Source organism: Phodopus roborovskii, unplaced genomic scaffold, assembly GCF_943737965.1.
Source record: "Phodopus roborovskii unplaced genomic scaffold, PHOROB, whole genome shotgun sequence".
Taxonomy (NCBI): domain Eukaryota; kingdom Metazoa; phylum Chordata; class Mammalia; order Rodentia; family Cricetidae; genus Phodopus; species Phodopus roborovskii.
Window position 1 is genome coordinate 1,460,153 of NW_026126625.1, and position 576,716 is coordinate 2,036,868.

At 42.0% G+C, this 576,716-nt stretch overlaps 2 protein-coding genes across 4 annotated transcripts; both read left to right on the top strand.

Moving 5' to 3' along the window:
* Positions 1 to 15,569: 15,569 nt before the first annotated feature.
* Positions 15,570 to 285,152, top strand: Akap13 (A-kinase anchoring protein 13). Its single transcript, XM_051206584.1, is given in 41 exon segments — positions 15,570 to 15,711; positions 84,353 to 84,396; positions 112,787 to 112,934; positions 124,033 to 124,329; positions 132,312 to 132,495; positions 149,558 to 149,750; positions 154,161 to 157,233; positions 160,563 to 160,690; positions 200,692 to 200,767; positions 203,733 to 203,869; positions 212,749 to 213,119; positions 215,688 to 215,741; positions 218,858 to 218,923; positions 220,553 to 220,748; positions 222,775 to 222,883; positions 226,768 to 226,896; positions 232,409 to 232,451; positions 234,032 to 234,164; positions 241,581 to 241,755; positions 253,943 to 254,010; positions 256,103 to 256,169; positions 258,984 to 259,119; positions 259,292 to 259,404; positions 259,991 to 260,143; positions 260,792 to 261,042; positions 262,704 to 262,829; positions 262,941 to 263,058; positions 264,290 to 264,538; positions 269,481 to 269,557; positions 270,192 to 270,278; positions 270,280 to 270,374; positions 270,498 to 270,580; positions 271,655 to 271,849; positions 275,288 to 275,449; positions 276,125 to 276,195; positions 276,773 to 276,817; positions 279,155 to 279,205; positions 280,059 to 280,508; positions 281,811 to 282,044; positions 282,046 to 282,142; positions 283,241 to 285,152. Coding segments are annotated over 40 exon segments (8,523 nt in total). The 5' UTR covers positions 15,570 to 15,711; positions 84,353 to 84,363; the 3' UTR covers positions 283,291 to 285,152.
* Positions 285,153 to 402,012: 116,860 nt separating this feature from the next.
* Klhl25 (kelch like family member 25) lies at positions 402,013 to 427,299 on the top strand. 3 transcript variants are annotated; one of them, XM_051206542.1, is made up of 3 exons: positions 402,013 to 402,084; positions 421,545 to 423,349; positions 425,777 to 427,299. In XM_051206542.1, exon 2 carries the CDS (start codon positions 421,556 to 421,558, stop codon positions 423,323 to 423,325), a length of 1,770 nt encoding a protein of 589 aa, XP_051062499.1. In that variant the 5' UTR covers positions 402,013 to 402,084; positions 421,545 to 421,555; the 3' UTR covers positions 423,326 to 423,349; positions 425,777 to 427,299. The 3 variants fall into 3 exon arrangements, with proteins under 3 accessions (XP_051062499.1, XP_051062500.1, XP_051062501.1); XM_051206543.1 differs by lacking the exon at positions 425,777 to 427,299 and adding an exon at positions 424,944 to 425,192; XM_051206544.1 differs by lacking the exon at positions 402,013 to 402,084 and adding an exon at positions 408,251 to 408,395.
* Positions 427,300 to 576,716: the final 149,417 nt, after the last annotated feature.

Consider the following 576,716-nt stretch of genomic DNA (forward strand, 5'->3'; position numbering starts at 1 on the left):
TGAATTCTCAGCTAAGACATTTAGTTTTATGCTATGAGCAACAGTGAGCCATTGAAGATTTGGAACCGCCAAATGAACAGTCAGGGATGTACCTAAGGAAGGTGGCAGAGAGAAGGATGTCTCAGTGGGTAAGTCCCTGCTGTGCAAACATGAGAACTTGAGTTCAGACCCTCAGCACCCATGTAAATGGACTGGTGTCCTGGAAACTAGGACCAGGTTGGGCAAAGACGCATTGCTTGGAGATGCCCTAGCCAACTGATGCCCTAAAAAAGTAAGATGGCCAGGATAGCTGAGAGGGTAACTGTGCTTGCCATCAAGCCTGAATTCACGCCCCGGAGCTTACAGGTGGAAGGAGAAAATGACCTCCTCCAAGTCATCTTCGATCTGCAAGAACACTCACTCCATTTCTCCATGAAGTATAAAAGGTGCAGAATGATTATGGGATATCAACTTCTGACCTCCACATACATGTGTGGGCAGTCAGCTCATGTGCACACAAAACCATATGTGTAACACACACACAGAGGAAGAGAGAGAGAGACAGAAAGACACACAGAGAGATAGACACACAGAGATACAAAGAAAGAGAGAGATAAACTTGTAATTTTATTCTAGACTGTGAGTTCCCCAAAGCCATCTATCTAGGGAGACTTAGCCATACCTTCAAGCTCTGGGTCAATCCAGAGACCCTGCCTCACTGAATAAGGTGGCAGATTGACTGAGAATGGATCCTAACATCATTCCAAGCTTCCATATGCATGTGTACCTGTGTACTTGCCCATCCACACATGGTCCATATACATGAAGAACATGCATGCATTACACATACACAGGCCCATGAAAAATGGAAAAAGAAAACAACAACAAAAAAAGAAAAACTGGCTTAAGCTGTGCAGAAACTAATCATTTTTAACAGTTGGGTGCTTATAAATTTTATTTTTTTAAATTTACTACATTACGTGTGTGTGTGTGTGTGTGTGTGTGTGTGTGTGTGTGCGCGTGCACATGTTGGTGTCACAGCATGTGTGGAAGTCAGAAGTTAACTTTTGGCAGTCCAGTTTTTCCTTCCACCATAACGAATCTGAAGATAATGCTTAGGTCACTGGGTTTGACAGTAAATACCTTAACCTGTTGAGTCATCAGGCCAAACCCAACATCTCCTTAATGTAACTATGTGTCTACTTATTTTCATATTTAAGGTTTTGTTTTTGTTTTGTTTTGTTTTTTTAGGTGTAAAGTGTAGCCCAGGCTTGTCCTAAACATCTGATGATCCTTTTACTATGCCTCCAACTGCCAAGAGCTAGGATTGCAGGCATGCATCATTACACCAGTATCAATTTCTCTTCCTTACTAGTACAACCTCTATCAAGTGTTAGAAAAATAAAACAGTGGAGATGAAAGTAAATCTAAGGAAAAATATTCCCAAGAAAACCTGGGCTTAGCTTCATGTGAGTCGTTGGAGTGCATTTCTACTAAGTGATGTTTAAGGCTCAAAAAGCATGGTGTTTCTCTAACTCCAGCTTCAGAAACCTACCATTATAAATAATTGGGGATAATTATGAGAGCAGCTGAATAAACTGTAAAAGGCTGGGCATAAAGAGAAAAGCAATAGGAGGAAATGTGTAACATGGAGCCTGCCCATAAATCTCCCTGGAGTCAGAGTGACAGCCCTCATCTCCACACTGGAACATAAATCCCAAACCAAACCTAACCAAATAAAAACAATGGTCTTCCCCCAAAGTGACTTTTTGTCTTTGTAGTTACTAGGAACCAGAAGAGTGTCTTTGGAAACTTTTCTACACTGAAAATGAAACCCCTCTGTTCCAGACTGAGAAACATTAGTAACATTGAGGTCAGGGTGGTCCCTTAATCCTGAAGCCATTGTGATTCTCCCCCTTCACCAGCCTGGTAGCCCCCAACCCTGTACCACTTCCAACATAATGATGGTAGAAGGTTAATAGGGTCCCACCGACGGCCATTAAGCACCCATGTTGTTGGAAAGGTTACAGAGAAAAGAAAGGTTTTCAGAAATTAACTAATTGTCCATCAATAAGTGGTACATCTGGTGCGTATTAATCAAAGGCTTAGATGCTTCTGAGAGAGGAGACTGGGAATGGGTGGCTGCTATGTCTATTGGGGGAGGTTAATACAAGACAAGGAACACTTGGTTGGAGATTCTCTTTAATAATTGTAACAGGGTCCATGTTTCCTGACCACCCTGCTCTCTGTGTGTACATGTGCAAATATGTGTATGGAGATCAGAGGACAACCTCGAGCTTCATACTTCTAGTACCTTTCCACTTATTGTTTGAGATCAGGTTCCTCACTGGCCTGGAACTTTACCAGGTAGACTAGGCAGGGAGCTTTATAGATCTTCCTGTCCCTGCTTCCTTGACTCACGGTTACTAGGATCACAGATTCACAGAACCAACCTGTTATTTTACATGGGCTCAGGGGATCTGAACTCAGGTCCACAACCTTGTGAGGCAAGTCATTTATCGACTAAGCCACCCTCCCAGCCCTGCATTTTCCTAATGTTACTTCTTCTGCAAACCGAATTGACTCCAATATGTTTTCTCTAAATAGGAAAAGTGAAGGAATTAAAGTCGGCAAAATATTTGCTGTGTGCCAGACATCAAGCTAAGAGTTATTCACAGGCTGTTGTATGCATACCATATATGCTATTGACCCGTGACCTGTGAGCATCATGCAACTGTGAAGTTGTTGAATTGGAGTGATCCCTCTATAGATAAAGAATTTATCTTAAACCAAGTTCCAATTGCTTCTTTCTGTTTCCTATGAGAAGAACTTAAATCAGAGAGATCAGACTCCTGATTACCTGACAGTAGGGATGTAAGTCACTGATCAGTACAGCTACTCTAGAGAATTATGTACAATAAATGTACACCAAGGTTCCTAAAAATATTAACATTGCCATCCACCTGAAAATAATAATGGTAATGCTATGGACATTTACTTGTAAAACAACATATAATTCTAACCATGTATTTAGTTCGTACATGCAAAATTACTGAAATGTATTATAGGGATGTGTACTGAGCCTGGCTCAGTTACCAGCCTTCATAGATCATCCATCCTGTAGACAAGATCAGCATTCAGAGTCTTAAGTGGAGGGAAAGGGTAAGAGAGAGGCTGACCTGAAGGAAGACCTGTGTCTAGGCTACTCTAGATCGGGAAGTCTGGTATGGTCATGTACCTTTAGTACCAACACTAAGGCATCAGCCGAAAATCACTGTGAGTTCAAGGCCAGCCTGGTTTAGGTTTACATAGTGAGTTCCAGGATAGCCAGAACTACATAATAGAGAGACTCTGTCTCAAAAAAAAAAAAAAAAAAAAAAAAAAAAAAAAAAAAAAAAAAAACAAAATTGAAAACTTTCCCCAGTCTTCAGTTCTTGGAAGAAAAAATGCTATAAAATGTTCCAGCTAACTGCAGTGGGACTTGGAACAAGCTGCTTAATCTCCCTAAACCTTCTCACTTATAAGATGCCCCCTGCCCCCCCCCTTTGTCATGGATCCAGCATAAGTAAGGGTTATTGTGAAGAATGAGTGAGATAAAAATGCAAGAGAAAGAGAGGCAGTGTAGACTTTATGGTCTTAAGCACAGTTTAGGTTTAGAAGGAAATCCCCATTAGAGGACCTATCAGTAAGGGACTGGGGGAATAGTTGAGTGGTTGGATTTGTCCTTAGCATGTGTGAGGCCCTGGGTTTGGTCCCCAGTACCAAAACAGACAAACAAGCAACAACAAAATTACAGATCTGTTTCTTCAGGCCATTAAGAGTTAATTTTATTATAAGGGTGCTAACTTCACTAATAGACTAATCTACTGATCAGCTAGTAGATGAATGAAATATTAGGAGTTGGAGCATGACTGGAAGAAACAGGCCCCTAGTAACACTCCCCTGAAGTGGTATCTTGTTCCCAGCCCCTTTCCTGTTCATTTTCCTACTTCCTGGCTACCATGGACTACTTCACTCTCCCGCTATGGTGTTCTGTCCCACCATGGAACAATATGCATAGCCAAGCCCACACCGAAATACTGAGTCAGAATAAGCTCCTTCTCCTTCAAGTTCTCACTAAGTAGCCCAGGGGTCGCCTTGAACTCACACTCCTCCTGCCCTAGCCTCTCAAATACTCACCACATTCATGTCTTTGTTTTTAGTCTAGTGTTTTGTCACATCAATGAGAAGCTGAACAAAATAGAATCAACCACTCTGATCTTTGTTGAACAATACAAGTAGCTTCCAGCCTTTTGAACATTTGAAATATAGCTGCTCTGAATTGAGATGTATTTATTATATATGTGAAACACACATAGGATTATTTTGGAGACTTGATACAACAGAAAGAATATAAAATACCTAATTAATGAATTTTATATGGATTCCATGCTGTAAAAGTATTTAGACTACATTTAGCTAAGTAAAAATAGTTTTAAGAGTAATTTTATCCTGTTTCCTCTTTAATGTAAATACAAGAAACATTAAGTAATGTACATGACTCACATACATTGGAAATTGTTGGACTTGACAAGGAAGGAAGTTCCTTCTCCCCACAAGAACTGAAAATTCATCTTTGCAAAGCAAAATATCCTACCTGGTGCCAAGTTCCTCTCAGAGAGTCTCTTGTCCCCACACCCATCCTCATTAGCTCTCAACCCTGCCTAAGTACATAGGTGATTCTTCTAATAGGAGAATCTTTTCTGATCAGTTTTGCGTTGGTTGCAGTCACCTGAAGTTTCCTCCTGGCTTTCTAGATTAAAGGCCAGAATCTTTACCACAGCAGCATAGAAAGCAGTTCACAGCATGACATCTGCTATGCTCCTTCAATTTCATCTGCCCTTTGCTTCTACAGTTTCTTAGGTTTGTTTCAGCCATGTTTCTGATACTTCTGTGCTTTTGAATTTCTGGAGGAAGTCTTTCATTATGTACACACGTACATCCTACCCTAAGATAGACTTTGCCTAGTTAATTGCTCTTCTACGATCCAACTTCTGTGTCTCCCACTCGGACACTGCTATAGTTTGGATCTGGATGTTCTCTGAAGGCCCATATGTTGAGGCTCTAGAGCTTGGTAGGTGTTGGAACCTTTCACAAGGGCCTCAACAAAAGATAACCCACCAGTGGTATGCTCTTGAAGAGAAAATGGGACCCACCCTGTTTCTCTTGCTTCCTGGACTGAAACCTCAAAAATCTGTAAGTCAAAGCAAACAAACTTGTGCATTTGCTTGTTTGGTTGCTTTTTCTGATGCAGAGTATTACTGTGTAGCGCAGGCTGGCCTTGAGTGTGCAGCAGTTCTCCTGCCTCTGCCCGTTGAGAGCTGGGATTATATGTGTGAGTCACCAGGCCTAGCATCATCTTCCTTGGATTAAGCTGGTCACCTCAGTTATTCTGTCACAGTAAGGGGATGCTGATGAATAAAAATACCATCTCTAAACTTTCATCCCCCAACTATAAGTACTATTCTTTGTGTCCCTTACTCTCAGAATTTACTTAAAAATCTTTTCTAGATTTATTTTGTTTTACATGCACGGGTTTTTGTTTGAGTACTGTGTTGTGTTTGTGGGTTTTTTTTTTGTTTTTTGGGTTTTTTTGCCTATATATGTATATATGCCCCGTGTGTATGTGCACATCTGGCACCTACAGAGGTCAGAAGGTGGCATTGGATTCTGGAACTGGAGTTATGGGTGGTTGTAAGCCACTATGTGTGTGTTTGGGATGGAACTTAGAATGGTTCTTTGGAAGAGCAACAAATGATCTTAACCACTGAAGCATTTTTCCAGTCCTGTATTTGCTTTTTTGTTTGTTTTGAGACAGGGTTTCTCTGTGTAACAGCTCTGGCTGTTCTGAAACATGCTTTGGTGACCAGCTGGCTTCAAACTCACAGAGATCTGCCTGCTTCTGCCTCTCAAGTACTGGGATTGAAGGCTTACACCACTACCGCCTGGCTGTATTTGTTTTTTTAAAGGCACTTAGACATTTTGTCTCTGTTTTGCTCTCTTGTTTCCCTTGCTTGACTGTATATTTCTTGACGATAAGTCCCTTATCCTTTACTTATAATCCCTGGGCCAAACTTAATGCCTGACAGACAGTAAACTTTCAACAGTTAATTGCAGCAGTAATGGTACTGACTAGGTATCACCAGTTCATCATACTGGTGTATCGATTAAAAACCCGTGTGGATGTTGAACAGTGGAAATCTCCATTCTGTCTTTATATGCTTATGTAACTGAAAGCCTGCATGTTGTTCCTACCTTAGGTACTGCTGAGTTCACTTATTTTACCTTTCTACAGTGGTGGGCTCCTAGAGATTCTAAGTGTTCTTTCCTCATGGCAACAAGATTCTGACAAGCATATTTTCAGACTAATTTCAAAGCAAAGATTCTAGCCAAGAAGGGTCCTGATAGTCAAAATGTGTGGGTGCGTGAATATGTGTGTGTGTAAAAGTATATGTGCATGCATGTGCATGTACATGTGTGTGTTTGTATTGTGTAAAACTATGTGTGTGTGTGTGTGTGTGTGTGTGTGTGTGTGTGTGTAAAGTTTAGTCCTCTTACCCCTGATTGGCATGCCTGGGGTTCTGTGTCTAGTACTGACCCAATCACTGTAGTCTATGAATAAGGTATATCTTTTCCTGGGGTAGGTTGAGGGCTAAGACCAGGGAATTTGAGATGCAGCAGAAGTGGCTTTACACTAAACAAAGGGCCAAAAGGGTAAGTAGAAAAAGCAACATCAAGATTCTGTTTCTACCATAAAAGCAAGAAAATGTCCAGTGCTGCACAGCAAGAGCTCTGGGAGGAGTTTGTTCCTGTATTATCTTTTATGAGTAGACATTTCAGGAACTGTGGGGCTCAGAGAAACTTTGTTCTTCTGTGTTGACTTTTTTCTTTTTTTATCCTTTGCTTTGGTATTGCCAGGGGCTATTAAAAAAGATTTATTTTTGTGAGGTTTTGAGATATAACAGCCTTGTAAATAAAATTGAAAGATACAAGTTAGCTGGAGAGATACAGTGTCCACCCACTGTTTCATAAGGCCCTGACATCTTTCCTGGCTTACAATTTATTCAGGGAAAGTGGGGATGATTAATCCCCAAACTACTTTCTGTGAAAGTGAACCCCCTCTGGAGAGCTATGTGGTGCACTCTGAAGACCAAACCTTTAGCTTGAAGGCTTTGTGTACTGTCACTCATGCACAGCTTTTATTGAGTTATTATTGTGTTTCAGGTACTGTAATAATAGGTACAGGACTGGAGGGGGTAAAGGAAGCTGTTGCCAGGCAGCTTACATCACAGTGAAGGAGATGGCCAGGAGATACACAAAAAGATTTATCTATGTGTGAGAACCTGAAAATATGTATGTACATGGAGTGTATGTGCCTAGTGCCTAAGGAGGTCAAAAGAGGGCATTGGATCTCCCTGGAGCTGGAATTAAAGGTTGTTGTGAGCTGGGAACTGAACCCAGGTCTTCTGCAAGAAGAGTAGCAGATACTCTTAAACAATGAGCCATCACTCCAGTCCTTCATTTTTCTTTTAAATTAACGGACATGTGAAACACAATTAGCAGACAATTATTGTATATATTCCTGAGTAAAGAATGGTAATTTCTTTAAAAGTGTCTGTGCAATGCATGTGTGCCTGTGATCCTTGGAGCTAGAATTGCAGGTGTTTGTGAGATACACCTTATGTATGCTGGGTTCTAAATTCTAGTTCTCCTGATAGAAAAGCAAGCATTCTTAACCACTAAGCCATCTCTCTAGTCCTAGGGTTTCATTTTTTTTATGGTTGAATAATATTCACATAGATATGCTGTATTTTTCTTATCCATTCATCTGTTGATGAACATCTGTGTTTATTCCACTTCTTGGCTACTATGAATAGTACTATAGTAAACATGGGTTTCTGGTAACTATTGTATATGTTAATCTCATTTCATCTTGATATATACTCAAACGAGATAGCCAGGTCATATGGTAGATCAATTTTTAGCTTTCTTTTTTTTTAATTTTATTTAATTTTATATAACAGTCCAATTAAATGAAAACAAGCATTTATACACAATATTTGGGAATTTGGGCGTCGTTCTTTCCAAACTACTCAATTTTTAGCTTTCTAAGAACGTTTAATCATGCTTTCTTTCCATAATGTCACTAATAGCGTCTTTTGAGAAGGGGTTACTTTGGAGGGGTCCAGCTAACTTTTTGATATTATAACATGAAATTGCCACATACAAATGTACTGGTTCTGCAAAACTGTAGCTATTCTGCAAAACTGGACATACCTACTGCAATAACAAGCCCTAGCTACAACAAAGATGACATGTTTTAGACAAGAGTCTTATACTTGAGCATGCATATGGGTAAAACCTACATATTGTGTCTAAATGTGTAACAGGTGATTTTAATCTCTTCCTTGTAAAAAATGCATGTAAAGCATTCCAACAAAATTTTTGTTTTAAATCACATGCATTTACTTAGATGTATGTATTCAAGTATGTTCGTGTGCACACATGCGTGCATGCACATGCCATGGGACTTGTATGGAGGTCAGAGAACAACTTTCTGGAGTCACTTCTCTCCTTCCACGACATAGTTCCAAGGATAAAAATCAGATCATCTGACTTGGTGGCAAGAGCCCTTCCTTACATCAGTGGGTCTCAACTTTCCCAATGCTGTGACCCTTTAATACAGTTCCTCATGTGGGGGCCCCTAACCATAAATTTATTCTGTTGCTACTTAATAACTGTGATTTTGCTATGGTTACAAATTATAATGTAATATCTGATATGCAGAATATCCTATATGTTACCCACGTGGAACAATCATTTGACTTTCAAAGGGGGTCATGGCATACTGAGAAGCATGCTTTATCTCCTAAACTATTTTGCTGGCCTCAAACAAGAGGGCTTGTTTTTATTTATTTTCACATTTATTTAGTATGTGTGTATATAAGTATATGTGTCAACAAAAGGTTTTAAAGAAAAATTTTCTCTACCCATGCTGTTTCTTGCTCAATGTACCAATTTTATTATGAATAAATGTCATTTAAAAAAATGAGCTGTTGTGGAATTGTGGTGGCATATACCTGTAATCCCAGCACTAGGGAGGTAGGAGATGGAGGATGGGGAGATCAAGGCTGTCTTCAATCAAGTTTGAGGGCAGCCTGGGCTCTATGAATTCTGTCTTCAAAAAATAAAAATAAAACAAAACAAATAAAAGAAAAAAAATGAACTGTATTCAAGTTAGTGTGCTCTGAGATCACCCTGGCAAATTTTCTGAACAGTGAATTCCTTCAGGGTGGTGCCAGACTGAAAGTTGTTTACAGTCTGCTTTGGAGGAGAGGCCATTTGTCTTTAGAAATCTTGTGTACTTGAAGTGACCCAAGTGAAGTCAGAGAATTTAGTTATGAATCACATATAGAGTCAGGCCCATTAGAACAACACCAAATTTTTCAATGGGAACTCTGAAAGCCAGAAAGGCCTGGGCAGATGTTCTGCAATATTTAAGAAAGCAGAGATGCCCACCCAGATTACTTTAGGCAGCAAAGCCATAAATCAAATTGAAGAGGAAAGAAAAACATTCCATGGTAAAGACCAATTAAGCAGTTTCTATCTATCAATTCAGCTCTACAGAAGGCACTAGAAGTTTTAGTGTGAAGAAATTAACCACACCCAAGAAAAGACAAGAAATAAATAATCCAAAACGCTAAGTCAAAAGAGGTTCTGAAACCCTTACCATAAGGACAAAATAACAAGAACCAATAACAGTAGTTCAGAGATAACCTTGAACATTAATGGTCTCAATTCCCCAATAAAAAGACATAGACTAACAGATTAAAAAGGGATCTGGAGTGGAGAAGTGGCTTAAAGGTTAAGAGCACTGTCTGCTCTTGCAGAGGCCCCAGGTTCAAGTCCTAGTACCCACATGGCATTTCACAACTGTCTATAATTTCAGCTCCAGGGTATCCATTCCCCTTCCTTAGCATCCATGGGACACATAAACATAAATAGAAATAATTAAAAAAATAACAGGATCCACCTTTCTCTTGCATCCAAGAAACATACCTCACCAATAAGGGTAGACAACTCCTCAGGGTAAAAGGATGTATGTAAATGGGTATTCAAACCAAATAGATCTAAGAAGCAAGTAGTTGTAGCCATTTTTATATCTTATAAAATAGTCTCCAAACAAAACTAACAGAATAGATAAAGACACTATAGACTCATTAAAGGTCCACCAAGAGGATATTGCAATTGTAATCATCTATGCACAAAATACAAGGGTACCCAAATTCATAAAAGAAACATTACTACAACTAAAATCACAGATTGATTCTCACACAATAATAGTGGATGACTTCAACACCCTACTCTTGCCAATAAACAGGTCATCCAGCCAAAAACTAAACAGAGGAATTCTGGAGTTAAATAATATCATAAACCACATGAACCTAGCAAATATCTACAGAATATTTCACCCAAACACTAAACATATTTTCTTTTCAGAGGCTCATGGAGCTTTCTCCAAAATTGATAGCATACATAAGTCTCAACAAATGTTAAAAAAAATTGAAATAACACCCTATATTCTATTTGACCACCATGGATTAAATTGGATATCAGCAACAACAGAGACAGCAGAAATTATACAAAGTCAGGAAAACCGAATAGCTCATTAGGTCAAGACAGAAATCAACTGGAAACTAAAACATTTTTTGAATTGAGTGAAAATGAAAACATAACATACCCAAACCTATGGGACACAATGAAGGCGTTCTAAGAAGCAAGTTCACAGCACTAAGTGCCTACTTGAAAAAGAAAAATTGAGAGTTCTCATATTTGTAAGTTAGCAGGACATCTGAAATCTCTAGAACAAGAATTAATACCTTAAAAAATAGATGAAAAGAAATAAACTCAGGGCTGAATCACTGAATCAGAAATAAAACAAACAAAAAAATTTCAAAGAATCAACAAAGAAAGAGTTGGTTCTTGGAGCTTGAAGAAAATCAATACAATTGACAAAGCCTAAAAGACTCACTAAAAGACAAAAAGAGAAGATCTTGGGGGTAATTCTAACCAAGAAAGTGAAAGACTTGTACAATAAAACCTTTGAGGCATTGAATGAAGAAATTGGAGAGGACATCAGAAGATGGAACATTCTCTCATGCTCATGGATCAGTAAGATTAATATTGTGAAAATAGATATCCTACTGATAGCAATTCTTAATAATAAAAAGAATACATCCAAGAAAGTTTTAGATATTCTGACTTTTTTGTGTTTCCATACAAAGTTGAAGATTGTATTTTCAATTTCTCTGAAGAATTGTGTTGGAGATTATGTTGAATATATAGTATATACTAGAGAGAAGGCAGCATCTTCAACAAATAGTGCTACTCAAACTGAATGACTGCATGTAGAAGAATGAAAATAGATCCCTATCTATCACTCTGCAGAAAACTCCAAATAGATCAAGGACCTCAACGTAAGATCCACTATCCTGAATCTGATAGAAGAGAACATGGAGAAACAGTCTTGAACTCATTGGCACAGAGGAAAACTTTCTGAACAGGACACTGATAAATAAATGTGACCTCATGAAGTTGAGAAACTTCTGTGTGATAGAGTACACCATCATATGGGCAAAGCAGCAGTCTATAGAATGGAAAAAGATCTTTACCAATTAGACATCTGATAAAGGTTTAGTATCTAAAATATGTAAAGAAAAAAAAATCAAGAAACAGATAATTCAATTCAAAAGTGGGGTACAGAACTAAGCAGAAAGCTCCCACAAAATGAAACACAAATGGCTGAGAAACCTTTAAAGACATGTGCATCATAAGGGAAATGCAAATTAAAAGTGCTTTAAGATTTCATCTTATACCAGTCAGAATGGCCAAGATCAATAAAATAAAGCACATGCTGTCAATGACTCAGGGAAAGGGTAACATTTATTGCTGGTGGGAGTGCAAACTTGTCTAGCCACTATGGAAATCAGTGTGGTGGTTTCTCAGGAAGGTGGAAATCAATCTACCTCAAGATCCAGCTACACTATTCTTGGATACATACCCAAAGGACTCTACATCCTACTACAGAAATACTTGCTCATTCATGTTCATTGCTGCTCCAGTCATAATATCTAGAAACTAGAAATAGCATAGATGTCCACCAACTGATGAATGGATAATGAAAATGTGATACAGTTACACAAAGGAATATTATTCAGCTATTAAAAGCTATTAAAAATCCATAAAATTCCCAGGTAAATGGATAGAGCTAGAAAAAGAAATCTCAAGTGAGGTAACTATTCCAAAAGATAAATATTGTATGTTTTCTCTCATATGTAGATGTTAGCTTTTCAGCTCTCAACATGTGTGCTATAACCCAAATAACCACAGAGTTTAGATACCAAGCAAGGGACTGGGGGAAGAAGAGGCTGTCTCAAGAACAGGGGGATTTCTATGGAGAAACAAATCGAGAAACTAGGAGGATTTAATTGGGAGGGGACAAGAGACAAGGGTAAAGGAGGGACTATGGGGAGGGACAACTACTACTAAAGGACTTTTGACAAACCAGTGTGAAAACCTACTACTGTAGAAGCTTCCTAAAATATATTCATGTTTGAAAGGAATCTAAGTGGATTTATTAAATAGGGGAGACAACTAGACATCTTATGCCACTAAGAAAAACTTCCAGTGCTAGGAATAGGTGATATCTTGTTGAGCCGTTGGCCAAAGGGGCCCCATGGAAATCCCAAAACATCACAGGCTATTTTCAATGCTTCAGATTCCTCTCCATAACCTGATAATAAGGCTATATTGCTGAAGATAATATTTACTTCTATCATCAAACATGGAAGGGCTGAGCTATTGCCTAACTAGAAGCTTCACCTTCATTGATTAGCTGTCATGGTACTAGAATGTACTCTGCATGATACTGTAAGAGAAAGGTAATTATTAACATTACCCAGCTACAAAACCTGTGACTTACGACAGTGAACTGCATACATGACATACTAGTTTAATAGTGGCACAAATGTTATGGGAGCAACCAAGCATGAGATGGAACTCCATATCTACACTGCTAAAGTGGCTAAGAACCTCAAATTGATGCGCCATGGGTCTAGGGAAAACCTACTATTATCATTCTGATAAAGGGATATATTAACAAAATGACTCCTAATGACATCAGTGCCTGCCACAATTTACATCAGAGAAGCTTCTCTTTGTAGTAGGTGGGAATTAACACGGACATCCACAAGTGCATGATGTGTAGAAAGTAGCATTCAGTCCTAACTGGATGTTTTGATCAGATCCCTCCCACAAGACTCAGGAAGGTTTGATTAAGACTCAGAGGTGATGGATGGCTCCAAGGAAACTGACTTCCAGAATCAGTAGGACTGATTTACATATGAATTCATGCAGACTGTGGCAGTACACACAAGATTTGCACAGGTTCAAGCCAGAAGTTGTCCCAGCACTGAGAGGGGGAAGTGGTCCTGGGCTATCATTTGCTTTGTTTTGACTTTTTTTTTTTTTTTGGAGGGGTGCTTTTATTTGTGTTTTGGTTGATTTCCATTTTTGTATCTTACTTTTTATTTTTGTTTTTAAAAGAAAGAAAAAAGAACATAAAGTTGGGTGGGTAGTGAGGTGGGGAGGGTATGGGAGGAATTGTGAGAGTGGAAAACATGATCAGAATATATTGTATGAAGATTTTTTTTTCAATTAGCAAAGAGTTTTTGTTTTTGTTGTTGTTGTTTGTTTGTTTTTTTTTTTTTTTATAGGAAAGAGCCATTTAACAAGAGAAATGCCTGGAACAATCATCCAGTATTCATAATATCCTCCATTAGGTATGGGGATGTGGGTGGTGGTTCTGAGTTTGCCTGAATCAAAACTTTCCAACGGCAGTGATTTTCATGTCTGTGTCTTGTACTAGTATTTTTAAAATACTGACTTTAGTAATGAGATTAATCTTTTCACACAAACATTCATAAATTTTGATCATATTCACCCAGGATATCCCTCTCAAAAAAAAAAAAAAAAAAAGATGTGCAACACCATCACCCGGCACATCATATTTATTTTAATGATTTGTTTTATCTGCATTGATGTGAAGGTATTAAATCTGGAACTGGAATTACAGACAGCTGTGGGCTGCCATGTGTGTGCTGGGAATTGAACCCCGGGTCCTCTGGAAGAGCAGTCAGTGCTCTTCACTGCTGAGCCATGTCTCCAGCTCCCCTCTCAACCTCTTACTTTTTTTTCTTTAAAAAATTATAACTCACTGTGTTCAATTCGTGCTGCTCATACATGCACGGGCCTGGGGCCACCTACTGAGGCATGGCTGACCAAAGGGGGTCCAATCCTTAAAGGAAACTCACTTCCCCTTCCCCAGCAGCAATCAACTGTCAATGGCTCCTCATAAGCCCCGCCCTCCGAAGGGGTATTCATCTGGGGGTACAGCTGCATGACATTTTCATAAGTTTTTATCACGGAGATCAAACTACAGAGCCCGTACTTCAGGGGCTCTGTCCTGTTCCTTCCCAGTCAATACCCTTCTCTCCCTTCTCTCCTCAGGAAATCACCGTCCTCACTTTAATCAATGTAAATTAATTTTGAGATGCACAGAAAACCTCACATTTCTTGCTTCATATTTATACAACCCAGGCCTCCCCCCACCCCGAGATAAGGTTTCTTTGGGTAATACTCCTGGAACTCATTCTGTGTACCAGGCTAGCCTCGAACTCACAGAGGTCCATCTGCCTCTGCCTCCCGAGTGTGGGCTTAAAGGTGTGCGCCACCACCGCCTGGCCTATTGACCGAAGAAATAACAACTGTCAAAATGGTTTGCCATGATAGGCGTGTTTTGCCATAATAACACATTACGATATGTAACTATTAGAATAAGTTTCTTTTTGTATCAATTAATATAAACTCGGGTCACCATTGGGCACATGGCTGTATTTTGTTTCTCCGAAGTCACTAGACAATTTCTGAAGTCCATAGCAACTCAAAGGCAAGGTTTTGTGGTGACGGAGTAGCGCAAAGTCACAAGATACACTGTGACAACATCCATTTCATCAATGAGCCATCCACCCATCCAACCCACTTGTTGAGTACCTGTCGCTGCTGCACCTTGGACACTAAGACCCTTTTTCTTGATTGGAAGTGAAACACCACAGTAACTTTTGACATTGTGTGGTAAGTGTTCCGACTTAGGTAAGCACCAGGAGCACGGAGGAAGGGCGGCTTCCGGAGATGGGGCGGATAGGAGAAGGTGGGTGGGCATTTCCCCAGCAGCTGTTGCCAGCCACCCGACTTTGATCACTTTGCCTCCTGGCAACAGTGTCGGTCAACCTCACCGTTCCTTAGCAACCGGAGCCAACAGCCAGAAAGCCTTCCTATTGGGTACACACAACCTGATGGGCAGGCAAACGGTCAAATCCTAATTCTTAAGTTTGGCCAGTTGCCCCGCCTACTCCCGGTCCGCAGGCAGCGCATGCGCGGGTGGGCCGGGCTGTGTGTGCAGGGCGGTCGCGGAGTCGGAGGAGCCGCTGCTAAGTGCTTGGGTTCGGTGGACGCCGCGGTGCTTGCTCCTCGCCCCAGCCGCCGCCGAAGGAGCGGCCGCCTATTGTCCTTCTTCGCCGCCAAGGAGCGGAGCTGCTCCGGCTCGGCCCGCGGGGGAGCCCGGGGAGCCGCACGGTGAGAGCGTAACTTAGTTGAGAGAGTTGAGGGAAGTTTGGGCGTCTGAGGAGGGGGCGCGCGCGCAGCCGCCCCTCCCCCTCGGCTGCCCTCGGCCGCGCGCGCGAGCTGCGGGGCTCGGGGGCGCGCGGGCGCGACGCGGGTGGCGGACCCTCCTCCGTAGCATCCGCGGCCCTGGGGTGGGTGGCGCGGCCGCCGATCCCAGCCTCCTCGGGTCCTCGTTCTCCGGCTGCCCGCTTCAGTGGCTTTCCTCCGAGGGCGCGCCGCCCCGACTGTCTGTGACCACGGGAACGAGCTCCCCGGGGCAGCCGAGCGGGGTAAACACCGCGCGTCCCGGCCGCCTTCGGGGGCTTTTCCGCGCTTTCTCCCAGGGTGGGGTTACGGGGGCGCGGCCGATGCTCCGGGGACTGTGCATTCGGCTCCTCACCCACCGAGCCCTAGTGCAGGCGCTTGCACTTGAAAACGAGTCGATGCTTTTGGTAACCAGGACTCGCGAGACGCATAAAATTATTGATTGGGAAAACCCTCGGCTTTCTTTACGTTGAGAAAGTGTGTACTCACTTTCCCACCCCATCGTACAGCCGAGAGACTGGTTCACATTAAGTTGCTAGACTCTACTGTTTTTTTTTTTCAGGAATTCACAATGAAAATTGGATTGAGCAACCTTTTAGTGTTCCATCTTCGCTATTCCACTCCATAATAATTTTGAGAGTTTATTGCCAAAGTAATGTGCCATTTTTGGTTACTACCCTGACCACCTTAACCCCTTTTATTTCCAGAAGTCGCTTATTCATTTTTTTTTTTTTTAACCTTTGGATTGCCAGGGTCAGGAGAAGCACTCCAGTTCTTGAAAGGTCACCCATTGTCTGTAAAGGAGTTCCCATGAGTTGAGATGACTACGAGATAAATCGGTGTCACTTTCGAACACCTTCATTTCTTGGGGATTTACAAACTGCTTTAAGCACTTGACTTCTTAAGTTTTGGGTGGATTCCTTCCATTACATTTCGTTGACTGGATGAATTTAAGCTGTGATGGTAATTCTGTTTTAGTTTCAAAGTGGAACTAGCTTAAGGATCCTATCATTCATTTTGAAACACAATGACCATGTCATTTCATGTTAATTTCAGTTGTATCTCATTGGCATTTGTTAAAGTTTTCCTTGAAAAATGCTCCAAAGGACATTTTGCTTTGTTTTATATGTGACTAACGTGGAGAAGTGTTGCTTGGGTTTTTTGGTTTGTTTGGCTTTTCTTGAAATCCAGCTTTGTTTACCTGATGAAACCAGGGGAAAATAGTCTTAAGTCACAGGAATCCAGGACTCACAGTCTTTGTGCTTAGTTTTCCTATTGTGGGTGGGTGTGGTGAGGGAAAGGAGGTTGGCAGAAGTTGGAAGTTATTAGGGAGTTACATAGTATATACATAATTGCCTACAAAATCGGTGACCAGGACACCAGTTGCTTCCCTTCCCTGAACTGTGATAAGGTGTGGTGATACATGCCACCAGTTGCTTCCCTTCCCTGGACTATGATAACATGCGACAATACATGCTTTTGTTTTAGGGCTTCTTAGAATTTAATTTGCTCCACTAAATGGAGACTGTATATAGTATAAATTGTCTTTTCTAGTCTTTTTTTTCCCTTAAGGACTATGGTGGGTAGTATTTTCTATGTACTGTCTTTGCTAGAAAGGTTTCTAGCATTTGGCATTAAGGTTTCATTTGATTTGGATGAAGTGATCTTTACTGGCTACTGATATGTACACAGGACTCATTAATTCTTAGGCATTGTACAAAATGATTAATTAGCTTGCACATCTGTGGTGAAATTTAGTTTAGGAGAATTTGCTGAGTCTTCTCGAGTTTTTGAGATAGGGTCTCACTATGGAGCCTAGGCTGGTGTTGAACTCCTTGAACTCACAGAGATCCACCTGCCTCCAGAGTGCTTGAATTAAAGGCCTAGCCTTTTTTTTTTTTTTTTTTTTTTTTTTTTTTTTTAAGTTATGGTTTGCTTGCCTTGCAGTGTAGGCTGGCTTTGAACTCAAGGCTTCCCTGCCTCAGTTTCTTTAAGGCTAGATAACAGGTTTTTATCACTTTTCCCAGCTTTAAAAACTCTTTAATTTGTTGATTTGTTCTTGAAGATAAGTGGGGTTTAGATGGTACACTGTGGACTTACAAAAAAAGATTGCAGTTTAGAAATCTGTCCCTCACACTCCCCCTTGTTGAGACTATTAAATTGCTGAGCAAATTTATTCATAACTCTTCCCATTCCTTTATTGTTACATTGGGAGGGAGCACAATTTAGAAGAAATTCACTTCTGTAATTATGTAAATTTGAGTTTAGATCCTTACCTTTTCTTTGTCTGGTTTTGAAGGCTTGTGCATCTTACTTAACCTCTGAGCTTGTTTTTTCCCCTTGAAAGGGGTAATAACATTACATGTTCTTAGGAATGCATGAATCAGTATAAGGGACTTAAGTGCATTGTCCAATATTGTGTAGGTGGCTGCTTCCTGGTAGCTAACATAATTTTGATGCACTTTACATGGCAGTAAAGTGTTTTTAAAATGTTTCTGGACAGGTGATGGCTCAGTTGGTACACTTGCCACCAAGCCTGATGACCCCAAGTTCAGACTCCAGAACCCCACATAGTAGAAGGAGAAAATCAGCTTCTGAAAGTTGTCCTCTGAACTCCACATTCACACCGTGACACTTAACCGCCATGCTAAACTCACAAATGAATATAACATTTTAAAAGATGTCATTTGAACAGAAGGATGACAGAAACTAGGGTTTCATCACCTGTTAGCCTTCTGAATGGGACTCCTGGTGGCTTGGAGGGAAAGAATTCTGTACAGCTGTGTAGTTTGGGAAATGACAAGAGATGGATTGTTTTCAGTGCTAGCAATAGTATGTCTGTCTTAATTAGTGTTCTATTGCTATGAAGAGACACCATGGCCATGGCACCTCTCATAAAGGAAAGCATTTGAATGGGGCTTGCCTACAGTTTCAAAGAGTTAAATCATTGTCATCATGGTGGGAAGGATAGCAACATACAGATAGACATAGTGCTGGAGAAGTAGCTGGAAGTTCTACATCTGGATCGGCAGGTAACAGGAAAAAAAAGAGAGACTTGGTCTAACTTTGGCTTCCAAAACCTCAAAGCACCCCCCTGCCAGTGCCATGCTTCTTCCAGCAAGGCCACGCCTACCCCAACAAGGCCACACCTCCTACCTTTCAACTAGTGGCCACTCCCTAGTGACCAAATATTGAAATCTACTAGCCTATGGTAGCCATTCTTATTCATACTACCATAGTGTCTAAGTTACAGTCAGTTTAACTTTTCCTTTTTACCTTGGCCTTGAAAACAGTATATGGCTTTATGACATTTCTCAGGTTTGCTCAAGATAGAACTGGACTGGGTGTTAGCAAAATACATAGTTCAGAGACTTAAGCACACCACTCTCTTGCCTTTCCAAATGCCATTATGAACAGAAGGAAACAATTATTAAAGTCAGTTGTACCAACTTAGTTTAGAATACCGAATGGAGTAGATAAGTTTTAGAACTGTTTACCTGATCAAATTCAAAGACTGTGGGTGTAAATATCCCTCACCAGGCTACCCGGGCAAGCTCGGACTTCAGTGCTTGCTTTTCTTAAAGTTAACTTTAAGTACACTTGAACAGTCTTGAACTATAGTTATTACTGACAAGGACGGACATCCATATGGAAGTGATTGTCTTTGTGTTGTGTGTTCTGCCTAGCTTACTGAGTTGGGGGAGACAGAAGGAAGCTGTTAATAGGAAGAACTTTATGTTTCATGCATATGTCCTCAAGTATATAGTTTCTACTCCATCTTTGTGTTGATTGGTCATTGTAAGTAGATCAAACTCATTTTTAGAGGTCTTTGCTGGGAGGTTAAACTGACAGATCCAGTACTGAAATACTGTGATTGAATTCTGTGTTGGGCAATGGGTGGGGTTCTTTTGCTTTGCATCTTCAGAGCTGTATCTTGGGATGCTTGGATGATATGGATGGTAAGTGAAAGAAAGGGAAAAGTTGTGAGGTGTTTACTCTTTGTGCTGTGATATAGGTTTCTTGTAGAATTTTTAGTTTTTGATCATGAGCCTACTCTTGATCATAGAATTAGTTCCTGCCTCCCCAAATAATGAATTATTGTTGAAATGTTAGGGATTAATTAGGCTGGCACAGAACAATCAATTGGTCTTTTTAACGTGAGATGTCAACATAGGAAAGCCTTTCCTAGAAGTTAAAGGTTGAGTTTTGCAGAACCCCAAGATGGTTCTCTTTTGTGATCTCTACTAAAAGTACATGGTGTGGAGCCACATCTACACATTGCCATTTTTTTTTTTTTTTTGGCTGTCTGATTATGAGCTGGCCACTTCATCTTTTTAGACTAGTATCTTTGCTTATTACTCCTGTTCCATCCCCTACCCCCCCCCAACTATTATCCTGTCAGCTAACTGTTGTAAGAAAGCACCCACAGTGTCATTGATGAGCCCCTGGTGTGGATAAAATGTAAATCCTAGCCCTCAAGGGGAAACTTACCACTAGCTTTGCTGTTATTTTTCTCTGGAAAGCAACTAAACTATTGTAAGAAACCTACTCTTGCTTGGGAAAGCTGGCCTGTTTTCATTTTCTGTGTGGTTCTCACATTTTCTTTCACTGAATATTTACCAAGGAATATTTTTTAAAACCAACTTTTGGTGCAGAATGCTTGTTGGATGCAAATAAGTGTGGTTGCAGCAGCTAACCAATGCTGGGGCTTAATTGTCAGGTGAAACAACAGTAAACAGTGAACAGTATTGGGATATTTAAAATGAACTACAGAGGAGGTCAGTGTAGCTACTGTTCTTTACTATCATTTCATACTTAAATTTTAATCAACATACTCAGTTTTCTTCTGTGCTAGGTGCACTTTATTTTACCTGTGTACGGGGAGGGGGTTGGAGACCAACAAACAATCCTGAGACTGAAATTATTAACCAAACCTTAGGATAAGGAAAAGTTCCTAAAGTAACTTGGCACTGGCCATGTAGCTAGCCAGTAGGCCTTTATGTGAAGTTGAGTTGATTATTATGACTCAGGGGTTAGGCTTTTCTTTATCATTGATACTGTCACATGGAAATTTTAAGTACATTTTAAACACAAATCAAGTTTGTTGCTGTATTACTGAATGTAATAAAGCACACCCATCTTAAGAATATTAAGTTTAGTGAGTTTTGATAAAGTGTACTTATCTGTAAGTCAGCAGGGTCAAAACAACATTTCTTCTGTTTTCGGGATTGATTTGTCTGCTACCTTCTTGATCAGTCTCTTTAATGTTCATTTGAAAAAGTATCGAGGAGCTGGATAATGGCTCAGTGGGTGAAATGCTTAATGTGGCACTAGGCATGACACCTAGTCTGTAATCTCAGGGCTGGGAGGTGGAGACAGGAGGATGCCTGAGGCTTCCTAGCCAGCTAGTCTAGCCAGTCTGTGAGTTCCACGTTCTCTGAGTGGCTGTCTCAAAGACTAAGCTGGAGAGTGATATGAGGAAGACAACTGACACCTACCTGTCCTCCATAGGTCTTGTACTAGCATGAGTACCTGCATATAGATGTATGTACCACACACAAATGTGAGCTAGGGAAAAATCAAGCTTCACTCAGTACATTGTTACTGTGTCTCTGTAATCTCACATTTTTTTTTTCATTCTTTAAAATCTATATCCTCTACATTTATTCAAATTCACTGACTTTAGTGTATAATGTCTTACCAATTTTGACAAATGTTTATATTTGTCTAACCACTGCTTGAATTAGATTAATTTCTTTGACCTTCCAGATTGGTCAGAATCCTTTTGTAGTCATCCAGTTTTTTACTTCTAAATCTCAGAAACTGTTTTCTGTCTTCATGTGGTTTTTGTTTATTTGTTTGTTGTTTGTTTTTTTAATTGTTGTTGATCCTTTTTAGGAACATTTAGGGCTAGTGATGTAGGTCACAATTGTGCCACTACATTGGGTTTATGTGATGCTGGGGATTGAACCCAGGGTCTCTTGTATTCTACCAACTGAGCTGTGTTGCTTCAGTGTTTTTATTATTACTAAAAGTGTGCTAAAGATCAGGCCTTAGACCAGAATACATAGGTAAGCACATACTTACCACTGAGTTATAAGCTTCTAGATGAGCAGTTTTGGCTTTTGAAGCACTGGAATCCATCCTAGGGCCTTTTACATGGTAGACAAGGGCTCTACTATTGAGCTAACTGTATAGATCTAGTCATCAGCTATTTTAATTTTTTGATTAACATTGGATTGAATATGTAAATACTTAGGGGATAACTGTCATCATTATGACATTGAGCTGTGAATGTAGCACGTTGGCTTATCTAGCTTTTTGGTTTATTATTGGTGTTGTATTTTTGAGCAGTTGAATCCTGCATATTTTGTAGAGTTTTATTAATACAGCCCATGGTTTCCATATATGTGGTTTCAGGATACATGCTTTCAGTTGCTAATGTCAGTAAGCAAATGGATATGGTACTAAAATATTTTGAGGGAGAAGAGACCAGATGTGCAGGTTAGGTTTTTTTTTTTTGTCATCTTGACATGAGCTAGAAGAGGTGAAGTCATCTTTGAAGCATTTCCTCAGGGTCAGCATGCAGAAGATGTGGTCCCCAGTGCCCGTTCTTGCTCTCAGACTTGTTAATGTGCAAGAATCTCTCAAGTAGGACTGGTTTTAGTAGCATGTAAGCTCCAGTTTTGAGAGGTCCTTGGTGAGATGCTGAGGCTTGGCACCATGCAGCAGAACCCAAGCTCCTGAAGAGACGAAGCCTCAGTTGGGTGGATACCCCTGAGGACAGTGGCAGACGTGGAGCTGGACTGAGCTTCTGAGACCAAGTGTGTTTGAGATGGCAGAGTCAGAGACATAAGTGCCTGTGGAGTCTACGTCAGGGTCCCAGGGGTCAGACTGGGCCACTTTACACTGTTGGAATCTGGTTTTGCTCAAGCATGCTTGTAAATGTGCCGGTTCTTCCCTCTTGGGATAAGACAGTTTATAACTTATTTTTAATTTTATAAGATCCTGCAGTTGTGAGAATTTTTAATATTAAGGAGAAAAGACTATGGGACTTAAAAACATGTAATGTTTTATACTGTGAAGTCGAAGTCAACGGAAACTTGAGATGAGCTGCTGGGTTGTTCGAATCTGAACTCTATCAGCTTCAGTGTTGGTGTTTAGACCTCTTCTTTTTTTCCAGCTGATGGCTGTGATGGACATTGGAGAGACTTTGTAAGTGTGACTGACATTTTCTATGTCCTTGGGTCACTTAGGAAACTCGGAATGATTTGAGTGCTGTCTCTGTAGAAGCACATCTCCTTGTCTGGCCATTGAGTTTTGTCTTGTCTAAAGCGATGCATTGCTGAAAGTGGACTGTGGCATTGAATGGAAGTAATTTACTTTTGACAAGCTGAAGAGATTTTTAAAATTTCCTCTTAGATTCCCCCAACAGAATGGCTAGATTCTGAACACAACTCTCCTGTGCAAGAGACTTTGACATTGTCCAGTTACTTAGGAAAACACTGTGGCAACAAGGATTGAGAAGTAGATTGTAAATGTTTATTTGATCACAGGAGTGTAAATGTTTATTTGGTCACATGAGTGTAAATGTTTATCTGGTCACACGAAGCTTTAGAGAGGCCTGGTTCAGGTACTTTCTCTTTTTGAGGATTAAAGGTCAGTGGGTAGGAGTGACCAAAGCTTTGGTCTGGGCCTTCCTTTCAAAATGGGTCTGCGTATGTGCTCGGAGCATAGGTCAATCTGGAAAGCTCTTTCAAGACATTTCCCAACATTTTCTAAACAGGTCAGTAAGGGGGGGAGGGAAAGGGTAAATATTTTGTGTGGGTTTATTAAAAAAAAATTATATTTTAAATATTTTTTTTTCTCCCCTGTAAAGATGAACTGTGACTTTCATCTAGGACTTATGACATGCTCTAGTTTTGTTGTTTATGCTGTAAGCCACATATTTTTATCCTGGAAAACCAAAGCTAAACTTTCAAGCGGCCTTAATGTTTTCCTGGAATTCTTAAAAACATGCTAGGCTTTCATGTTTGTGCCTGGAAAGTAGCAAGAGCCCGCCCCCAGTTTTTATTTTCCTACACAGGCAGTGACCGTTGTGGATGGGGAGCCAAATAACACCACCCGGTCCCACCTTCAAAGTGCTTACAAACGTTAATTAGTTCACATGCTTAACTATGTGCTACAGGGTTTGGAAAACCAGTTTGTAAGGTTCATCTTTACCACCATTTAAAGTGTGGGGGGGAAGAAAAAAAAAAGGGGGGGGAAAAACCCCCCGCCCCCCCCCTAGCTTTTGGTCCAGCATGCTTTTTGAGGTGTATTGCTTCTGGTTGATGCAAGAATGGAATTATATAGACTGGAGAAAAAGAAGTGGGGGGCATTGGGTAAAATGGTTGGGAAAGACACAAGTAATTCATTTTCAACTCAACTTTTCTGTAGGCCTGTAAGTGAGACTTGTCTTACATTTTGAGACAAGTTTTCACTGTAACTTGTGTGGAGCTCCCTTATATATTCTAGCCTGCCCTGGGACTCCATGTAGTCCTCTTCGGCTTTGAGAGTACTGTCCTGGTATTTAGGTGTGAGCTGCCACACCCAGTTGTGAAATTGTATTTGTCTATGACTCAAGTTTTAATAGTGAAAAAGCTTACTGTTTTTCTATTTACACCCAAGATGTTCCCGGGGGGGAGAGACACAGACCCCTGGTGATTCTCTGGAGAGACTGTCATTCATCTGTCCTTTGAAGGACTTAGCTTCTTAGGGATTCTATGTAGAGGAGGATACCAGTGATCTTAGGTGTAAAGAACATTTTGTCAAGTTTTTAGTAAGCCCTTGCTCAAGGTGTTTGCTGTTTCTCCTCTAATTTTGTTTGCAGTGCTTGATTGCATGTTTGTTAAGGAGAGGATCTGTTTGAGGGATAGGTGTGTGTGTGTTCCTGTGGAGTACTACCATTGGATGTCAAAGCTCTGCTTTGTAGTCATGATCATCTGGAAGACAGAAAACATGGTAGTTTCGCTTTCACCTGTTTCAGTGTTCTTATTCTGGAAAGTAGCAAGATTGCTTTTGCCACCGTTTAGTTAGTAAACTTTTCCTGGCACATGGCAGTGTCACCGCTTGTGGATGGGAGCCATATAGTAACTTTGTAACATTCACACGCTTTGCTTCACATCTTGCAAAGTGCCTTTGCAGTACAAACGTCCTAAGGCAACCCTTTGGTCATTGTTTAAAGCCTCAGCATTCAGAAAAACCTGAATCTTAGTCTGAATAATCTCGACAGGGAAACTTTAGTACCTGATGGCAGAAAGGAGAAAAATTCTGAGAGCTTGCCATGCATATTTGATTAAAATTTTATCATGAATATGGATCTGTTTTTCATGGTGCTAGATAAGCTTCCCCATAGCCGTGCTAGCCAGGGCTAGGAAAAGCAGGTTTCCCGTTTTTAATCTTAGTGACTGACTCTTTAGCCAGATGGGAGAGCCTCCTGCTCACTGCCTGCTGCCTGCATGCCAGTTGATCTGGAATAGGTGATACAGTTTGAGATTCTGCCTAAAACAAGTTGTCTATCAGTTATTATTTTTTAAGTTTGTTTTTATTTTCTTTGTGTGTGTGTGTGTGCACATGTGAGTGCGCATGCATACATGTGTGCAACAGTGTGTCTGTGGAGGTCAGAGGACAATTTGTGAGACTCTGTTTTCTCTACCATATGGATTCTAGGGTTTAAGATTTGATGGCAAACACCTCAACCTGCTGAGCTATATGGCTAGCCCTGTTTTTTAATACTTTTATTTTTTATTTAATCTTCTTTACTTATGGTATCAGTGCATGCTTGCCATGGTGCACATGTATCAATCAGGGAACAACTCGAGGGAGGGTCTTAGTTCTTTCTTACCAAGATACTGTGGAGCATACTTAGGTTGTCAGGTTTGGTGGCAATCACTTTTACCTGCTGGGCCTTCTTGTCAGCCCAAAATTTTATTACTTTTATTTTGTTTTTAAAAAGTTAAAAGATTTATTTCATTTTGTTTGCTTGAGTATTTTGCCTATATTTATTCATGCATGCCTTGTGAGTGCCCGGTGTCCACAGAAGACAAAAGATATCATCAGATTTCCTGGAATTGGAGTTATGGGTGAATGTAACCCACCATATGAGCACAGGGGACTGAATCCTGGTTCTTTACAAAAGCAGTGAGCACTCTTAACCGTTGAGCCAGTCTCTCCAATTACTACATAACAAAGTAGCTCATAGAATCAGTGTCTTACAGAGTAGTCTTAGCTGACCTGGAACTCACTGTGTAGACCTGGTTGGCCTTAAACTCAAGAGATTTGAGCACATCAGTTTCCCAGGTGCTGGGATTAAAAGCATAGTTTTTTAAAAATTTTGTTTCTTTATTTACTAATTTATTTTGAGACAGGATCTTATTGTATAGCCTTTCCTGGCCTGAGCTCACTATGTAACCAGGCTGACTTCAAACTTGTAGAGATCTTTCTGCTTCTGCCTCTTGAGCACTAGGATTAAACGTGTGTGCCACCACACTTGGTTTCAAATTTTATTTTAATTTTTATTTTATTGTTTGTGTGTTTGGATGTTTTGCCTATATATATGTCTGTGTACCACTTGCCCAGAGTTCCGAAGAGGCTATCAGATGTCCTGGGACTGGAGTTTCAGACAGTTGTGAGCCACTGGGCTCTGGGGCCTGAACCCAGGTTCTCTAGAAGAGCAGCCAGTGCTCTTAACCACTGAGCCATTGCTCCAGCCCCAATTTTATTAATTTTCAATAGTGAGTTTTAAATAGTATCTCACACTAATACATAGTACTATACAACCTGAAGCATCTTAAAAAAAAATGACATGATTTGTTTTCAGGACACTAATCAGACAGCTACTTTATTAAAGCAGATGAGAGAGGAGTAGCCCATTTTCCTTTCAACAGAGCAGTTACATAAATAAGACCATACCTTTTATTAAGCAACTTGTATGAAATCAGAGGTGTCCTTCATGTCAGACATGAAGAGTTAAACAATTTACTGATCTAAGTGGTTTTTAGGTTCTCCCTATGTTAGACTTTTTTTTTCTCCTTCAGTTGACTGTTTCTTTTAAATACCATACCAGCTCAGCACAAGAATGTTTTTATTTCTATAAAATTATCTTTGGTTTTACTGTAGTCTTTTTTTGTTTTTTTCTTCAACCTTTCCACATAAGATGCAGTTGTTTCTTTTTGCCCTTTGAGGATTATTTTTCTTCGTACAGTGCATTTGTTTTTTTGTGAAGAAAATACCTTTATTTTATTTTTAAAAATAGGTAACAGAATATCTTCAGTTTTGTACTTCATAATTTGGATAGTGTATGTAAAAATGTTGATTTTTTTTTTCATGTCATCATGTTAAAAGCTTTCATTTGACGCCATAAGATGACCAGTGGATAAGATGACCAGTGGACTGTTTCTCACATCCTTGTTGGTACACATTGCATCCGAACCCTTGTGAAATATCACAGTTCTCTGCCCTGACCATGATAATAAAGTAGTATTTAGCTGCTTTGCCCAAAGTGCTGTGACAGTGTAAAGATGACCGCTTGAATAGTTAGCTCCATAGGATATGTATCCTTAAAAGAGACTTTTCCTTCTTGAATCCAAATAAAAGTAATGATTGCTCCGGTGAGATGCCTCAGGACCCAAATCTGAGTCCAGGAGAAAAATGTTGTGTTCTTCCCCTCGGCTTGATGCTTGTTGAAATGATCAGGGGCAAGTTCACTAAAATAACAGCTGTATATTTTGATTCTTCACTTCATTGTGATAAAATGAAAACAGTGGAATGCTAGGCCCAGTACCAGTGTTGTGCAAGACAGTTTGAATGCTCTCAACTCTAAGAGGTCTGGCTCTAGAAACCAAATTCTTCTGTATGCTTCAGTCTAAGAGGAATTGAAATAGTTACATAGTTACCTGAAAAAGCTATGATTTTGGCAGAGCCTTATGTAACTTTGACTTTGTCAGTTTACTTTTTTTTTTTGTTGTTGTTGTTGCTGTTGTTTTGTTTTTCAAGAAAGGGTTTCTCTGTATTGCTTTGAAGCCTGTCCTGGAATTTGCTCTGTAGACCAGGCTGGCTTTGAACTCACAGAGACCTGCATGACTCTACCTCCTGATTGCGTGTGCCACCAACACCTGACTCCAGCTGACATATTTTTATGGGTCATTTTCTACTTTACAAACCCTTAAGCTAGGGTCATCAGATAGTTCTTCTTTCTCATGGAAGATGTTGGGTTTTTATTACTCCAATAATGTGCAGTCCATCAAGAAATTCAGGAGTGGATATAACACAAACAAGTAACACTTAGGAATAAATGACACTAGAGAAAATTTTTTTTAGTATAATTTGTGGCTTCTCAATTCATTGAGGTTGGTTGTATGTATACCTGTGTACCTGTATGTAAACCATATGTGACGTATGCACTTGGAGACAACAGATTATAAAATGTTTCATGCACATGGGATTATATGCTATTAACTACATGGCATAATTAAGTTTATGGCTACATGCTATTTTATTACTTAGATTTATTCTTAGGTCATTAATTATCTTTTTTGAATATATATGTTGTATTTCTCTGTTCTCCCTTGCTACCTGTTGCTCTCTTCTTCCTTTCTGAACATTGCTCTGAACAAGTTCTGTACATATCTGTGCGTCTTTGTTTATGTCCTCTCCTAGAAACAGAATTGTTAGCACAGAGGGGTTCACATGTCGGCAGCTGTTGATAGATAGTGCCGAATTGTAGAAAGCATTTGTCATTCACACTCTCACTGTTAGTCATGAGCACCTACTTCCCTTTCCTTCATAACCCTTAGAAAGCAAGTTTGCATTTTTACTTCATGCTTTTTTGAGAGTCTTGCTGTTTATCCTAGGCTGACCTTTATTTAACTCAGTGATGTTTTTGCTTTATTCTCCCCAGTGCTTGGTTTATAGGTGTGTGCCATCATGCCCATCTCTAAATAGAAAACTTTTAATGTTTTTAAATACCATAAACTTAGCAGATTATTGGATATCACTAATAAATGAAAAGATCCTGTGCTTTTGGTTGTCTTGTTTTTAAATATTGTTCATTTTTGTTTCTACAGAATAAATTGATTTTTAGATTTAATCTATACATTTCTACTTGTATTTTTAAAATTGAAAAAACAAAACATGTAAAATACATGTGGTCCGAGAATGGGACTAGAAAGTTCCATGACTAAGAATGCTTATGGGTCTTGTTGAGATCCTGGGTTTGATTCCTCAGAACCCATGTGATGGTTCACAACCATCTGTTCTAGGGGATCAATGGTCTCTGCAGGTACTAGACATGGCATGTACATAGTACACATAGATGTGTGGGCAAAATATTCACACACAAATCTTAAATCTTTTTAAAAATTACATTTTTACTCATTTTGAATGTATTTGTGAGCACATTGTACCTGCCTGAGTGATGGGATTAAAGGTGTGTGCTGCTGTGCCTGGCTCGCTTTGCCTCTGTGGGTATATATTATATCCGTAGTAAAGGGACCATGGCTGACATTAACATGGTATCATGTATTTTTATGATCGTGTCTATTTCTTTCTCTCCTTCTCTTTGTGCCCTTGGATTGGGTATTCACTTTTGAGTTCCAGCTTGTTGGTGTGTAAAGTGGGAAAAGTAACATAATGCTGTATGCTGGGCATATGTGCTTATTAGTAAATGTTTTGTCTACAGTTTTTGGAAAGGTTTAGTGTAGATGATGTCTAAAGGAGTGGAAGGTAGAAAAGATGGTACTGTGTAGCAGGCATGGACCACTGCCGGTTCCCATTGGTATTAGACAATTTTGTACCCATATTTTTGTGTGTGTGTGTGTGTGTGTGTGTGTGTGTGTTTTTTTTTTTTTTTTTTTTTTAATGTAGGGAGACACAAAGAATCTAATAGCTTGCTTGCAACCTTGCTTCTGAATTTTAATTTTTTAAATGTCATCAGTTTGCATATTATTTTCTGTAAGTAGACCATAGATACTTTGAAGGAAAAATGGGGTAGAATTGAACTAATTTAATGATTTCTAGGAGCAAATGTATTTTATGAATGATGCAGGAACATTTGAAGTTGCTCATTTTGGGTTAGGTTTTGAAAGAACCAAAGGAGAACAGTGCATAGCTCCAGGTCACAGGGAACCTGTTGGAGAAGAAAATTGTTTGTTTGGTCTTGTCCACAAAACAAAAAGTAAGTTTTTCTTTTTATTTGTTTTTGTTTTTTTGAGACAGGGTTTCTCTGTACCTTTGGAACAAGACCTGGAACTTGCATTGTAGATCAGACTGGTCTCGAACTCAAAGAGATTTGCTTGCCTTTGCCTCTGAGTGCTGGGAATAAAGGTGTGTGCCACCATCGCCCTGCTAAAAAAAGTTTTGTGTAAATCCTAAGTACAAGTTATATAATCTGTAGAAGAACATGTCTGCACAGAGAATGTGCCAGGCCACTAAAATGGAAGAGTTTTGGACATACCAGTAGAGAAAAAGTTATGGTCCAATTATGACCTGGGCCTGGCTTTGTGGTGTCTGAATTCTGATAATTGATGAGGGATTGCACCGGATCTGCAACATGACTAGGGTTTTGTTAGGCATGAGTAGACAAGAGAAGGGATGATCTTGAAGCTATGCAGTGTGAGCAAAGAACAAACATCAGAAAACTTGGTGTGAGCAGTGAGGTTTGCTTGAGATATTTGGTGTGGTTAGGATGTGGAGACAGAATTAAAGCCAGCAAGTCAAGCTGGGGCGAGTGTAATGTTTTACACTTGTGTTAGAGAATTTGAGCTCGTCCCTCTGAACAAAAGGGAAGGCAGCTCCTTTAGGAGGATTATGGGTAGTGACAGCTGGGGCAAATGAAGCCACAGCCTCTGAGGTCCATTGCATTAGTTTAGGACAGGGATTACTAGAGCCAGAATGCAGGGAAGATGAAAAAGAATCACACCTACTGGGAATGTAGAGTGTCAGATGGATGAAACTTGGTTAGTAGATGAAGGAAAGTGATTGGTAGCTTCTAGGAGCAGTGTTCTGTTGAACAGTAGCAGGCTGGGGCATAATTCATTTTGGCATGGGTTTGGCTCTCCTTGGAAGAGGAAACATTGGAGTTTCATTTAGATTGTCTCTTCCTAAGTAGTTCTTGTTCTTGACTATCTAGAAAAGCTCTTGCTGTTTTTTATAACTAAGCTACTTACTTAGTATCTTAGTTGGTATTTAAAAAAAAAACCCTGGAATTTAGTTGTGGTAAATAGAGCATAAAAATCTATTATTTTAACCATTTTTTTCTTTTAAAAAGTCTTTAAAATTATTTATGTGTTTGTGTCTATATGAGTATAAGCCATGTGTAGGTACCTGTGGAGAACAGAAGAGGACATAAGGGCCATTGGAACCAGAGTTACAGGTGACTGCTGTGAGCCATCTGATGTGGGTGTTGGGGAACTGAACTTTAGTGAGGAGTTTAGTAGCAGTGGTTAGACTTACGTTGTTGTACAACTGTAACCATTGTCTACAGGTTTTCATCCTGTAAAACTAAAACTACCCTTTAAATAATAAATTCCTGTTTTTATCCCCCTAGCCACTGGCATATAGCAATTCTTTTTTGTCTCTGTTAATTTTGCTACTGTAGATGCTTCTTATCAATAGTATCTAGAATTTGTCTCCTTGTAGTGGGATTAATTATCTTGCATGAGGTCTTCAGAGTTCATTTATGTTGTATTTTTTTATATGACAGAATTGTATTCCATAATACATATACTACAACAGGTAGGTTTGTTTCTACCTTTTGGCTCTTGTGAGTAAGCTGTATGAGCATGGATGCGTAAAAGCTCTTTAAGCCTTTCCTTTCAATTCTTCGGAGAGTATGCCTATAATACTTCAATTGACATGGTTTTCGTAATAGTCATGCATTCTGTGGGAAAATAATGCCATTTAACATTTCTGTCCTTTAAAAAAATGTTATTTTAGACTATGTGTGTATGTGTGTGTTTTTTTGCATGTATGAGTACATGTACCTGTGGCATTCACAGCAGGGCATTGGTCCCTGTGGGGCTGGAATATAGGCAGTTGTGAGCCACCTCATGTGGATGCCGGGAACTGAACTCCATCTTCAACAAGAGCAGTTTGTTCATGTAACAGTTAAGTCATCTCTTTAGTCTCACTAATCACCCTTATAAAGGAATAAACATTAATTTGTTAAAACTCAGCTTTGAGGCACATATTTACAAAAACCCGACCAAAAGGGAGTTATGCTTAAAAGACTCTGTATGTGAACATATTTTGATTGTGTAGGGGAATTTTTTTTCCAGATGATCTCACTATTTAATGGAACTCTATTTTGACTTGAAAGGCAAACTGATAAACTGTTGTTTGCTATTCAGAAGGTGGATATTTGGTAATGTTCCTTTCTCCTCTCCCTCTGACTTTTTTCTTTCTTGGTGGGGTTGGGGATCAAATGCAAGGCCTCATGCATAATAGGCAATGGAAATGCAAAAGTAGCTCTCATATCCCCCCAAAGCAGGGAAAGAGGCACAGTTCCTTTTTAAACTTTTATTATTATTATTGTTTCAGCGTTTCAGTGTGGCTTAATTTAATCTTTGTTCCAAGATTTTTTTTTTGGTATTATTCATACAGTGACCTGAAACCACAGTCTGTACTGCTGTGGCTGTTGCACAATTGGTACTTGTCCTTCTTATTTGTATTATGTAAATAGGCTTTGACTGGAACAAATTTAAACTGTTGTAAGTGTTGCTTATTCATTCCTATGACTGTTTTTGTGGTAGAATTCAATTACTAATTGTGCGAAGGAGTTTTTTAAATGGGGGACAAAAATGGGAAAACTTAGGAGCAGTTGCCAGTAAAGTCATCGAAAAGAGTATGATCCCGGTGTTTAATTTTTCTTCTTTAAATCAGGCAGTAGCTTTTTTCCTCCAGTAATGTCCTTTGTCTCAGTTAGGATTTCTATTACTGTGAAGAGATACCACGACCATTTAATTGGAGCTGGCTTACAGTTTCAGAGGTTCAAGTCCTTTTTTAAAAAAAATTATTTGATTATTATTTTTCTTTTTTATTTTACATGTCGATCCCAGTTTCATCTCCCTCCCTCCCTCTCTCCCTTTTATCCTCTCTCCCCCCTCACATGCACTCTGACCACCCTCCCCTCCCATCCCCCAATCCCCATTCCACAGGTAGGGGCTCTGCTATCCAGGTGGGGTCATGTAGATTCTGTCAAGTCATTTGAAGTAGGGACTAGGACTTCTCTCCTGTCTCTAGGTTAAGGGAGTACCCCTCCATGGGGGATGTGTCTGCAAGGTCCTTTTGTGCACCAGGAATACATCCTGGTACCCCTGTCTGAGGTCCCTTAGATTGCTCAGTCCTTTTGGCTGAGACCCATATTCAGGGGGTCTGAGTCAGTCCCATGCTGGATTCCTAGCTATCAGTCTGGGGCCCATTAGCTCCTCCTTGTTCAGGTCAGCTGTAGATGTGTTTCTGCAACCTGGTCTTGTCTTCTCTCTCTGCATCTGGATTCTAGTTCTACTCAGTGTTTAGTTATGGGTGTTTGCTTCTGTGTCCAACAGGTATTAGATGAGGGCTCCATGATGGTGGGTAAGTTAGTTGTTGATCTCACTATCAGGGAAGGGCATTTATGGTAGCCTTTCCATGGTTGCTCAAATTGTTAGTTGGAGTCAGTCTTGTAGGTCTCTGGACCTTTCTTTAGGTTCAGTTTTCTCTTCAAACCAATAATGGCTCCCTCTTTTATGTTCTCTCACTTGCTCTCTTTTCTGTCTTCTAGTCTTCTATTCTTCCTCTGACTCAATCTTCCTAGTCGCATGTGCTTTCCTCTCCTCCCCTTCTCTTTCTCCTAGTTCTCTCTCCATTCACTGCCCCCCCCCACTTCCCCTGTGCTCTGGGGGACTTGTCCCTTTCACCTTTTGTGAGGGACCTTATATGAATCTCTTAGAATACACCTTGTATCCTAGTTCCTCTGAATTACAGGTGGTGATCCTTTGCTCTAGGTCTAAAATCCATATATAAGTGAGTACATACCATGTTCCTCTTTTTGTGACTGGGTTACCTCATTCAGAATGGTTTCTTCAAGTTCCATTCACTTGCCTGCAAATTTTAAGATACCATTATTTTTTTTCTGCAGAGTAGTATTCCATTGTGTAGATGTGCCACATCATCTTTATCCATTCTTCAGTTGAGAGGCATCTAGGTTGCTTCCAGGTTCTTGCTATTACAAATAGTGCTGCTAAGAACACAGTTGAGCAGATGTCTTTGTTGCATGGATGTGGATCATTTGGGTATATGCCTAAGAGGGGGATTGCTGGGTCCTGTGGTAAACTAATTCCCATTTTCCTGAGGAACCGCCATACTGATCTCCAAAATGGCTGTATGAGTTTGCACTCCCAACAGCAGTGGAGGAGTGTTCCCTTTCTCCACATCCTCTCCAACATGAGTCATCATTGGTGTTTCTAATTTTAGCCATTCTGGTAGGAGTAAGATGGTATCTCAAAGTTGTTTTGATTTGCATTTCCCTGACAGCTAAGGATGTTGAACACTTTCTTAAGTGTCTTTCAGCCTTTTTGATTTCCTCTATTGAGAATTCTTTCTTGAGTTCTGTACCCCATTTTTTAATAGGGTTATTTGGTATTTTGTTGACTAGTTTCTTAAGTTCTTTGTATATTTTGAAGATCAGCCATTTGTCAGATGTAGGATTGATTAAAAAAAAAAAAAATTTCTTCCCAGTCTGTGGGCTGTCATTTGGTTTTGTCCACTGTGTTCAAGTCCTTTTTTTTTTTTTTTTTTGTCATGGTGGGAAGCATGGTGACATACAGGCAGACATGGTGCTGGGGACGAAGATGAGATATCTATATTTTGATCGGACGGCAAGAGACTGGGTGTCATTGAGCCTGGGCTTGAGCATCTGAAAACTCAAAGACTGAGGCCACAGTGACACACTTCTTCCAACAAAGCCACGCCTACTCTGAGTCCATGGGGGGGGGTGGCATTCCTATTCAACCCCCCACACCCTTAAAACTGTTTCTGTGTACATAGAAATGAGTTTAGTAAGGTGATGATGATGCATTTATTAAATGACAATGGGGGAAAGTCCCGTTACTACAAATGGACACTATACTATTATTATTATTTATATAACTTAGAGTTAATGAGTGAGTTGAAGACTACATTTATTATTAACTGTGTTGTTGAAATTGTATTTCTAAGATGAATAGTGAATTTGTTCTTGTTGCTTTTACAAAGTCTCTTTGAGCAAATGACAAATTCATACGGTGCCCTAACTCTGAGGAAGAAACTGTTGGCATGTGCCCAAGGCTTTTTGTTCTCTTAGCCTTGCCATTGTATGTGGCCAAAATGGTCTACTAGGAGTTGAATTAATATTCTGTTTTCAAAAGTTGATTCTAGGCCTTTTGTGGGTTGGTAGGATGGGATGATAGTGTTAGAGACCAAACCCAGTTATTTAGGCATGTACACTTACCACTGAACCCCTAGCCTACTTCTATTCTTTTAATTAAAGTAGGGTCTTTTGTATTCCCTGCTGGCCTTCATCTCCCTATGGAACAGGATAACCTTTGAACTTTTCATCAATTAATCTCTGCCTCCTGAGTGATGGGACTAAAGGCAAGCTCCTCCATACCTGGTTTATGCGGTTGGTCCTTGGATTTGGAATTAAACCCAGGTCTTGTGCATGTTAGGCAAACTACTTTCAACTGAGTTACCTCGCTTTGGTCTTGAACTCTTTATCCTCTTATCTCTGTGTCTTCAGTGATGGTAACAATGTACTCCAGAGTTAAACATTTTGTGAGTTATTTTGGTTGGGTTCTGTGGAGTTGGATTTTTTTTTTTTTCTTTTAAATTTAACTCAGATTTGGGTTGGTAGACAATTCTAGAAATGGTTAATTTTTCTTTAGTCTGAGGAATTTTGGAGGCAAATGGTCTTTTCTACGGTATGTTGTTTATTAGCTTTTGGATAGAAGGTTTATGACATATCTAATGAACTCATAACCATTTAGTTAAGCATATGTAGATTTTTTTTTTCTTGAACTTCATGGATCCAGCTGATTTAGAATTAAATTCAGTTTGTGTGGTAGAAGTCACAGGAAAGAATTGAGTAGGGGTATGTGGATGCAGGACAGCTGCAACTTTGACGAGTTGGAAAGAACAGAGAAGGACCATTCTGTTTGCTTTTGTTACAAAAGACTCCTGATGTGGCAAGCCTGAAATTCACTCATTAGACCAGGATGACACAAAAATCACAGAGATCTGTGTGCCTCTGCCTCCCAATTGCAGGGATTAAAGGTGTACACCACTGTACCTGGCCTGAGAAGGGCCATTCTGAAACCTTGAGCATTAAGACTAATGGGGGGTTGTTTTAAAAGCTCAGATTTTACTGACTGTATTTGCATAAGTGGATCCTTAAGAATTAGTTTTTGGGACTAGAAAAATGACTGAGTGGTTAAGACTGTTAGCTGCTTTATCAGAGGGCCAGGTTTCAGTTTCTAGCACCCACATGGTGGCTTCAACCATCTCTAATTTTGGTTCCAGGATATCACACAGTTCCTGTAGACACCAGGCATCCACAGGGCACACACACAGACACATATGCAAAACACCCCCACACATAAAGTAAGTAAATAAAAAAATCTTAAGTGTCACATAAAAAAGAATTAATCTAAGCAACCATTTGATTGTGTAGTTTATATTTAACACTGTGTGTTAGGATTTTGGGGAAGGAGTTAAAAAATAAATGTATATCCGGATGCACTGATTGATTTTCTTTTTTTCTTCATTCTGTTAATTTACTGTTTCTTTACCGGAACTAAGCTACTTTGGAAGCCCCTCGAGCATTAATGTAAAGTCACACCTTATACCTCTCTCCATTAATAGCCTTGGACCTGATTGTTAACCGTAGTAGTTTTGAGGTCTCTTGTGGTTAATGAGTGTGTCATAGGTATTTTTTTTTTTCCATAATTGACTAGGTTTTAGTGGGAAAAGGAAGTTAAGTAATTTGCTTTTAACTTTGTGAATGTGTAAGGTATTGAATCATGTCTGTGGTGATTATAGGAAATTTGGTATATGTGTGAGAGCCAGAGTTTCAAGGTCATTCTTCTAGAAACTAACTCTTTGATACAAGTGTGCTCATTCTACTAGACCCTAAGCAAGGCTGTGGCTTGTCATTGTGTTTTATTCCTCTTCTTTCCTACCCATGGAACATGCCTTTTTTCATAAGTTTCAAAAGTAAAATTTCAGACTTTACACATATGTGCTCCTTTAAAATTATACTGTATCTTACAAGGTGCTTGCAGAAGCTGTCCGATACCCTGGAACTCAAATTTCAGATGTTGTAAGCTACCGTGTGAGTGCTGGGGACAAAGATCCTCTTCAAGAGCAGCTATGATTCTAAACTGCTGAGGCATCTTTCTAGCCTCTACTCTTCTTAAGTGTCCACGTAGGCCAATACATAGCCAAAGCATTGTCTATATCCAATGGGTTATATATTTAAAGACTTTTGTGTCTTTAGTTCTTTCCCATGTATGGTATAGCTTAATTCAAAGAAGCTGCATTTGAAGTGCCCAGCATCCTCATGAGTCCAGAGGCCATTCCATGGGATCTTGTGGTCCTAGTGTTTATGTGGTGGCCACAGCTCCATTTTGCTTCTTTTAAATATGTAAGTTAGGAGCCCGCACTTCAGCATCTGTTTGAGTGTTCTTTTTTTTTTTTTTTAACTTTTAAGTTTGTAGCATGCTGTTATCACTGCCATTGACTAGTTTAGTAAAAACATTCATTAGCAAGTAACATAGTTCTTTGTGGAAATGTTAGCTATTTGTTTATTTTACAGTATTTACAGTATTCAGCTCTTAAGCAGGTTAAAATGAAATAGACCAGTAGAATATAAAAAATAAAATAATTGTACTTAGGCTGCATATTTGAAGAAGTTCATGATTTTCCTTGGTAACAAAAATGGCATGCTTAAGACCAATTTTAGGCTGAGAGGAAAACAATGAGAATTGATCAGACTGTAAGAAAGCTATTTACATCTAACAACCCACTTTTAGTTCTGATTATGTGCCAGGCATTGTTCAAATGTTTAAACTGAGAAATGGACCTGGTTCTAGTCAACTTACTCTCAAGAGTTGAGTTAGAGGGGCCTCTTTTATGTGGCGCCTGCTAGGCAGTGGGCTGTGTCAAGATGAAGCTGAATGTCTTCTCTGCCACCATCTGTTAGAAACTCATTGAAGCAGATGATGAATGCAAGCATTGTTATTCTATGAGAAGTGCATGGCCATAGAAGTAGCTGCTGATGCTCTGGTGAAGAGTGGAAGGGTTACATGGTCTGAATCAGTGGTAAGAATGACAAGCAAGATTTTCCTATGAAGCAAGGTATTTTGACCCATGGCAGAGTGTGCCTGCTGTCGAGTAAAGGGCATTTATGTTATAGACCAAAGAGAACTGGAGAGGGGGAAAGTACAAGTCTGTCTGTGGATGTATTATGGATGCCAATCTGGGTGTTCTCAACTTGGTTATTGTAAAAGAAAAAAAAAAAAGTGAAGAACATTCCTGAACTGACAAATACTACTACTGTTACTTGTTGGTTGGGACCTAAAAGAGCTAGCATAATCTCAAAGCTTTTTAATCTTTCTAAAGAAGATGATATCCGCCATTCTTTGTCCAAAAAAAAAAAAAAAACTTAAAGATTCAGCGTCTTGTTACTCCACATGTCCTGCAACACAAATGCCAATGGATGTACTGCTCTAAAGAACAACATACTAGGAAAAGCAAGGAGGATGCTGCAGAACATGCTAAACACTTGGCCAAGAGAGTGAAGGAAGCCAAAGAAAAGCCCCAGGAGCAGATTGCTGAGAGATATAGTCTCTCCTTGGAGAGAACTTGTATTTCTGAGTCCAGTATGGCTAACAAATAATCATACCTTGAATCTCAAAAAAAAAAAAAAAAAAAAAAAAAAAAAAAAAAAAAAAAAGTGTAATTAGAAGAAATTACAGGGTTTTTTTTTTTGTTTGTTTGTTTTAAGTCTGAATGGAATTGAGAAGGACATTTTGGAAGTAATGAGAAGACTTAAAATGTACTTTTTGTTGTTATTATGAAGACTGTTAGCTTTAGGTGTTAGTCCTGGAGTGTCATAGGATTTGTGAGATCCAGACTTATTTGTGTCTGTTTTAAAATGTATTACATGGCTGGGAGGAGAAATCTTCTAACAATTAGGAGCACTAAGTGCTCTACTCTTCCTGAGCACCCAAGTTTGGTTCCCAGCACCCCACTCACATCTTGGGGTTCACAACTCCAGTGCCAGGGGACTCAATATCTTCTCTAGACTACATGGGCACCACACTCATGAGCACCCTCCCATGTGAATACACAATTAAAAATAGAAAATCTTATATGGTACTGAGAGGATAGAATTATGACAGCCCTGGTACTAAATTATAGTGTTGTCCTTTTGATATTCTGTGCCTTGTCCTTTTGCTGCCATGTTACTATTGATGACAAAGACTTGCTGGACACATTGATGAACTATATTTACACTTTTTTTTTTTGTTTTGTTTTTTTTCCAAGACGGTTTCTCTGTGTAGTTCTTGCTGTTTTGGAACTTGCTCTGTAGACCAGGTTGGCCTTAAACTCACAGAGATGTGTAATTGGTTGTTTTATTCTTTTGGCTCTTTGAGGCCACCCAGCTCCTAAATAAATACACAGAGGCTTATTCTTCCTTATGAATGCTTGGCCTAAGATTGGCTTGTTGTTAGCCAGCTTTTCATAGCTAAATTATCCCGTCTACCTTTTGCCTCTGGGCTTTTATCTTTCTCTAGTCTATATACCTTTCTTTACTTCTTACTTTGTGGTTTGCTGTATAGCTAGGTGGCTGGTACCTGGAGTCCTCCTCCCTTTCTCCTTTTCTCACTCCTTAATCTCTCTTTCCAGAGTTCTCCTATTTATTCTTTCTGCCTGCCAGCCCCGCCTATTGTCTCTCCTGCCTAACTATTGGCACTTCAAATCTTTATTAGATCAGTCAGGTGTTTAAGACAGGCAATGTAACACAGGGTTAAACAAATGCAACATAAAAAAAAGTGCAACACATCTTTGCATGATTAAAACAAATGTTCCACAGCATAAACGAACGTTAACACATCTTGAAGTAATATTCTACAACAGAGATCCTCCTGCCTCTACCTCCTGAGTGCTGGGATTAAAGGGATTCTCACTTATTACAGAGAAATAAGACTCATATGGGTATGCTTCAGTATGTCATAAATATGCTTCGGTATGCCAGTCTGGGATCCATCCTATTGTGCGTCAGCACTATCACAAACTATTGTCACTTCATTTTCATGGTGATCTGCAGCAACTTCTTGGCAAGTCCATCCTGTGGGTTTGGATATAAATGCTCCCTCAGCACAGTCTGTTCTCTGGGGTCAGTCTTCCTGTTTGAAGAATGAATGCTGACAATGATATTTTTCTTCTGATTACGTCTTCATCCTGTGTGAAGACCATTGCTAAGTTGTTTGGAACAGATTGTCTTGAGATAGAAAAGAAAAATACAAGTTGACACTTAGAACTCTTTCCTAGTTGGGCCTGATGGGGCACATTTGTGATCCCAGCCCTTGAAAGAGGAAGGGCGATAGTTCCGAGGTCCAGACCAGCTTGGGCTACACTGACTCTTTCAAAAAACAAAAGCAAATGAAACAAAACAACAACCAAAAAAAAAAAAACAAAAAACAAAACAAAAAACAAAAAAACACCTTGACATCTTCCTAGATCTGTATGAGAGTCTCTTTTTACACTAGAAAATAATGCCAGAGGATTTTGTAAAGGGTAAAAATGTAAATACTTGTAAGCACTAGAAGTGCATTTTGAAGGGAGTGCAGAACTAGCTAGCTTCTTTATGTGACTGAAATTACCTTAAAAAAAAAAAAAAAACTTTAGAAAAGGATGCTGAAATAGGAAAAGGAAGGTTCTTTTTGTCGCTTTTAACTTTCTTACTAGAAAAAACATCAAAGGACCATATTTAAAACTAGAATACTGCGTTTGAATCCTGAGAGCTGTTTCCAGTTTATAGGATTGTATTAAGGACACAGTAGGAATGACAACTTAATTAATTCTGACAGTGGTTTTATGTTTGATGTGTCAAGTTTGAAAAAATGGTGTCTGGGCTAGGTGTGGTGCTACACACCTTTAATCCTAGCAGTTAGAAGACAGAGGTAGGTGTGGTCTACATAGTGAGTTCTAAGAAAGCCGGGGCTACACTGTGAGACCCTTAAAAAAAAAATGTCTCCTTTAGGGAAAGGGAAAATACTATTTTGTGAGCTATGCAGATGATAAACAGTCCAAAAGCACATTGAATTTGAATAAAGTAAGGGAAAATACCACTTTACTTTGCATTTTAGGTCTTGTAGTATACTAGTGATTCTGTTTTTGTTTGTTTGAGATAGGGTCTCCAATATATAGCTCTACTTGTCCTAGAACTCACTGCATAGACTAGGAGGCTGGCCTTGAACTCACAGAGATCCACTTGCCTTTGCCTCCAGAGTGTTGGTGCTAAAGACATGTGCCACCACACCCTGCTAGACTAGTGAATCTTGAAGTTAAACCTAAAAATAGTCAGCAGTTTGTCTGTACAAGTGAGTCTGTGGAACGGCTGGAATGTGTCTCGGTTCTCTTACCCATCCCAGCTGAACACGTTTCCTTTCCATTGTCCACATAACTGGGATGTGTTCACTAGCTCCAGTTATGAAAGTAGCTTAGATTATCCTAGAAACTGAAATGAATGGCAGGATATTTGCTATGAAAGTAGTTATGAGGAGTTAGGAAAGTAGCTTAGATTCTAGCAGAAACCAGAATGAATGGCAGGTTATTTGATAATTTCTGATGTCAAAACAGACTTTTCTTTTAATTAGTGCAAATACCACAAATCCTTGAATTAATAACCCACATGCTTAATAAGGCAGTGAAGAGAAGAAGCAGCGCTTGCTTTGTGGGGGTGGGCAGTGACTTAGTCATCTCCTAAAATTGTATAATTGAGCCTTTCTATCAAAGGTCATTTAAGAGAAAAATAGGTATAAATCTAACTGTGTGGACATACAGATTCTCTTTTAGATTTTGAAGTAGCATAGCTTATGTATATATTTTTTTGTGGATTTCTTGGGTATAGAGGAATATATGTTAACTTCCTCTTACAATAGGAAAAATACCTGGGATTTATAAAGAGGAGAGATTTAATTTTGGCTCACCATTTTGGAAATCACTGTTCATGATAGGTTGGCACCATGGCGTCGGCATATTTTAAACCAAATTTGCTTCCATTGTAGGAAGCAGAAGGGAAGAGAAAACAGTTGAGTCTCATGGTCTTTTGCAAGGAGCCAGTGATCTAAGGACCTTGCTGCAGGTTCACCTCCTCTCAATAGCCCTTCCAAGCTTGTGTACACACAGACCTTTACAGTGCATACTGTGACTGTAGCATTGTTACCGACAGGATCGTACCTGGTCTACCTGCATTTTCACATTTGATGTTAGGCAGAGGAAAACAAGGACAATGAAAAGGCAGAGGAGAAAAGCTTAGTGGTTCTCCTGCCACTCAGAAACTTGGTGGAAGATGGTGTGTGGTTGTTGTTGAAAGGCACAGCTTCTCCTCTCTTACTGTATTTTGTTCTTTAAAATCGTACGTGTAGAGAGGCTCTAGCCACTACCGGTTCTCTCCCCCTCCAAGTGGCCTTTACATCTTGCCACATTGTGACTGACTTTTCAGATAAGATCATCTCCTTCATAAAGTTCTCTGAATTTTCTTCCATATGAAAGTGTGTCTGTGAGAATATTTATAGAGAGCTTTAAGTAGGCAAGGTAGAGTAGGGAAGACCCACTACAGATGCTTGGGTCTTGAACTGAAAAAAAAGGAGGGACCAATGGAGAACTACTGTTCATCTCCCAGTTCCTAGCAGTGGGTACCTGCCACCAGCTGCCTCCTGCTCCTGCTCCTTTCCTAAATGATGACCTGCATGGCTCAAACTATAAACCCTGTGTAGCCCAACTGCCTTCCTCTGCCTCCAGAGTGCTGTTAGAGATGTGTGCTACCATTGGCCAAAATCAGTTCTTTTCTCCTTAACCTGCTTTTTATCAGGGTGATTGATCAAGCAGTGAGAAAACTAAACAAATACACCCGAGCATTGATTTTTGGTTTTCAGGAATTAAAACCATGTTCTTTATTTTATTTTGTCTTCTGTACTCTGCTTTCATTTGCCTATGAACAGTAGTTAACTGGAAATGTGGAGGTTTTGAGAAGCTTATGGTATCCTCAGTTGGAAGTTTGTTGTGGTGCACACCTTTAATCCCTGTGTTCCTAGAGACCAAGACAGCAGAAACAGATTTCTGAGTTGGAGGCCAGCCTGGTTTCTGTAGTGAATTTCAGGTAAGTCAGGGATGCAAAGTGAGACCCTGTCTCAAAAGACCCCCTCCCCCCCCCCCACACAAAGGCTTGATAGAATGATTTTTATGACAGGGCTGTGAGTAGCATGCAAAAGTATTTCTTCCTAATATAGAGTTTGTGGCAGAGGCAGGAAGGACCTTGAGTGTGAGGCAGTCTGAGCAATGTATTGAAAATCTGCCAAAAATGAAGCAATGGCAAAAACAAACCAAACCTGGGAGGAACCAAGTTATCTGGTCAAATCTGATAATTTTATTGATGAGGAACCTGAGGGTCAAAAAGTACAAATGTATGAATGATTGATTTCAAAGGTCTGTATTTGGGCCCAGACAACCAGTTATGCAAGTATAAAGAAAAGTCTAGGTTTTAAGTAGAGTGCTATTTGACCATAATCTTGTCTGACAGTTGCTGAATTAATCTTGAATTATAGTAATAAAAGTATCATGTCTAAAGAACCAGACACTGGTGGTTAACAAGCAACCCATACTAGAAGCTTTGGTGTATTTATGTGTTTAACCTGTATCTATTTTCAGAGGAATATTGACGACTGTACCTTAATCTCCCACTTCCACACTCACAAGGACTGTTGAAAGCTAGACACCCTATCCACTCTACAGTAGTCTTTGGAGCCAATGATCATTTTCCTTAATGTGAGTCTTTGCCTTCTTACCAAATAAAGATGGTGATAACACCTTTTACTTTCATAGAGGCCTGATTATTAGGTCATGGTAACTCTTACTTAAAGCTCGGAAGGCTAGAAGTTGCTTGTCACACTGTTCAAAAGTCAGGCTTCTAAAATTTCATAAAAATGTTAAGGTGTGTGCTGCATTCTCTCCAGAGATGCTAGAGTGTTTAAGTGAACATAAAAATCACAACTGTGTATCACTCTTAGGTTTGCTGTGATCTAGGATGTCAGGAGTGGTAGTTGTGGAAATGACTAAGGGATGATACACTTTCTAGAAAAACAAAAACAAACAAAGAAAGCAGGGTTACTTCAGTAGTCAAAAATGGGTTGGAAGAACCTGCCTTGTCTTCTCCACAGTAGTCATTTGTCTTCGGTTCCATTTGATGAGAGCAACTGCTCTTTACTGAATGCACATTGGCCTTAACTTATAACCCTGTCCTTGCCTCACTCCAAACTGAAAAGACTGACCCATGAATATACAGTCCCATATTACTGAGAGGTTGCAGATTGAATTTAAGAGCTTAAACCAGATGATTTTGTAGAGCACTTAATTTATGACTGTAGAAGACACATGTTTCTCATGTTTATAATGTCCCCACATCCCAACAAAAGCAAACCCCCATCATTTTCTGCCTAATTGTTTACTTCCCTTCTACTCCAGCAGGATCTGTTTAGAGACCCACCTCACTCTGCCTTCTTGAGTGCTGGGATTAAAGATAGTTGCTACCATGCTCTGTTTAGGTTTCTTTTGTTTTGAGACTTACTTTACATATACGGACATTTTCCCTTCATGTATGTCTGTGTACTATGTGCATAGTGCATACAGTACCCTTGGAGACCAGAAGAAGGTGTCAAATTTTTCTTGGAACTGGAATTAGAGATGATCCATCCATTGCTAGCCACTATGTAGGTGCTGGAATTGAAACCAGATTCCTCTAGAAGAGCAGCTCTTAACTGCTGTGTCATCTCTTTCCAGCCCCAGGATTGATTGACTGACTCACTCCTTCCTTCCTTCCTTCCTTCCTTCCTTCCTTCCTTCCTTCCTTCCTTCCTTCCTCCCTCTCTCCTTCCCTCCCTCTCCCCTCCCTCCCCCCTCCCCCCTCCCTGGTTTTTATGAGACAGGGTTTTTCTGTGTTGCTTTGGAGCCTGTCCTGGACTTAGCTCTGTAGACCATGCTGGCCTCAAACTCACAGAGATCCATGTGCCTCTGCCTCCCGAGTGCTGGGATTAAAGGCGTGCACCACCAGTGCCTGCCTCTAGGATTTCTTTTTCTTCATTTCCTTGAGTTCTTTCTCCTAGTGGTTTCCCCAGATTGACAGTCTATCCAGGAACTGTTTTCTGGGATAGAGGAGCCTGACTTATTTCCATGAAGCATAGTAGATAATTCCCAAAGTGATTTTTTTTCTCAGTATGCAGTTTTGCTTTTGTCTGATAAATGATAAAAGTATGTGTGTGCTAAACAATTGCTGGAAAATAAAAATGTGTTTATTATTAATGTTTGATTTGTGTATCTTTTAAATGTACCTATATGCAGGGACCGTGTAAAAATTTCTCAGGCATAAAAAAAATCTTCCAAAGGGAGTGAGGAAGGTTTAAGAAACTGTGTTCTAGACCAGTGGTTCTCAACATGTGGGTTGTGACCCCACAAGGGTCACTTTGGATATCCTGCATATCAGATATTTACATTATGATTCTAGCAGTAGCAAAATTACAGTCGTGAAGTAGCAGTGAAAACAATTTATGGCTGGGGTCACCACAATATGAGGAATTGTATTAAAGGATCACAGCATTAGGAAGGGTGCTAACCACTGTTCTAGACCAACATTAAATAGTTAACATTTTTCTTGGAAGAATTCACTTTAGCTGTTGAATGTTTGCTGTAAGGATGGTCTTTGCCAACATGATTTGGTGCTGGCTTCCTAGGAATACTAACATTCCTTTGGCACTCAGAAACTTAGGGTATAGTTGGGGAGCTAAAGTATGCACAAAATTGAGATCGAGTGAGAAGTGCCACAAGATACAATGAACCAACCATCTAGCTCTCAAACAAGCCACTATTTGTTCAGAGGGGAAGGAAACACACATCTAAATAGATATTATCAAGAGGCTCTGGTTCCCATCCTGGCATTGGCTCTTAATATCCTGGGGAGATTTTTAACTCAGTCCTTTTGGGGTGGGGCAAGAAACTGGTTTTTTATTTATGTTGAGGTTTATAACATCAAAGGGAATCTTGCATTTTCTTACTTCTCAGAAATATTTTTGCTCTTTATTTCTGCATATTCTGTTTCATTCTCTAGCCTTTATTTAAACAACTGTTGATATAAAAATGGTATATATTCATAGTGTCATATAGGGTTGCACTGAATGTGTACAGTATATACAACATTCAAATCAGGGTAAACAAATTTTCTCAGTACCTTTGGTGGTGAAACCATTTAAAATCCTTTCATCTAACTTTTTTGAAACATAGTGTACATAGTCATGATCTGTATCCACCATGCTATGCAAGAGAAAGAACCCAGAGCCTCTCTTAGCTAACTGTATCTTAGTGCCCATGGATCAACCTTCTCCATCTTTCCCTCCTTTGAATCTTCTCCAGCTTCTGGTAACTATTTCTCTACTCTTGGCTTCTGGGAGAGCAGCAGATTCCACATGTAGCTCTCAGCTTTTGTGGTATTTTGTTACCCTGCTTTCTCATACTTGCTTTAAAATGGAAATAGTGAATCTGGGGGAGGGGTCCTTTTCTCATTTCCCCTTTCTTAGATCTGCTAAATGTAATCTGTGACTAAATTGGCAGACTTCCCAGTGTAGAAGTCAATTCAGTCTTAACTGCAGTTAATTGTAGAACCTAGTGAAATAGGCTTCATTTATAATTGCATGATTTGAACTAAATTTTTGCATTTAATAGCAAGGCCTCACATTCTGTTAAGCCTCGTTAATTTGAAACCTGCAATGTAAATTTGTAGTTTATATTTGGAGGCATGCTGACTTAAAGTTTAATACATAATAAAGGTGCCATTGTTTGTTACAGTGTGCTAATTACATGTTTTAACAGTTGTAGCAGAACAGACAGACTTACCTTTGGGCTTGTTTTACTGGTTCCTAGTTTTAAGCTAATACCTTCAATAAACTACTAAGTATTTATGGTTATAAACTTGTTACTAAATGATCTTTTTCCAGCAGTCAAAGATTAGTTGAAGTTGTAAACTATAATTGTAGTGAAATGTGCTGATATTTTCTCTTGGATTAGAGTATCTCTTTCACGTGAGAGGATTGTGAGTGACTGTGGGCGGGTGGGTCTATTTCTTAAAAGCTGTATGTTGACTTCTTGGAGTGAGCCAGCAGTATATTTAGGCAGTCATACAGTACAGTCATTCCGCTCCTGTGCTTGAAGCGATCCTGTGCGTGTGTCTTCACAGTTCATCTGCTTTTCCTCCAGTGGTAACAGATCAGCTACTACCTAACCTTCATTTTTATTTAACTGTTAATGTAGAACAGCCTGAGTTTGGTCACGTAGTGTATTTTCAGGCACTATGTTTTGATGGCTTCATATCCACTAGGTTAATATGTATAATACTTGCACTAGAAATACTGTGTTAGAAGAAAAGAAGTGGACACTTTGAGGGTTCAGATATGTAGCTTTAGATCGAACAGCTATCAAAGGGATAAGACTCAAATGGTGTCTGCATTCAGAACCCATGTGCCAGGACCACAGAGATCTCACCTGTTTCCTCTGAAGATAAGTTCCTTTCCTCTAAGTGGGATTTTCTGATGCTGAGGATAGCTCTCCTTCTTCTCTACCCCATCTCCCTTCCTCACCAATCTCTTTCTCACCCTCCACTATTTCTCGGTTATGTTTTTTTTTTTTTTGTTTGTTTGTTTTGTTTTTGGAGACAGGGTCTCACTATGTAGTCCTGACTGGCCTGGAACTTACTATGCAGACCAGGTTGGCCTCGTACCCAGAGAGATCTACGTGCCTCTGCTTCCCAAGTGCTGGAATTTAAGGTGTGCTCCACCACACTCAGTATTTATGCTTTTAAAAGATTTTTTTAAAAGTGTGTGTGTGTGTGTGTGTGTGTGTGTGTGTGTGAGTGAGTATGGGTGTGCATTCATGCATGAGTGCAGTGCCTGCAGAGGCCAAAGGTGTCAGATCCCTCTGGAACTAGAGTTAAAGGTGGTTGTGAGTCACTTGACATGGGTGCTGGGAACTGAATTCAGTTTCTGTGGAAGAGCAGGAAATGCTTTTACCCACAGCGTCATCTTTGCAGCCCCCCTTTAAATAAAAAAAAAAAAGATTTATTTTTGTAAGTATTTTGTGTGCATGTTGCATGTGTACCATGTATATGCCTGGTGCTTGCAGAGGTCATAACAGAGCACCACAGCCTCTGAAACTGGAATTGCAGAGATTTGTGAGCCACCATGTGGGAACTGAACCCTGGTCCACTTCAAGAACTGAGATAGGACTCTTAACTGCTGAGCTATCTGTTCAAAGACATCCCTTTGAAATATATTTTGAGTCAGTAGTGGCTTACGCCTTTGATCCCAGTATTCAGGTGATAGAGGCAGGCCAGCCTGGTTAATAGAGTCAAGGATGACAGCCAGGTCTATGTCTGGAAACATCCCTTCAAAAAGAGCTTTTTTTTTTTTTTTTTTTTTTTTTTTTTGAGACAAGTATCTTACAGAGTAACAAAGACTGACCTTGAGCACAGAGTAACTAAGACTGACCTTGAACTATTGGTAATTCTCCTGCCTCAGACTTTCAGGTTCAAGCTACTATGCCTGGCTTGGATTGTGATTATTGAGAGCATAATTACCATAATCCTTTAATTGTCAGGCATTCACCCTGAGGGTATAGAGAGACTCATGCTTAATCCAGGACAGTTAACCTAACATTGTTTAGGTTCCTGATTTGTTATAAATGAAGGAATATGGTTTATTTAGAAAAATAGGAAACAAAACAAAAAACCCCATTTGGTGTGTGAGTACAGTGATTAGCAATTTAGGCTGAGAGTTGTTCTTTTCATATTTTTTTTGTCTGCCAGCTCTGTAAGTCCAAGGCATAATATCTAACCTCCTTAAATGTTTCCTCATCTTTAAATATAGATAGCACTGGAACTGTCTTCAAAGATGATGAAATTAGATTACATGAGATACTTAACAGAGTGTTCTTCACATAGTAAGCTTCAGATGTTGTCTTAGAACCCTTGGGAAGATAGATCAAGAGTTGGAGGCTAGCCTGGGCAACATGGAGAGACACGTTCCCCCTACCTCATTTAAAAAAACAAACTAAACTACACCCATACCTCCCATCCCCCCAAAACAAAACAAAACAAAACAAAAATGGCTTCATTAACATGAACTAGTAGAACAGCTCTGGTACAGTTGAGTGTAGAACTTAGATGAGAGCTTTGAGGTGGGATGTTTCCAGTCTTTAGGTAATTACTTCAGGGTGCAAGTAAAGCACCTAAATTCTGGGTTACCACACACTATTTAAGAGGATTAGCTTTTAAAACACTCTGCTTGGAGGTAGTGAGAAAGCCAAGTAAACTGATTAAAAATTCTGTTAGCTGGCCAAGCTATAACATGAAAAGTAGAACTGTGTGTGCTTTGTTAAGTTTGCAAGGACTGGGGAAGAGATGCCACTTATTTATGATACAGATGGAAAACTGTGTGTTGTATGAAAAACAAATGGCTGGATTTCTTGGAAGTCTAGGTGTAGGAAAGAGGTTTTCTGCCCCCCCCCAACACACACACATTGGGATTTTATTTTTAATTTTTTTGTGAGTCACAGTTGCACCCAAGCCATGTATGAATTAGGTTGTAATCACTCTTCATTCATTTGTATTCTTGAGATGATTTTTTTAATTATTTGGGGGGGGGGAGTATTGAATATTACAATCAGATTAGGTCTGATTTCTTCCTTTCATGACAGTATGCACTTTAGTCCAAGTACAATAGGAAACAGCCTTCTCTTCCAGTTACCTCAGTTCATGCTGATCTCATTCCTAACAGCCGAAGTTGATGGTTAATTTTAGCTATAAAATCCTGCCCACTTTTTATCTCCTGTGAGAAATGTATTTCCTTTCAGCAAGGGGAAAAATGTAAGTCATTACCTGTTTGTTCTAGATTATATCTTTCCTCTAATTTTCAGGACTCTTGGGGTCTTCCTACCTTCACCAGTCTTAAACATGTACTGAGTTTGAGGCTCAATAAAGCGTTTCTGTATGTGCTCATGCATTTGTGGACTGATTTGTAAATTATGAGAATGTACTGGCTTCCCTTTGAGGACATCATTCAGCAACTTACTGATGATGAGAGAGATTACTGTGGATGCCTTAGTAATCTGGAAAAGTTTTAGATAAAGAAGACTCAGCATTCAGTTCAGAATCCAGGGAAAACTTTACTACCCTCCATTAAAGGAAGACTTCTGTTTTATTATTAACATGGTGGTGGTGGTGGGGAGCAGAGCAGGGCTGGCTTTGTGCATGCCATGCCACAGTGCACACAGTATGGCAGCCAAAGATTGGTAGTTGACTGGTTCTTGGATTGAACTCAGGTTGTCAGGCTTGGGTAACAAGTGTTCTTAACACGATAAGCCATTTTGCTGGACTCAAAATTTACTTTCTCATCTGGAAACAAAACAAAACAAAACAACCAACAAAACTTAGAGCTCGCCGTAGCACTATGTGTTCACTCATTCTCATTCTGGACTGAGCTTAAATGTTTGCAGTCATATTACTGCAGACATACAGGAAATCATCGAGAGGCACTATTAACATGTTTTATAATAGCTTTTCTTTACTATGGTTAATAATGGTTAGCATAGTGTTTTGAAAAATGGTGGATGATGTAGTTGCCTACTGTCTCCATCCCTTGTCACTTCTAATTGTATAGTTACATAATAAAACTTTGGAAAATACAAAAGACAAGTGTGATGGTGTAAACTTTTAATCCTAGCACTCCAGGAGGCAGAGGCAGGAGGATCTCTGAGTTTAAGGCCAGCCTGGTCTACAGATTGAGTTCCAGGACAGGCAGGGCTACATAGAAGGGCTCTTGTCTCAGCCCCCTCCCCAAACCACCAACAAAGTAAACAGAAAACCAAGAAACCAACCAACCCACCCATCCCCATACCCCCACAAAAGTATAACCTATAGTTAAATCTTGTATAGATAACATGATTATTTTTTCCAGAATAGTTGAGAAAATTAGGTGGCATATGCATAGTTTCTTTTATTTAATACTGATTCCATGTTACAAAGTTGTTGAATATTTTAAGAGTGTTCGTTCTTTTGGAATGATTGGTTTAGATAGTCGTTTTTATTAGACAATAAAGCTTTTCCCTTTCCACAAACAAACCACCAATTCAAATAATATTTCCTCATAGTAAAATAAAATTACTGTTTATATGTTTGAATATTTGCTTCTTTTGTTTGTTTGGTTTGGTGTGATTTTTGAGACAGAGTTTCTCTGTGTAACAGCCATGGTTGTTGTGGAACTCAGACTGTAGACCAGGCTGGCCCCCTCAAACTCTGAGATCCCCTACCTCTGCCTCCTGAGTGCTGTGATTAAAGGCATGCACCATCATTGCCTGGTGACTATTTGCCTTTTGGGGGGGCACATAGGGCATTATGCATTCCAGGCTGGCCTCAAATTGGCTGGCTACATATCTGAGGATTCCCTCAAAGTTCTGATCCTCCTGCTTGGACCTCCTAAGTGCTGGTATTTCAGGTGTGTGCCACCATACCCAGTTTTAGACATAGTGTGGTGGAATCCAGGATTTCTTGTTTACTAGACAGGTATTCTGCCAACTGAGTTACTTCCCTAGTTCACAAGTGTAAGTGCTTCCAGATGTCTTAATATATTATTTCATTAAACTTTACCCATAGTTTGTGATCACTTTATGTTTCATGCCTATTTTCTGAATAGGTAAGTTCTTGCTTTACCACATCTTTATCAACAAGGGAAGCTTTGCTTTCCTATCCTGTCTTAATTTGTAGATGGAAAAATATGTCATCTCAGATACAATGATATTATGCATCATTTAAAAATGTTACTAATATCTTGGCAGCCCAGGAGCTCTTTAACCTTTGTTTTTGGACTGAATTCAGTCCTTAGTACCTCCTGATTATCCCTTCGTATCACCCAGTAAGCTTCCTAAACATGGGGAGTTTGTATTACACTAATGTCGTTTCATTGAGAAGAAGTTGTCCTTAAACTGAGGAAGGACTTTCATGTGAAGGAAAAAGAATGTGCACTCTCTCTCATGTGTGTTCTTTTCTGTCATTAGTAATTACGTCAGCTGAACCAGTTTGCATCCAGAAGAACCAGTCAGGATGTCTGTGCCCTTCCTTCCCTCAAAGCAAACACCTTGGCCATCTCCTTACTTCGACTTTTCTTTTGACCACATCTAGTAGGTTCCCAGCTGTGGTGGTTAGTGTTTAATGGCCAGCCAGACAGAATCTAGAATCATCTGGGAGAAGGGCCTTTGAGCATGCCTGAGGGGGATTATTTTGATTACACTAGTTGATGAAGAAAGTCCATCTTAAGCTTAATTGTAGGCCCCATCATTCCCTAGACAGGGTCCTGGGTCCAATAAAGGGAAAAGTGTATTGCATGCGTTCATTCCTCCCTGTTTCTTGACTGTAAGTATTATGTGACCATGTTTGAGTTCCTGTTGCCTTGACTTTCCCACTCATAATGGATTCTAGCCACAGGGGACTTGATGTTGATAGCGGAGAGCTGATGTAAACATTATGTCAGTCCTGTCCTGTCCTGTGCTTCCCCATGGCTCCCAGCTTCCTTCCACTTTTGAATATGGATCTTATCATGTTGCCTGGTTTTGATCTCTTGAACTCAGAGACACAAGCTGTCCTGTCCTGTGCCCATCCAGGTGGATAAGTCTGTATATTTGTATTGCTGCAACTGGCTCTGATGAAGAACCCCATGGTTAAAAGAACTTTCTTTTCATCAGTAGAATGTGTTCTATCTGGCTTCAACAGGTGACTCAATCTGTGTCACACCCTCTTAAGATCAGGGTCTTGATGTGTAGCTCCAGCTGGCCTGGAACTTGTAATTCTGTTTTAGCCTCAGAATGTTATGACTATATGCATGAGGTAATATGTCCTGACTGAATATTTAGCACAGAGGGAGAGAGAAGAGTCTAAACTGTTCCAAAAGATGTCCTCCCCTCCCCCGGGGAAGTGCATTGTTCTGTTTGCACTCTTCTCCCAAGAGAACTGCCTTTTCAGACCATCCAGTTTCTTTTGCCATATGTGCCATTTGAAGTTTAGTTGGTTCTTTTCCTAACCTATACCAAGGAAGTCATGGCCATTTAGGAACTAGAGATTGTTTGAAGAAAGCCTAATGTGGTTTCTTTTTGTAATTAGGAAGTGACTGGAGAGATTGGTCCAGCATTTAAAAAAGCACTGCTTTTTCTCCCAGAGGACTTGGGTTTGATCTTCATCATCAGTGTGGCTGGTCACAACCTCCTGTAACTTCAGTTTCAGGGGATCTGATGCTCTTTTCTAGTCTCCACAGGCACCAGTCACACATGTCGTACACAGATATATATGCAGGCAATCCTCCCCTACACATAAAAATAAGTAAATAAAAAAATAACAATTATGAGGTGATTTAAACCATGCAAGTGGGTTTCACTAAAGGTGTTGGCTCTATCAGTTATAAGTACCAACTGTTTGATAAGAGAAACTTTACAGTACATACTTAACCCCAAGGGTAACATTCTGGTGCCATTGGAAGGTTTGCACATTTCTCTTCAGAATTTTTGTGTTAATTAAAAAAAAAAATTAAAAAAATACAGCCATTTTGGTGTATTTTGATAGTGGTGTGAAAATTGATAGTGACTATGATTTTCAGCAATTTTTCCTGTGCTCATTTGCCATTTTTCTCTAGTAAAGTGTATTCGAATTTTTGCTTATTAAATTCCGTGTTGGTTAATTGAGTTACAAAAATTTTTACGTATTCTAAGGGAGGCTATGGCCTCCTTGGCTAAAGATGCTTGCTGCCAAGCCTGACAACCATAGTTAAAGACCCACATGGTGGAAGTTGAGAACCAATTCCAACAGGGGCCATGCCTTGCTCATGCCTACATACACACAGAAATGATTTAAGAAAATGTAATGTAGTCTTTTATGGGATTTGAAATGTTTCCTCCTAGACTGTGGCTTGTTTTAATTTTCTTAAAAAACAAACTAATTTTATGTATATAAGTGTTTTGACTGTGCGTATGTGTACCACATGTGTGCCTGGTACCTCAGGAGGCCAGAGGAGGGTCTCAGATCTTCTAGGACTAGAGCAATAGATGGTCATGAGGTGACATCTGGGATCTGGAGACCAAGCCAGGTCCTCTGGAAAAGGGATATGATGTATTTGGTGTCTTAGATCATAGTCTTAGTAAGGATTTCAAAGATTTTTCTCCCAAAGTATTAGTTTTAATGCTTATGCTTGTTTACATTTGGTTTAATTTTCATCTGTTGAAGCTAAGTTTAGCTGGTGTTGGCATTGACTTCCACCCAAAGCCTGTGCTTGCTTGGCAGGCTCAGTACTAGGAAGGTATACCCCATACCTTCAGTTCTCCTCCCCCTCCTCCTTCCTCCTCCTCCTTTTTCTTTTCTTCCCCTACCACTCCCCTCCCCCTCTCCTTTCCCTCCTCTTCCTCCTCCTCTTCCCTTTTCTTAAAATGGTATATCTGCTTGTTCTGTTGCTATTTGTTGAAAATCTCTTAAAAGTTGCTTTCCTTTTGATCTGTGTTATTCTCAGTTTTATATATTCTGATCAGAAGGCTCCAGTTTTTCTCTGAGTTGGGGAAGGAAGATGAGAGAGCGTTTTGTCTTGAGTCTTGGCCTCATCACAGGGAGTGCTTGTGTCATAGTTCTCTTAGCTTTGATGCTTTGCCTTTTCAGAAGGGACCCACAGAGTCCTTTGTAAGCAAGGAGTCCAAACTTGGCTTTGTAAGAAGTTGCTCTGTTCCCCTCTCCCCAGAAGGTGATTATGAAATCTTATTTTTATAAACAGGGGTGGGTAAGCCTAGGGCACTGGAAGCTGTCTTGCTGAACATTAATGGTTCCAGTACGGGAATAGTGAAATCTTTAAAACATTTTTGTTCTAGCAGCAAATTTTAACTGTATAAAATAAAACATCCTTATTGTGGAAAGCCTTGGAAATTACCCAAATATGAAGAAAAAGTCTTTCTTCTTCCACTATTACCATCCTTTTTTGGGTTCAGCAGTAGTTGTAAATTTTGTGTGCTTGATATAGATACATATTTTGGGACAGTATATTTTTGTGAAACAGTATTTGGGCTTTTGATAGATTTGGGTCCGTTTTCTTTAATTTCTTAGAAAGGGTTGGTTAGGAGCTAGTGCCTGACAGAAACCTGTTGTGATATCAGAACGTGTGTTCCACAGAACTCTGGGGAGTATTACAATTACATTACAAAATACTAAAATTCTTTCCCCTTCTGTGCTTACTATCTTCCTCCTTTTACAGGTCCGATTTAAATAACTTGCATAGTGTCTTTAAGCCAGTGTGAGACAGATCTGAAAACCAGGAGTAAAACTTGAACATTTTTATTTTTATGTTTTTGTTATTGTTCTTTGTTTGCTTGCTTGCTTGTTTGTTTGAAAGGCTGTGAAAGCAGACAGGGTGAAGCAGTTCTCCTTTTTTACTTTCTTGACTTCTGTGTATCTTTGTGTTCTCTGCAAGAGCCAGAGGCCTCCTGCTTGCCCGGTCCTGACCAGAATAGGACCTGTTTCTCTTTCTGTTTTTGTGCAGCACAGAGACCCCTCCTTGTCTCCAGCTTTGCTGAGTAAAACCAAATGAAAAAAAAAAATTGAAAATAAACTTATTTTCATACAATATATTCACAGTTTCCCCTCCCTCATCTCCCAGGTCCTCTCCATCTTTCCACCTTTTCAACTCCATGCATTCTTTTAAGAAAACAGACAAGCAAATAAAAAACAAAAACAGATGAACAATAAAACAGAATGAAAATGAACAAACAACAAAAAGAGCATAAGAAATACACACACACACACACACACACACACACACACACACACACACACACACACACACACCCCAAAACCAGAAACCATAATATACAAGTAAAAGACCAGTAAGGGAAACAAAACAAAAAACAAACTACCAAACAACCCCCCCAAAACAAAAACAAAAAAAGCAAAGCCTAGACAATATGTGATAAAAAACAAACAAAAAATTTCAATAAAAACCATTGAGTTCCTTTTGTGTTACCTGAGCATGGGGTGGGTCCTACTCTTAAGTGTGGTTTGTATACCCAGTGAGACTCCATGGAGAAACTAATTTTTCATTTGAGAGTTGTTGTGAATTGGTGACAGCTTCTTGGTTGGGGATGGGCACTGTTGTCAACTTTCCCATTTTAGTGCTGGGGCCCTTGTCTTTTTGGACCTGTGCAGATATGATGCATGCTGTCACAGTTTCTGTGCATCAGTCCTGTTCTCTGGATGATACCGTTTCTTTGATTTCTTTTGTTCCTTCTGACTCTTCTAGAAGTCTTTCTGCTGCCTCTTCCTCATCATTCCCTGAGCTCTCAAGAAAACCAAACACAGTGTTAGGGATGGTAGACTGTGTCTGCTTTCCCTCTCACTGCTGGGACCCATCTGGCTTAGACTTGTGCATGATGCCACAATCTCTGTGAATTAATTTGTGTGTCAGTCCTGTTGTATCTAGAAGACCTTGTTTCCTCTGCTGGCTCTTACAATGTTTCTACTTCCTCTTCCACAGAATTCCCTGAGCCCCAAGAGGAAGGAGGGGTTTGAGATGAAGACATCTCATTTAGGACTCTCTCTCTATACATTGTCTAGTTGTGGGTCTCTGTATTTGTTAACATCTACTACATCATCAGCCTCTCAGATGATAACTGAGTGGCTATATCAGAATGTTGTTAGGAGTCATTTTATTGATACGTTTTCTTAGCACAACAGTAGCATTTGGCTTTTCACTAGACCCGTGGCATATGTAGTCTTAGATACTTGCCCCCTTGAACAGTGTCATGCTTTGGTTCCCTTTCATGGCAAGGGCCTAAAATCCAGTTGGGCAGAACTGTTGTGCCATATTGCACCAGTGTATTATGTAGGACAGCATTGTAGATCAGAGGTTTTGTAGCAGGGTTGGTATTCATCTTTCTCCTCTGGTAGTTTGCAGAGTACTTTCCAGTACCATGAACACCAGTTAGTAAGGACAAAGGCTCTAGTTAGGCACTAGCTTGTCTTCTATGTTCAATGGGTAATATAGGTGTTGTCTTCAGCAGTAGGGTCTTAATCATCAGATTTTAAAGTAAACCAATAGCCTTGGCAGTAGCCTGAGCAATTGGGGGGGTTTCTATGGGACGGATGAACACCTTTGCTCTATAGCTCAATGAGATATAACCCATTCCTGTCACTGGAGGTTTTGCATGATGGTGAGAAATACCTAGTTGGGGCTTTGTCTTCCTCTTTATTTGATGATTTCACTCATATATGTTTGTTAAGCTTCTACTTTAGTAGTTTTCTGTAAGACCTCTCAATGGCCCTTAGTATTGGCAGCTCCTCCCCATACCCTCCCCCTTATCCTCCTTTTCTTCCCCTCCCCATTTAATCCTCCCTTTCTAGTCTCTCATTTTTTTTTTTTTTTCTATCTGTATATTCTATTTTTCCTTCCTTGGGAGATCCTTCCCTCCCCACTAGTTTAGTAAGGAACATTTGTTGAGTTGGGTTGATTTCATCATCATTCCTGACTTATTAAGCATTATCTGTGGGTTTTGGCTGTTAGGAATCCTACAACGACCCTTTCATAGTGTACTAGCATTCCTTATTGTTCATGGTGGAATCAGAAATAAAGTTCTGATACTGTGTTCAGTGTGTCTGCTATTTACATATTTAAAGAGCCTCTGTCATGTCTTACTACCTGAGAGCCTCTGATCCTCCAACTGTGCTAGGAAGGAGAGGGAGGATACAATGGGGATACTTAGGTAGAGATTTATGATTCTGTAACTTCATTTTCCCTCTACTGAACCAGTATTTATAACTTTCAGAGCCTTCTCCACAGCCAGAACTTGCCACTGACCCCTCAGCTTATCAAATAGCACAGCTTATCATATGTTTGTTTATTTTGTTGTCATAGTATCCATCTTGAAAACAGAAAGGTGGTTGTTTGTGTAGGAATTCAGGGTTTTCCCTTTAGTTGACATTTGCTGGTAGAAATCTTTCTCAGTGATTCAGCCTAAGACTTGAGGCTGTGAGCACAAAGGGAATGGGTATGTTTGGACTCTGGACAGTTACAGAGTTCTTAATATTAACTCATTCTGTTAATTGCTAATCTGTTTTGTGTGGTGATTAAGTCTTTCCACTTAAGCTAGTTACTTGTTGTAGGAATTGTATTCCTGGCAGATATTCGTGGTCTGAACATTAGGATTTGTCTTTAGTGGAACATCTCTTTAGTGGAACGTCTCACAGGGACAACAGGCCTATACAAACAGAATTTAAAAATACCTACTGTGCTGGCATTGGCTTTGCTACATTTAATAAAAAATTTATGAAATGCAAAAATGAAATCATGAAGATCGATTTTTTTTTTTTTTTGTCTTTTATTCTATTGCCAGCCTTTGACTTAGTTGCAGAAAGAACCTGACAAGTGAAATCACTACTTTGTGTTGTTTTTCTTTTTCATATGTAGAGAAAGGTTAGGAAGGAAACATTTGCTGATTTGGTGAATTGTCAGCATACAAAATACAATGTCCTTAGAATGTGTAAGGAGAGCTACAAATCAGTATTAAGAATGGGATTGTATACAGTTTAGTTAGAATTTAGTGAGGTTAGTGACAGTTCTCCAGCTCTGTTTCCGGGGTATGATCCTGTTCTCTTTGACCTTATTTTCTTTTTGGATCTTTTACTTCCTGGACTATTTCTTCTCAGCCTCTTTACCCTCAGATATCCACTTACTGTAGAAGGTCTCTTCATTTGGTGCATTGTCATGCTGATTTAACTCTTCTTTACTGTTGTGAAATATTATTTTAATGTGTGTTACATTTATTTATGCTGTGGAACATTTGTTTGTGATTCAAAGACATGTTGCATTCTTTTGTTACCTTTGTTTAACTCTGTGAAGCTGTGTTACTTGGCTTGTCTAAAGCACTTGATGGTCTAATAAAGAGCTGAATGGTCATTAGCGAGGAGAAAGGGTAGGTGGGGCTGGCAGACAGAGAGAATAAATAGAAGGAGAAATCTGGGAGGAGGAGAAGGAGCAAGATAGAAAAAGGAGGACAGATGGACATCAGGGGCCAGCCACTCAGCTACACAGCAAGGCACGGAGAAAGAAGTAAAGAAAGGTATACAAAGATAGAGAAAGATAAAAGCCCAGAAGCAAAAGATAGATGGGATTATTTAAGATAAGAAAAGCTGACTAGAAACAAGCCAAGCTAAGGCCAAGCTTCATCTTTTCCTTCATTCGTTCGTTCATTCATTTATTCATTCATTCATTCTCTGTGTAAAGCCTTACCTGTCCTGGAATTTGCTCTGTAGATCAAGCTGGCTTTGAACTCATAGAGATCCACCTGATTCTGCCTCCCAAGTGCTGGGATTAAAGGTGTGCACCACCACCACCAAGGCAGGGCATTTATAAGAAAGAATAAGACTCCATGTGTATTTATTTGGGAGCTGGAAGGCTGTCCCCTAAAGGGCCAAAGAGTAAAAAAAACCAACAGTAACATTTTGGAGTTCTAACTGGGGGCTAGAGTAAAAGAAAATCTAATAACACTTTACAGCCGAGGAAATTAAGATAGAAGTGTCATAGGTCATTTGTTGGCTTTCCGTTTAATGCCTTGTTTTCTCTCAGAATGTGTTCCTTTCTTCCCTCCCATCCTATGTGTGCTTACTCAGTCAGAAAGCTCCTACTTCTGCCCTGTGATAAGCAAGAGGAGGTTATCTGAGCAAAACCAGTTCTCTGGAATGAACCTCATTTAGGGTTATCTCAAGTTCCTAAAGATGCTGGCTTACTCTAATGAACACCAACTTGCCACAGTTTGTGTACATTGTGTTGAAGCCTTCTCAGGATGCAGGGAAACAGCTTGTTCCTGACCACTGGCAGTCTTCATCTCTGACCCTGTCTAGAGTACACAGTGAGCTCATAGCTGAGATGTATGCTTGAGAGCCAGCACTGAGAAAACTGGCTGATACATTCTAATTTAGAAACTTTGAAAAAGCAAACTGATTCAGTTTAGGATTTTTAGTAATCATTGATTGAGAGGTAATTTAATCAGGAAACTTAGTTATTTAAAAATAGTCTGTTTCCTAAAATGGTACTTAATTTAATTTTGTTTTTTTCTTGCCTGTCATATTATGGAGGTGGTTTATGGTACATTGTGCTCTTGGTGAAATTCATGTAATTACATTTTCCTTTGGACTTTCTTAGTGTTGTCACTTAGCCTATGTTATACCATTTACTTAGAGATTGACTTAGAGGTGGAGGAGATACCAACAGTGATGGAGAGAGCCAGTGGCTATTCATGTTTGTCTTATGGTATAGTGCTTGAAAGCTCCTCCTTATCTTGCCTTAGTTGGTGAATGGCTTGATACCAGAAGTTGTAGTAGCAGCAGGAACTTAAGATCCAAACAGTAATATGAGTAGACTTAGCAGAAAACATTGGGTTTTTTGGAAGAATTTGAGAAGGAATTGCTGCTCATACTAAACTGGTGGATTTCAAACTTGTGATTAGGTAGAGGGGTAGATGTCCTTGGAGACAGTGAGAACAGTAGGGAAGAAGTAGAGAAGTGGTATGGGGGATAGCATGAAGACCTGGACAGTGTAGTTAGATAAATAGCCAGGGTTAAGCTCTCTGATAATCCCAGCTGCTTCTTCAGCCCAAGCATGATAGGTACACATAGATTCTTTGCCAAAATATCATATGAATTAATAGTTTTACCCCAGTGTTTGATGATGTGCTCATTCCTAATGAACCAGGCTTCTACTGTCTGTCTGCATTTCTCTATGCATTTTATGTATATGGGTACTTTGTCTGCATGTGTACACCACTTGCATGCTTGGTGCACATGAAGGCTAGAAGAGAGCATTGGATTCCCTTGACCTGGAATTCAGGTTATGAGTCGTCATGTGGGTGATAGGAATTGGACCTGTGTCCTCTGATAGAGCAGCCAGTGCTCTTAAATGCTGGGCCATCTTCCCAGTCCTTTGTTTCATACAAAGGACTGGGAAGATGGCCATACAATTGAATCAGATTACTTCACTTCCTTGATTTGCTAACTTATGTGCAGAAGACACTGTTCATCAGCAAAATGATGGCTAATGTTGATCGCATTCTCTCTCTCTCTCTCTCTCTCTCTCTCTCTCTCTCTCTCAAGATAGATTTTTGTCATTTGCTTGTTTTGAAAACACAAGATCATATTTCTGCATATTAAATTTCAGCTTCAGCTTGGTATAGTTTGCCCTCTCATGTATATCTTGTACACATCCATTTAGACTTTGGTGTGTCTCTGGAGCTTCAGTGTCTTGTCTTACTTTGGGTATGATAGGCAAGCATTCCCACTGAATCATTTTTTTATGATGGTAGTGTTATCAGATAACCGCATATAGTTATATTCTTCATCTTACTTTACTTACTTTTTCTTCTTTTGTGGCTGTGATAAAACAGCATAACAGAAGGAAGTGTTTATTTGACTCACAGTTCCAAGTCACAATTTGTCATGGCAGGCAAGAAACAGAGAGATGACTGCCTGCTGCTGCTCAGTTCCCTTTTTCCACCTTCGCAGTCTGGGGTCCTAGCTAGGGAGTGGTGCCATGCACAGGGAATCTGTCTGTCTTAATGAAGAGTACCCTCCCCAAGACATTCCCCACTATGTCAAATTGACAACACTAATTTATTTCCTTATGGTGGTGCGGATCCTGCCCAGGGCTCCATACATGGTAAGCAGGTGCTGCCCGTAGAGATAGCTCCATCACAGTTCCTGGTCATTCTGTCATTATATTTTCAAGACATTGTTCAGTATATTCCTTCCTAAGAATGGATAGAGGCTGGGCGGAGTGGTACAGACCTTTAATCCCAGCACTGACAGAGGCAGGTGAATCTCTGGGCATTTCATTAAACGGACCTGTTTTGGGTTGGAGATGACTATTAATAAAGTCTTGGTGATTAAAAACTGATCCTGACCACTCCTTTATTAGAATACATGTGAGTACTTAGAGTGTGTAGATACTCACTGCTCTTAGTTTCTGGATATAGTTCATGTTGGCAGCTTTATCCTCAACAAGGAACCTCCTCAGTGCATGCTTGAATTATTGACTTTGAGTTCCTATTGTGCTTATGAACTTCTCAAAGGCTATATGGTTATGAGTCTGGGGATTCCATTGAGAACAATAAAAACTCACACTTCATTATCCATTATGTGTCAGAAACTGTGCATTCTAATGGTTTCTTGTTTACTTCTCCATTAATGGCAAGGATATGATCCCTTTTTAGTCGGCTGGGTACCTGTTGCTTAAAGAGAGGTTAAATAAATGTACTTATACCTTACAAAGATAATTTATTCTGTACCTGTATTTTTATCAGCTTTTAAAAGTAATTTGTGTAAGAAGTATGCATATGGTTCTAATGTAGTTGTTTTTTGTTTTTTAATTTCCAAAATGAGCTGGGTGTTTGTTTGTTTGCATGGTTTCCCCCTCTTTATGGGGGTAGTTTTTTCTTCTTTCAAGTAGGAGTTTGAATATACAGTTATCCACTTGCTTCGGGATCCTGAGTGTGGTTGGGTTATGTTCTGTTTCAAATGCTATTGTGCCAAGTGCTTTGGAGGATATAAGTGAGAGAAAATTGGATGTTGTTCCATGCCTTTGTTCCTGACACTTGTGAGGCAGACAACAGAAGCAAGAGGATCTCTGTGACTTGGAGGCCAGCCAGATCTATACCATGACACTCTGCCTGAAAACAAACAAATAATTAAATGTAAAGTAAATAAAATTGTTCTGGAAGACCCCTTTAAAAAATAAGGGTGGAGGAAACTAATGAGGATTATTTTAGAGAACTCTGCCTTTCTTTAGGGAGGCTGTAAGATTGCTCTGTACAACAGTGTGTGGTGAGATAAAATTGTAGTAGAAGTATTGGTCTTACCTCCACCCTGTCTTGTATCTGGTTGTGACATTTGACTCTTTGGAGAGGGCTGTATGCCACTGCACTTGGACACAGCTGTTGCTTCAGGACCATTGTATGCATCTGTTGTGTGGTAATAAACCACACAATTTACTTTTATTTTAGGCTATTTGTGTACTATGGCTTTTTTTTTTCTTTTATAGAACTGTATCCCTTGATGGAGGATGTTTGAGTTTTGACTACATTATTTAATTGCAACAAATGCTTTGTTTAATATGTCTAAGCCAAAGAGATAGGAATGTTTGTCTTGTTTAGAAGAAGTAGGACCCTAAAAGAGGTGAGACATGTAATTGCCTTGCACAGTTTTAAGGTAACTGAGATTTCTTTAACAAATATTTCACATCTTGTTTTTTTTTTTTTTTTTTTTTTTTTAAAGCTGTGTGTTGCGGGGGGGGGGGGGAGAAGAGAAAAAGGGAGGGAGGGAGGGGTGGGGTGGGGTGGAGTGGGGAATGTATGGAGGGACTGTGGTTGTGGAGAGTTGTGTTATGAGTGAGTACAGGTGCCTGCAGAAGGCTCAAAGAGAGCTTCAGATTCCATCAAGCTGGAGTTGTGATGAGCTGCCTTACATAGAACTGAGCTTGTGTTCTCTACAAGAGCAGAGTGTTCTTAGTCCTCATTTTTCTTGATTTTTAGTAATAAATGCTTATTGTGGAAATAACTGGAATATGAAGAATTTAGCTCATTATGGAAACTTTGTAATGTGAAATAGGAAAATAAAATTACCCATAATTGTACCTTCTAGGAATGATCACTGTAATCGAGTCATGGAGTTATTCTTTCTCTTTTATTTTATTCTTACTTTGTATCATGAAGAGATGCTTGCTTATATTTAAATTCTGATCACATTAAGTATAATTGTTAAGCTGATCTTGTGAAGCAACCTTAGACATTCTCCAAATGTAACACAGATTAGTCTGTTTTAATAATATGAACATAATTCTTACAATTATTCTTTAAAACTTTGATTTTAGAATATCTTATATGCTCTAACTAGAATTGTGTTGCCTTGAATAATTTTGAATAGTTGTTAGCTTTCAGAACTGACTTTTCTTTGAATTGTTATATTTAAGCATTTTGGATAATTTCTTCCCCCACCCCCCTTCTCTCCTATATCTTTTGGATTTTGAGTTCCTCAGGAACAGGGACTACATATTTTCATCTGTCTTTAATAGTGCCAAAGTATATGAATAATGGATTATGCAGTGTTTCTGCCATGTAAATGTTTTTGATAGTCTTTGATACATATAAAATTCTTCAGATTTCTTTGAGTTACTATTTCACTTTTAAAATTGTATGTGTGCTCTTCCTGTTAATTACTTTCTTTTTATCTGTTCCTAGTTTTTAAAACTCTAATCATTATTTTTCAGCTGATGCTTTGTTGTTTGAAATATGTCCTTTGCACCTTGACAAATTTAGAGTGCATTTTGAGTCCCTATGGAGATTAGCTTGTGTGGTAAACCTAAGGTGCTAAGAGCTTATTAATGTCTTTAGTGCTTCTTTAGAGATATGCACTTCTCCTTTAGTATAAAGAAACTGAATAAAACTTTTAGTTTGGTTATTTCCAATAAATGAAGTAGTTATTTTTATTGTTGTTAAATTGCTGCATTCCAGTAAATCTACTATAAATATCAGATTTACTTATCAGGTCTTAGTTTACTAACCGTGAACACTCTCACCCCAATAATTATTTACTTTTTACCCTTTTACCACTGTTCCTGTGTTACCCCTTCCTTGAAAGTCCTTGTCTCGTGGCCTCTTAGTTTCTTTCTTTTCCTTTCTTTTACCTCCTTCCTTCCTTCCTTCCTTCCTTCCTTCCCTCCCTCCCTCCCTCCCTCCCTCCCTCCCTTCCTTCCTTTCTTTCGTATGTCCTCTATGACTATTCCAAATTAAAAAAATGTATCTGAAGATTCAAAGCTAATACCCACAAATTATAGAAAGCATGGAACATTTTTCTTTCTGGGTTGCCTTAGAATGAATGTTTTAATTCCATCCATTTATTTACAAATTTAATAATTTAATTCTTTGTAGCTGAATAATACTACAGTGTATTAATGTACCACATTTATCATCTGTTCATCAGTTGATGACGACAGCTAGGTTGATTTGATTTCTGGGCTATTGTGAATAGAACATCAGTGAACATGGATGAGCAAGTGTCTCTGCAGTAGGGATGTAGTGTTCTTTGGGTATATGCTCACTGGATCTTGTGGTAGATCTCTTTCCAGGTTCCTGAGGAACCTCCACACTGAATTCCATAGTGGTCGCACCAATTTTCACCCCCACTAGTGGTGAGAAAGTGTCTCTCTTCCCCACATCCATGTCAGCATATGCTGCTCTTTAAGAAAAACAAAACAGCAACAAGTGCGAATGTGCCCTAAAGTGCAGGTAGAGATCAGAGAAAAGTCTTGGGTGCTGATCCTCACTTTCTACCTTGTTTTTAAAGAAGGTCATTGTATATGTCAGGTTAGATGGCCCAAGAATTTCAGATATTCAAATGGTCTGCCTCCCATCTCGAGGCAGGCACACTGTGGTTACTGTGTGTGTTTCTTGAGATTCAAACACTAGCGCTCCTTGTGAGTGTGGCAACTGTTTCACCCACTAAGGCAACTTCCCAGCCCCAGCTATACAGTCTCAAGCACCCTGTACAGACAAGTAAGAACCAACCAGCTTTAACTCCTTTAATCTTTAAAGCAAACATGAGACCACGTGAAACTAAAACTTTCTGTGCAAAATAAATAAATAAACCCAAACACAGACAAGATTATCATTGCAATGAAGAAAAAGACCAGAAAAACTTGGGAAAAAATAAACAGGTATATATTTGGCAGACAGAATCTAGAATATACAAACACAAAAAAATTTAAACATCCAGAAAACAAATAATTCAAGTAAAATGGAGCACGGATTTTAAACAGAGTTCTCAAAGATGAAATACAAACAGGTAAGAAACTTTTTTAAAACAGCTTTAACCATTGGGAAAAGGCAAACTGAAACTACCTTTGAAATTTTACCTCATCCCAATCTGAATGGTCAAGATTTTTCGTTTTTTGTTTTTGTTTGTTGTTGTACTTTAGGGCACATTCGCATTTGTATACCTAGGGAGGCTAAACCTCAGGTGATATAGTACCAAATTTCCTTTAACAACTTCATACTGGGGTTCCTCGTCAAGCTCAGCAAGAGCAGTGAGCCTCCTCAGTGCTCGGGACCTCTGAGTCCACCTTCCAGCCCCACTCAGATTTGGTGCTGCTGTAAATACTTGACACCCCATCTCTGATCTATTGTAGTAGAAATACAGCTTCCTGACCCTTGTCCCTGTTACTCTCCACGTGGCTGATATCTCTTATTTGTAGTAGTTTTGTTGTAGGTTTCTGTTATGTGCAAATAAAAGGCAGTGTGTTACTTCTCTCCCAGCCCCTGTACCATCTGTGTGCCTTTACTTCCTTTTTTTTCCTCCTGAGTCACTCCTTAGCAAACACTGCCATTGTGGGAACCCATATTCTTCTCAAGTTGCCTGTCTCAGACTAAACATTGAAACTTTCACCTTTACATTTGGAGAGTTCCTGCTTTGGTGAGCTAAGGGTCATTCTAGGTGAGGTGTTGTCCTCCTGAATGCCCTTTTGTCATTTAATGAGATATGTGCATACTTGTTTCTCTTTTAAAAGTATTTTATTTGTAGCCAGTAATGATGGAGCATGTCTTTAATACTTGGGAGGCAGAAGCAGGCAGAGCTCTGTGAGTTCCAGGCCAGCCGGTCTGCATAGCAATTTCAGGCTATTGGACTACAAAGTAAAACCCTGCCTCAAAAGACAAGTGTCACTGTGTTGTGTGTGATGTGTTGTTGTAGGTGCATGTGTGCTGTGGCGCACATGTGGAGTAGTCAGTGGGCAGCGTCATCCTCTGTTCTCTCTAGTTTGTGTGGCTTCTGGAATGGAAGCCCATTTACTAGGCTTGTGCTGAGCCCTTTCTTTTGAAAACTTATTGACATAGTGAATTCCACTAATTTTTTCAATAGTTAACATTACATTCCTGGATAAACTCCATCTGATCATTGTGTATTATTCTTAAAAACAAAATTTCTTGGGAATTGAAGACATGGTTCAGCAGTCAAGAACACTTCATACACACAGAGGAGAAGGGGGGGGGTTTAAATTATTTAAATAGAGAACATTCCTGGATATTATTGGAGACATTTTAAAAGGTTTTCTTTTCATCTTTGTGAGGATTTGCCTTGTTCTTTTTCATATTGTTCTCTATTTTTGGTGGCAGGGTAAACTTGGCTTCATCAATTGAATAGAATCCCTCTCTCATCCACCCTCAATGTTTTTAGAGTGTGAAAGTTTTATCATGTTCATGTTTTTTCCATTGTTTTTTATTTTTGGTTTTTTAGAGACAGGGTTTTTCTGTGTAGCCCTGGCTGGCCTCAAACTCACAGAGAGATCTGTCTACCTTTGCCTCCTGGGTGCTGGGATTAAAGACATGTGCCACCACCACCTAGCCATGTTTTTTCTTTTAATGCTTGGTACTTGTCACCTGGGCCTGAAGGTTCTTTGCTTGCCTGCCTGCCTGCCTATCTAATTCTTTGACAATTTCCTACATGTTCACAATGTATTTTTATTATAGCCATTCCCAACCCCCCTCCTACTCTCACTAGGCCTTTCACATCCCCCTTTCAGCTTCATGACCTTCCTCATTTGTTTTTAAATAACTTACTGATTCCATTTAGTGCTGCACTCATATAAATAGGTCTTCATATAAATAGATGTGGAGCCATCCACTGAACATGGGATAGTTAGTGGTCACATGCCCGAAGAAGTGCGATTCTCCCTCTCCAGCAGCCATTTGCTAATGAAGTGAAGCCTTCTCAGCCTCTCCTCTGTCCCCGCTAGAAAATTGACAGGCTGGACCTTGTGCAGGTAGCCACAGGTGCTATGAGTGTGTGGGTCCGTCCGATCACCATGTCATACAGAAGACAGTATTTTACAGAGCTCCTTTGACCCTACATTCTCGCTTCCTCTCGTGTGATGTTCCCTGAACCTTTGACGGAGGTGGAGGGAGCGGTAGGATGGTGGTGTGATGTTCCATTTAGGGCCAAGCACTCAGTCATGTATTCTCAGCACTTTGACCAGTTACGAATTGCCTCATTAACTTCTGCCGAAGGTAAAGAGCAAAACATATCTATGAATATAATTGTAAGTATTTAGAAGGCAATTAGGTAGCATGTCTATTTAGCAAGAATAATAGTAGTAGGTTACCCCCTAGGGCTGTGACTTCCTGAGCCAGGTGCTTTTGATCAGGTTCACAGAGCTGGGCATGTATTTTCTCCTGAGGAGCAGACCTCAGCCAATCACAGAATGGTTGATTGCCTTTGTAACCTTCACAACAGCCAATGTCATATGAACCAGGGGGCACACCTTGCTCCAAGTGTTGGTATTGTAGCTTGCAGGGATCAGTTATTATGTCTTTTCTCCCACGGTGGCCTGACAGCATCTTCTGACACTATGACAACTAGCCTGTAGGGAGCTCATTTTCAGATCATTTCCAGCCTGACTTCTCTCTGTCCTGCAACCAAAGCATATTATATTTTTGACAATATGGTTTTACCACCTAGTTTTGGTGAGTAACCAAGAATAGTGGCAATAGCCTTTGTTGATTTTGGGGGCCTCAGAGCCCTTTTGACCAATAACTGGTTGGGCGATATCCCATGCCTAGTACTGAGATTTTTGTTTTATAACCTAGGAGTTTTAGGAGTAGCATTATTTACCAACTCAAACTATTTCTTTTCAAACTCATTTTTAAAACATGGCTGTGTTAACTTTTGTTATTTTTTAGACAGAGCCCTACAAAGTAGCCCTTACTGGCCTGGAACTCACACAGAGCCTCCTATCTCTCTGCCTGTCATGTGATAGGGTACAAACTGCACTGCCACACTGGGCTCTCTGTGAGTATATTTTAATTAGTTAACAAAGCAGCAGGTTTCCATAAGGCTTACACATCCTTAGTTTTGACTAACCCACATCTATCCCTGGTTAAACCTTAAAGTTCCAGTATTCTCCCACCCCACATCTTTCATATCACCCCCCCCCAGGCATCTTTTCTTCCCTATACCACTCATGCATGGGCTCTTCTGGCTTCCTGACCTCCACCAACACTTCAAACTTCAAGTTAACGTTATGTTTTCTTTACTGAAATGATTTACCCAAATAATTCTTAAGTTGGAAAAGTTCCTATTACATTCCAGATATAAGTTCTTTTTGATACGTGTAATATACAGATATTATCTGTAGTTGGGCATGGGTAAAGTTACAACTCTTATGCAAATATAAGTGAACATATATTTTGGATTTTATTAAAGAATATACTCCAAATCTTTGAACCTATTTGTTACATAACCTTACTGTAGAGTATTTCTTAGGAACCGTAGCAGTTTTTAAATGTTGGGAGGCAACAGGTTGATTTGTTTGGCAAGACTTAAAAAGCATTTTTTTTTTCTTGCTTATTTAGTTCTAAGTGCCTTAGAAAGACAGAACTTGCCTTAGGGTTAGTTATATCCAGTTAATTCTTACCCAGAATGAAAGTTTTTATTGTGTTGAGACTGTTAGAAAATTATCAACTGAGAAATAGTGTCTTGGAGAGTCCATAGCTGAGATTTTTTGTTTTTTGTTTTAAAGTTTCCCCAAGTCTGTGGCATTTCTTTTTTCTTTCTTTTAGACTGATTGGGGAGGCATTCCTTGCATGGGTGGCTGCCTTCTGTTTTTGTTTCTTGCTCTGGCCTGGCTTAGTGGGTCAGGTTCTACAATGGCATGTCATGGTGTATGTGGCTTAGCTTTGCCCATTGTACTGTGCCATTTGTCTGCTCAGCTTAATAGCAGATTTCAGGACTTGGGATTAGTGTTTGAAAATCTACTGTGCTTTCCAGTATGTGCCATGCAATGATAGGATGGCACACTCTTTATTAGTACTTAAAGTTGGTTTAATTTATTATTGAATGGACAGAAACATACGTGTTGTTTCTGTGGAGTTTTGAGTGGTAAGTAGACTGATTCCCTGTTTGCTCTTACAGCTTGAGTATTGGTTTTGAAAACTGACATTTTTTTTTTTTTTTTCACTCTGGAGTTTTGTAGAATTTGGAGTAAGACTTCTAAAAATTCTTAGAAAATTTTGTTCATTTAACAGCAACTGAGTTTGTGTAGTAGTAAATGTCAGCTGGTGGCTGCAAGCCTGTGCTTGTGTGGGAGTTTAGGAGTCCTTCCCAGCCGTTTCTCCAGTTGTCAGCCTTTCTCTTTGCTCATGGATTGGCCTGTTGACTGCTTGTGTGCTGTTTTGGAGAAACAGAAGGTGCCCTGTGTAAATTGGTTTACAAATGCTACCTTTGTCTTCTTTTCATTTCAGTGATTTAATTAGTAAAATTTTATATAGTCTGTCAAGCATCTTCTATTTAGTGAAATTCTTGTAAGAATTTCTCTTTTCATTTTTTTCTGTGTTAATGTACAGCATAAAAAAAAAAAATCCCCTTGCCTCATTTTTGGTCATCTCACTAAGGTACTTGTGTTTCTGTAGATGGAAAAGTATGAGCATGACTTAAGAGTCGGGTCTGGGTTCAAATTATAGCTGCCTCTGTGTGTACTGGCAGTGTGATGTTACATGAGCTTTTTCCTCTTTTTTTTTTTTTTTTTTTATATTTTATTTTGTTTGTATGGGTGTTTTGCCTGCGTGTATGTCAGTGTACCATGTGCATACAGTGGCCATAGGAGCCCAAGAAACTAGAACTAAAGGCAGCTATTATCCTCCATGTGGGTGCTGGCTGTTGAATCCAGATTCAACCACATAGCAGCTCATAACCAAAACCAACTGTAACTCTTGGGGATGTAGCACCCCCTTAAAGCATGGTGGCCTTTAATCGTGGCAGAGGCAGCTGAATCGCTCTTGAACTCCAGGACAGCCAAGGCTGATAGTGAGACCCTGTCTTAAAATTGAACAAAGCAAAAGCCTGTGATTGGATTTTAGGAATGGATTTCAGGTGCCAGGAAAGAAGCCTGTAACGAAAAGAGGAGATGAATGGGAGTATTACATGTAGTTGCTTTCTCTGACTACTACAGGGTTCCTATTCCTGTACAGAAATGAATTTGCAGTTATCTAGGGCCTTGCAGAGAAACTCAGTGTGTAAAGGCAGGAGGAGTGGTGAGAAACAGTGAGATTGGGCTATCTGCCTCCAGCCTTCAGGCTGAGTTCCTGGTGGACTGGGTCTTGAGATAGTTTTGTTTTATACTGTTATTTGTAGTTGGGTTACATTAGTGTTTGGGGAGTTTAGAGGAAACAGTATGTATAGAGTCTTCTACATATGTTAAATATTTTAAGTTTTATATGCACAGCGATATGGTCTGTGTCTATTTATGACAAAGTACAGTTTATTTTACATTTTCAAAAGAAACAGCTCCCCATTTTTAAACTGTGTGTATATGTGTGTTTCTATATCTGAATATACACACACGTGTATGGGTGGCTGAGGAAGCATTGACCCTGGAGCTGGAGTTATAAGCACTTATGAGTTGCCCAACATGGGTGCTGTGAATGAAACTCAGGTCCTCTTGCAAGATTTGTATATACCTTCAAGCACTGAGCCATCTCTCCAGCCCCCAAATCTGGGTTTTGTTTGAAATAGGGTCTCATTGTATCTCCCTGGCTGTCCTGGAACTTGCTGTGTAGACCAGGCTGACCTCCAGCTCACAGAGATCTGCTTGCCTCTGCCTCCTGAGTGCTGGGATTAAAGGCCTGTTTCCCACACTCAGCATGTCTACATTTTTAAATGTCAACTTTTAAATGCTATTTAAAAAAGGAGTTTTCATAGAGAAAGGATTTTAACATTTCTTATATAGTGGTAACATAGGCAGAATTTCTTACTGAGAGGAGTTTGAAATTTTGAAAATTGGAAATATCGATGAAGTTTCTCTTGATTCTATTCTTACTAACCCAGAAAACTTTTATAGTGAAATTTAGCCAAGTAATTTGATGGAGAACCATCTGCTAAGTTGTTCTTTATTTAAATTTTGTATGTGTATGTCTGTTTGAGCGAGTCACAGGTGTGCAGGTACCCATGAAGGTCAAAAGAGGGTGATATTACCCAGAGCTGGAGTTACAGGCATTTGGGTGCTGGGAATCTAACACAGGTTCCCTGGAAGAGCAATAAGTGCTTTTAACTGCTTATCTGGCCCTCTTAAGTTATTCTTAAATAGTAGTCAGTGAATTGAATTTATGAGAATTTGTAAACCATACTTTTTTTCTTTAAATTGTTTGAGACTAGCTGGCCTGGAGCTCAGTAATCTGCCACCTTAGACGCCTGAATGTAGGTGTCCAACACCACTCCTTGCTTAGCTTTGTATTTTAGACTTTGCACATTACTTTGAACACAGACATATATATCATCTTAGTTCTTTATTTCTGTGGTATTCAAAATCCATGTTTTGTGAAACTGCAAATTATCTTTATTAATATCTAGACAGAATTAAGGACAACTTAAAAAAATAAACTTTAAAAAAGTTTAAAAATTCATAGGTAGAGCTGGGTGTGGTGACATATACTCTGAATCCCAGTACCAGGGAGGCAGAGTCAGGTTGTTTTCTGTGAGATTAGATCAGCCAGAATTACATATTGAGACCTTGTCTCAAAAACCAAAGAAAACAAACAAACAAACAAAAAAATCAGACAAAATAAAGCAAAACACAATACTTTACTTTAACTTTTGCCATGTCACTCAACATTTCAGATTCAGTTCTGGTTAGAACTGCCTGACATGTTAAGAGATGATTGAGGGATATATTATTACTCCATGTAATACAAGAGTCTGAGCAACAGTTCTGTTATTCCAGAATAATCATGATTTTGTTTGTTTTTTGTCTTTAAATAGTGAAATTTTCTACCAACAGAATCGATGGTACTCCACACTGGTTCTGTGTTGACATGGCTCTCAGTAGCTGCGAGAGCTTTTGTAGAGGCCCAGGTTCATTTCCTAGCACCCAAATAGTGGCTCACACCTGCTTCTGTAACTTTAGCTCCATGGGATGCCATGCCCTCTTCTGGACTCCTGACTCTTACATGCAATCATCCATGCAGGGAGGCAGTCAGACAAATGTGTACACAAGTACACCCTTACAAAAACATCTGAACAAAACGCTCACTGTTCAGCCGGGCATTGGTGGAGCATGCCTTTATTTAGTCCCAACACTCAGGAGGCAGAGGCAGGTGGATCTCTGTGAATCTGAGGCCAGCCTGGTCTACAGATCTAGTTCCAGGACAGGCTCCAAAGCAATACAGAGAAACCCTGTCTCGAAAACCCAAAATGAAAGCAAAGCAAACCAAACAAACATAAAAAACCCACTCACTGTTCTATGTATCTCATATGGCAAAACAATTCTCCAGGGATTATTCAGGTTAAAGATGATTTGTGTTCAAAAGTCCCATTAAAAATACTTTTCATTTAAGCAGTTAGTAATATATTTTAAAAGATTTTAAAAAGCTTTAATAGGAATTGCTGAAAGTATTGGGGTTTTTTTTGGGGGGTCTTTATAGCATTTTTACTTCATTATAACACTTCAGATTTAAAAATTTGTTAGTCTTATTAAATACAAGCACTTCTGATATTTTGAAATTATTTTTTTAATTGGCAGCTCCTATTTTTCACTGTTACTTTTCTCCAAATACTACCATAGAATCATAACATTAAAGGTAATAATTTTCCTTAAGACAAGGGAATTTTTTCATTTTTAAGTTTAAAAGCTAATGTTAACTGCTCTTAGCTGGTCTGTGTCTTCTTTAGCCTTCTGCATGTATAATTCAGTTGATGGTGCTTTCGTTGCATGTGTCCAAGCTAGTAGACCCTGTGCATCTGTGATGTCAGGCGCAGCAGGATAACTGCAGTAGAACCTGGAATTTGCCCTGGTAAGGTCTGTTTAGGCTTTCCAGGTGGCTGATAGTTTACTTAGCCCATTAGGCTGCTTAGTTTGTAGATGATAGAAGCTAGGGAGGGTGGAGGAAGTAAAGGCATAAATTTGGATGTCTCTGTACCGGATGTCTATTTTAACCTCTGTAGAAGTCAATTTACATATTTCACAGCTGTGCATTAATTTTCTAAATTTAAAGTTTGTTCTTAGTACCATAGGGATAGATGTCAGCACTTAACTGAATTTGTGGGTTTTCTCTCCTTCTGTCTGGATGTCTAGGCCACTTACACTTCCATTTCCTTTGGATAACAGGATACAGCTGGCACCTAAAGTCTCACCCGTGGAATGACTGTTGGGAGTTTCCTTTTCCATATACATGTTTGCAAAACTGCAGAAGCCATACTTTCAGGAAACCCTGGCTTTGTTAACGTCAAAAGATAATTGAAATAACGTGCTTGTGTGTTCCTCTCCCCACAGGTTGAATCCACCTGTGGTGGATTCATGGCAAGATTGCACCCAGTCTTCCCTTTAGCTCCAATAGTGTGCAGTTATAAGATGCCCAGTCTTTCAATCTCCTCCTGTCACGGCTTTGGTAGATTAAAGTGTCACGCAGAAGTTCAGATTCATTTGTCTTTGATGTTCATGCCAGATTTTTCTTTCTTTTAAAAAAGAATATCTTTTATTCTTTGACAATTCTATCCATGTATATATCTTGATCATACTCAATCCCCACTACCCCCTAGAAGTCACCACACACATCCCCCTTATACCTTTGTGTCTTTTTCTCCTTCCTTTTCTTTTTGTAACCACACAATCTAAGTAGTGCTGCTGGCTGGAATTTTGACTGGTCTTGTTGTCCTGATTGACCTTGTGCATGTAAGCATAGCTGCAGTACAGAGCTCATGGGTGCAATGGCCAGGTCATGTTTATGGTGGCTTTGCAGCACAGCACTCCTCCCCATCATCTGGTTGTTGCATAATGTAATAAAAACCAATTTCTGTCTCCTCTCCAAAGAATCTTCCTGAGCCTTGATGGTAGGAGAGGATTATATGAGACCACTCAGTGATCACATATTCTAAACATTTTGACCAGTTATGAGCATACAAAGTTCAGTGCTGCATAAGATAGTCGATGTCTTTCCTCTGGCGGCTGCTTGCACATCATCTTTAGTACTGTGAAAACTAGCCAGCCAGGAACAGGGATGAAGTTTTAAAGTCAATTTTAGATTGATTTTTCTCTGTTCTGTAACCAGAATGCATTGTGTTTTTGGCAATAGGATTTTACCATCTAGTTATAGTGGACAGCCAGAAGCAATGACAGTAACCAATCTTGCCTTCTCCCTGACTAGTAACTTGTAGGAATATATCCCACCTGGCACTGAGATTTTTGTTTAATAACCTATTTCTCCAGGAAGCAGAAATGTCTACTCATGCAGTGTATTTTGTATTCAAACTCTTAAGGTTTCTGGAAGTTAACTTACAGAGTGTAAGTCTCTATAAGGGTTTATCATAAACCTTGGCTTTGGTTTACTTACTTCCTACTCCCCTCTCCCTGTCCCTCCACCTCCACTTACAAGCCCCAATCTTCCCCATCCCTACATTTTGTATCATTTGTAGTGTTAAGGCTTCTTCCTGCTCAATTGCATGGGCCCTTTCTTTGTCAAGTTTTTGTTTGTTTATTGTTGTTGTTTTTTATGGCTCTTAGGGCTCAGCACTGTGCCAGATGGTGCATATGGTACATGTGTGATCGTGGTGAAAAGGTATATTGCAGTATACCCTGGTAATGCAGTAGATTAAGTCATTAAGACAGGGGCAGAGAAAATACTGTACAGTGTGTAACTTATTCTGCTGATTGTATGGTTGGATTACAAGGAAGACTCCCATAATCATAGCAAGGGTTGAAGATATTAGCATGAGCAAGGGCCTGTACTGGGCTGAAGAGGTAACAGGTATAGGAAAATAGGAGTACTTAAGGTTGCAGAGATAAAGAGGAGACCTCCAACACTACTCAGAGACATCAGATAGCAAGGACCATGTGAATGGTATCTGATAACTCCTTAATGAAAAATAGCATAAATAAATAGCATAATTAATAGAGTACATATCTATTAGAATTCACTCAATACTTCCTCAGCATTACCTTCTATTTATAATTATGGATATTAAAATGCTGGAATTGATTATAATATATGATTAGCCATGAAATAGTTGTCATGTTATGCATACCTGGTATTAGAAACAAGAACTTTGTTTACTTTCTTATTGCCTACCACTATGTTAAACATTTCATACATCTTTATTATTTATCTCTGTTTTATGAATAGGAAGCTAAAATATGGTAGAGTCTTTCCCATAACATGAGGTCCTCAAGCCTAAACACTGCATCCATATATGCACACACTTGACCATGACAGCTATTAAATTAAATGTATTTGTTTTACACCAGCTGTACATAAGCTACTTCATAGGGATAAATTCTTAGAAAAAATTAAGTGGTTCACATGCATCCTCTAAACGGGATGCAGTTTGTGTTTTGGCCTCCATTTCTTGAGTCTTGGCATATTAGTCTTAGTGTTATGCCCTAGAACTACTTAAAGAAAAGGGATTGCTACCTCAAAAGATCCCCTTTCAAAGACTGCTTATTCTAGTGTATGAAAGTGTTACAGAGTGAAAACAGAGTTTTAGGAAAGTTGAGTCAGAGTTTGTGGAGCCTGGACAGATTTTCTCAGGGTGATAAGGCTCTGGCATTCAGTCTACAAGCAGAGGCAGGCAAGTTGGCAGTGGTTCCACCCTGGGGGTGGAGTTTGTTCTGTTCTGTTGCTGCCCCCCCCACTCCCCTTAAATTACAAAGGCCTGTGACCATTGGGATCTGAATAAGGATCTTAGTGAGGAACACAGAGCCTGTGCAGCTGTGCTTGCTATAGAGAAGTCACGGTGGGAACCTGGCCTGGATTTTTGGTTGCATCTACAACAACCTGGCTTTGTTCCTGGCTTTGTCGGTGTGGGTTTGAATTCAGACAATGTGATTACAAACACCTTCCACTCTACTGTTTGAGTCTTAGGGCATTCAGTTGTGGATAACAAAAATGCAAGTCAACCTTTGAAAAAATAAGAAACCCTGTGCCATCATGTTTTGCATGGCCATTATTTCTTCGGTATACAACTGTGTCATATCAGTTGGTGTGTTTCCTTCTTTCCTTTCCTTGCTTTCTAAGGCCAGGTGGTTTGGAGGCATGCAGATTGACATGAGGTTTTCCTTTAGACTCCTTTCCTGTTGTCCTCTGCTCGTACTTTATATTGATCTGTGTCATGGTCAGCAGCCACTTTGTCCTCATGGCTCCAGAGTGCTGCTCTTTATGCCCTGTGCTCTCTCCATGTCTATGTGGTGAAACTTGCCTCCAGTAATGGCTGCCTGAGGTCCCCTTTCTAGAGAGTTTATTGCTCCATCCTGACCCTTGTAACATTGTTACTGTCCTCATTGTACTGTAATTTAAGTTCCTATTATATTCCTTAATAAATTGGTAAAATGAGCCACATATGATTTATTTCTAAAGCTCAGTTTTGGTCATGAAATAACTTGAGGGACTCAGAAAAGTGAAAGGTTTTTCTTTGCTCTTTTTATGCCATTGAGTTGTATGAACATAATTTTAAAAAAGGGGCTCTGATAGCTCATATGAATTTCAAAATAATCTAAAATGAATGTAAAAAAAGTCACGAAGTTTTTATTTTCTCACAATACTGGAAATTGAACCCAAGGCCTCATGACTGATCTACATGTTCAACCCAAAGCAGTGATTTTAAAAAAAAGGTGTCTTTATTTGAAGTTTTTATTTTTCTTTATTCTGAGGTAGGAATGCTCATTATTACTTTGATTTATACATAAGTGTATTTTCCCTAAATTTGTGATTATTCTGCTGGTTTCTGCCAGTTTTATAACACAGCATTGACAAAAAATAGATAAGTAAATGTGACTATTTGTGGGATCTTTGTGTTTTATGTGGGTTCATTTGTTTCTCTGTTGAGTATTACTCTACTTTGGAGTCTTCTTTGTTTTCATATCCTACTACTGTGGCTTATGGGACACTAGCTCATTTGGATCAGTGCCTTTCCCCCCTTCTTCTTGATGGTTAATAAATAAGTACTGTGCCATGTGATAGTGACAGGCAGACAAGGCTAACCGCTAAGTTAGCAGAAAATCAGATCCATGCCATGCAGTTTCATCATTTCCCAGAGTGTGTGGGCCATGATTGCAGAGCAGAGAGAGGCATTGCCAGATGTGGTTCTTAGAGTGCAAGAATCTGGTGTTTAACAAAGCATTCAACTTCTGCTCTTGTGATATAGCTGTCCACTCAGTACTTAATGCAAGCACAACATTCGTGGGTCCTGTTACACTCCCACTCCTGAGACAGACACGCGAGCATGTGAGCATTTGTGCGCGCCCCTGCCCCCCCCCCCAGTGTCTTTAGTAGGAAAATCCTATTCAGTCCACATACTCTTAATCTTTTTCTTCTGATTTAGAATTCCCAGTTTTAGCCTTCCCAATTTTCCTCCAGCACATCAGCCTGTGCTCCTAGGAATGTAAGAAAGAGTCGTTGGATTCTTTTGTTTTCTTTGAGCAAGAGCTGAACGTTTATTATTTTACAGGAATTTGGAGCATGTATGCATTGCCATTTCTATGCTAACTTCTACCATAAATTTTTAATGGGTTCTAAGAATTGACTATAGCTTAGTCGTTGGCCAGGAAAATTTCTTTGAAGCATATTCTGTAAGAAGAATTCTGACAGTAGAAATCCTCTGTATATACTTGTATGAGTTCTTAATTGCTCTCCTTCCCTGCTAGGATTTAGATGTGGAGGGTATTTTGTTTTAAAACAACATCAATTGAAGTTACAAGTTTTGTTAAACCTAGACATATAGTCTCTAGTCAGTGGGCTGAGATCACTAAGTTTATAGGTGCTAGAAAATTTACAGTGAAATCATGATGTCAAGCCTGTGAAATGCCTCTCCCAGACTTCAGGAATGCTCTATTATAGGGTTAGAGTAGTTACTTATGTTAATATCTGTATAGGCATACACATTCTCATTTTTAATTGTCTGTAAAGACCATTAGTAAATATTGTAGTTGTTTTTGTTTTATTTTTCTTCCAGTTTTATACATTGAGCAAATTGTCTTTTTACAGATTTGCAGATCGCTTAATGATATATTGAAAAACTACAAAATTAATATCCAGATTTTGTTTGAATAGTTACAGGTAAGAAGGTTTAGGAAGGAAACTCCCTGCAATCTCCAGGCATGCATATGCTTACTGTGATTTACTGTGATGTCTATTCTTCTTTGTCAATGTGAATCATCTGGGGAGACACGCCTCTAGGTGTGTCTTGGAATAAGTTTCCAGAGATGTTGAACTGAGGACGGAAAAACCCACTGTAAGTGTGGGCAGTATATCTCCTGGGTTCAGGTCCTTGATTGACTTTAAAAAGGGTTATGAGGGGAGCAGGAAGCTACATGAGTACCAGCATTCATCTCTCTTCTGCCTCCTGACTGCAAATGCAATATGAGCAGCTATCTGAAGCACCTACTATTCCTTACCTGCTATGATAGACTATATCCTCACAAACTAACCCAGAACAAACCTTTTCTCATTACAGTTTCTTATCAGGCATTTTGTGACAGTAAGAAATAGTAGACTTACCAACTCTGTATTTTTTTTTTTTTTACAGATTTCCCCCTATGGTTTCTGTATTATTTTAGAGCTTAATTTACATACCAATCCTTTTTAGGATGTTGTCAGAAAGTTATCTCTGAGTACTTGAAATATTTCATTTGGTATTTCATGGTTTTCTATGAGACCAAGAAACTGCAAGAAGATGAAGCAGTGGCATTTGCTTTGTGTCTGTAATGTCCCTTAGATTCTGTACCACATTCTGTGTTTTAATTCTTCCACAAATCCTATAGTATAGTCAAGAATTAACTTGCCTTCTAAAATTAAAGAAACTGAGATTCAGATAAGCAGTTTGCTTCAGAAGAATTAATCTCTGGAGGATTTGGGATTTTGTTTGACTTCTCTTATTGAGAATATTGTATACCACCTCCCTTTGCCTTTCCTATAGTAACATGCCTTTTAGCTGATAGCATCTTTGAGACATACAGAGCCTCTCAATTGGGTACACACTGCTACTTCTACCTATTGACAGGTGTCTTACTGGCTTTTAACTAAGGGTTGCTACACTCTGGCTTGTTGGATGATTGTGTTGTTTCTTTTTGTAAAGCTTCTTTAAATGCAGTTGTATCTGTCCATTAATTTCTATATTATAATAGATGTATGACCCACAAACTTGAAATATTTGTAATCTAGTCTTTAAACAGTGTTTGTGGACACTAGTTATAATTTAGTTGTAATCTTTTTTTTTTTTTATAGCTTTTAAGTTTTCTCACTCATTTATACAGGCACATTGTTTCCTGTCCCCCTTGCCCTTAGATCAGCTATCACCATAGAATTTCAAGCCTTAATTTCTATGATGTTTTGTATAGCGATTAAATTTCTACACACAGTCTATGACCACACCACCCTGAACATGCCTAGTCTCAACTGAATTTCTATGTACACTTTTGTAGGCAATGATTAAAAAAGAAAAAGAAAAAAAAAAAAACCCAAAATGTTTATTTGTGTGAACACTGCACACCTAACTGTAGCAGTCTAATTTGGTGTCTGCACTGTACCCTATGAAGAAAAGATTGTTAGCTTACATCAAAGTACAGTTTATGATTGAGACAGTCAGGTTTGGAGAGATGGCTCAGTGGTTAAGAGTACTGGCTGCTCTTCCAGAGTTTCTGAGTTCAATTCCTATCAACCACATGGTGGATCACAATCTGATGCCCTCTTCTGGCATGCAGGCATATATGCACATAGAACATTTCATAGAAAAAAAATTGACAAGTCTTATCTTGACATAAAGTGAGCATGGCACTTTTATACAACAGTAAAACATTTTTTGGTCCTTCCACATTATAAAATAAAGTGATAATAGCAAAAGCCTTGATTACTGTCATTCTGCTTAATTTCACAACCATCAGATTTATGACTCATTTCAGTTCTAGGTAGTTTTATATTGAATTGTAGATTTGGTGAACAGACCTCATAACTGAATTTTGGTGCCTCCTCTTAGTCTTTCAAATGTTAGGCAGCTTTTACTGTTTGTACTTCTGTGTATTGGCTGTTATCGCAAGGCTGCTCATTTGAATCTGTGGTTTGTTGTAGAGTATTGGCTAAGGAAGGCATTGTAAAGGTTTCTTTCTTAACATTGCTCAATGAAATTATGAGGTGCTAATAACACATTTCATTAAATTTCCTTTGTGGAAGTGTTTAGCAAATCTTGTTAACAAAGTCTTTCAGTTGGTGATGTGGGAAGAAAAATCTGTGTGTTGGTATCGGACAGAGTTGGGCTGTTTCCTTTTGCCCTTGGTGTTAAAGAATTTATTCTTTAGATCATTGAAATGGGGAAAATAGTATCCTCTGTGGAGAAGAAATGAAACGTCAAAAATAAAGTGCTGTGAAAGTTAGTTTTGCTCTTCTTGTGTGTCAGTATTTAAGAAACCTGTCTACAAGCTCCTTCCTGGAGCTTTCTGGTCATTACTTTGATTCTTCTTGACACATGGATTCTTTCTGCTGCTCTGTGTCACCAATAGAGCAGCAGACTTGTTGGAAGGTGTGGGAGGGCAGGCACCTTGTCATCCCTCTTTAATCCTATGTTGGAACAGTATGTCCAGGACTGGTTTTGTGGTGTGTCTAGATGAGTGTATAATTCTACACTATTCTACAAATCAGCCTGCTCTTACATTATGTTATTTTCATCCAGTATAAGGGAGCCACATAGAGAAGTTGATGTCGAAGCCAGCATTTTAACCTATTTCTTAGCAAATCATGAAGCATAAGATGACTGGTGAGTCACACAGCCTTTTTTTTTTTTTTCCTTTTAAATTACAGATGCTGCCAATCCTTATGGATTGCAGAAGTATTAATTTCTTTGTGAGTGTAACTGACATTTTTTACTGTGTGTAATGGCAGAACTACTTCATAAGTTAGTCAAGGCACATTGACTTATACGTTCTTCCAATTCTGTGTCCCAGGCAAGTCTAAACAGGATCTGGAACACCAATTAAAAGGCTAGCAATTTAAAATTAAGTGGATATTTAATACATTGGAAAAGCCCTTCAGTATTTTTCTTTTAAAAGATTATTTTTATTATTTATTTACTTTTTAGCATTGTCTGTGTGGATTTATGTGTACTTGGGTGCAGTTGCTCAGAGATGTCACAAGAGGGCATTGGGTCCTCTGGAGCTGGAGTTAACAGATACTTGTAAGCAGTGGATATGGGTATTGAGAAATGAACTCTGGCCCTCTGGCAAGTATTCTTAATCACTGAGCCATTTCTCCAGCCCCTAACCTTTCTTTTTAATCCATGTTTACTATTTGAATATGATGGCTTGAAATGTACTTAACTTGTATAGTAAAAAGAGCCGATACACTTCTGACCTAGTTTTCAGTGATTTCAGTACCTCTAAGTACAAAGTCATTAAATGAATACAGGCATGGAGGAAAGAGTACTCCAAGTCCTGGTAACAGTAACACTGTGGCGAGGTGACTAGAGAATGGGTGAGGAAGGCCATCCAGGTGCTTCATTAAACATGGGGAGCCTATCTGTGGCATGGAGCTGATTGGGGAGGAGTTAGTTCTGGGAATCTAATAATAGAACTCAACACCACCACTCTATGTTGGTTGCTTTTGGAGTAAGTTCTGGTCTTTCTCACACAGGAGCATGTGTGCGCGCGCACGCGCTCGCACACACACACACACACACACACACACACACACACACACACACACACACAGAGAGAGAGAGAGAGAGAGAGAGAGAGAGAGTCCTGATCTCTCTGTCTCTCATGCACGTATGCATGCAGCTTGATCTGTGGTAGGTCTCTAAGAATTTCTTTTGAGAGGTATGTTTAGATTATTCATGATCACAAAAATGTCTTTTGTTCTGAACATTTTACTAGTAACCTCTAATTTTATGCTGTTTGGACTCCAGTTTTATTGTTGGGCTCTGAAATCTGTTAGAATTCATGGTGGCAGTTTACCTACTGCTTTTCACTGTGTGAAGGTTTCTGAACTAGTGATATTGCTGGTTAGTAGGTGTCTTAATTTATCTGTTATGAATTAAAAAAATAGATTCTGATGAAATTTTAATGAAGTCACTTTGGTCTTCTCTTACTGTAGTGAGGTCAGATTGGTTTCTATTCAAGTTTAGAGTATTTGGTGGATGACCTGCTGCTCTGATGTCCTGGTCAATTTACCAAGCCAAACTTACTTCTGTTTTCAAACTTTTAATTTTAAGAGTATGCTATTCTTTTTACATATTTTTGAAGTTATAATAAAATTATGTCACTTCTCCCCTCCCCTTCCCCTTTCTTCGTCCAGCACTTCCTGTGTACCCCTCTTGCTCTCTTTCAAATTCATGCCCTCTTTTTCTTTAATCATTATTGTTTGTGTATTCCTAAATCTATAACTAAAACTTGCCCAGTTCATGTGATAATCACTTGTTTGGGTATGTTTATATGTTTTCAGGACTGACCATTTCGTGTGCTCTTCCCTGGGGAACACTATTTCTTGTGTTATAGGCATTCGTTAGTTACTCGTCATTCTCTGTCTAGGGTGTGCCCTTCTAACTTAGTGTGTCTGTTGGTGTTGTCTGAGTATGCTATTTAATTTCAAAAAATACAATCCTAGAAAGCCTGTAAAGTTCTTTAATTTCTTTTTAATATGGTGAACATTCAGGTACAGAAATGACCTGGAAATTTGGTCATTAGTTTTAGCTATTAAAGGCAAACTGTAACCTCCCTTTTCTGAGGAAAAGGCAGCAAGAAAGGGAGCCTTAGTGGTCTTCAGTTAACCTCTTTTCATTCCAAATGTCCTAGTGGGATTTGGGGGGACAGCCACTGTCAAGCAGTATTTCATGGGCTTAGGCTGCCATGTGAAAGTTCAACTGTGATGTTACTGTGAAGCTGTTGATCTTTATTTTTCATTCTGAAAATTCACCCCCTTCTGAAAAGACTAGAATATAAGTATCTTTGGACTTCCCTCTTCTTAAATCTCTAATGAAAGCTGAGTGTATATCACTGAGTCTTGGGGTTGTACTCACAGTGCCATGGGTGACATGTGTAACTTTTAATTGTTATTTTTTAAATATGTAATTTTGTTGACAACTTTGAATTTATTCTCATCTATTTCTCCTTTTTTGTTTCAGTGTCCTGGGTCATGAAACTTAGTCCACAGCAAGCTCCGTTATATGTGAGTAAATAATGTGGTTTTATTTGGATTTTGTGCTTATCAGTGGTTGTTTACTTACTTTAATCAACTTGAAATCTCATGTGGTAGAAATTAGAAAAGAAAGTTTTGTACATCTACATACAGCTTGATTTAGTAAGTTCTAAATGACTAATATGTGCATGGAACTGAACCCAGAACAAATAATATTTTACTATTTGAAGTCTTCTAGTTGGTATGATAGGATGCACATATGAAACATTGGCCTGCAGTGGTGCTATGCTTTCTTTTACTTTGACCCAGAGAGCATCTCTGTAAAAATAGGATGGAGGTCTTCAGCTGCCTTTTGAGGTACCCTGTGTTAAACTGTGTGACACTGTGGGACTGTGGCCAAAATATTACTTGTCTTAGGGCTCTGGCTAAAGCAGACAGATCATTTCCCTAAAATAAGGGCATTGTAAGGTGAAATGACTAAATAGGCAAATCCAGGCTGAATAAGGTGGATTCTGGGTAGATTTTTTTTTTCCTTGTGGGTGAGGAGGCAGCCAGAATTGTGAGAAGCTCCAGGGCCTTGTGCTATAGTGTTTCGGAGACTAGGAGAGCCCTCTGTAACAGGATTTGAGTCACCTTGAGAAACAAGGGCCCTTTAGTTGTTTCAGAAGTCTCCACAATTTGTTTAGGAAAAAGGACAGATGTTGGAACAGTGGGAGGCAGTGAGTATGTGTTAGCTGAGGGATTGCATGTGTATGGGAAATAATCTGCTGATACCCTTTGCCATCTGAAAATTGGGTAATTTGTGTCAGTGAGTTGCAAATAGATTATTTGTATGTTTTTAAAACAAATTCTTTGTCAGGTTTGTGATATACAAAATTTACTGTTCTGTTCATTGCCATTTTGCTTTTTAAAAAGATTTTATTCGTGTGTGTATGAGTGGTTTTCTTACCTGTATGTGTGTATGTGTGCCACCTGTGTTCATTGCCTTAAGCCTTTGTAAACTAGAAGAGGGTGTTGGGTTTGGATCCTCAGGTACTGCGATTATGGGCAGTTGTGAGTTGCCATGTTAGTGCTGGGAATGGAAACCGCATCCTTGGCAAGAACAAGTACTTTTTACTACTAAACCATTTCCCTAGCCATGGTACTCTACTTTCTTGATGGCACACTAGAGGTACAAAAACATTTTTAGTTTTGATAATATTTATTTTATTACTTATTATTTATGTGTTTGCTAGCTTATTCAAGAATGATTCTTTGCTTATATCAAGTTTACAAGGATTTATTCCCAGATTTTCATCTAGGAAATAGCAGTTTTTATTATTTTTTTAACTTAATTTTTTTTATGGATTCTTTGGGAATTTCACATTATACACCCCTATCACCCTCATTTCCCAGTCCTTATGTGTCCACTCCACCCTTGTAACCTTCCTCCTAAAAGGAAAAACAAATCGTCTCACTGACCCCACTGGGCACCGTCCTGCTTTTCTATCAGCCACAGCCTTCTCTCATTCCCATCAGAGCTTCCGAGTCTCCAGTTCCTCATTGTATGTACCACTCCACTCCTTCGTCTTTCCCACCTCTCCATCACACATTCACTGATTGTAGTGGCACTGGAAGCTTCAGTGTGTCATGGCATACACCTTTTTGCCCAAACAGTTTTACTTGGAAATGTTCATTGCAATGAGTCATTGGCCTGGTTCAAGGCCTCTGGCTTCTGCTACACCTTCAATACTGGGCCCTTGACAAGACTCACTTTGGATATCCTCCTGTTGCCCAGAGTCATGTAGATCCTATATCTGTGGTTTCACAGAACTGGTCCCCTTTCTTCGTGCAAGCAGCTTATAGGTGCAGTCCATGTTGGGGTGGGCCAACTCAAAAGCCTTGGATCTGGACTTGGGTGGTAGCTGAGTTGGTCAGTCTGGGCCTCCTACATTGTTGTGCCAGGGGCTGGGCCAGCTCAGCATGGTGCATGGATATCAACATGGGTTCAGGCAGCAGCCTAAACCATAGACATCTGCATGGCCTTTGGTGGTAACACGGACCATGGACATCAATGAGGCCTCTGGCCGTATCAGTCCTATTAACCCACTCATATCCCTTAGCAACTGCACAGACCTTCAGCCTCATCATGACCTCAGGTCATGCCATTCCTATGAACACCTCCCCACCCTGGGAGATAGCAGAGGTTATCTTCAACTCATCAGTCAGTGCTTACTTCCTACAACCACATGGATCTCAGGCGTGTTCATTGTACCTTGAGGCAGCGATGGACCATAGACTGTAGCATGGCCTCCAGACTGTTGTAAACCATCTCATCAACCCTGCTGGGCAATGACAGCATGTTGACCTCACCCCTCCCTCTCACCTGTCACTGCCTTCATCTCTACAGTTCTGGCACACACAACTCCATTTTTCTATCTTTTCTACCTCTTCATCATATATTTGTTCGTCGTAGTGGCGTCTGTTACCCTGTGCCATAAGACTGGGACAGCGGCAGCAGAAGTCACTTTTACTACAGTTGTAAGTTACTGATTGCATATATCAGTACTTAAAAGGCACCCACAACAGCAATCTTTATCTTAATCCACAAACTGTGATTCTATTTATTCAGTAAGAGCGATTTCTCATAACTGATGGAATTGTGGATCTTGAGATGGGAGATTATTTGGATGACCCATTACCCATTGTAGTCTTTTTTTTTTTTTTTTTAAAGAATGGATTTCTTTGTTTCTTTGTGTAGCCTTGGCTAGCATGGAATTAGCTTTGTAGACCTAGCTGGCCTGAACTCACAGAGGAAACTCAGTGCTGGGATTAAAGGTGTGTGCCACCACACCCAGTTTCACAACGGCTCCTTTATAAAACATTTATTTAATTTTTATGTGTATGAGTTTTTGCTTGCATGTGTGTGCAGTAAGTACATGCCTACATGCCTGGTGCTTGCTGAGGTAAGAAGAGATCAATGAATCCTCTGGAAGTGATATTGTAGATGGTTATGAGCTCCCATGTGGGGCTGGGAAATTGAACCTGGGTCCTCAGGAAAAATAGCAAGTGCTCTTAACTGCTGAATCCAGCCCCATGATAGGGTTCTTAAAAATGAGACAGAGTGAGGAGAGTCAGAGAAATTTGAAGATGCCTTATAGCTGGCTTTTAATGTGGAGAAGGGGCATCAAGCAAGGACTATAGCCCATAGTAATAGGAGGAAGTAAGTGAACACTTTTCTCTAACAGCATCTAGGAAGGAACACAGTCCCTCTGAGTTCAAGGCCATCTTGAGTTCGATATGGAGCTCTAGGCCAGTCAAGAAGACATAGAAAGACTTTATCTTCTCTGCCTTGTATATATAAAATTGATTTTGTGGTTTTGTGAATGATACTTGTGAAAGAGAAAAAAATAGTAGCAAATAGATAAGGCAAAAAACCTTCTGATCTTACCATCATGGACTGTCCCAGATGTAGAATATTTATATAATAAATAAACACTTGGTAATTATCTGCTTTGCTTATTTAGGATTTCTTATTTAGGATTTCTTATTGTCTTATTTAGGATTTCTATTGCTTTGATGAAACACCATGACCAAAGACAATTTGGGGAGGTAGGGGTTTACTTGGCTTACACTTCAGCATTGCTGTTCATCACTGAAGGAAGTCAGAGCAGGAACTTAAACAGGATAGGATCTTAGAGGCTGGAGCTGATACAGAGGCCATAGAGGGGTGGGGGTGTGCTGCTTACTGGCTTGCTCATCAGGGCTTGGCTTGCCCAGGCCATCTTCTTATAGAACCCTGGACCAGCAGCCATCCACAGTGGGCTGCACTATCCCCCACTGATCACTAAATGAGAAAATGCCTTATAGCTGGATCTCAAGAGACATTTCCTCAATTGCTTTTCCTTCCTCTCTGATGACTCTAGCTTGTGCCAAGTTGACCCACAAAACTACCCAATACAATTATATTGAAGTTTTCTTTTAGATTATACATTTGAGGTCTCCTGGGGTATCATGAGCAGAGGAGAGAAAACTGTGTGAAGGAAAACAATTCTGAGAACTTTCATCTCTAAGATAAATAGAATGGATTCCAATTAATTATTTTACTAATTGAGTAGAGCTTCATACAAAATTACTTGCAATAGTTTGTTATAAGCCAGGCACGGTAGTACACATCTATATTCCCAGCAGTCATGAGGCTGAGGCAGAAGGATCACTATGTGTTTCAGGCAGCCTGGGTTACAGAGTGAGGCCCTGCCTTAAAATAAAGAGTTGTATACTATACGAGGTGCTTGTATTGTGAAATAATTTAGATGAGGCTGTCTTAATGCATAATTATTTCTTGGAGGAAATGTTCTCTGTGGATGTAGAGTCTATGAGTTAGAACTTAGAAGGCCAGTAGCTCAGTGTGTTCGTGCTTTCCTCATGTGTTAATTATTGATGAGTACAGCTTCACTAAGTGATGTGTTTCTTGCACCTCCACAAGAGTATTAGTTGTTGCCAGAATGATTACAAGATGTGTATAGGGTCTATCAAGTAGACATAATTAAAAACTGGAAAGTTTATGAATATCCTTTTCTGTGTGATGAGCTTTGTAGTATAGCAAGAGTAAAAATGAGAGACAGTGGTTGATGCAAGAAATATTTTTAAAGAACAGAACTAAATGCCTTATTTAAAATGAGAAGTGAAACAGCAGTGAATGATTGACAGGGGGTTGAGAATTTGAGTGGGACAGCTGAAGCCATTTTCAGCAATAGAGGGAGCAGGAGGCAATAGACTTGTTCTTTAAATATATATGACACACAGCCTTTTTAAGAGATGGTGGACTTGGACAAAAATTGAAGTGGAGATAGTCTGTATCACTACTAAAATATTGGTATTTTTGACTGTGAGAATAGATATAGGAATGAATGGCTTGTGGGGGGGGGGAGCATTGAGGAAGAAGGCCAAGTTGAATAGGGAAAAGATTCCAGAAAGCTTTCAGGCATATTCAGCAAGAGATTCGGGTATCTTATGCATCCACAAGATAGCTGTTGAGCCCCAAGATATCAATGATTGCAGCCCAACACAAAATAATGAATTTGAGGAATTTGATTGCATGGGTTTCAAGCTTGAAGTTTGTAGTTGACATCATGTATATGCCTATGATTAATATTTGAGCCTTTTAGTATTTTATTCCTAGAATAGTTAATTTTAGTCACACATCAGAATTAGAAGTGAAAATTGGGCTGGATCTGGGGAAATTCATTCTTTAATCCAGGTGTCTTATTTGCCCCAGCATTTGTTCCTGATGCTGGAGATTTAGCCATGAACCAAACAGAAGGCCTCTTGGCACTTGGATTACAATGAGGAAAGACTGACAACTAATGAAGATACTTTAGAGAGGAAAAAATGCTTTATGAAAATAACTCCAGAGGACAAAATGGTGCATGCCTAGGGGCTCTTTTGGGTTAGACAGCAGAAAAGGCCTCTGAGGGCCTTGACACTGAAGCAGAGATTTGGGTGTCCTGGGGGAACAGGTGATATGCAGATCTTCAAAGGAAGCTATGCAGAAACTCCATGGGAACTGACTTGATGACATGGAGGAAGAGCAGATTGTGCTTGTACTTAGTGAGCACTCAGGCTGGAAAGGTCCAGTCTTTTGTGGATGAGGTTAGAAATATAGTGAATAAGGGGAGAGCTACATTGTGTAGGCTATCACAGACCCTGGGTAATAGCCCGGGACCTGTCATTCCCTCACATGGAAGGACAGGACCTGTCTTTACATGTCCTAAAAGCTAACCCTGGGACAACTCAGAGCATACTGAGCTCTAGCCTAATGAGTACATGCTGGGCTTGGAAAACCTGGTTGTTAAGCATACATATTTTGGACTACACATTTGAGAAGAAAATAGTTTGTCTCTCTAGTCACTGAGTTTAGTGTTGCAGTTCTAAGTAGATACATTTGAACTGAGGTTCCATAGTGTAGCAGATGAAGCTCTGGGGACAGTGTAATCAAGATTCAGTGTAATAACATTGGGAGGGTATAGTGGTTAGTCTGTCTTTCTCTTTCTCTTTTTGAAGATTAATATAACCACACCATCTCTCCCTTCTTTTCCTTCTCTCCAAGCCCTCCAATATACCCTGCCCTGCTCTCTTTCAAATTAATGGTCTCTTTTCCCACTAATTATTATTGCATGAATATATGTGTATATATGTACATATATATTTCTAAATATAATGTTTTCAGTTCATATGTTATTTGTATGAGTGTTTTCAGGGCTGACTGGCACTGGTTAAGCAGTTAGTGTGCTCTTCCCTGAGAAGGGCCACTTCTCCCACACCCAGCTTTCTTCAATTGCCTGTAGTCCTTTGGTTCTTGTGGTGGTTAATCTTGTTTGTTGATGTGACAGGATTTAGGAGATGTATCTGTGAGGTATTGAACTGAGGAAGAAGGGCCCACCCTGAATGTGGGCAGTATGATCCCTGTGGGTTGGTCGTAGGCTGAATAAAAACGAGAAAGCGTGGTAGTGGTGGAGGATGATTAATGTGAATATATCTTTCTACTTTACACCAAGTTTAATTCTTTGTAATTAGCTCTGCTTTGTGAGCAGTCTAGGCCTGGGGAGTAATTTGATGAGCCATAGGAATTCCATAGGAATTCCTGTCCTGTATTTTAGAGGCTGCTGGGTTGCATCCTCCAGAAGAATGAGCAAACTGAGCAATAAAGAGAATGAAGGAAAGTCCTATAGTCTTACCTAGGACAGATGTGATCAGGTGGCAGAATCTTCAGATAATTAGTTCGGTCAGCATGAAGGGGAACGGGACTTGGGCTGATTTGAGTTTAAGACAACAAGCAAAGAGAAGTTATAGGATAAGAATTATAATAAATGGACTAGAAGAAATGTAGCCAATGGAAGAGTGAAGGAGAGGATTATTTCAATAGAGGATTGATGAAACAAATGGGTATGGGTTAGGACATCTTCATGAACAGTAGAAACGTGGAATAGGTTGCCATCTTTATTTGAAATAAGTAGGAGTAATAGTCTAAAGAAATCATATTTTGTAACTTTTGATATAGTTGAATAGCCATCTCAGAGAACTAATCAACCAAACATTTCATTATGCTTACAACATCCTTAAAAGGGTGATGAGTTTTTTTGCCCTGAAGCAGTGAGATCAAGGCACTAGAACATGAAGGTATTTCTCAGAACTCAGCTTCTGCATTTCTAGATACCTTTTCTGTATTAGAACATTGTTCTTCACTGGTTTCTGAAGTGTTCACTTTGAGTCTACTGTGGTTAATGCTATTTTTAGATGTAACTCTAGAGGAGACTGCTATGCCAAACACTCTCCCAGATGGTTTATATTGGATGTTGGCAATTTGATAAATAACCAGAAGAACACATTTATGGAGGAAAAAAAAGTAGGTGTGTATTTCTCATATTCTTCTATTGCAAATTGCCTTTTTATGGTTCTAAGACTGGTTACTTTTTGGTTATGGGGCCAGGGGGAGAGTTTCCATCAAATCTATATCTACTCTTTGAGGAAACACAAAGGGACCCTTCCAACAAAGTAAATACCTTTAAAAGTTCTTTAAAATATTTAATTTGATGATGTATCACACATCAGAGATAAATTCTTTTCCAAGACAGATTCCAAGACAATACATGGGTTAATAGTCATTGTCTACTCCATGGTTGGGATACAACTGCTGTTTATTAGATGTTCAAGGGGAAGAGCCATTTCAATTGCAAAACACATTTCCAGAACCTCAACAGATATGGTTTATTGCATTGTCCTTTTTCCTTTCCTCCTGGTACCAATATTTTTGCGTGTAATAGCTTCTGAGATGAGACAAAAACATCCTGATAATTGGCAAATACCATATTAAATAAAGAATAGCCAGCCTTTCCTTATTTAAGTTGTGCAGAATAAAACAATATCTGGTGATTTTTTTAGCTGCTTGTATTAGACTAATCCACAGCTGTTATTGTCTGTTTTTCAAAGAAAAGGAAAACTATTTAAAATGAACATCTTCATTTGGGAAAGGTACTATGGCTTGCAGTTAATATGGATTGCTTAATATGCTCTTCACAAAAATAGGGTTTTGGTTAATATTTTCACTTTGTATCTTGAAAAGTGTGTGAGTTCACAAAGGTCCTTCAAGTGTCCCAGTGGATGTGTTCGGATCTAGATAGCCTCAGAAGCCATATGCAGAAGGGAACTCAGAAAAGTGGATCCATTCTGCATCAGGATGTTGACCAAAAGTGACTTAGAGCTGTCACATTGGATTTCCCCCCCTACTTTGGACTTGTTTGCAGTCTCCTAGCAATTTGCACTTTGGTTATGAGATTGATATACTTGTTCATGATCATTAGAACAGATCTCAGTCCAAATGCCATTAGAATTGTCATCTGATAGCACTAATTCTGGTACTGTGTTGAGAGAGAGGAACCTGTTTTTAAAAAAAAAAAAAAAAAAAATCTATGACCACTTTAAAAAATATTCCTAAATGTAGTTTACATAAGACAAAATTGGAAGGAACCAAAGAACTTAGGGCACCTGTACATAAATGTTCAGAGTTGTGACAGTAGGAAAGAGGACCAATTTGTTAAAATTTGTTAGTGGACATCTCTCCTACTCCCAAGCCCCCTCCCCCACACATGTGCTCCCATTCTTGGGAAATGTGTTTCTACAGCAGGAAACAGTCTGTGACTCACTTTACAGTTAAGTTATATTTTGTTCCTACCATGGGCCTTATCAGCCTTCTGACCTCTCAAGTGGATTATCTATCTTAACAATTCATTTCTCATAGGTCTGCTTCAGCATTTCATTGGCTGGTGACTCTAACCAGCTGGATCTGAGAATTATGTTTAAATAGCAGTACGTTGTGACTAATGTCAGAAGATATAAGGAAATCAACTGTTGTTCCTACAGTATGGTGTTACAGAGGAAAAAAAAATCTTGTTTCCATCTGTTGGACTTTTTAATTAGTTTCCAGTCATTTGAGCTTTACATTTTAAGTGGCATTGTTAGAAGTAACAAGGGTGGTTTTCAGTGACTATTTAAAGGGTACATTTTATAATAGCCTTATGTTTCCTAAGCTTTCAGATAACACTGAGGGGAGTTAAAATTTCCATTTAGTATTTGAAGAGGAATCTTACTGGCCACTGAAGATTGAAATATGTTCTGTATGTTTAATTCATTCAAAATAGGTATTATGAAGCCCTTGTTACATGACTGGGAGATCTGGTCTTAGAAGACTAGATGTGTTGCACTCAGTAAAGCTCAGATTGGCAGGAGGAAGAGATACTGGCAGAACTGGTGGGACTCTCAGAAAGGATAGTTTCTAGAACAACCCATCCCAACATGTAGAATTCTGAGCTTGGAGCCTGCAAATCAGAATTCAGTAATCCTGGTGCTCACTAAAGTTGTGCCAAACAGACAAAACAGTTTTAAAAGCCCTTGGTGAATTAAGTTAGAACAATTTGGGTAGATTTATGTCTTCCAACATGGCTGATAGAGCAACCCATCGAAGAGAAACATGAAATTGTCATGTAGGTTGCTATTTCAAAAGGACAAACACCTAGCTTCTCTTTAAGGCCAGCTTTCTTGATAAATTGTTAATAGATTTTGAAGTCCCTATTAAGGTTCGTATTATTGAATATAGCACCAGTTATGTCATCAGTGATGGTGACTTTCAGAGGGCCACACTATTATTGGAGCTAGCACTTAATAGTATGTTTCACAGTACTTTCCATGTCATTTTGAATTTTTCACAGGTTCTTTGTGTGGACATGGATAATTAAGGCCACATCTGCTTTGTAGTGGAAGCAGTATAGGTCATGATGCAAATAGAACTGATAAGATCCCACAGGTAGCTGGGCGTTAGTGGCACACACTTTTAATCCCAGCACTCGGGAGGCAGAGACAGGTGGATCTCTGTGAATTCAAGGCCAGCCTTGTCTACAAAGCTACTTCCAGGACAGGTTCCAAAACAAAACAGGGAAACCCTGTCTGGGAAAAAAAACAAAAAAACAAAAAAACAAAAACAAAAAAAAAAAAAACAAAAACAAAAAATAAAACAAAAGATCCCACAGGTTCCCCCCCCCAAGGACTGCCTATAGAAACTGTAGCAAACAGTCTTTTGACCTCAACAATTGGGAGTTTAAAGATCCCTAGCTATGGGTGATGCTATGCTGAGTTGGTGGAATGCTATATAATAAACGAGTTCCAAATATATTGTTACTTGCTTTGAAATATCACCCTTCCCCCCATCACACACACACACACACACACACACACACACACACACACACACACACACACACCCCACCCCACCCCACCACCACCACACCCCACCCCACCCCACCCCACCACCACCACTGAACCATTTAGCTTTCAGGACTCATTTCTGGCGTTTGTCTGTATGTGGAACCCATCATGCCTCTCTTTTGTCCTTGCTGTGCTTTACAGACTGTTTAACAAGCTCAGATGCTTTTTTTGTGGATGTGTTTTCCCCATTTACTCAGTTGCACATTTCTTGAGGGTTGAGGGCAGTACTTGAAATTTGTTTTTTTGTTGTTGTTGTTGTTTTTGTTTTTACTGCTTTCTGCTTTACTTGTGTTCCTGTGGCCTGGTAGTTTTGGTTAAATGTTCTCAAGTAGAATTCCAAGTCATCCCCAAGAAAGAGCTTTGCCCCATGTGTGAATAAATGTTTGATCATCCGAAGAAGAGGTTGAGATTTATGTGCTCAAAGGGAAGATCAGTTAAGAATGAAACTGCACAGGAGGACTTTGTGATCTGGAGCAAGTGACAGAGTGTTATTTTGTTTTGATCTCTGTGGTGGGGTCCTTAGTTAGAAATCGGGACTGACAGTGCTTAACATGAGCTTTAGCCAAACTTCTGTCCCCTATCTCTGTTATTTACTTAGAACTCTCTGTGTGTGCTTTCTTAGTAATCTTGTTCTACTTGTCTGACAAAGCAATGAATTAGGAATTGTTTTCTTATTTTATGGATGGAGAAATTGGACTAAGATTTATATTTTAAAGTTACCAGTCTTTGATTGATGATGGAAGTTTTTCATCGCTTCTTTGAGACCTGCTTTGTCACTTGAGATGAAATTATTAATATTCTTTTTATAATTAAAAATGTTTATGTGTTTGTTTGACTGTATGTCAAGTGAATACAGGTGTCTGAAAAAGCCAGTAGGGGGCATCAGCTTCCTTAGACCTTGAGTTACAGGCAGATGTGAGCCACACAAGTGTCCTGCATAAATGCTGGGAATTGAACTCAAGTCCTCTGCAAGAGCCATGAGTGGTCTTAACCTATATTAAGCCATCTCTTCAGTTTCCTTGTTCTTATTCTTCTCATTCATTCATTCATCCATTCATTCATCCATTCATTCATTCATCTGCTTAATTTGTGTTTATAGGAACACAAGTTCGACAAGCATGCCCATGTCAGAGGCCAACTTGCAGGGGTCAGTTCTCTCCCTTAACATGTGGGCTGGTGGGATCTAGCTCAGGTCTTCAGGCTTGGGAGAAAACACCCTTACTTGCTGACCCATCTCCTTGGCTCTGTTTACTCCTTTTTAAACCAAGAAAAAGCTGTTGGCTCTTGTATATCCTTGGAGCCCTCCACAAACTCTGTTTGGATTAACTGCTGACCCCATGTGATATACAGAGCATCTGGCAGCTGGGGTGGAATTCTCAGCTGTCTCTCTTTGTTTTGTCCACAGAAGGAAATGTAAGTTTTATCTTACTGCTCAGGCAATGGTACATTCCTTTTTTGGTTCATGGGACCCACCAATCTGGTTGTGGGCTCATTTCCTACCTTTTATTGTTGTTGTCTTGCATTTGTTTGGAGATCGGGAATGAATTTAACCTACTCATAATGAAAATAGAATTATGAGGTACCTCTGGCATTCCAAAATTCTACTTTGAGGTTTTGCTGACATTGTCTAGTTCATTCTTGTTGTATGAAGTGAATCCAGGCAGCAAATCCTAAGAAGTTAGGTCTGCAGTTACTTATCTTTCCTGCATGAAGCCTGTTTTGCAGTTCTCAATGACATTTATTATTCTTCCCACATCTAAGGGTATGCATATTCATTGTCTGCATCTTACTCAGAATTAAGTGTTTTTACTTCTTGGCTAGAAGAGAAAGGATTTTCGAAGACATGAAACACTGAGGCCCAGCCATAGTTTTTCTGCTTAGTTACTGAGTTGGGAATACTGATTTTTTTTTCCAGTTGTGATGTATTTGTGTACATGCATGTGCACATTCAGGAGGGAGTGCAGAAAAGAATATTGTACTGTAGTTGTAATCATATGCACCTCTGATTACTTAACACCTGCTAGTACTTACATAGTGGGTTGTACTCCTTCATTTTCTTGTATAATCCTAATAATGTCATGAGATGACTGCTGTGTTTAAAGGAGAAACAATGTCAGAACGCCTGTGTCACTTGGTGGACCATGAAGCTAGGTCTGCCACCACCCCCATGAACTTAGCAATACTTTGCTGTTCTTACATTGTTAGGCACCTGACCAGATTGTTTGAAACTTCTGAGCTTTTTGGTACGTGGGAGGGGGTAGCTTAGAAGCTTGCTGAACTAGCTTCATTGATGACTGTGGAGGAGAAGGAAGACAATCAAAGACAATTAAAAACCAAGGATGATAGTAGGTAACCAAAGAACTGAGTGAGTAGTAAGAATGAATAAATTTCCTGTTTCCTTGGCAGAGAAGACAGAGGGATTGAGAGTCAAGAAAAGCTGGTAGCTTCCAGCTCTTTCCTTGAAATTCCAAATGAAAATAATTAAAAAAACAAAAAAACAAGCAAACAACCCAGTGGTGCTTCCTGCATTTTAAGCAAATATTTGATTCTGTTTCAGAAGGAAGAATGTTTGAATGTTGATCTTATTATTTGAGCAGTTACACATAGTTGTGAAACAGACCTGAGAGAGGGAGGAGTTGTTTGGGAAAAAAAAGCCCACCCGAAAATCTAAGTCAGCACCCTCCAAACAGTTTAGTAGTACTCATTTAACAGTAACAGACTGAGAAGTGAGTGATGTACAGCAACAAAAAGAACTTGGGAGAACTTTAAGAACTCCATTCTCTTAAGAAACACTTCTTACTATATGATTTCCATACATAAAATGTTTTCCAAGCATCTTGTATTTTGTTTCCCTTTAACCTTAAGTCTCCAATTAAGTTTGGGGAGAAATCTCTCCCACAGAGAAAGAAACAGATTTATTGGGCGCCATCTGCTGGTTTTGTCTCAGTAGATCAAAGAAGCGAAGCCTACAAATCTATGCATTTGCTTTTGTCTTGGTGTCGCAGAATTATGGAGTTGGAAGATAGTAGCAACTTCATTATTAGTATTGTTTAAACTGACTTCTGTTAACATTGAAGAGAAGGATACATTTGACAGAAATATACATGAACATGTTAAAAGAAGATTGATAAGTGGATTTAATTGGGTGTTGTCATTATCTGTCAAAAGAGAAACATCAAAGAAAATTGTATGATTTCTACCAGTGAAATCAACCCTAGTCTGTATCTGCAGTGACTTACTTGGTACTAAAATCGGTTGATTCCTGTTTATGTTGTTAAGGGCTTTGTTTGCTAGTTTAGTTGGGAGTGGGCTTTACCCAAGGCTCTTGGAATGTGCCTGAGTATTTTTCTTTTAAGAGACTGGGTACTATAGATGGGTGATCCTGTTATTGATTCTTATCAAGGGTGTTTTTGAGCCTTGCTGCTGCTGTTGCTGCTGCTGCTGCTCCTCCTCCTCCTTCTTCTCCTTTGTTTGTTTGTTTTCAAGACAGGGTTTCTCTGTATTGCTTTGGAGCCTGTCCTGAAACTAGTCTCTGCCTCCCAAGTGCTAGGATTAAAGGCATGCACCATCAATGCTTGGTGAGTGAGCTTCCTTTTTAACTGTCAGTTTATGGACTTGAGCTGAAATCTTTCATCCTCAGAGCATTATATCTTAGTTTTTTTTTTTTTTCCTCTTACAGTTATCTCACATAAGAAGTATTGGGGAGATAGATTGTTTGCAGAATAAAGTTAAGAATTCATTTTTCCAGCCAACATTTTTGAGCACTTACAACAACTTGACACACTTGTAGGCACTGATACAGCACTGAATAAAACAAGTATGCCTTTTACTCATATGAATATGTGGTCTCAGAATTCTGTACAGCAATATACTGTATATTTGCTAAATGTAATAGTCATATAATAGGTGTCACAGGAGAAGGCAAGACAGCTAAGAGGTAGAGTGGGAAAGCTCCCACTCACCCACTAACACATTTGAAGGATAACAATCGTTAGTGTTCATGATGTGTATATGTGACCTTTACCAGCCATGTGTAGAAGTGCATGGGGCAGGTGGTATAGCCTTTCTGTGGCTTTCCTTTGTCAAGTGTACATTGGACCAGGAACTCTGGTCCTGACTTACTGTGTCCTGATGCTCAAGCCATGGCATATTGCTCCATGACTGTGCCATAACTTTTGAGACTTTGCATACATCCATTCACATCCTTTGATTGGATTTATCTTTGTCTACGAAGTTCCTACTTGTGCCCCCCCTTCATTTAAAGACTCATGCTGCTTTACTTTCTTTAATAAGCCTTTCTATTCTGTAGCTGCTTTATTTATTTCCTTTTCTTTATCTTTTTTTAGACCATAGCTTCTGTTTGGGGCACTTTTTTGTTTGTTTGAGTCTCCTACTCCATCAGGAATTAATTCTTTATGTGTTTCTGGTATATACACTTTTATGTCTGTTCCTCCTGAGGAATGCATAGCATGGTTTCATCTAAGTAAAAACAACACAAGCATTTGGCTGGGACAACAGAGTTCTTATTAGCATGTATGTGTTGCAGAATTGACCACCACACACCTCCCCCTAAAAGGTTTTTGCATCCTGTAAATCTCTGCCTGCTACTTGCTTTTGGAAACAAAATTTCATTGAAACAGGTTTTGTTTTTTGTTTTTTGTTTTTTTTTGCTATTTATTTGTAGAGGGAATATGAATGTGGGAGTTAGAGGATGGGGTGTGCAGTGGATTTTCTTCTTCCAGCATGTGAACTCTGTGGATCAAACACAGGTCAGTGAGGAGATTGAGGCTTGAGTGGTGGTGTTCCAACAAGAGCCTTTAGGATGAGCTATTTAGCCAGCCCTCTCCTTGCTTCTTTATGTGATATTGTTCATGTCTGCTTCTGAGCTAAAGAAGAGAGAATTGAGTAACGGTGACAGTGACCGTGTGTGTTCCACAAAGCTGAAAGTTTTTACTGAGTCCACAGGAGAAATTTTCCAACCCCTACATTAGACATGAGGTCAGCACATGCATGATAGAGACTGTTCTGATCTCTGTAGCCTGAGTGTTCCCAGAGAAAGCCTGCTCACCTTAGTTCCTGGGCATTGGGATTAAAACAGAAACTTGTGGTGATGTATGATGCAAAAAACAGTTTACACCTTTCTTGAGACCAGCTTCCCTTTGCTTAGCTCAGGTGACCCCAGTCTTTCTGAGTTGATATGATTTCACCCAGAGGTTAATGAGAAGGGGGAGGTGGTGTGGTTTAGGGTGCAAAAATCTTTAATAGGGCCAGAGCCGCCTTCCTGGGGAACTGACATGTCCAGCCATACAGCAGCAACCCTCCCCTCCACACCTGCTCTCTATCACACCTCACAGCACCTGAGGGCAGGCAGGCATTGGCTGTAGGGGAGCTTTCACTCTGGCTCTTGTAAGATTTGTCCAACAAGTAGTAGCAGGACTGTGAGCCATGGTCTCTGGTAAGAGAGATGGACCTACCTCTCTGACTGGAAGACTCCCTCTTTTGAAGCATTTTACTTTGTTTGCTTGGTGTCTTCATAGGTGGATTCCAGCAGGTTCTACTTAAAGCATGCCAAATAGGAAGTGAGTGGGGAGGAATAGAGAACTGCTTTGCTTCAGGACACTCAGTCAGGTTTTGTTTTTCTTTTTTAAAGATAGGAAGGTAGCATCTGTGCAGGCAGGAAGGGGAGTCCACAGGCTGTAAGGGCAGGTGGTATTGCTGTTGTGTGCCCTTGGGACCTTTCTTGATGGCCTCCCAAGTGATCTTCCTCTTTCTGGAATTTCTGTCCAGTAGTTTTTTCCTCACACAGGAACTGTAATTCTTTTCAAGATGTGAGTTATGTCACTTTGTTGCTTGCCTCTCCTCCTAGGGGTTTAACAGTACATTCAAAACAAACAAATCCCCTGTGCCCCATATAATTCACTCCAAAGTCCTGTTGCCTCCCATCAGTGTGTGTCTCCTGACTGCGCTGTTCCTTCTGAATGCTGAATTGTACTTGCCTTTCATTTGCCATGTTCTCTTCCCTAACCCCATGCCATCAGGTTTCAGCTTAAATGTGACTTTTCGAGGAGCTTTCTGTCTCCACTCTGGCCACACTTTGCATGAAAATTTTTTTTTCACCCCTGCTTCGTGCACTTTTCAGCCTCCCCCTTTTATTAATTTTTCTTCCCCCCCCAAGGAATTTTCCCTCTAAGGTCACGTTTTATGATCTGATTGCGCCTGACCTCCTAAAGCAATGCTTCTCAATCTTCCTAATGTTGCTAGCCTTTAATACAGTTCCCCATGTTGTGGTGACCCCAACCATAAAATTGTTATGTTGCTACTTCATAACTAAGTTTGCTACTGCTGTGAATCGTAATGTAAATATTTGATATGCAGGATATCTGACATGTGACCCCCAAAAGGGTTGCAACCCATAGGTTGAGAACTGCTGTCCTAAAGTATAAGCTCCTTCTACCCTGGTTCTGAACAGCTCCTAATGTAATATGATTGATTGGCAGTCATTAAATCTATGAGTCGCCACTCGTATTACTCTAGAGTCAGCATTTTATACACAGCATTCTGTGTGGTGGCAAATACTCTGCTCCTGAGGAGCTTCCTGCATTTAAGGGACAGTGCTATCAAATGGGACTTTGTGATTGGGCACACATGAATTCCCTTCCTCCCTTCTTCTCTCCCTCCCTTCCTCCCTCCCTCCCTGGCCCATAATTAGTTTCTGTGGTATTATGTTTTTTGGTAGATTTCAATGTAAAGACTGTTGCACGAAGATGGAAATGTAAGGGCAACTAATATTTATGTGGGGTTTGCTGTTGTTACATGGCATTGTCAAAGTTCCATCGTAGCTAGTGTTTACAACTTCTCAGATTTCACAGCTGTTTCCTGTGCAAGTGAATCTTGTGTGCAATTCTTTCACCTCCTCCCTTGTCACTTTTGTCAGTTTGTCATTTCAGGAGAATTTGAAATCAAACAACAGAATTTGTGTTCTTTTGGCTCCTTAGAGATGACTCTGTGGGAAGCCTTTCTACTCTCCTTTGCTCAGTAATGTCAAGGTCTCCTTTATTTCCTGTTGTCTGTAACCTTGCTTTCCCTGCAGCTTCTTATTCAGCTGCAGCCAAGCACAGTGTTTCTTTCTGCTTTTCTCCCCAAGAAATGGAGCCCGGGAGGAGCAAGAATTGTTTTGTTTCTACAGCCTGTTTGTGTCACAGTGCCTTACCCGTGTGCTCACCAATGTCTATTAGTTGAAGAAAGGACAGACTTTGTGCATTTATTATATGTGCTGTTTTGAGTTTCTTTTTTAAAATATAAAATATTTTGGGGTCAGCTCAACAAACATTGGGGATATATTTGCTATAGGCTAGCCACATTAAAGAATGCAAACATAAACTAGTACTTTCTGTCACTCAGCTGTGCTGTGATGATGTCTTTGGGGCTTGTGTGTTGGCCTGAAATGGTCTGCCTTGAATTTGGGGCAGAATGAAGCATAAGCATTTCTACAGACACTCTCCTAGTAACAGTCATCAATGTAGCATGTGAGCACCCATCTCTACATGTAGAAAAGCTGGTGACTGAAATGTATGTCTGTCACTGTGCCTTGAATACAGAAGCCAGATGCTGTTTAACTTCATGATTTTTGTATTGTTTAGTAGCAGAGGTGTGTGTGTGCACACACATACAAAACACACACACACACACACACACACACACACACACACACACACCAGTATTAAGTGCTATTTAGAAAGAGTGGATTAATAAATGAAGATTGTGGTAATGTAGGTATTGTAGGGTTGGCAAAATGGCCAAGTAGGTAAAAGTCTCTACCACCAAGCCTGATGACCTGAGTTTGATCCCTCAATCCCACACAGTGGACAGAAGGAGAGAGCCTCTCCACATCCACCATAGTGAGTGGTATATTCCTTCTGCCTCTATTTAACACAGTAAATAAATAAATGTGGTAGAAAATCATTAAGACTGTAGTAATAAGAGCAGAATGGGGGTGGGGGTGGAGTTAATGAACATGTTTGTGTCAGACCATTAAATACACTTCTACCAGTTAACTTACTGGGTGGACCCAGAATAAGGATTTATACTAGCAGCAAATGTTTGACATAAAGTAAGATACATTGAAGGAAATGGTTAGGTTCCATTTTTTTTTAATCTTTTTAATTATGTGTTTTTGTGTGTCTGGGAAGCCAGAAATGGCAGACACCCCTGCATCCGGAGTTACAAGTGGGTTGCAAGCTGCAGAAGTGGGATGCTGGGAATTGAACTTGAGTCCTTTGTGCGAGCAGTATGTGCGTATATAGCCACCAATGTCACTGAATACTGTAGGGGTGTGCTTCAACAACTGGCAAGAGACTTTTCACTGTATATAGACTAGCTTTACCTAATTAGTACAGACTAACAATTATACCTTGCCTAGATTATATTATCTTTAAGCGGCTTTTGTTGTTACCATCTACTCGTTTATTAATAACAGGTTGTTAAAGAGAAATAGGAAGTATTTGAAGTGACCCTCCCTGTTCACTTTGAACATTTCTTTTGGTATCTACTGAAGGTTTGCTACTTCCTGTGGATTTCCTCTATTGATAATTAACTGTTACACATACCACTTTCTTTCCATCTGTGTTCTAGGTTTTACTTCAGCATCAGAATAGTGGAAAGAATGTAAGTTTTGGAACTGTACTTGAATTTTGACCCTTTCTAGTTTTGTTCTCAGGCAAGTCATTAAAGTAAACATTCTCTGGGTTTTAGGTCTGGAGAAATGAATGATTTAGCAGTTAAGAATGCTTCCTGCTCTTGCACAGGACCTGTCTTTGGTTTTCAGCACTCACTTGGTGGCTCACAGCCACCTGTAACTCCAATTTCAGGGAACCCAAAGCTCTTTTTTGACTTCTGCAGGCTCCTACACACACATGTGCTCATGATACACTTAGGCACACACAAACAAACAAACAAACAAATAAATAAATAAATAACAACTTGTTACTAAATTGGGACTAAGAATACCTTGTAGTACTGCATTGCACATAGTTCGGCCTTGAACTGCAGGGGGCATTTAGAAAAAAGAGCAGTAGGTGTTAGCTCATCTTGCCTTCTATACACTCAAATAGTCACTGTTTGAGAAACAAGTTTGGTGCTGAAAGTGCTGTATCGTATCATTCAGTTTTACCTATGTAACCAAGGAAGGGGCAGTTGTGTGAAAGTAAGGACAAGCCACATGCTCCAAGTTCAGGGCCCGGTGTAAGTGGCCTTTGCAGAGTTAGCTGTGTAATGATGGAGGTGGATATATATCTGCATTGGGAGAGCATTCTACAGCCTCAGTCCTTTATTTCTTTAGAGCGGTTTGAGTGTTGTGGGTTTTGTTTTTTTAAATACTTTTTTTTTTTAAATAGAAATAATTGTATAAGTGTTCAAATTGTACAAAAACTCCAGATCAGTGCAGTGGGCACTCATTTGTCCTTTATTTAGGATGGTACTTCTTAATTTTTAAAAATGATTTATAATTAATTATTTTTTATGATTTATTTACTTGTATTTCATAAGCATTGGTGTTTTGCCTGCACGTATCTGTAGGAGTGTGTCAGATTCCTCAGAACTGGAGTTATAGACAGTTGTAAACTGCTGTGTGGGTGCAGGGAATTGAACTAATGTCATCTAGGAGAGCAGTCAGTTCTCTTAACTATTGAACCATCTCTCCAGCCCTGTTACTTGTTTTTTTTTTTCAATAGTCCCAGATTTGTCTAGAAGGAGCCACTTTACTCTTGTCTTTGTATGTATGCTAGGGCAGGCCTTTCTAACTTTCTGACTTCCTCCCCTTCCCACTCCTCGTTTTCTATCAAAAGAGAGTCTTCTAGACTCATCTAACAGACCCTGACCCAGGCCTCTACCAACCACTTTGAGGCACCTTTCTTTCTTTTACTGGGGACTGGTATTTCTAATGACTACAATCTGCTGTGGTTTTGCTTACTGTTACAGGGTGTCCCTCTGTTGTGAAATCATTCAGTGACATTGAACACCTGTTGCCTTGAGTTTATAAGGAGAAAGACTGCATTGTTGCCTATGGGGAAGTTGGATCACGCCATCAATCTTTGCTTGCTTTAGGAAATGTTTTGCAAAATGATAACAATTGTGTTTAAAGCAGAAGAGCAAACCTAGTTGTGGATGCACCTATATAAACAAGAACTCCCCCCTCCCTCTCTCCCTCCCTCCTCCCTATAGAAAGACAAGACTTTGGAGCAGTACTCAGACTTACTTCTTATTACCAGCTTCCTTGGTTTCATTTTAATCCCACTGGTGAGTTTAAATCTCATTTTGGGGAATTGCTGTTCAGAATAACATGCTGCCATGTTAAAACAGATAAAACTACTGTATCTTAATTGGGCCTGATGTAAAAATTCTTCACCTTCTGGCCTTTTTTTGACCAGTTGGAAGCAATTTATTGCTTCTAAAGGGGGGAAAAGCTCTTGTGATGGTTATTGTTATTTGTCAACTTGATAGAAATTAAGGTGGAAAGACCAGCCCACTGTGGACGGCACCATTCTCTGACTTAAGAGGAGAAAGTAGACTGAGCTGTCCATTTGATGGAGTATAATCTGCTATTTCAAGCTCTGCTTCTGTGACTTCTCTCCCTTGATGAACTATATCCTAAAACTGTGAGCTAAATAAATCCATCCTCCCTTACATTGCTTTTATCAAAATATTTTATCACAACAATAGGAAATGAAACCCTGATTTGTACCATTTGCCAATTTTTGTAACATAATTTCTCCCCTAGTGATTTATTTCAATGTATCCATCCCTCTTTAATGGGGGCAGAATCGTCAAGCAGTCTATCCTGGAAAAAAATATGTCAGTAGCACACTACTATGTAAATTTTCTTCCATATGCATACCATTATATAAATCTCACAACAATATAGTAAGATAATGATTTTTTAAAAATTTTAATTAATGTTTTAATTTAAATTAAAAAACAGTCTTATTTTATATACCAATCCCAGTTCCCCCACTGATGACCCCCCCCAGAAGTTTGTCACATTATTTGGGGCAGGACCTAGGCCCTCTCCCCTATATCTAGGCTGAGAGAGCATCCTTCCATAGGGAATGGGCTCCCAAAACCCATTTGTGCACTAGGTACAAATACTGGTTCCACTACCAGTGGCCCCATAGACTGCCCAAGCCCCCCCCAGGGGACACCCCATGTTCAGGGGCCCTGGTTTTGTCCTGTGCTGGTTCTCCAGCTGTCTGGCTGGGGTCCATGAGCTCTACTTGCTCAGGTCAGCTGTTTCTGTAGGTTTCCCCAGCATGGTCTTGACCCCTTTGCTCATCACTCCTCCCTCTCTACAACTGGATTCGAGGAGTTTCACTCAGTGCTTAGCTGTTAATTTCTGCTTCTGCTTCCATCTGCTACTGGATGAAGGCTCTAGGATGGCATATAAGGTAGTTATCAATCTCATAATCAAGGAAGGGCATTTAAGGTAGCCTCTCCAGTATTGCTTAGATTCTTAGGTGGGGTCATCCTTGTGGACTCCTGAAGATTTCCCTAGTGCCAGGTTTCTCCTTAAGCCCATAATGACTTTATCTATTAGGGTACCTCTTTTCTTGTTCTCCTTCTTTGTCCTTCTCCAAACTCGACCTTCCTGATCCCTCTTGTTCTCCTTCTCTTCTCCCCTTGTCTTTCTTCTGCCTTCCTCCCACCCCCACCCCCATGCTCCCAATTTACTGAGGAGATCTTGTCCCTTTCCTGCTGAGTAGTACCACATTTCCTTTATCCATTCTTTGGTTAAGGGGCATCTAGGTTGCTTCTAGGTTCTAGTTATTGCAAATAATGCTGCTGTGAACATAGGTGAACAGATGTCCTTGTACATCCTTTGTGTATATGCCTGAGTGAAATTTCTGAGTCTTGAGGTAGATGGATTCCCATTTACCTGAGAAACCACCATACTGATTTCCAAAGTGGCTGTACAAGTTTACATTCCTACCAGCAATGGAGGAGTGTTCTCCTTTCCCTACATCCTCTCCATAAGCTGTCATTTGTTTTTGATTTTAGCCATTCTGACAGCTATAAGATGGTATCTCAGAATTGTTTTGATTTGCATTTTCCTGATAGCTAAGGATGTTGAGCAGTTTCTTAAGTGCCTTTCAGCCATTTGAGATTCCTCTGTTAAGAATTCTCTATTTAGGTCTCTACCCCATTTTTTTTTTTTGTTTTTTGTTTTTTGTTTTTTGTTTTTGTTTTTTTTTTTTTGTTTTTGTTTTGGTGACTAGTTTCTTGAGTTCATTATGTATTTTGGAGGTCAGCTCCAGGGGTTGGTAAAGATCTTTCCCCATTGCATAGGCTGCTGTTTTGTCTTGTTGACTGTGTCCTTTACCTTACAGAAGGTCCCATTTATTAATTGTCAGTCTCAGTGCCTATGCTATTGGTGTTAATGTTCAAGAAGTGGTCTCCTGTACATTCATTCAAGAGTACCTCCCACTTTCTCTTCTAAGAGGTTCAGTGTGGCTGGATTTATGTTGAGGTCTTTGGTCCATTTGGACTTAAGTTTTGTGCGAGGTGATAGATATGAATCTATCTGCAGTCTTCTACATGTCAGTATTCAGTTATACCAGTACCATTTGTTGAAGATACTTTCTTTTTTCCATTGTATAATTTTAACTTCTTTGTCAAAAATCAGGTGTTCATAGGTGTGTGAATTAATATTTGATTCCATTGGTTCACCTGTCTGGTTTTGTGCCAATACCAAGCTGTTTTTATTACTATAGCTCTATAGTAGAGCATGAAGGTAGGGATGGTGATGCCCCTGGAAGTTCCTTTATTGTACAGGGTTGTTTTGGCTATCCTGTTTGTCTGTCTGCCTGTTTGTTTTCCCCATATAAAGTTGAGTGTTGTTCTTACAAGATCTGGGAAGAACTGTGCTGGGATTTCGATGGGGATTGCATTGAGTTTGTAAACTGCTTTTCATAAGATTGCCATTTTTACTATGTTGATCCTTACTATCCAAGTGCATGGGTGATCTTTCCATTTTCTGATATGTTCTTTAATTTCTTTCTTTAAAGACTTAAAGTTCTCATCATACAGGTCTTTCACTTGTTTGGTTAGAGTTACCCTAAGATATTTTATATTATTTGTGATGTTTCTCTGGTTTCTTACTTAGCCCGTTTATAATCTATATATAGGAGGGCTACTGTTCTTTATTTTTTAGTTAATCTTGTATCCTGCCTCTTTACTGAAACTGTTTATCAGCTGTAGCAGTTCCCTGGTAGAATTTTTCAGGTCATTTATGTAAACTCTCATGTAATCTGCAAATAGTGAAATTTTGATTTTTTTTTTCCTTTCTAATTTGTATCCCCTTGATATCCTTTTGTTGTCTTATTGCTCTAGTTAGAACTTCAAGTACAATAATGAATAAATACTGAGAGAGTGGAGAGTGGGCAGCCTTGTCTTGTTCCTGATTTTAGTTTCTCTCCATTTAGTTTGATAATGGCGTTGGTTTGCTATATGTTGTCTTTATTAAGTTTAGGTATGTTCCTGTTATCCCTGATCTCTCCAAGACCTTTATCATGAAGGGGTGTTGGATTTTGTGGAAGGTCTTTTTAGCATCTAGTGAGATAGATGATCATGTGATTTCTCTATTTCAGTTTGTTTATATGGTTGATTACATTGACAGATTTTCATATGTTGAACCATCCCTGCATCTCTGGGATGAAGCCTGCTTGATCATGGAGGATGATTTTTCTGATGTGTTCTTGGATTCAGTTTGTCATTATTTTATCGAGTATTGAGTATTTTTGCATTAATGAGGGAGATTGGTCTGTAATTCTTTTTTCTTAGTTATGTATGTCTTTTTGTGGTTTGGGTACCAAGGTAATTTTAGCTTCGTAAAGAGTTTGGCATTTCTGCTTCTATTATGTGGAGCAGACAATTTGAGGAGTGTTGGTATTAGCTGTTCTTTGAATTTGTGGTAGAATTCTGCACTGAAAGTATTTGACCCTGGGCTTTTTGTTTTGATGACTGCTTCTATTTCATTAGGGGTTATAGGTCTATTCAAATTGCTTATATGTTCTTTAATTTTGGTATGTGATACCTATCTAGAAAATTGTTCATTTCTTTAAAATTCCAATTTTGTGGAATACAGGTTTTCAAAGTATGACCTGATGATTCTCTGGATTTCCTTAGTGTCAGTTGTTATGTCCTCCTTTTCATTTCTTATTTTGTTAATTTAGAGATTTTCTCTCTGCTTTTTGGTTAGTTTGGCCAAAGGTTTGTCTATCTTGTTGATTTTCTTGAAGAACTAACTCTTTGTTACATTGATTCTTTATATTATTCTCTTTGTTTCTACTGTTTTGATTTCAGCCCTCAATTTGATTGTTTGCTGGTGTGTACTCCTCCTGGGTGCATCTGCTTTTTTTTTTTTTTTTTGTTCTAGAGCTTTCAGTTGTACTGTTAAGTCACTAGTGTGAAAATTCTCCAGTTTCTTTGCAGGCACTTAGTGCAATGAACTTTCCTCTTAGCATTGCTTTCTAAGTGTCCCATAAGTTTGGGTATGGTGTTCATTTTCATTGAATTCTAGGAAATCTTTAATTTCTATTTCTTCCTTGATTGAGAGGTGATGCAATTGAACAATGTTCAATTTCCACGAGTTTGTAGGGTTTCTGCAGTTCGTGTTTTTGTTGAATTCTAATATTAAAACATGGTGATCTTTCTTGATCTTGATCTGTTGAAATTTGCTCTGTTGCCCAGTATGTGTTTGATTGTAGAGAAAGTACCATGGGGTGGTGAGAAGAAGGTATGTTCTTCTGTTAGTTCCTCCACCCCTCCCCCACCCCCCCCTTAGGTTTCTGTCTGGTAGTCTTCTTCAGTGATGAGAATAGGGTGTTGAAGCCTCCCACTATAAGTGTGTGGAATTTTATCTGTGGTTTTAGTAATGTTTTATAAATGTGGGTGCCTTTGTATTTGGGGCATAGATGTTCAGAATTTAGCCTTCATCTTGATGGACTTTTCCTGTGATGAATATGAAATGACAATTTTCATCTCTTTTGATTAATTTTAGTTTGAAGTCTAATTTGTTACATATTAGCTTAGCTATACCAGCTTGTTTCTTGAGTCCATGTGATTGGAAAATCTTTTCTCAACACTGAACTTTGAGGTAATGTCTGTCTTTGAAGTTGAGGTGTGTTTCTTGTATGCAGCAGAAGGATGGATTCTGTGTTTGTATCCATTTTGTTTAGCCTGTGTCTTTTTATAGGTGAATTGAGATGTTGATATTAAGAGATATTAATAGCCATTGAATGTTGATTCCTGTTATTTTTGGATTTGTTGTTGGTATTGTGTGTGTGTTTCCCTTTTTTAGTGTTTTGGTATTGTGGCGTTGTTGCCCTTGCGTTTGTGTGTAAATAAGTCACTTGGGTTGGAGTTTTCCTTCCTGTACTTTCTGTAGGGCTGCATTTATGGATATGTGTTTAAATCTGGTTTTGTCATAGATTATCTTATTTTTTCCATGTATAGTAATTAAAAGCTTTGCTGGTTGTAGTGATCTGGGCTGGCATCCATGGCCTCCTAGTGTCTTTAGAATCCTCCTTTATTTTTGTAATTTTTTAAAAATTAAAACCCATTTTTAAATGAGCAGTTTAACAGTTACTCTGGTTAACATTTTTTTAATCTTTATACATTTTTGTTGGGGGATCATCTATACTTTTAAGATGATGTTTAATATAGACTGCCTTCTTCATTAGTTATTGTGTCTTCTATTAGCAAATCAAATTACGACCGTAAAGATGATCAAGCTCCAGGATATACTCTTATTAATAAAGACTGGAAGATTTTTTTCTCTTTAAGGACAGCACTGTGTTTCTTAGGCTTGTGTTACTGTAGACTGATGACATAGATACACCCTTTGCTGTCACCTGTGAGACTGGAGTCATAGTTGAAAATATGTTGAACGTCGTTGCTGTTACTAAGCTCCTCTTTGGAGTTAGCAGTGTGACAGAAGTGTTAACTGTGCAGCCAGACTGTTGTTAATGTGTGTTCTGCGGGCTGGACCTAGTTTTGAGCAACAGCATAATTGTCAGGACCTCTCTCGTGCTAAGTAGGGATAAAGTCATCAGTCTCCTGGATATAATTCTTACTGAGATTTACAACACTTCTCTTCCAACCCCTCTTGCTTGATTTTTCAGTCATCTCCAGTTAATACCAGGTGCCCAGTGAACCACTGTAGAATAAGAGTCAATTGTATCTGTGAAATGTGGAGTTTGCTCTCTCTGACTGTTACAGGGAGCCAGCTACCTTTATTTCCAAATGTCTTTGGAACTTAACTTTGCCTTGAAGTGAATAAAGCTTTGTTCCCTCCTCTTGGATATAAGGTTATGTGACATAGCTTAAAAAAAAAAAAAAAAAAAAAAAAAGTATGAAAGCAATTGAGAACTTGGTTATTTTTATTGAAAGCTTTGTTTTTTGGTTATTTTTATTGAAAGCTTTGTTTTTTGTTTTTAAAGGATTTCAGTTGCTTATGTCAACCATCTCATATCCTCATTGAAAGCAAGCCCCAAATGTAACTAGTATGGTCTCAGTAAGAGCCTGGGTCCTTGGGTGGAGAGGAATCATTGGTTCTGGAAAGGGAGGTTCATTCTTAGAATTCCGTTTTAGAAATCTAAGTGAAGAAATCTAAGTAGATTTCCTCTCTTGTAAAGATGTAGGTGGTCAGCAAAAGTGACCACAGTGTGTGTATGAATGCATGGGCACAGCTGGACTCTTGCAGCTTTGCTTGTGACACGGAAATTAATGAAACAAGCAAGAGGCAGAACATGGCCCATGGGCCTTAGCTTCTAGAGCACGCATAACAGGATTGAACTTCTGTGTTTTTATGTGTTGGGTATGAGGGGCCGTCAGTACTTAGAGTAAATATTCTCAGTGTGCCTCAGACATGTGACCTGGTGGCATCGTGCTAAAGCATGAGGAACACATTGCTGGCTTAAGCCTTTCAAAATTGTTTCCCCAAGAAAGATGCATGCATAAGACCAAAATGTAGTTTGGGATAGGGACCAAAGTTAGTGATAATTCTTTTCCTGACAGTGATACCCATTGTGTTAGGGTGCTTTGGCACGCTCCAGTCATGGCCAGATAAATTATGGCTATTTGGAGTTATGGTTCATTCTGACTTACATTGCATTTGGTGGACTTGAGCACTGAGAGTAAAACAAAAGTGACATTTACGCTCCCAGAAATACTTTGAACTTAGTCTCTCCAAAATCAACATTCTATTAACATTTATTACACTTAATCTTAGGTTTGACTTCATGAGTTTGGGTTTTCAGGCAAAATACTGTCTTCTGTTTCAATTATTCTTGGTTTAATGTGACCACAGGGTGGCATGGTTCCCTTACATATCTTGTTGATAAAGTGAAAGCGAAAAACAATATAAATTAAACAATAATTCTTCCTCTAGTTTTTATGTTAAAATGGCCAGGTTTTCACTGAATTGTTGTTTACATAATTCATTATTAAGATTTGTAGAATATTAAATCCTAGTCAGTACCTCAAACTTTGTGTTAAAAGGTTTTTTTTTTTTTGTTAGTTTGTGGTTATAACACAAATTATGTTTATAATTGAGAAGAATGGTAATTTGAGCTGCATTTCACAGTATGTACTTAATTATAAGCCCTATTTTATTAAAAAAATCAGTTTATGAAAACTGATAGAGTAATTGAAACTGGTAAAGGTGTTTTTCATCATAAATAATTTCCAAAGGTATGTGTAGAGTTACTGGCATGATAGTTACCTCATTATAAAGGCTTAATGGGAGAATGACTAAAGGAACACAGGGATCTTAGGTGGTCAGTAGACACAGGTTGTTAAAAAATGATCTTTCTGCTCCATGAATTTTCATATATCAACTCTAAAGACAGAATAGTTGCTTCCATTTATACAGTCAAGGAAAGTTAAGTTTAATGGACATATGCAAATCATTTTAGGTGGAATTTGAATGCACATTACTGTTTCAAGGCATATCTAGATGCCCTCACCTTTGTTGGGGAATAGCTAGACTCGGTAGTAATTTATAAGACGTAGACTTTAGCAGGTTCCCAGGAACTTTATTAATGCAGATTTGTGCATTGTTTTCTGTTCCTAGGGCGATTGTGTTGTTACAATACTGCTTGCTGAAGAGGACAAAGTTGAAGATGATGCTAACTTTTACTTGATATTTTCTGGTTCTACCCTCTATCACTGTACAAGTACCCGGAAGGTCAGTTCTGATACGTTGGAGACAATTGCTCCTGGTAAGTATCTGAATGGAATAATTTCTAGCCTTTATTAGTTACTTGTTAGGTTGCTTTTTATTTTGCGGCAAGGTTAGCTGTGAATTGCCAAGGCTGACTGAGAAACTCTGTCTTCTGCCTCAGTCTCCTGAGTGCTGGGATTGCAGGCCTATATCCTATTGCTGGGCTTTTTTACTAGTAGTGTAGTGATCTGAGCCCCACCTCTCCACCTACTCCTCCAGAGTAATAGAAGAAGTAAAACCAGGTACTAACAGCTGTTGTTAGATCTTTAAGAACATTGATAATGCTTTTGTTTGTCCTATATGTGTCTGAACCTAACTAGAAGTAAAGGAAATAAAGTGATGTTATAAATTGAGCAAAATCAGGATCAACAAAAACCAGTTTATTGGCTGTTGAGAGTTGGAAAAAATTGGGAGATACATGGAAGGTATGCATTCTCATAATGTTAGTTACTATTTCATTCTGAATATCATGACAACAAAACAAATAAGGTAAAACCTAATTAGTAATAAATACATCCCTTATGTTTGGGATATAGAAACTTACAGTGTCTTTCTCACAAGATGAATTCCTCAGATTTACAAACCATAGGTCACCATGGGATACAGGGTTACTTACCACTGCATTTGTAAATTTAAACAAAAATTTAAAAATCAACTAACAAGACATCAGGGCAGTGCTGTCGTATAATAACGTAGCAGTTATCTCTTTGACTATCCAACATCTGAAGATGCATTGATTTGCGTTTGGGGCTGAGTTTTTTCCTTGGCCTTCCTTTACAGTTAGCAGTTGGGCCAGTTTTCACCAGAGTTTAGGAGAGCGCACTTGGAAGAATACTCCAAATAATGTCGATAGCTCCATTATTTCTCATTAGAGAGTACAGTGAATGTGGCTCAAGTGCCAGCATGCTCTCGCGATTCCCCTTTGCTGGTAGAAGTAGTGTTACAATTACTACCTTAAGGAGCCCTTGGATCTTACTGTGCCAGATAAGCCTGCCTGTTTCTTATTCTTGTGCCATTTCCTGTAAAGTGACTTGATGTCCAGTACATATCAAATTGTGGAAATTATGCCTCAGAGAACTGCTATTGTAGAAGTTGCAAGTTTTACTTTTATCTGCTTTTGGGATTTATAGATTCCAGACACTTTTTAGGTCTGTATTTCCCAAATGTAAAGAGGTGGCTAGGAGAGATAGTGAGCTTTTTTTCTAAAGAACATTAGGCATCCTCATTTGTAACTCGAACCTCCGGCTGTCTTGATTTCTATGATACGTATCTCAAGTCAGAAAAGCTGATCTGAAACTTTGGTCTTTTCTTCAGCAGGTGCCACTCAGTGTGGCCATTGCTTACTTGGCTCATTGTATGTTGGTGAAGAGAAGGAGTTCTATGACTAGGAGTCAGTCTCTAGGCAGACTATCTAAGAAGTAACATGAGTTTTATAGATTGATTTCTTCTAAATTAGAAAGAATTTGTAATTACAATTCTCTCTCTCTGTGTGTGTGTGTGTGTGTGTGTGTGTGTGTGTGTTTTCAGGAACACCCCAACCACACCCTGTGTGGGTGTCCACTTGTATTTATTGATTCTGAATACTGTTGCCCTAGTGATCTAATCTAACTAAAATCAGCATTGTGTTCTGCTACTAGTTTTGTCACTCCTGACCCATTCTTTCTTTCAATTGTTACCCAGAACACTTGATCTCCCTTTCCTGTTTATCAGCCTTTCCCTTACCTAAATCTTTTCATATCTATCACGCTTACGGATTCACGCCACTTGTCCTCAATAGCCCCATTATTCCTCCACCCACCCAAATTCATTAAGATTTCTGATAGGAAGTGCCTAATTACAGCAGAGTTCTGAAAGCCCCTGGTGTACCCGTGGGAGGCTAGTGAAGATTTTGGCATCACTTTAGCATGTGAGGCTTTACTATATACTAGAGAGAATACTCCAGATGGTGTATGAGAAACTGGTGGAGACTCCCAACTGGATCCTTCTGTTTTGGTCGTCATGTCTGAGACTTTTTATTTACTTGTCTCTTTCAGCTATTGTCATTTAAATTAGTCAGCATTATTCTAGTGGTGGGGTAGATGTATATATTCAGGGTCACGGGGTGGATGCAGTGGACGCAGGACCCAAACAACTTTAAATATCTTTCATGTCATGGGATTAACCTAGGATCAGACTGGCTTCAGTCTGCTCTTGTGGTCATCTTAGACTTGTGCTTTCCCTTCCCTTAGGTTCTTCAGTATGTTTTTTATAAAAACAAAACGAAAGAAAGAAAGAAGGAAGGAAGGAAGGAAGGAAGGAAGGAAGGAAAGAAGGATGGATGGATAGATAGATAGATAGATAGATAGATAGATAGAGTGCCCTTTCCTGTGCCCTCCCTTACTGTATGTTCATCTATTCATTCACTCAGCTTCTCGTGCACTCAGACACTCTGTTTTACCCATTTGCATTTTATTTCAGCTTTAGCTTCATGAGGCAAGGATTTTGTTTTTACTGGCATATTCTGGGTCAGCTTTTCTAGCAATCCCTGCTGCCTCATAGGCATTGTTGCATCTGGTTCTCAGAAGCAGGCATTCTAGAAAGACACACATGTTATCCTCCCTTCCCCTTTCCCTCTTACTTTGGAGAAATGCAAAAGGAGTTTCTGGCTTCTTGAGTTGAATTCTTCATCTCTCCCTGTAGTCTCTAGTCTCTGTTCTCTTTCCAGAGGTGGCTTTGATGGTTTCATTGCGTCAGTCAGTGGTAACGATAGCCTCCAATTTCCTGTCTGCTGAGGGCCAGTGTCAGGTTAATCAAGATTCTTGATGGAAACTGTACAGTGCTTTTCGAGTTGCTGTTACTGGATAAATACTCTGAGTTTTTTTGGCAGCAGGTGTTCCTGATAGGAATTTCTCCGTGCCCTTTCTGTTTATTCGAAGACTAGCCCTGCCATTTCCAGTCATCTGAGCTCTAAGAAGAAAAAGCTTTGTGCCTTGTTCTTTCTCTTAATGTCATGATTTATTCAGATAGCTGGCTTTGGGTTTTCTCTGTATGATTCATTGTCTGTGTTTTGTTATATATTAGTTCTTACTAAAACCAGATGATTGACTGACCTTCAGAAAGCAGCTACATTTTGATGTTAGTCTGTAACCTTTTTAATCAAATATTTTCTGCAACTAGGTTGGGAAAATGAGACATTTCTAAATCATAGAAATTTTTTCATATCTTATAATACAGTTATAGCTATCCTAGGTTTCTAATGTCTGTCTTGCTATGAAAGTCTGAAAATCAGAGTTTGAGCTCTGGAATCTAAGTCTGGAATCTGAGTCCCAAACGTTGTCCTCTGACCTCCATGTGCATCCTGTCATGCTTGCCCCCCTCTCCTCCAACAATAATCAACACAACAGAAATTTAACGCAACCTTTAAGATGGATGGTTGAAGAATGTAATTTCAATTTTACTGAACCATATATCTCAAAGGTATTCTTAGAATATACAATACTATTTGTGGGGTTCGCTTTTAGTAGTTAGTTTAGACAAAACAAATATGAGTTTATCATTTAAAAATGGAATGGAGATTTTAGTGTTCTGAACACTGTTGTGAAAGGCTTTGGTGTATGCTATTAATTTACTTTTAGAATTCATGACAAGGCTTTTGTTTGACAGAATTATAAACCTTCGTTGATGTCAAATTAGATTCAACACTTAAGTATTTCTCTTTTGTTTCATACTTTTCAAGGATAGTTGACCATGTAAGGTAGTTTCCTTGTGGAAAGGAAAACAAACAAACACATACAAAAAGACCTATTGTGTTTACAAGTCCCTTTTGGCTAATGAAAAAATTGGAACTTAGATTTTACACATTATTCCTGTGTGTATAGCATGGTGTATTTTTTTTATTCCCTGTGAACCAAGATACTCTTTAACAGCAAGGTTGATTATCAAATCAAGAAGTATTTTGAAAAAGAAAAAAAAAAGATTAAGTGTTTAATTTGCTTAGTCAAAAGAATTCTTATAACCACCCTACTAACAATTATGTTATTATTTTTAACTGAATACTTTATGATAGTCTGTGTAAACTCAACTGTAAGTTTATTTCTTGACAGCTTTGAGTTCACTGTTTTTAAAAAATTAGTTAATGCAGTACATATAATTGTCATACTGGAAAAACAAAGCAAGAGGTAGTTGAAAAAGTAACCACATCTGTTATTCACTGTCATAGTGATAATGTTATTAAAATTATATGTAGTTATCACCTTGGACCTGTGAACACAGCACTCGAATCCTAGGGTATGTTTACAACAGGAATGGTATAATTTGGGAGTATAAATTAGATTTTGGGGTATGTCTAAGTGTCACAAATTCTTATTCTTTATATACACAGTACATATACACATAGCAATGAAATTCAGAGTTTATGAGAGAGGTTAAATAGGAAAAGCTGAAAAGGCTTCTTTCTGTGAGCAATGACATAGGAAGAAGGATTGAGAAACACTACCTTAAAGGTTTTGGCTGGAATGCAGAAAGTCACAGTTTTAGAATTCAATAACCTGCCTTTTTTCCCTCCCACAATATACATGATGGGGTTCTGGATTTGCTGTTGTGCTTTTTGTTTGTTTGTTTGCCCCTCCCATCCTGCTTAATTAGCCTTGTACATATAGAGACATTAAATGTGTGCATCTGCCATTAGTTGGCCAAGACCTAGTAGTGTGAGAGCACATGTTTCTCCATGTGATTATCTCTTCAAAGGGAGGGCCAGTGTGCAGACTGAGCATTTCACTCTGCTGTTCACAACTACTTTATGAGGAAAAAAAATCACACTGGGTTATTAAACTGAGTAGTTTATCTCCCACTGCTGACTAGTCTACCCTTTCTGTGTGGGATTGGCCTGGGCTAGTCCAGCAAGTGCTTTTGGGGTTCCTTTTTAGATCACTGATAAAACAAAGGCCCGATTGTTTTAGTCTGAGAAAAGATGGCCCGGATGGGATGTGTTCCATTTTTAGTTTAGCAGGAAATGAAGTAATTTTTTGGGTCATACTTTAGCACTTTTGTTTATCTGTAGCAGTTTTTTTGTCTCCATGGATACAGATGCTTTAGTCAGTGATAAAAAGCTTGCAGGGAAAGATGCCTGCAGGGAGGCTCTCCTAACCTCCAGCACACACACTTCTGACCCACAGGGCCTAGAATTTAATGTTTAAGAGGACCATTAACCTTAGGTAAAACTTGCTTTTTACCTAGGTGCGTCTTGTGTCTTTGTTTAGTCTTTATTCCTTTATTTTCTCAGTTCTGCAGTTCTGCAAAGGCATCACTTGTCTTATAGGCTTATTGGCCCGTGCTGTCTAGTGAAACTCTTTGTGAAGTTTTAGGGATCTATTTTTTAGTGTGTTACTTAAACAGTAGCAGCATTTTGAGACTATCTACCAGTTTCTGCTGCTTGTTTGTCATGTGCTTAGTGTATAAGCTGATATTTTCAACAGTTTGTAAGGTGGGTGGTATCATTTTATGATCAGAGACACAGTCTTCAAGGCTGAGTGTTAGGATAACCATATCTATCTGCAGTAGAACTTAGCACTCAAATCTAGTGTGTCTGTCAGTATCTCCTGTATTTACTTGGTAGGTAACAGATCCTTCATACTTCATGGTTTGTCTTCTGTTTCTGTTAACGCAATAGACCTTAGAGGAGGCTAAGGCTTCTGGGTTTTTTGTTTGTTTGTTTTTCATTCTGAATCCTGTAGGATAGCTTCCTTTAGAAACTAAGTAAATTTCAGTACTTTTTCTTTAAAATACTCTTGATTATCTTCCTCTCTTATTAACAGGAAATTCAATGGAAACAGAAACACCATGGAAACTAGTTGCTAATGTACTTCCCCACCAGAACTTCTGTTTTTATTGTATCAAATTAGATAAAATTACCCATTCTGCTTTTGTGGTGTAGCAGTACATCTTCTGTATGTCTCTGTCTCTTCACTTACTATGTACAAAGGCACACATGAAACTAACACTTCTTCCCAATTATTTGTCCAGAGCACGTGTGCAGGAGTAAGCTTTATGGATGCATCTGCACTGATGTCAGTTTTACTTCTAGATCTATATCACACAGCCTTTAGTGAGAGAGAGAGAGAGAGAGAGAGAGAGAGAGAGAGAGAGAGAGGAGAGAGATGACTCCTTAACTCTTCATGTTTTATTTGAAAAGGTATAGCTGTTAAAAATCAGTCTTTAGCCTGATAGTGTAACTGCCAATCTTAAGTGTTTTGACCACACACTCGGTGAGACAGGTACTTAGTTTTTTTTGTTTGTTTGTTTGTTTGTTTTTTTTAGGATTTGTTTTATGTATATGATTGTTTGCCTGCGTTATGTGTGTACCACTTGTGTGCCAATGGAGATGTCTTAGTTACTATTCAATTACTGTGGCAGAGCATTACGGCCAAGGCCAACTTAGAGAAGAAAGAGTTTATTCAGTGCTTGCGGTTTCAGAGTTGAGTCCATGATTATCATGGAGGGGAGCATGGTAGCAGACAGGTAGACAGGGTGCTCAAGCACTAGCAGAGAGCTCACATTTTGATCCACAAGGAGGAGGCAGAGAGAGAGAGAGAGAGAGAGAGAGAGAGAGAGAGAGAGAGAGAGAGAGAGAGCTAACTAGGAATGGCATAGGGTTTTGAAACCTCAAAAGCTGACCCCAGTGATACATCTCTTCCAATATGGCTACTCTGCCAAATCCTTCCCAAACAGTCCCACCTACTGAGAACCACACATTCAATCATATGAGCTTACAGGGACCATTCTCATTCAGACCACTATATTCCACCCCCTGACCACTATAGGCTTGTGATCATACCATAATGCAAAATGTATTTAGTCTTCCTTGGAAAATCCAGATAATCTTTCACAGTCTCAATGTTATTTCAAAGTCTAAAGTCTCTTCTGATACTCAACACAGTCTCTTCACTGTAAACCCCTATAAAACCGAAATTAAAAAAAGATCAAATTACATGCTAATGATATATAGTGGCACATCACCATTTCAAAAGGGAGGATTGGAGGTATAGTGAGAAAAAAACTGGACCAAAGTAAGACTGAAACCCAGTGGGACAAACTCTCAAATCCTGTAGGTCACTGTGTGATGTCAAAGCTTAGATGGCACCATCCTTCAGACTTTGCTGACTGCAACACACTTCTCTCTTGGACTGGTTCTACTTCCTGTATGCAGCTCTTTCTGGTTGACATCCCATGGTGTGTCCTGAGGTCTCCAGTGTAATCCAGGCTTCTTTTTCACAGCTTCATGGAATGGTTTTTCAGGGCTTCTACCCCCCTCCACCCCCCAGCCAGATAATGGAAGAGGATTCTACAGCCCTTTTACCATGTATCCTTCTTACTCTAAAGCCATAATGCTACCAAATTAGATTGCTTGCTTGGGATGGGCCATAGCTGCCTCTTTCAATACCATTTCATAAGCTTTGCTGTACCGTTTTCCCCCGCCCCCCTCTTCTTCTTTTTTTGTTTTTTTCCAGACAGGATTTATCAGTGTAGCTTTGGAGCCTGTCCTGGCACTCACACTGTAGCCCAGGCTGGCTTCGAACTCACAAAGATCTGCCTCCGAGTGCTAGGATTAAAGGCTTGTGCCACCACCACCTGGCTTACTTTGCTATACTTTTTAAGAATAGATAATTCTTCGTGCCTTTACTTGTTGGAAGTTTAGCTAGAGTCCAGTGTTGCCCTAAGGGCACCACTCCCTTTATTCCATTTCACATTAGGCCTTTCCTTACCTCTTTCATCACAAGTCTTGGTTCCAATGTTACATCTCTTAATGTTCTTTTTCTCCTCAGACTGTATATTTTGTATTTCTTTTTGCCTCCTTGGTCATTTTCATTGTAGGTCTGCTTAATAACATGCAACGGACTCAATATTAGGCTGCCTTCAAATCTCCTCTGCCAATGAAATTAGCCCCCAAACTCTTTACTTTAGCCTCAGCCAGATTCTAGGACAAGAGCAAGAAAGCACCTACATTCTTTGCCAAAATATCACAAAACTGGTCTCTAGCCCAGTTGCTGATATTCTCCTGGAACCTCTCTAGCTGGGCCTCCATAGCCTACATTGCTCTCAGCACGATTGCCTTCCAAGCTCTTACCAGAATGCCCTGTTAAACACTGCTTACAGTGTTACTTCTTTCTGGTCCAAAATCCCAATGTCTTCCACATTCCTTCAAAAACCAGCATGGTCAGGCCTGTCACAGTAATAGCCCCACTCCTTGATACCAACTTTTGTCTTAGTTACTTTTCGATTGCTATGATATGAAACCATGACCAAGGTAACTTATAGAAGAAAGAGTTTATTGGGGGCTTACAGTTTCTTATGAGTCCATTTCACATCATGGCAAGGAACATGGCATCGAGCAGGCAGTCAATGGTCCTGAAGCAGTTGCTTAGAGCTCACATTTGATTCACAAGCGGGGGGGGGGGGAGAGGGGTGAGAGCGCATTGGGAATGGTGTGGACTTTTGAAACCACAAAGCACACCACCAGTGACATACCTTCTCCAATAAGGCCACACCTCCTACTACTATTTAAACAGTTCCACCAACTGGGAGCTAAGCATTCCAATGTACAAGTCATCAGAGGCTATTCTCATTCATGCTACAGGAAGTCAGAAGAGGGTGTCTAGTCCCCTGAATTAAGGTTATGGATGGTTGTGAGTCACTGTATGGGTGCTGGGAACCAAATCTGGGCCCTCTGCAAGAGCAGCCAGTGCTCTTCTTAACCTCTTAACCAATTCTGCAACACAGCCTTTTGTTTTTGATTTGTAGTAACTCTTCCAATAGACTCTAACGAGAACTTAACCCAAGAAACATTCCCTTTCCACCTTTAATCTTTAGTTTGTTTTTCAAATAATTTCAATTTTCAGATTTATGGCATATTTTACTTACTCTGATTAATAATTTATTCTTCAGATTGTGGATTTATGTGCGAAAGCAAAGTAGATAACTTTTCCAGACAACATACCTTGACCTAAGATGACCTAACATTTGAGAACTATAGGAAAGGACCTATAGAAAGAGAGGATTCCTCTCTTCAGAACTCCAATCATGCTCTTGTCTAGGCATCTATCTGTCTATAGCATTAATAACTCTTGCTGTAAACTTACCACAACAGTCCATCTCAGTTTTCCCTTGAGCCCATATCTGAAATTTCATAAACTCATTTTAGCTTTTCACAAGTAGAGCTTGCAATGGCTTATTTGTACACTCTTTTACCTACTCATGGGTTCTTCTGTCAGTCCAGTAGAGATGAACATAATAGTGCTGCTTAATCAATTCCTCCCTCCATTTCTCCCCACAACTTACCTTCCTCCTTCCCCCATCTTACCTTCCTCCCCTCTTTCCTCCATCCCTTCCCCCTTGTCTCCTCCCTCCTTGGTTACCCTATCTCTCTCTGCCTTTGCTTCTTTCTGCACAAGTGAGCAGTTATTTTGTCAGCCATACATAGAGTTATATGCATACAGAAATCTTTGACTATAGTACTGTTATTTTATCATAATTGTTTGGTTTGTGTATATGTGTGTACATACAAAAGGAGAGTATATAGACCAATATATTATGTTTACTTCTAGTACCATCAGCTTTTGGATTCAAATTTTCAGGTTTTTATCTGTGCAAAAGTTTGGGGAAAGAGATTAGCAAGAAAGAATAAGGTCTGTTTGCATGGGTTAAGAGCATTGGGTTTTCTGTTTTAAGTTCATACAGTATCTTCTCTATGGCACAAGTTTAAAGTTTGAAGGTAGAATTCAGTTTGTATCCATCATTGTTGATAACATCACTGTTAGGTATACTGACTGTCATCTGAGTGTTCAGCTCCTCCAGGCAGTGGCTCACCTGGTGGTATTCTCTCTCCTCTGTTTACAGCATTTGGCACAAATGAAATAGGCCCATGTCCTTTTGCATCAGCTTTGACTGTAAAATAATGAATTCTACTTTGTAGTATCTATGAACCTTAAGCATACTATTTCATTCCTTGAACACTTCGTAATCATAAAATTGTTACATAGAGAAAATGATATAACAAATACCCAGTATATAGTAGTTATTTGATTACTAAGCACATTTTACTAACATAGACTTGCTGTGTTGTGTCACAAAGGTAAAGGTGTAAGGAAGATTCTGGAAAAAATAAATGAAAAAACAACGTATTCTTTTTAGGTATATAAAAATTTATTTTCTCTTTTCCTCTCTCCTTCAAAGTGTCGATGGTAGGAGCAGAATATAATAGCTATTTGAGATCAGTGTTAGAAAATTGACAAAAAGCAATGAGTGCTTTGTTAAATATAATCTCCATGTTGGAAATACTTAATTCTGAAAAAGTAAGAAAGTGTGTTCTGCAAGAATACATATTCCACAGAAACTTTGTGCTGCTTTGTCCTAGAAGTCTGGCTCTGGTGGAGCTTGCAGTAGTGTGTAGCTGTTTAGCCTTGGGCTATGTGTTGCCTGCTGATCTGTATAGTGGGAAGCACAGTCCGCTTCATGTTTGCCTTTTCTGAGTTGGGCTTGTTGCCACAGCAGTGCATCATATTTATTTGAAGCAAGTGATTTGATTGGCATGCTTATTGCTTTAGTGTTTGGGACAGATAGGAAGTGTCTGGGAGCAACCATTCTTATGTAACTTTTGGACCTTGACTTGCATGAAAGCTTATCCTTTTAACCATTTTACAGTCTTGATTTACTGTATGGTAATCCAGGGCTGTCTGTGCTCCTCCCACATCCTTGTTCTTCCTGTTGTTATTTCAGATGTCTCAGTTCAGTAAGCATTAGACTGCTTGTTGCATGCTGGACCTGATAAGATCCTAAACTGTAGTAGTTTGTTCAAATGTAACAGCACCCGTTGATATAGCCTGTTGTGTATTACCAGGATGATGAAAGTAGGAATTTATGATCAAGCACCATTTGCTAAATATATCATTGATATTTGCAAATAACAGTAAGAAAATAAAAAATGGAATTTTATGAAATTGGAAGAGAATGGTTTTCTTTTAGGAGGAGAAATCTTGTGTGCCATGAAGAAAGCTGAAGGGACCCAGTAGAGTTCTTCTTTCATCAGTCAACTCAGTTTTCTTTACTGCCTGTGCTTTCTTTAGGTCATGACTGCTGTGAGACGGTGAAGGTGCTGCTCTGTGCTTCCAGAGGGGGCCTGCCCGTGTTTGTAGTAGCCGAAGACAACTTCCATTTCGTTCAGGATGAGGCGTATGATGCAGCTCAGTTCCTGGCAACCAGTGCTGGCAATCAGCAGGCTCTGAACTTCACTCGTTTCCTTGCTCGGTCAGGACCCCCTTCTGGAGATGTCAACTCTCTTGATGAGAGGGTTGCACTGGCATTCAGACACCTGAAACTACCAGAGGAATGGAATGTGTTAGGGGCGGAGCACACCTTGCATGGTGAGAATTCACACTCACAAACTGCTTTGGGATGCTGAGTAAATTAGAATTACTTTACAGAGTACTCTCTTCTCCCGGTGACATAACCTAAGAAGACTGGCACATCTCTGTGGGCCTCAATTGGCTTTTTTATCCCCCCCCCCCAAGTAAGAGAGGTGGTTTACACTCCATGAGGAGAATAGCTGTTTACTCACAAAAATAATTTTGAGTACAAGGTTTTTGTTACTGTACCCCGGGTTTTTGTAAAAATAACTGTGGAGTTGTAGGGAAGCAGCTAAGGGAGTGTGTCAGGGAAGCATGGGATCAAGATGGTGTTGAGAAATTCCACAGTTCTTTGCTAAGGTATTGATTTTATTGCTTTCCATATAAAGGTTCTTAAAGGGCTGCATTAAAAAAAGAAAAACACAGTCCTGTTGTAATTAATACTTTAGAAACCCTCCAAATAAGACAAGAGATTTTCTATATAATTATTTATATAGCAAACAATATCTAGAAGTCATGATTACAAATACATATTTTTTTAGTAAAATATTCCTGGGTTCATAAATAGCATCCTGTTCTATCCTTACTACAAATCCAATTGAAAAAAACAAATGTAGAAATCTCCCCCACAGCACTCAAAATGTTTGCTTCAACACTGATGAGAACTCCATTGGAAGACTGGCAGTCTGGCTTCTGACAGAAGGGTCTGCTTACACTTTGTTCTTATCTCTAAAAGAGCATATAATCTTACGTGGTGTCTGGAGTCCACCCAGCTTCAATTATAGTGTTGCATTGGGTGAGCGTAGCAAAAGTCTGCCTCTCCACAGGTAAGAGAAGTTAGTTCCTAAGGACAGAAGTCATGCTTAGTTCCTGTTCTTCACACCAGTCAGATAAGTTCACTTTTCCTTGATCAAATGGAAAGGAAATATTTGCTAGCATTGATTCTGGTAAATCAGGTTTAAAGGTACGTTTGACTAGACAGCAGAATGGTATGCCCACATGCTTCAGAGACATAGTGATGGTGGCAACAAATGCTGCCAAAACTGGATTGTTCAGGTAAAACAGGAAAAATGTATGGACAATCAAATCTAGAAGAAAAGTCCCCCCCCCCCTTATTAGTACAGTACTCAAGAAACGTCTGTACTGCTAAGACATTAAGGTCCAAATATGTGACTTTTAGAGCCTGAATACCTATTGATGGATCCCAATTCTTCCTAATAGTTCCTGCCACTTCTGTATCAATGTGGGACATTATTTTTACAGTTTTATCCTGTCTTATTTAAAGAGGGTCCAGGACTTATTTGATCATGCTCTGGTAATTAAAACGAATAGCCAGAGAAGCAAAGGTCATAAGTTCTGGGCCTCAGGTTTCTGTCTTTGTTTATAAACACCCTCTACCCATTTGTGGCGTGTGTGTGTGTGTGTGTGTGTGTGTGTGTGTGTGTGTGTGTGTGTGTCTGTGTCTGTGTGTGTGTGTGTGTGTGTGTCCGCATGTGTGTGTGTGTGTGTGCACAGGTGTGCATGCGTACATGCATTACAGTAGATTTTTGTGACCTGCCCAACATAGATGCTGGGAATTTACCTCTGGCCTTCTGTCAGATCCAACAACTATTCTTAATTGCTGAGTCATTTCTCTAGTCCCTTCCTTGTTTTTGGTCAGAGGAAACTGGCAAGCTTTATTCATTATATACTTTTACTACTTCTAGACTTTCTGAAGTATAAAGTGATACTAGCATAGACCAATTTGTATACTTTTAGGAACCCCAAAATATCATTTCATACTTGTTATAATAAGTATTATGATTGGGATATAAAGCGTTGCCTTTTTTCGGGCTTGGGACCCAATTAGTGTTTTTTGTTGAGAAGTAGATAATTGGATCGTGGGATAAGTAGATTAATTTCATTGATGAGTTACTACCTGAATGAACTATTAGGAGATAGGCCTGGATGAAGGAAGTCCTTCACTGAGGGTGTACTTTGAAGAGTATATAATGTCAGTGGCTTTTCCCCTTTCTCCTTCCTGGTCACCATGAGGTAAACTGCTTTGTTCCACTATGCTGTTCTGCCGAGATTTACTGCCTCATAGTAGGCCCGGAACGGAACCAGTTCACAAACTGAAACTGTGACCCAAAGGAGATATGTGGCTCAGTTGGTAGAGTGCTTGCCAAACATGGATAAGAGCTAGGGTCAATCCCCAGCACCTCTATATTGGATGTGGTGAAGCTCACATGTAATTCCAGGCCATAGAAGGTGGTAGATACAGGAGGAACAGGAGTTCAGGGTCATCCCTGCTACATAGAAAGTTCATAGGCAGTTTGGGATAGATGAGACCTAGTCTCAAAAAAAAAAAAAAAAAAAAAAAAAGACAAACCAAAAGGAATTGTTTGTTTTCAGTTGTGTGAATACCCCACATTTTCTCATGGTACCCAGAGTGATTGACACAAGCAGCTAAAATTAAAAGGATGACATGAGTGCTGAACAATATTTCCCATACTGCTTGTAGAAATGCAAACTATCAAGAAGTTTGGTAGTTCTTCTATTAGCTAGAATTCCACTTTTGGGTATTTACCCTAGAAAAATGAAAGTATATCTTTACTAAAATGTGTATATGCAAATGGGCCTATAGTAGCATTTAAAATATTTCATTGTTTATTTACTCACTCATTCATTCATTCATTCATTCATTCATTCATTCATTCATTCATTCATTCATTCATTCCAGATAGGGCCTTACTATGTAGGCCTGGCTATCTTGGAATTTGCTATGTAGATCAGACTAGCTTAGACTTCATAGAGAACCCCCTGCTCTGCCTCCTAAGATGCACACAACTATATCCAGTGATGTTTTAGTTATTTTTATTTTATGCATATTAGTGTTTTGCTTGGGTGTGTATATTTGTACCATGTGTGTGCCTGATGCTCACCAAGGCCAGAAGAGGGCATTAGATTTCCTGGAACTAGAGTTACAGATATTGCTGGCAACTGAACCTGGGTTCTCTGAAAGAGCAACAAGTGCTCTTAACCACTGAGCAATCTCTACAGCACTTGTCAATTTTGTTTCTTCCAAATGTTCTCTACAGTTTATATAAGGAAGTCTGCACACTGTCCTTTTTTGCTACTGCCTAAACTGCAAGTAAAGGTTCATCAGGGTAGAAGGTGAGTTGTGCAGCAAGGGCATTCTATTTTTTTTTTCCCCCTGAATTTTTCAAGTCTTATTTAGTTCAGTGTCTTGTGGTTAGGGAAAATGTAAATTAAGTAGTTTCTCTTGAAGAAGGTTGTACCATACCAATCAATCTAACTCAGGTACCATAGAATGAACCCATTTAATATTTTCTGTACAGAAAGCAAGGAGAAGCACATCCTAGTGGATGTTTCCATCCTGTGTCCTCTTGGTATTGTATAAAAAAGTGAAAGTTAGCTGTAAGTATCTCTGAGGGTGGCAGTCATCCACACATTTTGGTAGAGAATGATGATAGGTTTTAGGAGATTGCCCTAAGAACATGCACTGCATCCTCACTGGTTGACTTTGGTTAGTAGATCCTCAACCTTAATCATATGGTAATATAGTTCCTATAGCCCTTTCAGAGTGTTTGATGTCTTTGTTATACTAGTATTTGTGTTTTTCCAGTTATCTTCTCCGTTAAAGAAGAAAAGAATAAAACAGAAAGATTGCTTTGGATTTTCTCCTTCCTTGGCAAAGGATTAATGGATTCCTAAAACAGGCAGTACCTATCAGCAGGAAGGCTCAAGTTCTGAAATGTTTTGCTACCTCCAAGACCTTGTTGTTGTCACAGCAAATTCTCATTTTTCTTAAAAGGTCATTTTCTGCCCCAAGCCTGTTAAGGATGCTTCCACTCCTTGTGAATGTAAAGATTATTGCTTCTTGTGGATGTATAGGTTTATTTTTAGGCCAGTACTCGGAAGTGGACAGGACAATGACTTTGGAATCTCATAGCTATAGATTAAAATAGGACTGTAAGGAGGGCTTGTTGGGTAGATTGATAGACTAGGATAGTGCATATAGTCCTTGATTATTATACCATCCAGAGAATCTACTAGCTGTTTATTCAGAAAATGTAACTTGAAAAAGATTAAAGTCTTCCAGAAGACCTATTGTGGTTGAATGCCTTCTGGGTACATCAGCTTTCATGTGGCTTGGGGGAGCTGTGTGAAACTATGTCCAGCATGAGAGCATACAGCAGTTGGAGCTTACAGACCTTTCTGCTCTCCTTTTCTGTGGTTTAGCCACACCATGATAGACCTTTGCATTTAAGTATGGTTGTTAGAGTTTGAACATAGAATGACCCCACAGTTTTGAATGCTATTTTTAAGGTTATGAGCCTTTCAATTTGGACTAGGTGGTAGAAGAGGTCACTAGGGGCAGGTCTTTGGAGGTGACACCTGCTTCTGGTTCTAGCCCTGGCCTAATTGCTGCCCTATGTGCTGCCATATGAACAAGCTTTGGCTACAATCTCTCACTGCCACATTTTCCCTGCTATGACTGGGTAAAGTTTCAGATACCAAGAGCCAAAATTTAGCCTGCCTCTCTTAGTTGTTTTGTCAGGTATTTTGATCACGACTTTGGGAGAAAATATTAACACAGTGATCAAAAAGGAACATAACCAACATGGGTCCTGTGAGATAACTCAGGCCCTAACTGTACATGGAATAGAAACATTCAGAAGGGCAAAGATGAAGAGCAATTTTTAGAAATACTGCAAGAACATTCTGATTCCCTTGGTATAATTGAATTCTATTGTGATGAAGGACCCAAATAACATGGTAGGAAGTCTAGCTAGCAACCTAAAAACAAGAAGTTGAGAGCTGAGGAAGTGGCTTGGGGTAAAGACCTTGCTGCACAAACATGACAATCTGAGTTTGGATCCCAGCACTTAGTTGAAAGCCAAGTGTGGTGGCTCACATTTCCAACACCAGTGCTCGGGGTGGGGGGTGGAGGCAGGCAGATCCTGGGAGCTCCTTGGCCACCGTGTGCCCACAGCACCTCCAGCCTATCCCCCACAAAAGTTTCAGTAGCCCCTGAAATAAAGAGGAGGGAGACCAAGAATCATGGGTGGAGGAACCATAGCAAATGAAAGTTGATTGTGAATTATCAGTACTCTGCAGTTAAACTCGAGATGAAAGGAAGAGAAGCATTCTGAGAGGTAGAGGTTAAGGTTAGAGCTCTTGTGCTATTACAGCAGAACAGCCTGGATAAAACTGATATTTTAATCTTTTTCTCCCTTTTATTTTTGCCTTTTCTTTTTGAACCTAATCCTCAAGAGCCAATGAAATATGGAAAAGAATAAGTATTTTTTTTTTTTTTTTAGTCAACCTGAGATACATACATGAGGTGACACTACTAAACAAGAAAATAGAACGCCACATGGCAGCTGTATGGGAAAATCTCAGGAAAGATGGAAGCAGTCTCAAATGATACATTTGCTTTATCATTTCATTTATGTGGACTTTTTGAATAGGCAAGCCCCACAAAGAATTCAAAGCAGTGGTTGGCTCTAGTATTGAAAACAGCATAAAGGAACTTTTGTTCATAATGTCCTATATTTTAATGGGAGTTTGACTTGACACAGGTATCAAATGTGTACCGGATGTGTGCCTATGTCTTTAATCCCAGCACTTGGGAAGCAGAGGCAGGCAGAGCTCTTTGAGTTTGAGGCCAACCTGGTCTACAAAGTGAGTTCTAGAACATCCAGAGGTACATAATGAGACTGTACTGTTATACTGTATTTTCCTATATATACCTATATAGTCATTTAACCTTATGACCATGTATTGAATTCTAGTTGGTGGAACCCATCAAGTCAGTCTGATGTCTTCAATTTCCTTTGAAGTGTGTGAACAAACATTAAGTTTGATTGATGGAATCTGGAAGGAAAGATAGTTGATAAAGCACATAGGTTGGTGGGAGAACATTGACGGTAGGACTTAAGTAGTTGAATATTTGGTAATTGTATAATCCTTTTAGTTTATATGTATTTGAAATGATAATAGAAAATGAGGGGTGGGATTGAAAAGTGGGGGTGACATAAGACTCGTGGTGACTCAGAGCAAAGGTACTAGAAAGAGTGGAAGAGGAGCTATTGCCTGATAAGGCTGGAATTAACTGGCTTTGAAAAAAATACCTGCATATTTCCTGGCCGTAAGTGCTTAGTGCTTTGGTATTTTTGATAAGGTTGTCAGAGTGTTGTGAACGGCATAAAGCACAAGTTAGATGTGTTTAATCCTCAAAGAAAATTCTTTCTGCCTTTCTCACTGGCCTTGCCACTTTTGGAGAGTGTGCTTACTAAAATTTATGCTTGGAAACATAATTATTTCTCCAAGAACATTATTTTCTGTGAGCTTTTTAGGGATTGGGGTTCAGTTTTTAGAGTACTGAGTGTTGAACCAGACCCCATGGATGTTCATTCTGCTCTAGAGCTATTTTTTTTCCCCAGTCCCCAAGACATCGATTTTTTTTTTTTTTCAGCCTCCATCCCTGCTTGAGCTCATTGCAAGTCCCAAATTGATCCCATGTATTAAAAAGACCAGTTTGTCTTTAATGAAACTATTGGTCATAAGGTAACACAAGTGGTATTGGAAACAGTGCAGTTGGAGAGATATCTGGAGAGATCTCTCCATGATTAAGTGCTCATACTATATTTTCAGAAGACCTGAGTTCAGTTCCCAACACTCAAATCAAGTGGTTCCTAGTTGCCTGTGACTCCTGTTCCAGAGGATTCAATTTCTGTGTGGCACTTCACTCACTTGCAAAACCCTCTGCAGTTCATTGTAAAGCCACATCTGCCGATTTCAGAGTCAAGGAAAACACTGAGATCCATCCAAGAAGTATGAGAATGCTAAGTAACGAAGTTAAGACCCAGAAACCATTAATAATAAGAGGTGGAAGCGAAGCTGAGAGGAGGAAGGAAAACACAACCCCTAGAGATAAGTAGTGTCACATGTGGGGTCATGGCAGCATCTCTGCCTTGGTCCTAGCGCCTGTCTTCACAGCCCAGCACAAGACCATGAGCTAGAAGTGTTGTTAATGAAGCTAACATGTAATTTGAAGCCCAAAAACAGGGCCAGAAACAGAGAAAGGGAGGAGAGCTGGTATGAGTGAGAACCCTACTTGCCTGCCATCAGCCCAGCATGTCACCTACCCTTTTCTGTTACAACAGTTCTGAGAAGTGATGATGCCTTGCTCCAAGGACATGAAAGTGAAGGTCAGACAGGCAAGTGAGTCATGCACAGTCACACTGAACCCACTTTTGCCTGGTCTGAAGCCCTTTCTCATCCTACCCACTTTCTAGTGACCCAGTATGCAAAAAAGGATCCTTCATTTCCAGTGTGAAATAAACTCAAGCACATGGTGAGATTTATTAGTGTAGTCTTACAGTTGGTCTCATTGTACCTGAAGATTCATTTCATTTTCTCATTAAACAAACACAAAGCTGGTAGTGCCAGCAATTTGATATGCCCGTAGTGTGAAGGACTAAAGACCTGTGTGTACTTAACAAGTCAGACCTGTTTTTACTGTTTAACTAGCCAACTCCTGTCTGAGCGTTCTTTAAAAAATAATTACACCCTTCAGAGCATACCCATCTAATTCCTGACAACTGTTCATCTTAGAGCCCCATCACAAGAAAGGAACTGCATTTACTTTGGTTATTGCCATTGGTTTTTTTTTTTTTTTTTTTTTTTTTTTTATGGATGGAACATAATGTAGTCACAATTTATCAACCTCTCTGAAAAGGTACAGAAATATTTTGGTTCTCTCTGTAGGCATTTGTCTCCTAATGAAGATTTTGTGATTTTGTGTCATAGTTTCTTTCTAGTTTTGTTGCTTTTACTTGAAAGGGGGTTTTACCTGGAAAAAGTTGTTTGCTGTATGCTATAGTTTCCCTTCAAGATGCTAGATACTTGGAGGCAACAGTGTGGTGGTTTCATTGGTCTTTGTTGGTGGTTATTGTTTATTTATTCTTATGTTTATTCCCCATTTACAGATGGTGGACCCCGGGAAACATTAATGCATTTTGCCGTGCGGCTGGGACTATTGCGGTTGACATGGTTCCTGTTACAGAAGCCAGGTGGCCGTGGAGCGCTCAGCATCCACAACAAGGAAGGGGCAACGCCTGTAAGCCTGGCATTGGAACGAGGTTACCACAAGCTCCACCAGCTACTGACTGAGTAAGTGTTCATTCCTGTCACCCTCTTGTCATTAGCCCCACCCTGTACTTCAAAGTAGTACAGCCCACTGACTGTCCCTGGCCTGCTTGCCTGTGCGCCTGCCTCCGAGGAGGTCTGTAAGCTTGCTCCTGCTAACTGCTTCATCGTTGAGAGGCCATTGTGAGTCATGTTACCATTTTTCTTTCTCTTGTCTGTTTTCACTGCTTCTTATTGCTCGTATTTTATTTTGAACTCAGAATGAAATCCTGTCAGTGTAACATTGCTAGTGTATAGTTCATATGGTTGAGGGAGAACTGTTTTGCTGTGTCACACTTGTATTCCTGGTATGTATTCAAGACATGAATGAATAATTAGAAATTAATAGCTAGATGTTATAATTGTATAGAAAATGTGGTAAAAAGTTGAATTTTGGGTTGAATACAATTTCTGTGAATAAAGTTAAGAAGCAATGGTTTCTTATGAGTAACAGTTAAAAACAATTGCATTATCGTGGAAATATGCAATAGGAAATCCTGTTTGTCTTTGAGTTCAGTTCTTGTATCTTTGAAGATTTCTTTGGAGGAAGACTAGTAGTCAAAACATTGAAGGATTTGTTTCCCCTTTATAAATAAAGGAATAAATAGAGTCGCCAGTGCTTTTTCATTGGAATATTTTCTTGCTTAATATATTTTTACTAGTTTTATGATCACCATTTTTCTGTTGTATATACGAACCAAACTATATCTGTTCCCTGTTCTTTAGTATGAGATATCTGTGTAAACTGAGGCAGTATTTCCAGGTACTTTGCCTTGCTTGAGTTAGATTTAATTTAGTTGCATTTGGTCTCTCTCTCTCTGTCTTTGTCTCTCTCTCTGTCTCTGTGTCTCTTGTCACTCTCTCTTTCCCTTCATTTGCCAAACTTATAACTTTCCCAGTTAAGCCAGGCAGAAAGGTCCTTGCAGATAGCTTTGCAGTGGGTACAGTGGGATACAGTAGTGGAAGGAGGGACACCTTCATCTCGGATGAGCTTTGGATACCTGAGCTTTCTTATGACTATAGTCTATTCTGTTCCTTCGTACTTACCATCTGGCCAGTGATCAGTTTCATTCTGTTTGCCTCATGGTTTCAGGGAGGAAGACATTGCTTTAAAAATGAAAACAGTTAACTCAGAATAACTGTTAGGATTTTTAAATGCAGTTCCTCCAGATTTGATATTACAGCTGAGTTTTTGGACTGCCATCCAAATGGGGAAATAAAATGATTGCACAGCTTTATTATATGTTTGGACCAGGGTGTCACAAGACAGTTATTGCAACATGACTTTAAGAGAGTTGGAATATATTTATTCTTGGAGATTTTTGACTTACTTCAGAATACAACCTCTGTTACTTACAGATAAGTAAACGTCACTAATGCTTCCTTTCAAAGGGAGAGTGGTGAGGGAAAAATCAATCTGAGAAATGGAAGTAGAGGACTTTGGTAAGACTGTGACCACTTTATTGCAGGTCCCTCTCCCTTAGCATGAATTCCACTGGGTAGTTACTGTTGTGAAGCCAAGAAAAAGTGCTGAGTCACAGCTGGTAATTAAAACAGTAGATGTGATTCTCATAGTTCTCTTAGTTGAATACCAGTAGGCTTTGCTAAAACTCAGCCATGATGGTGGGTCAGAAGAGATCATTGTTTCTCTCTATTGTGGACACACACACTCTAAAATGCACTCTTTGGGTTAGTTTTAATTATATAAGGCAGTTATGTAACCATCACCACTATCCATTTGTAGAGTCTACCGTGAACTCACAGAAACCCTGTACACATGTAGCACCCACTCTGCATTCACTCTTTCCCTATCCCCTGGTAACCTCTGTTCTACTCCCTTTCTCTAAGAATCTCCACTCTAGGTACCTTACATGAGTAGAACATAGAGCCTGCTTCTTAAGATTCAGCTATGAGCCAGGAGTGCTGTAATCCCAGCACTCGGAAGACAGAGGCAGGTGGTTCACTTTGAGTTCAAGGTCAGCCTGGCCTACATAGTATGACTCTGGCTCTAAAACAAAAATGATTCAGCTGTGTTATGTAATATGTATTAGTATATAATGTTATTTTAAGATTTCTAAAAGAGATTTAATACTCATAAAAAAAGGTAGTAGATAAGGTGGTGGATATGTTAAGTGGGATGGTTTAAATAGATTTATATTGTATACATCTATCAAATAGTTATGCACCATAAATATGCAGGTTGTTTTTTGGAGGGGGCAGTTTTTAAAAAGCCAAAATGAAGTTAAAAGATAGAAGTAGTAACCTAAATGTTCATCAACAGATGAATAAACAAAACATAAACAAAATGTGTATGCACAGAATGGGATATTATTTATTAGAGAAGAAGCAGGCAAGTCACCTCAAAGAGGCAAATTAACTGATTTATGGTAAGAAGGCAGTGAGCCTGAAATAGGTGACAAATCTCCTAACAGTTTGTTCATTGCTTGTGGGACCCTTACGAAGAGTCTGAGGAATAGACTTGGTAGAATCTTTACAGAATACTGCAGAGTTTATGGACATTCCTGAGAAAGGGGTTTGTTTTACAGGACTCATAAAAGTTTATTTTGAAATTGAAGAATTGCTGACTGCATGTTGCTGTCTCTCCAGCATATACTAAAATGTTTAGACATTGTATATGACTGTCTTCCCCTCACATTTTAGTTTTCTTTTACACAGACCTGCCTGATTCATCTTGTCTTCTCCCTCTCCATCATTCCTTTTCCTTCCCCTTCCTTTTGTGGTACTGGAGATTGGGCTCAGGGCCTCAGGAAACGATAAGCATTCACATGCACACACTCACATCATGCTTACCAGAGGAGGGCATGTGGTGACTTCCTCTATTGCTCCACCTGAAAGTTTTTTGGTTTTTGCCCTGAAACTAGAGCTCGGTTTGCTCTCTCTCTCTCTCTCTCTCTCTCTCTCTCTCTCTCTCTCTCTCTCTCTCTCTCTCTCTCTCTCTCTCTCCCTCCCTTCCTACCTTCCTCTCTTCCTCCTTCCCCCCCTCCCCCAGCTAGACTGACTGGGCAGCAACCTGATCCTCCTGTCTCCACTGCCATCACTAGGATGTCAGACCTGAGCCCATCATGCCTGGCTTTTTATGTGGGTTCTGGGAATAGGAGCTCAGATCTAGTCCTTGCACAACAAGCACTTTACTGAAACATCTCTCAGCCAAGGCCTTCCTCTTTTGTCACCTCTTTCTTTCTTTCTTTCTTTCTTTCTTTCTTTCTTTCTTTCTTTCTTTCTAAATTAGGACCAGATTGAGGAAGGATTATGCACTTAAAAGAAAAATCCAAACAACTAAATAGCTATTTACATTCTAGTTTGTGATGGTTAGTGTCAGGAATAAAGCAGCTCCTGTTGGGACCTCATGTCTTAGGTCCCCAATCCTGAGGTGCAGCAGGAGATAGACAGCGGGCAGATGGGAAGCAGAGACCTGTAGATGTGACTCATATTGAGGGGAAGCTAAGAAAATAAAGGAAGGGAAGAGAAAAGAGATAAAAAGACACACAGACAGGATAGAAGAGAAGGGGTAAGACAGGAAAGGTCCTGTCTGCTCTTCAGAGGAGGGGGGTGTGCAGGGGAGCAGAAGTGGATGGATCTTTCTTTTAAAGAGCCAGGGTACATACACCTGCCATGCATAGGTGGGTGAGAGGCGGGTCCAGATTTGCCTGGATTACAACAGTTAGTGTAATTGTTGACTTGACAGAATGTACAGTCACCTGGGAGATGGGCCTCTGGGCCTATCTAAGGGAGATTATCTTGACTGCGTTTACTGAGATAGGAAGAACTGCCTACTGTTGGTGATACCATTCTCTGCTTGGGGCCCTGGACTGTGTAAGTAGAATGAATACAGTATGACCAGCTGTGTCAGCTTCTGCTTCCTTTAGTTCTTCCCTGCCAAGATGGACTGAACCCTATAAGCTTTTTATAAACCCTTAAGTTGCCTTTTTTTAGCCTATTTTTTCATAGCAACAGGAAAATACATGGTAAAGGATTCTTCACAAATACATGTGGACAAAAGTAAAAATGTAAGTAGAAATGACCTCCAATACAGTACCATTTCAAACATAATTCCCTAATAATGAACCAGTTGTTGAAATGGGTGACATTTTTAAAATTTTATCAGTCATATAGGCTTAAGGGTATGCTGTGATCATATATCTTTCTGTACTTTCAAATCATTACACGTTTTAGTTCAATTCTCACAACCCAAATCATTCTTAAAAAAGATTCAGTTTTACACCTTTAAATTTTTAAAATTGCTTTTTAAAGATTTATTTTGTGTGTTAATGTTTTGCTTATATGTATCGATGTGTACTAACTACATGCATTCTTGGCTCCCATGGAGTCAAGAAGAGGGCATCAGATCCTCTGGAACTGGAGTTATGACTGGTTCTGAGTCACCATGTGAGTCCTTGGAACTGAACCTGGGCCCTCTGGAAGAGCAACAAATGCTCTCAACCTCTGAACCATCTCTCTAGCCTTTAGCTTGACACCTTTCTGGCATAATTCATTTGCAGATAAGAAAAAGTATAGCCAAGTTCTTCATATCATGCATTCACATATGATACCCCCCAATCTTCATATCCTGTCTAGTTTCTTTATGATACTGGAGTGACTCTCATCAGAACCACATATTATACTGAGGAGATTACATCCTTGGGCATCTTCTCTTTCATCTCCTCTGGGTTTGGCTATAGAGTGAGGCCCTAGATCCAAAACATTGTGGCTCTGCTTCACTAGCTTGTAACCACTGTGTTCTGATGTCACCAGAGTCACTATCAAGGATAGTTTTGTCAGTCTTCCTCCCCCCCCCTTTTTTTTTTTTTGTTTTTTTGTTTTGCTTTGTTTGTAACCTGTGATTGTTACCTTTAACTTAGTCTAGTGACAAGAAAGGGGACAGATACTGACTTGTTATTCCCATTTTGATCTTACACTATTACTGTGAGTATATTTGTGATCTGAAAATTTCTTCACTAAAATGTTCCCAGTCTTGTGAGAAATCTTAGCCCCGAAGGAGTTCATATAGTCCGGATCCAGCATCAGCTAGAGCATATTCATTTCTTCCAGTTTATAGTTTATACCCAAGATCGAGTGTAGGTAATGGATAAAGCAGGAGAGGACTCCAGTTGGCAGGTCCTTGGTATAGTCAGTGCTAAGAAGTGGTAACCTTAGGTAAAGGTGGCCTTGGAGTAGTATGAGAAGACAAATTTGAGTCAGATTTTATTAGATTTTGCTAGCATCTCACATATCATAAAGAAGGAATTTTAGAACTTGGGGTCACTTATGGAAAAGACAGCACCGAGAGGAAGGGGCAAGCTCTAGGTAGCACCTAAGAATGTAAACCTGGTAGCATGTTTGCTCTACCACTTTGGAATATATTGTTGCAGGTATATTGTTTCTCAAGTTTTGCTTTCTTCAATTTGACAAATGATGATACTGTCTTATTATCCTCAAATGGTAGCTAGGAAACTGGACTATGTAGTGCAAAAATTATGGCTGAGCGTCCAGATTCTAGATAACTCTGTGGGATAAATAAAGGGACCCTCACCATTTGAGTCTAGAGAGATACTGTGTCGTGTATTACTGTTGAGAGGTAAAACTCTTCAGGAAAATCGTAGCTTCCTCACTTGGATGAGTGGTTTGGAGTCACTTGCTGCCCTGCCTCAGTCACAATTTGGTTTGACCCAGATGAAATTTGTACAGGTGCTTTGCTAAACTGCATGGCTATCTACTTGAAAGTTTCATAAAATTGTGGGTAACGGCGTCAATAACAGTAAGGCTACTAAACTGTACAACTCTAATTTGTTTGATTGGTCTTCTGGGAAATACACACACACACACACACACACACACACACACATCGTGGTTTTCTGGAAGTTAAAATTAATAGAGAAATGGAGGAAGTTTCAGAGCAGCCACTTTTGAATGTGAAGTCTCCCGCCGTAAGGCAGTATCACAGGTTGATTTTAAAGTGATGCACGTTGCTTCTATGTTTAGAAGAAAAGAATTTTCTTTTAAGATTGTCAGCTCCAGAGTGTTGACATAAAGTGCTGAGGTATTCCAATTGCTAATAAGAGCGAGTTCACAAGTATTTACCTTCATAAGCTTTATCTGACTTATAGTATTGTTTTAACACATATTTGTTGAATGCCTTTGTGGTTCTGAAATCCATAGTTAGCACATTACAGATATTATTTTATTTTAGCCTTATAATGACCTTTCTGAAGAAAATGCTATTTGTGATTTATGAATGAAAATGGATGCACACAGAACTAAAATAACTACTGAAGGATACACAGAAGTGGTCTTACACACATATCAGTGGAAGTACAAGGCCAACATCCATCCCTTATAGAAATTTGACACAGAGAGAAGAAATTCATGAAGTCACTGCTAGGATGCAGGATTAAATAGTGCTTAACTATAGAAGGGTCGTCTACTTTCCATTTAGCCACAGCTTCTGCATGGAGAACAAGATCCTCAATGTAATAACATGCAGTTAAAGGACTCATTAGGACTTTTCAGGTATGATTGGTTACTCTTATGCTGTTGTCTTTATTTTGAGTCTTATAAAAGTCTTATGAATGGGTAGAATAAATACTATTGTCCCCATTCTAAAGTTGTGGAAACTGAGGTGAAGGAAATGAAGTGCTTGCCCATAGTCATAGGCCCATAAAGTAACAACTAAGCTTAGCCTGAAGTCTCCTGATGATATTTGTAAATGTGAAGGAACCAGACTCAGACCCTCATAAGTACCAAGTGCTCAGTCACAGGCTGTTGTAGTAGGCAGTATTAGCCCTTCTTGGAGGGTTTATGCTTATAAGTTTTTGAGTTTTGCTTTTGAGACACTTAAACAAGAAACCTGAGTCCTGTCAGGCATATTGAATAAGTATGTGCACACATCTCACAATAGAACCAAGGACAATTGTGCAAGATGTTCTGTCAACACTGTGATTGCCTTTTGGGGGCCCTCCTAAGGACTTGATAAGTGGATCCCAATAGCTTATCTGTTACAAAACAAGTTTGGAACTTTTGCTTTTGCTTAAGAGGTGGTGGAAAGATGAAATAGCTATGGAAACTTAGTTCTAAAATAATGGCCAGAGAGAAGGATCAGGAACGGCCGGACTCCCACCTAGCTTACTTGTTAATCCTTTCCATGGCTTCTCATTTAAACTAGATCAGCAAATATGAGGTATCTCATATCCTGGAGTATCTAAGTAGCTTGCCCAAGGGTATATTCAAAATCCTGACTTTTGAAAAAAAAAAAAAGTCATCTTTGGTAGCAATATCAGGTTTTTGTTTGGCAGTATGCTAGGAAATTGCAATGTGCATGTCTTTTAAAAATGATGAACTTTATTCAACAGTAATTCAAATGACCATATTCTATATTTGTACTAGGCATTTTTCAGAAATGCTTATTTTCTCTGTAGCCCATGGGGGATGAGGACGTTCTCTCCTTTTCACAAAGAAACAGAAAGCAGCAAAAATGGGTAGTAGAACAGGATCTGTACAGCTCCAAAAGTTGAGTTTTAACATTGCTTTAAGCATCCTATAAAAGATAGTAGTAGGTATTAGAAGTTAGGTCGGATCATAAGGCCTTCCCTAGCATCTTTTATTTCAGTCTTTCCTCTCTCCTGTATGATGTCAAGTGGATCTGAGCAAGTGTTCCTTCTCTGTTGCCATGTAATGTTTAGGCCTAGAGTTTCTCCTATTTGTGGAATTACAGAGCTTCATCTATACCAGCATTCTGTGTGGCACAGCTCAACAGCTTATGGGTTTTTTTGTTGTTGTTTTGTTCTTGTTTTTTTTTTCCCTGGACTATAGAGTTTAGTAGGTACAGATCAGAAAATGAAGGATTGCTTAGAACACCTACTTTATACATTAATATACCTAATATATGCCAATAAAATATTTATAGAAATTGTGTTAAATAACCATTTTGCAAAAAAATACTTGCCTCAAATTGAGTACCATTAGCATGGAATGAAGTTGTGTGATTAAAAAAAAAAAACATAATCCTGTACATTTGTTACAGTTTAGTAATTGTACTTTTGGCAACTTGTTCTTACAGTGGAAGGACTTCTCCAAATTATCATGCTTTAGATTATCCTTCAGTTATTTAACTTGTGTGTACTTTTTAATGTCACACCAATAATATCTGTAATTAATTGGATTATAATAATCAAGTCAGTAAAGTTTTTAGTCACATGTTTTCTTGAAAGTATTTGTATTAACATTCTTACTTAGCCAGTTGCAAAGCTCATTTCTCTGTCCAAATTGGCTGGCATTATATAACAATCATTTTGACAAGGTTTTGTTTAAATGTTTAGTGTACACAGGCACAGAAAAAGATTTGTATTCTTTTAATACTTTTATTAAAGTTTTGTTTTGGTATTAGTTAATAAAATTAATGAATTAGGTGCCTAACTTTTTTTCAGATATATTTTCCTCATGTTTGTGGATTGAGGATAAGTTATCCTAGTTAATATTTTCTTTTCTATAGAATTTGGAGATGGCTATGTTGTTATTCTGCTTTTAATTTTTCTATAAATCATGAATAATTTATAAATAGAACTTTTGATTAAAAGGTCAATTGCTTACATAGGATGAGATAGGTATAATTTAGAATTCTTATAGTTTTTCATTTTTAGCTTAATTTTATTTATGTAATCTACTTATTGTGTTTGTATATGCATTGGTGTGTGTTGGTATACATGCCCACATATATACACTTAGAGCCTAAAACTTGGTTCCTGTATTTTTTTTTTTTTTTTTTATTGTTCTCCACCTTATTTTTTGAGACAGCCTCTCAGTGAACCAGGAAATGCCCAGTTGGCTAGATTGGCTCATCAGTGAGGTTCTAGGATCCACTTGATCCAGACCTCTCAGCTCTGCAATTACTGGCAATTACTCTACCTCTGGCTTTTTATGTTGGTGCTGGAGATCTGAATACATTTCTTCATGCTTGCATAACAATCACTTGACCCTTGGAGCCTTTTCCCCCCAGCATATTTAATCTTCTTAAATGTTAATAAATGCCATTTTAAAAAGTGTATAAAGATCTAATATTTGTAGTTCTTGTATATACCTTTAAATTTTTATAAACATTTGGCTCAAGAAAGATAACATTTTCTTCCTAAGTTTTCTGTCACAAGTACATTTTCTCTTTACTAACATTGTAAAAGTAGTTGTCCATATGAAAATTAGTTCTGCAATTAATAACAGTTTTTATAACTTTGTAGCATTTTACTGTAGATGAGAAAGTTGAAGTGCAGAGAGAATCAAGATCACACAGGTGGTTCTGTCAGAGTAAGGAAGCCAAACTAAGGCTTTTCTAATTATGTTTTAATTATTCCTGAATTTTTTTCTTTTCCTAATTATTTAAGAAGAAAATGTTTACAACACAGTACAGATGATAGATGACACTTACTAAAGTATGTGCCTCTTGACTTTTGTTTTCCTTTGTACTTCTCCTGTACTAGTTATTTAGGGGAGAGTGGCAGTTCTCTCTCCTTCAGTAGTCTGGATTTAGTTTGGGCTCATATGTTGGTCCTCAGGGCAGTGGTCATAGAAGGTGAGAAACACTGGGCAACCATAAAGTCTGAGAGAACCACACTGGGAGAGATGAAGGGGGTTCTTATAACCAGAACTAGTTATAAAAGCCTAAAGCTGAACCCAAGTGATTCTTTGGCTTTTGTCTAGTAATGTGACCCCTGCTTCCATATATGCTTTAGAATTCTGTGCCATCCACCCTGAGATGACATAACCAAGGAGAGTAATGAAAATGGACAAATACACCCTGCACCTCCCCCACCCCTCAAAAAAGGAAGAAGAGGAAAGCAACAAAATTCCTAGTGAATCTGCATATATGTGAATATTTATCTGACAATACCTAGATAAAATGATAGTTCCATTTTGAGCAGAATAACTTTTTGCCCTTTGGTCTACTTGCCCCGCTTCTGGAATTTAGACTTTCCAGCTCCATTTCAGTGGAGTTGTGGTTGATATTGTACACCACATTGAGGTTTGGCAATGTTACAGTGATGTGGTTTCATGAAAGATATTGCAGTAGCTCTCAAATAAGGAACCAGATGTTGCAGTTCCTTGTCCAAAGTAGGCTCAGGGGCAGAATGCCCCATTTTCGAGGGCTGGCCTGTGTGCTTTTGTCTTTCCTTAAAGTGATAGTATGAGTCCAAAACCCAAATAGGATGGGCTTGAGATATTCGTGGTGCTTGAGCAGACAAGTGTAAGTATCAGCTTTCACACTGATGTATTACTAGTCTTCACTAATGTTTTCCACTAGGTTTTTGTTGTAACTGAGCAAGAAGTAGCTTTGGACTTCCCCTAAATGACTATTGTTACTAAGTCTGGAAAACTGTTTTCTTTGTACTTAACTTGTTGGGGATTTTCATGTATGTTAGCAGTAAGCCTAATTTTTTTTTCTTTTCTCTCTCTCTCTCTCTCTCTCTCTCTCTCTCTCTCTCTCTCTCTCTCTCTCTCTTTCTTTCTTTCTTTTTTGAAGTTGCAAGGTGGGAAGGTAGAGAGAGATATGATTGACTGTTGCATAGCATTTAGGTTACTCAGAAGTAGTTGAAGTCTACTGTAGACATATTGAATTTGTTGAACTGCATATGTAAATTCTTGGGTTTGGTGCTAGTTATATACTTGCAGTTTGGATGCTATAACCTTATCTCTAAAGAATGACTTCTAATTTATATTATTCTACAATTTTAAAATGTGTTGTGGATCTTGTAAAATTTAGGAAAACAAATTCCTAATATGCCTGATTGGCTTCTGCTACATATCATGTCAAATTTTTGTGCAATTTAGATATTGCTATAATTTGAAGCTACTGCAATGGTAGGTAATGCTGGAAGTAAAAGTGAGGCACATGGTTTTAGAATTGAGTCTGTATATAATTTCTGACCTTTTGATATATTAGCTAGGTGTTCTGGAGGCCAATAACCTCTCAGTTCTAAATTTCCTTATATGCAAAATGTAAATACAGTGATACCTACCCCCAGGGTTATAAGGATTAAAGGTGGCTAATTAATGTAATGTCTGGTTTCTTACTGAGCATCTAACATTGTTTGTTAACATCATCCTTTGGTTATTCTTTTGTCTACCTTCTCAGTGTTTTGTCACTACCAGTTAGGTAAAGTCCTAGTTCCCATCAGGACTCACACTGCTCTCACATACAATTCTCAGATCTCATTTCATAGTCATTTTCCCTATTCCCAATGCTTTCTCTGCACAGCTACACTGGCCCTGGCATTCTGTGCTGGTTCCCTGAAATTATCTGTTGTATGAACTGTACTTGCTGACTCTTATCATTAAAGTCAGTTTTCATCGTTGCCTCCTGATGACTTATGTGAGGAATCCAAATTGTATCCCTCAGTAAAAGAACCTGTTTCAGGAGGACCCTTGTATGTCTTACTTCTTCATCAGCATATAGCCGGCATCTAGACTCATATTAAATACTGACTAAATATTTGTTTTATGTTGGAATAAATATGTAATTTGACCGTTAAATGTCTTAAAATGTAGTATTTTGAGGTATCTTAAGACTTGAATTTGAAAGCATTACAAAGAAGAGATAGATAGGCTTCAGGCATTTATACTGAATAAAATGGCATACTCTGTGGTGTTTTCAACAAGATTTTCAGAATTTATCCATAATAGAAAGATATCAGTATGAATATTTGAAACAAATATTCACATTAAAATCTAATACATTTCAAATACTGAGGAATACCATTAGCTTCCTTTGTTGACTCAGCCCCCTCCTATTTCATAAGATTTATATAATTATTTGTATTTTATGGCTCACCTAGCAAGTCAATATTTATATGAATATCTTAGGACACATATGCTTTTGAAAATGTTAAAAGTTGCGAATTCCCAACATTGTACCATTTTACCCTTTATGTTTAGCTTTACATATAATCTCACTAATCCACAAAAGCTACTAAACTGAGCAAATACTTTGCTGGAAATGAAGTAGATTTTGCTCTTGCACAGTAGCTCTGTGAAACCTTATTTTGTTTACTTACATTTCTTTTTTATATACAGAACATTGGTATTGTCACTTGGGAGACTAAATGTGTGTTTGTTTTTTTTTTTTTTTTGAGACAGGGTTTCTCTCTGTAGACCAGGCTTTGTAGACCAGGCTGTCCTCGAACTCACAGAGATCCACCTGCTTCTGCCTCCCACGTGCCAGGATTAAAGGCATGAGCCACCACGGCCCAGCTTGAGAACTAGATAATCCTTTACACTTGCATAGTGCTTATTTTGAGCTATAATTTTCTCCCAGCATTTCATATTTGGTTCAAGGGAATCATCTCAATAAATTATAGAAGCTCTCAGTAACATGGCTATTAAAGTTGTCTTTGGATGCTTTTGCTAAAGTCATCATCATCATCAATAACCAACTGTGAACTGGGCTTTTAAAATCTCCTGAATCATAGTCAATTAATTGCCCAGGCCTATGTGAAGTCTCCTTCTGATGGAGTAATGGAACCTTTTCCCTTCAGCCTAGCTGATAATACATGTGATGTGCCCCCTAATACTGCTTTTCCTTTGTCTTGGTAGTAAACACTACTACCTAGAAAGAAAAAAGACTGATTGTTTTTCAGAAATAGAGAAATTTTCTTTCTTTTCACTTAATCTATTTACGGTGCTGTTATTAGGCAGAATAATGTTACATGTTGCTGCCAGAGTAGCAGATTAAAAGAGATAACAGTCAGACTAGTTGCTGGAAATTGGACTTAGGACCTCTGAAGAGCATCCCTGGAGGCATAACGCCATATACATAATAAATATGTAAATCTTTTAAGGAGTCACTAGTTTATTAAAAAATGAATTGTTTCTTTATTGTCTTTATTGTGTCCCAGTTTATTGATCTAATTAATGAATGAAATGGATATATTTCAGTAATAAATTCTGAAACATTTAAGTCAAAGCAGTGGGCTTTCTAAAGCTGTATTTGCTTACTGGTTTGTTTGTGGGATTTTGTCTTGAACGTCAGTAACCTAGCATATTGCCAGCTGAAAACTTTCTGACTGAAAGTGGAGGATCCTATTAGACTGATAAGCAGAATTTTCTTTTTCAATTGGGAAAAAGTAGTTTACAGAATGGTAATAACGTCATTGTAATTTAAAGTTACTGATTAACAAATTGCTTATAGAATTGTAGAATCTTTACATGGAAATTTATTCATCAGATGATTTTTAATGTTCAGTACAGTGAGCTTAACAAATTCATGTTTAGATCTGTCATTAAAAGTGAATTTCACTAAGACTAGAAGACATTGTACATTTCTTTCTCCATAAATAGGCCGCATAAATTGGCCAACAGGTGCTTGCTGTTTGATTTTGTTTGGGGTTTTACTACTCAAGAAAACTAAAAATTTAAAGAGTAGTCTGCCTGCCGTGTTCCCTGTCTTGTACATTGGACTTTCTTGGTCTGTTTCACATCACCATTTTCAGATTGTTTTATCCAATTTTAATTTTCTTCTCAAGCTTCGAGTTATTTTTGTATTTCTCCAATTTAAGTTTGACTTGACTCAGTGGTGCTGATGTTTATTAAAATAGTTTTCAGGTGCCCTTCACTATGATGGATGACATTGCAGTGTAATGATATCTACCGAAGATTGAGCCCAAGTGTGGGCTCTGATACTCACTAGTTGTAGGTTAAGTTAATCAGTTGCTTATAACTTAAAACTTCAGCATTCTCTTCTGCAAATGGGGATAATAATGATCTTCTTGAATAGCTAAGAGAATAAATTGGATGGCATATGTGCATAGTTTAATATCTGATATTTGTTAAGCAACTAATTTAGCAATAAAAGGAAACAGTAGTATGTATCCTGTGTGTCCCTGCCCCTGTTCCTCCCCTCCCTCCTTTTTTAGGAGAAAATAGAAACTAGTATTTTATTAGAGGGTGGGAGGGGAGAGACAGGAAAGACAGAGGGAGGGAGGTTGGTTTATATTTTATATGCACTCATATCTTTCTTTGTATGTCTTTAATTTTTAAGTTAACTCCATGAGGATTCTGCTGTCCCCAGTCCTTTTGATTTTAAAAATATTTCTCAAAATACATTTCACATAATCTAGAGATGATTATACTTAAATAGCATATTTTAGTCATTTCCCCACCTACTTCCCATTTCCCCTACTTTATGGCAGGCTCTCTCCCTCTTTGCCAGCTTACTTGTTTTCATATCACTTGCAAAACCTTGTATCTAGAATCCAAATCATTTATCTTAGACCATATACAGTATAAATGAAATTTTACCCAAACATCAGTATTATGCATGTTCCTCTAACTGCCCTGTGGCTTAACCTCTAAACATATCAACACACATAAGTTTAAGGTGAGCTGATGCAGCAAATAGGTGTTTTCCCCCCTTTACAGACGACAGGCAGGCGATGGTGGGTCTGCTTGTGAACAACATGGCTGTGGCCATGGCTTCCAGCATAACAGCCTTGCTTGTTAGCTGCACTTCATTTGAGGGGAGTATGCTCAGTTTGGAACATCTCAGCAAGGAGAATTTGGGTTGCTCATTTCTGCTACATTTCATGAGAATGTCATCAGTGCTTGTTGTGCTGTTAATTTGGTAGCCGAACTTGAGAATTTTCTTTTCTTTTTTTTTTTTAAATCGTGGAGTGTTTCTGTGTTGGAAAGCATTCTACCTGGAGTGGACGTTGTTTTGACTCAACAAGAGAATCCCCCAAAGACATTTTTGCCTCATTCTGCCTTAGAATGGCCCTTTTTAATGTTCTTCTGTGGCACTCCTATAAAAACTCAGTCCTTTCTACCAAAAGCACCATTATATACAATGGGAGAGTACAGGCTTTGGAGCCAGCCCAGCTTGTATCCAGATCTAGGATTCCCTTACTTAATGGTGATGTGCTGAGTAGGAAGGGTGTTAATTCTTACTGACTTCAGCTGAATGCCAGGGATTCTTAAATAATTGATTAAACTCTGTAATTGCCTCAACTTTATAAAGGAATCATTCCCATTTTTTGTCAAATTGTATGCTCAAAGAGGCAAACTTCTGACCTTAGTTGTTCCTGTAAATGGTAAAATTTGATCTTATGCACAGATTAATCAGTGCTGGTATTTTTGTTATACCCCGAGTAAATGATTTAATATGTGAGCCTCAATTTCTCCACCCTAAGTAGGAATGATACTGTTTGCAAATACTGATATGAAGATTAAATAATACACTTGAAGTACTTATCAAGATTATTGCATCTTAGAAGTACCTAGTTTTCCCCCCTAGAAATAGTATTTCCCGCCTACCTTAAATAAATGAAAATCAGAGAAAAATAAAAGAATTAATACCACCTTTGCATGTTTTAAATTGCTTAGTAATTTAACTTTTTGTGTTGATATTTTTTTAACTCATAGGAAAGATGAAACAGTAATATAATGAACTTCTGTATGTTACTCATCTCAATTCACCATTTGCTAACTTTTTTTAATAGTTTTTCTTTGCATATCTACATATATAGAAATATTTTTATCAAACTCATTGAGAATAAATTACAGATATCACTCTACTTTTGTCTCACTTTTAAGAATAAGAACATTCTCTCATGAAATAGTGCACTGATCAAAATATGTCATTTTTTGATGTCACATGGCTATAATCTTACCAGTACATAATCAACAGCAGAAGGATTATGAGTTGTAGGATAGCCTGAGTGCTATATTGTAATTCAAGAATAATGGGGGAGGGTGTAAATTTTATTAACAGAACACTGTGATCTATTGTAGTTTATAATCATTTTTTTTTTTTTTTATCAGCAACCCAATATGGGTTATTATGGCCTTTGGGCTTCTTATTCAACTTGTGGTTTTTAAACCATGACTACTTAATGCATTGGGTTATGTTTTTTCTTTAGGTTATCTGTCCATCCCCAGAATCATAGGCTGAAACCATTTTAAGCATCTTCAAGAAAACAGAAGATAGTCTTCCTTTTTTTCTCTGAAGTAGATTCCCAACAAATACCTGCACACCTACATGTGCCTCAGGATTGTATAGAACAGTGGAAACAGGATATTTAGAAGATGCATGTACTTGTGCTCAGATGAAGTTACAGATGAATTACTAGACTACATAGTCCTACTGAGCCCAGATGAGTGTTTTCTGGAGCCATGCTAGAAACTACACACAACTTGAGACTCATGAGAATGTTTGAAAATAATATAAATCACCTTTGGCAGGACAATTGAAAGTTTGAAGTCTGCTTCAAGATCTGTTTGGTATGACAATTTAAGATACTTACTGTCTGATGTCCTAGTGAAATGATGTCTATACTGCATAAATGCAAGTTAGCAATAAAACACCCTCTGCTTTCATCGTAGTATATATATATAATCAATCCCAGGTGTTCTACCACTGAGCCACAAAGCCAGGTTTTGGTTTCTAAATTAGAAAAAAAAGGGAAAAAAAAAAAAAACCTTGAATTTTGTAGAACCAGAGCTTCATATAAAACAGGATTTTTAAAATAAGTGTGTTGATGAGATTACTATATATGTATATAGCATTGTAGTTTTTCCTTGTGTAGTTGATTTCAAGAAATTTGAAGGTGTTTCTTCCACCTAATGTTTCAAAGGAGTATCTTTATAGGGGTTGGAATGAGTAATTCTTCTCTTCTAATAGGACTGAAGTTTGTTAGCGTATAGTATAATAATCCAGACTTAATAGATCGTGCTACTACTGAAGATCAGGTTGAAGCCATCATCCTTATCGTTCATTATTTGATTATTAGCATGTTGTTGACTAAAGATTCCAGACTTCCCTGTCTCAATCAAAAGAACATCCTAGGAAATTTCCTTAAGCCATTTCTATTCTCTTGCAAAGAGGAAAAGAAGATAGAGATGCTTGTCATGTGCTTGAATCATTGGAGCTGCATAAACCCGTTTCCTGCTTTGAAAGCTCCAAGAGCAATCAGAAATATTACATCATACCTAGAATATCAAATCTGTGCCTGGTGGTAGAGTTTGTATATTAACAGAGATTGTTTGCTTGCAGGGAAAATGCTGGTGAACCGGATTCCTGGAGCAGTTTATCCTATGAAATCCCCTATGGAGACTGTTCAGTGAGGCACCACCGAGAATTGGACATCTACACGTTGACTTCTGAATCTGAATCACATCATGAACCCCATGGAGACAGTTGTACTGGACATATTTTTAAACTTATGAATATCCAACAGCAGCTAATGGTAAGGGGAAGTTTTAATTTTTAGGTAGTTGTCTGCCTATCTCCCCAATGAGTCTTGCTATAATTAAAATGTAAATTTATAAAGTATTGTTAGTGTCCAGTGTTGCTGTGCTGGTTAGTATTTTGTCAGCTTGACACAACCTAGAGTCATTTTGGAAAAATTGAGAAACACCTGCATCAAACTGCAAGGGATTAACCCTGAGCAGGTAGTCTAGGGTTGTATACGAAAGCTGAGCAAACTGTGGGAAGCAAGTCAGTAAGTAGTGTCCTACATAGTCAGTCAGCTCATGCCCCCAGGTTCCTTTTGAGTTTCTGTCCTTATATCCTGCAGTGATAGACTATACCTGAGATTCGTAAGATGTAATAAAACCTTTCCCAAGTTCGATTTGGTCATGGTGTTTATAACAATAAAAAACAAAGACAGTTGCCACTTAAGATGCAGAACCAGTGTTAATATTATATGGCAGTAGAGATCTCTTTCTGTCTTTTTTTATAGGAGAGTTTGTTTCCTTAGTGTCCTCCATCCCCACTGTCTCATAAATCTTTCCACCTCCTCTTCCACAGGATTTCCTGGGCTCTGAGGGGATGGATTTGGTGGAGATGTGCCATGTAGAACAGAGTTGTTCCGAGGTCTCAAACTCTGCACTTTGTTCCATTTTGGGTTTCTGTATTTGTTACCATCTTCTGCAGGAGGAAACTTCTCTGATGATGGCTGAGCAAGATACTGACCTACGAGTATAGAAGAATGTTAGAATCATTTTATCGCTACATTCCTTTAACAGAACAGTAGTGTTTGGTTTCCCCCCAGGCCCCAAACCTGTCTAGCCTCAGGTTCTTGGCTAACTGAGTACTGTCTAGCATTGGTTCCATCTCACGAATGGGCCTAATTCCACTCAGATAGTAATGAATTGCTCCCACAACTTTTGTGGCACTGTTGTACCAGTATATTTTGTAGGCAGATCACCATTGTAGGTCAGAGAGCTTGTAGCGTATATGAACTCAAGAACACAGTGGTGGCCTGCATAGGTCTAAGCCAAGTGGGGTCCCAGCACCAAAAGGGAAGATAGACACAAGCTCCCATCCCTGACCCAGAAGATATCTCTAGTCAAAAACTGCTCGTAAAGGAAAAAATAGTTTTTTCAATAGAGCCCCATTGGGTATACAACCACACTGAAGAACAGGCCCCATGCCCAGCAGTAGTAGGTGGCCAACACAAAACAAACTGAATTTTTTGTATACAAATGTTTTGTGGCCCTGCATCTATATGTTTCCAGTTCTCGTTCTCTCTCTCTCTCTCTCTCTCTCTCTCTCTCTCTCTCTCTCCCTCTCTCTCTCCTCCCTTCCTCTCCCCCCTTTCTCTTCTGTTTGTTTTGTCCTATTCTGGTTTATTTGCTTTTATTCTATGTTATTTTATATACTTTGGTTTAGGTGCCTGTTTGTTTTCTAATGAAAGAGAGAAGGAAAGTGTGTGGATTTGGAGAGCTGGGGGAGGGGAAACCATGATTAGAATACAGTGTATTAAAAAATCAGTTTTCAATTAGTGAGAGAGAGAGTGTGTGTGTGCAGAAGGTCATGTATGGAAGTCAGAAGACAACTTTTATGAGTCGGTTCTCTTTCAGTTATCAAACTCAGGTTCTCAGGGTTACATGGCAAGTGCTATAACTCATTGAGCCATCCTGCTGGTCTATAGGACTGGGACCTTTAAATTTGAAATTCTTCCCAAATTTCTGAAGTAATGAAAGGTACTCATGGTCACTATAGATGTGCTAATGTGTAGCAAGTAGGACAAAATTTTCATGTCATGAAAAGAAATTTTTGTTAATGCTTTAGAACTGTAGGAGGTCAGAGTTTCTAGATTGTTGCTGAAGACCAAGAAGGGAATTGACTCCTTAGGAATAACCCTTTCACTGCTGTTCAGGGAATGATGATGGAAGTACCTACCATGTTTAAATGAATAGTTGACAGTTAAAAAGGTCATCTGAAAAATAAGGATTTTATAATCCACTCAAGCATTGAAGATAAAATGTTTGCCAGACATAAAATCATTACAGACTCCTTGGTAGCATTTATTGTGGGTAATATAGACGTCATATGGCTGGATTTCTCTGGACTGTAGCATCTGAAAAGCTAAGTTTAGATAATTTTTCCACCCAGTTTATTTCAAATCTGATTTGATTTGGAAACAGCCTGATAATAATTTTATGTAAGGTCATCTAGGGCCAGCTTGAAGCCTGGGGCTTCTTTGGGAACAAGCATTATTTCTGAGACAAGCAAGCAAAAAAGAAAATTCTACACTGTATTGTATGAAATGGTTTATTCTGTCTTTCCTTTTCCTTTTTTTTTTTTTTTTTTTTTTTTTTGTGTGTCTGTGCATCCTGTGCATGCAGTGTGTATGCAATATTCTCAGAGGTCAGAAGTAGGTGTTGTTTCCTCTGGAACTGGACTTACAGACAGTTGTAAACCACCATGTGAATCCTGAGAATAGAACCTAGGTCCTTTGGAAGAGCAGCCAGTGCTCTTAACCACTAAGCCACCTCTCTGGCCTTCTTCTGCCTTTCTGAATATTTGTTTCCAGCCTGCCATTTTCCTTTGAGTAGACTGTTTCAAAATTACTTTTTTTTCTTTTCTGAGCTCTTATTTAATGAATGGTTGTTTAAGAAAACTGAGCTTACACATGTCATTGTTACTTTGACCATTCTTTAGGCAGCATTGCCCACTTGTTTCTCTGGTCTGTAGTGTTCCCCTTTCATCAAGGGTAACAATTTGCTGTCCTAACTTTTAAGGGGTGTGTTACAATGCTAGTTTTGAATACTCTTAAGGGATACAGCATATGTGTTTAATGAAAAGTCTGGTTTTTGGTATACTCTAATAAAAGGACTATAGCAAGGATGGCACAAATACTCTTACCTGCAAACTTTACAATAGCTTTAATGAGCAGGAACAATACTACTCGGTATACTTACAGATTAAGCAGGTAAGTGAGACATAAGAATGGGCGTATATAAAATTATTTCAATAGATAAATAATAAATGGAAAACAGATTTTTAAATAATTATGTGCCAAATAGTACTATCCTGAATTTTGTTATTATGAACTTATTAAAGGTTCAACTCTGTTTGGTTATATTTATTTTCCTGAGTCTTGTCTGCATATTCATGATATTTTTATATTTTAAGATTATTTTTAATTGTGTGTGGGGGCCACATGTCAGGGAATATGGGCAAATAAGTGCAGGTATACATGGAGGCCAGAGGAGGCTTTTGAATTCCATGGAGCTGTAGTTAGAAATGGTTGCAAACTGCTTGATGTAGGTAGGGTGCTGGAAATAGAAATTTCAGGCCCTTTGCAAGAGCAATAGGCACTCTTCAACACTGAGCCAACTCTCCAGTGTCATTTTTGCTTAACTTATAACTTTGATTAACTATAAATTTTATATAGCTTTTTTCAACATTGTATCACACACACACGAAGACAACAGCAGAAAATAGATTAGTCTTCATAGTTTATATAAGTGTGTTCTTTCTATCAAGTTCATTTTAATAATTTCTTTCATATTTGCTGTATTTGTTTATATAATAAACAAAATTCTTAAGCTGTATATGGTAATATGAGGCTAATAATCACAGCAGTCAAGAGGCAGAAACAGGATTAAACAATTTTATAGCCAGCCCATCTACATAACAAGTTTCTCCTACATAGTAATAAGCCCTTGTCTCAGAAAACAAACAAGCAAACAAAACTAAATTACCCCAAAATTTTAAAGTGTCTAAACTTATTTTTTAACAAGATTTTTAATACTTTCTAGCTCACAGGACCCTTGACACTAGTTGGTAGTATATACTCTTTTTATTTACCATTTAATATGGATACCACAAAAAGTACTTTTTAATCAAACTGATACATACTATCCCTAATTTTGAACCTACTTAGTTTATCTATGTTGGGTTGAACATATATTGAGGATATGGTTATGTGGCTGACTATTTTGATTGAAAGGAGTGTTAAAATTGGTTGGACTTTTTTTCCCATGACTATTTGAGGCAGATGGAAGTAGGCTCTGTTCCTATAAAGAACTAAAGATCTTTGTTGTTTGTTATTTGTTGATGTCCATTGTGCTGGTTTGAAACAAGGCTTTTGAGGCCCAAGTTAAAATTTATTTTCAATTATGGAAATCAGTCACTGAGTTTAATGTAATTAAAACTTACCATCCCAATGGATACACAGGTGTGGGCAGAAGGTGGTGCATCGTTTGTTAACTGAGAAGGCTTGGAAAGACAGTTCTGTCTAACAAGACTTTGCTTGCAGGTATCTTTTTGTGGTGGTCAGTTTTGTCTCCTCCCCTCCCCCTGCCGCCACTCCTTTAGTTTTCATGACCAATTTTTAAAAAAAGTATCTTTGATTTCCTCCTAGAAAACAGACTTGAAGCAGATGGACAATCTTATGCCCATAATGGTGACAGCACAGGATTCTTCTAGTGTGCCCAGTGCACCAGAGACAGATGGCCAGGTCCTTTCCTGTGCACCAGAGCCTTCTGACCAGCAGCCGCTTTCTTCTGAAGAAACTGAGAGCACTCTGTGCTGCCGAGGGAGTCCTGTGAGGAAGGCTGAAAGTTCCTGTGATCTGTCAAATGTGGCTGAGGAAGAAAATGTAGTCTGTTCTCATAAGAAAAATAAAGATGTGGGGAGGAAGGGGGAAGAGGAGGAGCCAGCATCCGCTGTGGACTCCGGGTCTGCAGCTCATCAAGACAGCTGCCCTCAGAGCATATCTGACTGTGGAGTCAAGGGCACAGAAGGCCTTCCATCCTGTGGAAACAGGAATGAAGTAACTGGAACAAAATATTCTGGAGTGGCCACATGTCAGCAGCCCCCGAGCAGCAGGGGCAGTGTGCTGCAGGAAGTCACTGTCGCAGAGCCAGGTGTGTGCCAGCATTCTTCTGGAAGGGTGCTACTAGACAGTTCTTTACCAGATGCTGATCCCCCAGAGAATGTAGGGGAACTGGAACATAGCTTACTGAACCCAAGTGCTACTACCCAGGAGAATGAGCATCAAGTAGGGGAAGGCACAAAGGAAAGACTGGAAAATTCTGATGTCAGCATGACTGAGGGGTCTGGTGTTCAAGTTCTACAAGAACCCATGGAGAAAGCCAATATTACAAACCACGTCTTCGCCGCTAGTGCCCTGGGTGCCAACCTGCCTGCTGGGCCTTCGCCTCCCTTAAGCCCTGGAGAAGCCACCGCTGAGAAAGCAGGAAAGGGGGCTCAGGAGAGAATCTGTAAAGAGAGGACTGATGCTTTAAGTGACCAGGGCTCCCTGGTGTCTCCAGCTGGTGTGGAAGACAGGGTGTCAGGTGGGCCAGAGCCTGGTGCTCCTCTAGCAGGCCCATGTGAGGCGCCATCGCCCCTGGCTTCAACCTTTTCTGGACCAACACCAGATGGGATGTCAAACCAGAACTCAGAATCTGATTCATGGCACGCTCCAAGCCCAAACAGCGAGGCACCCCCTTGTTCTACAACTGGGCCTGGTGCATCTTGTGCTGAGTCTTCCTTTCAACAGAACACAGTGACTCCTAGTGGTGAGTTGGTTGTAAAACATGACAGTGGTAAAGTCAGCCTGCCTGACAGTGCAATAACACAGCCAAATGTGCAAGATCCGGGCACTGCCCTCTGCCCAGAAGACCCACAAGCTGACACGGCCGCTTCTGACACTGTGAAAAGTACCCGGGAATCTGTGGGGGTTTGTTCACTGTGTGTTTTAGATGCAAAGAACCAGGGAAAAGATTTAAAAAGTGATACAACTTTAACAGATACGCTTGAGGATGCTTCACATTTGCCTTCAGTTGCCACCCAAACTGAGAAAGAACCAGTGCCAGGCCAGGTAACACCACCAGGCAGCAGTTTCTCTCTGGCAGGCAGTCCAGAGGGTGAATCAGTAACCAAAGATGATGCACTTTCTCTTGTCCCCTCCCAGAAAGAAAAAGAAACAGCAACTGCTCACCTCCATACAACTATAGCTTATAGAGATGGCCCAGATGGAGGAGAATCAAATGATCCCAGTAAGCTAGGATTTGGGGCTGCTGGCCTGTCTGTATCCCCTGCTGTAGAGCTTCAGCCTAGCATGGGAAATACCAGCCCTGTAGGCCTTGGTGGAGAACAGGAGGGCCCTGGGCCAACAGCAACACCTGAAGTTCTGAGCAATGCTGCTTCACAAGGTGTGGATAAAGCTGCTTTGGTCTCCAACTCTCTCCTGCCTGAGGAAGGCGGCAGTCTGGTGGTTCCTGAAAGCTCAGCAGTTCTGGGGCAAGGTGACCAGGATAAAGCAATGGGGTGTTCTTCCGTTAAAGAAGATACACAGTCTTCAGATATGTCAAGGGGAAACCAGAGGACACCGCCACCTCTTGGGCTGGAGATACCGAGATTATGTGAAAAACCTATGTCAGCCAACTGTGCTGGGGAGAGAGCCCTGCAGCCCAGTAACTCACCAGGCATACCTTCTGCTGAGCTGAAAACAGAAACTAAGCAAAACAAGGAAGTGGCCACACAGATCTCCCAGCTGACTGAAGGTGGGGCTGCAAAGAGCCCGGTGCCACCAAAAGCAAGACTGGCTGCAGATTCAAAGCAGAAAGCCTCGGGTGCAGAGCAGAGTGTCTCATCTCTGCTGCCTGATGCATCTGAGGCACTTCATTGCAATCAGACTTCTGCTCTGGATGTTGGTGTGAATACTCAGTTCCAAGGGGAAACCAAGGCTAGTGAGGTCAGCAGAAATGTGATGGAGGATGTTACAGTGTCTAATGCCTTACCAGCTACTGCTGATCCCAGAAGAAATGATCCATCCTACCATGTCAAAGACAGTCCAGTTTCAGAGTTGTTAAACCAAGAGAAGAAAATGACTCCAAGTGTGCCAGAAGCTTTACTGGACAAAGGTGTCACTGGCTTACAAGAAGTCATAACCTCAGAGATAGTACCACTTGATTGCAAGAGAGAGAAACTGGAGGGAACAGACCTCAGCCATGTCATGAGTAACTCCAGGGAAGCCCCAAACAGTGAAGACACAGTGCAACCTCTTGACAGGGTCTGCCCCACAGAGATAGGACTCTCAGCTCTCAATGACAATGTCCTTCCAGCTGGCACGAAGCAAGTCCCACAGACCTCAATCCAGACCTCTCTACCTGGAGTCGAAGCTACACATATGCCCGTGGGAGCAGACCCCATAGAGGAGACTGCCACTCGTATAGTGGAGGCCGTCATCAAGCGAGTCAAGGCCACCAACCCACTGTTGACTAAGGGAGAAATCATCGATCCATCACTGTCCATCCCAGAGTCAGGGCAGCTGCAGAATGTTTGTACAGAGAGCCCATGCACTTTCCTGCCTGGGGAGACCCTGCAAATGGATAATATTCACGAAGAAACCACTGGGAACTGTGTTGTTGAAACAGAGGAACCGGAGAAAATTATCCCACCTGCCAACAGGCCTGAGCCAGCACCAGGTAAGCTAAGTAGTCTGTAAATTAACCGCTTCAGAAACTGGTTTCAGTTATGTACTGGTAAAAATGTAGATGCCATGACTGTGTTTAGGTCTTGCTTGCTCATAGTATAAGCTGCCAAGTTAATAGTCACTACTGTCAGGAAACACGTGTCATCTTAGGTTGGACAGATTTTTACTTCCTGTATTATAGACACAAGGGTGTTTTTTTTTTTTTAAAAAAAAGCATGCATTGTCAGTCACCCTGGAGCCATTACAGTTTCTAAATCGGGAACGAAGTACCTGGACCTCAGATGGTATTAATCAAACAATTTAGTTCTTTTCTTTAGGCCCACAGACATAGTGCTGAAATGAATGTTCTCTGTTTACAAGTTGGAAACTCTCCCAAGTCATTGTCTTTATTGTAAGAGAATTTAAAGTCAGACTGGTTTCACCAACAGCTGTTTTTGAGAAGTACTCGTAAATGAACTTCTAAAATGGTGGTATTAGGTCATTGGTTAAGTCGGGGGTGTGTACTCCCTCCTCTTCCTGTATGAGGAACAGACCCCCAGGTTTGCCGCTTCACTTTTGGGCAGAGTCTGGGAATTCAGGCTCCTGCATAGCACAGGGGCTAGGATACAGGATTTCCGCCCAAGCCCAGTCTGCCGTGCTGCTGTCACCAGGCAGACCTTGTGTCTGCTTATCTTGGTGAAGCAGCTGCACTGAGCAGATTGCTCAACACAAGCAGCCTGTTCCATCAGTGGGTAACCATGTCCAGAGAGAGCAGAGAGAAACCACCATTGCTTAGTGGAATGAACTCGCTGAATAGAGCTACTTACGATGTTTGACACTGAAGCTGAAGCTGGATTTGGAATGGCTGTTAATCTTCTCTTCTGAAGTCTCTGAAGGTCAGTTGGATACAGACATTTATACACCTGCTACCAGCTGTACCGTGCGCCTCTCTGATGCTTTTTTGATAGTTTTTTTTTTTGTTCTTAACTGTTGGCAATGCTTTTAAGTGTAATACATGGTAGTGTGGGGTTTGAAGAGAAATGAACCAACAAAAGTAAATTCTTTGAGAGGACAGTATTTAAACACAATGCCTATCTATGCCTGGACGAGAAGGGCTTTTGGCCATTTTAAAACCTAACTTCCAGCAGCGGTTAAGTGATTTGAGGAAGCTGAGGTGGGCCTTTTTGGGACTTCAGGCTTTTAAATTCAGTGCTGTTTTAGGTTGACGTCTATCTCAATATTGAAATGAGGTCTATGAGTCTTAAGACAAGGCACCACGACTAGTCTATTTTGGGGGCCTTGGCAGGTTGACATTTCAGAGGCTTGGGAGTGGCTGTAAGTTGATGCCTGGCTATTTTCCTTTCTTTTGGTGCTCTGTCCTTGGCCACCCTGTATGGAATTATTTCTCCTTCTTGTTCTATGATCACAATTTGACCCTAGCAACTGCCAACTATGAAGCTTGTGTTTGTGTCACTGGATCAGAAAAGGTAAAAAAAAAGAAAGAAAAAGAAAAACTGGCAGAATCTTAGACATGCTTTTAAATATGTGCAACTGTAGTAAAGATACTAAGAAATGGTATGAAATTTTGAAGGAGGAAGTTTTGAAAATTGGGGGTTGGTTGTGTTTTTTGTAGGTGGGTTATTTGTTTTGTTACTAACTCCAACTACAAAAAAAAAGGTTGCTAGTGAAGAAACTGGTGCTTTCTTTGAAATAGTCAGGGTTGAGGAAAGTCCCTGGTTACATGGCTTTAGAAAAAAAGCACCTGAGTGTGAGCTCATAGTCAGGGATATTTTTTGTGAAGGGTGCATTCCATTTGAGGATTCTTTAATGGGTCAGGTTTACTGTTGATTTGGCAGGAGCCTGTTAAAAGAGGGAATGTGACCCTTGCCTCACCAAAAGCATTGATTGATCACTGTGCTCAGAAGGTTCTAGTGCTTGCCCAAACCAAGCTAATCTTGCAGAGTCTCTGCAATCAATGTTTACTGTTGTAACTGGTCCATATTTTCCATTGATTGCATATAGAAAAGTTGAGGTTATGCTAAAAATCACATTCCTGAATAAAATAAAAGCCACATCTTTCTTCACATATGCACTCAGTTAATCTCTGTCACTTAGAAAAGTTTTCCTCAGGATTTTTCTAAAGGTGTTACTTCAAAAAAAAATGTTTTTTAGTAAAACTTGATTTACGAAAGCTAACAGATTTTAGTTCTCTGGACAAGCGAACTTGGCTACCTACTTTAAATTGCTAGTAAGATTGTATAATTGTAAAAGATTGACAGTCCAAGGAATTATGAATGTTTTTTGGTTTTGTTGTTGTTGTTTGCTTGTTTTTTGGTTAGGAATGTGACTTTCCCAATCAAAGATCTCTTAGAGAATCACAAATGCTGTTAGTATGAATGAATCTTAATGTGATTTATTCTTCGATGAGAGAAACCTCAGTCTTTTATTGTTTTTATTGCCTGAGTAGTGGCACTGTTAGATTATTAACAACCAAATGGAAATGAGGCAGAATTTCCATTTATATTTGGAAAATTAAGGTGATTTCGACTATTGAATCAGTATTTCCCCTTTAAAGAAGTGTCAGAAGTCTAAATTTGTCTTGAACATCATTATTATCACTTCCTGCTTTTGCTTGACCATGTGGTGACCAGGTAAGAGAAACTATTACTGTTGAGTCTGTTAAAAAGCAGGATCAGTATAGGGACAGACTATTTAATACTAAAACAATAACAGAAAACTTCAAAAAAAGCTTTGTTTTGTTTTCAGACAGAAAAGAGTGTTTGATTCTTTACTATATTTTGTTTTTGGAAAAAATATAGTTCAAAAAGAACTTACTGAAATTGTCCAGTTTTATTGATTAAAATAATGGTATAGATCAGGGCCTGTAATATATGTTTTATGTGATTCTTCTCCCAGAGGCTTTATCTAATTTTCAGGGGCTTTCCATTTTCTCTGCACAAATATGTTTTATCATAATGGAGTCCAAAATGTACCGCCTTATAAAACATATTAGTCTGCACCTTTGTAGTTTATGAATTTAGTGTCACATGAATTTCCGTAGCTTTTCAATGTCATTAATGAAATAGACAGTAGACAATGAGTTGGACCTCCTTTAGCTCTAAACTCATTTAGAGCCCAGGAACCAGTCACAGAACCATGTGCTAAGTAGGAGCTCAGCGTGGGGTCATAAATGGCACCAGCTTCTGCCATTTCATGGAAAAACAAACAAAACAGATGAAACCTGGAGTTTGTTGTGTAAATACTAAAGCACGTAGGAACCTCTCTCTCTTTTTTTTTTTTTTAATCAAATGTGCTCTCTCTGAATAACCATATTCTCTTCAGAAATGCCAGACACTAAAGCTGAAGATGAAGAGGATTTTCAGAGTAAGACCACAGCTCCTTCTGAGGAGGAGGCTCTAGGAAATGGAACTACCACACCCAAAATGAAGCAAGGCCCCGGGACCCAGGCGGTAAGTAGCATCTGCAGACCTGTATGGACAGAGTATTTCCACTTGCCCTGCTTGTGTGATCTATAGCCTTAGTTTTTGTGATAGGATGGGATAGATCAGTGGTTATTCCTCTTCTTCCTTGTCCTGCTTTTAAACAGAGGGCATTTTTTGTTTTTATTTTGTGTGTGTGTGTGTGTGTTTGTGTCATCAAAGCTTTGGAATCATCTCTCCTACACAAATCCTTTGGAGATTACAATAAAAACATTTTTCTTGTGAGCACAACATTTTGAAACTGATCTACAAATTTGCAGTGATACAACAAGGGGCATCCATGCACCTTATTGAACATAACCTGTTCTTTATGTCTTCATTGTGAAGGTCAGCATAAAGTGTCTAAAATATGAAGAATATAATTATAGCAAAGAAAAAAGCTAAGTAAATATTTCCTTGGTAGCTTCATGAGGATTCATACATTAGCAAAACCACAATTCAAAACGAAATATGCTTGGTAGCTCTTTATAAAATTGTATAACCCCCACTGCCTGTATTGTAACTTTTGAGATTTATTCATGTGTATTTGTTGTGCTCGAATGTGTGTCTGTGTACCGCTTGTGTTCAGTGCCCAGAGAGCCCAGAAGAGAGGGCATCAGAAGAGCATTCAGTGTTTTTAACCACTGATCCTTCAATCCAGCCTGACTGTTTCTGTTCTTGTGACAACATCATCTCAAAAACCCAATGACCTCCAGCAATCTGCCCTGCTTTTCTTCATTCCACTCACTTGCTGGTAGTCTGTAATCTAATTTCTCTTTCTAGACATTGGACTTTTCTTTAACTCCATGTCAATGGAGTTATAGATCATGTGCTCATGCTGGCTGGCTTCACTTGACTTAGCATAACATTATGTTGTACCGTTGATTATTGCCGGGTAGTATTTCATTGTAAAGAAATACCATTGTAAATAAGGTCTGTATTTTGGAATGCTTTATGTTTGGAGCTATTAGAAATCATGGGGCTTCTGTGGGTACACATAGACACAATATGTAGACACAATCTTTTTGTGTACCTAGCAGTGGAATGTTTGGGCTATATGGTCATTCCAAATTTAATATTCAGAGTTTAATTCAGAATTTGTTATTTTAAGTATGGGGGTAGGGGTGTGTGAGCCCAAGTGCCGATACCCCCGGAGGCCAGAAGAGTGTGTGGGATCCCTTGAAGCTAGATTGATCTGGGTGGTGTGAATGGGAGGGACTTGGTTCCTCTGGAAGAGCAGCATGTGCTCCTAACCACTGAGCAATCTCTTCAGCTCCTTCAGTGGGTTTTAAAAACATCATCTTCTGGTTTAAAGTTAGTAATTTTCAGGTCAAGGAAACTGGCTGAGAAGATCTTCTGTTCTATGCTTTGAATTTTGTGCTGGTCCAAGATGGACTTTTAGAAAGCTGATCAACAAGTTAATGCACTCACATACTCTGCCTTTAGAAAGTCAGTGTTCCTTGGCCAGGCATGACTTTGTATTATTTTTGCCTTTCAAAGACCAGAATGGCATTATTAAAATCACCACAGTAGGTAAAAAACAGAACTGTATGATCCCAAACTACTTGATGCTGTGAGACAATAATGAAGCCTCATTTTATTGGAGCACAGTAGTAAGAAGGTGCTGGCTGTTTCAACCCACCCCTTGTTGCAGATAATATTCATGACTAGTGCTTGGGTGTTTACTTGTATAGCAAGCTTTTTTCAGATAAGTGTTGCTTTTGCTCCCAGAGAAATAAATGAGAATATAAAATTTGTGGGTGCATGTGTGTCTTTGTTGCAGAAGCTCCTCAAAAAGGGAAGGAACAAAGTCAAATCCTTGAATTCAGATGTCTCTAGTTTTGTTTGTTTTATTCTTTCCCAGTTCTTTTCTTCTTGTTTCTTCCTGTAGTTTTAGGAGTTGAAAGGAAGAATACACTTCTGGTTGTTCAGCATACCTCATTTTCATGTAAAGGAGTAGAACCTAGAAGAATCATGTGACTGGTATCAGAAGCAGGTGGAATCTGGGGCTATTCTTCTAATTTAGGATGTAGGAAATTTCTTATACTTTGTGTCCACTTCTATCTGGTACAGAAAACACATCAATGCATTTTCAGTTCTTGAAAAATTTTCAGGTGTAAAAGAAGTTTTTGTGTTAGTAGCATTATCAAAATGAAGTCCTACCACCACTCACCTCTCCCTTTGGTGTTGTGCCCATACTTGTTCTCTCTGCTATGAACTGAAAGGAAAACTCATGCACACAGACGTCGACATTTCCCATGTCTTACTTTCTTTTCCAATTTAATTCTTCTCTTTTTATCCATTAATTATATTTTCACTGTGTCAGAGGAAAACAGAGATCTGTGGAAAAGTTTTAATCCCTGTGGGACACACACACACACACACACACACACACACACACACACACACACAGAGAGAGAGAAAGAAAGAGTATGTGTGTCTTTGCTCTAGCTTGTCACCTTTGCTGTCACAGTGGGAAAGCAACAATAGGTGGAATGTTTCTGAACGTCAGTGAACCCTTGTTTTAGGCACTGAAGTTTGAAGTCCACAGCGTTAAATATTTTTGCTTTAAATTTTTTCAGTCATAAAAAATATAAAATCTACTCTTAGACATTTTTTTGTTGTTGTTTTCAGGACCATACACCACTAGTAGTAGACAATTGGCAAGTAGTGTGTAAATGTCTGGCAAAAAGAATACTGTGTACCAGTGAAAGTTGAGCAAGCAAGCAAGCAGATTTCTTTGTTTTTCCATTCCGTTCTCTTCTCAATTTTCTTTTTAAAAAATGTTAAGTTGGGCATGGTGCCACACCCATGTAATCCCAGTACTTGGGAAGCTGAGGCAGGAAAATTGCCGTGAATTCAAGGCCAGTCTGGCCTATGTATATCAAGAGTTGGTCTTAACAAAACAACAACAACAAAAAAGTGTTCCCTTGTATAACCTCTAATTACTACACTGTAAATTGGGTAAAAGAGCTCAGATCTATCTGAGCTAGATTTTTGGCTTAGCTGCTGTGTAATTCAATTTTCTCATCTTTGTTCATCTTCTTAGCCTTAACATTCTAGTGTCTGTATTTAGGAAAGGGTTGACTGAGTTTGTGATTGTAGTTGGGGGTGGAGTGGCATTTGTTTAATGTTATTTAATCCAAACTTTCTGACACATACCCAGGCTTTGTTTTAACCTTGGGAATAGGCCAGTCATTGCTTCATTGAATTATTGCTTCATTTACTCATTCTCTTCCAAATAGAAAGCAGAACAAATGCATTTGTCTGATGACCTGTCAGACTAGAATGATAGGGAATTTGTGGCAGTTTACTAATACGTATAAATACCGAATCCATTTGAAAATAAACCTATGGTTGATTTCCTGGTTTCTTAGTTCAGTGATCTGATGCTTGATGTGCCAACCAAGCTGTCTGTATTTCTTATTCCTTAAGACTACTTATATGTGCTAGAAGTCTGACTTTAGCGAATACATGCTTTAAGATTATGGTACATACAGGAATTAGGCAATATTAAATTTGATGTTTTCTTGTAGTCTCAGGAAAAAATTTGTTAAATGCCACAAAGTTCTCAAAATATCTAGGTTTGAAAATTGTTCACAATCCAGGAGGCAAAGCTGTTAATGCACTCATAAGGTTCACTCACATAGAACACTTTATGATTGTGATTTGTTAAGTATTGCCAAAGTTTTATTAGTAATTAGAATCAGTATTAAACATTACTTCCTTTTATGTACTTGTCTAATTTCAGGGGTCTCTCGATTGTCTTGATTGTCTTTTGTGGCCTTTTGGTCCTTGGGAATGGGGGGATGGTTTCTCAGAAATCTCTGGCATGCAAGTACAGCCCTAGTTGAATATTACTATTATTACTTAATAACTTCAGATTCTGGTGTCTTATCATTTAAATAAGGAGTAGACAAGGGTTGAAGCTCTGTTTCTTCCTACTCAATTTACATAATACAAGCTTCAGGAACAGCATCATATACAATAATTTAAGTTGGGAGATGTGAAAATTGGTTTATTTCTGAGACCTTGAAAATTTGAAAGGACTTTAAAGACCATGGAGCATCTTCACATTATAGAAGTGATCTGGGGTAAATAAATGCCTTGTGTCACCATTAATTAAACTGGGTTGTCATCTGGGTTGTAACCCAAGTTTATACTGTTAAATGTTGCTGTTATACTGCTGGTCTTTCCTGAAGTGTCACCCTGAGGATTTTCACTTAGTTTAGGGTGAGTTTTCTGATTTAAGACAAGTGACCTTAAATGCAGCTTTATTATACACTCTAGTTCTAAGCCACTGCATTAACTCTTCATGCTGTTTATCATTGTAGAAGTCTCTCCTTCTGTTTTAAGATCAAAGTTGATTTGGTTTTTTAAAATCTTGTGTTGTTATTATTAAATTTATTTAGTTATGTCTAAATAACATCAAGATGGTATTTACCCTAATACTTTTCTAGACTTACATATTTTCCCTTCATAAAGAGTGGTATGAAAAGGTATAGTTCTGAATGTTAAATGGGAAGCAAGAGAGATGGTATTATGTTTGTATTTGGAGAAACAGGAGCCTGGGGACCATTTACCTTGAGAGTATGATCTACTGGCTTCAGGGAAACATTTCAGTTCAGGTTTCCCTCTCCCTCTGCTGTAATCTAAAATCCCCTTGTATAACAGTGGTCTTTTATCTGTAAGGTATGGCCCAGTTCATTCAGAAAGAGCTTGCTTCTCTGCACTATCTGTTCATTGAGGGCTCTCTGAAATAATTCCTTTCCCGAATACTCATTGCATAAGCTTATTAACCATGTGGAACAGTTAATCCTGAAAGCCAGTGTATCTTGTCAGGATGCCCATGGGCCTAGCAGCCAGACACTGTAGAGCAAATACATCCAAGGACAGCTATAAAATCTCATATGTTGAAGATTAGATTACTGGGAAAGTGTACTTTTGTTTAACATATTTCCCAAATCAAAAAGCATTTTCAGTGAGACCTTCTTCTTTGTAGTTACTCACCTAGACAGAAGATTAACTGAATTTCTGTTCTCAGTTATTTTTACAATAATAACTTTAGTGTTCAAGGCTGTGATCACTGCGGTCTTGGTCTTGGATTGCCTCCTATTAACATCATGTTAAGTTTTCTGTTCTTTTATCATTTTTAATGGGAACACGGTGTTTTGTCTCTCATGTTAAAGAGTAAGCTTTTGTTTCCACATGTCTAGGAGTTGAATTAAAAACATTTCTGCTTCTTGTTGGCTCTCCCAACCTTGATGCTCAGTTACAAAAGGAACTTAACCATAGTTGCTGGACTGCTTGGTGACTTAGCTAGAAGGCTAGTAACACTTTCAGGATGGGTTTCCACCATGCCACTCTACTAAGAGTTTTCAGTTTTTCAAAAGGACCTTTAACAAACATGTCTGCCTTCATATATATGTATGTATACTTGTATGTTTGTGGTCTTTTTCTCCCTCAGAAAAAGGCAAATTGGCCTCTTTCTGGGTTGCCAGTAGATTTTCTCTACACACATTTGACATTTAAGAAAACCAACTCCCTCCTCCTTAATTATCCCTTTTGGGTACAATACTATAGCTATCATCAGCCACAGGGAAGCTTATCCCTGAGTTTTGGGGCAACTTTTTCTAAGTCCTAAACTGGAAAATTTCCAGGAAAACTTTTCAGTCACTGTTTCTGCAGATTTTCAGTGTAGTTGTGGAAAAGACAGGCCACCAGAAGATCTCAGACTGTACAACCACAATGGCAAAACTTTTGTTTTTGTGTAGAATTATGCAGAGATAACATGTATAAGGACAAGACTTAGTTATACATTTTCAAATGACCTTGACTGGTTTAAGTCCCGGGTCTTCATTTTCTCACGTATACTGGTCTCTGATAATCTCTAGTATTTGTCCTAGCTCTTAATTTTTGATCAGCATATGTTTCTGACAAAATCGGGATAAGTTCACAAGTGTTGGGCTATGTCTTCTCTGTGGACCCAAAGGACAATCATGATGGGTTTGTAGACTTTGGTTAACAACCAAATGTTTAACTCATCACTTTTTTTGTTTTGTTTTGTTTTTTAATATTTTTCAAGTTTTTTTATTGTTTTTTGTTTTTGTTTTTTTTTGTTTGTTGTTGTTGTTTGTTTTGCTTTGGGGTCTTCAGTTATATGACAGTGTTTTCTTAGGTGTTGAAATAAGGTTTCACTGTGTACTGGTGATTCTGACCTGGGACTCAGAGATCCAGGTCTTTTTAAGGTGTGTTTAATCCTCATATTACCTTCCTCTTGAGACAAAAGAACAAGATGTAAATATTACCGCACTCCATCCATGACACACAATCTCAGTTTCCCTTTGTTCATCTTTTCTTCATTAAATTGACAGCAAAGACTAATGTAGTAGTTAATTATAAAGAAAAATAAATGGGGCCCAGTAAACTCAGGGTTTAATCACAGTTCTGTTTATCTGAGTGACTTTGCTTATGTATGGAAAGACTCGGTTTCCTTTCAACACTAAATTTTCCCCTCTAAGGACTTTTACTTTTAAAGACTGATGATGTGTTTTTATGTGATATGTGCTAGAAATACAGTCTTTGGCATAAACATTATTTTTGTTAGTAAACTTGGAAGAGCCGTCATAAGGCAATCTTGGGAAAACTGCTTCCAGTCTTAAGTTCTTGTTAAATGTATTGATGTAACATAACTTCAAACTTCTTTGTTTTGCCCCTTAGATGAGAAAGCTTCTCTGCTAGAAAAGTTAAAAAATAATATTGTTTATTATGCTGAGAAATATATAGCATTCCTCAGAGTACATGTAACAACCTACAATTTGGACAATTACAGACTTCTTATATTTGGTATTATATATTTGAAGATGCCTAATTATTGTTAGAAATGTTTTTGCTCTTTTACTCTTTTGGTGTTTTGAGGGGCCAACCACCCAGCTTCCAAATAAATCACACAGAGAGGCCTGCCATTATTTATAAACACCGGCCTTATCTTGGTTTGTTTTTAGCCAGCTTTTCTTAATCTAAGTTAACCCATCTACCTTTCCCCTCTGCACATTTTATCTTTCTTCCTTTTATATATCTTTCTTTCCTTCTTACTTCGTGACAGGCTGAGTGTCTGGCCTGCTGGCCTCTGATGTGCTCCTGTCGTTGTTCTCGTGTTCCTCCTTCTATTTATCCTCTCAACCCTTCCAGTCCCACCTATCCTTGCTCCTGCCAAGCTATTGGCCATTCAGCTCTTTATTAGGACCACAAGGTGTTTTAGACAGGCACAGTAACACAGCTTCACAGAGTTAAACAAATAAAGCATGAACAAAAGTAACACACCTTAAAATAATATTCTACCACATCTTGAAAGGTTAAATGTTTCTGTGTAGATGGGATTGTTTTAGGGGTATTGATTTCAAATGTTTAGTCTCAGTATTTTAGAAAGTTATTGCTTCTGCCTTTAGTGTTCACATAATCAGTCAAAGCAAGCAAGCATATGCTGATAGTCACAATGTGTGTAACATGTCATATCAGATACCATTAGTGCAATGGTGAATCCCAAACAGATGTGTTCGTCTGAAGTGTAATTTTTTTTTTTTTTTGGAGTAATATACACATAGTGCAAGTCATACTGGAATTCTATTGGAAAGAACATAGATCCAGGAGTCTCTTGATATCCTTTGCCTGCCTACCTAACGTGCAAAGACCCTAGAATCATCTAAACTGCAGAAATAAGCAAGTTTGCAAATAACTGATCTAGTAGGAAACTGCAGGTTTAAGAAATTTGAGTAGGAAAGTAAGAACAGTAACATTTACCATAGAAGTATGGGGAGAAATTGTGGGAAGGATATAGCCAGATATGTACTCTTAATCCCTTTTATGGCTGCTAAGCCTTGCAACTGCTGCACTGTGGCTTTAGAATACTTCTTTTTATCAAATTGCCATCTGATTACAGGTTCTTGGAGACTTGTGGCTGGACCATGTGCAAATCACACTGTGGAGTGCTCTAGATACATTTGAAATTCTATCCACATTTTCTTCTCAGAGTTCAGTATCTTTCTTTTTACATATCCTTATTATAGTTGGCCATCCTTGAAATCTAACAAAAATAGCTATCTACCTTGAAGGCACCATTGGTTCCAAAGGCACCACTGCTTCCATGAGTCACATCTGATATGCTTACTGATGTTTTCTGACAGTGTGCGGAAAAAAAAAAATAGCCTCGTGCTTTCTATTTTCATCACTTGGGATATCTCCTGGTAAACCTGGACAAAGCAAAAGCGTAGGATCTTCTTTTTTCCAATACCTGTTTCCTTGTTCCTCGCTGAAAATAGTAAATTCTGAAAAATATGCTTTGGCCAGTTTTATTTCTTTCTCTGTGTTTGTAAGTATATGCACATACAAATGTTAAGGGTAGAAGTTAATCTCAGATGTCATTCCTCAGACTTCATATACTTTTTTTTTTGATACAGGACCCTCAGTGTCTTGAAACTTACCAAGTAGGCAAGGCTGGTGGACTAGCAAACTGTCAAAGTGTGTGGGCACAGCTGGGTTTTTTTGTTTTGTTTTTTTTAATGTTGTTTTTGTTTTTAAATAAAACAGGAGCTCCCCATTCTCTCTCTCTCTCTCTCTCTCTCTCTCTCTCTCTCTCTCTCTCTTTCTCTCTCTCTCTCTCTCCAGACTGACATCTTGACGCAAAACACTTTACCTAGTGATTTATCTCTCTCAACCCTGTCTGATCTGTTTTGACATCACTAATTTGTTTAATTAATTAATTTGTCTCTTCTATTGTATTTCATTTTTCTCCTGAACCATCTAAAGGCCAAAGTCTTTTTAAGCAAAAGGGCTTATAGTTGAGAGAGTTGGGCTTTGGTCTCTCCTGGTTAACAACTCCTGACCTTTGGAGATTGGACCAGGACCTGGACCATTCTTGAGACCACATGTGTGTGATGAAAAACCCCAGAACCCATGCAGTATGCAGTCTTTACTTGAAGGCAGAAATATGTTTGTTTTAAAGACCTTATGGGTGTTTTCTTGTTACTCTACCCTTGCAAGGCCAGAGGTTATGGAAACCCCTAGAGCATCACATTGGCAGTTGGAAGAGAGAAACCATATATATGTCTGTTCTGAGTCCTTCACGTTAGACACTTAGAATTACAACAGTAAATTATAATGTTGGAGTATGTTCCTTCATTTAAGGGATGGTGTTGTTGTGTAGTTACCAAATACATTTGCCTGCTACAAATCACTCCTGTTTTGTGTGCTGAACATTGTAATAGAGACCAGATTCTGCCCAAAAAAGGTGGGGGGCAAAGTAAGATACAGTAATATTTGGACTGTTTGCTGGGAGAAATGAATGAGGCCAGGCAGACCTAAATTGTTTAGGTCTTGCTCTACTGTACCCCTCCTACTTCGTGAATTACACTGTCAGACATTAAGTGGAATTCTGTAGAAATATTTCAGTCAGGATTTTCCCTGTTGACAACACTGCTTTTCTTGAAATAGGGAGGTGGTGTTTTCATTATAGTTTTAGAACATGATGTGTGTTGTGTATTTTTGTTGTTGTTTTATTTTTGCCATGGTGCAGTTCCTGTCCATAATGCCTCTGTGCACAATACAATAGGCTGTGTTCCTTCTTAGGAGTCATTAGATTTCCATAATAGAATGATAGAAATGGGTATTGGAGCTCTGGCCATCCTCTCATTAGTGCTGAAACCTGGTGCTGTGTCTGCTTCACATCAAACCCAATGAATTGATTTTCTTCTCTGAGACTGCTTTCTTCTTGGAGTCAAACAATGAAATATTTACTTGGCCCTTCTACAATTGGTGCTGCAGCTGAACCCATTAAAAGTACTACCCTGCAATGGGAGGATGCATGTATATTCTAAGTAAGGCTGTGATCTATAGATTGTTGTCTCTGATCCACCCTTACCCCTCTCCCACTACCCTTTAGACTCCTATAAAGTCTCCAGCGATGATTGCCATTTGTCATGGTGTGGTGAGACACATCTTTAATCCCAGTAGCCAAGGCGCAGAGGCAGGTGCAGTCATATCTGTGACTTTGATGCCAACCTGGTCTACTTAGTGAAACCTAGGCCAGCTAGACTACAAAGAACATATCAAAAAAAAAAAAAAAAAAAAGAGGAGAACGAACCAACAAAACTGTTAAGAATACAGATTGGTGGCTGTCAAGTGTGTGTGTGTGTGTGTGTGTGTGTGTGAGAGAGAGAGAGAGAGAGAGAGAGAGAGAGAGAGAGAGAGAGAGAGAGAGTGTGAGAGTGTGTGTGTGTGTGTGTACATGGTAAGATAGGGTCTCACATAGTCTAGCTGGGACTGACCTGAAACTTGGTCTGGTCATGAACCTGTACTGGCCTGTCCTTGGGGTTCTGACATGATATCCCCTTAGCTGCAGCCACCTGTGCACATTCATTACCCCCACACAAACACACTTCTTCCAATCCTTCCTCTCTCCTGCTGTTCCTCTTTCCAGAGGCTGATCTCCTCCCTCCTCCCTTTCCCCTCTTTATGATTCTTTTCCCTAATTTAAAAAAAAAAAAAAAAAGAAAATCCCTTTGCTTGAACCCTGTCTCATAGTGTCTTTCTCTTGCAAGATGTTTTTCTTAAATTACAACAGGCTGTAGCTGAGAATGATAATTGAGCTTTGGAGTCTCCTGCCTGTACTGGAATTAGAGAATTGTATTACCAAGCTCAGCTGAGCTAGTCTTGCTTTTCTTTTAGCCTTGAACTCTTCCCTACTGGTTATTTGATACCACTCTCTGCAGAAAATGACTGATGTGAAAAGCTACCTTGGTTCTTCTTTTAAGTTCTTCTAGATTAGTTAGTAGGAGTTTAGGGAACTAGAAAGGAAAGGAGCAAAAAACAGAAAGGGGAAAGGGAGAAATTAGTGTGAGGACGAGAAAGAGGCCGGTAACTGAATTTACATTGTTGTGCAGTATCTGAGGCTGAACACATCCCAGGTGTAAGATAGGAACTGCCAAGGAATTGTCTGGATTGTTTTAACCTGGGGGCTCAGCAAGCTCTCTGTCAGTCTTTCTTACAGTTTCATACAGTTTGTCACCTCAGAGAACAGACATGATGAGAATGGGTGCATTCATAAAAAGAAGAAAGGGCTAGCAGATTGTTCCTCTGAACAGCATTTACCACATAGTGTAGTGTAATAGAGTTAACTACAAAACTCTGAAATTTAAAGTGGCCTCCAGCAAATACCTTCAAAGCTACTCTATTGTAAAATACACTGAGTTAATATACATTGAGTAATTTTAAGCAGCTGTTGCTAATGGAAGAACTGTTGGGCCATCTTTTCTATAGTAAATCTATAAATATTGACATTTTCACAAAATATATGTTCATTTTGGCTATTTACAATATTCTTTAAAATAAGCGTTTTTGTTGATTCTTTGAGAATTTCATGCAGTGTATTTTGATCATATTCACCCTTCTCCCCTTAATTTCTTCCATTCTTTTTAATAGATTATAACTTTTGACAGACACATGCTATTTTTAATTTAGCAACATAAGCATTTTCTAGGGATATGTATATACATTTACTTACATATTTCCCTATACTTTCTTTCCTACCCCCTGTACATGCTGTTCTGGTAACCATAGCAGAGAGCAAGAACTGAGTTTTGTCTGAGAAAACTGTGAAATGTATGCTATAATTTTACCTTCCATTCTTTACCATTGTGGCTTGTAGCTTTTCATGTTACCTTTGTCAGTATTAAATATTAATAAGACCATATTAAGTGAAACAGTTTCTGCTCTAGAAAATGTGATGAGTACACCTTACATGTTTCATGTTTTGGCTAGTAGATGGAGGCTCATACTTACAAGGTTGTTATGCTTCTAAATTAGTTGGTTTTTTAAATGCTGAACAAAATCCTTTGTGTGTGTGTGCGCGCACACATCTGTGTTTGAATGTCTGTATATCCTTAGTGCATACATGTAGAGGCCAGCCATATGTCTGTCGTGGTCACTTTCCACTTTGTTTTTTCCTTTTTTCATTTATTTACTTTGTATATGTGTTTTTAATAAAAATAATAATTAGTGTCTGTTAGTGTCTGTGTACACATGTGCCATTGCATGTGGAGGTCAGAGGACAATTTATGGAAATCAGTTGTTGCTGAGATATAGGTCCTAGGAATTGAACACAGTTTTTGGCAAGCACTCTTACCAGCTAATCAGATCCATCTAGTTTGTTTGTTTTGAGGCAAGGTCTCTCATTGAACCTTCAGCTCACTGATTCTGCCACAGACTGGTCAGTCACTTCCAGGCATTCTCCTGTCCTTGTTCCGACCATCATACCTGCACCACCATGCACACACACACACACACACTGCCCCAGTGCTGAAGTTAGAGATGTCACTCCTGTACCCGTCTTTTACATGGGTGTTGGGGATCCAAACTCAGATTCTCATGCTTACATAGCAGCACTTATCAGCTGAGCCATCTCCCTCATCTTCTTGATGTTAGTATTATCAAGGCCATCCTCTGTTAGTATGTTAATACTACTAGCAGTACGGGAACTTGTATGAAGGTAGTTTATGCTAGTTTACCTTTTATTATTTGCTGATCTCAAGAGTAAACTAACTGAGAAGTTGTTGCAGATGGTGATGAGCTGCCGTGTGGGTGCTGGGAAATTAAGCTGGATTCTCTGGAAGAGCAACCAGTGCTCTTAACTGCTGAATCATCTCTCCAACCCCTTTAACTCTTTATATATGTGTATATTTTTAGGAAGCTTCTACAGTAATAAGTTTCCATATGACATTTAAAAATGTCTTTAGTGTTAGTTGTTCCTTCCCATATTCCTCATATACCTTACCCTCCTTCCTCTTAAACCCTTCAAATACCATTATTCCCTTTTAATCCATTATATCCCTAGCTTCTATCTCCCTTCCCTTACAGCACACATTTACAATAATTGGTGTATTGTTAAGTGTCTTAAAAGAAAAGAGAGTACAGAAAATCCTAGCAAGGAAAGATCTAGTTAGTTAATGGTTTTCTGTATTGCTTCTTTTAAGTCTATGTATAAAAATATATTTACTTCATCCCTTTCTTTTAAAAATCTTAATTTCCCAGAAAAATAAAACTAAGTTATGTTAGTTAGGGTGCAAAATTAATACCTTGGCAGGGGTAGATACTAAAATAGATTGGGAGCTGGTGAGATGGCTCTTTGGTTTAGAGCACGTGTTGTTCTTGCAGGGTTCCTAGCACCCACACGATTACTCACAACTCCAGTTCCAGGGAATTTGACACTCTTCTGACCTCCTTGGGCAACCAGGCGTGTACATACTGCACATTTACACCTGCAGACAAAACATTCATTCATTCATATATATATATGTTTGTGTGTGTGTGTGTGTGTGTGTATCACATCTAAAAATTTAGAAAGCAGGAAAAGAATGGAGTGTGCCTGTTGGTACCCTATTACATTGAATATTTATGTTGAACCAAGAAAGCTGGCTACTTTTCTGTCTTTGTAGTTTCTGAATAATTGCCTTTGTAATAAAACACAATAGTTCAAAGATGTTTAAGATTTATCATAAAAGCTGGAGGTACAAAGCCAATTAAACATTAAAACCTGAAAGGAAAATATGAAAATGTCACTCATATGAAGCTTAAAAACAATAAGCCAATTAAATAATCCTGTGTTCTTTTGAATACAAGTAGTGTTTTATTATAATATCCTCCTAGGAGAGGCAGAAGAAAGATGTTAATTATGGTCTTATAGATGGCAAGTTGGAAGGACAGAACAGAAACCTTACATGTGACCTGATTTGTACTGTATTAGGAGTTCAGGGGTACAGAGAACTCACTTGGTAGCACAACTAGCCTGAAACCAAGTGGCATAGGTTATCTGTATAAATGGCCCCATTTTCACTATAGGCAGAGAGTTTATTCTGCTTGCTGATTAATTTCTTTTAGGATAATTTATCAGTAAGGTGTAAGTACTAATGCCATTTATTTATAGTAGATACTCCTTTTCTTAGTGTCTCTGTCTGAAATCCATGAAATATATGGGTTTTTGGTTTTTTTTTTTGTTTTGTTTTGTTTTTTTGTTTTTTTATAAATGGCTTCTGGGGTTGAGATGGCTCAGTGAGCAAAGGTACTTATTGTTCAAGCCTGATAGTCTGATTTTGATTCGTAGAACTCACATGAAGGGGGAAAAAAGAATCAACTCCACAAAGTTGACCATGCACATACATGCACACATATACATATGTAAACAGAAAAACATTTTGTAAAAAAAACTTTGAACCTAGACTACCTACCTATACAGTTTGATCTATTCCTAAGAGTAGATCCTCTCCAGGCCAACAGAGGCAACACACATGCACGCTCGCATGCATGCGTGCACGTGCGTGCTTACACACACACACACACACAGAGAGAGAGAGAGAGAGAGAGAGAGAGAGAGAGAGAGAGAGAGAGAGGAGAGAAAGAGAGTTTCATTACCTGTTGTTGAATCATCCTTCAGTCAGCGTGGTGGTCTGAAAATTTTAAATGGCAAATTCAAGAAATCAACACCTTGTAAGTTGTAAATTTGTGTACCATCCAGAGGAGTTTGATAAATTTTCATGCTATCTTGCTTCTTCCCACCCAAAATGTGAATTGTCCTTAGTCTTATATGTCCATGCTGTAGGCTACCCACCCATGATTCACATAGTAGCTACCTGTGTTATCTGATAAACTACATGGTATTCCAGTGCCTGTGTTTGAGCAACCAATAATTTACTTGTAATGACCCTGGAGTAAACAGACTAACTAGTAACATGTGGTGACCCTACAAGACAGATAGGAAAATACATAGTTTATACAAAACATAGCACTTGGGACTAAATGCCTGTGATTTCAGCCATTTGGTGGAGATACTGAAGCATACCCATCATAGATAAAAGGGGGCCACCACTATATTAATCTATGCATGAACCATTTGTTGAATGCTAAGAAATTCAAGTAAATGGAGTAAGTAGTGTATCATTTCATGAGATTTGCAAAACGAATTCATGCAGCCTTGATGATAGATGGATAGGTGCTTTGAGTAAGTTTTAATTGTTAATTTGACAAAACATACTGTCTCTTGGGAAGAGAGCGTGTCTCATGAGGAATGATCCATCGTGGGCTGGCCTGTGGACACATCTGTGGTGGGTGGTCTTAATAATTAAGTTAATTGATGTAGGGAAGAGCCAGTTCACTGTGGACAGCAGCATTCCCTATGCATGGGGCTCTGAACTGTGAGTGGAGAAATGAAAGTGAGTGAGCACAAGAATGTAAGCAAACAGGCATGTATGTATTTATTTTTCTGTTCTTGACTCTGGGTGCAATATGGATAACCAATGTTTCTCCCTTGACTTCTCCATAATAATAGTCTGCAACCTGGAGTTGTAAGCTTCAATAAACTCCCTTTTTTCCTGATTGCCTTTTGTCAAGAGATTTTATCACAGTAACAGAAACAAAACTAGGACATGTGCTGTACAAGTTTAACAGGTAGAGGGAGGACAAGCCATTTGTTTTCAACTGAGGTGTTAGATGGATGCATTATGGATGAGATATACTTTAAAGTAGAGTTAAATGTGTCACTTTTACATACATGGGGAAAATATGGCTGCATTGCAGGCATGTGGGTGGCATCCAAATATAAAATCTAGTATAAGAGCAGGTTGTCCTATATGACTGAAGTTTAGAAGACTTGGAAGTAGAGATGAGGGGAAAGGCCAGAAAGATAATTACAGTGATAGGCTTCTCTCCCAGACTCAGCCTCTTTATAGCCAAATGCCCTTTATCCCAGTGGGTCACACTGATATTTAGTCTTCTGGGTCAGGGTTGTTGCAGGGACATTTTAAGTTCAGTCCAAATTAGGCACTTGGAGATTGGCCAGAAAAAAAAAAAAACTATAAATATCTATCATTTCTTCTTTCCCTTTGCCTTGGATGAAAAAACTTTTCTTAAAGCTTAACTTTTCATCAATGCTTTCAATTTTGTCCTAATGTCATGAAAAGCAACATATCTTAGTAAACATTTGCCCTGGAACTTGTCTTTTCCAGTTACTAGGGGTTTGTTTGTGTGGTTTTTTGTTTTTTATTTAATTTTGAGACAGGGTCTAACTATATAGCCCTAGCTGTTCTGGAATTCACCGTGAAGACCAGGATGGCCTGGCACTCAGAGATCCATCCACCTGCAGCTGCTGTTCAAGTGCTTGGATTAAAGTTCTGCACTAACACACCCTGAAGAAACAACCCCTGCTGTTCTCTTGTACCATGGTTTAAAACCTATCCAATGAGAGGAGAATGGTCTGATTTCATCAAAGATGTTTATTAGTCAGGGTTTTCTAAAGGAACAGAGCAGGTAGAATGGGCACACACACACACACATATGGAATTTATTAGAATGATTTACAAGCTGTGGTCTGAATAGTCCAACTATGCCTGACTTGATACAAATTAAAAAAATGTAGCAACTAATATAATATGCCACAATATGCGTGCATGTGTGTGTCATATATTAGTTCATGTTTTTATCATAACAACCTTTTTATCTGCCTTTATTATTTGTATCCCCATTTCATAGATGAGAAACCATAATTTACTCAAGGTAGTCTGACTTCAACATTCACCTTGTCCCATTCTAGTCTAACAGGCTCACTAAGCTTCTTGGTCACCCCTGTGCTTCCTCTGGTGTGTGATGAGTGTTTGAATGCATTTCAGTTAATGGTCACCACCCACTCCCTTCCTTCCTTCCTTCCTTCCTTCCTTCCTTCCTTCCTTCCTTCCTTCCTTCCTATCGATTGATCAATTTATTTATCTATTTAATTGCTTGATTGATCCACCACTACCATCACCACACCGCTGGATCTCATACAGCCCAAGTTGGCTTTAGATTTTCTATGCAGCTTAGCTGGCATTAAACTTGTGGTCTTTGTATCTGTACCCACAAGTGATGGGAGTTAGGTATGTACTGCCATACCTGCTTTCCCTTCTTTTGATGTGTTTGAATAGCAACTTCGTAAGTACATTCTTAGGATTTATTCTGAGGTAAAGAGTTTTATTATACCTCTTGAAAATTCCCCAGAACATTGTGTTTTGGTTGAATAAAATTATGAAAACAGTTACATCCTTTCCCCCATCCCTTTCTTCTCTCCACCCTCTCCTATGTCCCCTTCCCTCAAAGTCATGGCCTGTTTCTTCTTCTTATTGTTATATATGTATATAAATGTGTAACTCTGTTAGTACAACCTACTAAGTCAGATTAATGATCTATGTATGTATGTGCTTTCAGGGCTAACCACCTGGTATTTGATAACTATTTAGGCTCTCTTTAAGTAGTTGTTAATTGACTATAGCTCTTCATCTAAGGTTGGAGTCCTATGAAATTTCTTCCCTCAACTTTAGCATGTCAGTCAGTGCTTTTATTGTTGCAGTATTGTTTAGATGGCATGTTGTTGACATTTTATGGGTTCTGTCTTTCTGTCATTAGACGCTCTCTCAATAGACTTTCTGGTCCTCAGGCTCTTTCAGTGTCCCCCATGTCTTGAGCATGCAGCTGTTTTGTAGATGTTTTGAGTGGAGTTGGGTACCTCACGGCCAGTTGTTCTCTGTATTTTGACCAATGGTAGATTTCTGTAATGGTCTCCATCTGCTGCAAAAAGACGTTTCTTTATCAGATACCCTGTGAAAGCTACACTTTTCTGAGGGTATAAGTATTTAGATTGCAGTTGGGACACTAAGAAAGTGACAAGAGGAGGTTCTCTTCTAAGATCTATGACATCTGTAGCTGAGTCAGTTGGCTAGGTTTATAGTACCAGGAATGCTTTCTTTCCTTTTGGTTGAGCTGGCCTGAAGTCCAGTTAGACAGCTGTTGGCCAAGATATAAGTGTCTTGCTGGTCATTGTTGTAGATCATGAGCGTCAAAGCTGGGCAAGACTATTGATGGCTTTCCTCCTTGGCGTCTTTGATAGTATCTCTCAGCATTATGAATGCTAGTCCATGGGGAGTAGGCTTTTAGGTCATTTCCAGAGGAGAATCAGGTTTTTGTTTGTTTGTTTGTTTGTTTGGGGGGGTTGTATGAATGCCAATGTGAACCTGACAATAAAGTCCTACAGTGGGTTTTTGTGTCATTTTTCCCATGGAGGACTTTTCTTTTTTGCTTTGTGTTTTGGACCTTGATAAAAAGAGCAAGCTGTACTTCTGCATTTTGGAAAAGATGACTGTACTGTGCTGTGTTTGTCTGGAGTGAGGAGAGTCTTCCATGGGAAACTGAATCATTTCTTGGCTTCTCCTATGGAATGACTGTACCAGAGTTATTCCTTCTTCCTGTGAGGAGAAAAACCAGAAGAACAAGTCATTTCCTAAAGAAATACATATTAATTTTATAGGGGATTCAGTTTTTTCTAAACATAGGGTCACTGGGGTAGGTGGGAATGGGGTATCTGTCCAGCCAGGACTTACCCTCTTAAATAAACTTTTCATTTCTTTATGCTACCACTTATGTCCTCCCTTCTCCTCTCTCCCCCCTCCTTCCCTTCCTCTCTCTCTCTTCCCCTCCTTCCCTCTCTCTCCTGTCCGTGTGTGTGTGTGTGTGTGTGTGTGTGTGTGTGTGTGTGTGTGTGTGTGTGTGTGTAGACCCACAAGCTTCTGCCCATTCTCTTTTCTCCACCAGGATTCCATGGGAATTACAGATGCTTGCACTTCTATGATTAGCTTTTACATGGATTCTAGGGATCCAAACTCAGTCTGTCCAGCTTGCACAGCAAGTGCTTTTACTCACTGAGCCATCATCCTTCAAGCCCCAGCCTGACATTTTTTTTTCCCTCTCTCATTGTTAACTGAATGTGGTCATCTATTAAGGGAACTTTAAGATTATGATATAGTAGTAAAAGAAGACATCTGGCACTATCTGGCCTTTGTATCTCACAGTACTATAGAGAAAAATTAAAGAAATGACTGTTACTTTTAAAGCCCTCCTCTTTTACTTAGAGGCAGACCAGGCAAGCAGTACCCATAATTATAGGGGAAGCCACTGTAGAGCTCATGCATCATTCTAAGGGCCATAGTATTTCAAAGAGGAGCTATAGAAATGGTTAACTATAGATAAAGAGCTGACTTAGTAAAATGGGGTTTGAGAGGTAGATTTTGATTTTGGTAAAGGTATACAGAAAAGGGAGGGAATCCTAAAAGTTAAAATGAGCTAGGGAATTAAAGTAGGGTGAACCAATTCTAATTTGGAACTTGGAGCCTTTCATACGCTTACTTTCCAGAATAGTGGGAAGTGGGGTGTAGTGAAGAATGTGGAGTGGTATGAGATTTGGACAAGGATGGTTAGACTGACTCAAGCTGAAAACTTTTTTCTTCTTCCTGAATTAAAGCACAAATCAAATCACTTCTGCTGAAAAGTCTTCACTGGCTCTGTATGCTTCCCCAGTGTAGGTTCTTAGTGTTCCCTTATGAGTCAAATGCATGTAGCTACATGTCTTAATCAGTGTTCTGTGCTGTGAAGAGACACCATGACCATGGCAACTCTTGTAAAGGAAAACATTAAATTGGGGCTGGCTTACAGTTCAGAGGTTTAGTCCATTATTGTCATGGCGGAAAGCATGGTGGCATGTAGGAGACATGGTACTAGAGAGTAGCTGAGAGGCCTATATCCAGACCCACAAGCAGCAGGTAGAGAGGGACACTGGGCCTGACTTCAGCATTTGAAATCCCAAAGCCCACCCGTAGTGACACATTTCCTCCAATAAGGCCACACTTCCTTATAGTGCCATTCTCACCATGATGTAGTCTACTGAGTTGTGAATCAAAACAAGCTTTTCCTCCCTTACATTGTTTCTGTTAGGTATTTTGGTCACTGTGATGCAGAATCCCTGCATGACAATCATCAGTATCCAAACTGCTGGTGGTCTGCATATTAGGTGTATTCATTCTGTTTGAAAGATGTTTTCATAATGAGAAATGTAAAATTAAAATGTGTTAAATGCTGATAAATCAAATCTGTTTAAACAATGAGGTAAAACAAATCAAAACATTGCTGTTTTTAGAATAAAAATAAAATTTGTTCTTGTCATTTGGTATTTAATCTTAGAATCAGCTATACAAATATTTTGGGAATTTCTCAAGTAACAAAATTACATTTGTATTGGAAACCAGGAATACATGCAGACTGGGTTTAATGCAGACTGATTAACTATGTGATGCCATACAACTGATTTAAACTTTGGATGCTGTAACTTTCATCTGTAAAGTAGGAACTAATATTTCTTTCTATAGTATCCTCTTGTCTCCCCTTGTCTTTCTTGTCTTTCTGATTTTCCTTTTGAAGATTTTTGAAACTCACCTTGACATCCTGGCCTTAAAGGTCCCTTCTGCCTCTGCCTCCAGAATAGTTGAGGTCATAGATATCTGTTACCACACCCGACCACCTTATAGGTCTTTCGTAGGAATAAACAAAATATAATATGCAGAAACATCTCTTGGTGAGCAAGAGACATTCCGCAAGCATTGTATTGGTGTAACCTTGCTTTGAAAAGCACATGCTACAAACTAAACTCAGTGTTTTCAGTAGAAATTCCATCATCCCCTTTCTCCTTTCTTCATTTGTCTCCCTTTTTCTCTCGTTCCCTCCTCCTCTTTTCATTCTTTCTCCTCTTCTTCCTTCCCCTTCATTTTCTCTTTCTTTTTAAAAATTTTTAAAGGCAGAATCTCATATGTGCAATACTGACTTTGAACTCACTCACACATTCTCACATCTCATTGGAAGGAATCTTTATTCTAATCAAACAGGTGTTCCTCAACAAATGTGCAATGCGTAGGTGAGTGTAAACTGTTAGCCATAGTAAAACCTCTCCTTCCTATCTCATTCAAAAACTAGAGGTGGCAAATACAATAATCTGCAATGATAGCTTTTAGAAAATTGTCTCAATTATCTTTGTTATTCATTCGTCTACTGTTCTGGACTTCTTCTATATTACAAGTGGAAACCTTCCCTCTAAAAAATAGCTAGTGTCCAAATAACAGTGTGTAGTATGAGAAAAGAATGAACTTTGTGTGGGTCCAGCATTGAACCACTTTCTTTTGTATATTCCGGAATTCCCGATCCAGACCATCAGATTAACTAACAGCTTGCTCTGGGAAATGGTGGCTCACCTAAAGAAGAAGGATCCTGATTTTTACTTCAGTGTCCTTCATTCCCAGCCAAGCTGAGTTGATCTTTGTGTGTCAAGGATTACTACTTCATGTTCACTTAAGTACTTTTCAGAAAAAGTACTCAGCGGGCTTAGAGACTCAAGCTTTTTTTTGGCCCTATTAGTATTAGGATTTCCGCTAGGTGGCATCCTAACTCAGAAACTTTGCTCTAGACTTCCTGCAAGCTTCTACCCTAACTGGAACCAAAGAACTACATGGTGTTGGTCCCTAATCTCTAGACAATTGGGATAAAAGTATTTAATCTTGGTATCAAGAAAATTTCAACTCACAAGTAGAAATGTGGCAGTTAAAGTGTGTGAAAATTCTTAGTAGATTCTTGTGCTGGGTTTATACATGTTAAGCCCATGGTGTGCAGTAATCTAAGAGCACTTCTGCTTCTCTTGAAAGGCTTGGTGCTCTTCGTAGATAGAGGGTAGGCTGACAGTCACAGAGAGGAGTCGGGGATTGATACTGTAAACAACTCCCATTGTACATGCTTACAAACAATCTGTCTTCCTGCAAGTTTCCAAACTCGAAGGAACAGAAAAATAGTCTTGCAATCTTTAAATTTGTAGCTTCCAGCTCTGGTTTAAATGTGAAACGATTGGTTGCTGAGTTTCAAAATCCTAACAGAATAACTGTTCAGTGGTTCCAGATGTTTTTGATAAAAAGCTTGGAATTGTAGCATCAGCAGCAAAAGCACAGGCTACAGATTTTGTGTTCCGTGGGGGAGTGCTGAGCAGATCCAAAAGGGAAAGCAAACAGACTTTCTGCCCCACCCACAGCATTTGTTCTCTGAGAAGAAACAGATTAGTAATGACAACTGTAAATTGTCTTTTTAGTATGTTTATATGTGCAGAGAGGGGAGAGAAACAGATTTCTAGCCAGTGACAGACAAAGCCAGTGACAAAAAAAGGTTAATCTACATATTTCAAGCAAACACACTAGTAATGTTGTAATGGTTTTAAAACATTTCTCTCTGATTATGTAAAGTTTCCAAAAACAAAGACCTTGGTTTTTTTATTTGTTTGCTTCTTAAGCAAGGCACAGAATGTCTATTAAACTGATATAGATCATCTTTACTTAGTTTGATAGAGTTGGTATAGAAGAGCTTGCCAGTGATTAAAGCATCATGGATTCCCTAGAGAGATGCCTGGGAACTCACAAGCAGGAAACATTTGATTCTAATTAGAGCAGAAGGGAGAGGCAGTGAGGAACAGACCATGTTGAGAACAGGGGGAGGTAGCTGTGTGTTCATTGGGGAGAGGGGATTCAAAATTATGGCTTGGTGAAAGTTGATCCATAAAAGATAATAGGCAGTCAGTTTTCTGTACACTAAAGCCTGCCCCTCCAGGACCTTCTGATCTATGCCCTTAAACCACATAGGATGAAAGTATTTGTAAATCTTGGGCAGATTCCCATGCCCTTGGTTAGCTTAAGGAAAAAATTTATTTATAACTTCTTAATCTCTTTAATTGTCTTGTTTCTACTGTTCTTAGCATTGTCTATACTGAAAAGCAGCACATGTTTCCTGAGCATGGTGCTGATGGGAGAGCTGAGGCTTGTTCTGTAGGGTGTAAGAAAGAGGATGTAGCCCACCTTCATGCTTTTAACTTACCTGGGAGGGTCAGGGAAGATGAGGTTGTGTTAGATGGAGTTTAGACTGATGTCTGGGTAGACAGATGGATAAGAGAACACTTGCAGCCTCAACTGGGTTTGCTGTATTTCTCTTAAACTGGGTTAGCAGCTTTAAACACCTGCCCTGAGGAAATGGTGACTCATCAGACCTTCTTTGCCCCTTTTACAGCTTCCAAAAGAAAGTACCTTTCATCAACTTTGTTTGCAACATTGACAGAAACTGGGATTTTTAATCTCTTTTTTCCTTTCTGTTGTATTAAAAAAAAAAAAGGAAGAACTATACATTCATATTCCCTACATCTGTGTAAGGGACTGCTCTTCTCCCTCAGAAAGCGTTAATATGCCTTCTTTCCTTTCTTTGGTTTGTTTTTGAGACAGGATCTCTAATAGCCCTGGGAACTCACTGTATAGACCAGGCTGGCCTCATACTCACAGAGATCTCTCTGCTTCTGTCTCCAAAGTATTGGGGTTACAGGCGTATGTCATCACACCCAGCCCACTATTTTGTATGTCTGTGCCTCTGTCTCTCTCTCTCTCCTTTTTGCTTCTCCCATTTCTCTTCCTCCTTACCCTCTGAAGTAAATTACAGTAAGAGAATGTCTGAAAGTGAGTGAATGCTTTCTAGACTAGGGCTGCTCCTGAGGAGCAGTAAGTTGGCAACAGAAAGGTCTGGAATAGCAGAAAAGCACACAAATGAAATCACAGAGTCCTGCACAGGGTCCAGTTAATGTGAATGAGAGATGTGAAGGGGAAGGAAGTCTCAGCCAAATGACTCTTCTTAGTCACAAGAGTACTTAGAGCCATGCATACATTTATCCTATACCATCTCTTTAACTTTCTTTAATGCTTTCCCAAACCCCAGATAAAACAAAACCTTAACTCTTGTTGATTTCTAAACCTTGCCAGGCATTTTTTATAGCCAATTCTACATCTAGAGACATATCTTTGAAATATTTGACTAACATTTTCCTGATATTAAGTCATTGCTTTGCATTCTGCAGAGAGATGCAGTATATGCTTTGGCTGGATTCAGTGTTCTGCATTTTCCTTGAATAGCTAAGGCTGTTGTATAGACTTGTAGTATTTAGGATAACACCCCCTTTCTTTACTAACATACTACAGACTTCAAAGGGACTGAGGTTGCTTCTTGCCATGTCTGACAGAGCCTTTTTCACTGGGGACTTGTGAGAAGGAGGAGCAGGAGGAGGAAGCCTGTTGGAAAAGGAAGCCTTGTTTTTTCTTTTCGCCTGTAGATGAATCATGTTCCCACCACTGCAATTAGGTTTTCAAACCTCCAAGGCTGTTGGTGCAGATCTGAAAGGGCAAGTAATGACGATCTTGAGAGAGCAGGGTAAAGGGTGTGGAGACTGCGGAGGGAGGGAGGGAGGGACGAGCTAGCTAGAAGCAGCCAGCTAGGGAGGGAAGGAGGGAGGACATCTGGAGGAGTGGTCTGTTTTCCTTGTACTCTGCTGTCCTTAGATATTTTCAGCTTAAGTCAAAAGCCAGCCCTGCCACTGCTGAAGGAGCTGGAGACTGGCTAAGAAACTGGATCGTCCAGAAAGTACCCCTGGTTTGGTTTCGTCTTTCTTTCTTTCTTCTTCTATTTTTTTTTTTAAAAAAAAAAATTTCCTGTATAGGTTTCCTTGCCTTCGTTGTCTTAAAGATTTCTCTCACGCCATCCCTTTGAAATAGCCATCTTCCTTTTTTTTTAATCCTCCTCTCTTTGTGGCAGAGTGCATACTGAGTTTTTATTACTGCCTCTGGGTTTTCTGGATGCATGTGCCAACCATTATGCTCAGCCAGTTCGTTCTTAATTTTTCTACCGGAGTTCTCGGCAGCGATGGAAAGGATCTGTGCTTCTCTTTCAGTCAAGATCTGCACAGCAACGGTCTTGAGGCAGTTAATGCTTATAGTATGAATTATAAACTCATCGCCTCAGTGTTCTGAAGTTGCCAGAAAGTTCTCACTCCGTTCATGGAATTTGGATTCCTCTTCTTCTTTTTTTTCTTTTCATTTCTTAACCCAAGAGTTTTCTGTATAGAGGAATCTGGAAGCAGAAGTCTCCTCCCACCCACTGTGAGAAATTTGGAATTCTGGCCCTGTGTGAGCAGATTGGTCCCTGGGTTCAATAGGTATACGTCTACATTTTGTCTGTTCTTTGCTACATCTGGACAAAATGTATGAACGGCACAAGAGGCGCTATAGTCTGTGTGACATCTCCAAAGTGGACAGGACTGTCGATGTGGTACTGCTGAAGGTAAGAAGGGGCCACACCTTACTCAGCCTGAAGGTCTCCAGGCTGTTCTCCTTGATCCTTTCTAAACTGGGATGGAGCGTGGGGAAGCCTGGGCTAATAATGATGGAAGAAGAGCAAAAGGGGGTGACTTTCAAATTCTTTAAAGGAATGTCTGAAGAGAAACTGTGTTTGTGCGGGGGTGGGGGGCGAGGAAGAGGAGGAGAGCAGAGAGGTGGGGGAGAGGAAAGGAGAGAGAATCTGCATCTAAGCACTATTACTGAAGTACAGTTTTACTTGCTGAAGTAGAGTCTGTGTTCAAGAGAGCCTCATATTGAAGAATCACAAAGAGGGATTCACCTTCAGAGTACCACTTTGCTGGATGCCTCCTTCTTTGGTTGCTTGCCCCATCCCCACACCCCAGTTCTACCTCCCTTCTGCCTGAATCTCTTTCTCTGTGAGCTTCCCTTTCTGTCTCTTGAAACTTTTGCTGTGTTTGTCTTCCTATCTGTTCTGCTACTGTCTTATTCTTCATTCCCCAGGGGAAAGAGAGACTGTATTCTTTCTTTTGGAAGTTCCCAGTCAGCCTACACACTATAATGTGGCTGAGCTGTTGTTCTTGTTTGATTTGACTAGTTTTGACTGTAGCTTCTGACTGTTGATGAGCTGTAGTTGTTTGATTTCACATCATTAATAATGTTGAGTGTCTAGGCAGGAAAGGGGTGGAGACTCTGGACAGGCTAATTGTTCACAGAAGGCATCCTTGAATCTAAAATTAGTAAGAACGTCTACGTTCGGTAAGACCAGAGTCTGGGAATGTTGGACAACTCATGAAGTACTTTTTGGAAGTTTAGCGGTTTTCTGGCAACAGCAGGGAAATTGGAAGTCAACCAAATACTTCACTAATGCCAAAGAACCTGAATATCTAAATTTGGGAGAGTGGAGATGGTTAAGTAGAAAAGGAGTAATTTTGGATAAAGTACTAATATAACGTCTGGGTTAAGGAAATAGTGGAAGTCTATTATTGGTATCAACTCAGTTTAGTACTTAAGAAAACCGGTTTTCTTTTATTGCATTTAATATTTTTGTTGATGTATGTGTGTTATGGCTCACCTGTTGTGGTCAGAGGACATCTTGAGGGAATTTGTTCTGTCCTTCCACCTTGTGAGTCCTAGGGATCAAACTCAGGTCTTCAGGTTCAGCAGCAAGCACCTTAATCCACTGAGCCCCTCCCTGTCCACTGTTGCCCCTCTCCTCTGTACCAAAATAAGCAGTCACTACATAGGCTAAAGCAGCCTGGGCTGGGCTAACACTCTAACCCTCTTCTTACAGCCTTTCAGGTATGGGTTACCTCGGCCTCTCTCTAAGGGAAGTTGGCAGATGAGCTCAGAAGCCAATGAAATCCCACATTGGGTGTGATACTAAGAGGAGATGTGATTTGTGGTGTAGTGGTGTCCTTGTCCCTCAGTAATCACTCTCAGGTGATATAACTTGCCAGGCCTACTTTGTAATTTGGTGTTTTGAACTTGTTCCAAAGATGATGTTGGTTTTAATTTCTCTGAAAAGTCATTTCCTCTGAGAGATAACAATTATCTTTTGATATTTTGCCCTCATATAATAAATGTAGAGAGGCTACTTTCTAGAATCTTTGTTTTATGATGCCTTTGTTATCACAGGCCAGGGAATGACTGAACACTCTCATTCTGTGTGTCACAAAGAATCTCTTTTTCTCTCTCTCCTCTTTTCCTCTTGCCTCCTTCCTCCTTCCCTGTCTCAGGTGTGGGGAGGGGTGCCAAAAGAGGGTACTGTTTTGGTGGCAGAAGTGGGGAGGGGGAAAGACAGGGTATGGTTATGGGGACAAATAGCAAAGTACAGTGATGTGCATATTTAAATGTCATGATGAAACCATTATTTTATCCTTAAAATAATAAATAGGGGCAGGAAAGAGTCTCAGCAGTTAAAAGCATTTGTTGTTCTTACAGAGGACCTGGGTTTGATTCCTAGCACCCACGTGGTAACTTACAGCCATCCTAATTCCAGTTCCAGGATATCCTCTGAATTTCACATGCATCAGTCATACATATACTTGGTGCCCATATGTATATACAGGCAGAACACCCATACACATAAAATAAATAAATTTTAAAAATTAATAAAATCAAATAAAAAGAAATCCAAAAATATGTAGTGTCCTACAGCCTAGTTGGGCATATGATTAAAGCTAACTAAGTTCAAGCTTCTTAATTTGGAGATAACTGTTACTATTTCCATTTTCTATGAGTTATTTGACTTGAGCCTTATTTGTCAGACAGTGACTATTTTACCCCCATTTTCTATGAAGAAATACTAGAAATATGACTGAGAACTGAATATTATAAAATCATTAAATAACTGTCACAGGGCAGACAGGTGCTGAATCTATGAGGGACACTTCATAAAATCAACAGTAACCAGAGAAACACGTGCAAACTGTGCAATAGGACAGACACAAACAAGTAAAGGTGCTTCATTAGGGCAGTGCTCCAGAGGAGGAGAGGATGTCGGTATGAAGGATGAAGGGAATTTTCTAGAAGGAATGGGCAGAGTCTGAGGAAGAGACAAACTGATAAGTACGTCCTGACAGATAGGAACACTGTGCATAGCCACTTAAGTGTTAAGAAGGCTGGATCCAGAATTGATGCACAAAAAAAGCAGGCAGCCGTGGTGGGGACCCTTTCTCACTTTGCTGTTAAAAAGATCATCTGGCAGTGTGGGAATCCCATTAGGGCAAACCCCAGCATAGTCAAATAACTTTGCCATGGAGTGAAATAAAAAGAGAGAAGATATGAGACATATAAGCATTGAAGGTTTACATTCTTAATCATTATCTCTTCTCACATATAAGAACACAGATTAGAATAGCCAGTAATTTCCCCTATATGTCATGCTTCATATGTAATCAATGATAGGATGTAACCCCAGGTCAAACTCTTCACAGCCCATGCATTTTTCTTGCTGTCCTAGGCCTCCTTTGAATTGACCCATGCCTTCTCTCTCTCTTTTTCTCCCTCCCCCCCCACATGTACATTATTTTCTGTTGTAAACTTGTATTGCAAGAAGTCTTGGGCATTGTTAATTCTTTCCCAGTATGGGAATCCTTTTTATGGCATTTTGGATAGATGCGTAATAGCATATGCGTTCATATTGCCTCAGTTTGTAGCAGGTTTTCTGTGTAATTGGTTTGCTTCTTCTTTTCCCTTCCTCTCATTAGTGGTCTCCAGTTACTTTCACATTATTTTGAATTTCAGTATTTTCTATCAGTATTTTAAAATTATGTTGGGAGACTGGGCAAATGGCTTAGTCAATAAAAGTGGTCCCTAGCACCTATGCAAAAGTCAGGCATAGCAGTGAACACCTGTGATTCCAGTGCTGCGGAGACAGAGACAGGAGAATTCCTGAGGCTTGTTGACTAGCCAGGGTAACTGACAAAGATCTATAAGTTCAGTGAGTCTAAGTAGTAAAATAGAGTATGATGGAGAAATATACCAACATTGACCTCCGGCTTCCTTACCTACGTATAAGCATATACACACAAGCATTACATTGGGTGCCTACACCGCTTAAATTCTCAAGTGTTCATCTACACATTCTCAACCTACTTTTACATAGTTTACTTTTTTTATACAAAGGAGTTGGCATTTTTCATATGTTGATCAGTATACCTATACATACATATACAGAATGAGATATCAACCCTATTTTAAAACTTCCATAGATTTAAAAAAAAAATAGTTTTATTACCCTAACCCTGATTGGCATTGAACTTGTCATATAATTCACACTGGCCTGGAACCCAGACATACCCACCTGTTTCTACTATCTTGAGTGCTGGGATTAAAGGTATCGGCTACCATGTCTGCCTTTAATAGGTATTTCTTGATCGAAATGAATTGCTATTTTAAGATTTGTAAATACAGATTCATAAACCTTGTGCTAGCATAATTTTTAATTATACTAGTAACTTTAATGTAAGAATATAAAAATTAAATATACAGTAATTTCGAGGTTTAGATTGTGAACCTTTTACTTTGTTATTCTATACTTAGAACTCCAGTCCCCAACCAATGGCATTCAAATAATTCAATGTGAATTAGCTTCAATATTCCCCATTTAGTTATGTACCCGTACTTTATGTGGCTTACTTTAAATTCTGATCTACATTGTTTGTCACTTCTGTATAATCTTGTTTGTCAGTGTCAAGGTCACAATAGCCAAAGCTAGCCTTGAATTCAGTACATAGCCAAGGCTGACTGTTAAAAATTTCGGGTACATTGCAGCAAAATTGAAGGACTTGAGGAGGTCAGGACTAAGGTCAGCCAGGCATAGCTTCTCAGGTACAGGGTTACTTGGTAAAATTTTGACTCAAATTTTGGCTTACATGTTCAGATGGTGGACTTTTGGCTTCCTTTTCTTCAGCCTCGTATCTTTGACTGGATTGCCTAAGGTTGCAGAGAAAATTAGTGCTGGTAGTGGCCAGGAAGACTGGGTGTTACCATAGCATGTATTGTATCATTAGGATGTTCAATTATAAACAGTTGCACTGACACTAACAGGAACAAGATATTTTGAAATAATGTGCCTCTATTTTCAAACTATAGAATCTCAGGATGAATAGCTTGGGTTATTATATAGGCCCTCAGGCTGCACTGAAGGGATAGGAAAAACAAAACAAAACACAGGCTGGGTCTGACATTTCTTATATTGTACCTTTCATTATCCTGTACTCTGTATACACTGTAACTCACTAGAACTTAGGGACACAGAGTCCCTATGGTATCTGAGCTGCTTTTCATGGCAGCACTTATCAGCAGAGCAGAACCAGTGACATTTTTTAGCTAAAGAATCACTATTGTGTTCTGAGTGACTTCTCTCTCCAAAGGAGACAGATACTAAAATCTGTTTCTAATTTTTAGCTACCTAAGTGAAATTTCTGAATCATCTTGAACTAGTCCTTATTTTTTCTAGCTATTGAGTCACTTATCCAACCTGTATTATAGTCATAGCTGTGTAGTTGCATGAGAGCAAAATCTGTGTGGGAAATTTCATAATCTCAAAATACTAGTGGTATCCACATTGATCTGAAACTTTTGCTAAGCCTACTCAGAATAGACTTTAAAAAAATAATAAAGAGTAGTGTGCAAACACACTGGCTAATTTTTTGGGAAAGGGACCAATAGGTGATTAAACATTGCTATAATTAGAAATACCTGTTAACTTTTGATCTTCTACAACACACGTGTGCTAGTGCCTGGCATTATATCTGGTCTACAGCAGCTGTATGAAAAATATTTGTAAAGGAGCCATATATTGTGGCTTTTAGTTGCCTTGGTGTTGCATGGGAATAAACTGTGCACAAGAAGAATAGTACTGAGTGAGATTGGTGCAAACCTGTTTGCCACATCAGTGATTCTGAAATGGGGCGGGAGGAGGAGTGCTCTGTAAACCAACTTCTGTGTCTTGAGCATCTTACTTACATGGTAAAGCATAATATTCTTCAGACATGAGCATGATACACTCTGCATTGCTGTTACACAGGATGTGGTTGAAAATGCTGATGCATGTGTTAACATTCCTTACTCACAGCAACATGGAGATTGCCCCTAGCTAATGGCATTGACCATGACTAGTAGCATCTAGCTCAGATTACTGGCTATGATGTGGCTTTGTGGGATGCCTGGCAACTTTTATTTAAGTAAGTTTGTATCTCTTAAACTGCTGTACACTCACTTTTTAATCTGTTATATAGTATATATAATAAATTTACCATTTTAACCATTTGGGGGTACAGTATAAGTTCAGTGATGTTAACAGTTATACTTTTTTTTTTTTTTAACTATCACTATTAGATAGCTAAAAAACATTTCCATTTTCCCAAAGTGGAATTTTACACCTATTAAATAATGAATCTCCATTCCTCTATTCTCTGGAAACCATTATCCTACTTTTTGTCTGATTTTGGCTGTTCTAGATGCCTTGCATAAGTGGAACCATGCCATATTTGTCCATTTGTGGCTATCTTGTGTCACTTAGCATAATATATTTGAAGTTTATACAGGTTGTAATATGTGTCAGAGTTTCCTTCCTTTTTAAGGCTAAATAACATTCTTTGTAATATCATATACTTTATTTGTTCACATACATATACCCCTGACCACTCAGCTGTATTAACTGTTTTGCTGTTGTGTATGGTGCTGTTCTGACTGTTGTATGCATGTGTTTGAATCCCTGCTTTTACTCTTTGGGGTATATTATCAGAAGTGAAACTACTGAGCCAAGGTAATTATAGTTTTTAGGAATAGCCACATTGTTTGCCACAGTGGCTCTAACATTTTATACCAATAACATCCTACCACCAGTTCAAAAGACTTCTAGTTTCTCTGCATTCCCAAAACTCATATTTGAGAATAAGTATGAAGTGATGGCTCATTCTGGTTTTGATTTGTGTTTTCCTCATATGCTATCTGTATGTTTAAAAAGCCAGAGTATGAGCTATCTTCAGCTAACTTCACCTTTAAGTGTGTTATCTAACAGAGTCTTGCTTCCTTAATTTCAGAAAAACTAATATCCTGTAGTTCTGTAGCTTCTAGGTTAGTGTGTATAATGTTTGAGTCATCTCACCTGCTATAGTGTGTGTGTGTGTGTGTGTGTGTGTGTGTGTGTGTGTGTGTGTGTCTGTCTGTCTGTCTGTCTGTCTGTCTGTCTTAAATATAACATTTGTATCTTGACGAGAAAAGCTGTATGTAGGACTAGAAATTTTGTATAGAATAACACACATTGTCTTGGCCAACACACAGTTACTGAACAAGATGCTGAAGCAAGCTTATTGACCACACAGACAAGCTTCTCATACAAACTCTCAGCTCTCTGTGGACAAGACTTTAAGTACAGTTTTAAGATTTGATGTAGTGCTAGATCATAGAAAGTGTTTAACATGTGTGGTTTTTAAAAATTATTATTTTAAACAAGGAAAGGAAGAAAAAATAAAACTACCCATTATGAGCATCCACTAGTACCTCCTTTTTCAAGAAAGTAACAAAATAAAAAAAATCTATTTAAAAAACAAAACATACTTTAGGAGGGAAGCGAGGCCACATTTGTTATGATGACAAAACAAACAAACAAACAAAAAACACAGATAAGAACAAAAATGTTGGCAAAGATGTGGCAAAGCTGCCAAATGGTATTGCCACTCTGGAAAACAACCCATATTCCCTAAAAAGTGAAATGTAAGTTACCAGGTGCATAATTCAGCAGTCTACTTCTAGGTATTTCCTCAAGAGAAGAAAAATGTGTGTCCCTAAAAAAAGCTTGTGTAAATCATTTCTGTAAAATGTTCATAGCATTATTCATAGCAGGTGGAAAGTCAAGACAACCCAAATGTCTTGTATTTGGTGAATAGATAAGTAAAATTGAACATTTTTAAGCATTAATAAAACAATGATACTACAACATGGATAAATCTTGAAAATATTTTGCTAAGTGAAAGGTCACAGAAGGTCAAGAGTACATGGCTACATGTATAAGAACTGTTCACAGTAGGCAGAAGATGACTTGGTGCTTGTCTAGGACCAACTGGGTCTGGATGTTGACTATCTTTTTATCAGTGTAACAGTGCTCTGAAATTAGATGATGGTGGTGATTATATAGCTCCGTGAATAGTCTAAAACATGGAATTATAGAGTTTAAATGACTAGGTTTTGTGGGATGGGAATTTGAATAAAGATGTTAAAATGCAAATTTTTACAGTCACACATGCTCAGTTGCATACATGTTCTCATGCACACATAATTACACACACATAGAAAATAAGCAAATGTGCATCCTGGATTGTCCTTGGAAGAGAAAAAGAACAGGAGTGGACAAGTAAGTGAATCCAGATAACTTTTTTTCCTTTCCTTGAAAATATATTTTTCATTCAGTAATATTTTGATCATGTTTCCCCCCCCCAACTCCTCCCAGATATTTGCCACTTCCCTATCCACCCAGCTTTACTCCCCTCCCTTTTAAAAAGTTTTTTAAAAAAAAGAAAAGCCAAAACATAAGCCCCCCACCCCCCACCCAAAAAAAAAAAAAAAAAAAAAAAAAAAAACAGCACCAGCAGCACTAATCCTCCGTGTGGGGTCTGTCCTGGTTTGCATTCCCTGCAGTGACACTTCCTTGAAGAAAATTAATTTTCCCTTTGCCAGCAGTTATCAGTGCTGGGACCTGACTGGCTTGAGTCTGTGCAGATCTTGTGCATGCTGCCACAGCCTCCTTGAGTTCCTATGTGTCTAGAAAACATTGTTTCCCTGGAGTTGTACACCACCTCTGGCTCTTACAGTCTTCCTACCTCTTCTTCCTTGTGCATCCCTGAACCCTGGGGGAGGCGTTGAATGAAAACATCCTATTTCGGGCTAACTGCTCCAACATCTCTCAGTCTTCTGTTAATTCCCATCTACTGTGAGAAGCTTCTCTCACAAGGACTGAATGAAGCACTGAAGTATGGGTACAGCAGTCTGCCACTAGTTATTTAATGTTGCTATGTCCCTTTAGCAGAGTAATAGTAGTAGGCTTTCCCCTAAGCCCATGGCTTACCTAGTCCTGTGTTCTTGGTCCTTTAGCACTGTCAGGTATAGTCCATCTCATAGAGTAGACCTTAAATCCAATCAAATTTCGATCACTGTTGTACCATTACATCTTACAGGCAGTTCACTGTCATAAGCCTGAGGTCTGTGATGGGTGATACTGATGATTACCTTTCTCCTCTGGTAACCAGACTTGCAGAGTACCTTCCAGTACCCTAAATGCTAGTCAGTAGGCACAGGACTTTTATCTGGAGTTTCACTGACAACATTACCAAAGTTGGTTTCTTAATACTGACAAATGTACCATAGTAATATCAGATGCTGAAAGACAGGAAACGGGGAGCTTCCTGTACTGTCTTTGCAAACTGAACTCATTGTAGTAATTTATGCCTCTTTCTGTCAAATACCATGATTATAAAATGATTATTAAGTACAGTTAGAATGTAACCATAAAATAACATTTGAGAAGCCATAGAAAGGTTGAAAAGAATATTAGTTCATGATCATTCAAGCGTAATTGCTCATTTAAAAGTTATTCAAGCTAGGATTTTCCCCCCACAAAGGTCTCATCATAGTGAGGTATTTCTGGTACCTATATATTTTTAAAAATTAATAATATATACTGATTGTTTGGGAAAAAATGTGGTGGTTCTGAGATTTTAGCTTCCTCAAGCTAATAAGTTAACTAACTTGTGTCTGTTTGACACACACTCAGCCTTAGAAAGAGTCTAGAACAAAAGGTCAGTCACCAGACCCGCAGACATGCCTGAGGCTTCTGGAAGAATGTTTCTTAAAACTAGTGTGTCATCACATAATGTGTTCTCTTTTAAAAAGAATTAATTTCTATTTCGCTTTCATTTTTGTGTATTTTTGCAAAATATAGTGCTCATTAAATGTAACATATCAGGGCCTAAAGAGAGAGAAATATAAGGTGTAGTAAATGCATATCCAAGGTGATGAGTGTTTCTCTTACACATTGGCTATGGAGCAGCAAGGATGTCGTTGAAAGGGTTAAATTCCAAGTGTTAGCTTTTCTAAACTGTTGACTGAAGGGGTCATGATGGGTGCTAGAGGCTGAAAGAGCAGCTTCACAGTTCAGGAAGGTTCATTTCCATGCAGTTCATTCACATTTGAAAACCTCTTAAACTTTATTTCTGTTTAGGTTGTTTCAGTGTTTACGCAACCTCTTCCTGTTATAGTAATAATAAAAGGGGCAAAAGGAGATTTTACTTTTTCCATTTTAGAACACTTTTATGTTGAAGTATGTTAGTTTTGATTGGTAGCAGAGAAACATCTCACAGTAAAATGATGTACAGATTACAAATCTGAAAATTCTCTGAGCCACTACTTGGGTTTTGTTTGTTTTAGTTTGCCTTTATCTGATTTTGTCTTTTTGTTTTGTTTGTTTGTTTAAATAAAATTTGCTGGGGCTGCAGAAATGGCTCAGCAGCTAAGAAAGAGCACATAGTACTTTTGCAGAGTTTGGTTCCAAGCATCCAGGTCAGGTTCCCCTGCAGGTGTAGGGGTGTGTGTGTGTGTGTGTGTGTGTGTGTGTGTGTGTGTGTGTGTGTGTGTGTGTGTGTGTGTGTGTGTGTGTGTGTGTGTGTGTGTACATGTATGCATGCACATACTTTGTAATAATAAATCTTTTTTAAAATGCCTCTTGGGGTCTTTGAAAGGTATGGGTAATGTTTTGTAAAGTCACTGACTTTGTTACCGCTAGTTGCACAACCAGATTAGCTCTCTGGAGAGAATATTCCGTATATTGCTAGGGAAGCTCGTGATTCTGTTCCACTTTCGTGACATGTCCTGACCTTTTTTTTTTTTTTTTTTCTTTTTTTCCTGTACTAATGAGCAGAAATGAGCAAATGGTTTTCATTTCATATCTCACAAGTAATTTATTTCTCCTGTTGTCCTCATCCAACGTTGTGTGCATTAAATAAAATTCTTTTTATAAGCATGGTGGTTTAGTATTTGCCACTAATGATCACAAATGTAATGAGTATATTGTATTCTAGAGGTCACTAAATAAAATTATGGCCTCTGTTTTCTTACATTCTAATTATTCATCTGTATGGTGTGTTCATATTATTTAGAAATGTAGTTGAATTTTAATGAGATTAGAAAATTAAAGTACTTAAAAACCATTTTATACTTTTGTTAGGGGTCTGATTTATATATAAAATATTCAGTGGTCTAGGGATATAGCTAAATGGTAGATCACTTGCCTGTGGGCCACAAAACCCTGGGTTTAATCCTTAGTTCCAAGATACATACATACATACATACATACATACATACATACATATTTATCTACCCAGTTTGCCTTTGCATTTTGGTGCATTTTAGTAAATATTAAATTGTATAGTCACTGCTATATCACATAGGAGTACATTGATTCAGCTCAAAATTTCTCTGTCTTGTTTCCCCTTCTCCCTGTCAATCACTAACATGACTTCTGCCCCTGATGTTTTGCCTTTTCTGAATTGGCATACAGATGAAAACTAGTAGGCTCCTGCGTTTGGACTTTTCCTTCTTACTCTTGGCATAATACTGTTGAGACTGGACCATGTTGTTTTAATCAGTGGATCATTCCTTAGGGAATTTGCATTGTGTGGATATATGACAGGTTATTTCTGTCAGTCTGAGTCTATCATGAGTTAAGCTGCTATTAAAAAGTCTTCATGTGGGTAGGAAATTGCCTAGGTCTAACAAGATTATTCAGTAGGTAAAGGTGCTTGCTAGCTACCAAACCTGATGTCTTGAGTTTGATAATAGGAATCCATACTGTGGTGTTCTCTGGCCTCCACACACACCACGTGCATACACACACTCTGTGCTATTAATCTTTAATTTCAGCTGTTCTAGTGATTTAATGTTTTTAAATGTTTGTGTGTGTGTGGCATATGAATGCAAGTAGCCCCAAAGGCCAGAAGAAGGAAGGCATCAGATTCCCTGGAGCTGTACTGAGCTGCCTTCCATAGGTTCCTCCTGAAGAGTGGCAGGCACCCCTAACCACAGCCTCTTTGTTATTGATTTCCTGTTGCCTGACACTGCTAGGCATGCTTTCTTATGCATATTTTGTGTTCATGCTGTTTTGGGGTTTTTTTTGAGACAGAGTATTACTGTGTTATATAGCCCTGGTTGTCCTGGATCTTACTCTGTAGACCAGGCTGGCCCAAACTCTGCCTCTGCCTCTCAAGTGCTGGAATTTTGGCACCGCCACCACCCGGCTAAAGGAAAGTTTTAAACTACAAATATTTGAGTTATTTATGTGATCATGCACAGACTTTGACTATTACATTAGAATTAATGAATTTTACACAAAAATGTTGATAATAATCCTTTATTATCCTTCCAGTGTCTGGAATCTGTGATTTTCCTCTTGGATTCATGGTACTATTAGGTAGCTAGTAATCCTTCTCATCTGGGCAGTTAAGAGTTTTGCTGATACTATTGTCCAGCCTTTCTGACTGTTGAAACTAGCTGTTTTCCTTCTTTATCAAACACTGAATGCTGTACATTCCCATTTTTACTTGCCAGTTTTGGATTTATGTGCTGTTTCTTGATTTCTTTTACTGAAAATATACTTTTTTTTCTCACACAATATATTCTAATTACAGTTTCTCCTCCCTGTACTACTCCTAGCTCCTCCTCTCCTCCAGATCCACACCCTTCCTGTCTCATTAGAAAACAAACAGGCTTCTACTGGATAATAACAAAATAAAACAAAATAAGATAAAATAAATACCAACACATCAATATAGAACAAAACAAACAGAAGGAAAAGAGCCAAAGAAAAGCCAGAAGAAATAGGTGTAGATGCAGAGATCCACTCATTTGCATATTCAGGAATCTCATAAAAACATTAAACTGGAAACCATAATATATACCTAAAGGATCTGTAGGGTAAAAGGGAGAAGAAAATATATAAATAAACTAAAAATGGGGGAAATCCCTGACACACCATTATGAGACAAGGAACCTCCAAAGTTGCCCTTGAGTTCATTTTCTGTTTTCCATCCACTACTGGGCATGCAATATATTAGTTTGTTTCCCCAGTGAGACTCCCTTGCAGGAAAGTAAATTTTCATTTGCAAGTGTTATCAATTGGAGATTGCTTCTGGGATGGGGGCATATGTCCACTTCTTCATTTAGCTCTAGGACCCCATCTGGCACAGACTTGTGCAGGCCCTGCACATGTTGCCTCAGTCTTTATGAGTTCATTTGTGTGCCAGCCCTGTTGTATCTAGAAGGCCTTGATTCCTTGGTGTCCACCATCCCCTCTAACTTGTACCCATTTTCCTCCTCCTCCTCTTCTCCAGAGTTCTCTCAGTCCTTAGGGGAGGGATTTGATGGAGACATCCCATTTAGGACTGAGTGTCCTGAGTTCCCTTATCTCTGCACAGTACTGGCTGTGGATCTCTGTGTGTCTTAGTTGAGGTTTCTAGTGCTATGATGAAACACCATGACCATGGCAACTCTTACAAAAGAAAACATCTAATTGGGTGGCAACTTACAATTCAGAGTTTCAGTCCATTATCATCATGGCAGGGAGCCTGGCAGTATACAGAGTGCTGACTACATCTTGATCAGAAGGCAACAGGAATTTGTCTGTGACACTGAGGAATGCTTAAGCAAAAGAGATCTTTAAGCCTGCCCCCACAGTGACACACTTCCTTTAACAAGGCCACATCTCCCAATAGTGCCTTTGAGCTTATTTGTTCCCACTTGCTGCAGGATGAAGTCCATCTGATGATGACTGAATAAGGCACCAATCTTACGAGTATAGCAGTGTCATTAGAAACTATTCTATTGTTATATTATTTTATTTTTTTTAAACCAATAGTATTTGGTTTTACCCTAGGTCCCTGGGCTGTCTAGTCTCAGATTCTTGGTCACCTTAGCAGTGTCAGGTATAGGTTCCATTTCATGGAGTTAGCCTTCACTCAAATTGGATGTTGGTTGATCACTCCCAAAAACTTTGTGCCACCATTACACTAGCATGTCTTACAGGCAAGACATCATTATAGATCCAGGGGTTGTTCTTGGGTTGGTACTTATTTACCTTTCTCCTGGAACTTCTTTAGTGAAGGCATTTTTTTTGTCAGCAATTTTTATATGGAAGCTTCAATTTGTATTCAGTTCAACCTATTTTCTTTAATATTTCTTGTAGGAGCTATGGTGTTTTGTTTGCAAAAACTTTTTTTTCTTTTTTTAAAATGGGGGGGGGGTCAAGGCTTTTGATTTGGGTTTCTGGATTAATGGTGTGGTTAAAAAAAAAAAAGCCAAGTTTTAAAGCTATTAAATATGCAGCTTATCTTATTATTAGAGCCCAGAAGATTTATTTTATTTTGAGCTGTTTTGTGTGTCACCATATGAGCATTCCAAGTGGAATGTGCCTTGTTGCTCATTCTGTGTGTTAGTTAGGTTGGATTGTTGGATGTCTCTGAAGTTTTATAGATTCTTGTATCTTTCTACTTGTTCTGTTAGTTACTGAGAACAGACTGTTAATGCTTAATGTTGATTTAAAAAACACATATTTCTTAAATATCAATGACAGTAGGAGGTTGTAAATGATAAGGTAGTTAAGCGGTGTGTCTTAAGTGATGGAATGCATCTGCATTTCCAAATATTGCACACTTACTCCAGGTACCATTCTTGCTGTGTTTTACCCTTCTGGACCTGCTGTCTTTGGTTTAATAGAAGTGATAACAAACTTCCTGTAGCTATTATGACCATTTGATGAGAAAATGAGTCAGGATGGGTTTTTTGGGTTTTCAAGACAGGGTTTCTCTATAGCCCTGGCTGTCCTGGAACTCACTCTGTAGGTCAGGCGAGTACTGAATTATTAACATAGTACATAGTATCTGGTGTATAGTTATTCTTAAATGGGGATTGTTTTGTATTTTTTAAATTATCAAATTTTGTATGCTTTTCAGAATTTCAAGTTGTGACGCCAAATATTTGGTTTTAGTATTCTTTCTTTGTGTTTGTTAATCTCTCTCTCTCTCTCTCTCTCTCTCTCTCTCTCTCTCTCTCTCTCTCTCTCTCTCGTGTGTGTGTGTGTGTGGTTAAGAATTTTTAATACTGCAAGTTACATTTACAGACTGAAGTCAGCATCAGACATGACTTAGGAAAAACAGAACATTGTCTCAGATTCTTTACAATACTTTCTCCATTCCAATACTGGATTTGGAATATTGCAAAGCACCAGAATAAACAGAACACAGATAGTGTTCTGCCGTGGTGTCCTTGGCTGTCAACCAATGAGCTAGGAAAACACACATGTTGCAGTTAATTTCTTGTCTGATAGGAATTGTTTTTCTCTTCCAGATCAACAGAGAAAGCTGGTGTACCATAGAGCCATGCCCTGAAGCAGCATCTCTTTTGGCTTCCAAACAGAGCTCAGGTAGGCCTGTTCATAGTCCTGCACTAGAAGAAATAATTTGATATTGTGATCTGCACTTCCAGAGTACATTATACAGCAAACCAGAAGAAGACATGTATATGTATAGCATAGTTTTTAAAGCATGGTTTCACAATTGAAATTAAAAGCACTAAAAGTTTCCTTGAATTTTTTTTTTTTGAATCATTAGTAATTTTAGTGATTATGTGGCTTTATGAGTTGTTAATCATTATATATATGTGTTGCTGGGGACCGATCTATGGTTTTAATTTAATTTTAGCTGTGTTGATGCAAAAACAAAAGAAATCTTCGCTCTTGCCTCAATGGGAATAAGAGATAGTTTATTCTAGAGCCAAATTAGAGAGATCATAGCCCAGGGACACAGACAGGTTACCCCTGTTCCATGTGTATAAGCATGTTCCAGTGTAGAAGCACTTTCATAAAGAAGTTTTATATCAGTAAAACATAAAATGCCATAAATCAAGATACTTTTAAAATATATTGGTGGAAACATCGGAGAGGTGGCTACAGAAGATGAGTGATGCTCTGCTATAAGTCTCAAATGCCATCTGATGATATTTTTAGCTTTGGGTTTTGTGGAAGGTAGTGGTCTACGACGTTTATAGATTCCAATTTTTTTTTTTTGTTAGTCACAGGATATTAGTTCCAACATAGAGGTGGACAGGGAATGGCTATTCTGGGGGTTAAAGCTAGTCAACCTGCAACATCCCAGCTTCCCCCCATCACTGAAGTCCTAACCAGTCTGTCTTTGCAGACACAGCTTCTTTCCAGGAATCTTATGGGCAAGAGAGCTTTGAAAATGTGTGATACCTTGGTCCTGTCCTTAGCAATTCAGATTTATTGGGCTGGGATGTGTCCTGAGCAGAATTGAGATTGTCATGAGAGTGCCCATGCATATTAGTAACAACAAAGAGTGAAGATTGTACCTAGTTAGGAACTCTAACTCTACCCCAGGTTCAATCAGTTCTGCCATGAGATACATTCCCCAGTATCTGGGTTCCATTGTCTCTCATCTGTAAGGTATTATAGGCTGCCTCCTAGAGGGGTGTTACACAGACAGCAGGTGAGTAACAGTCTCTGAGCCCATTCCTGCGCTGGCTTCTGCACTGCTGAATGAGCAGTAGCCCTTTGCAGTTCTCCAGTCCACTTCACCAATAACACCACTATTTACTGTTCGAGTTTTTAGTAATCTGCTTTAGAAATCATCGAGTCCTTTTCATTTGCTGGCCTTTAGGGGACAGGTTAGCTGTAGATGTCTGTAGATGTAGTATTTAAGTTGAGAAAAGAATGCTTAGTCTTTTATGTCCTGAGAGATTTTCTGTCATTTCTCAGCTCTTGATTGTATTACAAAAAGAAGTATTGAAAACAATACATCTGCCATGTGATTGTTGAGTAAAGTCTTGCTTGGGACTTGAATATTAGTAATACGGAAGGACCTCTAGACATCATGGCTCAATCTATTTCTTTAAGGAACTGGATTTGAGCTGCAGTCTTCATCAGGTCATAATTGTGAATTGTTAAAACACCCCTTTACAGTATAACTCCCGGAATAAGCAGATTTGTCCTACTTTAAGGATTAATGAAACCTGAACTTCATTTAAGCATATGTATCACATACCTGCAGTGGGAACCATCTATGCCAGATGTCTAGTTATTAGACATCTGTTAACTGTCAGTGCGACTCTTTGGGGACATGCTAGTCTTTTACTGATATAGAAGTGAAGACCTACTTGGTTAAATTGCATAGGAGTTTTGTTTTTTTTTTTTTTTTAACAAGATCCATCTAAACATTCTGAAATTGGTATTCTTTGCTCTTGTGTCCATTTCATACATAATATACTGCACTTTGTTCATTTGGAAGGAGGTATAGGGAGAAAGTAAGGATTTTATTTATTTATTTATTTATTTATTTAAAAAATATCCCAGCATATGTGACATGGCGTGGACATTAAGTTTGCCTTTAGGGATCCCTACCCCAGTGAAGGTCACGGTGGGGCTATCATGGTTTATGGTTGCATTACTACTTTTTGCGCTCCATATTATTCTTTCCTACATAAAGCTAGTTTAATCTCACACATTAACCTCTTCTTATCTCAAACTTGGCTTGTAACCTTATGCTAGCTTGGTTTTATTGGGGGTGGGGTGGGGGTGAGGTACTCCTACCAGAGGTGAATCTGGATTTTTCATGAAAATGTATTGTATGGGTTTTCTTTTCTCTCCTGCCATTTAGACACAGTCTTATGGTTGTCAGCTAGCCCTCTAGCAGCTCAACATAGCTGTGCTGTTGCTATAACATATATTTCTTTCCTTAGCCAGCACCCCCATTTCCCTCCAGTCACAATATGAAGTTTTTTTTTGTTGTTGTTGTTTTGGTTTTTTTTTTTTTTTTTTTTTTTGGTGTTTTCCAAGTGGCAAAAGAGGCAGGAATAGAAATATCACAAACCTACCAACTGTACTGTTATTTCGTACTATATAGAAGGGGGGCTAAAATACCTATAATTAAAGTCTTTTGGAGAAACCATACTATTTCTGTTGAACTTTAACATTGTGAAAATATCCACTAAGCTCATAATTGTGACTGAAAGATTTAATATTAACTCATAGGTCCTGCCTCCTTATTATGGTACTCTTTATATAATTCGGCAATGAAATTGTCTCTTACTGTGTTCATTTGTACCACAAGATTGTAAATAGCCCATTCTGCAAGAACTCATTAAGGGTCTTCCCAGAACCTAGTCAAATGCCCAACAGAAAAAGGACCTATGTCAGTTAATATACCTGAAAGGTACTAATTAGACTGTGACCTTCTAACTTTGTAAATATCTAAAATGGAAGAAAGGCTGGGAGAGCAAAGAGGTGGGTGAACAATAGAGAAAATGACTAAGTATTGGTATGGAACAGAAAGTGGATTTTTTTAAAAATTGGTTAAATAAATGTTCTTTTTCAGAATGCGAGAGCTTCTTAGATGTTGGACTGGGCACAGAGTGTGCCTCAAAAGAAGGTGTGCTTCAGAGAGGGTCAGGGAGTGATTCTGACCTCTTTCACTCACCCAGCGATGAAATGGACAGCATCATCTTCTCAAAGGTATTAGAGGAGCCTTCTGTGTTCGTCTCACTTGGCCTTATTACTTAAGCCCTTTTTCTGTAATTTTTCCCTTGTGCTCATTGCCATGCCATACTTTTATGTATGACTCTAGCTAATGAATTGTGATCCAGCTAAGCTATGTATTCTGAGTAACTGTGGGGGACTTAATTTTGTTTGTCCTACCTGCTTTCTTCCCTCCCTCCCTTCTTTCTCTTTCTAAGCTGAAACGAACAGCCTAGCTGAATCACTCACAAAAGAGTAAGTACTCTGTTTAAAGAAGAAAAATCCATATTGCCAGGGCTTAGAAACAGGCCTTGGCCAGATTTGTTAGATTTATCTTCTGAAAAATCATGGGTGGTTACATGAGTGGTTTGAAGCTTGCATTGAAATCAGAAGGCATGGGAGTTCCTTTAGAATGAACTAAGTCAGATGACAGTGTACACCCTTTAGTGGTTAGAAAGGGACCACAGCTCAGACTGTATGATGTCATATGTATAAACTAACCATAGAGTCATTCTGATTAATGTGTGGATGCCTGGAACTCACTGCTAAGTCTGGTGACATCATCCTTCATCCAGACTTCTTAATTGGAACTTTCTAGATCTACGATAGAGAACAAGCTTTTTCTCTAGTGAAGAGCCGGGGAAGATGGAGGTTGGAGCTTGGGGTTGTTTCTGTGTGCAGCAAGTTCTGTTTTGTCCTCTTAAGAGGCCGTTCCCACAGCAGAGAGGGCAGGACGTCCTGTACTCAGCTACATGCCACAAGTGGTTTTCCTAATAGTAAGGACTAAAGGGACAAAACCGTTGTAGCAGCTATGAAGAAGAGTCTTCCTTCTGGTTTGTTAGTGGGTGATTAAATGGTTCAAGACAGTGTGATGTTCCTGTGTTTAGCTGTTATGGTTCAGGAACAATGTCATAGAATTCAAGCATTCTGCTCTTTTCATTTTTGTTCATCAGTCCTCACATTCCCATTGTTCTTGCCTAACCCTCCCTTTCTATGCTGTTCCTTTGACTGTCATCTGAAGGCAAGGAAAGATTTATCATATGACTTTAGCATTTCTGTCTTGTCACTTGCTGGCCAGGTTGGTGGTGCATGCCTGTAATTGCAGCACTCAGGACATTGAGGTAGGAGGATTGTGAACTTGATGTAGTAATTTGGCCCAGTCCTGAGGGGTTTAGGGGAAGATTTACCTTTGAAATCACATAGGAAGAGGAAAGGTTTGGGAACCTTTTTTGTTTTGCCTGCCTACCTTCCTCCCTCCCTTCCTTTTCTCCCTATGCATTTTTTAAATTACAGTTTTGAGGGAGGAGGCATATGTGCTTCTGTGTTCTTGTAGAACTCAGGATAAAAATTCTAGCTTTGTTATTGTCTCAATGACTGGAACTGAGTAATGAATACTTAAGATATTATCAAACAATTATGTACGCTTATGTGTCCTGATAGTAAAAAGGTTGTGGGTTTTTTGTTTGTTTGTTTTGGTTTTGGTTTTTTAAAGATTTATTTTTATATCAACATTATGTTGGGAGTGTGGTTCATGGAGGCCAGAAGCAGGCATTGGATCCCCTAGAGCTGGAGTTGGAAATTGTATAAGCTGCCCAATATGAATTCTGGGAATTCTTTGGAAGAGCAGAAGAGCAGCAAATGATCTTAATTGCTGAGCCATCTCTCCAGCTTAAGTTTTGTCTTTTAAGTTGAATAATCTTCCTTCAGGAAATACTTGTTTACCTACCTCTTTCCTATATAACATTTGGACAGTTTGTACCTGGTGTTAACCTCTCCTTGGTTTGCTTACCTTAAAAATATATATATATCAGAATTTCCTGTACTTTACCATCTTATTCAAGCTATTAAAAGCATGCCGGAGATATTCATATAAAGAACCTTTGCTAGATACTGCACATTTATCCAGGGAGAGTAGGCAATATTTTTTTAAAGCTGAGACTAGCACCTCAAACAAACTTCTACCTACATTGTAAACTGGAGTGGCTAGAGAAAAGCCAGGCAAGGCAGATGAACTTGTACCTTCATGCATGTAAGAGACTGTCCAGATGGCCTGGAGCCAAATGGGGGTGGGGATGTTTCCTCATTTCTTCTTCCAAAGCTGTGAGTGCCTGGAGTCCTTATAATAACTTAATTTTTCTAGCATTTATAAAATGAAGGCTGGTTAATAATATTGAGAAGGCATTGACCTGAAATATATAATGTCATAGCCCAGCAGCCAGGTAGGTAGTTTTGTCTCTTTTACCATATAGGTTGGTGTGTGCTGGCTAGTTTTATGTCAACTTGACCCAGCCTAGAGGCATTTGAGAAGAAAGAACTTCAATTGAGAAAATGTTCTCTACCAGGTTGGCCTGCAACCAAACCTATGCTGCATTTTCTTGATTGTTGATTGATGGGGGAGGGGGCAACTAGCTCATTGTCGATGGTGCCACACCTGGGCCAGTGGTCCTGGGTTCTATAAGAAAGTAGGTGAGCAAGCCATGAGGAGCAAGGCCTGGAAGCAGAACCCCTCCATAGCCCTTGTATCAGCTCCTGTCTCCAGGTGCCTGCCCTGTTTTGGGTTCCTGCCTTGACTTCCCTCTGTGTTGGACTGTCATGTGGCACTATAGGGTGAGATAATTTGCTTTAGGTCATAGGATTCTGTCATAACAATAGAACAATTGGTAAAGAGGTTTGCCTAAAATAACTGAATGACTGAGTAACAGAATGTAGGCTTGACGTTAAAGCCTCTTCCTGTTTTGTTAAACTGCTTTCAGTCTCTTCAGTGTGACTCTAAAAATCAATGATTTAATTCGAGACTATGTTGGTAGATAAACCATCAACTGCTCATTGCACTCTGGCCATGGTTGCAGTATGTGCTGTGCAATGTCACAGTCTCACAGTATCTTCTCAGGGCCTTTCCCTCCTCTCTTTCAGTCTTTTGGGGGGTTAGAGGGAGACTTTAGGCAAGCCATTGCAACATGCTTTTCTGTGGACTGTGAGTGATACATTAGGTCACTTCCTGCAGCCATTTGTTTATCTCTGGACCTTAGGAAGTCCCTTTAACAACATGTACCTCCTGGGAAATGTGATTCTTTGAGTGTTAAGAGCTCCCTGAAAGATTCAACAGCTCTATTTTTTTTCTGGGTTTTTATAACACAATATTGGGGGAGGGGGATGCCTTTCTCTTAGAAAGTTATAAAATTCATGTTTGTACCCTCAGAAAGATAAACATATTGCTAAACACAAGATAGACAAGAATACATTTTATATATTGATACTACACCTGGAGGAATCATATTTAGTACTGCCAAACAGTCCTTCATTTATTCAACAAGTACTTATATTATGTATTTTATACATAATATGTACTATCTTGAAAAACAATAGCTCACATTTTAGATACTCACCACATGCCTCAAGTTACATAATCGTTTAATATAGAGCATTCTAAGAATCTTGAGTCTCAGATCAGAGTGATGTACACCAACTATGTTTTCTCAGCTAGTGCCAAAAAGAATCACAGGATTTCATCTCACTTTAAAAATAAAGTATATTTTTTAGGCTGCTGATCTCAAATTGACCCTAGGAACCAGAAAATGTTTGTAAGAAAAAATATGAAGCTTTTAACACTCAAAGAGTCACATTTTCCAGGAGGTACATGTTTTTAAAGAGCCTACTGTCATTTTTTTGTTTACTTATTACATAGCTGTGCTTCTGTTCATCACCAATCTGCCTAAAATTGATGGTACATTTCAAAACAAATTGCAGGTATGTCCATACACATCACGGGGGTAAACTCTTAGAAGCAGTATTTTTCTATAGTTGTGAGATTGGGGAATGTATATATAAATCCTGAGGATTTATTTGCTTTTTGTAAGTACATCCTCCACCTTTGTAACTTGGAGGTGCACAAGCATATAGACTGTAAGCATTAACTATAAAAAGTCTCCTCACATGACACACTTTTCAGTGACCACTAAACCCTCCAGAAGAAACACAAAAGATATTTTTCCCCCTCTGATTCATAAAGTCATATAAATGGGATCTGAAGAATATTGTCCTCCTGTACAACCCTGGAGGTGAAATTCTTAGTCATACAAGAAACTGGCCTTCTCTCTAGTGTTCTCACACGTGATGTATGAGAAGCCCAGTCACTCTACATCCTTAGCAACAAACACAGTTGTTTTAATTTTAGCGTTTCTGGTATCCATGCAGTATTATCTCATTATGGTTTTGATTTGTATTTCCTGACAACTAGTGATATTAAACAGATTTTCACATGTCCATTGGCAACTCATGTCTTCCTGTATATGTCTGTTCATATCTTTGTCCATTAAAATAATTAGATTATTTGTTGTTACAGAAGAGTGGATGATATATATCCTGGATACTGCTCCTTTGTTAGATTCATGATTGGCAAATATTTTCACTTGCCTATTCATTTATGTTTTGGTTAGCTGAAATTTCTAATTTGATGAGGCATAATTTGCAGGCTCTCGTATGTCTTCCCCTGTTGGCTTTTCTGTGCCTGTGTTCATGTTTTGCTTTACAGACTTATAGTTTTTGGCTTTTATTTTCAGGACTAAGATATATATCAGTATTATGTTTATAACTTTAACAATAGCTCTATGGTTTATTCAGGGGGATTCAGTCCTAGATGCTTTTAGAATCATGTGAAGAGCTTAATAAAAGGTGGAGTGGCAGCACCTGGCTCTGCCAGCTGACGAGCAAAATTAGAGTCCTGAGTTATTTTCTCACCTCTAAAAAGGAGATAAGAATATTTACTAAATAAAATAATGGGAAGGATTAAAAGGGATAATATATCTAAATTGCTAATGAACTCTCACAAGACATGCTATAAAAAACTACTCATAAAAATTAAAAATAAAACCTCACATGAGATAAGTACCTAGTAATTATGGATCAAATTTACAGCACAGTTTTTATATGTATAGTGTTGTTTTATTTAGGCCTTTCTGTTAATTTAAGCAAAACAGTGTCTGTGAACCATTTTATGACCCAGCTACTGCCCTCAAATGGAACTGTCTATTTAGGAGTTATTGCATGTACAGAGTAGCCACACTCATGCCTGTTTACTGTGTAGAGTACTCATAGGGACTTTAGCTACCCTGATTGCTTGCTTTTGCAAATTTTTAGTATTATACAAATTCTAATGAAAAAGATGGTCGTAGAGATAGAGACGTGTGTGTGCACACATGTGTTTGTGTGTTTCCAATCCTGCATTCAGGAGAAAAAAATAAACATTAAAAACTCAAGGAATAAATGATGTTTTGGTCTGCTTCAAGTGTAGACTCAATTCTCCAACGTTTTTCTTTTTAACATGCATATCTGCTCTCTCTCTCTCCTACCTCTTATGTGTACTTTCTCAGTCCCTTCTACTCTTTGATGCAAAGGGGTGGGGAGAAGGGCTTGATTTATGTTTTGACCTCAGATAACTAGTTTTTATTCCACATAAGTCAAATATCATGAATTGATGCCATGGTACCACCCTTTAATACAGTTCCTCATGTAACCCCTAACCATAAAATGATTTTATTGCTACTTTATTTTTGTAATTTTGCTATTATTATGAATCATAATGTAAATATATGATATTCAGGATATTTGATATTCGACCTCTGTGAAAGGGTCATTCAACACCCAAAGGGGTTTTGACCCACAAGTTGAGAACTGCTGCTCTTGGCAAATATTTTGGGATCCAAGATCTCTTTAAAGAATAACTGACAGTACTAAAGAGCTCTTGAGGAGGACTTCAGATTTTAGGCTTAAAACATCTTCTTACAGGTTAAAAGTGATAACTTTCTCCCTTCTACTATACAAGTAGAAATTCAGTGGGGGTGACATATAGTAAATAGTGAAAGTAATAGTTTTTTACATCTTTCTATGTCGCTCTAAGATTTTACATCATATATTTAGATCTAGGGACTAGAATTTTCTTTTGAAAAGAATACAAATTCCTAAAAACCTTAGACTGTGCTTTTTCATAAGCTTTAAACTAACACTTTAGGCCAGGCTGTGGTGGTGCATGCCTTCAATCCCAGCACTGGGGAGGCAGAGGCAGGAGGGTTCGAGGCCAGCCTAGTCTACAGAGTAAGTTCTGGGACAGTTAGAACCTGTTACACAGAGAAACCCTGTCTCAAAAATAAAATAAAATAAAATAAAGTGCACACAACAAAACCAAAACCTAACACTTTAGATCCAAAGACCATGAATGTATGTCTTGAAAAATAGAGAGGACATGTCCTCATGCCAGCAACCAGGACGCTTCAGTCAGAGGATCTGGAACTCAAGGTCAGCCTTGAGCACAACAGGGAGATCCCTGTCTTAAGACAGAGAGGAGGCAGCATTCTTATTAGTTAGAATGGTATGGCTAAATGTCATGCATCTGTTAGAGTAATTATGACTACTATAGAAAATGCATAATTATATATGAAGCTGTCTTCTGGTTAGAGTACTCATAATTTTGTTTGTTCTTTTTTCTTTTCTTTTTTACATTTATTTACTTATTTATTTTGCATATGGGTGTGCATATCCCTCCATGGTGCTTATGTAGAGGTGAGAGGAAACCTTGGAGAGACAGTTTTGTCCTTCTGTCCTTCTAACTCAGGTCATCACTATTGGCCAAATGTGCCTTTGCCTGCTGAACCATCTCACTATTCCACTCAAAATTTTCTGTATGACAGGGATAATATAAGGGCATGGTAAAATAGGAAACTGTGTGACCCTTACTCTCACCAGGAATGCAAGACTGAAGACATCAAGTAGTTGCCATGAAGGCACCTTGGTCTTGTCTCAGTGAGAGCCAAGTTAGAATAAGTAAACATCAGGAGTCATAGAGTCTGTGTTGAGGATATAGTCTTGATATGTGTGGGAGCTGGGGAGATGGCTCAGCCGTTAGGAGCATTGACCCATCTTCAAAGGACCTGGGTTGGATTCCTAACACCCACATGGTGGCTCATAACCATCTTTAACTCCAGTCCCAGCGGATCCGGTGCCCTTTTCTGGCTCCCATGGGCACCAGGCATACATGTGGTGCACAGACATACATAAAATAAAATAATTTTTAAAAGAGAGGTGAAGATATGTGTATGAACAGGTCACAATATTTTTCTCATTTTGTTTTCATATTGCACCAAAAGACATATATATTTTTTAAAGAGTTTGACTTAAGAGTTTTGGATTGGAGGCTAGGATTACAGTGTATAACCTATTATATATCATTATGTTCCACTAATAATTCTATTTTAAAATAATATCTCTTGCCCATTAGAATGTACCTGATGAGGTAGTTTTATTTTGCCTCTTGAACCAGTAAAGAGACTCTTGGGTTCAGCTATCTTGTTCTCACATGTTTTTTAAAAAGGCAGCAGAAATAACACAGTAAGACCGTTTGAATCAAAGTAACCTGGATTCAAATCTTGCTATTAACTGTTCGATGATCTGGGACTGAAGTTTTCTGACCTGTCAGTGTCTTTTCTCTCCATTCATCTCACACTTTATTTAAAAAGCACCCTAGGGAATTGAACTTTTTCAGAGTGAAGGTAAACTGAAACCCAAACTGTGTAAAGGTGCCTTTCACAGGTGGTAGTGTGCTTTGGGTTAAAAGTGCCATCTAGCTTTAAAAAGACCCTGAGTTCAAGGCTATTTCCCATTCCAGTGCTGAAAGGACTCATTAGTTCTTGTGAGTTTTAACCTCTTTAATGATTTTTTCTTGAAAATCACATGTCCTCACCTTCTATTGCATTTTTTATTCAATTATTGTGTATGTGCATGGATGTGTGCCATGGCATACTTGTAGAAGTTAAAGAACAACTTGGAGGAGTTACTTCTCCTTTAATTTGTCTTACTAAAACACTGCACCAAAGACCCTGGGCTCAGTGTCCACATCTTTAATACTAGTACTCAGGAAGTATGGCACTCTCTGTGATTTAAGGCTGGTCTGGGCTCTATGGTGACCTCCGAGGCTTTGTAGTATGAGCCTGTTTTAAAGATTTTCTTTATTATCACCAAATGTCTTGATTAAGGGTGTACTGTGAAAGGGTAGGGAGACATTCTGCATTCCTTTACCTGTTTCTTGTTCCTTGTCTAGTGAAAAAAGCCAAAATAACCTTTTGGTCTTTTGTATAATATGAAATGAAATTAATCTTTGCTTTACTCATCATTTTGGGCACCTGATGTCTCTCAATATGTAGAGAGTGTCAAGTCACTAAAACAAGTTTTGCCTAACTCCTCCTAGGTCCTAGAGTTTAGCCAGGAAAGGAGCATTGCCACCTTATTCAAACCTGATTATTAGGGTTATTTCATGTGATTTGGCTTCAGAGCACTCAGCCAATTCTCTGTAACATGAGAAGTAGTGGCATTCTTCTGTTCCTGTCCTTGTGGCAGAGTTTTGGTGGAATTAAAACTATTGGGCAATTTACAAAAATGAACAACAGTCTTGCTTGGCTTTGGAATGACAAATTCTCTATATTATTGTAGCTATACGGGCTGGCTTGTTTCTGTTAGACCTTCTAAAAACCTAGTATGATAAGAGCTTAGAATTTCATATAGCAGAAACCCTAGAGACTAATGGTTTTCTTCATTTAGGTTTATGGTGGGTTGAAAGAACTAAACTAAGAGTTGTTTTTGTCTCTATTAAAAAGAAAAATTAATGTGTCTTTTATATAGTTTAGTACCCTTAGTAAAATGATGATGTTATATCTAGAACATTCATCTCTAAGAAGCCAGGAGACTTAGAATCTAACTGTAGTCATGAATTAAAAAAAAAAAAAAAAAAAAAGATCAGCTTGAAGTCTATTATGAAACACCACCATGGTCTGTCAGAGCAGGTATCTTTGTTCTGTTGGTTTCAACCCTGTGTGGTCTCTCTATTACAGCCTGAGGAAGAGCAGTTACTTTGTGATACCACAGGATCCAGTTCTTCTACAGATGACACAGCTTCCCTGGATCGACATTCTTCTCATGGTAGTGATGTGTCCCTTCCTCAGACTTCAAAGTTAAATAGGTCCAGAAATCATCAAAGCCCCGACGGCTTTTTCAGCCATGGAGTGGGACCTGAGAGTCGGGAGAGTGAGGGTGAGCCTGCTGGCTCTGGTGAAATGGAAGAAGAGGAAATGGACAGCATCACTGAAGTGCCTGCAAATTGCTCTTTTCTGAGGAGCTCCATGCGCTCTCTTTCACCTTTCCGGAGACACAGCTGGGGTCCTGGGAAGAATGCAGCCAATGATGCAGAAATGAACCAGCGCAGGTAAGACGAGAGCCTGTGCATTTCATGGCTCAGTGTGTTCTCCTTTGAGAAGATCTGATTTAGCATTGTTAATGGTTTAAAAAAAAAAAAAAAACATTAAGGAGACAGTGGTAGAGAGAAGGTAACCCAAGCTTTGAAACCAGGCAAAGGTACATTCTGATTCCATCCTGGGCAGCTCCTTGAGCAGTGTAGGATTTCCGTTCAATGATGTATTTGTGGTAACATAAGCTATTGCTGTCACATAGTGAATATTTAGTAAATGGCAAGACTTATTCTTACCAGATTAGTCAATCAGTGAACTTCATGAATCTGGAAGAGAGAATTCTGTTAACTTTTAATTAAGTAATATGAAATCTTACTGTCTCAACACGTCTAAGTGGTTTGGTGTTTTTCTAAGCTAAGGATTACAGACATGTTTCTAATACAGAAATCTGATAATGTCTAAGTTATTAATGTATAATTCTCAAGAGGACATAAGACTCATACATACACTAAAATTGTCCGTCTTTCATATGTGTCATAATGTTTGAGGAATATTTACAAGTGTTGCCCAGCTTTCGTCCTTCAGTTTGGCAGCAGCCTGTAAGAATTTGGGTTGCCTTCTGACCTCTGACTGTTTTAATTCTACAGACGAAATGCAGCAGCATCTAACAGGTTACAGGTGTGCTTGCCCCAAGGCCGCTTTACTTGCCTAAAGAGATGCTCTCAGCAAGGAAAAGAGGGTGCTGCTAGTTTTTAATTTTGACTGATCTTTGAAGTAGGGTCTTGCTATATCAATCTAGCTGATATGGAATGCATTGTTTGGTACAGGCTAGCCATTAACTCCAGACAGTTCTCCCTAGCTCAGTCTTTGAGTTTCTGAGAATGCAGACAGGAGCTTCCATACTCAACTGCTGACATTTGCTTTAAAATAATTGTTATGAATAACACAATCATTTGAGCTTTTTTTTTCCCCCTCCTCATTATATTATGACTATAAGTACATGTAATCTTAATCACAGTAGTCAAGGTTTTTTGTTTTGTTTTGAGACGGAGTCTCTTGTAGCCAAGGCTGGCCTGAATATCACTATGTAAGCCAGGCTTGGCCTCCTGATCCTCCTCCTTCCACCACCCAAGTGTTAAGACTTTTGACAGGCATGCACCACCATATATTCTCTTAATGTGTATGAGTGCTTTACTTCAATATGTATCTGTATCATGTGTGTGCTTGTTGCCCAAGGAGGTCAGAAGAGGATATCAAATCCTTTAAAACTAGAGTTACAGACAGTTGTGAGCCACAGTATGGGTGCTAGGAATCAAAACCAGGTCTTCTGGAAGAATAACTAGTGCTGTTAACTACTGAGCCATTTTTCCAGACCTTCATTTATTCCTTTAAAGAATCAGCCATCACACATTGAGCATTCTTTTTATGTCTGGTAGTATCCTAGGTTCTGGAGGAACAGTGGTAAACGAGACACTAATCCCTGCCCCTCAAAGAGCTCAGAATCAAACTCTCTACTTTATTGGATTGCCAGTTTTTTCAAATTCTTTATGCCATATTGTTTTACATTGTCTTTTAATCTTCTCCATGATTCAGGGGTTATTTTTCACATAGTTGAGGAATAGAGGTCTGTTAACATTTTTCGTCATCTGCAGTAGAATCTAGGTTTCTAATCTCAGTTAAATCTGTGTACAATCTGGCATTATTCCATGGTTTTAGGGTAATAGTCTAAAATAATAAGCAGTGCCTTATCTTGCTATATTGTATTTATATCCTTTTGAAATCTCAGGTTATATAAAAACTAATTTCTAAGTGCTGTTTTTCCAAGTTTTATACATGCTGTCTTCTTTTAAGACATTGATACAAACATCAAGAATGATCTCACAGGCAGAAATTACTTCCTGAAGCCTGAGTAACTTCATGATAGGATGCCCTTGTCTTAGGTGATAAAGGACTAATCAGGAAATGGGAATGTATTTTGTAAATAGCATTCCTATATAACTTACTGTAGATCTTTTGTGGTGACTGACTTCAGAGGTATATGTATTTGAATCATATATATCAGATGAAGAAATTGAAGCCAGATTTGATGGCTTGCCCAAAGTTACATGATGATCTTTGACTTCAGCCTGTATATCATGCCTGTTTAAACTTAGTGTAAAGGATTACCTACTACTGTCTTAATACCTTGAGATGCAATGGAATAACAGATTTAATCACTTTAATAGTCTGACTAATTTGTATATTATTACTTGTATATTTTGTTACCTGATTTTAAAACCCAAGGAAACCCCTTTTTATGTTTTGAATAGAACTTTTCTCTGACCCATTTATTTTCATAACATATACTAATCTTCATAACTTGTCATCCAATTCACTCCTTGGAGTATACAGGAAACAAAAGCTACCTTTTCGTCAGGCATTTGGGCTTCTGATATTTTTGTAATTCCATGCTTTTGGTCTCTTCCTTCCTTTGCTGTTTGTCTTTGGGGAATATGTTTCTTTAAAGTGTGTTCTCCATGTTTTGTGCATTTGTGTATCGTTGTGGTTCACCTCCATTATTGACCTCTTCCATCATTCATTTTCAGTTCAATGCAAGTTCTTGGGGATGTTGTCAGGAGACCTCCCATTCATAGGAGAAGGTACAGAGTTCACTAAATTGAACTAACCATGTCATCTCTGAGTGTGTACTAACAAGCATCTCATTTTGTTACCGTGACAAGACAGTGATTTTAAACATTAATTTCTGGTTTGGGCAAATAAAATATAGGTGCTTCTTAATTGCTCTGTCTACCTGATAGGAAATGGTTTCTTTAACCTAAAGTTTTTTTCTAATTCTAAAATTATAGAATGCACACCCACTTACTGGTTCAAATGACTCTGTTTAGTGTTGTTTGCTTTTTGTTTATTTTTGTTTTCATGTGGTATATAACTAATGGACTTTGGGGGATATTTTTCTCTGTAACCAGAATGAAAGAGAATAGCCAGAAATATATTTGTGCTCACTCACACATAGGTTCTAAAATATTTTCAGTAATTCTTGAATAATGTGAATAAAGATTTTTATTAGTTGGTTACCTGGTTATTTCTGTCTCATTGTTGACAGGATATTTTCAGAAAGCAATCTGGCTTTCTGAAGCAAAAAGGCTTATACTTTTTTTAATTGCTTAATTATTACTTATCAAGTAAAAGTGAAGCTAGTATTTATAAACTAAGAACTAATTTCTACTTAAACATACTCAGTTGCTTCATGTTTTAAATTTTTTCATTGTGTTGTGTAAAGCTGTTGACTTAAAAAAATATTTAGAAATCAAAAGTGTGATTATTTTATTGTGTTTCTCATGTGAAGAGACATATGCAAAGATACTTTCATCTGTTGGCAGAATATTTGTGAGAAAGGCAAAATAGTAACTGTCCTACCTTTTTTCCCTATCATTTTCAAATGTATCTTCCTTTAACTCCTTATTTTAGGGGAAGTTTTGATCTTAAAGTCTGACATTTTCATGAATCTAAATGGTCGTGATACCAGTTAGGTTCTTCATGTGAACAAATTATTAAATGCTTTTTTCAGTAGATCGTATGTAAAACTTTTAGAAATGTATTTACTGCTGTCTCTGGTAAAAGCTCTTCATTATGAACTAACTGAAGCTTGCACTAGATTACATGGTGAAGGACGACAAGTTGTTGCCTGCAGCCCAAGCTGTGCTCACTAGATTCATAACTTGACTTTATAATATATCATAAGTTAAAAAACATTTTCGTAGAAAGAACATGATTCATAATTTTAAAATTTAAATTGAAACATCCCAACAACTATTAGAGAAGAAAGTTGTTCTCAAAAAAAAAAAAAAAAGAAGAAGAAGAAGAAGAAATAAAGAAAAAAGAAAACTGTACCTCCTAAATTTCAAAGCCAAAGAACCTTATGATTTTGGAGGCTCCCAGAAATGCACTTTAATTATGACAGGAGTCAGAGAAGGCTTAGACCAATTGCAGCTTGCCAGATCCTGTGAGGCTTGTATGGTCTTTTTGTGCTCTGTTCAGCATCTTAAATGTTTTTCATAGCATCATCATAATCTCAGAGTAAAGGAGAAATTTAAAACTCTACAAAGAGATTATTCTTTAAGACTGATGATTTGGCAGTATATATTGTGTTAATGGTTTTCTGATTTTTTTTTTTTTTTTAAAGAAATCAGAGCTGAGCATGGTGGCATACACCCAGCCCTTGGTAGGCAGAGGCTAGAGGATCTCTGAGTTCAAAGCCAGCCTGGTCTACAGGGCTCCACAGAAAACCCCTGTCAAGAAGGAGGAGGAGGAAAGGGGGAGGGCGGGAGGAGGAAGGAAGGAGGGACAGAGGAAGGAAAAAAGTGAAATCAGATACTCATGTATCCAACTGGAACTTTAGAAATTAAGTTAATAACTTTAAAGAATGGACTTCTGAGCCTTAAAAATGTTTGTAAATTATGTTTTACTTCTGTTTATACAAGTAAGTTTGAGTCAGTCTAATCTTACTTCCCAGATGAGAGTTGCCTCAAACTATGTATTTCTTTCTCCTTTTCTGGGCCTAACACTGTTACTTAGTCAGATTTGAAAACATTTATACCATTTAGAACAGCTGTAGAGGAAACTATCCTAACATCCCACCATTTTCCTCGACTCAAATCTAGTCCACCAAGCAGTGTTGTTGGAGGTCTTAGAGGTTGAGACCACCAAATGGTTTTCCTGTCCCTAGCAGTGCTTTAACTTGTCCACGAGCTCTTTGTTGTCTTTGTTATTGTTGTTTAAGACAAAAGTACAGCACTTAGAATTTTAAGACCCCCCCCCCCAAAGCACTATTTTTTTAGATGACAATAGTTGTTAATCAAAATTCTGACCTAGGACCACACCTTGGGGATGTGTCTCAAGTAACTAAACAAATAAGCAAACAAAGATCCTGACCTTTTGATACAGTTCTAGTCACAAAGTGCCTGTTATGTAACTCGTTTTAACCTTTCCACCGTAGATTTTCTTCCCCTGCTATGTTGCATAAGATAAACAAGGAAGCAACTGCTCAAATGGATGTTTATTTAACCTTGGGGAAATGAATATAAAATTAAAATTTTAAAGGCATTTCCATCTTAAAACTCCTAAGAAAAACAAATCTGCTGATCAGTTTAAAACTGTTAAGGAAGGTATTGCCTCTATTGTTGTTGCCTCGTTTTAAGCAGACAGACCTAATGAATTGCTTTTGAAGAAGAAATAGGAGTTGGCTGTTATATAAGATATTGCCTTGCTTATCTAGACCCTTAATAGGAACAAATGGGGAAAAAAAAATACTGACTTCTCAGTGAGGCCTCTGAGCTGTCTGTAGTGTTTCCTTTCTTTTTAGTCAGGGAAGGGGAGCAATGATGAATACAGAGAGGCACTTGGATTTCGGAACACCTCTCTGGGAACATCTGCAGAGAAAGCCATGAGTGGGGTACACTTTTCCCCAAGAGATTAGAAGAAGGAATTCTTGAGTTTCAGTTGGAGTAATTATCCCATAAAGAGCACACATGACCTTTCCCAAAACAGTGTCTGAATAGATATTAAATTCCTGTGGTCCTTTTTCTAGCCTTTTCCTAAATTCTTACTGTTACATTCCTGTTTTTTGTTTGTTTTGTTTTTTTTATAAATGATTACATGTCTATCTCTGTGCCCTTTCTTTTTAAACTGAATAACCCAAACCTGTTTCCTCTTTTCTCCCTCCATTTCTTGTTTCTGCCTTTGATGTCATCTCCAGTATGAGCTGGTGTCCCTCTGGTGTGCAATATTCGGCTGCCCTGAATCCTGACTTTAATTTCAGAAGGTATAGTATTACATGTCCAGCCACCCAACCATGAACCATAAAGTACGACTTCTGGCCTTGGGCTGTAGCTGGCTTCTCTGTGGCTGGAGTGCATATGGGTAGCCTGTGATACCTGTGAGCATAGCATACTGCTGCCTTTGCTATGGATGTCACTAACCCACTTGCAGGAGTATGACCTAGGAACAGTACCCACCTCTGCATCGTTTGTCTCAAGTAGCAGTAAATGGCTGTGTTTTCTGCATGAACCTTATGTCTTCTCTGTAAGCGCTTGTCTTTGGTTTGGTCTTTCCAAGTTCCCAGATTCTCAGGAGAACAATGAACCAAAACCCTGGTTTCTGTTATACTTTCAAGTCTTACGTTTCAGTTACAAATTTAGATGCCCCATCATTTTATATTTGTCTTTGAGTTAAGCAGCCAGATTTAATTATTAAAACATTTTCAGGATTAAGCTTTGTAGTAAGCATAGATCAGGTTTTCTCAGGCTTTTCAGATAATTCACAGTGGAAAACTAAATGTCTTCCCTTGGCTGAACTTACTTCTCATGCCTGGTGTTAAAAATGGGTTCTACTGAGACATTTAGTTGCGGTTCATTATGGCTTCTATTGCCATATTGAAATAAGAACAACAAGCTTGTTAATAGTGTACCCACTAGAGAAAAGAGAGACATGTGGCTTCAGTTCATAAGTGACTTATGAAGAAAATCCCTTCTGGGCTGGCACATATGAACTTAATTGTAGCAATTAACTGTACAGTTTTCCCAGAACAGAAATAACTGTATAACTTCAGTATACCTCCAAGTACAATTTCAGCTGATTAACTGAGAATACAGTTAGCCACAGCTGTATTCTTCTTTCAGAGACGTTTCCTTCCCACTGTAGTTACAGCAGATGTGTACATTACTCTAGTTAGAAACTCCGAAGAGAGTAGACAGCTAGCCTTCCTCTTAGCCTCTTACTTTCAGAAAGTAACCACAGAATCTGTGGCTGAGAGCTCCCTCTTAGACCTCCACCCCACTTGCTTTGTCAGCACTTATGCTCCTGTGTTTTGTGTGTCTGTCTGTAGCTGACGAGTCTCACTAGCCCTCATCAGGAACTGTCTGGCCAGCTGTGCACAAATCGGGCTGCTCATTAGTGAAACCAGGGTTTTCTGGGTAGACGTGTACCCAGAGAGCTGTCAACCAAAATGTAATTGAGTGTAAAGTTTTGTAATGGCCCACATAATGAGCACACAGCCATGTCACTCCCTTTCCATTCTCAAAGCTCCTTATGCTTGTGCCTGTGACATCAGATGAGTTAGAGTCTGGAGAGATTACTTTGATCACATCGATGAAAACCCATACATGCATACAATGTGGGATAAATTTGTCTGTCCATCCGGTGTGCTGAAAAACAGCTGAGAAAATGGTATCTGGTTCAACATTCAGATAAGTTGAATGAGGTAGGGAAGGAAATGCGTCTTTCTCAGCATCCAAGGCCACTAGGGGGGAAGGTGAGTGGTGTTCATCTGCTCTGTGGCCTGCAGACATTTTGAGTAGGAAACACAGGAATAATATACAAGTTAGAGGAATTTTTGTTTCCTCCCATTCTGAGACCTGTGAGCAGTGAATGAACTCTTGTGCTCTGTGTTCAGTTTCAGCCTGGAAGGCTTGACAGGAGGAGCTGGTGTTGGAAACAAGCCATCCTCGTCTCTAGAAATGAGCTCGGCAAACTCTGGTGAGCTCAGAAACACTTTCAGTAGTGAGGAACAGAGAGACTCTCTGATGTCACTTTCAGAAGAACATCTGGAGCCAGACCAGAGACAGCATCATAGGATGTTTGACCAACAGGTAAGCCTAAAATAGGTATGTATTGCTAATGGGGGTGATAGTGGAACATTACCCCCAAATATGATCTCATTGTTTTATGCTTTTTATTAGTATAAAGCTAGAGTTGTGATTATTTGCCTATTAGATGATATCTTCAAGTCTAGCAATAACATGTTTTTAACACTAAACATGAATATTTATGAATACATCAATCAGGGCTGGAGACACGGCTACAGAGTAACTGGCATTTGGTTCCCAGCACTCACACATAGTGGCTCACAGCCATCTGTAACCCCAGTTCCAAGGATCTAATGCTTCTCATCTCCAAGGCACCAGACATGACCGTGGTGCACAATACATACATTCAGAAAAAAATAGGTAAATATAAAAAATATTATTTTCAGAAAAGAACACATTAATCTATACAGATTTAAATATTCCCTCACCACCAATGTGTTGGGATTGTAAAAGTGTTCAGGACATGCAGCTTCCTTTATCTATATTCTTCTACTAGCTTGTTGTAAATTGAGTTTTTTAAAGTGCATTGCATGTCATTATTACATCTACCAATTTGAAAGTCCATGCCCCAACGTTTATTTCTAGGAGAAAACATGTTCTTTGTCTCAACCATACTATTCAAGAAATGCCTGTTGATTCCCTTCCTTAGCTGTAAGAGCTACAAGCCCCTATAAGTGAGTTGTCCGATGCCATGTAACATTAAGCTGCATTCCAAACTCGGTCTTGGTGACTGTTAGTCTTATTACTTCTTTCCATGACCTAGAAGTAGACAGGTTTTAATAAGACTGTTTTAATTTTCTTAATACTGTTTGCGTGCCCTTTTCTGAGAGGAATAATTTCCAGAAACTTGACAAATGACCATTGTCTTTTAGTAAATGATACTAATTACCACTGTTCTCTTTCCGATTTAATCTTTATAGATAAAATCAACATTTCTAGATAAACATCAGCATTGTTGTGCTGTGCTATACCATACTCTGCTCTGCTCTGCTTTGCTATTCAGTCTTCCTAGAACTTTCATCTTACCTTTAGTTCCTCTTGTGCACAGCCTCAGTGTGGGTGTTGTGCTGCGTGTATCTCTCTGATCTAGACAAGTTGCCTGCAGCCAACTTCCTCTTGAAAGTCTCTGCTATTCGCTGAGGTCATTTTTCAGGCCTCCCAGTTGTATCTGAAACATAGCAACTGTTTGTCTCAGATTCCATGGTTACAGATGGAACAAGCTCTAAATAATCAGAAGTCATCTTTGGCCCAAATGAGTGTGAATGCATGCTAGCAGTAGATGTTCAGTGTCTCTCTTTCAACTCGAATGAGTCATGAAGAGGCAGATTTCATCTTGTGAGACGATTAGAATGAGTTGTCTCAAAAGAGGCCTGAGTCCCTTATCACCAGGCACCATGATTCCTTCAGGGGTGTTAAAAGGAGCTTCTGCTTTTGCTTGGGACTACACAGCTTTTAAAATGCTGTGGATTTAAATTGCCAGTAACACTGCCCAGGAAGTTAAGTTACTAAATTGCAGTCACCCTGGGTTCGTGTGGAATCAAAAGAGGAAGTGAAAAAGATTTAGCTCCTTCCCAAATGCATGGTTGTTTTGCTAATGCTCTTGAAATCCTTCTACTCACATCCCAGTTTCCAACTCCTTATAATCAGAGTAGCAGCATATCATACTGTATGTCTGTGAAGATGTTTTGATTTTTTTTCAAAGGAGCAATATACTACAGTATTTGACTTCCGGTGAAGTTACCAGATTGTGTGCCCAGCAAATACCTACTGATCACGTACTCAATATAAAACATTGTTAGATGCTCTGAGGATTGTAAAACCACTGTGAATGATGAATACACTCACCAGTTTCAGGTGGAAAAAAAAAAAAAAAAAAAAGCAGGCATAGGAAAGCTGAGTAACTGTTTAGTGGCAGAAGCAGACTGGATTTCAAGTCTCCCTTCACCAGGTTGGGTCAGTGTAAATTCTGCACATGTCTAAATATATTGAACATGTACTTAGAACTCATTCCTTTTTTTTTTTTTCATAGATGTGTCACAGGTCTAAACAACAGGGATTTAATTACTGTACATCAGCCATTTCTTCTCCATTGACAAAATCCATCTCATTAATGACTATTAGTCATCCTGGATTGGACAGTGAGTATACCACTTTTTAAAAATAAATATATCTTAACCACTTTTCCTAAACTTTTTTACTTTAGGATCTTATTAACTTGCAGATTTTGTCTGCTTCTTCTTTTGACTAAGTGGCTTCACAGAAACGCTAATGTAGAGATCAGCGGCCAGCTCTTCCTTTGGCTAACACAGAAACCTCTTTGGTACATATATTGCATTTGTTATATTGTGGAGTGTAAATATGATAACATTTTTAAAAAGGGCTTTGAAGTAATTTCAGACTTGAAAAATGGATAAAAATGATTCTCACTAGAAAAATACATGGCAAGAAAAATCCCTGGCTAAAATAGTGTAAAGAAGCCAGATGGTAGTGGCCTTCACCTTTGATCCCAGCACATTAGAAGGCAGAGGCAGTCAGATCTCTGAGTTCAAGGCCAGCCTGGTCTACAGAGTGAGTTACAGGACAGCGAGAGCTATACAGAGGAACCCTGATTCTAAAAACAAAACAAACAAACAAAAAACTTAGTGTAAAGAATTTATGTATTTCTTCCCTCCAACCCCCAAATGTTAACTATAATTCATATTTTTCCAGAATACTCCCTTTCTTTATCACTCCTCTTCAGAGAGTAGATTCTTTTCTTTTTCTTTTGATTTTCAAGACAGGGTTTCTCTGTAGCTTTGGAGCCTGTTCAATTTGTAGACCAGGCTGGCCTCAAACTCACAGAGATCTGCCTGCCTCTGCCTCCCGAATGCTGGGATTAGTCATATACCACCACCACCCAGAGATACTAGGTTTCTTTACCTCTAAATAATTTAGTAAGTTAAAAACAAATATACTCTTTCCTGTGTTAATATAATTTTCTGAGTCAGGAAGTTAATCATGATTAATTGACCTAATGTAGACACATTTCATTTTTCTCACCTTTTCCTGGGACAGATGTTGAAATGAGTGTTATTGTCACAGTAGGCTCCTTTAAAATATAGAAATATTTCTCAAGTGATCTTGTCCCTGCTAAACTTGAGAGAAGACAATCTAGTCTGCACACTCAGAAATGTCAAGCTCAGCCAGACAGAGCTGATGGACATTTGTACTTAAGAAAGTACCAGAGGATGTAGTCTGAAAGTTGACTGTAAAACTGCAGTTGTAGATTAATTGGCTGTCAAGAGTATATTGACAGTTGGACTCTATGCACACAGGTCATTTGTGAAGAAAAATGCTTACAAACATATTTTAATTATATAAATGTTTGTCACCAATTTGTTCCTTAAGGAACCTCCTTTTATTATTAAGATTTGTTTATATTGTGTGTGTGTGGGTGTTTTGCTTATATCTATGTCTATTATCACATATGTGCTGTACCCACAGAGTCCAGAAGAGGGCACTGACTAAAGTTACACATAGTTGTGAGTTGCCATATGGGTGCTGGAAATCAAACCCAGGTCCTCTGGAAAAACAGCCATTGCTCTTAACCACTGAGCCATCTGTTTAGATCAAGGAGCCTCTTTTAAAATTTATTTTCCAAGAGTAATTAGAGTATGAGATCATGATGCAAAGGTTAGATCTAAAAGGGAGTAATATACATGTTCTTCACTATACAGCCAGGTCTTCTGAAGACTAAACACAAGCTCCTGCTGTTTGTGGTATTTTTTCAGTGTCCTCTTAAAATTTCATTCAAAAGAACTGGAAACTAATATAGCTGTCCTTCACTAATGAGCAGTTTTGTCTTGTATCTTGGCTAACTGGAGGTGTAAGCTTGGAATATTTCACAGTAGAATGATGGCATAAAGGGTAATTATTTTGCTCTATAATCATGAGTACCTGTGTTTGGATCCCAGTGCCTACATAGCAAGCTAGGCATGCTCTCCTGCTTTCCTATGAGCCCAGCATGCTATAGGAAGCGGAGGCAAGAAGACTACTGGAGCATGCTCCTTCCAACCTAGCTAAGTAACATGAGCTCCAGGTTCAAGGAGGCCTTGACTCTCTCTTGTGTTTTCCTATGTGTACCCACCTGAACATAAATATACACACACATGCGTTTTATTTTAAGGGAAGTTGGGCCTGCTGTTCATTAGAGTTCAGTTCTTGTTGAGCATGCATGAGACCCTCCACCTCCTAAGTTCTAGGATTATGGGCAAATATCATCACACTCAGTTTACAGTCAAATTTTCTTGAGACAGTTTAACTTATGTTTTATGTAAGCACATATAATGGCCGAATGACTACTTGTTACAGAAACCCTTTACCTTCAGTTCAACTTCAGCAGTTAAGTAAGGATAATGTACTCTAGTTTTAATGTGAACTAAAATCATTAGTGTACTTCCTGCTGTACAATGAGCATGGAGTTATGCAATTCACAATGACCCAAAATAATGCCAAGGTCTCTTTTTCCCTGACTTTAAGCAGTTTTAGAAGCAAGAACATCACGTTGTAAAAGAACCTCAAATTATTAGAAATCATATTCCTGATATCACACAGACAAACAGCAAAAGTAACTCAGCAAGGCAGTTTACTTTTATAAAAGAGAATAGATAGAGACCTTTCCTGGGCAAGCAAGCACATGGGGGCAAAAAGTTCATTTCACCCCATTGGTGAGAGCTCACCTTATAATCTGATGCGGTTGGTGTAGCTTTCATATATGTACAGGCCATTTCTTCACATTTGATTTAGGGCCTTATGGTTCCCAAAAGCCCAATAAAGGGAAAGGTTCATGTATCCAATTTTTCAGTCCAACCCTTACTGTACATCAAACTAGACAATGGCAGAAGAAGGACACACTTACTGGTAGTTTCTCTCTTGACTATAGTTACTATTTACAGACACAAGAACAAGTTGAATATAATAGAAAATAGTAAATGAAGCAACCAAAGTAAACACTCATTATTCTAGAAGTATCAGACCTCAGGAGAAAATTTAGACCAAAAGAAACTAGAAAAGCAGTAGAATCGTGTTGATTAGAGAACTTCAGACCAGCCACAATGGAAATAATGTTGGGAAGCAAAACATTACAGGTCAAATAGAAGGTTCCTTGAGGTTTGCAATGCAGCTGTTTCAGAATAGTGATCTCAGGAGAGAAGTTATAGTTCAAAGAAGCCCAAATGAGGCATGCTTTAAGGATCTAGTGGTGGCTCCCAACTTTGTACCTTGAGTAAAGATGTTAGATATGACTTGGCTGGTAAAGGACTAGAGGAAGAGCAAGATAGCAGGAAAAGACATATTTCCTTTTATATTTGTTGGGTTTCAGCTGCTTGTGGAGTGTCCACACACACACACAAGTGAGCAAGGAGATGAGTGAGTCTGATCCTGAAAGAGCCCTACCTTGAAGTAGAGCTTGAAGAGAGAAAGGAAACCCTAGTATATTATGTACATGGTAGAGGTAGGAGTGAAGTAGGAAATTTGGGATGAGTGAGAAGAGGAGTAAATACTGAACCCTGAGCAGCATCACTGTTGGATGTCTGTACACTGTAAAGAAAAACACAAGGTGTGAATATGACTATTAACAACAGTTTGCTTGTTTTCCAATCTAACAAGTACATATATTTAGGTGATTTGTTAAACAGCATTACAGTTTTTCATGTTCAGAAATGAATATATAAATAAAATACATTGTTAACCAGGCAGTGGTGACACACAACATTAATCTCAGCACTTGGGAGGCAGAGTCAGGTCTGAGTTGGAGGCCAGCCTGGTCTACAGAGCAAGTTCCAAGACAGCCAGGACTACACAGGGAAACCCTGTCTCGGAAGGAAGGGAGAGAGAGGAGGAAAGGAGGGAAGAAAGGAAGGAAGGAAGAGATCCTGAAGGCCATCAACATTATCCTGTTTCCACATAGGTTGGAAGTACTTTTTTCTTTGTCCTGGCATAACTTTTGCATGCTCTAATGTCTTTCTGTTATCCTACTTCTCAGCTCAGCAGCAGTTGAAGCCATCAAGGTGGATCTCCTTTTCCCTCAGTGTTTCTCCACTCCTCCTTAAATCTAAAACTCTCTTTTCTTTTGGCTCCTCTTATTCCAGTGATGAGGAGGAGGAGTTGCATAGTAAGTAAGCTGACTTGGTGTCTAGTTGTTCTCCAAAGTCTGGCTAGTTTTTAAATGTTATAGGCTTGCTACTAAAAGAATTAAATCATTTGAGGGCTTTTCTCTCCTTGTGTGCTGTCGCTTGACTTGCATGCCTTTGCAAATCAATTTTGCTGAAACCAGGTTTTTGTTGTACTTATAACTACTAATGCTGATTGTTTCGGTGGCCTCCTGGTTCCAGCACAGGTGTCTTTCCAGAATACACTCTCAAATGTGAGGGTATAGTCTCACCCCACTTCTGCCCTTTGTAATACTGAGTGCTAGTTTTACAAAACTTCCTGCTTGATACCTCAGTTTGAATTTCAATTATCCACTTTTCTCTATCTTAGGTTCTCTTTCAATCTTTTCATATAATTGAAAAACAAAGCTATGAGATTAGATCCCATAGATTAGGAAATGGAAGTTACATATCTTTTTTTCAACTTTTGGTTTTGTAAAAGTCTATCTTATGCCACACTCCTCAGGGAGTTACAGGCTTCAAATTAATAAGTTCATAGTAACACTGGTATGAACATTTTTGAGAAATCAATTTTAGTAAACTTGAAATGCAACTGAGTTTTCTTCTATTAGAAGACCTTGACTCCAATTTTGAAGGGCTTCTAGGATACTCTGGAACTTACATTTTTTTTTTTAAATGGGAAAACTATTTCTATCATAAAGTAATGAGTGGTTGTGTTAGAACTAATATTATGAGTGCCTAACATTTATTCTACTTGCTGATCTGAAGTAGCAACAATGTATAAAAATTATTGTGGCCACGCTTTGTGTGTCTTTTTAAGGAAAATGTCTTTGGCAGAGAGATATGGTTTAGTTTTAAATGGTAGCCGCATTGGTGTTAAGTGTATTTTTTGCTATTAAAAGATACTTCACAAAGAAACAATGAGATATTCACATTTTATTCCTTGTACTGGTTAGAAAGGTGCAAAACATTCACCTCAACTTTGTGTTCAGAAGTTCTCAAATCTCTTTGGTCCGAAAGTTGGTAGTACTATAGCAAATAGTCAGGTTATAATAACAAACTGAAACCTCAGTAGAACTTCATTATCACTAGAAACAAACTGTAATGATCTCACTGTAATCTTAAAAATACAGAAGCAGTGGGGTGTTTTGAATGCAGTGTCTAGCATTTCTTAAACCACCAGTCAGATTAATGGGGAGAGAGTAGTGTAACACATTGAGAAGCTCAGTTAAGCTTTAAGATACTTATTAACACATTGTGATGTCCCAAAGCAGTACTTGATATGCTATACTTCCCAATTTTTTAAATTAGGGAAACCATAATAATGCATAAAACCATCTATGCTCCATGAGACTCTTGTTCTATAGAACACATTTTGTTGTTCAATGATTTCAGCCCCAAATCCTTAGACTTATAGTCGACCTATATATTATTTTGTGTCTTAAAATAAAAATCTGGTTGAAACGTTATTTATCTGCAATAATATTTAATGGGTTAATGACAGGTTTATTTTCTTCTGTTTATAGTTTTGTCATGGAAATGGCCCATGTTATTGCATACTTTTAAAGTCTCCTCACTTCAGGAATTTCAGAGGCACTCATTTTGGTGGCAGTGGTAAATGAATCCATTTTTTTTTCCAGAACCACATGTAAAAAGTCATAGTAACTGAAATAAATTCTTTTCCAGCAATAAAACCATTGGGAACTCTTAGAGGTGGTGCCATAGATTTTCTTGATACCTAATCATAGGTATTTAGTTTTCATCTGTTTCACAGAATCAACTAGTATTTTTGTTTTGTCTTTCTTTCTCCCCCCACCCCCGCTTGGCCAAGTTTTTTGTTGGGTATTTTTCTGCAATAAGAATTTGACTTTTACTTTGTATAGTTTACTAGAGTGGTAATTTAGTGACTTGTTTAAATGTACCGTGAAGTCTTGGCAGTCTGGGAGAACTAAATACTTATTTCATTGAGGCTACTGGGTGGGAAAAATTACAAGCCATTGTTTCAATCCATCTCTTGTTTAAAGTTAACTAAGATATCTAGGTTGAAATGTTTATAGTTTCACAACTAGATTCTGCAGAATTGGACATCAGATCCTTTTTTCCCAAGCAATTGTTATCAAATACTGTAAATATAATAGAAGAAACTTATCTTGGTTAGGGCTTCTGTTGCTGTGAAGAGACACCATGGCAACTCTTATAAAGGAAAATATTTAATTGGGTGACTTATAGTTTCAGTGATTTAGTTCATTATCATCATGGTAGGACATGTTGGTGTACAGGCAGACATGGTGCTGGAGAAGGAGGTAAGAGTCCTACATTCGATCCACAGGCAACAGGAAGTGAACTGACTAGGCCTAGCTTGAGCATAGGAGACCTCAAAGCCTGCCCCCACAGTGACATATTTCCTCTAGCAAGGCCACACCTACTTCAACAAGGCCAAACCTCCTAATAGTGCCACTCCCTATAAGGTTATGGAGGTCAGTTTCATTCAAACTATCATGTTCCACTCCCTGGCTTGTGGGCAAGCTTGTAACCATATCATAATGCAAAAATGCATTTAGTCCACTTTAAAAGTCCCCATAGTCTGTCACAGTCTCAACATTTAAAAGCCCAACATTCAAAGTCCTCTGAGAATCCTGGAGTCTCTTTAACTCTAATCCCTTTTAAAATTAAAAGCAGATCACATACTTCTGACATTTAGTGGTACAGGTTATACATTCCACAACATAGGGTATGGAACATAGTGAGGAAACACTGGACTAAAGCAAAACCAAAGACTAGCTGGGCAAACTCCAAACTCTGCATCTCCATGTCTGATGTCATAATGTTCTTCAGATCTCCAACTCCTTTCAGCTTTGTTGACTGCAACACACTTCTTTTCTGTTAGGAGCATTCCTTGGCAGGTAGCCCACAACTCTGGCATCTTTAACAAGTTGGAGTCTCCAAGGCAATTCAGGCTTCTCCTTCACAGCTTCACAGGGACACCCCTGACACATGCCTGTCCTCAACAGTTTTCCTTAGTCATGGAGGAATATTCCATAATGCCTTTCTTCTGTCTTTGATGTTAAAATAGAACCACATGGCCAAAACTTCCAAGTTCTGCTGCTTACTGGGGCTGGAACATGGCCCCTTTGTTCAATTACCTCTTCATCATCTTTCTGTTTTCAGTAATTTCTTTCACTGCCTAATCCTGTCACAAAATTAGATCTGTTTTGTGATCTGGCTTTAACTCAGAAGTATTTCAATTACATCTTCATCAACTTTCTGTTTTTGATGATTTCCTTCACTGCCTAAGCTTAGCTGTTCTCAAACTTGCTCTGTAGACCAGGTTGTCCTCAAAGTCAGAGATCCACCAACCTCTGCTTTGCCAATGCTAGGATTAAAGGTGTGTACCACCACACCTGGCTCTAAGCTGTTCTGTAACTCTTTTTTATAAATTGGAAACTTATCTGAGTGGGATCTTGCCATGGTGTCACCACTCCCATATTCCATTTCTTAATCTGTTTATCTCCTTGAACACAGGACTTAGTTCCATTCCACTTCCTAGAGCTCTTTTTCTCCTCAAATTGTACATTTTGTATTTTTCCTTACTCAACTTGCTACTTTTCATTATAAGCATATATAAGCATGAACACTAGTAACCACACAGCAGAGTCTATACTAGGCTTGTTTTGAAATTTCCTCTGACAATGAAATTAACCTGAATCTTTCCACTTTAGCCTCAGGCAAACGCTTAAGACAAGGGCAAAAAGCAAAATATCACAAGAACAATTTCTAGGCCACGTTTACTGCCTCTGAAACCTCCTGAGCCAGCCCCCTCTCACCCATCCCCTCACCTACCCCCACCCCCAGTTTATGAAATCACGTTCATGCTGTCTTTTCATGCTCCTAAGAGGGCCCAATAAGCATTACTTGTGTCCAATTGGTTTTCTAATCCACAGTCCCAAGGTTCATACTCCTTCAAACGACAACGTAGTTCAGGCCTGTCAGAGCAACACCACAGTCCCTGATACTAAATACTGTCTTAATTATGGTTTCTACTGCCGTGAAGAGACATCATAACCACAGCAACTATTACAAAAGAAAACATTCAATTGAGTGGCTTACAATTTTAGAGGTTTAGTTCATTATCGTAATGGCAGGACATGGTGGTGTATAAGCAGACATAGTGCTGGAGAAAAAACTGAGATTCCTACATTTTGATCCACAGGCAACAGGAAGTGAACTGAACTAAGCCTAGCTTGAGCATAGGAGACCTCAGAGTCCACCCCCACAGTGACACATTTCCTCCAACAAGGCCACACCTCCTATAACGCCACTTCTTATAAGTTTTTGAGGTCCAATTATACTCAAACTACCACAAACCCCAAGTTGCCAAGTGCAGGAAAACAGAAGTTTAAAGATTCCTTTAATGTTTTGTTTACTTTAGTCCTACCAGTTGAATATTAAGATGCTCAATATAGTAACAACAATTACAATATCAACTGTAATTTTATATTTAAAATGTAGAACAGATTTGAGGTTAAAAGAATTCAAAATGCCAATAATGTCATTGTGGAGCATCTTCAAATCTCTCAGATCAAGTTTTACTCATAATAACCTCAGAGGCTCTCAAAAGTGACCTTACAGAAGAAAGTGTGTATGTTTTCACCACATGATAACAGTAGTTAATTATATAGTAATTAGGTGTCGGCTATTATACTAAAAGTTAAAAGCCATTCACCTTTTAACTTTGCTCACTTCTAAATTCCCAATAGTAGTTCAAATCATTCTTATTTTAAATTTCTTATTTATTCCTTTATTTAGCCATAGAGAAATAATTCTGCTGTTCACTTTTTCCATTTACTCCCTGCTACCTCACTTAGCCTTGGAATTTTCATAGTTGGGTTCCATTTCTCTTAAGGGAGGAGAAAGAAGGCACCCACCCCAATCGTTTTATCACTGGCAACTTGAAAGACGTAACAGTCTGGTTCCCCTCATTTCACAGTTGAGGAGCTGATCTGGAGAAGTCTTTCCAAACCAGAGGTGGTGCCAGGGCTTTTTGAGGCAGCACTCTGCTCCATGCCCAGGAAAATATCAGACAATAATAGATTACTCAGATGGAAATATTTACAAATGGGATCAAAAGTAGAAGCTGTACCATTTACTTTTTTCTTTTATATTCTTTGATAACATCTCAGAAGGATGGCCTATGGGAACTGAGTATTCATTAAAAACAGAAGCTAAATGTGCTTCACCTGTATTTAAGCATAAAAACTAGTATTTTCAGTTACTTGGATCCTGGATTATATTTGCTTTCTTCATGAAAAATTCACTCTCTTGCCTCCTGTTTCCATTCTAATTTGAAAGCTTCCAGTTTAATTTCTCCTTCTCCTAAACTTTTTAAGGAAGAGGTACCATGCACTGACTTTCAAAGACTTTGTGCTTTTTATCTGAGAATCTTTAGGTGGTTTATCTGTCATCAGGACAAGATCCTTGTGTGCTAATGTTACCTCTACTGTTTTTGTTTTCTAGATTCACGGCCCTTCCACAGTACCAGTGCTAACCTGACTGAGAGGTAGGATGCATTTATTTTCTTACTCCTTTTCCCAAAATGAAATGAAGACAATACTAGCTATCGTGCCACATTTAATTTGAATATCCTAAGTTCTTTGAGCTCACCCAGGTTCTGACTTCCTTGACTGGCAAGTTTGAAATAATTAGAAAGTAGTGTTTTCATAATGAAGGCTTTGTCTTCAGTCACCTCTCTTACTCTTTATTTTGTGTGTATGGTAAAGATGGTTATTTGCTTTTATTCACATAAAATATACTTATTTGACAATATACACTTAAGTTACTTGGCTTATGGGAATTTTTTAGTTTTTGAATAAATATAATATTTTGCTTCATAATACATACAGGCATGTGTGTGTATGTGCGTGCGTTCACGTATGCTACATATGTGAATTACACAGTCAGTGTTGCTATCTTCTTAACCTTTAAAGCTGAGGGTTGGTGATGTATGTAGTTCAATGGTTGTGCTTAGTTAGCATATATGAGACTCTGGTTTCTATCCCCATTCCAAAAAAGGAAAGCTGCATGTAGTATATACCTCTGTCCATGTAGAATTGAGGTTTTCTTTTCTCTCCTCTCCCCATCTCTTTGCTTTCTAATACTGGGAGCAAACCCCGGGATTTGTGCATGCTAAGAAAGCGGTCTACCACTGAGATTCATTCCAGCTGGACTTGACAACATGCACAGATTCCTGTCATTTCTGTTTCCCCTGTGTATGTTTATGAAGTTAAACCTTGTGATTCAGTGTCATTAGATTTCTGATGATTTTAAGTTGCCCTCCTTCTCACAAAGACTTCAGTTATGATTGTGACCTTGAGTCCTTCCAGTGATTGTTTCTCTTCATGCTGCTTTCACATGGTCATCTTTCTTTCTCTAGAGCAGTTGCTTTTATGCCATTCCTGTTTTCTCTTAAAAAAAAAAAAAATGAACTTCTTTGTTTTATAACTATCACATATATGTAAATATGGCTGTTAAGAGGGTCCTCTTGTGATTCTACTTACAAATGCGCTCTCAGAGGCTAACACTACTGCCCTGTGGAATGGTGTGAAGATGAATGGCTGTTGTAAAATAGACAAGCAAAATAATTAGATGGAGTCTTTATCCTTATAATGTATTTATAAGTATACTTTAAGGAAATCGACCATTATAAATTTCCTAAAATCAGAATCTGTCCAGATTAGATGCACTTAAATTTCATATAGACTTTTTGAACAAGTAAATCAGTAAATTTGGATCTCTAGGAATCTCTGTAACAAATCTGTCTACAGTCAGCCTGAAATATGCTTATTCTTCACTCCAAAATTGTATATTGCTTCCTGGACCAGTCTGTAGTTCGTTGATAGGCCTAAAGACTACAAGAGATGTCCTGACCTAAAATTTGTTTTGCCATCTTTCTCAGCACACACCCTGCCATTCATTCCACTGTGTGCGAAGAAGTTGGTATATCCAATGCTATTTTATGCTCAGTTCCATATTTGCTTTTATAGTATATGAGACCATTCAGTAGCCTATGCCTGCTTCTTGCTCAGCCCACTGTTTAACTTTTCTAGTCACGAAAAACATCATCTTTTTGTTTTCATCCAGTATAACAGAAGAAAACTATAACTTCCTGCCACCGAGCCCCTCAAAAAAGGATTTTGAAGGGAAGAGTGGGACAAAAGTTAGTCGCACCTTCAGCTACATCAGGAATAAAATGTCCAGCAGCAAGAAGAGCAAAGTAAGTATCTCCTGGGCATTCTCTGTGTGACCACCTCAGTCAGTCACCACTGCATATAAGCAACAGGAACAAATGGGAATAATTTCAGAGGTACTTTGAAACAGTCTCATGCCTGGAGAAAAGTAACAATGCAAGCAGCAGCTAGTAATGCTGCCACTGTTTTACCACACACCAAATGTTGCCCATGCATCAATCAACTCACTGTACCCTTTCACGAGCCCTGCTGGTGCTGGTCTTACCCCCTTCTTTAAGGACTGCCTGTTTAATGCGGGGAAGAGGTTCAACCCCAACCCCTCTAGCCCCTCGTCCCATACATTGAACCTCAGTGCAGAAATGATTAAATCAGGTTTAAAATCCAGTGGAAGGACTTTAGGCTGAGATCAAAGCATAAATGAAAAGTATATAACAGATATATAGGAAAGAAAATTATGCTTCAGAAAATTACAAGAACGTTTAAGACCTACTTAGATCTGTTTCTATTTAGGAAGATTTGTGGTGTATCCTCTTTAATAATTAAGAAGCTAAATTAAGATACTTAAATTTGGGTTGGAGAGATAGTTCAGGAGTTTAAGAGCACTTACTGACAGCTCTTCCAGAGGACCAGAACTCAATTCCCAGCCCCCTCATAGTGGCTCCAGTGACATCTAAACTCAGTTTCCCCAATACAGTTGTTGCTTATTCATCACAGGATTCTATAAACTAAGAAATAAATCTATAGTAACCCCACATATTCTCAATATTTTGATTTGTGTGTTTTTAATGTCTTTTGTTTTCAAGACAGGGTCTCACTGTATAGTACTGGCTGTCTGGAACTCACTCTGTAGACCAGGCTATGCTCCCAGAGATCAGCTTGCCTCTGCCTCCCCAGTGCTGGGGTTAAAGTCGTGTGCCACCACCACCTGACTGTGATATGTCTTAAAAAGAAAGAAGTTAACTTTTTTATACTGACTCCTGATCTCAAACCAAAACTATTTTCATTTCAAACAAGTGAGGGAAACACTACCCCACCACGTTCCCTGCACTGTTTACTTACCTATAATCATCTATCTACATGTGTAAAGAAATAAGCAATCAAAGGACCTCTTGAAATGAATCACTGAAACATATCTCTGTACATTGCATATATAAGTATATGCACATAAGCACACATGTGTATACATATATACTGAACTCAACAGCGTTCATCTAAAAATATACCCTCTTCATAGCAACTACACACCCCGTGTCCAGCAGTAGTTGGCCAACCCAAAATGAACGCCATGGTATTTTTATTTCATTTGCTTTGTTTTGGCTTTTTTTGTTGTTGTTTTTGTTTTTGTTTTGTTTTGTTTTTGTCTTACTGTTCTTTTGCTTATTTGTTTTGATGTTTCATTTTTGTGCTTTTGCAGGATTTCTTGATGTTTTGGGGGTTTTTTTTGGGTTTGGAATTTTTTTTTTAAGAAAGAGAAGAAAAGAATATACAGTTGGGGAAGTAGAGTAATGGGGGAGATCTGGGAGGAAAACATGATCAAAAAACATTTAATTTTTTTCAATTAAAAAAATGCCCTTTTTTCTCTAACTAAGCCTTCAAGCACTCAGTTATGTGAGCGGATAGAAATACAGCCAATTGATGTTACTAGCTGAATTAGCTTTCTATTACTGTAACAAATTACCTGATAAAATCAGCTCTGAGGAAGAGAGATTTACCTTGACTTCAGAGCTGTCAGCCTGTGTTCACCTAGATGGTGAGTACCTCACAGTCAGAGTGTCTGCAGGAGGAGAAGCAAAGAGTGAGTCAGGAGCCATGCTCCTAACCCCCTTCAAAGGCACACACCTCAGTAAGTCCCTTCTAGTAGGCCCTTTCCTCCTGTGTGTCCTACCATCTGCACACAGTGTCACCGTGTAGGGAGCAAGTGCCTTTGGGGTACATTTACTATCTGAGCTGTGACACCATGGCCTGAAAATAGTACAAAGGTTTGGTCCTTTCTTTTAGGGATTTTTTTCCCCCATAAAACCCTTATACCAAAATCTGCTTTTTCACCATTTTTCTTACCAAGTGCAAAATGAAGACACAGTCTAGTAAATAATTTCTAGCCTAATTATGTGTTTAAGTATTGGCTTCATTCTTATGCTTGTTTTAGAGCTAAAATATATAGGATGTGATACAACCCAGTATCCCACATACTGGCAAGAACAGAACCTACATGTTTTGTTTAGCTTGATTGATTGATTGATTGATTGATTGATTGATTGATTGATTGATTGATTGATTGGTCAGTAGTCGCCGTGAACAAAAGAAAACCCCCCTGGGAAAATTAATATAAACTAGCCACATATTGTTAAATGGCCTCTGTGCTCAGTGGTCTGTAGTGCTCAGTCTTAACCTGGAAAATGTTGTGGTCTGGTTTGATTGAATTTCAAGATATTTTTTTTTTTGTTTTTGGTTTTGGTTTTGGTTTGTTTTTGTTTTGCTTTTAAACTGTGGAGTCTTACCCAAACACATACACACATAATTGTAAGACCAGCAAGTGAGTGGAGATTCTCTTCGACCCACCACCTCTCCAATGGCATGGCTTTTGAATCCACATGGTGAACATGACACGGAGTTTGCTGAGGGGGTAATACAGGGGTAATACAGACAGCAAAAAAGATAATGTGGGTCCATACTCAGAAACGGGAACTTGACCTTTAAAACGGAATCTCACCCCAACTTCCATACTCCACAAACCTGAATAAAATGTGTCTCAAGTAATAAGGCTGGATAGCACTCGGGCAGGGCTGCCTATGGTCTGGCTCCCCACACATGTTGCCTGTCATTGTGTGCCTTCTCTTCAGCCACATCTCTCACTTAAGTAGCTTCTTTTTCCTTTTTCTTTAATATGTTTCTACTTCCAAGTACTAGCATTAGGTATGAGGGAGGTGATGAGATGGGACAGGAACAAAAAGCTATCTATGTTAGCGTCAGTCTGTTATCACTGTCAAAGAACCAGTTGACCTCTTGCCTCCACTACTCTCCTTAGGCAAAATGACCAACACTCTTTTGCAATTGGCCTGGTTCCCCTTTTCAGACTTGGCTTCAAAATTTGATCGTTGGGGGGCTATACTGTCATCCAGCAGTGGGAAACTCCAAAAATTGTAAATACATAATTCCTCAGATTGTAGTACTATTCCTTTTAGCAGTTGTTTACAAGTGCTCCAATGGCCAGATATATTAATATGTCGTCCTTCTAGTTAGTGGTTGCAGGCTAACTTTTAAATAAGACCGTTATACAAGCTGTGAACACTGTCACTTTGTCAATATAGGCAGATGTAATGAGAAAAAAAATAGTCATATGTCCAATCCAATGCACAAATAAATGAGTATTGATCTACTGTTTTTCCTGTTGAATGCTTCACATGTTATTTAAAAAGGGAAGTGAAACCATAGATATTAACACTAATTTTCCTATAAAAACGATGAGCTTTCACTTCTTTTTAACCTGTTTAGGGTCCTTTTTTTTTTTTTTTTCTTCTCAGTGCCGGGAATTGAATACCGGGCCTTGCACATCTTAGGGCCAGTACTATAACCACTGAAGTGTTTACAAGTGCTGAGAATTTATTAATATGTGTTAATGAGAGTGCCTAATTTTCCTTGTTTTATTCAGCCACTAACTAAACATATCTCCTTTTAAGAGAAGAAAAAAAAAAAACGTAAGTACTTAATGAATATTATACCAAAATAATACATATAAATTGTGAGTATAGTTAGGAAAGTTTCTGTGTGAACATTGTATACGTATCTGTGAGAATACAGTTATAAACTTGTGTTTGTTTTTCCACATGTTAGCTGTGACTGCCAACAGTCTTCAGACACTCAGAGTAGCCAAAGTCAGCTATTAGACAGGGAATGGTCCACATTCTTAGACGATGTGTTGCCCAATAGTGACAGATTTTTATGGATGTAGTTTTTATTGTATAGGGGGGTTTAGTTACCAATTCTGCATATGTACTTTTGACAGTCATCAGTAACTTGCACACGTTGCAAGATGTATATACTGAATGCTTTTTAGAAAGCTGGAAAGATCTAAACAGGAAGTACAAGAGGAAGATGGGCAGTTTCTCCTTTTGTTATACTGTTTTCTGCTTGGTAAATTGTGTTTGTTATACACATATCAAGTCCTTGCATACATAGTGCTCATCTTCATAAAGAGAGTGGTCTTTATGTTACTGATTATCTCTTTCTATCAGGCTCTTAATTTTACAAGGACAACTACAAGACACTGGAAATATTTTAGACCAATTCCTTGTATGACTCAATTTTTTTTCTGAGTAAAAAGGATTAGCTTCCTCCCCAGCTGATGTACTTTATTAACTTTATTATGAGACTTTCAGCCCCGGTCCTGGTGTCTGTGCCTGTGTGTGAAAGAACTGTATCCATCATCCTTTCCAAGACGCCTGATCATATTAGTTGTCCAGAACACCCTGACTTCTAAAAGGAGAGTTTTGGAAAATAAAAACCGATTTTCTTCTACAGCACCCTAGAGTCCTTGTGATCAGTTGCTTCTATTTCTAAATGCCATTAGATTCTTTTTCCACGGTACAATTAAAGCATGTTGGCAATTGTTAAATATAGACACATTAAATTTAAGAAAAGTAATCAGTCACCCATTTTACCATGGACGACTTTGCTAAAATAATTTTGTGTAAAGCTTTACTTTTTTATTAAGAGTTTGCTAGATAAGTGTGGCCTCTGTCCTTGCCAGATTTCCCATATTACATTATAAGTTCTGTCCATACATGTATCTGAAAGGTACTTCATTTTAATCTCACTTCCTGTGTTTTTTAGTGTGGGGTAGTTAGTTTTACCCACAGCATTTAAATAGTTAAGACTGTCTCAAGGAAGCAAGCAGTCTCAACCCCTCCCCCTCATGCGCTTTCTCAACCAGTTTCTGGCTTCCTCTTATGGTTTTGCTAATGGCAGCTCTGAGCTACTGAGCGGTCTGCCATACCGGCCATGAGCACCTCCCTCTGTGAAAGAGCATTTCCTGGCATGGGGGTCAGATCATGTCGGTAAAATGGGGTCGGCTTCCTGAAGTTCCTCTCATAACAGTGCGATTCACAGGACCAAAACATGGGCAGGTAAGAGCCCGGACTCTTCAAAGCACTGGACTAGAACAACAGGAGGCTGCAGTGCAGTTTGTTGTTTTGTTTTTGTCCTTGGAGGTAGTAGTCCGGATTACTGTAAGGGTAAGAAAATGGATTATTCAGATCTGAAGAACATTACAGTTCTTCAGACAATAATGCAGCTGCCATAGCAAGTTGTGTTATTGAACTTTTTTTAAAAAAAAAAAAAAAAGCATTGGAGCATGTTTTAACCTTCAGGCCAAAAAGAAAAAAAGAAAGAAAGAAGTCAGATGGTTTTAAAGTTAACATTTTATGCATGGAGAAATCTGCACAAAAAATATTAAAAGAGGTTATTTAGATATGTTCAACGTTTGGTAATTTGAGTCCTACACACTTTAGCAATTACTAATTTTTGTTCAGAAGAGTTTCCTGTTTTGTAAAGCGGTCGCCCCCCCCCATCCTTTCTGTTGTTTATAGTTTTAAAATGCAGCATTTGGCACTTGGGTTTTTGTTATATGTATTCTGTTAAGGGAGAATTTCTCGTGTATCATAGATTTTACAAGTAACCCATTTTATCCATTGGGTGGGTTCTGAGCTTTAGCAAATTAGAAGATTTAGTTCCTATCTGGTTCTTATCATTGCTTTGTAACCCTTTGCAACTCAGGGAGCCTCAGCAACCCTTTACAGTAAATGTGGTTCGTGAGAGCTAAGCTTTAGTCATACAAAACTATACCAGGTCCAGTTTAACACTGGTGGTTCTGTGCTCTAACTGTCCCTGTCCCAAGAAAATACATATAAATTACTAATTTCAGTGTCTGGTACAAAGTAACTATTTATCATTTTAAATGTCATTCATTATTCTCTCTTGTAAAATGGGAAGCGTGATAGCAGTCTTTCAAATGACTGACTCTATTTAGATAGCCCCTACAAGTGGCATTGCCATGATGTGTTTAATGGTCAGCATGGTCACTCACTTTGAGAAGCTCATTCTCAGGTATTTTTTTTTCCTAGATTGTAATCATAGTATAAAAGAGTAGGTAAAGATCACCTCAGGACTGGAGGTCTTCATGCTTTGTAAGGAAATTACTCTATTAATCTTGTTAGTCGGTTGAGCAGCTAGTGTAGTGGCCAGGCCTGCAATAAACATGAGGTGAATGTCAATTTCCTATTCCCTTTTACAGAGCTAAGAGGCAGCCGTAATGCAAGAAGAAAGCCTTGCAGTGAAAATCAAAGACAGTTCTCAGAAAGCCCTTGCTCTTCGAGCTGGAGACAAGGCCTGCTTTTCCTGTCTTGTTGGGCTTTAGGGCGAGCAGCTGAGCCTTGGGAATTCCCTGTCCCAGGTCCCCAGGCTTTTGAGAGGAAATGAGTGCTGTAGTGATCAGCTTGAGGACACAAAGAAGGTGGTTGGGGAAGGCTGCTGACAAGGCTGCTTGTCTTTTCTGTGCCTCGTATTTCCCATGCACCAGCATCTGTTCCACTGCTCTTGGGTTATTGTCTCCTCCCGGCCGAAATCAGAATGTCCTTTCCTTCTCTACAAAAGATTGCAGTTGTGTTGAGTTAGAGTAATAAGCTGATGACACTCATTTTCAGTGAGATGTGAATAATTACTATAATGTATTAAATGTTATTAGTGTTGCTGGGCTTTAACAAAAACAGAACTGTAAAGTAGGTATCTATCCCATTTTGCAAATGCAAAGCCTGGGGCTCAGAGAAATAATTTGCTTATAGTCCTACCATTAGTAGAACTTAGAACTGACTTCATGCTTAACCTCTGTGCAGTTTTCAGCCTTCTTTGTCACAACTGAACACAACCAAAATTAATATCTGGTAACCTACTGAGTTCTAGTTAGTAAAAATACATATGTAGGGTTATTTCATAGTTGGGATTAGAGTAGGAAAGAAAATGTCATGGAGACCCATTATTCAGGGACATACATGTGGTTGTAAAAGGGAGAGAGGAGCTTAACAGAACTTTTTAGACTTTGTGACATTGTTTTTCTTCCTCAGACTGAACCATCCATCCTTCTGCTCCCTTTCTAAACTGACCTAAATTCAGTGCTTCCTATGTGTACTATGCCATGCCTTACTAAGAAAACCTTCCTGCTGTGGGCTCTGCCCTGTCTGTTAGTATAAACAGCCCCTGATGACTCAGAACTCCTAAGTCTTTCTAATGGGAGCTTGCATGATTGAAAATTAATAAAATGTTGCCCAGAGGATTGTTCCTCATTTCTGTCTGCAGTGGACACCACCCTCTGTTGACCACATGCCATCTATGTGTTCAGGTAAGGGGAAGGCCTTCCAGTGCTGTTAACTGTTGATCCTTTTCTTTGGCAGGAAAAGGAAAGGGAAAAAGATAAAATTAAGGAGAAAGAGAAAGACTCTAAAGAGAAGGAGAAAGATAAGAAGACTGTTAACGGGCATGCTTTCAGTCCCATTCCTGTTGTGGGTCCCATCAGCTGCAGCCAGTGCATGAAGCCTTTCACCAACAAAGATGCCTACACTTGTGCAAGTAAGAGACATGCTTTCTTCCTTTCAGTAGATGAGGGTCTCTTGCTTCAAGAAAGCTAGTTTGTTTCTAGCCTCCTGTGCATCCCACCGGTGATCTAATCATCATCTATATGGAGAAGTAACTGTGTGTTTTTCTTCTAATTTTAATCATGTAACTTAAATTTTTTTCAGATATTTCTAATTTCAGATTCTCTGCTTGAAAACCACCTCCCATTGCCAGAAACCTGGCAAATCAAAGCAGAACATAGATAGCCTCAAACCTTAAAGCTGCCCCAATCTTTTGTCTGATCATATATACTTACTTTTATACTCTGCCCCCCCCACACACACATCCAGCACACACACACACACACACACACACACACACACACACACACACACACACACACACACACACACACAGATACACATGCAGTTTAGAGATTCAAACTCAGGACCTGATATAAGAAAGCAGTCTACTCCTGAGGCCCCCTCCCCCACACACACACCCAGCCCTGTGCATTTGTTTTTAAATCTGGTCCTCTGGAATGTGATTCAGCCATCTTCTGTCATTAAGTCATGATGGCTACCAGAGGAGTGTCTGCATGTGCACATAAGCCCATGTTTCTGTTATTGATCTGCTGAAAGACAAGTCTATTAACTGAGCATGGCTCTCCTTTTGATAAGACATTCTCAGCAAAAGACAGTTGGCTTTCTCTGTACAAGACTTAGATAACAAGTGTCTGTGTCACAGCCACTGCATTCTACAGTTGCAATGCAAAGGCAGACATAGATCGATCAACAAGAATGGCTCTGTTCCAATAAAATTTCATTTGCAGACACTGACATTTAAATTTTTGCATGCCATGTCATTTCATCTTTTCAATTCTTTTTCAGCCATCTAAAATATAAAAGTCATGCGTGGCTCATTGACTCTGAAATGAAGCAACAGGCTAAATCTGTCACACATAATATAATTTGCAAATCTGCTCTACAGCAGTACTTCTCAAAATTGTGTTAGGGCACACATAGAAAGTAATTGTATTTGTAAAGCATATCAAGGTAAAACCTGGAAGCTGTTTTGCTCAGAGTTAAGCAAGCCAGGAATCAGCCCTCATAGGCCTAGCACTAGGAGGCTGGATGGTTTGTCTCATGTTAGACCTGTGCCACATGTGGATGAGACAGTGCTAAGTCACACTCTGAGGAGTGAGTCTCTCACCTGTAAGATGATCTCCTGTTCTGAGTCATTTATTGTGCATTCCAAGTAATCTGTTACTAAAAATAGTTAGCTTACTAGAATTGAAAGAGCTAAAAGTTTATATGGGCAGATTCTAAAAGTTTATATGGGCAGATTCAAAGTTCTATAATAATTTTGTCTCTCTTGCTTTCTTTTATACAAAAGAGGGGTGAGGCTACAGCTTGCAAAGATCCTGAAACCTGTCTTACCTGTGTCACAGCCATTATAACTTTCGTAAATAAATTAAAAAAGGCTTGGTCACATATGTTCTTATAAATTTAATGTGAAAGATATGTTATATCCCCCAAAGTAATCTATAGCCCTATTTATTTTGCTCTTTAAAGGGAAAAGCACTTAACTAAATCAGTATGCATTTCTTCAGGCAGAGATCACACACATTATCGCTATCCTCCGTGTCTGACTTAGCAGAAAATTGAGAACTGCATCACATAGTACTGAGTTTCAGGTAAACTTTATGAAGCAAGAGGCTCTGTCCAATGTGTCCGATATCCCCATAATGCTTTCCTTTTGAAACCTAGGCTCTAATAAGGACTCTCTGCCTCAGCATAAAATGTCGACACTTTAGGTTTTTGTCCATAGCAAACAGTCCGCTTCTCAGTACTGCAGCTAATTTAGTTGGCTACAACAGAAGTCAATAAGCACCTTTTTTTAACAAGCCACTTTATCTATTTTTAAAACATTTTAAACACATTAACCTTGTGCATTTAAAACTATACTTAACAAAGAGTACATTGTAAGGATCAAAGCCACAGGTTTGACATTTTATTTTCTGGTTAATTATTAGTATGGTTGGTATTGTCCTTGAACCACAGCTTCTGAAAAGAATTTGTATAGCTGTCTCTTTCATTTTATTGAACATAAAAGCAAGGTATTCATCACAACATGATGATGATCAGATAAAGAACAATATTGTTGGTCCATGTCTTGGGTGAGAAACACCTCTTCTCCCTCAAGAAAGCCTCACTGTATATGTAAAGTGGAGCTGCCTAGCATAGGACTGAGTGAGGCACCAGTGTTCCAGTCTATATGTTGACTCTGTTTCTCATTTTAAGAGCCATTTTAAGACCAATTGTGAAACAAATTTCTGTGGGGTTTGGTTCACATTCAAATCATAACAGAAATCAGTATAAATGGAAGCTGCAGTGGCTGGAAGTATAGTTCACGGGAGCACTTGCCTAGCTTGTATAACTTGAGTCCATTCCCCATCACTGGGAGAAAAGCAAAGCCATAAAAATTTACTTTTGGTTTTAAATATTATTTTGCATATTCCCTCCTGTTCCTTATGAAAGTGCTTTTGTTTGTTTGTTTGTGAATCATTAATATCAGAAAAACATTAAAAAGCCACCATTCTTTGAAAAGTTCATACAGTCTGTCTTGAGCACATTCACACATGCCCAACTCCTCCCATAACCATCTACCCATTCTTCCCATCAGACTTTGAGTATACTCCATGTCCCAGTCTAGTCCAGTTGGTGTTGCCCAGCTAATCTGACATGTGGTCAACATACCAGGGGTTACATCATTTAAGAAAACTGATTCTCCTTTTTACAGGAGCTATCACATACCAATAGTTTCTCAGCTAGTGCCCATTTTGGCCCATCTATGCAGGATTTTGTCTGGCTTGAACTTCACAGTCTTGGGCATGTTGTCAAAATCACTGTGAGTTCATATGTGTCTCTGCCTTGTTGTATCCACAAAACACTATTTCCTTGGAGTTTCCTACCACCTCTGGCTCTTACATGCTCTGCATCTCCTCTTCCAGGAGTATCCCTGAGCCTTATGGAAAGGGATGTGATGAGGTCCTTTTTAATAAAAAGAAATTTAGTATTGGCAATAACAGTGACACAAAGTATACATTCCCATTCAAAATGAATGAATAACTTGAAGGCTTGGACTAAACAAGATCAAAACCCAACATGGCAAATATTAAATAAAATGCCCAACATCTGGAGACACATAATGCTATGATGTGGGCCCAGAGGTCTTGAGCAGGTTTGCCCTTATGGCATTGCTGTTTATGATTCCTTTGTCCCTCCCTTTAAGGCAGGCTCCCCTAATTAACTGCACCTTTCTTTGATAATATTCCATGTCCCTAGGGTCTCCATTTCATCCTTGGCTTCATCTTCACAGTTTTAATGCATTGCCCTTTGAGGGACTTCTTTGAAGATTACAGCTATGCTATCCATCTCCTGACCTTCATTCCTTCCTTTGAAATCAGGGTAGAAGCCCCTGATAACTCTTGGATTCTGCCTAAATAAAAACAAAAACAAAAATCAAAATGGTTAATACTATGTAAATAAAATCAGGGACTGCCACAAGTTCAAGCAGTAGCTAAGGCCCCCTTGAAACATGGATGCATAGTCTCAGAGTGCACATGCAGAACACTTTCCTAACAGTGTGCCAGTGCCACCTTTGCCTCAGATGCTTGAAATATAGTTAAAGGATTTAATATTGACTTTGTTGAGTGTGATCCTGATTGCTTTGGTCCAATCCTTTCCTGTGACATGTTTCCCTAATATCAACCATACAAGCAGTTCTCTACCTAACAGGTAGCCCTGGACTTCTCAAAACAGTGTTTTCAAATGAATTAAAACCTCTACACCCTAGAGCTTGGAATGAATGGCGTCCAGCCAGTTTTGAGACGTCCTCAGGATATCTTTCCTATTCCTTCAATATCCTTGGCTTCTTAGTGGCTCTAAGAAGCTCCTTTTTCCCTGGCCCCAACTTTGCTTATACTTCTAAACTTCTGTGCTGCTGTAAGCAGCCAGTAAAGCTCATTCCACAGCCTGAATGCTGAGCCTTTGCAAAATTTCCTCCACTAAAATTTTTAACCCATCACTTTCAAGTTCAACCTCCTTAGTCTCAGGGCTTGCTCAAAATGCAGACAAGTTCTTGGCCACAGCTTAAAATGAATGGCATTAGTCCAGTTTACAGAGCTGTCTTCATTCCCTTCAGAAACCTCACCAACGTTCTTCCTGTCCCTTTTCCTGATAACATTCTGGGCATTTGCACTCACAACAGAATCACTCACTAAATTATGCTCATGTATCTGAGAACTCTATAGGGCATCTCCAGAACTTTTGAAATGCTCAAGTGCCAATTCGCAAAAGCTCCTTCATGGTCAGATTTAGCTACAGCTAATTACTTTTGACTTTCTTCTCCTGACAAATACTTGAGGAAGACAACTAAAAGGTAGTGATAATTTATTTTGACTGATAGTTCCAGTCCACCTTCTCAGGAAGGGTGTGTCAAAGTAGAGCTGGTCATGTCATAGTGCCAAGGAAACAGGAAAACAATGCCTACACTTTCTAGCTTTTTCCCTTTTCGATTTACCTGAGTCCCCAGCCTATGGGATGGTACCATTCACATTTATCGGAGGCCTCCCCTGCTTAGTAATGTGGAAATGTCCATATAGAGACACTCAGTGTGTCCTTTCTCTGTCCAATCAAGTTGACAGTAAAGAGGCAGAGGCAGGCAGATCTCTGTGAGTTTTTGGTCAGCCTGGTTTCATAGCTAGTTCCAGGATAGCCAGAGTGTAGTGGCATCTAGTCTTGCCAGTGAATTTGTGTTAGTGGCCACATCCCTCTGGGCATGACTTCAGGTTTGGATGGAACCGGAAAGAGGGAAATGTGAGGCAGATTCTCTCTCTCTCTCTCTCTCTCTCTCTCTCTCTCTCTCTCTCTCTCACACACACACACACACACACACACACACACAATAACATGTAGACAATTCCACAGATATTTTAAATGTATAAATGTATATATAATTTAAATGGATCTCAAAATTCTGTAACAGGATTAGTTGTTTTTTATTAGAAAGTACATTGTGGGGGCTGGAGAGATGGCTCAGGGGTTAAGAGCACTGACTGCTCTTCCAGAGGTTCTGAGTTCAATTCCCAGCAACCACATGATGGCTCACAACCATCTGTCATGAGTGAGATCTAGTGTACCCTTTTCTGGCCTGCAGGAATACATGCAGACAGAACACTATACATAATAAACAAATAAATAAATCTTTAAAACAAAAAAAGAAAAAGAAAGTACATTGTTTAAACTATCATGTAAAAGTGACACACACACACAAAATGACTCACCTTCCTTCTGAGGATTTAATCCTCATTTTCCATGTTTAAACATAGATGGTCAGTTGAAGCAAATAGCTCAGACCGGAATGACAGACACTGGAATAATCTGCATTTGGGCTTTCTGGACAGACTCAAGTGTCCTTGCCAGCTTCCAACAGTCTTCTTGTCATTGACCCATCTCACATCACAGACAGAACATCAGAAAGAACATAACAGAGAAACTCAAGGATTTTACCCCAATAAGTATCCAAGGCTCAGAAGTACATTTTCAGTCTGCAATCACTCCACATTAGAAACTTAGGAGTTCAGTGAATTAGCTACGGCTACCACCCTGCTCTAGAAGCAGTGATGGAAGAGTTCAGTCATTTGAGAGCAGTGGTAAGATTTGTGTATAACCACATGCAGCTTCCTTCTGTAGGGAAAAGACCATGAGGACTAGAGTTTTAAAAGCAACAGAATAGTATATAGTCACCTTTCCAAAAGAATGAAGGCAATCAGCTGATTCACCTGGCTTCCCGAAGGGCAGGGCCTTCAATTCGTATTTGTATGTATGAAGCCCCATCTGTTATCTTGGCAGGAAACAGGAAATATGAGTAATCCAGGAATCTTTTGTCTTTTCCCTTCACACACACACATACCCCAACTCAAGTTCAGATCTTCCCAGGATTTGCAGGAAATATGGCATCTCTGTGGTTAGTCATCTACCTCCTAGGAAAGTACTGCGCTTTTATGGGGGGGGGGGGAGCAGTTTTTGTTTAATAAAAAGCTGTTTTTGCTGACCACTGAGTGGAGCTTCATATTCTTAGACAGCTGTTCTATCAGGCTTTGACTTGTGATTTAGAAGTCACTGTAGGACATAATGGAGATATATTATGATCTGTAATGACTTACTCCTGTCATCTGTCATATTCATGTATCCCAAATACCAGGAGATTGGTAGGATAGACTTTCAGTGAAGTCAACATCATTGAGACCATGGGATTACACCCAGACCAATCTGTCAGACTAAGTGAAATCTGGTGTGGAATAACACGGAAGCGTTAATGACCATAGCCACGAGAAATAGTGAGCAGTAGAACATCTGTGTGCTTCAGGCAGTCTACTCCTAGATTTAAGAGAAAAGCTTAAACCTATGGTCAGGAATATTTCAAAGTAAATGAATTTAGCAGAAACTTAGGAGGATTTTCTCCCCCTTAGTTCAAACTGTACTCCTGGTTTAGGATTAATGGGGGAAATATATCTTTTCAATTCTTCATTCTAAAGCATGTAAAACTATCTTTGAATAATAAAACTGTTCGTTCTGGCTGCCACAAGTCATTTATTTTGTGAAAAGCTTAGAGGAGTCCTTCAGAATCAATAATTTGGTATATACACAGTTTTGAACCTTGCCAGTGGTTTTATTTTGTTTGCTTTTAACAGTTGTGAAATGACACCGAGATTATTGTTGGTTTGTGTTCTGTTGTGTGAGCATCTTCTGAGTACTTTTGTGATGGGTTATTTCTGTTGACTAAAACAGTAAACAACTGACCCACTGGAACCTAAGTAGGGAATGTGAATTCTTATTCAGTGATGGTTGGTTTTGTTGTTGTTGTTGTTGTTTGTATTTCCTCAGAAGCAGCAGCTCGGGGGACTGGATAGTTTCTATAATTTAGAATCAGTTTGTTGCTTCTGTAAGATAGTAAACACAAATGAATTGCCTGAAGAAAAGATACTTGTAACTTAGAAGAAATGGTAAATAAGGAGCTTACTCAATAAAGTCCATTCTTAATCAACAAGAACACTTGGTTTCATTTTTGTTTGCCAGTGTTCTTATGAAAACTGATGTTAGGAGCAGTTAGTCAGAATGGCTTAGCCTTTCTCTGTGGCTTTCCTCGCCTTCTGAGCATCAGCACTATGGTTATTAACACTGGCTACTGAGAACTGCTCACATGCTTTTCACATACAAGCACTATCAGTCCAGACAAGACAGCGCCTGGAAGTCCCTAGTGATTTTAAACAAGACGTTGCAGAAAGAGTTCTGGAGCATGTGTTTCATGAGTTTCTGCTCCTTCCATGGGCTGGTTGGATTTTGTGTGGTTGGTTGGTTTGGCTTTGTTTCTAGTTCTCTCTCTCTCTCTCTCTCTCTCTCTCTCTCTCTCTCTCTCTCTCTCTCTCTCTCTCTCGTTTTCCATTTTTCCATAGGAGGAAAATGTTTCTATTTGTTCTTAAAGGCCATTCTTCTGTGTGTCCTTAAAAAGAATCAATTTTTTTTTCCTATATAGATTTTTGCTTCTAGTAGACAGAACAGTGCACTAAAGTACTTGAATATTCCTTTCTTCAAAAGTCTGGCTGCATAGGACAGCTTTTCTGCTGGGGGGGGGGGGAAGTGCACAGTATATAACATTTCACCAAAGTTTTCTCAAGCATAGAAAAGCAACAAATAAATGATCACTCTCAGGCATATAAGTTTGCCTCCTTGTAGAGGGAGGGAGGGATTCTGGCTGAGCTATTGACTTATTTCAAAGAAATGTGAGTAAGGGTCAGCTCTAAGCCTATAAAGCACTGTACTTGGTTACTCTTTTTTTTTTTTTTTTTTTTTTTTTGTGAAGAATTTTGAAAATGCCACTTACTGCTCTTAGGAAATGTTTTAAATCCAAAGAAGGCCAAAAGCCAAATCAGGTTTTCTTTTTTTTATGAACATTTAACAAGTTTATTTAAAAAAAAAAAGGGGGGGGGATAACATAGATTTAAACACAACTATTGAGACAGAAAAGCATAGGCAGAGGACAGTCTACAGCCAAGTGTGGGTTCCAGCTTCCCAAAACAGCCCAGATAAATGTTCCCTGATCTTCCTAACAACACCGTATGGTTTTATGGCAATGTGCTTTAAAAAAAAAAAATCTATTAGACTTGTCTTCAAGTATTGTGTTTTGGACAATTGTTCTAAAACAGATGATACTGTTTTAAATCCCGTGACTTTGGCTGATGTCACTGGGGCTAACAGTTTCTTAATCACTAAAACCATCCTACGGATTGAGTCCAGGACCACTTGCTGACGAGTTTAGTGTTTTTCAAGTAGGTACTTGAGTGTGGTAAACAGGCGGGCCATATAAACTGTTTATCACTGAGAATCGTGGCTGTAATACTGGGCATATTAAAAATTCAGCTAAGTTGTGGGCTTCAGAGGCAATCAACTAAAGCATTATTTCTGTGAAAAGTTCTACTGGGTGCACATTCAGGATGCCATTTCTCCTTCCATGACTCACGAAGTAGAGTTGTTTTTACATATCAAACAGTGACCCAAGAGCATGAGAACTGCTGAATTGTTCAAAAGTTACAGTACCTCCCCCCACCCCACCCCCGTAAAACTGCACTGCTTAGCCTCTTGAGGAATGTTGAGACTAGGAGGAAAGGAGCAGGAGGGGCCCAGCTTGGAAGTGACTTCTGTCTGGACCTTTTACAGATCAGAAATAGTGGCAAGTTCTCAAACAAACCTATCACCTTTTATATTACAGAGCTAGAGTAAAACAAGAGAAAAGATGCCTGTTAGAACTGTGATGCTGAAACTAGTGTTTCAACGTAATGTATCACAAATGTGGTAAATTATTGTTAAAGAATAAGGGAATCGGAGCTTTTGAGGGTAATAAAGTGTGATACACTTGTTTTTTTTATTTAAATGCTATTAATACAGATATTATACATGGACAATGTAATAACCTGTTGAACCCCAACTCAAAATGGAAAAGTATAGCTCAGTGGTAGAGTGCTTGCCTAGACTATATGCGGCCCTAGGTTTGACCCATATCACCACAGAAGAGGAAGGGAAGGAAGGAGGAGGATGGGCAGTATATTGACACAGTACTTCATCCTTCATTTTCTAAGAAAAAACCTTCACAGTCAACATTGAATTTGTTTCCCTGTGCCAGTCTTCATTCTTTCCTCCAAGTAAGCACTTACTGTAACTGGTGGATTATAATTCTATCTCATACGAACAAAATTTAATTTTAACAGTTGATTTACTGTTGCTATGCATCTTATTTTGCAGTTTTCATTATTCTCCCCAATGTTCTATTTTAGAGAGTTGAAATACTGGCTACATAGATGTAGATACTGGCACTTATCTGTAGACTCTCTTACACACTTGAAGCTGCTCTGCTGCTTAGGATATGGGATCACCTTCACTTTGTCTCTGTGCCATGCGGGCATTCTTGAGTCCTTGTGTATGGCACTAGACTCGGTGCCAAGTCATAAAGTTGGCACACACTGAACTTTGTTAGATTTTGGAAAATAACTCTCCAAAGTCAATGTATCAGTTTTAGATGATGAGTTTCCCTTGACATAGCTTCACAGTACTTAAAGTGGGGAATATGGTTCTTTTTTAAAAGTTTTGTAGGCCAAGGCTTGCGGAGAAGGAACTTATTTGGGGCTCATAAAAGTAATCAGAATTAGGACCTGAATTAAATGTGTTATGTGTCCTGCTATGTGTCCCGCTGTCTTTTACATATTTTTAAGTTGACAGTGAGTTTCAAATGCAGTAATGGAAGTTGTTTCTGGACACTTGGTTCACAAAAATGGCCTGAGTTTTACACATAGATATTCAATTACATATCATGATCCAGATACTGCACTAGAACTAAAGATCCTCAGTGCAGAAGAAAAGCCTGACGATATCCCAGCAAAGTGTGTCTGGTAGTGTTCAGGAAGGGCCCAATGAACCAAGAGCAACTACTGTAGAAGGAATGGAGAAGGCCTTTGGGATCTGGGTTCTTAGCAGTCTCTTTCATAAGTTCCTCTTGCCCTGTAGTCCATACATAAGTTCAAGCTTCCAAGTCCAAAAGCATCTTGACCTTGTGGGCTAGGACAAGGCCTGGCTGTGGTAGTACTCTCTGAAGCAAGCATACCTAGTGAAATCCTGTCTGTCACTAGTTTCCTGAGTGAGCCTTTCCCAGGAGACACACGCCTCTTCAGCTGTCCCCAAAGACAGATCTTTTGCTTGTTTGTGCTTTGCCTCTAGCCTCTTGGCACAGTCTGTTTTTATGACTTCATCGCAGCAGGAAGAGCTGATGACCTTTTTGAGGCACAGAGTGTGTGGTTTTTACATCAGTGGCCCTTGTAGGCCACGGGAATGGAAAATTAAAAATACTTTAAGATAAAATGTGTCATTGGTAAGTTTGAATCTGTTTTGTCTCAGGAAATCTCCCACATTCTCTTGAGTCAGGGTTCCCAGGGGTGCTCTTGAGAGAGTTGTAGTTACATCTTCTGGCTTGGGGAGCCAGGTACAAAAGGCTTAGGGTATTTGAGATCTCAAGAATTGAAGACTAGAGAGATGGCTTGGTGGTTAAGAGCACTGACTGTTCTTTCAAAGGACCCAGGTTCAATTCCCAGCATCCGTATGGCATCTCACAACTGTCTATAACTCTAGCTCCAGGGGATCCGACACCCTCCCACAGACATGTGTACATAAAATAAAAATAAATAAATAAAACATTAAAAAAAGAAAAGAAAAAGCATAGATCTTCAGATCCTTGGCCTGAAATTTTCACAGAACCTTTTAGCGGTTTCATATATTTTCTTATAATTTAGGCATAACATCTTTCATTATTTCCTTTATTTTTGAGATTATAATTGTCATTTCTTCCTTCCCTTTCCAACCTCCTGTTATATTTTCAAATTCATGGCCTCTTTTTACAGTAATTGTTCTTAAATATATGTGTATTTCTCTGTTTGTATGTGTATGCTCCTAAATACATAACTACAACCTGCATGGTCTGTGTAATGTTACTTGTGTGTATGGTTTCATGGTTGATCATTTGGTATTGGATAACCAATCAGTGTGTTCTTCCCCTTGGCATTCTATCCAAACTCAGCATTCAGTACTTGTCTGTAGTCCATTGTGTAGGGTTGAATCCTCCATAGTCTTTCCCTGTCCACATTAGCTTGTCTGTTAGTGTCCTTGTTCAGCTCATGTCTAGACAGTCATGTTGGTGAGGCTTTATAAAAGTGTGTATCTTCTGACATCCTAGGAGACTTAATCTCACAATAGATTCCTTCATCTTCTGGCTCTTAGAGTCATTGCACCCCATCTTTGTCAGTGTTCCTGAGCCTTAAGTGTGGGAGTTGTTCTGTAGATTGATAGTTGTTTTGTAGGAAGAGGCTCCACAACTCTGCATTTTGGTTGGTTATAATTTTCTATAATGGCCTTTGTCTCTTGCAAAGAAGAGTTTTCTTGATGAGGGGTTGGTACTACACTTGGTACTACACTTATCTATGGGTCTAAGGACAGATATTTAGAACATAGGATTATTCTGATTTTAGTAAAGTGGGGTGGTTGTAGATTTCTCCCCCTAGATCCATGATTTCAGCATGTGTAGCTGGCTGTTTCCCTCTTGTTGAGTGGTTAAGTCCATTTAGTGAACTTTTGGTAAATATTGTATGCGTGTCACTATTGCACTGTTGAGGTTATCACACTATACTGGCTGTTGTGGTCCGTAGGTGTCATAGCTTGGTAGAACTGTTGGATACTTTGCTTCTTTGAATGATTGTATGGCACATTCTAGTACCTCCTCCATAGAGAAGACTTGTATGTCAGTTTCATCTTAGGGTTCTCTGGCCCTATAGATATAACATCTTGATGGCAGACATTTAAACTCTTAGTTTTCATAGCCTCCCCAGCTTCCTGCCTGAGACATTCCTGATTTCTTTTGGTTAGTCAGAAATACACCTGCTTCCTAGTAAATACCTGTAAAATGTACTGTTAGTTAATGATAATTTTTTTTTTTCCTGTGTGAATAAAAGTCTGTCAGCTCCGTGTTGCAGTGGTGGAGTGTCAGAGTCCATGGCCTGCTGGCTTTCTTGTTATGACCTTGCCTTATGCTTCCTTTCCAGGTTGTAGTGCTTTTGTCCACAAAGGCTGCAGAGAAAATCTAGCCTCCTGTGCAAAGGTCAAAATGAAGGTAAGCTATTTCTAGCTATTAGAATGTGTGAGATCCAGTGGTTTAAAATAGTAAAATATCCTCCCCCCCTCCCCACCCCCATCTCCTGTTAGAATTTAGATTGTGGTAGATTTGTTTGCTTTCTTGCTTTAATCATTTGGTGCCAATTTTGAGACCAAATTAATCTAAAGATAATTGTTCAGCCCCTTTCTTGACTAACAACACAAGAATTTGAGACTTTGAATAAAAGAAGTGTTGAGCTGGAGACTCACACTTGTGATCCCAGCAGTTGGGAGGCTGATGCAGGATGTTTTCCTTGGTTTGATATTAGCCATTGTACCAGAGTGAAAACCTGTCTCAAAAATATTTTTAAAGAAAATGGAATGTTTTTTAGAATTTCCATATATTAAACATTTCTCTGTGTTTCTGTTTAAACGATTGTCTTAAATAGCTCTGCAAATACACTCTGTGATTGAAATGGCTGGCTTGGCCATCTAGGAGCATGAGGGCAACCAGTGGAAATCAGAGGCCTTTGATATGTGATGGGCAGGTACAGGGGTCTACTACATTCAGGACCAACCTACATGGTCTTTTCTCCAAAGGTACATATGGATAGCAGGGATGACATAATACAAGAACAGGAAGTACCAATATTGGAGCCATACAAATTTGGAACTGTATTTTTAGGTAGCCTATGTGACTGATAGTGTTGTATTAGAGTCATACATAGAATGTTTTTCCTTAGAGAATTTCCAGATATGTCCACACAGATGTTCATCAGTAATCACATTACCTAGTGCAGTGGTCTCAGTCTTGAGTGTGTATCAAAATCATCTCAAGATCTTACTCAAAAAAATTTGCTGCTATAATCCCCCAAAAGGATTCCCAGTTCTGGAGTGGACTGAAGAGTTTGCTTTTCCAAGGAATACCCAAATGACCCTCAGACCTCATTCTGGGCCTTAAGGAAGGTGGCTAACTTCTGTGTCTGAATTTTCTGAGCTCAGTGATGTATATTTTGACTCATGCCACACTTTAAATTCTTAGTTTGTGCAAAGACTTAGAAATTACATTTTATACCAACTTTGGTTTTTATTTTCTCCCCCCAAAATTGGAAGCTCCTACAATCCTCTCAGCTCACTGGTGTTACCTGTTACCCAGCAGTCCCAGTTCCCCTCATCATACTCTTTTTCCATTTTTTCATAGTGTTATGAATCTTCTTAGATGATTTACTCTCCCCCCCCCCTTCATCTGTACCTTACTCCCACTAGAACATAAGCAGGAAGGCAGGAATCTTTGATTGAGTACCTGGGATGGGGTCAGGTATATGATAGATTCTTAAAATTTGAAAGATTGTATGTCAGAGAGTAGTCAGTGGGGGCTCACTGGATACTGGTGGAAGGAAAAAGCATCCCAAATGTTCACTTGTGCTTTCATCTCCTCTCCTGCTTCTGCCATTTACCATCTGTCGGATCACTCGGTCAATAAAGTTCATGGTCTCTGATAAGACTGAGTGCATTGGGTTCTGTAGAACAGTGATGATACAGAGAATAACATCTCTCTTGTATATGGTTATAATATCTATGGAAGAATTCATTTTAAATTAGAAGTGATCTATTTCCTCCTAGTGATGTGTTTCAGAGTAAAGGTTTCAGTTTGTGATTTCTCAAACTGTGTGTGTGTGTGTGTGTGTGTATACCTCACAAAACTTAATAAAAATTAGCATTCTATCTAAGAATGTAACAGTTCACAAATGCTAGTCACCAAAGAAATAGAATGAACAAGGCACAGATGATTCTCTTTTGGATGTGGACAGCCAATTTCTACAGGTCAGGAAAAGCATTAGTGGCTATAGCAAAGAGAGAGTACTTGGGTCATCTGGAAATGGAAGAATGCCATGCCTACATAGATGACAAAAAAACATTCCTGGGATGGGGGTGGGGACATAACCAGACATTTACAGTGTTTGGTGAGCCCAAAGGATGGCAAAGGGGGTGTTGGGTGGGCATGGCCATGGCCCAACATATTGTTCTTTTTTTACTCCAAGCTGCTAGAGATCTGATGGAGGATGAGTTGCCAGTGCAGTCTTCATGTATGTACCTTCTTTTCTCTTTAGCAGCCAAAAGGGAGCCTCCAGGCACATGATACATCATCGCTGCCTACAGTCATCATGAGAAACAAGTGTAAGTAGCCCAGCACACCTCTCAGAAGTGCACTCAGACTCTTTGTTCCAGACTTAATCTTTTTGTGAAGCTTGCTTGTTGAGGCTAGCCTAAGCTACCTGGAAAGATACTGTACCAATTTTGTAGTATATTAGGTCACTACTTTGTTCTGCCACATTCATTGACCAGTAACTTAGCATTGCACCGTCAAAACCTTCTTGACGATGTCTGTCTTAGTGTGTACATTAGTGGAAAGGGGAACTAAAAGCCCATGTGTGTGAGCACGTTACTCCCGTGCCGCTCAGTCTCCTCTTCAGCACCATCTCTGTCCATTTTTAGAGTTACTCTAGCTGTTGTATCAGAGCATATGTTGTGTTTTAATCATTTCCAACTGCTACCATAAATAACACTGTGGTAATTATCCTCAGAGTTGGCTCCATGGAAGTGCTGTGATTTCAGCATGTAGTTGAATCAATAACGTGCAGATTCTGAGACCCCCACCTAGACCTGTGAGTCAGAGACTATGGTAGAGCTTTGTGGTCTATGTTTCAATAGACACTGATTTTGATGCCCACTCAAGCCTGGAAGCTCTACTTATGCCTTATCTGTCTTATGTAGTTCCTAAGCACTTGAAAATGCTGCACCAATCTGCATACCACAGAGAATGAATTCTCTACACACATCCCATGTCTGGTCCTCATCCATCCTTGTATGGAGGCAGCCACTAGACTGACACCCACTTCAATCTATCATCCCACTTCCTTGAACAGTTTTAATCTTAAAACTCTTTTCTGTGAAGTTACCACCTGTTTCAGAAGTCTATTTTCTTTCCCATCAGATAAAATATCTTTTACAAGCAAGGTCCTTTGTGTGGATTGCCTCTGACCCTCAGAGATAACTTTCTTACTTATATTGATAGTAATTTGTAGAGTACTGGATTTTGTTATGAGACTTCCATTATTTAATGTACTGTAAAATCAGCCTCCATTAGCTTTTCTTATCTCCACCTTCTTGTTTTCACCCTATCCATCTGTAGTAGTACCCCATTTTGCCTTCAAGTCCCTGCCACTTTTTAATTTCATATGTGAAAACAGATAAGCCTTATTTTGTATTGTCTTACTAAAACATTTTCCTTCAAATAATATAATTTCATTCTTGGTTTTGGCTGCATAAAACTCCAGTATATCATATTTTCTTTTTCCATCCATGCACTGATAGTTATTTTTGGCTGATTCCATAACTTGACTATTGTGACTAGTGCAGCAGTAAACAGTGATGTATAGGCAGCCCTGTAGTAGCCTTCCTCTGATTCCTTTGGGTATACATCCATCAGTGGTATGGCTGGATCCTATGGGTATTCTACTTTTTAATCTGTAGAGACTTCATACTGATTTCCATGATGGCTGGCCTAAGTTATTCCTACCAGCAATATGATATAATTTTTTTCATTTGCTTCTTCACCATCCTTTGTAGATTTTATTCTCTTGAGAATAGTCATTCTAACTAGGATAAGATGGAATGTCAATGTTATAGTGATTAAGAGTACAAATTCTGGATCGGAAAATGGTTTAGTGTGTAAAATGCTTGTTGGACAAGCATAATGACCCAAGTTTGGGTTTGGATATATATGCAACAGTAGGTATGGGGAACAGAGATGGGCAGATAACTGGAGCTTGCTAGACATCCAGTCTAGCCAAAATGCTGGGCTACAGGTTCAGTGACAGACCCTCTTTCAAAAAAAAAAAGGTTTTAGGTTTTAGAAGCTATTGAGGAAAACATTCCATCCTAACATGAACTGTCATGGGCAAGCGCACTTACACAAACAAGAGTACAGTTGTGGATTCCAGTCTCATGGTGTTTGTGTCTTCTGCATCCTTTTAGGTACAAGTAGTTCTTTAGAACATTTAGGGCTCTGCATAATATTCTGGTTCTCCTCAATGATGCACACATACACACTTACACACACACACACACACACCCATGCCCCTGTCTGCGTCCTCACATAGTCTAAGAACTACTGTTTCTTCCTCTCTAACATTTTATCTGCTAACTAATCACCTTTCTAAAACACTTAGAATATGCTGTGCACTGGTAACCTTTAGCATATTCTCCAAGGAGCCCACAATATACTCCTTTGTGCTTCCTGCTTCAAGGCCCTGGTCATGTCTTAGCACACCCTCCCTGCTGTTCTATTATCTAACTAGAATTTAAATTAGATATCAATTATTGTGTTACTATTTTCTAAAGGTATCCTGTAATATTATAAAATTATACCAACCCCCATATCTTATTTCTCTTAGCTCTTAGCCCTCCTGGGGATAGACAGATAGAAAAATTTACATCTGTGGCAGGAGCTTACTAAGGAAAAATAATTTAGTGTTCATGTGTCAGTGTGACCACTTAGAGCTCCAGTTTCCTCTTTGATCATATTAAGGAAAAATACTCCATAATAACCAGGTATTTAAACAGTTACTAGTTTTTCTCCATCCATAAATTTAAGAAATTGATCAAAATACATGCATTCAAATAATGGGCAGGGGCTGGAGAGTTGACTCCATGGCCAGAAGCACTTGTTGCTCTTCCAGAGGACCTGATTTACATTTCCAGAGCTTCAACTGCTGTGGTGGCACATGCCTTTTAATCCCAGCACTTGGGTGGATCTCTGAGTTCAAGAATAGCCAAGGATATGAAGAAAGACCCCCGTCTTAAGTTTTTTCTTTTTTTAAAGAGCTGATTATTGAAAGCATTTTGTGTCCTTGTAGTGCCTTGAGTAAGTAGGTACTAGGGGTCTGGAAAGATGATGGTGCTTCAGTTCATGTCCTCTCTTCCTTGCAGCTTCACAACCCAAGGAGCGCCCTAGGTCTGCAGTTCTCTTGGCCGATGAGGCCACTGCTGTACCAGTGTTTACTAACAGACGGTCCCAGCAGAGTGTCTCCCTCTCTAAAAGTGTTTCCATACAGAACATCACTGGGTAAGTGGGTTTAAAGAGTCCACAGTTGACATGTGGGTGACAAGAACATAATAATCACTTTATTGACAAAAAAGAGAAGTGGGTGTATAAAATGATGGTATGGCATACAGTTGGATGATGAGGATGACATGGTTAGAAGTGTTTGACAGTGTGTCCTTCTTTTTGTCTCTAGAGTTGGCAATGATGAGAACATGTCAAACACCTGGAAATTTCTGTCTCATTCAACAGACTCACTGAATAAAATCTGCAAGGTCAATGAATCAACAGAATCACTTACTGATGAGGGTAAGAAGAAACTCTGGCATGTATTACTAAACCCCTGTCAAGATCTAGTACATCTGCTATCACACTATTAGCAAATAGCAGGGCCTGCTTTTTCCCTCCTCCCTGGAGAGAGTCTCTAAATTGCCTGTAAAGTATCTCCTGCAGTACCGAGCATTGGCCATCGCATCTATCCAGGTGTTGGCTTTCCATTAAAGGAAACATTGATTTTTTTTTTAACATAGGCATACTCAAGTATGAATGCTTTTCTTCCTCTAGACTTTGTACACATTCAGTTCTGTGTCTGTAATTGTAAGCCTACTCAGATAGGCATGTGCAGCATGTAAAGACAGCAGGATGTTTCAGGCTCCAGAGTCACATGGGAATTGTTTCAATCTTGTTAGATGTATGTATGTATGTATGCTTATTCCAAACCAGACTTGAATATAGAATGTTTCATTCCTAAACTTGACCATGATTCTGCCTAGTATCTGGTATGATCTCCTTGAGTATCCTCTACACTAAGACAGAGGATTTGTCTTACAAACTCTTTTCACCTGGAGGAAGATCCTGAGGTTGTTTTTTTTTTTTTTTTTTTTAATATGTTAAGGAGTAGGTACAGACATGAATGAAGGACAGCTGATGGGAGACTTTGAAAGTGACTCTAAACAGCTAGAAGCAGAGTCCTGGAGCCGAACAGTAGACAGCAAGTTCCTTAAACAGCAGAAGAAAGATGTGGTCAAGCGGCAGGAAGTGATTTATGGTGAGATGCTTCGATTATTTTGCTTATTTTTGTCCACACCATCTACACTTGCACGCAAGTGACAGTTGTTGAGAAGTAGAGATACTGTCCTACCTCTCATGGAGGGGACTTGAAAAGGAGTTGCCCTGTCCAGCATGTTTAAGTGGGTGATCGTTGGACTGTGGAAAATTAATTTTTGAATATGTAGCATCATAAAGGTTTCCATTAAAACCACTGAGGTATGGAGACATGATATTGCTTGTGTCCTTTTGTTCGTTTTGCCCTATAGTGTTCCATTCTGTTCAGTTTTTATTGCATTTAACAGTGTGTTTACATTTGCAAATGTACTTATAAAACAGTCTATAAAAGAGATGTCTTCTAAAAATGCATTTTAGTTCTTGAGCTACACTAGAAAGGCAAAATACCAGAAACACAGTAAATGGAAGGGACTGAATCTAATGAAGATTTCTCTGAAACCCATTTAAGACTGTCTGAATTCAGTCTACCTATCATTAGAAAAATGATGTTAGGTCAGGGAAAAACAAAGTAAGATGAGACTACTTAGGGAATGACAGCTATTTGCTTGGTTTTAAAGTCTCAGCTGAACTCTGAGCTAACCTTACAGGCTTAGCTGTGATCTCTGAAAGACCCTTGATCTCTCTTCTCCAGAGTTGATGCAGACAGAGTTACATCACATCCGCACACTCAAGATCATGAGTGACGTGTACAGCCGAGGGATGATGACAGACCTGCTATTTGAGCAGCAGATGGTAGAAAAGCTGTTCCCTTGTTTGGATGAACTGATCAGTATCCATAGCCAGTTCTTTCAGAGAATCCTAGAGCGGAAGAAGGAGTCTCTGGTGGATAAAAGTGAAAAGAACTTTCTTGTCAAGAGGATAGGGGATGTGCTTGTCAATCAGGTGAGCATCGGGAAGGCCGTGGGTCTTCTTATGCTTTGGAGTAGCAGAGAAGCTTTGTGATTCTGGACCCCTGCTTGTATATCTCAGCTTTACGGTTTGTCTTTGGAGCCTTAACAAATTGAGGCAGTCTAACTCTTGATTTCCTTTTCTGTAAAATAATGACAGAAAGGTTTCTCTCCCCCTTTTTTTTTTTTATTTAGAAAGTTAGCTATGTGTATAATAAAGTATATAGAAAAGGTTTTTCTTCCTCTAAATCCACACAATCATCAAACAGTACTGTTTAAGAAGTAAAAGGACATTTGTCAGAGCCTTCAGCTTTCCCTATAGCCCATCTGAAAAGGATCCCATCTACCTGAAAGACCAGCTAAAGCTCAGGCAGTTGTCCAGTAGGCTGTCTGTGAAACACTTTATGTGTTACCTTTTTCTGACATGATTTTATTTCATTCCCATTCCGAAGAAACTTAGAAAAGTATTTTTATATTTTTAGATGTATGTCATGAGCAGCTTTTGATGTTTGTTTTTAAATGTTTTTGAAAAAGGAAACGTTGCTAGTAAAACATTAACAGACAAGAATATCACACACATGTGACTAGAGCTTTCTTCCTCATCAGATCCCTGCTTCTGTGTAGAGGCAGAGACTTAATTGCTGGAATGGTTGAATGAGAATTGGGTTGGAGCTGGGGGTAGTACTCAGGATTGAACCAAGGGATTTTCATATGTGGCAGGTCAGCACCTTACCACTGAGCTACATCCCCTGCTTGTTTTTGCATTTATTCTAAGGCTGTTTCAACCTCCCAAAGAACTGGGATTACAGGCTTGGCTGAGATCTTGTCCTTCCCTAGTATCCTTGAGCCCACATCCCTTGCTTGATAATTTATCAGTGTATCTGCTCATTTTAAAAGGATTTGCTATCTATTAAATGCCAGGGGTAAACTGCACAGCTGAATATTACATTTACATAGCTTTCTGCCTTAAGGAAATCTGTGAAAAGCAGACATGATGCAAATAAATGGATATTCCATGTGAGATACTTGCATTTGGCAAGTGCAGATTGAATAGTCCTATAAAATGAACCTAATGTGAGGTCCTACAAGTGAAGAACCATCTTCCCCAAGCATCTCTCCTTCAAACATTCTCTCTCTCTCTCTCTCTCTCTCTATATATATATATATATATATATATGTATGTATGTATGTATGTATGTATATCCATCCTTCACACACTCACACACACACACTTGCTTTCTTGCTCTCTCCCCCACCCCTCCTTTTCAGGACCTATATAGATACTACGTCTTGACTTATAGTCTTAAAGTCTTTGATGCTGATGCTGAGATTGAAACTCTAGTCCCATGGTGCTCATGTGTTCTCTGTATGATGCTATTGGACTCAACCTTGTAGGACACTTAGTTTGTGGTAGTGGTTCTGCTTCTGTCTCTCCATTGTGAGTGAAGAAACCCACATAAGAAATCACTGGGTCCTCTGAGACCTCAGTGTCTAACCTTTTGATAAAGTGCCAAACAGTTTGCCAGGGCTGTTCTACTATTTAATCTTTTTCGGGGGAGTTTATTAGGAATCACCCTTGGTTTTTACAACAAGACTGGAAACTTTATAAAGAATTATACCCTGAGTTGTGTAACTCCTATTCTCTTTACTGGGCAGTTTTCAGGTGAGAATGCAGAGCGCTTGAAGAAGACATATGGCAAGTTCTGTGGACATCACAACCAGTCTGTCAACTACTTCAAAGACCTCTATACAAAGGATAAGCGTTTCCAAGCCTTTGTGAAGGTACTGACCAGAAACAGTCCCTCCTGATCATGGTCAGGAACATAAGCCCCCCATTTTGGCTAGAGCCACCTTCCTCACTTAGTGACTAACAGTGAATTCACTCCCTTGCAGAAGAAGATGAGCAGTTCAGTGGTAAGAAGACTCGGAATCCCTGAGTGCATATTACTTGTAACTCAGAGGATCACCAAGTACCCAGTTTTATTCCAGAGGATACTGCAATGTACCAAAGGTGAGTCTGCCTGTGAACACAGATCCAGATAGCCCTGGAAACCACAGTAGCAGAGCTCTGCCATGCTCTAGCAGACCTACCAGAATGCCTATGCCTAGCTCAGTGACTTATTTTAGGGCATAGATTCTCACTCTGGCCCAGGTTGACCTCAAATTCACAGCAGTTCTTCCTCCACCTCCCCCAGAGTGCTGAGATTACAGATGTATCTCATCTTGTAAACATCTCTTCATGACTATTTATTTTGTTGCTGTTTTTAGTTTTTTGAGCCCATGTTTCACTGTGTAGCCCAGTCTAGTCTCAAACTCACAATCCTTCTGCTCAACCTCCCAGTGCTGGGATTACAGGGAAATAAAATTTAACCTACCTAATACATGGTTTTCTTGAAAGAAAGGAAACTGGCCCAGTGGTACAGTTGTGTGGCTTCAGCTACTTGGGGCTAAGGCAGATGAGATGCAAATTTAAGGCCTGCTAGGACCTAGAGCAGATTCAAGTCCAACCTGGGCATCCAGTGAGGCCTGTATCAAGGCAAAACCTGAGAAGCAAGCTGGAGGCACAGCTGAGTGCTATAGTGCTTCCTGGATATACACAAGGCCCTGGATTAAATTCCTGGAAATGCAGGCTGGAGGTATAGCCCAGTGCTAGATTACTCCCCAGATAGGCACAAGGCCCTGGATTCAATTCCTGGAATACCACAACAATTAAATCACTACAATTGGGGTAGATGGACGATGTCAAGGAATGACCATGCATTGGTTCTGTTAAAACATTATGTGCCCTGAACACTAACTAGTTCTGATAACATTGGATTTGGTCAGCAATTCCCACCGTTTCTTCCCCTAAATGCTAAAATTGTTACTGTCTCATTTAATTAGTATGTGGTGGTTTCTCTCAGCTGATGCTTCTCCTAGGCAGTTCCATTAAAGGTTATGGGGCACTTAACATAACAGTAAAGATATAACTGAGTAGCTTGTTACATGCCTCTGCTGCTCTCTCTCTCTCCCTAAAACATCGGTTCCTTTTGCTTTGGAGCATATAATTGCATATCATCCATAGCATTGAGTACTTCCTGACTTCTTTTGGAATTAAACTTATGGCAGTGGTAAAGGTAAGCTTGTGACTTGGTTTTCACTCCAGTGTGAAAGTGTAACAGCGGGGGAATGTGACGATGTAGACTCCTTCCCTTCTGCTCTTGTGTGCAAAGGGCCATTAAAAGTAGTTCTTTTCTCCCAAGACAATGAAGTGGAGCAAGAAGACCTAGCTCAGTCCCTGAGCCTGGTGAAGGATGTGATTGGAGCCGTGGACAGCAAAGTGGCAAGTTATGAGAAGAAAGTGCGTCTCGGGGAGATTTACACCAAGACCGATAGCAAGTCGATCATGAGGATGAAAAGTGGGCAGATGTTTGCCAAGGAGGATCTGAAGCGGAAGAAGCTGGTGCGGGATGGGAGTGTGTTTCTGAAGAGTGCAACAGGAAGGTTGAAAGGTAAGACGACTTCCAATGTCTGTGTGCCTGGGGAGAACACAAAAAAGTCTAGATTCTTCTGGACTTCATCACCAGGTTTCTTCCTAGGAGAGCCATATCCAGACACCACCTGGTGCAATAGTAATATGTCACAAAAGCCATGTTTCGGGTGACTTTCAAAGTCCTATGAAATGTGGCAACAAGGAAAAGGTACACCCAGGAAAAATGATAAGTGCAAGTTTTAAAACATGAAGGACCAAATTAATACATGTAGCAGACTGTTGAGGAAGACATACTCCCCCACCCACAGAGAGGTGCTGAGTGCCCACTGAGGAGTTGGGGTCAGTGGCACAACTGTCTGAATCGAGGACTGTGAATCTGTAAGACTGAGAATTTATCACTCCCAAAAAGCCTTCTGAGACTTTAGAGAAGGGCAAGTCTAGCTTATTTCAACTAAATTCCTTATTGCTTTATGGTATCATTTTTCTCTAAAGCAAAATCGATCATTAAAGACAATTCATGCATTTGGTTTATGATTTCTCACCTTTCATCGGTCACCTACAATAACTTAAGGAAGTTAGGGGTTTCACACCATCTTACTTTTAGGAACATGATGAGTTTCATCAAACATTTACTGGACAGGCACACTGCCTGTGTGAGCTCTAACTTCCCAGCAGCTGCAGGTATTCCTGCCACAGTCCTGGACTCGGTGAGCTGAGGATACGGAACAGGCCATGGTCGCACTGTTGTCACAGGAACATGCTGATATTAGAAGGAATGTTTCCTTCCCCATCTCAGAGACGTAATGATGCTGCAGTAGATGTCTTCAGTCAGAGCACTCAGCTGCCCTCAGCATAGCCTTAGCATACTCAGGACAGTAGTACACAAGTCCCCTCCAGACAGCTGACTTCAGACTCCAGTGTGCTGGGTGCCAGAATAAAGAGGGAGGACAGACGGACGGACGGCCCTGGTGAATGAGGAGGAAGGTGTTGCTGGAGGTGGGAAAGCGTGGCATTGGGAGGGCCTGGAACCAGGGAAAGTTACATCTTCAGGACTCCCAGACAGACTTGGGAGAGTGACAGCAGAAGAGAAAATGAGACCCTGCTGGGTCCAGCTGCCAGAGGCGCCTGCCACACTGTGACCGTGAGGAGTTGTGCTCCATGCGACTAACAATGAAAGGATTTCATATGGAAAGGGGATGAATTAGGTGTTCTGTGGTTTCAGTGGGGTTTTTTGTTTTTGTTTTTGTTTTCAACACAACTGGAGGTAGTATAGAGTACATCGTAAGTGACAGAGGTGTTGGAAATGTTAGGCTATTTCGGAAAACACCAACACCTCCCCAGTGATGGAAGACATGAAAAGGAAGTGTGGGGTAATTTTTTAGAGTGTCCCTGGCCTCTGGTGTTTAGGATATCCTCTGATAACTTAAGGTGCTCCTGTCTTCCAACCCTCAAAGTTCTGTGGTGGTCTGAGAGCCCTAGCCCAGACACCACTTCAAAGAGCCCATCTTTCAAACAGGCTGGCAGTTCAGAAATACCTGTCCTTCTCAAGAGGGCTTAGATTTGCTAGAACTGCTGTTGCCTGGAACCAATACTTTATTCTTTTCCTTTACATGGCAGTTTATTCCCAAAATAAAAACGAATAGGTTCCAGCTGTTGGGATAAAGTTGTGGTCAAACCAATAGCAGAACAATAGGTTTCTGGCTTGAAATGCCTGCAGTGGGGAGAATGGGTTGGTATTTAGTCATTTTCACACCGCCGTGAACCCCGGCCAAGAACAGCCGGTACTGTATTGAACACCCTTGGAAGGGGTGGAATTGTTTTTTTCTCTGATCCATAACACTGATCATATGAACCTCAGGATCCAGCAAAGTTGAAACTTATGCTTTTGGACTTGTTGTTGGAAGACACCTGAACTACTTTAAAGTAAACTTTAAAAAAGTAACTTGTCAAAACTAATAATAGTGCATGGAAAATTACTGTTGTCTAGTCTGAAAATTTAGACCTCCCTTGCTTCTGTTTGCTGCATTTAGTTGTAGCAGAGGTTGAAGAAGGCAGGGCAGACTGCATAGATGAACCCAGTTCCCCAAGGAGCCATCGGCTCTGTTTTCCAGAGGGAAAGCATGTAAGCTTTCCCGGTGTAAGCATCGGCCTGGTGGTTCTGACCAGCTGGCTGGGAGATGTGTATTGTAGAGCATGTAGAGCAAACATGACCCTTTGTATGCCTAGAGGACCAGTCAGATCATGAGGTGATTTTTTTTTTTTTTTAAGTTCCTGGATCCAATTAAAGATATTGAATTGTTTGTTTTGTTCCATTTCGGTGATGACGATGGTGGTAGAACCTAGATCTGCTGGAATCTTAGGCACCGTACCACTGAAATAGACACCAGCCTGTTGGCTTTGTTTGTGTGTCATATTTTATATTCTGCAGTTTGTACTCAGCTTCACCATGATAATCCAGACAAAACATGGATTGTTTTGCCCTACATAGTTCTTAAATTAATTTCCTTCGCATAAGAAACAATAGGTATGATTTTTTTTTTTCCTTTTAATTTGGTTTTCTACGACAGGGTTTCTCTGTAGCTGTGGACCCTGTCCTGGAACTCACTCTTGTAGACCAGACTTCCAGACTTGGCCTTGAACTCACAGAGTTCTGTCTGCCTCTTTCTCTCAAGTACCCCAGTACTTGGCGTGTGCCACCACTACCTGGCCTCATTATGATATCTTAATACACACACGGTTGTTTACACTGCCTCTATCCCCTACTGGTCCCCATCTTGCCCCAGATAGTCCTTCTTCAGCTTTCATGTTGTATGTTACAAACAATTAAATTTATCTAACTTATGCCCCCCATTTCACTCTCTTGTTCCATGCACGGTTTTGTTTTGGTGGTGTGGAAGAGGACTGACTACCAACTATAAAAGCAGAATTCACTTCTGCCTATGAAGCTAGAGTATGTCTGTGCAAATGTCCTAGTTACTGTGATTAAAAACATTGACTAAAAGCAACAGTGGGGAGAGAGGAGTGTACTGGGCTTACACTTCCAGGTCACAGTCCATCATTGAAGTATATCAGGAGAGGAACAAATTAACACTAGATGCTTAGCTAGCTTTGTTACGTAGCCCAGGGACACCAGAAAATGGTATCACCCACAGTGGGCTGAAGCCTCCTACAGCAATTAATAATCAAAACATTTCCCCACAGACATGGCCTTGGGCCTCTTTGATCTAGCCAGTTCTTCACTGGAGGCTTTCTTCTTAAAAGACCCTAGGCTATATCAGGTTGACAGTTAAAGCTATCTAGAATGGGGTGGGGTAGGGTGGGGTTTTGTCTTAATCTTTTGCTTTAAAATGTCTCTGTCCTGTTTTGGGTGGCTAAAAGGTAAGAGAATCACAGGTAACCCAGGGTAGTCACAAACTCAGCTGAGGATCACCTTGAACTCCCCAAGCACTGGGATTACAGGTGTGTACTACCACACCCTATTTTATGCAGTGTTCATGTGGGGTATGGAGAAGGTGTCTGCTATATGTCCCTTCTGGGCACTTTCTGGCTGCTATTTCCCATTAATATAATAAGAAATTAGGAAAGACTACAAACACTGTGGACTGTGAGTGCAGCTCAGGGGGAGTCTTACCTAGCGTGCAGAGAACCCAGGGTTTGGTCTCCAATGGGGGTGGGAGGGTGGGGGGGCGGACACGCTGAAGAATATTTCATGGAATATGTTGGCAGAAGTTGCTTCCTATCTTAACATTGGTTGAAGTTCACCTTCATTCTTGAAAGTGTTTTATACTTAAAACTTTATCATACATAGTAATGGCTTAGTGGGATAGTCAGCTTTTCGGTGACTTTCTGTATGTGTGTATGAAGGCCTGAATTGAGATCTCCAGAACCAACACAAAAGCCAGATACAGTGACGCACACTGTAACCTGGGTGAGAGGGACAGCAAATAAAGACAGGAGGATCCCCAAAGCTCACTGACCAACCAGTCCAGCCAAAAATGGCAAGCCCCCAGCCAGGTTCAATAAAAGAACCCCTGTTTTAAAAAGCAAGGTGAAGAGAGTCTGGAGTGGTGGCTCAGAGGGTTAAGAGCACCAGCTGTCCTGGGTTCAATTCCCAGTGCCACATGGTGACTCATGGCCATCTATAATGAGATCTGGTGCCCTCTTCTGGCCTGCAGGCATACACGAAGACAAACACTGTATACATAATAAATAAATACATCTTGAAAAAAAATAGGTAAAGAAAAAAAATAAGGTTGGGAGAGTAGTAGAGGAAAATACCCAAAATCAACTCTGGAAGACAAAAGAGGTCATACACAATCTTGAGCACATGCATGCAAGCACATAACGCGCGCACACACACACACACACTCACTCACTCACTCTGCAGTACAGGATATATCTTTTCAGGACTGATCACTTAACCTTTTCTGAGGCAAGACTTATGGCAATGTGCCTAAAATACCTATAGGATAAAAAGCAACTATTTGCTTTGCCAGTAACATTGTGTGTTTGAATCCTCATTCCAGTGGGTCAAGTTATATCCCTCAAAACATCCTAGGAAGGTGAAGCTAAAAGTGACACATTTATTTACAGGGTGTAAATTACTCATTTCTCTATGTGCCAACATCATAAAGTAATTTATATATTTGTCCATTTTGGATCTGGGATGTAAGTGACAAATCTGGGGTTTCAGTATATTTAATACTATTGTTATTGTTGCTGAAAACAATATCTGAAGATTTGTAACATGCTCGATAGCATAGTTTACTAAAGACAACAAAATAAGTACAAACACTTTAAAGACAGAATGAAAGACATCTAAAAATCCATTGACCAGCTCTGAATCTTGCAGATTACAAAACGGTTGCAGGGGATGGGTGTGATCTCAGACAAAGTTGATACGCATTGCTGAACCAATTTTATAAACAGCTTCTCTCCTCTTTCCCATTTCTACTTTGCAGAGGTTCAAGCAGTTCTCCTCACTGACATTCTAGTTTTCCTTCAAGAAAAAGACCAGAAATATGTATTTGCATCCTTGGTAAGCTGAACTGTTACTCTGATCTGTTTGAAATAAGTCATATTCATACCCACTAGACTGGGTATAAAGCTTAACCAGCTAGCATTAATATAGCTATCATATAGCTGTAGCTGCCCACTGAAAACCATGTGACTCACAAAAGAGTCCTTGGAACAAATTCCTACATACCCTTGTGGTGTTTGTGTTGTTATTGTTGTTACTCCTTCCCAATGCAAAATTATTTTTATGTTCCTTCATACTCCCCCCTGAATGCCCTCAACACTTGATTGATGCTTTGATCACAATAGAAACCCACCTCTGGAGTTTCATCATGCAGAAAACATAGATAGGATTTTTTTTTTTTTTTTTTTTTTTTTTTTTTTTGCCATGATCCATTAATCTCCAGTGTGGAAATCTCTTGTTTAAATTTGAGTAAAATGATGAAATGCTTACCTGAAAGCTGTGGGGGTTTTGTGTATGTTTGTTTGCTTGTTTGTTTGTTTGTTTGTTTTGGAAAAGGGTTAAATTGACTTTATTTTGGTTTTAATAATGCATTTAAAACTATCTGAGCTTACCTTAAGTTAGAGTTGTCTTTCAAGAGTGAGTGTGCTGCATGCATGTCTTATGCTTTTGTTTGCCTCTCTCCTCTGTCCAGGACCATAAGTCAACTGTGATCTCCTTAAAGAAGCTGATTGTAAGAGAAGTGGCACATGAAGAAAAAGGTCTGTTCCTCATCAGTATGGGGGGTGAAGGATCCAGAGATGGTGGAGGTCCATGCCAGCTCCAGAGAGGAGCGGAATAGCTGGATTCATATCATACAGGATACAATCAACTCCCTGTAAGTGAGACACCAGGGTCTGCCTAGTACCTCTGTGTGACGTACACAGGGCAGTGACCACATAACTGACATCTTAGGCATTTTGTTTGTTTGTTTCATCTTGTTTTATTTTGGTTATGTTAGGAACAGAGATGAAGATGAAGGGATTCCTAGTGAGAATGAAGAAGAAAAGAAATTGTTGGATATGAAAGCCCGGGAGTTAAAAGGTAAAATGTTGGAAATGGTCTTTATCATCTGCAGCTAGCCAGTCTTTTCATGAACCCTGAGCTGTCTCAGTCAGCTCAACTACAAAAACAGATACCTTCCAAAAAGAGAATGGCAATAAGTCTAGAGGGGGCTGGACAGATAGCTCAGCATTTAAAAGCACTGACTGCTCTTCCAGAGGATCCGGGTTCAATTCAGGAACCGGTCTATAACTCCAGTTTCAGGAGATATGGTGCCTTTTTCTGGCCTCTGTAGGCACTGGGCATGTTTGTGATACATACATACATGCAATCCCTATACTAATAAAAATAAACAGTATAAGTAAATATAAATATTAAATAAATAGCATAGCACTAGGGAATATGGATTCTCTGATCTTGATGTTTGTTCTTAGACAGTGATGACTTTGTTTATAGCTTGTCATAGAGAATTTGCCATATTCCATAGTGGTGTCTAAGTTAATAAGTCAGTGACATTTATAGCACTCCCTGTGAGGCTCTGGGAACATGGTGGAAGAAGTAGGAAGAAGGCAAGAGCTTCAGGAGAGGGAGAAAGACCCTGAATGCTGTCTTCAGGGCGTGGCACTGTGCCTAGGGTCAAGACCGGCAGCTATGGCTGCTCCCTGCTGGATTTGGGAGGAAGGGCAGTAAGGTCTTAAGTCCTCATTGAGGAAGCTCATTCAGCTCCAATGAATAGTTCGAAGCCCATGTTCATGCAGATGAACCTGGTGAAACTATTTGCATCTCAAAAAAATAAAAATAAAAAACGTCATGAATGTAGGAAAACTACTTGGAATTGAATACTAAGGGTAGGAAAGAAATTAGGGTAATGCACTTTATACATTTATTAAAGAAACAGACAAAAACTAGTCAACTGAATGTAGTGATGGGATAGAGTTGTGTCCAAAATGCTAATGTTTGCAGAAAGAACCCAGGGCAGTTTGAGACTGCAGGAGCATGGGAGCCATTTCCTCCCTTGGGTCTTTCAATAGCCACCACTAGGTGGTGCTCATCTCTCAGTCATCTTGTGATCCCCAGCTCCCGACAAGTCACATGGTTTCTCTGTTTGCCCTGCAGAACAACTTCAACAGAAGGACCAGCAGATCCTCCTCTTGCTGGAAGAGAAGGAGATGATTTTCCGGGACATGACTGAGTGCAGCACTCCCTTGCCAGAGGATGGCTCGCCAACCCACAGCCCAAGAGTCCTCTTCCGATCCAACACAGAGGAGGCTCTCAAAGGAGGACCATTGATGAAAAGTGCAATAAGTGAAGGTAATTTACACACAGCATCGGCCCCTCCATATCCTGTCCCAGAGAGAGTTACACACCTATGTCCCATACCAGTGCCTGCTGTTACTGTAAAACAAAACACCAGTATAAAAAATTTCCCAATATTACTATAGTTAAATTGTCAGATAAACATCCCTAACAGTCACTACCCAAGCTAAGAAATCAATGTGGTAGACACCATGAAAGCCTTTGCATGTCCCCATCACACCTAACTTCCTCCTAACTGCCCTAATCTGTATCAATAATCACTTAAATGCTTTCCCTTCTTTTTAATATTTAAAGTTACATTGGTATATACATTTACTGTATATATGCATGTATATGGGCATACACATCCCATGATTTGTATATGAAGTTAAGAGAGCAACTAGGGGAGTCTGGGACTGCCATGAAGGTCCCAACGATCAAACTCAAGACATGGCTCCGTGAATGCATTTACCTGCTATCTTAGTGAGGGTTACTGTTTGCTGTGATGAAACACCATAACCAAAAGCAAATTGGAAAGGAGAGGGTTTATTTGTCTTACATGTCCATATTGTAGTCCGTTATTGAAGGAAATCAAGACAGGGACTCACACAGAGCAGGAGCTAATAATGCAGAGGCCATGGAGGGCTGCTGCTTATAGGCTTGCTCACTGCCCAATCTTACAGAGACACTTTCTCCCCATTCCTGTTGTGCAGTTCATCTGAGCCTTATGAACCACTGGTTGGACTTTTCCATATGGCACTCTGTCTGTGGGTCTGCTGATCACATCTGGCTTCAGAAGCTAAATTTGTCAGACTTGATGGATTCATAAGATGTATACCTGTGGTGTTGAATGCTTTCATCGGGAAGCATCAGGCCTGCGTTAATTCTTTTTCTGTGATAAAAGGATGAATCCTGGAGGGGAAGGGCTTTTTCCTTTATGTGCCCATTTTCAAAACAACTGGTCTGTGTGAATCCTCTGGTAGGACTTGTACTGTTTTGTACACATTGTTATGAGGCTGCAGTCGTAGCTCAGGGGTAGAGCTCTGCAGGCATGAGGGGCCTTTTGTTCAGTACCCAGCACCAAAATGAGCTGGGTACTAACCCAGTTCTAGAATGATGAACAGTTCTCAACTTCATGTAAAGCCCAGTGTTGCCCACTTGACCTTAGTGTTCCTGTCGCACAGTACAGAGTTTGCTTGCTGGAGTTAAGCTGTTCTTGGTTGTTTGCTGATACCTTCATTCCTTTCAGAACTCTGGTCTCCTTTAGTGGAGAAGTATTTTAAGGTCATTAGTTAGGTAATCTTTGCTGTGAGATTTTTAGTCATCACTATGTTGTTCTTTTCAGTGGCAGAGCTAGAGAGGGGCTTCAATAAATTCCCTCCGGTGTAACTAATCAAATTGTGAATTACAGGTTGCCTTTTTTATAACCGAATCACTTACACATGTCTGTGTCCTTTCCACATATGGGTATTCCTTCTCAAGGATATATTGTGGAATTAGAATATCTTCTAGTGGGTCAGTAATTTAGGTAAAGGCATCTGATGCAAAGCCTGATTATCTGAGTTTGATTCCTAGAACCTACATAATGAAAATAAAGAATCAACTCCTGCAAGTTATACTCCGGCCTCCACACTCTGCCTTCCGTCTCCCACAGGCATGGGCCACCACACACACAACACACACACAGAGAATAATGTTTTTAGTTAAAAATACATTAAACCACATCCTATATTAATATCTTAATCCTGCTTTAAAACTAGTACTTGTATAATAATACTGTTATTCGTACCAGTACAGTTTCACATACAAGGCTGTCTCCATCCTCCATTCCTTCATAAGCAGCTGACTGTGTCTACACTTCTAGTCTGTAACCACTCACATGCACTCTGCTCCTAGATTGACCTGTAGTATTGGCTAAGCCCATGCTTGGAGAACCCATCCTTAGCCAGTGTCCTCAAGCCCATCAGAATCGTATTTCTGACATCTTTATCAATTCATGCACTTTCTACTTGAAAATACCTTCTAGACATGAAACCTTTGGCTCACATTTTCTTATCTGAATATGTTAATTGTTCTCATTTTCCATCATTCTTAGAGAGTAGTAACAATTTGATTTCTCCATATAAGTCACATGTTCTTTGCCTAGGTATCAAAAGGATGTTTTTTACGTCTAAATATTTTTACAGGGCATGCAATATGGTTGGTGGTTGCATGACTCACCGTCTGTTTAATAACGTGGTTAAAAATATTTTCGATTTCAGAAAAATATCCTTGAGTTGCAACCATTTGTATTTCCTCTGTTCTCTGACTTTGGTTTTCTTCTTCCAGCCATATCTTACCTAGTGTCAAACATTTGTCGCTTTTAATAATCCTTTGCCCAAGCATCTTCTTTGGGTCACATTGCTCTTATATGTAAGTCCCTCTTTACTCTCTGTGATTATTTTTCCTGCCTGTTCAGAGTTTCACTTGTTCTACTTTTCTAGGTTTTTCAGCTAAGGCCTTGTTGTGGAGACCATGCTGGCCTCAACCTGCATTGTGCAGTGCAGCCTGGTCGCTTGAGTCTACTTTGTTTTTTCTACAGATGACTGAAGTTCTTTTGTGTTTCCACACCATTTTCTCAGTGTGTTTATCTCGCTTGTTTAATGGGAACATCTTTCTGTTGTGTGCTAATTACCCATACGAACTTACATTCTTGTTTTCTGTCTCTTTTCTTTGTATGGGATTGACTTATGTATTTTTTTTTTTTTACTTGCTCATTTTTTTTTCCATGAAATTTTTACTTTGAAATAATGTTTCTTGCTTGGTTTTGTGGCAGACTCCTTTAATCCCAAGCATTTAGGAGACAGAGGCAGAACTCTATGAGTTCAATGTCTGCCTGGTCTACATAGTAAGACCCTTTCTTAAAAAAAAAAGGAAAAAATGTTTAATTATATTTTTCTGGGGTTTTTTTGTTTGGTTGGTTTTGTTTTGTTTGTTTTGCCTTATTAAAAACTTGGTGGTTGTTAAGAGATTTTGTTTCTGCCTCTGATTCTATTTGGACCTTCTTTCTCACTCGCCCCAGTTCCTCTCCCATTCCTTCCTCTCCTTCAGTGTCTTTCCCCACAGGCCCTGCCCTAGGGAAGACCTCCAGTTAACAGTTAATGTTAGATTGGAAGATCTAGATGCTTAGGCTGCTCTGGCCCCTGGCACCCACCTGCTCCTAATAGATTTAATTCCCATTCTCAAACTGGACCTTTCTGTTGCCTTTCTAGAAACCATACTCCTCCCAGTTGATTACTCTGCCTTCTGTTCCCTTACAGATTTTTCAGGCCTATGGAAGGAAGGGTAAAATTTGTGGTGACCCAAGAAGACCCTCTAAACATGAAATTTTGCCTATTCTTTGGGCCATGACATTTTTTTCCTCTTAATGAAAGATAATCACCTGAGTGTTTTGTTTGCTTTTTTTTTTCCCAGTGGAAATCCTCCAGGGTTTGGTGAGTGGAACCCTTGGTGGCACACTTGGACAGCCCATCAGCAGCCCTGTTGAGCAGGAAGTCATGGCTGGTCCCATTTCCTTGCCCCGGAGAGCAGAGACCTTTGGAGGATTTGACTGTCATCAGATGAATGCTTCCAAAGGTGATCCATCCATTATTCCTTTGCATCTCACAGTGACCTGGATTCTGGTAGCTCTGCCTCCTCTGTCCCTTCATCAATAAATGTCTTCATGAGAGTTTCAAGCACTCAAGAATTCCCGTGAGAATTGTGTTCATTGGGAAAAATAAGCTTTTTTTTCTGTTATTTAGCTGAGCTAATATAGCCAGAGGCCTTTGAGCATCTCTAATGTGAAAAGCTGATATCCAAACTGCTGCATAGTTCAAAACTTCCTGACATGTCACACTGCAAACTCCACACTTGAAAAGTTGCACTGAGAACACAAGCATGCATGCCCAAAACATTGTATACCATCACCTCCAGGTGTGGGCAAAAGTGCCTGGGAGATATTCAGTGATTCTGTGTCTGTACAAGAATCCCATCTTCCAAGCATCTTATTACTACATGTATCTGAAAATCTGAAGCTCAAACTCTTCTGGTCCCAAGCATCAAACAAGGGGATGCTAAGCTGTGTTTGGGTTTTGTTTTGTTCTGTTTGGGTTTCATTTTCTTGCTTCTCCATTAGGGAAGCTGTGTCAAGTGGCCAAGTGCCACTGAGTGGCTTCCTGGCCTATTTTTATTTTGGACATTAATAGGATTCAGAACTATTAATACCCCTAAACTACCTATATTGTTTTCATCTGTCTGTGTTTTATTTAGGAGGTGAGAAAGAAGAGGGTGATGACGGCCAAGATCTTAGGAGAACAGAATCGGATAGTGGTCTGAAAAAGGTAGGATTTTCTAGAAAAACACTCATATCTGTACACCACTTGGCACCTACTTGGACTTCATTACCCTTTTGAAGTATCTTTCTGTGATCTGGCTCAGCAATCAGTTTGCCACTAGTCATGAAATTTCATTTCTTGGGGAAGCTCATCCTGAGAGCAAAGCACACAGTCAAGCGGCCCGTATTGTTGGTGTCTGGGCTGAGAGTCCTCATTACAAATCCAGTTCTGCTGTGCTCTCCAGTGTCATTTAACAGTCTCCTTGGTGCTCCTGATCCTGCTCCGCGGGGTTTATTTTAGTAAAATTTATTTCAACTTCTTCTCCTCACACCTTCCAGGGAGATGCTATGGTAAAAAGAAAGGAAAGCCAGAAGTACAGGGTAACTTATTGAATATAGTTTCTACATCAAGATTTTTTTTTTTTTTTAAGAAACAAGGTGGCATATCCATTTTAATATTTAACAAAATAGACTTCAAAGGTGATAGGGAAGTACCTTACATATGTTTCAAAGGAAAATTCCACCAAGATAGCATTTCAAGATTTTTGGTTTTTTTTTAATGTGATTTTGTTGTTATTTTATAGGGTGGAAATGCTAACCTGGTATTTATGCTTAAAAGAAACAGTGAGGTAAGGATTCTATGAACTATATAGGATATTTATTGGGTTACAAATGTTCTTGCTTTGCTATGACAAGTATCTTGTGGCTTCAATGTTCTATAACTAAAGAATATAGCTGTGCATTTCCTTGGCTTAATCTCCTCACTCTCACCCCTCCACCACCCCCCCCCCCTCCACTGTCTCATTTGTTTTTCTGCGTGTAGGCCAGGCTGGCTACAAACTCACAGAGATCCATCTGCCTCTGCTTCCCGAGTGCTGGGACTAAAGGTGTGCGCCACCACAGCTATATAGCTTTGCCAGGGAGCACCTATTGATGCCTTCATTCTGGGCCCACAGAATTTGCAGCAGCTTTTCCTGGAATGTAAAGGATCCCAGTGGCCACAAGTCTAGAGTATGGGAGTTAAACTGTGACAAATTCTCCCTAATAACCTCTTAAGCATACTGAGTTTGCCTCTTTGAACCCATCTCTTTTCCTGCTAGGGAGCCTGATAGCCTTCCAATGGGAAACCAGACCCTGGGGATAGGCTGTCTGTCTGTTACTCCTTCCCTCCCTGGAGTGCTGCTGTCACTGGGCCCCACCCCTGAGGCCTGTTGGAATCAGTTTCAGGGTCACTGCTGTCTCCTAGACAAGTGCTCTTGCTGAGTCTTGCTTTTGTGTGTCCTATACACTTGAATCCATGCCTTTTTAGGTGTTTCTCAGGGCTGTTTCTTGGATTTCATTCTTCCTTGTTGTATTCATTATCTTAAACCCCTGGGAGTTTTGTTTTGAAATTTAAAACTACTTCCTCCTCTGCATTCCCCCTCAAAAAAATCCAGAGGATGTTGTTTTATGTTTGTTGGCAAAGGAGTTTGCTAAGGGACTCTCCCTGATGCAGCCAGGGCCTGCGTCCTGTAGGCTGATGATCTCTGTATCTGTCTCTTGAAATGAGCTGTCAGCTGATTATTGCCATTTGGCAAAGTCCCCCTGCATTCAGTGAGAAAGTCTGATGGGAAATAATGTGCCTGGCTTTCACCCTGGGACTACACAGCTGCAGTTGGCAGGCGTCTGCGCCTTCGGTTAAGACTCGGTGTGAGCACTAAGAAAGGACTAAGCTTGGTTCAAGTATTATAAAAAGAGAAATGTAAAGACTAGCAATATAAATCATCTGAATTTAAGCATGACCCATCACTGTAGAGTAGTAACTGTTAAGTGTCTGTGTCTGCCCTTTTCTCATCCATTGCATGGTCATGTGTGTGACCTTCCAGAGGTCTCTCAGTGCATCAGAGGCATCTTCTCAAGACACAGGAGCACAATGCCTGCTGCTGAACATGTGCATGTTCACCGCTTCTGTCAAGTCCTAGAGTTGGATCTTTCTGGTGGCTAATCCCTCTTCTACTTTTTTTCATGTTACACTTACTGCATGGCTCTTTGATTTTCCTCACCATATTACTATGGAAGGAGCTAGTGTCCAGCTGGGTATGTCCATCCTCATTTCACTTTCACCAGCATCGAACAGTACCATCTTTAAGTTGATGTTGTTGCCTTGATATTTCAAACAGCATTTCTTGATTTGTGCATGTGTATAGATGTGCTCTGTGGAGCTCAATTATTAAGCTGTACCTCTAGTCCCTAGATGCTTTTAAATGTTTTATATTGTTAGCTAATTTGTACTTCTGAAGTAGAATATTCCCTTATTTCCTCTTGTATTTTCTTCTAATTCTTTTATGATCTTTTTTCTTCTTTTTTATTTTATGTGTGTGGATACTTTATCCCCTTGTCTGTGAGTACTTGCAGTGCCTGCAGAGGCCAGAAGAGGTCAGTGTATCCCCAGAGACTGGAGTTACACAGTTGTGAGCTGCCATGTGGGTGTTCAGAATCAAACCCAGTACTCCTACCCACTGAGCCATCTCTATAGCCCTTATACTTGTAATTTATATGGGTTGTATTGTATTTTTCTCCAGTGTGTATGTGAACCAAGGTTTCTAACTTCAAGTTTTCAAGAAATGAAGACATTTCTCTTAGAAAAGTTAATTAAATATTTTTCCTTTGCCCTTGATTATTCATGAACTTAATGTAAATTTTCAGGGCATCCTTTTTTTTTTTTTAACTTTGAGGTGTACACTAACTTTATGTTAACCAGTTTTAAAGTGGAAGCTCTGTGTATACCTTTTAATAGATGTTTGCACATGCATGCACAGCCATATATCTTTACTCTTGGCTGCTTGCACTCAGTTACTCTCTTGGGTTCTTTCCATTTTAAAAGATTTCATTAAAATGCAATGTCTTGTTGTGCTCTGAAGATACTGTATCCATGTGATGTTCCTGAGAGTCAGCAAAACTGAAATGAATGTTTATCCCTTTGCCAGCAGGTTGTCCAGAGCATCGTTCACCTCCACGAACTCCTTAGCATGCTGCAGGTACACACATCACCTTTACATGTGTTCTTAACTTGCTTAGAAAACATAGCACAAAGATTTTGTTGACCTCAATCTTTGGGATGTATAAGTTACTTGTTGGTAAATAAGCCAAAGATTAGCTTCTGGTTAAGAATAGCTTCTGGTTAAGAAAATGAAGAAGACATTACAGCATGTGGTCCTTCCAAGAGCAGCTTGAAGAGCTGGTTAACTCTAGGACCTGCTTGATAGTATGGGACCTTCTCCAGAGGCTGTCTACCCTCAGGAAACTTTTCCTTATGTCTCTCTGGTATTTGTAAGGGTATCACTCTCATATTCTTTGGTACTTCCCAGGGACCACCCTCTTTTTCATCCCTTTCTTTCTTGAAGAGTTTACCTGTCTCCTTCCTACCTTCTCCCTCCTGCATAGCACACACACTCATCCCACCCCAAAGTACCACCAAGAATTCCAGAAAATGTATGACCATGGCCTGTGAGATGGCTCAACAAGCAAACCTGAGTTCAATCCTCAAGACCTACATAGTAGGACGGAACTGACTCCCACAGGTTGTCCTCTGACCTTCACATGCTCTCTTTGGTGCATGCATGCATGGACACACTGAATAAATTGGAATTATTTTTTTTATCTTAAAGAGAAAATAGATAACCAGGCTTGACAAAGTTGAGTTCCCACATCTTTGACACTGTTTGCAAACTGCCCAAAGTTGCCATGAAGCATGTTGTTATAAGACCAAACTTAAAACATGAGAGGGACTTCATTCTGTCCCAGTACCCTAGTGTGGGGTCAGGGAAGGATCCCTGCCTGTGGCTTTTCTCCTGGGCCTGAGTTGTACAATTGTTCTCTATGCCATGACAGGGTGTCGTGCTACAACAAGATAGCTACATTGAGGACCAGAAGCTGGTGCTGACCGAGAAGGTACTCACAAGGAGTGCGTCCCGCCCCAGCTCTCTGATTGAGCAGGAGAAGCAGCGGAGCCTGGAGAAGCAGCGCCAGGACCTGGCCAACCTTCAGAAGCAGCAGGCACAGCACCTGGAGGAAAAGCGCAGGCGTGAGCGAGAGTGGGAGGCCCGGGACCAGGAGCTAAGAGAGCGAGAGGCCAAGCTGGCCGAGAGGGAGGAGGCAGTCCGCCGTAGACAGCAGGACTTGGAGAGGGACCGTGAAGAGCTCCAGCAGAAGAAGGGCACTTACCAGTGTGATTTGGAGAGACTACGGGCTGCCCAGAAGCAGCTGGAAAGAGAACAGGAGCAACTGAAGCGGGACACAGAGCGGCTCAGCCAGAGGCAGATGGACCAGGACTTCTGCCAGGTACCTAAGAGCCTGTGCCAGGCCTGTAGATAGGAAGGAAGGGGCATCGGACTGTGACGACCAGGCAGTGACTGAGAGTGATGGTAGGAGCCACGTGGAAGTGAACAGAGGAGACATTCGTGTTGTACGGCAGCTTTGCTTTACCCTGAACAAGGGGAGGAAGTGGGCCTCACTCAATGAGACTGAAGAGGGGGCAGAGATACTGAGACTGTAGCACAGAGAAGTCAGTGGGTCCTTCAAACTAGCAAGCACTTTCCTCAACCACCAGCCTGGACCAGAGTAGCTTCAGCATGTCTGCAAGAGTAGCTGTTAGCCCTTGCCCCGTAGCACATGGTAAACCACGCGTGTGTCCCCACAAATAGCAAGCTTACCAAAGGTAAAGGAGCCCATAGGACCTACGGGCCTGCCTGTGGTCATGAGACAGTAGCAGTTAGCTCTGCTACAAGATAAAGAACCTGTTGAGAGGATCAGGGGGTCAGAGACAGAGGGGGAAGCCCAGCAAGTGATAGAAGGTAGTCATCTCCTGTGCGCAGGTGATGTCTGGGCAGGGATGTTCAGACAGCCCCACTCAGCATAATGCCTCGTTTGGCTTGATCGTCTTCCCTGCTCTTGTTTCTCAGTAGCTGGTGTAGGAAGGCTTTCTGTCATTCAACATGCTGAGTGTGATGTTACTGTGGTGAGATCATCTGTAATTGCCTTAGAACATGGACACTGGAGACAGAGAGATAGTTTGGCAGTGTATACATCTCCCTGTCTTTTAAAACTGTTGTCATATTGACATTTAAATGACCTTGGACCATGAAAGGAAACTGAAGCGATGTCTCCAGAGTCCGGCAGTACTGCTTTTTCAGAAGAGCTTCTCAAATACACAGCAGGGAGCAGCCAGTGGTTCTTTCTGTTGCTTTCTCTAGCAGAAGGGTAGATCTACTCACATCTCAATAAAACCAGCAGAATTTTGACAAGGGAGGGTCGGTTCCCAGGCTACAGAAAACACAGATGGGATGATGCTCTTCTGTTAACACTCTAGCCTGGCCAGGTTCATAAACACTGCCCCGAAGTGATGTCTGCGCTCAAGTGTAAGTCAGTCTTCAGATGAGCAGCAAGCCTGTTTCTTCAGGGCATGGGAGTTCTTTTCTAAGTTGCCTCATCAAAGATGAGACTTGGACGTGATGGTTTTAACATGCTCATAGATAGTACTTGGGAAGGAGCAGTAACATGAAGTCCTGTTTACAGTTCTTTAGAGTGTGGCCACCAAGGTGCAGATGGCTTCCAGTTTTAAATGCCTTCTTTGAACACATGCAGGTCTCGAATAAACACGGCAGGCTGATGCGAGTCCCGTCCTTCCTGCCCAATCCGGATGAGTTCTCCTTGCCTTCTGCACCTTCCATAACCAAATCGGGGTCATTGGACTCAGAACTTTCAGTATCTCCTAAAAGGAACAGCATCTCTCGGACACACAAAGATAAGGGGCCTTTTCATATACTGAGTTCAACGGGCCAGACGAAAGTTCCAGAGGGGCAGAGCCAGGCCCCCGCCCAGCACCTCCACTTCCACCCGCCTTTTTGGGTTAGCTAAGCCAAAGGAAAAGAAGGAGAAGAAAAGGAAGGGCAAAGGAAGCCGCTCTCAGCCTGGTGGTGAGTTACCCACACTACACTGCTCCCTGTGGCCATGGCATCCGCAGCCTACAAGAGAGGATAGTGATGGGGGTTGGGGAACATTTCAGATGTACAAAAGCCAAGCCCGCCCTTGCCCACCAGTCCCACCTGCTAAGAACACTTGTTGGGGGGCTATAGATATGACCCAGTTGATAAAATGCTTGCCTTTCAAACATGAGGAGCTGAATTCTATCCTCCAGAGATGGGAGGCAGAGGCAAGAGAATCTCTGGAACATACCCACAAGCTCGAGTAGTCAAGAGTAGTGAGCTCCAGGTTCAGTGAGATACCGGTCTCCAAACTAACAAAGTAACAGTAAGCCTCTGGCATCCGTGCACATAGAGACACATGAAAAGAAAGCCTGTGCAGGGACTGGAGCAGTAGCTTTGAGGCTGGAGTCACAGCCCTTGCAGAGAGCTCAGGCTCAGTTCCCCACACCCACACAGCAGCTCACACTACATCTAACTCCAATTTCAGGGGATCTGGCGCCCTCTTCTGGCCACTATGGGCTGAATGCATGCATGAATCTGTTGTACATGCAACACGCATAATCTGTTTCAGAAAGAATGCTTGTGCAATGAGCATCCAAGACCTTTTTCTGGGCCTCCTGTGTATGTGGAGTACAGGTTTAGTTTCTCAAGTGTCCTCCCAGTTGAGGAACTCACCTAAATGAAGTCATCCAAGCCCTCACTATCTTGCTAGGTTTGTGCTAGTGCCCAGTACAGTAGTAAGGTTGGGTGTGTAAGGCAGGTCATATATACTCATTTCCCTGGGAGAAGGTAGGAACTGGAGCTGAGAGGTTCACAAGCAGTGCTCACAGAGCCTGCCTGTTGTATCCCACATTTTCCTGAATCCTTTGCTATGTCTGCCTTCACATTAAGACTAAACTGTTGCTTCTGCATGAGATAATACATTTCTAGGCCCGTTTACAAACATGAACAGCAGTGCTGGGTGAAAGTTCATAACTTTCTAATCAGTATGCGCCCAGAACCCCAGTCACCTGTCACACACAGCAACTTGACAGGACAGGAGGTGACATCAAAAGGCTCATGGGTTCACTCTTGGTTTCACGGTTGCAGATGGTCCTGCTTCGGAAGTAACAACAGAGGGTGAAGAGATCTTCTGTTGACCGTCTCCTCTGCCAGGCAGCCACCGTCCTACCCTGACCTGATGGCAGTACTGCTGCGGCACTCCGGCGGCCCCTCGTGCACAAGTCTCCTACACTGGACGCCCGCTACCCCTCAGCGTCCAGTCGTCCTGAGCTACCCCAGGTGCTGGACAAGAAAGCGCGACACCTGCATGTCGGGGTGGGGAAAGGACACCTGAGCCGTGATCTGTGACTGCCCAGGATTTGGGTGGGCCTGGCCTTACTCAGGGTATTACACCGAAAGTAGTGACCCCAGAAGTAGGTGATAGCTTAAGACACGTCAGGATTCCATCAAGGCTCAAAGAGGTTTTCCAAATGCAACCAGAATCAAAGAGCAGATAGTGTAGCCTTCGTCTGTGTACACAGCCTTCCTTCCAATCAGGATAGCTTGGGCCAAGGGCAAGCCCATGCCTGGCTGGTGGTGTGCAGGTATACAGTGTTTCACCCTGTGGTCCTGAGAGTGGGTCCCTTGAGACGGCCCCTGTACACACACCACCCCCTTCATATGTCTTCCTCATTTTATTGTAGGAAGAACAACAGTGTGTGAAGTCAGCGAGAGGCCTGATGTGTAGGGAAAGCACGTAGTCTGCACCACTTGATCTCCATACACTAGGCTGAACTGTCTGTCTCACTTCACATTCAGATCAGGAAGAAACATACTGTTGTCCCGGGTGCCCATCTAAATGCTCTGGGCACAGAGGAAATAGACAGAACTCTTCTCCACTGTCCCCAGTATGACACCTTCTAGTTGTTACTGGACTCCCTGTGGGTGCTCTCAAGCCACCTGTGTGGTCTAGACTGTCCCGAGGCCTCTCCATGCCCTGCTCTAGGGTTACTGGTTCAGGTGCAGCAGTAAAGTCTGGTTGGTGGTTTCACCAATACAGACAGGGGAGCTGGCCCTGGAGTGTGTCTGGCCGGCTTCTCCAGTCACTTCCTGTCACACGGCCTCCTCCTCACATACGGTTTTCAGATGCAGTTTGCTTGGTTGTGCTCTTACCCTTAAAGCTGTCAAGTGCCGCCTATCTCTCTTCTCACCCTCCATCTCCACGTGTTGATCTAAGCGTGCTTGAGGCTCCCACGAGCTTGTGTGTGCAGGACAGTTCATTGGTAATGTGCCCTCCAGGGCTCACGCACCTGTCCCTCAGGCTACTCCCCGCGAGGGCCGTGCTGAGGTCTGTGCTTCACACGTGGCCTTCAGTTCCTGGTTTTGCCCTCAGAAGCATGGGCCTTCGAGCACAGTTGTGCAAAAACAAACCTGTGTCTTGGTGCTTGATGGTGAGCTGCAAGCTGGACTTGCAGATACAGATATTTATCTTTCAGTTTACTTGAAAGAATTCTGATTTAAATTTTTTAGCCTAAATTTTGTTTTATTTATTTTGTGTTTGTGTTTTGTTTTTATTTTATTTTGAAAGCAAACCAGTACTGGCCCAACAGTTTGAACCACCTTTTCAGTACAGAGAATAAAGTGTGTGTCCCAAGTGCATGACGGTCCCAAGGGTCGAGATGGGAACTGTGCCCTTCCCTCCCCTGCTCATTTTTTTCATAAGGAATGTGTTCTTCCTTCTTTGGAGATGTTAAAACTTTGCCTCTTTTTGATGAAGCCGATTTGGCTCTTTAAAGTCTGATATTTTTTTCCCCTACTTCCTTCAAGAACCTTAGCAACAAGAAGTTAGCTGCTTCCTTCTCCAAGTCCAGATGGCTGTCACAGCAGAGCCTGCCATGCCTCAGATCCCCCACAGGGTGTGGCTGGTAGTGTTTGTCCCTGCCTCTGAATGCCCCTCAGGGAGGTGTACCCTTCTAGAGAGGAGCCAATCTGCTAGGAGGGAAAGGGCCTGACCACTGTCTAGAGGAGGCCAGTAACTGTTCTCCAGGGTCACTCTGACTACCCAGTGAGCCACCGTACACCCCTGTGAAGCTATTCCTGCCCTCAAGTGTCCTTTACTGCCAACTGGCTGTGTTGTGATTTGCTTGCTTTGGTTTTAAAAACCAATTTTACTTCTACCCACACTCCCCCCCCCCAAAAAAAAAAAAAAATGGTCAGCAACAGTTGGGAGAAGTTTATGTCAAAAGAAAGCCATTCTGAGTTCCCCTAAACTGTCCAGCTTCCTTCAGGAAGAGAGCCATTTGCCAAGAACTGTTTCACCTGCCCACACCATCTGGCCCCCTCAGAAGTCTGTCGCACTTTGGGAATTGCCGCTTGTGCTCTTGCTGAGGACCCTGAAGATTGCCATAGCTGGGCCCACAGCCTTGTGTGGGATTCTCAAAGAGAAGTGTACTTTTCTAGGGACCAGGATTGTGTCCTGTCCTTTTGCCCATGTTTCTACATCAAAGCTAAAGAAATCACTGCTTTGGGGGACAGGTGTAAATTGGCCCCAGCATTGTGGAATCTAGTGAACTTTCTAGAAGGTTGTATCTTCTCTCCAAAAATTAAAATCATCTCAGTAGTTGTCGTCCCATCTGGGTGACATGTGCACTTTAAATGACCTCTCCTCAGCTGTCTTCATTTTTGAGACAATCAAACCTGTTGACTGTTTTCTTAGAAGATGGAGAGGCTTGAGATAAAAGCATGCCAGCATGCCCCCAACCCCATGAGAGTCTCCTACAGGGAAGCCCTCAACAGGATTGATTTTTAAAGGTACGATCTGAATCTTGTGAGGGTTACACCACTAACACTGCCCTTGCTAGTCCCCCACATTGGTTTTCTTCGTAACTTCGTATTAGCAGTAAGCACACGTGTTGATCTCTTTGGGGTGATGTTAGTGTACACAGGCTTAGAAAGGACAGAACCTTGGTCAATAGGACAGAGCTTGCCCAGAGTTGCTCTCCATACAAGTCTTTGATGTTTCCTTCTGTCCCAGGGGCTCTCTTGCCAAGCCTTTTGGTATTTCATGGGGCTTGAGTTGACTCTGACCTGTGTGTGCCCAGAAGACAGTCCCTGAGAGTGGGCTTCCATGCCTGGACAGCTGAGCATGGGTGCCTTTGGGGGAAGCAATGACCCAGGCCATCCATCCCTACAGACACCAGGGGCACAGTGTGTTTGGCTTATTGTTTTCTCTAGTGTGGCCGGAACATTCCTAGTTAACCAGAGCTTTGGAGTCTGTTGCCTGCTGGCCAGGTTTAGAAATGCAAAATATTCTAATGCTGCCATAAAAGGGGGAGGGGTGGCAGCAAAGGCCTTTTCTTGCACTCCTGTGATTTAATTTGTCAAAAGATTGACAAGACAGGTCCTAAGTTACTTCTCCATCTCACTAAGGTGTAAGGTGGGTGCCCCCCACAAGTGTGCCCTGCTTCGAAACCAGGCAGGCGCCACTGCCACAGACCCCAGAGGGCCTCCGCAGGAAGCACCGAGCCTCTGCCTTAGACCCTCTAGCATCAGCTGCCCTGCCTTGGTTGCCTCCTGCTGGGATGTGTCTCAGGGTTCCTCCTGAGGCCTGGGCTCTACAGAAGGTGGGCAGGGTACACCTATACCTCTGTTCTTGTTAAGTCGTCTCCAAGTGCTGTATGAACATTTCTATACTAAGCCCTATTAAATAAAAAGTTGGGTTAAACCCAAGCGCTGTATAGTAATTTGTAATTATGTATAAAAGTGCAACAGTTTTGAACTGTAAAGATTTTCAATGTGTTTTCTGGAAATTTGCCACAACGTATTGGCTTTGTATTTTATTTATCATCCTTTGTAGTTACTGGCTTCAGACTCTTGTAAAGTCCCCCTCAGACCTTTCAAAAATAATAAATTTCCTTTGAAATCTTCATCTCTGCCGTGACATATTTGTGGTGAAGGAGTATTCACCTCCCCACCCAGTGCAAGGAGGAAGTCCAAACCACACTTAAATGAAATTACACAGTAAAGTTTACATGCTCTATCTCTGTTAACTTCTGCCAGATCACTCCTCTCAACCCAAGAAGCTACTGCAAAGCTAACGAGCAAGTCCTGTCCCCAGGGTTGCCAGGTAGAACTATGGCTGATGCACTCACTCACTCTCCCCAGCCCTGGCTTCCGACTGCTACCAGATCAGCAAAGAGGCCCTTCAGTTCCTCTGGACATTAGAAAACTGTACCACTTGTTATACAAAGGCCATGGGCAAAGCTACTTGGGATCCCAGCTCTGCCCACCTTTTTACCAACAAAAACAAAACAAAAAAACTGCCATGAACAGCTCCCACTCACATTTTTTAGCAAAATCATTTGTAACCTCAGCAATAGCTGCCCCGCCCCCTCAAGTCACTGGAATATGACCCCTTTCTGCCCTTGGTTGCCATTGTAGTTCAGCCCCTTCCCCCACTGGGCAGCAAGTTTGGCTATCAGTCCCACCTCAGTGGGTCAGGACATGCTTAGCCTGCAGAACAGCGGTTCCCATGGAGACCCTCACCTCCACTGTAGCTGGTCCTGTGCTTGAAACAGACTTATCTGGGAATCAAGACTGGGGGGTGGGGGGCACAACATGAGACAGAAAACAGTCATAAAGCACAGGGCCCTAAGAATCCTGGGTGGCCATTCTGTGTGCTGACCCCTCAAGGAAGCCATCATTCAGAAGACCTCTACCACAGCACAAACCTGATGGGCGAAAGTGGCCATCGATGTCCGGAAGGTCCCCATCCCAAAGGGCTGCCCGTGGCAAGTGTAGCCTGTTGTATTCTCTAATGGACCTGCAGTGAAGACTGACTAGAAAGCCAGTGTGACTGCCTCATATAGCCAGGCAGAAACCTAAGCCCGCAGAGGGGAAGTCCAAAGACTAAATACCCAGGGAAGAAAGTGTGCAGATGAGAAAGGCAGAGAGATGCGTCTGAACTAACTGAGCCTATTCCCAGGTACAACCCTAGGACCTGGAATCTACTTCTCAGTCCCAACTCTCCTGCCACTGCAAGGATGCCCCTGAGGCCTCAGAGTGGCAAGTGGCGACAGGAAGGCACCTGGGAGGGAGTGGTGAGTGCCCCAGATTAGAGGAGTGTGGGCCAGGCACTGCCTGCAGCAGGGTGGGATCTTTGCCAGCCAGCTCCCTGCTTTCCCAGATCCTCCGCCACCCCTGCTCCCTGGGTGTCCAAGTTACTGCTCCCTCGTCTGCTTTCATATGGTAATCAGCCCACAAAGCTGTGGTCTGGAAGCCGGGCTTCTCTGGGAGACTTCTTCCTGGGAACCATCTACCCAGCAGGGATCAGGGAGCTTCTTGAAACCCAGCTGAGAGCTAGACCTCCATTCTCACCATCGTCTCCTTTAAGCCCTCCTGAACTGCCCACCCTGCCCAGCCCCTGAATGGAGGGAGTGTGGCCTGGACCACCTCAAGCTGTGATCACAAGCTTTGCCTACATTCCTCCTATCCAAACGAGGAAGGTGCTCACCTGAGCCAGTGCTGCCAGCCCAGCAGATGGTGAGAAATTTGAGGGCCAGGCTGGTATGCCATTTTTTACACAAGCCCACCGAATGAGCAATGGGACACTACAGACTGGACCAGAGAAACAGGGCACAAACCAGCCCTAAGCTGCTGCCCTGGGTGGTATGTTGTGGGGTATTTTGATCTCACTCTGACACACCTGAGACTGCAATAACGTTGACTTTGAATCAGAGGGTGGGGCTAACGACTAGCTGATCAAAATTAGCCGTAAAGGTTTTGGAGAATTGAGGACTTGTAGAGTAGTACCGGAAGTAGTAAGGAGGAGCTTAGGAAGATTCTTGGTCCTTTTTGGATCAAGGAAGCAGAGAGGGAGGAGGTCCCTGGTTGCTTTTCTGCCACTTCTCTGGCCAATGGCTTCTTACCCCATCATCTGGTTCCTGACTTTTTATTGATAAAGCATATGGCATCCAATAAAGGGCACAAGATCAAGAGGCAGCAGCTGGCCCCCGAGTCACCTGAGTCACCACCATGACTGGGTTTCCCTTCCTCTCCCCAGGCCCTCGGCTCAAGTCTAGGTTTTTCCTGTTGCAGCCTCTCTACAGCATCCTCCAGCTGCTGTCCATCTCCAGCCCCAAATGCCACAGGAGTAAGCTGCCCACCGCCAGTCAGCTCATTCATTCAGGAGGCCCATGCCCTCACTTCCGACCATGCAGGCTCCTTCTGCATATCCCTGTGTCTGCTTTTCAGGCTCTCTTGCCCCATGGGTTGCTGGCTCCCCCTGGCTACTCCCCACGCCCATCCCAAGCTGCTGGTCTTGGATTCTATAAGAAAGCAGGCTGAGCAAAGTATAAGGAGCAAGCATCCTCCATGGCCTCTCTGTTTTGCTCCTACCTCCAGGTTCCTGCCATGACTGAGTTCCCATCCTGACTTCCTTCAGTGATGGATTATGATGTGGAAGTAGAAGCCAAATAAACCCTTTCTTCAAGTTGCTTTGGATATGGTTTTTCATCCTAACAGTAGAACCCATAGCGTGTGTGTGTGTGTGTGTGTGTGTGTGTGTATGTGTGTGTGTGTGTGTGTGTGTGTGTGTGTGTGATATGTGTATGGGGGTGGGGACGCACATCTGGCATGGAGTGCATGTGGATATCAGAGGACAACTGGAGTGAATTCTCTCCTCCTGCTTTACATAGGCCCCAGAGATTGAACTCTCAGGGCTTCAGGCTTGCAGGACAAGCACATGGACCCACTAAGCTACTCCCAACTCCCATTATTTTTGAGAAAACTTATCTATAAGTTGTTCAAACTGGTTTGAAACTCATTTTGTATCCCAGGCTGGCCTCAAACTCAAGTTAATGCCCCCCCCCTCCGCCTCAGCCTCCCAAGTGCTGGGGTTATGTGCAAGGATCACTAAGCCCAATCATTTTTTAGACAGTTTAAGCACTATGTGAGTCCATCATCCATTTCATGAAATGTCCAGAACCCCTAGCAAAATCACAGCCATGTTCAGTGTGGAACTTTCCATCCCAGTTACTGCATTCCTAGTGGTGTGAACACTGGGCACCTACTGCTCCATGTCATGGACAAAGCACGGCCAGGAACACTGTGGGTCTGGTAGGAAATAACCTCCTGGACTCTGGAACTGGACACTTGTTTACTGATGGTCCTCTGGAAAGTGACTGGCTACTGAGGGCTCTGCCCTAATCAATGGATTAACCCATTCATGGAGTCACATGACCAGCATTACTGGGAAGTTGTGAAAAGTAGGAGGGGGGAGGAAGAGAGTTGGGGGAAGGGGTGTCCTTGGGGCTGTCCTGCCCTGGTTCTTTACTACATCCCTTCCCTGTGTTTCCTGTCTGCCATGAGGTGAGCAGTGTTGTAATTTAAGAAAAGTGGTGTGTGAGAGAAAGATGCCATAGATGCCATGTGACAGGGCTCGGGCAGAGGGGTTTTTATTAGGGAAAGGGATCATTAAAAGGGGAAGGGAAGCGGAGGGACCAGCCTCTGGAGATAGGAGCAGCAGGAGAGAGGAGAGAGGGAGAGAAGGAGGGAGAGAGACAGAGAGAGAGGAGGAGGAGGGAGAGAAAAAATGGGAGGTGGGCAGGGACCGCTTAAACAAGCATAGTGAATATGCACAGGCAGTGCTCTTAGTGGCTGCAGCTGGGGATGTATCCCATCAGAACCCCGAGGACAGGCCAGAACAGATGCCTGAATACTAACAAGCAGCCCTTACTACATGCTCCTGCCACCATCCTCTGCCTCACCACAGAGCAAAGCCAAGGATGGTGGCCTGAAATATCAGAACTGGTGTAGGAGGCAGAGGTCTCTGCCCTCACTGATAAGCACTAGGGGAAGCTGGAATGTTAAGCACCCAGGGTTGTTCCTTCAAGTGAAAAACGCAGTATCTCTTTCGGCCCAGAAGGCTGGGAGTGGACCAGTTTACCAGCCTGGTGACCTTTGTGCTGTGTGGCTAGAGACTTTTCCAGTACCAGCTCCTCCCCAGACCCTCATCATGAATTTGTTTTTCTCAGTCAATCTATAGGACCTAACTTTATGGACCTTACAAAGACTTCCGGCGTGGTCACATGTGATCCGTGTTTAGCTTATTTTGTTCCTCGAGGAGATTTATGTATGCTCTGTTGTGTGTGCAGGATTTAGTTACTCATCACCAGAACAATGTCCACCAAATTGTGCTGTGCTTACATAAGCCTAAAATAAAACTCTGCCGAAGTTTGAACCAACAATGGCTACTGAATTGTGTTGAACTAAACTTGCCTTCTTGCACAAAAAGACCACACACACACACACACACACACACACACACACAGAGAGAGAGAGAGAGAGAGAGAGAGATAGATCCAGAATGAGCCCTTCCACAACCAAATGGTTCGTTTCTAGCAGGCATTTTATCACAGCTATGAGACATTAACATGGGAACTTCGGTGATTCCAAATGTCCATTCTTATGAATAACACACATGTCACATGTAGAGTTTATATTGCTGTGAAGAGACACCATGACCATGGCAGTTTTTATAAACAAAAACATCTAACTGGAGTGGCCCGCTTACAGTTTCAGAGGTTCAGTCCATTAATCATCATGAGGGGGAGCATGGCGGTGTGCATGCAGACACGATGCTGGAGAAGGAGCCGAGGGTCCTACATCTTGCCAGGAACAGGAAATCGACTGGCATACTGGGAGGTACCCTGAGCATAGGAAACCTCAAAGCCCACCCCCACAGTGACACACTTCCTCCAACAAAGCCACACCACCTAATAGTGCCACTCCCTGTGAGATTATGGGGGCCAACTACATTCAAACTATCACAAGACTTTTTTTAAATAATGGTCTGTCCCTTAAAAATATGGCAACCATGTGTTTCTTGCATCTCTTTAAGTCAAAATGGCCTCATGTCTCGCAGATACAAAGCGCAGTGCTCTTCCACCTACAGTGGGTCCCAAGCCCACCAGACACCACCACCTAGGAGACACAGGCACTGCAGAAATCCATTGTCTATGCTTGTGACCAGAGGAGCCAATGGAGGTGGGCAGTATCAGACCACATACTACTAGGGAAAACTAAACCGAAAACTCTAGGCACAGTTTCCATGGAGTTCAGATCGTCATTTTTGTAAATGGGTATAGATGAGTGGGTATAGGGAGGGATGGGTGGTGGGTGATGGTGGGTGAATGAAGCGACAGAAGAAGGACAAAGAGGCTGACAAAGACATGCTATACTACCATGCCTTTGTCAACTGAATTCCTTTCCGTGACCTGTGCTTTTCTTTCTGCCTCCCCTCGGGGCTGCCCATTCTTAACATGTCCATTTTCTGCTCTGCAGCTTTTATAGTATGGGCAGTACTGTGCTATTCTGGACAGGTGCCAAGTGTGTCTTCTTGTAAAATGAAAGGATAATGAGTGGGGGGCAGGAAGGAAAGACCAGCCTGGGCAGTCACAGTGCTGGGAAAGGCATGGAGAAGAGTCCCTTGGGACTCTTGAGTATGCAGCACACAGCAGCCTGGGCTGGGGGGTGGGGAGCAGGGAGCCCAGGCTGGGGGTGGGGAGAGGAAGCCCTGGCTGGCCTCTTCTCCTGGGGGGGTCCTGGAACCCCAGCACTAGCTGGATTAATAGCCCTGGCTTTCATAGTGGGTAGGGCAGAGAATGCTTGACTGTGCTTGGGCAAACTCTGCTCATGGCAGGGACCTCCTAAGGAAGGCCCTGGGTAAATGAGTCAGCGCTGTATGCTCGCCGTATGCCCTGGAAGGCAGGGGACAGGGACACTCTGCCTTCAGCCTCCAGGCCAATACCTGGCACACCATAGAACACAGCCCTTTCTGCACACTTCAGACTGTGACACCAGGAAAAAAGCCACCACATCAGGGAGCCAAAGAAAGCTTTCTGACCATGCACTTTCTACTTTTCCATTTATTTTACATACCAACCACAGTTAGTTTCCCTTCCCTCCTCTCTTCCTGTCCCCCCACACATACCTCCTGTGTATCCCCCCTTACCCTCCCCCTCTGCCACACCCCATCCACTCCTCCTCCATTCAGAAAGGGCCAGGCTTCCCATGGGAGTCAACAAAGCAAGTCACACATGGAAGCAGAAACAAGCTCTCTCTCTCTTTCACACACACACACACACACACACACACACACACACACACTCCCCACATCAAAGCTGGGCGAGGCATCCCTGCATGGGGAATAGGTTTCAAAAAGCCAGCTCATGTGCCAGGGAAGGTCATGATCCCATTGCTAGGGGCCCCACAAACACCAAGCTACACAACTGTCAACACATGCAGAAGGCTTAGGTCAGTCCCATGCAGGCTCCCTAGCTGTTAGTCTAGAGTCCATGAGCTCCCTTTAGCTGTGGGTTTCCCATCAGGATCTTGTAAAATCCTTCCTCCCTCTCAACTGCACTCCCAGAGTTTGGCCCAGAGCTTGTCTGTGGATCTCTGCATCTGCTTCCATCAGTTACTAGCTGAAGGCTCTCTGCTTACGCATTTTCTAAATAGAGGTCAAGGTCCTTTGAATTTTGACTGTGGCAACCATTCAAACAGAGGAAGCTTGGAAAGAAAGTCTGGGCCATAGGAGAAAAACTGTGCCAACAAGAAGGGAGACACTACTTCTTTGAGAACTTCATGATTGGCTTGGAGCTTCCTGGCAGGCAAGGCAAAATGGGATAGATGACTTACTCCTTTCTCTTTCTCTTTCTCTTAAGTAATTTATTTAAATTGATTTTATGTGTATGAAGGTATCAAATGTCCTGGAATTAGAGCTACAGACAGCTGTGAGTTGCCATGTGGGTGTTAGGAATGAACCCAGGTCCTCTGGAAGAGAGCAGCAGTACTCTTAACTACTGAGCCATCTCTCCAGCCCGACAAATGAATTTCTAATGGAGTTTCTCCTTTGACTCCAGAGCAGCCTGACTGGATTCTCTTTTCCTGTCATTTTTCTATCACACATATAAATTACACTGGCACACACCTCAGATGACTCTTTCTGTGGGGCAGAAGGACATTACGAATGGAACACTACTAGCTTCTTTATCCTATACTGTTCCGGGTTACATATCCACCCTTTCTTTTTCCTAATATGGCTTAGCTTCAGCATCAACCTCGCTGTCCCTGCCTCAGAGAGCATCCAGCATGATGGACCATGCCTGTCTTAGGTTGGCCTGACTCACAGGTTCTTACCTGTCACTGACTACCTGCCCTCGAAGGATGAAGGATGACATCTCTGGGAAGCAAGCCTAGGTAGGAGAACAGTCTGTTAAACTGATGCCTCAGGAATTTCTGTGAGCCAGACCCAAGAGACCTCCCAAAGAGAACCACATTCAGGTGTTGAAGTGCCAGAAGAACCTGAGTGTGGAAATACACTGTGGGAAACACTTAGAGAATGATTAGTGGTAAGACAATACCCCCAACCAACTCATAGGAAAAAGGGGGTCACTCCTGAGTCTACCTCGCGCTTTTGGCCAAGAAAGAGCACATGCATGCAGAGATCAGGCTCCCACATGTTTTGGGAGGAAAAAATCCAAAGAGCCAGCACCACAGCCTCATCCCAAAATCCTCCAAATGGACAGTCTTAACTTTAAGGCACCTGGTAACCAATATTGATTTTAGTGCTCCTTACAGTGAGGCTCCTTACAGTGGGGTGGGGTGGGGGTAAGTTCCCCATTACTGGCAGGAGACAAGACAAGAACAAAGACAGACTAGAACAAAAACAGCAAGTGTGTAGGACCTAAGTGTAGTAGATGTTCCTACCTAATGCACCAGGGGTACCAGACCAACACAAAGAAAAAGACAGGAGGTTCCCTGCACTCACCTTCTCAAGGACCAAGGACATGAAACACACTGGGGCCAACTTACCGAACAAGTCACTGAAGAGGGAGCACCGAAAAGCACTGCGAGCATGAAGACGAGTCCGAAAATATGCAGATTAAAAAAAAAGCAAAAAGTATACTGACATTGGATCCACCAATGCACCTCCAGCAACAACAGGCAAAGAGCAAGGCCCAAAAAACAGCTTCAGCCAAATCCTAATTCAAGAGCTGTTGAGACCCATGCCAGCACGGGATCTACAAGCCCCACGTCTAGGCACGGGATGTTGCAGGTGACCCTGCTCGGACACCCCTTGGGGAAGAAGGTAAGACAATGCAACACCAATGACTTTGGGAGTCAGTGGGTAGCAGGGCATGCTGCAGGCGCAAAGGAAGTTAAACCTGCCTTCATACCCCCTCCCAAGGTCCCACTGGCTCAGGCAGCTGACACTGCTTCCTCATTGGTGTCTCTGGTCAGGTGTCTCTTCATCAGCAGTCTCTGGGCATTGAGGCAGGCTTGGCTCAGGGAGGAAGTGCTTGTGAAGGCTGGCCTGGGCACCTGAGCAGGGCAACTGTGGCTTGTGTAGGCAATTTCTCCTACACTATACAGCTTAATTTCTTACAAAATCAGTGTTGTCCTTAAAAGATACACAAATGAAGGATTGGAGTTAGATAAGAGGGCCCTCCCCTAGACACACAAGGAAAGCTGGTTTCTAGACACAGCTGGCCACTGCCCAGGGAGCCGCCCACCACTCCCATGCTGGGGGCACCAGGCCTAGAGCTCTGCTTGCCTATAAAGTCCTGGGAGGTAAGAAAAGGTAGCCAGACCCAGGGATGGGAGGGGTCAGTAGGCATTCTACCCTTCTGGCCCCACCATCAGCACAGAGGTGTGGCTCACTCTCCAGCTCTGGGTTTTATGTCTTGCTTACTCTCCTCAGTCTCTCTTAGAGCTGGAGATGTAACTTAGAGTAAAACACCACCCCCCCCCCCAACTCATGTGAGAGCCCAGGTTTGGTCCCCGGCACTGTAAACAAAGAAAGCCAAACAATTAATAAGTCCTCCCTACTCTCTAGAATTAGAAAGTCAGAAAGGGAGGGCATGCCCTGATGCCCTTGGTTCTCATCCAAGTCTGCCCAACCCCAGTTAGGGGAGTGGAGATTTGAACTATGTGGGTAGGAGATGCTCTCTGAGAATTAGGACAAACCTCTTGACACAAACTGCTGGCTTAACCTACTCATTTCCTCCATGTTATGGCCTTAATAGGATTCTCCTTTGCCTACATGTACCCGCAGTGCCACACACAGGGTTCAGGGTCCTCCTGACAGGAAGCTAGCTAGCTCCCTGGACAGAGGCTGAGGCACAGAACAGTCACCTGAAAAGGGACTTAGGTATGGCTAGAGGCCATACCTGCAGGAACTGTGTCCCAGTAGAGAGGACAGCTAATGGCGCAGAGCCCAGGGTCTGGCTTGGAGTTGTGTGTCCCAGAGATCAGATTCCATCATTGATCGTGCACCCTAGGAAGTGTGGAGCTCCCTGGAGAAAGAGAGCAGAACTTCTCAGCTGTGCTAAGTCTGGGTGGATGCCTGGCCCCACCCAACTCCCCTCAGTGAGCCAGTAGCTGAGCATCTGCCGAACACCCAGCTTGGCTGCACTCTATGCCCATCTCCAGCGTACACACCCAGGTTCAGGCCAGAGCAGGTCAACTCCTGCCCAGGTAGCAGATGGCTGGAACCTCAGTTTTGGTCATTCCCTCCTCACATTACAGTAGTGACAGCAAAGTGGCCCCTGAAGGGTCACTGAGAGAAATAAATACATAATGTCCTGACAGTGTGAAATCTGGCTGACAGCCTGCAGGGATGCACCCCCAAATTTCTATGTTGAAAATGCATGCTGGTGTGAACAGGTGGCTGTGGGGGTTTAGCAGGCCTACGAAAGCTGGCCGTCCAGGGGTTAAGGTCTGAGGACTGCTCCCTGAGGTCATCCTGACTTTGCTGTTTGCCAAGATCTTCTCCAAACCTGCTTTATGTTTCTTGTTTAGTTTTTTAAAACCAGGGTCTCATGTCGTCCATGGTGGACCTAAACTTACTATGTAGCCATGGCTGGCCCTAAATTCCTGACCTTATTATCGCTGCCTCCCAAGTGCTGGGATTACAGGCTTATGCAATCACACCCAGTTCCATTTGAGAGACAGAGAGACAGATTCAAGAGCACAAATGAGGGGAGGCCAGGGGTCAACAGGAGATGTTTTCTTCATTCACTCTCCACCTGAGTTCTCTTGAGACAGGGACTACCAGTGAAATTGGAACGCAACCATTTGTCTAGGCTACCTCGTCAGCCAGCTCCCAGAATCGACCTGTCGTCTCCAGCACTGGGGTTATAGATAGATGTCACCGTGCCTTGCTTTCACTTGGAGGTCTGTACTAATGTCCCCAATTTTACCCACAAAGCCATCGCTCCAGACAGAGAGCCATGTTTCCTTAGTAATGCTGTCAACCACAGTAACAAGAGGGGGAGCTGCCTCTTTTGACAGGCAGAAGCCCTATGCCTAACACTGGATGCGTGGGAAATTTGGGCTAGCCTCATTTGCAAAGACCCTGCCCTCTCACCCACCGCCCACCCCCAGCCTGTCCCTTCAGTTACACGATAGGCCACTTTGACCCCAAGTTCCTACTGGGATTTAAAGGATGTTAAAACCTTGCCACAAAGTGCAGAGTGCCTTGGGCAAGGATATCCGTGGTCACACCAACCACTTAAACAGTGACACACAGAGCCAGAAATCAGGACTCTACCTTGCTCACCAGGAGGCTAAGCCAAGCAAGGGCTGTGGCAGGGTCCCTGCATTTGCCCAAACCATCACGGGTAACAAGAATGGCTCACAACTGTAACACACTTTCCACGCACTGGGCACTGCAGGGGGAGGATGTGGGGGGGGGGGGAACACTTTGAAAATTCTATGATTCAGCTGTGTGTTTCTTCATCTTTGAGGCAGACCTCAACTGTAGTCCAGGATGATCTAGAACTGTCTACTGTCTGATTCTCTTGCTTCAGCTTGGTATTGGGATTACAGGCCTGGACTGTGTATCAGGAACCAGAGCTACCCCTGCCACCCAGCAGAGCCTCATACTCATCTGCCAGTCTCCGGTGCTGAGATAACAGAATGGAAAGCCACACCCTGCCCCGCCCCAAACCTTTTCACCTAGCACCTGGCAATGTCAATGGTAAGCACACTTGAGGAAGGATGGCCACATTAGCCTCCATAGTTGACAGTTTAGGATGATTGCAACTTGAGACCAGGCAGTCTCACACCCTGATGGATGCCATCGAGTGCTTTCTCCATTCCAGTGGGGAGGCCTGGGACAGTTCAGGCTGTGGACATTGCTGGGCCCTACCCAGGGCAGCAGCTCTGCCTTCTCAGGGACAGTAACAGAGCAGGAGGGAAAGGGTCAAGGCCTGTGAAATCCACTGAGAATAAAGCAACCCTGTAAAGGACCCGCAGAGAATTCTGGTCAGAAAGAGGCCAACTTACAACTGCCAAGTGGCCAAAGCCATGTTGTGCTTACAAAATTTGTAAGAAAAAAATTAAAGAAATAATAGGTTTCGTTGCTACATTTTTCATACTTCATTGTGCTTTGCTCATGTCTGCCCCTCCCACCGTCCCTCCTGCTGGTCTCTTCTCTCCCCACAAAACAAATCACCTTCAGCTTCTGGCACACACATATAGGTAAATCCTCCAGAGGACAAGGTACCATTGTCTTTCTCCCCAGTCCCCACCCCCACTGCCCTCTCTTGCTGGGCATTTGACAGAAGTTTGAATCCTGACACCCAAGCACACCGGTTTTAGTCAGGATGGGTGAGGTTACACTGAGGCAAACACCCCTCAGTCGGCAGATGTCTTGGTGGAACCACATGGCTGTGGCTAGCTTCGTGTTACCAAACTCACTTTGGGGTCACTCCCAAAGACCCAAAGACAGCAGTCTCCAAGCCACCAGTCACTGTGTCAAAGGGATGATAAGAGCAGTGGTGATAAGAGCCAGGCCTGGAAGGACACACATATTGTTCCTATCTCAGTGGCCAAAACCAGTCACACAACTTGACTGGATCAGAGAAAGCCACAAGGTGCGACCCTGTCATTCACCCACTCTCTGTAACTCAGAGGAGACAGAACTGCTCATGGAAAGCCCTTGTGTGCTAACTTATCCAACCAGACACTGCAATCCCATCTGCAGGTTGGGAAAGCAGGCAGATGTTGAGAAATCCATCCAAAGGCCCACAGGGACTGGGTCACAGCCAGGTCTCTGGCTTGGGTCACTAACACCTCCCCATGTGACCCCAACACCACAAGGCTGGGGAAGACATGGCATTAGACTCTAGGTCTGACTTAACTTTCCCCCTGAACCGCGGGGATGAAGAGGAAGGCCTTCGCCTGGCATGTCACCAGACTCTGATATCCGGTCACTGCTCTCCACCCACAAAGCAACCTTTCTCACCCAGGCTCCATCTACTTAGGACAATTAACATTGGAGAAAGTGTGCCCTGTGCCCCCAAGACATCCATAGCAGAAATGAATTCACTTCGGTCCTGAGCTCAGTAGGAAGCTGCTTCAGGTCACTGGGTCCGTGTTTAAAAATGCTGCCTTGGGGACAGGATGGGACAGCAGCCCAGAGTTTAACACCAACCCAAGAGGATGTATGGAATTGGCAGATTCTCGCCAATGTGCTTTATATAAAAGCTGCCATACCCTCATGCCCAGCCACATGCCTGTTTGAGACACTCCACTCGGTGTCCACCTGTGACTGCCTGGTATCCTGCCTAGACCAACATGCACACTCAGGAGCTCCATCATAAAGGATAAAGTGACAGGATGAGTGAGATTGAAGATGGCACTCTCTAGAACAATATCCTTGAACCCAGGCATTTCCATGGAGGTCAGTGGAGAGGGAGGTGGAGGTAGGGCAGTACCCTACTTGGGGGCAAAAGTCCCTTTTTGTAACACACACACACACACACACACACACACACACACCACCACCACCACCACCACCACCACCACCACCACCTTTCTTTCTACATACAAAGCAGATACTGATGGACCCAGGGTATTAAAATGGGAGGAAGGGGGCCACTTGCTGCTCTCCCAGAATATCTGAGATCTGTTCAGCACCTACAGGGCAGCTTAGAACCATCTGTAACTACAGTTCCTTGGGATCTAGCACTTTCTTCTGGTCTGCCTAGGCATCAGGCATGCAAATGGTGCAGAGACATACATACAACCATAAAGCACATGTAACGGGGGCTGAGGATTTAGCTCAGTTAGCAGAGGGCCTGCACTCTGGGTTTGATCCTAGTACTTCATAAGCTGGAATGTGACAGCACACACCTACCTTCTCAGCACTGGACAGATGCAGCAGCATCCGAAGTTCAAGGTTACCTATGGCTATATATCTAATTTGAGGCCAGCCTGGCTACACACTCAAGTTTTTAGACAGGGTCTTAAAGATGCCCAGTGGGTAAAGATGCTTGTTGACAAGCCTAATTAACCTGAACATCCATGGTGGAAGAAGAGAATCAAGTCTTGCTAACTGCCCTGATTTCCATCCACATGCCTGTGTACATATGTATATATGTACACACACATACACAAATGCATAAATGCTAAAACTAAACTAAAATGGGGTGAGCAAATTCTGGAGGAAAGAAAAGGGTTTAGGACTACACACACACACACACACACACACACACACACACACAGTGTTACCTATGAGAGGAGAGGCCCAGCATCCTGGAGGGGGGAGGAGACAGAAGGGGGAGGGAGGAAGGAAGGGAGGAGGGGGAAAGAGGAAGAGAGAGAGTTAGTTCCTGGAAAGACTCACCCTACCCAGTTCACTGCTTGAGCCCTGAATCTTTCACTGACAGTGTGTTTTCTGAGTGGGAGCTTGATTCCCTCCAACATCCCCCCCCATACCCCCAACTGGTCCTTGCTAATGAAAGCCTTTCAAAGCAAGAAACATGCACTTGGGGCCCTTGTGAGGAGGGCCAGGAAGAGGCCAAACTGAAGCACCCACAGCTTACAGTAAGGGCAACCCATATTAAGTCCCCCTCCCTCCCTATCCTCCTCCAGGTGAGGGTGAAACCAAATGGCCCAGACAACTGGCTTCTTGTCCAGCTTCAGCAGTGTGTCTTGGCCAAAGCAACTTGGACTAAGCAGGACTCTCCAGTGTGTAGGTCAAGAGAAAAGGCCTGGGTCATCATGCTCCTTCCACTTCCGGTGGTCAAGTTTCTAGGAATTCTTGGGATGGCCATGGTGGCACTTGCTTATACGCCCACCTCTCAAGAAGCTGGAGTTAATCCCACCAGGTGAGAGTAAGATCATCAGTACCATTTTGAGACAAATTTGAAGCTTTAATTAAATACTGGCCAGGATGATAGATTTTGGCCAGGTCCATTCCTGGGTTCCCAGAAAATGGTGATGAGTCACATTTTGCAGAGGCCACCATATTTCCCATCAGGTCCAATCAGGGGCAAATATATCCTGATGTATTTCCTGCCTGCATACCTCCAGCCTACAATCCATCCTGATGCATTTCCTGCCCACATGTGATCAAGCGCAATTGGTGCAGTTGAGTCAAACTTGTTTAGGGGAGTGAAGCATGTGGCTTGTTGTCTCCCATAAACAATAGCCTCCAGCATTTCAGGAAGGATCGTCCCATCCCTGGGCAAATGGCCTACAGGTTAGAGGCATTCTTTGTTTCATGGATCTCTTAGGTGAAATAATTAAAACGTAAAATATAACTTTGGCTGTCACACTGGGACTGGAGGATCCCAAGTTCAATGCTGGCCTGGCTCCATCAAAAGATTAAAAATGAAAAACAATTGCTTACACTGTGGAAATGTACTTCAGGGTCCTTCAAGCAGCTGCATCCGAAGGCATCTGGTATTCCAGGAAGCACAATTCCCCAAAAGGAAAATGCAGCTTCTGATTGAACTATAATGGAGAACAGTCAAACGCGGGCCTGCAGACCACAGCAGAGTTCTGGAGTCCAGGCAAGGCATGGGAGGGTAGAGCAAGGAGGACTTGCTAAAGCCCTGCCAGGTTGGCCAGCACACAGATGGGCAGGTGGGTGTGACTCTGGGAGTGTTACCACTTTATCCATCAATACCTTCAGAGAAAGAATCCTGTGGGCCAGGCTATAGCCAGACCCCACCATCCACCCTTCTCTTGTTTAGCCCTTTCTACTTCAATTGGAACTAGCAATACCAGTACCTTTTCCTGATATAGGGTACTGTCTACAGCCTCAAAGACAAGTAGCTTCCTCAATGTAGGATCAATGGTAAGCTTTTTTGTTTTGTTTTGTTGTTTCTTCTTTTTAAATAGAGTTAGTAGACTAATGAATCAACCACTCCCAGGGGGAGGTTGCTGCTCCCAGGCAACATTTGCAAAGCAATTGATTCCCTTGGTAGGGGAGTTCAAGAAACTTGCAGAGCAAGGTCCCCAAGCTAGGGTGAGGGGTGCTCCTGGGGAAGCCCCTATTAATCCTACCAAATAAGGATAAAGATCACTGACCAAAAATTATGGCCAAATCAAAGCAAGCTTTATTCTGTGCACAGCAGAGTCAATCTAGAAGCTGTCTACCCCAAAAAATAGGGTCCTAGAGGACAACCCTAAGCCCTTTTCCCCATACCTCTTTTATAAGACAAAACCAGAAAGGAGAGTGATTTTGCAAACAGGCATAACACAGCAGTTAAGGAAATTATGGTGGTTTGGAAAAGGCCCCCATAGGCTCACAGGGAGTGGCACTATTAGGGTGTGTTGGAGTAGGTGTGGCTTTGTTGGAGGTTTGTCACCAGGGGGATGAGCTTTGAGGTCTTGGAAGCTCACCCAGATGTCTTCCTGCAGATCCAGATGTAGAACTCTCGGCTCCTTCTCCAGCACCATGCCTGCCTACCTGCCGCCATGCTTCCTGCCATGACAATAATGACTAAACCTCTGAGAACTATAAGCCAGCTCCAATTAAATGCTTTCCTTTATGAGACTTGCTGCAGTCATGGTGTGTCTTTGCAGCAATAGAAGCCCTAACTAAGACAGAAGTCTTCCTGGAACATCTGGTATAGAACGTTCTTCAGTTATGGGGTGGGGTGTAGCTTAGTTCCAAGAAACAGAAGCTTGAAACTAATGTTTTAAAGTAAACAGGAAACTAACTTAGCTGGAGTCTCAAAATAGCTCCTGGTCTTAAAAAGTTGGGCTGGTTTCTCATTCCCCCCCTTGTCTTCTGTGTCCTTGTCAAACCCTTCAATGGGAGCTTCCATTTCTAACTATTGTAATGGTTGGTAGTACCAGCTGAGGGCATTCTCTATTTGGCAGAAAACAAAATTTATAATGCACCAGAAGACTATAAGGAACACCAGTGACCAGTAAAACAGGGATTAGCACCAATTGTTTCCTTCCTGTTAGTCTAAGTATTTGGTTTTAAGACTGTTTCTTGCCAAGCTCAAGTTTCTCTAACCATACCTGGTTGGATAGGACAGATACAACAGGTTTCTCCTGGAGCAATACATGGCACTCTTTGCTTCACAATGAGTGAGTCGTGGTCTCTTCTGTTTTATAAAACTTTTTGTCAGAGAATCCACCTGATGTTCCAATCTAGAAGCTGAGTCTTTTGAGAACCGTAAATACTGTGCAACTTTAGTGTTCAGGGTTCTGAATTCTTGATCTTTCAGGACCAGGGTTGATGTTCCTGGGGCTGCAAGATCCTGCAATCCCTGCATTCATTAAGGGTGGAACTAATATGGAAACCACCTGTTTTGGTTGAAGGTGGTCAGGTGTCATGGCTAGAGGCAGGAAACCTTTGACCTCATCATAAATATAAACTTGAGGAAGGATATGTATGAATGGGGACACAAAAAAGCAAATGTGCCCCATGGTAAATGCATCAGGACAAATCCACCAACAGTCAGGAGGGGTGGGAGGAATAGCTGAATCATGGTATCTGCAGTAGTCAGGTTCCGAATAAGTTGCACAATTATCCAAATAGGGAGAAACCAGAGAGCCTGGTATTTTTGACATGAACATAGTCCTTATCCTTGTACACCACCTACCATTAGCTTGGGCTGGGACCAGGAGCATCAGCAGAGGCTTGTGACAATGCCTGTAGTGACAGATTGTAAGCCACTCCTACATAATGGGGGTTTTGGGTTGAGGCAGAGCCAACAGTCCTGCATTAGGTTAGGTTTAGAATGGCTGAGGAAAGGTCATCATGAGCATAGTCAGAAACAGAACTTCTACCAGAGAGTGGGCAGAAGTTGTAGGCAGAAGTTTCTGTCCCACCAGTCACTCCCAAATAACCACACAGAGACTTAATATTAATTATAAATGCTCGGCCAATAACTAGCTCTTACATTTTTAAATTGACCCATATTTCTTATCTATGCCTTGCCATGTGGCTTTCTCAGTATAGCATGGCCCACTTGCTTCTCTCTGCATCTGTTTCTGATTCCCAGACTCCACCCTTCTTCCCAGCTATTGGCCAGTCAGCTTCTTTATTAAACCAATCACAGTGACACACAGTGTAAAGGAACATTCCACATTTCCCCCTTTTTGTCTAAATAAAAAAAAAGTTTTAATTCTAACATAAGAAAACTATAGACAATAAGAACAATTATCAGGTAAGAATTATGTTAACAATGTTCAGTCCACTTGCATTTGGCAAATTTAGAGTAAATACTCCATTACCTATCCTACCTTAGTGAGTCCAAAGTGTTGTACTTAATTCACTTTCTATCCTAACATTGTATTGCTAACCCAAAACTATCCTGTTATGTATCTCAACACTTTACACACTTTACACCTATTTTGTGAGTTTCTTTTCTGGATTTGGTAACAAGGAAAACTATAACTATCTAGTCTTCAACTCCATCAGAGACCTGAGAAGGATATAACATTACCTTAGTAAAAAGGAAGTGCAGAGCAAAAAACTTCCAAAACTAAAAAATGACAAAAACAGCTGGCTGTCTGGACAGTCACCAAAGGTTCCTCTATAACGTTGAGGCATCCATCTTCAGCCTACGGGCCTAGAATATCTGACAGACTTTTCTTTAATGCAGGAATTTGAAAGGACTGTCCAACCTTGTCTTGGCAAAGTTCAGCAGTCACTGTATTTTGTATCCTGCTTGTCCAATTTGGACCGCATACTGTCAGCAGTTGAGACACGGGTACTTTCTTGCCTAGTGGCTTACTTTTGCCACAAAGAAAGCAAACTCCACATAGAAGGTCTTTGATGCCCATCATCTTCTCAGAAGTAGATTGGTGCTGCCAGGAACAGACATGTCTCATTGTCATTAAAGAAACAAAACAAAAAACAGAAAAACTTATGTTATCGAAACATCTTAAATGCCATATTCTGATGATCTCTGAAGTGTTTGAAGACCACCTGTCTACCTAAAATATATGTTTGACCTTGAAAACATACCTAACGTGACTACAAGTTTGATCATAACAGGTGACTAACTACTAACCTGTATTCCTTTATTATTCTAAATAGTTTGTAATAATAACTTTACCTTATTAAATGAACTGCATAGGTATACCTTAAACAAGAACAGAAATGTATACACAGTATGTTCTAACAAAAATAACCTTAAACTTGTATCAATATATAAAAATATTTTAAACAAGAGTAGAAACATGTAATCAATATAGCAAAAATAACTTCAAATTTGTATCAATATACAAAAATCTATACCAATGTCAAATATTTAAGACTAGTAGTTGCTTATTTGGCTTAAAAGTAGATTCAATAATCTACCCTTTTATGTTATCATTTCTATATTCACCCCCCCCCCTTTTTTTCTTTTCAGAATGAGATCCCTGAATCTAATCTCTCTTGTTCAGCTTTTTTTCCTGGCCATTACCAATAACAACTTGTAACTAACCCCCATAAATGATAATAAATATCCGCAACCCACTGAACAACCAAAAACTGCCCACCCCACCTCTTGGGAATGTGGGCGCCGTGTTCTTAAAATTGCTTCCTGCTGTCTGGGGGCGACGGCATCTTTGGGGGACACTGAGAAAATTGGAATAATTGTCAAGTCCTGGGAGAGCGTTGTCTAGTCTCTATGTAAGTGCAAGGCTGATCTGAAGTCCTGACTGGAGTAGTCTGTGTGGCTGGACCATCTCAGTTAGCCACCCTGAATTTGTCCTGAGCAGTTAATAGTTCAAAGGCGATCTTGGGGTGGTATTTGTCAGCTTAATGGCTTTACCACAATCCAGGTGGAATCATTGTTGTGGGGCCCCACCATCATTTTGGAGACTTCAAAAGTTGCTGTTAGGAATGGCCACAGTTCACTGCAGAAAACTTAAACATTTTAAATGTCATATGCAGCAGACCACAGAGAGGTTAGAGGACCACAATTTACTAAGTACATATAGAGTCCAAAAACTTAATTTCTATTACCTGACAGAGACTCATGCCTGGAAATCATGTACAGGAACTAGATGAAGCTTTTTTTTAGAATTAGTTAGTACTCTATATGACCATTAATATCACAACAGAAAGATATGTGTGTGTGTGTGTGTGTGTGTGTGTGTATTATATATAATATTGAGAAATATTTATACCTTAAGAAAAGTTTTATGGTCAATGGTGGCACATGCCTTTAATCCCAGAAATTGGAGGCAGAGGCAAGCATGTCTCTGTAAGTTCAAAGCCAGCCTGGTCTACAGAGCAAGTTCTAGGATAGCCAAGGCTACACAGAGAAACCCTGTCTTGATAAACAACAACAAAGTTTTAAAGAGTCAAAATAAAACCAAAAATAATGAGATTTAGTGGCAATAAAACAGTCCCTTAATTTTGGTTTTTCTTCTGTCCCATATCAAGTATCTCTTATGACATGAGACAGAGATTTTTGATTTTCCTTTAACAGGAGATGGCTCAGGGGAGGTTAGAATAGGCAAGACAGTAGTTGGTGAGTCTTTACAACATGGTGCGCTGGAAGAACCTGGAGTACTAGAAGGTCTCTCCTGGAGCCTATAGGTTTAGGTTCTTGTCTTACCACATATCATTAGGTGGTACTGAGGAAGCAGGACTCAGTCCAACTCCATATAGCCTAAATACACAGGTTCTTCCTTCATTCCAATGTGAATTTTCAGAATAAATGTTCCAGATTTAAGTTGGAAAATACAATGTTACAATAGAGTTGGTTTTAGAGTGGTTGGGAGTTACAGTAAGGGGACTGAGCCCCCCTTAACTCTGGGGTCTGACAATGCCCTGGCCTTCATGGCCAAACTGTCTCAAACAAGTTCAGAAGCCCTCAATATAATCTGGAAACTATACTGCATATATCATCCTCAGCGTTCAGGAAAGATAAAAACAATGAATAGAACCTTAAAAGAAATTCTCATTAAATATATTCTTGAGACTGGCGGTAACTGGGTTGACTCTTGTCTTTTGTCCTCTAAGGGCCTGTTGCACCCACTATCAGGAAAAATTAAATCTATATGAAATAATTTATGGATGGCCACCCCCAATGGTCCCCAAGGGTACATAAAGAGCTATTAACAGATTACCTAATCTCTGAATCCCTGAAGAGATTACATTGAGCTTTCCTCAAATCCAGGCTGCATAACAGATCAGGCACTGCCTGCCAGACTACCTGTTCCAACCTGGTGACACTGTTCTAGGCCACTGTTTGTTTCAGAACTGACTACATGATTCTCTGGATGCCCATTGCTGTTAAGATTGGCAGCATTCACATCTCAAGAAAACACCAGTGGACCCTGTGGAAGAAGGGGAAGACTGCCAAACATGGAAAGTGATTGAATGGGGTCCCCTCAAAGATCTCAGGTTTACTATTTTGTTACTGACTACTTGCTTTTACTCTTTTCCTTAGACTATGGAAGCCATAAAGTTAGCCTTGACCTGCTGGGTTGTTTTTACCCTTGAGCTTCAGCTGTAATAACCCACATAGACCAACCACTTGTAAATGGGAGCTTAGATTCACTGATGCAGGTTACGTGTTGGCCACCATCATAACTTCCAATCAGCTCAATCTGAAAGCTTATTACTGCAAACTTCTATCCCTTCCAACTTGCAATGGGAGGTGGACATTTACAATTGGGGGAAAAAAAAAACTTGCAAGGCATTCTAATTTATGCCTTTCCAGCCCAGGTAAGCATATCCTGCCAGGGCACCAATGCCTATCATTGTGCCTCCTGGGGCTAAAAAATTATCATACACCCCCCAAGAAAGATCCTTTGGGGCCACATACACATTTTTGTATTTGCCTGAGTGCAGGGATGTGAGATGTTTTGAAGTACTTCCCATCATCTGAGTAACCAAACATGGGGAGAGATAAGTTCTGAGATTTTCTTAGTACATTGCTTTGAGGCTGGCAATTAACCATTTCCTTAATAGACTGGGTATATAGATTTTCCTGTCCCATAAGATCCACCACCAAGGTAATTTTGAAGGGCTCCCATGCTAGAATGTAATTCAGTCTCCTTTGGAGAGTTCATAGGGGTGTCTTCATTGAAGCAGAGTGGGAACTCAGGAATGGCCAATAGCTCCAAGATGATTTGGAGGCAAGAGTCCCCAAGAGCTGCTTCCCTGACTGTCTGAACTGCATAATTATTCCCCTGGGTTTGGGGGCGATTGTCCTTTTGATGTCCCCACAGAGTACTATGGCCAGAAGATCTCCAACAATTAGATGATCCCTTCTTCATAGTTTTTCCTTCTGAGGTTAATAGGCCTCTTTGTATAGTTGTCTGTAAACATGAGCTGTGGTGAAGGTGTATTGGTTGTTTATGTAAATGTTCCATTTTGCTTCCCTTGGCCCATTTCAATACTTGAGTTAAGGTCATTATTTCTTTCTTTGAGCCAATGTGCCTCTTGGGTAGAGCTTGTGATCAAATGACTTCTTTCTGGTCCATAACTACTGCTGCCCCAGTATACCTAATTCCTTATAAAAGTTAGCATTCTTGATTGTAAGGGGAACATCTGTGAAATACAGTCAGCTACCCTGAAGGAAATCCAGGATCTCCAGGTGGTCATATATGATTCCCTGGGGGTCACTGTTCAGTAATAGAACACCAAGGTTGATAGTTATGGATTTGTCAAAAGCCAATCTATCCTTATCTAGAAGGGCCTCATATTGGGTTAGACAAGCATTAGACATCTAGCAATTAGTGGCACCTCATATCTCAATGCATGTGGGGTCATTAGGGGTCATTAGGGTCAAAGGAAGTTTGTCTGCTTCCTTTACAAAGATGTGCCATAGCTCATAGACAAGAGAGCCATCCTGAGACCACAAGATCCAATATTTTTGAAATGTAGGCAACTGGCCTTTTACAGGGACCCAGGGCTTAGGTTAGGACTCCTTTGCAATGCCCTTTCTCTCATGGCCATATAGGTGGAAGGGCCTGGAAATGTCAGGGAGAGCTAAGGCAAGAGCTTGCACCAGAGCCCTTTTCAAGGTCTCTTAAGGCCTGCTAACTTTCCTCAGTGTACTTGAAAGGGGTGTTAGCCCCTGCCACGGCTGAGACCAGGAGTCTGACAATTTCAGCAAACCTGGGTATCAAGAGGCAGCAATACCCAACCACACCAAGGAACTCCCTAATGCTGTAATAATAATAATAATAATAATAATAATGACAACAACAATAATAATAATGCAGCTTGAGAAAGACAACATGCAACAGTCAAGTGGAGGGTTTTTGTTTTGTTTTTAAGAGAAAAGGATCATAAAAAGGGGAAGGGGAGGAGGGGATGATACAGATAGAGGAATAGAAAAAGAGGGATGGGAGGTGGGCAGCAGCGCCCTTTTAAAAGGGAACATACATACTGAATAGGCACAAGTGGTGCTCTTAGTGGCAGCAGCTGAGGGTGTTATCTTGTCAGACCTCCAAAGGCAGGCCAGTAAAATGCCTAAATACTAACACCTAATCTGCCTCTTTATGGTTGAAATGGGGATTCAAATTATGACATGTATGTGGGCCTTTGTAATAGTCTTTTTCCTTCCTTTAATCCATATTTCAAATAGGTGAGCCACGATGAGCAAATATGAGCTTTCTTTTTGGAAACTCAATAGTCTAGTTGAGCCAGAGTTCTTAAGAAACCCGAAGTAGCTAAACAGTCCTCCTTAAATCTTTTGGAGCCCACAATAAATCATCCACATATTGGAGTAAGGTTAACTTTTGGGTATTCATTGCAAAAGTGACTTAAGTCAAAGATGGTAGGAGATTTCCTGAGATAATCGGGTCTAAGTCATTTGTCCAAATATTCTCAATTCAGGCTCACCCCATTTGAATTGAAAGATGGACAGACTTAGTTTTGACAAGGGAATAGAGAAAAATGCATCCTTTAGGTCTAGCACAGTATAAACCTTAAGCTCAGGCAGCTGCAGGCTGAGCTGAGTATAAGGGTTGGGAGCAGGTAGGCAAATAGTTTCCACCCGCTTATTCACTCTCCTTAAATCCTTTACTGGTTGGTAGTCTTGATTCCAGGTTTTTGTACTGGTAATAAGGGGATGTTCCAGGCTGACTGGCATGGAGTGAGTATGCCTGCCTTGAAGAGGCAACTGAGATGGATCTTGAGTCCCTCTCTGGTCTCTGTACTGTTGGGGTACTGTCTGACTCAGAAGGGCATGGCCCTAGAAATCAGCTGAACTATAACTGGCAACACATGCTTGTCCAGACCAGGAGGACTGTCTTTGGCTCAAACAGTTGGAACATCCCTGATCAATTGTCCTTTTAATTTCCCCTCAGGAGCCTGGGTCAGACCCTAGAGGAGGAAGTACTCCTCCTTGCTTAAGGGACAGGTGATGGTCAGGATTGTAGCTGCACACCCTAGTTGTAGCTTAGTGATATCTCCTAAGAATGAGATAGTTGCTTGGAGCTTGCTTAGGAGGTCTCTTCCCAGCAAAGAGAATGGGCACATCCAGGGGTAATGAAGGAAAGAATCACTGTCCCATTTCCCAGAGTAACAGTCCATTTTGCAGTCCATTTATATTTTCTGACTTCCCCTGTTGGCCTCTACACTTCCATTGTGTGAATGGTGAGAGGCCCCAGAGGTTCTGGTAATACCAAATGTGAAGCCCTCATGTTGACATGGAAGATTACAGGTTAGCATCAATTATAAAGATTACCATAGACTCCTGAGGGCCTAATTTGAAAGAGCTATGGCCCCACTATTCTCCTCAAGCCAAACAAGGCCTTGGCCAGGGAGGACCTACCCATTTCTGTCGAGGGCATTCATGTTTCCAGTGCCCAAACTTTTTGCAGTAAGCACACTGGTCTCTTTGCAGGGGCTTCCTCTTGTTCTTGTATGTTGTTTGACCATGACTGAAGGCACCAAATTCTTGGGCAGTGATCACAATCTGGGTCACTTTCTTCATTAGCAGCTCCTCTTCACTCTCTCTATTGTCAAACACTCTCTGGGCTATTGCCAATAATTCTGACCTACTCATGTGTATAAAGCTATCCATCCTTTTGATTTTCCTACATATGTCTGGGGCAGACTGAGTTACAAAGGTCAGGTTAATGATGGGGAAGTTTGCCGGGTCCTCTGGATCTATAGATGTATATTCACGGTATGCCTCCAGGAGGCGCTCGAGAAACTCTGTAGGTGATTCACTTCGACCTTGTCTCATATCCATCACCTTGGAATGGTTAGTGGGCTTCCGGGCTGCCTGCTTTAATCCCTTGATCAAAGCGTGGTGGTAATCACTGAATGACATCCTCCCTTTTTCTGTCCTGTATTTCCAGTCTAGTCTCTGCATAGCCAGGTCCTGTTCGCCAGTGAGAGCCCACATTCCAGGAAGTGTTTTAGCTGCCTCAGTCAGAATCCGTTCCCTCTCCTCGGTTGTGAAGAGGATGTGTAAAATAAGTTTACAATCATCCCAAGTAGGATAGTGGATGAGAAAGAGATATTCAATTAGAGAGATTAGGGGCTTTGGATCTGTGCTGAAAGGAGGGAGCTGCACCTTCCAGTTAAGAAGATCAGTGGTGGTTATAGGCAAATAGGTTATGCAGCTCCGGTCTGTCCTGAGAGGAGGGTTCTGGGTGTTCTTATTATAAAGATCAGTGTGGGTAAAGGGCACACAGACATCAGAGGGCTGGAGCAGAGGTGGGGGTTGACCAGGAGGTAGAGCCAGGGACTGGGGTTGAGGTGGGGGCTGAGTCAGGGGTTGGGGTTGAAGTGGGGACTGAGTCCGGGGTTGGGGTTGAGGTGGGGACTGAGTCCGGGGTTGGGGTTGAGGTGGGGACTGAGTCCGGGGCTGGGGTTGAGGTGAGGGCTGAGTCGGGGGTTGGGGTTGAGGTGGGGGCTGAGTCCGGGGCTGGGGTTGAGGTGCAGGCCTTTTTAGGGGCTTGGGTTGGGGTGCTGGTCTTTTTAGGGGCTTGGGTTGAGGTGGGGGCTGAGTCAGGGGTTGGGGTTGAGGAGGAGACTGAGGGAGGTGAGGCAATGGGGAATGAAGTTGGCTATATATGAGCATATAAACCTTCATCCATGGCGGTGGATTAGATGTTGCTTCTGCCCAAGGCAAAATGTATCCGATTTGGTTCAGGTGGCCAGGTAAGCTGAAGACAACTTCTACTATGGCCCATGCCACCTTGGGATCGAAGGTGCCCTCAGGGGGCCATTCGACCCCAAATGTGGGCCATTTCTGTTCACAGAGGATCTGGAGCTGTTTCTTGGTAATGGAGTAGCCATAATACTTCTTAACTTTCCTGGTGTAAAGTAGGTCAAAATTTTTCAGTACATACTTTAAGGGAGTATCAGCTTTACTACTCTTATTACCCATTTTGTTGTTCAATCACCCCAAGTCCAAACCAAAGAAGACTCAGGACAAAGAGACAGAAAAGACCAAAAAAAAAAAAAAAAAAAAAAAAAAACCAGAGCAGAGGGGGGCAGAACCAGGCGGGCAGTGTGACTTCTCCTTAGTGCCCCGACTTTATTTCAGGAGTCTCCTAAGACCTCTCACTGTCCCCAAATGGGATCCCAATAGAAACCAGGATCAGATGTCATATAAGGAAAACGATGACTTACCTCCTCAGACAGATGCTTACTGGTTTTCTTTTGATGGTGCCTTGGGCCAGTCAAACCGGAAGCGAGCCCGAGGCCCTTGGAATGTCTCAAGGTGCACACCCCGTGGCAAGTGTCGCTCCAGTCCCTGAAATTCAAAGGGAAGGGTCCGGGTTCTGAATTTGGGAAGGGGGTCTTATATCATTCAGGCTTCCAACGGTGATCCCACTGAATACGGATAAAAACCACCTTATTCTGCGCACAGCCACCTGTGTGGCGGCTGTCTACCCTAAAACAGGGTTCGAGAGAACAGCCCGGAGCACCTCTCTTATAGGAAAAAAACCACTCTTATAGGACAAAACCACACGGAGATTTTGCAAGCAGGCGGGTTTAGAGAAAGAACAAGGCTGCTATGGAACTCTTCCTGGAACATCTGCTACAACACATTCAGAGGTTATGGGCTCGGGGGCAGCCGAACGCCCAGGACCGGAAACGTGGTTTTGGCTAAGTTTCGAAATGGCTGTGACTCTTAAATGGCATCCCGCGGCTTTCTCAACCCAAATCCCCTCAACCCAGTGGACGGGCACTCTTGCAGGGCGCTCCTCCCGACCACGTTCGGCCGGCTCCCGACCCGATACTCACCGTACGTTCGCAAGCGCCGGCCTCACCCGCCGCCACTGCCCGGGGTCTCTCTGGTAACCTCACCGCTCCGGTCCAGACCACAAACTTTCTTCCTTCTTCCGCCCCGAAGCTCAGGAGCCAATCAGAGGCCGCGGCTCTGTGACGGATGGGCCGACGAACCCGTAGTACAGCTGCGTGTGGAGAAAGGCGTGGTCGCCCAGGCCACCGTTACCCAGAAAGGTGCCCTCGGAGAGAGGAAAGCAGAACGGACTGCCACCAGATTCTTTTTTGTTTTGTTTTGTTTGCTTTTTGTTTTTCGAGACAGGGTTTTTCTGTGTAACAACTCTAACTGTCCTGGAACTCACTCTGTAGACCATGCTGGCCTTGAACTCAGAGATTCTCCGGCCTCTACTTCCCCACTGCCTGGCTCACTAGATTCTTAAATCGACAGGCCATTGTTTTTCTGCCCTGGTGGTCAGAATTGGATAAAGCAGCTCAATAAAGTGCCTGGCGGTGGTGGCTGCAGATAGATGTTTGAGTTTGAGGTCTATAGAGAATCTTCCAGGACATCGAGGGCTACACAGAGGAGAAACCCTGTCTCGAAAAACTAAAAGGAGAGGGAGCAAAAAAGAAGGGGGGGGGGGGAGAAGGGAGGGGAGGAGAAGATAAGGAGCGAGGGAGGGAAGCAAAATGAGAAATAGATCCCTTGTACAAAAAGCTGCTTAGCCCGGCAGAAAGAGAACTTGGCCAATTAAACAATGCATAGCATGTATGGGGCAGGAGGCAGTCCAACACGGCTGCAGGTTTGATGATAACCCTGCTGTAGCTCTACATCTCTGAGGTACTGCAGGCCAGTTGATCTGTTTGCATATCTGGTTCTTGCAGGCAGAAGGAATATCTCCAAACCTTTCCCAAATGTTCAACAGAGTGTGTCCATTTCACCTGAGATATTTAAGGGGAGCCTTGGCCAGAGATGAACAGTCAGCCAAACATGCTGTTAAGGAACTTTCCAAAGGGATAATAAGGTGGCATCAAATAACAGTTTCATTAAATGAATGACAGTCTGCATTTATAGCTTTAGTGACCTGCCAATTTCATGAAGCTACAGCACTTATGTAATTGTGGGTTGGCTGAAGCTTCCCATGCAAAATTGATTCTTAGCAAGTTCATAACATTACTATGGTTTCTTAAAGACTCTCTGTGAACTTATTTATACATGCCAACCATTTAAACCTGGCCCACATTATCACTGGTCTCCTCTTCAACTCTGAGGCCTAAATTAAGTAGTGGCATACATGAATATCAAATATAGCCAATCAAAGGAAATCACAGCAAGAACATGTTTTGGATTGTAGAATTTAGACATGAGATGAAAGAAAAGAGAAGCCAGCTTTGCCATCTGCTTCAGGCCTTCATGGACCCTGTCAGGGGCCTATCTGCTAGGCCAGCCCAGCACAGGTGGAGTTCTGAGGTGCAGGGCCGAGCAGTTACCTCAGAAACCTTGGCGTTACGCATAAGTTGACTTTATGGTTTTGAAGTACTGCCAGCAAATCTTATAACATCCAGAACTCTCTTATATTGAATATGACAGAAAGGGGGAAATTAACTATGACACAAATAAGATAGAAGTTCCTGCAAGGGCAGCTGGGAAATATGGACTATTACATAATATTTTCTCTCTTCAAGCAAAGCCAGGTCTCTATTAACATGGAAGAGGGAAGGAATGGTGTGAGCTCCAGGCTCAGAATAGACCTTGACTCAAAGGAGACAGGTGGAATTACAGGAGGCCCCCTTTAAGGTTATTGTCTGGCTTCCAAAAACATACAAACACATGCACTTCTGTACCAATGCCCCCGTTAGTGTCGGAGAAGCTGCAATAACCCAAGCAGGCACCAGAGTCTGCACAAAGCAAGGTTTGTATTGAACTGGGCATCAGGGAAACAAAAACAAAACAAGAGAACTGACATGTCAGGGACAATAGCACAGGCTCATAGCTTACTGTATCACCAAATGTTCATTGCAGTGGGTTTTTAAGCACAAAACCCCACAAACATCTGTTCCAAGTCACAGTTACATTTTTCCACCAAGGGGAATTCAAAGACTAGGGGCTTTCCCTATGCCTTCCATCACTATCAACCGACACAACGTAAGCTCTTCAGTCCAACCAATCAGATTCCTTTGTTCTTTTTGTTGTTAGGAACAACCGCAATGTTTTTGAAAACCAAAGATGCATAACAGACCATTTCTTTTGTTTAAGGAGAAGGTTCGTCAGCTATTGGAAAGTCCCTAGCTCCCCCAGCGCCCGGGAACTTGACTTTGTTTCACTCTACTGGTAAAATGGAGCCTGAAGTCAAAATTGCAGGACTTAGGACAGAGTGCTGCTGCCTATTCCCAGGGCACACCACACACATAAACAGGGACATACATAAAAAACAAGTCAAGGATAATACGTAGACCTCAATACGCACTTTCCCCTAATAATCCATGAAACATTGGCCAATATACCTTATGTCTGGAGACAGAAAGCAAATGATTCAAAGTTTAAATTTAAATTACAGAATGTGTCCTTTGACTATAATGGGGTCACACTTGAAACTAGTAACAGAAAGATAATCAGAAATTTTCTAAACATGTCAAAATTTAATAATATACTTTTTTTTTGAAACAGCATCTCAGTGTTATGTACCTATGGCTGTCCTAGAACTTCCCTATGTAAACCATGTTAGCTTTGAACTCACGGAGATCTGTATGCCTCTGCCTCCTGAGTGTTGGAATTAAAGGTGTGCATCACCACAACTGTCTAAATATACTATTTAATTGCCATAGAATAAAATAAAATAAATCTTGAAATGAATAATTTTTAAAAAAAAAATTAACGAACTTGGAATGGTGGAATATGCCTATAACCCCAGAAATCTGGCAGCAGAGGCAGGAAGATCAGAAGAAGTTCAATGCCAGTGTCCACTCATAACAAGTGTGAGGTCAGTCTGGGCTACATGAGGCTTTGTTTCAGTACACACACACACACACACACTATCTCAAGATGCCATTCAAGCCAATGTAATATTGAATGTCACATAATGGGCACATTATGTGGGTATTACAAAGTGAGCAGTTAGGTCATGAGGATAAAGCTTAATGTGTTACAGCAGGGAAAGGTGAATATAGTTAAAATTTACTATCTTCTTCAAGATACTTATAAGGGGAAGTTTTTTAATGTTCCCAAACAAATTGCAAGTTTTTGGAGGGTGAGGTATGCTAATTATCCAATTTGATCATCTCACTTTGTACACAAGGATCAAAAGTGCCATGTTGTAGCATGTAAATTAATTGTTATGGATCAGCTCTATAATAAGTCTCAAAAGTACAGTTCCCTATAAAATCAATAGTTCAAGCAGGCATCTCCTTCATGAGATAGTGTTTGCTTAATAGTAAAATGCAGATTGATTTGGGGCACCAGCTGGCACAGGCCGTAGACTGTCCCTCTCTTGAGAAGACCAGATTTCCAGGAAGACTACTCATAGCTAGGCAGGCAGAGTCTATGTCTTGTTACGTTTTTGTTTTGTTTTGTTTTGCTTTGCTTTGCTTTTGTACTCAATTTGAGATAGGTCCTCAAGATATTGAGCTACATCCCTAGCCCATCACAGATATCCTCTAAGATTAACAGGATATCTCTGAATTGTTCCAGACATACCCTAGATGTTTGGAAGACTATTGTGTTCGGTTCATTTATTTTTATACAGGAAATGTCTGAGCTGTCGACTAAGTTCTTCATGCCATCATTTGTATGAGGTAATGTCACAGACAATGGATAATATGCACATTGAACCAATACTGAATGAAAATACAAAGTATCAAAACATATGAGGAGCGGCCAGCAGGAGTCATGGGAAATCGACATCATTCAGTCCGTCAGAAGGGAGTAATAAGTTCCCACTTCATGACAAGGGGAGAAAGGAGCAAGGGAGGAGAGAGGGTTGTAGGGTAGGAGAGGGATAAGAGGGTAGAGGATGAATGTGACCACAGTGTATTATACACATGGAAGAAATTATCAAAGAAAAACTTTATTATTATTATTATTATTATTATTATTATTATTATTAGAGATAGGGTTTCTCTGTGTAGCTTTGAAGCCTATCCTAGGCTGCCCTCAAACTCACAGAGGTCCTCCTGCTTCTGCCTCCCAAGTGCTAGGATAAAAGCCATGTGCCACCATCACTGGGTCAAATAAATTAATTTTTAAAGAGTGGTTTTTCAATTTTCAAACTAATCTAAAAGTAAGTGAGCATGTTGTGGAATCTCCATCATGTAAACAAAACACATAAATAAAACACAGGTTAAAGTCTATTTCCCTAGTTGTGTGCCACAACAAATATTACATAACAGATCTCTGCAAACTGGGTTCCTGATTACACACTATTTCAGCTGTGGCTTGTGAGGTGGCTCGGTGGTACAGGTGCTTGCCACCAGGCCTGATGACGTGAGCATGAGACAACCAGTCCTACATGCGGTGGCACATATGTACATATGCACAATTAATTAAAAAGTGAAATATTTCAATCAGATAGTGCTGTATGTGTGTCTGGTGTTCAGTTTCTCTCACTTCTGTGGAAGAAATAGGGTTACTCTAGGATGAATTTTTAGCCATTGTGGCCACAGGGGTGTCAGCTGCTGATGAGCTGACCAAAAGTAGCTTTTACAAAAGGTTTTTTATTGTTACACAGTTTATACCTTAGCAAGTCAATTTCCAAATACTAAAACCACTTACCTGAAGCTACCCAAAGAGACAAATGCCAAAGTAAATCTCAGTCACAACACATTTCAGTTTTCTGTGTCCTCCCACAACCAAGGTTTGCATGGGCTTTGAACCTTTTAGGAGGCACTCAAGTAAGATTTACATGCTTCAGACAAAAGGTAGTGGATGCAAAAGGTAACACTTCACAAAGGGCATATGAAAGGCCCAGGTGCCAACACTCCAGAATCAAGCCAGCTGCAATGCTCTGTGGGATATCCTGTTACAAAATGGTGATATTTCTATATGGGTGGGAGGGAAGCAGCATAAACCAAATGCAAGGAAGCAGAAGAAAACAAGGAAGAGCAGAAACCAGCATAATGGAAAATATGAGATGACAGGGAAAAATTCAGTAGAACAAAAAATTCTGGTTGTTGAAAAGATTAATAAAGTTGATAAACATCTAATACAACTGACAAAAGCAAAAAATAAAAAATGACAGATCAAAATTAATAAGACCAATTAGGGGACATCCCTACAGATGGCTCTCTCATTGTGAATTCAAAGGAGGTGAGCTATCAGCATCTTGAGAGGGATAAATGTGGCAACTTTAGTGAGGGTCCAGTTTCCCCAAAACCAAAAATTTAGTCCTGTAACCACTGAAGAATCAGAATTAGTGACATAACAGATTCCAAATATGAATTGTCTGGGTCCTGATAGTTTCACTGGACAATCTGTGAGATGTTGAAAGAGTGAAGACCAAGCACACACAGTATCTTCCAAGAACCAGGATGGAGTTTATTAGTCAAGTTCTCTAGTAAGAAGCAATATAACATCTGTCTGTGTGTTTCTATGTCTGTGTGTGTGTGTGTATGTGTGTGTATAGAGAGAATTTGTCACGTAAAAACATAGTGATGGTTACTTTTGTTTCTGTGGTTGTTTCGTTGTTGTTGTTGTTTGTTTTGTTTTGTTTTTAGAGACTGGGTTTCTCTGTATTGCTTTAGAGCCTGTCCTGGAACTCACTCTGTAGACCAGGCTGACCTTGAACTCACAGAGATCCATCTGCCTCTGACTCTGCCTCCTGATGCTGGAATTAAAGTCTTGCAAAACCAACATCTGGCTTTACTTTTTGTTTGTTTGTTTGTTTTTTGACACTGGGCCTCTGTATAATCCTAACTGTCCTGGAACTCTATGTAGACTAATCTGGCCTTGAACTCAGAGAGATACCCCTGACTCTGAATGTTGCCATTTGGTATGGGCCACCATGCCAGGCCAACCTGACATACAATTTTAAAAGGTTTATTAGATGGGCTAATACAGTAGCAGGGTGGATAATCCTACAGTAGTCATTCATGTGCTAAAGGCACAAAGAACCCTGAGTTGCCCAGGCCAAGAATCTGGTACCTGCAGGACAAGAGGGAGCAGCAATTCAGCCCCATTCAAAAGGCCAAGAAGCTCCCTCCAGAGCCCTTGGTGGGAGTCTTCAGGAAATGCCAGGGACTGATGTCCTCAAGCCAAAGCAGCATCAACAGGCACATCAGGGTGGGAGGTCCCCAACTCAGTTGCTGAATTCACGTGCCAAACTGCTCTAGAAACACCCTCACAGACATATCCAGAGGTGTGCTTTACTCCTTCTCTGGCATCTCTCATGCCAATCAAGCTGACAACTGAAAGGGGTAAACTAAACTCAAAGGCTTCACTTCTAATAATTTAGGCTGGGGAAAAATTGTAAGTTCCCATTCAACTCTTATTATTCATACTAGAGAGAAATAAAGGGACCAGACCTTCACTCAGCCCCCTGCTTTAGCAGCCATGACAGGCTACAGACATGTAGACCTCTGACTCAGCACACAACACAAAGAAACTCAGATCCCCTGGCCTCCTAGATACTTGGTTCCTGAGAACTGTTTGGCCACATAAGAAACTCCAGGGGAGACCAAAACCTCCCCTGTAGTTTCCAGGATACAGTTCTAAAATCTATTGGTATCCATAAACAACAGGCCACCTGCAAGTAACAAGACAAAGCTATAGGAACTACAGAATGTTCCCTCTCAGCACTGACCAATGAAAATGATTGGTACACAGGTATTTCATGCCAAAATATGACTTTGAGAAATTCTCCTGATTATTCCCCAAATGTCTACCAATCAGAACCCAACCCATACCTATTGATGTAATCCTGTGATTTTTTTTTTTTTTTTTTTTTTTTTTTGCCTTTAAAAACCTGACAGTAGTCAGGGATTCCTCTGGTAGCTGTTGCATCAGCCAGCTAGACAAAGTCCCTGTCATGGTGTATGAAATAATAAATCCTTGCTTTTACAGTTCAGTGAGTCTGTCTTCCTGGTGGTCTTTGGGGATCCTCATGACTTGGGTACAACAACAACCAAGATTAATCATTGCAGAAAGTAATAGCCTAACTTCCTTTATTCACCCATTATTGCCATGTCATCACCACCACCACCAACAACAACAACAACAACAAAATGGTAGAAACTATATAGGTGTAGAGAGCCACCGGTGCCATTCCCGAAGATGGCACCAGTTTCCTGTCCATAAGCCAGCAAGGCGAGGATGTGTGATCCACGTCATGGGGTGACCGTTATGAGCGTTGCGGGCTGCACCTGTCAGTAACGGACACAGCTCCTCTGCAACTGTCAGTAACGGACACAGCTCCTCTATATAAGCAGAGCCCTTTTTCCTCCTCGGGGTCTTCCCTCAACTTGCTGTAATGAGCCGCGCAATAAACATAGCTGCAGAAGAATCCTGTTGTTAAGCGTCGTTCTTGCAGGCAAGGCAATAGCGCTCGACAAGTGATGCCGAAACCCGGGAAACTGACATCAACGGCACAAGGGGGACCCTTCATTCAGCTGGAGAGGATTCAGAACTGTGGCAGACAGGTAACAAAATAAGGTAAGTTCTGATAGACATGCTATCAGGAAAGCATGTCAGAAGCAGAACGTGACGAAAAGTTGGGTGCGCGCAAAAAGAAAAAAGGCTAGCAAAGAGAAAGTGAAAGAGCCCCGAGAGACTGATCAAAAAAAAAAATAAATAAATAAATAAAATAAAAAATAAATAAAACAGAAAAGAACCGAATAATAAAAAAGCCACAGATGGAGAGAATCTGGATACTGTACGGTATTATATTGTCTTTGTATTGTTTGACTGCTGAGGAAACAACTGTTAAAGGAAATGTTGCTGGATTAATTCAATTTATATATTTTAAAAATGCTTTGACTCCAAAATTTAAGTTCAAGAAAAAGTTACTGGGGAAAAGGATTTCTATTTTTGTTTCAACAGGAAATAACAAAGCAGCCTTGCAGTTAACTCAGATGTTTCCTGTTTTTGAAGAGGATGGAAATTGTACTCATCAACCTTTGGAACATAAGCAGGTTAAGGAATTGGTTGAATCTGTCCGTGCTTATGGCATTAATGCTAACTACACCTCCTCACAAGTAGAGAGACTGTCTGCTATGGCTATGACCCCTGCAGACTGGATGTTTGTCACAAAAGCATGCCTCACTATGGGGCAATATTTGGAATGGAAAGCCATATGGCATGATCTTAGCCAATCACAGGCCTCCATTGATTCACGATTAAAAGGAGGATTGATGGTAGTCAATCAGAGAATTGATTTGGTGCAGGAACAAATTGACACACTCTGGCAACTAGCTCAACTGGGCTGTCAATGGAAATATTCCAGTTTATGTGTCACCAGTGTACAATATGAAAATTATACAAGAGCTGCAAACCTTTCTAAACAACTTTTTCAGTATCTTTTAGGTGAATGGACAGGAGAATTTGATAGCCTGATGGACCAACTTCAAATGGCCATTGTCCATGTGAATTCCACCCGTGTGGACACCTCTCTATCAGAAGGATTGTTCTCCTGATCTCCACTGCTTTTTCCCACTTTAAGGAATGGGTGGGTGTAATGGGGTTTGGTGTAATGGGGTGTAATGGGGTGGTGCTCCTGCTCTGGTTGGTGTGTAAGCTACGTGCTCAACAGACACATGACAAAGTGGTTATCGCTCAAGCCCTAGCTGCTATGGAGATAGGCTCCTCTCCCACTGTGTGGCTAAGCATGTTTAAAAATGGACATTAATTGTCCAATAGGACAGCCCTTGCACCCTGAGTCTTCTATGACATTGCACCAGGTTAGGGTGTCCTTTTTTTTTTTTTTTACCAGAAACAGCCCTAACGTTCTGCGGGGTTTTTTCCCATTGCACGCAGACAGGTGCTTCTTTAGTTTAGCCTACTGTAATAAATTCTTCACGCTCGGGTTGTTTGGCTTAGCACTGCACTCCGTGTTGACTCTAGCCATGAGCAGCTCCGAGAAGGGCAAGTCTGGTTGCATGTGGGTTGGTGTCCAAGGCCCCACCTCCAGGGAAAAGATGCCAGACGGGTATGGCACTGACTTGGCTGACTACCAGGATTCAGGGTCATTACAATGTCCATCTCATTACTGGAGATCAGACCACTACCCTTGCCTGTTACGTTTATAAAACAAAAAAGGGGGGAGATGTAGAGAGCCACCGGTGCCATTCCCAAAGATGGCACCAGTTTCCTGTCCATAAGCCAGCAAGGCGAGGATGTGCGATCCACGTCATGGGGTGACCGTTATGAGCGTTGCGGCTGCACCTGTCAGTAACGGACACAGCTCCTCTATATAAGCAGAGCCCTTGTTCCTCCTCGGGGTCTTCCCTCAACTTGCTGTAATGAGCCGTGCAATAAACATAGCTGCAGAAGAATCCTGTTGTTGAGCGTCGTTCTTGCAGGCAAGGCAATAGCGCTTGACATACAGGAATATTTTCATGACCTTAATTAAGCACACAAGCCCTTTCCAAAATACCACCAGAGTGCACTGATACATATCCATGACTAGCTTGGATTAATTCAAGATGTAAAAGGCTAGTTTGCTGTCCAAAAGGTAATCCACATACTCTGCTATATAAACTTTAAAAATCTTGAGACAAGCCTTTAATCCCAGTGCTTGGGAGGCAGAGGCAGGGAGATCTCTGTGAGTTTGAGGCCAGCTTTTGTTGGACTCTAATTCTGGGGTCCTGATGGGCCTGTGGGAGAGCCCCACGATACAAACACCAAAACCAGGAGATGCAACAAGCAAGAGGTGTTTATTGAATGACTGTATTCGGGTGACAGCAATCTCGGGGAAAGCTGCACACCCCTCAGAGGGTTCAGGTCCTTTTTAAAGAGTACAAAGCGGCATACATGCATAGGGAACCAGGTGATTGATTACAAAGTATAATTTCATGTTTGAGAGATCACCCATGTTTGAGAGAGAGACCTATTCTTCTTTAAAGGAAAAACAACAGAATGACAGGGAAAGACCCCAGACTGTCCGTTGGTCCGGTATGACCCAGCCAGGACCGTTCATCTGGAACCATCTGTTCCAGGGTTGGGGCCCATTTCCTTGATGTGGACCACAACCTGGGAGAGACTTCAGTTATTTCACAAAAGATTGATGATTCAGTTACTAGCCCTATTTAACGGAATCAGCCTAGCATGACCACTAGCCCCATCACCATAGTAACTTTCTTGTTCTCATTTTTTCCTCCCATGTCCATTCTTTATGATTTTCTATTTTCTGCTTGCAAGAATTATTCTCCTGCCCCTTTCCTACATCCTTACTCTGCAAACTAAAATCTTTCACTTTCTCTACAGAGCTAGTTCCAGGACAGTTTAGGGCTGATACACAGAGAAACCCTGTCTCAAAAATCATAGGGGGAAAAAACTTGTGACAAACTTCTGCAGCTATTTGTAATCAAAGGTCTCAGCAACTTAACTGAATATTACTTAACAGAGAGTGTCTATGAAAAACTTATTGCAAGTTTAGTCTAAGATGTAGAAGTAAAAATGCATGGGAGGAACCTTTCTTCAGATCTGAACACTTGGCAGTTGTGGTGAATTGTCTATTTAAAGGCCCTAAGGAGACACAAACCAGTGGGATAGACTAAGAAAACCAGAAACGTATATGGAATCATTTTGATGCAAGAAATGTAGAAATATCAAATGCCACTCTCTCCTATCAAACTCTATAAAGTCCTGCTTAGGACAAGGGATTCAGATATTTGTGTCTCCCTCACCTTTCCAGAGACTTAGCTGCAAGGGTTTAATTCCCCACCCAATAAAAACATGGTTTACATAAAGGACTCCCCTACTGCACTCCAGGAACCTGACCGCCTGGAGCAGTGACCTCTTTCCTTTCTGCCTTCATCTCCTGTTCACCAATTCTTTTCAGACTAGCCAATGGAATAATACAGTGAGGTCTGCCCCTGGCCAATGGGAAAAAGACACAGTCACCACCTGAGTTAGAGCAAAAACCAAATGCTCTTACTCTCTCTGAGTGTTTTGTCAAAGCCAAACACTCAGATGGCATACCTGAATTAAGGAAAAACAAGGAAGACAGGACAGAGTAGGAACGGCTGTCAGTCAATACCGAAGCAGCAAGGTTACTTCTCAGCCTGCTCATACACATCTTCAGGGCCAAAGTAAAACTGCAGACACTCACACAGCATAGGCAGAGACTGTCTTGAGAAGACCACCTTCCTACTCCACTGGGTCAGCAGCTTAGAACTGTGTACTTCACTAGATAATATGTTCTTTCCCATGGACTTTATCAAAACATCCTCCCAGCTGCCAACACTTAAGGAACAAACAAGTTTGAATTCACCTTGACATGTAAGTCAAGATGGATTCTGGAATCAAAATGGAGTCACTGTGGGCCCCCACAGTGTTTGTTCTGAGAGCACCCTTTGGATCAAGAGCCAAGTTTGCCTTGTCCAGGTAGTCAGTTGGAATGGTGGTCTCTGTCTTTGTAACCATGAGCAGAGGGATTACTATTTAAAACAAACAACAAACAAACAAAATGGTGGAAGCAACTAAACCACACACACACACACACACACAAAAAAAAAAAAAAAAAAAAAAACTGTAAACTTAACCTAAGGCTCAGATCTTACACAAAACTTACTCACAGAGATTCATAGACTGAAAATACAAAACTATGAACTTCCAGAAAAACAAGAAAAGGAGTTGGTCTTAGGGTTTTTATTGCTGCGGAGAGATACCATGACCATGGCATCTCTTATAAAGAAAGCATTTAATTGAGGTGGCTCCCTTGTATTTTCAGAGATTCAGTCCATTATCATCACGGTGGTGTGCTAGCAGACATGGTGCTGGCTACACCTTGGCTTGAAGGAAACAGGAAGTGGACTGAGCATAGGAAACTTCAAAGTTCACCCCCACAGTGACACACTTCCTCTAACAAGACCATACCAACTCCAGCAAAGCCACGCCTCCCTAATTGTGCCACTCTCTATGAGATTATGGAGGCGATTACATTCAAACTCCCACAGGACTGGAGAGCTGACTCGTTTGTGAAAGTGCCTGCTGCAGAACCACAGAGACCTGGGTTCTGATCCTCATCATCCATGCAAAAAGCTATGAAAATGCATTTGTGCAACTAGGTTGAGTGAATAAGTGATGTTACACTCAGAAAGAGTTTCAGGGGAGCAAGCTTCCCCTTCTAGAACTGCACAGCAGGCAATGTGAACTGTGAGGACAAGCAACCTTTCCAAAGCCCTCCCTTGGTTTGACAGAATTCCATCACTCTGCCAAGCACCTGGGAGACAACTGAAGGACAGCAAAGGTTTATTCTGGTGCCTAAAAAGGTTTACAAGGTGATTATCTGCTGTCAATGCTTTAGGACTGAGGTCTGAGCATCATGGTGGTGAGGACTGTGAATCTCTAACCCATAAGAATAGGTGTCCATTTCTGGCTAAGGATAAGTTTCTGTTTCCTAAACATGATGTATCTAGGAAAACACGATTGGGAACCTACCCTGAACTCAGGACCTCATAATTATAGTGCCCCTGACCTTGCAAAATGTGTTTTCAAGATACCTTGATCTATACCCAGGGCCACCAGTCCCATGGTATACGACCTACACGATGCGTAGTCTTGCTTTTACATTGTATTTTTCTAACAGTCAATTATCTCATCCCTTTAAGTGCATGCTTGCAGATTTTTTTTTTTTTTTTTTTTTTTTTTGGTATTAACCTTATGACTTTCCCCACAAAAATGACCTCAAGAAGCTGGCTCGGGGCTGCTCTCAAACCCTGACTTAGGGTGAGACAGACAGATGGCCAACTCAGAGTGTGTTTTCTTAAAATACAGCTTGCTCGAATTGATCAACTGTGGAAGTGGTCTTTCTCCTCCAATATTTGGGATTCACAAAGACATGAAGAAGAAAGAACTGTTCAACTCATGGCTGCCAGGGAGCAAAGAGTGTGAAAAGAAGTAGTGTGTGTGATGGGGATGTCCTTCTATATATGTTTCTCTTTTTGGGATGAATAAAATACCGTGGCTAATAGGGACTAGGAGATAAGGAGAATTCTGGGTGTGTAGACAGAGGAGGAGTCATCATGTGATCCCAGGAAGAGAGGACTCCAGTCAGGTGTTCTCTGGTAAGATAAAACCTTGTAGAAATACATAGATTAGTAGTTATGGGTTAATAATTAAGACAGAGCTAACCAATAAGAAGCCCAAGCCAACGGCCAACAGCTTTATAACTAATAGAGAGTTTGTGTGTTATTTGGGGCAAGGTGGCTGTGGAACCAGGCTAGCAGGAAGAATTATCAGTATCAAGGCTGTCTTTCCAGGACAAGTCCCAGTGAACCAAATCCCCAGATAAGGCCCCATTGTCTGAAGTTCCAGCTTCACCCAGTGGTCTATTCAGAGCATCATTCCATCAATGAAGTAGCCCACAGCCTGACCACTAACACTGTGCATGACTGAGCTTTTCTGTTACTTCCCTCTAAGCCACACTCATTATTTCGCCCTGATTGAGTTCTTGAAAACTGTTCATTTCTCCCCCAGCAAAGTTTGGTTCATCACATTGTTCTCTCAATGCTAGTGTTCAGTTTGTAAGTACAGACGCTAAAGTCCTGTGTGGCTGCAGGAAATACCTAACATGTCAAATTTAGTCTGGTACTGTGTATGAAAACTTGGATTTCTAGCAGTTTCTAGCTGTCACACAATGAGAAAGCTAGAGGAAATAGTGGTTATTACTGTTTTTTTTTTTTTGTTTTTTGTTTTTTTTTTTTTTTTTTTTTTTTGTAATGGCTCCTTGACTTCTTTTCACAAAGATTATCATCACCTGTGAACTAACAACTATGTGGAGAAGCTGTTCCTTTTTCAGGAAGACTTCAAACTGAAAAACAAAGAAACAAACAAAGAAACAAACACACAAACAAACAAACAAAAAAAAGCCATGGAATAGAGATGGATGGGAAAAGTTGCTGGTCTCTCTGTCCCTGGAGGAACTGGGACTGAAATATGACAGGCACAACTTCCAGAATAAAGAACAGTTCTGTCTGTTATGATAAAGTGCAAGGTGAATCTTGGTTAATTCCATGGCAGTTGAGGTTGACCCAAGCAACAGACAAACATGCCAGGCAGACAGAGCTTAAGTGAGTTTTAATAGGAAGGTTCAAAGACAGAGAAAAGAGGTTTAAAAAAAAAAAAACACACAGTGGGGGGAGAGAGAGAGACAGAGACAGAGAGAGTGCCCAAGGAGAGCACAAGTGGGCGGGGTCTTTCTTTCAAAGGGGTCCTTTGCACCTGTGTGCAGATTCATAGTCATGGAACCCTGGGCTGACCAGGGTCCTGCCTGAGTGCATTCTGCCAGGTGGCAGGGACAGGCCATCACAATGCTTGAATCCTTACACTGATGAGGACACGGAGACTCACCTGTCCCCAGGTCTGTGTCAATCCCTGGTACCCAGAGCATGGACAGAAGGATGATATCTGTGAGTTTCAGCACAACACAAGTTTCCGGGATCTAGAGGGGCTGGCAGAGAACATTTCCCACTTGAGTTGTCTGTGGCAGATTTCCTATAGGGACCGGGTTGGCAGAAAAAGGGGCAGAGGAGTAGGGACTTGCATGGCTTCAGGGAACCGTGACTCAGTCTCTGATGGTCAAAACAGAGAAGATGGAAGAATGACACAGGGCATTCGCAGAATCCGGTGGCGGCATTGATGCAGAGACTTTTTGTTCTTTCAAACTGATTAAATTCCCACCATCTCATGGAATCCACACCCTGTGGTCCCCATCCAGATGCTAACTGGGAGGCCCACTTTGGGAACTCCGCAGGGACTAAAGGCTCCAGAAAGTCTGTGGCTCTTCTCCTTTGAGAAACTGCAGCTCCCAACAGAGCACATGAAAGTACACCTGTGACATAAAATACCCCTGTTGTTCACATGGATGCTAAGTGTGGGTTGAGCAGCCTCAGACCAGTGTCCTTTTGCCCCATTTTGTAGATATTTAATGATATTGGCTTCTGAGGGTTTTTTTTTTAAAATGTATTTTTAGAGCAGGAAGGTGGTGGTACATGACTTTAATCCCAGCACTCTGAAGGAAGAGGCAGGCAGATCTCTGAGTTCAAGGCCAGATTGGTCTACAGAGTTCCAGCATAGCCAGGGCTACACAGGGAAACCCTGTCTTGAAAAAAAAAATTAAAAAAGGAAAGAAAAGAAAAAAGAGAAGGAAGGGAGGGAGGGAGAGAGGGAGGGAGGAAAAGAAGATTTAGAGCCTGTATGTTCTTCTGGCTTCTAGTATTTTGATAGGTAGAACATCTGAGAGCTGGACAACTTCCCAGGAATGGCATAGACCCAATGCCCTGCTGCCCAGTGCAGGGCTCCCTAATTCTCCCCCAGAGACCCTTTTTCATCTGAAAAAAAAAATGCATAAAAATGACCGCATGTGTCTTAGTTTCATTTCCTGTAGCTGTGATAAATATCTGGCAAAATACACCTAGTAAGACAGGGTTTATTTTAACTTAAGTCCTGATTACTGTCTGTGATAGCTGTGAAGTCCCAGGGGTCAACACTTAAGAAGGCAGGTCCCCTTCTACAGTCAGAGAGACAGCAATGGTCCATGTATACTGCCCATTACTCAGCTTTCTCCCTCTGCATACAACCCAGGACCCAGACTCAGGGTAAGATGCCACCCACTGTTAGGGCTGGTCTTTCAACATCAAAGGATGTGATCAAGTCTCCCTCCCACCATACACAGACAAGTGCACAGGATAATCTAATGTAGACATCCCTTATTGAGACTCTCCTCAGCTGATTCTAGATTGTGTCAAGTTGATGATTAAAAACTAAATATCACACAGGTACAAAGATCTATAAAACAGATAACTAAACATGCATTGATAATAGGTCATAAAGAAATTGAATTTATGCTGGGCATGGTGGTGCATGCCTTTTATCCCAGCACTTGGGAGGCAGAGGCAGGGGAGGCAGAGGCAGATCTCTGTGAGTTCACCACAAGCCTGGTCTACAGAGTGTCCAGGGCAGCCAGGGCTACAGGGAGAGAAACTCTTATGAAAAACAAATTAACAACACTCATCTAATACTTGAGAGAATATGAACTTGCTGGTTCCTAGGCCCTGTGGTTGGGTGTCTCCGCAGTGGGAGGAGTCCTCTCCATGTTACTAGGGAGGAGAGCACCATGGTAGTTGTTCAGTCCATAAAGACAGATGGCTCAACAATCCCAACCTGTCACCAAAAACCTGGAAGGTTCCTGGAAAGCCCCTGTCCTTCGTCAGCAGTGGAGTCTGGAAACATTGATTCTGGCAGTGATGAAGGAGGCAGCAGCAGCAGCAATGGTGAGTCAATCCCTCAGCAAAGAAAGGATGAGTGAGCAAAAGGTGAGCAATCGTCCTTCTGACCTAGTTGTTGTATTGTTTTTAATCTGGAATGCTAGCAGAAGATGGCACCCACACTCCAGGTACATCTACCCGCACCAACTAAGGCAGTCAGGAGGGTTGTTTCATATGCGGATCCCTGCTCTCCTATTCTCGGGTGACTCTGATTTGTGGTGATTTGGTACTAAAACCAACCATCATCACCCAACATTGAGAAATGATGGTTAAAAAATATATATACACATATAAATATATGTACATATATATATGTGTGTGTACATATATATACATACATACATACATACATACATACATACATACATATATCAGGGCTGGAGAGATGGCCCAGAGGTTAAGAGCATTGACTTCTCTTTCAGAGGCCCTGAATTCAGTTACCAGAAGCTACATGGTGGCTCACAGCCATCTATAATGAGATCTGGTGCCTTCTTCTGGTGTGTAGCAAGCATGTAGACAGAACACTGTTTACACAATAAATACATAAAAAAGGAAGAGAGAAATATTATGTCTTTGTTGTATAATTAAACCAGTGTATTTCTTTTCTTTTTTCTTTCCTTTTTTTTTTTTTTTTTTGGTTTGTTTGTTTGTTTTTTTGTTTTTTGAGACAGGGTTTCTTTGTATTGTTTTGGAGCTTGTCCTGCAACTCACTCCGTTGACCAGGCTGGCCTTGAACTCACAGAGATTCGCCTTCCTCTTTGTCATGAGTGCTGGAATTAAAGGCTTGTGCCACCAACTCCTGGCAAACCAGTGTGTTTCTATAAGAACAGAAAATGTTGTATACACAGTAGAAAATGTTGTGCCTACCGGGTTTCCTCAACCTTTTTATTGCTAAGAACTGGCCGGGACCTCACTCTATTGGAAGAGTAAGGCACCTGCTTACAATTTCAAAGGCATTTTAAAAGGGAAAAGGGAAAGGGAGTCTTGAGACAGCTAGTCTGAGCTCACAGGGTTTCCAAGGTTACAGAGATTTTACAGAATACAAAGTTTCATTACACGGTCAGCAGGCTCAGTGGCCTTGTTCTCAAGATAATGGGGCAGGGAGGATGCTGGTGGTGGGCTCCAGTTTTCTCCTTTATCTCCTGGGCTCTGGTCCCGTACTCTGCAGTCAGGGAGTTATCTTCTCTCTAGTTTTCCCTTCTTGCCATAAGCCCTAATCTCTACCTCTTAGTTACTAATTTTCCATCATAGAAAACAGCACGATTCATAATGTATCATAGACTCAGATCTGAGTTGAGGTGTTTCAGGCAGTATTTAACAGCATTACAGAGTAGAGCCATACCTGCAATGTGAAGTACACATGTGTGTGTTCAGAGACAAGGCTCTAGTGAAGGTTCCTGATGCAACCTGGGTGAATGCTGCAAGGAATATCTCTGATTCAGTAGTATGCATCTGATTCCACAGGAGTTTTGTCACCGCTACACATCCAGAAACTTTGTGCTGTTGCCAGACTTTGCACAGCCCCCTCTTTCAGGTCCCAGGACCCACAGTTCAAGGAGCTCTCTGAAGCTTGAGAAAAAGAGGATCCTTACAGAACATGGTAATGAACTTGGCACTAAAGGTTGGCACAGCAGACGGAGGCAATTTTCATAGAGTTGTCACTAAAGCTAGTCTCAGCACGAGAGGCAGAGAGCCAGGGCTTCAGAGGGAACAGTGAGGAATGGGCCTGAAATAGCGTCTACCATTGCCAGGAGAACAGCTCCCAAATTCTTCAGAGACAGGGTTTCTGTTTTTGCTGCTGAGAAATTTCAGCTCTTCTCCCCTTTATGTAATAATCATGCAGGGTATCCTCCATCACCCTCTGACCCAGGATGGAGGAAAGGAAGGAAAGCCCAAGTCTCCTCTGCTGAGCATCTCTGGCTGAGCATCTCTGGAATCTGCTGGATTCTGGTCTCTCTAACTTGAATGTTGAAGCCCACACAGTCTCCCCTAGCTTACCCCAGGAGGCCCTCAGAACAGGCTTGTGGCACTTTTGGTTTGCTTTTTACTATTTTTCTTCATGTGTATGGCTGTTTTGTCTGCAGGTATGAATGTGTACCACACATGTACCTGGTGCCCCAGAGACCAAAAGAAGTTACAGATAGTTGTGAGCCACCACATGGTGCTGCAATGGAACCAGCATCCTCTGGAAGAGCAGCCAGTGCTCTTAACCATTGAGCCTTCTTAGGGTGAGTGTTTAAGCACAATAACCATGTCCTGGGTTGACATACTTAACAAAACTGTTAGCCAGAAGTGGAACTACAGACGCCAAAAGCAAGGTTAGTACAGTTAGAAGCTTTCCCAGAACTATAGACTTTGATGGATTAGCTCTTTGTTTCTGTTTTGGCAAGTGATGATATCTATGTACTGAGGTTCATGGCCTGAATGGCACTTCCATCATGGAATCACTTGTGCTAAGGTCTGGAGCCCTGTTATATTCCACAGTGGTCTTAGTGAATGAATCAAATTGTGAACTCATCCTAGCAAGTCCTAAGGGCCATTAATTTTACTGAAGTCATACACAACTAGCTACATAGTTTCAGATGCAGGGCCGGACAGTAATTAAATCACATTGAGAATAAAAGACTCAGGCAGTGCTGATAGCAGAGAAAACAGAAATTGGTACAGATTATTTGATTAATGTCTGCCTGCCTGTCTATCTGTCCCCTGTCCCCTTTTTTCCCTCCATGGCAAGACAAGATTTTTTTTTTTAAATTACTCCTGACCAATTAAGATAGAAACAACAGGTTGGATGTAGCTGCTGACCCATTGTCTGGGAGCCATGTGTGATTACCCCTGTTTGTTTAGGCAGAGGAATGTGTGGTGGCCACTCCTGGTTGTTGGAGTGAGTGAGTGAGTGAGTGAGTGAGTGAGTGAGTGAGTGAGTGAGTGAGTGTGTGTGTGTGTGTGTGTGTGTGTGTGTGTGTGTGTGTGTGTGTTTCTGCCAATCCTGTTTTCCTATATTGATCAGTGGTTTTCATTGCTGTTAGAACTTCTTGGCTTAACAACTGTGCCCCCTCCTGTTGGGGATCAGAATCCTCTTGTTTGTTCCAGGTTGCCCAGAGAAAACCCTCACACAAAACAAAAACAGACAAAGCAAAACCCAACCCCCTTTCCCACTCCTGGGAGCAGGAGCACTTGCTTGCTTTGTTACTTGACACCTGCACAGACAGGTTTGGTCCCTGTGTGGAGTGGGGGGGGTCACCCAGGGCCCCCTGCCATTTAAAAGGGATGCACACAGGGAAAGGGGAACAGTTCCCCCAAGTACTGGCTGGTTTTGTGTCATCATTCCCTCCCTTGCCTTCTCCAAGCAGCCCCGGGGAAGTGGAAAAGTTCCCCTAGGTTGAGCCCAAAGGAAAAGAGAAAGTTCCACTCCTTTCTCTTTCATGATTTATGTCTCCCTTCCAACCAGCTATTTGCATTGATTGGAAAATTCAAAATCCACAATTCCCTCCATTCCCTTAAAAGAACAGAAAAACCACCCCAGAGGAGGTCACTGCCAAACAATGCAACCTGAATGGAACAGATTTTCCCTTCTGCTCAACACTGACCAATGAAACTGTGGACACCTTAGATTAGTAGAAATGGATTAATATTTAAGGCAGAGCGAGCCAATAAGAAATGCCAGTAACAGGCCAACAGCTTTATATCTGATACAGCATCTCTCTGTGTTATTTTGGACTGACACTGCTTGGTACCAGGCTGGAGGGAAACTGCTCATAACATCCCAGCATTCACATTCCCAGCTCACTACCATCCATAATCCCAGCCCCAGGGAATTCTTTTCTGACCTTTGCCAGACACAAGACATGCAAGTGGTACACAGACATACATACAGGAAAATCACCCATACACTTAAAACAATATAATACATATTTAGAAAGAAAAAAAATATTTCCTTTGTCACCCAGTCAGCCTTAGATATTAGGGGAAAGGTTATAAAAATTAGAGGTAAAGGTATGCCCCAATTGTTGGGTGTTTAACAACAGATTGGGACAAGACCTTTTGTATAGGTTGAAAACTATCATCACCTTTCCTGACTATTAGACACAGACTGACAGATACCCAGCCAGCAAATGCCTAGTGTCTTACCCTCTGTCAGAAGAGTATCTCCTAGGTGAAAGAGGCTCCCAATCAAAAGATACAACTGGACCAGCTCTCAGATTGACAACAAAGATTCCCAGGGGTATGAGAAGAAACTAATCCCCAAGAACTGGCCCAACACCAAAGTCCTACAATTGTTCAACTATTCAGATAAGCTACCCTCATCTAGATCAAACAATATCCAATGACCTTGGAAACAAATGGGGGAAATTGTCACCCTCATTGCCTGGCTAGGAGAGACAGGCATTGTAAAATCTTGCTAGTGGCTCTGGAAAATACCTTTCCCGCCTGTAAAGAAAGGCAGGACTTCTGATTTTCATGGGTTTGAGTTTTACAGAGAAACACGTGTACACTGACCTGGACCTGAAAGATACATTCTTGGGCTTCCTGTTGGAAGAGGTGAGTCTACCCATCTTTGTTTTAAACGGACAGACCCAGAGAGAGGTTACAGCAGGCAAGTTACTTGAACCAGATTGTCCCAAAGATTTAAAAATTCACCGACTCTGTTTGATGAGACACTAAGAACTGATCTCCTGCCCTTTGATCAGAGGTTTCCCAGGAAGATAGATTATAAAAGGGCCACTGAGGGACAGCTGTCAGAGTCACATACCTTGGGCAGCAGACTGTCAGCTAAGAAAGTCCAACTTGACCTAGGCACTCTACCTATACATTACAGTTGTGTAGCTTGGTCCTCTTGTGGGACTCCTAACAGTGGGAACAGGGGCTGTCTCTGACTCTTTTACAGGCCTTTGCGACCCTACTCCTCATACTGGGTCTCCTAGCCCAGACTTAATACGTGGGGAGGTGCTTAGTCTTTCTGCAACTTGATATGCCAGGTTATGTTGATACTCATGGGAGACCTGCCCTTTCTTGAACAGAAAGAGAAGAGGACTGGATGGTCGGGGGCGGGGCAGAGAGGTGATGGAGGAGAGGTACATCAATCAGCCTACATTGGTAAAACAAGCTCTCAGATGGGGAAAAGGAAACTCCCCCACCATAGTTGTGGACAGTCACAATACTTTTACCACAGCGCGTGTCCACAACTGATCTATAGAGAAAGAGGGTTTCATACCTCTTGGGAAAAGGACATAAAAAACAAAGAGAATGCAGGGTGGTGGTGACCCATGTCCTTGATCCCAGCACTTGAGAGGCAGAAGCAGGTGAATCTCAGTGAGTTCAAAGCCAGCCTGGTCTATAAAGCAAATTCAAGGACAGCCAGAGAAACCCTGTCTGGAATAACCAGATCAAACCAAACCCAAATAAGACAAAAACAAAAACAAACAAACACCCCCCCCAAAAAAAAACCCAAAACAAAAACAAAAAAACACCCAAGAGAAAATTTGGTCTTTTTTAGAGGCTATTTGGCTTCTACAAATTGTTGTCCTCCATGGGTGGGCCACTGCCCCCCTGGCTGCCTGACAAACTGCTCTTAGACCAGTGTGGCCCATTGATATTTTAATACAGAACCCTGACTTGGTGTTGCCTGAGACTCCAGGGTAATAAATAAATAAATTAGAAAAAAACAAAACAAAACATGGATAGCTCAAACCCACAGGTTGATAGGGAACACCAGAGGAAAAGACTATTCTCCAAGAAACAGCTGGCAGGACTCTGATAACTAACCTTCACCAGGCTACTCATTTGGGGTCTACAAAACTTTCTGAGTTGCTCAGAGCAAGACTGGACAGCCTAGTGCCAGAGATCTCAGCCAGATTCCAGGTTTGTGTTTGTGTTCAGGTAAGTCCAAAACAGAGAGCCTTTACTGAGAAGGTGTCTGAATGAGAGACCCCAGAGAACTCTGGGGAAACTGACTTCCTAGATCTGGCCTGCCCAGAATCAGCCAGGATTGCTGGTTATGCTTAGACACCCAGTCCCTGTACTACATAGGGATAGAAATAAACCAGACTGTCAGCCCATTGACAAAACCCACTGTGACTGGGGACAGCCCAAATTAGTGCTAGAGGAAGCACAGGAGGCTAAAACTCGTCTAATATGGAAAACCTTTAGCCCAGGCTCTTCCCTCATTATGATGCCTGTTGTTCTGCCTTTCAAGTTCACCTGGATAATGTTGTTGAGTATTTGTTTAAACAGGCAAAGACATGTTACATTTGTTCATGCTGCATTTGCTAACTCTGTTAAATTAATTAAATGAAATTAACCTTGGCTCAGAGAGGTGGGGTTTGCAACTGGTTGACAGGAAGTAGCAGGGAGGAGCTTAGCGTGGGTGTTTTTTTAGTTGGGGAGGTATGGTAAGGAGTGGTTCTGGGATGCCAGCAAAGTTAAGTTAGCCCATTTGGTTTTTATTCAAACTCTCTTAGCTCACAGGTGTGAATCTCAGTTTTATTAGAACAATAGACATTTAGTTAAAAACTACCTTTAGTGGCAACAACAGAGCCTTTGTCTGGGGGGGGGGGGGGGGGGACAGAATTCGCCTCAGGCTACAGGCTTAGAGGACAGGCTGCTAGTACTTTAAAGTACTTTAAAGCACAGCCACTGTGACAAAGGAAGGTAAAAAAAAAAAAAAAAAAAAAAAAAAAAAAAAACAACAAAAAAAAACAGCCCCTGAGACTACTCCGTGGGCATATTCTATTGACTTGAGTAAGTGTACCTCTTCTGATGCTTTCCAAACTAAATAGACAGGTTGATCAGGACTTAGAGCTATTAAAATAACAGATTCCCTTGCAGAAATCCTCCTACAAAATTAGAGAGGCTAAAACTTACCTTTCATGAGATAAAGAAACTAAGTTTGGCTTTGGGAAAAACCTGTTGTTTCTATGCCAATTGATCAGGAGTGACTAAAAGTAAACTTGCCAAGGTTTAAAAAAAAAAAATCTAGGAGCTGGAGGAGTGGCTCAGTGGTTGAGAGCACCAGCTGCTCTTCCAGAGGACCCAGGTTAGATTCCTAGCATCCACATGGCACCTCACAACTGTCTGTAACTCCCGTTCCAGGGTGCCTGTCAGTCTTATACAGATACGCATGCAGGCAAAAACACCAGTGCACAAAAATAAAAGACATTTAAAAAAATCCATTATATTTCTCTTTCCCAGAGAAATTCATGCATTCCCCTCTCGAGTCCCGCTGGTTACTTAGCCTCTGTGGGTCTGTGGATTGTGTCAAGATTCTCCTTTACTTTATAGTTAATATCCACTTACACATGAGTACATACCATGGTTGTCTTTCTGGGTCTGGGTTGTGGTCGGGATGTAATATATGACAAAGCACTGTCGGTGCATGCCTTTAATCCCAGCACTTGAGAGGCAGGCAGACCTCTGTGAGTTTTAGGTCAACCTGGTCTATAGAGTGAGTCCCACCACATCCAGGGCTACACAGAGAAACCTTGTCTTTAAAACAAAAAAATTAATGAGAGAGAGAGAGAGAGAGAGAGAGAGAGAGAAAGAGAGAGAGAAGACATTAATTAATGGCTGTGTTGTTGTTAACTCAAGTATGTCAACCCAGAACAAGTTTGTTTGTGCTTAAAAGATCACCCTGAGATCAATGCTACACTGGGATCCCAAACACCCAGGGGTTCGCAGTCTGGTTCATTTGATGGGATTCTTGACCTGTTGTGATGTGTGAACCATGATAACATTCCCTCACTTGCAGAGAACTGACAGCAATACAAGTCCCTCTTCCTGGACTAAAGGGAACTCTGTCCAGTGGAGGTTTGTTCAGTGCCTCCTTCCAATTGCTGAAGCACATTTCTGTCCATTCACAAAGTGTGTGTGTGTGTGTGTGTGTGTGTGTGTGTGTGTGTGTGTGTGTAAGAGAGTGTGTGTAAGGGTGTGTGTGCACGCGGATGCACCTGTGAGCTCAGGGGTTTCTGAATGCTTGGCAAGCGCTCTCCTGCTAAGCTGTCTCCCTGGTTCTCTTCCTGTTCCTATCCTGTTTTGAGCCTTTTTTTTTTCCACTTCTTGGTGCTGATGTGACTTCTTAATGTAATGTAAAAACATGTTCACTTTATGCACCTAGGGCTTTGGAAGACAGGTGCTTGGGACTCTATGACATTTGGGCACTTGTGATTTCATTTTACCTTTTCTTTTTCTTTTGCTTTGGAGGCTGTCCTGGAACTCACTCTGTAGACCAGGCTGGCCTCGAACTCACAGAGATCCACCTACCTCTGCCTCCTGAGTGCTGGGATTAAAGGTGTGCACCACCAACACTCAGCTTGACCTGTTTTTGAAAGCTATCCTAAACCAGTGAGGGATACTTGGGATCCTAATGGAGTGATGAAAAGCTGGTTTCAGATAGTGTGTGAGGAAAAGTGGCTCTGGGTCTGGTGGTTCACACCTGTAATTCCAACACCCAGGAGGCTGAGACAGGAGGATCATGACTTTCAGGCCAGCCTAGACTACACAGTGTGACCCGTTTCAAAACAACACTAACCCCAGCCCCACAGAACAAAACACACACACACACAATTCCAAGCCCCAAACCCATACAACCAACACAGGCATGGCATTAGCAATGTAAACACCACTATGTCTTGTGTTTATCTTAGGATGGGCTCTTGGGCAGATTTAATTATCTTAATTCTTGTCTTATTTTTTAGGCTTAACATATATTACTGGCAAATAAAATTATTTAAAACAACAAAAGAAACAGGAATTAAAATCTGGGACATGTCATCCTTTTTAACCAAATCCTGACCGTTTCTGATGTCCTTTCCTTTCAATCTGGGGGATTTAATGTCGGGAAATGGCTCTGAGGATAACCCTGCCTTCCACAAGGGGAATAAAGCAGCTACAGACTGAAGAGCTCTGGGAGACTCTGCTGGCCTGTTGGGTGGATTGATGGGTGCACAGGTGTATATATACACACACGGAACTGCAGACTGCTAGGTGTTTGAAAAAAAGTGTTCTGATATTTATTTGCAAGTTAGTTTGAAATGCATCAGAAAAAATACCATACTTGAGGGAAATACTCATAGAATTATTAGCATATGAGAATGTGAATCCACAATGCAAGCAAGAGCTTTGGTCTTTAAAAATTAGATCAACAACCCTGGATGAATGGGTCCTATATACAGCCAACATTGATTATAATGGCAATAACACTGAAGCTTGGGTAGGAGAAGCCATATCTAAAGGTCTGAGAAGATATCAAGATAACAGAGTTCTTAACTATGGTGACATTGAAGCTTGGGTAGGAGAAGCCATCTCCAAGGGTTTGAAAAGATATCAAAATGTCAGATGTTTTAACTGTGGTAAGATAAGACATCTAAAAAGAAATTGTAGGCAAAGCATCTCTGGAAGTAACACTCCTAGGAATGAATTGAACAGAAGGCCTCAGCCTTCTGGGTTATATAGAAGGTCTGGCAAAGGCCGACACTGGACAAATGAGTCCATCCTCACTTTGGCTAATGGCCTCTTGGGCAAAGAACTTCCCCCACCTTGAACACTGATTTGGATGTACAGTCCTATTTGCTTGCAGGAGACAAACATAGAAGACTGCTGAACCTTGCCAAGTCAGGGTAAGACAGCCTTTCTACCTCCCTGCTTTTGTTGTGGTCTGTCAGGTACTCTTGGCCTTAGCCAAAACTGGCTGTACCAACATTGCTGTGAGACCATGGATGACTGTCCAGGTAGCTTGCTGCTTCTGTCCTCGCTGCAACTTTTGGAAGTTGTCTATCCACACTTCCTGCATACCCTAGTATTGTTATCTTCCTTCTCAGGTCTTTGAGGTTGAAGATTAAACTATCACACCTATTATTCTCTCTTTCTAGTTAGATATTTTAGGTACTAGACTTAAGCTTCCAGCTTAGGACTACTCTATTGTTAACTCCGTTATGCCTTCACCCTAGGACTAGATACATAGGTCGTTTTGTTCTTGATTTTCCTTTTCTTAGAGCACATTTGTTATTCACAGTTTTGTATATAGTTTTGTATCAAGTCTAAATCTTTTCTTTAGACTAAAAGGGGAATTGTAGTGAGACATTCACTTTGTCCACATCTGTGGTGCTGACCAAGCCCATTGGGGTGGAGACAGGGGCGGAAGTGACCTGCGGAATTAGGAGGAACCCCGGGAGTGCTCTGTTGCTGGCAGGTTGTGGACAGGAGAGCATCGGGTGGAACCTGCTGGTGTTCATCTGTCTAAGTTGTAAGTTATTTCTCCCTGAATAAGCGTCTATTCGGCCTATTTATTTATCCTGATCCTTATTAAACCACGATAATGAAATCTTTAAAAATAAAACCCATAATGAAGCAATAACACAAAGGCAAATAGCTCAGTTTTTATTTTTTTATATATAATTTTTTTATTTAATTTTATATAACAAAGTCCAATTAAATGAAAACAAACATTTATACACAATATTTGGGAATTTGAGCGTCGTTCTTTCCAAACTACTTCCTGCTGGTAAGGGGCGCTGTCTTGGGGGATTCGAAGAAGATTCAGATATCCTAGCTGTAGTCTGTAGGGCTGTTCTGTCCAGCTGTTTGGAATGTAGGATCAGCTTGTACTCTGTTTCAGGCGGTCTGGCGTGATCAAACCACTTTAGTCTGGAAGGAATCCACATCTTTTCATTTTCTGTGGAAACAAAAATAGAAATCCTTTTCCCCAGTAACTTGTTTTTCAACCCAAATTTTGGAGTCAAAGCGTTTTTTTTTTTTTTTAATTTATTATTTTACATGTCGATCCCAGTTCCCTCTCCCTCCCTCCCTCCCTCCCTCCCTCCCCTCCAGCCCTCCCTCCCTCTCTCTTTCCCTCCCTTTTACCCTCTCTGCCCTCTCACATGCACTCTAAACACCTTCCCCTCCCAACCCCCCACCACGATACCATATGTAGGGGAATGCCATCCAGTTGGGGTCATGTAGATCTGACAGGTCCTGTGAAGTAGGGACTAGGGCTTCTCTCCTATCTCTAGAATAAGGCAGTTATCCCTCCATGGGGGATATGTTTGCAAAGTCCTTTTGTGCACCAGGGATACATCCTGGCTCCACTGTCTGAGGTCTCTCAGACTGCTCAGACCTTCTGGCTGAGACCCATATTCAGGGGGTCCAAGTCAGTCCCCTGTTGGCTTCCCAGCTATCAGTCTGGGGGCCGTTAGCTCCTCCTTGTTCAGGTAAGCTGTCTCTATGTACTTCTACCGCATGGTCTTGTCCTCTCCATCTGCTTCTGGGTTCTAGTTCGACTCAGTGTTTATGTATGGGTGTTTGCTCCTATTTTCAACAGGCATTAGTTGAGGGCTCCATGGAGAAGTTAGTTGTTGATCTCACTCTCCGGGAAGGGCATTTATGATAGCCTTTCCACGGAAGCTGAGATTGTTAGTTGGGAGCAGTCTTGTAGTTCCCTCGACCTTTCTTTGTGTTCAACTTTATCTTCAAACCAATATTGGCTCCCTCTTTCATGTTCTCTCTCTCTGTCTCTGTTCTCTCTCTCTCTCTCTTTCCTATTTTCCATTCCTAACCAGGCTCAATCCTCCTGGTCGCACATGCCTTCCTCTCCTCCCCCCTCATTTTCTCCTACTTCTCTCTCCATTCGCTGTCCTCCCCCCACTTTACCTGAGGTCTGGGGGAATTGTCCCTTCCCAGTTTTGTGAGGGACTTTATATGAATCTCTTAGAATACAACTTGTATCCTAGTTCCTCTGGTGATGTGAATTATAGGCTGGTGATCATTTGATCTAGTTCTAAAATCCATATATGAGTGAGTACATACTGTGTTTCTCTTTTTGTGACTGGGTTACCTCATTCAGGATGGTTTCTTCAAGTGCCATCCACTTGCCTGCGAATTTCAAGATACCATTATTTTTTTCTGCAGAGTAGTATTCCATTGTGTAGATGTGCCACATCTTCATTAACCATTCTTCAATTGAGGGGCATCTAGGTTGCTTCCAGGTTCTTGCTATTATAAATAGTGCTGCTATGAACATAGTTGAACAGATGTCTTTGTTGCATTGATGTGAATCCTTTGGGTATATGCCTAAGAGGGGGATTGCCAGGTCCTGTGGTAAACTAATTCCCATTTTCCTGAGGAACCGCCATACTGATCTCCAAAATGGCTGTATGAGTTTGCACTCCCACCAGCAGTGGAGGAGTGTTCCACTTTCTCCACATCCTCTCCAACATAAGTCATCACTGGTGTTTCTAATTTTAGCCATTCTGGCAGGGGTAAGATGGTATCTCAAAGTTGTTTTGATTTGCATTTCCCTGATAGCTAAGGATGTGGAGCATTTTCTTAAGTGTCTTTCAGCCTTTTTGATTTCCTCTATTGAGAATTCTTTCTTCAGTTCTGTACCCCATTTTTTAATAGGGTTATTTGGTGTTTTGTTGACTAGTTTCTTAAGTTCTTTGTATATTTTGGAGATCAGCCCTTTGTCGGATATAGGATTAGTGAAAATCTTTTCCCAGTCAGTGGGCTGCCGTTTGGTCTTGTCAACTGTGTCCTTTGCCTTACAGAAGCTTCTAAGTTTGAAGAGGTCCCATTTATTAATTGTTTCTTTCAATGTCTGTGCCCCTGGAGTTATGTTCAAGAAGCGGTCTCCTATACCAATTTGTTCAAGGGTACCTCCTACTTTCTCTTCTAAGAGGTTCAATGTGGCTGGATTGATGTTGAGGTCTTTGATCCATTTGGACTTGAGTTTTGTCATGGCGACAGACATGGGTCTATCTGCAGTCTTCTACACACCCTCATCCAATTGTGCCAGAACCATTTGTTGAAGATGCTGTCTTTGCCCCATTGTATAATTTTAGCTGTTTTGTCGAAAATCAGGTGTTCATAGGTGCGTGGATTAATATCAGGATTTTCAATTTGATTCCATTGGTCTACCTGTCTATTTTTATGCCAATACCAGGCTGTTTTCAGAACTATAGCTCTGTAGTAGAGCTTAAAGTCAGGAATGGTGATGCCTCCTGAAGTTCTTTTATTGTATAGGGTTGTTTTGGCTATCCTGGGTCTTTTGTTTTTCCATATAAAGTTGATTATTATCCTTTCAAGGTCGGTGAAGAATTGTGGTGGGATTTTAATGGGGATTGCATTGAATCTGTAGATTGCTTTTGGTAAGATTGCCATTTTTACTATGTTTATCCTACCTAACCAAGAGCATGGGAGATCTTTCCATTTTCTGGTATCTTCTTTAATTTCTTTCTTTAGAGTCACAAAGTTCTTATTATATAGGTCTTTTACTTGTTTGGTAAGCGTTACACCAAGATACTTTATGTTGCTTGTGGCTATTGTAAAGGGTGATGTTTCTCTGATTTCTTTCTCTGCCTCTTTGTCGTCTGAAAGAAATAGGGCTACTGATTTTTTTGAGTTTATCTTGTATCCTGCTAGTTTGCTGAAGGTGTTTATCAGCTGTAGGAGTTCCCTGGTAGAGTTTATTGGGTCGCTTATGTAAACTATCATATCATCTGCAAATAGAGACAGTTTGACTTCTTCCTTTCCAATTTGGATGCCCTTGATCTCCTTTTGTTGTCTTATAGCATTAGCTATAACTTCTAGTACGATATTGAAGAGATATGGAGAGAGAGGACAGCCTTGTCTTGTTCCTGATTTTAGAGGAATTGGCTTAAGTTTCTCTCCATTCAGTTTGATGTTGGCAGTTGATTTGCTGTATATTGCTCTTATTATGTTTAGATATGTTCCTGTTATCCCTGACCTCTCTAATACCTTTAACATGAAAGGGTGTTGAATTTTGTCGAAGGCTTTTTCCGCATCTAGGGAGATAATCATATGGTTTTTCTTTTTCAGTTTGTTTATATGGTGGATCATGTTGATAGATTTTCATATGTTAAACCATCCCTGCAATCCAGGTATGAAGGCTACTTGATCATGGTGGATGATTTCTCTGATGTATTCTTGAATTCAGTTTGCCAGTATTTTATTGAGTATTTTTGCATCGATGTTCATCGGGGATATTGGTCTGTAGTTTTCTTTCTTAGTTGTGTCTTTGTGAGTCTTGGGTACCAAAGTTATTGTGGCCTCATAAAAAGAGTTTGGCAATAAACCTTCTGTTTCTATCTTGTGGAACAGTTTGAGGAGTAGTGGTATTAGTTCTTCCTTGAATGTCTGATAGAATTCTGCACTGAATCCATCTGGCCCTGGACTTTTTTTCGTTGGAAGGCTTTCGATGACTGCTTCTATTTCATTGCAGGTTATAGGTCTATTTAAGTTGTTTGTCTCTTCTTGATTTAATTTTGGTAAGTGATAGTTATCCAGAAACTTGTCCATTTCCTTTGAATTTTCAATTTTTGTGGAATACAGATTTTCAAAGTATGACCTGAAAATTTTCTGGATTTCCTTTGTGTCTGTTGTTATGTTCCCCATTTCGTTTCTGATTTTGTTAATTTGCGTGTTCTGTCTCTGCTTTTTTGTTAATTTGGATAAAGGTTTGTCTATCTTGTTGATTTTCTCAAAAAACCAACTCTTTGTTGCATTGATTTTTTGTATTGTTTCCCTCAACTTGATTATTTCCTGGCGTCTACTCCTGCGGGGTGAATTCGCTTCTCTCTGTTCTAAGGTTTTCAGTTGGGCTGTTAATTCTTTTATTCGACTATCCTCTGTTTTCTTCATATGGGCACTTAGTGCAATGAACTTCCCTCGTAGCACTGCTTTCAAGGTGTCCCGTAAGTTCAGGTATGTTGTATCCTCATTCTCGTTGAATATTAGAAAGTCTTTAATTTCTTTCTTTATTTCTTCTTTGACCCAGGAGTGGTGCAATTGCACATTGTTAAGTTTCCATGAGTTTGCAGGTTTTCTGCTATTTGTGTTGTTGTTGAATTCCAATTTTAAAGCATGGTGGTCCGATAAGATACAGGGGACTATTCCTATTCTCTTGTATCTGTTGAGGTTTGTTATGTCTCCTAGTATGTGGTCGATTTTAGAGAAGGTTCCATGTGGAGCAGAGAAGAAGGTATATTCTTTTGTCTTTGGATGGAATGTTCTATAGATGTCTGTTAGCCCCAGTTGAGACATAACTTCTGTTAATTCTTTTGTTTCTTTGTTGAGTTTCTGATTTGTGGTCCTGTCTAGTGTTGAGAGTGGTGTATTGAAGTCTCCCACTATAAGTGTGTGAGGTTTTATATGAGCTTTGAGTTTTAGTAGTGTTTCTTTTACAAATGTGGGTGACTTTGTATTAGGGGCATAGATGTTCAGAATTGAGACTTTGTGTTGATGGATTTCTCCTGAGATGAATATGAAATGACCATCTTCATCTCTTTTGATTAATTTTGGTTTGAAGTCTAACTTGTTAGATATTAGGATAGCTACGCCTGCTTGCTTCTTATTTCCATTTGATTGGAAAATCTTTTCCCAACCCTTTACCCTGAGGTAATGTCTATCTTTGGAGCTAAGATGTGTTTCTTGTATGCAGCAGAAGGATGGATTCTGTCTTCATATCCATTCTGTTAGCCTGTGTCTTTTTATAGGTGAGTTAAGACCATTAATGTTGAGGGTGAGTAAGGTCCATTGATTGTTGATGCTTGTTTGATTTAGGTTTGTTCTTGGCAGTGGTATTGTGAATATATTTGTTCTGCTTCACCCTAGGTTTCTGGTGTAGTTGGATTATCTGTTGCCTACATTTTTGTGGGCGTAGTTACCTTCCTTGGGTTGGAATTTTCCTTCCAATACTTTCTGTAGGGCTGAGTTTGTAGATACATATTGGGAAAATCTGGTTTTGTCATTGAATATCTTGTTCTCTCCATCTATATTGACTGAGAGTTTTGCTGGATATAGTAGCCTAGGCTGGCATCCGTGTTCTCTTAATACTTTTAGAACATCTATCCAGGACCTTCTGGCCTTGAGGGTTTCCATGGAGAAGTCAGGTGTAATTTTGATAGGTCTGCCTTTATATGTTACCTGTCCTTTTTCCTTCGCTGCTCTTAATATTCTTTCTTTATTCTGTATGCTAGGTGTTTTGATTATTATATGTCGAGGGGTCTTTTTTCTTTGGTCCAGCCTATTTGGGGTTCGCTATGCTTCTTGTACTTTCATGGGCATGTCCTTCTTCAGATTTGGAAAGTTTTCCTCAATGATTTTGTTGAATATGTTTTTGGCACCTTTGAGCTGGGCTTCCTCACCTTCCTCTATGCCTATTATTCTTAGGTTTGGCCTTTTCATGGTGTCCCACATTTCCTGGATATTGTGTGTTAAGGATTTGTTGGATTTATGATTTTCTTTGGCCGATGAATCTATTTCTTCTAGTTTATCTTCTGCGCCTGAGATTCTCTCTTCCATCTCTTGAATTCTATTGGTTATGCTTGTGTCCGTGGTTTCCGATTTTTTGCCCAGTTTTTCAATTTCCAGCCTTCCTTCCGTTTGTGTTGCCTTTATTTTCTCAATTTCAGTTTTCAAGTCTTGAACCGTTTCCTTCACCTGGTTAATTGTTTTTTCTTGGCTTTCTGTACTTTTCTTAAGGAATTTGTTCATTTCTTCCACTTTTTTGTTTGTTTTTCCTCCATTTCTTTAAGGGATTTTCTCACATCTTCTTTGAGGGCCTCTATCATTTTTATGATGGTGATTTTTAAGTTGTACCCTTCTGCTTCCTCTGCTTTGTTGTTGTGTTCCATTCTAGTTGGTGTAGATTCCCTAGATTCTGGTGGTGTCATGTTTGTCTTTCTGTTGTTAGGTGTTCTCTTGTATTGCCTTCTTCCCATAGTTTCTTCCAGTAGGTGTTGGTGGTGTCTCTTCCCTCTCTCTATGGTCCTTCCCCGATGGGCTTATGTGGATCTGAGATTCAATATCTGTAGCTCTGTGTGGTCCAAGCTCTCTAGAAGGTTTCTCCACAGACAGGGATCCAGGGATGGGGTCAAGGATGAGGATCCAGAAGAAGATGCCAGCAGGTACTCACAGTGGTCCTCTGGCCAATAGCTCTGGCCAATAGCTCTGGCCAATAACCGGCAGAAGAGGAAGAGGGCTGAGAATAGCTCAGTTTTTAAATTGACAGGAGGATTCAAATATGCATATTTTCAAAGACAGCATACAAAAGCCCAGTATAAACGTCAAAAGGGCTCAGTGTTGTCAACATTAAGGCAGGCAAGGCAAAAGCATGATGGGGTGTGGCTTCCCAGCTACTAAGCTGGCAACCCTCAAAGATTCCAGACTGTTCACAGTGAAGCAAGCCTGTAGTCCTGACATTCTGGAAGCTGAGACAGGAGGATTATTACAAAGTGTGCCATCATCATCATTGTTGGGAACCAGCAGTCTGCTGACCCCGGCCCCAATGATGGGCGGGATGCTCTTGGCCATGCCATAGCTACGCCAGGCTTTACCTGGCTGCTCAAGCTTTACCTGGCTGCCAGAGGACTCAATTTCGCATGCACAAGTTTCCCTTTTAAAGCAAGCACGCCAAGCAGGCCTCTCTCTTGCCCCCCTCTCTCTTGCTCTTTCTCTCTGGCTTTCTCTCTCCCTCTCTGCTCTCTCTCTCTCTTTCTCTTTCTTCTCTCTCTCCTGCTGTTGGTTGGTCACCAGCTACCCCCTTTTCTCTCCCTTCCCTCAGTAAACTCCACGTGGGTGCAATAATCACAAGCTTCATCTACATAGTGGTTCCAGGCCATTCAAGAGTACAGTGAGATCTTGTCCCAGAAATAATAATAAGGCTGGGTGGTGGTGGCTCACTCCTTTAATCCCAGCACTTGGGAGGTAGAGGTAGGCAGATCTCTGTGATTTTGAAGTCAGCCTGGTCTACAGAGTGAGTTTAAGGATAACCAGAGCTGCAAAGAGAATCCTTGTCTCAAAATAAACAAATAAATAAACTAAACAAAGCAAGAAAAGATAACATATGGCAATACTTTATTGCTAATATGATAGAATTTGATAACCTTAATCTTGGCCTGCTTCCTGGTTTGCAGAGATTCTGATGGAAAAGGGAGATGGGCAGCCTGAGTCAAGTAGGTGCCAGTATTTCTCTGCAGGGAAAAAGAAAGCAGGGTGTGTGTTTAGTCATGAATGTTAGAAACTTCTTCCATTTGTTTCTTTAAATAATAAAGGCTGGCTAGACTAATATACCCAGAAAAACTGTCCATCATAGTAATAGGAAAAAGGAAAACTTTTCACAGCATAAAGAGCCAAACATAAAGAAAATACAAGAATTCTAACGAAAGGGTTTGATATTGCTTTGTTAATGGTGGTTTTATATTAATAATGGTTGTAATAAAGTTGATTGCACCTAGAATTGATGAAACAACAACCAGGTGTTAGATTACAAATGCTCCTGCATAGGCTAGCTTTCCTGCTGATGGAGGATAAATAGTCCAACAAGTTTCTGTACTGGGTTTTACTATTGATGATGCTAGCAGAAATTGAAATGAAGGGGGTAGAAGTCAAAAGCTTATATTATTTACTTGGGGAAAAGCTATATCAGGAGCTCTAGTTATGGGGTGAGGCAATAAGTTTTCAGATACCATAATATTGATTATTATTGGTATGTGTGCAGACTAGTTTTAGGTCAACTTTACACAGGCTAGAATTGTCTAAAAGGAGGTAACCTCAACGGAGAAAATGCCTTTGTAAGATCTGTCTGTAGAGCATTTTCTTAGTTACTGACTGATGTGGGAGGGTCAGCCTGTTGTAGGTGGGGCCATCCCTGGGCTAATAGTCAGTCCTATGTTACATAAGAAAGCAGGTTGTGCTAACCATGAGGAACAAGCCAGTAAGTGGCTCCCCTCCACGGCCTCTGCATCAGCTCCTGCCTCCAGGATCCTGCCCTGTTTGAGTTCCTGTCCTGACTTCCTTCAGTGATGTGTAACGATGTGAAAGAATAAACCAAATAAAGCCTTTGCCCCCCAAGCTGCTTTAGTCATGTTTCCTCACAGCAAAACACTAAGACAGTATGACTATCAAAAAAAAAAAAAAAAAAAAAAAAAACTTGTTATCAGTCAGACAGTGGTGACACACTCCTTTAATTCCAGCACTGGGTAGGCAGAGGCAGGTGGACCTCTGGGAGTTTGAGGCCAGCCTGGTCTACAGTGCTAGTTTCAGGACAGCCAGGGCGACACAGTGAGACCCTGTCTTGAAAACTAACAGAAAATTGTTACAAAAGCATGGACAGTAACAATGTTATAAATTTGTTTTTCTCCTAGTAAGGCTCCTGGTTGATCCTAGTTAAGCTTGAATTAGATTCTAATTCAAGTGGTTCTCAACCTTCCTAATGCCGTGACCTTCTAATACAGTTTATGTTGTGGTGACCCTCCCAACCATAAAACCATTTTGTTGGTACTTCATAATTGTAATTTTGCTTACTGTTATGAATTGTAACTTAAATATCTGATATGGGACCCACATGGGATTTCGACCCACAGAGGTTGAGAACCACTGAGTTAGAAGACATAAAGCCATTCCTACTACTCCAGCTCAGGCAGCAAACAGGAGGTCTAGCATCCCAACATCTTTGCAGTTTGTTGAGAATAGTCAACAGCTAGTGAACAAAGGCAGAATGGCTGGGTGAGCAGCAGACTGTAAACCTAAATACAGAAGTTTGAGTCCTCTCCTTACCAAGCCTTGAGCTGAAGTTCCTACCAACCAGCAAAGTCAAAGGAGTAGGAAAACAAAATACAAAATAAAAACGCCATTCTACCAAGATTTTCTCACACCTTTCTGCCAGGCAAGAGCAGTAGACTGAAGACAGTTGTGGGATATTTAGTTATTAACTACAATTTCATGGGGTCAGATCCATTCATCTGAAGGGGAATTTGACTTAATAGAAGCTATTGATTTGCATTCAGTGGATGTAAGATAAAGTCTTGCAACCATTAGATAGGAGAAGTTAAACTTAAAAGTTTGCTTAGGGCTTTAAAGGCTCTCGGGCTAATTATATGCTAAACTTCTGGTTGGGGGAACTAATAGGGATGGTAGGAGGGTTAAAGTGCTAAAAATAATTAGGGGGTGAATGTTCAGGGTCTTTTTTTATATTTTCTTCATGGTTAACTATTTTGATGCTGCTAGCTGATGGGGAGCTTGTGAGTGACGTAGTGTAAAACTAAGTGTATGTAGAGGAATAGGTTAAGTATGGCTATTATAGCTTTAGAGGTAGCCTTGATAGGGCAATTTGTTCTTATTTATTTTTTATAATTATTTGCTTATTTTTAAAATTTACTTTTTTACTTTATGTGTATGGGTATTTCACCCATGTGCTTGCTCGGTGCCATGAGTCCCCTGGAACTGGAGTTGCTGACAGTGGTCAGCTGCCATGTGATGAAAGACCCCCACTATGCTTATTGCCTGTTTGAGCTGGTCTTGCCAACTTGCCAAGGTCAAGTTATGGGAAAGTACAGGAGGGAACCAGGTGTTGCTCTCATCTGAAGCCAACCAGATATCTGTGGTCTGCAGCTTGGACCAAAGCAAGGTTAGCAGGACGATATCCGGGAACAGAAGGTCCTGGGAACATTCTATCGAGACCACCAGAATGCTGAGATAGTCATAACTGAATTCTTTGTGCCCAACCCCGAATAAACAACTCTGTCCCTGGTTAACCACAATCGCTTTATTTAGATGGAACAATGAAATCCCTGTAACCATGCTTCCGCTTCTGTAAGCCTGCTTCTTGCCACTCCAACCCTATATAAACTGCGTATGTTTTAACCGTGGCGTGCTCAGTCTCCCGAAAGACTGGAAGCGTCCACAGGTACCTGTGTGAGCAATAAACAGCCTCTTGTGCTTTCATCCAGTGGTCTGGTCTCGTCTCTTGGGGCAAGGGCCTCTCCCTGACAGACTCCGAACTCTTGGGGTCTTTCAGTGGGTGCTGGGAACTGACCTCAGGATCTCCAGAGGAGCAGCCAGTGCTCTTAACCGCTGGGCTATCTTTCCAGCACCAGTATTATTGTTTTCAATAGTTCAGTAATAGTTATTACTTATGGAAAAAGACTGTGGGTGGGGGAGGGATAGTAGACCTCCTATGATGGTAGTACTAGTGGAGTAGTTAATATCACAATGGATATTTTATTTCATATTTGTGAAAGGGATGAAATAGATATGTTCTAGCCAGTTTTATGTCTGCTTGACACACGCTGGATCACCAGAGGAGCAAGCCTCTGTTGTGAAAATGCCTCCATAAAATCTGGCTGTTTGCAAGCCTATGGGTATTTTCTTAATTAGTGCTTGATGTGGGAAGGCCCAGTCCATTTGTGGGTGGTGTCATGCCCAAGCTGGCGCTCTTAGGTCCTGTAAGAAGCCAGGCTGAAAAAAAAACCATGAGGAACAAGCCAGTAAGCAGCACCCCTCCATGACCTCTGCAGGCTCCTGTCTCCTGGTCCCTGTCCTGTTTGAGTTCTTATCCTGACTTCCTTTGATGAACTGCTATGCGGAATCATAAGCCAAATAAATCCTTTCCTCTCCAAGTTGCTTTGGTTATGGTGTTTTATCACAACAATAGTAGCCCTAAGACAAGATATAAAGGAATTGCTCGAGAGATAAATACTGAGGCTGTAAAGAAAGTATAAACAACTAAATTTATTAGTGCATGGTTGGGCAATATAGAAGAAAAGCGTTGATTCGTCCAGAGTGAGCAATAGATGAGTAAGCCATGATTTTTCATAGTTGGGTTTGGTTGAGCCCTCCCTCAGTCCCCCATTTAGAACTGATATATTTTCAGAAGCAAGAATTAGTGAAATATTAGTGTATCGAGAGATTTGTAATGTAATAATTGATAAGGGGGCTTTTTTTTTTTTTTTTTGTCGAGTGAGGAGAATAAGGCCAGTTTGATGGGGAGCCCATGAGTCACTTCAAGTCTTGAGGAGTGAGATGGTGTGAATCCAAGTCCACTGCTAGGGAGATAAAGATGAAGGTGAACAGCAGGTTGAGTGTGTTAGGTTGAAAATGTCACATACTTGATTTTGGTGATTCAACATAATATTCAGTAATATATATCGAGGAGAGAGGGATGGCTATTGATTAAGTTAAGAAATACTTAGTTTTCTTGGCAGTGGTGTTGCATGCCTTTAGTCCCAGTACTCAGGAGGCAGAGGCAGGTGGATCTCTGTGAATTCGAGTTAGTTCTAGAACAGCCAGAGCTGTTACACAGAGGAACCCTGTCTTGAAAAACCAAATTAAAAAAGAAAGAAAGGAAGGGGGGAGAGAGAGAGAGAGAGAGAGAGAGAGAGAGAGAGAGAGAGAGAGAGAGAGAAATAGTTAAAGCCAGGCATAGTGGAGCATTCTCCAAAAGCTAAATTAATTCTGCCATATGGCCCAGCTATACCACTCCTTAGCATATGCCCTGTCAGGGTCCACAAGAGATACAGCAGGTGTTAACTATTGTTTAATAGGTCAACCCACCAGATGCACTATTCCTGATGGAGGAGCCCCACACGGTAAGGCTGTGGGGTCATTGACTGTGGAAACCAGTTGCTCCTGCCTATAATTTCTCTCATGATCCACTTCATTTCTTCCCTAAGTACTTCATTTCTTCACTAAGAATAGTTTTTAGGTGTTTCCAATTGTTTGTGTGTTTAATCTCATGAAACTATTCCATCTGCTGGGCACATATATTTGTGGTGGTCAGAAGATGACTTTTCATTTAGCTATATATAGTATTGATACGTAGAATATATATTGATATATTTGATACATAGAAGCATGGGACATACTTCATAACTAGATCTATTTGTCCCATGAGGACTGTAGATGCTTAAAATCCTGACTTCTTCCTTTTTACTCAGACTAATATATATTAAAAAAAAACATTTTTTCCTGTCTAACACAAATGGTACACAATTAGCTCACTTTTGTCTCAGAGCAAGTTCAAACTAGACTGAAGGCCTTTTGTAAATAGATCATAAGTTTGAAACCTTACAGCTATGTACAAGGTCAGAGCCACAGACGTCCAACCAAGGTTACTAGTAAATGCATGCCATTTTTCACTTGCCAGTCTACTAACAATGGATCTATGTTTCAAAGTTGTCACTGGGCACTGTGCCCTCTCTCTCTGGTCATGGTTTTGCTCTTGTGGTCTTAGAACCTTATGTTGCCATGGCAATGGCTCTGCCCTTATCGCTTAACCTAGGAATGTACTTCTGAAAAATGGGAGCTATTCTTGTAACTCCTTCTTTCTGCTTCAGGTTTGGAGGGGGAGGATTTTTGTTTGTTTGCTTGCTTGTTTGTTTGTTTGTTTGTTTTGAGACTAGAATGAAAGAAGAAGCATGGGGGAAGTCAGAAGTAGGATGGGATTATTAGAATAGAAACAGAACAACAAAGAGCACAGGAAATAAAGAGCATGACCCTCAGATTGTGTGAGAAGTCTCTATAGAAACCTCTTACCCACTCCTTCACTCCTGAGACATGTTTCACCTTTGGACCCTGGCTAGGGGCTGGAGCAGGTGTCTTAGCCCTTACAAGGCCCAAAGGGCTAAACATCCTACTCCACAGGTACTTGTTCAGCTAGGAAACAGAAACAACCTAAATGTCTAAATGTCTTACAACCGATAATGGGCAATAAAATGTGGAACATATACGCTATGGAATACTATCACCCTGTAAAGAAAAGCAAAATCAGCAGCAGCTTTGCAGGTAAATGGATGGGATTGGAAAAGATCATACTGAGTGGAATAAGCCAGACTCAGAACTCAGAAAGACAAGCATCAAATGTTCTCTGTTATCTGAGGCTCCTAGCTCTAGGTCTCCAGATATGAGTACAGAGCCTGTAGTAACTACAGAAGTCAGAAAAGTCAGTGGAACCATTGCTGGGGGCCAGGGGTGGAGCTGGGGAGAAACAGAGAGGAGAATAGTAGCAAGATGCAAGTGGTCTAATTAGGGAAATGGGAAAGGGGGGCTCTTAAGGGAGGGGAAAGGAGGTAAATACAGAAGATGAAAGGAGAGTAAATAAGATGTGGAGGTCTGAAAACAACATAAGGAATCATAACAACTATCTATCTTAAAAACCTATAATACATATGTCTGTGCATAAATATATATGTTACATATATAGTTTAAATAAATATTTTTTTAGATTGGAGCTGACAATGCTCTGTCTAAGAGCTGGAGACCACTTAACAAACACCCCAACACCAGGCTTGGGAAGCTCTTTTCTGAATTGTTGGTCAGGGTCTGCTCAAAGCATTTCAAGCCATTGCTAGTACCTTTATTTGCCCCATTCCCAAAGAAGGAGGTAAGCCTATTGCATTTCAGATGCAGGGCCCAGAGGGCTCCAGCATACTCAGACCCCAAGCTGGAACTGACTGAAACCTCCTCCCTGAGAACTAGCTTTCATGGTACCAGAAGGAGCCAGGTAAGCCTCCAAAGGAGGAAGTCAGCCAACAGTCTTACCTAGCTATGATGTCTACGGAGCACAGCAATGACAAACATTGCATAACCCTAAGGGCTCAGTAGTAGCACAACACCTTGTAGGTAGCCAGTGGCTCCCTAACTGATGTAAGACCTGCTCAACAAGAGGAAATTCGTGCCTGGTACTGGAAACCCAGCCAGTTACCCCAGGCTGGCGAAGGAAGTCACCGATCAGAGAGGCGAGTCTACAACCACCACTTTGTAAAAGCAGCATAACTCCCAGCCAAACTCTAAATGTTTGTCCTTGTATCCACAAGTAAGTGTGGTCCTCATCCTTCGTCAGGGAAACCTCTCTCTGCAACAGACAGAGACCACTACAGAAAACCACAGCCCATTGAAATACAGAGTTGTGGAACTCAGGCCTAACGGACACATCTACAAACAACTCCCACACCTAAGGCTCAGGGAACACTGTGGAAGAGGGATGGGAAGACTGTAAGAGTCAGAGGATTGGGGAGTTTGCTGTGAGGCTGTGTCTCCTAGTAATGTTGGGAGCTACACCCATAAAGTCTCACTAAGATGATTGTTTAACCGTGAGCTGAATATGGACGACACCAGTGGATGTGCCTAAGAAGGCAGGAAAAAGCCCGCAAGGCCTCCACCCCTACACAAAGAACTACAGGCAGCCAAGGAAAACTGTGAGCAAGGGAGGATGATCCTCCCCATGGAAGAGCACAGCAACTGATTGTCCAGTGCCAAACGGTCAGGCCTGAAAACATACATACAAGTAATATTACACAGACCAAATAGGTTATGTGTAGGAATATATTTGTATATGCATGTACATATATGTATGAAAAAACAATTAATTTAAAATGGGGTCATGAATTTGAAAGAGAGCAAGGAGAGGTTTGGTGGGAGGAAAGGGAAAGGGGAAATAATGCAATTATGTTATAATCTCAAAAGTAAAAATAAAGATAAGGGCTGGGACTTGATAGATAGGTCACTAGTTAGGAGCACTTGCTGCTCTTGCAGAGAACCTGGGTTCAGTTCCCAACACCCATATAGTGGCTCACAACCATCTGTAACTCCAGTTCAAGGGGATCCAATTTCCTCTTTTGATCTCTGAGGACACCAGGCACACACTAGGTGCACATGTTTACGTGCAGACAAAACATTCATAGTCATAAAATTAAAATAAAATTTGAAACAATTAAAAATGGAGAGCCAGGAGTAGGGAGATGAGCCAGCAGACAGTGCTGCTACCCAGGCATGGATTTGAGGTTGTCTGCCTAGTGCTGGGAGGCAGAGGCAGGAGAATCCTTGCTTGCTGCTCAGTCAGCCCAGCTGAATCAATAAGACTGTCTCAAAAAATAAAGTGGAGGGTGGCTAAAAAAGTTACACAATATCTGGGGGCTGGAGAGATGGCCTAGTGGTTAAGAACACTGGCTGCTCTTTCAGAGGACCCAGGTTCAATTCCCAACACTGTAAGTCAGTTCCAGGGGGATCTGACACCCTCACATAGACATACAGGGAGGCAAAGCACCAATGCACATTGAAGGGTTCTCTAATAGGCCCAAGCATGGCAAACATGGCACCAGCAGATCTTCTCCCCCCCTCCCCCCTTGCTGGACCATTAGATCAGTTCTAAGCTAGCCACTTATGTGGCCACTTGCTTTACCTAACACTCCAAGGCCTAACAATCAAAATTCATTATTCGGCTACACTGGCTAACACGTCCATTCAGGATTTACCAACTCACCCTAACACAAAACTTCTACCCTTTCCCCTTAAAAACCGCTCCTGCAGACACACCTGCTGTCTGTCTTTGTCTGGTCAGAGACAGTCCCCACCCCCACCCCCACCCCCTTCCCCCTTTTGGGGTAATAAAACGCCTTTGTGCTGAGAATTTGGTGTTGGATATGTTCTGTGTCAACTCTGGGCTCCCTTCACACATGAAAAGTAAAAAGAGAAAACAGGCAAAAACAAAAAACAAAATAAAACAAACAAAAAACCCAAGACACCCATTGTCAATCTCATGCTTCCATATGCACATGTACAAAAGAGCACACACACACACACACACCACTGAAGGCTGTTATGCACAGCTCAGTGTTTGAAAGAAAGTGCTCTGATATTTGTAAGTTACTTTGATCTGCATCAAAAAGAAAAGAACATGACTTGAGGGAGGGAGAGATATACTATTATATATGAATAAAGTAGACTAAAATGTTGGTGAAAGAATATAGGTAAATATAGACATCTGTTTGATGAAAACATTCTTCAAACTGGTAAGTATCACTGAAAGTATTTTTTCTAGGTTTTGGGGAAATAAGTTATTACTTGTATTTTATTTAAATTTGAAAATAATGTCTCCATCCATCTCTAGCTCCACGTTCTTCTTTATATCTGGCTGCGTTAGCAAGACATCTGGTGCCAGTATTCGCCAGTAATACACATTAGACCTACAAAAGGAAACAGCACCTAGGGTAATGAGGGCCCGCTGGCTCAACAATGACAGAAAAAAAACATGCGTGGGCAGCTTCCAGGGAGGAAGGTGAGCATGCACGATTCTCGCCGCCAGAGGGCGCGCGCGCGGCACCCTGAATGCCAGGCATCAGACTACTATAGCTGCTTGTGCAATTAACCTGCAAAAACAGCTCTTCAGACACTGAGGTCTGAGTAAACGCCTACTGTTTGGCAGAGCTAAGTGTCAGCATTCCTTCACATCTCTCATTTACTGGTTCAGTTATGAACCAGTCTGAAAACTGAGCAGCATTTGAAAGAAACATGCATTTCATCCCAGACAGGCTGTCCAACCAAGGGCTCTCTGGTTCTCAGACACTAGAGCAGATTTTAGGACTGGTAACATCTTTCCCAATCCTTTGCCCCATGAACAAAGGGGTTCAGGGTGACCTGGGCAGAGTAAAACCTGATGATTGTGTCTTGTGACCTCACCCAGCACCCCCTAAGGATCCAGTCCACTGGCCTCTTCAAGGGGGAATTTGCTCAACTCAAACCACGGGGGGGGGGGGGGGGGCGGATCTCACTAGTCATGTGCTCAGTGGGACTTACTATCCCTGGGCTCCAGCCACCAGATTCAGATGTAAACAATAGACCACCTGGCATTTTAAAATTACAGCCATTAAAATCCCGTTTTTACAAACAAGCAGTCCTTAAAACCATGGGACCCTGCCCTCCAGATCTCTGGAAAGCAAGTACTTCAGTATGATGGCTCCAACGGACTGAGAGAGGTGTCACCACCAGCACCCCAGCTCACTCACTGTGCGTCCCCAGGGATGCACAGCCTCCCTGAGTGTTTCCCAATCCCACTGGAAGACAAAGGGAGGGACAGTCCAGTAATGAAGTGTGGTGAGGCACAAAAAGCAGACAGCTAAGGTATTGGGGGTGTGGCCCAGTGGCAGAGCACCCTCCTAGGTTTGTCCTCAACCCTAAAAACAAAAGCAAAATCCCTAATCCAGGGACTGAAGATGTTTGAAGGTTGAGGCAGGATGGTCAGGAAGGAATTCCAGGCCTGCTAGAAGCACAGCTTAGAGTAAGCATTGGAGAAACCAGGATTGTCAACCACACGGGACTATTTTCCTCAAAGAAAGGAAATGAATGATGCCTGGTTGCCTGGAATGCCAGTGAAAGTGTTCAAACAATCTGGTTGATCCCATTAGGACCACCCTCCGTCTGAATCTCCCAATATCTTGAGCATCATTTAGGCCCAATCCTGGGCTTTGTCTCTCCATGAACTGAACCCCTCCATATGAAAGAGGGTCCATCACATCACATCCTCCACTTATAGAATCCACCCTATCCTTCTCCTAGGCCCTAGCCTTGAGCTCCGTTTATCAATCAGCCAATAGAGCTCACTCTTATTGTAAAGGTCACAGCTACATTGCTATCTTGCTAGGGAGTTTCTATGTAGCTATGCCTGGAGCTTTGCTGTGAAGACTGTCCCATGGAACCCTCTTTCTAAAGTATTACTGTGTTATATGTGTAAGAAGAGTAAACCACCAGGTCAGACTCTGGAAGCTTTCTGACCCAGGACCTGCAAAGATGGTACTTTACCTAACTGGCATCTTCTCCCCGATGGCCCCGAGGCTTTGAGGCTTGCTAGGGGTCCCTGACACAGGTCGACTTGGCTACTAGGCCAGCCAGGCTACTGTCCTAAAAATATAAAACCAAAATGAAACAAGCAAGTAAGCCTAGTGGTGAGGACACACACCTTAATCCCACCACCCAGGAGGCAGAAGCAGGTTGATCTCTGAATTCTAGGCCAGCCAGGTCTACAGAGTTCCAGGACAGCCAGGGTTACACAGAGAAAGCCTGTCTCAAAAACAAGCCATGACTGTGGTGTTGTTTGCTGCATCCTCGAGCAACCAAACAAGAACCACAAAACTCAACAAAACCCACGTGGAGTTTATTGGGGAAAGGTAGCAAAGGGAGGGGTAGGTGTTGGCCAACCAGGAACAGAGATGGAAGGGCAAGAGGGAAGAGGGGTGAACAGGTTAGGAGGCGCTCGCTTAAAAGGAAAGCTTGCACATGTGTAGAGTCCTTATACAGCCACGTAACACACGATGTAGCCACGCAACACAGGGCCCTTTGAGCTGTCTACGCATCTGCCTGAGTGCTGGTGTGCATATCCTGCCAGTTGTCATGGGGCGGGGTCAGTATAATGCCAGGATAACCACAGACTGTCTCAAAAGTACTTAGTACCTGTGAGGATTGACTAAGAGTGGCATTGCTTCAAGGAGGTGCAGCCACCCTGGGGCTGAGGAATAAAAACGGACGAAGGGCTGAGTTCTGTCAGAGGTTACAACTCACAGACTTGATGCTTGGCTAAATGTTCACTTTTGGGGATGGGGATATGGGGAAGTCACGCCATCTACCAACTGAGCAAAGGGATAAGCGTGAATTCTTCACTCTGCAGTCATAGACAGATGAGAACAGTGACTCGGGTTCCTTACTTAGACGCCACACGATGAGGCAGGCCAGTGGATCCCAGAGCAGATCGAGTGATGAGGGAAAGGGCTGATGTAACATTTTCATCTACAGAGCAACCCGAGGGACAGATTCAAGCCTGCCGACCTTTCAGCTACTCTGTTGCTGCCTTCCTGGGTTTCCCAAAGTCTTGCTCTGACCTCCGTTGGAATCAAGTTTACTCTTTCTTACCCCAATTCTTCTTCCCCTCACACAGAAGGAGCATGTCCACACACCATTTTACCCAGAAGTCCTAGATGTAGACTCTTGGGTCATAGAACATTTCCAGACAAGCAGAGCACCCAGCCTGTACATGGCACCTTTGAAACTGCTGGGGGATTCCCCAACACTGAACTCTCCTGCCACATCCAGATGGTCCTCCCAGAAAAGGGAAAGGTTGCCCCTGAACCAGAAGGGACGAGGGGTGAGAGAAGGAAAAGATGCTGCGGAGGAGAGGGGAAGGGGAACAGATTCACGGTTCAGAAAGAGATTGAACATAAAATAAATACAAAGAGCGTTGGTCTCCTTGTCTGCAGGGTGAAGAAATCCCAAGAGCCAGAGGGATTCACTTAAATGGAACCAGAATGCCTTGGACAGGACCTGGAAGACAGTGGTTGTCTTCTAATAAATGCCGCCGGGGTCACTCACTTGTGAAGCAGGCATTACAGGTTCTTGGCTCTGCTGTTTTGTGGAGAGAGGACTGAGGACTTAGAATCATGGTCAGAGGACCCTGCCTCAAGGGGCTGTGCTGAGGACAGCAAACAGACCCCTTGGAAAACACACTTCAGGGCCATTTGCATTTCATAAGAGAGAGCATTGGAAGCCTTCCCGCATGGCCTGGCTTTGTTGCAGTTTCCACCAACATTGGTTTGAAGCTCAGAATGAAAGACCCCTTGGCCACTGCCAAAGAAGGAGCCAAGTTTCCACCTAGCCCTGCAGCCTCCTTTGTTTTACCTTAGACAGGAGTGAAGCCAGCCCCTTTCTCTGGCACAATCGCCCTGCTGACTCACCAGCTGGGGGAGAGGTTGCCATCTTCTCTTTTGGGGTGATTAGCAGCATCACACTAACATCTCAGGAAAAGGCTGCAAAAGAGAAGATGGAGACAGACATGGGCACAGACAGAAGGCTCGAGGACTGTTGGAATGAACATCGGGAGCATCCTCAGTATTACAGTCATTGTTTACACACCCACACCTTCCTTCCTTCATCCTCCCTCTATACTGTCAGTTCAGGAATAGCTTATCAGATCTTAAGACCTTTGCAGATGAAACAGGCAGATAACATCTCCTTCCCCCTACCGCCCCCCCACTCACCATCCTGCTCCAGCATTCTCGGGGCTCCACACAGACCTGTGTGGAGGGGGAGGTCCTGACACCCATTCACCCACATGACCAGCTTTCCTGATCCACAGCCCAGTATTGGCTCCTCTAAAGCCTCAACTCCTGATTTCCCTTCCTGTGCTTTGTGTCCTTTCTTGAATGACACCCGTGCGCTCATCTCCTGATGAGATCTGATTCATTCTCAGCCAGGAATTCCCCTCCTGCTCCAGGAACACATCTACACATGACCACAGGCAACCTCTGACCCAGGTCTCAGCAGCCTCTGGGACTTCTTTGATTTCTAGGTTGCCATGGAAACCTGGAATCCTTTCTTGGTAGGAGCAGGACCTTGAGCATCCAACTGAAGCTTTCCCTAAAATAGCCATAAGGGGGCACCCTTTGTGTCTCAGTGTTGTGCCCCAACATCTTCTATTCTATGTCTGTAAGATACTTCCTGCTGCAGGGGGATAGGGGATGGGGAGGGGACTGGGTATGAGAGTCGGGGTAGGGTGGGGAAGGTAGGGGAGTGGGGAACTCAGCATGCCCTCACAAACAGCATCATGGGCTCCCTGACCTCCTATCTTCCCATAATGCATTTATCATCATGTCCCATTTTTTCAGTCTGTGACCTGGTATATTAGTCATGGTTCCACCACAGTGATGAAACACCTGATATAACACATTTTAAGGAGAAGTTTACTTTGGCTTATGAATTCAAACGTTTCTATGAATGATTGGTTAGCTCATGGCTTCAGGTCTGTGGCAAGGCAGCACACCGTGGCAGAGCCATGTGGTGGTGGGGGGGGGGAAGGTGATTCTCACTGCATGACATCCAGTAAGTGAAGGGAGGTACAGAAGGGGTGGGGTCCTAGTAGCCCCTGCCAGAGCATAGGCCCTCCATGGCTAACTTCCTCACACTCAGCTCCACTTCTAAAGGTTCCTTTATGTCTGAGTGGCACCGAGCTAAATCTTTCAATGGGCCTTTGGAGGACATGTGTGATCCATCCCATGGCACTAGATGTGTGACTCATCCTCTTGAAGTCAAGGCTCCTTACAAGTAGGCTGGGGCATTAGTGCCACACACATCCTTGTTGGTGTGTTCGTCCTATGATGGAAACGGACATATCTTTCCCCTTCTACACTGATGGTCATAAATCTCCAGGGTGGGGTGAGAGGTCTGGAGCCAGTTCCACGCCCACCAACTACACTCGCTACCGTTCACATGCCTCTATCCAGGCCCTAGTTCCTTGGAAAGGCTGAGGTCAGGCACTCCCTCTGAGAGCTGGGTGCACAGAGGCACTTCCTGCTGCCAGGGCCAACTGCATTTCCACAGTTGAACTATAAGCCTGACTCTTTCAGAGCCTGGATAGAGCATGGGGAAAACAAAATAAAACAAAAACAACAGAATGATTTATCGGGTGTCCTAGTTAGGGTTACTACTGCTGCAATGAAACACTATGACCAAAAGCAAGATGGGGAGGAAAGGGTTTATTTGGCTTATACCTCCACATCACTGTTCATCTCTGATGGAAGTCAGGATAGGAGCTCAAATAGGTCTGAACCCCTGGGGCAGGAGCTCATTCAGGGGCCACAGAAGGGTGCTGCTTACTGGCTTGCTCATCATGGCTTGCTCAGTCTGCTTTCTTATAGAACCCAGGAGAGCCAGCCTAGTGATGGTACCACCCACAATGGGCTGAACCATCCCCTATCAATCAGTCATTTAAAAATGACTTACAGCTGCATCTTATGGAGGCATTTTCTTGGTTGAGGCTCCTCCTCTCAGATGACTCCAGCTTGTGCCAAGCTGACAAAATACAAAACAAACAACAAACAAACAAACAAACAAAAAACCCAGCCAGTACTGTGGGTCTTTGCACTTAGCAGTGCTTAAGAGATCTTGTTATAGGATTAAACCAACTGCCCTACTGGAACCCCCTTCACATGCCTTTCTCCTGGCTGAAGAGGTGGTGGGGGAATTCACTGCCTTGGTCTTCTGTGGTGGGACCTGAGAGGCCCACCCGATATGGAGTCCTCCTGAGGTGGCACTCAGAGCCTGGTCGCAGTGGTGAGGCGGGTCTCTTCTTCTACCTGTTTCTTACAGCCATCTTCAGATAACTACCCCCGGACCAGTGATTACCAGGAAAGCTGACTACACTGATTTCTCCCCTCTTTCCTAACTTCAGAGTCCACTCCGGCCAGACCTGAGCATCCATGAGATGCTACATCCTGGAATGTCTTGCCAAAACTTGCCTCTGGCACCTGGAAGGTTGTTTCATGGTAAGCTTTAAAAGCAGGGTATGGTGGCACAGGCCTTTAATCTCAGGAATTGGAAGACAGAGGCAGGAAGATCTTTGTGAGTTTGAAGACAGCCACCTCTACATAGCAAACCTTCTCTCTCTCAAAAAAAAAAAAAAAAAAAAAAAAAAAAAAAGCCATCAAACAATAAAGCAAAAAGTTGTTAATAAAATCTGGTCAAAAGTGGCTTGAGCAATTGAGATATCAAAAACTGCTTGTCATGTGTAGTGTGTACTGCTGGTCCCCAGTGAACATGTAGTCATGTAGTTCCTAACTTTCTTTCTTCCTTTGATTGACATCTGCCATCCTGAACTCTTTCAGCCCTGTCCCAAGAGGGTTAATGCTTTTGTTTGCTTGTTTTGTTTGTCGAGACAGGATTTCTCTGTGTGTCTGGAGTGGTCTTTGTGGGGCTACAATTGGAGCCAGCCAAGCAGCCCCAAGTCTGTACCTGAATTGGGGAGTGTGGATGAGGGAAAGGCTATAGATAATAAAGAAAGAGAGACAGAATAAAGGTCAGGAGGGCAGATCAGTCAATACTGAAATGCCTCGAGTTTATTTTTCACCACTCTTATATACCATAACCAAAGAGGGGAACACAGTACCATGTATATGGAACAGACTTTCCTTCCTCACTTATTCTAAGGGTTCAGTAACCACACCTTAGCTCCAGCTTCTTGTTCCCTGGTCTTCAGGTCAGCAGTAGCCACACCTCAGATTCAGGTCTGTTGTTATTTAGACTAAGACAGCCAAAGCATCCTTCTATAGCCACACCTTTGACTTTTAGGTCTTAAGACTTGCTGACAGTTTTGAAATCTCTGCCCTTGTGCCAAGATGGAGTACATCCATCTTTATGGGTGCCCACATCTGTGTAGCCTTAACAGTCCTGGAACTCACTCTAAAAACCAGACTGGCCTCAAACTCACAGAGATCCACATGCCTCTGCCTCCTGAGTGCTGGGATAAAAAGGTGTGTGTCACTATCACCAGGCTTCAAGAGGGTTAATCTTATAGACTGGAACTCAGAGATTTGCCTGCCTCTGCCTCTCAGCTGGAATTACAGCTTGCGCCACCATGACCCAAGATGACAGACATGGATTCAACCCAAATGTGGTTCTGCTCCTCTTCATCAGTGACAGGCTTAAATGTGGGCGTGAGACATATTTCTGGCTATGAGGGAAGTCTGCTGAGGGACATCTGGGGAAGATTTTCATGTTCACTTTTTGGTTTTTGTTTGTTTGTTTGGTTGGTTGGTTGGGTTTTGGTTTTGGGGTCTCACTATGTAGTCCTGGTTGGCCTTGAACTCAAGAGATCTGCCTGACTCTGCTTATAGTGTTGGGATTAAAGTCCCATACCTGGATAATTTCTATGTTCTTTAATAGGCACCTTCCTAGAAAGCTCAAGAGGCCTCAACTTTAAACAAAAAGGACAGGCAACTAAGGAATGTTGAGGGTGGGAGATTGTGTACACACACACACACACACACACACACACACACAATGAATTTGAAAGGGGGCAGAGGAGAGGGCACATTGAATGGCTTGGAGCTACAAAGAGAAAGAGAGGAATGATATAATCTCAAAAAAAATATTCATAAAGAAATCCCTCTTCCGGCCTCAGGACCGTGGGTAAGAATATAATGCCTGAATCTTTTCCAGTTACCTCGTGACTCCGGCTACTAGGACTGCTTGAGATATACAGGAGCCTTTAATCCCAGCACTCAGGAGGCAGATGAAGCTAGATCAGCCTAATCTACATACAGAGTTTGGGACAGCCTGAGCTACATAGAGAGAAGCTGCCTCACGAAACAAAAACAGACATACAGGAGTGCAGAAGCAAGAGACTGTAGAGAAGAAGGGCTGGGAGATAGCTCAGTCACTTAAGTGCTTGTATGGCAGACATGAAGACCTGAGCTGCATACCCAGGCATGGTGATGCACACCTATGGCTCAGCACTGGGGAAATGGAGAATGGAGAATCCCTCAAGCTGGTCAGCCAGCGTAGACTGTGAGCATAGACTGTGAGCTCCAGATCAATGAGAAAGACTGCCTTAAAAAAAGGTGGATGCATTCCCTAGGATGGAGCCCAAGGTTGTTCTCTGGCCTCAGCATATTTGTGCAGATGTCTTTGTGGGCACACGCGCGCGTGCACACACACTCACACACACACACACTCATACACACACACACTCACACACACTTAAGAGAGTAAAGACATAAAATTGGAGCTCAGAGGGTCCCCTAAGCTTGCTATCAGTATGGGCTTCCTGTTAAAACGGTAGACAATGCTACATAGGCTTGTTTGTTAAGTCAAGCCTTCCTGAACCTCCATTTCTATCTACAGTGTGTAAATGGCTAACTTTCCTCAGGCTACCTAGAAGAGTTGCTTTCACAGGTTGATAAACAGGGCACCAAGTAACAGCTACTATGGAGTTCTGCATTACTTTATGTGTTTGAAAATTCTTCTGGTTGCCTGGGACAGTGATGCTAGTCAGACCAGACAGCACCAATGAAAGCCTATCTAACAGTACCTCAAGCTTGGAGTGCAGTTGGGGTTTGAGAGCAGACTAGAACCTGGGATCCAGACATCAGATACCTGTTTTGTGTTACACTGATTCCTGTCCCCAAAAGTCTACGTCCATCCAGACTCAGAACAGGCTGTTATTTGAAGTAGAATCTTTGCAGTTAAAAGGAGAGTGTGGTAGAATATTATTTTAAGGTGTGTGATTTTTTTTTTTTAAATGCTGTATTTGTTTAACTCTATGAAGCTGTGTTACTGTGCCTGTCTAAAACACCTGGTGGTCCTAATAAAGAGCTGAACAGCCAATAGCGAGGCAGGAGCAAGGATGGGTGGGGCTGGCAGATAGAGAGGATACATATATTGTGGTTAAATAAGGATCAGGATAAACAAATAGGCCGAATAGATGTTTATTCAGGGAGAAATAACTTACAACCTAGACAGATGAACACCAGGAAATTCCTCCCGATCCTCTCCTGTCCGAGTCATGCCAGCAAGAGAGCTTTTTCCGGCTCTCCCTCCGACTTCCTTCCACAGGTCACTTCCACCCATGGCTCCACCCCCCAATGGGCGTGGTCAGTGCCACAGAAGGACTATCTCACTACATAAATAGAAAGGGAACTGAGGTTCAAGAGAGGCAGCAACCAGAGAACAAGGGCAGGAGGACATAAGGGGCCAGACACCCAGCCACCCAGACACCAGCCACCCAGACACCAGACACCCAGCCACCCAGCCACCCAGCCACTCAGACACCCAGACACCCAGCCACACAGACACCCAGCCACACAGACACCCAGACACCCAGACACCAGACACCCAGCCACCAAGCCACCAAGCCACCAGCCACCCAGCGACCCAGCCACCCAGCCACCCAGTCACCCAGATACCCAGACATCCAGACACCCAGCCACCCAGTCACCCAGATACCCAGACATCCAGACACCCAGACATCCAGACACCCAGACATCCAGACACCCAGCCACCCAGCCACCCAGTCACCCAGCCACCAGACACCCAGACACCAGCCACCCAGCCACCCAGACACCCAGACACCCAGATACCCAGACACCCAGCCACCCAGCCACCCAGCCACCAGCCACCCAACACCCAGTCACCCAGATACCCAGTCACCCAGACACCCAGTCACCCAGACACCCAGACACCCAGACATCCAGCCACCAGGCCACCCAGCCACCCAGTCACCCAGACACCCAGACACCCATCCACCCAGCCACCCAGCAACCCAGCCACCAGACACCCAGACACCAGACACCCAGATACCCAGACACCCAGCCACCCAGCCACCCAGACACCCAGCCACCCAGCCACCCAGCCACACAGCCACCAGACACCCAGACACCCAGACATCCAGCCACCCAGTCACCCAGACACCCAGACATCCAGCCACCCAGCCACCCAGCCACCAGACACCCAGACACCCAGTCACCCAGCCACCAGCCACCCAGACACCCAGACACCCAGTCACCCAGACACCCAGTCACCCAGACACCCAGACACCCAGTCACCCAGCCACCCAGACACCCAGACACCCAGCCACCCAGACACCCAGCCATCCAGCCACCAGCCACCCAGCCACCAGACACCCAGACACCCAGTCACCCAGACACCCAGACACCCAGTCACCCAGACACTCAGTCACCCAGACACCCAGACATCCAGCCACCCAGTCACCCAGACACCCAGACATCCAGACATCCAGCCACCCAGTCACCCAGCCACCCAGACATCCAGCCGCCACCCAGCCACCCAGCAACCCAGCCACCAGACACCCAGACACCAGACACCCAGATACCCAGACACCCAGCCACCCAGCCACCCAGACATCCAGCCACCCAGCCACCCAGCCACACAGCCACCAGACACCCAGACACCCAGACACCCAGACATCCAGCCACCCAGTCACCCAGACACCCAGACATCCAGCCACCCAGCCACCCAGCCACCAGACACCCAGACACCCAGTCACCCAGCCACCAGCCACCCAGACACCCAGACACCCAGTCACCCAGACACTCAGACACCCAGACACCCAGTCACCCAGCCACCCAGACACCCAGCCACCCAGACACCCAGCCACCCAGACACCCAGCCATCCAGCCACCAGCCACCCAGCCACCAGACACCCAGACACCCAGTCACCCAGACACCCAGACACCCAGTCACCCAGACACCCAGTCACCCAGACACCCAGACATCCAGCCACCCAGTCACCCAGACACCCAGACATCCAGACATCCAGCCACCCAGTCACCCAGTCACCCAGACATCCAGCCGCCCAGCCACCCAGCCACCCAGCCACCCAGACATCCAGCCGCCACCCAGCCACCCAGACATCCAGCCACCCAGCCACCAGACACCCAGACACCCAGTCACCCAGACACCCAGCCACCCAGCCACCCAGTCACCCAGACACCTAGACATCCAGACACCCAGACATCCAGCCACCAGGCCACCCAGCCACCCAGTCACCCAGACACCCAGACACCCAGTCACCCAGCCACCCAGACACCCAGCCACCCAGATACCCAGCCACCCAGACACCCAGCCATCCAGCCACCAGACACCCAGACACCAGACACCCAGACACCCAGTCACCCAGCCACCAGCCACCCAGACACCCAGTCACCCAGACACCCAGACACCCAGACACCCAGTCACCCAGACACCCAGACACCCAGCCACCCAGACACCCAGCCACCCAGACACCCAGCCATCCAGCCACCAGCCACCCAGCCACCAGACACCCAGACACCCAGTCACCCAGACACCCAGTCACCCAGACACCCAGACATCCAGCCACCCAGTCACCCAGACACCCAGACATCCAGACATCCAGCCACCCAGTCACCCAGTCACCCAGACATCCAGCCGCCCAGCCACCCAGCCACCCAGCCACCCAGACATCCAGCCGCCACCCAGCCACCCAGACATCCAGCCACCCAGCCACCAGACACCCAGACACCCAGTCACCCAGACACCCAGCCACCCAGCCACCCAGTCACCCAGACACCCAGACATCCAGACACCCAGACATCCAGCCACCAGGCCACCCAGCCACCCAGTCACCCAGACACCCAGACACCCAGTCACCCAGCCACCCAGACACCCAGCCACCCAGACATCCAGACACCCAGACACCCAGCCTCCCAGCCACCCAGCCACCAGGCCACCCAGACACCAGACACCCAGATACCCAGCCACCCAGACACCAGACACCCAAACACCCAGACACCCAGACAGCCAGACACCCAGCCACCCAGACATCCAGACACCCAGACACCCAGCCACCCAGCCACACAGCCACCAGACACCCAGACACCCAGCCACCCAGACATCCAGATACCCAGACACCCAGCCACCCAGCCACCCAGACACCCAGACACCAGACACCCAAACACCCAGCCACCCAGCCACCCAGCCACCCAGATACCCAGCCACCCAACCACCCAGCCACCCAGCCACCCAGACACCCAGACACCCAGACACCCAGACACCCAGCCACCCAGACACCCAGCCACACAGCCACATAGCCACCAGACACCCAGACACCCAGATACCCAGACACCCAGCCACCCAGACACCAGACACCCAAACACCCAGCCACCCAGACACCTAGCCACCCAGACACCCAGACACCCAGACACCCAGACATCCAGACACCCAGCCACACAGCCACACAGCCACCAGACACCCAGACACCCAGACACCCAGACACCCAGTCACCCAGACACCCAGACACCCAGACACCCAGACACCCAGCCACCCAGACACCCAGCCATCCAGCCACCAGCCACCCAGCCACCAGACACCCAGACACCCAGTCACCCAGACACCCAGTCACCCAGACACCCAGACATCCAGCCACCCAGTCACCCAGACACCCAGACATCCAGACATCCAGCCACCCAGTCACCCAGACATCCAGCCGCCCAGCCACCCAGCCACCCAGCCACCCAGACATCCAGCCGCCACCCAGCCACCCAGACATCCAGCCACCCAGCCACCAGACACCCAGACACCCAGTCACCCAGACACCCAGCCACCCAGCCACCCAGTCACCCAGACACCCAGACATCCAGACACCCAGACATCCAGCCACCAGGCCACCCAGCCACCCAGTCACCCAGACACCCAGACACCCAGTCACCCAGCCACCCAGACACCCAGCCACCCAGACATCCAGACACCCAGACACCCAGCCTCCCAGCCACCCAGCCACCAGGCCACCCAGACACCAGACACCCAGATACCCAGCCACCCAGACACCAGACACCCAAACACCCAGACACCCAGACAGCCAGACACCCAGCCACCCAGACATCCAGACACCCAGACACCCAGCCACCCAGCCACACAGCCACCAGACACCCAGACACCCAGCCACCCAGACATCCAGATACCCAGACACCCAGCCACCCAGCCACCCAGACACCCAGACACCAGACACCCAAACACCCAGCCACCCAGCCACCCAGATACCCAGCCACCCAACCACCCAGCCACCCAGCCACCCAGACACCCAGACACCCAGACACCCAGACACCCAGCCACCCAGACACCCAGCCACACAGCCACATAGCCACCAGACACCCAGACACCCAGATACCCAGACACCCAGCCACCCAGACACCAGACACCCAAACACCCAGCCACCCAGACACCTAGCCACCCAGACACCCAGACACCCAGACACCCAGACATCCAGACACCCAGCCACACAGCCACACAGCCACCAGACACCCAGACACCCAGACATCCAGCCACCCAGCCACACAGCCACACAGCCACCAGCCACCCAGCCACCCAGCCACACAGCCACCCAGATACCCAGACATCCAGACACCCAGCCACCCAGTCACCCAGATACCCAGACATCCAGACACCCAGACATCCAGACACCCAGACATCCAGATACCCAGCCACCCAGTCACCCAGCCACCAGACACCCAGACACCAGATACCCAGCCACCCAGACACCCAGACACCCAGATACCCAGACACCAGACACCCAGCCACCCAGACACCCAGCCACCCAGCCACCAGCCACCCAGACACCCAGCCACCCAGCCACCAGCCACCCAGACACCCAGCCACCCAGTCACCCAGACACCCAGACATCCAGTCACTCAGTCACCCAGTCACCCAGACACCCCGACACCCAGACATCACAGCCACCCAGCCACCCAGACATCCAGCCGCCACCCAGCCACCCAGCCACCCAGACATCCAGCCACCCAGCCACCAGACACCCAGACACCCAGACACCCAGTCACCCAGACACCCAGTCACCCAGCCACCCAGCACGCAGCCACCCAGTCACCCAAACACCCAGACATCCAGACACCCAGACACCCAGCCACCCAGCCACCCAGCCACCCAGCCACCAGACACCCAGACAGCAGACACTCAGCCACCCAGCCACCCAGACAACCAGCCAGTTATGGAGTAAGAAGAAAAGTAAAATTACAGAAGAAAGATGAAAGCCCAGAGGGGAAAAGTAAATGGGTTAACATAAGTTAAAAAAAAAAAAAAATAAACCAAGGTAAGACCAGGCATTCTTAACTAAAAATAAGCCTTTGCGTGTGATTCATTTGGGAGCTGGGTGGAAGGGCCCTACAAGAGAAAAAAACCCTTCTAACTACAGGAGAGCATCCTGGATAATGGTGGGCCCTAATGCAGTGCTAAGTACCCATGTGTGAAGAGATACAGAAATGGAGACAAGTGGGGAGAGAATGTCAAGTGGCAACATGGAGTCATTGAAAGGATGTGTCTACAGTTAGTTAAGAATGGCAGGATGCATTGGAATCATTTTTCACTGAGGATGTGGTCACTAATAGATTGCCCATGCTTCAGTGGATGGCCTCATGCTGCAGTGCATATGGACAGCACTATTGGACTTAACAGGTTATAAAAAAAATTAAAAAAGGAAATGAAGCTGGGAGGGAAATGTGTTGGGGAAGTAGAGGGTGGGCATGAGGGGATCAAAATACATTGTTTTATAGATATGGAAGTCTTAACTAATAAATCAAATTATTGCATTGATATTTAAAAAGGAAATGGCAGAAATGATTCATGACAGCCACCAGAATACATGGGAGGCAAAGAAGAATTGTCTCCTGAGCCTTTAGAGCAACCACCATCCTGCTAATATTTGGATATCACACTTCTAGCCTGCAGACCAAATACATTTTCTGTTTAGAGCCACCCACCCACCCACCCACCTTGTGGTCCTCCATTCTCTACTTTTCCTTCTTAGAATGGGTGAGTTCTCTTATTCCTTCTGTTTTAGATAAAGCCTACTTCTCTTAAGCCAATAGATTACAGAGGTGACTCCTGTCAGTCAGTCTATCCAGCTTCAAGAAAATCAGGCAGTACTGATTGTCTCTCAAATCTGATTAACTAGGAAAGAACTTTCATTCATCTTAACAAATCTCTATGAAGTGCTGGGCCCAGTGCCTAGCAGGTGAGAGGCATTAGGTATTAGTATTTTATCTGGTACCTGGAGTTCTTACCATATGTACTGAGTGTCCGGCATTTGACGTCAGCTTCTGTGGAAATTTGTAGTGGATAACAATATTCTTGGGTAGAAGCAAATTGTACTTGAAGCCATTTGGTGAGCTATGGCCACATATAGCTACACCTCCATAATGTGGGGCCACCCCAACAAAGGTTAAATAGGCCATGTATGCAAAACCTATTGGTTGTCTGAGAAGCGAACAAGAAGGCAACGTGGGTAGTCGTGTTTACTGCCAAGCCTGAGGACCTGAATTTGATCCCCAGTACCAACATGATAGTAGGAGAAAACAGAGTTCTAAAAATTATTCTCTCACCTCTACTCGGGCAGCATGGCATGAACACACACACACACACACACACACACACACACACACACACGGAGTAAATATGTATTTTTTTTTTTGTGTTAAGAATCCAAGGCAAGGCAAGTTCTCTGTGAAGGCAGATATTGATGGGAGATGTCATTCTGTATATGTTTCTCATACTGGTTTAATGAATAAAGCACTGTTGGCCAATAGGAAAGGAAGATAGGAGGGACTAGGAGACAAGGAAGAAATAGGAAGAATAAGGAGGAGACAACATGGAGAGTCTGGAGAGAACAGAACCGCCATTCCTCCACTCTCGGTAAGACCACATGGAAATACATAGAAATGGGTTAATAATTAAGACAGAGCTAGCCGATAAGAAACTAGCACCTGGCCAATAGCATTGTATCAAATACAGAGTCTCTGTGCATTATTTGGGGCTGGTGCGGCGGCAGGACAAGACTGGCGGCGGGAGGAAAAACCGTACACCTTACAAAGAGCCTGAGGACCTGAATTTGATCCCCAGTACCAACATGATAGTAGGAAAAAACAGAGTTCAGAGTTCTAAAAATTATTTTCTCACCTCTACTCGGGCAGCATGGCATGAACACACACACACACACACACACATACACACAGAGTAAATATGTATGTTTGTTTTGTGTTAAGAATCCAAGGCAAGGCAAGTTCTCTGTGAAGGCAGACATGTCACATTTACTCTTGCATAGGCCCGACATTCATTGTGAGCAGTTCACTTTTAAAACTTGCAGCCTTGGGTGGTAGCCATGGAGGTGCTGTTGACAACAGAGAGCTCCACTATTTTTCCTTTCCTTTCCCGCATCTGTGTTCCTATCTGACTAATGTGGCCATGTTGTCTTGGTTTGTGGTGCTGCCTTTATCAACTTCATCATGGACATGTAGTGACACTCTTGAATGCTTAGAATGGGCCATATAAGCACCAGGCAACATCAGGGATACAGAAATTTCCAAGTGGCCAATGGTTATCAAGAGGCACCTGTGCTATTTTGCAGCTGTGATAAGACAGTGACCAAAGCCAGCATGGGAAAGAAAGGGTTTGTTACATCTTCCATGTTAGAGCCTGTCAGGAAGGGAAGCTAGAGCAGGAATTCAGGAGGAAGCAGGAATTGAAGCACAGACCACAAAGAAATGCTGCTTAAAGCTTGCTTCATTGGCTTTCTCAGCTTGCTTTAAAAAAGTACATTATTTCTGTTTCACAAGGGGGAAGTGCAGTGTATTTACACCAGCAGCCATATGGGCAAAGGAACCCACAGACTCAATGAGCTATTTGTATAGGGTGGATTAAGGGTCCATCCTATACATTATAGTATTCTATACGTGTATAGTATGGATCTCCAAACAAAGGACAGTGATGGGTTTCACCCTGCCCTCCCCCAGTGATCCCAGCAGTGATACCAGGGGGCCCCTGGACATGCAGTTCAGCTTGTTTCTTATACAACACAGACCCACTTGGCCAGCTGTGGCACCACCCACTGTGGATTTGGGTTGGGTTTCTTGAAGGAATCACAAAAAAAAAAAAAAAAAAAAAAAAAAGGCCTAGTGGGGTGGTACAGGCTTTTCTCCCCATCTATCCCCATCTATTTATTTTACATTCTGGCTGCAGCCCCCCATTTTCCCCTTTCAGTCCCTCCTACCCCCACCCCACTCCGTAATCCTCTCCTCTTCTGTCTGCATGCAGGAAAGGGCAGCTCTCTCATGAGTATCAATAAAACATGGCATATCAAGTTGAAGGAAGACTAAGTACCATCCCATGGATTAAGTGGGCAAAGGTGACCCAGTATGAGGAACAGGATCCCAAAAGCCAGTAAAAGGGTCAGGGACAGCCCCTGTTCCCACTGTTAAGAGTCCCACAGGAGGACTGAGCTACACAACTTGTCACATATATGCAGAGTGTCTATGTCAGTCCCATGTAGGCTCCTTGGTTGTCAGTTCAGTCTCTGTGAGCCCTTATGACCCTAGGTTAGTTGATTGTGTGAGGCTTCCGGTGGTGTCCTTGACCCATCTGGCTCCAACTCTCCTTTCTCCTCCTTCCCTGCTGGATTCCCAAACTCTACCTAATGTTTGGCTGTAGGTCTCTGAATCTGCCTCTATCAGTTGCTGGATAGCTCCTCTCTGATGACAATCAGGCCAGGCACCAATCTTATCACAGGAGATAGCCAGATGAATAGACAGACAGCCTACTTATCCGATGTTGTTAGGAGTCTAAATTGGGGTCCTTCCTGTAGACTCCTGGGAGATTCCCCTGTGCCAGGCTTCCGCCCAACTGGAAATACACACAACCCCCCCCAGCAGTGCCCCTCAGCATTCTCCCTCTCTGCCCCCCAACCTGATTGCTCATGTGCCCATCCCACCTGCCCTCAGTTCACTCAAAATCTCTATTTCCTTTTTCAAGGGAGAGCTGGGTATCCTCCACCATGAACCCTCCTTGTAACCTAGCTTCTCTGGGGTCTGAGTGAGTACCTATCATGCTTGTCTTTCTCGGTCTGGTTACTTCACTCCAGATGTTTTTTTTTCTAGTTCCATCCATTTGCCTTCAAATTTCCTGATGTCCTTATTTTCAAGAGCTGAGTAATACTCTGTTGTGTAAATGGTGGTAGGCTTTTAATCCCAGCAGTTAGGAAATAGAAGCAAGTAGATCTCTGAGAATTCAACCTTGAAGAGACATGTGTGATTATCATGTTCAAAGCAGCACTAGTCGCACTAATCTAAAAGAGAAAAGATTTTATATATATATATATATACGTATACGTATACATATACATATATACGTATACGTATACGTATACGTATATATGTATATGTATACGTATACGTATATATATATGTATATGTATATATATATATACACACACATACACACACACGACTACTTGATCAGTTTGCTTGGGCTTCCATGATGAAATACTGTTAGCTGACTGACTTAGACAACATAAATGTATTTTCTCACCATTTTGGCTTGATGCCCAGTAACAATTGTCTTATGATTCAGTTTCTGATGAGGACTGTATTCCTGACTTCAAATAGCCACCATGGCCTAAGTGAGCTCTCTGGAGTCTCTTTTGTCACAGCATGACAGTGTTCTTGGAACCTTCTTTATCCTTAATCCCTTATTCCAAGTACAGCCATACTAGAGGGGTTGTGTTGGGGGGGTCTTGCTAACATATGAATCTGGGGGTAATGACAAACATTCAGTCCTCAACAATGATTTAGTCTTCAAAGGAGGGGAATTCTGACACCTGCTACATGGATTGACCTTCAGGGATGATGTTTCACCAATCACCCAAGACCAACATCATAGGATTCCACTTAGTGGTACCTAGCGTTGTCATGTTCACTAAGTAAAGCCTATTGGTGGTGGTTTAATGGTGCAGGTTCAGCTGTACAAAGTGAAGAGTGCCTTGGAGGTCAGTTGCACAACAGTGTCAATGTCCTCACTACTAAATCATACATTCTCAAATGTGTACTTTATCACAGTTGAGAAATGTCTGGGAGAGATGCTCAGCCAGCAAAGTGCTTACCTCACAAGCCTGGCTCTGGATTTCTACCTGCAAAAGCCACAGAATAGCTAAGCATGGTGTCCCAGGCTTGTAATCTCAGAGCTGGGAAGGGAGAAGCTCAAGGAGCCATGGGGCTCACTGTTGGGCCAGCTGAACCTGACCTGCAGGCTCTAGGCCAATGAGACTGTTCACAAAGGCAAAGTGGATGGCTCCTGAAGAATTACAACCAAGCTTACACTGTTTTCTGGCTTACACTGTAGAACTGAAACAGAAACAAATACTTCACAGGTTAATGGAAGACCAAAACACAAAATTTACCTTGCAGGTTAAGAGTTCTGTTTATAGCCAAAACAGTTAAGAATAGTTCCTGTCTGTTCCTAGATAAGAGGTAAGTTTGTTTGTCCTGTGTTAAGTCCCTGCTAATGAAGGCTTCCATTTGTGATCAAGAATAAATTCCTGATCTGATGCAAACTGCTTGTAACCCCCATTCACTTGATGTATATCCTTGCTTTTGTTCTCCTTTTCATTGTATCCTTTTAATAGTGAATAACTGCCAACTTCTCTCTGGTGTGAACGCCTTATCTCTCCTGTAATGGATTCCAAGGAGCTGGTGGAACTGCTCTCTCAAACTCAGACTTAGGGGGAAACAGCTGGCTGTCCAGCCTCAAATCCACCCAAATACAGCTTGCTTTAATTTGGACAATTGTGGACTTTCTTGAAAATCTCAGTATTACCAACACACACACACGCAAACACACACAAACACACACACACAGTAATAACAATGAACACATAAATTCTTCTGAAGAGCATTATTCAACTTCTACCCCACGTGGACTCCTGGTAGCAAACAGCATGTTTTTTGAAATGAGATAGACCTGGGTTTACTTCTGCACATGAACTTGAAAAAGGGTAAGTACTCAGTCTTCAAAATGTACATTAAATCCAAATGTACATTTCATCCTTTGGGTGACTAGATCTTATTAACATCCCTAGAGATGTCCTTGGATGGAATGCATCTCCAGTGTTACTCAGCAGATCTGTAGCCAGAAGGGAATGGGGAGAGATATCCAAAGCTGATCAACTACCTTGGAAAAAATTGCCAAGAAATACTCCAGGGGTCAGGCTGTGTTCATGGTCCCTAAATAGATCCTCACCTAAGCAGGACTCAGTAACTCGAAGCCTTGACTATCTGCTGTGCATCATCTGTGCTCTGCTCACTGTGCTCGGGGCTGGGTGGGAGTGAGGATGGCTCAGTGTGGCTGCTCCAGGCAATGTGTTGTCACAAGGAGGCCATCTAGTCTCTGGTTTAAGAACTATAGAGCAATCTTCCCAGGATTGTTTCCTCAAGAAGGTAGTCTAGGTCTAACAGCCACACCCAAGACCCTTGTTTGTTACTTAGCCCAACTGTGCAGGGACAGCAGCACCTGTCAGCTCCCCCTGACCCCCACCAGGGAGCAACTGCAAATCATCCCATGGGGTGTTCTACCTGGAATGGCCTCTGAAATCATTTCATACTTCCTGAGTGAAAAAAACTGAGGTCCAGAGAGTTAAGAAACACACTTAATGCAAACAAAGAGTAGAGATGGAGATCAAACCCAGGCTTTTTGAGACCAAATACACACACATTCTGGCTATAACACATTGCCTCACAAAATTAAAAAGTGCTCAGCTGGGTGGTGGAGGTGGCGGCACACCTTTAATCCCAGCACTCGGAAGGCAGAGGCAGGTGGATCTCTGTGAGTTTGAGGCCAGCCTGATCTACAGAACTAGTTCCAGGACAGGTAGGGTTGTTACATGGAGAAGCACTGTCTCAAAAAACAACAACAACAACAAAAAAAAATGCTCATAAGTTTCTGTCATCTCTGCTCAGGGGTCACACATGCCAAGTTTGTATTTCTTTAGTTTTAATGTATGCACTATCAAAGCAAGCACTTATGAAAATGTACATTCTTGGCTGTGGTAACTAAATCCTTGACTCATCTGTACATTTCACTGTAATTGCAAGCATTGTACTGTTGCTGGCTCACCTCCCCGTATCATGGGGAGATCAGGTTGTAAATTCCCAGGATGGTATCTGATAGAAATAAGGCCTGGATAGATGGTAGTCAGATCACTGATTATGCAAGAGTGGTATGTGCTCTCTGGGGACATGTATTTATCTCATACCTTCATCTTACAGGACTCAAAGTGCCAGGGAACACACACTGAAAGTTCCAGATTTGTCTGCAAAGAACGCAGTCCTATAGACACCTTGTTTGTCATTCTGATTTTGACTTTTTTGGCTTTTCTTGCTTTGGGGGATTTTGTTTTATGCATGTCTGTTTGTTCCTTAAATTAATAAAATCAAAGCTTTGAAAGTATGTCACTTCTGCACTCAGGAGGTGGAAGCAGGAAGATTAGAAGTTCAAATTTATCTTCAGCGTGTTAGAGTCCAGCCCAAACTACAAGAGACCTTGTGTTAAAAACAAAACAATCACCCCAAACATCAGGAAACAGGAGGTGAAATCAAATAGCATGCACCAGTTTTTAATCAGAAACTGTCAAAGATGAACACAGGGAGCAAGAAGATAGAACTTGGCCACTCTGCCTCAACACACACACACACACACACACACACACACACACACACACCTGGAGCAGCTTATTCTCTAAGCAAACATCTGAGTAACATGATGGAACATTCCAGAAGGAAGATTCCCTGATGCCCAGCTTCCACTCTAGAAGCCATATCTGTGGAATTCCTATGAAGAGGGATTTCACAACCCACAGCAGAACCATGCTCATAGTTGCTCTCTGAGCAGTGAATCTATCCAGAAGATACATACGAAGGACAGCATGTGAGAAAATGAGCCTGCGCAGCTAGTCCTCCCAACTGTACTTGTGTAGACAGGGAACAGACCTCCAGATGTCAACAGTAATTATGCCAAGAAAGTAGAGTGCAGACCAGTACTTCAGAAGCATGTCACCCTTGCTGCAAACATTGGGGATCATGGATCTAGAAGCATGTTTGTCGTAATCCCTGGAAGAATAAGACACAATCTTCAAAGCCTTACCTCAGCACTCCAGTTAAGAGGCAGAGAAGGGTTGATGTGATAAAGGAAAACAGGAACTTTCCCACAAGAAACTACATTATATGTAAAGGCAGATGTGAAGAAGTGGGTGGGAGTAGCTCAAGGACTAGCTCAGGGGTGCAAAGCTTTCCTAGCAAGAGCAATTCTACATTTAATTCTCAGTATTTCAGGGCCAGAGGGGTGGCTCAGTGGTTAAGAGCACTTGCTGCTCATCCAGGGGACCCAGGTTCGATTCCCAGCACCCATGTGGCAGCTTACACCTGTCTGTAACTCCCTGTCCAGGGGAACTGATGCCCTCAGACAGACAAACATGCAGGCAAACATCAATGCACATTTAAAAAAATTATTAAATCTGGGTGGTGGTGCCTTTAGTTCCAGCATTTGGGAGGCAGAAGCAGGCGGATCTCTGTGAGTTCGAGGCCAGCCCAGTCTACAAGAGCTAGTTCCAGGGGCAGGCTCCAAAGCTACACAGGAAAACCCTTTTCTAAAAAAAAAAAAAGTGAGAGAGAGAGAGAGAGAGAGAGAGAAAGAAATTCTTGGTGTTTCTGGGAGGGAAGAACAGAGTGAGGAAGGGAAGAGGAGGAGGGAGGGGAGAAGGGAGGGAATGGATGAGGGGGCAGGCAAGAGAGCAAATGAGCAAGTGGACAGAAGACCTATGCTTACAGGCCCAACTACCAGTGAGGCCGAGGGAGAAGTATCACTTGAGCCCATCAAGTTTAGGAGAGATGGTGAAATTCCCACATTAGAAAAGGAAAGCGAGCTAGGTGTGATGGCATGCACCTTTAGTCCCAGCACTCGTGAGGCAGAAGCAGGTGGATGTCTGTGAGTTCAAGGCCAGCCTGGTCTATAGAGCTAGTTCCAGGATAGGGCTACACAGAGAGAAACTCTCTTGAAAAAATAAATATCTCATGACTTTAGAACACCAGTGTCTCATTTGTCCCTTTTAAAGTGTACTTGGAGGTGGCAGCTGGCTGCTGAGTCTCCTGGCTTGTTCACTGTCCTGTGCTTATCATTGGAGGACCAGCATCCAAGTACCACAACTATGGCAGAAAATGTGCCTGGCTTCCCACCTGCTGCTTATCTAAATGACCCACATGTTAATTACCACTGTCAGAGTTACACACACACACACTTAATACTTATAATGGGATCCTTAAGTTTCCAACTGGCACACAATGTCCAAAGTTATGTTTTTAAGCATCATATTCACTGTCAGTGATCCTGGTCTGGGGTTCCCAGGCAGCCAAGCCCAAAACAATCCCAAGGTGCTCCAGGGGCAACTCACAGCAGACAAAGCATTCAGGGAGGAGAGCCAATGTGAGGCTCTGGCAAATAGGCCCTGCCTGAACTGTCAGCTTCCTAGCTCAGAAACAGAGAAAAGGCAAAACTGTTCATCTAGCTTTTGTCTACAATGGTCAAAGCTGAACTAAGGGTTGCACTTATGCGAACACACACTGGGGATCCATGAAGTATTGACTCATCACTGGCAGGGTGGCCCTCTGGGTGTGAAGGAAGAGTCACCAGCACCTAAGAAAGATACTTTGCACCTGGACGGTGCTCAGACCTGATTTAAAAGAAAAAAAAAAAGAAAAAAAAAAAAATGCTGCTGGCAGCCAGAGCAGGAGCCACGTGGGAGAGAGAATCTCTATCAAGTAGTACACTTACATCCAAAATGTTAAGAGTTTACATGTTCCCCCCTACCACCCTGGCCCAAATCAGGGACAAGATAGGTTGCCTTCGAGGACCATAGGCAAGGCAATAAAGCAAGAGAAAAAATAACCAGGAGAACTGGAAGGAAGAAATAAAGCTATTATTCACAGAGATGATGGTTGCAACTATTATAATTAAGAGACATTGAAGGTTATATTTCTAGGCCAGAGCAACAAACAAATAAAAAATGAAAATGTAAAATAAATGACATTTACAACATTGTCAAAATGTTTCTGAATCTGTCAAAGTTCACTGAACAGTTCAAGGCTGAGAGCTTAAGACACAAAAAGACATAACAAAAGATACCAACATTGCTAAAAGTAACAGCTAATGGACTCTGGGTCCTATATGTTCTATAAATTTCCCTCTAAGTCTAAATCATTTAAATAAACAAGTGTTTTCCCCCTGAAAGGCAATACTGGGAAAATAATTGGAACTGTTGTGTAGATTGATATAAAAATAAGAAACTGATGGGACTAGAGAGTTGATTCAGTGATTAAGAGCACTGGCTGCTCTTCCAGAGGATGCTGGTTCCATTGCAGCACCATGTGGTGGCTCACAACCATCTGTAACGTCTTTTGGTCTCTGGGACACCAGGTACATGTGTGGTACACATTCATACCTGCAGACAAAACAGCTATACACATGAAGAAAAATAGTAAAAAGCAAACCAAAAGTGCCACAAGCCTGTTCTGAGGGCCTCCTGGGGTAAGCTAGGGGAGACTGTGTGGGCTTCAACATTCAAGTTAGAGAAACCAGAATCCAGCAGATTCCAGAGATGCTCAGCCAGAGATGCTCAGCAGAGGAGACTTGGGCTTTCCTTCCTTTCCTCCATCCTGGGTCAGAGGGTGATGGAGGATACCCTGCATGATTATTACATAAAGGGGAGAAGAGCTGAAATTTCTCAGCAGCAAAAACAGAAACCCTGTCTCTGAAGAATTTGGGAGCTGTTCTCCTGGCAATGGTAGACGCTATTTCAGGCCCATTCCTCACTGTTCCCTCTGAAGCCCTGGCTCTCTGCCTCTCGTGCTGAGACTAGCTTTAGTGACAACCCTATGAAAGTTGCCTCCGTCTGCTGTGCCAACCTTTAGTGCCAAGTTCATTACCATGTTCTGTAAGGATCCTCTTTTTCTCAAGCTTCAGAGAGCTCCTTGAACTGTGGGTCCTGGGACCTGAAAGAGGGGGCTGTGCAAAGTCTGGCAACAGCACAAAGTTTCTGGATGTGTAGCGGTGACAAAACTCCTGTGGAATCAGATGCATACTACTGAATCAGAGATATTCCTTGCAGCATTCACCCAGGTTGCATCAGGAACCTTCACTAGAGCCTTGTCTCTGAACACACACATGTGTACTTCACATTGCAGGTATGGCTCTACTCTGTAATGCTGTTAAATACTGCCTGAAACACCTCAACTCAGATCTGAGTCTATGATACATTGCGAATCACAGTGTTTCTTTGTTTTTGTTTTTTTTTGTTTTGTTTTGTTTTTTACTGCCCATACATTTTCTGCTCTTATAGAAACTCTGGTTTAATTAGATAATGAAGACATATTTTCTCTCTCCTTTTGTTATGTATTTATTGTGTATACAGTGTTCTGTCTATATGCTTGCCTGCACACCAGAAGAGGGCACCAGATCTCATTATAGATGGTTGTGAGCCGCCATGTAGTTGCTGGGAATTGAACTCAGGATCTCTGGAGAGTGGTCAGTGCTCTTTACCTCTGAACCATCTCTCCAGCCCTGTAATATTTTCTCATTATTCCTTTCTTCCTTCTTTCCTTCCTTCCTTCCTTCCTTCCTTTCTTCCTTCTTTCCTTTCTTCCTTCCCTCATTCTCTCCCTCCCTCCCTTCCCCCCCTCTCTCCCCCTTCTCTCTGTTTTCTTTCTTTTTTTCTGTGATGGGGGTTTCTTTCTCTGTGTAACAGCCCTAGCTGTCCTGGAGCTAGCTCTGTGGACCAGTCTGGCCTAGAACTCACAGAGATTCTATTGCCTCTGCCTCCCAAGTGCTGGAATTAAGGCATGTGCCACCACCACCCAGCTCACCTTCATTCTCAGTGTTGGGTGATGGTTGGTTTTAGTATCAAATCACCTGAGAGGAGGGATCCACATTTGAAAAAAACTGTCCCAACTACCTTAGTTGGTGCGGGTAGATGTACCTGGAGTGTGGGTGCCATCTTCTGCTAGCATCCCAGATTAAAAACAAAACAACTAGGTCAGAAGGACGACTGCTCACCTTTTGCTCACTCATCCTTTCTTTGCTGAGGGATTGACTCACCATTGCTGCTGCTGCTGCCTCCTTCATCGCTGCCAGAATCAATGTTTCCAGACTCCACTGTTGACGAAGGACAGGGGCTTTCCAGGAACCTTCCAGGTTTTTGGTGACAGGTTGGGATTGTTGAGCCATCTGTCTTTATGGACTGAACAACTACCATGGTGCTCTCCTCCCTAGTAACACAGAGAGGACTCCTCCCACTGCTGAGGCATCCAACCCCCATGGCCTAGAAACCAGCAAGTTTGCATCCTTTCGGGTATTAGATAAGTGTTGTTAATATTTTGATGTTGAAAGGATGAAAAATACAGCCTAACTCCCCAATGACCCCAGGAATCTAAAAGTTTAGAAATAACTAAGAAGCTCTAAAAACCTCAAATTCCAGACCCTGTCCTCTGCCTGCCAGTAAATAGACCCAGTGCACTTGGAATTAAAAGTCCTCATGCTTTTGCATCAAGACTGCTTCTCATGGTGATTTGGGGTGTCATCTTTCCTGAGTGGGAGCATGAAGGTTCACGCTTTGTGGGTCTTTCATTTGGTGCATTGGCTGGAAAGCTGAGACCACCCCTCACACCCGAGAACTGACTTGGAGGTAAGGGGGTCCTTACCTGGTGTGTGTGTGTGTGTGTGTGTGTGTGTGTGTGTGTGTGTGTGTGTGTTGGCCGGCATCTCTGTTCTGAGTATCTGTTTTCTGGAATGCACCTTCTCAGTTTTGGGTTGCAGCTGTCCTCTTGGGCCAAAAGGACCAGAGGACTGTGATCAACAGGCGTGCTAGGAGGATCTCAGGCTGCTGCCCTGGGGAATGCCCTGGGGGGGGGTGTGGAGGCCCAGGGATGCCTGGTATCTTCCTTCTGTTGGTCCTTAGGACTAAACTCTGTTGTTGAAACAAAAGCTTCCTCTCCCATGGCCTGCTTGTGGAAGATACAGATGGGTCATGTGGGTCTGGAGCTGTTAGTCTCTGTTTTGTGTGTATTTGTTCTGTGTGTCTTTGTCTGCAGTTTTATCATAGGACAGATGGTGATGACTGACGACTCCCCTTAGTTTGACTCTTGACCACTGGACTGAAGTTAAGTCTCAGGCCCATAATTTGTCAGTTGAGGTTAGGGAGGTCTTGGCAGACTTTTTGGGCCTGAGTGGCCGACATTTGGTGTTGGATGGCCACCAGAGGAAACCCTTTTAATTCTGAGATTATCCGAGCTGTTAAGGTAACTGTTTTTCCGGACCTGGCTCTCAGCCCATCATGCCACCCGCAAGCACTTGTGCGGGAGCCATCTTCAGGGCCAGGAGACCCAACGAGACTGAGTGTGGTGCCACTGGTGGCGGTGTGCCACCTGGGCTGCCAGGGCTAAGCTGCAGCTGAAGGGCCCTGGAAGGGGTGGCAGGTGGACACCAGACTCCCTCCCTGCTCTTGCCCTCGTGAGGTGACCAGCCAGAGGCTACCACTATCCTTCCTCAGTGTCTCTCAAAGTTCTGATCCTTCACCTGGATGAATGACCTAGAGACCAGGGTGCCACAGGGGGACCTTCTGTCCCCCCACCAAGCCCAGGCTCCGGGGTGGGAGAGGAGCCATGCCGGAGTTGGCCCCCTAGTGTTGGGTGGCCAGATTATAGCCTCCCTAGTACTGGCCCTTCGCCTCCTCAGATCGTTATAATGGAAAAAACTAACCACCCTCCTTTCCCAGAGGATCCCCAACACCTTATGTGGTTGGGGGAGCCCCTTATGTTCTCTCACCAGTCTAATTGGGATGATTGTCAACAGCTGCTGCTAGAGGCTAGAAAAAAATGTTCCCGGGGCCAACGGATGGCCCACGCAGCTGCGAAACGAGATTGACTTGGGACTCCCCTTGACTCGCCCCAGTTGGGACTTCAACACTGCTGAAGGTAGGGAGAGCTTGAAAATCTATTGCCAGGCCCTGGTGGCAGGTCTCTGAGGTACCATGAGACGGCCCACCAATTTGGCTAAGGTAAAGAGAGGACTCATTTTGACCCTACCTCAGAAGCCCAGAGCTCTTCGGTGGCTCTGGCCTTCATAGGGTAATCAGCTCCCCCCCCCATATTAAAAAGAAGCTCCAGAGACTGAAAGGGTTACAGGAAGCTGAGTTACATGATTTAGTAAAGAGACAGACAAAGTGTATTGAAGAAGGAGAGAGAAGAGAAGGAGAGAGAAGAGAGACAGAAAAAAGAATGAGACAGAGAAGAGAGACAGACAGACAGACAGAGAAAATGTATTAAAGGAACAGAGAGCAGAAAATAGGAAAAGAATTTCACTAAAATCTTGGCCACAGTGGTTAAAAGGAAAAATAAATAAAGAGAGAAAAATTAAAAAATTTAAAAAACAGGCCCTAGACAGCCAGGGAACCTGGACAACAGGACCCCACTCGACAAGGACCAGTGTGCATACTGTAAAAAGAAAGGACACTGGGCAAAGGACTGCCCCAAGAAGAAAAACAAGGGATCAAAGGTCCTAGCTTTGGGGGAAGATGAAGATTAGGGGAGACAGGGTTTGAACCCCCTCCCTGAGCCCAGGGTAACTTTGAAAGTGGAGGGCGACCAGTCGAATTTTTGGTGGAGACCAGAGCAGAGCATTCCGTGCTGATACAGTCATTAGGAAAATTAAAAGACAAAAAAATCTTGGGTAATGGGTGCCACAGGGCAACAGCAGTATTCATGGACTACCCGAAGAACAGTGGAGCTTGGTGTGGGCCGGGGATCCCAGAATGCCCTTACCTTCTGTTAGGAAGAGACATTCTGTCAAAAGTAGGAGCCCAGATTCATTTTGACTCTGAACAGCCATCACTAACTGATAACAGGAAATAAATTGCAAGTCCTCACTATTAGACTAGAAGATTAGTACAGACTTCACGAGGAGCCCCTGTTCAGACGACTGCAGCCTCAAATATGGACTGGTGGTTGGCCCAAACTCCCTCAGCTTGGGCTGAAGTATCCAAATGGGTCTGGCAAAACAAGTGCCCCCAGAGGTTATTCAGCTGATAGCTAGTGCTACACCAATAGCAGTCAAACAATACCCCATGAGTAGAGAGGCTCAGGAAGAAATTCAACCCCATATCCAAAGATTGATCTATCAAGGCATCCTGGTTCCTGTTCAATCTCCCAGAAAGCCTATCCCTAAACATCTACACAGACAGTAGGTATGCTTTTGTGACTGTATATGTGCACGGGGCTATCTATAAACAAAGGGGGCTGCTTACTTCAGCAGGGAAGGGAGTCAAAAACAAAGAAAAAAGTCTAAGCTTGCTGGAAGCCTTACATTTGCCAAAAAAGACTGGCCATTATACATTGCCTTGGACTTCACAGAGGTAAAACCAACCAAGTATGGTAGCAAGTACTTATTAGTTCTTATAGACACTTTTTCAGAATGGGTAGAGACTTACCCTACCAAGAAGGAGCTTGCAACCATGGTGGCTAAGAAAATACTGAAAAATTTTTCCGAAGATTTGGAATACATAAGGTACTAGGTAGGATCAGACAATGGTCCAGCTTTTTGTTGCTTAGGTAAGTCAGGGACTGGCCAAGATGTTAGGGAGTGATTGGAAATTACATTGTACATACAGACCCCAAAGTTCAGGGCAGGTAAAAAGGATGAATAAAACCATTAAAGAGACCCTCACTAAATTTTCCACGGAGACTGGCATTAATGTTTGCATAGTTCTACCCTTTGTGCTTTTCAGGCTTAGAAACACCCCCTGGGCCATTTGGGCTGTTCCCCTATAAATGGCTCTAGCCCCCCCCCCCCACTGGTGGAAATTGCTTCTGTACATAGTGTTGATGCATTGCTCTCCTAGCCTTTTTTCGCTAGGCTCAAGGCGCTCCAGTGGGTAAAGCAGCGAGCATGGAAGCAGCTCCAGGAGGTCTGCTCAGAAGACTTGCAAGTCCCACATCGCTTCCAAATGGGAGGAGACTTGGTCTACCTTAGACGTCACCACACAGGAAACCTTGAAACTCTGTAGAAAGGCCCACTTTGTGACTGGTCCAGAATATGTCCTCCTCTTCCCCTGGACCCCCCCCCCCACACACACACACATACCACTCGAGGTTATAGGACCCAGGAACAGCCTCTTACAACTGCTCCAGCAGTCATTGTTATTCCTCTCTTGTTGCTTACTGTTGGAAAATTGTTGCTTTTGTTAGGGAATGAGTGTGTGCAGTCCATATTATGGTACTTAGACAACAGTACAGGAGCCTCCCGAGCCAAGAGGAGGCTGCCTCATAATTTCCCTAGTTTTAAGATTAGAACTATTAACAAGAGAAGAAGTGGGGAATGTAAGGATGGAAAATACAGCCTAACTCTCCAATGACTCCAGGAAGCTAAAAGTTTAGAAATACTATCTAAGAAGCCCTAAAAACCTCAAATTCCAGACCCTGACCTCTGCTAGTAAATAGGCAAGGTCACACTCCTTGCTCCTTACGACAGGCCCTTGAGTACGTAATCCTGGCCTAGTAAGATAACAGAAAATGAGCTGACTAACCACTTATCTGACTTTGTAAACTGCTTGTGAAACCCTGCCCCAGTGACCTATGTGTGGGCTTTGTTATAAACTCTATAAAAAAATGTCTCAATTCTGCCCTCAAGGTCCTCAGTCCTCTACCCCTGCGTGGAGTATGACTGTGGACCCCAGTGCACTTGGAATTAAAAGTCCTCATGCTTTTGCATCAAGACTGCTTCTCATGAGTGATTTGGGGTGACACCTTTCCTGAGTCCGGGCGTGAGGGTCCACGCTCTGCAGGTCTTTCAATGTAAGCTGATTTTATAATTCTTTAAATTTTCTTAACCTTTAGTTTTATGTGTATCGGTGTTTTGCCTGCATGTATGTCTGAGTTATGTGTGTGTAAGCCACGTGGAGGCCAGAAGAGAATGACAGATTGCCTGGAAGTGGAGTTACAGATGGTGATGAGCTATCTTGTGGGTGTGGGTATCAAATCCAGGTCTTCTGGAAGAACAGCCAGTGCTCTTAACTGTGGAACCATCTCTCCAACTCCTGATAAATTCTTTTAACTCATATATTCACCCCATCAGTTCTGTTCCTCAAGAGCATCCTGACTAAGACAGTGTGTAAAACTATCAAATAAGTCTAACTTCAGATTGGGTTGTGGTCCACAAATAATACATCATTCTCACCAGTAAAATATATATATTTATTCAGCTTTAATAAATGGTAAAATTACATGTATGGTAAAGAATTGGTTTTTTTTTTTTTTGTTGTTGTTGTTGGTTTTTTTTTATTGTTTTTTTTTTTTTTTTTTTTTTTGAGAAAGGGTTTCTCTGTGTAGCTTTGGAGCCTGTCCTGGAACTCACTCTGTAGACCAGGCTGACCTCAAACTCACAGAGATCCACCTGCCTCTGCCTCCTGAGTGCTGGGATTAAAGGCATGAGCTACCAATGCCCAGCTAAGAATTGTTTTAAAATAAATTAAAATCTCTCATCAGTAATGTTCGATTTATATCCCTGTTTTATAGGTCTATGTACCTATGTGATATTTAGTTTTTAATCATCAACTTGACACAATCTAGAATCAGCTAAGGAGAGTCTCAATAAGGGATGTCTACATTAGATTATCCTGTGCACTTGTCTGTGTATGGTGGGAGGGAGACTTGATCACATCCTTTGATGTTGAAAGACCAGCCCTAACAGTGGGTGGCATCTTACCCTGAGTCTGGGTCCTGGGTTGTATGCAGAGGGAGAAAGCTGAGTAATGGGCAGTATACATGGACCATTGCTCTCTCTCTGACTGTAGAAGGGGACCTGCCTTCTTAAGTGTTGACCCCGTGGACAGTAATCTGGACTTGAATTAAAATAAACCCTGTCTCCCTAGTGGACTTTGTCAGAGATTTATCACAGCTACAGGAAATGAAGCTAAGACACTTGGTGCCATGTACGAAATTTTCAGATGAAAAAGGGTCTCTGGGGGAGAATTAGGGAGCCCTGTACTGGGTACCAGGGCACTGGGTCTATGCCATTCCTGGGAAGTTGTCCAGCTCTCAGATGTTCTACCTATCAAAATACTAGAAGCCAGAAGAACATACAGGCTCTAAATCTTCTTTTCTCCCTCTCTTCCTTTTTCCTTCCTTCCTTCCATCCTTCCTTCCTCTCTCCTTCCTTCCCTCCCTCTCTCCCTCCTTTCCTTCTCTTTTTTTCTTTTTTGTTTTTTCAAGACAGGGATTCCCTGTGTAGCCCTGGCTGTACCGGAACTCTGTAGGCCAAGCTGGGATTAAAGGTGTGTACCACCACCTCCTTGACCTAAAAACACACACAAAAAAAGACAAAACAACTCAGAAGCCAATATCATTAAATATCTACAAAATGGGGCAAAAGGACACTGGTCTGAGGCTGCTCAACCCACACTTAGCATCCATGTGAACAACAGGGGTATTTTATGTCACAGGGGTATTTCATGTGCTCTGTTGGGAGCTGCAGTTTCTCAAAGGAGAAGAGCCACAGACTTTCTGGAGCCTTTAGTCCCTGCGGAGTTCCCAAAGTGGGCCTCCCAGTTAGCATCTGGATGGGGACCACAGGGTGTGGATTCCATGAGATGGTGGGAATTTAATCAGTTTGAAAGAACAAAAAGTCTCTGCATCAATGCCGCCACCCGATTCTCTAAAGTTTTTCTGCGAATGCCCTGTGTCATTCTTCCATCTTCTCTGTTTTGACCATCAGAGACTGAGTCACGGTTCCCTGAAGCCATGCAAGTCCCTACTCCTCTGCCCCTTTTTCTGCCAACCCGGTCCCTATAGGAAATTTGCCACAGACAACTCAAGTGGGAAATGTTCTCTGCCAGCCCCTCTGGATCCCGGAAACTTGCTTTGTGCTGAAACTCACAGATGTCATCCATCAGTCCATGCTCTGGGTGCCAGAGATTGACACAGACCTGAGGACAGGTGAGTCTCCACGTCCTCATCAGGACCATTCTTTATCCTGGAAGATGTGCCTGCCATATTCAGTACCAGTTTCCTTCACGGATGGAGAGACCAGCAGGCTTTCCCATGGCCTGTGTGGTTTCAGTTTGAAGTCTTCCTGGAAAGGAACAGCTCTCTCCGTTTTATTAGTCCATGGGTGATAATAATATTCGTGAAAAGAGGTCAAGGAGCCATTGCAAAAACTATGATAATGACTACTACTAAACCAATTTCCTCCAGTTTATTCATTGTGTGACAGCTAGAAACTGCTAAAAATGCAAGTTTTCAAACCCAGTGCCAGATTAAATTTGATGTTTTAGATGTCTCCTGCAGCCACATAGGATTTTAGACTTTGTTGTTGTTGTTGTTGTTGTTTTCAAGACAGAATTTCTCCATGTACCTTTGGCTCGCTCACTCAGTACACCGGATTGACCTCTAACTCACAGAGTTCTGCCTGCCTCTGAGCTACCAAGGCCCACTGGCTTGAGAGTCTTTGCTAACAAACACTAGAACTGAGAGAACAATGTGATTATCCAAAGCTTTGCTGAGGGAGAAACAACAATCACAACCTGATCAACAGAGGACTTTGTTTTTCCTTGAACTTAGACAGGAAGAAAGTGAGGAATGTGCTTTAGATGAAACTACCCAAAAACTCCTGCAGCCATGCATTAGCAGTGATAGCAGCGAGGCTGTGGAGTAATTCACCGATGGAGTCACATCTCAACACACCTCTGAGAGATGAACTGTAGACTGATGTAGGGGACCAAGTCACAAGTGATTGTCCTAGAAAGACACCTCGCCTCTTCCTTGTCACTCTTTTGTCTCTGACAGTCATGAGTAGAACAGTCCCTTTCTCTACATATCCTCACCACCATGGTCCTCTGACCTCAGGCCTAAAGTAATGACACAAGATAATCACATTGGAAACCGCTCTAGTCACCAAAATAAACCTTTGCTGTCCTTCAGTTGTCTCCCAAGTGCTTGGCAGAGTGATGGAATTCTGTCAAACCATGGGAGGGCTTTGGGAAGGTTGTTTGTCCTCACAGTTCACATTGCCTGCTGTGCAGTTCTAGAAGAGGGAAGCTTACCCCCTCCCTTCTGATTTCTGAGTGGTTTTGAGTGAACTGTCCACTCAACCTCTAAAGCTTGCAATCAGTTTTAGTTGCACAAATGCACTTTCATAGCTTTTTCCATGGATGATGAAGATCGGAACCCAGGTCTCTGTGGTTCTGCCGCAGGCACTTTCACAAAGGAGTCAGCTCTCCAGTCCTGCGGGAGTTTGAATGTGATAGGCCCCTATAATCTCATAGAGAGTCTCACTGTTAAGAGGTATGGCTTTGTTGGGGTGGGTATGGCCTTGTTGGAGGAAGTATGTCACTGTGTGTGGGGGGGTGAATTTGAAGTTTCCTATGCTCAGTCCACTTCCTGTTTCCTTCAAGCCAAGATGTAGCCAATACCATGTGCTTGCACACCATGCTCCCTGCTAACCTCGTCATCTCTGAAACTGTAAGGGAGCCATCCCAATTAAATGCATTCTTTATAAGAGATGCCATGGTATGGTGTCTCTTCACAACAATAAAAATCCTAACTAAGACCAATACCTTGACTTGTTTTTCTGGAAGTTTATAGTTTTGTGTTTTCAGTCTATGGTTCTATGTGGATAAGTTTTGTTTAAGATCTAAGGCTTAGGTTAAAGTTTACTGTTTTGTTGTATATATCTATTTTAGTTGCTTCAACAATTTTGTTTGTTGCTTGTTTTAAATATTAATCATTCTGTTCATGGTTACACCATTCCAACCAAGTGCCTGCACAAGGCAAACTTGGCTCTTGATCTAATGGGTACTCTCAGAAAAACAGACACACAGAGAGAGTAAGAGCATTTGGTTTTTGTTCTAACTCAGGTGGTGACTGTGTCTTTTTCCCATTGGCCAGGGGCAGACCTCACTGTATTATTCCATTGGCTAGTCTGAAAAGAATTGGTGAACAGGAGATGAAGGCAGAAAGGAAAGGGGTCACTACTTCAGGCCATCAGGTTCCTGGAGTGAAGTAAGGAAGGCCTTTGTATAAACCAAGGTTTTATTGGGTGGGGAATTAAACCCTTGCAGCTAAGTCTCTCGAAAGGTGAGGGAGACACAAATATCTGACTGATTCCTTATCTTTGTCTAGAATAAGGTGTGGGCCAGTTTCTGGTTTCTTTGGCCTATCCCACTGGTTTGTGTCTCTTTAGAGACTATAAAATAGGCAATTTACCACAACTGCTATGTGTTCAGATCTGAAGATTCCTCCCACTCATTCTTCTACATCTTAGACTTAACCTGCTATATGTTTTTCATTACTCTGTCAAGTAATATTCAATTAAATTTCTGAGGCCTCCCCACACACAGGGTTTCTCTGTGGCTTTGGAGCCTGTCCTAGAACTTGTTCTGTAGACCAGGATAGCCTTGAACTCACAGAGATCCGCCTACCTCTGCTTCCTGAATGCTCAGAGTAAGAGTGCCACCACTCTTAAATTTCTAAGAGCTATAATTACAAATAGCTGCAGAATTTTGTTACAAACTTCTTAAAGCTTGTTTGTGTGGTAGAATAATTGACTGGTGTTTGGACAGCAAATTAGCCTTATGTGTAGTGAGATAGTCCTTCTGTGGCACTGACCACGCCTATTGGGGGATGGAGCCATGGGCGGAAGTGACCTGTGGAAGGAGGTCAGAGGGGGCCAGGAAGGCGCTCTCTTTCTGGTGTGACTCGGACAGGAGAGGATCGGGTTGAATTTCCTGGTGTTCATCTGTCTAGGTTGTAAGTAATTTCTCCCTAAATAAACATCTATTCGGCCTATTTGTTTATCCTGATCCTTATTTACTGCAATACTTATGTCTTGAATTAGTCACACACCACACACACACACACACACACACACACACACACACACACACACACACACACAAACTCTTTGCTGGTTGTGTGTAAATTCATGAAAGTAGTCCTATATATGCTTTCTCTCTGCCATTTGCTTTGGTGACATGGAAAACACTAGTTTATAATGTTTGATAGAAGAGAGTGGCATTTGATATTTCTACACTTCTTGCATAGTAATAGTTGCTGTAATGATTGATTAATCTCGGTTGTCAGCTTGATTGGCATGAGAGATGGGTGGGGGGAGTAAAGCACACCTCTGGGTGTGTCTGTGAGGGTGTTTCTAGGGCAGTTTGACACATGAGTCAGCAACTGAGTTGGGGACCTCCCACCCTGATGGGGATGGATGGCTCTGTCCAGCATGCTGGTAGTGCTGATGGAGAAAAGGGTAAGGAGGAGGAAGGCAGACAGCACATGCAGAGTCCACACTTCCTGAACGGATGTGTCTGTCAATGTTGTGCTGCCTTGGCTTGAGGATATCAGTCCCTGGCATTTCCTGCAGACTCCCACTAAGGGTTCTGTGGGGAGCTTCTTGGCCCTCAGCCTTTGAATGGGGCTGAATTGCTGCTCACTCTTGTCCTAGAAGTACCAGATTCTTGGCCTGGGCAACTCAGGGAGTTCTTCAAAAGGCCTTTAGCACCTGAATGATTACTGTAGGATTATCCATCCTGCTATGGTGTCAGCCCATCTAATAAGCCTTTTAAAATTGTATGTCAGGTTGGTCTGGCATGATGGAACATGCCTTTTTCATTTAATTTAATTTATTTATTTTTCTTTTATATGCATTGGCATTTTGCCTTCGTGTATGCCTGTGTATGTCCAGTGTCAGATCCCCTGGAACTGTATGTACAGACAGTTGTGAACCACCATGTGGGTGCTGGGAATTAAACCTGGGTCCTCTGGAAGAACCAATGCTCTTAACCTTTAGCCATCTTTCCAGCCCTAATAGTTTTTTTTTTTCAAGATTTATTTATGTGTGTATCTTATTTACATGGAAGTTCTGTCTTAATGCACATTAGAAAAGACCATCGGATCCCATTAAAGATGGATGTGAGCAACCATGTGGCTGTTGAGAATTGAACTTAGAACCTCTGGAATAGCAGCTAGTGTATGTGATGAATGATATATATGTATGTGTGAATATGGAATATGGAGATGGAGACAGATAGACATTATATTGCTTCCATCTTGCTAGAGAACTTGACTAATAAACTCCATCCTGATTCTTGAAAGACACTGTGTGTCCTTGGTCTTCACTCTTTCAACATCTCACAGATTGTCCAGTGAAACTATCAGGACCTGGACAGTTCATATTTGGAATCTGTTATGTCACTAATTCTGAATCTTTAGTGGTTACGGGACTAATTTTTGATTTTAGAGAAAGTGGACCCTCAGGAAAGTTGTCATATTTATCCCTTTCAAGCTGCTGATAGCTCACCTCCATTGAATTCATAATGAGAGAGCCAAGGGTCTGTGGGGATGCCTCCTAATCGTTCTTGTTGATTGTGGTCTGTCTTTTTGCTTTTGTTAGTCTTCTAAATGTTTATATAGTGATGTTTTCAACAAACAGAATTTTTTGTTTTATTGATTTTTTTTGTCCTCATGTTTTCCTTTTCAATGGTATCTACTCATCGTTCTCTCCTTCTGTTTCTTTTGTTTATGCATTTTTCATGTCACCAGCTGATTGAAATATTTCTCTTTTTAATTAATTGTGCATATGTACATACGTGCCACCACACACGTGTGGTCAGAGGACACCTTGAGGAAGTCAGTTCTCTCTTTCTCCCATGTAGGACTGGTTGTCTCATGCTCACATCATCAGGCCTGGTGGCAAGCACCTGTACCACTGAGCCACCTCACAAGCCACAGCTGAAATTTGAGTCATCAGGAACACAGTTTACAGAGACCTGTCATGTAATATTTGTTGGGACACATAACTAGGGAAATAGACTTTAACCTGTGTTTTATTTATTTGTTTGTTTGTTTGTTTATTATTTTGGTTACATGATGGAGATTCCACAATATGCTCACTTACTTTTATATCAGATTGAAAATTAAATCATTCTTTAAAAATTAATTTATTTGGCTCCAGAACTCAGGAGGGAGAGCCTGGCAGATCTCTGTGAGTTCAAGGCCAGCCTGGCATACAGAGCAAATTCCAGGACAGGCTACAAAGCTACACAGAGAAACCCTGTCTCAACCCCCCTCCCAAAGTTTTTCTTTGTTAATTTTTTCCATGTGTATAATACACTGTGGTCACATTCTATACAGAAATCTATTTCTCTTTACTATCTAGTATTCATCTAGTCATGTAAACCAATGTTGGCTTTGGAGTTGGATTTGGCTTTCCTTCTCTAAATTCAAGCATGTTGTTAAGATGAAATTCACACTTTCTGCCTTATATCATGAAGCCGATTGGTATAAGGCAGAAGAAAACAAAATCTGGGGACTCATTTGCCTATAGTCAGTTTTCTTTCTCTTTGAACTCTCTGGAAAGAAGATGGGGCCCTACTTCATCATTTCCACTTGACTCAATCTGATGCATCTGGATTACAAACATCACCCTAAAACCAGTTTGAGACTGTTTTGCTCAAGACAACTCCTAACTAGCTAGCTGACATGGTGCACCTTCTTATTACACCCTGGCCAGAATTTCAGATAGAACTCCAGTCAAACATTTCCTGTCACACAGAGACTAGCTATATATGTCACAGCCAGTCCCGTTGAGAAATTTGGTTGCTAAAAATTTTCTTTCTATAGGATCCCATGGAGCAATCATAGCCCCATTTCAACAGGAAAATAATCTTAAAACAATGACACCCCCTTTCCCTACACTTGGCTTTTAGGGATAATATTCATCTTCTTAGGGTTGGTTTTAGTTACTTAGGGTTGGGTATGGAAGGTAATGCTTAGACTCGGGTATCTCTTATAGACAGGTATAGGGAATGGTTGGGAAAGGTATGGTTTAGATGGGATGTAGGTAGATTAGCCTATCTTCTGTAAAATCTTTCCATTTATGATGTTTTATGCACATTACCCTTACCATATTTTGTGTATGCATACTTTTACTTATGTTCAAGACATTTTGTATACCGATACAATTTAGGATATTTTATCATGCTGCATTTTATAGTTCTACCTCTGGTCAAGACATTTCTACTCTACCTCTGTTTTAGGGATTTACGTGTATATATACATACATAGTTATATTATTTAAGTATTTGTTCCTGCTTTACTTAGGGAAGTTTCAATCAGTTTTATAGCTAGGTTCCTGAGTATTACAGATTATCTTCACCCATGTTTCCTATACCTATGAGATTAGTTAGATATAGATGTTTAATCTTCAAACACTTCATAGATCTGCAGAACATGGCATTTAAATGTTTTAATATTAGTACTCTGTTGACACGAGACACTATTGTTCCTGACAGCACCGTGCACTTTCCTGAAAATATATTGGACACTGTTGTTGCTCCTTCTGGAGTCCATCCTGGCTTCGGCTAATGGCCTCTTGGGCAAAGAACTGCCCCCACCTTGACCACTGATTTGGACGTGCGGTCCTATGTGCTTGCAGGAGACAAACATAAAAGACTGCTTGAATCTTGCCAAGTCAGGGTAAGACAGCCTTTCTACCTCCCTGCTTTTGTTGTGGTCTGTCAGGTACTCTAGGTCTTAGCCAAAACTGGTTGTACAAACGTTGCTGTGAGACTTTGGGTGACTGTCCAGGTAGCTTGCTGTTTCTGTCTTCACTGCACCATTTGGAAGTTGCCCATCCGCACTTCCTGTTTACCCTAGTATTGTTATTTTCTTTCTCAGGTCTTTGATGAGGTTGGAGATTAAACTATCACAACTATTATTTTCTCTTCCTAGTTAGATATATTGGGTACTAGACTTAAGCTTTCCGGCTTAGGACAACTCTATTGTAAACTCTGTTTTGCCTTCACCCTAGGACTAGATATGTAGGTCTTAAGTTTGTATGTTCTTGATTTTCAGAGCACACTTGTTATTCACAGTTTTGTATATATTTTTGTATCAAGCCAAAATCTTTTCTTTAGACTAAAAGGAGAATTGTAGTGAGATATTCACTTTGTCTGCACCTGTGGCACCCTACAACCCTCTCTCCTCCCTTGCTCCTTTCTCCCCTTGTCATGAAGTGGGAACTTATTACTCCCTTCTGACGGACTGAATGATGTCGATTTCCCATGACTCCTGCTGGCCGCTCCTCATATGTTTTGATGCTTTGTATTTTCATTCAGTATTGGTCCAATGTGCATATTACCCATTGTCTGTGACATTACCTCATACAAATGATGACATGAAGAACTTACTCAACAGCTCAAGCATTTCCTGTGTAAAAATAAAAGAACCAATCACAACAGTCTTCCAAACCCCCAGGGTAGGTCTGTAACAATTCAGAGATATCCTGTTATTCTTGGAGGATATCTGTGAAACAGTACCTTGGATGGGTTTGGATGGGGTGGGGATGTAGCTCAGTAGCTCAAATTGAGTACAAAACCAAAACCAAACCAAAACAAAACAACAAAAACAAAACAGTGGAAGAAAGAGACATAGACTTTGCCTGCCTTGCTATGTGTAGTCTTCCTGGCAATCTGGTCTTCTCATGAGAGGGACAGTCCACAGCATGTCTATCTCAAATTAATCTTCTTTTTGGTTTTAAGCAAACACTATCTCATGAAGGAGATGCCTGCTTGAACTATTGATTTTATAGGGAACTGTACTTTTGAGACTTGTTATAGAGCTGATCCATAACAATTTACATGCTACAATGTGGGACCTTTGATCCTTGTGTACAAAGTGAGATGATCAAATTGGGGTAATATGCATACTCCACCTTCCAAGCACTTGTCATTTGTGTTGGGAACATTAAAAAACCTCCCCTTATAAGTATCTGGAAGAAGATAGTAAATTTTAACTATATTCACCTTTCCCTGCTGTAACACATTAAGCTTTATCCTCATGACCTAACTGCTCACTTTGTAATTACCCACATAATGTGCCCATTATGTGACATTCAATATTACATTGGCTTGAATGGCATCTTGAGATAGTGTGTGTGTGTGTGTATGTGTGTGTGTGTGTGTGTGTTCTGAAACAAAGCCTCATGTAGCCCAGACTGACCTCACACTTGTTATGAGTGGACACTGGCATTGAACTTCTGATCTTCCTGCCTCTGTTGCCTGATTGTTGGGGCTATAGGCAACTGTCACTGAGCCCAATTTGTACATTTTTCTTAATATCATTCATTTTAAGATTTGTTTTCTTTTTGTTTACAGTAATTAAATAGTACATTATTTAAGCCAGGTATGGTGTTGCACATCTTTAATCCTATCACTCTGGATTCAGAGGCACACATACCTCTGTGAGTTCAAAGCTAACCTGGTCTACACTGGGAATTCCAGGACAGTCGGAGCTACAAAAGAGAGATGCCGTTTCAAAAAAAAAAAAAAAAAGTATATTATTAAATTTCTACATTTTAGAATTTTCTGATTAGCTTCCTGTTGCTAGTTTCTATGTTGATTCCATTGAAGTTAAATAACACATACATAATTTAAATTATTTGTAAATTTAGTACTGTCTGTGTTTTGGTTCCAGGCATACAATCTTGTTCTTGATTCATGAATGCTTGAGGAAAGTGTATGTTGAGTTCCACACATCATCCTTGACTTGTTTTTTATGTGTGTCCCTTTTCATGTGTGTAGTGTGTAGTGCATGGATATGCATGTTTGTGGAAGCCAAATGATAACCTCAAAGGGCCATCTCCAGGAATTCCATCCATCTCATTTGAATCAAGCTCTATCCTTAGCCTGGAGTTCACGATTTTGGCCAAGCTGATTGGCCAGCAATTGTTTTTGCATCCTTCCGTCTACCCCTAGACAAATGTCCAGTCCACCAAGCCCAGACTTTAAAGGTAGTTCTTCAGGGCTGAACTCAGGTCATTAGACTTGCAAGACAAGCAATTTGCTGAATGACTGTCATCCCAGACCCAGGACGCACACCTTTAATATCAGCCTTCATGAGGCAGAGACAGGTGGATCTCTGTGAATCTGAGGCCAGCTTTGTCTACAGAGTGAGTTCCAGGACAAACAGGATTATGTAGAGAGACTTTGTCTTAAAAAGAAAAGAAAACAAAAACAAAACAACCAAACAAACAAAACCAAAGAGACTTTAAACTGTGGGTTACCTGAAATACTTCCTAGATGGCAATCTTCATTGGTTGACATCAATCACCTGTCCTTCCCTTCTCCACATTATCACAGCCATATCTTGGCATTTGAAGGGAAATATTTATATAAAAGTCCATATATCCTAGTTCCTTGCAGAAACAAAGTTGTATTTTATTTATATCATGGTTAATTTCAGCCTTTCTGTCAGATGCAGTGTAAGAGAGTTCTGAGGAAACTGAGGAGGAGTGGGTTAGAGGAGAGGTAGGGAGGAGTCAGGCATAGTGGAGGGAGGGGAAACTGTTCTGGAGATGCATTGTGTGAGAGAAGAACCAATTTTCAATAAAAAAATAAAATAAAATAAAAAGGAACCCTGAATGTTACAAGGTTTGCTGATAGTACTTCAAAACTGTAAACTCAACTTAATTATAAAACCGAGGTTTCCAAGGTAACTGCTGGGCCCTGCACCTCAGAACTCCACCTGTGCTGGGCTGGCCTGGCAGATAGGGCCCCTGACAGTGGGATGCTCCAGGGTCCATGAAGGCCTGAAGCAGATGGCAAAGCAGGCTTCTCTCTGCTTTCCTTTCAGCTCATGCCTAATTTCTACAATCCAACACACGTTCTTGCTGTGGTTTCCTTTGATTGGCTATATTTGATATTCATATATGCCACTACCTAATTTAGGCCTCAGAGTTGAAGAGGGGAACAGTGATAATGTGAGCCAGGTTTTAGATGTTGGCTTATATAAGTTCACAGAGAGCCTTTAAGAAACCATAGCAATGGTTATGAACTTGCTAAGAATCAATTTTGCATGGGAAGCTTCAGCCAACCCACAATTACATAAGTGCTATAGCTTCGTGAAATTGGCAGGGAACTAAAGCTATAAATGCAGACTGTCATTCATTTAATGAAACTGTTATTTGATGCCACCTTATTATCCCTTTGGAAAGTTCCTTAACAGCACATTAGGCTTGCTGATCACCTCTTACCAGGGCTCCTCTTAAATATTGGAGCCCTTCTGTCTTAAACATCTCCAGATCTGGGCCAAATGGAGACACTCTATTGAGCATTCAGTGGTTGCCAAGTCCTCGATCTTTACACTAATCATGTGTGAAAGGTTTGGTGATATTCCCTCTGCCTGCAAGAACCAGACACTCAAAACAGATCAACTTGCCTGCAGTTCTCAGAGATCTTGAGGGGCAGAGTTAGACAAACATGGACTTCAGGTTACTTGCAGCTACATGGGACTGCCCCCCCAACCCCTGTGTATGCTTTGTGTCATGCATGTAGCAAAGTTCTCTTTCTGCCAGGCTAAGCAGCTTTCTGTACAAGGGATCTATTTCCCATTTTCCACCAGCCACCCTGCTATTTGTCTTCCAGATCTTTTGCAACCCCCTCCCTGACAAACTTCCCTGGCACCAGCCATATGTGAGACCTCTGCTCTCTGGGGTCTATCCCCATCCTTCCCAGGCTTGTGTAGTGTTTGTCACTCTTGTTTGTTTGTTTTTAAGAAAGGATCCGACAATGTGACTCCAGCTGTTCTTGAACTCTGTGGACCAGGCTATCCTTGAACTCACAGAGATCTGCCTGCCTCTGCCTCCTGGGATTACAAGTGTGCACTGTTATGCCTGAATAGTTTATTGCTTTCTTAACTTGAGCTCTTTGTGTCCTTAAGTAAGCTGTTCAATGACTGTCTGTTTGGTTCTTTAATCCTGCAATTACTCCAGTGGGAGTTCACTTCTGTCACTTCACAGGCAAGACCAGGCACATAGCAAGCTGATGTGGCAGAATAATGGACAAACTCAGATTACAAGGTCTCAGAACTATAGCACATGCACTAAACACCCCTCTGTGTCATATGGTGAAGATATCTAGTAATTCTTTTGGGTTGTTAGTTTGTTTTTCGAGACAGGGATTTCCCTGTGTAGCCATGGCTGTCCTGGAACTCACTCTATAGACTCTGAGACCTTGAAATCAGGGATCTGCCTGCCTCTGCTTCCTCAGTGCTGGGATTAAAGGCATGCACCACCACCGCCTGGATTAGTGATTCTTCTTAAAATGAATTATTGGCTGTACTGGTGAAGCATGATGTCCATTCTTGATTGTCAACTTGATTATATGTGGAATTAGCTAAAACCCAAGCAACTGGGCACATCTATGAGGAATTTTCCTTGGCTGAATCATTTGAGGTAGGAGAAGACCCACCCTAAATCCACATCTTCTGAGATAGGAAGACCACCATCATTCTGGGCTATATCATCTGGTGGCAGTCTATATGAAGGACCGGGAAGAAGGAAACTTCTGTTCTTCATCCTGATCTTGCGCTCATTGTCACATTCGTTCCTTCACTGTTAATAGAGCTGACTTCTGGATTCCGAGGTGTACTGTAGAAGGCCAGCTGAGACACCCAGCCTCATAGATTGACAATAACTGGATCTTGGACTTTCTTTCTGGCCACAGCCATTATTGAACTACGGGGACCACAGCCTGTAAATCAATAATCAATTCCACATAAGTGTATGTATGTTTGTATCTGCAGATACAGATTTTTATCTGTCGGTTTTGCTCCTCTAGAAAATTCTGACTAATAAAGACTATTTGAAGGCTATTTTTCAAAAGTTTAGTAAGAAGTGACCGCCATTTTGACAGCTGGGAGTCCTCTGCCCTGAAATTTATGCATTCCAAGTGTAGACAGTGATTCGTGGCGGTAGAAACTCCCCAACATCGAAACTAGCCGGGAGTAAATAGTGACTTCCTTAACATAGGGAGGGTTAGAGTGCAATTATGTAAAAAAATATTAACGACGGCTGGGATTCGGGAACAGAAAGAGGCATGTGTATAATCTGCAAAGGTTCTTCCTTAGGAAATCTCCAGACCAGGTCCCATTTCTTTCAGCAACTCTGGCCACTAGGGCGGAAGGCAACGGCCCCTGTTGCTTTAAGAATCTGGTGGCTTTCCATTCCTCGCCCCGCCTCCCGCGGCACCGGCGGTCGAGACGGCCGCCCCTTTCTCCTCACGCGGCTGTACTACGGGTCTATTGGCCCATCCGTCACAGAGGCGCGGCCTATGATTGGCTGTTGCGCTTTGGGCCGGGAGGCGGGGCGGGAAGGCCGGAGAAACTAGTTTGTTGGCGGCGCCGATGAGGGTCTGCTACGGGAGAGCGGCCGGGACAGGAGAGCTGGCCGGGGGCGGCGGTAGCGGCGGGGACTTCGGGGACTGCGTAGCGCGTGGGGCCATAAGGTGAGTACCGGGTCGGTACCGGGACAACAGGGGGCGCCGTCGTCTGGACTTGTCACCGGGACAGCGAGCGACCCTGCGAGAGGAGCGCCCCGCAGGGCGTAGGACCGCGGGCTGGCTTCCCTGGGTCTGGGAAGGGGGGGGGGGGCTGACCGGGAGCGCCTCTCGGTCGAGCTTGGGGACCTTGTATTGCTTTGCTCAGAGCTCCCGCCGAGGCAGTGAATTGTTTTGAAAACGGATGTTACGCTCGGGAGCTGCTACCCTCCCTCGGGAGTGGTTGATTCATTGAGTCCGCTGAGTCTTTTTTTTTTTTTTTTTTTTTAAAATTACTGTTGATCCTAGAAAGTGGAAGCTGCTGTCTTCGAGGATGCGTGCAGCGCAGCTTTGCGCCCGCGCCTAGCCAAGGTCCACAAGCCTAGCGAGGGCCGAGGGGTTAAACAAGGGAAGAGAAGTCCCTGCGGGATCCGGCCGTGTGGGCGCAGGGTCTTTCCTGTCTGGGAAGTTGCCTGTCGAGGGAGAAGTGGTGACACTCGCGGAGTCACACCCACCTACACACCCAGGCGTTGCGCCTCCCCCCCCCCCCGGTCCCGGGCCATGGGGCTATAGCAGCTAATCTCCCTCCTCTACAATTGCTCTACCCTCCTCCCATTCATTGCCTGAGCTCAAGAACTACACTGGTCTGCAAGGCCCCGCTTGACTTCCCTTCATAGTTGTATCAGAAGCTTCTTTTTCCCATTGTGGAATTATGTGTGCCACTGGGGCACCAGGCACCCTTGGGTGTACCCTAAAGTGCATCCTGGCAGTCTAAAAGGATTTTTTTCTTTTTAGTCTTGTTATGTGGTCAGGCCAGCCTTGAACTTGAGACACTCTGGTTCCAGCCTCTTGAGTGCTGGGTTTACAAGCAAGTGCCATCATGCCCATCTCAAGAATTCCTAGAAACTTTACCACAGGTAGTTGCACTGGGGGTGGGGGTGAGGGTGGGGGGTGGGGGGTGGCGGTGGCGCCGGACAGACAAGAACCCCTTCCAGTTCATCTCTACATTGGGGAGTCCTGATGAGTCCAAGTTACTTTGGCCAAGACACACCGCTGAGGAAGGACATGGTATGCCAGTTGCCTAGGCCTTTTGGTTTCACCCTGGTCCGGAGTAGGACAGGGAGGGAGCGGGACTTGGGACCTGACCCTCCAGGATGCTGGGCCTTTCCTGTCATAGGTGACACAGTTATGCTGTGAGGACTTTTTATGGATGTTGCTGAAGGCTTGTGTCTGGGAACTGGAGGGAGGACCCAGGGTGCTCTTATCCTGCAGTAGATTTGGTCCCTTTAAGACAGGGGTTCTTGAGTTCACAGGCTTTGTCTACGTAGACTGGCAAAGTGAGTTTTGTCCCTGGCCCTGTAATTACTGGTATATTTCAGTTTTGAGTCATTTATCAGCAAGTGAGACCAAGGACTGTTTTAAAGGAAGATGGGGAAGAAGGAAGAAATCTTTGGCCTGATTCTCTAGCTGCAGCTGGATTCTCAGTTTGGGTCAGTTGCCTGTTCCACAGTGGATCCCTGTGGATGGCATTTTGAGCCTGTGGGCACCAGTGTGGGGAGAGAAGAGTAGGAAGAAAAGAAAGGGCCCTGCATGTGGTGTGTAGGGACAGCAGCCTTCCTTCCTCCTGTTATTAGAGGGTGGAGCATGTTACCTGGGGTGCTTTTAGTGGGCCATTTACTTGGTTGGTCATTTGAGCAGATTTAGACCCTGACTTTAGAGAGAGGGTGTACTGGCACATGGATGGAGGCCTTGACACATCACAGTTTGCAGAGAGCCCCAGGGAACAGGGTCACAGGGAGCAGGAGTGAGTAAGTAGAGGCTTCCTTGAGAGAGGAAAGGAAAGCTAGCAAAGGCCAGCCACAATCCGGTTCCCATACCTGGGGCTGCAGCCGTTTTTCTTGCCATCCATCTCTAGGTGAGGTTAGGGAAAAGGTAGGTGGGAGATGATCAAAAAGTTGATTTTTTTGGCTGTGGTAGTGTTGTGAATTCGGACAGCTTTCCAGGTTCATTGGAGAATCTGGCTTCCCAAAGCTTTTGGGGTGTGTGTGTGTGTGTGTGTGTGTGTGTGTGTGTGTGTGTGTGTGTTCGTTCATTCCTGGGAAGACTCACCCTGCTAACCAGTTCACTGCTTGAGCCCTGAATCCTTTACTAGCTGTGTGTGTGTGTGTGTGTGTGTGTGTGTGTTCGTTCATTCCTGGGAAGACTCACCCTGCTAACCAGTTCACTGCTTGAGCCCTGAATCCTTTACTAGCTGGCAGTGTGGGTGTGTCCTGGGCAGGGGCTTGGTTCCCTCTCCCTTGTGCAGACTTGGCACCAGCAAACAGTAGAGGCCACAAATGAATTGGCTCATTGAGATGCTTGTTTGCATCTAATGTGGTAAATTTCATAATTGAATTGCCCCAGCTGATCCGTGCTAGTGAAGCCTTTTCAAGGCTGGGAAACACTTGAGGCCCTTGTGAGGAGGGCCAGGAAGAGGCTGAACTGAAGCATCCACTGCTTTTAGTAAGGGCAACCCAGCAGGATTTGTGCATCTGTTTCTGTCTGGCTTCCACTACAGGCTATATTCCCCTGAGCAACTGTCTGGTACCACTTCTAAGACATCTAAAGCTGACCCCTGCCACACTTGCCAGAACTCTCTGGGGCTGTTAGCACATGGGGACAGACACTGAAGGAATTAGAGGCACAGAAAGGGACTTGGAGGTTGGAAGGGCTCCCTCTTAAGTCCCTTCCACATGGGGTCAATGGAAGGCCTGGGGTTCAAATGCTGCTTGTCTGTTCTTGATGGTGTGATGAGACTCCGCCCTGGAGAGCACTCCCTGGAATGGTGTCTGGTATCTTGTGAGCTGCTCATGCCCAGCTCCCTTTCTTTCCCCTTGACTCCATCCTCTTGACACAGAATGGAAGTGGGACTCCTGTTCTGTGGTCAGCCTGCCTGGGGTCCACAGCCATGGCCCCACCCTTGGCCCTCTCCCTCCTTATTTTTCTCAATCTTAAACTTTTTCTCCCCAACCCTGTCTTGATGCCCCTTAGGGTGACAGAGGGTAAGCAACTTGTGTCCTGTTCTTTAAAGTGACAACTGCTTGGGCAGAGATTGCTCATTGGTAGCATGCTTGCCTAGCTGTCATGCTTAAAGCCCTGGATCAAAGGAGACATGGTGCACACAACTGTACTCCAGCCCTTGGGAAGTAGAGGCAGGAGCATCAGGAGTTGAAGGAAAGCCTGGGCTACATGAAGCTCTGTCTCAAAATGGTGGTAGGGAATGCCTTTACTCTCAGAAGTCTAAAATGCCACAGGGGGATCAGGGTGGGGGAGAGCAGCAGCTCTCTGGTTCCAGGACAGCCAGTGATATAAGGGAGACCTGTTTAAAAAAAAAAAAAAAAAAGTGTCAGCTTTATGGTCTTATAAATCCAAATTAAACCCAGGTGTGATGGTGCACATCTTTAATCCCAGCACTTTTAACCTTTAATCCCAGCATTTTAGTCCCAGGCAGAGGATGGGATTACAGTGAGAGCTAGGGATTCAGCTATGGCTACATAGTGAGACCCTGTGCCAAATTGATAGGTTAACTGAGAAATTGCAAAATAAATATTTTGACATGGATCCTGTGTCAAAATAAATAGGTTAACCGAGAAACTGCATTGTACTTTGCATGAATTCATTTTTTTCCCCCAGGCATTTTCCTGGGTCTGTAGAGTCTGGAGGGTTCCTTTGTTTCAGCTCAACCAAGGCCATAGGCCACCTCCACCTCTTCAGTCCACAGAAGGATTCCTCAGACCTGGAGCTGTTGTAGGAAGGACACCAAGTTCTGCCTGTGTGACCATAAGTAGGTCCGGTCCCCTTGTCACTATGGGTTCAGGTGGCTCTTTTAGGAGACAGATGCTTTCCAGACTGCCCTGTTAACAGTCTCACTGGAATGTCCCAGGGTCCCACAAGTTCTAATGCTAAGCAGTTACAAGGCTTGTGTGTCAACCTTGTGTGCAGGAGGAATCTGAGAGTCTCAGGCAGTGGCTGAGACAAAGTCAGGAGCAAGGTGGGTTCTGGTTCCAGCTCTATGGAATGCTGTGGGCATCAGATGAGTCATTCTCTCTGTCTGGACCCTCTGTTTTTCCACATGTAGAATAAAGTCTGCAAGCTCCAGCTCCCAGCTGCCTTGTCTCTGAGTGGAGACTGAGTCAGGACCTGCTGGTAGATCCGAAGGGACGGAGCTCTTTTCCCCTTCGCCCTCCCTCAGTCTCCTGGTTGCTCCTTAGTTTAGGGCTGTACTATGCCTAGGAAACTGGGTCAGGGAAGCTCCCATCTGGGCCCAGGGGAGCAGGCATGCGCTCAGAGGAAGGTGACACCTAGATGACTCATTTCCAAGGTCCCCCTTGGCTTGTCCTGGGCACAGAACTGGACATCAAATATAGGAGTGACTTTGTGATTCTCCTCCCTCAGAGGAATGGGATAGCTTATGGGATGTCCCCTGGGCACAGAGCCAAGGTGGAGAGATGGACAAAGAGCCTAGAGAAGAAGGGATTATGGGCAGCCTGGGTGGGGGGGGGGAGCAGGAGGAGGCTGAGTGCCAGGCTTTGGCAAGGATGTGCCTGCAGGACCAGTTGGATGGTTCTTCCTGCAGAGCAGGGCTGTGGGAGAGCTATGGCTGCTGCAGCCTGCCTGAGGACCATATCTACCTGGCCACCTCTGCCAGGTGATTGCTGTCCATGTCAAGGATGGGGGCAGGAGTAGACTGCAGGGCAGGACGGAAACAGAGCCTAACTCTTTCCACATGTTCCTATTGGGCTCCCCAGGAGGGACTGAGCAGACATCTATATAGGCCAAGAAAATTAATCTAATTAAGATAAAGAGATTCTTTCCTTGTTCAAACCCTAGAGTGAGCCCCTTGCTAGGTTTGCATAGCCAGGCCAGTTTGTTTGGGCAGGAATGAGGTCAGCAGGTGGGGAGTTATTTTCTAGACAGCCAAGTCAGCAGCATCCAGAGTCCAGAGTTTAAGTTCCTCTGAGCCTGGAAGACTGTGTAGTGAGTCCCTTTATCTACGTATGCCTCCTGAATTTACATCTTGGGAATCTGAAGGAGGAGGTATGTTGTCTTGTTCTCAATGCCTTGTAGGTGACAAAGGAGGAAGGTTGTGCTCGAAGAGTTTTTACACTGGACTTCCACTTCTGGTGTCCAGGTTTGGTAGTCAGCTGGAATTCAGCAGAGCACAGGGTGAGCCCCATCTCCTGCGGCTCCCATTCATTTGGAGGAGGTTGACCACAGGCAGAGCCAATAAATGCAGCTATCCCAAAAAGGGTTCCAGGGAAAGTAGACTGGGAGGTGAGAGGAAGGGATAAGGGGCATCTGTGAAGACAAGGGGGTTAGGGAATGTCCCGGGTTGGGGGGTGACATTTGAGCCAGAGAGGTGTGCTTGGTAAGTAGTGCAGAGTTCAAAGGCTAGGATGGTGTGGGTACAAGGCAGAGGGCCAGGCTTTCTAGAAGGTCTGTTGTGAGGAGACCAAGGAAAACACTGCTTTTAAATTGTAATTTTTAAATTTAAATATATTGACTGATTGCTCTCATACAAGAACAATATAGAAAAACAATGTGGTATGAAAGCCTGACCCTTTCCTGATGTGTTCCGCAGGTGGAGATTGTATATGCATTTCGATTTTCTATAATTTGACCCTGTTGAACACTCTTCAGTCTCCATCACTGGATAGAGGGGAGCTCTTTCCCTCCTAATGGCCACACAGCAGTGTAGACATATTGTGGCCAGACCACACTGGCTTTAATGTTGCCTTCTAACAAGAAACTTTGGAGTGGTCCTCATTTCCCCCATACATTCAATGAGTCCTTGGAAGCCTGCTATTATTGTGTATCCTTTAAATTTTATTAGTTATATGCCTTTCAGCATTATTTATTTTTCCACAAAATGCCCATTACTCCATTTCTTGTCCATGCTTGATAACATACACATTTTGAAGATTAGCTGATACAATGGAACCAGTATCATTCCAAAAAAAAGAAAGTAAAAGAAAAAAAGAAAAAAAAAAAAATTAAGGCCAGCTAAGCAGTGTATTCAGGCATTTTCTTTTGACTCGGTTTTTCCAGATCAAGGTTTTGTCTCCTATTGGTCTCCTGGCCTCAGCTGGGGATTGAGTGAAACTCTGGGCTGTGTGTGCTCATCTGTGAAATGAGGCCCTTTAATCCCTGCCCAGCCCTGCCCCCTGCTTGCTGCTGTGTGCTCTGTGTGGGAAAGCATTCCTGAAAGGTCCTCTTCAGCACAGCCGCTGGAACATCGGGAGGTACGGTTTCTGATAATGGCAGGGAGCCTAGTTTCTGAAGGCTGGGGCATTTGAATGAGTGGGGTCGCTCCTAAACAGCATTTACCCAACCCAAGAGAAGGTTGGCTGGCTTTTTGGGAGCTCCACAGAGGGCTGGTCCACCTGCCAGGGTAAAGCCCTTGAATTAGCAGGGCAAAGCCAGCGCTTCTTGCACATGGAAGGGTCTGGAAGGAGCATCTGTGGGCTGAGTTATGTGTGTTCCTGTGAGGATCCCTGTGTGCTTTCCTCTGTCAGGGAGCTTTAAAAGAAGCCAAAGATGTACCAAATGGGCACTTGTACTTGACTGGGAGACTGAAAGAATGTGGAGACTGGAGGGGGGCGTAGATCTTGGGGACCATGGAAAGCCAGGCTCTGCACATGGTTTCCTGATAGACCTTGTGACTGGGGAGTGAGGATGGCCAGGCTGTGGCCTGGGTACCTGATGGAGTGCATCCTTGCTGAGACTCAGAGTTGGGGCATTTGGCAGGGCTCTTCTATCCTAGAGTCCTTGTTCTCTCCCTTCAGAAGCAGCACTTAGTCTGGTTGTGTGATTGCTGCCCTGGAACCATAGAACTCTGCCCCAGAGTGGGTATCTGTTAGGCCCTCCAACCTGACCTAATAGGAACAGACATTACAGAGGATGGGTCATGGTCAGGTAGGCAATAGAGGGGATAGTGGGACCCCCAAAGTGCTCCTGGAGGCCTCCTGAAGTGTCCTTGGTATAGCTCTTCAGGGGAGGAGGCTGAAGGATGTTTCTGCAGTATGTCCCCTTCTTCAGTCTGAGTCCTGGATATTTGGGAAAGGGATGAGGGAGCAAGGTGCTCCCCAACAGCTTTTGAGTGGACAGCACCTGTCATCCCACGTTTGCGGTCAGGTTTGGCATCAAGCAGTAGGCTGGGTTGCCAGGCTTTTTCTCAGGCACCAGCACCCACTGGGGTATCTGTTGCAGGAAGCTGCAGTTGCTATTTTTATCAACTCAACTAGAACTTTATATTGAAAGATATAATTACGAGCAAAATGTCAGGGTTTATCTGGCTGTTGAGGCTGAGGCAGAGACCACTGCACAATGCTCATTTGATGTGCAAAGCAGGGCACACCTACCCTGGCCACAGGGGGCTTGCTCAACTGCTCCTGTGTCTACAACTTTCTTTTTTTAGACTAGGTCTTATACGACCCAGACTGGTCTCAAAGTAATATACTTTGCAGACAACCATGACCTTAAACGTCTGATTCTCCTGCCTTTACCCTGAAATGCTGGGGTTATAGGTGTGTGATACCATCCCCCCTTTATGCGGTGCTGGGGATCAAACCCTGAGTTTTCTGCATGTTAAGCAAACACTACCAACTGAGCTGTATCCCAGCCTGGTGGGTTTCTTTGAAGTAGGAAAGAGACCTCTGTGGAGTTCACCTAAATAATTGCACCTGAACACAATTGGCTGGTCATACAGCTGTAGGGGGAGCCAGGGAACAGAAATTGGAGCTTTATTAAAATTACTGAGACCCTACTTGATGCCCCCTCTGTTAAGTGCCAGGAACAGAGATGAAGAAGCCCTGTTCTGACCTTCACACCCAGACCTGAACACCTTACCATTTGAATAAATATCTGACTGCGTGAAATAGACACACTTTAGTCTGAGGTTTCTGGGGCTCACGGGGTAGCCTCCCCGTCCTCAGTGTCATGTTTTAGCTTCAGTTATCTGTGGCCAACTGGTTGGAAAATATCAAATGCAAAATTCCAAAAGCAAGTGTGCTCCAGGCTGGCTTCAGACTAGCAGCCTTCCTGCCTCAGCCTCCTGGGTTTTAGGGTTACAGGAAGGGACCACTACCTCCACACAGCTGGTCCCTTACCATGCCTAATGTATGAGACTCTGGGGATCAAATTTAAGCCCCTGTACTTCAGCAAGAATTTCCCTGACTAAGCCACCTCCTCAGCCTCGGACACCGTCTTTAAAGGGTTCATGGATGTCAAGTCCACCCAGACAGTTTATTTCCTAAGGGCACATGTGTGTACATGTATGTGCACATGTGTGCATGCGGGTTCCCATGAGGTGAGAGGTCAACCTTGGGTGTCACTCCTGACACTTTCTACCTTGGCATTTTTTAAACAGGGTCTCATAGTGGCCTGGAGCTTACCAAGTGGGCAAGACTGACAGGCTACTGAGCCCGAGGACCTTCCTGCTCCCACATCTGGCTTTCTATGTGGTTCTAGGGATGGAACTCAGTCCTCAGCTTCTGTGGCAAGCCCACTTCCAGTCCAGCCATCTCATTAGCCTGGGCCAGTCAGCCAATGCACCTGTTACCCCCTTGCTATGTAGGGTAACTTTTTCACAGGAAAGGCCACTGGTGGGGAACAGGGGGGCTCCATCTTGGAATCCTGCCTGCCTGCGGCTGGTGCTGATGGTGTATGGAGGGGGACAGTGTCAGAGGCAGCAGCTCTAGAGAACTAGATGGGTGCATGTGCTCTTGTTTAATTGCAGGATAGTACCTCCAAGATGGGCCATTTATTTTACCACAGAAGGGAAAACCAGGCATCTTGGACAGCCAGAAGCTGGAAGCTAGCGACACTTTCTACCCAGCCATTCTGTCACGCTGCTCTGCTGTTGTATTTATGGACCACTGTCCAGAGCAGCACTGGAAGCGGTTCTCCCCTAGTTACAGCTAAAAATGTCTCTTGCTTTTATAGATGAGGCTCTCCTCGAACTTGCTATATAGCCCAGGCTAGCCTGCAACTCCAAGTGATTCTCTGACTCTCAAGTATTGGGATAGTATGCATGAGCCACCTGGCTTAACTGATTACACATGGGGCAGGAGAGATGGTACAGTGGTTAAGAGCATTTGTTGCTCCTGCAGATGACCTGGATTTGGTTCCCAGCACCCACATGACTGCTCATAACCATCTGTAACCCCAGTTCCAGGGAATCGGATGCTGTCTTCTGGCATCCAAGGACCAGACCAGTAGGTGGTGTATTATTAACATTCAGTCAAAACACTCACCACCCATAAAAAGAACAGCTTTAAAATAAAAGTCCAAACATGAAACATACAGATTATACCTCAAGAAATACTGCTGAGACAGTTGTGCAAGTTTACAGTAGCCCTCGGGACATCTCCATTCTTACTCCAGTGGCTATAACTTTAGTCCAGTTTCCATGACATGGAACTTATTGAGCACACTGCACATGCAAAGGGGATGTCTAATATGCCCTTGGAGCTGCACACAGATAAACAGAGTAGGCAACGGTCTGCAATAGAACATGCTGGCCATCAGGAGAAGGTCACAGTACTACAGCACAACAAAGGGGGCTATTATGAGAGTCAGGACAGACATCTCTCTTGGTATGGGTGTAATATATAGTAAGTACCTGGAAAACCTTGAATTGATTTTCTTAGCATCTACTATGTATAAGGTATGCTGAACAACTTAAGAAGCTGGGGTTGGGCAGAAGGATTGTGGGGTGAGCTGGAAGGGTGGGAGGGGAAGAAAGTGGGGGAGGCTGTAGATCTGGAGAGGAGGGAACAGGTTGAATAAGTCTTGAACATCCAAGGTCATTGAAGGCTTTGGAGCAGGGGAGGATGACGGTGCAAAAGCATCCACGAGTGAGTGGCTATTTATGGGCATCTGTGTATTTGCTATATAGATACATATGTAATTTCAGAGACTAGGGACTATCAGCAGTGATGTCCAAGAACAGCCCCTGTCATTGGGGAGAAGGAGGTGATGCTGTGGTGAGAGACACTTCTGACAATGACAGAGGAGCACTGGGCCTTGGTGGTGGGTGGATGGCAGGTGACCCTATGACCTGCAGCCCAGTGACTGCAGGGTGCTAATGGCTGGGGAGTAGGGAGGAAGAGAATGTGAGTGTGGGGTGCAAGTCTCACAGCTCACAGTGCTTGGGATGTGGGAGGTCCCGGGCTCATCTGATCTTGAACACTGGCTGGCCAAATCTTGGGTGTGTACATGTTAGTTATCTTCCCAACACTTACTTCAGGGAGTTCCCATTGAGTTCTGAGAAAGTGTGCTTAGTGTGGAGGAGTAGTACAAACCAGTGTCAAAGTGAAGCTCCTTTGAGGGCCTCCAGATCAAACAGGTTTTCACCGGAATGCTGACATATCATCTGCCTCATTCACTCTCTCCTGAGTGCATAACTCAGCCAGTCAATGTGTTCACATGACCACACACACCAGGCCACAGAAACCTGCCTGGGTAAATATCCATTCAAGGTGCAGGTTGGGAATGTGGCAGAGTACAACAGTTCATTGATAAGGTTCAGATCCCACACTTCAGTGGCCCATAAAGAAACTGCCCCTGGCCACAAGAGAGGCCATGGTTATCTGAAAAGGCTTTATCTGTGTGAGACTGGCTTTTCTTCCTGCTCTGTCATCAGAACCCCTATCTTAGCAGATTGAAGGCTACAGCAGGTAGAAGTCAGACAGTGTCCCAGATGTAATTCTCTTCTTCAGATTGATTTTATGGGAAGCAACTCTGCTTGTGTGAATTGTGTGTGTGTGTGTGTGTGTGTGTGTGTGTTTGTGTGTGTGTGTGTGTGTGTGTGTGTGTGTGTGTAGTACTGTACTCTACGGACCTCTCAAAAGGCAGCTATCAGAACTCTCAGTCTTGAGCACTGAGGCTCTCCTGGCCTTTTGTAGCCAGGCTGCCATGGATGCTTCTGTCCCGGGGACTGAAGGAAGATTACCATGCATGGAGATGCAGGGGCAGAGGGCACCCACATGTCACTTTAAAAGATGTTGCCCTATTGTTCTCCCAAGAGTTGGTGCTGGCTGCCTTCTTCCTTGTGTTCCTCTGGATGAGCTCAGTGGGTACCAGTGGCTGTCACCACACCAAGCCTGAAGATCTGAATTCAATCCTTGGGACCCACACGGTGGAAGGAGAACCCAGGGCCCACAAGTTGTTCTCTGCTTTCCACATTCAAACCATAGCACATGTGCTCCCAACCCCAAAGATATAAATAAATATAAATGTTTAAGAGAGGAGAGGGCAAGTGCAAGCTGGCCTTGGCGAGTGTGGTTTCGGGTCTGGGAACATGATCTTTATGGAAGCCAGGGATTGTGGGGGAGCAGGGCTTCTGGAGCCAGAAGGCTGTCCCCTCCTGGGAGATTGCTGTGCTTTAATCTCATTCATTTTCTCTGCCCTCCTGTGTGTTCCTCACTCCCGGAAGGCTCACAGAAATTGGTATCTAGGTCAGTGTGTTCCTAATGGCCCTCTGTGTGAGGCCAGAGTGCAGGAGAGGCGGCCTCTCCCTGAGTCCCAGGTAGCTGTGAGGCCTATAGCCCTAAGGGTGTCTGCTGTGCTGTGTAGCAGGCTGCACAGTTCTGTCTGTGCCTCACTCTGGCTGAGTGAGAGGGAGGAAGTGATTTCTCCAGATGGGAGAACAGAGTGCTCTGTTGCTTGCTCTGTGGCTGGAGTACTGGTGTGCTTCCCACTGGCCTTGCTCCATCTGGAGCTCCAGCTGGGCCTGGAGATCTGGGCCCAGGACAGTGGAGGGGGAGCAGGTGGTGGCATGTGGAAGCCGAGTGACACCTGCTGTCTGCCCTGATGGATTTGAGTCTGTGCTTGCTCTTGTGGCTGCAAGAAGCCTCTTTGGAGGGACAGCAGAAACATGGCTTGAGTGGTCACCTGACATACAGAACTTGCAAGACAATGAGACAACTGTCATTGTTCTCCTAAGAATTTATTTCAGGAGAAAGCAGTAGTTCAGCCAAAGCAATGCTATTTGGGTTGGGGTAAAAATTAAAATGCAGTCCCCTCAAACAATACAAGAATTAGGAAAATATCCCAAGTATGAAGTGGAGGGAAAAAACAGCATGAAAGGGTGTTCTGTAGCTGCAGTGATTTGAGTTGTAGTGTTTTACCTGATGCTAGAGATTTGACCTGTGCTGTGAGCCCAGTACCACTACAACTATTTAGAAATGTTTATTTGTGGTTAAGAACAGTTTTTCTTGTTGCTGTCTCTTAAACCCCTTTACAACTTTCCTCCAGAATTTGCCTATTCCAGTTAAGTTTAGTTTTGACATTTATGTATTTGCACATGAGTGCCTCTGTGTGTGTGTGTGTGTGTGTGTGTGTGTGTGTGTGTGTGTGTGTGTGTGTGTGTAGGCAGGCAGGCATTTGGAGGTCTGAAAGTTACTAGCAAAAGTTGACTCTTCTGTGTGTGTTCTGGGAATTGATTTCAGGCCATCAGGCATGACAGCAATCTTCTTTAGCTACTGGGCCATCTTTAAGACCATATCTAAAAAACAAAACTTTAGTATTTTTACAGGGTCTTATGTAGCCTAGGCTAGTCTCAGATTAGATTTGTAGCCAAAGGTGACCTTGAACTTCTGATATGACAATCTGTTCATATAGGTGTGTGCTATTACACCCATCTTATGAAGTGCTGGGATCAAATCCCCAGGGTCTTGTGTGTGTAATCCCTGGGCCAACTGAGCTACATGCAGTCTCAGCCCCTATTACATTTTGAAAAGAAAATTTACACATTTGCATGGTTTGTGTGTATGTCCTGCACCATTTGCATGCCAGAAGAAGGTGGTGGATCTCTGCAACTTTACGTATAGATGGTGTGAGCTGCTATGTGGATGCTCGGAACTGAACCCAGGTCCTATGGAACAGCAGCCAGGAACCATCTGTAATGGTCCTTCCTCCATTACAGCCCCCCCCCATAAACCTTTAATGATACCATAATGCAAAATGCATGTAATTCAATTTCAAAAGTCCTCACAGTCTACCACAGTCTCAACAGTGTTTAAAAGTACAAAGTTCAAAGTGTCCTGAGATTCATGTAATTGTAATCCCCTGTAAAGTCAAATAAAAAAAGCAGGTCACATACTTCCAACCTGTAGTGGCACAGGATATATGTTACCATTTTAAAACATAGTGAGGAAATACTGCAACAAAGCAAGACCAAAACCAGCTGGGCAAACTCCATGTCTATTGTGGAACTGCTCTCCAATTCCATTCAACTTTGTTGACTGGAACACAGTTTTCTCTCTTGGGCTGGTTCCGCTCCCCTTTAGCAACTCTCATCGGCAGGTATCCCACGACTCTGGCATCAAATTCCAACTGTCCAATACGTGGGATCCATTCCCAGTCTTCTGGACTCCAAAGGGCTTGGGTCACTTCTCCGGCTCTGCCCTCTGCCTGAGACACAGCTAGTCTTCGAAGCTCCAACTGGCTCTACTTTACTGTTACTGCTAGTTTTGGTGGCCATCCTATGGTATTGCCATCTCGAAAAGCTGGGGTCTCCTGCTGTAACTGGCCTGCACTTTCACCAGTAGCCTCTCAAAGGCTCTCTTCATGGTGCCAAGCTCAACTTCTTTGCATGAGCCCTTGAATTCTGAGCCTTCATCTGCCCCTGCAGCTGTACCTTCACCAATGGCCTCTCCTGGCCTCTCATGGCACCAAGCCCCAGCTGCTCTCCATGATCCCTTCATACCTTCAAAACCAGTACCACCTGGTGGTGCTTGCACATTACCAAGTCCAGCTGCCAGCATGAGGTACAACCTTGGCTGCCTTTGGAGCACAGCTTCTCAGTGCTCTTAGGAAATACTTCCCAGAAGAGTTCACCTCAGTGATGCTGGTCTCTTCTTAATCACCACTGATTTCTTATCTCCAGCCAACCAGCATCAAGTATCCCAGCAAAGCAAAGCTTTGCTTTAGTAGTTCTGATATCTTGTTAATCACAGTGAATTCTTCAGCCCCAGCTAATCAGACCCACAGGTTCTTAATTTCTTTCTTCTGTCCTTAACTCTAAAGCTAGAACCACTTGGTCAACACTGCCAAGTTCTGCTGCATGCTGAGGCTGGAACATGGTCCCCTTGTTAATTACATCTTCACCAGCCTTCTGTCTTTCTCTGCCTAAGCTTGGCTGTCCTGAAACTTGTTCAATAGACCAGGCTGGCCTTGGATTCACAGACACCTGCTTGCCTCTGCTGCCTCCGGGAGTGCTAGGATTATAGGCATGTGCCACCATCGCCTGAGGTCACCACTCCCTTTATTGTATTTCTTAATCCGTTTGTCTCCTTGAACAGAGGATTTAGCTCTATTCCACTTTCCATTGCCCTTCTCTCTTCAAATGCTTTTCCTTGCTCAGCTTGCTCCTTTTATTATAAATCTTCATTAGAGTTACCACTAATACCCACAGGACAGAGTCATGTTTTGAGATTTCTTCTGCCACTGGAATTGATCTGAGAAACTGCACTTTAGCCTCAGCCAGACTCTTAGACAAGGGCAAAAAGGCAGCCACTTCCTCCACCAAAATATCATAAAAATTATTTCTAGGCAACATGCTAAATTATTCTCTGAAGCCTCTTGAGCCAGCTCCCGACATTTCAAATCATCATCAACATCATTGTCTTTCCTAACCCAAAGTATCAAAGTCCATAATGCTCCAAACAAAAGTGTGGTCACCAATACCCCATCCCTAGTACAAGCTTCTGTCTTAGTTAGGTTTCTATTGCTGTGAGGAGACACCATGACCAGGGCAACTCTTGCAAAAAAAAAAAAAAAAAAAAAAAAAAAAAAACAAAAAAACAAAAAAACAAAAACAAAACAAAAACAAAAACAAAAAAACATTTAATTGAAGGGGCTTGCTTACAGTTCAGAGGTTCAGTCCATCATAGTGGGGAGCATGATGGAATGCAGCCAGACAGACATCCCCCGTTGTAGTTTTATCCTTGGCAAGAATCTGGCCAATTCCACACATCCTCTTGGGTTGGTGTTAAACTCTGGGCTGCTGTCCTATCCTGTCCCCAAGGCAGCATTTTTAAACACGGACCCAGTGACCTGAAGCAGCTTCCTACTGAGCTCAGGACCGAAGTGAATTCATTTCTGCTATGGATGTCTTGGGGCACAGGGCACACTTTCTCCAATGTTAATTGTCCTAAGTAGATGGAGCCTGGGTGAGAAAGGTTGCTTTGTGGGTGGAGAGCAGTGACCGGATATCAGAGTCTGGTGACATGCCAGGCGAAGGCCTTCCTCTTCAACCCCGCGGTTCAGGGGGAAAGTTAAGTCAGACCTAGAGTCTAATGCCATGTCTTCCTCAGCCTTGTGGTGTTGGGGTCACATGGGGAGGTGTTAGTGACCCAAGCCAGAGACCTGGCTGTGACCCAGTCCCTGTGGGCCTTTGGATGGATTTCTCAACATCTCTGCCTGCTTTCCCAACCTGCAGATGGGATTGCAGTGTCTGGTTGGATAAGTTAGCACACAAGGGCTTTCCATGAGCAGTTCTGTCTCCTCTGAGTTACAGAGAGTGGGTGAATGACAGGGTCGCACCTTGTGGCTTTCTCTGATCCAGTCAAGTTGTGTGACTGGTTTTGGCCACTGAGATAGGAACAATATGTGTGTCCTTCCAGGCCTGGCTCTTATCACCACTGCTCTTATCATCCCTTTGACACAGTGACTGGTGGCTTGGAGACTGCTGTCTTTGGGTCTTTGGGAGTGACCCCAAAGTGAGTTCGGTAACACGAAGCTAGCCACAGCCATGTGGTTCCACCAAGACATCTGCCGACTGAGGGGTGTTTGCCTCAGTGTAACCTCACCCATCCTGACTAAAACCGGTGTGCTTGGGTGTCAGGATTCAAACTTCTGTCAAATGCCCAGCAAGAGAGGGCAGTGGGGGGTGGGGACTGGGGGAGAAAGACAATGGTACCTTGTCCTCTGGAGGATTTACCTATATGTGTGTGCCAGAAGCTGAAGGTGATTTGTTTTGTGGGGAGAGAAGAGACCAGCAGGAGGGACGGTGGGAGGGGCAGACATGAGCAAAGCACAATGAAGTATGAAAAATGTAGCAACGAAACCTATTATTTCTTTAATTTTTTTCTTACAAATTTTGTAAGCACAACATGGCTTTGGCCACTTGGCCTCTTCCTGACCAGAATTCTCTGCGGGTCCTTTACAGGGTTGCTTTATTCTCAGTGGATTTCACAGGCCTTGACCCTTTCCCTCCTGCTCTGTTACTGTCCCTGAGAAGGCAGAGCTGCTGCCCTGGGTAGGGCCCAGCAATGTCCACAGCCTGAACTGTCCCAGGCCTCCCCACTGGAATGGAGAAAGCACTCGATGGCATCCATCAGGGTGTGAGACTGCCTGGTCTCAAGTTGCAATCATCCTAAACTGTCAACTATGGAGGCTAATGTGGCCATCCTTCCTCAAGTGTGCTTACCATTGACATTTCCAGGTGCTAAGTGAAAAGGTTTGGGGCCGGGCAGGGTGTGGCTTTCCATTCTGTTATCTCAGCATCTAGTGGCTGAGGGTTGCAAGTGAGACCCTGTCTTGAAAATGGAAGACGATGATGGTTTGCCCATCCTTAACATAGTCTCCCTGCACTTCCCAAGCTCTGGCAAGGGAAGTTGGGGTGGGAGCTAGCATGTGGGGCTCACCTGTGTCCTCACTGACCAGTATGGGGGAATGATGTCAGGGGCTTGCTGAGGACTCAGTACCACAGCACAGTTGATCTTGACCTCAGTAGCAGATGGAAAAGTTAGGCTGTCCACCTGACTTGTGTGTCTACAGATTCTGGAAACAGGTCTATCCTGCCCTATTGGGGTGAGCTCAGGGCTGAGTGTTAGCTTGCCATCCTTCTCTTTGTGGGAAACTTGAGGCAGGCATGTTTGGTGACCTGAAAAGGAAATCTATGTATTGCCAAACACTGCTCCCCAGTCCAGTCTAGACCCACGCCCATGTCAGCCTAATCCTGTGGGGGAGGTGTGGGTCAGGCAGGGCAAAAGGTGTGAGCTCAGAGCCGTGAAGCCAACTGAGACAAGGGCACATCTTATTCTAAGTCATATGACTTCACTTCAGAATATCAACAAGAGCTAGTTGTGGCTTGTGCCTGTGATTCAGCCTTCAGGAGGCCACCCCAGAAGATGCTGAGTGAGACCCTGTCTTGAAAACAAACAATCTTTTCATAAAAATGTGCTGAGAATTTAGCTTGGTGGTGCAGGCCTTTAATCCCAGTACTCAGGAAACAGGGAAGCTGATCTCTGAGTTCAAGGTCAACCTGCTCTCAAAAAATACAAACAACATTGAAAGCAAAACCCATAAAATGTGTATACAGTAAAAATATAAATACTTCTGATAAACTGAATTTCAATTGATTCTGTTTTTATTCTTTATTTTATTTTTTGAGATAAGTTCTCTCCATGAAGCCCTGGCTAGCCTGGATCTCTAGGTACACCAGGCTGGCCTTACCCACAGAGATCCAGTTCCACCTGCCTTGCCTTCTAAGTGCTAGGATTAAAGGCGTGTGCTACAGTACACAGCAAGAGGGGCAGCTCTTGTCTTTTTTAAAATGTATATGAGTATGCTATGTAGAGATTTGTGTATATGAGTGCAGGTGCCCTCAGAGGTGTTGGATCCCCTGATGCTGGAGGTACCCCATTCAGATGCTGGAAACCAAATTCATGCCCACTGAAGGAACAGCACACTGCCCTTAACTGCTGAGCCATGTGGGTGCTTTGCCTTCATGTGTTAATGTCTGTGTCTTTGCTCACACAGAGCCTGGAAGAGGGCATCAGATCCCCTGGGACTGGAGTTTACACAAGGTTGTGAGCTACCATGGGACTATTGGAAATCAAACTCAAGTCCTCTGGAAGAGCAGCCAGTGGTTTTAAAAGCTGAGTCATCACTCCAGTCCTCATTTGCCTTTGTAAATGCAAAGCAGGCTAGTGCCTTTAATTTTCAGGGAAAGGCATGTCTTGTTTTTGTGGTGTGGGGATGTAAACTAGGGTCTTGTGGGAGTTGGCAGGTGCTTTGTAAAATGAGGCCTGGCCCTTGTGAGGGTATATAAGTGTTACAATTGAGCCGGCTGTTGGTGGCGCACACCTTTAATCCCAGCATTCAGGAGGCAGAGGCAGGCAGATCTGAGTTCGAGGCCAGTCTGGTCTACAGAGCGAGTTCCAGGACAGGCTCCAGAACAATACAGGGAAACCCTGTCTCGAAAGAGAAAACAACAACAACAACAACAAAAACCAAACACACACACACACAAAAGTGTTACAAGTGTGTATAAAGGGCTGTTTTTTCCCTGGAAGGTGGGAGTGTCTGCGTGAGGCCCCATGTATGTTTATCTGTGTCTAAAATGGTCTATGCTACTGGTGCAGTCATTGGACTTATGTTTTATGCCCAGTTAACTTCATGTGCTTAATGAGGGTTCTAGGTGTGTGCTAGCCTGGGACTTGCTGTGGGACTGAGCAGCTGCCTGGGCACACCTCTAGTAGCTCAGTTCCCGGAGTGACCAGAGCCTTCAACATGGTTTTTTTTAATACAATATAGTACAGCCATTAAAAACTTGGGGACTCAATCATACCAGCACTGGGGAGGCAGAGGCTGGCAGATCTCTGAGTTTGAGGCCAGACTGCTCTATAAAGAGAGTTCCAGGACATAACAGTGTTATGTAGAGAGGCCTTGTCTCAAACAACCAAAAGCAAACCAAACCCAAACAAACAACGCCAACTTAAAGAAGTAGAATCTACTGATGGCCTAAGATTAGAATGCCTACCTGTGTGTTCATTCAGGACAGTGTACAGACAGCAACAGTGACACAGCTGGCTGAATAAATGGGGACGTCTGGGCTGTTTTAAGTGCAGTGTTCTGATGTGACTTCGAAACACTGTGAAGTGCTCGCTACTGTTATTGGTACTTTATTGTTGAGGGGAAATGTCGTGAGGTAATTAATTTTCTGAAGGCCACACAGTAATGGCTGAGATGTCTTTGGGGTCCTTGTCCCTAACCAGTGTCATCAAGGAATTTGGATCTTTATTCAGGGCCTTTGCCAGGCACATCAATACCTGGAGCTCACTACCCTGTTAGGTGTGAGCATGTGTATGTGTGTATTGTATAGATCCAGAGATGAAATTGGGTACTTACATACCCCTGCAACTAGAGGTGTGTCACAGTTCCTGGCAGAACAAAGCTAGTCTCTATAGGACAGGGTGAGGCCCAGGGCCTTCTGCTTGCAACATCTTTGGGGATGCAGCAAGGAAAGCTTGGTTCCCTAGAGCTGGACAGGAGGGAGGGAAGGGAGAGAGTGGGGCATTTGGAGTTGCACAGGAAGAGGTTGCTATGAAGATAGCTGGTGGGTATGAGATTTGCCCTTACTGATGTCATTTCTCTTGCAGATTGGTGCATCATGTCTGTCAGTGTACATGAGACCCGCAAGTCTCGGAGCAGCACGGGCTCCATGAACATCTCGCTCTTCCACAAGGCCTCACATCCTGACTGTGTGCTGGCCCACCTCAACACTCTGCGTAAACACCGTATGTTCACTGATGTCACGCTCTGGGCTGGTGACCGAGCCTTTCCCTGCCATCGTGCTGTGCTGGCTGCCTCCAGCCGATATTTTGAGGCCATGTTCAGCCACGGCCTGCGGGAAAGCCGGGATGACACGGTCAACTTCCAGGACAACCTGCATCCCGAGGTGCTGGAACTGCTCCTGGACTTCGCCTACTCCTCCCGCATCGTCATCAATGAGGAGAACGCAGAGTCGCTGCTGGAGGCGGGTGACATGCTGCAGTTCCACGACGTCCGGGATGCAGCTGCCGAGTTCCTTGAGAAGAACCTTTCCCCCTCCAACTGCCTGGGCATGATGCTGCTGTCCGATGCCCACCAGTGCCGACGGCTCTATGAGTTCTCCTGCCGCATGTGCCTGGTGCACTTTGAGACAGTGCGGCAAAGTGAGGACTTCAACAGTTTGTCTAAGGACACACTGCTGGACCTCATCTCCAGTGACGAGCTGGAGACTGAGGATGAACGTGTGGTCTTTGAGGCCATCCTGCAGTGGGTGAAGCATGACCTGGAGCAGCGGAAGGCTCACCTGCCACTGCTCCTGCGCAGTGTGCGGCTGGCCCTGCTGCCCTCGGACTGCCTGAAGGAAGCTGTGTCTGGGGAGGCTCTCCTCATGGGGGACGAGCGCACGAAGCTTATCATAGATGAAGCCTTCCGCTGCAAGACCAAGATCTTGCAGAATGACGGTGTGGTCACCAGTCCCTTTGCACGGCCACGCAAGGCAGGTCACACTTTGCTCATCCTGGGAGGCCAGACCTTCATGTGTGACAAGATCTACCAAGTGGACCACAAAGCCAAGGAGATCATCCCCAAGGCGGACCTGCCAAGCCCCCGGAAGGAGTTCAGTGCCTCTGCGATTGGTTGCAAGGTCTATGTGACCGGAGGGAGGGGCTCTGAGAATGGGGTCTCCAAGGATGTCTGGGTCTATGACACTGTGCATGAGGAATGGTCCAAGGCCGCTCCCATGCTGATTGCTCGCTTTGGCCATGGCTCAGCTGAGTTGGAGAACTGTCTCTACGTGGTAGGGGGTCATACATCTCTAGCAGGCATTTTCCCTGCCTCCCCTTCTGTCTCCCTGAAGCAAGTGGAGAAATATGACCCTGTGGCTAATAAGTGGACTATGGTGGCCCCGATGAGAGATGGTGTCAGCAATGCTGCAGTGGTGAGTGCCAAGCTGAAGCTCTTTGTGTTTGGAGGGACCAGCATCCACCGGGACATGGTGTCCAAAGTCCAGTGCTTTGACCCCTCAGAGAACCGGTGGACAATCAAGGCAGAGTGTCCCCAGCCTTGGCGATACACAGCTGCTGCTGTCCTGGGCAGCCAGATCTTCATCATGGGAGGAGACACAGAGTACACAGCAGCCTCAGCCTACCGCTTCGACTGTGAGACTAACCAGTGGACTCGGATTGGGGACATGACTGCCAAACGCATGTCCTGTCATGCCCTGGCTTCGGGCAACAAGCTGTATGTGGTAGGAGGCTACTTCGGGACGCAGAGGTGTAAGACACTGGACTGCTATGACCCCACGTCAGACACATGGAACTGCATCACCACCGTGCCCTACTCTCTCATCCCCACGGCCTTTGTCAGCACCTGGAAGCACCTGCCCGCATGAGAGGCACCTTCGGAGCCCAGCCAGGTGAGGAGGGCAGAGGAAGCCCTCTGGCTTGTATGGCTAATGGTTGCCACATCTCCCAGGGAGGGGCTGATGAGCAGCAGGATAACGAGTTTTAGGGATAGACAGCCTGTTCATATCCTACCTCTTCTGGCACAGCTATGGGCTTGCCAGTGGGAGGGGGAATATCTGTCCCCTGTGTGAGGATGAAGGCCTTCTGTAAAGCAGGAGCCATTCTGATCTTCAGAGCAAGACTATACCACAAAATGGGTGTCTATGAGTCCTGCTGCCGTTGTCTGTACCATGAGTGTATGAGGTCATAGAAAAGCAAGAGCCTGGCTGGGGGAGAGCCAGGTGACTCATCGGGTGCTCCTTGGGGTGCTGAGGCATGGGGGAGACTCTTAAGAGACAGGTCTGCAGTTGCAGGGAACCTGGGGACAGGAGGGAACTGCAGAGGGAGGTCTGCTCTTGTGTTGCCCTTGGCAGGCAGCAGGAGGGTGCTAGGCCAGCCTGTGAGGGTGTTCTTGGGAGGGGCTGGCATGGCTGGCTTGTAGGAGCCTGAGCTTTTATGGTCAGCTCCTAGAAGAGTCAGCTCGGTACTAGTCTTTACAGGGATGAAGAGTGGAGGATGGACTCCCATGGGCTGAGATGGGGTGGGAGTGCTGGTCTATTGAAAGCAAGAAAAAGAGGCCTTGGAAGAGGACTGTCCTGTCCTCCACTCAGGTGGCCTCCTGTCTTGTGCTCCTGAGTCATTTTTAGGGAACCAGTCAGGAAGTGTGCTGAGTGAGCCTCAGTGAGCCTGTGGCACTACCGCACAGGAAACAGAGACCCTGAGCTGGGCCTGCTGGTGGACTGAGCTGAGTTCATACTAAGTCAGATCACACTGATGCTTCAAGGCTCTTAAAGGGCCCCCACTGGCCTCAGATCTGTAAGCATGGAGCAGCTGGCTCCTGAGAGCAGTTGGAACAGGACTTGGTTCTCTTTAAGATTTTTGGGCTTGCTTTATTTTCATCTGCTCCCTTACTCTGGGAGACAAGTGTGACTGGCAGGTGTCTGGGTCCCCAGGGGAGCAAACACCAAAGGCGTTCCAGTACTAATTGTCTGTTCCGTGTACTGGGCTTTTGTACTTGAATAGCCCACACCATTGTACAGGTTATATAGTTCTAACCCTAAACTGGCAAGCGTACTGACCAGTTTTGCTTCCTGCATGAGGACACAGCTCAGCACAGGGCCTGTGAGTTCATGAGCACCCCTGGCTGGTCAGAGATGGGGGCAGAGTCTACTCTTCCTTCACAGGTGCTCCTCCTGGCCTTAGGGCCACCTTGTAGCTCCAGTACATCTAGCTGTGGCTTCCACTAGAACCACGTGGACTTCTGAGATGCCTGTGAACAGAACCTGTGGCTTCCCTCCTCTCTCTTGCGATCTTATGTTCCTCACTGTCCCACTCCAGTTTCTCCCCTGCCAGCCCGATCAGCTCAGGAGCTGTAGCCTGGCCACCATCATTTCCTAACTCAAATGCCCAGAGACATCCTCCTTAGGACTGACCTAGGGTTTTGTGGGGATGCCGCTGTCTCAGTGGCCACACCAGTAATAAATCAGCGTTTCCTTCTTGCTTCAGGATCATTCTCCATGAAGCCTTCAGCAAGGGGTCTGGTTGCTGGATCCTTCTCTGGGCAGGTAGACATCCACCACCCTCATTTCCAGGGCAACCACTGATGCTGCAAGTGACTGAGGACGCAGCAGGGCACATAAGCATCATGGTCACAAGGACAGTCCCTCATCGTTCGCCACGACATCCCCATAGCCTGTCTCATGGTCTGACAACTAGAAGCTGTGGGGAATTTTTGTTTAGGCCACAAAAGAGCTTGTCTGTTGTCCATAGCCTGTCACCTGCCCTCCATCAGCTGCCCTCCTCCCAGATCACAGATGGTCTTGCTTCCTGTGCCTGACTCACTGGCCCCTTTTTGTTTACATTCTTAAAGTGCCACATTTGCTCTCAGGACCACCGTGTTTCTTCTGATCTTCCCCTTCAGCCAAATTCTCCTGTCCATACCCCATGGAATGAAATAAAGCTCCTGGTTGATAACTCAATGTTAGAAGTTCCTTTTTGTGTCCAGTGCTTCCCAGGGTAACTGCCGTGCAATTGTTTGTTTAAGTCTGCAGTTTCTCCAGGGAAGATGATGCCTAGGAACCGTAGCTGCATTTGCTCCTGGGTCCATGTGAGGGAGGGAGCGGAGTGATGAGTGTGATGCTCTGCTGGGAGGCAGGGGTGGCTCTGGTTCCTGAACTGTGGAGGGCTGCATTGGATGCACAAGGAGCCTTATCCTGCTCCCAGGTAGTAAGGTGTCAGGTGTAAGGGGCCTGAGTCCTAGCCCTGGGGGCCTTTTGAATCTGACCAGGCAAGGACAGAGCAGTGCAGCCATTCATCTTCTCCCTGTGTTTCATCCACAGACTGCACGGTTTCTCTCGCCGAGGCCGGAAGCTGACAGCAACAGCTGCGGGCATCAGCAGTGCAGGCTGTCCTGAGCTTTATAGGAAGAAGAGTGAAGGTCTCAGGAGACTCCTGTGCTTGGGCGTCCTAAGCTGCCGGCGGCTATGTGGAGAGAATCTTCCAGAGGCATGGGCTGTCACCAGGGATTCTGGGCTGGGGGACGGCATTCATGCAAAGCCTTGAAGTCACCTCTGCCAGCCAGGGCTGGCAAGGGAACAGCAGGGGTCCCTCGGCACCAGCAACACAGCCTTTGCAAGGCTGCCTGTGGGAGGTGGGAATGTTGCTCCTTAGTGTCCTGGACATCAGGGAGCAGTGTGCAACGGAGGACATTTTATAAGGGAAAGAAACCACAGGGCAACCCAGCCTCAGAAGGTACCCAACAGGTAACTCAGCCTCAGGAGGTACCCACAGACTTCATCAGCAGATGGCACCAGACCCCAAAGACCAAGGGCAATTCACCTGTGTGCCCACTGCCAAGCACTAGCTTGTCTCCTCTAAGGGGTGAGTTCCAGGAAGCTGCCATGGATAGATATAGGACAGATGCTGGTGACCCCTCAGACACTGCTGAGGGTCCCCCAGCAGGATTCTAGGCCTCAGGGAGCTGGTAGGGCTCGCTGCCTGCCCTTCTTGGAGCCGTAGAAGAGCAGTAGGATCTATTAGCTAGTAGCACTGGGCTCCTCTTCCTGAGACCCACCTGCCCCTGAGATGGGGCCGTCATGAGCCCAGTGTGACAGAGGGACCCCATGGTCACTGCAGTTCCCACAGTGGATTTCTGTCGGTGTGGGGTCTACTGACAAGACTTCCATCACACCTGCTATCCTCCTTGGCACCAGCTGGCAGCCCGTATTCTGCCTGTTCATTCCTTTAGCTCAGAAAGAAGGATCCGCAGAAACTGCCCGAATGTGTTTCTCAAGGGTTCCTCTCCACTGTCCCCTGCAGTAGGTTTGCAGAGGTGCCTTCTGATACCACTGTTGACTCCTGTCTCTTCCCTTGTTTAGCTAGCTAAATGTAGGCGGGGCAGGCACTCTTGTGTCTGGCACAGGGTGGGCAGGGTGCCTAGCTGGTGGCTTCCAGGCCATGGCTGCATCAGGATGGAGCATCCAGAGCAGGTTCTCCATTGACAGAAGTGGAAACACGGTACAGACCAGCTCAATGTCCTCCCAGCTCAGCCTGGTCCTGGTGCTGAGTGCCCACTAGGGGTTGGGGCTTCACGGCTGAGCTCCCCATGAACATGCTCTGGGAAAGAGCCCAAAGTCTCATTCCTCATGTGACCTAGGCTCAGACTGGCCCTCATCCGAGGTCCACACAGGGTCAGCGAGCTGGAGACTTTCAGGGTCTTGGTCCGTCAACTCTACCATGGGGACTAATCACTCTGCATAGCAGAGGACCTATCCACGGTGCTTGTCTGAGCACGGGTGTTGCTTTCAGTAGTTTTCTAACTTAATAAAAGTGAGGAAGTTCCTAGCCTCCCTTGGGTTCTGAACCTGTTGTGACTTTGTGAGCCAGCCCTTGGTCCTGTCTGCCTGTCTGTGCTTGCTGCCTGTGCATTGTGGGGATCCACCAGAGCAGAGAGCCTAACTTCCCATCAGGGCTCATGTTTTCCTCTGTGCCTTGTATTGAAACGGTTCCATTCAGTAGACCAGCTGTGTGCACCACGTGCTCCAGGGGCACAGTTCTGTGAAAGCCACACCAGTGCTGTGAAGGTGGTCATGATTAACTCTGCCAGTGACAGTGGCTACACAGCACCCCCAAGGGCAGTTGGTCTCCAGGGGTTACATTAATGTACTATGGGCTGCTGTCCTTCCTGTACTGTAAACTGTAAACCCAGGAGTGAGTGCTAGTCAGATGCGGCTGCATGAACTGGGTGGTCTAGCTTCGGCACCTGTCCATGGCTCTCACCTTCAGTGGCATTCAGCAGCATGCAAACCCCTAGTGGGAAGCACTTCAGACAGCAAGTGAGGCACTGTGTCACCTTGCTCCAACTGGGATGACCATTGTATGAACCAGGAGCCTCTCAAAAATAGGTAGGTCATTCTGGGGAGATGACTCAGAGGTCAAGAGCTCTGTGTTGCTCTTGCAGAGATCCTGGGTGTAGTTCTCAGAACCCAATCATCAGCACCCTGTTCTGGCCCTTGTGAACAACAGGAACACACATGATGCACATATATGTAGGCAAACATTCATACACATTTTTTAAAGGCATGCAAGAGCAGAGATGGTCTACTGCAATCCCCCAGTGTCTTCACACAGGCCTGCAGTTTAGATAGCTGTACACACACAGGCCATAGTGATGACAGGCCAGGTCTTTTCCTTTCCCTTCAGTCCCAGTGCTGGTGAGCAGGCCCAGATGCCTCATTACCTTTCCAACATCCTGGTCCAGCTCCAGCAAGCCTCACCAGCTCCTGCAAGTGTGTGTGTGTGTGTGTGTGTGTGTGTGTGTGTGTGTGTGTGTGTGTGTGTCTGTCTGTCTGTCCCCGTCCATCCATGTAGCCCTGGCTTCACTGAAACTGAAGACTAGAGAGGCTTCAAAAGTTGTGAAGTTAGACTTTGCCCCACCTAATATGGCCTCCAGAGAGGTTGGACAATACCCAGCTAAAGTCTTACCTTCCCAGGAACCCCACAAGGGCAGCATCCTTGACTTCTTCCTGCTGGTGGGATAACAGGCTTAGGCTAAGTGACCCAGCTAGGGCCTCACACAAGTTGCCCATAGTATATGATCTACAATGGTAGTTGGGATTCTCTGGTTTGAGCTTAGTGATGAGGTTAAGGGTTGAGGCTATGCTCTTGAATTGTGACTGCATAGCCAGTTCCCGGGCCACCCTTGTTGCCCTCATGGTGGCTCCCATGCTGCAGTGGGCACCATCTTGATCTACTTTTGAGGGAGGTGAGTGGCTCCGTACCTGGGTGATCCACAGCTTTTGGACCTGCCTAGCCTGACTCTGGAAGAGGGTTTCAGGAAGGAAGGGGCCCTGCCAGTGTGTTAGCGTGGGGCCATTTCTCCCCTGCACCACCACTGGGGACCCCTGCCTGACCATCCTGGAGGATCAGCCCCCTAGGAGCCTGTCCAGGGTGAGGAGGGGCTAGCTGGCTTTGTTAATGTTAACACATCCGGAAAGGCTCACTGCCTTGTCCATTTGCACATACTGCCTCCTGCTCTACCTCAGGTCTGTGTGAAGTGGGAAGAAATGTCAGTTTAAAAAGCAATTGGGCAGCCAGGTGATAGTGACTCACACCTTTAATCCAAGCTCTGGGGAGGCAGAGCAGAGGCCACCCTGACTACAGAGCTAGTTTGAGAGTAGCCAGAGCTGCAGCAATTGGGGGACAGGGTTCAGGGAGGCCTTTTTAGGGCATGGCAGCATCCTGCATGGTGGCAGGAGCAGAAACTGAAAGCTCATATCTTTAACTGAACACGAAACAGTAAATGTTTGTTTTACGAGACAGGATTTCTCTGCATAGCCCTGGCTGTCAATGGAACTGAGACCAGGCTGGCCTTGAACTCCAAGATCCACCTGCCTCTGCCCCCGAGTGCTGGAATTAAAGGCATGTACCACCAACCAGCAAAACAGTAAATCATCAGTGAGGTGCAGCTGTAAACTCTCCAGGCCCTCTTCCAGGCATTGTTCATTCAAATCACCAGTTAGTGCAGTGCTGGCCTTGAGAGCAAGGGGCCTGGGATTGATCCCCAGCCCTCTACAGACAGCTGGCAGGGTTCACACCTGTAACCCCAGCACTTGGAAGGTAAAAGCAGGGGAGTTAGGGGATCAAGGCCATCCTCAGCTACACATGGGTTTAGGGCCAGCTGGCCCACCTGGGACCCTGTGTGAATAAACAATTGCCTTAAAGGTTGAGGCAGGAGGATGAAGTGAATTCAAGGGCAGTCAGGGCTGCAGGATGAGTTCCAGGTCAGCATGGACTGCAGTGTGAAATCTTGTCTCAAAAAAACCTGAAAGCAAAACCCACAAAAAGGCAGCTAGGTCTTTGATGGATGTGGCTGTCAGGAGCTTGAGTCATTCATGAGCATTCCCGGTGGGATTTAGTGCACTGACACTCAGTCTACGTCTACAAAGCCTGCACCTAGCTGGCAGCTTCCATCTGTTGATATGGGACTTCACCAGGATGAGCAGGGTCAGCCCTCCCTCACTTCCTTTTCCAGCCTCAGCAGCCATCACAGTCAAGGGATGTTTATGAGGGCCCCAGACCTTGTGCCAAGTAATGTTCTGCAACCAGGAGAGAAGTCACCTCACTGGGTTCTTCCTGGGTTTCCTCAGGGGAAAGGCTCCCTGACACCTTGGATTTAAGCTCTGGGCAGGTGGGTCAATACCAGGCTCATTGGCAGCACCATTACAAAGTGGTGGTTACTGGTATAGCACACTCCCCCAGCTCTCTCTCTCTCTCTCTCTCTCTCTCTCTCTCTCTCTCTCTCTGTGTGTGTGTGTGTGTGTGTGTGTGTGTGACTGGACAGAAGGAAGACTGCCCAGCATGCCTGAGGGATCAGTTCCTCCTCAATTCCAAAGCATAAATTAAATCCAACTATGCCCCCGAGGAATGCATAGTGTTCCTCAGCTGGTTAGAGAGGGCTAGGGTGCCATGTAGGGAGGCCTGTTCCATGTCCCATTGGAGAGAATGGGGCTGCCTGTGGGGCTGGGTGTCTTTACCTTGTGACCTTAGGCTAGTGCAGTGTCCCTGTGTAGGTCTCCAGCCAGACACAACAGCCCATCCTTCCTCGTCTAGATTAGGAAGAACAAGTGTTCACAGTCTTAAAGGGAAGCCTGTGCCAGCGACCCTGTTAGCAGGTCTGGGAAAGAATAGGGCTGCCAGTTTCCAAGCAGACCGGCCCCTCCCCTACAGTTGCTCTCAGCAACAGTCCCATGCTATTGGGACTTCCCAGCAGCCAGCTCACACTATTACCCCACTGGCACTCCTCAGGGGTGGACACCTGGAGGCTGACACAGGTGACAAGGCCACCCCAGAGTTTTACCCACAAACCCTGCATTTGACGCTTGCTGGGAGCCCATGCCAGCCTGTGCAGAGTGTGATGAGGTTCTATAGACCAGGGGCCCATTTCCAAGATCTGGAAACTGAGGCTCTACAAGGGTGCTAGGGTGAACCAGAGTTGAGCCTCTCCCCACGGGCCCAGGGGAAAGGCAGGGAGTGGGTTGTTGCCTTCATCTCTGGATTGATTATCGGTCGTATCTAGCTGCCAGGTACTCACTTAAAGCGGAACTGAGTGGCACAGTTTGTTTAAAAGAAAATGCAAGCAGAGGCAGTGGCGTCCCCTTGTCATTGTCATCCCATCTGATGGCATACTAGGCTTGTATGATGGTTCTCACCAATGCAGACCACCCTGCCAGGCTTTTGGGTACCTTTTCCATCACAGTGTGTTGATGAGACTATCCAGTATTTGCACATTGGGTCCAGAGAGCCTCTGACAAGCTGTGTGGTTCTCTGAACCTTCGTGTGTACAGCCTGGAAGTTATCAGTGGCTTTGATAAGAATTAAGTAAGTCAAACATACCTGGGGATGGGTGTGGTTGTCTGGCCTGTAATTCCAGCACCTAGGAAGCTGAGGCAGGAGAATCAAACAATAGACAGTTCTAGATTATCCTGGATATATTTGAGGTCTGCCTCAAAGATGAAGAAACACACAGATGAATCATAGAACATGCAAAGCCATCCCCCCTCCCCGGCAGTGCCTGGTGCTGGGATAGTGTGTTACAATTGTGAGCCATTTGTCTTACCTGTGATGCTTTGACCAAATACAGGGACCCTGCCACAATCCTTGCCTGGCTCAGCCTCCACAGGGTGCAGTCTGGCTCTGTGTGACACAGTTTAAGTTGTGTGACCACAGATATCCTTGCCCGAGGCACTCTGCACATTGTGGCAATACTTGACATCCTTTAAATCCCAGTGGGAACTTGGGGTCAAAGTGGCCTATCATGTAACTGAAGGGACAGGCTGGGGGTGGGCGGTGGGTGAGAGGGCAGGGTCTTTGCAAATGAGGCTAGCCCAAATTTCCCACGCATCCAGTGTTAGGCATAGGGCTTCTGCCTGTCAAAAGAGGCAGCTCCCCTCTTGTTACTGTGGTTGACAGCATCACTAAGGAAACATGGCTCTCTGGAGCGATGGCTTTGTGGGTAAAATGAGGACCTCCAGCAGCCATGTGAAGGCATCTATCTATAACTTGGAGACAAGTTAAGGCTGGGAGCTGGCTGGCCAGGCAGTGTAGACAAATGGTTGAGTTCTAGTTCCAGTGAGAGGTCCTGTCTCAAGAGAACTCAGGCAGAGAGTGAATGCAGAAAATACCTAATGTTGACCTCTGGCCTCCATTCATTTGTACACTTGAACACACACACACACACACACACACACGCACGCACGCACGCACGCACGCACGCGCGCATGCACGCACACACACACACACACACACACACACACACACACAGAGTACTCCATGAGTCTCACGAACCAACAGACTGGTCCCACTGTCCCAAAGAAAGGAGAAACTAAAGAGCCAGGACTTGTCTTTAACCACTCATGAAGCTCCAGTGTTCCAGTCAAAGAATCACACAGACCTGGTGTGGTTTACACAGTCAAAACCACACTAATGATCTGCATTTTGGCTGACAATTTACCCAATGAAAAATATGCAAAAGACAATCACCAAGTGCAACCCTGAAGACAGCTCAGGAGTCAATTCTATTCTCGTTCTTGCAGAGTTTAACATAAGGGTTCTCACTCTACTTGCCCATTAGACTACTGAGGAGCTTGGAAGAGCATCAAAGCTGAAGTCCCCTGCCTCAGTACCTCTGCTTCAATGGGTCCAGGATAGGGACCCAGTAACAGTTTCTAGTTTTTTCCCCCAGAAAGAGAACTGTTCTTTAATCATCTCTTCTGCGAGGGAATGGAGAATGTGTGTGCATGGTGCTGGGCCTTGGGGTTTTACATGGCAGCAGAGGGGTGAAGATTTCACCAGCAGGTCAATTCTCAAAGTGGTGGGAACCAACAGGGCAGGGCATCCTGGTCCCGGGCAGGTGTTAGCAGTGAAGTCAACTCTCCTGCCGAGAGTTCCTCAGTCCACCTGAGGCTTTTACATCATTAACCTTCAGACTCGGAGACAGATAAAAAAGAGGGGAAACACATTCTCCCATTGGCTGCTCCTGACAGATGATGGAGGGGACACAGGCTCTGTCCCCAGAATATAAGAGAGTATGGTTCTGGTTGACTTTATGTAGCAGGAGGAGAGTTTCAACTTGATTAGCTGTGATGGATCATGTGACTGCTATCAGGTGATCTTAGAGAAACATCTAAAAGCTAAGTGTTAGAGGGCTGAAATGGATGGTTACAGAGTGAACTTGAGAGACTGACCAGGAAGGGGGAGGGGAGGAGTAGAATCAGGAGACAGACAGGAGCCAGAGAAAGGAGCTGGGTGTCCATAGATGGGGTGCCTTATAAGGCAGGGGGAGGATTCATATTGTGCCTCAAAGGACTGTGGGGTATCTGGCAGAGGTGAGTCAGTCAGAGTGGGAAGGATGCCAGAGGTGATAAGTTGGAGGAAGCAATAGCTCCACATTGTGTGTTTTGGAAAGAAGAGAGGAAGGTAAGAGGCTGGAAAGAGCCCAGCCATCTTGGGAGGTCCACTTGGGGCAAAGGACCTGGGAAGGAGTGGGCCATTGTGTGAAGATGCATCTTGATGGGGTGTGGATCCATAGTGATGAGGGGGCTGGCAGACCAGGAGCACTGGACCATGGGCAGCAGGATAAAGTAACTGTAGTCAGCTGTTTTCTGCATCAGACTCCTGCATAAGGAACAATCCCTGGAAATTTTGTGAGAGAAGTTCTTTAAATCCACATCTAACTGACAATTAGAAAGAGAAGTGAAATCCCATTGAATCCTTTTTACAGGAAACATCTAGGAAAGCTCTGAGAACACCACTTGGATATCCTAAATAATTTCCCAAACCTGTGAATTTAATGACCCAGTATGTGGCTGCCTCCTTTCATTGAGGAACGTGAGTTAAAGACACATTCTATCTGTGAGAAGTACTCTTCCAGAAAGAGAGTTCCACAGCTATGTGCAGCCTTGCACATGGGACAGAGATGACAGACAGGGCCCTTGGAGCTTTGGGAACCTGGAGGTTCTGTGCCTTCCTCGTGGTCATGAAATCTTGTCCTCTCCCTGAGTTTTAAGGAGATTGTTGTAAATTTCATCAAACAGAAAAATCTGCCTCTGAGCCCAGAGGACATGGAAGCTGCTTCATCTATGTTCATAAACAATTTAATAGCAGTTTCCCCATTAGGGCCAGCTCTGCCCATACAGGTCCCATGACAGAATAGCAACACTTGCAAAGAGAGAGCCCAGTGCATGAGAGCCATGCAAGCTAACAAATGGTGGGGGGGGGCTGGAGGCCTGCATCTCTTACACTCTGCAGATGTGGGTTGCTGCAGGTCCATGGTTATCCTCTAAGTAACTGAAGACAGCCTGGAGGCCATGAGGCCATGGTGTAGCCAGCCTATGTCATAAGGACATGGTAGACACCCAAGGTCTCTGCCTTCCAGCTCTGCAGAAAGACAGCATTTATGGTCACACAGTAAAATACAGAAGAAAGAGCACAGGAAGGCTACCCAGAGACCTCAGTCTAGTCCTCATTCCTCCTGGAGGAAACTGTAGTTCTGGCAGGAAGCCTCAGCTGCTACCACTCACTGTGCAGCATCTAATAGAAGAGACATGAGGATGGTGGACCATCACCTGGGGATGCAGGAATGCAAGGTCAAGGAGCACAAGTGAAACCCAGAGGTTGAGGAGTCACGTGCTTTACCAGGCAGCATGGCCACCCACCCTGTCCTCATCAGCAGTTTGCACAGGACATCAAGCACCAGCATGAGTGACACTGAAAGCATCCACCCAGCCCTTCCTTAAAGCTGCACTGTGTTCACACTGTGACCCGCACCAGCCTGGTTATCCAGGAGTCGTGAGGTTTCCTAGAGGAGTAACAACAGATCAAGTCTTTCCATTCTTAACTGCCTTTGACTCTGTGCTTAGCTGCTCATTTGTTTCCTTTCTCATTTATTTGGGATGGGGTCTATTTGTGCTGTAAGGCTGGTCTTACACCCCTGGACTCAAGGAATCCTCCCAGCACAGCCTTCCAAGTAGCTGAGACACCTGATATATGCTCCACATCTGGGTGATCTCCTCTTAGCCCTTCAGCTCTGACAAGGCTATGGAGAAAGTGTGGGCTGCTCAAGGGTCTTGAACAGTGAGACAGGTGGGGATGTTTGGACATCTATCTCTGTGCTGTGGAGGGTTGAGGAACAGTGGGGTATCTGGAGAATCCCCCAGGTGAGAAGCAGCCACTGAGCCCACTTTCCTTCCCTGCCCCCACCCCACCCCTCATCATCAGCAAATAGGCAGATGTCCTTCTGTCCCAAAGCAACCTGCTGTTTGAGGGGAGGAGGCTGTCCAGGAAAGATAATGATAGCTCAAAGGAATTGGAAACACATTTGTTCCCCCCCCCCCCCCCCCCGCACACAAGTTTAAAACCAGATGAAGAGATGCCTAGCAATGGAACTCGGAATACACAGTATGGAGTAAGAGTCTCAGACCCTGAGTTGTGTGAGGAGGTGACCCCCGACTCTGAGGCGGAAAGGCATGACTGATCCCGGGAGGCAGAGACAGAAAAGATTAAGCACAGCAGTGGAAGCAGCTGGGAGGGCAGCTGTCATCCTGAGGAAAGTGCATTTTGTTGAAAGCTGCTCCAACTGTCTGCTGAGCCTGGGGCACTAAGTGGAGCCACACCCAAGGAAGGCCGGAGTATGGAGCGAGGTGATGCTGCCCTCTAGAGGTCTTCTCAGATATTTCCCAGTCTTGGTGTCTTGACGTCTGTGTTAATGGTCTGGTGCCCTGTGGGGAAATTGTAGAGCTTGTCCCTGATTTGGGGTTCAAACAGGTACAGAGAAGCCCACAGTGTAACCTTCCTAATTTTTCTCCTTAGACCAATTTCCTGCCTTGATAGCTGTAATGTGGTTCTATGAGAGAATTTTCTTGATTTTAGCAAAGTGTTAAACACATAGACATGTGATATTATAATAAAAGGTATTACTTAAAAAAAAATTACATGTCCTTGAACCAAGCAAAGTGTCCCATTCCTCTATCCTCAGGATTTAAGTAGCAGAGGCAAGAAGGTGGCAATGACACCTTTGGGAAGAGACTGTCTCAAAAAAGAAAAAAATTAAATAGAAGAGAAATTACATGTATCATTCTGGAAGAGGCAAACTTTAGCACCTAACCTGCAGAAAACAGCTCGTCAGACCTGGCTGTCTGAGTCAGTGCCTACTGTCTAGCAGAATAAGTGTCAGCATTCCTTCATATCTCAAATTTCCTGGTGCAGTTATGAACCTGTTAAAACAGGGCTGCAGTTGAAAGGGACATGTATTTCATGCCAGACAGAGGCTGTCCAACCAGGGGCTCCCTGGTTCTCAGACACTACAGTAACTTTTACAGCTTGTAACATCTTTCCCGATGCTTTGATCCACGAGCAAAGTTTCTCAGGGTGACTTGGGCAGGGTGAAATGTGATGGTTGTGTCCTAAGACCTCAATCAGCGCCTCCAAGGATCCCGTCCACTGACCTTTTGTGATGGAGCTAGAGAAACGTCCTAACCTTAAACCCTTGCTCAATTCAAACCATCTTGGGATCTAATCAGTCCAAGTATACAATGTGCCTATCCCTGCCACCAGATTCAGATATAAATAATTTTAAAGTATTTAAAATCATTACCATTAAAATCCCTTCTCACGAACAGTCCCTTAAAATGTCCATTTAACCACAGCCTGAAACTCTCAGGGATCATCCTTAGATCCTTAGAATGAACCACAGGCTCCATGAGATTGACACTGGGTGTCTTAGCCATACTCTACTTTATTTTTGGGACAGTCTATATTTATCAGGTACATTGGCTTGTAGTTTAATTTTGGTGATTTGGCTGAGTCTAGAAACTTATGCATTTCTTTTGGTTTTTCTGTTTAATGAAGTACAGGTTTTAAAAATATTCCTTTATAATATTTTGAATTTTATCTGTGTCTGTTGTAATGTTTCCCTTTTAATTTCTGATTCTGTTAATTTGGGCCCTCTCTTTTGGTCAGTTGAGCTAAGGGTCTGTCAATCTTTATCTTCTCAGGAACAAGCTCCTAGATTCACTGATTCTATGTTTTATTTTCTTTCTATTTCACGCATTCCTTCTCTGACATTTTTTTTAATTTTTTTTTTTTTTTTGCCATCAACTGGGTTTGGATTTGGTTTGTTCTTGTTTTTTCAAATTTTTGAGTTGTAATATTAAGTCATTTATTCTGCTTTTTTGATTTTTTGTTTTTTAAATATAGGCATTCAGGGTTATAAATTTCCTGCACAAGACTTTTTTCAATTTGTCCCAGATCTTTTTGTTTTCATTTCATTTAGTTCCAGGAAAAGTTTTCAGTTTTTTCTTCTTTCTTCTTTGACTCATCCATCATTCAGCAATGAACTGCCCATTGTCCAGGAATCTGTGTATTTGTTAGAGAGTCACTTGCTGCCCATTTAAAGTTTATCACATTGTAGTCAGTTAGGCTACAAGGAGTTAGTTAAGTCTTGTTGAATCTGTAAAGATTCGTTCTGTGTTCCAAGATGTAGTCTGTTTTAGAAGCTTCCATGTGCTGCAGGGTAGAATGTATATTCTTTGATGCTTGGGTGGAGTATTCTGTATACATCTGTGAAGTTCATTCGATATATGATGTCAATTAGTTCAGATTCTTCCTCTGTTTATTTATTTATTTATTTTTTGTCCAGATTTTCTGTCTATTGGGAGATAGTGGAGTACTGAATAACTTACTGTTTATTAATGGATGCACATGAATCGGTGTCTTTAAATCCAGTAGTACTTTATTATTATTATTATTATTACTGTTATTGTTATTTTTAATGAAATGGGTGCCCTCAAGTTTGATGGATAGTAATGTCTTCTTGGTTAATTTGATTAGAATGAAGTGTCCCTCTTTGTCTCTTTTGGTTAGATTTAGTTGGAACTCTATTTTGTTATATATTAGGGTAGAGATGTCTGCTGGCTTCCTCGTCCCATTTGATTGGGGTGCTTTTATCCATCCTTTTACTGTAAGATGGCACCCGTCTTTAAAGTTATGATGTGCTTCTTGTAGAGGATAGGTAGATGGATTTTGTTTCTTGAGTAGTTCAGTCATCCCCTGTCTTTTGATTGGAGAATTGAGGCCATTGATATTTAATGTTATTATTAAATGTGTATGTGTGTAAAGCTTGGCCATTGTGTTAACTTTTGGTAGTGTTGCTTGCAGCCTCAGTGGTAATTTTGTGTTTTAATAATCGTGACTTTTATTTCTTTCAACAATGTTTCTGTTTTGCTCATTCCTCTCTTCAGCCAGAAGTATAGATATAATTAAAACCTATGAATCTGAGCATTACACCTGATGAAAAAAGAAATAAAAAGGAGGACATGAGTGGTCCTAGGTATGGTGGAGAAGGTTTATTGTAGACATGTAGGAGAGCACAGCCAGAGGCACGAGCATCTGGGAGAGTCCAGAAATGGACATGACTCTGAGCTGGGCCATGTAAAGAGAGGGGGTAGGAGAGCGGCAAGAGACCAGGAGACCAAGATGCTGAGAGGTAACAAAGGATTAAAAAGGGACTGGTGTAGCCAATAGGGCTGGATTATACAGGGAAGGACAGCTGGGGAAAGGGCAATCCCTCCCTTGGCTGGAGAAGTTTAGGGTAGGGGGTTGGGCATGCCAGCAAGAAGGATCTTGTAACAGGTAGGGACTGAGGGATGCTGGGAAACTTGATGGCCAGGTCTGCTTTGATATGTTAAATAGGCACCTCAGTTAGCCTTATTCCTGGGTTTGAGACCTAACAATACCCACATTTCTGTTAAAGTCAACTTATATAATCACTTTAAAAACATTTTCTTCTATTAACCTTGGCATCCTGTATATGACATACTTCAGTTCCAATGTTTGTAGCAATTATTCTACTATACCTATAGAAATATGTCTGGGGTAGCAGCCAGAGCTCAAGCCCAGTGGTCAAGGGTGAGTGAAAAAAATAAAAAAAAAATAATAGAAAATAAATATGTCTGATAAAAAAGATACTTCTCTAGAGGAAAGTACAGAGCTTAAGACCTCTTATTTCTGAATAGTAGGAGTTGAACCTGAACTTAAGAATTCAAATATCTCTGCATAAGAAATATAAAAGGTTCAGATAACATTTGCCACATGGTTTTTGAATACATTTCTATGTTTGCTCTTAGCTTTTGAGGTTCTGTTTTATAGAATTAAGCAGAACACTTACTATAGGAATACGTTTAGTTATGTACTGATACACTCAATTTGTTTTTTGAACTTCAAATACAGTATTTCTTTATGGGCAAAACTAATACCACCTAAAGGGTTGTGAATGGAAAGGAAGCCTTTTCTTTCTATAAATGATTCTTCACTAAATTTTTATTAAATATATACAGTTAAAAATTCAAATATCTCCATGCTACCTTTACACTTCATCCTATAACAATAAGGTCAGCTAATTAACCTATAGGACTCATACTCCAAAGTGCTGGTTTAAATCTTTCATGTATCGGATAATCTATTACTTTTATTTGCTATTTACCCTTCTCAGGTTCTACAGTTCTGCTATTTAGCTACAATTTTCCAATATGAATTGGATTAGTTATTATTCCTTTACTTATTCACAAATCAAACCCACAATCCACAGAAATAGAAATTATTTCTTTTTCTTTTTTGTCTTTTTTTTTTTTTTTTTTTTAAAGACAGGTTTCACTGCGTAACTATGGCTGTTCTGGAACTCTCTCTTTGTAGACCAGGCTGGCTTTGAACTCAGAGTTACACCTGTCTCTTAAAGGAATATACCTTCATACTTAGCTTCAACTAAGTATTTATTTTTTCTTCTTTAGTTTTTTGAGACAGGGTTTTTCTGTATAGCCCTAGAGGTTGGGAAATTCACTCTGTAGGCCAGGCTGGCCTCGAACTCACAGAGATCCACCTGCCTTGTCTCCTCAGTGTTGGGATTAAAGGTGTGTACTAATATTAAAAATCAATAGCAATATCAAGGATACCTCTAAAGCTCTAATAGCCATACTTAACCTATTCCTCTATATACACTTAGTTTTACACTACCTCACTCATTAGCTCTCCATCAACTAACAGCATCAAAATAGTTAACCATGAAGAAAATATAAAATAAAATAACTGAACATTCACCCCTCTAATTATTCTTAGCACTTTAATCCTCCCACTATCCCTGTAATTAGTTCCCCCAGCCAGAAGTTTAGCATATAATTAGCCCAAGAGCCTTTAAAGCCCTAAGCAAACTTTTAAGTTTAACTTCTCCTATCTAATGGTTGCAAGACTTTATCTTACATCCACTGAATGCAAATCAATAGCTTCTATTAAGTCAAATTCCCCTTCAGATGAATGGATCTGACCCCATGAAATTGTAGTTAATAACTAAATATCCCACAACTGTCTTCAGTCTACTGCTCTTGCCTGGCAGAAAGGTGTGAGAAAATCTTGGTAGAATGGCGTTTTTATTTTGTATTTTGTTTTCCTACTCCTTTGACTTTGCTGGTTGGTAGGAACTTCAGCTCAAGGCTTGGTAAGGAGAGGAGTCCAACCTCTGTATTTAGGTTTACAGTCTGATGCTCATTCAGCCATTCTGCCTTTGTTCACCAGCTGTTGACTATTCTCAACAAACTGCAAAGATGTTGGGATGCTAGACCTCCTGTTTGCTGCCTGAGCTGGAGTAGTAGGAATGGCTTTATGTCTTCTAATTCAAGCTGAACTAGGTCAACCAGGAGCTTTGCTAGGAGAAGAACAAATTTATAATATTATTGTTCATGCTTCCTTTTTAACCATTTTCTTTATAATCCCACTGTCTTATGGTTATACTGCTGTGAAGAAACACCGTGACCAAAGCAACTTGAGGAGGGAAATGTTTTTTTAGTTTACACTTCCAGATCACTGTTCATTGTCCAAGGAAGTCAGGACAGGACTCAAAAGGGGCAGGAGTCTGGAGGCAGGAGCTGATGGAGGGATGCTGCTTACTGGCTTGTGGTCCATGGATTGCTCAGCCTGCTTTCTTTTTTCTTGTTTTGGTTTTTCTGTGGAGCCCTGGCTGTCCTGGAACTGGCTTTGTAGACCAGGCTGGCCTCTAATTCATGGAGATCTGCCTGCCTCTGCTTCCTGAGTGCTGGGATTAAAGGCGTGAGCCACGGTAAGATCAGGCTGCAGACATGCCCCTGTAGGGCATTTAATTAGAAACTGATCTGGGAGGGCCCAGCCTGTTGTGGCAAGTGGTCCTCGGTTCTGTAAGAAAGCAGGTCAAGCCAGGCAGTGGTGGCTCATGTCCCCCTCCCTCCTTTCTTCTCTCTTTTTTTCTTTTATGAGTCAGGTAAACTTTATATATTATATCACCTTGCAGTTGGAAGGAAATGTAATATTTCAGAAATGGAACTATGGCAAGCAGACTGCACCAGTCACGAAGGCCAGTTGATTGCCTTTTTCTCCTATTCTCACAACAGCTTGAAAAACACACTGCATTTTGGCCTCATGCTTCTTATGACCTTTTTCCCCTATAGGATTTGTTTGTCTTTTTTCTTGTGGACAGCAGAAGCATATAAGTTCACATATAAATTCACCTTATATAAAACCTCCAGGAGCTTAATAATGTGAATTTGCTTCTGATTCATTGTTTTAATTTTCACTTGTTACCACTGAAGCATCTGTGACACTATTACCCCAGGTTTAGAAAAAAGAGCTCACTGGGCTGTCTCCCTGTTTGTTGGATCTTGTGTTTTTGTTTTATTCTTGGACCTTCATTTTCCTCTGGTTAACTAGTCACTTTCACAGAAATTTCTTCCTTCCTTCCTTCCTTCCTTCCTCCCTCCCTCCCTCCCTCCCTCCCTCCCTCCCTCCCTCCCTCCCTCCCTCCCTCCCTCCCTCCCTCCCTCCCTCCCTCCCTCCCTCCCTCTCTCTCTCTCTCTCTCTCTCTCTCTCTTTCTTTCTTTCTTTCTTTTTTCTTCTTCCAATTTATTCTCCAGCCCCTCCCTGCAGGATCCACTCTGTTGAAGTTCTTTTGTCTGCTTGTGTGCCTGCAGGCCAGAAGAGGGCACCTGATCTCATTGTAGATGGTTGTGAGCCACCGGGTGGTTGCTGGGAATTGAACTCAGGACCTTAGGAAAAGCAGCCAGTGCTCTTAAACTCTGAGCCATCTCTCCAGCCTCCTCTGTTGAGGTTCTATCCTTTCAGATGACTTTGGCTTGTATCAAGCTGACATAAAACTATCCAGCACACATACATAATTTATGACCTCATGGACTGGGCCCTAAGTCAAATAAGACATTGGTTGGTTACTTCCACAAGGTCTGTGCCACAATTGCCTTAGCACATTTTGCAGGGAGGACAGATTGAAGCTCAAAGTTTTTTGTGGTTGGGCTGATGTTTAATTTTCTCTTTTGGTGGTCTAAAGAGTACCTTTCCATGTCATAGACAGTAGAACATGGGGTGAGGGTTCTGTGTAAGGCACCAGTTCATCCTTGTCAGTTTGAGGAGAGAGTCTAGTTTGATCTTATGCAGGTTCCCCATTGTTAGACCTGAGTCAGTGATCTCTCATTAGCTTGGGTCAGCTAATTCTGTGGGTTCCCCCATCATGACTCCTTTGTTCATACTATTGCTCCTCCCTCACTTTGATTATACTCCAGGAGCTCAGCCCAATGGTTAGTTGTGGATTTATGAATCTGCTTCCATCTGTTTCTGGAAGAGAGTTCTAGCTTCTCTATGCTTATGGATTGTAGGCTGGATATCTTTTGCTTTCTGTCTGGTATCCACTTATGAGTGAGAACATACTATATTTGTCTTTCTTGTTTTGGATTACCTCACTTAGGATGTTTTTTTCTAGTTCTGTCCATTTGCTTGTGAATTTTAGGATGTCATTGTTTCTTACTGCTGAGTAGTACTCCATTGTGTAAATATATCACATTTTCTTTATCCATTTTTCAATTGAAGGGCATCTAGGTTGTTTCTAAGATCTGGCTATTACAAATAATGTTGCTATGAACATAGTTGAGCAAATGTCCTTGTGGTGTGAATGTGCCTCCTTTGGGTATATGCCCAACAGTGGTATTGCAGGGTCTTGAGGTAGGTGGATCCCTAATTTTCTGAGAAATCACCATACTGATTTCCACAGCAGCTTTACAAATTTGCACTCCCACCAGCAATGGAGGAGTGTTCCCCCTTTTCCACATCCTTTCCAGCATAAGCTGTCATGGAATCTCATAGTGATTTTGATTTGCATTTCCCTGATGACTAAGGATATTGAGCATTTCCTTAAGTGTCTTTCTGCCATTTGAGATTGTTCTGTTGAGAATTCTCTATTTAGATCTGTACCGTACTTTTTAATTGGATTATTTGGTAGTTTGATTTCTAGTTTCTCGAGTTCTTTGTATATTTTGGAGATGAGCCTTCTGTCAGATGTGGGATTGGTGAAGGTCTTTTTCCATTCTGTAGGGAGTCATTTTGTCTTGTTGATCTTGTTCTTTTGTTCACAGAAGCTCCTCAATTTCAGAAGGTCCCATTTCTTAATTGTTGCTCTCAAAGTCTGTGCTACTGGTGTTCTATTTAGGAAGTAGTCTTCTGTGCCTGCCTGTACATTCAAATGTATTTCACATTTTCCCTTCTATGAGGTTCAGTGGTACCACATTTTCTTTATCCATTCTTGTGCCGAGGGCAATTAACATGGTTGAGCAAGTGTCCTTGTGGTATGATGAAGCATCCTTTGGTATATGCCTAAGAGTGGTATAGCTGGATCTTGAGATAAACTAGTACCTAGCTTTCTGAGGAGCCACCATATTGATTTTCATAGTGTCTGTACAAGTTTGCACTCCTGCCAGCAATCGAGGAGTTTACCCCTTGCTCCATATCTTTGCCAAGCAGGAGTAGTCATTTGTATTAACTAATCTTAGTCAATCTGACAGATGTAAGATGGAATCTCAAAGTAGTGTTGATTTGCATTTCCCTGATGGCTAACGAAGTTGAGCATTTCTTTAAGTGTTTTTCAGCTATTTGAGTTTTGGCTATTAAGAATTATCTGTTTTGGGGACAGCTGGCAGGCTGACCAACCCTGCAACTACCCAGGCCCAGAGCCAGGGTTAAGTGTTGGCTTAACCCCAATATCCACCCCATCTGTGATCTGCTAGAACACAGGTTGGGGGAGGTAGTCATGTGGTCAGAGCTACAGGATCTCCATGACACAAGGCAACAATGGGATGTCTAGGAAAAGTCACAGAAGGGCTCAGTGTCTATAGTGTAGCAGAGACAAGGGTCTTCAAACCAGACGAATGAATCTTTGTGATAAGCAACTGCATGGAAAGATGTATGCATGGCGTACCTGTCACACTGCAGCTTCCATGTTGAGATGTTTCCCTTCTTCTCTTCTTTTTCCTTTTTTTTTTTTTTTATCTTAAATTGTATTTTGTTTTGTTTAGGGGGAGGGGCTTGCAGGAGCAGAGGGCAGATGTGAGGGGATAGGAGATGGGTGAAATAGGAATGCATGATGTGAAAAACACAAAGAATAAATAAAAAAAGAAAGTTAAAAAAGAGTTAGATCTGTATCTCATTTAAAAAATTAAGTTATAAGGGTTTTCAATTATATTCCATCGGTCTACTTGTCTATTTTTGTGCCAGTACCAAGCTGTTTCAGGACTATAGCTCTGTAACATAGCTTGAAGTAAGGAATGGTGATGCCTCTGGAAGTTCCCTTATTGTACAGGGTTGTTTTTGGCTATCCTGGGTCTTTTGTTTTTCCATATTAAGTTGAGGATTATTCTTTCAAAATCTGTGAAGAATTGTGCTGGGATTTTGATAGGGATTGCATTGAATTTGTAGATTGCTTTTGGCAAGATTGCCATTTTTACTATGTTGATCCTACCTATCCAAGAGCATGGGAGATCTTTCCATTTTCTGGTATCTTCTTTAATTTCTTTCTTTAAAGACACAAAGTTCATATTATATAAGTCTTTCACTTGTTTGGTTAGCATTACTCCAAGGTATTTTAGGTTGTTTGTGCTATTGTAAAAAGTGATGTTTCTCTGATTTCTTTCTCAGCCCATTTATTATCTGTATATAGTAGGGCTATTGATTTTTTTTTTTTTGAGTTAATCTTATATCCTGCCACTTTGCTGAAGGTGTTTATCAGCTGTAGGAGTTCCCTGGTAGAGTTATTCGGGTTACCTATGTAAACTATCAAATCATCTGCAAATAGTGAGAGTATGACTTCTTCCTTTCCAATTTGTATTCCCTTGATCTCTGTTTGTTTTTTTTATTGCTGTAGCTAGAACTTCAAGCACAATGTTGAAGAGATATGGAGAGAGTAGGCAGCCTTGTGTTGTTCCTGATTTTAGAGGAATCCCATTGTGTTTCTCTCCATTTAGTTTGATGTTGGCTGTTGGTTTGCTGTATATTGCTCTTATTATGTTTAGGTATGTTCCTGTTATCCCTGATATCTCCAATACCTTTATCATGAAGGGGTGTTGGATTTTGTCAAAGGCTTTTCAGCCTCTAGTGAAATGATCATGTGGTTTTTCTTTTTCAGTTTGTTTATGTGGTGGATTACATTGATAGATTTCCATTATGTCGAACCATCCCTGCAAGTCCTGGATGAAGCCTACTTGGTCATGATGGATGATTTCTCTGATGTGTTCTTGGATTCGATTTGCCAGTATTTTGTTGAGTATTTTTCATCAATGTTCATGAGGGATATTGGTATGTAGTTCTCTTTCTTAGTTGTGTCTTTGTATAGTTTGGGTACTAAGGTAATTGTAGCCTCATAAAAATAGTTTGGCAATGAGCCATCTGCTTCTGTTGTGTGGAACATTTTGATGAGTGGGGTATTAGCTGTTCTTTGAATTTCTGGTAGAATTCTGCACTGAAACCATCTGGCTCTGGGCTTTTTTTGGTTGGTAGACTTTTGATGACGACTTCTATTTCATTAGGGGTTGTAGGTCTATTTAAATTGCTTATCTGTTCTTGATTTAATTTTGGTAAGTGATATCTATCCAGAAAAAATTTCATTTCGTGAAATTTTCAGATTTTGTGGAATATAGGTATTACCTGAAGATTCTCTGGATTTCCTCAGTGTTCATTGTTATGTCCCCCTTTTCATTTTTGAGTTTGTTAATTTGCATGTTCTCTCTTTGCCTTTTAGTTAGTTTGGATAAAGATTTTTCTATGTTGTTGAATTTCTTGAAGAACCAACTTTTTGTTACATTGATTCTTTGTAATGTTTTCCTAGTTTCTACTTTTTTGATTTCCTGGCATCTACTCCTCCAGGATTAGTTTACTTCTTTTTGTTCTAGAGCTTTCAATTGTGCTGTTAATTCTCTAGTGTGACTATTTTCCTGGTTTCTTCATGTGGGCACTTAGTGCTATGAACTTTCCTCTTAGCACTGCTTTCAAAGTGTCCCATAAGTTTGGGTATGTTGTGTCTTCATTCTCATTAAATTCTAGGAATTTGTTTCTTTATTTCTTCCTTGATCCAGAATGGTACTATTGTACATTGTTCAATTTCCATGAGTTTGTAGGGTTTTTGCAATTTGTGTTGTTGTTGAATTCTAATTTTAAAATATGGTGTTCTGATAAGATACAGGGGGTTATTCCAACTTTTTTTTTGTATGTTTTTTGTTCCTATTGAGGTTTGCTATATTGCTCTGTATGTGGTTGTTTTTAAAGAAGGGACCATGCGGTGCTGAGAAGAAGGTATATTCTTTTGTGTTTAGATGGAATATTCTATAGATATCTGTTAAATCCAATTGGATCATAACTTCTGTTAGTTTCTTAGTGATGTCTAGTGGTGAGAGTGGGGTGTTGAAATATCCTACTATAAGTGTGTGATGTTTTATATGCTATTTGACCTTTGGTAATGTTTCTTTTATGTATGTGGATGTCTTTGTATTTGGGGCATAAGATGTTCAGAACTGAGACTTCATCTTGATTGATTTCTCCTCTGATGAATATGAGATGACCTTCTTTATATCTTTTGATTATTTTTTTTAGTTTAAAGTTTAATTTGTTAGATAATAGGATTGCTACACCTGCTTGTTTCTTGGGTCCATTTGATTAGAAAATCTTTTCCCTACCCTTAACTCCGAGGTAACGTCTGTCTTTGAAGTTGAGGTGTGTTTCTTGTATGCAGCAGAAGGATGGATTTTGTCCTCATATCCATTCTGTTAGCCTGAGTCTTTATACACCTATAAAAGTTAAGATCATTAATAATGAGGGATATTAATGACCATTGATTGCTAATTCTTGTTTGTTTTGGATTTGTTGTTGTTGTTGGTATTGTGTGTGGATTTTCCTTTTCTTTTGGCTGTTGGTAAAGGGGGATTATCTATTGCCTATGTTTTTATGAGTGTAGTTAACTTCCTTGGGTTGGAGTTTCACTCCAGAACTTTCTTTAGGACTGGATTCTGGATTGTTTAAATCTGCATTTGTCATGGAATATCTTGGTTTTTCCATCTATAGTGATTGAAAGCTTTGCTGGGTATAGTAATCTGGGCTGGCATCCATGGTCTCTTAGTGTTGGTAGAATATCTATCCAGGACCTTCTGGCCTTCAGAGTTTTCATGGAGAAGTCAGGTGTGATTCTGATAGGGTTGCCTTTATATGTTTCTTGGCCTTTTTCCTTTGTTGCTTTTAATATTTTTCTTTATTCTGTATGTTTGGTGTTTTGATTATTATGTGGCAAGGGGACCTTTTTTGTGGTCCACTCTATTTGGTGTTCTATAAGCTTCTTGTACTTTCATTGGCATGATGATTTGCATGTTTTCTCTCTGCCCTTTGATTAGTTTGGATAAGGGTTTGTTTATCTTGTTGATTTTCTTAAAGAACCAACTCTTTCATTGATTCTTTGTATTGCTCTCTTTGTTTCTATTTTATTGATTTCAGCCTTCAATTTGATTTACCCTGGCATCTACTTCTCCTGGGTGAGTTTGCTTCTTTTTATTCTAGAGCTTTCAGGTGTGCTGTTAAGTCGTTAATGTGAGTTTTCTCCATATTCTTTATGTAGGCACTTAGTGCTTTTAACTTTCTCCTTAGCCCTGCTTTAATAGTGTTTCATAAGTTTGGGTATGTTGTGCTTTCATTTTTGTTTAATTTTGGGAAGTCCTTAATTTCTTTCTTTCTTCCTTTACACAGCGATGACTCAGTTGAGCATTGTTCAATTTCCATGTGTTTGCAGGCTTTCTGCAATTTGTGTTGTTGAATTCTAACTTTAAACCATAGTGATCTGGTAAGATACAGGGGGTTATTCTAACTTTTTTTTGGTATCTATTGAGGTTTACTTTGTTACTGAGTATGTGATCTATTTTAGAGAAAGTTCCATGAGGTGCTGAGAAGAAGGTATATTTTTTTTGTGTTTGGGTAGAATGTTCTATAGATGTCAGTTAAGTCCATCTGAATCACAACATCCATTTGTTCCTTTATTTCTCTGTTAAAGTTTCTGTCTGGCAGACCTGTCCAGTGGTGAGAGTGGGGTGTTAAAGTCTCTCACTGTTAGTGTGTGGGGTTTGATGTGTGATTTAAACTTTAGTAATGTTTCTTTTACAAATGTGGGTGTCCTTGTGTTTGGGGTATAAATGTTTAGAATTGAGACTTCATCTTGATGGATTTTCCCTGTGATGAATGTGAAATATTCTCTGTCTCTTTTGATTAATTTTAGTTTGAGGTCTATTTTGTTAGTTATTAGGATAGTTATGCCAGCTTGTTTCTTAGGTCCATTTGATTGGAAAATCTTTTCCCAACCCTTCAGGTAATGTCTTTGAGGTTGAGGTGTGTACTTGTATGCAGTAGAAGGATGGGTCCTGTATCCATTTTGCATCCATTCTGTTAGCTTGTGTCTTTTTATAGGAGAATTTAGTCCATTGATATTAAGAGATGTTAATGACCAGTAGTTGTTAGTTCCCACTATACTTGGTTTTGTTGTTGATGGTGGTTGTGTTTGTGCATTTCCCTTTTTTGGGGTTATCTGCTGCCTGTATTTTTATGGGTGCAGCTAACTTCCTTGGGTTGGCATTTTCCTTCTAGTTCTTTCTATATGGTTAGGTTTGTGGATAGATACTGTTTAAATCTGGTTTTGTCATGGAATATCTTATTTTCTCCGCCAATGGTGATTCAAAGCTTTGTTGGGTACAATAGTCTGGGCTGGCGTCCATGGTCTGTTAGTATCTACAGAATGTTTGTCCAGGACCTTCTGACTTTTAGAGTTTCCATTGAGAAGTAGGGTGTAATTCTATAGGACTGTCTTTATATGTTACTTGGCCTTTTTCCTTTGCATCTCTTAGTATTCTTTCTTTATTATGTATGTTTATTGTTTTGATTATTATATGGGAAAGATACTTTTTTTCTTGGTCCAGTCTATTTGGTGTTCTGTAAGCTTCTTGTACTTTTATAGGCATGCCCTTCTTTAGTTTAGGAAGGTTTTCTACTATGATTTTGTTGAATGTATTTTCTGTATCTTTGAGCTGGAATTCTCCTTTTGGTCTTTTCATGGTGTCCCACATTTCCTGGGTGTTTTATGTTAGGGATTTTTTGGATTTAACATTTTCTTTGATTGATGACTCTATTTCCTCTAATGTATCTTCAGTGCCTGAGATTCTCTCTTCCATCTCTTCCAACTTGTTGTTTATGCTTGCATCTGTGGTTTCTGTTCATTTACCCAAAGTTTCCATTTCCAGAATTCCATTGGTTTGTGTCTTCTTTATTGTCTTTATTTCAATTTTCAAGGCTTTGGATAGTTTCTTTCACTTGTTTGATTGTTTTTCCTTGATTTTATTGGCATTCTTTAAGGGATTTATTATTTCTTCCAAGTTTCAAATTTTCACACAGTGACATTCTTCATATACTCTCCACATGGTTACGTACCTTCACATTTCTTCTTACAACTCTCTTTCAGCACAAATACCCTCATTCACACCCTGCACAGTTCTTTTTCCAGAAGCTCTTTACATAGCTCAACACAGCTTCTTTCTCTTTAGCTCTACATACCTTCTCTCCCAGCCAAATCTCTCAAAATTATATGCCCCATTCTCATAACACAAGATAAGTCACAGTTTTTTTCAGGCTAGGGAGGTCACATTAAGTGGCCAGTGAATAATACTTGGCCATGTGTATAGCTCTAAGTTGGTGAGGGTTCCCAGACAGAAAATGACATTGGAATTCAAGACTTATCAATAACAATTAATTATCTTGACCTTGAGTGGTAGAGAGTATGTGCAGAAAGTCAATTACTGTATGAGGTTTATGTCTACCAAAGTTATATCAGCAACAGACTTCTGGAAAAATGACCTCATGTATTTGTCTCTAGGGGCAACCAGATGTCTTCAGGGGTAACCAGTTAGTGTTGAATTTGTTCTGAAGTCTGAAATTATCTGTCTTTGTGATTGAGAATATTATTACTTTCTTATGTCGGTCTGAGTAATGTAAAATATCCCAGTATTATTTCTAGTCATCGGAATTACACAGATTTAACAGAAATCATCTTCTTGATCTTCCACGGCTATATGTATGCCCAGTAGATAGAATATTTTCATGAGATAAACACACACGCAATGGGAATAATACCCATAGCTGTTATTAGGGAAGGAATGTGGCCGCACATGAGAGAATTACAGCCACAAGTAGCTGGTCATTTACAGTTAGTAGCTCCATAGCTTTTCCCATCAGAGAGTCATTTGTCTGGTGGGTTGACCTGATGAACACTAGTTTTCACCTGCTGTATATTCACTCCCATGGTCTCCTGTAATTTGTATGCCATCTTTGAAAATATGCCTACTTGAATCCTGCCAATTTAAAAAAAAATGAGGTTGTTTGCATTTTGTTATTGCTTCATTGTGGGTTTTATTTTTAAAGATTTATCTTATTATTTTCATTTACATTTTTAATCATTCACAATTTTGACTGTGGGTGTGGGTGTGTATGTGTGAGTATGGATAATTGTCAGAGGCCAGGGGTGTCACATCCCCTGAGCTGGAGTTCCAGGAGATCATGAGCTGCCTACATGAGTTCTGGGAAGCAAATTTGGGTCCTTTGGAGGAGCAGGGCATGCCATTAAAGCCATCTCTCCAGTGCCCTTGTGGGGTTTAGTGAAGGGACGTGGGCTGGCTGATCAGTCTGACTGTCTGAAGATGGGTGTTTTGGGAACATGGCTTTTTACACACAATCTTAAGGGTTTGCAATTTGAATAAGTCAGATATATTGGATTGGGATACTCTAAGTCTTGCTAGACTGACTGAGCGCTCTTTGGCTGTGTGACCTTGAATAAGTTCTCAACTTTTCTGATCCTCAGACTGGGCCAGTTTTATAGGTGAATGCTTTTCTTCTTCATCTCTACTCAACTGAATTGGATGTAGCCAGCTCTTGCTTGTGTCATAGCCAGCACTGCATCAGGGTGACAGGTGTCACAGCCGTTCTTATCCCACATCTAGAAACTCAGCTTCAGTTCCAAGTAGTCATGGACTCAGACAGATATCACGAACAAAGCTCACCAAAGCAGCCTCAGATTCATGACTCAGCTCAACTCTGGCCCTGGGTGTATTGTAGGTTCCAGGACATTCAGCAGAACCTCCCATGTAAGAAACCCTGGGAGGCTGAGTTTCGCACTTCAGGGTTTTGCTTCTCCAGAGGAGATGGTGTGGATAGAAGAGAGGCCCTGAGACAGTGCTGTCCTGCTTCCGTATTTGGCCTCCTGTAAGGCTAAAAAAAAAGCAGAAGAGGAAGCCGCATAGAGGAAGACAGTGTGCGAACACACGGGGAAGGCTTTGATGGTTTTAGCATGGATCAAATAACTTCCTGTCCACTTTCTACTTCCTGACGATAGATAAAATGTGGCCCGTTGCCTCACAGTCAGAGAAGGGAGATGAGGTTGTCAGGGAAGAAAATTTTATCTTTACCTTCTTAGGTAAGCCATAAGTAATTAAATAATGATAAGATAGATAAACAGAAAATCACTTAAACATAAAAATTTTATATAACATAGGAGCCCTCACAAGGAAACAAAGCTATCCCTCCACTTTGATTGAACAGTGAAAGGAATTATGGGAATGTAAGCAGATTACATAAGGAGTCTAAAGGAAGATGAACATTATCTGAACAAGGCTGGATCTGCTTGTGCAGAGCTCTTTTAGCCTTAACTTCCTGTCCTGGATACTGAGCACATTGCTGTCCTGGTACAGGGAGGTACACATACCATGTGCAGGGTTAGCTCTTGGTTCTAGCAAGAAGGGGAGGTTAGAGTGCTCTTGTTGCATAAACTGGCATTTTTAAATTTTAATTTTATTGTTTTATAAGCTGGCATTTTAAAGACGCATTTGCTCAAAATAATCCTTATGCCTAAGTAACATATTCTGGGACAGGACCCATCACTCTGCACAAAAATAGATATTAGGTATTGGAACACTAGGTAAAATTGAAAATTGAAAGCTGAGACAACATTTTCAATGTGCAGGCAACAATGAAAAGCTACCTTGAGGACTGGAGAGATGTCTCAGCTGTTAAGAGCATAATATTGCTCTTGTAGAGGACCCAAGGTCAGTTCTCAGACACAGACACACAGGCACACACACACACACACACACACACACACACACACACACACACACACACAATTCATCTTGAATTCTCTTGCTCAGCAAAGAGCCATAGATACAACTCCTATCAATAAGCAAGAAGAAAGACAGTAGATTCCTTTGCCCCGATGACAGACATGATGAAAGGGTTTGGTTGGCTCTTGAATGCAGCTCTTCTCCAAAGGCAGGGTTGCTAGGGGAAGTGGCTTGGGGACACTGAAGGAGTTGAGAAGTATATCCATTTGCATCAGAAATCCAGAACCCTCTGAAAGGAAGAGGACCGACCATACTCAGCCTCTCTGGGAAAATCAAAGATAGGCAGAATGTAAGAGTGGACAACAGAGGTGCCTGATCAGGGGAGCACAGGACAGAAAGCAAGGGACAGTGACTGGTTTCACCCCAGAATCTTGGGAATATAAATACCATTTCAGGGCTGGTTCTGAATGTGGCACCCAGCCACAGGCATGTCCTTCTGTGACTGTGAGTTAGGAGGGCATGTATTGAAGTTCAAGTATAGAGTATTACTTTTACTTACATAGATCTGAGCCAGAAGTGGGTCTCAGCTGGATTAAGGTAAGACCAACTGGGACTCTGCTACATGGGGTGAGTGTTAACAGGGACACTAATTTCAATACTGAGTTACTATGCCAATGGCTCAGTTGGACTCTAGATGCCTTCTTTCCCTTCCTCTCCCATTAATTTTCTCATTGCTATGATAAAAATATCTGACAAAAGCAACTTAAGTAAGAGAGGTTTTTTTTAGATATATATTTTTGGATCTTTTAAAGTTTGTTTAAGAATCATAGACACTTTTTTATTAGTATTTATTAATTGTAAAATATAATGGGTTTCTATGATATTTCCGACATGTATATAATATACTTTGGTCATGGAAGGGTTTGCTTGTGTTCACAGTTTGAGGTGATGTAGTCTATCACAGCATGGAAGGTATCATGGCAGGAGTGGGAGACAATTGGCCATATTGCCTCCATCATCAGGGAATAGGGAAGAGGCAGGAACTGGGTCTGGGCTACAGAACCTCCACGTTCCAAATGTCCTGCTTTTCCCAGCAAGGCTTCCCACACAGCACCACTGGCTAGTGCAAGGGTTCAAATACATGAACTTATGATGCTTCACATCTAAACTGCAGCAACACTCCTTCCCTCTTTCCCTTGTTTTCTTCCTCTCCACTCCCTTCCTTAACTTTATCCTACCATCCCTCTTTTCCTCCTCCTGTCTCCTTTTTTTCTTTTCTTGTGTCATCTCCTATCTTCTCTCCTAATGATAAAGCTTCCAAATGCACGGAGTAAAAACAAAATTAACAAGGAGGATAGTTAAGCCCACACCTGATTTGGAGTATTTTTAACTGCTCCATTTTCTTAGTAATTGTTATATCAGCTAGCTGAAAATATCAGTAAAGCTCAAGAAAACATGAACACGATCAAAAACAAGAACACAGAAATTTATAGGACATTGAATCCAGACCACAGTATGCATCCTTTTCAAATGCACCTGGAATACTTTGTCCAAGCTAGATGTTTGTTGGGCTACAATGCAAGGCTCAGTAACATTTGGAAAATCAGAAAAAGATGCAAGCTGATCGATGTTGCTTGTGGGGCTGATGTTCAAGCAGCTTGTCAGGTCAGGATGCAGGGAGCCGACTTTACACACCAGCATCTGATTTGGGCATCAGTTTTCATCAGAGATCTGTGCACATCTGGATTCAGAAAATCTGGGTTTGAGATAATTCTCCCCTGCTGTCCAGCCTGCCTGTCACAGCCCCAGAGAACATTTCTTATAATTTATTTATAACTGACGTGGGAGCAAAGGGGCAGGGAGTGCTAAACTGTCTTGGTCCTCTAATTTCTCAGCACAGACTTTTCTGGTTCCTCAGCACCTGACAAGAATGTTAACAATCATAAAGGGAGCTATCATGTTGAGACATAATATTAGATATTAGAGTTTATTGAAGGAGAATGCTGAGTTAGACAAGCGAGCAGACCTGACAGATTGTAACTGCAGCTGTGCAAAGCCTATGACGGCCACAGATGACAGCAGGTCTCTCCCTACAGTGGTGCTTTTCGGCCCCAGGCACTAGCCACCTTATTTCTCTTTAAGACTGTCACGATGTCAGATCGTCATCAGCTGACTGTGAGTAATGCCTTGGCTGTTTTAATAATGAAACTGGTCAATGTGATTGATGTCGTTGTATCATTGAAGTTACTGGAAATACACAGGATCGGCTCCTTGGAGAAACTAGAAGGGATTTTATTGTAATACCTGAGCATCCTAGTTGGTATTACTTTTAAGTCCAAATTTATCTTTCTCCAACTAATCTCTTTTCACCCCAGCAAACATTACAGTTACTACAGTAATGTGTGAAGGTGTTATTGTGGAAGAGCATAAATTGAAAGATAATTTCCTGTTCAGTGCACAGAGAGTTTAAAATGGTGGGACTCCTGGTAGGTTGAGTGCACTCCAGGCCAGGTCCCACTCCCAAGAGCAGTTGGCCAACACAAACTAAGTCTGTGGATTTTTAAAAAGGAAACTTGAAGATGGGTGAAGGGAGTGGTGGGAGTAGAGGGAGAATCTAGGAGTTGGGATGGTAGAGATGAAAATACAGTGTATGATATTTTGCTTTCCAGTTCCATCCATTTTCATGGAAATGTCATAACTTTAGTTTTCTTAACAACTGAAAAATTCCATTGTGTATAAAAGTACATTGTGTGGAAGTCTCAAAGAACTGATAAAAATGGTATTGAAAAATAAAAATGGTAGGAAAAGAATATATATGAATATGCATACATACATACACACATACACACATATTTGAGACAATGAGAAAGATGGTTGGTTGTACATGAGTTACACTTGGTCATCAGTGAGAATGGAGCTAGTCCAGAAAGCCACAGGTTCAGGGCAGAGGGCAGGCAGGGACTGCTTTGGTTGTAAGGAGGTCAGTCAGTAAGGAGGTGAGCAGGTGTTAATGTTTTAGATCCACTGAGACTTATTACAGACAGCAGCACACAGTCCCCAGCCTTCAGCATCCCTTACTGCTGCTCCTTTAGCCTCCGTGGTGATTTACTTAGATTCCTGCCTTAGATTTCATGGAGCAGGGATTTCAAGGAGGATAGTGCTAAGGTCAAGAACTATACATACTATTATTTTTTTTCAAAAATCTTAGTTTTCCCATGATGGGTACAGGGTGACCCCCAGGAGTCTCAGCTCAGCTGTTCAGCACTCAACCTCTTTTGTTAAGGATGCATTATCCCACGTTTGCCTTGTGTTAGCTTCTTTGTTACTCCAGGGCATTGGCATCTAAGCAGCACTTGTCTTCTCTGTACCCTTTTTAAGCTTTACTTGGTTTCATTTGCAATAGTTGTGCTATATGACCCCTGGTCCTGGGAATACTTACAAATATGCATATGCTTGATGTCACAATGGCCAAAGTACTGTAAGGGGTTTTGCATTTCCTTTCCATCCAGACACCTGTTTAAGCCCTTGAAGGTCATGTCAATCCAAACCTTCAATCACAGCAGCTTTTTATGGAGCTCAGGACTAAGTGCTTTGTTCAGGAGGTGGATTCATCTCCTTTTGTCCAGGAGCAAACAGAGACTTAGTGAATGCCATCGACCATCCAAACTCACATAGAAAGTCATGGAGGAAACTTGACTTTCTGTCACGCTGCCATGCTTTCTCAAAGTGATGAAACAGGAGTTTGCAAGTTGGTAGATTACACAACTCAGTTCCTCAGGCTCTCATTAATTATGAATCATCAACACCCTCTGGCACTTCTAGCCACACAGTGCCGAGATGAGATAAACATGTGAGGTCGCTTCATGCTATTTGTTCATTGGGTCAATGGGAATGTGACCGGTTCCGTCAATCCCTTTGTCGCAGACATAGTGTACCTTGTTCAGTTCATGAGCTCATGCTGCTTCAACAACCAATTCCATTGTTCTTCTGCTTACTGGTTCTTGAGGGCACAGACAAGGCCCTGGAGTGCACAGGATCTGACTCTGCCACCCAACACTGAGGAGGAGAATCATGCCAGGTTCAGAGTGGTGCCCTTTCATTACTTCAGCCTTTACTTTTTAAATTAACGTTATTTTTATTTTATTTTTAATTTAAAAAAACATTCTTACTGGTGGTGTTCATTCCACTTTAACCTCTACACTTGTAACTTTCTCCCTAAAGCAAAGAAGCCAACAGAAGCAGTGATTTCTCTTTCTTGCCTATTTCATCTCTCCCTCAAATGTCCCTACATCTATCTCCACTCACTCTTCATCTCGCTAGTCAAAGTGAAGAAGTTTCCATCCACCTTATGTAATAATTAGGATCTAGACAGATAATATAGTTTATCCAGGAAATGAAAGAATTCATTCAGATGGCTTGAAGGAGAACACATGTTTTCTTTTATTGAAAATGTTTTTTTTTTCTTCAGACAACATATTCTGATTAGTTTCCCATTCTCTATTCCTCCTAGTTGCTCCCTATGTCTCCTATTCACACCCACACCCTTTCTGCTCCTCAGAAAACAAACAGGCATTTAAGGAATAACAAAACAAAATAAACTAAATAAAAACAAATTGGAATATGACAAAACAACCAAACAAGAAAAAGAGCCAAGGAAAAAGAACAAGAAATGAATGCAGACACGCAGACACACACATTCACACACACATTTTACAAGATTTTAAAAATAATTTTTTTTCTTATAATAAACTCATAAAGCACATTTATCCACAAAAAACCTTCATAAAACATAAAAACCCCAAGCCAGAAACCATAAAATGTATACAAAGGACCTGTAAGGAAGAAAAAAAAAATGTCCTGACAACATTATGAGACCAAGAATTTCCAAAGATGTCATTGAGTTTGTTTTGTGTTGGCCATCTACTTCTGAGCATGGGGCCTACCCTTAAGAGTGGTTTGTTTCCCTAATGAGACTGGGTAACTAATTTTTAATTTGCAAATGGTTATCAGTTGGAGACGGCTTCGGGGTTAGGGATTCAAGTCTCTCTCTCTCTCTCTCTCTCTCTCTCTCTCTCTTTCTCTGTGTGTGTCCACTTTTCCTTTTAGCTCTAGGACCCCATCTGATGGAGACCTGTGTAGTCCCTGTACATATTGCCATGTCTCTGAGTTCATATGTGTGCAAGTCCTGTTGTATCTAGAAGGCCTTTATTCCTTGGTGTCCTCCATCCTCTCTGGCTCTCATACTTGTTCTTCCTCCTCTTCTATAGGGTTCCCTGAGTCCTGAGGGGCGGGGTTTGATCAGACACATCTTTTTAAAGGCTGATTGTTTTGCATATTGCCTGGCTGTGGGTCTTTGTATTTGTGTTCATTTGTTGCAGGAGGAAATGTCTCTGATGGTGGCTGAGCAAGGCACTATTCTAGGTGCATAGCAGAATGTCATTAGGAGTCATTTTGTTGCTACATTCCTTTAGCAGAATAGTAGTTTCTGCTAGGCCCCAGGCCTATCTAGTCTCAGGTTCTTTGTCACCCAAGCAGCATTGGGTATGGATTCCATCTTACAGAGTGGGCCAGATATTGGTTGGTTGCTCTCACAAGCTTTGTGATACTATTGCACAAGCATGTCTTGCAGGCAGGTCACCATTGTAGACTGAAGGGTGTTTATTTTTCTTCTGTGGTAAGGTGCAGAGTACACTCCAGTACTGTGAATAGTGAAGACTCTCGATAGGTACCAGCTTGACTTGAAGTCTTGAAGGAGAGAACTTTGAATGATAGGTCTAGCAACAAGGGTGTGGACAGGACTTCAAGGAACAAACAAAAGAGGTGGGAACATCCTGAGCTGGCAGTATGACCACTACTGGAAACATTAGAAAGAGATACTTGTCATTCATGGGTCAGTCTCTTGGTTGTCCTGGGCAGGGGAGAGGAGGCTAGAGCCTGGATCAATGGGGAGGACCAGTGGAAAGTGACCAGCCTGTTGTATGAAATGGGTTGAACCCCACAGCAAACCACTAAGCAACTGATTTATTTTTTTCCTGTTATGCTCTGAAGATCTTGGGCAGAGCCCATCTTCACTTCCTCAGCCACTTTGGAGCCTAATTAGCCTCATTTTCAGGTATTAGAAGGTCCAGTTCAATTGAAACAAGACATCCATTTCTCAGACAGCTCCAACAACCTCTACAACTCAATTTGCATCACCCACTGGTGCTCTGCAGGACAGAGGCCAGCAGAGCCACCCTGAGCCACACCCCCTGAGCCATAACTGGCTTTGCAATGTAGGCTGGGCTGAGGCTGGGAGGAAGCACAGGCTGAGGTTCTTTGGTATAACTGGGCCTTGTACCTATCTTTCTTGGCTGCTGACTACCTTCTTTGAGCTGTGGGTCCAAAGGCTGACTCTCTGAAGGACCCACTGTTAGATTCTCAGTCACCATGGAGACCTTGGAGCCAATTATTTCCAGGTGCAGATGACCCATCCTCTGCGCCATTCATGTTTCTTTGCCAGCTCTTGTCCCTATTGCTTTACTCGTCCCAGCCTCCTCCCTGCAACAGGAAGTGATCTGAGCTGGGTCTCTCCACCATACCAAACAGACAGGAGCAGGTCCTTCTGCTGTCTTCCTGTTCAACCTTTCACTCATGTGCTTTCAAGGACAAGTGAGCAGAAGGCCCCACATGCTGTCCTCCACAATACCAAACTGATGTTTGTTTGATGGGAGATGTCATTCTGTATATGTTTCTCATACTGGTTTATGAATAAAGCACTGTTGGCCAATAGGAAAGCAAGATAGGCAGGACTAGGAGACAAGGAGGAAATAGGAAGGATGAGCCAAGATGGAGAATCTGGAGAGAATAGAACCGCCAGCCGCCTCTCGCTGGTAAGACCATGTGGAAATACATAGAAATGGGTTAATAATTAAGACAGAGCTAGCCGATAAGAAACTAGCACCTGGCCAACAGCATAATATCAAATACAGAGTCTCTGCATTATTTGGGGCTGGCAAGGTGGCGGGACAAGACTTGGCGGCGGGCGGAAAAACTGTACTCCTTACATTTGTTCTCATCAGTTAGGAATAACCCACTCCTGCCCTAAATTCTCTTTGAATTTCTGGCATCTTCACACAGGCTACTGACCATCACACCAATTGACAGGCATGTGGAATCTCTAGAACACTGAGGCAAGATCAGAACTCCATGAAACAAACTCAAATTTAGAAGTGAAGAGAAAGAACATTTTAGTGCAACCCAATGAAGTTTTAAAGCTTTGGTGTTTTAAGAAAGGATCTAAGTGATGAAACTTCCCACTTAGCCCCAGCTCTGGCATGGTTCAGCATGCTCCTGCCATTATTTACAGTCTGGGCATCTTTTTTGTCTTCATCTTAATGTTCAAATATTGAATCAGACAGTATTTTTGCAGATGGCTGAGGTTTTGAACACCCTCTTAAATTTTATCCCTGACCTCTTGTGTCATTTGAGTCTCTGAGCAAGGGCTCCATGTCACCGATGTCCTGGCTGAGGCTTTCATCAGAGAAAGTGGTGCAGCCTGTTCTCCATGGCCAGGTTTCCAGGGCCATCTCTGTGTTAGGAGGGGCTACAGCATCCTTTTGCAGACTTCTCTCTTTGCATCCCAGGTCTGTCTGGATGTCCAGAGATGACAGTCTGTCTGGATGTTCAGAGATGGCAGTATGACAGCTGTCACCATCTCAGAGCTAGGAGATGCTTGCCACTACAGCCCCTGGGATGGATGTGGAGCTGTGGCAGGTTCATGAAATCAGGGTTGCTGACAGCATTTGTGTTGTGTTTGCTCTAGGGCATGGACTGTTCTGCACTTTCTGCCTTTGAGCTTTTATACCCACTCTTCCCCCTGCCTGGGGTCTCCTGAACTGTCTCCATTTGAAAATTTCTCAGATCCTGAGAATGGCTCACTTACCTTTGCCCTGAGCCTTCTGTGGACTTTCCCAATCTCCCACTAACACTTGCACCACAGCAAGGCTGATACCGAGGTACAGTGTGCTGTGTAATTAGGAATAGGCATTAGTTTTCTATGGTTGCTGTCTTGGTTAGATTTCTTTTCGTCCACTAGGCACAAGCTGGAGTCACTTTGGAAGAGAAGATTTCAGCTATGAAAATGTTCCCTTTCAGATTTATCTGTGGGCAGGTCTGTAGTGCATTTTCTTGATCAATAATTGGTGGACGTGGGTCCCTGTTATCCCTGGGCAGATGGTCTCTTAAGAAAGTAGCCTGAGTAAGCCATGGAGAGTAAGCTAGCAAGCAGCACTCCACCATGGCCTTTGTACAAGTTCCTGTTTTCAGCTTCCTGCCCTGAGTTCCTACCCTAACTTCCTTGGATGATTGTCTGTTATGTGGAAGGGTAAGCCTAATAAATCCTTTTATCTAGGTTTCTTCTGGTTATGGTGTTTCATCACAGCAACAGAAACCCTAACTAAGATAGTCACAGTAATAGCACATCACAAATTTAGGGGTCTTTAAGAAGTCCAAAATTGTTTTCTTATAATTTGAAGGTCAGAAGTATAAAATCAAAGTGCTGGCAGGGCTATGTTTTCTGGGTGCTTGAGAAGAATCCATTTTCTTTTCCTTTCCTGGGGACCACCTGCCTTCCCCTCCCATGGTGCTTCTCATAGCTCTCTAGCTTCTGCTTCCGTGGTCACAGTCTGCCTCTGCTAACCAATTCTCTTGCCTCCTTCTGTAAGGACCTTTGTGATGACATTGGGCCCCTGGGGACAATCAAGGATAACCAACCACTCCATGTAAAGCACCTTAATGTTTTCTTCTTTAATCATATCTGTAAAATCCCTTTGTCATACACAATTGAGATTCTGGGAATTAAAGATGTGGGTATCTTTGAGGGATGCTATTCTGCCTTCCAAAAACTGTCTGCTTTTCCTTGATGGCCTCATTAGTATTTCTCTCACTTTTCCAATCCCCCAGCTCAGCACAAAGCTTCTGGGGGGGGTAGGGGGAGGGGAAGTCACATTGCCCCATCTTTTTCCTCCAAGCTTTAGGTGGTCGCTCTCAGGGCTCTTCATAGGTTACAACTGAGTTCCTCTAGTGGGTTTATGAGGTTGCATAGAGGATCCCACAAAATGTCCAACAAAATGTCAGGACACATGTTGGGAAGAGAGATGCTGCAGACTGATCTACTTCCTCCGTGTTTTTCTGTTTCTTTTTGTAGAGCTAATCACTCCCATTAAAACCCACTGCACGTTTCCAGGGCATTAAAAATGTATTTGATTTTATGCTGTGCATGTCTTCCCAAACTGGGAAGAAACCCACACTAAATAACTTTGAACTAAGAATACGTTTTTTTTTTGCATCTCACAGTTTTCAGGAAATGAGAATTCTGTGGGGTTGAGGTAGACTTATCTGGCCCCAGAAAATAGACACATTCCAGAAATAGCCCCATGCGGCTAGCCCTCCTCCTGGCCCTCCAAATTGTCTCAGCATCTATTACAACTTGGGGTGGCTTGCCTGCTGGTTTTCTCTCAGGAGAGGAGGCTGGAGCAGATGCTTGCTGCTGGGGTGGGTTGGGAAGAGGATGGGCCCCTTCCTTTGCCCAGATAGTCTGTCTGGATTTTATATACTGGACTTTGGATCCAGCCATCCTTAATAATCGCTGAAGAAATGCTACATGGAAGATTCATTTAGCAAATGGGGGGGGGTGATTAACATCACTCATGGAAATGTTTGCATTCAATGACAAGTTAATGTTTTAAGAAAGATTTACAGGCTAGCTAAATATTTTGACAGAGAAATGAAAGTAACTGTGAAGACCACTCCATCTGGATCCCCTTAGTTATTGCCTGAATATTTACATGGCTGCTTAGAAATTTCACGATCTTAGAATTAATGTACAGAAAAAAAAGGGCTCATCTTTTTGGCCAGAGTCTGGGGGCAACTGTGAATTGAGAATAAGAAGATAGAACACAAGTCCATTTGCCCTCTCCCCTTCCCTCCTCCTTAATACCCAGTATGAATGACACCCCTCCAATAATAGCAAGCTTCAACTGTTTTTCTCTTCAAACTTTCAAACATTTTTCATTTCTGTACAATCCTGAAACATCTCCTTTGTTTGAAATGTACACAGGGAGCATGATTCTTTAATATGAACAATAAATTATGTCCTGCCTTCATTACTTGGGTGGCTGGGGTGATATAAGTAAGGGGCAGAGTAGGGCCTCTAGCCTTGGCCTCTTTGTGACATCTCTGGCTAATACAGTCCTGGATCAACCCACTTTTCCCCTGCTTTACCCCCATGCACATCTGGGTGGATATGGAATGGAAAGCCACCCCTCCTCAACCTGCCTTCTGTAAATGACTTTGGGGGATGAGGATTGCAGCTGGCCCACTGTTAAGTCTTGGGAGTCTGGGGACAGAGCATAAGGTACCCTGTGATGGTTTCCACTTAGGGGGTGCAGACCTTCAGGTATTCCTCCCATTAAACCAGGGGTGAGCATACAGACTATAGGAGGGCTCACCCCAACCCCCTGGCCTGCAAGCTGCTCCTATAATGTTACCTCATGTAATGGTAGAAATGGTGTGAAGGTTCTAGAAGCCTGTTGCTGCTGCTGCCTGCCTTGGCTGGGGAGAATGGAGGGTGTGGGGTCAGATGTTTCCATGTTCCTTAAAAGGCCAAGATGAGAATGGGGGACAGTGCAGAAGGAACGTATGCCACTGAGTGCGAGGCATGAAATCCAGCCTTGGGAGCTGTGGTAGTGTTGGTTGGCAGCAGGCTGAGGTCACTTCCAGTGCCGCTTTCTGGGTAGGGCAGCAGCTGACCTGCTCACCCATTCCAGTCCTATGACAGCACACCCACCCAAGCCCCAAGAGCAATTTCTTCTGTAGGTCCCCAGGTTGCCCAGGAGTGAAGTGCTCCCGCCTGGTGTCTGTAAGGCGTGCACCACTACCCCACCTTTACCTCTGTAGGGTAAGAGGAGGGTGGTTGGCCCTGGCCAGGGTCCTGCCCTAGAGAAGTTGACTGTCTCCCTGTCTCTAGTACTCAGCAATGTAAGGCCTTGCAAACACTAAGCTGCCCCTGCTAAGTGTAATCTCCAAGACAAAACCAAACCCAAGTTATAAACACTTTATATGTAAATATTTTCCCTCGTGGGGGTCTGTGGTGGCCATTGTGTGCTGGAGTCAGTGTAATGTGTGTAGTATCCACTAAGGTGGCATAAAGTCTCCTGCCCTGACTTCATGCCCTGAGCCCTACACTATTAAAATGACTTCTACTCAGTAGTTTCTGTGTTGGGACTTCAAAGAGACTGAAGTAGAGACATCCTGCTGTGAACAGAGATGTGAACCAGGCCACCCATCTATGAGGCTGCTGCATGTGCCTACTATCTAATATAGGTGATGGGTGACAGACTGAGGGGGCAGTCACATAGCCATGCTTGGACCTCCACTCACCTGGCAGATGGGAATGCAAACTTCAGGTCTGTTTTCTTGCCATTCATTCTGTCTTTCCATCTCTGTTCTAGGTTTCTTCTAGTGCAGGGAATGGATCAGAAGGCTGGGAAGGAGTCAGAGGGAAGCCACACACTGGGTCCAGGCACAAAGCACTCCTCTTGCCGGCCTGATGGGCCATGCCAGTGTCCTGGAGTAGCAGAGTCCACATGTTCTCAAAGGACACCACTGCAGGTGTGTGTAGGTACAGAAAAGGAGAGAGGGAAAACTGGGAAGCATCCTCTTTAGAGGGGCCAGCCCTGCTGGGGTACAATATCTCTGGGGAGAGGATGGGGTGATGTCCTGACAGTGTGGCCCTGATGCTGGTACAGGCAGACAGGTTGGGTAAGGGACCAGTGAGGGCTGCTGTCTGGTCAGTTCAGAGTGGTCCAGGCTAAGGGCAGGGCCACATAGCTTTCTACAGCCAGTGCCAGCTGAAGAGCAGGCTGCAGGGTGCTCAACTTCCCAGCTGTGGTGGATAATGGTTAGTGCCACTACTGAAGTCTTGAAAAAGCATTGGGTTGCAACCTCTACCCCAGGGAACCTGATTTTGTTCAAGGTCAATTATCACCCTGTCAAGATTAGCAAACCTCTAATGAAAGTGTGGCTGTTAGTGTTAATCGTGGATGGATATGGCTGTAGTTGTGAGGGTAAGGAGTGGCTGCTATGGAGGGTGCTTAGAATATAGTATATTATATTTCTGGAATTTCTGGTGCATAGAGGTCTGAGAGAAGGTGTTTAGAGCTCCTCTGGAGTGTCCATATAATGTATCAAGAGGAAGTCAGGCAGTCATGGAAGGCTTCCTCTCGCTAAGCATTCTGAGGTTAGACTGGGAATGCGCTCATGGGTGGAGAGTCAAGATTGGCATTTTTCAAGCATGCTGGGCCTAGCAGTTCATCTGGTTCCTTGTGCTCAGTCTATTATTGTTTGGATAAGAAATGTCTCCCCTGTAGGCTCATGTGTTTGAACACTTAGTCCTTAGCTGGTGACACTATTTTGGGAGGGTTTGGGATGGTTATGATGCAGGGCCTTGTTGTGGGCCACTAAAGGCAGGCCTTGAAAGCACTAACCTGTGGCTGCTCTGGATGAGCTCTTCCCTGGTGTCACCACGGAGGGGTGGGGGGAGGCAGCCACTTCATACTCCTGCCACACACAGCTGCTGGTCACTGTCCCTTCCCTACTGTGATTGGCCATATATTTTGAAGCAGTGACCCCAAGATAAATTCTTTCTCCTTTAAAGATTGCTTTAGGCATTTTTAAAATCACCACAACAGGAAGAGGAATGAACAATGTCTTCCCGGCCAGCTCTCTCTTCTAGAGACCTCTGGTCATCTCCCACCCCAATGTCTTTCAGTAACTGCAAGACCACCTTTCTGCATGATATATGTAGCACTGAAAATGCTTCTTTCTGATCCTTATACCCCAAATTGTGCCAAGTTTAAGCTTTGCTTTTAGTGTGAAAACTCATCTGGTAGTAAATTCCTACCTGGACTAATATGGGGACACCACTTTATTTCACTCAGCTCTTAAGTTTTGCTGCAGAAAGATGGGGGTGGTGGTAACCAAGAATGGGTTATTCCCTTCTATATATCTTCCTACATATCTGTATTTCCTCCTGTATATTTTCTTCTATATATTATCTGAAGACAAACTCAAGAGTCATCAAATACATCATATCCACGTGTTTTGATGAAGAGCTAACTGTTACTCTTACTTCTACTGCCTGCAGTGTCTCTGGCCACTGCTGGCATGTCGGCATTTCTAGGGTCTGGGGTTGGCCTCTTTATCTTCTATACCCCATGCCTCAAATAGGCCAGGACCTTTAGTGTGATAAACTATGCTTAGCAGAGCCTCATTTGGAGATGTTCAATAAAGATTTCCCTCCATGGCTTGTGTCTCAAGCGACCGATGCTAAGGGAAAGATGACAGGCAGAACAGTAGTGGCCTAGACTTGGAAGTGGCTCCTTGATGGACAGGAGGGTCCCAGATTTGCAGTAAGAGGATTTGGCAGCAGGTATGGGCTGCTAAAGATTCTGAGTACAAGTTATCCCCAGGACCACCCTGCACAGACAGTACCACACAAGTCCTCTGGAACCTGGGTATACTGAGGCCAAGAGAGCTTGTATTTATAGAATCAACTTCCTGTTACATGAAGAAATGAACACTTTCCTTACAGAAACAGTGGGCTGATTCATCCTCATGAAGATATCCCTTATACTGAAGAGAATAGAGCTTTTGTTGGAACACACAATGGAGTTACTAATATACCCTGAGGTTGCTCAATCCTCAAGACTGCTACCCTGTGTACTCAGCCTGTTTAATCCGCCTTTAGGAGAACAGTGTCACAACCAACCTTTCTTGCCTTGGATTTCCCGTGTAATCAACTTTTACAACCTAAACTAATGTGCAGTTGTGGCTGTGATCTCATGTACTCTTCTATGCCCCAGACCCATTGAACAATGCATGTGTGTTTGTGATAATCACTTGCTGAAAACTGTGGACAGGTCAAAAGGGACCTTATAAAACAGATGTCAACCAAAAGTGCTGGAAGCAGCACCCAGATTCTGCTTGCTGAGTGCAGTACTGTGGTTGTCTGGGTAAACTGGAATAAATAAGTTAATCCCTTGCAAAACCCTGTTAAAGATTTCTACAAACTATCCCACATCCCTTCCTTAAGCGTTGCTTCCTGTGTTGTTCAGATAAGCAGAGAGCAAAACCCTTCACTATGGACAGACAGGGCAGAAATCATAAGCTATAGAGAGATGGCAGACATAGGGAAAATGTGACATGGACACATTGGTGAACTCCGAGTTTCATCACTAATGCGTTTAGCTGGCATGAAACAGAAGTCACTGTTTAAATGAATACATGAACCAATGACCCGGAAGACTCATTTGTCTCTGGTCTTCAAAGCGTTGCTTGCTGTCCTCACTATCTGCATTGCTCAGGGGACTGCAGTGATTCCTGACTTACTTAGGTCCACAAATGGAATAGTCCAGCTGAGCACCCAGAAAATGAGATGGGCTGCTATTTGATGTTCCCCGAGTCTGTCTGTGGGAAAGAAAAAAGCTTTGAAGAACTTGAAGTTGATACGAGTGGGCAGATCTCTAGATGATTAAGAGAGGTGCTAGCTAGCTAGTAAAGCCAAACCAAACGAAACCAAGTCAAGCCAAGGCTAAGACAACTCAATCCAGACCAACAACCCAACCACTCTTCTAGAAGAGTTTCCCGTTCAAGGGCCTAAAGTTGGAGGGATGCATTGTCATCACTATCCCACTAGGTGGCACTGCTAATCTACATTTGTATGCCTGAATCTGTTTCTATGGTAACAATCTTACAAATTTATGGGAGAGAATTGGCCCTGTCTTCTGGCGGAGGGCATTGTGCGGTGTGGTGTGGTGTGGTGTGGTGTGGTGTGTGTGTGTGTGTGTGTGTGTGTGTGTGTGTGTGTGTGTGTGTGTGTGTTCAGAAGCCCAACTTGTGCACAAGGGACTGTTGATTTATAGCTGTCAGAGAAAGAGAATCAAGTAAACATCATACTGAGTAAGGTAATAAGGAAGGGAGAGCTGAGAAATCACTCCTAGTGCAGTAACAAACTACCTTCACCTGGTGGCTCTCGAACAGTGATGTTTTTTGATGCATGTGGCAAGGTCTAAAGCACACTAGGAGCCTGGTGGGCTGCGGTCTGCGTTCTCTCTTGAGTAAGAATTGCAAGAGCTCACCCCTAGGGAAGCCATGGCTGCTTGAGCTGTCAGTGTACTCAGGAGGTAATTCTGGGAACGTTACATCTGCCCACACATCTAGTTGGGCATATTGCTGTTATGTGTAGACATTTATGACATCTATCTCTTGGAAGTGGGCATCCCACACTCTCTGTATAATATGCGTTTCTGGAATATGGTTCTGTTAGCATGGGTTTCTCTTTTTCTTAATCAAACGACCAGCCCTCTGATCTTTCAACTCATACTTTTTTTCTGCAGGTCCTGGAGGCTTCATAACTGGAGGTTGCCCTGGAAGCTGTTTTTTGGGATTCTAGAGTCAGGACGGAGTACTTCTCACATGCACAAGAATTCTGAGGTGCTAAGCAAGGGACCGGGTGGGGGGCGGGGGCGGCCAGGGAAGTGAAAGTCCCCATCATTGGTGATCAAGTTTCTCCGCTGCAAGGGAACTGTGGACATTACTATGTGGGTCCTAACAGTCGGAACCAGACCAACACCCTCAAGGTTACATATGTGGTTGGAGGAGGTCTATCCAGGTTTGGGATTTTGTGCTGTTTGCTTTTGGGAATTCTGGTTTATGCACTTAACCGGACAAGAACTATACCCCAGCCCCATGGCTGTTTCTCAAATGATCACTAGCTCTGGTAACAGAAAATATACAAATCCACACTTACTTGGATTCAACTCTAAACTCAGCAGTTCCCAACTGTGTGACCTGAAAAAGGCTGTTAACCTCTTCCAGCATCTGCTTTCTCCATACAATGTAGGTCACAGTCTAAGTCTCCGGACATCGCTATTAACATCCATGGTATGATACATGGTGAGAGCCGGGCATTGGTGGTGCTCACTTTTAATCACAGCACTCAGGAGACAGAGGCAGGCAAATCTCTGTGAGTTGGAGGCCAGCTTGGTCTACACAGAGAGTTTCAGGACAGCCAGGGCTACACAGAGAAACCCTGTCTTAAAAAACGAAGAATAAACAAGCAAACAAACTATACACAATAAGATCTACATCACAGGGTCTGGTCAGTGAAGCTGGGTAGGGTATGGACTCATCTGCAAACGGCTTCTATAATATACTTTCATTCTCTTAGCTTTGAACCACGTTGGTTTAAATGAACATTTAAAGATAATTCAGCTCAGAATGTAATTAGGGGCCAGGAGAGATGGCTCAGCAGTTAAGAGCATTGGCTGCTCTTCCAAAGGACCTGGGTTCAATTCTCAGTATCCACATGGTGGCTGACAGTCATCTGTAACTCCCAGACACTCATGTGGTTCACATTCATACACATCAAATAATTATAAAAGAATAATATAAAAGAACAAGTGCAAAGCTCATTGAAAAGATGCTTTGTAAACCTTTCATGGTGGAAGTGTATACATTACTATATTTTAGTGTTTCTTAAATAATGAAATAAATCAAACACAGAATTGTTTCCCAGGTAGAAGATGAGAGAGATGATAGCTTCCAGCAGTCAGCGGGACATCACTCTGGAGTGGCATCATTAACAGTACATTTTGCTACTGTATATTTTCTCAAAATTCCCGATTATATTAAATGAAGAAAGGACAGCAGCAAAGACTTATATGGTTTGGCCAAAGTTCACCAGCCCATCCTGGGTTTTGCACATTTTTATGGTTTATACTTTGCATTTCTTTTAGTTAGAATGTGAGAACTAAAAAGAAGGCTATGAAGCCCAGATGTAAGTGACTGTAAATGAAGTTGTGGAGGATGTTTAATAATCATGTAAGAAACCCTAGTTATGCAGTTCTAGGACATTTAGCACCCCAGTGAATAAATAAAATAGGGATAATATTTTCATGCTTCCTTCCAAATCCCTATACAGCTTGGTTATTTGAGTTGAGCCCCAAAGTTTATTTTTAAAAATTAAATTCATAGTAGAAAAATGGGAGATCACTATAGTGGCATCTTGTTCTACCAATAGTCTTGAGATCTTGGGGTATGGCTGCAGTGCCGCCAGGAGCAATTGTGTCTCATGTCAGTGGAGTTCTAAATTATTAAAACATTTAGATGTCATATTTTGTAGGTCTTCGGCGTGTTTGAAGATCAAATGTCTATGCTGAATACATCTCTGAGCATCTAGAGAACCTGACTAACATGACTAGGTATGAGAAGCATGGGTGACTATAACCTGTAATTCTCAAAAACATCTATTGCTTACTGACTGAAGCTTCACATATATAAAATAAACAATCTTCAAACAGATGTGCAACATGAGGACAATGACCTCAAAATTGTAATTATATACATCATATGCATCTATATGTACATATCTTGATGAGAGGTAGAACTGTATAGTGCAAAATGACAAAAATACCCTTAAATTATACCAATATACAAAATATCTTAAGCACATGTACAAACATACATACATACAATATGATGAAAATAACTTTACATTTTGTGCAAAAACCTTGTAAACAGAAGAGGAACCTACACAGTATGACAAATATTTCAAGTTTGAAGTAATATATAAACTATCTAAGACAGGAACACAAAATTAATTTTACATAAGTATCAACAAACAGGAATCTATAACATTGTAAGTGTCTATAGCTAATAGTTGCTAAAATAGTTCACAAGAAGATAAACTAATCTACGAGTCCCTCCTCTTCCTTATAACGGATCATGGTGCACCAAAGCCACACCCTAAGGACATTACCTCAGGTCTATTAGCAGAACAAGACTCAGGTATAGATCATTTTCTTTTGGCTTATAGGGAAGGCATCTTCCATCCATTCCTTGATCTAGAGTCAGAATTTGCTTTGCTACCTAGAACCATTTAATGCCTGCCACAGCAGACACAGAGGGTCACCGGGGCAAATGTGAAATGTGGGTGGTGGGTTTGGAGACATTTTGGTTTGGAATCTTCTGGAACACCTTAGGCGTTAAGTAGTTAATTTCACTGTAGATTGTCACACACTCAACTACAGGCATGCTTCAGCTATACTTTTTTGTTTTGTCACTAGAATCCCAATCGCTGTACGTTATTTTTGTTATTAGAATGCACCAATATTGGTTCTAAGACCTTTTGTTTCATCCTGGGAGGAACCAGAGTCCAACTTTGACATTCATTAAATTAGAGGTCTGGGAAACTGAAAACCTTTATAGTCTTCGATTTTTCTTTTCTTATTTGTGAGCAATACAGTAGCCACCTTCAGGATGAGTGACTTGATGCACACGTTGTAGCTTGTTTTATAGTCCTTTGACTGTTCTCTAGGCTCAGTCAAAGGTCCCTGCCCTAAGCTGTGTGGAGCCCTGCTTCCTGCAGAGCATACTTAACAGGTGGCCAGATCTTTTCTTGTGAGCCATCAGGGATCCAGAGTGCCTGTGGGGACAGAGATAGGCAGGCTGCTCTCTTGTTGTATTTCTCATCCAGACATCCAGGCGGCTGGGTTATTCTGCCCTGGCCCTGAGGTTTCACTCTCCTTAGAAGGGCTTCTCTGTACCTGTTAGAATCCCAAATCAGGGACAAGCTCTAGAATTTTCCTACCAGATCCTTAACACAGACATCAAGCCTCCAAGACTGGAACTTATCTGAGACGACCTCTAGAGGGCAGCATCACCTCGCTCCATACTCCGGCCTTCCTTGGGTGTGGCTCCACTTAGTGCCCCAGGCTCAGCAGACAGTTGGAGCAGCTTTCAACAAAATGCACTTTCCTCAGGATGACAGCTGCCCTCCCAGCTGCTTCCACGGCTGTGCTTAATCTTTTCTGTCTCTGCCTCCCGGGATCAGTCATGCCTTTCCGCCTCAGAGTCGGGGGTCACCTCCTCACACAACTCAGGGTCTGAGACTCTTACTCCATACTGTGTATTCCGAGTTCCATTGCTAGGCATCTCTTCATCTGGTTTTAAACTTGTGTGTGGGGGGGAACAAATGTGTTTCCAATTCCTTTGAGCTATCATTATCTTTCCTGGACAGCCTCCTCCCCTCAAACAGCAGGTTGCTTTGGGACAGAAGGACATCTGCCTATTTGCTGATGATGAGGGGTGGGGTGGGGGGCAGGGAAGGAAAGTGGGCTCAGTGGCTGCTTCTCACCTGGGGGATTCTCCAGATACCCCACTGTTCCTCAACCCTCCACAGCACAGAGATAGATGTCCAAACATCCCCACCTGTCTCACTGTTCAAGACCCTTGAGCAGCCCACACTTTCTCCATAGCCTTGTCAGAGCTGAAGGGCTAAGAGGAGATCACCCAGATGTGGAGCATATATCAGGTGTCTCAGCTACTTGGAAGGCTGTGCTGGGAGGATTCCTTGAGTCCAGGGGTGTAAGACCAGCCTTACAGCACAAATAGACCCCATCCCAAATAAATGAGAAAGGAAACAAATGAGCAGCTAAGCACAGAGTCAAAGGCAGTTAAGAATGGAAAGACTTGATCTGTTGTTACTCCTCTAGGAAACCTCACGACTCCGGGATAACCAGGCTGGTGCGGGTCACAGTGTGAACACAGTGCAGCTTTAAGGAAGGGCTGGGTGGATGCTTTCAGTGTCACTCATGCTGGTGCTTGATGTCCTGTGCAAACTGCTGATGAGGACAGGGTGGGTGGCCATGCTGCCTGGTAAAGCACATGACTCCTCAACCTCTGGGTTTCACTTGTGCTCCTTGACCTTGCATTCCTGCATCCCCAGGTGATGGTCCACCATCCTCATGTCTCTTCTATTAGATGCTGCACAGTGAGTGGTAGCAGCTGAGGCTTTCTGCCAGAACTACAGTTTCCTCCAGGAGGAATGAGGACTAGACTGAGGTCTCTGGGTAGCCTTCCTGTGCTCTTTCTTCTGTATTTTACTGTGTGACCATAATTGCTGTCTTTCTGCAGAGCTGGAAGGCAGAGACCTTGGGTGCCACGAGTGTCTACCATGTCCTTATGACATAGGCTGGCTACACCATGGCCTCATGGCCTCCAGGCTGTCTTCAGTTACTTAGAGGATAACCATGGACCTGCAGCAACCCACATCTGCAGAGTGTAAGAGATGCAGGCCTCCAGCCCCCCCCCCCACCATTTGTTAGCTTGCATGGCTCTCATGCACTGGGCTCTCTCTTTGCAAGTGTTGCTATTCTGTCATGGGACCTGTATGGGCAGAGCTGGCCCTAATGGGGAAACTGCTATTAAATTGTTTATGAACATAGATGAAGCAGCTTCCATGTCCTCTGGGCTCAGAGGCAGATTTTTCTGTTTGATGAAATTTACAACAGTCTCCTTAAGACTCGGGGAAAGAACAAGGTTTCATGACCACGAGGAAGGCACAGAACCTCCAGGTTCCCAAAGCTCCAAGGGCCCTGTCTGTCATCTCTGTCCCATGTGCAAGGCTGCACATAGCTGTGGAACTCTCTTTCTGGAAGAGTACTTCTCACAGATAGAATGTGTCTTTAACTCACGTTCCTCAATGAAAGGAGGCAGCCACATACTGGGTCATTAAATTCACAGGTTTGGGAAATTATTTAGGATATCCAAGTGGTGTTTTCAGAGCTTTCCTAGATGTTTCCTGTAAAAAGGATTCAATGGGATTTCACTTCTCTTTCTAATTGTCAGTTAGATGTGGATTTAAAGAACTTCTCTCACAAAATTTCCAGGGATTGTTCCTTATGCAGGAGTCTGATGCAGAAAACAGCTGACTACAGTTACTTTATCCTGCTGCCCATGGTCCAGTGCTCCTGGTCTGCCAGCCCCCTCATCACTATGGATCCACACCCCATCAAGATGCATCTTCACACAATGGCCCACTCCTTCCCAGGTCCTTTGCCCCAAGTGGACCTCCCAAGATGGTTGGGCTCTTTCCAGCCTCTTACCTTCCTCTCTTCTTTCCAAAACCCAGAATGTGGAGCTATTGCTTCCTCCAACTTATCACCTCTGGCATCCTTCCCACTCTGACTGACTCACCTCTGCCAGATACCCCACAGTCCTTTGAGGCACAATATGAATCCTCCCCCTGCCTTATAAGGCGCCCCATCTATGGACACCCAGCTCCTTTCTCTGGCTCCTGTCTGTCTCCTGATTCTACTCCTCCCCCTCCCCCTTCCTGGTCAGTCTCTCAAGTTCACTCTGTAACCATCCATTTCAGCCCTCTAACACTTAGCTTTTAGATGTTTCTCTAAGATCACCTGATAGCAGTCACATGATCCATCACAGCTAATCAAGTTGAAACTCTCCTCCTGCTACATAAAGTCAACCAGAACCATACTCTCTTATATTCTGGGGACAGAGCCTGTGTCCCCTCCATCATCTGTCAGGAGCAGCCAATGGGAGAATGTGTTTCCCCTCTTCTTTTTTATCTGTCTCTGAGTCTGAAGGTTAATGATGTAAAAGCCTCAGGTGGACTGAGGAACTCTCGGCAGGAGAGTTGACTTCACTGCTAACACCTGCCAGGGACCAGGATGCCCTGCCCTGTTGGTTCCCACCACTTTGAGAACTGACCTGCTGGTGAAATCTTCACCCCTTTGCTGCCATGTAAAACCCCAAGGCCCAGCACCATGCACACACATTCTCCATTCCCTCGCAGAAGAGATGATTAAAGAACAGTTCTCTTTCTGGGGGAAAAAACTAGAAACTGTTACTGGGTCCCTATCCTGGACCCATTGAAGCAGAGGTACTGAGGCAGGGGACTTCAGCTTTGATGCTCTTCCAAGCTCCTCAGTAGTCTAATGGGCAAGTAGAGTGAGAACCCTTATGTTAAACTCTGCAAGAATGAGAATAAAATTGACTCCCAAGCTGTCTTCGGGGCTGCACTTGGTGATTGTATTTGCATATTTTTCATTGGGTAAATTGTCAGCCAAAATGCAGATCACCAGTGCGGTTTTGACTGTGTAAACCACACCAGATCTGTCTGATCCTTTGACTGGAACACTGGAGCTTCATGAGTGGTTATAGGTAGTCCTGACTTTTTATTTCTCCCTTTCTTCGTGAAAGCAACACCCATTCATCTTCTGCTTCATGAGATTCACAAAAAGCAGAGTGTTTATGCAGTGATTTTGAAGAGGCCTCTGCCTGTGGATCTATTTTCTGGTGATCATTTTGCTTGCTGTGGCCAAGGAGAGTGTGTTTCTAGAAACAGGAGAGGTTGTGAGTGATATTTCAGGGCAGACAAATAGCAAAAGATAACTGTTCCACTGGATTAAGTGTCACAAGCCTGTTGAGCTGAGCTGACCATATCTCAGCCTCATACTGAGGCTGAGGAACACAGGATCCTGCAGATCTGTGTAGGCTGGGAACTGTACAAGTCCCAGTGACATGCATGAGTGAGGCTAGAAGGAGCCACATGATATAGGTTAGTTTTCCAAAGAGAAGGTGAGTTGTTGTTTGTCAGCATTGAAATAGATATTCTGTGAGCAAGACTAGAGTGGCCTTTACCGTTGGGAAAGACAGGCTTAGGTTCTTTAGCTGGACATCTCTCTAAAAGGTAGGATCAAGAACTAAGTCTGGGTGGCAACATTTTGTTTCTAAAACCCTGGGCCCAAGATCTCCTTCAGGACCCCTGTTGGTTTCTTCCTTAGGCCTGAATACTGAGGGCAGACTCTACCCTAAGACATACATCTAAAACTTTGAAAAAAGCAGGGCAGTGTGTGTGTGGGGTAGGGGACTCACATGCATCTGAGGCCTGGGGTGATGAATGTGGATGTGTGTAGTTCACCTGCATCAGGGGTACTTGGGGTATAAGGTGGAACCTACATGTTAAGAACAGGGGACTGACATGCAGGGCTGGAAAATAGCTCTCTCTCTATGCTGCCACAATGACACTAAAGAACATAACACTAAAGAACAAGGGATCTGAGTATTTGAATGTCAAACCTGCCCTTCTAGGCCAAGTAAAGTAAGAGGATATGAATTGATAGTTTTATCGATTTACTTATAAAACGATATTTATTTTTACTTTATGTGTCGGAGGGTTTTGCCTGTCTGTGTAAGTGCATATACATACCTGGTACCTGTGGAGGCCAGAAAGAAGATGCCAGATACCCTAAAATTGGAGTTATAGAGTGGCTGTGTAGATGCTGAGAACCAAACCTGGGTCCTCTACAAGAGCAGCCAGTTCTTGTAACCATTGAGTCATCCTCCAGCACCTTGGTTTTTAACTTTTAAATACGTGTATTGGGGGAATGGTAGATATCCTTTATGAACTCTCATTCCAGGTACCACATGCTAGGGATGGGCTTAGGTAAAACCAATAGACACGTCTTTGCTATTTTGGGCTGGATACTGGATACTGACTGAGTGGCTTAAACACCAGCATTTACTTCTCACAGTTTTCAAGTGTGGAAGAACAAGGTGCCAGTAGATCTGGAGTCTGCTGGAGTCCTTCTTCCTGATCTTCAAATGGCATTTCTTTACTGTGTCCTCATGTGAGGAAAGAAGAGAGAGAGGCACACTCTTTCACATCTTTCCTTCAAGAGACTGCGAGAGCAGGGCCATCATGCGTTCATTACTTCTGGTTCACACGGGAGACCAGGATTTTGGCACACATATTGTGGGGAGAGACAAATAGGAAGAAACCCAGAAAGAAGCCTATGGCAGGGTATCAGGAGCTGGAGGTTGCAATAAAGATAAAAATGGAGATGAAGAGTTGTGTGCATGGTGGTCAGTGCTAGGATGAGTTTTGGAAGGCTTCTGGAAGGAAAACCTGGAAGGAACCTTAGCTATGGGTCCCAGGGATTCATACTGATTGACTGGGCTTTAAAAAACCATGGTGTTAGTCACGTTTCTCTCCAGCATCAACCCTTCAAACTCATTCTCTATTTTTGAGAATTTCAAACAATGTATTTTGATTGTACTTATTCTCCATTACTCTGTGCTCCAACAAATAAAGCTTGTCTGAAGATCAGAGGGTGGAGCTAGCCACTAGTTAACCACAGGAGGTCAGGCAGTGGTGGCACACACCTTTGATCCCAGTACTTGGGAGGCACACATCTTTAATCCCAGTAGTACGGAGATGGAGACAGGAACCTAAGGTGGGTGGAGACAGGAACTCAGCTCTTCCCCTAACTTAGTCCGAGGATTTGTAGAAGAGACATTGACTGCTGCTCTGCTTCTCTGATCTCTCAGCTTTCACCCTTGATATCTGACTCAGGGTTTTTATTAATAAGAATAATTAGGATTGAGATATATTACTTCTCTTAACTCTTCCCAGATCCACCCCCCCCTCCAACTCCTCCCTCCCAACTTCTCATGTCTGCTTTTGCCCACTGAATCCAATTTGTGATGCCTATAAATTTGCTGGTGTGGAGCCCTCGAAGAGAGCATGAATGACCTACACAGGGACCACACCTGTGAAGAAAACTGACTCTCTCCCAAGAAGCCATCAATTATCAATAACTCATCAGAGATGGGCTTATGAGCCCCTCCCCACTCCATGCAGGAAGATCGGCTTGATCTTGTGCAGGTCTTGTGCAGGCAGCCACAGCTCAGTGAGTTCCTAAGTGCAGAGGTCTTGTCATGTCCAAAAGGCACTGTTTTGCTCTGGTCCTTCTCAACTCTAGCTTTTATAATCTTCTGCTCCCTCTTCTGTGATGGCTCCTCTCTCTCTCTCTCTCTCTCTCTCTCTCTCTCTCTCTCTCTATTTCTATCTCTGCCCTTTGATTAGTTGGCAATCATAAGATTTAAGCCATGACCTTCACTGTGACTGGTATCTCTCAGCTTTGTTTGTTAGGAAATATGGATAGGTGCTGTGGTAGCAGAGGTAGAGAGAATGAATGATCTCTCAACATGAACAACATTGTCTTCCTTCCTTCCTTTCTTCCTTCCTTCCTTTCTTTCTGTGAACCAATTTCCCTAAGTTCCTTTCTAGTGGAGACCGAATCCAGAATCACCTCTTTTCTTCAGTTAGTTCCAACAGGGGTTCAATAATATATAAATCAGAATGAGGTATAGAGCAGAGTTCACAAGGTTTGCTTCATTTTGGGTTGAAGAGATATTTTCACCAAGGAGTTAGATCTGCCAAAGATCCTGTCAGTAAGACAATCAGAAGAAAGCTGTCTGGGTGAGTTTGGAAGTAAACCTTACTTCCCTTCCCAGACAGCTAAAATGGAATGGATCTCTCTGTGGACTTGCAATGAAACCTGTGGAATGCTGGCCAGGCAGAACTCCAGGGACAAATAAAAAAGTAAATGTACACAGTTTGATGGTAATTGACAGTTATTACCATCATGAGTAACCCTCCTAGCAAGTTCAAAGTTTTACAGAAGTTTGAATAGTTCAGATACTCGATGTTATCATCACAGTTGTTGCTGAGACTGGCAAAGTCCTGCTCTCTTTAATGCAATTATGTATATAAATCCCAAGATCTCTAGTCAGCTCCCACTGGCAGTGTTAGTTAGGGAGCAGTTTCTCCACACATACTTTTCTCTTGGTGACTGTCCTTTCTCAGGATAACAGGTGGACTCTGATGTCTCTTGATTTTCTGCTATTAATGGGTGGAATCATGTTACCCATCTCTTCCCGAAAGAGCAAAGTGCCATCTGTTGGGGTTGTGTGGCAGACTCTGGATGGAGGAGGCAATCACAGTGAGAAGTTAAAGGTGTGGAGAAAATAATGGGGACCTGGCCAGTGATGCTTACTCCAGGGTCCTTGCAGAACATACCAGAGTCAAACCAGATGTAAAAGTTTCTGCTACATGGCTGTGTCATAGTCATGTCTTAGGACTGTTGTAAATAACTACAAATTAGTGGCTTAAGAACAAAAATGTAATCTCTCACAAACGTGGAGGCCATAAATCAGACTGAGCTTCAGGCAAAGCCATGTTTCCTCTTCAGATGTCTTTTGCAGCTTCCAGGGGCCCCATACTACTGTTGCTATGTAGCAGCAAAGCTCTGTTTTCTGTCTGTCTTTCTGTGGTCTTCTTCCTTGTTGCTCTGTCACTTTTTTTTTTGTAAGGATATGTAAGGATTTTGTAAGGTTTGGGGCCCACCTTAGATCACTGTTAGCTCATCTCCATCCTTACCTGAATCACATTGACCAAGACTCTCCTCCTGAGTAATGTCACATTCTGAGATTCTAGGTCATGAATTTTTGATGGACATTTCTACCCATGACAGGCTGTGATGTGCCTCCTGGAGGAACTCTGCCATGTGTTCATTGAGATAGATGCCCTTAGACTCAGAAATATAGAGTTGATGTAGGAGGATGGAGAGATGTTGGGCAGACATGTATCGACTCCTGAATACCTTCCAGGTGGTCATTACATATTGATGCTTTAAAACACTGGTTTGAAAGGTGGGTAACCAGATCTGACCACTGAATCAGCACCAGCACCAGCTAGGAACCTGTCAGAGATGTATGTTCTCTGGCCACCTGAGACCCAGGAGCCTAGCAACTTTTTTTTTTTTTTGGTCGTTTGAGACAGGGTTTCTCTGTGTTGCCTGGTTGTCCTAGAACACAATATGTAGACCATTTTGGCCTTGAAATCACAGAGGTTCACTAAACTCTGCCTCCTGGGTTCTGGGATAAAAGGTGTGTACCACTGTGTTTGGATAGCAATCTGCTTTTTTTAAAATTTGTTATGCAGAGTTATTTAAGACCATTTTCATGCAAGAATGTAATGTATTGTGAATGTATTATCCTGTGCTCCATATCTCCCTCCCCTGCCTTCTCCCAACCAGTCTCCTTTATTTTAGATAATTCTGCTTTTTATTTTATGTCATCTTGTATATACCTATAAAGTTTGAGTCTCACAAATGAGAAAAATGTGGTATTTATCTTTCTGGTACAGACTTAATTTGCTAGATATGATAAATTCTAGTTAAATCTACTTTCCCGAAAGAGGCATAGCATCATTCTTTATGGCTGAAAAAGGTTCCACTGTGTGTGTGTGTGTGTGTGTGTGTGTGTGTGTGTGCATGTGTAAACCACACTTCTTTATCTACCCCCTCTGCTGATGGTCACCTAGGTTGGTTCTGTAGCTCAGCTGTTGTGAATGGAGTTGATGAACTCTGATGTGCAAGTGTCTTTGTGATTCCTTTAGGTAAACACTCAGGAGTGTCCTAGCTGGGTCATATGCTGGATCTATGTTTAATGTTTTGAGAAACCTCTATACTGATTTCTGTAGCACTTGGACTAATTTACATTTCCATCAGCATGGTCTAAGAGTCCCTTTCTCTCTGTGTCTTTGCCAGCATTTGTTGCTATTTGCATTCTTGGTGATTACCATTCCTACTGGAGTAAGATGGGTGCTCAGGTGCTCAGTGTAGTTTTTTTTTTTTTTTTTTTTTTTTTTTTTAATTTCTTTGATGCCAGCAACTCCTTTAACCTTCCAGATCATTCTTGCTCAGATTGGAGACATACTCTCTTAACACACAGCTAATCCTTCATGCCAGTGGTTCTCAACCTATGGGTTGAGACTCCTTTGGGGATCAGATATCAGATATTTACATTATGATTCATAGCAGTAGCAAAATTACAGTTATGAAGTAGCAATGAAATAATTTTATGGTTGTGGGGAGGTGGGGTCACCACAACATGAGGAACTGTATTAAAGGGTCACAGCATTAGGAAGGTTGAGAATCACTATCTGGCAGTATTAGCTTTGTTGTCATTATCATTCCGATGAGGAGTCATTGGGAGCCAACATGTTCAAGCTGGCACACACAGGAAGTGGTACTTCAAGCTGCAATTCAAATGGATCTCTACTCAGCCACATTGATCACATCTATCCTGCATGGAGAAAATGAGATCAGGATTTTATGTCTAGCTTCTCTTTGACAGCTCTTCCTTCTGACGAAGAAGCCCACCCTCTTAATTCTTCCAACCTTCCAATCAACGATGACCTTGCTGGACCCACTCTCTAAGCTTTATGGACAAAGTAGAAGTTTGACAAGCTGGCATCAAAAGACCCAACATCATTTTTATGGACCTCTGTGAATAAGAAAGCAATATTAACAAGTCAATATTATGTGCAAATGGCAGTAAAATCCCACTAAATGGCTTCCTGGCTCTAATTTTGTCAAGTAAAATCGATGAGAGTCCTGTTAGGCTTGGTAACTTTAAAGGCAAAGGACTCCGAGCACCCAGACAGCCTGTTGAAAGATAGAGGCCTTTACTTTGGAAGGAAGTCAGCCCTTGTACTTAAGTCTCTGATCTCCAGGGTGTTAGCCACTTGACTGTGCTGGCTATCAGCTTTTGGTGACCCTAATTGTCTGGCTTCCACCGTCACTGAGATACTTTATCCACAAGATGGCACTAACCACCAAAACATGGCACACATCACAGAAGTTGCTTTTTAGTTTAGGGTGACCAAATTACAGAACTGTCTCTGGGCAATCTGGAAGAGCCCATGGAAGATTACCCTGTCCCCTCTGTAGCCTGACCTGTCCATGTCAGAGTCAGCATGAGCAAACTGCTTTTCAGGTCTTCAGGAAACAGTGTCCCAAATTCCAGGAGTTGACTTGATTGATTGAATCATTTATTTACTTAATATTTATCATCTGTACTCTTTGTTCTGAAAAATATTAAACTTAGAGCAAAAATGCTCTCTTTTCACTGGGATTCATCAAATTTAACAGCTAGCCACATTTATTTATTTTCTCCTGCCCTTTCTTTTTCTCTAAGATAACTTCCCTTCCCCATCATTCAACACAAGTAGTCCTGGCTGTCCTGGAGCTCACTCTGTATAGACCAGGATGGCCTCAAACTCACAGAGATCCACTTGCCTCTGCCTCCTGAGTGTTGGTATTAAAGGTGGGTGCCACGATGCCAGGCTCAGACAATATATTTTGATCATTTTTCCACTCCCTAATTTCCTCCCAGGTCACCTCCACTTTCTTACATACAAAGTTTTATGTCCTTTTACCTCTCTCTTAAAAAAATTACAAGGGAAAAATGCAAGAAACATTTCCCTATGTGGAAAAACTTAACAATAACCTAACAATAACTTCCACAAAACCACAAAAATGAAAATCAAAACAAGTCAAAGACCAGTGAGAGAGAGAGAGAGAGAGAGAGAGAGAGAGAGAGAGAGAGCAAGCCCAAACAAAGCAAAATTAAACAACCAGTCCACAGAAATTCCTTGAGTTCATTTTGTGTAGGCCAACTGCCAACTACTCCTGAGCATAGGGTTTACCCAGAAGTGTGGTTGCTATTACCAGTGAGACTCCATTGGAAAAACAACAACTCATTTTCCTTTTGCCAGTGGGTATCAATTGCAAATAACTTCTTGGTTAAGGGTGGAATCTTGTGTCCACTTTCTCCTTTTAGTGTGGGGACCCTGTCTGGCTTTAAACACCGGACTGCACAGTCCCTGTGAATTCATGTGTGTATCAGTCGTGTGGTATCTGGAACACACTGTTTCCTTGGAGTTATCTTCTGGCTCTTCCGATCTTTCTGCCTCCTCTTCACAGTAGATGCCCAAGCCTTGAGGGGAGGGGTTTGATTGTAGTGAGATAGCCACTCCTTTCACACCTGTTGCTCTGATCATGCCCATTGGGGTGTGGTCACAGGTGTGGGTGTCCAGAACCCAGCTTGCTCTCTCTTGGTTCCAGTCAGGTCATGGAGAACAGCCTGGGTGTGGATCCTTGGAGCAGGCACTTGCAGGTCACCAGTTTCTTATGTAAGTGACTTCTCCCAGAATGAAATTAACCTATATTTTAACTTCTTTCCAAATAGTTTGATGTCTACATTCCATTTAGAACCAAGTGCTCCAAAGTCTCTCACTCTCTACACAGTCCAGTTGGGGGTCTCTGTGTTAGTTCCTATCTAATGCAAGAAGCAGCTTCCCTGATGTGGGTTGAGCAAGGCCCTGATCTATTGCTACAGCAATAGGTCATTATGAGGCATTTCTATGTTCTTTTACCACAATAATAGTGTTAGGTTTTCTCCTAGGCCCATAACCTGTCTGGTCTCAGTTTCTTAGCTACTTTAACAAGTCAGGTGTTGGTCCCAAATCATGGAGTGAACCTAAAGTACAACCAAAAAGTGGTTGGAATTAATGAAAAGAGGTCATGAATTTGAAAGAAAACCAGGAGGGGTATATGGTAGGGATTAAAGGAGGGAAAGGGAAGGGAGAAATGTTGTAATTATAGTAATCTAAAAAATAAAAGAAAAAAGGGTGGTTGGTTACTCTTGTTAGCATTTGTGCACTATTGCCTGAGTATATCTTGCAGGCAGGTAGGTCACTGTGTGGGGCTCCGGATTTATATCTAGGTGATACTGATGATCACCTTTCTCCCCAGTGATGTGCACCATGAATTCTAGTCAGTAGGGATGACACTTCTAGTTGAACACCCAGCTTGATCTCTTTGTGTTCTATAGCATAAGAAAGTGTTGTCTTCAGCAACAGGGTCTTACATCCTGTGATGTTTGAGCATTTCCAGTAGGGTTACTTTGGTTAATAAATCAACAAAATGTAATCCATTTCTAGCACTGAGATTTTACTGGGTGGCATATGATGTCTATTTGGGACATTGTCTCCCCATTTTTCTGATGACTCCATTTCAATGCATTTCAGATAAGTATATATTTTTAGAAAATTTCTACAGTAGTGGTTTTCCATGTTTTCAAATGGTTTTTAGTTTTACTTGTTCTCCATAGTTTGTCCTTTATTCTTCTTTTTTATCTCTTCCATACTTAATCCTCCTAGTCTAGTTTCACTTTTGTCTCTCAATAATGACATATTCTATTTCCCCTTCTGGGGGAGATCCTTTCCTGCCTGCTGGTTCTTTCCTAAGTGTCTAGCCTTTGTGGTTATTCAAATTGTAGCACATTGAAAGTTTAAAAGCTAACATTCACAGATAATAGAAAACATAAAATATTTGTCTTTTGGGGTCTTGGTTATTTCGTTGAGGATGATTTAAAAAAATTCCATTTACCTGCAAATTTCATAGTTTCATTTTTTCTTAACAGCTGAGTAACATTCCATTGTGTAAATGTACCACACTTTCATTATCCATTCATCAATTGATAGACATCTAGGCTATTTTCAGTCTCTGCCTATTATGAATCAAGCAGCAATGGACACGCTTGAGTAAGTGACTTTTATACCAAAGAGTGGTATAGCTGGGTTTTAAGATCCATGTCCATTTCCTGAAGAGCCGCCACACTGATTTCCATAGTGTATGAGTTTGCACTGTTACCCTCAATGGATAAATGTTCCCCTTACCCTTCATCTTTGTCAGCCTGTCCTGTCTTTTGTTTCATTGATGCTGGCCATTCTGACTGGAATAAAATGAAATCACAAAGTAGTTTATTTTTCCCCCATGAGACAGGGTTTCTGTGTATAATAGTCTTGACTGTTCTGGAGCTCTTTCTGTGGACCAGGTTGGCCTTGAACTTACAGAGATTCACCTGCCTCTGCTGGTATTAAAGGTGTTTGCCACTATCACCCAGCTCAAAGTAGTCTTAATTGTACTTTTCAGATGGCTAAAGATGTTGAACATTTTTTAAGTGCTTCTCAACAATCCAACATGACAAAACAAGAGACAATGAGACAAGGCAAAAGTGCCCATATTGAGGAGAGGCTGGACAAGGCAACCCAGTAGGAGGAAAAAGAGTCTCAAGAGTAGGCAAAAGAGTCAGAGGCAACATGCTTCCACTTTTAGGAGTCCCACAAAAACAGCAAGCTAACAGCCATAACATATACACAGAGGGTCTGGTGCAGACTCATATGGGCCACATGCTTGCTTGCTGCTTCAGTCTCTGTGAGCCCATGCTTAGTTGATCCAATGGGCTGTGTTCTCCCAGTGTCCTCCATCCCCCCGACTCTTGCAATCCTTTAGAGGGGGAGCATCCTTCCCCTGACTCTTGCAATCCTTCCCCCAAATTTAGAGGGGGAGAGACCCAATGGAGACTTCCAATTCAGACTATCCCTCCACATAATGTCAGACTGTGGGTCTCTATCCCCACTCCCATATATTCCTCTCTGAGGATGACTGGTCAAGACACTTCCTAGGTCTCTGAGCTATCTAGTCAGTCACTGTTCCTGGACATTCAGGCAGTGTCAGGCATGACCTCCCTCCCTTGGTATTGGCCTCAAGTTCATATAGTTGTTGGCCATTCCTACAAGTTTTGTGCCACCATTGCCCCAGAACATCTTACAGGCAGGGCAGACTGTAGGTCAAAGATTTTGTGGCTCAGTTGGTGTTCTGGTTACTTTTTCATTAGTCTTCAGTGTTCCTTCCTGCACCAAAGAGACTAGAATGTAGGGGTGAAGTCTCCATACAGGCACCAGCTTGCACCCTCTACATTCTATGAGTTGTGTGTGTGTTGTCTTCAGCAATGGGGTCTCACTGTCAGTTTGTGGAGAGTGACCATCTGTCCTACCATCAGCCTGGGTTGTTTGGGGAATTTCCACAGGATCCCCTTGGCCAACAGCTTAACCGAATGCAACCCCAGTTCACCCCTGGCAGCCTTGACTAGTTACAAAAAATGGCCAGTTTAGAATCTGTACCCTCTATCATTAGGGTCACCTTCATAAATCCAGGAAATTTCCACTGCACCAGGTTTCCACACTTCCCCCCAAACACTCCCAACTCCAGCCATCTCTCCCTACACAACTCTCTCTCTCCATGCCTCCCCCCTACATAATCCCTCCTGCTCCTGTTCCCATCTGCTCCAGTCCACCCACAAAAATCTATTCCATTTCCCTTTTCCAGGGAGATCCAAGCATCACCCTCTAGAATCCTCTTTCATAACCTCTGAGTCTGTAGGTTGTAGCTTGATTATCACTTATTTAACAGCTAACAACCACTTACAAATGAATACATACCATATTTATCTTTCTGTGTCTAGGTTACCTCACTCTGGATGATTTTTTTTCTAGTTGCATCCATTTGCCTGCAAATTTCATGTTGTTATTTTTTTAAACAGCTCAATAATACTCCATTGTGTAAATGTATCACATTTTCTTCATCCATTCTTTGGTAGAGAGACATCTAAGTTATTTCCAGGTTTTGGCTATTATGAGTAAAGCTTCTATGACCATAGTTGAGCAAGTGTCTTTGTGGTATAGTTGTGGCAAGTGTCCTTTGGGTATATGTCCAAGGGCGGCATAGCTGGGTCTTGAGGTAGGTTAATTCCCAATTATCTGAGAAACCGCCATATTTATTTCTACAGTGGCTGTACAAGTTTACACTCCCATCAGCAATAGAGGAGTGTTCCCTTTAGTCCACATCCTTGACAGCATGAGCTATCACTTGGCAGCACATGTATTTTGACTGATGTTACTATACATAACCAAAGTATTATTGCAACCAGGAAGTGCAATTTTCTTAAATGCCTTTGAGTTCCTGTGCAGCCTCACAGGAGCACCACTAATGCATGGATGCCACCCATTCTTGAGAAGCTACCTGGCTTGTTGATTTCAGATGATTCTCCTGCCTCCACCTCCCATCTCACTGTGGGAGTGCTGGGACTACAGATGCGTGGTACTGCATCCAACTGTTTATGTGGGTTCTGGAGCTTGAACTCAGGTCATTAGGCTTGTGCAGCACACATTTTTATCTGGAGTCACTTCCTCAGCCCTGTGGGTTATGCCTGGGCAATATGGTGGCCTCTCTACCACTCCTCCCTGTTGTGCAGACCCATTATTGGCAATACTAATTCAGACACCTGGCTAAGGTACCATGCCACGGGCCAATTGCTCACTCTACTCCTGTCATAGCAGCAATATCAAATGTTCTTCCTACCCAAACTTCCAACTGTGTAGCCTGTCCTCTGCATACAGTGGTCTGGAGAGAGTTTCAAATGTTATCTCATGCCTTTGCTTAAAATCCACAAAGGAATTTTTTTTTCAGTCATGAAGAAAAATGTCCTTATGTTATCTTCAGGAAAATGGATGGGACTGGAGATAATCATATTAAGCCAATTATGTCTGTCTCAGAAAGACAAACATTATATGTTTCTCCCATTTGTGGCTTCTAGATGTTATAGTCACACAAAAATGAAAGCAGATGGGACAAATTGTCCAGGGAGCAAAGAAGAAAGGGAGGGCAAGGAAAGAGACATTAAGGGAATTTGAGGGAATAAAAGCCAAATGTACAGTATCTGCCTGTGCAGAAAAACAAAATAAATAAGACTGTGTTTATAGTTAAATACAGAACACAAAAACAACAACAACAACAAAAACAACAACAACAACAAACCAACCTATGGAGACCATTACTTGGATGGCTTTGCTCTTGGATGCCTGGCATATACTAAGCACCCAGATGATGTTCATGAATGCACCAAGTCAACTAAATGCCATATTGCACATTGCTTTAGAGTTTGAGATGAAACATTAAAGAAGGTATGGTTTCTACTCAGGGAGGAAAGAAGGGTGGGTGCTGCTCTTCTGAGAAAGAGAAAGTTTTGTTCATGGTGACTATGGGCCCATTTCAACTGCATGCCACAAATTCCTACTTAAAATTTTGCGGCAGCAATACTAGAGTAGTAGTCCTGGGACACTGGAGACCTACTCTAAGATTTCAGACCAGACATTTAACTTTCTAAGCCTGACTTGTCTTCTTTGTCAAATAAAGGATGTGGGTTGGATAATGTTTCTTCAATTTCAATGTTATCTGAGACCAAGGCCTATTTGTGTTCATGAGTGTGTGCACATGTGTGTGTTGCATATCTGTACACACATGTGGAGACCATAGGAGGACATAGGGTGTCCTATCTTTTCTATCTTATTCATTTGAGACAGAGTCTCTTACTGGAACTGGAGCTAGGCTATTGACTCCAGAAATCCTCCTATTTACCTCCACCCCAAAACTCTGGGGTTAGAGGTGGCCAATCCTGGTTCTTTACACGGGTGTTAGGAGCTGGACTCTTGTCTTCTTGCTTGTGTAGCAAGCTCTCCTAGCCACGAACCATCTCTCCATCCCTTCAAGGTCAACTCCTGGTGGGTAGGTGAAATATCAATCTTCTGAGTCTTCCTAAAGTCATATATAAAATGGAGCTAATAATATCCAGCTCATACAATCACCATTAGCAGCTATGGTGATGGTGCCCAAACTTAGCCTATTGCACAACATTCTCTTCCAATACAAGGGGTCCTCTGTGTTCAGAGGCAGTTCTTCTCACACAAAGAAATCAAAAATGCTTGAGTGTTCAAAGCCTTCCGAAGCTTGCCCAGCAAATAGACTTCACATTTTTAATCTAGACTGTTTTCCCAAAAGTCTTGATGCTGAGTCAAAGAGTCATAAAAATCCAGATGGCAGGAGACCCAGCATTCAGTTGGAGGCCCCAGGGCCTGGCAGTGCTCTGCAGAAACCAGGATGGATAATGCCATTTGTAATTGATGCTCCTGGTACCTTCCGCCTCTGCAGGGTTACCTGACCCTGACACAGTTGCCCACTGGAGCAGAGGCAAGGCCTGGGCATGTCACTCATCACCCTGACAAGCACATTACATATGCTCACCTGCTGCTTGCCAGCTATTGAGTAAGGGCACATGAGAGTTTATAGAGGGACTTGATGAAAGCATAGTATGGAGCTTGAGGGAGAAATGTAGGAGGGCTTGGATGGGGAATGAAGTGGAGCCTTACTTTCCTTTCTAACTGGGATATAATTCACATATTAGAAAACTTATCCTTTCAAAGTGCACAATTCTATGTATGTATGTATTTGTGTACAGGTGTACATGTGTGTGTGGGTGATTGTGTATGTGTATGTGTGTGTGTATGTGTGTGTGTGTGCCAGGTGACTACCTGGGGTATCTTTTTTCCATTGGCCTGGAATGCACCATGTAGTATGGGCTGTTGATCTTATGCCCTCAGGCCTGGCTTACCTGCACCCTCATTCACAGGGTCAGCTCTTATGTATTTCCCAGGAGAGGTGCACACATATGGCGATGGTGAGGCCATCTTTTCCTGAATGGCGAGGCCGGCCTGGCATAGCATGGTTCCAATGACTTCTGTGCTAACATGGTATCACAGGCCATTCAAATCAGCATGTTCCCCAGATACCAACATAGTCTCAGGTGGCTGGCCAGACCTCAGGCATCAGAGAGCCCTTGGTGGCAACTGAAGTCACAGATACCACCACAGACCCTGGCCTCTGAGGGCCACAGACCCAGACCTGGCCCTAGGCAGCAGCCAGTCACCAGATGTCTCCATGACTCCCAGTGGCAGCATCAGCCACCCAGATCAGCATGGCCCTGGGCACAGCACAGTCCTCAGACTCTGACATAAGTCCAAGGTGGCTGACCTGGTCATCTACCTGCCCTCAGTGATAACAGGAGCCCTGGACATCAGCTCAGACCCTGGCTGCTGTGGGGTCAGAGACCCACATATGGCTTTCTGCAGCTGCCTTGGCTGCGAAGACACCATGATCTTTGGTGACAGTGTAGACCACTCAGATCAGGATGTCTCTGGTGGCAGCATGGCCCTCAGATGCCCTCATGGTCACAGGTTGTGGCCCAGACACCAGGCATCTATGTGGCCTTTGGTAGCAACATGGGCCACAAACATCAATATATACCCTGGCTATGGTAAGACAATGGACCCAGACAGGACCCAGGCAGGAGCCTTGGCTGAGATGTCACCGTGGTCCTAGGTGACAGTGTAGGCCACTTGCACTTGCCTGGCTCATGTAGCATCATGGCCTTCAGATACCAACATAGCCCTAGGTGGCAGCCTAGACCCCTGGCATCAGGTCAGTCTTTGATGGTCTCGGGAGCCACAGATATTATTAATACAGACTGGGTTAGCTTTTTACAGTTACTTATTAATTAATTAATTATTTGTGCATGTGTATATATGTGTGGGGGCATGCATGTTTCTGCAGTGTTATGTGAAGGGCAGAGGGCAACTCAAGGAAATTAGCTCTCTCCTTTCACCATATGGGTTCCAGGGGTTGAACTCGAGTCATTAGGCTTGGCAGCTGTGACCTTAACCTTTAGACCATTTCCCTGGCCCAATGCCTGCAGATTGAACTTAGGTCTTTCTGTTGCAAGACAAGTACTTTACACACTGGGCTGTCTCCTCATCTTCTGTCTTCTTCTTTGGACCTAGATTCTTTCCAAGGTAGTGCACTTTTCAGGTGAGTTATCATTGTGCCATTCCTGGTAATGAGGGGTCCTGGGTGTTTGGGACTTTGATTTTAGAGTCAGGAGGGGGCCAGTTAAGTGGGTAAAGGTGCTTGCCATGCAGACCTGATGATCTGAGTTTCACCTCTTGAATCCCTGTAAAGGTTAAGGAGACAGCTAGAGAACTAACTCCATAAAGAACTAACTCCAATCTCCACACATAGCTGTGGCATGCACACCCACACAAGATCTTTCTTACCCTCTTATGGGCACACCACACAAATTCTCTCTTTCTCTCTCTCTCTCTCTCTCTCTCTCTCTCTCTCTCTCTCCACACACACACACACAAATAAAAAAATGTCAAAGGTAGGATACTTCCATCCAAGCTGAGATAGTAGACCACCTAATATTCCCACCTAGTCTTCACTCTGGAATTTAGGTTAAGCCTACACTACATAGCTCAGAAGGGAAGAATGCCATGTCTATCCTTGGGACTACTGTGGTATATATGGAGGGTGGGCCATCTTTGCAGTGGTTGTCAGGATTTGCCTACACTCTCTCAGTACTGGAGTTCATTTTTCTCAGGCAGCACAGGAAATAGGGGTAAGAGGTCTGTGTCCTCATGTAGGGATCCAGTGATGGTAACACTGACATGTGTGACCTCTTGTACATGAGAAGTGAAGTTTGTAATAAGAAGAAAAGAAGCCAATAGATACATTGGATATAGAAGCCAGGGGAAGAGAAATGAACAGGATAGAGTAGAGAAGGCAGAGGTGAATGGAGGGTTGGGAAGCCATCCTGAAAGGGCTGACTTCAAACCTGAATTAGCAAACACATTCATCTGCCCTTGAAATCTTGTGTGCCTCTTGTTCATGAATTTTGTGACTTTTGATTTATTCTTAGAGATAATTCTGGATTCTTTAATGAATATTTCCCCAGTTTTAGCAGAGAGGGTCCAGGCTTGTTCCTTGAGCAAATAGGATCCATTCTTTCATTTTGTATTTAGAGCTCTGCATGAACACATCATCGTGATAGCCACAGCCTTTGGGCATGTAGTGTGCAACCCTGCACACCCAGTCTCAGCTTACACCCACATGTGGGCCACATCTTATCCATACCTATTCCTGAGCATGGGGGATCCCAGAGAATGAGGCCCATTAGTTTAGCCTAGTTCATCTCCATCAGTAGAGAGCAGTCTCAAGCACTTGTGTCCACAAGCTAATGATACCCTCTTTATCAGTGAAAAATAGCTTATTTGTTCTATTGTCAGTCAGCAAATAAAAGAATTAGAGGACCCATTCAGATCTTTCGGTGAGACAGGCTTTCCCACTATGAAAAGTGTTAACAATAGGGTCAGATGTTAGACTTGAGTTCTTTTATCTCACTGCAAGAAGGTGATTTCTACATCATGAAAACAAATGCCCATCTCTCTTCAATCTGATCAGTACTGGAGATGTAAGGGGAGAGGCTTTTAAGTGCCAGGATGAAGGATTTGAAGAATTTTCTGTATCTCAGTCTTTCCAAGATTCTTTCTACCACAGCTGGCTAGAAAAACCATGGTAGCTGGTGATTCAGGCAGGACAGGAGCTCTCCTGGGGGCAGGGGGAGGCCGCTTGCTCAGTGGTGTGTGCTCATGGAAGAGGCAGCAGGCACTGAAGGATGGGTGCACAAGTTGGGAGGATCTGGGCAGAGGAGGCCTACTAGCATTGATTACTATCACTATGCACTAGGATCATGCCAGGCATTTCCAATATTGATTTTTCTGGAAAGCCTGAAGGGCATTTTTATAGATGAGGAAACAGAGACCTAGACAGTTAAATATTTTGCCTAAAAAGACAGACCTGATATTCAGACCTACTTATAACTTAGCAATCCAGTAGCTAGTACCCTTGTTTATTACTTTCTGGTTGTGGTTGTTTTGTGGCTAGAGACTGTCCAACAGAGTAGAATAAAGTTGGCCTTGATGTGGATAGAGGACAGAACTCTGAACAACAGCCTAGGGTGTAGAGTCAACCATATATACTGGTGGGAATAGAAGAGTCATAGGGGAAAATTCTGGTTCAGGATTAAATTCTTGCATCCCGGCCTATGATCACTGTGACAATATGAAGACAATGCTTTTTAGTGGACAAAAGCTGGATTTGGTGCCAGAGGACCATCATAGAGGGCTTAGGGCTGAGCTTTCTTTCCTGTGGAGGATGGGGAAACTGAGGCTAGAACTTGTATGAATACATGCCATAGAGAAGGCCTTATTAAAGGTGGAATTCATGCCTTTATGAGAGGCCAGGTCAAACTTGGCTTTCCAAGTTTGTGGTGTGTGACTTCATGACTATCCAGACAATATCTGGTTATACTGAACACAAGACAGGCTGAGTATTGAAGTCAAGGCTTGTTTTCTTCTTGGATCTTTGAAGGTCACAACTCTGACCTTTTATGAGCTCTTCAGAGCCTGACCTTCTGTCATGACAATGCTCTCCCTCTTTTCTGTGAGGGTCACAGTCACATGAGATCATGAACTTGGATGCAAATAAGTGATTAGAGGCCACGATAGTTAGTCTTCTTGTCGCAGTGGTCAAATATCTGATAAAGAACAAGTTAAAGAAGAAAGGATTTTCATAGTTTGGATGTACAGTTGACTATGGTGTGGAAGGCATGGCTATTTGATTGTCTTTGCATGTGACAGCAGGGCATCAAACAGTGGCTTGCTCACATCTCTGCAGACCAGGAAGCAGAGGCTGGATGGCATCCTGGACCTCCTTATACCCCTAAGGCCTGTCCAGTGACTTACTTCCTCCAACAAGGCTCTACTTCCTAAAAACATTCTACAGCCTCCATAAAGAGTGTCACCAGCAGAGGACCAAGTGTTCAAATATAAGAATCTATAGGGGACATTTCACATTCTTAATCTAATAGAGACTGAGCTGGCTGTGACTCATGTTAATTGTGTGATCTCAGGTAGCTCATTCTTTCATCTTAAAAAATTTAAAAGACTTATTATATTTTGTGTGTATGGACATTTTCTATGCATGTATGTCTTTATACTATGAGCATGCCTTGTGCCTGCAAAGACCAGAAGAGGAAGTCACATCCCTTGGAACTGGAGTTACAGATGTATATAAGCCATCATGTGGGTGCTGAGGACTAAGCCTGTGTTGTATGCAAGAATAAAAACTGCTCTTATCGCCGAACCTTTTCTCCAGCCTCATTCTTTCATCTTAAAAATAGTCTACACTGTAGATTCTACAGTCTAATTAGTTGGGCTGATTCTAATATGTATGTGGAAAAGCAAAGGAAATAAAGCAGTTAAAACTAATCTCGGAGAAATAAAAACACAAAAAAGTTCTTAGAAGAGGTCCTCAACTTGAATTTTGGACTTACTATAGAGCAACAACACCCCAGGTATCATGGCTTTGAAGAAAGGATAGACAAATGGGATAGAAGAGAGTGCAGAAACCGAGCTGTATGTGGTGGCCGAGTTCTTTTAGCACAAGTGTGAAGGCAGGTAGTCTTAACAAATGCCGTTGGATATCTATATGCAAGAAGATGAGCCTTGAGCCACACCTTGCACTCCAGACAAAAACTGGGATCTAACTTAAGACTTCAAAGGATAACACTTCTAGAGAAAGACATAGCAGGGAAACCTTTGTGACCTTGAATTAGGCAGAGATTTCTTAAATAGGTCACAGAAAGCTTTATCCATCAAAGAATAATGTGGAAAATTAAGACTTCATTAGAATAAAACTCTTTTGCTCTTCAAAAGACATTTTAATGGACATGAAAAGACAAGTGTTTGAGAGAACATGTTGGCCAAAACATACCTAATAAAGGAGTTCTGTCTTGTCATTAACTGTATAAATAGAGATCAGGACTAAAGGACTCTCATGACTCAATAATAAGGGAGAAAATGAGCCCATTTCAGAAAATAGACAAAAGACTCGAGTAGACATTTCACCAAAGAAAATATTAGCATAGAAAGTAGCATGTGAAAGAATGCTCATCACCTGTAGCTATTAGAGAGAAGCAGATAAAAACCAGCAAGATGCTAGGAGAATGACTCCCACCCCTTCCCCATTCTGACCACATCACCACTACGGTGATGGAGCTCTCCAGGCATCACTACTGGGAATGTAAAGTGATACCGATTCTATAGAAAATAGTTTGGTGGTTTGTTACAAAGATGAAAACATTTATTTTACAACATACCAATCCTACACATAGGTATTTATCCAAGAGAAATGAAAATATACACCTACACCAAGACCTGTGGGGAAATGCTTACAGTGACTTTATTAGTAATCAACTCAAGCTGGAAACACCCCAGATGTCTCTTCACTGGCAAATGCACAAACATACTGTGATGAATTTATACATTTGAAATCTGTTGTTCTATGAACAGGAAGAAAGTTTTGAGGCAGTAGCCTGGGTGAATGTTAAGTGTGATACCAATGACAGCAGGGGCACCAATGACAGAGCAGGGGCAAAGGCTGTGGCAATGTGTTCTTTCACTCACATGTCTCTAGCAAAGGCAAAGCTATAGGAATGGAAAGCACATATCCATGGCTACAAGGTGCACGCTCATTTTCTTGCACACGTAAACCCCTGAAATACCCTCTGTAATACCCACCACCCCTGACCGTGTTGTATTTATCGATCATGTCGTAATTATCCAACTGTGTGCTGCTCCTGAAGTCTGTAGAACCATATACTGACATCGCAGTTCTTGGAGGTCAAAAACAGTCAGTATCTGCTATTCTATGTGGTCAAACCTATATCTGTCATAGCAGGCAGATGCAAATGGCAAGGCTCAAGTGTACTAAGGCAGATGAAAGTGCTTTGTAGTCTGCAGAGTAAGGCGGGCGACACACTGGGGGAGCTGTTGCTGGAAGGGACAGCTCTGTTCAGCACAGTGAGGGGTGGACTGCTCTGGGCTCCAATTTTCCCTGAATGGAGCTGGCTCATGCAGACCCACCTCCCAGTCCTTTCCCCTAAATTAGGTCCCTCTCTTGGCAGTGACTGGCCACATGAGTGTATTCTGAGCAACAGCATTTTCTCTGGACTTGAGGCTTCATATCTCAGTGCCCTGTTGCCAGCTCACCTGTCAGTGGTATCCCATAGACATTTACTCTGAGTTGACAAGTAAAATGCCAATAATTCTCTGTCAGGCTGAAGCAGCTTTCACAGCAAACCTCTGAATGGTCATTTCAAAGGGGGCAAAGAATAGAGGCCATTCGAAAGTTCCTCTTGACAAGAGAGATTTAAGAACAGGGAAGGGTATTATTGGCTGGGCTGTTACCAGGAAAGCATTCACCAGCAGGCATCACATGGCTGTTCATAACACCCTGATGTCTTCATGCTCTCCCATCTAGTGGGTGTGATTGCTCTCTTGCAGAGAGAGCCCATGCCAAGAACTCTCTCTTTTTGTGAGGGTATGGAGCTGCACAGAGTACACTTTTGTCTCCAGAAAAATATGGCCACTTCCAAGCCACTTTCTTCAACAGTAATACCAAAAGAGGAAGGGGGGGGGGAAGAAAAAAAAAGAAATAAAGAAAAGTGCTTTTTTTCCTACTGTCCTTAAAGCCCTTTGCCTTGATCTTAGGCTGGCTTGTACCTTGCTCACCAACTCCACCAAATCCACCAAACTAGGCTGGTTTCTGATAGAGAGTTGACCTAAAGCAAACAGACATACCAGAAAGAAAAGGTTCTTATCTTTAAGAAATCTTTCCTTCTAGACTCAAGAAGTCATGGGGGAAAGTAAGACTTCAGGAAACAAAGAAGTCCCTGGTTTGAGAATACGTATTTTACTCAGCTGTAGGAAAACAGAGGGAGAGGCCTTTGAACACTACGTTTCTTTTCCACGGCTTCGATTAATTTTCTGCAAGGGACTTAGGCAGGGACTTAGGGTGTGAGTGCATGTTCTATAGCTCTCAATTTATGAAGGTGGAATTTCCTTGTGGCTTTGGTTGTCTATATTCCCAGCATGTGGCACAAACATGACACACATAGCAGGAGAGGGAAGGAACCAAGCAGTTTGAGGGGAGAGGATTTATCTGAACAAACTTTTGTGTTCATAAGTACTAGTGTACTGGATAGTTGAAGGCGGGGCTTAAATGAGTCCACCAGACACAAAATAAATGGCAAATAGGTATTTATTAGGGAAGGACTTACACAGATAATAGTAAATAACTGCTGTGGTTTTCCTGGTCATGAAGATGCAGTCTCTGCCCTGCTGATGCTCTTGCCGTAACCCAAGAGAATGAACCAGTACTTCCTCTACCTTATAAGGGCTCATGTCTACACACCTGAAGTCATGCCTATAGGGTGTGGCCACTACCCAAAGTTCACTGGCAAAGCAAGATGCCACTATGGCTAGTTATTGCAAAAATAAAGCGGCAGAACACCTTCTCCCTTTAAAAATCATCAGTGGTTATTATTATTCCTAGCATCTGGGTTGAGCATGGTTAGGTGTTTCTTTCTTTTTTCCCCCTCTCACTGTACATTGGTGAGTTAGCCTGGATTGCTCTGTTTTAGGATCTAATAGTTGAGGTGACTTTTCTCCACCCATCTCCCATTGTTTGCTGGTAGAGACTCTAGCCCAGGCATGCTCTTCTTCTGACTATGGCAGAGAAACATCCCTGGTATCTTGAGGTCTGTGCTAGGAGCAATCTACAAGGCTAAACCCAAACTCCAAGGGTGAAAAATGTGGTAATTTTGGCATCAAATACATGGCACAGCATGATGGAAACATGAAGGTGAAGGCTGCTAATGCAATATAGAGCATACTTAATCTCATCAACATGCTTATGTGATGGAGATGATTTAATTCTCATTTCACTGAATCCAAGGTTGAAAGAGGTCAGAAGCAGGGTTGGAGCCTGCTCTCTTTCCAGCATCCAGTGTTCTCTCTTGTTCTGTTGTTTCAAGTGCGTTAATAAGTATAAGTTGTATAAATGCTAATAAATGAAAAGCAACAATCTAATTGAAAGTAAAAAAACTTCACTGAAACTTTACAATTTACAAGGCATAGACAACTCTGGTTTCATGCATAGGTAGATGCTCTCTGGCTCTGCATCATGCCCACCTCACACTGAGTTGTGTTAGATTCCTGGATACATCCAGCTCCTACTAGAGGCACACATACAACCCCTACCTGGCACTGGAGGTCACCAAATCCACCTTCATTAGCAAAAACAACCTTCTGATTCTTGAAGACCCCACTAGAGCAACTTGAAGGCTACCTTGGATGGATTTCTTCATTAAAATTGACTATGTTATCACTAAGAAGCATGTCCCCATAGAATAGCTCAAAACTTTGCAAGTTATTTTACTGACACAGGATGGTCATATAAATGGTCAGACTGTGTCTGGCTTAGTCTGTGTGTAGACAGATGGTGAGGTGTGAACTAGGAGGGTGGGGTGTTTCCTGGCACCCTCAGGATGTGCTCAACATGTTGGATCTGTGGACCATGCTTCAGAAAGAAGCTGAAAGCAAGGTCTGGGGGTTCAGGAAGTGACATTCTCCCTGAATTAGTAAGCAGCTCTGTGAGGTGGCCTGCAGGAGTCTGCTGTGCTAGACATAGACATTGGGTCCCTTCTGTCAGCACAGTTGTTTCACTGCCTACACAGTGTCACAGAAGGCTCTGCTCAGCGTGGGATCCCACAGAGAAGTGGCCTGAGACAGACAGTCCACATGGCAGTGTGGAGAGCTCAAATCACAGACAGAAGCATCTTGATGTCGGGGACACTGAGACATTGCATGGTTTTCCATTTATCTGGGACTTCCAGAGTATGTACTTCAGTCATTGCCGTAATCTAAAATAGTAACCTCTGACATTATAGTTACACAGATCCCTGGTAGGCCAGCATGTTCCATGGCCCATTCCTCTTATCTCCCGTGAACCTATGGACTCCATGGTATTTCCAGAACTACTCAGGGTTGTGAAGACCACTTGGACATGGGTTCAAATTAACAGAAAGTCTTCATTAGCCAGCTAGTGACTAGGCTGGATGTTCAGGACTCAACTGCCTTTCTCAAGGTTAGGCTTTTAAGCACAAAACCCACATTTGGAACAGACACACAGTTAACACCACTTAGTAAGGACAGTTAGCCAGAAGCAGAACTACAGACAACAAAAAGCAAGATTAGTACATTTAGGGACTTTCCAAGACTATGGGTTTTGAGGGAGTAAGTCTTTGTTTTGTCCTGGCAGGTGATATGCCTACCTGATGGGTTCTAAGGCCTGAATGATAATTTCATCATGGTGTCAGTTGTGCTAAAGGTCTGGGTGCCTACTAAGGTTTGAGGGTCTGTTACATCAGTAGCACCATCTTTCTCACTGGGGTCAGTGGTTGCAACTATTTTCAGAGTTGAGTGAGATGCTTGTTTTTTGAGGAGGGATGATATTCTAAAATGTGGGGGGAGCCATTGAAACATCATTCGTCTTTATGATGTGATACTCATTGTAGTAATCACTCAGACAGTGAGGAGGAAGTACTCAATGACACTAAATGACAATATCACCAATGACACACCTTTGACACTCATTGGTGACAAACATGAGTTCTGTTCATCTCTAGTGCACCGCTTCTTAGGAGCTGGCTGACTGACCTGAGGAAAGAAAAAGGGGAGGAAAGGATGGGAAGAAATGCCAATTGAGGAGCATGGGCCAGGTATTTGTTAGTCATCTCTATTTCATTCTTGCCATTTGACAGTCATCCTATTTTACTCTTGTCATCAACCAATGGAGCTTGGAGTGGGTTCTTTGGTCCCTGTTTTGCAGATGGGTTAAGTGAGCCTTAGATCACACAAATGGAGTTATATAGCCATTTGGTAAATAACAAAAATAGAGATCCTAATCTAAGCCTTTCCAAATGCCTATTGTGCTTCCTCAGAGAATACCTTTCCTCCTGGCCACCCCACCTGACAATATTGTTTCTCCTCCAAGTCCTTGAACCAACGTGGCATGGCTGCATGTTCTTTGATGTCAATGGTCTCAGTTTTCCCTACATTCTCTCTGTGCTTCAGCACTCAAAGCCCCAGATTTCCTGTGGAGTTCCATTTAGATTTTGAGTAGAAGGTCTGCATGAGCATCTTTCCGGACTTTAACACTGTTCCTTCAGTGGCTTCCAGCCTCTGTTAGCAAAAATCAAGGCAGTATTCTATAATCCAATAGCCTTAGCACAGGGATACAGCCTCTTAACACTTGACATTGCAATGCTTTTCACCTGGGCATTGTGAATCTCAACATGCAGGTAGATGGACAACCAAACCAAAGGCCACGTAAACCGTTTGGTGAAGCAGGTATTCACACCATGCTTAGGTAGGGAAGGGTGCAGCACGGAGTCAAGATTCTGGAAGCAAGGTTTCAAAGCTGGCCACCCATCCCACGCTTCCTCTCAGGAAAGCCCAAGAGGAAGATAATCTCACGAGAACTGCCTTTGCAAGCTAGCCTTCAATCCTGTGCCCTGGGAACAGGGGTGCTGCATGCCAGGGTTTGTGGTTATCTGTCATTTCTAGGAACTTAAATCTGGAAGGGATCCTGATATTATAAACTTCCAGGAACACGCAGAAGTGAAGCGTAAACCTAGTTAATCTTAATCAGTAAAAACCAGGAGCCAGATATTGGGGTAAAACCTGGAAGATCAGAGAACTGGGAGCAGCGGCCAGTTGCTTCCTGTCTGAATTCTTGGTCTCAAAAGGCTAAGATCCTGTTTCCACCCCACCTTATCACTTCCTGTTTCCACATCCTGAGTGCTGGGACTAAAGGCATGAGTTCTGGGATTAAAGGTCTGTGCCACCCTCTGATCTTCAGGCAAACTTTGTCAGAACACAAACATAATGTCACGTAACTCAGGAGTCTTGGTGCAGGGGTGGTGGCGGGTGGGGGAGGCACTCCTGGTTTCCACAGGCAGGCAGTGGTCTTCTCATTAGTCATGTCTGGTCTCTGAGTATGGAAAGACACCAGCAACTGGCTGAGTTATGTATCTCAGTTTCTGTTTCCTTTTGGGCTTTGGCTTATCTGAATGTGGTACTCCAGTGTAGAATGACCATTATAAAAATGGATCCGGGATCAGCTCAGATCTGGCTTAGGGATCCTTGAACCACTGAGGAAGGCCTGGATTGTGAGTTTGATCTTGTGGGGTGGGGGGAGGTGTGTGTCAGGAGGTGGGGCACAGGAAATGCTGCTGGCTAGAACCAGTGTCTCAGTCAGTATTGCCTTCCTGCTGTAGTCAAGCTGCCTTTCTTTTAAAATAGACACTTATATATTATCTTTTATTCTTCTCTCATCCATTACATCTAGACATTGTCTCTCCTCCAGATCAACTCCTCCCTTGTTTCCCTTCAGAAATAAAAACGAGCAGGCCTCCCAGGGAAATCCACTGAATATGACCTAACAAAATAAATAAGATGGGGCACAATTCCCTCACACCACTGCTGGATATGACAACTCAGTAGGAGGAAGAGGGTCCCAAGCACAGGCAAAGGAGTCAGAGACACCCCCACTCCCATTGCTGGGAATTTCACATGAACATCAAGCTACACGACTAATATATGTGTGTGTGTGCATATATATATATATATGTGTGTATATACACACACATATATATATATATACCACTTCCTGTCTCCACATCCTGAGTGCTGGGACTAAAGATATATATGTATGTATGTATATATATATATATGCACACACACACACACACACACACACACACACACACACACACACACGCAGAGAACCTACCTCAGATCCATACAGGGTCCATGTTTGCTACCAGTTTCTGTGAGCTCCTTCAGACCCTGCTTAGTTGATTCTGTGGCCCATGTTCTTGCACTGTCCTCGGCTCCTCTGGCTCCTACACTCTTCCTCCCCCTCTTCTATGGGGTCCCCATGGCTCCACCTAGTGTTTGGCTGTGGGTCTCTGCATCTGCTCACGCCCGTTGCTGGATGCCCCTCTGATGACAGTTGGGCTAGGCACCAATCTATCAGTATAGCAGAATATCACTAGGAAGCATTTCGTTGACCCCCCAACCCCCACCCAACAACAGTCTTGTTTGGTTCTTTCCAGAGTCTCTGGGTTATCCTGCCTCTGGTTCTTGACCCTGCAGGCAGTGTTAGGCAAGGCGTTTCTTACAACTTTTTCTTTTTTGGAGACAGGGTTTCTCTGTATATCATTGACTGTCCTGGAAATGACTTTTTTAGCTTAGGTTAGCCTCAAACTCAGATATCTGCTTGCCTCTGCTTTCCAAGTGTTGGAATTAAAGAAGTGTGCCACCACGTCCGGTTAGGCATGGCTTTCCTTAAGAGCAGTCGTTCTCCACCTTCCTAATGCTGCAACCCTTTAACATAGTTCCTCATGGTGTAGTTATTCCCAGCCATACATTTATTTGTTGCCACTTCATAACTGTAATTTTGCCATGGAATTGTAATGTTTCATGAATCATAATCAGTGTTTTCTGATGATCTTACATGACCCCTGTGAAAGGATTGTTCGATCCCCAAAGGGCTTGCTACCAACATGTTGAGAAACATTGCTTAAGTCTTCCTAAGGACTCCTCTCTAAAGTACACGAGCTGTAACCACAGAACTCTAGATAGTGTTATATCTCCCCCCCCCACCTCCTCTCCACCCTGAGACAGGGTTCCTCTGTATAGCTCTGACTGTCCTGGAACTCACTCTGTAGACCAGGCTGGCCTTGAATTCACAGAGATACGCCTTTGCCAACTGAGTGCTGGGATTAAAGTCATGTGTTTCTCAAACTTCAGCATGCACTGGAGTTGCCTGGATGGCCCACTCCTCATAGGTCTGGGAACAGAATCTGGGAATTTTCATCCTTACAAACTTAGCAGGAGCTGCTGTTCCTCCTGCTCTAGGTTGGGGCTCGCACTCTGAGGACCAGATTTCTTGACCAGGACTTTGCAAACTCTAATGTGCCTTAGAATCACCTAGAGATTTTGTTGAAATGTGGGTTGCAAGTGAGCAGGTCTGGGATGGAGCCTGAAAGCTTGTCTTTTGGCTAGCTCCCAGGATGCTGTTCCTATAAAGATCACATCACCCTTGGAGTAGCATTACCCCTAATGTGCTGCTGCTTTGAATCTCTAGTTGGCAGACACTCAAGTGTTTTTACTCCTTAGTATTAAGTACTTCCATTCCAGCTTCTATTCTCAACTTTTTTTGTTTTGCAAAGGTATGGTTATCTATGTGTGTGATTCCCTATTGCGTGCAACCCACCCGATCCCCACTAGAAGCCGAGTGCCCAATCAGCTGTGGGAACACCTGTTCATCCCCACAGCGTGCAGTGGGAACAGTTAAGCCTCATCAGGCTCAGGCTCTTTATGTCTATTGGACATTCTGCTCTCTTGCTCCCAGGGGCCTGCTCTGCTTGCTCCATGCTGGCAGAGGCTGCCCGAATGCCAGCTGTCCCTTGCCCTTGAAACCAGCCCCAGTCAGCCACTCTGCTGTCTTCCCTGCTGTCCCCAGCCACTCCAGAAAGACTCCATACTACAAAAATGAGCCTGTGACAACCTGGGCTTGCAGCTGCTCTGGAGAAGGGCAGAAGGAAGTCAGACATGATTCTAAATAAGGAGGAATTGACATGGGATATGGGAGACACAGTAAGGAAGAGGTGTCAATCTATCCTTACAAGATGTCTGTTAAAGGCAGGAATCATGTAAAAAGGAGGGAACCAACCTAATATTCAGCATAAGGGAATGAGTGGGGGTTTGTGTGGTGTGGATCAGTGGAAAGGGGAAAGAGTGGACTTCTGAAAACATGCATCATATTGCATACATGTTTCCTACACATATCCTGTAGAGTTGTATCATTCATAAGAGAGGGTGGGTGGTCCCACCTTTGAAGTGACTGGAGAGATTATTGGAGAATGCTGGCCAAACCCTCAGGTTCTAGAATTAACCCTGGATTCATCTCCCAGCTTCTTTTCCCCCAAGAGTCAAGGATATTAGACATATCACCATATCACTTACTTCTCTGAGTTGCTTCCTCACCAACGACAGTTAAATAAAATAAAAATAAAAGAATCTTAAACAACTGCTGGTGCATAGTGGGGACATGGGAAGCAGAGGCCTACATCACTACATCATTAAAAATGTTAAGCATCCTCTTTTTTCTCCAAGCTCTGTTTAGTTGAATTAGACACTAATGATAAAATTGTACTAATTTTCCCCCTTAGAAGCCATTACTTTAACTCTGTGCTGCCCATACTTTGCCCTTAGGTAATCTTTGCTTGCTCAACTCAGCCACTGAAGAATGTATCTCAAAATCTTGTAATAAGAAGGCAACAACAATCAAAGCAGCAAGCAGGTCACCATAGTTGGCAAGTTTTTAGGGAATGACTTAATACTAAATAGCTGGAAATTTGAAGTATAGCTGACTCAATGGCTCCTGCGAGCCCCATGAATTGAAGGCATGTCTAAGAGCAGTGTAGGTAGGATGGGATAAGCATCTTTACATCTTCTCTTGCTCTAAGAATTATTGTCATGAACAGATGAACATAGCGAGTGATCATTAAAATCGTTCTTGATTGAAAGAAGAATGTTCTGGAAGTTTACCTATCTTCTCCTGGAGGACCAGAATACATCCTGGCTGTGACAGGCACATTTAGGTAGAGGTGGTGTTTTGTTTGTTTAGTTGCCATTTGGAGCTGCTGGGAAGCAGGGAGTTTGGGTGTAACCCACAGAAATTGAGTGCAGTGGAGTTCACAGAGGAGTTCAGTGTTCTAGGAAGGATGAGGAGTTAGAGTTAGCAGGACTTCAGGACTGAACTGAGAACTATCAGATGAGCTCTGATGAGTCAGAAGATGTACCTCTGCTGTATAACCTAAGCCTGGCATCTCCATTGTTATCTCCTCAGGACCAACTCTCAAATGCTGTGTGACAGCCCCAATAAAAGCAGCTTACTGTCATGCCAGAGGACTGACCCATGGCTTATGCCCATGCCTGACCATCTGTTTAGCCTGCTACTTTTCTTAAAAGACAGACCGGTTAAAAGGGCAGTCAAGTGACTCATACATTTAGCACCCAGAGGACGACTGCATGGAATGCCCATAGTCTGTTTTTCTTGTGTTATTGTTCAGCCATTTTGTACCTGCTGCAGTTTGGATTAGAAAGTCTGTGGGCTAAAGTCTTGGTGCCTGAGATGGCGCTGTTGCTGGTATTGCAGACATTTTGTAGGCAAGACTGCAAGGAAGGGTCATGCCTTTGCAGGGGGTTGTAGGATGCCAGTCTCTTTCTCTTTGTGCCTGTGGTCATAGGTTTGTTCTACTGTGTGCTGTCACTATGAGGGGCTGCCTTGCAAAATGCTCAAAGCATTAAGGCCACTTGAGACCATGACTGGTTTCTTCAGAATAACACATTTTCCATTTATAAGTTAACTATCCTGGGTAGTTTTTGTTACAGTGATGGAAATCTAATTAATACAGTATACAATATCATTAAAATTAAAAAAAAAATAAATGCTTAGCACCCCATACATTGATAATACACACAACATGACCAGCAGATGGCAATGGCCAAACAGCTCTGTCACCACAGAGTAATATCCATGTTGTGCTATTCTTATTTAAGAATACAACTAGAGGACTATGCCCCTGTCAACACTAAGCTTTATTTTTGAGTTGTATTATGAAATGACCATAAGAACACATGAAGAAAAAAAACACACTCAAAGAGATTGTCATATTAAACTTTAATAAAGGCAGGTATGGCCTGCTATGGTGACACAGGACTTTAATCCCAGCACTTGGGAGGCAGAGGCAGGTAGATCTGTGTGAGTTCAAGTCTAGCCTGGTCTACATAGTGAGTTCCAGGTTAGCCACAGCTACACAGTGAGACCTGGTCTAAAAAAAGGCAGCCATGGTAGTACACACCTGAAATCTTAGTACTGCAAAGCAGAAGTAGGAGCAATGACATAGTTTAAGGACAGCCTGGGCCACACAGTGAGTGCTTGGCCAGCCTGGGTTACAGAAATAAACATGATCAAAATATACTGTATGCTTTTTTTCAATTTCCCAAAAGAAAAAAAAAATCCACTAAGAACAGTAAATGTACTGTACTCATAAAACAAACAACAAACACATAAAACCTTTAAATCTGTAAAATATGGATAATGTACCTGTAGCAGGTAAGAATATAAAAGGCAAGACTTAGTTACAACTTATGCTATTTTTTCTGTTAATATGTATTTAGTGACTAAGCTTTGTTAGTTTATATCAGAAGTGTTTCTTTTTCTTTTCTTTTTTCTTTTTGTTGCTGGAGATCCAATCTAAGGCAGTGGGTATGCTAGACAAGGTCTCTACCACGGAGCTGCAACTGTAGCCCCTGTGTCACAAATGTTAAGGCAGAAAGGGATGTGTCAGCATGCTTGCTAGCTCTATGTCCCTCCATGCTAACGTACTTGGTCACTACATTCATTCCTGCCTCTCTAGACTCCCCCTCCCCTGCTCTGGTTGTCTGCAGTACCAATGCCAACTCTGTTTTTAGCTTGGGAGTGATGTGGCTCACATTCTATGGGAGTACATTGCTTTGTGTGAAAATATTAAAGCAAGTGGCTATCTTGCCAGTCTGATTATGTTTTCCTTGTATCACCTTGCTGAAAACAACGTTGAAAAGAGGAAAGAGAAAGTAAGAGTTAGCAAGGGTGTTTAGTTGGGTATCTCCAGTCCTGACAGTGTGCCTAGCATAACACTGAAGTGAGGGACACCCAGTAAAGCAGAGCAAGGTTATTGTCATGATAGAAACCTGGTCACTGCTGCTAGAACACAAGAAGTGGATGTAGCAGGCAGTGTGGTAACACAGAAGCCTTTACAAAAAGAAAAAAAAAAACCCAAAACAAAAAAACTGTGACTTTTGATATAGGTCCTTACTATGCAACCCAGGTTGGTCTCAAACTCTGGATGCTCCTGTTTCTGCCTGTGTAGGATTACAGGCTTGGGCCTCATGGGATCTTTCATGTAGGAATGGAAGGAAACTGAACACACATGTGTACTACATATATGTGCACATGTCACATGCACATGTAAACACATAATTAGGTTCCCAGCTGAGTAATTCATCTAGACACAACTCCTTCATGTTTGTTACCCATGACTAATGAGGTAGTAACTTGCCTGCTTTCCACAGTTTGTTTAATGTTCTCCTTCTCAGCTTCCAGCCATTCCCTTCTGAGCTAACCAGCCTATCTGCCTTCTAATCTATATAACACAGTCCAGAGATAAATCCAGTAGTTCTTGTCCCCAGGGAGTCCCAAACTGAGGAAGAAAAACAGACAGGTAAATGGATAAATTTCACTTGGCTGTCACAATGTGGATTCGCCTGTGTTGGGACACCACAGGCTGCTGGCTTCAGGATTTGTGCCCACAGTACTGGTGCAGGAGCTCTGGGGTTTTTCTCATTCCACCACTTCATTTCTTTCCTTTGTAATCTCCTGTCTTACTTGCACAGCCCTGGTGCCAACTGGCTGGGTTCAGTGCTGTGCCATGAAATCGCTGTGGTTGGCACACAAAGTCTGTTCAGCCCCGTAGAAGCCTGCCAGGTGCCAGCTCTCTCCTCGGAAGGGGCCAGACTGCCATGGGCAAGGGCCGTGGGCCCCATGCCCTCTCTCCACCTGAAAGCCTTCTTGGTCAGAGGACTCCAGAAGACTGGGTTTTTACCCAGCTTCTCTGGAAGTCTTTCTCTTCCCCACAGGGCTGAGCATTTTCTCTGGTCATCCAGCCCTTGTGGTGCTTTTCAGCTGATCCTAGACCTGGGCAAGCCCTGTGGGGCAGCTTGGCCACCGTGCAGTATAAAAGGGCAAGATTTACCATGCCCACCTCTTTCCATCTGTCCTTCTTGGGGAAAGGCCAGCCCAGAGGAATGGGGGAGGGACTTTTGATTTAACTCTATGTTTTGTTCACCAACCCCGCAGATCATAGGATTAGGCTGAAGGGGGTGATGCATGTCTTACCACCTCTGAGAAAGCAGGGGCAAGTATGGAAAGCTCTGCTTTGCTCCTGTCATCTCACACAGAAAGGCCTCCACTCTCTTCACCCTGGGAAGCAATGCAGAGCCTTGCTCTCAGTAGCCCAGGCCCTGCAATGGCTGTAGGCCACCTATCCAGTCAAATCCCACCCCCCAACCACCATGGTCCTGTTCCTCTTCCTCCTGTTTTAGCCACACTGGGCAGCTCTCCATTTCCTAAACACTTTTTTTTTTTTTTTTTTTTTTTTTTTTATGTTTCATTCTTGTCTATCCCATACCAAGAATGCCTTGAACTCCTGTCCTTGGTTTTGACTTGGGAGAAATCTTTTGTTATTTTTAGTTAGGGATACTTTTCCCTCTTAGAGTTTCTGTGTGTGTGTGTGTGTGTGTGTGTGTGTCTGTCTGTCTGTCTGTCTGTCCATCTGTCTGTCTCTCTCATCACTGTATTCTGTGAATCTTCCATGTTTTACTCCATCCTAATTCCCACTTGGTCACTGGTCATTCAACAGAAAATTATGGCAAGTGGACAGAACTCTCTCCATCACTTCAGACACCCAACAACCAATTTGGCTGGAAGTATCAGTTCTGTGGTTGGACCCTTGCTGCTGTCTTCAGGGGCCACTACAATGGACCTCCAGCAGGGTACCATGCTGTGGTGTGCTGGGTTCAAAGTTATTGTCCTCACAAGGCTTTGTGTTTATCTCATTAATATAGAAATGGTCTCAGTCAGAAGCAGCAGTGACTAGGGCCAGGCACATAATACACACTTAACAATTACCAAGTGAATGAAGGACAAAACATGCTCTGTGTAGAGGGTGGCAGTGGGAGGTCACGGAGCAACCTTGGTTGGGAAGATGTTCCATGACTCTTGGCTCACACAAATATCCCACCAATGAAGGGTAGGAGGCCTCCCTCTTTCTGCCCTCACTTTATGAATCTATATATCAACAAGAGTGCTTTTGTTTCTAAGGTAACACAATTTTGTTTTCAGTAACGAAAGCATTTCTCCTTGGATTCATTTGCCTTTGCCCAGTAATGACACAGACAGCTCAAGCTGTGATTCGGGTAGCATTTTGCAAGAGCTAGCTCTCCATAATTAAAAAAAAAGTTCTTTATCTTTATATTGGTCCCAAGGCCTACCATGTTCATCTTGTTTTGAAGTGGACACAACCTGTTTCCAATTAGGAAGAACACCACCTTGTCCCCTCCCATCTTCTGATTGGGTCTCATGTCCACCTAAATCGTTACATTCATGGCCCTAGGCTGCAAGTCAGAATCAAGTTAAAGAGTGCCTGAAAAATCTGCTTAGACAGAAAAATCAATGGGAGAGTGGGGAAAAAAAGCAAGACTGATTTCAAACTACAAATTACCTAACTTAGGCAGAGAACACACATGGCTTCCTCCTTTAAAGACTCTGAAGGTGGAAATTTGAAGTGTTAATTCAATAGTTGAGAGAAATGGCAATACTGATTATGTGGGAAATTTCTCCCTGTGTAATGGCTGGGAGAACGCACCCAGACAAGTACAGTAATCATGTTTTATGCCATCTTTGTCTTCCTTCTCTCAGTCTTCTTTACTTCCTCCTTTCTCCCCACTTTCTCCTGCTGCTATTCCACCATTGCGGGATCCTGGGTTAAACTCTGTCATCAGGCTTTCACCAGAATCACCATTACACACAGAGCCATCCCTACAGCCCAAACATCTTTCCTCTTGTCCTTAACAAAGCATATAATGAGTACTTATGAACTACAGCCCTCCACTGTTCTGCAGCTCACCAGAACATGTTACTTCTACTTAATTTTGTGTTTTCTAGTTATTTTATTAGTGCTAGTGTCATAGGAAGGCTGAATCGTCAACCCAGCACATATATAAACATTCTTAGATGTGTACTTCCTGCTCAAGGTAAGGTATAAGGGGCAATGAAGGATCAGGTGGGTCATATGAGTTGACTAAAGAACGCCTGCGGTTTTTATTAGGAAGGGGGATTAGGTAGCCAGAATGTTGTAGGTGGGGCAGGCAATGTTCTGGATATGTCTTCATCAGGTGGGAAACAGAATGAGAGAGGTCAAGGCAGTGTCCTTTAAGGCACCCCTTGTGGTCAGGAGTCAGTACATTTGTTTACCTGCTATTGCATACAGTGTCTTGCCAGTGCACAGTGGGTTCCTAAGGAATCTATTCTAACAACAGAAAAAAAAAAATCAATGCTTGTGAAATCTTCAATATAGAGCAGCCTAAAGATGATGTCCCCAGGAAAACTTATTTCCATCTGTAGCTGAATCAATTAAACACTGAACAGCATTAGACTTATTTTGAAAATTTGTATGGGTTTTACCAAAACTTGAGGAATGCATTGTATATACAATAATGCATACAGCTGGAAGGTGGTCGGTACCCTCAACCACAGTGGCTGGGAGGCTGAGACAGAAGGACTGCAAGATGGAGGCAGCCTGGGTGACATAAAGAGACTCTGTCTCAAAAACGAAAGCTGAAAAAGTGCATCAGTAGACAACAGCTGTGAACTCCAAATGAACTAGCCAGGAGGAGAGGGTGGGGCAAATGTCCTGCTCTTGGAGTTTGGGATCCCAACATCAATACCCAGGCCAAAGATGCATCAACAGGAAGGTTGACAGTTCACACTACACACGTCTCTTCCAGAACACAAATCACCCAGTTCTCTAATGCTTTCACATTTTAAGACATCTCTAGAACTTATTGCTTGGGTCATACTGTGGTCTCTTCAAGTCTAGTCTTTAATGCTATTTTCCATTTCTTTTCTAGAGGCCACATCTGTTTCCTAGCAGTCTTGCCTCTCTATTGGTCATCCTAAATCTTCATATGCTCCCTGGTGCCTCTCTTTCTTGATGTATTCAGCAGAGCACGGCCTGGAAGAGAAGGCACTGCAGGTACAGACTTCTTAGTGATCTATGGTAATCTGGGTAAGCCTTTGAGTTGCTTATGTGACTCCCAGCTCAGTTCCATCCTTGGGAATAGGAAGCAATGAGATAAGAAGAATGGCAAGAATTGGATTCTCCCGGCTCCAATGCTCTCCAGATCTGTCCCTGCCATTTAATTGGCTACTTATTGGTATTTGTGATACATACTTACCTGTTCTTCAGAGATATATGGAAATGTAGTTATCTTAGTCAGTGTTTTATTGAGAGAATCAGGCCCCTGGCAGATCTGTGATCCATAGCCCTAGCACATTTCCTGAGCTTCCTTAGCTCTGAGCCCAGAGCCAGTGAAAGAAACATACCACCCTGGATTTGGGACCTGAGACAGCAAAAGAAACACATTATCCCTGGACCCAAGTCAGAGAAAAACACCCTGACTCCAAAACCAGAGCCAAAAGAACACACTTCGTCCTTAGGATCAGAAACCTGTTAAAGAAATTCACTGTGACCCTAAAATAGGAGCCTAAAACCTTAAAAGGACCAGAGGAAGAAACAGTTTGGCCCTGAAATCAGAGCCATCTTTGCCCCTGACATAAAACTTACCAATCCCTGAGCAGGAAAAACCAACCAATGCCTGAGTAGGGAAGTAATAACTTCTAGTCTAGAGGCATGATTCCCCATAGATCTTAAGCCTAGGTAAGTAGTAACCCATAGCCTAGAGGTGTACCATGACCTTTTTTGGACCTTAGCCCAGAGTGGACAGCCAATCCAAAGCCTGTAGACTTGACATTCCCCTTACCCGATTGGACAGCCAATCTCAAGCTTGTAAGCTTGGTAAGCCCCCTCATCCCATTGGGAGTGGGCAGCCAATCATAAGCCTGTAGACTTGGCATTCCTTAAGCCTTCTTCACTCTAAAAACCCCTCCCAGAGCCTAGTGGGGTCTCTTCTCTGCTGCTGCTGCTTTGGATGGATGGAGAGGCCTGAATTAACTTGCAATAAAGATGCTTTTGCATCAGATTTGGTGGTAATTTGGGGATCCAGACTTTGGGTAGAACATTATTGATGGGAAGGGATGCCATGACCATGGCAACTCTTATAAAAGAAAGGATTTAAGTGGGGCTTGCTTATAACTCAGAGGTTTAGTCCATTATCATCATAGCAGGGAGCATGGCAGCATGCAGGCAAGCACAGCACTGGAGAGATAGCTGATATCTATGTCTTGATCTGTAGGCAGCAGGAAGAGAGATAGCTTGGCTTGAGCATTTGAAACCTCAAAGCCTGTCTCCAATAACACATTTCCTCCAACAAGGCCATACCTATTCCAACAAGGCCACACCTGGTAATAGTGCTACTCCTTGGTGACCAAGCATTCAAATCTATGAGCTTGGGGGTGGGGGTGGCATTCTTATCCAAGCCACAATAGTGTGGGGGAAATTGTGTAAATATTTGGCGGGGAAGGAAGCTCTAGCCAACATCTTAGCCTGTGTGCCTCTCCCCGTTCCTGTGTTTAGCCTTGTCTGTACTTAACCTCTACTCTTGCTGCCCCTTCCCTCTCCCCTGCTTCTTGCAGGCTGCCTAATACCACAGAGAGGCTCACTAATAAAACTGTGGTTAAGAAACAGAAATAGCTAATAGGTTTCTGATCCTCATAGTGAATTTCTCCACTAACACATAAGCCAAATCAAGCTGAGTTGAAGAAGTGTGACAATAGGCATATTGAGCAAAGCGGCTTCTGGTTGGGTTCTCTGGTCCCAGAGATCAAGGTCAGAGAAGTCTCACACTGAGCCAGGACAGGAAAGTTTTATAGACTTTTGAGAAGGGGGGATGATGTTTCCATCACAAGCTGAGTTTGTGCCAAAGTGTGGTCAAAAGCTGAGTGAGGGCTTAGGCAGGGGCTGGGGAAACAGGCAACTTCAGGGGGAGGAGCTTCAATAGCTCCAAGGATGCAGGACTCAGCTTTTTAGCACCTTTCCTTTATTCAGAGATTTTTCTGAGCAGGCAGGAGTTTGGAGAGAGACAGAGACAGACAGGTAGGAATGAGGCTTCCTGGACTTTTAGGGGCAGGCTGGAGGCTTGCACTGAACACCAGCTGAGGCTGCATGAAGCCTAAAAAATTTATTTTCTTTGAAATGAAGGTAAATTTATTGGAACTGGTTTTGGGACAGGTAAGAAGACAGCTAGCATTCACCCATCAACAACTGTGGGAAGCAGGTGTCAACATACAGAGCCTCCCGGAGGCTCACCTTTTTCTTTTCCTTCTGATTCTTGTGGACCACATCCAGGATCCTCTGAGGGACACACAGCTGCTCGCCTCAGGAACATGGTTTCTCAAGTCTCAGGGCTCTCCAGGTACTGCGATCAGTCGGGTCAAAGCGAACTGGACCTACAAAAGGAGGAGCTTCCACCACGGGAGGAACTACTGTGGCTACAGCCGCTGCCTGGGCCTCCAGGGTCTGTTGGACTTGCTGGTACATGTTTGGTGGTGATAACTGCGCAGATCACGGGAGCTGCTAGGACCGTGGGCACTGCAGGCACAATAGTTGGGATTCCGGTCACCCGAACACCTGGTACTTCCTGCTTAAACAAAGTCATCGCAGCCTCCATTTCTTTCAAGTATTCTTTGCTGGTCTTGTCCGGAAATCTGACTCCAGGCCCCAGAACCCTAGGCCCTCCCATCACAGGAGTCCGGAGCCACCCTGCCCCAATCATGGCTTCTCTCATTCCTGCTGCGGGTTCCATGATGGGTATGGGCCAGGGTTGAGCCCCCGTCTCCTTCCTAAACTTGATCTTAACCTCTCTTACTCACGTGTGAAACGGAGAGCAAAGGCTCGTGAATAATTTGATTTCAGGCCTGGCACATGTAACTAAATAACTGATGTCTGTGTAAACTCTAACTCTGATTGCACTTTTATGTGGTCCACACTGACCTCCCAATGACCTTTTCGGACCTCAGGTGTCCTAGTGTATTTCCTGTTGCTGTGCTAAAATACTGACCAAAACCAGCTTGGGGAAGAAGGGGGTTTGTTGGGCTTGCAGGCTACATACGTCCATTGTAGAAAGATGCTGCAGTAGAAACTCAAACCCTAACCAGGGATGGAGCCAGGAACTGAAGCTCAGTCTATATGGAGGAATGCTGCTTGCTCAGCCTGCTTCTTTCTATAACTCAGGGTCACCTAGGTGTGGCATGTCCCCCAGTTTACATCAACCATTAATCAAGAAATGACGTACACTGTCCAAGGCCAAGCCAAAGAAGGCAATTACTCAGTTGAGGGTCCCTCTTCCCTGGTGACTCAAAGTTTGTGTCAAATTGATAAAAGTAGCAGAACATGACTTGACATTTGGTTTTACCTAACCATGAGATGTTTTTCCTGGCTTGTGAATGCCATGTCCTTTAGTGGTGAATCTTGTTTGTCTGTCTTCTCCAGTCATCTAGGCAAGACACTTACACAGACATGTTCTAGAACAATCAAGTATTAATTATAATTAGATGACACAATGGTGTTACTCCTAGAGACCACTGCAAGCTGGGTAAAAATTGTTCTACCCAGATTATATCTCTGTGTCTGCCAGTACATAGACACATTAATCTGTCAACATTGTCTGACACCCCTCCCCCAAGTTGCCCCCAGATTTAGGATTGGCAGCCGGTTGTCTGAGTCATGTTGCTCTCTCCTCCTCCAAATCAGATGATGCCTGCTTCAGTCTAACTCATGGTGACTTTCCAAGCCACTGTTCAGGTGCACAGGAAGACAAAGGACAAACTTGGTTTTGGGAATGACCTGGTTGAAAGTGACTGTTTCCCATAGGTTTCTGCCACCATGAAGAGCACAGAGGAGCAGGATGCCCAGCAGAAGGGAAGAAGTAGGGAAATGGTGTGGAACATGACGGCAGCCATATTATGGGGCCTGGGGAGTGGAAGATGGGAAGGCTGTGGCCAGATGATGTAAGTCAGCAGTCATGTGACTCCCATGAGCTTTTTATCTCTGGAGGAAAACTTCTAAAAATGCAACACAGAGACTCACCTGACAGTGAGGGAGCCTCGGTGGGGCTGACCTAGGCTCTCTGCATGCATGCTACAGCTGTGTAGCTTGATCCTGTTGTGGGACTTGAAGCCCGATCCTAATTGGTCCTATCAATAAAAACCCGGAGTCAGGTATTGAGGTAGGAGCTGAAAGACCAGAGAAGCAAAGGAGCAGCCACAGTTATTCCTTACCTCTTCCAATTCTCTGACCCAAAAGGCGAGATCCTTTCTATTCCCCACCTTATCACTTCCTCTCTCCATCCTATGCTGTCACTTCCCATGTCTTCTCTGTACAGACCTCCAGACCTCTATGGTTAACTGGTGGCTAACTCTGCTCTTTGATCTCCAGGCAAGCTTTATTTGTCATAACACAAACAAAATATCACATTTCCCCCTTTTTAGACAAAAAGCAAAGGTTTTAACTAACAGAAAAACTATATACAATTAGTATAATAACTATATGTAAATATACATAGGCAATAATTATATTAATAATGTCTAGTCCATTAGCATTTGACAAATTCAGAGGAAATACTCCATTAGCCCTGCTTCACAGGAAAGTCTGTCAGATATTCTAGGCCTGTAGGCTAGAGTTGGACGCCCAATGTTACAGAGGAACTTTGGGTGGCTGTCCAGGCAGCTTGAGGTCCCTGTCATTAGGTAACATTTCATCTGGGATCTTTGGTAGAGTTAAAGACTAGATAGTTTTCCTTAGTTCTGATAAAAGGTAAATTAGATACAAAACTTTTGACTCAAAAAGATAGATGATAAAATATTTTCTTTAATTTTTCCTAATACAAATGGACTGGATATTGTAACTAATTTTTACTTGATAACTGTTTTTGTTGTATATAATCTTACTATGTTAAGTTAAAACATTCCTTTTTAATTAGACAAAAAGGGGGAAATGCTGTGGAATGATCTGTACACTGTAAAGATTTGTCACTTGAATTGCTATAATAAAATGCTGATTGGCCAGTAGCTAGACAAGACGTATAGGTGGAGTGACCAAACTAAGGATGATGGGAAGGAGAAGGGTGGAATCAGGAGACACTGGCCAAACACAAAGAGAGCAAGATGGGTGCACTGTACTGAGAAAAGGTACCACCACATGACAGAGCATAAATAAGGAATATGGGTTAATTTAAAATTTTCAGAGTTAGTTAATAATAAGCCTGATATTGGTCTAGCATTTACAAGTAATATTAAGCCATCTGTATGGTAATTTGGGAGGAAACTGCTGGGTATTTGAGAGCAAACTGCTCCAAGACAGGAAACTTCCACCTACAGGGACTCCTGACATTGGGAGCAGGGGCTGTCTCCCAATTCTTTTTCAGGCCTTTGGAATTCTATTCTTCATATTGGGTTGCCTTGCCCAGCCTTAATACATGGGAGGTGCTTAGTCTCACTGCAACTTGATACACCACGATTTGTTGAAAGGGAGACCTGCCCTTTCCTAAACAGAAACAGAGGGGGAGTAGGTTGGGGGGTGGGAACAGAAGTGTTGAGGGGAGGGAAAACAAAAATGCACCTGGGGGAGTTTTATTTGGCATTTTTGCCTTGGTTGAAATTATAACTAATATCTCCACAGAGTCTACTGCCATTCCTTGGCATCTACAAAGGAATGGATCCAAGAGCCCTGAAAATACCAAAATATGCAGATGCTTATGCTCCTTGTAGAAAATACTTAGTATTTGCATACAGCCTGCACACACCCTCCCACACACTCTAAACTATCTTCTAACACTATGTAAATGCTATGCAAATCATTTCATACTATATTATTTAGAGAACAACAAGCAAAATGCACAGAGACAAGTGTTTTTTTTTTTTTTTAAACTGAGCTTGGTTGACAGCACAGTTATGGAACCTGTAGGTATGGAGGGATGACTGTGTCTTCTTTGGAACTGATTAAGGCAGAAAGTATTCGCTAGCCACCTCTGCTGAGTGCATGGTGTCCTGTGATGCCAAGGTCATCACATCAGCTTTGCTAGTTTCTACCGGCATTCTCAAGTGAGAGTGGACAGGCGAGTGCGCAGAATCCGAGTGTGAGGCGACCGCCCCCGTAGCTTCTCTTTGTGCTCCTGTTAATTTGTTATTCCCTGTGCTTCCTTCCCATTGGTCCTCTGCTATGACAGTCTGGATATGCAATTCTCCCATCCACAGGCTCACTGTTTGAGTACTCCATCTTTATGTGGCAGTGCTATCTTAAGAGATTATGGACCCTTTGGGGCTTGTGGCCTTGAAAGCAGACTTGGAACACGGGAGGTTTTGCCTTGACTGTTACATTCTTCTCTAGTTTCAGCCCAGTGTTCTCCACTTCATGATCCACCAAGAAGTGAGCTGCCTCTGCCCTCCGTTTCTGCTGCCATAGGCTCTGCCATGCTTTCCCTGCCATGATGGATATTTTGTCACGGTGAAAAGATGAGAGACTTACACACCCACTAAAGGGTCAGCAGCTTGCTTTGGGCCTTCTCTAGGTCATACGGGTTTGGGTGCTAGGGCAGTGCAGAAGGATCCCTTCAATTCAGAGTGAACTTTCTGACTGATCATTTCCATTCTGCTCTACTGAGCCCACAGTGTGCTGCACTAGAGGGACAGACAAGCATCAGCTGTCAGGGGCATTTCATTCCAGGTTATCAGATGGGCTCTATTTTTGGGCCAGTCCATCACCCATCTGACACTGTGGAACCCAGAGTCTCTCATGTGCTCAGATCCCAGCTGTCACCATAGTGTATTTTCAACAATGCATAGTGTGTACTGAGAATCCATGGGAGAAAGGGAAATATTTGGAGCTGTTAACATTGTAGTTGGGAGTGATGAGCTAGGTGATTGGGATGTGCACAGACATCTACTAATTGACACAAATGGTCCTTGGGATTTTCTAGGTCTAATTCAGAACAGTAATGGGAAGGGGAAAAAGGGATAAAGTTCAGTCCAGGTATTAGACATTAATGGAAAGTCAGAATCATGTATGTGGAAGCAGAATTCTCAGACCACAGTGTCCTCACACTATCAGACATGCTGGAAAGGAGAAATGCAGATGCTGGAAGCCCGAGCAAGGGGTGGACAGAGGCTCTCGGGGCAGTGGAGGTGCCTTATAGGTGGGAAAACAGAAGTGTCAGCTAAGACGGGTGTCATCAGCATATGTGACCCCTGAGGCACTGACATAATTTTAGATGTGTCCCCTGGAAACTCTGCCTACCCACTGTATTATTAGGACATCAGTTTTCCAAGGGAAACAAGTGGCTCACCCCTGTTGGGAGGCTGCCATTGACACTGGTTCTGAACACAAATTCTCCTAGCTACTACTTTCAAGATGTTAGTGATGATGTAGATGTTCTTCTACTCAGTTCCATACCACCTTTCCTGTCTGTGGCTGGACCATTGGGTTTTTGTTGTCCATGGTGAACTGTCACAGAGTGGCTGTTTCTGCCTGTTGACTGAAAATGTTACCTTCCTATGTTTGGTGAAGTCATAAGGGGCTCATCACATTCCCATGACAGTCTGCAGCAGTTTATAGTGCTACACAATACAGGGATACCAGAGAGATGTTCCCGAGGGGTGAGAGATCTTGTTATAAAAGCAAGAGGACCTGAGTTCAGATCCTCAGCACCTATGGAGAAGCTAGATCTGGTCCCATGTGGCTATAACCCCAGCATTTGGGGCTGGAGACAGATAGATCCCTGAGACTCATTGCCAGTCTTAGGCCAAACTGTGACCTTCAGGATCAGTGAGAGAACCTATCTCACAGGAAGAAAATGTGGACAGCAATAAAAGATGCCCACTATCGTCCTCTGGCTTTTGCATGTACATATACCAGTGTGTACATCTGCAGAAACATGCACACATATACCACACACGCATGCACGCACACAAGAACCTCTGGAAGATTTTGATATGCCCTGCTGCAGAAACAGGCAGTGCCCCGATTCTGAATCACAATGCTCCAGTGAGCCAATATCACCAGCAGTGGGGTGGGGATATATTGGCGAGAAATAGTGTCATGTTGAAAAACCTCTGTTGCTGCCTCAGGCAAGGTGAGCTATGAACCACTGTAAAAACCTAGCATCTTGTTATTGAACTTGTACTGCATTTTGGTTTTGAGATATGAGTGTAAATGGACAGGCCTTCAGTTTCCAAATGTGTGTCACAAAGGTGGCCTAGGCAGGGGCTTCTCTCAGGATATAGTGTCTTGAACTTACTTCTACCTTTCAAAAATTTTTTATTTTAATTTAAATTAGAAACAATCTTATTTTACATATCACCCCCCAGTTTTTTCTCCCTCCCATCCTCTCAGGCCCCCCACCAAGTTCCCACCCCATCCTCTGTCCACTCCCCAGGGAGGGCAAGGCCTTCCACGGGATCATCCATGTCTGTAACCTCATTTGGGGCTGGGCCTACTCCCTCCCCCATGTATCTAGGCTGAGAGAGTATCCTTCCATGGGGGAATGGGCTCCCAAAGTCCATTTGTGCACTACTACCTTTCAAAAATCTTAAACATCATTTCCCATGTGTCTTTTTGTTTGTTTGTTTGAATCCCAACCAAAATTTCCCCTCTGTCCTCTCCTTCTAGCTCCCCCTCCCCACCTTCCCTATCTACTCCTTCTACTGTTTCTCTTCAAATATGGCTGGGCCTCCCATGAATATCAGCCAGCCACGGTATATCAGGTTGTGGTGAGACGAGGCACCTCCTTTTCTATTAAGTCTGCATGAGGCAATCTGGTAGGAGGAATAAGTCCCAAGAGCAGGCAACAGAATCAGAGAGAGCTCTCACTGTTAGGAGTCTCACAAAAAGACCACATCACATAACTGTCACATACATGCAGAGGGTCTAGGTCAGTCCCATGCAGGCTCCCTGCTTGTCAGGTCAGTCTCTGTGAGCCCCTGTGAGCCCAGGGTAGTTGGTTCCGTGGGGTTTCCTCTGGTCTGGTGTTCTTGACGCCTCTGGTTCCTACATGGTTTTTGTTTGACCCCTGTATGTTAAGGGCAGGTATAATTCTAGAAGCCCTGTAAAGTGACCAGTACAAGCATCCCTGTTTCCTACATGGGGTACCAAGACTCAGGGGAGAGTCTCTCCCAATCCATACACTCTTGGCTGGTGGAATCTGCAGCTCAGGCTCCTGTTTCCTGATTTCCAGGCACTGTGCTGTCTTGCCAGATGCAAATGATTAAAGAGCCAAAACACTTTATTTGGAAGTAACAAGGGATTCTAAAAATAGCCTCAGCACTGTTCCACTAATTTGGAAGAGTAAAGGATCTGAGTCAAAAAACGTGAGCAGTCTTATTGTATCAATTTCCACCTACTTTGGTAATAATAATGGATGCTGTATTTATACACTAATTAAAAAGACTTGAGATTTGGTACAAAATCAAAATGACATACTGGCTTGGCTTCCAAATGAGATACTCACAGTAAAACAAGATTTTGCAAGACTGATTAAATGAAAAGAAATGAATGTAAGTGTCAAAGGCTGTGCTAGAAATGGTTGACCATGATGACTGCACAGAGCTGCTGGGCTGGGTGGGGAGAAGGTGTTGATGGGTGTGTTGCAAGCACTTCCCTGCCAGCCTGGTCCCAGAGCCATGTCAACCCCAAGTAGCACACAGAGACTCTGTATTAATTATGAAACTATTGGCCAGTTACTAACATTTCTTATCGGCTAGCTCTGTCTTAAATATTAACCCATTTCTATCAATCTAAGTGTTTCCACATGGCCTTGGCTTACTGGGAATGCCAGACCTGCATCTCCTTTGCCTGCTACATCTCTGTAGAGAAGAGAGAGATTTCCTGTTTGTCCCTGCTTATATTCTGATTCTGCCCAGCTACATCACTTCCTGCCTGACTGTACAGACCTTCCAATCTCTATGGTTAGCTAGTGGCAGTATCTGCCATGCTACGTCACTTCCTGCCTGGCCAAACAGTGTTTTATTCATCAACCAATAAGACAAACATATACAGAAGAACATTCCCCATCATGGGTGTCTAGACTTACCTGATGTTATCTGGCTTCCCACCCCAGGGAACATGGCATTTTAATGTGTTAGTTACAATAATGGTCTGAAAATTCATCAACCTAAAATTTGACTAAGACTTACTTGTCAAAAAGTATGACTTAAAAAAGATAAAGGAAATGATAATGTAATAAAACTCAGTTACCTTTCCTAGCTTTGATATTTGTGAATATCATGCCATTCTAAAACATATTATACATGTAAGTAAATATTTAGCAACCATCCATCCATCCACCCATCAATCTATTTTCTATCTATCTTGGAAGAGGATAGGGTGTTATAAGGGAAATTCCAAACATCATGTTACTCATTTGAGAATACATCTGTAGATACCTTTGGCAGATGAAAATTAAACAGCTTGAGAGCTGGGGATGTAGCACAGTTAGTAGTGTTTGCTTAGTATGCAGTAAACCCTGCTCACAGTAGTGAAGGCTTGTGATTCCAACACTAAGGAGGTAGAAGCGGGAGGATCAGAAGTACAAGTTCAGTTCGTCTTTGGCTACACAACAGATTTGAAGCCAGCCTGGGATTCATGAGACTGTCTAAACACACAGAAGAAATAAAAAACAAGGAAGGAATGAAGATAGGGAGGAAGAAAGAGAGAAAGAAAGGAAGAAAGAAAGAGAAGAAGGAAGGAAGTAAGAATGAGAGGAAGAAAGGAAGGAAGAAAGAAAGAGAAGGAAGGAAGAAAGAATGAGAGGAAGAAAGGAAACCGCTGCATGGAGTTGCAGGGCTCCCAGGTTGACCCTTCTGTGATTATCTCAGAACAGGGTTCTTTGCTTCAGATTCTTCAGACCAGAACAAGTTGGTACATCGTATTTGGCTCACCCATCTCTATGCCTGCAATCTATGGGACTTCCTACTCTCCTGTAAGAGAAGACAATTAGGGAGAGGGGTTTGATTAGATCTAGGTGTTTAAAAAAATTCTTCATAGATGAAAATTTATGACGTTTAGTTTTAACATTTTGAAAGATTCAGTTTCATAAAGAATCACTTTCCAAGTCCTAACTCATGGACAACACTGAAATTCTGAGTAATGACCTTGAGATAATGGCATGTGCCACACTTGCTTGCTTCATGCTGGGAACCAATGATTGGAAATCAGGACAGCTGAACCATGAGAGACAACCACTATGTACCCCAAATAAGGGCACGCAATCTCTTACTAAAAGGCAGAGAGAAAGTTCTAGCATTACAGAAGTAGGTGATTTAATAGATTGATTTATTTTGAAGTATTATCAGGTATCCTTCAATGATATCACTGTTACCAAGTCTCCAGACTTTTTTCTTTTACTTTTTTTTTTACATTTATTTAGTGTGTGTGTGTGTGTGTGTGTGTGTGTGTGTGTGTGCATGCGTGCATTTGTGCATTTGTGCCTTGTCACATGTGTGGAGGTCACAGGGCAACTTGGAGGAGCCAGTTCTCCCTTTCCTCCATGTGGGTTCTGGGGATCAAATTCAGGTCATTAGACTCAGAGGTATGACTGCTCCTCCCAACCATCTTGCTGGCCCCAGCCTGGACTTTTTCTATAATTTTATTATTTTACTTATCCAGATTTTCCATGAGGACACAGTAGAAAACTCCATTTGGTGATTTTATTTCCTGTCTTCCTCTGTTTGTCAAGACAGGATCCTTTAGGGCTGGGTTTCCCTATCACACCCTCAGGGTTACTCACTGCTAAAGAAGTGATCCCTACTCTTCTCTCTTCCTGCAAAAAACAACTGGGCAAACACTACATGATGAATGTCTTAGGCAAGTATGGCTAAGGCTTGGGGCCTTGGAGAGGTAGATCTGCCATCGTTAGAAATGACACTCTTATGGTCCATGCAACATCACATTCTTTTGTGAGACTCAGACTTCCAGGGTTTACAGAAGAGTGGGGAAATAGAGAACTTAAGTCAGACATCACTGCCAGGAATAGCTAGCACAGCTTTGGGACAATTTAGTCAAGGGACAGTTAACACACAGCAATTTATCAAATCATTATTACTTCAGCAAATAAATTGTTCATAAGAGAGCTCAATGAGAAACTAATATAAAATGTACTTTGTATAAGAGGACAGGACACTGCGACTAAAAAAAGACCCAAACAAACCACTTTGGACATTTAAACAAGTTACCTTTACTGTGCCAGTAGATTTAAGTACCCAGCCATGATGCATTTCTTGTTATAGTTTGCTAACCAAAACTTTATTGTGGTGTATATTTGCAAAGGAAATAATGATAATAAATAAAAAAATAAAGCCTCTTTGTTTCATTGGCAGAGAAAGTTTTGAATCTCATGGGCTAGTCTCACCTGGCCTGACATTTCTCCTCGCCTTCAGCCGTTTCCCAGTACACTGATTCTTTATATTTTATTCTCAGACATATCAGTTAATTAGCTAATCTGGATTTTGATTCACACATATTAAAAGCCATCTTTTTCTGAGCTCACAAAACCCCCTTATGTGAAATAAATGGCATTATGTCCAAAAGAATGGTGTTAGATTGTCTTTTACTTTGGAGGAAAAGGAGGTAATTAGTTTGATATATATTTTTTATACATGAATGTTAATGTCATTTTTTACAGCAGAAAGAAAGGTGAATGGCTGTGCCCAGGCACTGCTCCTGGATTTTGTGGTTCTGACATTAGAGAAAGGCTTTTGGAGAAGCGAGACAGGCTAAAAGGGCCTCTGCTGAATATGTGGGCAAGCAGTGTTCTTAATACTTTAACAAAATCTAACAAAGTTTGCAGTTCATTGAGTGTTTCTGAAAAGCTGCCAAGAGGGATATTTTCAAAAGATGGGTGGAATGAGGAATCAAATGTATATTATTTTGGAAGAGATTGGAGCTTAATATAGCCTTTGCACAGGTTAAATTTATATCAATAAAATGCCAGGTGGAGAATGGGACCATTTAATTTCCAGCCCACAGAGGACGCATAACATCTCAAGAAAGGATGAAGGCAACATGGGCTACCCTCTTTAGGCCTCTGTGTTCCTTTTCAGAAGCAGCCTGGGAAATTTCTGCCATCCTTTGGAGTTCGAGGCAGCAGCAAAGCTGCGGTCAGATGTGATGGATTGCGTAGCCAATTTGCTTGAAGTTTGTGGTTCATTAATCCAGCTTCTTTGAATTTCAAAGGACCGGAGTGATGTCATTTGGAATGTAGATCACAGAAAATTAATGGTGTTCCTTGGTCAGAAGTGAATGTGGAGACAATGAGACCCAGAAGAAAGGGATGGGTGATGATGGCCGAGGAACAGTGAGCTCGGTTTCCAAGAGGAAAGCCCCTGTGGTCCTTCAGATCTTCCAGCCTTCCCGCCCCACCCTTCCCCAGGCTGAGGGAGGTGGCTTTGAGGGACTACTGTGCTCCTTGTGAGAGAACACAGTGGTGCTTATGTGAGCATTCTGAAACATCTGAAGTCCTGTCTGCCACTTTCGGTGCTGCAGACCTGCCTTGTGTCTGTCCCCAGGTCCTCAGCCCACCATGCCTTCTGTGCCAGGAGTTTTAAAAGTGCGGTTTAGATGATGGGAGCCCTGCCTATTTGGGTGCGACTCTTCCATCGCATGCTTCCCACGCTGGGACCCAGGCGGAGTGGCAGAAGGGAGACTGAATCCTTGCCAAAGATACAGGCTGGGAAAGCGGGCTCAGAGCAGGTCCTGGGAAAGATCCAACGGGACAAGTGAATGGGTGTCTGAGGAGCATCCCAGCTGCTAAATTAGGAGCTAGCTGCAGTCTCATAGGTCATTGAAATCACCATAGCAGTTATCTGTGACACTAACAGAAATGGAGTGCTTGGCACGAAATGGCCACACAACGACGACTTCTTGAATAAAACTAAGTGAGACAACAAAAACCTTCACAATAGCTCAGCTAGATGGTGACAATGTGCTTTTAAACTGAGGAAAGAGATTTAAAGCTGCGCTCAGGACAGCAGGAGAGTTCTGTTCTTTGTGCCCCTGTGAACTGCTAACAATGTTCTTCAGATGTTATTTTTTCCGTGCGCCATCATGGAAGCCCCGGACTCGGCAAGTGCCTGAAACATTGTTTAAGTGATTCATTGATCACACACATGAAAGGCTGCTGGCATCCCAGCAGGATCATCATCTTGAGTGAGTAGAGATGAGGGTTTATTCATAAGCACACTATCCATGGCACAGGGCGAGCCATCTACACTGAGTAAGTAAGTTGAAGTTTATCATGTATAACAAAAAGGCGATAAGCCAGGCAGTGGTGGTGCACACCTCTGAGTCCAGCACTTGGGAGGCTGATGCAGGCTGAAGGATACAGATCTCTGAGTTCTGAGCCGGCCTGGTCTACAGACTGAGTTCCAGGACAGCCAGGGCTACACAGAGAAACCCTGTCTCAAAACAACAACAATAAAAAATGGCGACGGGCTTTTGCAGAATAATTTTCCCTTTGGAAATCTTAATTTTGTCTTAAAGGCCTTGAAACACAGCATTAGGATTCAATTTGGGTACCAATATAATCTGAAAGAGTGAACCACTTTCAGTGCAGGCGGTGGTTCTATTTCATGCTAATAGTCAGATCTGATGTCCATGGTAACTTCTGTTGCCTGTATAGTTTTTGAGCATGCTTTTTAACTTGAAAGCATATTCTATGGCTCCCTCTAACAGTAACTTGGCTTTTACTTTAAACACAGTTAGGACATGGCACCTGTACTTCAAGATAGAATAAAAGTAAATTTGTAAAAAAAAAATCTATTTTATGCATTTTCATGTGAGTGCCTTATGTGGAGGTTGTCAATAAACTGTAGCTTTTAGTATCTCCAAAGAGCAAAGCCTTAGAAAGAACACAGCCTCTGTGTTCCCTCTCCCTGGACTCCATCTTTCTCCATGTAGAGAATACCTATGTGGTTGTATTTCTTTTTATTAGTTGAGACTTTCATATGGGTTTATAATATAGTTTAATCAAATCTACCCTCTATTCTCTTCTCTCTAATCCATCCCTTATCTCCACCACTATCTTTTATTTTTGTAGTTTAGAAGCTATTAATGTTGTAATAAATGCATGTTTGAAGGAGTCATAAATGCTTCTTATTACCTTGGTATATCATACTGGTCTTGTCACTGTTACTTTATATTTGTGTGTTTTTCCACCACCCTCCCACCTGTGGTTTGGCTATACAATGCATTCTTGAATGCTTGGCCATGGAGTCAATATAGTATCCCTACCATAGTTCATTCAGGGTCAAGATTCTGATTTACAACCCCTTCTCTCCAGGAAATTCAAGGATTTAAGAAGCATTTGTAGTACATCACAACAACCATGATAGCTCCAGTAAAGGTGACAGTGGACAGCAGCAGCTTGTTGATTGTACCTTTTGTAGTCATTGAGCAGACAATATTTTAGCTTTTGCCCAAGTTTTCTTTTTTTAACTTTCTTTTTAATTTATTCTTTGTGTCTTTCACATCATTCATCCCAACCCCACCCATCTCCTGTCTTCTGGCATCTGCCCTCTGCCCCTGCACACATCCCCAATAAAAACAAAATAAAATTTTACAAAGGGAAAAATCTCATTATGGAAGCTTCAGTGTGATACAGTGAGTGAGTCATGCAGTAAACCCTTTTATCCATACATTTTTACATGCAAGTGTTCATTGCAAAGAATCCTTGGTTTGGTTTGAGGCCCCTGGTTTCTGCTACACTATTGACTCTAGGACCCTGGGACTCTTTCTGGACATCCTCTTGCTGCCCTGTGTTGTGGAGATCCTGTAGCCCTGGGTCTTCAGATCACGTATCAGGTGGATGTTGGGGTCGACCAACACTTAACCCTGGTCCTGGGTCTGGGCGGTTGCAGGGTTGGTCAGCCCACTAGCTCTCCCCTGTCCCCAGCACCAAGATGAGCTGTCCAGCATTGCTCTGACTAGTTCATCCCTTGCAGTGATGAGCAAGGGGCAGGGGCAGTTCTCCAGCTTTCATGCCCCCAGGGTCAGTTTTCCCACACCTACACCTTCACCGCTAGCTCTACTGTGCTGTGCAGGTAAGGTGTGGGGGCCACTCTCCTGAGTGCTGCAGCTGATGAGGAGCAGGGACAGCTCTTGTGCTCTTATGACCTCAGGGCCAGCTCTCCCACCTGCATCAGAGTTGATGAGGGAAGGGCAGCTCTCTTTGCCCATGCTGCCACATGGCAGATAAATGATGGGGGCAGCTCTCCATGCTCACAACTTCAGAGCTGGCTCAACCACACCTCTGCCAGTAGGGTCATTCTATTATGTTGCCCAGGTGAGGTGCAGGGTCCACTTTCCGAGTGCTACAGCTGGTAATGGGGAGGGTCGGCACTTTCACTCACCCCAGGTGGCAGGGGAAACCCAGGGAGGGCATCTTTCCCTTGATCTTACCGCTACATGGCTGATGAGGGGGTTGTGGCCTGTTAGTCCACTCACCTACCCTCAGGTTATCTCACAAATGCCTCTGCCATCAGGGTCAGCTCTACTGTGTGACTCAGGCGAGGAACAGGGCCCACTTTCCTGAGTGCAGCAGTTGGTAAGGGGAAATTCAGCTCCCTTGTCTGTCACAGGCGGTGACAGGCTCTCAGTAAGTGGGCCATCTCACCCCTGCCTGTACCACAGCATAACAGATGAGTTGTGAGGACGACTCTGCCACACTCACCCCTTTAGGATCGGCTCACCCACCCCTCTACCAACAGGGTTGGCTGTATTGCACTGCCAGGTGAGGTACAGGGCCCACTCTCACAAATGCTGCAGTTGATAGGGGGCAGGGGAAGCTCTCTGGCTGCTATGCATGATGCCATCAGGGTCAGTTCTCCCACCGCCCCAGGCATTGTTGGGGGGGGTGTCGTTTTTTTCATTTGCACTTACCAGTCTACTCTTGATGCATTCAAGCGGGTCTTGTCCACCCAGCTCTCCTATGGTTTCTGCATCATTGTGGTCTACACCACTACATTTTCTTCCCAGTTTCACATGCTCCTTTCCAAATCTACTAGTCCATTTAGTACTGCTAGTATGTACTTGAGTATAAGACTGCCAATTAGGGCATGGGTAGCCTCAAAGTGGCTGCATCCCTGAAGGAAACTGAGTGCTTCCCCCTGCAGCCATTAATAACCCATAGCTCCCTTGCTAGAAGTAAGACTTTGTGAACCCCTCTTCTGTCTATGCTGGGTGTTTGACTGGCTTGGTCCTGTGCATACACCCACAGCTGCTGTAAGTTCATGTCTGGAAGCCATCATTTTGCATTTCTCTCCAGCCTATGGCTCTCACACTCTTTCTGTCCATCTTCTTTAATGATTCCTCAGCCTTGGAGGGAGGACATGTGATGTAGATGTTCCTTTTAGAGCTGAGCACTCCATTTGGTCTTTGGATTGTCAACCAGATGGGAATATTTGAAAAAAGTAGCCTCATTTTTGGACTGGACCTGGGAGTACTGAGAAGGTAGAAAGTATCTGAGTGTTTTCAATAAGCCAGAAAAGAAAACAAAGCTTCCATGATAGAACTTTATTTATTTTAATTTCATTTTATATTCCAATCACAGTTCTCCCTCCCATCCCTCCTCCTGTCCCCCTCACCTCCCCCCAGCTTACCCCTATTTACTCCTCCCAGAGGGTAAGGGCTCCCATGGGGAGTCAACAAAGACTGGTCCATTAAGTTGAGGAAGGACCAAGCCCCTTTCACCCTGTGCTAAGGCTGAGCTTGACATCCCCCTCACAGGGAATGGGCTCCAACAAACTAGCTCACGCACTAGTGATATATCCTGTCCTACTGCCAGGGTTCCCTCAGATAGACAAAGCTACACAAATGTCTCCCACATGCAGAGGGCCTAGTTCGGGCCCATGGAGTCTCCACAGTGGTCGGTCTAGAGTTCATGAGTTCCCATGAGCTTGGGTGGGACTTTTATATGTACAAAGTGCATAGAGGATAGATAGACCTTTATACTATCTATATAACTCTATCTATATCTCTATATAACTAAAAGGCAGAGAGAGAATACTCAAATCAAAAAAGATAGAAACAAAACAGGGACATAACAACAGATTCAGGAAATCCAGAGAATCATTAGGTCATACTTCAAAAACCTGTACAGCACAAAATTGGAAACTCTAAAAGAAACGAACAAATTTTTTGGTAGATACCGCTTGTTAAATCAAGATCACATAAACAATTTAAGGAGACCAATAACCCCTAAAGAAATAGAAGCAGTAATTAAAAGTTTCCCAACCAAAAAAGCCCAGGGCAGATTTTTTTTTTTGAGAATGAAATATTTTCTTTATTAAGAAATATGATAGTGTCTGGCCTGCAGAGCTGATGAAAAGCAAGGCTATTGCATACTGTATATGGCATTGAAACTTGGGGGAATTTGTAAAATTCAGTCATTTAAGTTTCTTGTGTCATTCAAGAAGATAGAAAATGCATTGATTTTTCTTAGACAAAGTGACATTGCCACAAAGGTATCAAAAGTACAATACATATAAATGAATCTAGCTAACCAATTAAGTGTCCCACCACTAAATTTATTTAAGCATGCCTTAAAGCAAAAGCCAGAAAAAGTTGAGAGACAGAAGTTTGTTGGTTATTCCTCCTGATGACCACAGTTGTGGCATTGCAGCCTGGTGGGAGGGATGGTTGAACATAATACCTACAAAGGTCACCATGTTTAAAGCTTCCAGTCCTGATGTCAAAATGCCTACAAGACTCACAACATTTTCCTCTTACCTGTCTCTAGAGTAGAGGCAACTGGAAGTCTTCATTGATACCTCCTTTGTCCATGTATCTTTACTTACAAGTGTTCATTGCAGAGTCACTGGTCTGGTTCGAGGCCTCTGGTTTCTATTATACTGCTGAAGCTGGGCCCTCACTGGGGCTCTTCTCGGGTATCCTGTTGTTGCCCTGTGTTATAGAGCTACAGCGGCCTTGGGTCTGTGGGTCAGGTTCCTTCACATGTTCCAGCAGATTATAGATGGGGTGGATGTTAGTGTGGGTCAAGTCATAACCCTGGTTCTGGGCCCAGGCTGCTACAGGATTGGTCATCCTGCCAGTTCTTCTCTGTCCTCACTGCTAGGGTGAGCTCCCCAGCATTGCCCCCACCCAATCCCCATTCACTTCTGGCAGCAATAATGGTGGGGTAGATCAGGTTCTGCTTTCATACCCTTAGGGTCTGCTCTTCCACACCAATATGGCAGGGCCAGCTCTGTTGTTTTGCAATGTACCTACCAGGGCCATTATCACTCTGGTGAGAGTCAGGGGCAGCCCCCTCCCACCTGTCTCAGGAATTGATAACTGGGGTTGGGAGGGGAAGGCATATCTCCTCTGCCCATACTGCCACAGGTCAGATGAGTAATGAGATCAGCTCTCCTTTGCTCACAGCTTCTGACCTGAGTCAGCCTTATCTCCAACTACACAGCCACCTCCACTGTGCTGTCTAGGTGAGGAGCAGGGCCCATTTTCCTGAGTGTTCAACTGGTAAGGTAGAGGGTCAGCTTTCTCATCTGTTGTAGGCAGGGGCATCTCTACTCCACCTATACCTTGTCATGAGAGACAAGTTGTGGGGGCAGCTCTCCTATGCTTACAACTTCAGGGCTGGCCCACCCACACCTCTACCAACATGATTGACTACTCTGTTGTACTAGGGGCAGACAATTTTAGTGCCGAATTCTACAAGATTTTCAAAGAAGAGCTAATACCAATACTTTTCAAATTATTCCACAAAATATAAACAGAAGGAACATTGCCACATTCTTTCTTTGAGGCCACAGTCACCCTGACACCCAAACCACACAAAGGTGCAACTAAGAAAGACCAATACCCCCTCATGAACATTGATGCAATAACACTCAATAAAATACTGACAAACTGAATCCAAGGACACATCAAAAAGATCATCCACTATGACCAAGTAAGCTTCATCCCAGAGATGGAGGGATGGTTCTGCATACAAAAATCTGCCAATGTAATCCACCACATAAACAAATTGAGAAAAAACCACATGATCATCTCATTAGATACTGAAAAAGTCTTTGACAAAATCCAACACCCCATCATGATAAAAGTCTTGGAGAGATCAGGGTTAACAGGAACATATCTAAACATAATATAGGCAATAAACAGCAAGTCAACAGCCAACAACATCTAAATGGAGAAAAACTCAAAGTGATTCCAAGAAAATCAGGAACAAGACAAAGCTGTCCACTCTTTTCTTATCTATTCAATATGGTACTCAAAGTCCTAACTAGAGCAATAAGACAACAAATGGAGATCAAAGGGATACAAACTGGAAAGGAAGAAGTCAAATTACAACTCTTCACAGATGATATGTTAGTATACATAAGTGACCCCCAAAATCCTACCAGGCGACTTCTACAGCTGAGAAACACCTTTAGTCAAGTGGCTGGATACAAGATTAATACACACACAAGTCAACAAGTCAGTAGACCTCCTAAATACAAACAATGAATAGACTGAGAAAGAAATCAGAGAATGAACCCCCTTTACAATAGCCTCAAATAATATAAAATATCTTGGTGTAACTAAGAAAGTGAAGGACCTGTATGACAAGAACTTTAATTCTTTTAAGAAAGAAATGAAGAAGATATCAGAAGATGGAAAGATCTCCTATGCTCATGGATTGTTAAGATTAATATAGTAAAAATGACCATCTTATCAAAAGCAATCTACACATTCAATGCAATCCCCATTAAAATCCTAACAATTCTTTGGAGACCTTGAAAGAACAATTCTCAACTTTATATGGAAAAACAAAAAGCCCAGGATATCCAAAACAATTCTGTACAATAGAAGAACCCCCCGGGGCGGTTACCACCATCCCCGATTTCAAGCTCTATTACAGAGCTTTAATAATAAAAAAAGCATGGTATTGTCATAAAAATAGACAGGTGGGTCAATGAAATAGAATCATAGATCCAGATATCAATTCACACACTTATAGACACATGATTTTTGACAAAGAGGCCAAAATTATACAATGGAAAAAAAAAAGCATCTTCAACACACAGTACTGGTCCAACTGGATGCCAATATATAGAAGAATGCAAATAGATCCATATCTATCATCCTACACAAAATTCAAGTTCAAGTGAGTCAAAGACCTCAATATAAATCCAGATAACACAGAACCTGATAAAAGAGACCGTGGAGAGATAATCTCAAACACACCTGAACAGAACACCAATAGCACATTTAATAAATGGGACCTCATGAAACTGAAAGCTTCTATAAGGCAAAGGACACCATCAATAGGACAAAACAGCAGCCCACAGAATGGGAAAAGATCTTTAGCAATCCCCTATCAACAGAGGGCTGATCTCCAAAACATATAAAGAACACAGGAAACTAGATATCACAAAACCAAACAATTAAAAATGGGGTACAGATCTAAATAGAGAATTCTCAACAGAAGAATATCAAATGGCCAAGAAACACATAAGGATATGTTCAACATCCTTAGCCATCAGAGAAATGTAAATCAAAACTCTGAGATTCCATCTTACACATGTCAGAATGGCTAAGATAAAAAACACAAGTTGACAACTTATGCTGCAGAGGTTGTGGAGCAAGGGGAACACTTCTTTTTTGATGGTAAGAGTATAAACTTGTACAGCTACATTGGAAGTCAGTGTGACAGTTTCTCAGAAAACTGGGAATCAATTTACCTCAAGACTCAGCAATATTACTCTTAGGCATATACCCAAAGGATGCTCAATCATACCACAAGAACACTTTCTTAGTGATGTTCGTAGAAACTTTATTTGCAATAGCCAGAACATGGAAACAACCTAGATGTCTCTCAACTGAGGAAGGGTAAATGGTACATTTACAAAGTGGAACATTTATGACTTAGCTGTTAAAAATAAGGAGAATTTGAAGGAAATGGATGGAACTAGAAAAAAAAATCATCCTGAATGAGGTAACTCAGACCCAGAAAGACAATCATGATATATGATCACTCATAAGTGGATATTAGCTATAAAATGAAGGATAACTATGCTACAATCCACAGACCCAGAAAGACTAGGTAGCAAGGAGACCTCATGGGTGGATACCTGGATCTTCCTAGGAAGGGGAAATATAACAGGTTTTGTGAGTAGACTGAAGGTAGGCTGGGATGGGAATATGAACCAACAGGTTGTGGGGGGGCAGTGGGGGAGGAGTTCTGAAAGAGATTACTGGAAGGGGGGACATTTTGTGGTCATGGGAAAATGTGGCACAAGGGAGTCTCCCAGGAATCTACAAGGATAACCTCAGTTAAGATTCTAAGCAATAGCAGATATATAGCCTGAACTGGTCATCTCCTGGGACCAGATTAGTGACTAACCCAATTGTCATCAGAGAGGCTTCATCCAGAAACTAATGGAAACAGATGCAGACCCACAGTCAAACATTGGGTGGAGTTTGGGGGAATCATGCAGAAGAGAGGGAGAAAGGATTGAAGGAGCCAGGAGATCAGGGCACCACAAGAAAACTCACAAAATCAACTAACCTGTGCTCACAGGGGCTCACAGAGGCTCTACTGACAAGCAGGGATCCTGGGACTGACCTAGGTACTCCGCATATGTGTTACAGTTATGTGGTTTGATCCTTGTGTGGGACACCGAACAGTGGGAGCAGGGGCTGTCTTCGACTCTTTTATAGGCCTTTGGGACTCAGTTCCTCATACTGGATCTCCTTGCCCAGCCTCAATACATGGGGAGGTGCTTAGTCTTATTGTAACTTGATATGCCATGTTTTGTTGATACTCATGGGAGACCCGCCCTTTCCTCAACAGAAACAGAGGAGTGGATTGGGAGGTAGGAATAGAGTGGGGTGGAGGAAAGAAGAGGCTGGGAGGAGAGGAGGGAGGGGAAACTGCAACCAGGATATGAAATAAATAAAAAATTAATTAATTAATTAATTAAAAAGATATGATTATAACATGTTCTTTATTAATAGTTTTAGTTAATATATAAAATAGGTGGTTCATAATGAGATATATAATTGTACCTTGTTCTTATTTGTCCCCTTGCCCTCCCCCATCCTTTTGTATTTGAATCTAGATTCCACATCTGAGAGAACACAGTCAACATTTGTCCTTTTTTGACATGTTTACCCTCTCTTGCTCACCGCTCTCTATTGTGACTTCTTTCTCCCATCTCATCATCCCCCTTATACCTTTGTGGTAGAATATTATTTTAAGGTGTGTGACTTTTGTTTATGCTGCGTTGTTTAACTCTGTGAAGCTGTCTAAAACACCTGATGGTCTAATAAAGAGCTGAATGGCCAAAAGCTAGGCAGGAGCAAGGATAGGTGGGGTTGGCAGGCAGAGAGGATAAACAGGAGAAACAAAGAAAATGAGAAGCAAGAGAACAGGAGAGGAGGCCATCAGGGGCCACACACCCAGCCAGCCATCCAGTCATGGAGTAAGAGTGAAAGTAAGATATACAGAAGTAAGAAAGAGGCGAAAGGTAGATGGGATAATTTTGATTAAGAAAAGCCAGCAAGAAACAAGCCAAGCTAAGACCATGCATTCATAAGTAAGAATAAACCTCCATGTGTGATATATTTGGGAGCTGGCTGGTGGGCCCCTGTGGTGATATCTTGCTTGTACAAATAAAGCCTGTCTGAAGGTCAGAGAATGTAACTTGCCATTAGTGAACTATAAAGGTCTAGAGGTCTGTACAGACAGACAGGAAGTGATGTAGCTGGGCAGAAACAGGATATAAGCAGGAAGAAACAGGAAACTGCTCTTTGCTGAAACACTAAGGAGGTAAGGTGTGCCATGGTTTGCTCCTTCTCTTTGATCTCTCAGCATTTTCCTCTTTATCTGACTCTGGGTTTTTATTACTTAGACCAATTAAGAACTCCATTTACAGTCCCCCCAAAAGGACAACAAAACAAAACAAAAAACATGAAAGAGTAAAACATAATACTACATACCTTCATTGTTTTCTTCTCTGTTTACATGTAGGGAAGAAAACATGCAACATTTGTCATTTTGAGTCTCACCTATTTGGTTTCTAAAGGCACAGATACATCCTTGAGATTAAGGTTTTTTTTTCAGATCAATGAGTTTAGAGACCAGGGGTGGTGGTCTTTCAGGCATTGCAACATTGGGGCCACGATGAAGGTGGGATTTAACCATGCAGCACAACCTTGACCTCCATGGCTGGATTTGGATGGGGACTGGACCAGATATCTCTATCAGGACTGAACAGCCACATCCGTGCTTCTAGAAGCTGACTGCTCTAGGCTACTCCATCCTGTGGCTGCAAAAACAGCACTGGATTTTTGAGATCGGTATAGAAAAAGAAGTTATTCTAGGCGATCCACCCCCCAAAAAGATAGCAAAATGTTGCAGGGAGGGGAATACTAACATCTTGATGTGAAGGCTGCATTTGTAGAAGTGGTGTAGATGGAGGAGCAGGCAGAGAATCAAGCAGAAGTAAAAGACGTGAGATAGAGGGTCCATCTCAGGGTGGAAGGAAGCAAGGATACATGGCTGGTTCCTGGAGTCTGAGGAGGATAAGTATGTTAGGGCCATGATTATTTGGCTCAGGAGGTGACAGTGGGATCTGGTTATTGATTCCAATTCTGGAAAAGTGACTTAATTTCATTTCCCAGTGTTTCAAGAGAAGCAGGAAGGAGATAGATAATCTATGCAGATGCTCTGATGCAAGCAGAGGCCTAGGAACATGTGTGAGACGGCCAGAGAATAAAGTCTGATTATCTCAGGCAGAGGAGAGATTCTGGTAAGATTGATATATACACAGTTTCATATAGAAATATGCCTTCCAGATGTTATGTTCCTATTCTGAAAGAATTAGACATTTTCTTTTGGAATATATTGATATTATTTAAAAATTATTTCTTTTATTTTTGAGGTTGTAATATAGAATTATATAATTTTCCCCTTCCCTCTCCTGCCTTCAAAGTCTCCCATAACCCTCTCCTTGCTCTCTTTTAAGTTCATGGTCTCCTTTTTCATTAATTATTACATACTTTATGTATACTCATAAGTACATAAATACAACTTGATCAGAATTAATGTCACTTGAATGTATGTTTTCAGGGCTGAACGTTTGGTATTGGACAATCACTTGGTGTGCTCTTGCCTGGGGAAGGTTTTCTCCTGCTCTCAGCATGCCTTAGTTGGCAGTAATTCTTTGTCTAGCATTGAGGGCTCGTGGTTTTTCTCCCATTCGTATTGGCATGCCTATTGTTGCTGCCCTTGTTCAGCTCATCTTTAGGCAGCCATGTTGGTGAGACTTTATGGGTAGAGCTTCTGACAATTTTAGCAGAGATAACCCCACAGCAAACTCCCTGGTCCTCTAGTTCTTACAATCTTTCTACTCCCTTTCTGCTCTGATCCCCGAAATGTAGCGATATTTGTCATTGTAATTACTTAGTAGTGATGTCAATAAGTATAATCACAAAACAGGCATAGTATTCCATATTTGTCAGCACAGTTTTACAAACATTTCTTTCATCTTTAGAAATACTTTGGCCACTTCAATCTGAGGCTTACCTAGTTCTTACTACAGGCTGCAATCCATGGGTATTTTTTATACATCTGTCATCATTTCTGCCTATCCCTTCTCAAAAAGGTTTTGTCTTTAAATTCCTTCTCTTGTATCATGCCAGATTCATTGAAAAGTCTGAATAAAGATGTGGCTCATTTCCCCCCCCCTCCCCATGGGGATATTGGTTTATGCGACCATGGTGGTTGGCTTAGTAATGTCTGAAAAGTTGCCTGTCATCTTTAGGCTGGAGCTTGAAGTTCCCAGGCAGGTGATGGGAAAGGGAAGATGATATCAGGCAGGAGTCATATGTTCATAAGTTGGAACCCCAAAGAATAAAACTGGTCCCTTCTCTCTCTCTCTCTCTCTCTCTCTCTCTCTCTCTCTTCTCTCACTCTCTCTGTGTACATGTGCACATATGTGCATACGTGTGTATGTGTATTTTGAGTGTGCATATTGTGATGTGCATGTTGTGTGCATGTGTGTGTGTTCATGTATATGCTAACACAAATATATGGAGAGCAGAGACCAACTCAGATGCTATTCCTCAGGAGCTGTCTACCTGTTTCTCGAGCTGTTTCTCGAGACAGGATCTCTTTCGGAGACCTGTGCCTCCTCAATTAGGCTAGGCTGGCTGCCCAATGAACTCCAAGGATCTTCCTGTCTCTGCTTCCCTGATCTGGGATGGTGAGCTCATATAACCACATCTGGAGTTTTATATGGTGATAGGGATCAGCCTCAGGTCCCCATGTTTGTGTGGCCGAGAGCAGGCATTTTACCACACTGAGTTAGTTATCCAAATCCTCTTGCTTCAGATCTTGGAGATGAAGATGTGCTGCATAAACCAAGTGCTTTTTTCACAGAGCTGAACACATATCCAGGTCCCAGTGTGTGTGGATGCCTGAGAATCTGCTGGGGAAGGTGGATGTGGGGAGCAGAGGCTAAAGATCTGCAGCAGGTACATGTGGCCAAAAGCAATGTGTTCCTTTTTGCCTTCCACCTCTACAGAGTCTCATCTGTAGCCTATAAGAGGGAACAGAAAGTCAAGGAATTATCAGAAACTCTGTTCAGCCTAACCAAGGGGGACATTTTTGAAAGACACTGCACCCATTTGAAGATGTGAGAGAAGTAGGGAGTGGTTTGATGTTCTGGGCTGTTGGGAAGATAGTGGCCCAAAGTAGGAGAGCTGGGGCTGACTCCCTCTGCTCAGGGAGAACACAGGATACTCTGGACCTTTGTGGCTACACTCAACATCTTTTACTGAAGAAGATGCTTCTCACTGCAAGACTTGTCCTGCTGGCTGCTTGACACATAGGTAGTTAAACTTTGTGAGACATGGAAAAATACGCTTTAAAATGGAAAAATTAGCAGGAAGGCATAGGATACTGGCTTATTTATGCTGCATGGACATTCACTCATTCAGGGACTATTTGTGGCTCTTGGGTAGTGTTGTGCTGTGGCTTCAGCTCTTTAGGGGATTGTCCAGCATTACACAGGGCAACAGCTGCATCCTTGGGTGTCCTGGTTGCAAACAGCTAATTGTTACACATGTCTTAGTGCTGTAGGCTGTGGCTGGCAGAATTTTGGCTTCAGTCGTGTGGGTACCTTAATGTCATGATATCTTTGACTCTTGGTTACTGAAAATATCTTCCTTAGCAAACTTGGGCTCTGCTAAAGATATACCTAGGCAGGCTCAACTCTTATCTGTCTATTTAAAGTCACCCCCATTAACTTGAACTTGGGACATCTATTATTTGGGAATCTGTCACTATGCATATGGAAGAGTTCAGAGAAGGAACTATGTAGCTCTGAGGAGGACATAGGACAGAAAAGAACTGACAAGTGCTCAGCAGTCTTAACCATGGTATCATCTTTGAGATCAAGAACAGTGAATAAAACATGCCGGGAGCAGGTGTGAGAAAGTCCCTGAGGAGGGCACTGGAAAGGTTGGACCAGCACGGTCTGAGACACAGTCAGGAGGCTAGCTTCAGGTACTGAGAGCCTTCAGGGCAAATGGCAGCTCTGAGCCCCAGGACCAAGATGACAGGGCCTGCCAAAAGCCAGGCATGCCAGCTCTGACATCATTGTGTTCCCCGGGAGCATGCTGCCATTCACAATCTTTGTTCTTTGATCACTGCTTAATGGAAGATAAAGCCCAAAGCTTTTGCAGTCTCAGCTGGGACCTGGAGCTCTGACAGGCAAGCCCCAAAGGCCACAAGCCCAGCTAGCTCTGTAAAGAGCACAGCTTGCATTGCCAACAGATTCTACTCATCAGCCCAGGGCGGCCGATAGTTTTCTAGCCTTTTTATAGAAATAAATCCTGATAACTTCATCTCAGGTCTCACTCTGTTCCCGCCAAAGAGGGAGGGGTGGGGGTGACTTGGGAGTTCTGATACTTGCTTGGTTTGGTCTGTGACAAATGGAGGATTCTTCTTACTCCAGGAAACCTAAGCTCTAGACTCAGCTGGGGCTCTTGAGGCAAAGCTTTTATCTTGAAAAAAAAAATGTCAAATTCTTCTCTGAGGATTTAGTGAGTTAATCTATACAGTTGCCAAGGTAATGAAAACACAGCCTCAAGGCACCCAGAATTCCCACAGGAAACTTGTGGGTGGGGGGTGTTTAAGAGAATGACTGTTTTTTTTTTTTTGTTTTTGTTTTCTGTTTTTTTTTTTTTGAGGGATGTGTTTTTCCTAGTTGTGACAGCCAGCTTCAGAACATGGTAGGAAAGACAGATGATATAGCCTGGGGACTGTATAGCTCCTGGTGCTTTAGATGATCCCTTTACTGCTTATGATCAAGCCTGTCTCCTTACCGTCCCCAAGATATTCTGATAGCCCAGGACCAAGCAGATAGACTCTGTAAAGGTATGAGTGTGTGTGTGTGTGTGTGTGTGTGTGTGTTATTGTTCATGTTCATGTGGGGTGTGTACAATGTATTGCAAGTGCACACACAACCATGTATTTGTGTATGGAATCCAAAGGTCAATGTTGGCTGTCTTCCTCAGTAATGCCCTTCCCTTAATTTTTGAGAGTCTCTCACTGAATCTGGAGCTTGCCAATTCAGCTATACTGGCTGACTAGCAAGCCCCAGGAACCTGCCTGTTTCTGCCCTTGCCCCTCAACACCGGCATTAGAGATGCACATTACTCTTACAGCTGTGTGCCTGGGTGCTGGGAATCCAAAGTCAGGTCCTCACATTTCATGTACAGCAAACCCATTGCAGAACTGAGCCACCTCCCCAGCTCTGAGATACCCTTTTCTGATGTCTTGCCCCTACTTGTAATGGGCAAAAAAAACAGTGATCTGAACATGGTGCTCAGCTTCAGAGAATCACGGCAGAGAAAAATAGTGTGCTCCTCTTAGGGAACAGAGTGCATGCTTATGGCAAGGGGGTGGGAAAGCAATGAAGTACTATGGAAGGCACACAACCCTCCTCTGGGGGAAAGACAGCTGGTGCTGGAAAGTTACATCCAGGGCCGTGTGTGTGTGTGTGTGTGTGTGTGTGTGTGTGTGTGTGTAATCATTTCTTTCACTAATTAGCAGGAAAGGTTAAAACTTGATCCATGTCATGGGATACTTAAGACTTGCTGATCCAAGCTCTAGAGAGAAGCCACACAAAGGAATGTGTCCAGATGTGTGGGCACCCATCTTCTCATACTGCCAGTCCTGGGGATTCTAACAGGAGGGGCACTGTCAGAGTTCATCTTGTGTTCCCACCCTGGTATAAAGTGGAAGAGTCCATGGCTATGTACCAGGCTGTTCTCTGAGTGCCCCTCCTGTTCTCTGAGTATGTGGCAATGTGGCCTTTCTTGAGCCTTTCTCTGGGATCCAGGCATTATCTGGTCTTTCTGATGTCCACCCTTGGTCTTTGTTTCTGGAAGTGCTACCCTCAGCTCTGTCCTGATAACTCCAAACCCCATCATTTTGCTTGAGGCTACAATAGGACAGTAGCACAAGCTGATTCCCTCCTTTCTTCTTTCCTCTTTGTTCTCCCCTGGTTTCCTTCCTTACTTTACTTGCTTTTTTCCCTTCCTCTCTTCTCCCATCTTCTATGGACACCAAGAACAGGAGCAACTACAGGGCTACAAAGTCAACTGGTAACATGCTTTGCATTTCGAGGCACTTACAATATTCTAGAGTTGACACTAACTTATACTTAGTTTGATGCTTGTTTCCTGCATCCGATCCCACCATTATCCACTTGTTTTGCATATTTAAGCTACACCAGCAACAGGCTTACTACATTGCCACAAGTGGAGACTCAGTCCTTTGCTGGCTTTGGTTCTCAGCATCTGTCTGAGTGATGTTCTCAGGTCAGACTTCCTGCTTCCCAGACCCTCAGGGAGTTCTGAGTTATGTGGCATCTCTAAGTATACAGCTCAGTGCCTGGCACAAAGCAGGTCTCAGTGAGTGTTAGCCATTATGATTACTGTGGGTGGAGCAGCTTGGGAAATACTCCTCAGTGCATTTGAAATGTGTTGACAGATGGACAGAGACAGGAGGTGAAATTTAAACCTGTTGACTTGTTAGTAGAATAGTTCCTCAGATAACAGCACAAACTCCTAGAAGTGTTTTGTTGTGTCTCAAGTTGGCATTCTTTGGGTGTTTGTATTTGTGTGTAAGTGTGTGTGTCAGAGAGAGAGAAAGAGGGAGAGAGAGTGAGAGAGAGGGAGGAGGTAAGAGAGGAAGGGAGGGACAGAGGGAGTGAGTGAGTGAAGAAGCCAGACATAAACCTTGGGTGCCAACCACTTTCTCTTTTTTGAGACAAGGTCTTTTATTGGCTTGTTGCTCAGCCAATTAGTCTAGGCTGGCTGTTGAGTCATGAATCCACCTGAAATGATCCCTCCAAAGTAGGAATTACAAATGACTGCCATCAAATCTGACCTTCTTATGTGGGCTCTGGGGATTGAATTCAAGTCCTTGTCAATGTGAGACTAGCAGTTTGCCAACAGAACTTCCTCTCCAGCTCTGTTGGCATCCTTATGAAAAGTTGATTTCTCTAGAGAACAGGCATAATTGTGAAACTGGATGTAGCTATCTTCAAGCTTGACTTGCTAAGTTGACTGTAAGATGCCATGCTTTAAGACACCATGATACCTGGATGATATGTGGCTTGTGTTGTCATATGATGAACAGTGACAGTGGGTGGAGCAAGTTGAACATAGGCAAACCTATTATTAATTAGTCTGGTGGGGCTGCCAGTTACAGCAAATTAAGTATTATTGCATGTGTGACATTCAGACAGAAAGCTATAGTCTCAACTGGTGATGCCAGTCTTTGTTGCTCTGATGCTTGCTGTTGCTTGTTTTCATCACCATGTCTTTATGTCATCTCTTCTGCCCAAATTTGCCTTTATTTTAAGCCTCTCGGCCATAATGGGTTAAGTTCTATCTTAATCCATCGAATTTGAAGTTGGTTACCCTAACAGGAAATTTTTGTTCAAATGAAGCCACACTTGAAACTTTACCACTTGAATTTTGAAACAAATCAGGACCAGGTATTATTCCCCATTTCTTAGAGAAGAGCAACCAGGGCCCGCCCAGAGAACCTTGCCTGGTTAATCAAAGAGATAGTAGGAGAAGTTCCCACTGCTCTTGAAAGCCACTGGGCCTCATCAATATGGAGTCAGAGAAGGTAGCCCTAATGGATGAGCACAGTATTTGGGTCAGTACCTATTCTTGCTTAGCACATAACTTTGGCACTCAGGTCGTTATGTCAAATGGACTCGGTACTTAGGTATCCATGTTTCTTGTCCTGATGGTTGGATTTCTAACCAGATCCACTGACGATAATAACACCTACAGCCAACACCTCCACGACTTAAAATTGCTGGCCCTCTGTGAATTTCTGAGCTGTGTATGTGAATGTCATTTTTATTCTTTTGACAATCCTATGGGCCAGATATATTTCAGAATCCAGAGCTTTGCAGGCTTGGGAAATATAATAACAATACATGTAGGGGAGGCAGTTTCAGGGTCCTAGAGCAGGATGTCCAAATAAGTCACATGCCATGGGATCAATAAAGGTAAATAAGAACTTGCCTACTTAGGTCAGATTTTGCTGTTGCTGAATTAAAAAGTAACTGGTATGTGTTGGGGCTTTGAATTCTAGATGGTCAGGTGGATCTCAGATCAGCTCTTGGGTAAAGTTACACTCCTGTCTGGAGAGGTGAGCTAGGTTGGGTAAACTCATGGTCAGCCCTGGGCTAGAGAAACATGGAGGCCCAAAGCCCAGACCCTGCAGCTATCTATCAACAGAGGGATATGATGGTAGGATGGTGTTGGGAAGATTCAGTGTAACCTATTGATCAGGGACCATGTGAATTCCCCAGCCTCTTGAAGGTAGTTGGCCATTAACTTGAAAATACCCACCCTATGAAGTTCAAACCCACCAAGTTAAGGGAGATGGCTGGAGCATAAGGAACATAAGGATTAATCTGTTTTTTTTTTTTTTTTTTTTTGGTTGTTGTGGTTGTTTTTTTTTTTTTTTTTTTTTTTTTTTTTTTGGTGGTGGTAGTGTCTTAGGGTTTTCATTGCTGTGAAGAGACACCATGACCATGGCAACTCTTTTAAAGAAAACATTTCATTGGGGTGGCTCCCTTACAGTTTCAGAGGTCCAGTCCATCATCATCGTGGAGAGCATAGTGGTATGCAGGCAGACATGGTGCTGAAGAAGTGGCTGAGAGTCCTACATCTTGCAGGCAACAGGAAGTCTACTTAGGGGTGATCCTGAGCATAGGATACCTCAAATCCTGCCCCATAGTGACATACACCCTCCAACAAGGCCACACTCACTGTTGTAATCCAGGCATACCTGGCTGAAACCCTTTGGGACCTAGCAGAGGGACACCCCTGCGGGCATGGCAGGCCTGCAGTAACCTGGCTGTGTGCAAAGGTCCCTTTAAGAGACAAGCTCTGCCCACTCCCGCTGTCTCCACCATTTTTCTGAGGAGCAGACAGATCTCTCTCTCTCTCTCTCTCTCTCTCTCTCTCTCTCTCTCTCTCTCTCTCTCTCTCTCTTTCTCCACTCCATTCTCTTCCCTAATAAAACTTCCTTCCCATGTAAGTTCTGCCTGATGGCATATTTGTCCCTCACCCACTGTGGGACCCTTCCAAAGTCCCCCTCGAGCCGTATTCATAACACCCACTCCATTCTCTATTAATTAAGGGGTTAGTTACATTCAAATTACCACAGGTGGGGCGTATCTGAAGGTCTCTTTTATGAAATGGAATATACAATTGCAAACATAAAATTAGGTGCAATGTGATTTTTTCATGAAATGTAGACTCACAATAGATTACCAACTCTAAAAAAGATGCCAAGTGCATAAAAGGAGGTAGACAGAGACCTTTCACACTTTCTGCTCACTGTTTCCATAAGCCTAAAACCACTACAATATTTCATAATTAAAAAAAAAAAACAAAAACAGAAACAAAGAAACTGTCAAATAGCTCAGACACCAGACCAGAAAGCATTTTTGTTAATTAACAACCTGCACCTTCCTTTAATCTACTTTTTTTTTTTAAGTAGGCTTTTTTTTTTTTTGGCTGTAAATTCTTTGATTTCTTTTTCACAATATAATGATTTAGAGGTTTTATTTTTTTGGGGGTGAGACTATAAAAATCATCTGTAATGATGATAGATACAGTAATTTTTTTTTTTAAAATTTCATTTTACATGCCAGCTCCAGTTCTCCCTCCCACCTCTCCTCTGTCCACTCCGCCCAAAGGGTCAACAAAGCCTGGTGCATTAAGTTGAGGCAAGATCAAGGCCCTCCCCTCTGAATTAAAGTTGAGCAAGGCATCCAACCAAAGGCAATGGGCGCCAAAAGCCAGCTTATGCCCCAGGAGTGGATCCTGGTCCCACTGCTGGGGGCCCAATACAGACCAAGCTTCACAACTGTCTCCCACTTGCAGAGGGTCTGGTCTGATCCCGTGGAGGCTCCACAGCTGATATAATCTCCTTCAGCATGGTTGATAAATTGGTTTCTTATCACGAAGAGTTTAGGAAAGTTCCTTTTTGGCACTTCAGGTCTTTATTGGTGATTTCAATTAGAATTTTGGAATGGTTGACAAGTTGGAGACACCTCTGCCAAGCTTCTTCATGATGGTCTTTGTTTAGCCTCTTGTGGGCCTTGGGGTGGTGTCGGGGGTGGGGGGAGCTGCCAGAGTCCACTGCAGATGATTGTTCCAAGACAGATGGGAGAAGAAAAGAGGCCATTAGACTTAGTTGTATTCCCAGAGGTCATCTCTCTAGAAGCTTGATGCTTTTAGCTCTTCTGCTGGACCTGGCTTTGAGAGAGGCACTTCAGCAAGAAGGTCTTCAGCAGCCCTGTTGTTCCCTGTCTCAGGTTCTCTTCTGGACTTCTAGGTCATTCAGGTTCTGCTAACAAGGCCTCTGTTTTATGTGTGTGCCTTGCCCAACAGCCCAGCTTCTTAGAACAGGGCCTGGAGCCAAGAGGGTAAGTAAAATGCTTGCCTTGAAAGTGTGATGGCCCAAGAGTTACTCCCTAAGTATGTGTGTGGTGGTCTGTGCTTGTAACTTTAGCTCTCTGGAAGTAGGAACAGGAGTATTTCTGGGGCTTTCTGGATAGTCTGTGTGTGCTGACTGATGAGTTTTAGGCCATGGGGATCCTGTCTCAAAGAAATAGACTGTTCCTGAGGCTGACACCTGAGATCATCTTCTGTTCTCCACATGCACACATGGGCACTTTTCATATGTGTACCCACACACAGATGAACATGCACATATATGCAAACACACTAACTCTCTCTCTCTCTCTCTCTCTCACACACACACACACACACACACACACACACAAGTTAAAAAGAAGATGGGCCCTATCTAACTGCCCTTGAATTTCTGAGTATCCCAAAAGGGTCCATGGCTATGACCCTAGCACTCAGCTTGCTGTCTGTCATGAGACTAGGCTTTGGAGAATTTGGAAAAGAAATGAATGGATGAGCTATTGTCTTGTCCATTTTGTGTTGCGATAAAGGAATATATGCTTTGTAATTTATAAAGGAAAGAAATGGATAACTTGTAAAGGAAATATTTTTATTTCTTAGACATCTAAGAGTGTGGTTTATGAATCTGGTGAACACATTATCATCCCATGATGGAAAGGGAGATAGTCCAGTGAACCTGCATGAAAGAGAAAAGAGTGAGGGGCCAGATGCTCCCAGGATGATCTTATTTCATTCATGCAGATGGATCCTTTGTGACAGAAACACCTTACACCAGGAAAAAGTTCCAACATGAGATTTGGAGAGACATTTAAACCACAGCAGAGGGCTGGGAATGTGGATCAGTTGGTAGAGTGGTGGCCAGCATGCACAAAGCCCTGGGTTCAATCCCCAGCACATCTTAAACTAGTGTGGTGGTACACACCCATAATCTCAGTACTGGGGAGGTGGAGGCGGCAAGATGAGGAGTTTGAGATTGTTCTCAAGTACATAGCAAGTTAGGGACCAATCTGGGTAACTTGAGACCCTCTTACACACACACACACACACACACACACACACACACACACACACACACACACCAGCAGATATAAAGGTTTGCTTTAGTTTTATTGCCCCAGTGCAATATACATCAATGGTTCTGAGCTTGGGAGAGGGAGATGAGAACTTGTGGGGTTACTGTGGCACTCCTATATTTATTCCACAGGGCTACTGCAACATACAATCTGTGGCTTAAAAAGGAGAAATGTATTGACTCATAGTCTAGGAGCTTCAAAGTCTGAAATCAGGGTGCGCCTTCTGAAACCAATAGGCTATCCTTCTAGTATCCTTTGTCATCTCTTCCTTTCCTCTGGTGTTTTCCCAGAAATCTTGCTGTGTTCTTTGTCCGTTCCTCTGTCTTCCCAGATATTTTTCTGTGTCATGGCAGATTGTCTTTCTTCTGAATATATCTATGTCAAATTTTCCTTTTGTGTATAAAAAACAACTTACACTGGATGTGAATCAACAGTAATGACATCATCTTCATGTGGTTAAATATTCTAAGGCCTTATTCCCAAATAAGGCCCAATGGAAGAACCGAGGGTGAGGTGTTAACTTGTCTTTAGTATCATGGGATGTGTTTCAACTTAGAACAACACCCAGAAGCTTTTACCTTCATTTTTTGGCATGATGTTCATAGGGTGGAGAGGAGGATGAGGTACTCTCAGGCATAGAAGAGCAAGAGTCTTGGTTGGGGCTTTTCATTGTCACCAGATAGGTGGGTTAGTGCTGATCAAGGAACAGATGTAAGAAGAAAAGAATGGGGAGAATGAGAGAATTAGTGAATGCATTCTGTGGAGCTAGCTTTGCAACTTCGTCTGGACTTTGTTGGGCAGATTGCCTTTGTATGCTTTGGATATGGTGCTGCCAGACTGATCCCTCTTGATGCCTGCAACAGAAACAGACAGACTCCTGTTTCCTTGAGTTCTGGTTCCATTCTCTTTCAATGTCACAGGTGAAGTGACTCAGTCTCCAAGAATATGCTATTCCTTGTTGAAAATGAGAATGCCAATAACAATTGTGTGGAGTTATTAATTTTAAATGTGATGGTGCATATGACACATGCAGGGCAGGGAAGGAAGAGTGTAAATGTCCAGTAAGCAATGATTAGCGTTGTGTGTGTGTGTGTGTGTGTGTGTGTGTGTGCGCGTGCGCACACACACACACACACATTCATGGAGGCTACAGGTATCTTATACCACTCTCCAACTTGCTTTTTGAGGCAGAATCTCTTACTGAACTGGAAACTCACTGTCTTGGCTAGACTGGCTAGCTATGAAGCTCCTGGAGCCTGCCTGCTTTTTTACTTGACTCAAGGATGGGATTTAAGGTGATCACTAAAGCTCCAGGCTTTTATGTAGGTTCTGGGGGTTAAAACCTGTGCATCAAGCATGTTACCCTCTGAACATTGCCTGAGACCCCAGTTTTTGTTTTTATTTTTGCAGAAATTTGGGAGATGTCTTTGGATTTGTTTGTGCAATATGTTTGGGTATATGCATTTATCCATTTGGAAACACCTTACATTTTCCCAGAAAATAATTAAAAACATCCTCCCATAGTTGAATATAAGAGCTACCAATAAACAAAATGAACTGTGTGAGTCCCACATAATTTGTGCTCTTATGAGGAATTTCTCTTAGGGCAACATTAACTATAATACTTTTGTCAACTTTGTTGACTTACATTTTAACAAATGTTTAAAGCATAAAGAAAGAAAATCAACAACAAATAACCAACATAAAACTCACTGTATGACCCTGGGTGACAGCACAGGCCATTCTCAGATCAGGATGTCCTGGGTGGCAGCATGGCCTTCAGACACCCTCATGGTCACAGACAGTGGCCCAGATACTGGTCATCTAGGTGGCCTTTGGTAGCAAGATAGGCCATGGACATCAATACAGACCCTGGCTATGGTAGAACCATGGACCCAGACATGATCATAAGCATCAGTCATGGCCTGGAGGTCACCATAGACCCAAGTGACAACCACCAACCCCCATTTTGTCCTGTTTCCTTTCTCATTATCTTTTTATTCTAGCTACAGTTCATCAGGCTGTACCTAACTGCTCCTAGAAATAGAGTAAGTAAATACCCAGTACCTAGTTAGGCATAGCTTGCAGCCAGCCAAGAACATCTTCTGGGTTATATCAGTTCAGTGGCTCTGTGGATTAAGCTATATATCTTCTCTATCTTACAGTGCCCTCATTTGTCAAATGGAAAGGTTGTTGTTCTGTTCCTATACATAGTTCCTGTCAGGCCATTGGTTTTATGTTCCTGTGGATATAGATGGTAAGGACTACTAGTGAACATGATGGCACTATAGGAAAACATTTTTCTTTTTCTTTTTGTTATTGCCAGTGACATGACATTGAAGCCCCGGAATGAAGAAAGATACAAGAAATCATGCATTAGAACATATTCCAGAGGTAATGGTTTTGGTTTTGACCTAATTATGCTTCATGTATTTTGCCATTTGGTTTGTGTTCAGAGCCATCACACACACACACACACACACACACACACACACACACACACACACACACACACACACACACCAGTGCCTCTAAGGAAGGAGTGAGCATAGTTGCATAACTCACCAGAATGCTCAGTGCCACTGAATGAGAATTCCAGTGCTTGAACCCAAGATGCCTGGCATTCAAAGCCCTCTGGAGAAGCCGTCGGACCCCAGGGGAGCCATGTGTTTGCCTTGTGTAGAAGTGTGAGCTGCCTTTGGCTTGGGTGATGGGATGCCAGTGAAAGTTCTTATAAAAGCAACAAGGCATGACTAAACACAACCACAGGCCCTTTGGCCCGCCAAACATGCCTGTGTGAGAAAACAAGCTCTTACAGAGACAATAAAGTCAGCCTCTCTGGGAAGTGAGCAGACAGCTGGTGGGAAATGTTCCCATGCCGACCGAGAGCCAGCTTCAGTGTCCCACATAGCTTGCTCTGTATATGAGACAACGGCCCTGTGCTAAGGAAGAAAAATGGTCTTCTTTCAGCCCAGGGCCTTAGGAATAATTATGACCATCCGTGGAGGTTCCCAGGCTACTTTCCTGTAAGTATTTATACTAAGCAGGTGCCTTTTGCTCATGAGGACTCTCTCAAAAGGATATTAAAATGGAAATCAGCTCTTACTGGTTGAAACTCTAAGACAATATTGGTTAGGAGTTAACACTGTGCAAAGTGAGATGTTAGAGGCCATAGGAAGGAGAGGATGGAAAATAGATTTGGGAACCATAAACCTTTAGCTGCTGTAGGACATATAAATGGGATGGAGAGAGGACCTCGAAGCAGGAAAGGTGGAGAGGAGCAATGGGAGCTGGACAATTTCTTTGAGCAGGGTTCTGTTGAGACTTTGGTTCTTGATGAACAAGGAGCATGGGTGCTTTCTGATACCAAGGCTTATTTTGAGAGGGTCACACATGGGAATATGCAAAGCTCTTGGCAGGTACCCAATGACTCTTGAAGGTCACAGGAGACCCAAGTGGGTGAAAAGACTATGGAAGGAAAAAAAAATCAAGATATGAGATGCTCAGGTGCCAAGGAAATTACGGTAAGTAACTATCCAGGAGATCTATTTGTCCATGTCAAGGACACTGAGACACATTAAAGCAGATCCTTGTGTTAATAACTCATGTGTGTTTGGAGCTGGTGGAGGGCCAGGTTGTTCTAAGCACTCATTCTGTCCTTATCACGAGGCTGGGAAGTGGATACTGTTATCGTCTTCTTTTTATAGACAAGGAAACAGGTCAAGTCATCTGCTCAAGGTCCCGCAAGTATAAAGTTGCTGAGCTGGGATTTGAACCAAGATACTTTGGCTCCATTATTTGAGTCTTTCATCAACGTCTCCTGCTGAGCTTTCTCCTAGCAGCCAAGCTATGATGTGGTTCTGTGGTGGGACTCAGAGAAGCTGAGATTCTGAGCAATGACATCTCTGCTTAGATCTCTTTCCTTAGAAACCTTTGCTCATCCTGAGGAGGTGCTGAGTCTCAGGCTCACCCTTCATTTCATGGCACCTACATAGACTCTCCATAAGTTCTTCCAGAGGCCTATGCTGGGATGCTGCCGTCTCTGCTGTCAGACACTTGTCAACATTGGTGTCTGGAGACCTTGGCATAAGTCCCAGAGGCTCCTTCAGAGACCACCCTCAGCACCCTCTGCCCCATCAAGTAGAAGAGATTCTATAAATCCAACCCCAGGAAGAGCCCTGGACATTTCCAAACTTCCTAGGGGAGAGCTACTTGCTCAAGGGTAAAGCTTTTATTGATAAAGCTTGTTGATGAGACCTGGAACACCCATCCACCCTTTTTAAACATCAGACCTTCCTCCTCTTCCTTTGAGCCCTTCAGGAGACAGCTTGGAGAGGGATAACTGGGGAGACCCTGCCTATTCTTGCTGGACCTACCAGGGAGAAAGTCCTCAAATAGAGATATAGCCAAGTCCATTAAGCCGCAGTTAAACCGGAGGAAGGTCACAGCCATTGTATTGTCCAGCCCATTAGACTGAAGCCCAGTTGTGTGTCTTTCCTGTCCTTGACTTGTCACTTAACCTCCAAATCTTGATTTCATCATCTGTGAAAGGAGGACAATTACACAGGTGTGGCAACTTTGATGTGAGAAGGAAATAGGACTCTGCTAGTGAAGGGTAAGCTGGCCTCTCAGTTTCTTCACAAGTCTCGATTACACAGACCCTTAGCTGCCTGCATCATGGATAAAGCTTGAATTTTTTTTTTACCACTGTAAAGAGCACCCCATTGGAAACCTTAACTCAAACTCTCTGATCCTTCCTCCAACCTGGCATATACAAACACTGCTTCATAGATGTTAACCACTAACTATGCAATCTCTGACACCCACAGCACAGTTCCTGTCCCACATGGGGCAATATAAAAATTCTTCCTTTTAGTTTCCCTGTCTTCCTGCTTCTAGAAATAAGACATACACGAGAGATCAGCCATGCTTCTAACTGGTGGGTGCAGAAGAGATGTCTGTAGGATCTGCAGGTGTCCTGATTGTGACGGCAAGGGAAGGAGCTGGTTTATTTTCGTATCTGTTTCTTCCAGTGATAAGATGATCAATACTTGGTTTCTTGCAGTGAGGGTGGTAAGAAGCTACATCTTTGCCCTGAGCATCTTTGGACTCATTGCAGATGGTCCCCAGATATACACTGTTTCCGCCTCTGAGCTGTGTTAGCAACTGCTGCCCTGCTCTGCATCCTTGCCTCTTGATTTTGCTGGGCAGTTGCTGCCATTGAAGGACTGTGCTTTGGCAACATTTACTGGCAGGATGGCAGGTCTCAGCGAGGTACATGAGGTCAAGGAAGAAGACCACTTTTCGGTATATAAAACTTGGTGAAATGTCTGTGGGGGTCTGAGAATGTTAGTGATGCACTGAGTGAGAGATGGGCCAAGATTGTTTTGCTGGCTCTGCCCATTTGGTGATGTGTATTTGTTTTGTTCTATTGTGATGGCAATGATTTGGAATTAATTGAGAAATAACAATTAGTGGTTAAAACCACTAGTTTATTTGCCCACTCAAACCTGGGTTCAAATTATGATGTGGATGTTTTCTTCTATTTTCACTTCAGGCCAAATAGTTAAGCACCTCTTTTAGTCACATCAGAGAATTTAGAAGATGATTGGGAAGTGGGCATCATAGCAAAGCTTCTTGAACTGCAGATCATAACCCCATGTGAGGTAGCATAATGGGATGGAGGGTCAAGAAAAATCTGACAATAGTAAAAGGTTTCTGAATGTGCAATGATAAGAAATTAATTAAAAAATTGAGAGAATAACCAATGTGAGGTGTTTCTGGAGGTGCTTGCCCTTGCTGTACTGTGAAACATCACTACAGCCTTGGTTCTGAACACCAATGTATGCTCTTCGCCCTGTCCATGTCATTACACCACACAATACTAACAAGCACTACCTGAAACATCTAGGCTCAGATTTGAAACTATTGAGTGATGTGAATTGCAGTGTTTTTTTACTGTATACACAGGGTATCCTAGCAACATAATGGCTTAATTGCAGAAAACCAGACATAATATTTGTCTAGCATTTTTCAGCATGTTTAGTATCATATTGGTAAACTTTTAGATCATATTATAGAGAGACAATACCATCCATCTCATTAGTATGCAGATTTGCTTTCTTGTGTAGTAAATAGCAAAATTATGTGTATATTAGTGAATTGTTCTAAAACAAATTTCTTTACAATTTATTATCAATAAATGTTTGACTTATATTTCTTGCACATGTATATGCCTGTGATCACATAAAAAATTCTTGAGTGAATTTCTGAGTGGGCTTGTGAGAGGAAAGAAGCCCTGTCATAAGATCTATCCCAGAGTACTGTTGAGGGCTGCCTTGACATTAGTGCCTGCACATATTTTTCTGGACAGTGAGGGCAGAGCTCTTGCTTCTGGCTCAGAGGATGTGTTTCTTGTCACTAACCTGTTGCAGCTATTATTTCCTGAAGAGATTACAATGAAATGTCTGCCTTCGGAGGTCCTGTAAGAGCTAACTAACTACATAGTGGATGGGAAGAGCGTAGAGTTACCTTCTTAGGGTTACTACTGCTGTGATGAAGTGCCATGGCCAAAAGCAAGTTGGAGAGGAAAGGGTTTGTTTTGCTTATGATTCCTCATCACTGTTCACCATCAATGAAAGTCATGGAAGGAACTCAAGTAATGTAAGGGCCATGAAAGAGTACTGCTTACTGACTTGTTCCTCATGGCTTGTTCAGCTTGTTTTCTCATAGAACCCAAGTCCACCAACCCAGGGGCAGTGGCACCACCCACAATGGGCTGTTCCCCTTCCCATCAATCACCAATTAAGAAAATATCCTACAGGCTTGCCAACAGCCTTATCTTATGGGAGGCAGTTCCTTTCTTAATCGAGGTTCCTTCCTCTCAGATGACTCTTATGCCTTGTATGGTAGAACCATGATAATGGTGAAGACACAGAGAGTTCCTATAGGAAAATTAAGTGGCGTTTCTTTGAGGTAAATTCATTTGCTGGACACATAACTCATAGCATCACTGATTGACTTCTGTCTTCAGAGTTTTGCCTTTAGTAATATTTTGTAAGTTGAGTTACAAAGTACATTATTTTTGCATTCTTTTACTTAGAGTAATGCTTTTGGGAGCCATCTCCCATATTCTTATGTTGAAGCACCAGCTCCTAATGTGATAGGAATTAAAGATGGGGTTTGTGGGAGATAACTAGGTAGGGCTGGGGAGAGAGCTCTCACTAGGGCCTGACTATGCTGGCACACTCCACTCTGGAATGTTCAGCCTACAGGACAGTGAGAAACTACCTTTATGTTGTTGAAGTTTGTGCCAACTCAAGATGACTAGGAAATATGCATGGGGTTTAAAAGAAAAAGTATAGTATATTAAAAATGATTTTCTCTATTAATTCCTACATATAGAATATTTTATTATAAATATGCAGTTCAAAAGTTAACCACAATGTTAAAATATGGTAAAGTCTTAAACTTTCACGTGCTATCTTAACATCTTTGAGCCCCACATAGTTCCTCTGCTCTTATTGGGAATGCTTGCCCCACACAGCAGCTTTCTGTCCAGCATCTTTTCCTATCAGTGGGAGCAGTTGCACCCTATGTTGTTCTAACCTGATGATTTTACCTCCTTTCCAACCCAAAGATTTATTCATATACCAGTTGCATTCTTCCATGGAAACACTGGTTAGCTTCTTCTCTTCTCACTACTGTTCCTGGTGGTTGATGCTGTTTCTGAGTACAGACCCATGTGGCATGCTTCTGGCAGTCCTCTCTCCCTGGGCCTTGAGTACATGTAACTGAGGAATCAATACTGCTTCACTGACCCAGTGTTGTTCATGTGTGTTCAGTTACTTGGTACAGTTTAGAGCTGGCACTCCATCTGTCCTCACCAAGGTTTATAGGAAATGACTGGATCAACTGCTCAGCAGATTTGTGATTTGAAGATACTTTTTTTTCTCATGTCAATCCCAGTTCCTTCTTCTTCCTCTCCTCCTCTGCCCCCCCCACCAATCTACTATCTCATCTCATTTCTGCTCCCTAGGGAGGATGAGACTTTCCATGGGGGATTTTCAAAGTCTGTCATATCATTTAGAGCAGGACCTAGCCCTCCCCCATGTGTCTAGGCTGAGAGAGTATCCCTGTATGTGGAATGGGCTCCCAAAGTCCATTCGTGTACTAGGGATAAATACTGATCCACTACCAGAGGCCCCAGAGAGTCCTCCTAACTAACACCCACATTCAGGGGGTCTGGATCGGTCCAATGCTGATTTCCCAGCTGTCAGTCTGGGGTCCATGAGCTCCCCCTTATTCAGGTCAGCTGTCTCTGTGGGTTTCTCCAGCCTGGTCTTGACCCCTTTCCTCATTACTCCTCCCTCTCTGCAACTGGATTCCAGGAGTTCGGCCCAGTGTTTAGCAGTGGGTGTTTACTTTCTATTTCATTGAAGAAAACGAATTTTTCCTTTGCAAGTAATTGTCATTTGATGATAGCTTCTTGGTTAGGGATGGGAGATTATGCCTACTTGCCCCTCTCAGTGCTAGGACTTCAACTGATTTGAATTGCTGTAGGCGGTATTTATGCTGCCACTGCCTCTGTGACTTCATATGTCCATCAGTCATGTTGTGTCTGGAAGACACGATTTCCTCCCATCCCCTCTGGCTCCCTTCTCCATAGCTTGATGACCTGTGTGTGTGCGTGTGTGTGTGTGTGTGTGTGTGTGTGTGTGTGTGGTGGGGTTGATGGAGACATTCCATTTAGGACTGCACATTGTCCAGTTCTCAGTCTCTGTATTAATTCTTATCTACTACAAGAGGAAGCTACTCTGATTATGGTTGAGTGAGACACTGGTCTATGGGTAAAGAAGAATGTTGCTAGGAGTCATTTTATTGTTGGGTTTCTTTAGCAGAACAATAGTATTTGGTTTTCTTCTAGACCCTTGGCATATCTACTCTCAGGTTCTTGGCCACTTGGAGAGTGTCAAACATTGGTTCCTTCTTGTAGAGTCAGCCTTAAAGCCAATCAGATAGTGATTGGTTATATCCAAATATTTATGCCACTATTACACCAGAGCATCATGCAGGCAGGTCACTGTTGTAGATCATAGGGTTTGTAGCTGGATAGGCGATTATATTACTTTGGTAGCATGCAGAGTATCTGCCAGTACCATCGGCACTAGTCAGTAGAAGTGAAGAATTATTATTAGTTTTGAATGCCTGGCCTAGCTTAGGCTTGTTTCTGGCCAGCCCTTTAACTTAAATTAACCTGTTTCTCTTTATTAAATTAACCTGTTTCTCTTGATCTACCTTTTGCCTCAGGGATTTTCACCTTTCTTATGTCTTACTTTCACCGCTTCTGTGTTTGTCTATCTGGCTAGCTGGCTGACCGGCTTCTGGCCCTCCTTTTCTCCTCCCCGCTCTTTTGTTTCTCTTCTGAGCTTAGATTCCTCCCCTTATTTATTCTTTCTGCCTGTCAGTCCCACCTGTCCCTCTGCTGCTTAGCTCTTGGCCAGTCAGCTTTTTATTGGACAAATCAGGTGCCTTAGGCAAGCAAGGTGAAACAAAAGCAACATATTGTTACATAATTAAACACATATCTTTACATTGTTAAACAAATGTAGCACACCTTTACACAGTTAAAGTAATATTCTGCAGCAGAAACAAATGTAACGCATCTTTACATAGTTAAATTAATTTCCGCAACAATAGGGCCTTGCCATCAGCTTGTTGAGATCAACCAATAGCTTTGGCAATAGTCTGAGTTGTTGGGGGTTTCCATGGAGCCCCTTCAATGGACAAACTGTTTTGAATTGTGGTTCCTCTGTTTTCTTTATTGCAGTCTACATTAATCAGTTTTCATCACTATAATGAAATACAAGAAGCAGGACACTTTATAAAGAACATAGGAATTACTTGATTCAAAGTTTTGGATACTGGAAGTTCAACCAGTGTGTTGCAGTGTTATTGATTTTTTTTTTTAAAACAATGTTAAATGTCCCTCCACCACACAGTTAAGAGGTGGGACCTGGTAGTAATAATTTAAGTTGTTGACAATGTCCTCCTGATGATTGTGGTGCTGGAGTTTTCATGGCTACCCATTTTGACAGACATTACTGTGGCAAGAGTTGTCTGACTTAACTGCTTCAACAAACCAGAAGACAAGTAGTTGTGTATGAATAAATAAAAAGACAGGAACTGAAAAACAAAACAGAATTAAAAAAAAAAAAGAATTTAAGTTATTAGAGGCATGCCCTTGAAGGGAATGTTGGGATTCTGGTCTCTTTGTCTTTATTTCCCAGTTGCTCCAAGGCGGTTTGCTTCCTTTTCATTGACTCCCACATGATGTATATTGCCTTGCCAATTTTCCCCAAAGCATCAGAGGCATTAACCATAGGTCGAGCCTCAAAAACTGTGAACGAAATCAACCTTTGCTCCTTTTAAGTTGACTGTCTCAGGGATTTTAGACTGTAAAGCTGACTAAAATGCAGGGTCTAAAAGGCCCATGCAGGCTACGTCACACTGTGATGGTAGCTTGTGAATCTCTCCAGGTCTCTCTCCTATAGTCACTGGGCTTCAATCATGGAAGAACTGCTCCAATGATGTAAACTAATCTCATCACTTCGCAGCCTCCAAAGACCATGATCAGATTAAATTTCTACCCTCTTATTACTGTTAACGTAAGTCTTTGAGGATCAAACCCCTATATGAGCCCAGGAGACAAATTTTATTTAAACTGTAGCACAAGCCATCCACTGTGGACTTTTAGCCTGGGGGAAACCATCTCAGGTGTCCTGTGAAGCCATCGCTTCCTCATTCTACTTCTCCCCTACTACAATTCATATTTAACTCAGCAAAAATTTAGTTACATATAGTGTATATAATGCTATATATTATATATGTAACATACGTGTTTATTCCGCCCTTCTGCTAAACCCTTTCAATGCTTCCCATTGCATTTATAATACAATTTAATTAATTTATCTTACCCTGCATGATATAGTTCCAAATTCTCCTCATACCCTTGCCTTTGTTATTTACCCTCTGGCCACAGATTCCAGATAGGTACCCCAATACCCTAACCTGATCTCAGCTCAGATTTTCTCATGATCTCCTCTTTCTTGGAGGGTTCATTACTGATTCTTCAAATGGTTGGCTCCCTTGTCACTTGACAAGTTTCAGCTTATTTGTTACCTCTATGGTCATCTTTCCAAAGTGGACCCTATGTCTTATGGTCCTCCTCCTTCCAACATCCTACACTACATCTACCATAACATCAAATTTTGTAACTGTTTATATACTTATGTTTTGGGCACAAATCCTCCATTATGTTGGCTGTAGGACAGTAGGGCTCTGTCCTCCTTGGGTCCCTAACATTTGTCATAGTGCCTAAGACAGAGTAGGTAGGTTCTCACTGACCTGTGATAGATCTGAAGATACTGTTCTGAGCTTTCAATCTAGGCCTGTAATGGGGATGCTGGAGGATTTTGTAGGAAAGGTCTTGGGCCTCAGGGATGGTTAATCATGACTAACTTGATTGATGTCTAAAATGCTCAAAAGGTAGTAAAGCACACCTCTGAGTGATTTTGTGAGGACTTTCCAGAGGTGATCAGATCATAAGGCTGTGCCAGGGTGGCATGTATTCTTAGATAAATCACTTCCTCCTGGGCTTGCTTCATCATCCTACAGAGCTGAGAAAATCACAAGGAGGAAATGGGTTATTAAGGTGGAGGGTAGCCTGCACTTTTCAATCTTGTAACTTTCCCATGATCATAACTTGGGAAGAAGTCATATTAAGTACATCGAGGCTACAAATGTCTTCAGGATGCAACACCGATGAGACAGCACACCTCTCACAGAGGTCATCTGGCCTCCCCACTGTGTGTGCAGATGACTTCGTCTTCTACTATAGTAAATTACCAAGATGGCTTTTGTGACCTTCCAAGACTAGAAGGAAACACAAAGATTAGACCTGTCTACATCATCCTAGTTTTGGGATCCAAATGCTCATCTCTGTTAAGTATTTCTTTTTAATCACCACTAATAACAAAAGCATATGGAAAGAACTATGGAAAGTTTTAGTGACAAGGGACAGGAAAAATTCAGAAGTACACCGAAGAATATTATAGCTCACATAAATAGAAGGTGCATCTTCAGGAGCCTCTTTAATTTTTTTCATTCAATAACATTTTTTATTATAAAAATGTGGCAACTTTCTTGATAATGACATTGATAACTACCTTATATGCCATCCTAGAGACCTCATCTAGTAGCTGATGGAAACAGAAGCAGATACCCACAGCTAAACACTGAGCTAAACTCTTGGAATCCAGTTGCAGAGAGGGAGGAGTGATGAGGAAAGGGGTCAAGACCAGGCTGGAGAAACCCAGGGAGCTCATGGACCTACAGACTGATAGTTGGGAAACCAGCATAGGACTAACCCAGACCCCCTGAACGTGGGTCTCAGTTAGAAGGCCCGGGCAGTCTGTTGAACCTCTGACAGTGGAACTAGGATGTATCCCTAGTGCATAAAAGGACTTTGGGGGCACATTCCCCATGGAGGATACTCCCTTAGCCTAGAGACAGGAGGAAGGGCCTAGATCCTACCCAAAATGACTTGACAAATTTTGATGATCCCTCCCAGAAGTCCTCACACTCCCTGGGGTGCGGGTGTAGAATGGGATGGGGGTGCATAGGAGGATGGGAGGGAGAGGGAACTGAGATCCATATGAAAAATAAGAAAAAATAATAATAAAATAAAAATGTGGCAAATAAGAAAAAAAAATCACACACCAAAATTAACCAAGCTCAATGACTATGTAGTTAGTGTACTTCCCCCAGTTATACTTACCATACTGAACTGAGGCTGTGGTACTTCACATTCGATTTTATGCTTTTAACTATTGAATGTTTTTGCACACTTATCCACCAGCATAAATGAAAGATTAATGACAGAGTTTGAACTAGGAAACAACTAGCTGTATATTCTCTTTCATGTATGTCTGTCACCTGCATTCAGTCCTTCTCATATCCTAATATTTAGCCATTTTTCCTGTTTTCTACATGCTGTACAGTGTCCATATGTTCATTTGTTTATACCTCTTACTGCCTAGATACTGGGTAAGAGAGAGGACATATGTGCTTTCCTCTCTGACAGTGTGTGACCTCACTTGGTATTATATGTTTCCTTGTAAATTTTGTAATTACATCTTTCTTTAAAGATGAACAGTATTTCATACCAAAATTTCATTATCCATTCATCTGTTGTTGGACAATGGGGTTTCTCCCAATTCTTTGTTATAATGAATAAAGCTGAAACAAATATATGAATTCAAATGTTTCTATGGTGGATTTTAGAGTTGTCTGGGTATAAATATGTTCAGGAGTCACATGATAGTTCTATTTTTAAATTTTTGAGATTATTTCAAGCTAATTTCCACAATGGCTGTATTAATTTGGACCCTCACCCACAGTGAGTAAGGGCTCCTGTCTCTCCACATCTTCTCCACATTTGTTGCCAAATTTATTAATGCTAGCCATTCTGCTTGGGGTATGGTGATATCTCAAAGTAGTTTTAGTTTGCTCTGATAGCTAGGAATATTAAATACTTTAAAAAAAGAGTTACTGACATTTGTGTTCTTTTTTCTTTTCCTTTTTAAAACACTGTCTATTTATTTTATTTACCCATGTTTTGATTGACAATTTTCCCCTTTGGTATTTAATTTCTGCAATTCTTTGTAAATCCTGGATATTAGCCTCTAATCTGAAGTGTATTGGTGAAAGATTTTCTCCCATTCTGTAGGCTGTGTGCTCTGCTAATTGTTTCCTTCGCTGTATAGAACTTTAAAATTTTTATATAGTCTCTTCTTGGGCTTATTTTCTGTGCTAGTAGTTTTTCCTTCAAAAAGTCCTTGCTTACCCCCAACATCTTGAAGGGTATGCTGTAGGTTTTCTTGTGGACACATCAGTGTTTCCAGTTTTAAATTAAGGTCTGTGATCCATTTTGAATTGATATTTGTATAATTTGAAATATGGCAATCTAACTCCATTATTCCATGTAGAAAACCATGTTGGCCCAGCATTTGTTGAACAGGGGGCTCTTTTTATCCAATGCATGTTTTTATCTCCTTAGTCAAAACTTAACTTGGCCTACTCTGTTGCTTTATTTCTGGGCCCTCATTCTATTCAATTTATCTTCCTTTCTGTGGTTATGTCAGTACCAAGCTGTCTTTATCACTGCCACTCTATAACAGTAGTTCTTAGCCTTCCAAATGCTGCAGACCTTTAATACAGTTTCTTCTGTTGTGGTGACCCCCAACCATAGTTATTTTGTTGTTACTTCATAACTGCTGTGTTGCTACTGTTATTAATTGTAATGTAAATATCTATGTTTTCTGATGGTCTAAGTGACCCCTGTAATAAAGGGTCATTCAACCCAAGGGGTCATGACCCACAGGTTGAGAACTACTGTTTTATAATAATTTGAGGTTGGGTACTATAATGTCTCCAACAGTTTTAATTCCTTAAGATTGTTTTGAATATTAATGATCTTTTGTGGTTCCATATGAATTGTCATATTGTTTTTTCCAAACCTGTGAAATATATCAGAAATTCATTAGGTATTATATTAAATCTGTTAATTAAATTTTGATAATTTAGCCATTTTCACATTATTAATTATGCAAACCCAGTGGCATGGAATGCCTTACTATTGCTTAGTATCTTCTGTGATTATTTCTTTTTCCAATATCTTGAAGTTTTATTATAGAAGTCTTTCACTTCTTTGGTTAGATATAATTTCTAAATACTTAAATATTTGGAGTTATTTTGAAGGGGATGTTTTTTCTATGTTCTTTTTCTGAGAGTAGACTTTTGGTATAAATGAAGAATAATTTTTAACATTAATTTTTGTTTCCTGAAATTTTACAGTATATGATTTTTAGGTGCAAGACTTTTCTAGTAGAATCAATAAGGTATTTTTAGTATAGAACCATACCATCTGCAAATAGGGATAGTTTGGGTTTTCCTCTTCCAGTTGTTACCTCTTTTATGTCTTAGCTCCAATCTTTGGCACTTAGAAGCTTACAGTTGTTGCATCTTATTGGTGAATTTTTTTCTTTTATTAAAATTTACTATACTCTTTCATTTTCTAGTTTTGGGTTGAAATTTACATTGTCTGGGATAAGGCTAGTAGCTACAGCTGCTTGTTTATGTTTTCTGCTTGGTAGTTTATTTCCCATTGTTTGATCTTAAGTTTTAGTATCTTTGCTGACAGTGTGTTTCTTGGAGACAGCATATAGTTGGTTCTTGTTTTTATTCCAATCCATTAGTCTGCATGCTTTTAGTGATGAGTTGAGGGAGGCCATTTGCATTTTTGGTTTTGATAGAAGGGGTTTGCTATGTCTTGTATATTGGTTAGGTGACATTCTATTTTACTGGAGTGCTGGTATTTTTGTTTGTTTTTTTGTTTCATTTCCTGAATTAACTTGGAGGGTTGGCTGAGTTGCTATACTGAACATGTTTTTTTCCCACATTCACTTTATCAGCAGTTAGATTATCTTTCAGCATCCTCCCTTTAATGTATGCCATGAGAACTTTCTGCTGTGCTGGGATGGTTTTTATTAATTATCTTAATTTGTGTTTATCTTGAAATACCTTTATTTCTCTGTCAGTTTTGAAAGACAGCTTTGCAAAGTATAACATTCTTTGTTCATGGTACTTTCTGGGCTTGAAACATTTCCTTTCATGCCATTCTGGATTTTATAGTTACAGATGAAAAGTCAGTGGCACTTCTGTTATGTCTTTAAATATAAATTGATGTTTTTTTTCATGATGCTTTTAGGATTATATCTTTACTTTGTATTTTTAACATCCTGATTACAATATGCCATGGAGAGTTTCTTTTTTGATCATGTCCACTTGAAGTTTATTTACCTCTTGTGGTTGGCTGCCTAAGTCTTTGGTAAATTGGGTAATTTTCTATTATAATTTCATTAGGTAGTCTGTGTAGTCCATTCAGTTTTACCTCTATTCCATGAATTCTCAGGTTTGTTTTCTTAAATGTGTACCAGACTTCTTGAAATGTAATTCATGCTCCTTAATTTCCCCCTAATCTGTGTGTGTTTGAATTGTTGTCCTGACTTGGTCTTCCACTCATGAAATTCTGATTTTGGCATTAACTTTTCTGTTAGCAATGGCATCTGTTGTGGTTTTTATTTGATTGACCATTTGTTTCCAGTGTTTCTGTTTGATTGGTTTTTGACATTTCAATAGCCTTGCTAAAATTTCCCTCCATATTTTAAACTTTTGGCTCCAATTTACTAACCGTTACATTCACATTGGAGACTGTGTTGTCAAGGTGTTGGATAAACTTCCATAACTCATGCATTTGATCTCTTTTTTTGACTCTTCTATAGTCTCATTGATTCTCCTGAATGGAAAGATACCTAATCCATTCCCAAAGATTTCAGGTGTTTCTGTAATTTTGGATTCCCTTTTAAGGTAGTTGACTGGTTGGGGATAGATCATGGGTGGTGGTTGTGTTCTATTCTTTTGTGTTGCCTTGTAATGTGCTATGCACCCATTAAAACACTTTTGATTAGATCCCTTTTCTTCTGAGCTGGTTGCAATTCTGTTTTCTGTAAATCTTCCTAGAGGAGCATCTGTATGAAGTTTAGCTATGAGGTGAAACTTAGTGCAGTGACTCTGTCTTGGCTTTGTGGCACCAGGACCGAAGGCGGGGCTACACACTAAGCATTGAGGTGACTAGGTACCTTGGTCACTTCTTGGAGTCTATGGACCTGCTTGATGCATAATAGCAAACTTCAGACCCAGTGAAGTCTGTCTACTCTCTAGGGACTAGGGTTAGAGCCACACAGTCCCCAAGTAATCTATAGAATCATGGCAGTATAGACTCAAGATCCTGCAGTGACCCCTGGAACTTCAGAGATCAGAGGTCCATACCTTAAATGATCCCAAAGATAGTGGAACCAGAGTTCCAATTTCTCAGGGAACTCTGGGCACACTGGAGCCAAAGTGTGAGCTCTGTACTGACCTCCTAGGGTGCTCTCTGGTCCTGTGGATGCTAGAGGCCTGGTTGCCCAGTGCTCATGGTCTTGTAGAAATGGGAGAGCTGAGAACTGGTTCTTACTGGTCTTAGTTGCCCACCTGCTTGCTCAGAGCTCTCTGGTCCTGCAGAAGTCTGAAGCCCAAGCATGAAATTTTGATCCCTCAGAAGCTGGAAGCCAGATCGATGGAGCTGTCTTGTCCTGTAGAGCTGGAGGCCTAAGCACCCGATGCTTGCTGGTCCTATAGAGGCCCAGAAGCTTCTAAGAGGGAATTGGAATCTAGGAGAAGAAGACTTGTGTTTGCATGTTGCCGAAGTCCATCATTGACTATTACTGCTCAAAGCTAACTATTCAGAATGTGGGTACCATCCCACCAGCGTCAGAGAAGATGCAGCACTGTTGATGAACTGGAAGGTAGCTGAGGGGAATGCTGTCATTCTTATTTGCATATTTTCAGGGTCTGTCCTTGGGAAGGAGGGTGGAGGAGCCCAGCCCTGAGAAGAATGGCCTCTTAGAGCTGTCTAAAATCAATGTCCAACTGATGGAAGGACCAGAGTGAATCTGGGCTCTCAAGGCTAAAACCAGGGAAGTTCCAGGAAAAGCAGGACATGTTGGTTACTGTAAATAGATTCCTATAGCTTAGAGACCCTAAGCTATAGGGTCTCTATATGTGTGACTCTATATGTGTGGCTATGCCACACATAGTCAAGTGGGAGGCCTTGCCCTCAGGAGCATGGGGGATACTGCTGCAGAGCTTGGAGGACAGTCTTCCAGAGGAATTCATCTGTGTCTCATCATCCAAACACTTCAATTTGCTCAAAGAACTGGTTCTCTGAATGCAGTAGGACGAATCTGCTGGCCACCTTTGCGATCCCCCATCTGGTAGCATCGTTTCTGTTGATGAGATCTATTGCTTGAGTACTTCGGAACAAGCGTCCTCTAGTTTTCCCTAATTGAATAGACTGTTGCCTGTTGTGTCGCCCTTCTCTCTGAGCCAGCTTATTTATGTCTCACTCTGCTCCAGCCTTCAGGCTTTTACAGAGAGGAATCTCATCTATTCCAGAAGATCTCCTTAATTAATTTTCCTTCCATCCCCAGAGGAAAAGAGAGTGCTGAGGAAAAGTAACCAGGGGAGGGAGCAGGGAGAGAGAAAGGCAAGAGGGGGCTGTCATAAAGAGGGACTGCAGCGGGTGGGAAGCAGATGCCCATGGAAGGCATAGATATTTGAGAAACACAACCATATCTTATGACAGTTTGGGCGTGCTTTCTTTGCCCTAGTTTTCTTTCTTTCTTTCTTTCTTTCTTTCTTTCTTTCTTTTTTTCTTTCTTCCTTCCTTCCTTCCTTCCTTTCTTCTTCAACTCGGACACACTTTCCCTCCCATTTTCCTTCCATTTGCCACTTGTGAGTATTTTGGCTTGAGTCAAAAGAAACAGACAGCTGGTGCAGCCCTCATTGCTGCAATCACACCAGGGTGTTTATGTTCACACTTTCCATCAAATGAGTGGGTGGAAGTCAGGGGATGAATTGAGGTGTTCTGTTCTGAGCCTGGGGGGGGCAGTGGCAGGCCAGGGTGAGAATGGCCTTCTCCAAGTTCAAGGTCAAACTGGGTGAGATTCAGGTGGGTGAAATGTTGGCGTATGTGTGCATGTGTGTGGTGGGGAAGAGATAGGGGGGGCAGCTCACATCAGTTTGTTTCTGGGATTACACCATATGGCTACCTTGAAAGGAGGCTGGACCAATGTCATTCAATAGGCTGCTATGACCTATTATGGGTAATGACTTGTTTTGTAATTTCCATTGTTTTGAAATTTCGCACACTTTACTGATGAACTTAGGCTTGACCTTCCTCTCATGCTAGTTCCCTGGATAGCTCAAGATCCTTAGAATTGTGTTTGTAGCCTTGGCTGGATATTGGAAACATTAAAAATACTGTAATTGGCCCTACCCCCACATATTTTGGTTTACATGGTTGGGGTTTTTTTTTTTCTAGATTGATTTTGTTCTTTGACAGTTTCATTTATGCATGAAATATATCCTGGATACTTTCTCCCTCACCCTCTTATGCCTCCCTCTCATTCTTTTCACCTCATGACTTTTCATTTTGTTTTGTGATCCATTCTGGACTGGAGCTATTCACTGCGGCCTGGTGGGGTCACTAATGGGGACATGCCTGAAAGCAATGATTTCTTGTATCCCAAATGGATCAGTAGTAAATAGTTCACTGGGGAGGTGTGGACCCTGGATTTTAAAAACCTCCCCAGGATGACTAGAATGCAATGACAATTGACAACTATTGTTTAAAGCTGGTGACTGATCAAGCAACCTGCCTCATTTGATAACTGGCTAGACATGCGAACCTCAGCTTCCACCAGACACCAGGATGAGCCAGGACTTGCAGTTTGAGAAGACCCTGCAGGTGATTCATATGTACAGGAAAGGGCAAGAGGAAGCCTCAGCTTGTGTTCCCAGGCTCACCAAGCAGGTGAGCTTTCTAGATGAGTCGCAGTTCATATACTAGTGACCTGTATACACATCTATGTTCTTCTGTTTATTAGGTGTGAAGTAAATAAGTATGTCAGTGTAGTGCCTCAGTTTCCTCTTTTGTAGAATAAAGACAACAGAAACTTCATAGGGATGCCTATGAAGAAGTGCCTGGTGCATGGCTAGGTACTCATCCTGTTAGCTGCCACTGGGGCTATGCAGGTGTGCTCATCCTCCCTTTAAGATAAAGATTTTTTATTAAACTTAGGTCTCTTTAGTGGTTATATGGCAGGCGTATGAGGAGGATGACCAACTATATATATTTGACTTTTGGATAAAAATCAAACCCCAAAGAATTTCCAGCACGCATTATCTGAGACGGTCAGTTACTAAAAACACAACCTTTTAACCCAGTTCCTTTCTGTTAGTTTTAGAGGTCTATTCTGGGAACTGAGTGCTAGAGACATCAGAGACGAATCATCTCCTTTGAGTACTGCAAGTTGTAGCCCTTTAGCGAACCCATCTCACTCTCCTCAGTCCCCACACACACCCAGGGCCAGCCAGACTGTTTCTGGGAAGCTGGAGACACTCTTCTACTATGTGGGAACAGGCCTAGAGCCAGCCTCAGAGTTTCCTGGCCCAATAAAGAAATGTAATCCTCAGCAGTACTTGTCCTCAATGACTCACTGCTCTAACGAATATGGTTCATACATCTAAATGAGAGGCTCATATGTTTGCAAGACACAGTTGCAATGAGTAGAGCAATGCTGACAGCCAATACAGAGTGTTAGTGAAAAGTATGACTTCAATTTCAATCAATCAGCTCATTCCTAGGACAGCAAACTCTTCCATAGGTTTCCTGTTACTTGTAACTCACTAGAGGGGCATGGGTCAGGGACATACACAGAACATAGTGTTTGGAGAAGCATTTTGCAGAGTGGGGAAGGAGATTGTATTGAAAGGAAATAGTTTTGTGTCCCATGAGTCAAGGGCCTTCTCCTGGAGACCTGGCATTCAATGATCACATTGGAGCCTGGACTGACTATGCTACAGAGGAGATTCTGTAGCCTAGCTTTCTTAAAGATATCTCTTATGGGGTCATGATGTAGAATAGTGTCTATTGAACATCTAACTAAACTAATGCGTTGGGGAACAAATACTGGGAGCAGCTCAGAGAATTCTGAAATTTGAAGCAACTCTGCCTCTGTTAATATTGCTCAATCTGTTACTTAATCTCTTACCTTAACTCTGGGTCCTGGGTCTTTGGGTATAATGAGGGGCTCTGAGGGGTTTCAGTTAAGGAGGTCATATGAGTCGGTTAATTTCTGACAGTATAACTGCCTGCATAAAACACAAGGTGGTCTATAGAGAATATGATGGTTAGTTTTTTCAACTCGATACAATCTAGACTTACCCAGAAATGGAGTCTCAATGAGGATCTGTCTAGATTGGGTCAGCTGTGGACATGCCTGTGAGGGATTTTCTCACTTGGGTAATTGAAGTGGGAAAACCCATCCTGAACTTGAATGGCATCATTTTGTGGGTTGGGTCTTGGGCTGGATGAAAAGGAGAGAGAGGGTAAGAAGAGCGCTGGTTTGCCTTCATTGGTCCCTGTTCCTGATTATGGATGTGATCTGACTCTGTGACTTTAAGTTCCTATCACTGTAAACATCACGCTGTGGTGGCCTGTGCCCTGGAACTATGAGCTAAATGAATCCCATTTCCCCCTAAGTTGCTTTTGTTACAGTGTTTAATCACAGTGGCAGGAAATGAAATGAGGAGAGAAATGACATGGCTACAGAGGAGGACAGACAATGTTTTCTAAAGGCAGCTACCAAGTGCATCTTCTAGACTATTCTTGAACACCTTAGGATTTATTAAGAGATTAAAGCCTAACTGAACCTTGAACCTAGGCAGGCTTTATTTGCTTTTAATCAATAAGACACAGTGGGATTTGGCACCATGTGACTTCCAAGGACAGGTCACAAGAGGTGAAAGCAGTTTCCATCTTGTTAGGTGGAATTGTGCTTGGAACTTGGGATGCCATGGAAGTAATCTGACTCTCCCTTTGCAATTAGCTGACATCCTGGGAGGAATTAAAATGACACAGAGGTCCCATGTCACTAGTAATCTAAAGTCTTTGAGTTTGATCAGTCCATGCAACTTCAAAATATATAGATGATTTTAGCTTCTGGGATCAAGGCACCCTTGAACTCTGAGGGACAGACTCACATGTTCAGACTATCTCCTTTCTAACTTCCTGCCTCAGAACCATCAGCGAGTTAGGGCAGCTGTCCTAGCTCAGAGTGGACAATCGGGAGACTATCTCAGTAGTTCAGAGAGAAAAGAAGACAGCCTCAACTTATGATTGTTAATTTCTGCACACATCTGTACTAAAACAACAGCCACAACATGTTCATTATTTGCAGCAAGGGAGCCAAGGGAAGTATAGGGGTGTCTAAAGTAGTTACAGGATGGTGTCTTTTAAGGTTGTCTTGAAGATTCGGAAGTAGTGAGTGGTGTTTGTGTTGTTTGGCCTGTAAGATTAATTTGTCTGGGTTCCCCAGAAGCCTTAAGGGCTTGAATGAACTAGTACAAAAAGACAAAAAGATTTTTTTTTTGAGTCTGTGGTGGGTGGTGGCTTATCCTAGCACAGACTATCTGTTTGTGAGTCAGAGTACATATTGCACATTGTGGATTTTGTTTCAGCTCTAAATTCTGCTCCACAGATTTGCTGCCAGCTGTTAATTTTAAGGATGAGATTTTTGACTATGCTTAAAAAAATACTGCTTATTTTCAAGACATATAAACAGAATAGTGACACTATAGAACAGTGATTTTAAAACATCTTGGTATTTTATTTTTATTTTTTATGCAAAATCAGTAAAGTTTAGTTAGATAAAAACAAGTTTGGGGTGGGGGTTAAGGTCAGCATCACTTCTAGGAGCTAAGAACTGAACATGTGGGAAAAGTACACCAGATGCTCTGTGTACATACTCTCCCATTGTGCCTTCAAGCCTCTGAGCACAGAGTCCTCTGCCCAGCACCAGGTCAACTTCTAGCCAGCAATGGTAGCTCAGAGATACACAGTCATGGAGTCCCTGCTCCACAGACATCTCCAGATCAGAGCCACCTGAGGAGCATTCTGCACTGGGAGCCCAAGAGAGGAGTTCGAAGGGAGGCGGGGTCTTTAGAAGGACCATCTGTGAGGTCAGCTTCAGAGGCACAAAGGGGACAAGAAAGCTACAGCTGTATCAATCAATATAGATATAGAATGGCCAGGCTCACAAAAGCAGATCATCTGAAGTTCAGGGATGAGCAGAGCAGGAGGGACTTTTAAACTGGAAACTGGTGTAGACCCCCAGCTTTAGGACCAGATGCTCTGTCACCAATCTGGATATGGTCCACTGATTTCCACAAACTTGAGTCTGTCTCCCAGTGTAATACCAGAGAATATTGCTCCCACTTCATGGGAAGATTGGCCAAACTCAAGAAGGGGGACAGGGGCTCCTGGGAGGATTTGTCCACCTGCCACAACTTGACAGTAAGAGCAGGTTCAAACTTGTTATGAGTTGGATGGTAGGGAATAAATCCCTGGCTTTCAACCTTCCAGAGTTTCTTGTTCTCATCATGGTAGTCACCAGGACTTATGCAGGTAAGAGAGTGGGGGTAGCCCCAAGGGAAGAGCAGCTTATTGTTATTTTTAAATATATATGCATATATATATTTAATGAAAATAAAATTGTGTTATACAATATATTCTGATCATAGTTTCCCCTTTTCCAGCTCCTCCCAGAGCCTTCCTACCTCCCCACTCACCAAACTCTATGGCCTTTCTCTCTCTCTCTCTCTCTCTCTCTCTCTCTCTCTCTCTCTCTCGGAAACAAAAAGGCAAGCAACACTAAGTAATGGAAATTTAGAGGAAAAAGTACAAGAAATGCACACACACACACACACACACACACACACACACACATACACACACTAAAAATACAAAATCAGAACCATAATACATAATCAAAAAAGCTCAAACAAAGCAATATGAGACCAAAAATTTCTACAAAAATCTCATTGAGTTAATTTTGTGTTATTCAGCAACTGCTAGGCATGGGGTCTTGCTCTTAAATGAGGCTTGTATACCTAGTGAGAGCCCATTGGATATAGCTTTTGGGAAAGGGACAGGAGCTTGTGTACACTTCTCCTTAGGGCTGGGCCTCTGCCTGGCTTGTGCAGACACTGTGATTTCATATGTGCATCAGTCCTGTTGTGTCCTTGTTGTCACCCATAGCCTCTGGCTCTTACAGTCTTTCTACTGCCTCTGCTTCCATATAGCTTCCTGAGCCCTGAGGGGAGTTCTTGGGACACTTAATACTTAAAAATCATTTGAGTCCATAGAGTAGTGTGGTGTGTGCATATGTGTGTGTGTAGGCATTTTTTTTAAAGACAGCGTCTCTCATTGAAACTGGAGCTTGCTGATTCAGATAGACTGGTTGACCAGCGAGCCCCAGTGATCCTCCTGTCTCTACCTCTTCAATGCTAGGACTCTAGTGGTGTACCCCTTCAGAGTTCTTACATGGATGCTGGGGGTTTAAACTTATGTCCTTATGCTTATGTAATAGACACTTTATTGACTGAGCTATCTTTGCAGTCAGCTCCAGCATTTTAATGGAAGTGGTAGCTATTTATCCTATAAAATTAAATTTTAAATGCATATTTATTATCATTAATTTTTAATGTTTATTAATTTGTAATGAATGATGTATTTTAAGAAAGAAGTATATTTTCAAAATAGCTAGTGAGAAGATATTATCATTTCACATTTTTGCAAATCACTCTTATTTCTGGGTTAAGGAAGTTGATTGTCCTTTATTTTATATGCTAATCAAAAAATTAAAACATAGAGTATGGTTGTGTTCTCCTACCTGCTTCTGAAGTTAAAGTATTGTAGTCCATGGTTTTGGACAGAGTATTTGAAAAAAGATTGCCCCTCACAATGTGCAGATTTTAATAAGATGTCCCCCACAGGCTCCATTAGTCAACACTTGATCTGTGGTTGGTGGTGCTTTTGAGGGAGGTTATGGAAACTTTAGGAGGTGCGGCTGGCTGAAGGAATTACATCACTGGGTGTGGGCTTTGAGAATGTACAGTTTTGCCCTAGTTCTAATTCACTTTCTCTGCTTTGTGTTTGTGGTTGGAGGTGTGATTTCTCATCTTCCTGCTCTGGCTGCCTGTGTTGTGCCTTCCTTGCCCTTATGGACTCCATGCCTCTGGAATAGTAAGCCAAAATAAATCCTCTCTCCCTTAAGTGGTCAAGGTCATGATATTTTATCACAGCAAATAGAAAAGAAACTAATATATCAAATGAATGCAGTGGTATTTTAATGGCCTCTTTCCATAAATATTTTTCTTTTCTGATACTGCATCATGAAATTGACAGACTCATAACATAATGAACATTTCCTGCTTTATTAGGTTGCAGCCCATTTCAGTTTGTGTGTTATTGTCGATGTCTTTATTTTTTTACTTGAATATTTTTTATTTATTTTTTTATTTTGCATATCAATCACAGTTCCCTCTCCCACCTTCCCTCTCTTAGTCACTTGTATTGATTCTTTAGGTTAGGATGCAAATTAATTGTTTTCATCATGTCATCTTCATACATACTACATAGGTATCATTTATATTTAGTTGCTTTAAAAGAATCTTTTATCCACATATGGTTCTGTATTACCAGTCACTGGTCATTGTAAATAATGGCTCATGGAGTACTTAGGTCTTCCAAATGCTATCACATTTCAACTCATGGGTTTCATAAAAATCCCACTATTATCACCACAGATTGCATTTGGGAGGTTTTGAGTATCAAGAGGCTGTCAAACCCATGGTGGCAGAGACAATTTTTCTCAAATAGTGAGTTTTTCTTTTAGGCTGGACAATGTCATTGGCAACAAATGTCACTTTTGAGAAAAATGTGTGCTAAACACCTGAGCCTGAAGTTTGTCAATTGGTCAAAATTTCATGCAAAAATTATTCCACAAAAAAGGCCTATAGCTCATTGCTCATTGCTCACAGGTCTGCATAATACTTGGGGCAGATATACTTAGGTGTGCAATGGAAAGCATTTTGTGGAAGTTTCCATCATGTCACATACTATATTCAAATGATATGTAAGAGCTGAGATTTACTAAAAATGAATGATTATTAAATTATTACTTGCTTGTCAAGGATATTTTTAGTATGACTGGTACTTATTTCAATGCACCAATAGGTAGGCTATAATGATGCTGTTTTGTCCCTAGAGAAACTGAGGCAGCTGTTTACTTACCATTGTTTTTGTGCCATTAGTGCAAATGTCAATACAGTGAAAAACACAAGTAATATCTTAGTGTTGTAATGAAAGGTCAATCTGACATGGAAGTTTTCCAGAAAGTGTCTTGACAACTCCAGGAGTCAATAAAATTTCAGAATAACACAAGAAAGAGGAAGGTTGGGGTTGGGAAATGGGGTCAGATGATGTTAGGATGGTTGTGAATTAATAACTGTTGAAGTTGGATCATGGCATCATGGCTCCATAAAGGTTTGATGCATTATTTGATCTACCTTGATATGAATTTGCACTTTCATGAGCCTAGAACACAGAGAGTGGACAGAGCCCCAGGACTCTGGCTAGCTTCAGTGCTGGGGTATATGGTGGTGCTGTTTATGGGTGGGAAAGATGGAAGAACAGGGAGGATTTGGGTAGGGAGCACTGTTTTGCAGATGCATGTTGGCTAAATGATGGCACACAGAATTCTCAGTGGATGCCTGGTATTTCAAAGGATGGGCTTGGCTGTTAGGATGAGAGTGTGTCAATGGGTGAGCCCAGTTAAGAAGCCTTCCTTAGTCTGCTGGACTTGCTGATTGGGCTTTGGTAAATTGCCCCCAGCCCTGACAGCCTTCATAGGTCTTTCTGTGTTCTTGGTACTTGGCACTGTCCCTTTGAGATTAAAATCTTTTCTCCTCTGGTACTCTGATTATCTCCTGGGATTAAGGGCATTGGAAAGGCCCAGAAGGTGAAGCATCCTTTGTTGTATCTCTGAAGTTCTGAGCAGATATTATCCCCATTCCTTCTATTATGATGAGAACTCAGGGGAGTTGCAGGGATCTCAAGAACTGGCAAATTCTCAGAGACTCCTTAAGCCTCGTCTGGCTGATGTTTTAGACACCGCCCATTACTTTCAGTGCACATGTTTACTAGGGGTGTTCAGAGTTCAGACACTGTCATGTTCAAGGCTAACCTGGTGGTGAAGTGAACCTCTGGGATTCAGGCAACTAGGACTCAAATCCTTTCCCTTACTGGCTGTGTGCACTTGATACCATGGCCAAACTCTTCTAAGTCTTCATTTTTCCCTGTCTGAAATAGCGTAAAATTCATCTTCTTCATTGGTTTGGAGGGAAGGTTTGGGAGGTGAGCATTCACAGGGTTTGCACACCTAGTGTCTTTGTGGATGCTGGTTTGCTTTTCCCTCTCCTGGTCCTTGCCCCTCTCCCCTGGTGTTAAGCATTGGGATGGAATGAAGAGGAGTCATGACTCACTCAAAATGAGCAGATGACTTTATAAGTGGCCATCTTCATTGGCCTTGCATCTTCCTTACTATCCTTTCAGGCAAGGGGTTCTCTCCTCAGTGCTAAATGACTTATCAAAGAAGCCAACCAGTCCCATCTGGAGCCAGTGAGACCCTTCTGTTGGGAACATTTGGGAGCCTCTCATGTCCTGGACAGCATCAGTGCCTTCAAGGGACAGGATGAATGGTGCAAAGCAGTGCCTGCTGCTGTCCACCTTGCTTAGTGTCACAGAGCTGACATGCTGATTATACTCCTCGAAAGGCTCTGCTCCCTCATCCTTATGGGGAGCCACCTCATGCTTGCTCATCTGCTCTGCGTCATTATCTTTTAATAATTGACTTTAAACATTTGTTCTAAGCATTGCTAAGCTTCTGCCCTACTGTAGAAGACAATACTACTAGTAGAAGTTGCATCAGGGTAGCCTATTGTCCTGGTATCACAACATTACCTGGTGTGAATTGTGAGGCTTGCCTGATTCAAAGTCTTTTGATTATTATTGCTCAACTACAAGTGAATTTTTATTTTTATTTTTTTTTGTTGTTTTTGTTTTTTTTTTGAGAGAGGGTTTCTAGGCCAGCTCTGGTAATTATATAACTCACTCTGTAGACCAGACTGGCCTTTAATTCATGGAGATCCACCAGCTCTGTCTCCTGAGTGCTGGGATTAAAGGCATACACCACCACTGACCATCCAAGATAAATCTTTTATGCCATTTTCCAGACCTAAGTACAGTGTTATCCTTGACTTTGGGTGGTATAGCAAGGGTGGACTGACAAAGCTGGGAGACATCAGAGAAGAAATAATTCTAGTAGCTGTGTTTGGCCTGATGTGGGAGAAGGTCAGTGTAGTCACAGTTCTAGCCAAATCTGGAATCATTTAATTGAGAATATTAAGAATGTTTCCTAGGCAACAAATACCCTTCATTACCCTGTTCATTCATTTTGTTTTACCAACTCTTCATGTGTAACCTTCTGCATCTGAATTTTTACTTACTGTATTCTGACAAAATTGTCCTCATACCAAAAAAATATAAAACCACATGCCACATTCCTACCCTTCAAGCGTTCTCCTCCTAATGGGTTGGACAGTAAAGGAGGGGCTAGAGTTGTAGTGTAATTCAGATGTCTGCAGGTAGTAAGAGTGACATAGGGTAGATAGGAGTACCACTGTTCTAAAAGGAAGTCAATAGTGTAAGCATGACGATGAATGTTACTCGTCACCCTACCTCAGCCGAGGAAGCTAAGATGTTTGAGGGGGAAAGGCTAATTTGCACTCGCGGTTTCAGTCTGTGATTGTGTATAAGTTAAGCTTCTCATTGACAAACAGCAACTCGTGGTGGAAAGCTTCATTTGGTTCATGGTTTAAGGGTACAGTCCATCATGGTGGGAAGGCATAGCCACAAGGATACAATCGACTGGGCACATTGTGTCCATGGTCAGAAAGGAGAAAGATGAATGCTGGAGTTAAGTTTTCCTTCTCCTTTTTCAAATGAAAAAAAAGTTATTTTATTTTATATGTATGGGCATTTTTACCTGCATGTATATGTATCTGCACATCATATGTGTGTCTGGTACCCATGGTCCAGAAGGGAGTGTCAGATCTTCTGGAATTAGACTTACAGAAGGTTGTGAGCTGACTTGTGGATGCTAGGAATTGAACCTGGGTCCCCTGTGCTTAACTATGGAACCATCTCTCTAGCTCCTGCTTTCTCCTCCCCCCATTTTTTTTATGTTTCAGTTCAAAACCACAATCCATGGGAGGGTGATGCCCACATTCATGGCATGCCTTTCCTTCTCAGTTACACTTCTCTGGAAGCACTCTCACAGACATGTGAAGATGTGTCTCCCATGGGATTCCAGTTTCAGTAAAGTCCACAGAGAAGATTGACCACTGGCATGATTCTTCTTGGTGTGAGTCTGTGGGAAGATGGAACATTATTACATCAGGGTGCGTGTGCAGGCACAGAGCTGTTCACTTCATGGCTGCTGGAGTTAACACAGAGAAACAGGATGGGTTTGGGGGTTCTATGATCCTCTTTAAGAGCATGACCCTGGTGATACTCCAGATTAGGCTGCACCTCCAAAAGGTTCAGTTATCACTCAGTAGCACCAAAAGTTGGGATTCAAGACTTCAATGCATGGGCTTTTGGGGCAAATTTATAAACTAAGTCATGCCACCCACTGTGCCATTAAAACTTGGGGCAGCCTGCCTTGTTGTAGGTGCTGAGGTTCTATGATTCTCAGAGTAAAATTAGCTGGAGCCAGTGGTGAACTGGAGCGTGCATGATTGGATAAAGAAGAGACACAGCTGCAGCTTAGTTTTAGCCAAAAATCTTGCCATGAGAAAGGTGGGTCCAGAGTCGCCAGCTCTTCTGATTTGTCCCTTTAAAAAAAGTAAGAATTCATGACTTTTAAAAAAAAAGTCTTCAGGTTTAAAAATATCAACAACATAAAATATCATGAAAAGCGAGGCTGTACTCCATTAATATGTAGCATTTCATATTTTTATGTATAAGCTAGGCATAAATGTAATAGACATATACAAGCCAGCATATGTGGTCAAGCAAATGTATCTTCTGAACTAACCTAGCTTGCAGACTGTTGTTTTTCAGGCTCTGTGAGAAACATGTAATGGAGGTAGCCTACAGTCATGTCTGAGCAGAAGAGGAGAGACTAGGTGCTACCCAGACCTAGGAAGCATTTGCTCTGTGTCTTCTGCTGGGTCAGGGAGCCGTGATCATTCATGCGAGTGGATAAGATCATATCTGGGCGCCGTCGTCAAACCAAGAATGCCTGAAGCAAATGGAATTTTTATTATCAAATGATTTTCTTAAAAGTAAGCTTGTATTTGCATATATTAATTATGATAATAATATGTCACATTCTGGCATTTGATTCAATTCTACTTGTCCCTTACTCTATCCCTGCAGTTCCCTCTTACTTTCTTCCTTGTCTTTTTATTTCTGGTGACCTAATCAGTTCAGGAGGGTTAGAGGAACATGGGTAAGGGTCATTTAGAGGAGCATGCAACTTACCAGTGGCCATCTCACTGAAGAAAATGCGTCTTTCTCCTGCTACAACCTCTGTCTGTTGACCTTAAGGGAAGGGTAGGGCTTTGTGAGCCACCACCACTCCCCCTTTGCTTGTTTCAGTTTTGCTTTTCTCATGGTAAACAGTACCAGAGAAGCATCTACCCAATATCTTTTCCTATGACTTCCACGACAAAGCTTCAGACTAATCTATTGCCAGCTAGTGGGAACATAGATGTCCCCTAATAGAATACAGCAGGCAGGCATGGAAATGTCTGATCAAGTCCAGAAGGAAGGTGTTTCTTAAAGATGGTACCTGCAGTGAAGATGGTAGAAGAAAGCCTAAAACATGACAAACTGGCTGTGATTCCTAGAGCCCGTGAACACAGAGCCTCTAGTGGCTGAGCATCTCCAAGCAATGACACCAAGGGGCACACAAGGAGCAGGATGTTAATGGAAAGTCAGTTGCCACAGTTCAGCCCAGGCTGACTTCCTGGGGAGGTAACTACATTTATATCAGCATTAACAGTGAAGCTGTGTAGCATCTCAGAAGATGATAAGCTGATATAGGGCTCCAGAAAGGATATCCGAGGTCACAGCTCCTCAGCTGGATTCCCACGAAGGAGCATTTGTGTGTTGCCTTGTTTAGCTATCCATCATTTTCAAGAAGGGGTGAACTCCAGCATGCGCCAGCCTCCAGGGAGGAGAGCACAATCCAATGCAGAGCCAGTATTCTGTCTCTGGGAAGAAAGAAAGTGCTAGCATTTCCCAGACACTGTGCTCTGCTCATTGCAGTCTTCTGTGGCTTAGAATGCTCAGCTCAGAAATGATGGAGGTGATCAGATGTGTCTCCTGTTCCTTGAATAGAAAAGGGCAACAAGGATGGGTAGAAGTCATTTGTACTCTTAAAAAGCCTGTGGCAATTACAGAGATTATTGCATTTAGGGACAAAGTGGCCCTAAGGATGGCTTCCATGACTGGTTGATGGTTTTGATAAGAATGTAAATTTTGAAGCTTAAGTATTATTGATCTAAGACTATCTTACCAGCTAGATACATTGCTACACAAAATCATTGCTAAGATGAACTGAACTCTTGTGGCTAACTATGTCCAGAACAATCCACCCACTGGAAGTGCAGTGGTCTTGGAGGCAGGTAGCATGCATGGCAGATAAATTGGACTTGGGGATGGTGTAGCCCTGGAATTTTATCCTAGATTTGTCATAACCACTTCTCAAAGGTGAACTTTGATAAGCTGTTTAATTTTTCTGAGGAATATTTCTCCATCTCTGAAATGTGGGCAAGATCTGTGATTTGATGAGGTTTGATAGATGATGCATTTAAGACAAAAAGACAGAGCGTGGAATTCTACACCAGGCATATAATAGAGGTACTGTTAGTGCTGCTTGCTTCTCTGGTTTGGGTATCCTTAGACATTCATTGACTGTGTTTGGTGCCATTTTCTTCCTTGCATGATTCATGTACCCATATTTTAGCCTCTATTATCCACAATGTCCCTGGTGACCAGGGTCTCATGATAGTTTTTTTTGAGTTATTTACATCATATATATATATGATGTAAATAACTCAAAATGATTTTATGTAGATCAATGAATCACCCCTCTAACAGTAATTTAAATTTGAAAATGAATTACCTACATAAGACCTTTGCAAGAAGGTTCATGTACAAAAAGCAAATAAAATAACCTAAGAGTATTAGTGAATGACATCAGCTTTCAATATGAGGTTCCACTTGCCCTGAGGACAAAGGTGTTTCCAGTGATCTGTTCTCTACGGGGAGTGGTTCACTAGATCATTGGAACCTCACATGACTTCCTGTCATTCTTCTTCAGCCAGTTCTTAACAGGTCACCTGGGCTCAAAGCCTCAGATATCTTTTAACTGTTGATGTCAGTGAACCAATTGAAAAACACAGTACCTTCTTGGTTTTCTTCAAATGTGGTCCCTCAAATTCACTTTCCTCTCTCAATTTCTTTCTTTCTGTTTTTTTTTTCTTCTTCTTATGGCATCAAAGTATGTCATTGGCTA

Bases quoted from the DNA above. Each gene is read 5' to 3' on its own strand.
- Klhl25 (XM_051206542.1), top strand. From the start codon at position 421,556: ATGTCTGTCAGTGTACATGAGACCCGCAAGTCTCGGAGCAGCACGGGC.